Genomic DNA, 576,716 nt, shown 5'->3' with positions numbered 1-576,716 from the left:
AGTCAGATGTAGCTGTTTCAAAAGAGGCAATCCAAAGAGGGTGCCAATAAGGACAACTGTGCTTGTAAATCATTTGTCTCTCCTGTTCCAAGTCCAAATCCCTAGAAACATAGCTGAGATGTATCCTTGACTCACAACAGAAATGGAACAGGCAGAAAGATCCTTCAGCCTCTCCATAGTGGTTCAAGTATGTTATTAAAGTTTACTACACCTACAGCTGAGGCACTGAGCCTAGGCAGTACAGATATCTCTTCTGAAGATTGTAAACATATTGTAGTTTCTGGCAGTAAAATTGTACTTCCTGTGGAGTCTAGATTAGATTCCCAATCAACTCCTGTATGTCTTGGAAACTATAGAGCTTAGAGTTACTCCTACTAACTGCCTTAGAAGGAAATCTCATGAGGAGAACTGATGAGTTTTCTCCAGAATGCTCTTTTAAAAATATATTAGCTTTAAGCGTTCAATACTGATTCAAAAAAGCAAGCCGGTGTCTCACTACAGGGTGATGTATACATAGCTCACCTAAATCACTCGTCTGCAAACTCTTGGTTCAGCGTGGGCTTTCACACTGCAATGGACCTTATGTGAAATATTTTTTAATATCGTCTTTTTCTAAAACAGAGATTGCCATGGTGACACCATTATTTTCTGCTGGCAGTAGTTGAAATACATGAAGTCCCTTGACAAAACTAACAAATTCTTCTCATAAATCCTGTGTCCCCCACAAGGTACATGTCACACAGATTAAATCAACTGGGAGATAGATTTGTAAAGTATATAGTGTATTTCTGTTTCCTGAGCACTGATACCTCTTTTACTCTGGAGGAGTCTGGATCCTTTAGGAAGTGAACTGCAGGTCTCCAATTTACCTAGGATAGTGTGAATTAGATACTTCCATATGACATGATTCCCAAATGTATCTATTTTCCCCTAAATTCCATCTTACTTAAAACTCTACGAAATAAAGTTTAAATATCAGGAAAAGAAGAAAAATTTATGTAACTGAACACAATGATTTTTAAATAATTGTTAGGATTTTTGTAAGCAATTCAAAATAATCAAATTCTATCATAACAGATTTCAAAGGGAGTCTTTGGATTCCATCTCCAAAGCCAATATTCCATGTGGAAATCCTCTAGCTGGCAATGAAAACTGCTGTACTGGTAATTAGGTGAAGTATTTCATTCAAATTGATAGTTTTTGGAAGATTTCTCTGAATTTTTTATGGTTCTAGGATTCCTACAATTTCAACTAATTTAAATTTGCATAATCTCCTTAAACTGAAAAAATCACATCGGTCAACTCTTGCCATTATAATTTTTTTAAATATTCTGTTGAAAGACAAATTCGTTTGTTCTAAACTATTCTAGAAGCTTTAAGTTAGTCTCAAAGTATAGTCTAATTTATATTCATGGAAATAAGTCCTTATCATCCCCTGCTATGAATGCTTTCATATGTTGCATATCACCTTAATATTATATTAAGCTTCTTGCTCAGCCGATTGTAAGAATGACTCACTCAGTTTAATACCTTGTGCAAGAAGCATACAGGTTTTACCCAATTGTACCATTTCTGCATCTAACCTCTTCCTCATCTTCTCAAGAAAATGGCTGAAAATAGAATAAGCTCTTCACTGTGCTCACTGATCTTACCTTGATTCTACAAATAGATTCTGTGTTCTAGCATACACAGTCTTGATACAGATCCTATGCTGTTAATATATCAACAAAGCCTGCACCATAGTATATTACTCTATGACTCAGACTCATGAGAAATTTCTAGCAGATAAAATTCCCTTATTAAATGCCATAGTGCATGAACTAAACCCACCCATTTTCACAATATCTGAGTAATTCACACATTATTTTAGATTAATATCCTATATCAAGTAGGTAAAACAAGCATTCTCTTGTATGTTGGCAGTTTGATTTAGCATGAAAAATAAGACAAAAAGTTAAACTGTTGGCTACTAGAGCAATCTAATACCAATGAAATGAAAATCAAATCGTAATTCATCAAAGTTTAAATTAATACTAAATTCCTTTTTCTGACAGATTAACTAATGCTACCATTTTGTGATATTTTGCTGCAATTCACCCTAAGAGGCCCACCAGGATTCACTCCTACCAAAAAATAAAGGGGGTAGGGCACAGACGTTTGTGAATGTTTATGAACAACAGTGATCAAATAGTAATGGCATAACTTAAAAAGAAAAATTATGTCAGAATCAGCTCTTTCATGTTTTATGTTGCAATATGTTGAAAATTTGCCCAAGGAATTTGGCAATGACAATGTTCTCTTTTGAAAACAGACTTGGCCCTGCCTACAGGTTCTGCTATAACTCAATTCTCTTTGGACAGAAGTGCCAACCTTACTGCTTGGTTCTAATTCTCTGTAACTACTTTTACTTACTCCTGTATTATCAGTATAACCTATTATTTTTGAGGAAATTATTTTGCTTATTTTAAATATTAGTAACCCTACTAAACATTAGTGACCCTTGTGATGCTGGATTCTCACTTTTTAAAGTTTTATTTTATCTTTTATATATTTATGTTGGTCTGCACATATGTATCTTTCTGTTTATTTTGTCACATGTTATTTATGGAAAGACTATAACCTACCCAGGAGTATGTTGTGGAGAGAAAAGAGCATACTTATAAAGCTTTCCCCAGTCAATTCATGAACTGTGACATTCAGGACTCCCCTACCTGGAGCTCCCTTTCAATGACTTACTGGACCTGACACCTTCTGCATCCCAAGGGGTTTCTTGCAGGTTTGTGTTCCTCAGATGCAGATGCCTTTTGCTCAGTGATGGGACAGCTCCAGGTTTAGTCTGACTTGCAAATTTGCCATCTTGTCAACTGCATGTCATTTTTGTGTTTTAGTATTGTGAGTCACTTTAAGTCCATTTTGAAATTCATCATAGCCTAACTGTGTTTTCTTACAAATGAGAAAAACTACATTTAATGCCTTTTCCCAGTCCCTTCCTATTATACCATTCTGGGATCTCTGTGGGTAATGTCAGCCACCATCTCCATTCTCCATTCATACATCAGTGACTAAATGACAACAGCCTCCCTGACTCTTAAACACCTAAGTTTGTTGTTTACTAAAAACAACTACATTCCCCTTTATGATAGCTGTCACTTTTGTTCACAGTAAAATTTCTAGTTCAGCTTCAGGTCATCTATAAGTCAAAAGACCATAATGATAAAATTAAGTTATGGCCAAAATAAAGTAAGTTTTTCTCCAGGCTAATATGAGAGGGGAAGAAAAAAAATTATTACATACAAATCACAGCAGTAGTCAGAATTATCATATTAAATGTTCCCCCATATACTGTCATAATATGAAAATGCCCTACTTTTAGTAATATTTTGAAACTTAAAAACTATTCATATTGCATAATTAATATGATTTAAGTTATCATTTTGGTTGAACTATGTTCTCAAAAGTTGTCTATTATAAACAGCAGCTGTTTATACTGTGTTAATTCCTAATGTGGTAAAATTAGTTTCTCCTTTGTTTGTAGTGAAAGAACTACAGATTATTGGTATAAGGAAATAAGTGCTCAGATTCCTCTCCAACATCTTTTAAAAATTAACCATATTTATAGTAATCATCTTAAATTCAATCTAAAATAATCAGTTACACTTGTTTAGAAATATGCACAAATTTCCAAGGAACTTCAGAGTACATTATTTCTAAGAAAAGCACAAAAAAGTAAAATCTTTTCATGCATAATGTTTTATCAGTACATTCCAAGTTTCTGTATTTATGTTTCTTTTTACCTACTGCAATCCTGGTGGTAATTTACTCTGTATATAGAAAAATTTTAATATTCATTCAATTACCCTTTACTCAGCAAATATATTGAACTTCAACTATATGCTAGGTAATAATTCTACAAAAAATTACTAAGAAAATTGGGAGAGAGGAAACATATTTGAATATGTTCTAAGTATTATATAACTATTATAAATTATAAATCTATTATGTTTAATATATCACATCATTAGATTATATATGATAAAGTATGATAAAATAGTTCAAATGTGCAATGTATTATCAAAAATTATTAACAAATATCTATGTAGCCATTGCTCAGCTTTAACATAATTTAAAATTTTTGTCTAACTCCTTCATATTACACAAAGTATTACAGATATAATTGAAGCTCTCTGTACAACTCTTGAATTTTCTCTCCTTTTTCTCAGAAGTAATCACTAACTTGAATTTCTGTTTCATTATTATCATTCACTGAAAAATAGAATTAATTTTTATATGTTGATCAAATTATAAGTAAGCGCTTATTTTTCAGTGAAATGTATTTTGTTTTCTTTCCCACCCCCACTGTCCATATCTTTTTGTACAGTGGGTGGTTCCCTAATTGTCTCTAAGTATCCCTGGGACCCTTTAGTTCACATCCAGAATCTAATGATTACGTTTTACAGGTTCCTGACCTGTGGAGATTTGGGGATGTTGCAGATTCAGTTCAGAGCGGCACTCAGGTGCATTTATGGCCTCAAGGCTGAACCCTCACTTCCACACCCCATCCCAATCCTGCCTCAGCAGGCAGAAGAGACGAGCATGTTTTTGCAGCCTTACTTTACAAGTGTAATACCACGAACCACCCTACACTGAAGCTATAAACATGGTGCCTGGCTCTAATCACCACCAATCCTCATGTCCTGTTAAAAATTTTAACACCCTTTATCCCAAAAGGCTCAAACATGGATACTTCTGCTGGTTTTCAGACCCAAATGCTTCAGCCCCAGGGCTACAGCCTCACTAAATCCTTTGCATTTCTTGTTGTGTCACTGGTACACAGAGATACTTATCTCATTTTTGAGACTGGTATGTCTTTTGCATGTGTTCATGTTTTATTTCTCTATCTTTACTTTTGGGTCTTCAGTAGAAAATTAGCATCGATCCAAGAAGATCTGACGCCAAGGTCAGCATACATCTTATGTTGGTTCTTCCAAATCTAGATACACTTAAAACCCAAATTTCATACTGAGGAAAAGAACCATGTCATGTGTTACAAAGGTTGTCATGCACTGTAAAGGTTTTCAGTGTATCTTTCAAAATTATTAATTAAGTCATTAATTAAGTCATGCTGCTTTATGTATACAACTTTTAAAAATAATTAGCTTATTTTACACAGTCATTTGATGTGAAATTATAGTGTTAAACAGGGTTGGTGATGAGGATGATCCAAAATAAAGGACCAACAATTATTGATTAGATAACTATATTAATGTTATCAAGGTTATGTTACTTTTTGTGAGAAAGAAGGGCTTTTTCATATCTGAAATATAATGAAATTTTATGATGACTATGAATATGCATTTATACAAAAGTAAAAGTAATGCTTTTCTCTGTGTCAGCTTTTTTAAAGAAATACAGTTTGGAAAATACAGTGCTTTTCTTGCATTAACTTATCACAGCTTGAGAGTTGCTCAACAATCCCAGGATACTCTAACACATGGCAGTGATTAGGTGAAAAGGAAAAAAGGAGTCTGCTCTTCTATCTACTTAAAATATAATTGCTACTTTGATCATGTAACGAGGCTAAACTTTAGGTCAGGTCACATATTTATGTCTATATTCTCTTGTTTACAAAATCAGATATAAAATTTTCTTTTCTAAACTATTCCCACTGTATGCTCACCAGTTTCAATGCATTCAACTTCCTTTAAAATATAGACTTACTTTCATCACTTTTTTGAGGCAACAAATCTGCTATTTGTTAATAATGGGCTGGCTTTCATTACATTTTAATATTTTTATGTTATTTCTATGCTACAATTTTATTAACTATGTCCATTTTTCCCAGTATTACATTACATACGTGGTGGCAATTATTTTGATTCAGCATACATAGATACTGTTGCTGAATTCAGATGTTTATTAAAATCATACTTTACATGTCTTAACCCTTTGTTCAGAGTACTTTAACATATATCACCTCATTAAATTCTCAACAAACAATAGGAGGGGCAAAGTCCATGTGATCCCCTCACTACAGTTTATAAATCAAGTACAGTGTCCTCAGATAATTATCTGTCTACCCACCCACAGGGACAACTGAAAAAAACATCTAGATAATTTGTTTCAAAACTGTTTTCCTTCAGAAGCTGCAAAAATATTGAGGCAGAAGACAAATGACATTAAGGAGTAAGAAATGACTCCAAATTGCAACAAAATCATGAATTACTTAATTTTTTGTTTAGGTTTTAATTGTAATGAAACTTCCAGTACATAGACAGTCATTCCCCCCGCGCCCCTGTAGAGGCTCCCAGCCTGGTCTGCACTTGGACCAGGGCTGGTCTAGGGGGAATGTCTGCTTTCTGAGGGGTCTCGGTGGGAATCTTCCAAAGACTCACACCTGAACTGTTCCCAGCAAGGATTCAGTTATAAAATGATTCAGTTATGAAAAAATTAGGAATCTTAAGAAGTTAGAAAGGTAATTGTATTAGTTGTGGAGGAAGGGTGTATTAATGTTGTTCTTTGCTGAGAACATTGGAAATTAATTTCAGGTAAGAAACTAGGTGGGTTTTGGATGGGGAAAAGTTATATAGACAGGAACAGATAGCTATTTATTTCCTTGAGTTAGTTTAGAAGCAGTAAGGATATTGGTGAAACTTCTTATTACATATATGATTATATACGTAGAGATTATATATTACAATATTGGACTTGAGTAAAGTAAAAATGCATATACCTTTGAAATCTAGGATGAGTATATGTGTATAAATATGGGTATTATTTATCATACTGAAAAAATATGTAGCACACACATCTCATACATATTTTTTCAGAATGGATGACAGTTAAAAAAACAAAAATGGGAGGCCAAAACAACTAGCCTCTGCCCAAGTCAGATAATTTTTTTAAAATGGCAAGGGGCAGGATAAGTTTGAAAAATTATATAATTAAATATAAATATTTAAAAAATAAATCTAAAGGTTTTCAGTGCATCTTTCAAAACATTATTAAGTCATACTGCTTTATATGCACAAATTTTAAAAAATAATTAGCTGTCCATATATTTTGAGGCAACATAAAATGAGTTAAATAACAATTATATGTGAGTAATTTCTAGCTAAAGTTATTCAAGATTGACTTATTTTCAGACTCTCTTTTATGGAATCTCACTTAATCTTGAAGGTCATATATTTATTTCTCAGTCTTTACTGTTTTTCATCTGCATTATTACGGAAATTAAATTTAAAAAGCATCACATAATAAGATACATTAAGTACAGCATTCCTGAAGACATAATATTGACCATAGCCTCTGCTATTACTATCAAAATGAATATCAAAATAAAAATGCTACTTTGGTAGGTAGATGGAGAAAATTTTCTGAAAAGTTTATCATAAAATGACAGATAATTATACTGACCTCATAAGGTTTCTGTGAAGGAGGGCTAATAAACTATTGAATAATCTTCAAATATAAAGTTCTTCAAGACTGTATTATAATCAGAATTATTATCAAAAACTCTGAAATATGAATGTGATTTCTTGACAAAATTAAACATAGCAATGAGAAAAATAGACAATTTAACTACACATTATTGCTTTTTCAAATAATGACCTTTCTTACTTGATAATAAATGCACAAGCCACATTCACTCTAAGAGGATGGGCATAAACAGACTTTTCAGCATCTGAATCTACAAAAATATGTGCAATAATTATCATTATTTCACCATCATCATTACAGCTGGGACAATTTGAAGTATTAAGCATTAAAATACTAGACATTTAGAATACCAGAAATTTCTGTGACTGAAAATGTTCCATTGGCCCTAAAAATATAATTAGCATGTTTCATTCCAACCTCAAGAGCCTTGTCAACATCTTATTCTGTTCATTAAATTGCAGAGTAAGAAATAGAAGATCATTAATCAAGCTGGTATAATGAATATGTAAATATAAAAGACAAATGTATGTGCAGGGGAATTCTGAATGGATATATAGGTAAAGTTTTAGGTACAGGTGACAAATGTGGAGAAAACCCCAAGGCAATATTGAAAATTTTAGGCCTTTAAAAATTCAAAGGACAACCTTTTAAAAAATACTCCTCATATGGTTTTTAGAGGATGTAAATTAATCATTAAAATATTGTCATGTTACTACTCATAAAACAAAACTGCAGTTATCAGACATAATTATTCTCAGATATAGGTAGAAAACTTAGGCAATGTGTTAAATAAAATACAACATAATGCCTCAAATTTCTGACATTTAATTTTTCTTCAAAAATTTTATTTGAGATACCCATGATCCTGAAATTAAATTAATTTTGTTTCAATTCTTCTGAATATCCACATCTTGTGAATCTATCGTCCATTCTCTTTTTACCACCATGGACCATTTCGGACAACCATTACATCTCTTTGTCAAATATACCCGAGCATACTGTCAATGAAATAGAAGCAACTGATGATTAGCCAGCTCTAAAATTTTGCCTCACCTACTCTCTAATGAAATCCACCACCAGGGACACCTTGTTTTGTTTTGTTTTTCATATTGCCCATTAGAATGTGTTTTTGATTTGGGGAACAACTTTACTTAAGATACCTTAGGCAAACACTAAAGTTACAGTAAAATACACTCTCACTATGCTTTCATCATCATGCTATTACCTCCAAGATGTGTTTTCCAGTATCAGCAACTTCCAAAGACTAGATTCTCTATTTACGACTCCATATAGCAACTATCACCTGTATCTCAGAGCTAAACTAATTTTGGAGTTAAGAGAGTATGCTGAAACAAATATACACGTATCTAGAGGTAAGAGGATGTATGTCTGTATGTTTTTGTGGGGGGGTTTATAGAACTCTGCAGTTGAGAATGTTTCAAGGCTAAGGCCTTGACCACCACCAAATAACCCAGCAATTCTGCATTGATGGGTCATGGCAATGCAGTTGAGAGGAGATCGCTTACTAGTCCTTTAATGCTTAGTTCCCAAATTTGGGAATGTGCACTGGGATGAGATTTCCTTTCAGCCAAGGTCAAAATGTACCCCCCAACTCTGGAAATAAGTACACTAGAAGTCTTAGAGGTTCTTTGCCAGTTAGTCTAGCAACATGGACTATGGAACCACAACAGCTATGATAGCAGAAGGAAACCAGAAGCAGCAGGAAGACACAGAGGAGACTCAGAGGAGCCTCAGGATCTAAAGTGAAAGGATGTGGAAAAGACCAGGGTATCTAAGAGGAATCATTGTTCCACTGACTGAACTTCTCTCTGCTCATAGGGAACAAAGCTTCTCAGCTACCAGAATCTATTGCTGAGAAAGTTAGAACCAAGGAACTGGATGGACACCAACACTGTACAAGGAAGTGATTCTTAGTCACAAATGACCATCAGAATCTTATTGAAAATAAAGTCTTAGGCTGCATCTCCAAAGGATCCACTTCATTAAGGCTTAGGAAACTAGGAGTAAATCATGCAAGCACTTGTAGTTTATAGTAATTTCTATTTTACTGAGAACAAAGGGAAGGTATTTTAAGCACATGACACAAGGAAGTAACAATTTCATTTATATTTTTAAAATGACATTTTGACTATTTTGTGAGAAATGTTTGTGATAGAAGTATAGACCAATATAAGGCTTTTGCTGGAATCTAGGAGAAAGAAGATTACAGCTGGGACTGGGGCTGTATCAGCAAGATGAAAATTAGTGGATGGATTTCAAATATATTTGGATAGAAAAGGCAATATTCTCTGGTAGATTGAGATGTAGGGATTAAGAAAGGACAAAATAAGGGACAACTCAAGTTTAAAAGAATTAACCTATATTTAATATACATTTAAAACTCATTGAACCTATTAAAGTTATGAGTGAAGCAGTCAAGCTCCAGTGTCATGGCTTACAGATCATCTTGGCCCTGAGGACAGTGAGGACCTCTTTCAAATTCTCAGAACTAAGTTTAGTTTTAGCTATAAGGACTAGCTACTAAGGCAGTACAATTTTGGGAATCCTATGTGATTACCTTCTCCCAGTAACTATCATGGCACTATACGAATGTCCATCACAGAGAAAATACTTATTTACCTCAAATTTATTGAGCATGAAATATTTATTTGGGAAAATATATATTATCTTATGAGATATAAATAATACATGTTACTTTATAATAGGAAAAAATCTTACCAGATGCTATAGTCTCTTACTTTACTTCAGTATTTCCCAGTGTTATATTCTACTATATGTTAATGAGTTACATAAATAAGAATCATTATCAAATTAGTGAATAAGTTAGTGCTTTTTTTTTTGCATTAATGTGCATGGGAATCTTAAACAAGACTATAACATTTTCTAAGCTCATTTAAAAATTTATACTTTTGAGATGCACATCATTCTTCAATGCCCAAAAGGTAAACACTCAGAATTCTTTCCCTGAAAAGACCTAGCTTTAGAGACTCTTGTTGCTAGAGAAAATTATCTGGCTTCTTAATCCAGTCCTCATGTTCATTCACTTGTTTTCTGTCAACTAAATTAGCTTCTTTTTTCAGAAGATAAGATTAATGGAAATGAGAACAAAATAGTCATTTACCTGCTGTAACTTAGGTCTACCTTTAGCAAAGCCAGGAAGTCATTCATTAGATCCTGTCTAGTCAGTGTTGGCCTTCCAAAGGTGTTTTAGGCCACAGCCTAATAATAATGTTCATTAACTAGGCCTCCAAAGCTGTGCATACATTCTGCTGGGATGTCTCACAGGGCAAACGAAGGCAAATTTTAAGGGTAGGTTATTAGTGACCCAGGTCATCCATCTCCTTCATCTCAACCAATTTTCACATAAATTCCTAGAAATAGTTCTTGATGAATCAGTCTCCTATTGTTTCTATCCTTCTCATTATCATCACCACTATCATAGTTCCCACATTTCAAAACCTCAGACATCTCCTTACCCATTTTCCAGTCTTTAATTCAAAGTTATTTCTTTTAGAAATATTCCAGCCTTTATTAGTTTGAGTATGTTGCCCCTCTATGAATAGTTTGTTATGTTTGATAATGGTCTCTACCTCTTCAGTAGACGATGGACTTATTAAAAGTAAAAGGACTGTGTTGTTCATCTTACAGTTGACAAAGAAATATAGGAACAAATGTGCAAATGATTGAAAAATACATTAGCATATGAAATAAATCATATTAATCTTAATAATAATTTTCTGGTCCATTCTTAACGACATTGCTCTTTTACTCTAGCTATAGCCATAGCCTTCCATAATAAATATCTTGTTCTTGGTTGCTCCCATTCCAGTCTATTACATCCTCTGCTGTCTGACTTATCATACTGTGTCATGTGCCTGATCATGCTTTCCTTCTGTTTGGAAACTCTCAGGGACTCCCTAATGATATAATCCACGATAAGACTCCCTAATGATATAATCCATGATAAGATACTCTTCTCTAAAATATTTCTCTGCCAACCAGATTCCTGAGCCCATTTTTATTTTCTGGCATGGATGGCCAACAAGATTCATTCAGATTCTTCATATCAGGACAATTGAACTTCAGTTTCCACCACTCACCAGCCCATTCTTGCTACATTTCTTAATTCTAACTCTCTGGCCTAAGCTAAATATTTTCACAAAATATTTAAGTATTTCCACAAAAATATTTGCTCTCTGAAAGCATGGAAAGGAGGTAGGGTTTTGTGATTAAGAACCATGACCTGTAAGACCCACACCTTTAGTAGAGCTGTGGGCAGAGCAGTTGTTCTGAGAACGGGATGCAGAATAAAGGCACTAGTGCTGGATTCAGTCTGCATGGCTAGCAGTTACAAGCCATGTACTCTTGGGCAAGATTCTTAATCTTTTGTTGCCTTAATTTCTTCATTTGTATACTGGTGATTCCAATAGGACCAGTCTTGGATGTGATTACTCTCTGACTTTGACTTTTGTCACCTACTGATCCCCAGAGTCGATCTGGCTGATCCCGCTGGCTAGGAGATGTCCCCTTCCTCCCATACCTCTCCATGTGCATCCTGCCTAAACATGCACACTCAGTGCAAGAGGACACCCTTCCCTGGCAGATGATGGTTTTAGGGTCAAGTATTTCTGGGTAGCTGTGCCCCCCAGCTAGGCCACCAAACAAATTTTCTAATAGGGCTGACCTCATAGGATTATTGAGAGCATTAAGTGACTAAATATTCATATAGCACATGGAATAATACCAGACCCACAATAAGCACTATAAACTTAAAAAGCCAATTATTATCTAACTCCATCAAGGCCCAGGTTGGATGAAACCTCTAATACAAACTTGTCTGTAGACCTCACTTACCACCATTGGAACAAGTAGAGCGCAGCTGTTACTTCTCCTCTGGGATTGTCCTCCGTCGTTTGTTCTGCATGGTTCAGGCTTTCTCTCTCATCCGTGTTCTTATTTGCTTTTACCACCTGGGGATAACACAGATCAAATATTTGCTTAATTTAATTCTATTTAAAGGGAAATCCCAGCTTTGAATTATGAATTTTTGACAAATATAATACTTTCACTATTTTCAGGAGATATGTTTAATGTTAAAGAATATGATCTTTGTGATCCTTTCTTTCCAACTTGCAAATTGCTATTCTAAAAATGGAAATTCAATGCTTCTTCTGGTCTTTGAGCTCTCTCTATTAAGAGCTTAAGTGTTCTTTCTTATTTATTGGACAAAGAGAATTAATGTGCAGGACTAATACTGGCAGATCTGATATTCCACTTCATCAGGTTCCTACTATAAATAATTATTTTACAGAAGAATTGTAGTTGCTTAAACTAGATTAATAATTGGAATAAAATGTCCAGCTTACTAGTTTAAAGGATCAATTACTTGAACATAGTTAAAGGACAGTATTAACTCTAATATACTTGCTGAAATTGTATAAATGCTCCTTAAACTCTATATGTAATAATATTCAAGTCTCTTTTATTTCAAGAAATATTTGTTTATGACAAATACTTACTTTCTAATGCCATCCATCTTTGGAAAGGAGGAAATAAAATGTTCAAGACATATTACAAATAAAAAAATGCAAGCTGTTCTAATGGATAGAAAGACTCTTTTTTGCATAATTAACCCCATTGTTGCCTATTAGTCATTAACACATAGATTCTAACCACTCTCTCTTTTAGAACACACAATATATTTTCAGTACAGCTTGAAAAACACATTACCTCTTCTCTGGATAACCAGCTATTATGAAGGTGTTTCACTGTCCAAAGACTCACTAGACTTTTCTCTCTCACAGATACAGAATCTCCCATCTTCTCATCCATTTCAAAACCCCTTTGTTTGATTTAAAAAAATGAATTCTTATAGGACAAAAATGAGAATGAACAGGAACCTCAAAGACATAAGAATAATGGCCAAGAGGAGATAAAACTCCCTTCTGGTATTGGATATCAGCTCTTTGAAAGTGATAATGCCATTGTCGGTCAATCTAAAAGAAACAAACAATAAACTCTTACTGCAGTTAACCTACACAGAACAGTGAGAATGGCATAGAGAAACAGATGATCAACACCCAGGCTAGAATACAAGGCCACAGCAGAGCCAAGCTGCAGACTACACAGCACTTGGACATTTCTAGGTGGACGCCTGCTGTTACCACCCCTGGCACTGAGAAGATCTGAACTTTGCCAGTGCACAGTGAGACACTCACTGCAGCACATTTTCCTCACTGCCTCTGACCTTTCTGACTGGCTCCTTCAAGTAATCCTCAATTGAAATATATTCACCATAAGCTTTTATATTTCAAAGTCTGTGTTTCACCTGTTAACATTAAATATGATTTTAATATACCAAGTGAATTATAAATCTTTCCTGTAGACTACAGTGAATTTTTAAGTAATTATTACAGCTACGAACACCATTCAGTGTGTATATGTCTGTGTTTGCTTTTGTAGTATTTTTTTTAAGATTATACCAACTCTCATAATTCATAGCTAGTTCCAGAACCTAAAGATAATCCGGGGGTGGGGGTAGGGACAATATTTTATTTGAATTTATGTTTCAGTAGCAAACACAGTTAAAATATTCAGTAAAGAGACAGTCAATAATCATGTAAGGAAAAACTTGTAATTCAATAAAGGTAAAAACTGGGGAAGAAATAGCTCTTTAAATATATGAGTCATAATTAAATACATATACATTTCATATAAACATATAAATTGTATATGAAGAGCAGTTGCACTTGAAATACCCAAAGGCTTAAAAAGGAAGAAGTGAGTTTGATTTTAGATGAGTTATTTTGGAGTAGTGAATTGTTCATACCAATGAGACATACATTCTGCATTATTGTTTCCAGTAAAAATGAGGAATTTGGGTTAATATCTCCTTATGTAATTAAGGGGAAATATGTCAGCCAACAGCTGTGGCTGGAAGATAATCCCATCACAGCAAGACAACCTGGAACCACACAGATGTGGAATTGGCAGTTGTTCTCTGCATCACAGAGCCCAGGCCTGCTGAACTGAATGGTCATATATGTGTATATATATATATACATATATATATATATATGTGTGTGTGTGTATATGTAGGTAGTGATGCCCTACTGAAATAGTTAACAGCTTTCTGAATGCAGTTCCAACATGAATGTTGGTTGTGTTGGTTGATATCTTTATTTACATCAATAAGTAGGATGTAGGTGAAACCACAATGTATACCAGCATTTCAGTTGTTTGTCAATGATATAAATGGCTATTTTGCTTAATTTTGCTTAACTGGGCAATAATTTTTGAATATTGGAAGAATATTTCCTCCATTTTTAAATTCTGTTTATATTGTGAAGTCTGCAGAACACACACCCTTTTAAGTTGAGACTTCATGATTAATATTTTAAAGCATTATATATAAGCTGAGAATGTATTGAAATTGATAAATTTGTCAAGATATTTCTAGGGAGTATGTATATCTAGTTTATACATGTATTAAGGTGGTGATTCTATATTAATCTCATCTTTCACTAAATACATTTAAAGAAGATAAATGATATAGTGATATTATAGAGATGGTATTTTACACATTTATATACAAATACAATTTATTTTCCAATAACTAGTTGACTTCACACTTTGTTGAAATTTATTTTATTAAGTAGGAGGAAACAAATATAAAATGAATCACTAACAGGTAACTCTGTGTCTCTTTCCAATCATTGTCTCTGAGAACTAATGAACATACAGATATACATACTGAATATACATATTGAATTAAATATCTGAGGATTCAATAATCCCAAGATTAAAAAATTCACATACACATATATGCACTCAGTTTCTACTGATGCATTCATTTATTTTGCTGAAAAACAAAGACATGCTAAGTTCCTTTTCCCAGATTCATATTTAAAATAAATGAACAATAGAATATAAATAACCAATACAATTTAAAACTTCCTATCTTTCCCGGCATATTAAGCCAAAGTATCTAATCAGTCCAATGTGTTTTAATGAAGTAAACCGGATTTTACTATGTGTTTTATTTCTTTTTGAAGTGTAGCTTGGTGCAAGATGTGACTCATTGAAAGTTGTGATATACCCTGCCAATATAACTTAGTAAATTGCATATTAGAACCAGGTAATTCAGTTAATACACAAGACACATAAACTCAGAATAATCCACTTTGAGTTTCCAATCAGACACCAAAGGTAAGACAAATATTTGAAGCTAAATGATATTTTCAGCATATGCACATGCTAATTTTAAGAAGGCAAAACTATTTCATTACTGTAGTACATATGACACCATTAAATGCTAAATCACAGGGGAAAATTTTATCTTACCTTGTAAAAGAAGGCATTCATACTGAAGCAAGAATCACATTAACAACATTGTCCAAAAACATAAAAGCATGTCTAAAAACCAAGATGAAGCATGTAAAAATAATACAAATAAAAAATACAAATAATCCTAGGCTACAGTCTAAATAGTGACAAAAAGATAGTAAGCTACTGTAATATATATATATATGTCTGGATTTTTAACTACCAATATTTGAACATTTTTCCAAATTGATAGGAATCCTACATCTCATGAATGTTCACAGAAGGCAATGTTCTGAAATCTAAAATGGAAAGCCAAAGGGTCAGATAATGTTTCTCTTTTCCCACATGCAATTGAAGTTATACTCAGTTATACATAATGTATGTTCATTAACACTAGGAGTTAATGTCACTCAATTAGGAGTCTGTAGTGAGGTGATGATTTGGGCAAAGTTTAGAGGTAATTCACAGTGGAGTCAGGGACAGACCACTTCTGAACCCTTCTGTGGCTCTGCAAGTATCCTGACCAAACTTTTATTGGGTCATGCATATGGCTGTGGCTTCTGCTATTCTGCCTCTATTGGTATCTCCCAATATCCCAATCCTGATTTTCTGATGTACTGTTGGTTCCAAGACTTACTCTGTATCTATACAAAATTTCATTTTGGGTTTTAATTTAGAAGTGTTTTATGTTGCTTAAAACTAACCATTTTCATTGATATACACATACAGGATGAGGAGAGTAAAAATGTGTGACCATCATATGAGAGATAATTTTAAGTATACAGTATATGAAAATAAAGTGTAATATGTTTCAAGAACAGAAGATAAATGTAAATAAATGGGAAAATATGGGACTACTAGCCTTACAAAATGTTCTTGCACAAAATTAACTAGGCAAGATTAACTTCTTTATGACCAATCCAGAAAGGTTTTCTGAAATAAGTGAAATAATGTTAGACACTCTTTAAAGATAGAGAAGAGTAAGAGAAAGAGAGAGAGGAGAAGAGAGGAGAGGAGAGGAGAGAAGAGGAGGTGAGAGGAAAGAGAAAGTCAGAGATTTTAGTAGTCTTTAAAGGAAAATAATTTCAGTCATGTGGTATTGCTTTAAGAGGGAGAAAAAAATCAAAGATAGAATAAAGAAAAACTGACACTGGTCTTCCTGGAAATAATTTCAGAAAATTTTTGGATTTAAAAATGAAAAGGGAAGGAGAGGAATATATATCCTTTAGTAGGAGAGTTTTAATGTACAAAATAAGGACCTGGGATGTGATTTAGAGTGCAATGAGAAGACAGAGGTAAAACTTCTAGGAGACAGGAGTAAGTATGATATGTTCAAAATAACCTGTACAAGAATTTCTTTGACAGTAAAAGAGTGCAGATTGCTGGAATAAAAGCTCAGTGGATGAGAAGGGTATCTCATGAAATGACACTTCCCGAAGTAATTCTAGAGGAAATGGCATTTGGCACAGTACTGAAAGTGACAGAGGAAGGAGAACTAGAGGAACTCTATGAAGAGACAGAAGGATATTACAACCAAATATAAATGACACTCAAAAGAGAGATGTAATTAAAATCACTTTGTGTCCTTACTTGAACTGTCAGCAAAATGACACCTTTTTGTCTATTTAGTTGGGTGTCATAAAAATAGGAAAAAATCAGGAAAAATGAGAGGAATCTATCTTCATCATGTGTGGCTGAAGTTTACATAGACTACCTGATCTAATTTGAAGTACAAACAGATGCTATAGAAAACTGAACACAAAACATGAATGTGAGGTGGAGGATGTGGGATAAAATTCATCACTAAATCAGGACACTTGAATCACTCAGACTCCAAGGCACACTCCATTCTCTGGCAGCTGCATTGAACATAGTCTTTCTTCTCATAAAGGAATAAGGGAAAAAACCACAATCTCAAAGTTGAAATCAGAAGACTAAGACTCATAAGGCTGGCCAGTGGAAGGATAAAAATGTTATTATTACTAAAACCTGTTAACTGCAGTTCAGTCTGAAAGCTGAAGAAGGTAATTACCTACTTTTATTTTCAGTGATATAGCTCTGTCAAGTCCCAATATTTTGTTCGTAAGCATTGAATTTAATATATAAAATCCCTGACAAAAGTTTACTATGTCTCCTTATTGAACATTTTATCTTGATATTTTAGTACACAAAAGCAACCTTGGATAATACTCCCAGAAGCACTGCTATGCTTGGTGATCAGAATTTTAACAAAGGTTTAACAAAATAAGTCAAGAATTGCATTCTTAAATACAAAGAAGCCCTTATTCTTAGTGAAAAATACAAAAGCAGATAACAAGGCGAGGGTGACATTTTTAAAGATTAAGATGAATCACTAAAAGAAAATGTGCACCTTTTCATCTGTATTTTGTGTGTAATTGAATAGGAAAATCTACATGTGGGAGTAAACAGAAGAATTTATCTAGGAAAGGGCCATAGTGTGAAAAGACCTAAAAGAAAGCTATTTTATTTTGGTGGGTCAGGGACATTCTCTGCCAAAATATTGCAATAAGCTGTGAACTGAAAAATAATTAGGACTGAGTCGAAGAGGCAGAGTCTAAAGGAATAAACCAAACTATATGTGTACAATCATCAAAGAATAAAAGAGCTGAAGGCCAGCTGAAAATTTAGAGGAGTGTAAAGTGTAACAAATAAAGGCAAAAGGTAGTTTGAGATAAGTAATTGGGGTGAGGCCTTATAAAATATGTTAAGTATTTGAATTATATGTCATATGTAATGGGAAGTAACTGAAAGGTATAAAGCAGAAATTATAAATGAAAAATGGTAGAGGAGAGTAAAAATGGAAGCAGGGACACCAGGAAACGTTGCTGTAGTTTGAGAGACATAGCAACTTGGATTGGGTAGGAGAAAGTGAAGAATAAGAGAAGTAAATGGATTAAAGTAAAAGGATTTATAGGGGGATTTCAAGTCAGAGTTCAGGAGAGAGATAAACAATGGAGGGCAATACCAAGATTTCTGGCCTGAGCAACTAAGTAGGATAGGGACAGAGGTAGTAAATGAATATCAAAAATTTAATACTGAATATGGAAAATTTGAGATGTTGGTAGCTCATATGTGTGACAATATAAATAAACAGCTGAATATACAGAACTGAAAATAACTATCTATACTACAGAATTAAATTTGGGAACAGGCATACAACAGGATTTGGAAGCTTATCAGAACAGATAAAAGTGAAAAGTAAATTGCAAAGAAGGATGCCTAGGATTGAGACCCAGCATGAGTTATTTAGAAAGGTCGTATAGGTAGGAAAACCAGGAGAATGTGCTACTAAACCTATTTTCATAACCAACTAGAATGTTTCTAGAATAGATTATTAGGTCACAAAGAGAATCTCAATAAATAATAAAATTTAGAACATGTTTTAGTAAACTGATATAAAAATATAAATATCAAAACCTCAAAAACATGATCCCTAAAAGAAAAATCAGTAAGTCGGACTTTTATTCAAATTAAAAATTATTCTGTGAAAGACACTGTTCAGAGAAGGGAAAAAATAGATTCAGAGTAGATATTAGAAAAAAATATATGTAAGATTAAAGATGGCAGCATGAGAGGAGAGACAGAGGCTTCCTCCTAAAACTGGATACAATTAGAAAATACAGTTGGCACAACTAATCCTGAGAGAGCAACAGGAAAGAGGATGGTGCCAGACTGCACACACCTGGAGAAAAGAGCAGACCTCATGAAACAGGGTAACGTACCAAAGCTGTGGACAGGTGGGACCCAAGCCCTTCCCTGACCCCAGCTCACCAGTGGGAGGAAGAGAAATGGAGCAAGGAGGGAGTGGAAGGCCTGGGACTGCTGAATACCTAGCTCTGGAGATCTGCTCTGGGAGCACAAACCGACATTTCATGGTGGTTTCATAAGACTCTCATGATTACCAGGTTGGAAAACTAATACAGGCAGAATTCCTGGAGAGACTGAGACTCCAGCCACTTGTGGAAAGCAGGGATCCATATCTGGCTGCTCTGGGACAAAAGCTTATACCCATGTGCTTGGCCCACTAGTTAAGGCAGTGGAAACAGGCACAGCAGGCAGGAAGCAAGGAACAGCTCTTTCCTCCCCCCAGGCACCAAAACAGCTCCCCTGTGACCCCCGACATTACTTCAGGGGCTAAGCAGCTCCAGAGTAGAGCTTCTAGACACTAGAGGGCGCCATATAAAAATACGAAATGCCAAAGGAACCTGGTCCGGAGTAAAATTAATATAACTCTGGAAAAAGATTTAAATGATATGGACCTTATGACTCTTCCTGAAAGGGAGTTAAAAATAAAAATCATCAACATGCTAATGGAAGCACAGAAAGATAACCAATGAATTCAGGTCAGAGATCCAATCACTGAAGAGCACGATGGAGTTTATTAAAAGCAGGTTGGATACAGTGGAGGAGATGATAAATGAAATAGAAACTAGAGAAGAGGAATACAAAGAAGCTGAGGTACAGAGAGAAAAAAGGATCTCCAAGAATGAAAGAATATTGAGAGAACTGTGTGACCAATCCAAATGGAACAATATTCGCATTATAGGGTTACCAGATGAAGAAGAGAAAGAGAAAGGGATACAAAGTGTCTTTGATGAGGTAGTTTGCTGAAAATTTCCCCAGTCTGGGGAAGGAGATAGTCTCTCAGGTCATGGAAATCCACAGATCTCCCAACACAAGGGACCCAAGGAAGACAACACCAAGACATGTAGTAATAAAATTGGCAAAGATCAAGGATAAGGATAGCCAGTGAGAGAAATAAGATCATATACAAAGGAAAGCCCATCAGGCTAACATCAGACTTCTCAGCAGAAACCTTACAGGCCAGAAGGGAGTGAAATGATGTATTTAATACAATGAAGCAGAAGGGGCTGGAACAAAAATTACTTTATCCGGCAAGATTATCATTTAAATTTGAAGGAGGGATTAAACAATTTCCAGATAAGCAAAAGCTGAGAGAATTTACCTCCCACAAACCATCTCTACAGTGTATTTTGGAGGGACTGCTATAGATGGAAGTGTTCCTAAGGTTTAATAGCTGTCAGCAGAGTAAATAAAACCACAGTAAAGAAGGTAGAACAGCTAATTACTAAGCAAATGCAAAATTAAATCAACTATCCCCAAAGTCAATCAAGGGATAGACAAGGAATAAAGAATGTGATACCTAATATATAAGGAATGGAGGAGGAAGAAAATGGAGGAGAAAAAGAAAAGAAACTTTAGATTTTGTTTGTAATAGCATCTTAAGTGAGTTAAGTTAGACTCTTAGATAGTAAGGTAATTAACCTTGAACCTTTGGTAACCACAAAACTAAACTCTGCAATGGCAATAAGAACATACCTATCGATAATCACCCTAAATGTAAATGGACTGAAAGCACCAATCAAAAGACATAGAGACACTGAATTAATAAAAAAACAAGAACCATCTATATGCTGCCTGCAAGAGACTCACTTTAAACCTAAAGAAATACACAGACTAAAAGTGAAGGGATGGAAAAAGATATTTCATGCAACTAACAGAGAGAAAAAAGTAGGAGTTGCAGTACCTGTATCAGACAAAATAGACTTCAAAACACAGAAAGTAATAAGAGACAAAAAAGGACATTACATGATAAAGGGGTCAATCCAACAACAAGATATAACCATTATAAATATCTATGCTTCCAACACAAGAGCACCCACACATGTGAAACAAATACTAACAGAATTAAAAGGGGAAATAGAAGGCAATGCATTCATTCTAGGAGACTTCAACATTCTACTCACTCTGAAGGACAGATCAACCAGACAGAAGATAAGTAGGGAGACAGAGGCACTGAACAACACAATAGAACAGATGGACCTAACAGACATCTACAGAACTCTACAATCAAAAGCAACAGAATACACATTCTTCTCAAATGCACATGGAACATTTTCAAAAATAGATCATATACTAGGCCACAAAAAGAGCCTCAAAAATATTGAAATTGCACCAACCAGTTTCTCAGATCACAGAGCTATGAAACTAGAAATAAATTACGCAAAGAAAATGAAAAATCCCACAAACGCATGGAGGCTTCACAACATGCTCCTAAATAACCAATGGATCAATGACCAAATAAAAACAGAGATCAAGCAGTATATGGAGACAAATGACAACAATAATTCAACAACGCAAAATCTGTGGGATGCAGCCAAGGCTGTGCTAAGAGGAAAGTATATTGCAATACAGGCCTACCTGAAGAAAGAAGAACAATCCCATATAAGCAGTCTAAACTCACAATTAATGAAACTAGAAAAAGAACAACAAAAGAGGCCCAAAGACAGTAGAAGGCAGGATATAACAAAGATTAGAGCAGAAATAAATAAAATTGAGAAGAATAAAACAATGGAAAGAATCAATGAAAGCAAGACTTGGTTCTTCAAGAAAATAAACAAAATAGATAAACTCCTAAACAGACTTATCAATAAAAAAAGAGAGCCTACACTCATAAACAGAATCAGAAATGAGAAAGGAAAAATCACTACAGACACCACAAAAATACAAAGAATTATTAGAGAATACTATGAAAAATTATATGCTAACAAACTGGATAACCTAGAAGAAATGGACAACTTTCTAGAAAAATACAACCTTCCAAGGCTGACCAAGGAAGAAATAGGAAATCTGAACAGACCAATTATCAGCAACGAAATTGAACTGGTAATCAAAACCCACCTAAGATCAAAACTCCTGGAGCAGATGGCTTCACCACTGAATTTTATTAAACATTTAGTGAAGACCTAATACCCATTCTCCTTAAAGTTTTCCAAAAAATAGCAGAGGAGGGAATAGTTCCAAACTCATTCTAGAAGGCTAGCAACACTCTAATACCAAAACCAGGCAAAGACACCACAAAAAAAGAAAATTACAGACCAATATCCCTGATGAACATAGATGCAAAAATACTGAACAAAATTTAAGCAAACCAAATTCAGAAATACATCAAAAAGATCATCTATCATGATCAAGTTGGATTTATTCCAGGGATGCAAGGGTGGTACAACATTTGAAAATCCATCAACATCATCCACACATCAACAAAAAGAAGGACAAAAACCACATAATCATCTCCATAGATGCTGAAAAAACATTTGACAAAATTCAACATCCATTCATGATATAAACTCTCAACAAAATGGGTATAGAGGGCAAGTACCTCAACATAATAAAGGCCATATATGAGAAACCCACAGCCAACATTATACTTAACAGTGAGAAGCTGAAAGCTTTTCTTTTAAGTTCAGGAACAAGACAAGGATGCCCACTCTCCCCACTTCTATTCAACATAGTACTGGAAGTCCTAGCCATGGCAATCAGACAACACAAAGAAATAAGAGGCATCCAGATTGGCAAGGAAGAAGTTAAACTGTCCCTGTTTGCAGATGAAATAGTATTGTACATAAAAATCCCTAAAGAATCCACTCCAAAACTACTAGATCTAATATCTGAATTGAGCAAAGTTGCAGGATACAAAATTAATACACAGAAATCTGTGGCATTCCTATACACTAACAATGAACTAGCAGAGACAGAAATTAGGAAAATAATTCCATTCACAATTGCAACAAAAAGAATAAAATACCTAGAAATAAACCTAACCAAGGAAGAGAAAGACCTATACTCTGAAAATTACAAGACACTCATGAGAGAAATTAAAGATACCAATAAATGGAAACACATCCCATGCTCATGGATAGGAAGAATTAATATTGCTAAAATGACCATCCTGCCTAAAGCAATCTATAGATTCAATGCAATTCCTATCAAAATACCAACAGCATTTTTCAATGAACTAGAGAAAATTGTCCTAAAATTCATATGGAACCCACAAAAGACTTAGCCAAAGCAATCCTGAGAAGGAAAAATAAAGCAGGGGGATTTAGGCTCCCCGACTTCAAACTCTACTACAAAGCCACAGTAATCAAAACAATTTGGTGCTGGCACAAGAACAGACCTGTAGACCAATGGAACAGACCAAAGATCCCTGATATAAACCCAACCATATATGGTCAATTAATATATCATAAAAGAGCCATGGACATACAATGGGGAAATGACAGCCTCTTCAACAGCTGATATTGGCAAAACTGGACAGCTACATGAAAGAGAATGAAACTGGATTTTTGTTTAATCCCATACACAAAAGTAAGCTTGAAATGGATTAAAGACTTGAATGTAAGTCATGAAACCATGAAACTCTTTGAAGACAACATAGGCAAACATCTCCTGAATATAAGCATGAGCAACTTTTTCGTGAACCCATCTCCTCGAGAAAGGGAAACAAAAGCAAAAATGAACTCATGGGACTACATCAAACTAAAAAGTTTTTGTATGGCAAAGGACATCATCAACAAGACAAAAAGGCATCCTACAGTATGGGAGAATATATTTCCAAATGACATATCTGACAAGGGGTTAAAATCCAAAGTATGTAAAGAACTTACACACCTCAACACCCAAAAAGCAAATAACCCTTTTAACAAATGGGCAGAGGATATGAAGAGACAGTTCTTCAAAGAAGAAATTCAGATGGCCAACAGACACATGAAAAAATGCTCCACATCACTAATCATTAGGAAAATGCAAATTAAAACCACAATGAGATATCACCTCACACCAGTAAGGATGGCCAGCATCGAAAAGACCAAGAACAACAAATGCTGGTGAGGATGCAGAGAAAGGGGAACCCTCCTAAACTGCTGGTGGGAATGTAAGCTAGTTCAATCATTGTGGAAAGCAATATGGAGGTTCCTCAAAAAACTAAAACTAGAAATACCATTTAACCCCAGAATCCTGCTTCTTGGAATATACCCAAAGAATACAACTTCTCAGTTTCAAAAAGAAATATGCACACGTATGTTCATTGCAGCACTTTTTACAAGAGCCAAGATATGGAAGCAACCTAAGTGTCCATTTGTAGATGAATGGATAAAGAAGATGTGGTACATATATATAATGGAATACTATTCAGCCATAAGAAAGAAACAAATCCTACCATTTGCAACAACATGGATGAAGCTGGAGAACATTATGCTCAGTGAAATAAGCCAGGCAGAGAAAGACAAATGCCAAATGATTTCCCTCATTTGTGGAGTATAACAATGAGGCAAGACTAAAGGAACAAAATAGCAGCAGACTCAGAGACTCCAAGAATGAACTAGTGGTTACCAAAGGGGAGGGGTGTGGGAGGACGGGTGGGGAGGGAGGGAGAAGGGGACTGAGGGGTATTATGTTTAGTACACATGGTGTGAGGGATCACAGGGAGAACAGTGTATCACAGAGAAGGGACATAGTGGATCTCTGGCAACTCGCTGCACTGATGGACAGTGACTGCATTGGGGTATGGGTGGGGACTTGATAATATGGGTAAATGTAGTAACCACATTGTTTTTTCCTGTGAAACCTTCATAAGAGTGTATATCAATCATACCTTAATAAAAAAGAAAAAGATAAACATATATGTATGTGTTAGGATGTAAAGCAAGAGAAACTCATTCATTCCTCATAGGAATCCAAAATGGTATGGTCACTTTTGGAGACAGTTTGGCAATTTCTAACAAAACTAGTTACTATACTACTCAGTAATTGTGCTCCTAGGTGCCAAACAATTTGAAAATTTCTGTCTACACATTAATGTTTATATTAGCCTTATTCAAAATTGACAGAACAGGAAGCAATCAAGATGTGTTTAAGTGGCAAGTAGATCAATAAATTATGATATATCCATACAATTAAATGTTACTCAGCAACAAAAGGAAATGAGCTATCAAGTCACAGAAATACAAGGTTGGACATTAAATGATTATTGCTAAGTAAAGAAGCCAATCTATAAGGCTAGTTGATGCCCAGTATATGATATTCCGTAAAAGGCAAAACGATAGAGACAGTAAAGAGATCAGTGGCTGCCAGGAGATCAGTGGGAGAGAAGGAAAATGAAAAGATGAAGCACAGGAGATGTTTTAGGATAGTAAAAGTATTCTGTATGACACTTTAATGGTGGAGATATGACATTATCCATGATTCTGCTGCTGTTTTGTTCCTTCAGTTTTTCTTTGTTCTTATACTCCACATATGAGTGAAATCATTTGGTATTTGTCTTTCTCCACTCGGCTTATTTCACTGAGCATAATACCCTCTAGCTCCATCCATGTTGTTGCAAATTGTAGGATTTGTTTTCCTTGTATGGCTGAATAATATTCTATTGTGTATATGTACCACATCTTCTTTATCCACTCATCTACTGATGGACAATTAGGTTGCTTCCATTTCTTGGCTATTGTAAATAGTGCTGCGATATACATAGGGGTGCATCTGTCTTTTCCACACTGGGCTGCTGCATTCTTAGGGTAAATTCCTTGAAGTGGAATTCCTGGGTCAAATGGTATTTCTATTTTGAGCATTTTGAGGAACCTCCATACTGCTTTCCACAATGATTGAACTAATTTACATTCCCACCAGCAGTGTAGGAGGGTTTCCCTTTCTCCACAACCTTGCCAACATTTGTTGTTGTTTGTCTTTTGGATGGTAGCCATCCTTACTGGTGTGAGGTGATATCTCACTGTGGTTTTAATTTGCATTTCTCTGATAACTAACGATGTGGAGCATCTTTTCATGTGTCTATTGGCCATCTGAGTTTCTTCTTTGGAGAACTGTCTGTTCAGCTCCTCTGCCCATTTTTTAGTTGGATTATTTGCTTTTAGTTTGTTGAGGTGCGTGAGCTCTTTATATATTTTGGATGTCAAGCCTTTATCAGAACTGTCATTTATGAATATATTCTCCCATACTGTAGGATACCTTTTTGTTCTATTGATGGTGTCCTTTGCTGTACAGAAGTTTTTCAGTTTGATGTAGTCACACTTGTTCATTTTTGCTTTTGTTTTCTTTGTCGGGGGAGATATGTTCATGAAGAAGTCTCTCATGTTTATGTCCAAGAGATTTTTGCCAATGTTTTTCCCTAAGAGTTTATGGTTTCATGACTTACACTCAGGTCTTTGATCCATTTCGAATTTACTTTTGTGTATGGGGTTACACAGTGATCTAATTTCATTCTCTTACATGTAGCTGTCCAGTTTTTTCAGCACCATCTGTTGAAGAGACTGTCATTTCTGCATTGTATGTCCATGGCTCCTTTATCGTATATTAATTGACCACATATGTTTCAGTGAATGTCTGAAGTCTCTATTCTGTTCCACTGCTCTGTGGCTCTGTTCTTGTGCCAGTACCAAATTGTCTTGATTACTATGGCTTTGTAGTAGAGCTTGAAGTTGGAGAGTGAGAATCCCTGCTTTATTCTTCCTTCTCAGGATTGCTTGGGCTATCCAGGGTCTTTGGTGTTTCCATATGAATTTTTGAACTATTTCTTCCAGTTCGTTGGAGAATGTTGTTGGTAATTTGATAGGGATTGCATCAAACCTGTATATCACTTTGGGCAGGATGGCCATTTAGATGATATTAATTCTTCCTAGCCAAAAGCATGGGATGAATTTCCATTTGCTAGTGTCCTCTTTAATTTTTCTCAAGAGTGTCTTATAGTTTTCAGGGTATAGGTCTTTCACTTCCTTGGTTAGGTTTATTCCTAGGTGTTTTATTCTTTTTGATGCAGTTGTGAATGGAATTGTTTTCCTGATTTCTCTTTCTATGGGTTCATTGTTAGTGTATAGGAAAGCCACAGATTTCTGTGTGTTAATTTTGTATCCTGCAACTTTGTGGTATTCCAATATCAGTTCTAGTAGTTTTGGAATGGAGTCTTTAGGGTTTTTTATGTACAATATCATGTCATCTGCAAATAGTGACAGTTTGACTTCTTCTTTACCAATCTGGATTCCTTGTATTTCTTTGTTTTGTCTGATTGCCGTGGCTAGGACCTCCAGTACTATGTTGAATAACAGTGGGGAGAGTGGGCATCCCTGTCTTATTCCCTATCTCAGAGGAAAAGCTTTCAGCTTCTCGCTGTTCAGTATGATGTTGGCTGTGGGTTTCTCATATATGGCCTTTATTATGTTGAGGTACTTGCCCTCTATACCCATTTTGCTGAGAGTTTTTATCATGAATGGATGTTGAATTTTGTTGAATGCTTTTTCAGTTATCTATGGAGATCATCATGTGGTTTTGGTCCTTCTGTTTCTTTATGTGGCGGATGATGTTGATGGATTTTCGAATGTTGTACCATCCTTGCATCGCTGGGATGAATCCCACTTGGTCATGGTGTATGATCCTTTTGATATATTTTTAAATTCAGTTTGCTAATATTTTATTGAGTATTTTTGCATCCACATTCATCAGGGATATTGGTCTGTAATTTTCATTTTTGGTGGGGTCTTTGCCTGGTTTTGGTATTAGGGTGATGTTGGCTTCATAGAATGAGTTCAGGAGTATTCCCTTCTCTTCTATTTCTTGAAAAACTTTAAGGAGAATGGGTATTATATCTTCTCTGTATGTCTGATAAAATTCCGAGGTAAATCCATCTGGCCTGGGTTTTTTTTTCTTGGGTAGCTTTTTGATTACCGCTTCAATTTCTTTGCTGGTAATTGGTTTGTTTAACTTTTGTGTTTTTTCCTTGGTCAGTCCTGGTAGGTTGTATTTTTCCAGGAAGTTGTTGATTTCTTATAGGTTTTCCAGCTTGTTAGCATATAGGTTTTCACAGTAGTCTTTAAGAATTCTTTGTATTTCTGTGGAGTCTGTAATGATTTTTCCGTTCTCGTTTCTTATTCTGTTGATGTGTGTTGATTCTCTTTTTCTCTTACTAGGTTTGGCTGGAGGCTTACCTATTTTGTTTATTTTCTCAAAGAATCAGCTCTTGGTTTCATTGATTTTTTCTATTGTTTTATTCTTCTCGATTTTGTTTATTTCTTCTCTGATCTTTATTATGTCCCTCTTTCTGTTGACTTTAGGCCTCATTTATTCTTCTTTTTCCAGTTTCGATAATTGTGATGATAGACTATTCATTTTGGATTGTTCTTCCTTCTTTAAGTATGCCTGGATTGCTATATACTTTCCTATTAAGACTGCTTTCGCCGTGTCCCACAGAAGTTGGGGCTTTGTGTTGTTGTTGTCATTTGTTTCCATATATTACTTGATCTCTGTTTTAATTTGTTCATTGATCCATTGATTTTTTGGGAGCATGTTGTTAAGCCTCCATGTGTTTGTGAGTCGTTTTGTTTTCTTTGTACAATTTATTTCTAGTTTTATACCTTTGTGGTCTGAGAAGTTGGTTGGTAGAATTTCAATCTTTTGGAATTTGCTGAGTCTCTTTTTGTGGCCTAGTATGTGGTCTATTCGGGAGACTGTTCTATGTGCACTTGAGAAGAATGTGTATCCTGCTGCTTTTGGATGTAAAGTTCTATAGATGTCTATTAGGTCCATCTGTTCTACTGTGTTGTTCAGTGCCTCCGTGTCCTTAGTTATTTTCTGCCCAGTGGATCTGTCCTTTCGGGTGAGTGGTGTGTTGAAGTCTCCTAAAATGAATGCACTGCAGTCTATTTCCCCCTTTAGTTCTGTTAGTATTTGTTTCACATATGCTGGTGCTCCTGTGTTGGTTGCTTATATATTTATAATGGTTATATCCTCTTGTTGGGCTGAGCCCTTTATCATTATGTAATGTCCTTCTTTATCTCTTGTTACTTTCTTTGTTTCGAAGTTTATTTTGTCTGATACTAGTATTGCAACACCTGCCTTTTTCTCCCTATTGTGTGCATGAAATATCTTTTTCCATCCCTTAACTTTTAGTCTTGCATGTCTTTGGGTTTGAGGTGAGTTTCTTGTAAGCAGCATATAAATAGGCCTTGCTTTTTTATCCATTCTATTACTCTGTGTCTTTTGATTGGAGCATTCAATCCGTTTACAGTTAGGGTGACTATTGAAAGATATGTACTTATTGCCATTGCAGGCTTTAGATTCTTGGTTACCAAAAGTTCAAAGTTAGCTTCTTTAGTATCTTACTGTCTAACTTAACTCACTTATTGAGCTGTTATAAGCACTGTCTGGTCATTATTTATTTTTCTTCCTTCTTATTTCTCCTCCTCCATTCCTTATATGTTGGTTGTTTTATTCTGTGTTCTTTTGTGTTTCCTTTAACTGCTTTTGTGGGTAGTTGATTTTATTTTTTGCCTTTATTTAGTATGTGGTTGGTCTGCTTTCTTTGCTGTGATTTTATTTTGTCTGGTGACATCTATTTAGTCTTAGGAGTGTCCCCATCTAGAACAGTCCCTCTAAAATACCCTGTAGAGGTGGTTTGTGGGAGGCAAATTTCCTCAACTTTTGCTTGTCTGGGAATTGTTTGAATCCCTCGTTCATATTTAAATGATAATCATGCTGTATATAGTATTCTTGGTTCAAGGCCCATCTGTTTCATTGCATTAAACATATCATGCCATTCTCTTCGGGCCTGTAGGGTTTCTGTTGAGAAGTCTGAGGATAGCCTGATTTTCCTTTGTAGGTGACCTTTTTCCTCTCTCTAGCTGCCTTTAAAACTCTGTCCTTGTCCTTGATCTTTGCCATTTTAATTATTATGTGTCTTGGTGTTGTCCTCCTTGGGTCCTTTCTGTTGGGAGTTCTGTGTACTTCCGTGGTCTGATCGATTATTTCCTCCCCCAGTTTGGGGAAGTTTTCAGCAATTATTTCTTCAAAGACACTTTCTATCCCTTTTTCTCTCTCTTCTTCTTCTGGTACCCCTATAATGCGGATATTGTTCCTTTTGGATTGGTTACACAGTTCTCTCGATATTGTTTCATTCCTTGAGATCCTTTTATCTTTCTCCGTGTCAGCTTCTATGCATTTCTGTTGTCTGGTTTCTATTCCATCAATGGCCTCTTGCATCTTGTCCATTCTGCTCCTAAATCCTTCCAGAGATTGTTTCATTTCTGTAATCTCCCTCCGGACGTCATCCCTTAGCTCTTGCATATTTCTCTGCAGCTTTGTCAGCATGGTTATGACCTTTATTTTGAATTCTTTTTCAGGAAGACTGGTTAGGTCTATCTCCTTCTCAGGGGCTGACTCTGTGATTTTGGTCTGTATCAAATTCTTCTGCCTTTTCATGTTGATAGAGGTAGTTGTGGGGAGCTGGTGTGTGTGACGGCTGGGAGAACGTCCCTTCTTGCTGGTTTGTGGCCTTCCTCTCCTGGGAGAACAGTGACCTCTCGAGGCTTGTGCTGGGCAACTGCGCACAGACAGGGCCTCTGATTCTTGCCCGGCCGCTGTGGAGTTTACCTCCGCAGTTGCTGTGGGTGTGGCCTGCCTCAGGCTGCTGCTCTGATATAGCGGAGCTGCGTCAGAAGGGAAACAGCTGGGAGGCTGTTTATCTCCATGAGGGGTCTCCGAGCTGCATTGCTGCCCAGGAGTTTAGGGTGCCTGGAGTTCCCCGAGATTCCCAACTGTTAGGCTAAGTGTCCCGGGACGCGTCCATCCAGCTGTGGGGTCACTGTTCCTTTAAAACCACTTTTTAAAAGCACTCACTTTTCTTTGTCCCAGGGACGCCGGCTGCGGGGAACCACTCACAGGTCTTACTGTCCTGCTTCCCTAGTTCCAGCACCCCACGCATGCACTGTGTGTCTGTGCTCTGGTGCGGATGGCTTGTGCTGGGTGTTTAGAAGTCCTGGGCTCCCTCTCCCTCCCGGCTCCGACTCCTCTCCTCTTGCCGGGAGCTGGGGTGAGGGGCGTTCAGGTCCTGCCAGGCCACAGCTTGTATCTTACACCCTTAGCGAGGCTCTGGGTTCTTGTAGGTGTGGATGTAGTCTGGCTGTTGTCCTGTGTCTTCTGGTTTCTCTTTTAGGAAGAGTTGTATTTGTTGTATTTTCAAAAATATGTATGGTTTTGGGAGGAGATTTCCACTGCTCTACTCATGCCGCCATCTTGGCTCCCCATTCACATATTTTTTGTTGAACTATTTTAATTTGATAATTTTTTAACTGCTATTTCTCTACCTGTTGTCTAATACATAGCAAAAAATTTTAATCACTGCTAAAAGTTATAAATATTTCTCATTCACTTTGTATCTCAAACCTGACAGTAATACTTTTCAAGTCGGTATGTTTATAACATTTTATAAATTTCATTTATATTAAGTGAAAGAAAATACAGAGATAATCTTAATTTATTAGAAGAAAGTCTTACTGAACCCATATGAAAAGAAAAACTAGTAGAATGATTTTTGTCTTCATGTAAGACAAAAGTTATTCTCTTATCACCTCGGTGGAAGCACACATATGTCTATGTTTTTTAAAAGAAGGATATCCATGTCTCACAAATGCATTATTTGTTTACATCCCATGTTCACTTATAAACCATTATAAAAATTTTAGTTTCAAGTTCTTAAACATGATGCCAGAGCATCAGAATGCAGTAAAGAAATTCACTGAAGTAGGAATCATTCATTTCTACTCTATATACCAGTATGGACTTTAAGAATGGTCTTCCAAATATCTATTAAGCTCTCTGAAAACTATATCCTAATGGTTGTGCATATTTTCATTTTTCTTAAGGGTGTATCAGAAATTTAAAGAAGTCTCTGCCCATGGTTCTTTGAAGTGAAGGTCACTTTATAACAGGTACTGTTCTAGCTGAGAAGATAAATTTTATCCACTTATGAACTCATATCCTAGAGGAGACTAACAGAAAAATATAAGTGAGTGAGTGTGTGAGTATGAATCTCATGCTTTCTGCAAAATTATTTATAATTTTATTTCATTTATAATGGAAAAAGCAGCCACATCAACTGTATATTCACTCATTCATCCATCAGATATCTATTGAGAATGCAAGATACCAGGATCTTTCTTGGTCCTGGTGATAAAATAATTTTAAAAACACAGAATAAAAACTCTACTCTCATTGTAGCTATTTTCTAGAAGTGGAGACAGACAATAAACAAGATCAATTAAAAAATATATGTTGAATATTAGAAAGCAATTGGTGTTAAAGAGAGAAAGCAGAAACTCAATCTAGAAATTGTGGTGGAACAGGTTGCAACTTTAGACCCAATGGTCAGGGCATGTATTTTTAAAATGAATTGGTGGAATTGTTTTGAAGCAAGTTATTGGCTATCTGAAGGAAAAACATTCCAGGAAGATGAGATGGCAAATACAAATTGAAATAGAGAATGTAAAGGTGGAAGCATGTCTGGCATATTCAAGAAGCAGCAGGAAGACCTACATATATGGAGTGTAGTGAGCAAAGGATAGGTGTGTAGGAGACCAGGTCAGAGAGGGAATCAGGCATTGTAGATCACTGGAAGATCTGTGTCTCTGAGCTGACTGAGATTAAATGACTTTGGAGGGTTGTGAAGGAAGGAGTAACATTAATTGACATATGTTAAGAGTCTCACGCTAATTTCTGAGTTGAGAATACACTTTAGGAGGACAGACATGAAATCAGGGTGACAGATTAGGTCAGAGGACATTGCCATCATCAAGGTGAGATATGATCATTACTTGGAAAAGTAATAACAATAGAAGTGGAAGAAGTAGTAGTCTCTAAATAGATTTTAAGACAACTGACAAGATATGACAACACATCAGATGCAGCATATGAAAAAATGAAGTAAAATACTATGAGGTTTTTACCCTGAGCAAGATGAAGTCAGAGGTATAAGAAGCCTGGGATACTAGCAGGCTTAGGGAGTATATGGATCCAGGACCTCAGTCTTTGACATATCAAGTTGGAGATGCTTATTAAACACCCAAGTACTGATGTCCAATGCAACTGACGTGTGATTTTGAACTTCGGGGTGAGATGCTGCCTGGAGCTGTAATTTGGGAGCCATTAGTGTATACATATATTTAAAGCCATGGGTTTATAGTTACTCATAAGGAAGTGGATAAAAACTGAAAAGAAAGAAGTTCCAAGGACCAAACTCTGAGGCAATTCAAAATTTAGAGGTTAGGGAAATAAGAGGGACCAGCAAATTTAGCCGATAAGCTGGAGAAACAAAAAGAAAGCATGTGATCCTGGAAATTGAGTGAAAAAAATAATGTGTATTAACTCTGTTACATGTTACTAAAAGTTTAAGTAATATGGGATAAACTGCTTGATTCAACAGCATGAAGGTCTTTGGCAACCTTGACAGGATCATGCATAGAGCCTAGTAGGGGTGAAATTTGATAGAGGATTTAGGAAATAAATTTAAGATCATAACAATTAACTTACTTTTCAATCATTATTTCTGTAAAATGTGTAAAAATGAGACAACTCTGGCAAGAGAAGTAGAGTCAAAAAAGGGATGCTTTGTAGGAAGGCCCTGCTTCATGTGGTTGACTATATATTATTTTTTGTTCTTTATGCAATTAAAAATGCAACAAGCAAGTTTTGACTCAGTTCAGGTCAAAGCATTAGTGGCAAAACATTGATAAAGATTTTCCTAAATATAGAGTGACCAATTAAAGGATATTTTATTATAGAAACACAGTTTAGTAAATATTCTATTGAAAACACAAAGTCAAACACTAATATATTCTTTTTAATGATGTCCCTCATAATTGTAGTTCACATCTCATAGTGACAGAGAAGTAAACACTACGTTTTCTCTAAAGAAACTGTCTGTTGTGCATTATTTGTTCCTTTCTCTACCAGAAAAATACCAAACACTGATGATCCCATTCAATCTTAGAGATTGATGTTATTTAGAGGTCAGAATCAATATTAAGAATTTTGTGTATTTCACTACTTTACTCCTAATTAGGGATAAAGTAGACCAATAACAGTTGTATTGGAATTGTACCCTTTTCAAATTGGTGTCGAAATCTAAGTCACACTAAGTCAAGTCAATCTAGAAATGTTCTGTATACAAATTACTGTAATTATGCCGAAGAGATAATTTGAACAAAAGCTAAGTAAATTTTTTCCTCATCTGACCTCACACTTATCTATGACCGTGCCTAGATTTATTCTCATTTAAAAGAGCACTTCGACCTTACACTTGACAGACAATAGAAGAAATCTCTAAAGAGTCATTTTGTTGTGATTCACCTTTGAAAGCAAATAGCTATAAATTTAATACTACTACCAATATTTAGTAGTATATTCACTCCTTTTCATAATTTGGATGAAATATTTAGATTTGTTTTCTAACATAGCATCAAAAGATAAAGATAATATCTACAGTTTAAGTTTCCAATAAGTATACTTACGTGCATGAGCTTTTCAAGGTCAAGAATTTACTGAATTTTCTAATACTAAGGCTTAAAACAGTACAGGGTTATTCCAGAATGGTCACTGAGTATGAAGCAGAAAGGTGAAAGCTGAGAGCATTCTTGACCTAAAGAGACTAGGGTTCATCCAACCCAGGGTTGTGGTGGTAGAAATTCTGTTCAAGCAAGTATTCCAAAGACTCAAAACCAGGAAGTCTTTTTCTCGTATGCCTTTCTGTGTACGTTCATCCTGATCTTTGTGTCTTCCTATTACCTGCACCTTTAGTTAAGCTGAGAATTCTCTAGCTGTTATTTCTCCAGGGGATCTAGTGATGCTTCTACCCAGTACTTTATTATTTGCCCCACAGCACCATGATGTGGTTTGTAATAGAATTTAGAAAATGTTTTTGCTACTGAAAGATAGTTTAGAGACCATCTAGACTCTTTTATAGGGAAAAATATTGAAACCTAGAAAATTGTGAGGACTTATTCAAGTTTAGACATTGCATTGAAGAGAAGCAGGAAGCAGCCTAATGTTCACTTTAAAGCAATTCAGAGGTTAGTAAATTCCATGCCACTCAAATAACACTTATTCCAATCCCTACTTTTTTTTTTGCATTTTTTAAAATTGAAGTATCATTGATATACAGTCTTATGTTGGTTTCAAATATACAACACAGTGGTTCAACAGTTACTGTATTATTAAATCCTCACCCACTCTAGTGCAGTTACTATCTATCAACATAGATGTTACAGAATCTCCAGTGCCTACTTTTAAATTAACATATCAATTTAAATCATGCCAAAGAATAGCCGGAAAGTGCATAAAATGTACTTTAAACTCAAGCCCATTCCACTATGTGCCTAGAGTAAATATAAATAAAATGAGAACAACATATATGACTGTCATAAAACCTACGTGCAGAAAATAAAGGCATTCCTAGAGCTTGGCAAATTGAGGAATGAAATCAAGAATAATAGCTGCCAGATATAATGAGCCACTTGTGAAAATGATCCACCTGAAAGAGCAGAGAGAAAATAGGTGAAGAAAAAAAGCTTCCATCAGAGTGACTATGACAGTTTCAGTTATCACCTCTTTTTAGCCTAATCATAATAAATTATAGCTTACTTTAGATGATGGAGTTTATGATAAAATCAGTTGTTCTCAATCTGTCTAAAGAAACGAATACATCAACATAAGAATATTTATCAAAATGGCAGTATTTATTTGTTTCTAATAGACTCTCTCGAAACTGATTCTGTTGGCTTATTTACTCTTTTTCATAGAGACTTCTTTATTAACGTACCTGTCAGCCTCTTTTAGAGCACAATCTCCTGGAGGGTAAGGATCCATGTTGATGAGGAGGATTGAGTCAGAGAGGGGATCATATGTCAGTTTTTAACCCATGTATATAATAAGCAATACATCTGAAGATCATAATCATTCTAGAATTAAAGGAGAATTTTCTATTCTGCAGCAGAAGCAATATACATAAAAATTTTGTTGTTGTTATTGCCTAGATAAAATTTACCTTATAACTGATCACCTGTCTTTACTCTCTTTCTGTAGTCACTGTACTCATTCACTTGTTGTCAGTTTGCTCTCTAAGATGCTCCGTTATTGAGAAAACAGTGATTTGGAAGTGATTGGAGGTAGCATGTGTTTCTCTGGGCCCGTGGTGAATCAAGAGGTGCTCTTCCTGAAGCATTTTTAGTTTTTCACGTGTTGATAACTCTCAGCCTGCTTGCTTAATATTCTAGATCTACAAATCTGAGATATAGCCCACAAAATGAGTTTATTCTACTCCACATATGCCCACATGTGCAGTCCCAATCTAGAAGAGCTAGCTTCCTTACACACTTTCAACTCCTCATAAATGCTACCATAAAACTCTTGCAGATTTTTTTTCAAATCAGAAAGTTGTGAAATAAACTTGAAATTTTAAAGCATGAGAAGAAAACAGTATTTAAAAAAAAGCTGGCTCGACTTATTTGTTTCTCCTAAGTGCTCTCAAAACTCTTAAGCTCTCTTGGCTTCATTCTCGTATATACAGACTTCATTATTATTAACACACTTGCCACCTTCTCTGTGAGGGCAAGTTCCTAGGAGGTAAGGCGTCAGTATTAATCTTTCTTGTATCCCTAGAATCTAGCACACCTGCCATATCATAATACTAAATAAATGTTTAATAATAATAATGAGAAAATGAATGAAAGAAGTTGGTTTCTGACAGAAACATACAATCTATTCTTTCCTATATATGTATAGCTCAGTATGCTGATAGGATCTCTGAGTAATCATTATCATTAACAGCAAGCATTGATTGAATGCCTATTTAGATAATATAATCCTACTTAAATAATGAACATGCATACTCTCTCTGAGCTAGAGGATTCCTTCAATAGAAAATATTGAAGATTGATAGAGAATTCAAAGTAATTTGTTAATGAGTATATTAAAGGAGGAAGATAATAAACATAAATGAAGAAGATATGGGAGAAGTGAAAAGAGAGAAAATCCAGACCTATTTCTTGGATTCCTCTAGTGTTCTGACTCAAAATATAAGGGTCATAAATTGGATGTTTATCTTGTGTGTTGATCAGAAAAATCTCAAAATTTTAAACATTTGCTTTATAATTGATCATTAGGGAATACTGACTGTCCCTACTTCCATTACTCTTGGACATTTGACACAGTCTGAGTCAATGTTGATAATTATTCCAACATCTGTGTAACTGTATATGCGGAAAGGTCATTTTTTGGCATGATATTATGATACTGCATTATGGTACCATAAAAATCACAAACAATTGGAAAAAAAGCAGGTGTTTTCCCAGTGTATATTTGAGATAAGCAAAAAATCACTTCTGTCATACCAAGTAGGTCATTGCAATTATTAGTAAGACACTAGTTTGGAAAGTTATAAAACTCCCATTTAGTCAAAATGCGTCCTTGACTATGTCTCTGTAATCACTTTTTAATGGGCTGTGTTGAGTGGCTAAGCAAGTATCATCTGCGGTTCTCACAGTTTTTACTGTATGAGCAGGTAAGGACATTCCTTCAGTATTTCCATGTTAAAAGCTAGTGCTTGTCTTTTTTTCTCTTAAAGTTACCTTTATCACCAAACTGTCGTGAGTGCTACATTTCCAGCCTCTTGTTGAATACTGTGGAAAGTTTACATGCTTTAAAAAGTAAACGTTCAGGGAAAAACTGTGGAGAAAGCAATTGCTGAATAATTTCACTGACATATAAAAGTTTTACTACTTTTATGACCAAATAATCATTTGGAACTATGAAGTTACCAATCTCAACATTCTTTTTAAGAATTCCAGCTCCAGATTTTAGGATCACTGATGGAAATTAAACACAAGCTATATTTATTATTTCTTTGCTACTTTTAGTCTAGGATCAACAACACTTTGGCCATCACTTTCCTGATCCCATCCTTAGGTTATTTTAAAAAATGTAATATGATGCTTCAATAACTTCTATCTTTAATAACAATGATAATGATAATAATAGTAATAGTAATAATATCTCCAAAGCCAACATTCAAAATAGCTCATGCTGACATGACTGAAACTGATCTGACTTTTTAAGGCAAATTTCCACATGGCCTAAATCTCCATAGTGTCATAAGGTTGGTACTACATGGTTGGCTCAGCTCAAAAATGCAACATCAAACCCTTAGCTGGAACAGCAGGTGGAAAAGCACAGTCTGTCAACTTTAGGTTTTGCCAACTACAAATGGCAATGTGAACCCAAGGCCACAGTGCTCTGTTCAGAGACATGGCATCTACCAAACTCTAAAATCCACAATGCATCTTGAACTTAGTGAACTAAGACAATGAGAAAAATGATAGCTTTAATCAGAAGCCAAATTGGAATAGCTCAATTTAAAACATTTCCAGCGATTCTGTTAATTCAGCAATCATTACACATATATTTTGTGCAAAATAATATAGTAATTACAGGGGGAGAAAGGGTGGCATGAACAAAGAGCAAAACAAAGCACAATTCCTTACTGTCAGGTGCCTAAAGTATGGTAGTAAGAGATAGCAATGACACTTTATAATTTGTGTAATTTTAGAATTTGGGTTTTTGTTTCTGTATTAGAAAAACTCTATTTCTCCTTTGCTCATACACAACACTCTCACACCAGATATGCATGTTTTCTATACGTCCAGCAATTCTAGAACACCTGCTGGGTGTCCTACAACTCATTTCAGTTCTAACAGCACTGACCTGGAGTTAACATCAGATCACACACGTTAGGGGTCACGCCCACAAGACTGCCCACCTCCACTTCAGACACCAATCACAAGTCCAGGTCGTTGCCTGGGTTTCAGTCCCTAGCTGTCAATTGGAGGTTCCCATGAATCCCTCATACAGTTCAATGAACTTGCTAGAGTGGCTCACAGAAGTCACAAATATTTTACTTATTAGATTACCAGTTTATTATAAAAAGATGTGACTCAAGACCAGCCAGAGAAGAGATGCATAGGGTAAGGCATGTGGGGAAGGGGTATGGAGCTTCCATGGTATCTCCAGGTGTGCTGCTTCCCCATCCCCTCTGCATGTTCACCAATCCAGAAGCTCCCCAAATTCATACTGCCTGGATATTTATGAGTCTTAATCACTTAGGCCTGATCAGTTAATAACTTCATTTCCAGCCCTTCTCCCCTCTCTGGAGAATGGGGGGTGGGGCTGAAAGTTCCAAGTTTCTTATCACAGCTTTGTCTTTCTTATGACCAGCCCCCACCCAAAAGCCCACCAAGAGTAACCTTAGAACAAAAAACATTCCTATCTCCCAGAAAATGCTAAGGGATTTAGGATCTGTGTCAGATGCTCCAATTACTCAAGAAATTACAAATATATATTTTAAGAGTTCTGGGTCAAGTAAAAGGGGAAGATATATAAATGCAGGGACATTTTAAGGATTAGTAGAAGCCAAGAAATCAAAAAAAGTTAAAGCAGTAAGGAGAGGTATATATGCAAGACCACATATAGTGTGTTAAGAAACATCCAAGTGTCCAGATTGGCTATAGCACAGCATCCATGAGAAAGAATAAGAGGTGAATCTGGAGAAGCAGGTGGAAGCCAGATCACCTGAGTGCCTTAAAATGCAGCCTGACAGATTTGAACTGTAAGCAATGAGGAATTATTGGCAGTTTCTGTTTTGTTTGTTTTTAGCACGTGGGTGAAATTATTAGAGTTCTATTTTAGAAAGAATAACCTTGCAATCTTGTGAAGGGTGGAATAAATGAGAGCTGAAGGAAAGTGAAGCTACCATGCTGTCCTGTGCAGCAACAAGCCCCCAATGGAAATGATGGTAGTAAAAACAGAAGGAAGGGAATTATAGTGAGTGAAATTATTTCCCTTCTTGAGATTAAGAAATGAAATCTTTCCACATTTTCATGTGCAACTATTATCTTGCCACCTTTTAACAATGAAAGTGTCATTAACATTTTCTGCAGTAGTTTATCTTGCTATATACTACAATAATATGCTTGCAGTGTGAAATTTATGTTCCATGTAGTCTTTGTGTATGTGAAAATGTTCTGAAGGTTGAAAAAATATGGTAAATTAAAGAGACACTTGGTGGTCAAACATACTCATATTTAGAGTTTTGCATTTGCTCATTCAAAGATATTTTTAAGAATCAGCTTGGGTTCCAAAGTAGTGGCTGAAAGAATATAATAACAGTTAGAAGTCATGCACATGTAGGGTAGACAACCAGTAAAAGGAACAAAACTCAATTCAGAGTGGCAAAGCTAATTTAAATGATGGACTACATGCTGTAATAAGCCTGCTGGGAAATTAAGGCACAAAGATAAAGGCTAGCCATCTGAGACTACAGAACTCATTGAAGTAGGAAGGAGTGCCTTCATTCATTCATTTATTTACTATCTCATGATTTAGTCATGGCCTGGACAATATATTTAGTGGAAAATGAAGGTGACTTTAATGCATTTTAATCAGAGTTATCAATTGTTTACTCTGAAAGATTTTGAAATATTTCTAATATTAAAATATTTGTAAAGCATAAGAAAACATCAAGATTCAAAACAACCTTCCATATAATAAATCCATACCATGAATAAAATTGTGTGAACAATGGTGTTCCTTAGGTCACTCCTTCAAATAGCAAAAACTTGGATACCATGTAAACTAATTATTTTGGTTATAGACATGCTGCTATTTACATATTAATTGTACCTTTCAAAATCATTGTCTAAAGGTCTATTTACTAACATGAGAAAATATTTAATAGTATATTATTAAATTTTTTAAAACAGGTTAATTTCCATAATACAATCATTACTCTCCAGAGAGAGAAGAAAACTATATATATATATATACACACACACATGTATATATATATATATATACATTATAAAATATGTCAAAATAATTTTTAGAATATTGACAATTACTGCAGCATCTTACTACACTGATGGACAGTGACTGTAATGGGGTTGTGGGGGGGACTTGGTAAAGGGGGGAGCCTAGTAAACATAATGTTCTTCATGTAATTGTAGATTAATGATACCAAAAACAAAAAAAAAAGAATATTGACAATTATTTCTGAATGAGAGCCTTAAGAATCATTTATATTCAATATATATTTTTTCAAAATATACTTTTTTAATTGGGAAGAAAATATGTATTTTAACCTTGTCAATGTAAGTTAAATAACTTTCTATTTTAAGGGTATATGAAGATGTAAAATTTTTCAAATAAAAATATGTGAGCATTCTTTTAGACCAATTTAAATTGTGCTAGAGAATGAAAGGAAGCACACAAAACTTATTCTAACTCAGACTTGTTTCACACAGAAGAAATGTGTACACATGATAGAATATAATGAAATGAGAACATCAATATAATATATATGACTGCCATTGCTCTCAAAGCACAGGAGGAAAATGGGGCACTCCCAAAATTTTAGCAAGATAAAGAATAAAATCTAGTATAAAGCAGTCAAATGTAATAAGCCACCTGTGATGATCACTCTAAGAAACAGAAAGTAAATAGATGAATAAAACATTTACATTTGGCCAAATTTATCAGAGACTGAAGCAGATGCAAAAACAAAGTCATCTCCAGCTGTAATCTAATCCTAATAATGGATGAGGTTATATAATAGTCCATTCTAGAAATAGAAAAGGCTTCCCATTGCCATAACAAAATTTGCCTTATACAAATATTCTCCTAATGTGATCTTTTCTTAAAGGACCCTTTAACTAAAATAATAAAGACAAAAAAATAATAATAACACCCATACTGGACCTCATCTTTTACAAATGCTTTTCATTTACCATATCTCTCATTACTTTCTAAAACCTTTTTTCTTTTAGATAATTGTAGATTTGCATTCAATTGTAAGAAATAATACAGAGGAGGATACACTATACTTTCCACCCAGTATCCCCCAGTGGTAACATCTTGAATAACCATAGTACTATTATCATAACCAGGAAATTAACATTGATACAATCCATTGATCTTACTCTGACTTCACTAGTTCTATATGTTATCAGCTATGTGTGTATTTAGTTCTATCAAATGTCACATGTTTAGATTTGTGCAACTGCTGTTACAATCAAGATACACAATAGTACCATCCCTTCAGCTACACTTTTAATGTGACAGCCACATTCTCCCTCCCTGACCCTCATCCCTGCCAACTGTTAGTCTGTTCTCCATTTCTATATTTGACATCTCAAGAATGCTGTATCAGTGGAATCATGTTACCTTTTGAGATTTTATTTTTCACTGATCATAAGGTGAGAGCCATCTAAGGTGTTACAGAAGTCAATAGATCTGTTTTCAGCTGAGTAGTGTTCAGTATCAGATAGAATGATTCTTCCCATTTTATTATTTTCCCAAATTGTTTTTAGATATTCTAGTTTATTTACCTTTTATCCACATTTTAGAGTAAATTTGTCTACATTTAAAAAACTTGCTGGAATTTCGATAAGAATTGCATTAAACTTACAGATCATGTTTGGGAGAAGTGACATCTTTACTATGTTGAGTGCTCCAAACCATGAATAAAACATGTCTCTCCATTTAATTAGGTCTTTTTAAAATTTCTTTCATTAGCATTTTGTAATTTGAGCAGAAGAATACTATATATATTTTATTGTATTTATACCTAAGTTTTTCATTTTTATTGGTGCAATTGTATATGTTCCAACATCCATTATTAGCATATAGAAATGGCTTGATTTTTGTATCTTGATCTTATATCCTACAACATTGCCCAACTCACTTATTAGTTCCAGGAAGTGGCTTATTGTTTTGTTTGGTGTTTTTGGTACTTTGTGGGGTTTTTTGATAGATTTCTTGGGATTATTGACAGAGACAATCATGTATCTACAAATAGAGAGTTAAATGTCTTCCTTTCCAATCTGTTTGCCTTTTATTTCTTTTGCTTGGTTTTACTACTTTTAAAGTGAGATGTGTAGATAAGTAAAGATATGAAATTTTTAACAACATACACCTGTACTGTTAGATTTCCTATTAAAAAAGATATACAATTAACTTGAATAAATAAATTATGGAAAGATAATAACAGTGCAAACATTCTCTAAATTGTTTTATTTTGTAATCACTGCAAGTCATACCAAAAGATATTAATAATGTTGGTAACATAGTTCAGTTAGCAGGTTTTGCTTGACTATATCAAGTAAGTTGTTAATAAAACTTTTCTTCTCTTAATAACAACTAATTTCTTAGAAGTAAATCAAAATAAAGAGATTTATATCTAATACTTGAATCTATTATGGTTTATAATCTTAATCAAGAGGTTTTTATTTTAATCACTTCAAATAGAAATGAATCATCTTATTACTACAAATTAATTATAATTAGGTATTTGGATCTTTTATGAATTAAAGCTCTATAGATTCTTGTTTTATAAATGTCTAAATGAGAGAAATAAAGTAATACTGTAAACAGTTTCATTTTATGTTATAGATATCCCTTCAAAAACAAATTTCATATGAGCCTAGCTTTGTCTTTACTCTCAAGAACTCTTGCTTTGCCAAATAATTGGATTCAGGGCTTTATACAGTGGATTCATTAATAGGTATAGGAGAGTATGTCCCAAAGTATGATACATAGCATGTTGGGTAAAAGAGATATTCTAGATTTTCATAGATATTCAAATGTTTTCATTGGTCAGTTTAGTTTGGAATAACATGTAAGTCCCTTTTTGAGATTACTACCTACTAGTTTATTAAATTATTTATGAAGTCCTGCAGTACTGAAACTTATTTGCCTTTGTATTATTCACTGTTTTTTTTTCAACCATTTGAACCATTTGTCCAACCATTTGAATCATTTATCCAACCATTGAACACTATTCCGAAATAATAAACACATCAGATTTCATAAAGTTTATTAGAATTCATGCTGGGAAATGCTAGCATAGCAAATGCCAGTGTCACCCATTCAGTAAATGCTTAATTCTAAGGGCTTTAGAGATAATTATTCAAATGTCTAGGATTCCTTTTGGATCCTCTTTCACTGCTCCTTTGGTTATAATCTACCACCTTGTACCATATTATGGTCTCTTAGTACTTGACTGGGTAACTAGTAAAATAATCTGGAAACCATTTATTATAATATATTGTCAAACAAATCTTACTGTGTAAATGCCTCATGACTATCACAGCAAAGTAACAAGTATGAGCATTTATATGCATAGCACAGTGTTTGACAAATGTTTATTTTCTCTCACCCTCACTTTCTCTGTCTCTAGTACCTACAGTTTTTTAAAGCTATCACAATTCCTGATGTAAGCACCTGAGGAATTGTAATAGCCTTAAAAAACTATTTTGGAGCTAGCAAACTTCCAACTTCCATTATATTACACCATTAGTCAGTCTATGAAGAATAAAGAATGTCTATTTGAACAAATGATGTTTATTCTAGCTACTTTAGTTAATTGCAAAGTAATACTAAAATTAAGCCAATTTCAAAATATCTCTTAAATTTACTTTGTTATACATATAGCAGCAATATAGCATCTTATAAACTTCCAAACCACAAAAGACTTATCCAGTTAATAAATGTCATAATTTTATATTACTGAGAACTGTTGATTGTGTTTCTCTAAACTTGTTACCCAAATATTACTTCTAAGTAAACTACAAAATGAAGGAATTACTTTCTGATTATTTCATTAGCTCCCTCTAATCATGCAGATCTTTATTCTGTTATTTTGTCAATCTTTCAAAAATCAATTCCTCTTAACAGAACATTTGCTGCACTTTATTTTTTCTCTTTATATTAATGCAATATTAGTGAGTATATCTCTCTTCTGTACACTGGCACACCAAAATCTTCATGTGAAACTATTTTATTATCTTAACAATAAACATTAAGACAGTTGAGTCCTCTGTCATTAAAAACTTCAACAATTTGACTCAGCCTAAAGCAACCCTTGGCTTATATCTCTTTTTTTGGAATAGCTGTATTGTCATTCCTAGATTTCCTAACTCTGGATGACGCGTTTTACGGTCCACCTTTTATAAGTAACAAAACCAACATTTGACTTTTAAAAAAACTAAAAAATAATAAAAGCAGAATGAATTGTCCTTCTATACAAATGTTTGACCCTTAGATTTTTTCCTAAAGTTTATAAAGTTTTTCTTTTTGCTTACATTACTCTCAACAAAGGATTAATAGTTTGAGGCACTGAAGAGGCATGGAAATGAAACAATCAAGTATGAAATATTGCTAATACTATGAGGCAAAAGTACATCCACCTAACTTTATGTTCTTTGGATACATCAAGAAAACTCCTTTAATCATTCTGGTACATTTCGTATTTTCTTTTCAGATCACATAAAATGTTTTCCCTATTAGTTAAAGAAGTGTTTGTGTTTGCTTATTAGAAAATATGTTGGCCTTTTAGTACATACAGACCTGGAGCAGATCATGCCAATAAATATTCAAGAGCAAGCTTGGTAGGATTTTCAAGAATACAAATGTCAAGGCCTACTAATTAGAAGAGAGATTTTGTAAGAATTTGCTCAGGTGTTAAGGATTATGAAATAAAAGATGATTAGAAGTATAGGGAAACTTGTAGTTAATTCTCTCATCTATTATTCCAAGAAAAAGGCTAATTTCTGTGATTTCTGCCAAATTATTTTATATTTTTTCTAATGAATGAAGGTAACCAAACCTAGTTCATGACAAAAACTCTACAGCCATATTTAGCCTAATACTTAGCCACTTCACTTGGAACCAAATATTAGACACTCCTGATATGCTCTGAAACTCAAGATCTTCAAATTGAAGCATATGAACAATGGATTTGGGCAGTCAAGTTTACAGGCTGGAGAAGCTCTAGGTGGCATAATTCCTTGACAAACAGGAAGGTGTAATCTTACCACCATGTGTAATACTTCAAACTTAATGTGTGCATTAGTTCGACTCTCTAGTTTATAAGGAACAAAATCTTGTCATCTCAAGTAATTCAGAAGTTGCTGTAGAAATAAATATTGGTGTTCATACATATTGGGTTGTCATCCTCAGCACTTCTCCTCTGAAAACAACCCCTCTTTAATACCGGAGTCACTCCCGCAATCTTTGTTTTGTGGTAAAACTACCAGCCTAGGTATCACCATTAGAGTACGTGAACAAACTAGGCTATTCAAATATTTTCCATAGAAACTGGTAATTTTAAACCAATTTGTACAAAGATTGAATTCATGGGAGCTGAGTTACATAAGATGACAACATGTTAAGGGAATTTTCATAAAACCTTGCTTTCTCCATCTCTAGTTGCCAACTATTCATTGGATTGGAATCAATGATAGGCCCAAGTATTCCACAATTAATTCTTATTCTTATATAAGTTATTTATAACCAAAAGAATCTTACTCTACACATGTGAATGTGCAAGTCCATAAAACACTGAATAATCAAAGATGAACACCATGAACTGAGAAAAGTCAGAAACCTGGATAAATCTAGAAATTGTGGTAGTGCTTACTCTAAAATTTTCACTCTATAGCCCATCATTTTAAGGCTTAGCTAAGCTTTGTGTCCTTCTGCGGGTTAATCTGTGACAGCAGTTCTCAATCTCTGCCTGTGTGATTTTCCCAGCCTAGTAGCATCTGCTGAAACAGAATTCCAGCTTTCTTGGAACCTTGCCTTGTTATGACCCTTTATAGCACTGACTCTCTACTTTAATGGCTTTTTCTCAGCTTCCATTCTCATTGCTATGTTTTTATTTTCAAATTTGTAGTTAAATTTCTAAGGACAATCACCTTTTCTTGCCTAACTTACTGTAGACTGATGGAAAACTTAAAAGCCTTTAAGTTCTCTGGTAATCTTTTGTTCAATCAACTGTGAGATCTCAGAATTTGTGTGTTTCACCCATTTCACCATTTCAGGCCTATCTGGTACAATGTCAAAGAATTACTCACCTCAAAAGCCTTAGAATTGGAAAAAGTTGAACTTAGAGGAATATTATTCTAAAGCTAAAAACAGTTTTCTTTTATAATATAATGACAGCATAGCTCTCCCTGTCTTTGATATTAGGGTTATAATGATTTCTGGAATTGTCAGATGCCAAGGATTTAATTTAACCATTAAATATTACTTACCATAGTAAGACTGGGACCTAAAATTGAGACCTAAATTTGGGCAATTTCATAGATAGGTGATCTTGTTGGTTTACAGTGGCTATTTATCCTGTATGTTTCAGCTTGCTGTCATGAAAAGCATTAAAGTTACCAGATGATCTCTGTTCCCCTAGATATGGTATCTATATTATAGTTAAAATCTGTGAAGGAAAGTACAAGACACCTTATCTTTGTGGAACTTTATCTTACCTTTTTATTTGGGAAGAAAAGCTTTCTCCAGGACTTGTATCCATGTATCACTGGCCAAAACTGTGCCACATGGTGATCTGTATCTGTGGTGGAGACTGAGTCAAATGATTTAGTTTCCTAGACAGAACAGCAAAGGAAGACAAGACAGAGCTCCAAATGGCTTAAGAGAGCCTGACCATAGTATCTGTTTCAGCAATATTAAGTTCCTTATGAAATGGAGGATTCTAGTTTGGGAAGCTGAAGTCAATAGACAAATGAAGTGGAGAATGACGAGCATGGCCTAGAAAATATGGTCAGTATTTCTCATGTAAAAATACCTAGTTTCAGAAAAAATTTGATTGCTTTTCAGCTACATTGCATGTTTTATAAACTGAAGATATATACATCAATATATCTGAAAACCTGCAATAAGTATCTTGTAATACATATGGATAGATAAAGCTCCCAGCAGTCTTCTAATTATAGTCAGATGTTTGTTTTCTCTTGCTTGAGAAACACATTTAAAATAGCAAAGGGTGTCATAAAATAATGAAGCAAACAATAATCTAAATGTGGGTTAATTCAATTAAATGTTGATGGTTTGTACAAATTACTTAGTCCATTACTGCAGAAAGCATCTACATGCTTCTTACAGTCACTATACCATTGGCCAAAACATGGGATTACTCTTTTTAAACTGTATTAATAGTCACTCAGATGTCAGCAGGCATGTCATGTTCTCTTCCTTAGATCCTAGTCTACAGAAATATTAGTAAGTAGCGTATAATTTCTTGAAAATTTCATATAAGAAATAGAATATATCAGTAGTTCACAGCAAGCTCCTTAAAATCTTTTGTAGAAATTTCTGCTATCCAAATTTCCTTTGTAGCCATGCTACCGCTAAGGAGTCTACAGCTTATTTTACCTTTACTTGTGTAGTGTGTAGCCTTGCTCTCTCCTATCTTCATCATCTTGGGTTTCTTTTCTTTTCTTTTTTTTTTTGAGAGCTCTTTATTACAAGAAGTTTTCTCCCATTTGTTTCAGAGAGTTGTTCTCTATACTAGCTCCTACATTATACTTAATGCCCACATCTATCATGTTATTCTAGGACATCTCTCTGACTAATAGCATCCACTTTTCTTAGGAAATAAAAAGTTACAATTGGAATTTTCATTTGCTACACTAAAAAAATTCATTTTATTATTTCCCCTTAACAATTTTTCCTTTTTCTAAAGCCCTACCTTTTATTGGTATATCTTGGCCATACTTCTTTCTAATTTGTCTTTCTTCATGTCTTTCTTCATGAATACTATAGACTGAAAGCAGTAATTAAATTTTCAGTGAAATAATAAAGAGATGTGAGGATACAAGCCATTTAAATAAAACAATGAAACAAACTATAATTCAAATTATGACTGAATCAAACAGTTCTGACTTTTAAAATATCAGGTAAGTGCAAAGAGAAAATGCATTTTTTCTTCCAGAGAATTTAATTGGAAGTAGACTCAATCGTATCAACTAATGTGTATCCTAGAAATGTTTTGTGCTAAATGAAAATGTAACTTAGCAAAATTTTCAGAATGCAGCAAGATCATTGCTTAGAGGGAAATATATAGCATTGAATGCATATGTTAGAAAAGAAGAAATATCTAAAAATCAATAAGTTCCCACCTTAGAAAACTTGAAAAAGAAGAACAAAATAGATCTAAAGTAAGCAGGAGAAAAGAAATAATAAAAATAAGAGTAGAAATCAATGACATCGAAAACATGAAACTAATGGATAAATGAAACCAAAATCTGATTTTGAAAAGATTAAAAAAGGAAAAGCTTTTAACCAGGCTAACCAAGTAAAATAGGGAGGTAACACAAATTGCTAATATCAGAAACAAAGGAGAGACTACCACAATTGATCCTATAGACATTAAAGGATAATAAAGAAATACTAACTTTATGCTCACTTGAATGAAATGGACCAATTCCTTGAAAGACACAGTCTATAAAACACAAGAAGCAATAAATAATCTAAATTGGACTGTATATATATATATATATATATATATATATATATATACACACATGTTATAGAAATTGAATTAATAATTCATAAACTTCTAAAATAGAAAACACCCATGCCCCATGATGTCACTGGTGATTCCACCAAATTTAGGGAAGAAATGTTATCAATTCTTTATAATTCACCTTTTTATGTGTGTTTAAACATATTCTGTATATCACCAAAAATTTTTTAAAAGGAAATGGGAATGGTGTTGATAAGGAAAATATTTAGCACAGCCGACAAGGTCAGCAAAAAAGAAAAAGAAAAACAAACCCTCGGCCCCCTCACTTCTCTTCCTTGGCAAAGTCAGCAAAAGAAAAATATATCTCCCGGTCCTTTCATCCTCACTTTTCCAGGCACTCACTCCCCCAAATTCCCTTTCACCCTGCTTGCTGCCTACTTGATGTGCACGTAATGATGTCACAGATACAGAAGTAGGAAAATATACATTGCTCCTCTTGCCTTTGTTTGGGGCTCAGACCTTGGGAGATTACTCCCCACTGAGCCCGCTAGTATAAAATAAAAGTCAACCCTCCAAGACCTCCGAGTGCTGCTTGGTTCTTCCATCAGCGAACCAGTTCAGGCTTTCAGGTTTTTCCATAACATGTGGTTCAGTACCAAGAAACCCAACCGCACTGGTTCAGGGTAATGGCGGGGCGGTGACAGGACGGGCTATTGCAACGGAGAAGGCACACCCTGCCTGATCTTTCGGCAGTCTCCCGCCCGGTTGTCCCAGACCAGCCCTGCTCCACTGTTCCCGCTGGACTCAGGGAGGCTTGGCATGTGAGGACCTGGTTCCGACGTCAGATTACAGTAAGGCCCCAGGGCAGCTGACCCATCCAGTTCCCACCCATTGGGGTGGAAGGGGAGCCTGATCACCTCCAGGAGACTTCTTAGATGTCTCACAGGTAGGAATCCCCAGGGAGGGAATGTTTAAACTCTCATCCGAGTGTGTGAGTGAGTGTGCAGGGCAGCTGAAGCCAGTCAGTCTGCACTGAATCTGTGATTCCACAGCCTGAGCTATGGAATCTGAGTGGGCCCTTCACCTTTTCCACAGATGGCCACCATGACATAACAGTGACTCAGCTTTGGCTCACCTGGCCCAGGACTTACACCGGTGCACCTTAGTCAAGGTTGTCCAAATTATCCTCAAGGAGAGCGAACGGACGGGCATTTGAGTGGTCTCCTCTCTGAAGGGGGCACTCACCTCCCTTGTGTGTTGTCATGGCACCATTACATGGACATGTCATGGGGTCAGGGCACAGTAAACCCACAGTTCTTGACACCATGATCAAAAATTTCAGGAAGAGATTTTTCAGGAGACTACAGAGTAAAATTAACTCCTGGCAGGTTGAAAACCCTGCATAAATCCAAATAGCCCATCTTTAGTGTAGAGTGACATCCAGAAGAGACCATAGATTTCCCAACAATCTGCTGAGTCTGGCTGGTCATAACTAGAGATCCAGGTCATCCTAATCAGTTCCCATACATTGACTCCTGGTTAGGAGTTGCCCAGACGCTTCCCCCTTGGGTGCGATTCGCTTGCAACAGGCAGACACAAGGTAGGGCCTTAGTCACCTCAACAAAGCAGCCAACAAATGGTCAACACCTCATTCATGGCCCAAACTGCTCCAGGCATCAGACAAAAGCTCGAAAAACTTGAAAGCTTTGCAGGATGAATATCACTCGGCTGATGAAAACTGCCATCAAAATATATTTAAACAAAGAAGTTCAGGCTGACAGAGAAGCTGAAAGAAAAATGAAGAAAAAGGCCAGCTTCCTGGAAGCCACCCTAAAAGAAAGAAATGACCGAAAGGCAGAGAAAAGCCAGCCGTCAAGAGGGGGGAAGCCTAGGAACCCCCCAGTCAGGGACCAGTGTGCTTACTGTGAAAAGAAGGGGCATTGGAAGAACGAATGCCCCAACCAAGGCAAATCCCCAAAGCCCAGTTGTTACCAGGAGGAGCCTCACGGGGAAAGGCTCACTGGCCTGGCAGCAACAGATTCAGATTGACAAGGATGGGCTCTCTCACTCTTGGCCCCATGAGCCCACGGTCAAAATGAAGGTGGGGGTCAAAACATGACTTTTATGGTTGACACAAGGGCAGAACACTCTGTGGTCGCCCTCCCTATAGCCCTCTTCAGTGAAAAGTCTGCAAGTATTTTCGGAGCCACAAGGACAGAAGCAGTCCAGCAATACTTTTGCCAAGCCCGCCAATGTAAACTTGGATGCCACAAGGTCCAATATGAGTTTATTTACCTGTCCAAGTGCCCCATTCCCCTCCTTGGCTGAGATATACTCTCAAAGCTCAGAGCTTAAATAACTTTTGACCCAACTGGACACACCAGTCTCAAACTAAACTCAGGCCAAGAAGAGTCAGGGTGCCTCATACTGGCAATAACCACACTGAGGAAAGAGGGGTGGAGGCTATTCTGTGCCCAGACCCTCTCAAGTAGCCCACCTGAATTCATAGCTGCCTTCCCCTCAGTATGGGCTGAAGACAACCCACCTGGACTTGCTCATAACCAAACCCCTGTCATTGTAAAATTGACTCCAGGGGCCCAGCCACAAAGACAACAGCAGTAACGCCTCTCACAAGAGGTGAGAGCAGGCATCCAGGAACACCTGATCAGACTCAAAGAGGCAGATATTCTAATTGAGTGTCAGTCACCCTGGAACACCCCACTTCTACCAGTCAAAAAGCCAGGAGGAGGGCACCGGCCTGTTCAAGACCTGCAAGCCATTTACAAAGTGACTGTCTATTTACACCCTGTGGTCCCAAATCTGTACACCCTCCTCAGCCAGATACCAGGGTCTGCCACATGGTTCACTTGCCTAGACTTAAAGGACACCTTCTTCTGCCTCCAGGGGAGCCCCCAAAGCCAGCTCTTGTTTGCCTTCGAATGGACTGAACTTGATATGGGACAGCAGATGCAGTTAACATGGACGCGGCTTCCACAAGGGTTCAAGAACTCACCCATTCTCTTTGGAGAGGCATTGGCTGCAGACCTCACCAGCTTTCTGTGGGAAGCCATATGCTGCGCCCTCATGCAGTATGTAGATGACCTCCTCCTTTCCAGTGACACCCAGGAAAACTGTGCAAAAGGCACAAAGGCCCTCCTGCAACTCCTGTCAGACTTAGGATACCGAGTCTCATGGAAGAAGGCACAAATCTGCCAGCAGCGAGTCCAGTACTTGGGCTTCCTCTTCACCCAGCAAGAAAGGGCACTAGGGATGGAGAAGAAAAAGGTCATTACCTCCTTACCCCAGCCCCAGACAAAGAAAGGCCTATGAGAGTTCCTGGGGCTGCAGGATTCTGCCGAATCTGGATTCCTGGATTCTTGGCAATGGCAAAACCCTCTACAGCCTCCTGCGGGGGGCCATAGTGAGAGGCCCTGTGTGGACAGAAGAGGCAAAAGCTGCCTTCCTGGAAATAAAGGCTGCTTTAAGACAGGCACCAGCCCTAGGCCTGCCAGATATAGAAAAGCCCTTCAGTCTCTTCATACATGAAAAAGTGGCTCTTGGGGTTCTCACACAGACTGTTGGGCCCTGGCAACAGCCGGTCACATACCTGTCAAAGAGATTGGACTGGTTACAGCAGGACAGCCACCTTGCCTCAGGGTGCTGACAGCCACTGTTCTACTCATTGAGGAAGCAGATAAACTCACCCTGGGACAAAAACTGCATGTCAAGTTTCCCCATGCTGTTGTGTCCCTCATGAACACACAGGGACACCGCTCCCTGTCCAACTCCTGGCTAGCACAATATCAAGGGCTCCTCTGTGAAAACCCATGAGTTACTCTTGAAACAGGATGGACACTGAATCGAGCAACTTTCCTCCCCACCAAAGAGAGGAAACCAAATCATAACAGCTCTGAAATAACTGACAAAGTTTACGCAAGTTGTCTGGATTTGCAAGATCAAGCAATACAAAATCCAGAACTCACACTGTTCAGTGATGGCAGCAGTTTCCTACAAGAGAGTATCCAGAGAGCAGGTTAGGCAGTCACTACTGTCACTGAGGTCTTAGAAGCAAAAGCTCTGCTGACCAGATGGTCAACACAAAGAGCTGACCTGCATGTCTTGATTCAAGCCCTTACCATCAGTGAGAAAAAGTGAGCCAACATCTACACTGACTCCCTATATGCCTTTGCCACTGTACACATACATGGGCAATCTGCAAGGAAAGAGGTCTCCTCACTGCAGCAAGAAAAGCAATCAAGAACAAGAAAGAAATACTAAAACTCCTTGTGGCTGTCTGGCTCCCAAAAGAAGTAACAATTCTGCATTGCAAATGACACCAAAAGGGAAATGACCCTATAGCACAGGGGAATTGGCTGGCAGATGAAGCAGCTGAAGCAGCTAAAGCAGCGGCCAGTAAACAAACAGGTAAAGCTCCTTCCCTCACCATGGCCCTAACACCCCCAGTGGGGGACCCTCCACCCAAGTACACTGAAAAGGAGAAGGACTGGTCCATGGCTGAAGGAGCCACACTAACTGGAAAAGGATGGTGGATGCTGCCTGACAGATGCATCTTTGTCCCAACTGCAACTGGGAGGCATCTTCTCAACGAATATCATCAGCTCACCCACATAGGAAAAACTGCACTGGAAGCTATCCTCAAAAAGCAATACTACATCAGCCAGTTGCCAGCATTATAATGAGCAATGAGTGAGCGTTGCATGACTTGTGCCAGAAATAATGCCCAATCTGCACCACAACCCCTGCCTGGTGTCCAAAGAGCAGGGGTTGCCCCCTTTAAAGAACTTGAAATAAACTTCACAAATGTCCAGCTAAGCAGAGGCCACAGATACCTCCTAGTGATAGTGTGTACATACTCTGGGTGGATCGAAGCCTTCTCAACCAGGACAGAATGAAGCCAGGAAGTAGCCAAAGTCCTCCTGATAGAAATTGTGCCCTGGTTTGTCCTACCGTCTATAATTCACAGTGACAATGAAACTGCATTTGTAGCAGATGCAGTACAATTTTTAACTAAATCCTTCAGCATTACCTGGAAACTCCACACTGCATACAAGCCACAAAGTTCAGGGAAAGTGGAGCGAATATGAATCACACCCTCAATGGAGCCCCAGCTAAGTTTTGCCAAGAAACTGGCCTCCCGTGGCTGGCCCTACTGCCCCTGGATCTCCTGCATGTTCGCTGAACAACTGGGACTCAAGGCTTTTCCCCTTTTGAATTAGTCTATGGACGCCTGCCCCCATGTCTAGGAAGCCTCCCAGGGAACCTATGCTAGATAGGAGATAATGGTGCAAAAGAAGAGCTCCAAGCCATAGAAGCCACCCTAAATAAGCTGCAATAATATTCAATAGAAAAAGCCCTGATCTCATTAGGGACCTCAATACATTCCTTCTAGGCTGGGGACTCAGTCTGGGTCAAAGATTGGAAAAGGGAGCCCCCTCAGACCTCAGTGGGCTGGCCCCCACATTGTTGTTCTAACCACTCCTACTGCCCTCAAAGTTGCAGGCATCACTCCGTGGGTCCATCATTCCAGAGTGGAAAAGGCCAATAATCTGGACAAAGACATACATCAGAGGAAGGCCCAGCCAGACCTCCAGAATCCTCTCTGCCTCAGCATCCGACCATTACCCTCTAACTAATGAATACCTACAGGCTGTGGATCCTGGCCCTTGCTGGGGTGTTATCTCTCATCCTGGACATTGAACTTTCTGCTGTTGCCCCCTTGGACTGGACTGTTCCTCAAAAAGTTGCCCTTTCTATTGTCTATTGGGTAATTGTAGGTTGTTTCACTGTGCTTACCCATTTCTCCTAATTACTCTCAAGCCTCAGCCTGCATCTCTCCACTACCACTCTGTAATATTATATTTATACCTTCTTTCCCTTCCCTTCCTCCCCCTCACTCCCGGGGAACCTTGGTGTGGTTGCATAAAGTCAGACAAATGGGGGACTGGGTTCAGTGCCTATACCTACATGCTTGCTAAATGTTTTAAGAACAGGGCCACCATTTGCCTTAAAGATGGGAATAGGTACTGGCCTTGAACAATAAATAAATGGGACTCAGATTGTGCAATAAGGGGAAGAAAGGGCTCCACTATCTGCTGGACCTACCTTACCCACATTGTAATGTCTGATGTGGGGGGAGTCCAGGATCAAGCACCAAGGGACAGGGATGAAAAGGTCAAGCAGGCCCTAAAGGTACTGACTAAAGAACCAGCTTACCACAGTACTGATCTCTCAGGACTCCGAAAACTGACTAAGACCCTGGCGCCTACCTACCAGGTCAACCAGGTCATCACAGCAGCCTATAAGTTAATTAAAAACATCAGCAGCCAGATACAAGCCTGCTGGATTTGCTTGCCTTTAATCCACAGGACCTATATTGGAACCCCAGTGCCCCCATACTGGAGCTCCACTCAGGCAACTAAAAATGATATAGCCCAGAACTAAACCAAACTAATTGGTCTGGTAGCCTACAACATCCAGCTCCAACCCACTGCAGACAATAAAACATGCCTGACCAACTCAAAGGCAGGTAACATTAGCTATGGCTCCATGTCAACCTGGTTGTGTTCCAAAATCTACACCACCAATCAATCAAAAACTTATTGTGCCCCCGTGGGAACTTTTCTCCTGTGCAGAGTACCACTTTCTGATGCCTCCAGATGAGTTGGACAGATTTATGCATGCTGGTCTTCCTCACCCCAGACATGTCTCTCTGGTCTGACCAAGAGGTTGAACCAGCTCTCGGCCCCTTTACAAGAATACAAAAGCAGGAGGCTGTAAGCATGGTTTTGTTGGGTGCAGGAACACTTGCAAGAATTGGAGCCAGGGCAGCTAGCTTAGCCTCTTTGCTCCACTTTTATCACAAACTTTCTCAAGAATTAAACGAGGACATGGAAAAGGTTGCAGATGCCCTCCTTTCCCTGCAAGGTCAGATTAATTTGCTTGTGGCAGTCACACTCTAAAACAGACGAGCCCTAGACATGCTCACAACTGAAAAGGGAGGAACCTGTGTATTCTTAGGGGAAGAGTGCTGTTATTATGTAAACCAATCAGGAATAGGAACCACAAAAATCAAAGAACTGAAAGGAAGAATATTAAAAAGGAGAAAGGAATTAGAGACAGGGGGGATGTGGGGACTCAGCCAGTGGTCCTCCTGGTTACTTCCACCAGCTGGGCCCCTCATCTCCATCCTCCTCATCACTATTGGTCCCTGTGTACTAAATGCCCTCCTAAAGTTCATAGAAAACACTGTTACAAATTGAGCCACCACTGATATACTGGCTCTGCAAGGCTATCGGCCAATCATAAATGGCATAAATGATGCCCCCTGAAAACAAAATGTTTAAAAGGGGCATCAGAATGGGGAGTGATAAGGAAAATATTTAGCACAGCCGGCAAGGTCAGCAGAAAAGAAAAAACAAAACAAAACCCTCGGCCCCCTCACTTCTCTTCTTTGGCAAGGTCAGCAAAAGAAAAATATATCTCCCGGTCCCTTCATCCTCGCTCCTCCAGGCACTCACACCCCCAAATTCCCTTTCACCCTGCTTGCTGCCTACTTGCTGTGCATGTAATGATGTCATAGATACAGAAGTAGGAAAATGTATATTGCTCCCCTTGCCATTGTTCGGGGCTCAGACCTTGGGAGATTACTCCCCACTGAGTCTGCTGGTGTAAAATAAAAGTCAGCCCTCCAAGACCTCTGCATGCTGCTTGATTCTTCCATCAGCAATTCCAATTCAGGTTTTCAGGTTTTTCCATAACAGTGTTTTGTAGGTTCAGTTATTTCTTCTCAATGATGTTAATTTCCTCAAGCTATTCAGAAATATATATAGTCTTCCTACTATATGTGAACTTAAGTAACTTAAACCAAGGAAAATTTAGATATATGAAAGACAAGATATGAGTTATATACATATATCTTACAAAGAAGTAATATTACCCAAAATACCTCTCTTCTCAAGGTTTTGAGTCAGTAATACATATAATGCCTAAAAACAGTAAGGGCAGAAATTACAACTGAATCAAAGAATTCTGACTTTTAAAATAAATATTAAAAGGTTTAGATGTTACAAAGAAAACTAAATATACTAATGTCTTGCTAAATCATAATAGCTGAAAAATCTCTTTATGGCCACAATTTTCCTTGAATTCTTTTACAGTAAATATGGATTTTGCATCACTTTACATTTCTGTCTCTCCCAAAGCTAATTACAGGATAAATAAAACAATGTACAACATTTCTTAACAATGAAAATGTGATAATATTGCATATACACTACTATACACTGAGAGTGTTGGTACAAGAAGCAGATTGAAAGGGGTTAAGAATAAATGAAAGATTAAAAAAATATAAATTATCCTTAGAAGAATAAAGAGGGTTAAATTTACAAACCAATATTCTTACTTCCATAATCTCCAAGCATGTCAATGTCCCATTCATTAATCCTTCTCTGTCCTTATTCCTAACATCTGCCTCTCACACTATCTTTACTCCCAGCTTTACTTGATTTTGCATGACTCCTCTTGAAGGTCACTTTCTCTTGGAAGTCTTGTCTAACTAACCTGGATTTGATTGCCTTGCTTGTGCACACATATTACCATATGCTCCCCTATTATAGAACTAATAATACTATATTTTAATTATTTACCTAATTATGTCTCCCTAGTTTATTCTAATATTCTTGAAGGCAGATCCCACGCCTATTCTGCTCTCCATTTATATTTCCAGTGCACTCACAGTGCCTGGCACAATCGATACCTACTAGTGAATGAATTTTTTTAAGTGATAAAGTGAGTAAATTAATGTATGAATGCACATTGAGAACTGTGGTTTGAGTTTTTAAGAGGGCTGAGGAAAGATGTTTACTTTGTTTCAGGAGGAGGAAGGTATTGAGGATATTTCAGGGTGAGAATATTTATTTTTTATTTTTTTGTCAAAGAGAATCAGACAAGGGAGAGAATAGAGATGGAGTAATAGCTACATGTGGAGTGATGCCCTAAGGAAATGCTTCTCAAAATTTCAAACTTTAAGTACATACAAATGCCCTGGATATCAAGTTAAAAATACAGATCTGATTCAGTAAGTCTGGGGTGCTACATGCAATTCTACATTTCTAAAATGCACCCAAGTGGCATTGATACTGTTGGTCTGGGAACCAAACTTAAAAGAACACTGGGCTAGAAAATGTAGGAAGTGGGGGTCCAAGGGAATAGCAGTAAGTGTGTTCACCCTAGCAAGGAAGAGGTGTTCCAGTTTACCCAAATAGGTACGTAAATGGATGAAGACAGAGAATCTTAAGAAGGCAAAAAGGGTCACTAAAATATTCTCATTGTATATTCTTAATTTCCCAATAAATAAGTGGAATGTTACTTAAATATTTAAAAGTGAAGAGACCAGGATTTGCAGAAAGAAGACATGTTTGAAGGAACTGCTGTGGGGAAGACCATGTAACAGTGGTTCTCAATTTTGCCCAATAAAATAAAAATCACCGAAGGACTTTTTAAAAATTCCAGTGCTCAGACCACACACCAGATCAATTAATCAGAATCTCTTGGGTGTGTCCCATATTTTTTAGAGCTTCCAAGGATAAGAATTACTATTGTTACAAATTACCCAAGTCCATTTGGCAGCCTCCAACAATTTGAAGTAGGTGGGAGTTATAGTTCTCCTCTTCAAAACCTTACTACAAGATGGTATGTGGCCATGACAGCAAATTTCAGACTAAAATTTTCCATGTTTATCAGAAGGTGCAAAGTAGTTAAAGCTGTGTTAATGTAAACTAGATGAAGTCTAAGCTCTCTATCCTTTTAGGAATGTCAGCGAGCATCTTAATGAAAAGTTCAATTGAGGCAAATAGAACAAATATTTGCTGGCAAAATATGATTACTTAATATGATCCTTTCTAGTTGTGTCAAGAGACAATTCTCTAGCCAAGTGTCTTGCCAATGGGTTTCAGCCCCAGACAAGTTCACTATGGATTCAGTGAGATTGAGGAATGATGATGGAACGTTCTTGAGGTGAAAGGGTTTTACCCAACTTTATTCCCATGGTGGCAGGCAAATCACTAGAATCCTGTCCACTCAGAGCGAATCTGCATGCAGCAAGCCAGTCTCTGCCTCTGGGTCTTCAGTCTCTATCCTCGGCGCTGCCACCACCCAGCCTCTGCTCTGCTCTCCTGCAGCCTTGCATCCATGCCACTGTGTCTCCCAGAGCACTGAGCAGAGCTCTTTATGTAGAGTCAATCACAACGTATTGCCCACATGTGTGTAGTGAGCTAGCTAACCAGAGCCAGGTGAGAATCCTGGCCATCCGAACCTTCACTTTATCCACACCAAGTAAAGGGAACAAGTCCTAATGGAGCTCTGAAACAGGCGCTGTTCCAAAGCTGTTAGCTTGTTGAGCTCCCCAGATTTTGATACCTGTGCATTATTTTTAGCCAATCACATATCTAGTACAAAATTCATTTTGCCAGTGTAGATTTATTTTTACCATCCTTATGTTAATTAACAAATTCTCCAGTGCAGATTTAGATAACACTTACTGAATCGCTTGCTGTACCTGTGGCTGAAGGGTGGACCTTTGATTAAAACCTTTCAAATGCTAATTGATCATCCTTGAATTGTAAACAACTGGTTCTGGTACTTAAAATTAAACACTTCCTAAATTGTTGATTGAAGTTAATATTAGCAAACATTATCATCCAGTCTCTATAAGACTGAGGAGGCGGGGGAGGGGATGTGGAAAGAAGACTGTTTGAAACTCTGGTTACTATTACCACATAATTGATGAGTACTTAGTAAACGGGAGCCAGTTACTAGATATACTGCAAGAAATAGAACTGCCTCTTACAAAAGCGAATTGGAGGGAGTCCCACACAGTTTCAAATTACTTGTCAGATATTCTATTAAGTGAATATTATCTATACATGTCTGCTCCGAGACTTCATCTCTCCTTCACATAAAATATATTTCTGCAACTTTTTAGTGTACATTTAATTTTCCAGCAATGTAAGTGACATCTGAGTCAGTGACAATACTTGTTTTGTTCCAATCTTTATCAAAAATTGCTTGTAGTTATAGAAAATAATGTCACCAATGGCAAGTTTACTTGTATTTGTTAAATCATCAATACAACACATATGTACCAGTCTACATTTGTGGCTGTTGCAATCATAGTAATTAATATTAAATATTGGTGCAAACATCTGGTTATTTCATTATGCCTTTTGGTATAAGCTGTACATGATCTTTTATAAAATAAAATGTGTTTAATTGTATTACAACTTTCCTTTAATTTCTTTTTTATGTTACAGCTGTATGTTTCATTAATGTTACAGTAATTTGATTTTTTCAATTCTGTATGTAAGAGGGTCACATTATTTATGAATTTTATCTCATAATAGTGAAAGGAGAATTAAAAATATTAAGCCATTGTGCTACTCTGAGCTATTTTAAAGTAAGCTATAGATAACATGGCAGTTTTTGAACAAAGCTATTGAATAGAGTTGCATACATGGTGAGAACTAAATAGAAGTTAGAAAGTGCTCTTCAAAGTGGACTTTATCACATTGTTTTGTCATGTTTTACATCAGTGCTCATGAGTTGATTCATAAGCATAGTTGTTCCTGAAGGTTATGGCAGAAAAAAAGAGATGAGGTTCACTTTGATTAAGTTCTTAAACTCATCTGACAAGATAAGCATGTTAGATGTAATAGATGTGTGGATAAGCAGAGAGAGAGCAGTAAAGATTTTGGCCTCTGTCAAAGCAAACAAAGCAAAGTTAAACAGGTAAGGAAGACTTTATTCAAGGCTGTGCCATAGAAGAGAGAGATCAGAATGCATTCTGAACTCAACTCCATTTAAACAAGAGACAAAAGATGAAAAGCGGGGGTCAGGGATCATAGATCATTTGTATTTGCTAACTGGCATTACCCAGAGGAAAAGTAGACCTTCTCACATCTTCATGACAGTAGGTAGTTTAACTTATGGCAAGGCAGTCACCCAAGTTAGGCCACGACCCACCCATACAAATTAAGAAATAGGGATGCTTAATGCTCCAAGAATGGCAACCGGATCCTTCAGAAAGACATTCCTTGGTTATAAAACTTTCTGAGAAAGAAATTACAATTACAGGTTTTCTAAATGAAATGCTCTAAGAAAAGGAAGTCAGGGCCTAGAGTCGGGAAAAGGCCTGTCTAAAGTTTAGTCAAACTGTGGGAAACCTAAAGACCACCTTGGTCACCTCCAGATTAATCATCCTCAGAACTAAAGATACTGCAATTAGCTCCAAGAGACTTAGAACTATTCTTCTGGATGAGAACACAACTATATTTTGAACAATTGACCCAGGTTTCTTGATCTGATTTCTTTACTTACTAAAGTTTTGAAGTTAAGATGAAGACCAATTCCCACATAGGTTCTGTCAACTGTAAAAAAAAAAAAAAAAAAAACTACGTTTGGTAGTAATGCACACATTATGATAGGTTCAAATATGTTTGTTAGAAATTGTTATTGCACTACATTTATATTTTAACACACAGGGCAATATCACATTTTCTTGATATATAAGCATTGCCCCAATTACTGCAATTTTATCATTATTTACCTTGTCAACATTAACAATATGAACAATTGTTTAAATGAGCAATAACATCAATTTTTCTTTATAAAATTCAGATTCTAGAAGCAGCATGCACATTATATACATTTACATTATATACCTGATACATTTCTGCTGTACTTTCATTAAAAAAAAAAGATTTTCATATGGTGGAGCACTGAGCGTTTACTTCAGAAATGTCTATTGCATTTTTAAAGTGTAAGAAAGTAACAAAAAAGCTATTATTATTATCTCCACTCAAAAATACCTGTTTATGAATGGCTTGAAGTTGAACAAAGTGTTTTCTTATGAAACCATTAGGCAAGGATTCATTTATCCATAAGCATAGAAATAATTGTATCTGTGTAGACCTGGTTTTTTAATAGATCTACTATTTCTAAATTTGCAGATAAGTTCTATTAGCGTTTTACCTAGATGTATCCCCAGACACCAATAATAAGTATTTGAAAAGGATAATGTTTTTCTTTCTTCCTCTTTCTTATTTTTTATGTGCATTATCTACACTTCATATGTATCTGTAACTGGCTGGTTTAAACACAGTTATTAGAATATGGCATTTGGGAACCAGAGTATATTTTCGGACTAAAATAACAGTAAAAAAAGTACATTTTTCCCTTCCAAATTCTTGTTGCTAATGTTTCTTACTTATCCTCTTCAGTAGACATAATTCTATAGGTTGCAACCTACTTTAAAGAAGTCCATTATACAATTTTAACATTATAAGCACATAAATAAGGTCATAATATTGTTATAAAAGAATCTATTGTTATAAAAAAGAACATCACCTGGTGCATTTGCAGTTGAATTTGATCATTTGTTAAAATTCAATTTATTCATCCTCAATTGCTCAGAAATAAAGAAACAAAAATTGTTTAAAATGAGCTGAACACCTGCTTTGGAAATGGAGAACTGTGAGAGGATGAAAGCAACCTTTCAGCAACTCCAAGGCAGCCTGCCGCTGCGGCAATAGCCCTAAATGTAGAGGCAGGTAGACATGGATCTGGATGTCAGACATATCATCTCTTGGCACATATCTTCTTATTTGTTTCATACTGGAAACAAAGAATGACTTGTTTGTCTCTTTCTTGTCTATATTCAAATATATGAATGTTCTTCTCCTTTCTCTTAATGCTAATTGCAACAGGAATTTGCCTTCTTTTTTATTCTCTTACAATCGTTTGATGATTTTTTTCAATTTTTAAGTTTCCTGTGTTCCTCTTTAGCATTGCAGATCACACTAGAAGAGTAGTGTGCATAAAAATTTTAAGTCAAATGCATGATCCAATGGGTCACCTTTAAACATATGGTTTAGTAGCAACTATGTGGTTCTAATGTCTCCCTTAATCCAAATCTATTTTCTCCTTAAAATTGTCCAAAGATTCTACTTGTAGGATAATAGATGGCTTGTTCCTTCCCTCTATTTTGCTCTATTTTCCAAATTTTCAATATATATTTGTATCAAGTCAGCACCTTCACTGTGATTAGATGACACCAACATAGTGATACTAATAGAATCATATTAACATTAAAAAATATTTTCTACCTGCTTTGATTCTCCCCTCTCTGCAAGACTTCCAACTCCCCTAAGTTCCTCCGTGAGAGTTTCATTTCTTTACGATAGTGTCACCAAATATGGCTCACCAAATATTGATCTTAGTTATTCCCTGCTGTGTTTTTGGTTTTTCACACTCCTGCTCTATTTCCATATGGTGTCTACTGCCAAAGCTGTCACAACTTGCCCCAAAGGCAGCACCATTCATGCAGAAGGCACCAAGGCTCAATTCCTATTTTCCATTCAAAATGTAAGCTAGTTTGAATAGGTATTATGTGCTGTGTCTGCTGTTCAAATGCTGCTCTTCTGTTTTAAATAACACATGTCTTTTAAATGGCTAATGTAAAATATAAAGCAACTGCCACTAGAGACTTTCTTTTTCATTGTAGCTTTCTCTCCTAAGGAATACAGACCTAAGTTCATAGATGTGGGGAACAGCAAAACCTCATGCAAGCCTACAGCTTAACCTCAAATCAGTCTTCTTCTGATACTTATGCAGTTATCTTTAAGCCAAACTTGTACTTCTTTGCTTCTATTTTAGACTGCTTTTTTTCACGAAGGAATTTCTTTGTTCTTTAGTAGACAGACATCCAGGGAGATTAATTTTCCCAGTGCCACTTACCCCTGCACAGTAGGTTAGATAAAGAGACAGGTCCCAAGTTCTGTTCTGAGCTGATTTGGGACATGTATAGCACCCTTCAATAAAAGGACTTCTTAAGCTCCATATGGTACTGTTGTTTATTGTTAGTTGGCAGGTTTTATTTTGTTTTGTTTTCCCTCCAGGTAGACATTTTTCCTGATCACTGGGAGTTCTCTGTCTGAGGTAGACTAAAGGTAATGCCAGATCTCCTATGGTACACTACAAACAGAGAGGACGAAAGAATTTCACTCTCAAGGAAGCAAGGGAAACCCATCCCAAGATGTCACTGGAAAAATTAAATCAATCGACCTCAAAACTCCAGGCAATTTGAATTTACACTATAGCATTTTATTTCACATTTTAATTATATCTATACCTCTGATAAATTATATGCTCAATTATCATCTTTATGTTCATAGTTTTTAGTTATGAACATCAAGTACAAAGTTAGCAGTTAGCATAAATAATGAAAATCAATATGCTTAGTGGGTCATTAAAGCTATTCTAACTTAGCGATGTGCAAAAAGCATTGTTTTATGGATAAAGATACCACAGAGTCAACCAAACTACTTATGTGGAATTGATAGCATATTACTCTAGTATGTAGTAAATGAAGACTATTCTTTGCTCCCAAATTATTAAAACTACCAATGCTGAAAGAAAAATTAACCTAATGGGTGATTTTGTGGGAAGATTGTTTACTCTTGAGTGAGCATATTCTACTCTGGCTTTCTTCAGTTTTCCATTTCACCTTTTAAAATAGTCACTCATGATGGAAAAAAAATTCATATACATATATGTAATATACATATTTAACTAAAAATATCTCACCAGAATCTAGTTCTCTTGGTTTCCCTTTCTCACCTGTGAACAGAATCTACAGCTATCCATTCACTTGTGGGTATGAGAACATCTTTTTTTTAGGTATTTAAAATCCTAGTCCAGTTTAATACTAGATAATATCAAATCTGGCTCCTTCTCTTGTAGGACACTTTCTTAGAGTCCTTGGAGCATCCCCCTTTCTCAATCAGCTATTGTTGCCTGACAAACTACCCCACACCTCAATGATTTAAAACAACAATCAAGTATGAGTTAGCTGGGGACTGGCTCAGCGTGGAAAGGCCCTGCTCTACCTATCTCATCCTCTTCCTCCCTGCAGGATGAGTGAACAGGGGCAGAAACGTAAGAGAGGACAGACTACAATGTGCAAGCATATTTCAAATCTATGCTGTGTCACATCTACCATCATTTCATTGGCCAAAACAAATTACACAGAAAAGCCCAACATCAATTTTGCAGATGTTTATTCCATGAAACTAATGTGCATTATATTATCCGCAAACATATGTGGATAATAACTAATCTACCACACTGTCCCACACTGCTACATTCCACCCCACTGCCGCTCCCACAGCAGTATTCCCTAAATTAGTTATGTAAATACTGGGATCTTACTGCCTTTTCTTCACCATTTTGTACAGAAATTGCCTTACCCCAGAGGTGATGCTTTCCACACCACAGTAGTGTCCTTTCAGAATGATTCCAGATTGCGACATTGTGAAGGGTCTTCATCATCCATGGGAAAACCAACATCTTTAAGCCACTAAACTCGGGAAATTGTGGTCCCTTCAATGACCACCCTGTCTCTTTACTCAACACTGAGAAGTATTTCTGGTGAGTCTTTTGCCGTTTGATTTTTAGGCAACATCTCTATGTCCTCCCCAAACTCCAGGGGACACAGTCAACATTTTCCAGCATATTCTCACCCTGGTTGACACCAGGATTCCTTGAACTCTTTCATGTAGCTTGATCACTAAGGCAGAAGAGAAGAAAAAGGCCCCAACATCACAACTTATTCTTAAAGTTTAAAATCCCTGCCCCGTCCCCCACCTCACCCTGAGATCAGAAAGCAGCAATGTACCATCTTCAGAGCCCCAGTACCCTTAGGGGCTATATTTGAAGTCTCCAATTTCAGATGCAGAGCTGGAACTGAATAAAAGAAAGGAGCAAGTCCCCATGATGACAAGTTTGTTAGTGTTTTCTTCTTAGACCCATCACCCAATACTGACTTTCATATTATGGGCAAAAATGACATAGGCAGAAGCCCACGTAACTTAACAAAAGACTATGTTATGACTTTAGGAGTTCAGTACCTAAGTATAGTTTTATTGGAATTGTATCATCTTGTGGAGTTAATTTGAGAGAACTGATATCTTTATCAGATTAAATATCTCATCTATAACTACTGTATGGTTGCGTATACTCAAGTACTATTTTATATTTTTATATTAAAATTATCCTTCATTATGTCCTCGTTATTCCTTGTTTAACTGCTGGAAAATTTATACTTTCACTGCTATAATTGCTAATGAGGCCTATAAATTTATATTTTTTCTAACCACACACGTTCATACACACACACACACACATATTTTGAAGACTTTGCAGAGAGCATAATGACAAGGTTGAGAACTGGAGTAAGGATGGACATTAAGGAACAAATAACAGAACAACAAAAGGACTTTGCAGGCCTTTGATGTTGGTTTACCAGTAAGTGAGGGTGTGCTTAATTGAACCTTGTATACAGAAGGACAAATAATTCTACTGCTAAATCAATTGTTTCTTTATGATTTTGACAACTTTCAGATGCCAAGAAATTTTTTATGTCCAGTGTAGTAACAAATACAGTGAAAGATGTTTCCTCTGACTATTAGAAACAGTGAGATAGTCCTTTAAGGTGATACCCCAATGAATAATAGCAGCTTTAAAATTGAAAAGGAAAACGTTCTTCTTTGGAAGAGCAGGAAAAGAAAAATGGAATAAATATATTCCTTCTTTGGCTCTACAGTGCTCTTTTTAGTTTCAGCTAACAGTCAGACCCTCTGGCCGTACTGAACAGCTGTCTCATCAGAAGAGTTTAGGTTAGGAACTATGCCTTCCATAGAGGTAGGCTCAGCCATTCCTTTTCCACAGCAGTTGACTTCACAGCAGCCTCTCGGGTGGTCCATCATAAGCTATGTCTTTTTTGAGCCCGGGTGATAGCTGCAGGAGATGGGATATGATTCACTTGAGGTGAATGTGGGAGTTGCTCTGGCTTAAAAGCCTAAGGAGCTGATACCTCTTGCAATATCCCCAATGGCCCAGCCTCCAGATGGTCCACAAGCAATGTTCCCAGTTTCAGAAATCATTGTAATTGGAACAGTGTTAAGTGACATCATCTCTTAACAGATTACCAAGAGAGCATAAAGAGGGAATAAATTCTACCACATGAAGGAGAAAATGTTTGATAAGCCTTCATTAGACAGTGCAAAGTAAAAAATAAGCAGCAAATGTTGCATTCAGACTGAAGATAATATTTCTAATTACCTTTGCTCAGCTTCTTGCCCTGTTATTACCTTTGCTTCTTATTGAGCCTTCAATTCTTTAGGACTTAATTCTAAAGTCATATTAACTCAGAAAGATCAGGATTGTCATGCATGCATCACCCAGTTAGGTATAGCAATCACCTAAAAGATAATTATGGAAGCTGATGCAATTAAGTCTCACTACATAAAACAATCTAATAATTAACTAAGTCATAAGAGGACTGTACCACTGCAAATTTGTTTGAGTAACTCTTTATTCTGAAAAAGAGATACCAGTCAGTTTAGCCCAGCACTTTGTTCATCCTTCAACTGGGGCATTGTGATACTTTCTTATTCCCCTAAAGCCAGTTTTCTCCTTTTTCCACTTCACTGTCACCCACACCTTCTCTGGAAGTCCCCTAGATCTGGAATCATTGTTGATTTGTGTCTTCCCTGGATTCTCTGCTTTTAAGCAATCATCTAACTTGCCAGCTCATACATTTTTGTTCCACTTTCTCCCTTTATTTTTCATTCTCTTATTTGTCCTTAGCAAAAGCTAATACACGTGTTATTTTTTTCAGTTCCAAAGAACTGCATGATGTGAAGGGCTTGTGGACGGTAGTATGGGAATTTTAAAATGGGGAGGGGAGAATCACTCCAGTTTTGTCCTGTGGAAAAACCAAACTAGTGATTGCTGACTTGTTCCAATGAGGTGCTGAAGTTTCATTCAGTGTGTTCACTCTCCTAAGTGCTCTCTCCGCGCTGTTCTTCACCCTCAGGGTCAGCAAAACATTCACTCTGGGATTCTTTGCCATCCAAAGCCTGTGTTTATCTTCTGTTTCCTGTCTTACGTTGTGACCCCTTTAAAAGAAGTTAGGGTAGCTTGGGGATGTGACTCACTGGTTCAGACTCTGACACTCAAACCCTTGACCACATTGGCATCAGTAAGACCTTATAGGTCTTACTGGGCTCAAAAAAATAATGTAGTCTTCATAGGTCAGAAAAGATAATTAGCTAAAGTTAAAGCAGTATCTTCTATCTTATGAGTCATCTACATACCATAGTTTTTTATCTGGGGGCTTCAATTATTCAGTGATGAATTATGTATAATTTATATAGTGAAAAATAAGGAAGAAAAGAGTTTCTTGAACTTATCACAAAAAAACCAGTCCAAATTACACATTAACTCATAGAAATGCAGTTCAATTTGCTTCCATTGTTTTCTTAACTTGCCATCTACATTTCTCTATGTTGAACGTTTTTTTTGCAGAAGTAGATAATTTTTGTTTTCTTACCAAAGGCCAATTTTATTTGATGATTCTTCTGCTTCTAAAGAAATTAGTTTTCTGTTCATAAAGTTTCCCACTATGTTTCCTAGTCAACATTTATTTTTCCATAAATCCTGCAACATGTCGTTTTGTTTTTCAAAAATCTGCTAAAAATATTATAATGAAAATTGATCATCTCTATCTGCAAAAACTAAAAATTACTCAGGCAAGAGATTTTATTTTGTTATGAACTCAGAGCACCAGAGCATGAGTCTTCCATTTCTGTACTGAAGAGTGGTATACAATAAATTCATTTTGTAAAATAACGACTTTGTGGAAAATGCAATGCACTTCCACATTTTACCTAGCAGAGAGGTAGTAACAGGTTCCAATGGGACCATTCTAGAAAAATCAGGCAGAAACGATGCAATTTCTCCACAGCAAGCTTCTCTCTCTGTTTTTGAATGGCACCAGCTCATGCTGATACTGCAGATGTTAGTGAACAGAGAAGGGTGTTATTATAACCACAGATCATAGAGGATGTATCTGGATTCACTGTTCTCTGTTTCCGGCCCTGTGGAGTTCAGAACGCAGGCTGAAGAAACAGCCATAGGGAGGTCCCTCTCTCAGCAACTAAGGAATGAGTGGAGAAAACTGTTATTTTATGAAAATTGTCATTAATTTTAAAAAAAAGGAATAAATGCCAACATGAATCTGGTATTCTGAGTTGTCTGAAAACAATAAAGCTCTATTTACAGCACCAGGAAGGACTCATTTGCTATTTATCCTTGAATTGGAATTTTTAAAGCTTAGATATCACCTAGAACATATCCCTTCGTTTTGAAGGAAAAACAAGAGACCCAAAGAATATAATTTATCAACTCCAGATTACCCAGCTAGTGGGAAGCAGAACAGAAACAAGAAATCAAGCTTTATGACTCTAAATCTAAGCTCTTTCTGTTCCATCCTACTTTCTAAAAATAGGGAAATTGGATGAATTATGCTCTAGAAGAATTCCTGTCTTTGTGAAGGACAAATCCCTTGCTTGCTGCTTAAACTTGAGTTTGGCTCTTTAGGATGTTGACCAAGAGATGATGACTGACCTCATACTGGCCATGGTTATCCTCTTCTCCCCAGTTTTTGAACAGTTCATGTAGATATTACCCCAATTACATGATCTGATTCTTTGTTTCTCTGTAACTTCACTGAAAAAATCCTATTCTCTGCCCCCACCACATGTCCTTGCTCTCCTTTGAACACACCAGCATGTTCAGACCTCAGGGCTTTTGCACTTACCCTCTTTTGAGTGGAAAAGATTTCTCCAGATACTTGTATGTCTCACTCTCTTACTACCTTCAAGTTTCTGCACAAATGTCACCTTGGCAATGAGGACTTTCTTAACCATACTATGTAAAGTTGGCCCACCCCAGCCCTAAGACTCCCTCTCTCTCTTCAGGGCCTTATTTTTCTTCATAGCCCTTACTTATTTGACTTTCTATGTTTTGCATATTTATTTGTTAATTGTCCTATCTACCAGAAACAAAACTTCTTTGAGGGTAGATATTTGCTTATTTTGTGTACTGCTCTATGTCCAGAACCTAGAATAGTGCCTAATGCAGTATGTGCTCAATAAATATTTGTTGAATTAATTAATTACTACTTAATGTTTCTCCCCAAAGTACCCATTTCTCTAATTCCCGTCACCACTCAGCATATATCACCACTGCCTCGCACATAGAATTGTTAGGCCTTCCAGATATAAAAAGACAGAGAAAATGAAAAATTTAGATTAACTAAATCACTAAGGAGAAATTACATCAGGAAAGAGAAAACAAAGTAATAGATCTTTATTGAATACGAATACATCACAGGAATGAAACATGAATGTCAAATGTAGTAATGAGCCTTCCTCTCTCTCTCTCTACCTTGTTCTCAATAATATAAAGTTAAATCTTTTCTCAGAATTATCTTAATACATTACATAAACATCTATCTTACCAATTATTATACTATGCCTTAATGTTTGTCTCTCTAAACTGATTATGAGATTCTTAAGGTCAAATACAGTGCTACATCTTTGTTTCCTCAGGATAGTGACTTATACTTGGGAGATAACAGTAAACGTTTATTCAGTTGACTTGAATTAAAAATTACAGTGAAAGTAGGACAGAGGAACTCCATGAAGCCTTATATCTCCAGAGTCCCAGTGCTTGGAGCAATGTTTGCAGATAAGAGGGAGCCAATAAATTTGGAATGAAAGAATAAAATAATTTATAAGGAGACAAAGCTGGAAAAAGGCAAAAACTCAGTAAAGGGAGGATTGATAAAGTGATTCATGCCAAAAAGTAAGGGGGGTGTGGAAAAGAAAGCCAAAGAGACTAAAAACATAGATACCTCACTACCTCTTCCTTTAATTTTTATATGGACTCATTACATTTATAATAGGTAACTGCTCATCATTGACAGTCTTCTGCTTGGCATTTATCTACTGTATAACTCTGCCCAACAGGCTTCACTCTTTCTTCATTCATGGAAAAAATATAGCATGAGCCAAAAACATAGTCCAACCTTTATTTCAATTCATTTCCCTAATCAGTCTCACTGAGAATTTACTTCACAAATAGTCCAAAAGTCCAGCCACCCTACATGATTACTAATATTTCAGCAGCAATATTCACATACTCTTGCTTCAAATAACATTCACCTAAAGAAAGCTTTCCATAAATTTTTTAAACTAAACACTTTTCATTGAACATGTCAATAATTATTATCAAATAACCTATGAACAGAAACTTCAAATAACAAAGATCTGTTTGTTAGAAACATAGCAAATATTTATAGAGTGACCCTTGGAAATCCGTCATTCTATTAGGTACTTGTTAACCACTGTAAGAAATGTGTATAGGCACTGAAATAGCTGCTTATCTAGGGAAGCCAAATCCCATAAGTCCAGTTAAATTAACTCTACTCAAACTGAGTTGATGAAAGAATCACCACGAACCAGAAGCATTTACCACTACTGGTAAAAATAGTGTCCTAAATTGCTTTCAAGTTGAATCAAGGACACCAGCAAGATAATAAAGGAAAGTATGAACAATGAATTATCCTGGGTCATTTCTTTTGGTGCTCTTAAAGGAATGTAGGCTGACTCTATTTGAGCTGTGTGTATAATTGTAAATAGCACTGCCCCACAAGAAATCAGTGGTAAACTTTAAAATATTTAATGAGTGCACATATTTTTTTAATTTGTTGTATATAATATATATACATGTGTGTATGTACATATATATACAGCAAGTTACTAATATTTCTCTCCAGAGATAAAGACACAGAATAGCACAGCTAAGATAAAGCTTCTACACACAGTTAAAAAGGGGGTTATTTCATTGATAAACTTAAGTTACAAAAAATAAAACCTTGAGTTTTGAGAAAATAATGTATGATAGTTGCAGAGAAAGGAAATACATTTGAGACAATCAGAACAACATAATTATAATTAAAAACTACTAGAATGTAGTAAAACAGAAAACTTTCCAGAAATGCCTTCACTATATGAAGTTTTTTATTTATTATGACACTTACCTCTTTTATTTAGAAAACTATTCTGTAAAAATACATGTCAAGTATTTAATATCCCGAAGTTTTCTATCTATATCCAAAATCCTTAGTTATGCAATTCTCCTTATAAAGTGTATATCTTTTGATTATAGTAGGTTATAGTCTTTCTTAGTTATGAGTTTATAATAAAATATATTCTTCTTACTCAGTAAACCTGATTTTTTCCCCTATAACCTTTTAGTTTCATGAATGTTGTAAAGAAATAAACAAGCTCTTTAAGTATTTAACACATGACATTTTTACAGAGGGAACAATATTTATTTACAACCTCCTTTAATGAGAAACATCTTCATTACTAAGACTTCCTTTCCACTGGATATGTAAATATGGTAACCAAAGAAAGAAAATAAACTTTTGTCCAAGGATTGAAAGCTTATTTTACCTCCTTGATTATCTTACCTATTTCAAAAGAACATAGTCTGCCCTTAAAAAAAATACGGTAATTTTCTACACAGAGAGGCCAAAGCCTCACATCCTGTAGGATAGCTGAAACTTCTCCCTGAGAACTAGCAAGTCCATTCCCCCTTGCAAGATTATCTTTGCCTTAGGAGCATAACTACCTTGAATTCACTTACCTAATGAGCATTCTGCTGTTTTTGCATTAAGAGAGGGTTCTAGAAACTAATTTGGTTCACTGCACAGTTAACAAAGGATTTCTTTGCATTTTCCATAACAATCTCTTTATCAATTTTTCTTTGAAAACCTGTGTACTAGTCTCTCCATGCCTGAGACTAACAAAATCTCAGTTCACACTGACATGACAGTGTCACACAATAAATATTTCGAAGTAAGTTGCTTATTCCATGCCTCACACCCTTCATCCTTTTTGGATTCCCTACTGATAATATTTCCTTCATTTGGGGGGTTGTTTCCCTCCTTTTTCAGATTTATCCAGGTCTTGTCTTTCCTGAAAACCTTTTCTATTCTGCTCTCTGGAAACCACATTCCATGTTTACTAAGCTCTACTCTGAACTCAAACTTTTCACAAAATCCTTTCTTTGTCTCCATTCTTTGGCCTCAACTGAAATATAAATCTTCCTTTGGAAAGATCCTTACACTAGAGCCCTTTCCAGAAGAAGCTGCTCTTACATTTATAAGCCATTTGGCAATATGAATCACTATTCCATGCCCCAGTGCTATCATTAGCCTACATCCTTATCAGGCTCCTAGGGTCTTTGTAAAGTTCTCAACTGAGTAACAAAATTTCTCTAAACCCTAAATTTCATCATCATTGCATAATCTTGACTCTTTGAGTACCTTAATTCCATTGAACTAGGCATCCATTCCTTCAGACAATCCACATTGTAGCCATGACCTCTTTCTCGTCAGTGCCTAAAACCACTTGAGTTCATTTTTTTTCTTTTATAATTTCCTGGTAGCATCTTCGCTGTTCTCTGAACATGTCAAGCTTATTCTCACCACTATGTCTTTGTACAGGCTACCCCTTTTCTCTGGAATATATGTCAGTCAGGATGATTACAGCTGAGTAGCAGGAAAAAAGAAAGTGTCTTGAACAATAGATCATACAAAATTTCACATAAGTTGAAGTCAGAGAGAGGTCAAGTTTTAAGGTTGGTTGATCTGGAGTTAAACATTGTAATCAAGTTCATGAATTCTTTTCGTCTTTTGGTCAATCATCCATCATGCTGACTCCATTCTAAATCTAGTTCTTGTGTTCTAAGGACATCCCAGTTGGAATCATGATGAGTTGTTTTCTTATTGTTATCCAGAAGTGGGTTCTCATTACTCTCTGGAAGAGCTATCAACTTCCCTTCCCAGAAACCCTTATAAAACTCTTTTCATCTCATTCCAAAAAAGAGTCATATACCCACCCTAAATCAATTATTGCAGCAGCAAAAATAGTATTACTTTGATCAGCAATAATTAAGACATAATCCTGGAGCCAGGAATGAGCATTTGACAAGGCATGTCTATGTATCTATCTATAGCTATCTATTATCTATCTATCTATCTATCTATCTATCTATCTATCTATCTATCTATCTATTTATCTATCTATCTATGTATCTACCTACCTATTATCTATCTATCATCTAACTATCATCTCTCTATTTATGCTTCAGGAATGTTCCTATGTTAAATATACATCCAATGTGATCCATGGATTGAGTTTAAACCATATTTAGAAAAGGATGGTTTTTATGATCCTTAGAACAGTGATCTGCTGTTTTTAACAAACCTCATCTTTAGGGGGAAATGTGTTTTCCAAATGAATGCTTATGCAAGGGCTCCTACTTGAGCAGTATCAAAGCAGACCTCCTTTTCTTGAAGAGGGTAGGGGTTACTCATGGCTCCTCATCCACGCTGGAGGCTTCTTAAGGTTAACCTGAAAACTCTCTGGAGAAACCCTGATGCCCCAGAGGATGCAGTTTGAACACCACTGTCTTAGATTGTTTCTTAAGTGATATTCAGTTATCTCAGCCAGATTACTAAGAGTAGCTGATTATAAACAAATATGAAAATGATGTCTCAAGTTGAGTTATTCATTGTTATTGATTGGAAAAAATCTATATATTTTAAATACCAGGCATGTTGTTATCATTGTTGATATTTAATTATGAAAATTTAAAAACTCATTGTGAATTTACTTCCTGCAGGACTTTTCTGTTCTTGCATAAAGACAGAGGTCAGGACTGCCTATAGATAGAGCCAGGGCCTCCTCATGAAGGATAAGATTTACTCTATCTAAATCTAAATCTAACCTAGAGTTAATTTGTTTACTGACAAAGGAAATTATTCATTGAGCCACTTTTAGAACAATTGTCTAGCACTAACTGGACCACACTTAGGACCACCCTTTTTTTTCTTACATAGTTAAATACATGACTGTACTGAGCCTGTAAGACTTATTTACATTTTGAGCTATTTACATTTTGAGTCCTTGACATTTTAATTCAAAGTTTAAAGGCCAAACTTACAGCCACTTACATTTCTCTGCCCCATGCATTTCCACCATTCCTTTATTGTTCAGATATAGGAAAAGGAGATAATAAAATGTCACATATTTTTAGTAATCAGCCCAGACTCCCTGGAAGGATATTGCCTTTCTAGAAGAATAATCAGAGATCAGTCACATGGGAGAGTTCATAAAATATCTTAAACTCAGATATCTGAACTATCTTTTTAAGAGCTGGCAAGTCTTGATACTGCCTGTCAATCTCTTTTCAGGGATGTGAGAATAAAGTGAACAGTAGAATTGTGCCTTTGAAAACTCCTAGTGTCCACATCTTAGTCTTCAAAAGCTATACAGAAGTTCTGTCCTGCTCAAGCCACCCCGGTGTCTCAACCAAAGTGAAATCAGGATTACATTCCAGTGGACCAAGCCCTCAGTCTGACTGTTGTCTCTGTTGTACTCATTTGTGTGTTTGTTTATAATAAACAAAGTCAGGGAGAAAGATAGTGAGATACAGGGCACATGTGCTACATTTCTCAACTTCTTGTTCATGGCAGCATCATTAACCAGAGCTGGTTCCTTCTGGTGAAGTTTATTTGATGTTCCTGATTTAATACATTAAAAATAAATTAAAAAGTGAGAAGGGGGATCATGGGAAGATGGCGGCGTGAGTAGTTCAGAGGAAATCTCCTCCCCAAAACATATATATTTATGAAAATATAATAAATACAACTATTCCTAAAAGAGACACCAGTGGATGCAGTACAACAGCCAGGATACATCTACATCTGCGAGAACTCAGCATCACACAAAAGAGGTAAGATACAAGCCGGAGCCAGGCGGGACCTGAACGCTCCCCCACCCCAAAACCCGGTGGGAAGAAAGGAGTCAGAATGGGGAGGGAGTGAAAGCCCAGGACTGCTAAACAAGCAGCTCTAGAAATCCGCACCCGAAACTTAGACACAAGGTGCACAGGGTGCTGGATATTAGAGAAACGGAAAAACAAAACCTGGGGACAGGTACCTCCAACCGGCGCCCCTGAGACAAAAGAAAAGCGAGTGCTTTCTGCAAGTCTTAAAGAGACAGGGACCCCATAGCTGGACGAAGTTGTCCCGGCAGTTGGGAATACTGGGGAAACTTAGGCACCCTAAATGGAGGCAGGGCAGCTCTGAAGCCCCTCACAGCACTAAGCAGCCTGCCAGTCATTCCTCCAACTGGCGCGGACCCCAACACACGGACCCAGTAGCAGGAGAGTGGCAGCACACGCCAGGGACAACAGTGCCGGAAAGAACCGAGAGAAGATCCATGCGCTGCAGGAGAGGCTTGTGCTAGCCCACAGTGGCGCGACCGAACAGCCCGGGCATGGGTCATGTGCAACGGCAGCAGTGAAGCCAGAGCCTGGTAGAAGCCTGCGGGGAAGAGCCCTGCGCGCACAGGCAGTGGAGCCAGAGGGAGCAGGCGCACTCTCAGCAGCCAAACGGAATCCTAGCCCAGCGCACAGCCACCCAGGCCAGACCCAAAGGCTGCTGCTGCCACACAGCTGCCCAGCAGGGTCGCCGCTAGCATGGAGGAGCACACCTGGCATGTCTGCCACTCCCCGCAAGGCTCCATGCTGCTCTGATGGACACCCCACCCACAGCAGCTTAGGAGACTAATCCGTTGGCTGCTCCAGGAGTGCAGGTAACTGTCACAGGCAGCAGAGAAGGGCAAGGCATCCATCAAGCAGGAAAGGACTTTCTTCTCCAGCTGACACACCCGCAAACTGCCTAGAGCCACTGCTATTACCATGAAAAGGCAAAAACATCTGGTCTAGTCAAAGATAGTTACACCTGAGAAAGGATCCACAGAGGCAGACCTAACCAGTCTCCCTGAAAAAGAATTCAAAATAAAAATCATAAACATGCTGACAGAGCTGCAGAGAAATACGCAAGAGTTAAGGGATGAAGTCCGGGGTGAGATTACAGACATCCAGAGGGAGATTACAGATGTCTGGAGGGAGATTACAGAACTAAAACAGACTCTGGAAGGATTTATAAGCAGAATGGATAAGATGCAAGAGGCCATTGATGGGATAGAACTAGAGAACAGGAACTCATAGAAGCTGATGCAGAGAGAAAGAAAAGGATCTCCAGGAGTGAAACAATATTAAGAGAACTGTGTGACCAATCCAAAAGGAACAATATCCACATTATAGGGGTAACAGAGGAAGAAGAGAGAGAAAAAGGGATAGAAAGTATCTTTGAAGAAATAATTGCTGAGAACTTCCCCAAACTGGGGGAGGAAATAGTTGCTCAGACTATGGAGGCACACAGAACTACCAAGAGACGGGATCCAAAGAGGACAACACCAAGACATATAATAATGAAAATGGCAAAGATCAAGGACAGGGACAGAGTGTTACAGGCAGCCAGAGAGAGTAAAAAGGTCACCTACAAAGGAAAACCCATCAGGCTATCATCAGACTTCTCAACAGAAACCTTACAGGCCAGAAGAGAATGGCATGATATACTTAATGCAATGAAACATAAGGGCCTTGAACCAAGGATACTGTATCCAGCACAATTATCTTTTAAATATGAAGGAGGGATTAAACAATTCCCAGACAAGCAAAAGTTGAGGGAATTTGCCTCCCACAAACCACCTCTAGAGCGTATCTTAGAGGGACTGCTCTAGATAGGAGCACTCCTAAAAAGAACACAGAACAAAACACCCAAAATATGAAGAAAGGAGGAGGAGGAAAAAGAAGGGAAAGAAATAATCATCAGACTGTGTTTATAACAGCTCAATAAGCGAGTGAGATCAGACAGTAAGGTAGTAAACAATCTAACCTTGAACCCTTGGTAACCACAAATATAAAGCCTGAAATGGCAAAAAGTACATATCTTACAATAATAACCCTAAATGTAAATGGACTAAAGGCGCCAATCAAAAGACACACAGTAATAGAATGGATAAAAAAGCAAGACCCATCTATATGCTGCTTAAAAGAGACTCACCTCAAACCCAAAGACATGCACAGATTAAAAGTCAAGGGATGGAGAAAGACATTTCATGCAAGCAACAGAGAGAAAAAAGCAGGTGTTGCAATACTAGTATCAGACAAAATAGACTTCAAAATAAAGAAAGTAACAAAAGATAAAGAAGGACATTACAAAATGATAAAGGGCTCAGTCCAACAAGAGGGTATAACCATTATAAACATATATGCACCCAATACAGGAGCACCAATATATGTGAAACAAATACTAACAGAATTAAAGGAGGAAATAGAATGCAATGCATTCATTTTGGGAGACTATAACACACCATGCACTCCAAAGACAGATCCACCCAACAAAAAATAAGGACACAGAGGCACTGAACAACACGCTAGAACAGATGGACTTAATAGACATCTATAGAACTCTCCATCCAAAAGCAACAGGATACACATTCTTCTCAAGTGCACATGGAACATTCTCCAGAATAGACCACATACCAGGCCACAAAAACAACCTCAGTAAATTCCAAAAGATTGAAATCCTACCAACCAACTTTTCAGACCACGAAGGCATAAAACTAGAAATAAATTGTACAAAGAAAGCAAAAGGGCTCACAAACACATGGAGGCTTAACAACATGCTCCTAAATAATCAATGGGTCAATGACCAAATTAAAATGGAGATCCATCAATAAATGACAACAATAGCACAAAGCCCCAACTTCTGTGGGATGCAGCAAAAGCAATCTTAAGAGGAAAGTATATAGCAATCCAGGCATACTTAAAGAAGGAAGAACAATCCCAAATGAATAGTCTAATGTCACAATTATCAAAATTGGAAAAAGAAGAACAAATGAGGCCTAAGGTCAGCAGATGGAGGGACATAATAAAGATCAGAGAAGAAATAAATAAAATTGAGAAGAATAAAACAATAGCAAAAATAAATGAAACCAAGAGCAAGTTCTTTGAGAAAATAAACAAAATAGGTAAGACTGTAGCCAGACTTATTAAGAGAAAAAGAGAGTCAACTCACATCAACACAATGAGAAACGAGAAAGGAAAAATCACAACGGACCCCACAGAAATACAAAGAATTATTAGAGAATACCATGAAAACCTACACGGTAACAAGCTGGAAAACCTAGGAGAAATGGACAAGTTCCTAGAAAAATACAACCTTCCAAGACTGACCCAGAAAGAAACAGAAAATCTAAACAGACCAATTACCAGCAACAAAATTGAAGCGGTAATCAAATAATGACCAAAGAACAAAACCCCCGGGCCAGATGGATTTACCTCGGAATTTTAACAGACATACAGGGAAGACATAACACATATTCTCCTTAAAGGTTTCCAAAAAATAGAAGAGGAGGGAATACTCCCAAACTCATTCTATGAAGACAACATCACCCCAATACCAAGACCAGGCAAAGACCCCACCAAAAAAGAAAATTACAGACCAATATCCCTGATGATCGTAGATGCAAAAATACTCACCAAATATTAGCAAACCGAATTCAAAAATATATCAAGAGGATCATACACAATGACCAAGTGGGATTCATCCCAGGGATGCAAGGATGGTACAACATTCGAAAATCCATCAACATCATCCACCACATCAACAAAAAGAAAGACAAAAACCACATGATGATCTCCATAGATGCTGAAAAAGCATTAGAAAAAATTCAACATCCATTCATGATAAAAACTCTCAGCAAAATGGGTATAGAGGGCAAGTACCTCAACATAATAAAGGCCATATATGATAAACCCACAGCTAACATCATACTGAACAGCAAGAGGCTGAAATCTTTTCCTCTGAGATCGGGAACAAGACAGGGATGCCCACTCTCCCCACTGTTATTCAACCTGGTACTGGAGGTCCTACCTACGGCAATCAGACAAAACAAAGAAATACAAGGAATCCAGATTGGTAAAGAAGAAGTCAAACTGTCACTATTTGCAGATGACATGATATTGTAAATAAAAATCCCTAAAGACTCCACTGCAAAACTACTAGAACTAATAACGGAATTCAGCAAAGTTGCAGGATGCAAAATTAACACACAGAAATCTGTGGCTTTCCTATACACTAACAATGAACTAAGAGAAAGAGAAATCAGGAAGACAATTCCATTCACAATAGCATAAAAAGAATAAAATACCTAGGAATAAACCTAACCAAGGAAGTGAAAGACCTATACCCTGAAAACTATAAGACACTCTTAAGAGAAATTAAAGAGGTCACTGAAAAATGGAAACTCAACCCATGCTCCTGGCTAGGAAGAATTAATATCAGCAAAATGGCCATCCTGTCCAAAGCAATATACAGATTCAATGCAATCCCTATCAAATTACCAACAGCATTCTTCAATGAACTGAAACAAATAGTTCAAAAATTCATATGGAACCGTTAAGACCCCGAATAGCCAATGCAATCCTAAGATGGAAGAATAAAGTGTGTGTGTGGGGATCTCGCTACCCAACTTCAAGCTCTTCTACAAAGCCACAATAATCAAGACAATTTGGTACTGGCACAAGAACAGAGCCACACACCAGTGGAACAGAGTAGAGACTGCAGCCATTAACCCAAACATATATGGCCAATTAATATATGATAAAGGAGCCATGGACATACAATGGGGAAATGACAGTCTCTTCAACAGATGGTGCTGGCAAAACTGGACAGCTACATGTAAGAGAATGAAACTGGATCACTGTCTAACCCCATACACAAAAGTAAACTTCAAATGGATCAAAGACCTGAATGTAAGTCATGAAAACATAAAACTCTTAGAAAAAAAACATAGGCAAAAATATCTTGGACATAAACATGAGTGACCTCTTCATGAACATATCTCCCCGGGCAAGGGAAACAAAGGCAAAAATGAACAAGTGGGACTATATCAAGCTAAAAAGCTTCTGTACAGCAAATAACACCATCAATAGAACAAAAAGGCATCCTACAGTATGGGAGAATATATTCATAAATGACAGATCCAATAAAGGATTGACACCCAAAATATATAAAGAGCTCACACACCTCAACAAACAAAAAGCAAATAATCCAATTAAAATATGGGCAGAGTAGCTGAATAGACAGTTCTCTAAAGAAGAATTCCAGTTGGCCAACAGGCACATGAAAAGATGCTCCACATCGCTTGTCATCAGAGAAATGCAAATTAAAAGCACAATGAGATATCACCTCACACCAGTAAGGATCACCATCATCGAAAAGACAAACAACAAATGTTGGCGAGGTTGTGGAGAAAGGAGAACCCTCCTACACTGCTGGTGGGAATGTAAATTAGTTCAACCATTGTGGAAAGCAGTATGGAGGTTCCTCAAAATGCTCAAAATAGAAATATCATTTGACCCAGGAATTCCACTTCTAGGAATTTACCCTAAGAATGCAGCACTCCAGGTTGAAAAAGACAGATGCACCCCTATGTTTATCGCTGTACTTTTTACAATAGCCAAGAAATGGAAGCAACCTAAGTGTCCATCAGTAGGTGAATGGATAAAGAAGATGTGATACATATACACAATGGAATATTACGCAGCCATAAGAAAAAAACTGATCCTACCATTCGCAATGACATGGATGGAGCTAGAAGGTATTATGCTCAGTGAAATAAGCCAGGTGGAGAAGGACAAGTACCAAATGATTTCACTCATCTGTGGAGTATAAGAACAAAGGAAAACTGAAGGAACAAAACAGCAGCAGAATCACAGAACCCAAGAATGGACTAACAGTTACCAAAGGGAAAGGGACTGGGGATGATGGGTGGGAAGGGAGGGATAAGGGTGGGGAAAAAGAAAGGAGGCATTACGATTAGCATGTATAGTGTGTGTGGGACATGGGGAGGGTTGTGCAAAACAGAGAAGACAAGTAGTGATTTTACAGCATCTTACTACGCAGATGGACAGTGACTGTGAAGGGGTATGTGGGGGGAACTTGGTGAAGGGGGGAACCTAGTAAATATAATGTTCTTTCTGTAATTGTAGATTAATGATACCAGAATAAAATAAATAAAAAATAAAAAATAAATAAATAAAAATAAATAAAAAGTGAGATGATTTTGGCAGATGCAATACCAAGACAAACAAACAAATAATTCAAACATAAGAGGGGAGATGGGTCACCATATGGAAACTGAGTGCTTCAAACTGAAGAAAGCTTACACAAAGAAAGAGCATGAGACTAGTACAAAAGATCACAAGTATATAAAATCTTATTTCCTTCCAAAAACTAAGGTTTAAACAGTAGATATGTAAAACAAAAAATTTAATATGGAGAAAATGGAAAAAAATTTGAGAATGGGTATCAAGAGGAAAAGAATCCTCTTGACCAAGTTTTCAAATGAGGCAGAGTAAGAACATGAAACATTTGAAAATAACTGATAAAATGATAAAGTTTTAGAAGTCAAAGTGTAGAAAGTGTGGTGTAGGAACACAGTTTCATTGCTAATAAATGATTTTAAGAAATCATAAATTCAGGCTGACAACCACAAATGGTCCATACCTTGCACAGTAACGTATGTCTCCAGTCAGTTTTCCATTAACATAGGCTACAAATGTCAGTACTTCCACCAAGCAGGTGGTGACATTCCTTATAGCTCTAGGGAGCACTGTTCTCAGGGTAACTTGTGTGCGTAACACCCCCTAAAGATGAGTGGATCACACCCTGCTCTTCTGTGCTTGGCCACCCTGCCCTCCATGTTTTCAATTCTCCTCCCCTCTCCTTAATACACTGATTCCGGGAGCCATCTCTTCAGTCACTCTCAGAAGATGACTTTACCTTTTATTACAGATACAAAGCAACAAGTGAAACTACATCAAAATTCTACCACCAAGTTCACAAATATCTCTGCACCTGTTTCCATCCTTTAACTGTTCTCCTAATGGAATTGCTATTTTATTTCTTGTCTCGAGACAATTATTCCACCACCAATTATGTCATTTTTCTCAATGTCTTCAAATTATATGCATTTATGGTTTATCCTACAAGAGTTAAATTATATCAAAAATCTGAAAAGAGTTCCCCGTCACTCCCTCTTATCCTTCCAGCTTCTGCCCCTCATGCCCCTCTTTGCTTCCTCATGACAAATTTTCTCAAAAAAATATTTGCCACTTCTGCTCCCAGTAAACACTCTTCAATCTTCTGTAAGTAAAGTCACTCAGGGAATGTGACATTACTCAACACAGAGCACACTTTCCTTGCTTAAGTCACATGAGTATAAATGATATGTCTAACTTCCAGTATCCTTAAGAAAAAGTGACCTCCTTTTTCCCTTTCCTTTAGTTGGAATGCATTCAGGGTAGCAGTGATTGGAGCAGCCACTGTGGGTCTGGAGATGAACCCATGTGCTGAATTGAGTCGTTATTTGAATAGTATACAGTAGACTGTACCACTTACCTCTTCACTGTTGGAAAAGAGAAATGGATTTCCATATTGTTTAATTTACTGTATTTGAGAATCTGCATTAGAACAACTTAAACTAAACCCTGACCAATATATTATATTGATATTGAAAATCCATTTCTCCAAGTTAAGCTTCTCTCTCATTCCCTAGTCTCTGATACTCACAATAATTATCCATTGACTTTCAAGTCTTGTTGGACAGTTCCCAGTTCCTCAAACTCTTGTTCTTATCTATACCCAGAAACTTCCTGTTGATTCTGTCTTACAAATGTATTGGCAATGTATTCCTATTTTTGTTGTCTCCAGCATAGTTTATCCTCTCTTGCCTGGACTGTCCCAACATCCTTAGCATGATCTACAAGGGGCTGAGTAATACAGTGCTTTGTGCCTCTCAGTCTTTTAAGAGGACACTTTGTCCATGTTCTCTCCATGCCAGCTGTCCTGGGCTTCTCTCATTTCCTCGCCTATTGGACTTTTTGTCCTCTGAGAGACTTTGCCTTTCCTTCTTTCTATCTACAACACACTACCTTTGTCTTTGCCTGGGTTAAGTGCTATCTTCCTTCCTGACATAGCATTACTTCCTAAGGGAAACATTTCCAGAACTCTTAGGCTAAGGTAGGTTCCCCTGCTATATACTCCTGCGGCTAACTGAAAATCTGCTTTCTAAGAATACACTTATCATCCTCTAATTCATTCTTATTCACTTGAAGCAATCATTTTCTCATTTTCCTCCCTAGAGCGGCAGGAATATGTCTGTTCTGTTCTTCCTAAATCAGCACTTGGGATCAGGTACAGTTCTGTGTACAATCTCAGATACTTAGTGACAACTTTTGACTTCTGATTTTGAAAACAATGAACAGATGGAGAAGTTAAAAAAAATTAATTTTAGATATGTTTAACTGGATTTAAGAGATATTATTAAACTGATATTCTGAATTGTACTCACTCCCAGTTTACTTAGTAAACTGACCTGTTTGGGTTTATTCATTTAAGAATATGATACAACAAATTTTTTTTAAATGTCTCTTCTATTAGTAAAAAAAATGCAGATGAGAACTTTGTCATCAAAAAAGGCAGAAAATGAGTAATGAATAAGTAGGAATGAAAAATACCAGAGGAGAAAAAATGCAGTGGAGAAAAATCTAAGACTAGCACTTTATTTTTCAGTGACATGATAGTTTTCCTGCAATCACTTCATTAAACAAGGCAAATAGTCACAATATGGTTTTTTCTCCATAGATTTCTCTGGTTAGCTTTTGCAAATAAGGCTGATGTTGTGGTGGTAAAGGTGGTAGTATTTATCTTTTCTACCTAAGCTACTGGATATCCAGGTTCAACACTAAACACAGAAATATAAAATAGCTATTAGGTAACTTCAGTATTCAGCATTCCCTACCCCACAATTTTGGTGTATTTGTGTCAACTTAGCAATCTAACCAAAACCAAAAAATAAAAATAAAAAACCATACTCTTGTTGAGTCCATGCTTTTCCTTATCTAACTGCTTTGTACCAAATGGTTAAGACATGTTCTTATTTGAGAATAACCTTTTCACTTTTTTGTATTAGGTGAGTGTCTGCTTAAATGTTTTAGGATAATCCTTCAAACAGAAACTTCACCACCACAGCCCTCAACAATTAAATTTGTTTGTGTGTTTACTGGAATATGTTTGACTTAATTAGTTCAATTAAGTAAGCAACAATTTCAAAAGCTACTAAAAATCACATTCAAATCTAAAATATCATAGAAAAATTACCTTTTAAAAGAAGGATGACTCTGAAAGTCTACCCAAGGTGATTTAAATGATTTTTCTTCTAAGAAGAGAATATCTGAGGCTCCTATGATAAATATTATAGTTGTTCCATTTGACTGATATCTAAACATCATAGACAGTTTATTATAGAGACAGTAACTGAAAAGAAAGCCCAATTCATTAGGGGCAGTGGCACAAAACAGCTAGATAGAACAAATCTGTAACAACTCATCCTTTTGGGATGAAATAAGTAATTGAGAAAGAATAGACAAGAAGACTTGTTGAGAGACTGCACACACACAAACCCAAAGGTAAGAATATCCATATTTATGTAACTTGGCTGTTACACATATTGAAAGTTGAAGTAGAGGTAGTGCAACAAAGAATTCTTTAAAAATGTCAATGTTAATTGAATTTCAAGAATAAGTGCTCTTTCTTCTCTAACCAAGCCAGGTTTCACCCTGAGAAGTATAGAGGAAAGGAAACAAGTAAACCAGTCATTTGACCTTTAGAATAATGTTTTCACTGCAGAAACTTACTACCTCTGTGCACCAGCTTTTCTATTTCAAGTTATTTGGATTTGTTTGGATTGTCTAAATATTAAATGGTGTATTAGACAAACTCACAGGCAAGCAAAGCTTTCTAAAATGTCTGTCAGCAAAAATAAATTTAAAAAATAAGCCATGCTCCAGTGTCAAAGTAACTGCTGGAAAGATAACTCAATGAAAGGTCATCAAATTTGCATTACTCTCCCCCGAGGTTCACTCGGGAGCCTAGCCCTCCAGCCAATCCAACCCTACCAATCAACAAAGAAATTCTTACATACAGCTAATGACCCAAGCTAATGCTAAATGTCAGGGACAGCCTAAATAAATGAAACACAAACTCATTTCAGAAAATAGCTTCATTTTTCTTCCCATCCATATATCTTCTTAAGTGAGATGTCAACAAATATAAATTAATTTATATAAGCTTCATATCCTACAGCTTTCCTTAAGCACTCTGAATAAAGTGATGTTAAGAAAATTTTTTTCAATTTAATTAAACTATTATCTGAGCCCAACCAAAGGTAAAGTAGAAAAAAGGAAATTAATTTGCTCTAAGAAAACAAAAAGAAAAATTTGTGGGCTTCCTCTCCCCATTAAATGGAAATGCTCACAACTGTTCCCTGTGCCATATAATGCAACTCAGTAAATCAGAAGAAAGACTCAGTGTGTTGGGGGAGGTGTTGTGAATTTTCCTCGGTTCTTTTCCCTGCCCACCCCTCCAAACGCAACAAAGAATTGAAGGGCAGAGACACAGTAGTAAAGCAGAGTTAAAGTTTTATTTAAAGTTGCTTAAAGAGAGAAAAAGTGCAGATGACCTCAGGGAGAAGAGGCGCCCTGAAAGGTTTAAGCTTTATTTAAAGAGAGCAAGTGCACACTTGGAGAAAGGGGAGTGTGAGCTACCTCAGAGAAGAGGCGCACTGAAAGGTTGAGATAAAGTTTTAAGGCTATAGACTTAGAAAGTGCAGGTGACCTCAGAGAGAGGAGCGCCCTGAAAGGTTTAAGGTCTGCGGTTTTATCGGCGGTTGAAGATTTTCCGGAACGCGACACAGGGCCAGATGCAGACCGGCCAAATTGTCCCAGTATGTTCATCTTTGTTAAGACATTAATTTCCTTTTTTTTTTTATTTTAACTTAGCACTAGAAATATACTGCTTTGATTCCTTCCCAGGATATCAGCTTCTGTTTGGAAGCATATGAATCAAGACTGTCTGCCTGCCTCCAAGGTGGGGTGAGCCACGGTCCATTTGATTAAAGTGCAATCTTAGCTTTAAGATAGAATTCTTCATGAATAAGCTGGGCCTTTTAGCAGGTGATAAGTAAATCTTACAATGGTATGCTCTAATTGACACAGTGAAAACATAGGTTATGCTCAGATACTTTTCTTTATCTGGGGAGTATTCAAACTTCTAGGCCAAGTTGCTCCTGGCCTTCTGAGCTTTCTATTTTTAACTGGTTAACTCTTTGAGTCCCTTCTTGTGGGCTTACTGACCTTATTCTCTTTCCACCCCGCTCATATCTGTTTTCCTGCCTAACAAATGCATAAGCATAGTGGACTAAAAAATTCTAAGTGATAATATTGGTGTTTATAGACATCATCCAACTCTAAGGAACATGCAAAATCATAGGAGGATAGAAATTTCACTGTTACTTTTATTTATATGAACATTTCAGCCAGCACAAACCCCTTTATCAAAACCTTTTCTCAGAAGTGGTTTTAAACATTTCAATAAGGTTTAAATAGCTATAGTATTTAACACATAGATATAATTTAATATATATAACTAAATAGGGACATTTTTCCTGCATTTCAGAAAAATAAGACAAGAACATTTTTAGGAGTAGATTATATAGAAAAGAAAAATGATATAAAGAAAATGTATAATGATGTAAAAGTAACAAATCATCAGTAATTAGTTGCTAGAGAATAACATGGAGGAAAATAATCATTTTCATTTATGGAGAACTATGTGCCAGGTGCTAGGTCAAGCACTGTACTAACATCTCATCTAATTCTCAAAACAAATTATAAAGTAGGTATTAATAGTGTGGGTGAAGGCAAATTCTGGCGTGCTAAGACTCCCACCCCTTAAGATCCAATCACCAACAACCAGATGGTCGCCCACCTGTTAAGATCCAATCACCATTGACCATGGTCACCCACCCCTTAAGATCCAATCACCCATGCAGAACACACCCTACCCCAACTCCTTAAAAACGTGCTTCCTCACCCATGAGCTGCTGCTCCCTCTCTCTGGAGGCAGCCATTTTCTCTTTCAGAGAATAAAATCTCTTGGGTGGGCCCATGTCTCCTGAGTTGTTTTGGGGTAAGGAGGGTCACAGCGAGATTCCCTTTCAGTGGGTATAGATTAGAAAACTGAAGCTTATGATGGTCAGATAATTGCTTTATTCACAATTCACAATTCACAAGTGAATACAAAGAACATTTGTGAACCTAATACAGAAACAAGCTCTTATTCATCATAACACTCTCATTATATTAGAATTAATTTGTTAATCACCAAGAGTATATATAGAGGGATCATTTTCACACTTGATGATTATCAAGGCAAATCAAATATTGGAAATGACAGATTCAATGCAAATTTTGCTTGAGGGTTCTGAATTTAAATTATACCCTTGCAATAAATCCTTTCCAATTCTCCAGTCAATCATTTTGATATGCTCATCAGTAACTCTTTATAAAAGTGACACAGTATAGTACATTAAAGAACAGTAAGTGTAAGTTTTTGTTGAATACATTTATGATGCAATAAAAAAGCAATTGAGTAAACTATTTGTCTTCTCTAGCTTAATACACATGTTTATTCATTTTATGGAAATGCACAAATTTTCAGCCAATCAAAAGTTAGAAAACTTAAATGCAGCCCATTTTCCCCTGTCCATATGGAATTTCTTCCATCTTGATGTACCTCCATACCATGGCTCAGAGAAGTGAATTACATAGAGCAATTTCACCTGTAATTTCTGCCACTGCTCCACTTGATCCTAGGAATTAGTCAGAAATGTCATACCTAAGAAGAGGCCAGAGTTAGAACTATAGAATATGCCTCTGTTCTCCTAGCCTTCATAAGCATTTTGTCAAGTCTTTCATATATGTAAAATCAGCCAACTAAAATAGGCAGAATCATTCTTGTTAATACTGTTAATAATTTCTGTTAAAAGTAACCAGAGAACAGAGCAGTGCTTCCTTCAAAAGTCACAGCAGTCTGTGTGTGAGGAAGGCCCTTCACTCGTAAGGGAACAAATATTCAAGGAATTCATTCCAGTTCATCTTAATTATAATAAGAATTTTAAACTCATTATATTGGAGAGAGGCCTTGGGGAATGCAGCGGGGCATGGCCCTCCCAGAGCTGCGACAGTGACTGAGGGTAGAGGAGACCAGTGTGGACAGGGTTCAGAGCCAGCTGACCCCAAGTGGCAAATGGACAGTAATCACAAACGCTTAAAATTTGTGCTTGGCATTCCTAGTATACATAAATGTGATAAGCGGTGCAGAAGCAAAAAAAAAAAAAAAACTCCTAGAATAGAAATATGAATGCTATCATACCCAAATTATGGTAGGTTTCTCAAACTTTAATTTTGTAAAAACATTTTTTCTTTAGAAACTTTTTCACAATTCCTCAAAATATTATTATTTGTTCATATGCTTAGATCTTAATCAGTGTTTGAATGTGGAAAGTAATTACCTTAATGCTGACTCTTACCTTGAATGGTGAGCCTTCAGACTCAGCCACATGAATAACAAAGAGATGTGTTTTTTTCTTGTTTATAATCATATCTTATTTAATTTTACAATTTAATCACTAAACTTATTACACAAACATGGGTCTTAATGACATAGATTGATTTATCTTTAAAGGATAAAGTTTTGCTATCACTAAGGTTATCCAGTAGAAACTATCCTATTGCAAAGATAAATCCACAGGTGACATCAGAAAACAATCTTTGGGTCCACAGTTTTTGTTCACTACATTTGAAGACAGACGAATCTAGAAATTATGCTAAGTGTTATTCATAAGAAATGTACCATAAAGATGAAAATAAACAGAATGACCATTAATATTCCTGACTCCAAAGGAAAATCAGTGCCATCTATCGTATTGTAATGATGTTTACATCACCCGGGAGATTTGCAAATAAGCCTTGAAATTAGAGGAGTCCTCTAGGAGAGGAATTTGTTTTCAGTGTTCTCAGAAATCTGTCATCTCCACTTGGTAAATTTTACATTGATTGCCTAGTTGTTACAAATTAATTTGGCTACTTGTCATTTCAGATTTTTTTTCCTCACCTGTATTTGAAGAATTCAGTGTTGAATTTTCTGGTCAAATGGTCGCTCATATGAATCTTGTTATTCAAAGTCTCAACTCTTTGTGTTCCACAGTTAATACAAATGTTAGTGTGTGTATGAGAGACAGAGAAAGAGTTCACATGTTTGTTTATGTGATAAATATAAGCTTCTAAAGGAAAAATTCTAATGCATAAATTTATCAGTATCCACATTTTACTTACTTTTATTATGCCTTTCTGAATCTATACAACTTTTCTTAAAACTTATTAAATATTTTTTCTAGAGAATTACTTTTCTTTGCTGCAGAATTTACCACTCCAAGGTTGGTTTTCCTGTGTTTCTGTTTGTTTAGACTTGGGGCTTGGGTGGGGTTCCTTGTATTGTATGTGATTTTCCTATGGGCAGAGGATAGCACTTTTGGTATAGTTCTTTTAAACTGAAATTAAGGAATCTAAGGTGTGTCCAGGCTTTGAGGGTTATTCTAATACAATCTTCTATATGGTATAATTCCAGTATTAGAGGTCACACTGTTTTTGAGTAATCCAATTTGTTGGGGATCCTTTTTCATATTGAATTCTATTAACATTGAATCAGTGATACATAATTTTGATTTTATCCCCAAGAACAAAGAACCTCAGTTTTTTTCCAATATTCAAGCGAAATGATTTTACCTCCTTTTCATTCTGATAATTTCTCCAAACACATTCCAGTCTAGGACTCACTTAAGGGGTAGTGTCCATTAGAGTGGAATAATAGCACTCTTTATTTGGAAGAATAAAACAAAGCACAAAACAGAAAACCTGAAATACCACATCCTCCTCACACATTAGCAGGAATGGGTAGAAGTTAGCATATTTGAAGATAACTGCTGTCCCACTTCTAAACAACTGGTGACTATTGTCCAATTAATTTTAATAGAGAAACATTTCTTACTCATTTCCTCATTTTTCTCTCCACTTATGCCACTGCTATAGCTCAAGCCTCCAACACCTCCCACCTGGGCTGAGGCCACAGCCGCCTCTGGGGTGTCTCTTTCCTCCAGCCATACCCCTCCCCACCCAGCTTCTATCACCAGCACAGCTTTCTGAAAATCTCCCTAACACACAAATCTGACAGCACCACTGATTGTCATGTGTCAAACACTGGCCATGTGCTCTAACCTGATTTCTCAAATTCTCCAAATCTCCCTTCAAGACAGCAAATGTAATCCTGTTATATAGTTGATGATACCAAAGTTTGATAATGGCCTTCTCTCCCAAGATTGCACACCCAGGATGTGGAGGAGCTGGAATTTGAACAGAGGTCTTCTGGCATCCAAATGTCATCCTCATTACATTACCTCAGAATCTAAGTATCCATAGAAGACGTACCGCTTTCCTGCCTCATTACCTCTCCAAACAGTGAATGCAGCAATCTGTGGTTTCCTGAACTTCTTATTCGCTCTTGCATTTCTTTTATCTCTGACTGCATGTCCTTTCCTCATTCTTGTCTGAAGATAATGATGCTGAAGACAATCGTGATAAAAATGGTGTTCATTTCCTAGAGCTGCTATAATGAAGTACCACAAACTGGGTGGTTTAAAACAACAGAAATGTGTTCATCCTCGGTGCTAGAGCAACAAGTAAAAAAAATCAAGATATTAGCAAGGCCACACTCTCTCTCTGCCAGCTTCTGGGGGAGGCCAGCAGTCCTTGGCATCCTTGGTTTGCATCTGTATAACTCTAAATCTTTGCCCCTATCATCACACGGGCTGTCTTCCTTCTGTGTGTCTGTGTCTCCGCATACTTTCCTGTGTGTGTGTGTCTGTCTCTGTGTCTCCTCTTCTCACGAGGACACCAGTCATATTGGATCAAGGGCCCACCTTATGCCAGTACAACCTCATCTTAACTAACATCTTAACTGCATTTGCAAGGACCCTAGTTCTAAAGGAGCTCACATTCACAGGTACCAGGAGTTAGGACTTCAACATGTTTTTTTGGGAAACCAAGCAACTTGCAGGAAATATAATAAATAAATAACATAAATAAAATAAAATAGAAACATAAATAACAATAAAGTAAAAGCAAATTATTGTTGCCATTGTGAATGACAAGTCCATATGCACTGTCAGCTGTTAAAATTCAGTTGAGCAACATCTCTGATACCTCCTTTCCATCTCACATTTAGGCAAACACAGATGCTCCCTCCTCTATGCAACTCTAGATTCCTATTAATATTTCTATCACAGGATTTAGGCATGTTATGGTTTTCTATGTGCAGATGTCTTTTCTCCAGACTGTGAAAGCAGAGAATCTATCTTAGTCAGCTTTTAACCTTAGTGCCTCACATGACAACTAGCATGTACCAGATATGCATTATATACTTGCTTAATTAAATTGATTATCTGCCACATTGCCACACTGATAAATACCATAATGCTAACAGGGTAGAATTTATTGAGTCCTCATATGTGACCAGATATTGTCTAAGTATCAAGAACTGTGGCCTCAGATTTTTTTTTCCCTACTTGCAAAACAAATTAGCCTACCAGTTTCAATGATGCTGGCAGAAGAGAATAGACTTCACAGATAAAGGACTTACTCATGGCACAGCAGGCAACATAAGTTTCAAAGTTGTATCTGTTCTCCTTACCTCCAAGAGGAGATGTGTAGGCGGACTAACCGAGATGCTGTCCACGCAGTACGTTTATGTCAGCTGAAGAGCACCAAGTTAAGAAACCCCATCTTTTAAAGAGGGTTGGTAGCAAATATGTCCAATCTTTTTCCTAAAAGGAGAGATCATCTTAAAAAGGTAATAATCCTGGCCTCTGCCCTGATGGGAGACTATTGTCTCTTTCTGCCAAGGCTGTTCCCTCTATGAACATCCTTGAAAAGATAGTTCAGAGCAAAAGTTAATCTAAGACATGTAGAGGGACCATGGAGAATTATCTTCCAACACTAAGTGCTTTATATTACATATATGATCTTATCAATAGATGCAGAAAAAGCGTTTTAGCCAGGTGATCTGATGGATCATATTCATTGACTTTTGAATATTAAACCAATCTTGCATAACTAGGATAAATCCCTCTATGGTGTATATTCTTTTAAACATTGTTGAATTTGATTTGCTAGTATTTTTTGTTGAGGATTCTTGCATCTATGTTCATGAGCCTTATTGATCTATAGTTTTCTTGTCTTATAATGTCTATTTGGTTTTCTATTAGGGTAGTGCTGGCCTCAGAGAATGAGTTAGGAGGTATTCTCTCTGCTTCTAATCCAATAGAAATTGTAGAGAACTGGAATCATTTCTTCCTTAATGCTTTAAACTCTCAGTCTGATAATTCCAAAATCCCTCCCATGTCTGATTCTGATGCTTGTCCGACTCTTCAGATTTTGTCTTTTGCCTTTGGTATACCTAATAATATTTTCTTGATAGCAGGAACTGATGTACTAGGCAAAAGGAACTGCTGAAAATAGGTCCTAAATAATGTGGTAAGGGGTGGGAGGAGGAAAAGCACTCCATAGTGCTCTCCTTAGGTCTCGTTCTTTTAGTGATCCCACACCTCTGGTCTGTGAACTTCCTAAGAGTATCTCAGTTTCCCCCTTAGGTGGGACAGAATGGCTAGATTGGACTGCAGTTGGGTTTTTCCCTTCCCCCATGTCAGTTAGGCTCCGATAATGGCCTAGCAGGTTAGGCTCTGGTTAAATAATTTCCCCTGAGCACAGGCCTTGTTAAAACAGAATGGTCTGGTTTATTTCAAAATGGTACCTTTTCCTTTCCCCTTGGGATTTTATCTGATATTTATGGTGGAAACCTGGCTGAGCTACTGGTGGTAAATCTTACAATATTGTTGGTACCTCCCCTCTACCGACTCTCCGATTCTCCTTCCTGTGACTATGTCCCCCTGAAGTTATTCACTGCCTCCAGATTACATGGTAGTTACAGTTCAGGTTTCCTGTGGTAGTTTCTACTGGTGACTCTCCACTGGTAAACTGGGATGACCTGTATTTGCCTGTCTGTCTCTCCCATTCTGGGGTTGGCCCTAGATCGTCCCCTCTCTTACTGATCCCAGAAGAGTTGTTGATTTTTCAGTATGTTTAGCTTTTTACTTATTGCTAGGACAGAGTGGTGACTTCCAAGCCCTTTACAAGCAGAACTAAAACAGAAGCTTATTACAAAGAAAATTCAAGAAAAACTACAGAGTATTAAAACAACTCCATGGTAACTATTTCATAATGAGGGCTCCATGACCAAACCTAGCTACACACACACATACACACTCTTCAAAGCATATGATTTTTTCCTGCTCTATTTTGTTTCCCTTTAGCACTTATTACTACCTAATACTCTATATATCTTATTCATTAATTTTGTTTATTATGACCACTAGAATATTAAATCCTAATTAAAGGCAATGGTTTTTATCTTATTTTTCTCACTGCTGTACTCCCAGTATCTGGAACACTGACTAGCACATAATAAGAATCCCATATGTATTCATTGAATGAATAAATAAATAAATGAAGGAACTCATAGGAGAGTAAAAGGTTACTATGAATTGTGTCCTATATGCCACAAACATTTAGAAAGTGCAACTTAAAAATATATTTGTGTATATACACACACACACACACACACACACACACACACACATATTGTTTATACTAGCAACAAACATAGATACTTAGGAATATACTACACAAAAAATACAGGAGGAAAAGCCAAGATGGCAGCGTGAGTAGAGCAGTGGAAATCTCCTCCCAAAACCACATACATTTTTGAAAATACAACAAATACACCTCTTACTAAAAGAGAGACAATAAGATACAGGACAACAGCCAGACTACATACACACCTGCGAGAACCCAGCACCTTGCGAAGTGGGTAAGATACAAGCCCCAGCCCGGTGGGATCTGCACGTCCCTCACCCCACGTCCCGGCAGGAGGAGAGGAGTCAGAGTGGGGAGGGAGAGGGAGCCCAGGACTGCTGAACACCCAGCCCCAGCCATCCCCACAAGAGCGCAGACACAGTGCATGCATGGGGTGCTGGAAACTAGGGAAACAGGAGAATAAGACCTGTGAGCGGGTCACCAAAGCCGGCACCCCTGGGACAAAGAAAAGCGAGTGCTTTTTGAAAGTCTTAAAGGGACAGGGACCTCACAGCTGGACAGAAGCATCCCGGGACATTTAACCCAGCAGCTGGGAAACCCGGGAAACTCTGGGCACTCTAAACCCCTGGGCAGCAGGGCAGCAGGGCAGCTCAGAGGCCCCTCACGGAGATAAACAGCCTCCCGGCCGTTTCCCCTCTGACGCGGCTCCGCCATATTGGAGCAGCAGCCCAAGACAGGCCACGCCCACAGCAACCACAGAGCTAAACTCCATACCGGCCGGGCAAGAATCAGAAGCCCCGTCTGTGCGCAGCTGCCCAGCACAAGCCACTAGAGGTCACTGTTCTCCCAGGAGAGGAAGGCCACAAACCAACAAGAAGGGACGTTCTCCCAGCCATCACTTGCAACAGCTCTGAAAACTATCTCTATCGCCATGAAAAGGCAGACAAATTTGATACAGACCAAAATCACAACCCCTGAGAAGGAATTGGACCTAACCAGTCTTCTTTAAAAAGAATTCAAAATAAAAATCATAAACATGCTGACGGAGCTGCAGAGAAATATACAAGAGCTAAGGAATGAAGTCCGGAGACAGATAACAGAAGTGAAACAATCTCTGGAAGGATTTATAAGCAGAATGGATAAGATGCTAGAGGCCATTGATGGAATAGAAACCACAGAACAGGAAAGTATAGAAACTGACACAGAGACAGACAAAAAGGATCTCCAGGAATGAAACAATGTTAAGAGAACTATGTGACCAATCCAAAAGGAACAATATCCGCATTATAGGGGTACCAGAAGAAGAAGAAGAAGAGAGAAAAAGGGATAGAAAGTGTCTTTGAAGAAATAATTGCTTAGAAAATCCCCAAACTGGGGGAGGAAAAAGTTGCTCAGACTACGGAAGCACACAGAACTCTCAAGAGAAGGGACCCAAAGAGGACAACACTAAGACACATAAAATGGCAAAGATCAAGGACAAGGACAGAGTATTAAAGGCAGCCAGAGAGAGATAAAAGGTCACCTACAAAAGAAAACCAATCAGGCTATCATCAGACTTCTCAATAGAAACCTTACAGGCCAGAAGAGAATGGCATGATATATTTAATGCAATGACACAGAAGGGCCTTGAACCAAGGATACTGTATCCAGCACGATTATCATTTAAATATGAAGGAGGGATTAAACAATTTCCAGACAAGCAAAAATTGAGGGAATTTGCTTCCCACAAACCACCTATACAGGGTATTTGAGAGGGACTGCTCTAGATGTCTAGAAGGGAGCACTCCTAAAAAGCGCACAAAACAAAACACGCAACATATGAAGAATGGAGAAGGAGGAATAAGAAGGGAGAGAAACAATCATCAGACTTTTTATAATAGCTCAATAAGGGAGTTAAGTTACACAGTAAGGTAGTAAAGAAGCTAACCTTGAACCTTTGGTAACCACGAATCTAAAGCCTGAAATGGCAATAAGTACATATCTTTCAATAATAACCCTAAATATAAATGGATTAAATGCACCAATCAACAGACACAGAGTAATAGAATGCATAAAAAAGCAAAACCCATCTATATGCTGCTTACAGAAGACTCACTTCAAACCCAAAGACATGCACAGATTAAAAGTCAAGGGATCGAAAAAGATATTTCATGCAAACAATAGGGAGAAAAAATCAGGTGTTGCAATACTAGTATCAGACAAAATAGACTTCAAAACAAAGAAAATAACAAGAGATAAAGAAGGACACTACATAAAGATAAACGGCTCAGTCCAACAAGAGGATATAACCATTATAAATATGTATGGACCCAATAGAGGAGTACCAATGTATGTGAAACAAATACTAACAGAATTAAAGGAGGAAATAGAATGCAATGCATTCATGTTGGGAGACTTTAACACACCACTCACTCCAAAGGACAGATCCACCAGACAGAAAATAAGTAAGGACACCGAGGCACTGAACAACACACTAGAACAGATGGACCTAATAGACATCTACAGAACTCCACATCCAAAAGCAACAGGATACACATTCTTCTCAAGTGCACATGAAACATACTCCAGAGGGGACCACATAGCAGGCCACAAAAAGAGCCTCAGTAAATTCCAAAAGATTGAAATTCTACCAACAAACTTTTCAGACCACAAAGGTATAAAAATAGAAATAAATTGTACAAAGAACGCAAAAAGGCTCACAAACACATGGAGTCTTCACAACATCCTCCTAAATAATCAATGGATAAACGACCAAATTAAAATAGAGATCCAGCAATATATGGAAACAAATGACAACAACAACACAAAGCCCCAACTTCTGTGGGACGCAGCCAAAGCCGTCTTAAGTGGAAAGTATATAGCAATCCAGGCATATATTTAAAGAAGGAAGAACAATCCCAAATGAATGGTCTAATGCCACAATTATCAAAATTGGAAAAAGAAGAACAAATGAGGCCTAAGGTCAGCAGACGGAGGAACATAATAAAGATCAGAGAAGAAATAAATAAAATTGAGAAGAATGAAACAATAGAAAAATCAAGGAAACCAAGGGCTGGTTCCTCTAGAAAATTAACAAAATAGATAAGTCTCTAGCCAGACTTATTAAGAGAAAAAGAGAATCAACCCACATCAACAGAATCAGAAATGAGAAATGAAAAATCATGACAGACCCCACAGAAATACAAAGAATTATTAGAGAATACTATGAAAATCTATATGCTAAGAAGCTGGAAAACCTAGGAGAAATGGACAACTTCCTAGAAAAATACAACCTTCCAAGACCGACCCAGAAAGAAACAGAAAATCTAAATAGACCAATTACCAGCAAAAAATTGAAGCGGTAATCAAATAACTACCAAAGAACAAAACCCCCGGGCCAGATGGATTTACTTCGGAATTTTATCAGACATACAGAGAGGACATAACACCTATTCTCCTTAAAGGTTTCCAAAAAATAGAAGAGGAGGGAATACTCCCAAACTCATTCTATGAAGCCAACATCACCATAATACCAATACCAGGCAATGACTCCACCAAAGAAAAAAAAAAACTGCAGACCAATATCCCTGATGAATGTGAACGCAAAAATACTCAACAAAATATAAGCAAACCGAATTCAAAAATATGTCAAAAGTATCATACACCATGACCTAGTGAGATTCATCCCAGGGATGCAAGGATGGTACAACATTCAAAAATCCATCAACATCATCCGTCACATAACCAAAAAGAAGGACAAAATCCACATGATCATCTCCATAGATGCTGAAAAAGCATTCAACAAAATTCAACAGCCATTCATTATAAAAACTCTCAACAAAATGGGCATAGAGGGCAAGTACCTCAACATAATTATGGCCATATATGATAAACCCACAGCTAACATCATCCTGAACAGTGAGAGGCTGAAAGCTTTTCCTCTGTGATTGGGAACAAGACAGGGATGCCCACTCTCCCCACTGTTATTTAACATAGTACTGAAGGTCCTAGCCATGGCAATCAGACAAAACAAAGAAATTCAAGGAATCCAGATTGGTAGAGAAGAAGTTAAACTGTCATACTATTTGCAGGTGACATGATATTGTACATAAAAAACCCTAAAGACTCCACTTCAAAAGTACTAGAACTAATGTTGGAATTCAGCAATGTTGCAGGATACAAAATTAACACACAGAAATCTGTGGCTTTCCTATATACTAACAATGAACTAATAGAAAGAGAATTCAGGAAAACAATTTCATTCACAATAGCATCAAAAAGAATAAACCTAATCAAGGAAGTGAAAGACCTATACCCTGAAAACTATAAGACACTCTTAAGAGAAATTAAAGAGGACACTAGCAAATGGAAACTTACCCCAGGCTCCTGGCTAGGAAGAATTAATATCATCAAAATGGCCATCCTGCCCAAAGCAATATACAGATTGGATGCAATCTGCATCAAACTACCAACAGCATTCTTCAATGAACTGAAACGAATAGTTCAAGAATTCATATGGAACCACCAAAGAACCTGAATAGCCAAAGCAATCCTGAGAAGGAAGAATAAAGTGGGAAGGATATTGCTCCCCAACTTCAAGCCCTACTACAAAGCTACAGTAATCAAGACAATTTGGTACTGACACAAGAACAGAGCCACAGACCAGTGGAACAGAATAGAGACTCCAAACATTAACCCAAACATATATGGCCAATTAATATACGATAAGGAGCCATGGACATACAATGGAAAAATGACAGTCTCTTCAACAGATGGTGCTGGCAAAACTGGACAGCTACATGTAAGAAAATGTAACTGGATCACTGTCTAACCCTATATACAAAAGTAAATTCGAAATGGATCAAAGACCTGAATGTAAGTCATGAAACCATAAAACTTTTAGAAAAAAACATAGGCAAAAATCTCATGGACATAAACATGAGTGACTTCTTCATGAACATATCACCCCGGGCAAGGGAAACAAAAGCAAAACTGAACAAGAGGGACTATATCAAGCTAAAAAGCTTCTTTACAGCAAGGGACACCATCAATAGAACAAAAAGGTATCCTACAGTATGGGAGAATATATTCATTTCATAAATGACAGATCCAATAAAAGGTTGACATCCAAAATATACAAAGAGCTCATGCATCTCAACAAACAAAAAGCAAATAATCCAATTAAAAAATGGGCAGAGGAGCTGAATAGACAGTTCTCTAAAGAAGAAATTCAGATGGCCAACAGACACATGAAAAGATGCCCCACATCGCTTGTCATCAGAGAAATGCAAATTAAAACCACAGTGAGATATCACCTCACACCAGTAAGGATGGCTACCATCCAAAAGACAAACAACAACAAATGTTGGCAAGGTTGTGAAGAGAAGGGAACCCTCCTACACTGCTGGTGGGAATGTAAATTAGTTCAACCATTGTGGAAAGCAGTTTGGAAGTTCCTCAAAATGCTCAAAATAGAAATACCATTTGACCCAGGAATTCCACTTCTAGGAATTTACCCTAAGAATGCAGCACTCCATGTTGAAAAAGAGATGCACCCCTATGTTTATCGCTGCACTTTTTACAATAGCCAAGAACTGGAAGCAACCTAATTGTCCATCAGTAGATGAGTGGATAAAGAAGATGTGATACATATACACAATAGAATATTATTCAGCCATACAAGGAAAACAAATCCTACAATTTGCAACAACATGGATGGAGCTAAAGGGTATTATGCTCAGTGAAATAAGCCAGGCAGAGAAAGACAAGTACCAAATGATTTCACTCATATGTGGAGTATAAGAACAAAGAAAAACTGAAGGAACAAAACAGCAACACAATCACAGAACCTAAGAATGGGCTAACGGCTACCAAAGGGAAAGGGACTGGGCAGGAGGATTGGAAAAGGAGGGATAAGGGCAGGGAAAAAGAAAGGGGGCCTTACGATTAGCATGTATAATGTGGGGGGGGCCATGGGGAGGGATGTGTAACACAGAGAAGACAAGTAGTGATTTTACAGCATCTTACTATGCAGATGGACAGTGACTGTGAAGGGATATGTGGGGGAGACTTGGTGAAGGGGGGAGCCTAGTAAACATAATGTTCTTCATGTAATTGTAGATTAATGATACCAAACTAAAAATAATAAATTAAAAAAAGAAAAATACAGAAGACTTGTGTGGAGAAAATTCTAAGTCATTAAGAAAGACCTTAATGTCTTTACCAGTTAATTAGGGACTAATCAATGTCATATAGGTGTCTGTTCAACTCAACCACAAATTAGTGTATTCCTAATCAAAATCTTGAAAGGGCTTTTCTTAGAGTTTGATGGTCTGATTTAAAACATATGTTAAAGAGCAAAAAGCCAAGAAAAGCAAAGAAAAAGTTTAAGAAGAACAAAAAGTGGAAGAATAAACCCAATCAGAAAATGAGGTTATTTTAAAGCCTTAGTATTTGAGATAGTTATTGAGATGGTATAGTTATTATTGCAGTTAGACAAATGATTAATTAAACAGAATAGAGGGGTTTGATAAATGTTATTTCAACAAAAGTAAAATGATGGACGATAATTAGAAATGGTGCTAGAAAAATTAGTAATCTGCAGAGAACACAGTAATGCTATATGTCTAGATCATCCCAGATACGAAAAACTCACCTAAATTTCAGGTGAGTAAAAACCTTGACATAGAATACAACTTGCATCACTTCAGAAGTAAGGGTAATCACTTGTATATATGACCACGTGTAAAATGAATTTATTAAACCAACATAACATGAATAATTTCACCCCAAAATTGATTATTTTGACTACAATGAAATGTTTTTCCTAAAAATGATTTCATAAAATGTGAAAGTTCAGCCATTATTAATATTCAGAAATATTAACGTTACATACAAATCAGTAAGATAAAAAAACAATGTAATTAAAATCAAAGCAACAATAATAAGGATTAGGGACAGGCAAACCACAAAAGGAGAGAGGCAGAGTCAATACACAGATGAAAAGACATTCAATTTCTCTGGTAATTAGGGAAATGAAAAATAAGACCCCAATAAAATGCTATTTTACATTAATCAATGGGGAAATATTTTTTAAATGCTGGTATTGGAGGGGAGTAGAAAAAAAGGAATTTTCATACATTGCTGAGTATTAGTTCATAAAACGTACTTTGGAAAGCAATTTCGCATTATACTGTTAAGTTTGAAGCATCTTGTAAAACTAATGTATGTGACCAAGACCCAGAATCCTTACTCCTACGCATATATATCCTAGAGAAACCTATACATTTATGTACAAGACACATGCATAAGAATGATGTATTTTAAATCACGTTATAATAGTTCTAGGTAACATTATTTGCAGCATCTTATTCTACTAAATGTTTTACCTGTATTAACTCTTTCAGGTTTCACAACCCTCTGAGGCCAATGCTAATTGTATCACCTTTTATAGATGATAACTTGAAGCACAGAAAGAGTAAGGAATTTACCAAGTTCACATAGATGATAAGTGATAGAACAAAGATTTTGTAAGAGGAAGCCTAGTCCAGTATCCATCCCCCTGACCTCCGTTTCATACTATCTCTAAAACCCTTAAAGGGAAGTATTTAGAAGCAACCTAAATGTCCATCATCAAGGGAATAAGTAAGTCATATAATAGAAGACCAGTAGCTTCATCTATCAGCATGGGTATAACTTAGGTCATAATCCTGAACAAAAGAAGAAATTACAAATGAATATGTCAATTTAATATCATGTATATATGATTTTACAATATATAAAAAATAGTATATGTTTATGGGCATGTGTATATAATAAAGGAAATATATACAAGAATAAATTATAAATAACAGTTAATGAAGGAAATGGGGTCAGTGAGAAATACAAAGGAGACTTCAAATATATCTTAAGGTTAAAAAGAAAGAATCTGAAGTAAGTGGCATAACATTAATATTTGTCAAAATGATGAGGCTGGTACTCAAATGTTTCTTGTTTCATAAAATTTTCTATTTATGTCAATACTTTATAATGATACTACTAATAATAAAATAATAAACTCACCTTGGCACTGTCAGTGCAACGTTTTCCAGGTTTCCTGTTGCTCCAGATATGTGAGCACATTGAAGTGGTATTTCCAAGAAAGAAAACCTTTCTATCCCCAATCCTCTTATCTTATTCAGGGTTAAGGATTTTTGCATGTGGACTCTTAAGGCTGTGACTTACCACACTGTGAGCTCTGCTTTCCTGGCAGGGTTGCTAGACCAGAAGTGGCATCCAGTCTTGGTCACATGCAGTGCTGGACCAGCTCTCCCTGTCTGCCATCATTCTTGAGCCTTATCCCTACTCCTGCCATCATGGTGAGTTTCATTAGCAACCATCTAGTGTCTTTTGCCTTTAAAAGACCTAAGGACCAGCTTCTATTGTAAAACTCTACCGTAAAAGAGAATAATTCCTAAACCCTTTGTCCTGCAAGGCTTTGCTGGTGTTTTGCAAATTTTTCCATATGCTTTTCAGGAGACTTTGAAATCTTCTTACCTAGAATATTAAAAGACAGACTTTAGAAGGAAACACTGGCAACAATAGCTACAAAGTCTTCATTGCCCTAAATTCATGTCACTAAGATGACCCACTTAAATGAGTCTAATGTCGTCTACTCCAAGATGACCCTCTACCTCAAGACTGAAAAGCTGTTGACAGCTTTCAAATAGCAGTATAGATTGCTCAGTTTCTGGATAATCAGATTCCCACTAATATGAGTCATCCATATTTAATTGTTCTCTTCAAGAAAACCTGAGTGTGGATATGATGATATTCTGACTCTACCTTTCAAGTTATCTGCAATTTTAAAAAGATGATTTTTATTGTAGTAAAAAAGACATTTTAACGTTAATTTAAAACTTTAAGTGCATTGAATTCTACTTCCATAGCTCAATTTCAGGCATCAATGAGCAGGTGGGAGATTTGCTGTCTAGCTTTTTTTTTTTTTTTTTAGACTGACTGGTTACGTGTAAATCTAAACACATTCTTTTACTAATGTATTTCATTTCCCATAATTACTTGAAATCACTTCAATGTATATCATCTCTACCTAAACAATATTTTCATATATGAAATAAGCATTCAATATTTGTAGCAGTAATTTTAAAAAATCTATCCATCTCTTTAAAATATTGTTTAAAATGCAAAATAGTAATGTTTAATTACAAAAGGTTTAATATGCACTTACACAATTTCACAGAAACTATCCCTGTCCTCTCTGTTTTTCTGTATTGACATAGGATGTCCAGATGTAAAATAATATTGTTTATTATTATGATCATATTATTCACAAAATATAATTTAACCTAGCATTTTAAAAGTAAATATTATTTCAAATGAATCCCTCTTAAGTGATACAGGCTTACTTCGTAATTCTATATGATTAAATCTACAGTAACTAATCCTACAAGAAGATAAAGTACACACATTTATTTTTGAGAAGGCAAAAGGGAGCTTCATCTTTTGAGGATGAATGTAAATGATACAGATTCCAGGGTTCCTATTTGAGGAGTCAAAGAATGAACTTAGCAAACACCCAAGGTAGCAGAGCCAAGGAGAGATTTTCATTGAAAGATACAGTGAGAGGACAAAGCTCCTGGCCCATGCCAGGAGGGGACAAAAGAGCCCATGATGGTGTGTTGTCTAGGGGATTTATAGTTGGTTGAGGATTTTCAGGAATGTGGCTAAGGGCTAGGGGTGCAGACTTGTACCACCTGCCCTGCCCCCAAGGTGGGCTGGGTTGTTGTCTGTTTGCTAGGGCTGTTTACAGTGAAGTCACAGGTTATACCAGATACCCTTCTTTATTTGCTTAACACTCAAACATTCCAGGCCAAGTTGCTCCTGGCCTTTTGAGCTTTAACTGCTCTCACTGAAGATGTCTATATTCCTAGTCTGGTATCTTTACCCTAGAGAATTAGTGTGACCTTGACTTTGCATAGTGCTTAACACAGAGTTTTGATAGGGACTTCTTTGCACATTGTTACATTTCTCTGACTGTAAATATCCTGCCTTGTTTTTTCTGGAGGCCCTCACCCTGCTCTGACTACACCCATGGCCCCTGTCTCAATATGCCTTATACAGTTTTAGTATCTTTCTACAAATACTTCAAATTCCAGTGTTAACTGTGACAAACTTTATTTTACTGATGAAAGAAGTAGGGTAAACTCTATCCATCCATTTCTTTTAGATCTTAAAAAAACAGACATTTTTGGCAGAAGTCAAAACTTCATTATTCCCAACAAATTCTTAGAGATCTTCTTCAATGCTTCTAATACAGGCTCTACTATGTGTCTGACATGATAAGATGGGTTTGGCAGGTAATATCAGGATGTAATCTGAGTGCGTATCTGTTTATGTTAGAAGTACTTATTACCTGAAGAATCATATGGTTTTATTACAGGAACATCAGTGTTCAGCAAGCTCTAGATATAACTATGATTTAATAATTTGTTATCTTTAATTCATTCAGTAAACAGTTTTCAAATGCCTACTATATGTAAGGCACTAATTAAATGTTGAGGAAATGAAGAATAAAAAGTTCATTTCTGAACTTAAGGAATCTCAGTTCTGTGACAAAGCAAGCATAAGTAAAAAAGTATAAAAAAAGTAAAACATTTGGTATAATAGTTTAATGAGGTGGATGAAATTTTGTTTGCCCTAATGACTCTATGGTACAGCATATGGTTGTTCATAAATGTTCACAGTCCCTTCAGAAAGAAAGAAAATTGTAACTTTCCTAAGAGGTTGATGTCATATGTGGCCATACGACTTGATTGACTAATGGAATATGAGGTTAATGTCTGTAAATTCTTTGATTATGTTAAATTAAGTTTAAATTTATGGATTTTTAAGTGAAAGATCTTTAAAGGAATATAATCTGTAGTAAAAGAAGAAAGGAACAGGAAATCAAAGATGAATAGTACTCCTGAATATTTTTAGGTACAGACAACTCTTAACTGTTCAGAGATTTAACTGGTTTCAGTTTTTCTGAAAGAACTGAATACAGAGTGGGAAGGTTTTAGGGAATTAACTAGGTGATATTTCTCAGTTTGAAGTCAGTAATTTGGAGTTTAAGCTTCAACTTTCCTTCTCTCATGCCAAAAGGGCTGCTAAACAAGGATAAGTAGCCAGATTACAGCTCCATTCTAGGGAGGTAAATGCACAGGAGGAGGACAAAGCTGCAAAACCAGAAGGAGCAATACTTCTCAGAATTTGTGCATACAAATCACCTGGGGGTTTTGTTAAAATGCAAATTCTGAGTCAGCAAGGTCTGGGCCTAGGTCTGTGATTCTGCATTTCTAACAATCTCCAACCTGATATCTATGCAGCCAATTCTTGCATCACATTTCTATGTAAGAGATTGGGGTTGAAGTAGTTCTATTCTAATGATGTTTTATTGGTGACTTATTACCTTAGTTAATTCACTATATTTTTTCTTATACTATCAAAATAGTTTCTTTACAGGTGATAAACAATGAAAATAATACAAATATTTTTATTTATGTTATGTAATCTACCATTTCAGTTAAATTGAGTGAAAGTTAGAAAAATGATATGAAGTGAGAAAGATATTTTCTCAAATAACCACTTGAGAAAAATTAGGTAAGCAGAAAGAAAATGAACATCCTTTTATCCAAATGATAGTTTGTTCTTTATTAGGGCACATAATGTTTTCATTTAAATGTCTAGAATAATTTATGTAATAATAAATCAGTTTGGTCCTATCTAGCTAGTTAGCTTGCAGTAATATGGCTAAATTATCATGTCTCCATTTGTAAAATGAAAAAATTGGTTAAAATTTGCTTTATTGTTTCAAAACTCTGAAATTGTATAAGAATTTCTATGCCCTTAGTCAGCATTAATATAAAACAAATATTGGTCAGTGGATCTAAAGATCTAATAAGACCTTAACCTCAAATCCTAAATAATTCAAAGCAAAGGAATAGAGAAATCTGGTATCTTAATGAGAGACAACAGTAGGATGATAGGTTTGAATACGAATTCTGCTACTTCCTGGCTGAGAGACTGTTTTGCTTTAGTTTCTCATTTAATAAAAAGGGAAAAGGAGCAAACATTTACATCCTAGGGTTGTTTTGAAGACTAGATGTTTTAGAATATGTGAGACATTTAAAACCATGCCGATGATTTAGCAAGCTATTTACTAAATTAAATAAATTATCAAAAATTTAAAAGTAAATGAAATTTTAGAGGGGTCTAAACAAGAGCACTAATAAAAATAAGCACAACAGTTTTGAACTATCATCTTAAAATATATCCTGCCAGCTTCATTAATTACAAATGTGACCTGAGACTGGTTCAATACTTTAAATTGTTGATGACGTTACAAGTCTAAAAGTGAGAAACAACATAGCATGGACACTATTCATTATTTTTCCTTTTCTTTTCTTAATCTCTGACAGAAGCCTCAAAATAAAAGCAAAACCTCCAAAGCCCAATGCCATTTGTAAATTAAGCCTACAACTATAAAGGGTGAACAAGAACTGTCAGGCTTTACACCACTAGTCAAAATCAAATACATGCTCTCATCAAAGGAAGATGTTCTTAACAGAAGCATGGATTTCAAACTTTTTAGGGGAACATTTGTTTGTTCTTTCTTGAACAATTTAGTATTACTATTTGAAGTTTAACCTGGGAATTAGAAGTATTCAGTAAAAATCATATGTGGTAAACTATGCTCTGCTGTTGGCCACAATGAAGTAACATGGGAAAGATGTACTCTTCCAACTGAAAAGAAAGTTTTAAAAATCGTATAAAAGCAATGAGTTTTAAAGACATTGGAAATGCAGCAACTGAAGACAGTGGTCCCTGAGAGACAGGCAACAAATAAGATGAGGCTAAGGATTGCCCTACCTTACTACCCGGAAAGATTTATCCAGCCTTGATGCCAGGAGTGGCAACACTGGAAGGCCTTTATCTGTCTCCCTGATTTTAGCCAACTGAGTTGGAAGTCAAGAGGATAAAGGTGTCTAGAGATCTTAGGGCTGGATATGGGAGAAACAAGTGTCCCTAATGAGAGAGCCACAGAGCCTTGCAAAATTAACCATGTGGGTTTCAGCTGAATACTGATCAAGCACATGCATGTGAGAAAACTCTTGAAGACCAATGAAACAGTAATCCAAAAGAATTAGAAGGAATAATCCCTGGGAGCTCACACAAAGCCAGGAAAAGATTTTTTTTTCAATAGCCACAGTGGAAAACATTATAATCCATAGTAAATTGGCTAGAGTACTCAGAAAGGTTTTCTCTCATTGGTAAAGAAAAATTAACCTTAAACTAAATGTTATTTTGACAAAAGCTAACAAAACTGAAAAGCAAAACCCAAGTTATAAAATGGCTTATAAATAGTGTAGTTATTTCTCAAATAAGGTTCAAGAATACTTACAAGAACAAACAAATATCTACTATCTAATAATGTAAATACATAATGTTTGGCATGCAATCTGTTTTGCAGACATAAAAATATAACCTATACTGACAACAAATTAATCAATGGAAACTGCTCCAGAAATGATGTGAGAGTTAGCAGTAAATTACTTGAAAACAGTTATTATAACTACATCTCATGTGTTCAAGAAACTAGGTGAACATGTTAAATAGAGCTACAGATATCAAAACAAACAAAAAACAGAACATAAAAAGGACTTCAAAAATTCAATAGTGGAGTGGGCGGAGCCAACATGGCGGCGTGAGTAGGACAGTGGGAATCTCCTCCCAAAAACATATATACTTTTGAAAATACAACAAACACAACTAGCCCTAAAAGAGAGACCAGAAGACGCAGGACAGTGGCCAGACTGCAGCTACACCAGCGAGAACCCAGCGACTGGTGAAAGGGGTAAGATACAAGCCCCGGCCCTGCGGGACGCGAGCGCCCCTCCCCCCAGCTCCCGGCGGGAGAACAATAGGCAGAGCGGGAGGGAGACGGAGCCCAGGACTGCCGAACACCCAGCCCCAGCCATCCGGGCCAGAGCGCAGACACAGTATATGCCCAGGGGGCCCTGGATACTGGGAGAACAGGGGGTAGACCTCAGAGCGGGTGCTGAAGCTGATGCCCCTGTGACAAAGAAAAGCGGGGGCTTTTTTGAAAGTCTTAAAGGGACAGGGACTTAACAGCTTGACGGAAACAAAACAGGTCATACTCCAGCAGCTGGAAATTACAGGGAAAACCGGGCGCACTAACCCCCTGGGCAACAGCTCTGAGACCCCTCACGGAGGTAAACAGCCAAACAGCCCCCCCACACCCCCATCAATTACGCCTCCGGGTGCTGCGAAAGCAAAGAAGCAGCCTGAGACAAACTCCGCCCACAGAAAGGGAAATTCCTCCCTTCCGGCAAGGCAAGACACAAAGACCCAGTCTACACGCAATTACCCAACACAAGCCACTAGGGGTCGCAGTTGTCCCAGTAAAGAAAGGCCAGTAGCAAGTGAAAATTTTGGCCCTCCCACCTGACAGTCAATAGCACCTGTCAACATGAAAAGGCAAAAAAATATGATCCAGACAAGACTAACCCAGACAGCTTCGGCATCTGCTACATCTTCCCCTGAGAAGGAATCTGGGGAGATAGATTTAGCCAGTCTTCCTGAAAAAGAATTCAAAACAAAAGTCCTAACCATGCTGATGGACTTGCAGAGAAATATGCAAGAACTAAGGAAGGAGAATACAGAAATAAAACAAGCTCTGGAAGGACTTCAAAACAGAATGGATGAGATGCAAGAGACCATTAATGGACTAGAAAACAGAGAACAGGAACGCAGAGAAGCTGATGCAGAGAGAGATAAAAGGATCTCCAGGAATGAAAGAATTTTAAGAGAGCTGAGTGATCAATATAAAAGAAATAATTTAAGAATCATAGGCATTCCAGAAGAAGTAGAGAGAGAAAAGGGGATAGAAAATGTCTTTGAAGAAATAATTGCTGAAAATTTCCCCAAACTAGGGGAAGAAATGGCCTCTCAGACCACAGAGGTACACAGAACTCCCATGACAAGGGATCCAAGGAGGGCAACACCAAGACACATAATAATTAAAATGGCAAAGATCAAAGACAAGGACAAAGTATTACAAGCAGCCAGAGAGAAAAAAAAGGTTACCTACAAAGGAAAACCCATCAGGCTATCATCAGACTTCTCAACAGAAACCCTACAGGCCAGAAGAGAATGGCATGATATACTTAATGCAATGAAACAGAAGGGCCTCGAACCAAGACTACTGTATCCAGCACGAATATCATTTAAATATGAAGGAGGGATTAAACAATTCCCAGACAAGCAAAAGTTGAGGGAATTTGCCTCCCACAAACCACCTCTACAGGGCATCCTACAGGGACTGCTCTAGATGGGAGCACTCCTAAAAAGAGCACACAACAAAACACCCAACATATGAAGAAGGGAGGAGGAGGAATAAGAAGGGAGAGAAATAAAGAATCATCAGATTGTGTTTATAATAGCTCAACAAGCGAGTTAAGTTAGACAGTAAGACAGTAAAGAAGCTAACCCTAAACCTTTGGTAACCACAAACTTAAAGCCTGCAATGGCAATAAATTCATACCTTTCAATAATCACCCTAAATGTAAATGGACTGAATGCACCAATCAAAAGACACAGAGTAATAGAATGGATAAAAAAGCAAGATCCATCCATATGCTGCTTACAAGAGACTCACCTCAAACCCAAAGACGCGCACAGACTTAAAGTCAAGGGATGGAAAAAGATATTTCAAGCAAACAACAGAGAGAAGAAAGCAGGTGTTGCAATTCTGGTATCAGACAAAACAGACTTCAAAATAAAGAAAGTAAAAAAAGACAAAGAAGGACATTACATAATGATAAAGGGCTCAGTCCATCAAGAGGATATAACCATTATAAATATATATGCACCCAATACAGGAGCACCAACCTACCTGAAACAAATATTAACAGAACTAAAGGAGGAAATAGAATGCAATGCATTCATTCTAGGAGACTTCAACACACCACTCACTCCAAAGGACAGATCCACCAGACAGAAAATAAGTAAGGACACAGAGGCACTGAACAACACACTAGAACAGATGGACCTAATAGACATCTACAGAACTCTACATCCAAAAGCAACAGGATACACGTTCTTCTCAAGTGCACATGGAACATTCTCCAGAATAGACCACATACTAGGACACAAAAAGAGCCTCAGTAAATTCCAAAAGATTGAAATCCTACCAACCAACTTTTCAGACCACAAAGGCATTAAACTAGAAATAAACTGTTCAAAGAAAGCAAAAAGGCTCACAAACACATGGAGGCTAAACAACACGCTCCTAAATAATCAATGGATCAATGACCAAATCAAAATGGAGATCCAGCAATATATGGAAACAAATGACAACAACAACACTAAGCCCCAACTTCTGTGGGACGCAGCAAAAGCAGTCTTAAGAGGAAAGTATATAGCACTCCAAGCATATTTAAAAAAGGAAGAGCAATCCCAAATGAACGGTCTAATGTCACAACTATAAAAATTGGAAAAAGAAGAAATAATGAGGCCTAAGGTCAGCAGAAGGAGGGACATAATAAAGATCAGAGAAGAAATAAATAAAATTGAGAAGAATAAAACAATAGCAAAAATCAATGAAACCAAGAGCTGGTTCTTCGAGAAAATAAACAAAATAGATAAGCCTCTAGCCAGACTTATTAAGAGGAAAAGAGAGTCAACACAAATCAACAGTATCAGAAATGAGAAAGGAAAAATCACAACAGATCCCGCAGAAATACAAAGAATTATTAGAGACTACTATGAAAACCTATATGCTAACAAGCTGGGAAACCTAGGAGAAATGGACAACTTCCTAGAAAAATACAACCTTCCAAGACTGACCCAAAAAGAAACAGAAAATCTAAACAGACCAATTACCAGCAACGAAATTGAAGCGGTAATCAAAAAACTACCAAAGAACAAAACCCCCGGGCCAGATGGATTTACCTCGGAATTTTATCAGACATACAGGGAAGACATAATACCCATTCTCCTTAAAGTTTTCCAAGAAATAGAAGAGGAGGGGATACTCCCAAACTCATTCTATGAAGCTAACATCACCCTAATACCAAAACCAGGCAAAGACACCACCAAAAAAGAAAACTATAGACCAATATCCCTGATGAACGTAGACGCAAAAATACTCAACAAAATTTTAGCAAACCGAATTCAAAAATACATCAAAACCATCGTACACCATGACCAAGTGGGATTCATCCCAGGGATGCAAGGATGGCACAACATTCGAAAGTCCATCAATATCATCCACCACATCAACAAAAAGAAAGACAAAAACCACATGATCATCTCCATAGATGCTGAAAAAGCATTTGACAAAGTTCAACATCCATTCATGATAAAAACTCTCAGCAAAATGGGAATAGAGGGCAAGTACCTCAACATAATAAAGGCCATCTATGAAAAACCCACAGCCAACATTATATTGAATAGCGAGAAGCTGAAAGCATTTCCGCTGAGATCGGGAACTAGACAGGGATGCCCACTCTCCCCACTGTTATTTAACATTGTACTAGAGGTCCTAGCCACGGCAATCAGACAAAACAAAAAAATACAAGGAATCCAGATTGGCAAAGAAGAAGTCAAACTGTCACTATTTGCAGATGACATGATACTGTACATAAAAAACCCTAAAGACTCCACCCCAGAACTACTAAGAACTGATATCGGAATACAGCAAAGTTGCAGGATACAAAATCAACACACAGAAATCTGTGGCTTTCCTATATACCAACAATGAACCAACAGAAAGAGAAATCAGGAAAACAACTCCATTCACAATTGCATCAAAAAAAATAAAATACCTAGGAATAAACCTAACCAAAGAAGTGAAAGACTTATATTCTGAAAACTACAAGTCACTCTTAAAAGAAATTAAAGGGGACACTAACAGATGGAAACGCATCCCATGCTCATGGCTAGGAAGAATTAATATCGTCAAAATGGCCATCCTGCCCAAAGCAATATACAGATTTGATGCAATCCCTATGAAACTACCAGCAACATTCTTCAATGAACTGGATCAAATAATTCAAAAATTCATATGGAACCACCAAAGACCCCGAATAGCCAAAGCAATCCTGAGAAAGAAGAATAAAGTAGGGGGGATCTCACTCCCCAACTTCAAGCTCTATTATAAAGCCATAGTAATCAAGACAATTTGGTACTGGCACAAGAACAGAGCCACAGACCAATGGAACAGACTAGAGAATCCAGACATTAACTCAGACATATATGGTCAATTAATATTTGATAAAGGAGCCATGGACATACAATGGCGAAATGACAGTCTCTTCAACAGATGGTGCTGGCAAAACTGGACAGCTACATGTAGGAGAATGAAACTGGACCATCGTCTAACCCCATATACAAAAGTAAACTCAAAATGGATCAAAGACCTGAATGTAAGTCATGAAACCATTAAACTCTTTTAAGAAAACATAGGCACAAACCTCTTAGACATAAACATGAGTGACCTCTTCTTGAACATATCTCCCCGGGCAAGGAAAACAACAGCAAAAATGAACAAGTGGGACTATATTAAGCTGAAAAGCTTCTGTACAGCAAAAGACACCATCAATAGAACAAAAAGAAACCCTACAGTATGGGAGAATATCTTTGAAAATGACACATCCGATAAAGGCTTGACGTCCAGAATATATAAAGAGCTCACACGCCTCAACAAACAAAAAACAAATAACCCAATTAAAAAATGGGCAAAGGAACTGAACAGACGGTTCTCCAAAAAAGAAATACAGATGGCCAACAGACACATGAAAAGATGCTCCACATCGCTAATTATCAGAGAAATGCAAATTAAAACTACAATGAGGTATCACCTCACACCAGTAAGGATGGCTGCCATCCAAAAGACAAACAACAACAAATGTTGGCGAGGCTGTGGAGAAAGGGGAACCCTCCTACACTGCTGGTGGGAATGTAAACTTGTTCAACCATTGTGGAAAGCAGTATGGAGGTACATCAAAATGCTCAAAACAGACTTACCATTTGACCCAGGAATTGCACTCCTAGGAATTTACCCTAAGAATGCAGCAATCAAGTATGAGAAAGATCAGTGCACCCCTATGTTTATCGCAGCACTATTTACAATAGCCAAGAATTGGAAGCAACCTAAATGTCCATCGATAGATGAATGGATAAAGAAGATGTGGTACATATACACAATGGAATACTACTCAGCCATAAGAAAAGGGCAAATCCAACCATTTGCAGCAACATGGATGGAGCTGGAGGGTATTTTGCTCAGTGAAACAAGCCAAGCAGAGAAAGAGAAATACCAAATGATTTCACTCATCTGTGGAATATAAGAACAAAGGAAAAACTGAAGGAACAAAACAGCAGCAGAATCACAGAACTCAAGAATGGACTAACAGGTACCAAAGGGAAAGGGACTGGGGAGGATGGGTGGGTAGGGAGGGATAAGGGGGGGAGAAGTAGGGGGGTATTAAGATTAGCATCCATAGCGGGGTGGGAGAAAGGGGAGGGCTGTACAACACAGAGAAGACAAGTAGTGATTCTACAACAGGTTGCTACGCTGATGGACAGTGACTGTAAAGGAGTATATAGGGGGGACCTGGTATAGGGGAGAGCCTAGTAAACAAAGTATTCGTAAGTATTCGTCATGTAAGTGTAGATTAATGATTAAAAAAAAAAAAATGCAGTTCCTATGTGGTGACCTCTAATGAGTTCTACACAATAATATAAAGGACATATAAAAGTGTAGGCAAAGGGTCTGTTTGTGTTTATACAGAGGATCAAAGCCTAATTTGGCTACCCCGAAAATGAACTAAGAAACGATATGAAAGAGAACTTCCAACATCAGCACTCTCGGGAAGACTCATGCCAGAAGATGATCATCAAAAAACCCCAACAAAGATCCACGCACTGCTACAGCTGTAGATGCACTCATCCCACCAGCTCCTGGACTTGCCATGGGAATGAAGGAGATATCTAAGCTGGCCTGTGCATACAGTAAAACAACAAATTTGACTGGATCTATACTGTTGGAACTCAACCAAGAATTAGGAGAAGTGCAAATTGTAGCGCTCCAAAATCTTACAACTACAGACTATTTACTGTTAAAAGAACATATGGGATGTGAACAGTGCCCAGGAATGGGTTGTTTTAATTTGTCTGATTTTTCTCAAACTATTCAAATTCAGTTAGATAATAACCATCATATCATTGATAAGTTTTCACAAATGCCTAGGGTGCCTAACTGGTTTTCTTGGTTTCACTGGAGATGGCTGGTAATTACAGGTATGCTTTGGTTATGTAACTATACTCCTATTATGTTAATGTGTGTGCGCAATTTAAGTAGTAGCTTAAAATATATACATGCTGAAGTTACTCTACAAGAAGATATGTCAAAGAAATAATCAATCTTCCCATGTTTTCTCCCGCCTGCTACTTCTATAGCTTTTCTTCTTCCTTCCTAATTACAACGAATTCTTAAATAGAATTCGTGCCTCATATCAAATTTACCGAGTATCATAACTCCTCCAAGTGGTAAAGATACCTCAAGACAAATGCTGGGCATAGAAGCCACAGGGCATAAATATGCAAAGAAATAAAAAGCTAACCATTTCAAACAATAAGGCTTCTCTCTCACTTACCAACTTAACATTTCCCTGCGTGGCCCCGGAAGATGACTGGTTAGCCAGAGACGGGTAAGATTCCTCAAGGGAGGAACAACCTAAGACAGGCACAGTCGCTGGGGGGTCATCAGGTGAGAAATTGGGGATCAACAGAGGTGAGGCTTAGAACCTCACCCCCCCTGTTCTGAGAGAAATCTTCTGCATATGTGGATGTTTTATTGCCCTTGTCTAGCTTGGATTAACACATAGTCTACAGGCACACACCTGATCATATACATTTGCTCTCTTACAACACTAAACTATGTTTTCTACCTTTATGTTGTATCTACCTACCACTTCAGCATCTTATTAAAAATAATAAAGAGAGAAATGTGGTATCCACATATAAATCAAGTATAAAAATCAAATGTGTATTCATATTTGAACTGACTGTTTATAGTTCATAATGCATGAGCAAAACCAAAAGTTTCTGTGATGACTGCCCTTGTACTGTTCACCATGTAACTTATTCACTATGTAAGAATTTGTTCTCCATGTAAGAACTTGTTCGTTATGCTTCAGAAGATTGGAGACTGACGAAAATTAGGCTTGGGGTGGATTAATGATTGTGCATTGAGCATTGACTCCCCTATACAGAATTTTATTGTTGTTAACAACCATTTGATCAATAAAAATGAGAGATGCCCTAACAACAACAACCAAGAAAAAGTACACACTTCCAATTGTAAAATAAATAAGCAACCGGGATGTAATGTATAGCATAAGGAATATAGTCAAAATATTGTAACAACTTGGTATGGTGATAGCTGGTACTTAGAATTATCATGTATATAAATGTTGAATCACTGTGTTGTACACCTGAAACTAATGTAATGTAATACTGTGTGTCAACTACCCTTCAATAAAAAATAATTATCTAAAAAAAAAAAAAAAAAAAAAAAAAAAAAAAAAATTCAATAGTGATAAAATAAACCATCTAATAAAAATAATGATCAAAACATTTGAACACTTTGCCAAAGATGATAAATGGAAGGAAATTAAGACCATATAAATATCCCCAATATCATTAGTCATCAGCAAAGTGTAAATTCAAACCGCAATGATTCACAACTACAAGCAAATTAGAAGCTAAACTTAGAAACTGAGCATATCAAGTGTTGACAAGAAGGTAGAACAACTAGAACCCCTCATACATGACTGACAGGGGGTAAATACTACAACCATTTATAAAACATGTGGCAGTTTCTTAAAAAGTGAATTATCCATCGAGGTGGAGCCAAGATGGGAGCGAGAGTAGAGCAGCGGAAATCTCCTCCCAAAACCACATATATCTATGAAAATATAACAAAGACAACTCTTCCTAGAATAAAGACAAGAAGACACAGGACAACATCCAGACCACATCCATGCCTGCAAGAACCCAGTGCCTCATAAAGGGGATAAGATACAAGCTCCGGCCTGGAAGGACCCGAGCGCCCCTCCCCCAAGCTCCCAGCCGGAGAAGCGTAGGTAGAGCAGAGGGAGAGGGAGCCCAGGACTGCTGAACACCCAGCCCCAGGTATCCGGACCAGAGCGCAGACACAGCGCATGTGTGGGGCCCTGGATACCAGGGAAACAGGGCAGCAAGAACAGTGTGAGGGTACTGGAAGCCTGGCGCCGGAGGACATAAGAAAAGCGAGTGGCCATTTTTTTTTTTTTTTTTTTTTTTGCTGTTTTGTTTTGGCAAGCGCTTTTTGGAAGTCTTAAAGGGATAGGGACCCCAATACTAGGGAAACAGGGCAGCAAGACCGGTGAGCAGATGCCTGAGGCTGGTGCTGGAGAATTAAGAAAAACAAGCGACAATTTTTTATTTATTTATTTATTTTTATAATTTTTAAATTTTTTCTTTTTTTGTGGTCATTGTTTTGTTTGGGCGGGTGCTTTTTGGATCTTAAAGGGGCAGGGTGGGACACTTAATCCAGAGTTAGGGAATCCGGGGATCTCTGGGCACCCTAATCCCCTGGGCTGCAGGGAGCATGCAGGCCCCTTACAGAGATAAATAGCCTCCAGGCCGCTCCCGCTCCAATGTGACTCCACCACTTTGGAGCAGCGGCCCCAGCCAGGCCACGCCCACAGCAACAGCAGAGATAAACTCCATAGCAGCCGGGCAGGAAGCAGAAGACCTGTCTCTGCGCAGCTACCCAGCACAAGAAACTAGAGGTCGCTGTTCCCCCAGGAGAGGAGGGGCAAAAGCCAACAAGAAGGGAAGTTCTTTCAGCCGTCACTCGTCCCAGCTCTGCAAACTATTCCTATCACCATGAAAAGGCAAAACTACAGGCAGACAAAGATCACAGAGACAACACCAGAGAAGGAGACAGACCTAACCAGTCTTCCTGACAAAAAATTCAAAATAAAAATCATAAAAATGCTGACAGAGGTGCAGAGAAATACGCAAGAGATATGGGATGAAGTCCAGAGGGAGATCACAGATGCCAGAAAGGAGATTACAGAAATGAAACAAACTCTGGAAGGGTTTATAAGCAGAATGGATAGGATGCAAGAGGCCATTGGTGGAATTGAAACCAGAGAACAGGAACGCATAGAAGCTGACATAGAGAGAGATATAAGAATCTCCAGGAATGAAACAATATTAAGAGAACTGTGTGACCAATCCAAAAGGAACAATATCTGTATTATAGGGTTACCAGAAGAAGAAGAGAGAGGAAAAGGGATGGAAAGTATCTTGAAAGAAATAATTGCTGAAAACTTCCCCAAACTGGGGGAGGAAATAATCGAACAGACCACGGAAATACACAGAACCCCCAACAGAAAGGATCCAAGGAGGACAACACCAAGACACATAATAGTTAAAATGGCAAAGATCGAGGACAAGGAAAGAGTGTTAAAGGCAGCTAGAGAGAAAAAGGTCACCTATAAAGGAAAACCCATCAGGCTAACATCAGACTTCTCGACAGAAACCCTACAGGCCAGAAGAGAATGGCATGATATATTTAATGCAATGAAACAGAAGGGCCTTGAACCAAGGATACTGTATCCAGCACGACTATCATTTAAATATGATGGTGGGATTAAACAATTAAAAGAAAAACAAAAGCTGAGGGAATTTGCTTCCCACAGACCACCTCTACAGGACATCTTACAGGGACTGCTCCAGATGGGAGCACTCCTAGAAAGAGCACAGAACAAAACACCCAACATATGAAGAATGGAGGAGGAGGAATAAGAAGGGAGAGAAAAAAATAATCTCCAGACAGTGTATATAACAGCTCAATAAGTGAGCTAAGTTAGGCAGTAGGATACTAAAGGCTAACCTTGAACCTTTGGTAACCACGAATTTAAAGTCTGCAATGGCAATAAGTACATATCTTTCAGTAGTCACCCTAAATGTAAATGGACTGAATGCACCAATCAAAAGACACAGAGTAATAGAATGGATAAAAAGGAAAGACCCATCTATGTGCTGCTTACAAGAAACTCAACTCAAACCCAAAGACATGTACAGACTAAAAGTCAAGGGATGTAAAAACATATTTCAGGCAAACAGCAGCGAGAAGAAAGCAGGGGTTGCAGTACTAATATCAGACAAAATAGACTTCAAAACAAAGAAAGTAACAACAGATAAAGGACACTACATAATGATAAAGGGCTCAGTCCAACAAGAGGATATAACCATCAAATATATATGCACTCAACGCAGGAGCACCCGCATATGTGAAACAAATACTACCAGAACTAAAGGGGGAAATAGACTACAATGCATTAATTCTAGGAGACTTCAACACACCACTCACCCCAAAGGATAGATCCACCGGGCAGAAAATAAGGAAGGACACAGAAGCACTGAACAACACAGTAGAGCAGATGGACCTAATAGACATCTATAGAACTCTACATCCAAAAGCAACAGGATATACATTCTTCTCATGTGCACATGGAACATTCTCCAGAATAGACCACATACTAGGCCACAAAAAGAGCCTCAGCAAAATCCAAAATATTGAAATTCTTCCAACCAACTTTTCAGACCACAAAGGTATAAAACTAGAAATAAATTCTACAAAGAAAACAAAAAGGCTCACAAACGCATGGAGGCTTAACAACATGCTCCTAAATAATCAATGGATCAACGAACAAATTAAAATAGAGATCAAGGAATATATACAAACAAATGACAACAATAACACAAAGCCCCAACTTCTGTGGGTCGCAGCGAAAGCAGTCTTAAGTGGAAAGTATATAGCAATCCAGGCACACTTGAAGAAGCAAGAACAATCCCAAATGAACAGTCTAACATAACAATTATCGAAATTAGAAAAAGAACAAATGAGGCCTAAAGTCTGCAGAAGGAGGGACATAATAAAGATCAGAGAAGAAATAAACAAAATTGAAAAGAATAAAACAATAGCAAAAATCAATGAAACCAAGAGCTGGTTCTTTGAGAAAATAAACAAAATAGATAAGCCTCTACCCAAACTTATTAAGAGATAAAGAGAATCAACACAAATCAAAAGAATCAGAAATGAGAACGGAAAAATCACGACAGACTCAACAGAAATACAAAGAATTATTAAAGACTACTATGAAAACCTATTTGCCAACAAGCTGGAAAACCTAGAAGAAATGGACAACTTCCTAGAAAAATACAACCTTACAAGACTGACCAAGGAAGAAACACAAAAGTTAAACAAACTAATTATGAGCAAAGAAACTGAAATGGTAATCATAAAACTAACCAAGAAAAAAACCCCCAGGCCGGACGGATTTACCTCGGAATTTTATCAGACACACAGAGAAGACATAATATCCATTCTCTTTAAAGTTTTCCAAAAAATAGAAGAGGAGGGAATACTCCCAAACTCATTCTATGAAGCCAACATCACCCTAATACCAAAACCAGGCAAAGACCCCGCAAAAAAAGAAAATTACAGACCAATATCCCTGATGAATGTAGATGCAAAACTATTTAATAAAATACTAGCAAACCGAATACAAAAGTATGTCAAAAGGATCATACATCATGACCAAGTGGGATTCATCCCAGGGATGCAAGGATGGTACAACATTCGAAAATCCATCAACATTATCCACCACATCAACAAAAAGAAAGACAAAAACCACATGATCATCTCCATAGATGCTGAAAAAGCATTTGACAAAATTCAGCATCCATTCATGATAAAAACTCTCAGCAAAATGGGAATAGAGGGCAAGTACCTCAACATAATAAAGGCCATCTATGATAAACCCACAGCCAACATTATACTGAACAGCGAGAAGCTGAAAGCTTTTCCTCTGCAATCGGGAACTAGACAGAGATGCCCACTCTCCCCACTGCTATTTAACATAGTACTAGTGGTCCTAGCCACGGCAATCAGACAAAACAAAGAAATACAAGGAATCCAGATTGGTAAAGAAGAAGTTAAACTGTCACTATTTGCAGATGACATGATATTGTACATAAAAAACCCTAAAGACTCCACCCCAAAACTACTAGAACTGATATCAGAATACAGCAAGGTTGCAGGATACAAAATTAACACAGAGAAATCTGTAGCTTTCCTATACACTAACAGTGAACCAATAGAAAGAGAAATCAGGAAAACAATTCCATTCACAATTGCATCAAAAAGAATAAAATACCTAGGAATAAATCTAACCAAAGAAGTGAGTGGCCTATACTCTGAAAACTACAAGTCACTCTTAAGAGAAATTAAAGGGGACACTAACAAATGGAAACTCATCCCATGCTCGTGGCTAGGAAGAATTAATATCATCAAAATGGCCATCCTGCTCAAAGCAATAGACAGATTTGATGCAATCACTATCAAATTACCAGCAACATTCTTCAATGAACTGGAACAAATAGTTCAAAAATTCATATGGAAACACCAAAGACCCTGAATAGCCAAAGCAATCCTGAGAAAGAAGAATAAAGTAGGGGGGATCTCACTCTCCAATTTCCAGCTCTACTATAAAGCCATAGTAATCAAGACAGTTTGGTACTGGCACAAGAACAGAGCCACAGACCAGTGGAACAGACTAGAGACTCCAGACATTAACCCAAACATATATGGTCAATTAATATTTGATAAAGGAGCCATGGACATACAATGGTGAAATGACAGTCTCTTCAACAGATGGTGCTGGCAAAACTGGACAGCTACATGTAGGAGAATGAAACTGGACCATTGTCTAACCCCATATACAAAAGTAAATTCAAAATGGATCAAATACCTGAATGTAAGCCATGAAACCATTAAACTCATGGAAAAAAACTTAGGCAAAATCCTCCTAGACATAAACATGAGCGACCTCTTCTTGAACATATCTCCCCGGGCAAGGAAAACAACAGCAAAAATGAACAAGTGGGACTATATTAAGCTGAAAAGTTTCTGTACAGCAAAAGACAGCATCAATAGAACAAAAAGGTACCCTACAGTATGGGAGAATATATTTGTAAATGACAGATCCAATAAAGGCTTGACGTCCAAAATATATAAAAAGCTCACCCACCTCAACAAACAAAAAACAAATAATCCAATTAAAAAATGGGCAGAGGAACTGAACAGTTCTCCAAGAAAGAAATACAGATGGCCAACAGACACATGAAAAGATGCTCCACATCACTAATTATCTGAGAAATGCAAATTAAAACTACAATGAGGTATCACCTCACACCAGTAAGGATGGCTGCCATCCAAAAGACAAACAACAAACAATGTTGGCTAGGCTGTAGAGAAAGGGGAACCCTCCTACACTGCTGGTGGGAATGTAAACTAGTTCAAACATTGTGGAAAGCAGTATGGAGGTTCCTCAAAATGCTCAAAACAGACTTACCATTTGACCCAGGAATTGCACTCCTAGGAATTTACCCTAAGAACGCAGCAATCATTAATGCATGAGCAAAACCAAAGGTTTCTGTGATGGCTGCCCTTGTACTGTTCACCATGTAAGAATTTATTCACTATGTAAGAATTTGTTCTCCATGTAAGAACTTGTTCGTTATGCCTCAGAAGATTGGAGACTGACGAAAATTAGGCTTGGGGTGGATTAATGATTGTGCATTGAGCATTCACTCCCCTATACAGAATTTTATTGTTGTTAACAACCATTTGATCAATAAATATGAGAGATGCTCTCACAAAAAGAAAAAAAAAAGTACACACTTCCAATGGTAAAATAATAAGTAACTGGGATGTAATGAATATAGTCAAGATATTGTAACAGCTTGGTATGGTGATAGCTGGTACCTAGAATTGTCATGTATATAAATGTTGAATCACTATGTTGTACACCTGAAACTAATGTAATGTAATACTGTGTGTCAACTACCCTTCAATATAAAATAATTATCTATAAAAACAAAAACAAAAACAAACAAAAAAACGCAGCAATCAAGTTTGAGAAAGACCAATGCACCCCTATGTTTATCGCAGCACTATTTACAGTAGCCAAGAATTGGAAACAACCTAAATGTCCATCAGTAGATGAATGGATAAAGAAGATGTGGTACATATACACAATGGAATACTACTCAGTCATAGGAAGAGGGCAAATCCTACCATTTGCAGCAACATGGATGGAGCTGGAGAGTATTATGCTCAGTGAAATAAGCCAAGCAGAGAAAGAGAAATACCAAATGATTTCACTCATCTTTGGAGTATAAAAACAAAGGAAAAACTGAAGGAACAAAACAGCAGCAGTATCACAGAACCCAAGAATGGACTAACAGGTACCAAAGGGAAAGGGACTGGGGAGGATGGGTGGGGAGGAAGAGATAAGGTAGGGGAGGAAGAAGCGGGGTATTAAGATCAGCATGCATGGGGGGGTGGGAGAAAGGGGAGGGCTGTACAACACAGAGAAGACAAGTAGTGATTCTACAACATTTAGCTATGCTGATGGACAGTGACTGTAAAGGGGTTTATAGCAGGGACCTGGTATAGGGGAAAGCATAGTAAACATAATCTTCATGTTAATGTAGATTAAAGATAACAAAAAAAAAAGAGAAAAAAGAAAAAAAAGAAAAGTGGGATTACTCCATGATAGGATAAAACTAACTGTAAATCAACGATTAATGCATGCTTTAAATATCCTTAACTTTCATCACTTAAAGGGTGTCAGATGATCGGCTATGGAGGTACACTTTTCTGATAATATTCTTTTCTCTTAAAAAAAAAAAAAAGCAGTTCCTGTGTGGTGACCTCCAATGAGTTCTACACAATTGTATAAAGGGCAGATCAAAGTGTGGGCAAAGAGTCTGTTTGTATTTATATAGAGGATCAAAGCCTAATTTGGCTACCCAGGAAATGAACTAAGATATGATATGAAGAAGAACTTCCAACATCAGCACTCTCTGGAAGAGTCATACCAGAAGATGATCATCAAAAAACCTCAACAAAGATCCAGGCAATGTTGCAGTTGTAGCTGCATTCATCCCACCGGTTCCTGGACTTGCCATTGGAATGAAGAAGGAGATATCTAAGTTGACCTGTGCATACAGTAAAACAACAAATTTGACTGGATCTATACTGTCAGAACTCAACCAAGAATTAGGAGACGTGCAAGTTACAGAGCTCCAAAATCTTGCGACTATAGACTATCTACTGTTAAAAGAACATATGGGATGTGAACAATTCTCAGGAATGGGCTGTTTTAATTTGTCTGATTTCTCTCAGACTGTTCAAGTACAGTTGGACAATATCCACCATATGATAGACAAATTTTCACAAATGCCTAGGATGCCTAACTGGTTTTCTTGGCCTCACTGGTGATGGCTGGTAATTACAGGTCTGCTTTGGTTATGTAATTGTATTCCTATTATGTTAATGTATGTGTGCAATTTAATTAGTAGTTTAAAACCTATACATGCTTAAATTACTCTACAAGAAGATATGTCAAAGAAATAATCAATCTCCCCATGTTTTCTTCCATCTGCTACCTTTATAGCTTTTCTTCTTCCTTCCTGATTACAACCCTTAAATAGAATTCGTGCCTCATATCGAATTTACTGAGTATCATAATTCCTCCAAGTGCTAAAGATACCTCAAGACAAATGCTGGGCATAGAAGCCACAGGGCATAAATATGCGAAGAAGTAAAAAGCTAACCTTTTCAAACAATAAGGCTTCTCTCTCACTTACCAACTTTACATTTCCCTGTATGGCCCCAGAAGATGACTGGTTAGCCAGAGACGGGTAAGATTCCTCAAGGGAGGAACAACCTAAGACAGGCACAGTCGCAAGGGGGTCATCAGGTGAGAAATTGGGGATCAACAGAGGTGAGGCTTAGAACCTCTCCCCCCCTGTTTTGAGAGAAATTTTCTGCATCCGTGGATGTTTTATTGCCCTTGTCTAGCTTGGATTAACACATAGTCTACAGGCAAACACCTGATCATCTACATTTGCTCTCTTACAACACTAAACTAAGTTTTCTACCTTTATCTTGTATCTACCTACCACTTCAGCATTTTATTAAAAATAATAATAATAATAAAGGGAGAAATGTGGGATCCACATATAAATCAAGTATAAAAATCAAACGAATATTCATATTTGACCTGATTGTTTATTGTTCATAATGCATGATCAAAACCGAAAGTTTCTGTGATGACTGCCCTTGCACTGTTCACCATGTAAGTACTTATTCACTATGTAAGAATTTGTTCACCATGTAAGAACTTGTTCATTATTCTTTAGAAGATTGGAGACTGTTGATAATTAGGCTTGGGGTTGATTAATGATTGTGCATTGAGTCCCCTATACAGAATTTTATTGTTGTTAACAACCCTTTGATCAATAAATATAAGATATACCCTCTCAAAAGAAAAAAAAAAAGTGAATTATTCACTTACCACATGACCCAGCCATTACATATCTAGATATTTCCCCATGCGAAATGAAAGCATGTATCTCTACAAAGACTAGTGTATATAGATGTTCATAACATCTTTATTTGTAGTAGCCCCAAAACTGAAAAATAAAAATTCTACCAATAGTTGAAACAGTAATTAAATTCTGATGTATCTTAACAACAGGATGTTGGTAGTTAAAAGGAATGATCCATTAGTATACATACAACACAAATGGATTTCAAGATAAGTGTGCTCAATGAAAGCCAGAAGAAAAAAAACAACATTTTTCATTTATATTAAATTCTAGAAAATGAAAACTAATCTGCAATGTCAGGAAACACCTCAATGGTTCCTTGAAGATGGGGGAAGACAGTAGAAAACTATAAGGAAAGATTAAAAAGAGAGTATAAATAGACTTCTGCAAATGAGGTCTATGGTTATTATCTTGATGATGTTGATGAGTTTACAGTTGTATAAATATGTCAGGAACTTCTCAATTTGTACACTTTAAATATATACAGTTTATTTGATGTAAATTATGCCTGAATAAAACTTTTTTTTTAATTGAGCAAAATCACACATAATTCCTGGAATATCTTTCAAAAGTAACATATAATAATACATAATATTAATAATAACAATATATAGTATAACAATGTACTTTGCAATGAAAAGTTCTCTTTTGGAAGAGTTGAAGACATAATTTTTTAATTAAAGACAATCTTTTCACAAGTAGTAAATATTAATAGAGTTTTTAGTTGGTAACTTTGCTGTACTTCCAAGCCACTAGTGACATTTTTCATGAGAGAAATTAGTATTACTGATAGTTACGTTTGGTAACAGCACCAGGATTTTGTTCTATACTGATCCTAATGACTATGTAAAGAGAATGAAAGGGAATGACTCTCAAAAGGAAAAGGACTCAGAATGTTTCTTCCAATAACTCTTCTGAACACACATTTTTAAAGGACAAGGTAATGAATGCTTCCAGGTGAGGAGGAGGGAAAGAAATTAAGAAGCTTAAAATGTCACAGTGAAAGGGAAGTCCATGTCTTCCTTACCCCAACTGTAGGATCAGTCTCCTTCAGCAGGACAGGATCTCAACTCACAGGAGAAACAATCCTTCTTATGACCATATTGCCCACAGGTTCAGTATTTTCCAATTATTTTCTATTCAATAAGGATGTTGGCTCATGGAAAAATAAAAATAAACAAACAATATGTAACTTGTAAGCAAGATACCCTTGGATTTGAACCCTGGATGTTCCACTCATTAGCTGAGTTTTTTAATCTGTGTGATGGTTAAATTAATATCAGTATTGCAGAATCATTGTGAAGATTGAAGATAAGAGAAAATTTGTACAAAGTGTAAAAGAACAAGGGTTTGAGGAAGATAACCACTTAAAATTATCTAAGCTCCTCTACATTCATTCACTGATTCATTCATTTATTCATGGAGCCACTATTTATTTTAGCCTGTGCTATGTATCAGCTGTCAGACACTCTTCTAGATAAATGAGTGGTATCGGTGGAAAAGAAATTCCTAACCTTGTTAACTTACAGCATGAGAGGCTCACAATTAAAATAAATGCAGTGAATTAGCAAATTACATTATTTGTTAGAATGTGGAAAATTAAAGCAGATTAAGGGAGATCAGTGGTGCAGAGGTGAGGGTTGGTTGGAATTTAAATGGAGGGGTTCAGAGTAAGCCTCATGGAGATGGTGACATTTGGCAAGGAGATAAGAGAATTAGAGATGTTCATATTTGATGGAAGGACATTCTAGGCAGAGGAAAATTAATTCAAAGTCCTAAAAGTAGGAGCATGTCTGATATGTTAAAAGAACAAGGGGAACTTTGATAAAAAAAATCAGTGGCTAGAAGAGATCTTTTTGGGTTTTACAAACCATTGTAGTGACTGGCTTTTCCTATTAGTAAAATGGCAAATTTTTGAATAGAGGATGACATACTCTGACACTTCAAAAGGATGCTCTGATTGTGGTATCAAGACGGACAAAAATTTTTTAATGTGAAAGCAGTAAGAATAGTAAAGAAGGTATAATACTGCTCTAGGAGAGAGATGAGGTGAGGTGGTAAGAAATAGTTGCATTCTGGATATATTGTAAAGACAGAGCCAATCCATCTGTCTTTCCTGAGGACAGCAGGCAGAGCCTGGAGTAAAGCCTTTGATTCTGTCAGTCCAGACAGAACACCTTCAGGACCAATTTCCTTTCTAGCCAGACAATAGGCTGGGGTTAAATAATTGTATGGATCTAGGAATGAGAATTAGCATGATCAACAGTATTCTGCAAATCCTGAGGGTTATCATGCACCTCATCCCTCTGCCAAAAGTTCTCTGAGAAACCAGAAAGGAAGCCAAGTCTTCTTTAGCTGTTAAATTAAACAAATCAAAAGAGACAAAGTGGATTTTTCCTGATTACAAGGAGTCTGGCAACCTGTCTGCCACACTGCCTCATAACATCAGAGACCCTATTCCTCTCTGTGATGTGTAGTGCAGCCAGTAATTAAAGTGGTATTTGCTGTGGTTCACTGCTCCGAGAGTCCTTCAGAAATGAAAAGCATATCTCCCCAGCTTCTGAAAGTACTACCAAAAGGTGGCCTGCATTCATCAGCCTTCTTTGGGGATTATTTTGGCTGAAGAAAACTGCCAAGCACAAAGTCATGCCTCTTACTGAGATAGTGACCATGGGTGTAGTCAGAGCAGGGTGAGGGCCTCCAGAAAAAGCACGGCAGGATATTTACAGTCAGAGCAATGTAACTATATGCAAGGAAACCCCCTACCAAAACTCTGTGTTAAACATTAAACTCTAGAGTCATTCTTCAGTGAGATAAATTGAAATTTCCAAGATAAAGGAATGTAGCCCATGTTTTTATTATGCTAACCACTTGTAATCATGTATAAGATTCACTTTAGCATGCTTAAAGGCCCAGGTCTATGTGCTGTCTTTCCTCCTTCAGATCTGATGAAGTGATTTGCAAACTAGGGAACTAATTTAGTATGCAAACATGCTAACCTCTAAACAACATAGTAAAAGGCAGGAAGAATTCCACCTTAAAGCTAAGATTGCATTTTAACACCCAGGAGGTTTAAGAAGTAAGATCCTTAACTTACTCTTTAGCAAACAATACCTCAGCCCACCTTGGTTGCTGGGCAGGCGGTTTTGTTTGATATGCTCCCAGACCAAGATGCCAGTATCTCAGGGAGAAATCAGAGCAGGAAGTTCCTTGTGTTAAGTTAATTCTAAATATTCAGGGACCACTTAACAAGTCCACACCCCTAAGCCTTTATTGGGTTCCCAAAAATCCTCAACTGCCTATAAAACCCCTAGACAATGCACCACTACAGGCTCTCTTGTCCCCTCCTGGAGCAAGCCAGGAGCTCTGTCCTCTCACTGTATCTCTCAATTAAAGCTTCTCCCTGGCTCTCCTACCTTGGCTGTTTGCTAAGTTCATTCTTCAACTCTGCCAACAAGAACCCTGTCATCATTACCAAGAGTCATTGCAACCATTGATTAATCTGTGTGGGAGTAAAATGTTTGGTCTGCTGGCCACAACTGAGGGTAGCAGTGCTGTAACTCCTCATGAGGTCAACCAAGCATGTTGTTTTCACCGCATCATGGCTCACGCTTTTCTGACCAATCCTGCTTCTTTTCCTCTCCTGATGGGAAATTCTAAATAAATATCTTACACATTAATATCCATCTCATATTCTTCTTCCCAAGAAATTCAGTCTGCAGCAGTTGACACTGGGGGGTAGTCTGAGAAAGCAGATGCTAGGATGAGATTTTGGAGCCAGATCATCTATCACCCAGTTAGTAAAAGTGAGTGAAGCATGGAAAATGTAAGGTAACTTATGAAAATGCTTGTCATCTTAATTAGGTTATAGCCACTTAGAAGATGGGCTGTTTTTTATCCTTCTCACCTGCAGCCTCTATTACAAAGTCATTAATTTATTTAATCATTCATTTATTTATCAAATGCTTAGGGAATACTACTATGCATCAGACAGTGTGCTAATTGCTAGAAAATCAAAGATAAATATGACACTATCCTTTTCCATAGATTTCAGATTTCAAATTAACTGTCTTACACTATAGCTTATCACAAGTTCATACTAAAGAAGAACTTGTGAGAAGTTCAACAAATTACTACACTGCCATCAAAGAAATACTACAGTTAGCATATGAAAACATAAACCACAGAGAATAAAATAATGTTATTCTATAGTAGGTAAGGAAATTCTCAGGGCAGCCTCACAATTTATATTCAGGCTAAATCATATAAATTGGGTTTTACTTAAGAGGAAAAAAACTCACTTCAGTATATATGTATGTTTGCATGTGTGTATTTATTGTGGATCTGCTGATGAAAATTTCCTTCAGATTCTTTTTATCTAGAAAAAAGTTTTTTATTTTTCCTTAAATTTTAGAGGGTTTTTTTTAACTGATATAGGATTTATGGTTGGAATTTTTTTTTTTTCAGCACTATTAAAATGTCATTCCTTTATATGCTGATTTCCATTTCTGTTAAGTCATCTGTAAGTCTTCCTATTGCTCTTTTATAGGTAATGTGGGTTTTTTTTCATATTTTTAAGATTTATCTTTGTATTTGGTTTTCATGACTGTTGGTATATTGTCTGAATGTGCTTTCTTTGAAGTTATCCTGAATGAGTTCAACAAATTTCTAAAATTAGTTTTAGAAAAGTATCAGCCACTGTTGCTTCAAATATTGCATTTTTCTCTTCTCCTAAAGCCAGTGCTAGTAGTAATAGAGTTAGAACTTCATCACCACCAAGAAAAGATAACTTTATTAAATATGTTTTAAGTATCTCTGTTATAACACGTATTTTAGCTAAAAATACAAGATGAGCTTTTCTATTTCCACTTTTTTTTTAAAGAATGGTCTCAAATATCTTTTCTGTTGTTATTTTAATGTCTCATCAAACAAACCAAGGATGTCAAAGACACAAAATAATTTGCTGACATGCCATTTTATTATGTTTAAAATGAGATTTTCATTTTTTTCTAGAAACTAAACATCCACAAAACATCAACTAAATGTCCGTGTGTGTGTATATGTTCGATTTCTCCATTGTTAGAGCTTTCTTAGAACTGGAGTTTCCTATTCAAGCAATATTTCCTTTGATTGAGGTTAGAATCTTTCCATTTATGTTTGGGGATTATACATATTGTTTTTGAAGTTGTTTTTATATTGCTTCTGAAGACTTTTATTTTAAACAATTTCCTATTTCTTAAGAAGGCATTTTTAGCAATGTTACTTCTCATTGTTTGATTCAGAGCCTTATAATAAGCTCAGTTTCTAGCATGTACTATTTAAGAAAATGACTTTAGACATGTAACAAGGGAAAGATTTTTATTTAAACCACAAATTAGGAAAGACCATAAAATAATATTAATAAAGAACAATTCTTTTGTCAAGAAATATTAAGACCAAGAAGAAAATGAAAAATTGTTGTTACGGTAATATTAAATTAACAGAATTATACTAATAGTCTCTTTGTCTTTTATAATAATTTATTTACCCCCAAATTTTAAAATTCCAAAATATTTACAAAATTTTCAGATTTCCTCCAAGTAATTATAGTTTTCTGAAGAATGTTATACTTTTTTTTGTATATTTAGCCTCATTTCTTAATTTGAAATTAATTAATTTAACATGAAAATATATTGTCAAATTTTTAAAAATGTGTTAAGTTGACACTACAGAAGACATATATAGTAAGAGGAATGAAAACATGAGTTTAAATATTTTGACAATTGCCAACATGTAAGAATGTTTTCTTATCAAATACAGAATTTTGATGTTTATTTTCATTTAAAAGAGTAAAATCATCTTACTGAGTTATTGTAATTATCTGAATTCCCACACAGTCTCTCATGTTGATGTTTGTCTATTTTATCATACATATATACATACATACACACATAATTATCATATATACAAGACACTTGATATTTAAAGTGTAGAGGAAAATTAAAGTATTAGAGCCTTCAGCAAATTATTTATGAAACAGTTTGTAGATCTTATCAATTGAAATTATGCCTTAAGTGGTATTTTTCCAAAGTTAATATATTTTGTATTGATTCTAAACATTATGTTGTATAATTGAAATAAATTATCTATTGCAGCTGAACGTGCAATGAATCAAATCTGTATAACTGTTTTGAAGACACTGAGGCATAACATAACACTACAGACCATGGTGCAAAGCATCCTATAATGTCTCCAGTGATTCCATCAGGAGAGAGGCTTAACCGAGGCTGAAACTGGAGAGGTTAAATCAGATGTTCTGCTGGCCACTGTGGGTATAGTCAGCAATACAAAGAATTATATTCAAAGGAGTTCTAGATAATTAACAAATATGTAAGTACTGTTACTTATTAATGTATTAATCCATGGACTGGATATAACAAGAGAAACCAAATATCGTCTGGGAAGTATGAGCTGTTTCCCAGAAGGATCAGGCAAATATGGGATCTGGATATAGACCAAAGCACTATGAGCTTTGGTTTTATTACCAATAAGGGGAAAGAAGTATCTTTGTTCAGAGGAAACTAGGAAAATAGAAATGAGATCTCCAAGAAAGGGACAATAAATACCATGAAATGAAAATGTAAAATATTAAAAAAAAGAAATAAAAAACAGTTAAATAATAGGGACTATGAACAGAAAAACCCAGATTTGAAAATTTAAAAAAAAGATAGATTCTGAAAGTGGAAAATATAGAAATTACAGTTTAAGACAGCAAGTTTAGACCCAGAGAGGCAAGAAATAGTTAATTGAGAGAGAGAAAATGCTGTATATATAGGAGTGTTCAAGTGAAGAGTCTAATAAAAAAGTAAAGAAAATAAAGAGTTCCAGAAAAAGAGAAAAAAGATAAAAGACAACATGATGAATTAAAATTGGTCTTCATGTAATTGACAAGCTTATTCTAATCCAGACAAGACAAATTTTTTAAAAGTAGAATAAGTAAGAGGAAGAGAAGGGATAAAGGAGGTAGAAGGAGAATAAAAAAGAAGAAATGGAGTTAAGAAATACAGAGAAAAGGGAATATAGACCTTTCCTTAAAGATAAAGTCATTGGAGATCTGTTGCAATTAAAAAGTGTGATGTTGATGCAAGAATAGATAAACAGTGGAACAGAATAAAGTACATAGAAACAGATCCACATATATGACACTATAGTATATGAGCAATGCAGAATTATAAACCAGCAAGGTGGTGACTCTCCACTTAATAGTGCTGGGACAATGGTTCACATGAGTAAAAATAAAAGTAGATCCTCATTCCAGATTATATTCAGCCTGTTAGGTCAAAGCATAGAATTTTAGGATATTTCAAACTACATATTTAGATATTGTTTTACTTGCTAAAAAGTACAGCATCAAAAATTTGTACTCTATAAGCATCATTTTAATCTATTTTAGGTAATTTTAATTCCTTTTCCACTGAAACATATACATGCTTGCTTTTTCTTTGTTTTTTCTTATTGTGAACTAATCTTTTATTAAAAATGCTTATTCTAAAACTGTCCAACTTTAAATTAACTACTGAGTGACACTTCATCCATTATTCAATATTTAAAATATCAGTTAAGGGTAGGGTATGTATGTTGACTATATATACAGTTACATGACAGGTATATGCAGTGACAAAATCTTCAAACTTTTTCAAATAATTTATTGGTTAATATTTTTGATTCTAAAATTTCTCTATTCCTTTCATCACCTATCATTCTAAAGCAAGACATCTTCTGAATATATTTTTTAAACACACCCTTAAATCATACAAATATCTGCATCTTTCTTCTCCCCTCCAACCCCCCAACAAGAAATATTCTTTATGGTTGCCTTCTGAATTCTGTGCTATTTTCAAATGTTATGTTTTGGTCATCCGTTGCTGTTAACAAACTCCCCTAAATGTTAGTGGCTTAAATCAACAACCATTTAATTATTACTTAAAATACTATAAGTCAGATATGTGAACCAAACACAGTGGGATTGGATTATCTCAGTTCCATATGATGTCTGCTGTGCAGGACCAGCTATTTGATTTGCCAGGCCAGTGCAAAATGACAATTTGGGACTTTGCTCATACATTATTGAGGATTTCAAATTGGTGACAGCAGTACATTAAACTAAATACAGGACACTTGAAAGCATAGGGACCTTCTGTGTGACTGCTGAGGTCCCATACCCATAAAGCCTGCCCTGCTGCTGAGGCTGGAACACCCAAGATGGCTTCTTCATTCACATGCCTGATAGGTAGACAGCTGGAAAAGCTGGGGGCTGGCTAGAATGGCTCCTCTGCGGCATTGGCTGTAACGTTGTTCTCACTGTTAACTGGGTTTCCCGGTGTGGCTAAAATTGCAATATTTCCAGAATCTCTCACCTGGCTTTAGTGCATCTGCATATCAACAGGCATTTCCAAGGGGCAGAGAGAGGTAGTCCATCTCCATATCGGTAGGTAATTACATTGGTGAGCAAGGGGTTTATCTGGACGGGAGAGGTTGGGTGGAGCTCTCTTCTGCTGCAGCCAGGTCCAGAGAGAGACAGGACGGCTGCTTGTAAGAAATAAATGGGTTTCTTAAACTTTATTTCTCCCTTTGACTGGTTTTGTTTTCAAAGGTATGTTGCCCCTGGATTTTTCCCTGGAGTTCCACCTGGTTTCTCCTCTATGAAGTTCTCCTCTCCTTGTGGTGTCGCTGCATGGGGCTCTCACCCCAGTTCAGACTTCTCACAGCATGGATGCTGAATTCCAAGTGGACAAAAGTGAAAACTACCTGTTCTTTCTAAACTTGGACTTCGTAGTTCACTGCATTCTGTGGGGTAAAACTAGTCACAAGACCAGCTAAGATTTAAAGAGGGTAAGTAAGCTCTGCCCTTTAATATGAGAAGCAGAATGTAATGTGAAAAGGAAGGAAATTTGGGGACCATTATGTTAAGTGAAAACACTTAAACCTAATGTTAGAGAAGAGAAGTGCTATAAAAATACTGGGCAGAAAGCTTAGGATTTGAACCCAGGATAATTTAATTTCAAAGTCCATCCTCTTTATATTAGTCTAAACTATATCCCAAAGATTATAGACTGGATTTTAAGAATTACATCAAAATAAAAGGTCTTCCAATTACAGATTTATCTTTCAGAATCACTGTATACAAGCCATATATACCAAATTTAGTGAACATTCAATGAATTGAGGCTTTAAGTTAGGATTATAAGAATTTATTCCATAACTTGACTAAGAATGAAGTGGTAATTTTCTACTAAATTCTGAACTAAATGAGAGAAAAATACATGGCTTTTATATTGTTAAGTGATTTCTATAAAACTAGAATGATGTAATATTTCTTATAATTTTATTTTGTTATTTAAATAATATAACCTAGAGATAAGAAAACTATAGCTAAATTAAAAAGAAAATTGTACAAAATTTAGGAAGTGCATACAATTTAAAAATATTTAGCTAATCTTTATTTCCACCACCCTAACTTACTATTCACATTCTATGCATATTTTCCCTTAATTTTTGTGTCATCATTGGACACTTTCTTCCTACCTTAAATTAGACTCTTTCTCTATATCATTACATGTGCTTGCAGTCCCTTCTCACTTATCTATTATTTCCCAAACTCAGCCAAATGTTACCTCCTTCCATATAGGCATTATAGGAAAGTTTTCCTGTATTTAAGTAAATTACAGTTCTAGAGTCAAATTATTTGGTAGTAGATAGAATTTAAGAATACAAAACAATAAAGGAAGAAACATTAGCTGTGATAAAAAAGAAAACTGAAAGAAATGTACTATCCTTATTTCTAAAACAATCCTGTTAGATACTTTAAAGTTGTAATTTCCCAAATAATAGCAACTTTAATTTTCTTTCAAGGGGGAAAAAGAAAAACTTATACATAATTTAAGTGTGAGTCTAAAGTATTTAACTGGTTCATTTAAACTTTTGAAATTAATACAATAGTTGAAATTATACTATCTATTACTTAGCTTTCTTGTATCAAAAAACAATACTTTTTCTTGTTTCCCCATATTTTGGAATATGAGGTGTGAAAAGATAAGCCGAGGCTTATTAAAAATTTCAAGAGTTTATTTGAGCAAAAGTCAATTAGAATCAGGCAGCATCCAACCTTGTAGAAAGAAAGGAGCTCTGAGGAGCTGTACAAAATGAAAAACTTTCACAACTAACAGAATGGGAACAAGGAAGTTATAATAGCCCAAAAAGTGGGTTGGGTATCGCAAGATACTTTCCTTCAGGGGATGGCAAGAGTCCATTAGGGAGATTACCCAACTAGTGCTAATTAGGCTATTCCTAATTGACTGGTTTAGGATTCCGTTTCTGGGAGAGCAGAATCTGTAATTAAGTCTTGGTTTGTTGATAGAGCTTAGCCTAAGTGACTCCATTTGGGGCATGTTGTCTCTTTTTTTTTAAACAGGTATTTTCAAGTCTAAATTGAAGCCTTTTAAAACACAGCAGCTTCTAACACACTATGCCATTGTTTCTCTAATTCAATTGTTCTTGACTTATTTTCCACCACTATTCTTTTAATATTCATATGCTCTTCTAATTAGGCTCTGTGAAAACAGTACCTAACACAACAAGAGAGTTTGCAGATTATTCTGTGTGCTAATACAAGCTATATGTCCTTAAAACAAATCCTACCTGATTTCCAAGTGGAATCATGTTTTGTCATAATGAACAGTTCAATTTTCCATTGTATAAAACACCATTACATAGTTATATTCTGAAGCAAATAAAAATAAGGTGATAATTACACAATAATTATTTTGCAGTTTGACATCAAGTGTTTACATTGCAAATGGCACATTTCATGAGCTTTTCATATTGTGTAAAATTTGTCCACATATGAATCCATGTGACAGAAATTGTTGAATGCGTACTTTCAACCAAGGAAAAGAAAACTCATTTTATCATTGCTGGAATGTCAATAAGCAAACTTACAATGGTTTTAATTAAAATTTAACTTTCTCAAGCCATCATTGCAATCTTTGAAGAATTATTACTGAATAACCTAAAAATGTAATTATTTCTAGATGATCATTAGGAATTTTTTACAAGAGAATACTGGAAGCTCAATGCTAGAGCTAAAGATTTAAGTTCTTTTATATTCTAAAGAGACCTACCCATAACCAGACCAGTCATCCCTAACTCTGAAACAGATGAGTTGGCTGTACCCTTCGTTCTGATAAGGAGAGGATTGGGAATGGGGAAGCAGAGGTATGGTCCTTAACGTTCTGGACATTGCAATGTTCGGAAGAGATTTTCTTTCCATTCCGTGGCAGGATGGGGCACTCTTTCTCCTATGAGTGGGTCTCTCACCCAGGCAATGTTTCTCTTAACTTTCTGTTAATCAGGTGGGTATAGAGTTTGATTTGTGGCTGTCCAGCAAGGCAGCTGGATCTGCTATTCCCAGAATCCCCCAAATTAGGTGTTTGTTTTGAACAAGAAAGTCGATCTTAGACTATCACTCTTCTCTATGCTGGTTGCTACTATTTGTTCTACCAAACTTGCTTTATATTTTTTAATTTTTTAATTAAGGTATGATTGATATACACTCTTATGAAGGTTTCACATGAAAACACAATGTGGTTACTACATTTATCCATATTATCAAGTCCCCACCCATACCCCAATGCAGTCAGTCACTGTCCATCATTGCAGCAAGATGCCACAGATCCACTATGTGCCTTCTCTGTGCTATATTGTTCTCCATTGATTCCCCCACACCATGTGTACTAAACATAATACCCTACCCCTCAATCCTCTTCTCCCTCCCTCCCCACCCACCCTCCCACACCCCTCCTCTTTGGTAACCACTAGTTCATTCTTGGAGTCTCTGAGTCTGCTGCTATTTTGTTCCTTCAATTTTGCTTTGTTGTTAGACTCCATAAATGAGGGAAATCATTTGGCATTTGTCTTTCTCTGCCTGGCTTATTCCACTGAGCATAATGTCCTCCAGCTCCAGCCATGTTGTTGCACATGGTAGAATTTGTTTCTTTCTTATGGCCAAATAGTATTCCATTGTGTATATGTACTACCTCTTCTTTATCCATTCATCTACTGATGGACACTTAGGTTGCTTCCATATCTTGGCTATTGTAAAAAGTGCTGTGATAAACATAGGGGTGCATATGTCTTTTTGAATTTGAGAAGTTGTATTCTTTGGGTAAATTCCAAGGAGTGGGATTCCCGGGTCAAATGCTATTTTTATTTTTAGTTTTTTGAGGAACCTCCATATTGCTTTCCACAATGGTCGAATTAGCTTACATTACCACCAGCAGTGTAGGAGGGTTCCCCTTTCTCTGCATCCTCACCAGCATTTGTTGTTCTTAGTCTTTTTTGATGCTGGCCATTCTTACTTGTGTGAGGTGATATCTCATTGTGGTTTTAATTTGCATTTCCCTGATGACTAGTGATGATGAGCATCTTTTCATGTGCCTGTTGGCCATCTGACTTTCTTCTTTGGAGAACTGTCTCTTCATATCCTCTGCCCATTTTGTAATCGGGTTATTTGCTTTTTGGGTATTGAGACATGTGAGTTCTTTATATATTTTGGATGTTAACCCCTTGTCAGATATGTTGTTTACAAATATATTCTCCCATACTGTAGGATGCTTTTTTGTTCTGTTGATGGTGTCCTTTGCTGTACAGAAACTTTTTAGTTTGATGTAGTCCCATGAGTTCATTTTTGCTTTTGTTTCCCTTGCTCAAGGAAATGCATTCAGGAAGAAGTTGCTCATGCTTATATTCAGGAGGTGTTTACCTATGTTGTCTTCTAAGAGTTTTATGGTTTCATGACTTACATTCAAGTCTTTGATCCATTTTGAGTTTACTTTTGTAAACTCAAATTGGTTAAACAATAATCCAGTTTCATTCTCTTGCATGTAGCTATCCAGTTTTGCCAACACCAGATGTTGAAGAGGCTGTCATTTCCCCACTGTATATCCATGGTTCCTTTATCATATATTAATTGACCATATCTAGTTGGGTTTATATCAGGGCTCTCTAATCTGTTCCATTGATCTATGGGTCTGTTCTTGTGCCAGAACCAAATTGTCTTGATTACTGTGGCTTTGTAGTAGAACTTGAAGTTGGGGAACATAATGCCCCCAGATTTAGTCTTCCTTCTCAGAATTGCTTTGGCTACTTGAGGTCTTCTGTGGTTCCATATGAATTTTAGAATGATACTAACCTTGCTTTTAATTTGAAAAACCCAGTTCTAGAAATTCTAAATAAATTCTTTCTCTCTCAACAAAGTCTGTCACTTGGAAATTAAAAGCACTCTTGCTTTTAAGCTATTGTTTACCGGATGAGTTTCTAAAGGTCTAGTAGAATCTCAAGAGCCAGAAAGTATGCACTTGTATATGTATACAGGCAGAGAACAAAAGGGAATGTTGCTACCAGGACAGCAGGTGAAAGGAAGCATGGAAAACAATATTTTATTTAATATCACAAAATTTTATTCTAGGCTGACACTGCTGATCCACAGGACTCCAGAGGAGCATAACCAAGACTCAAATCTAATTGTTCTGACTTCAACACATGGATTTTTTTTTCTTTTCATATGGATTTATTGAGTAGAATTTCCCACAAGGTTAAACTTGGAGAATTTAAAGAGAACCAGAAAATACCAACATGCATTTTTTTCATGACACTACATAACTTCTCTCACACATGATCTCAAATTACTTGTTTTAGACTTGTCAAGGTTGATAGAATCCGGGCCTGAGTAACATGTTTTGAATAAGCCCACCCACCATCTCAGAGAGACCTAGGTGTCATCTTACCTAAGCTACAAGCATTCTCCAGAGAACACATCAGCAAGCCACAAGCCCACTTTTTCACTGACCCCTCCCCTCAAAAAGCCCACCAAGAACCCTGGCCATAAAAAGCCTCTTGACCTATTAGAGGCTCTCTTTCCTTTGTTTTGCTGGCCAGGACAGAGCGGTCCCTCTCAAGTTCAGCGATAAACTTGCTTGGACTGTCGAGTTCGCATCCCCTCTCTTCTTTCATCTATACCCTCTTTCCCTTTCATATAGTGCCAAAACCCAGGAACAGGAAGCTGAGAGCAGGGGCTATTTTGCAGCCTAGAAAGCAGCTCATCCTGGGCTAAAGCCTAGATCCTGAGAGCCTCCTGTGTCTCACTCTGTTTCCCTTCCCTCCCTCACCCAACACCCCCTCATGAACTCCAGTCCAGGGACCATCTTGCCAGACCTCAATGTACACATCCACCACTGGCCATTAATCCATCACAATTTTCAGGACGGTAAGATTTTGGCCTCTCATGGGCTTTCTCTTGGCACCGAGAGAAAGTTGGTACAGGTCCCCTTTCCTTTATGGTTTCCCCTCCTCTCTGTTTTGCGGTTGAGAACACCATAAAGGGAAATCCTGCACTCTGACTGGGGGTGCTTCCTTCCGGTGTGCAGGACAACCTGGCTCCAGGAGCGTCTGGTTGGGAAACTGATCACAGGGAGACGTCCCGGCAGCGTGCTTCCCAAATGTCGGCCACCCTTTCTCACCCTCCCGCAATGGGAAATTCTCCCTCAAAAACACTGGGAGACACCCCCTCATCTGTCTCCTATGTAATCTTTCCCAATTGGGATTAAAAGGGGACATGAAACAACAACAAAAATTGGTCTTTTACTCTACTTCCATGTGGCCTCAATATAAAGTTAATAATGGGTCACACTGGCCAGCTGAGGGCAATTTCTATTTCCAAATTCTCTGAGATCTTAGTAACTTCCTCCAGAGGACTGGCAAATGGTCAGAGGTTCCCTGAATCCAAGCCTTCCTCCTCCCCGCCTCTCCCGCCCAGCCTGCAGGAGAAACATAGCCTAGGGACAAAACCTCTTTCTCAGCACAGCAGCTTTTTGTCCTCTCCTTTTTTTCTCACAGCTGCCTCCTCAGCCCAGGCAACTTTCCTAACTAGTTTGGTAGTCTCCTGGGTACCTTAACTTCTTTATCCCCGGACAAGGCTCCCAGATCTCTGGGAGGCTTCCCTGGCCAAAATACTCCCTTGTGCCTTTACCCCCCTCTTTCCTCCTCTGTTACCCTCCACCTTATCATCCTCCACCCTAGCAGCCTCAGCAAAATCCAATCCCTCCCCACCTCGGCCTCCCCTGAACACCCCTCCCCGTCCTTTCGATACCGCCAGCACTTGTGCCTCTTCTAACCCAACCCCCGTACAAACCCTCAGTCTCAGCCTCAAACATGCTCTCCTACTCTCGCTTCCCACCTCCCCAGACTGCTTCTCTCCCTATCCTACCCCTCTGTGAGGTAGCAGGCATTGAAAGCCCTTTCATACTCATGTCTCCTTTTCAATTAATGATCTGGAGCATATTAAACAAAAGATGGTAAAAAAACCCTGGTAAATTCAACTATGATCACCTCAGGGAAATTACCCAGGGGGCACATGAAAACTGAGCCATCTTTATGAACCGCCTTTCAGAGGCCATGATCAAATACACAAACACCAGCCTTAACTCCCCTGAGGACTTTGTTCTACACCTCCACTTCACTTCCCAGACTTATCCAGATATTCTTAAAAAGCTCCAAAAATTAGAAAATGGACCCCAAACACCCCAGAAAGAGCTTGTAGACTTTGCCTTTGAAGTTTTCAACAACCTGAATAAGGAACAAAAACTCAGAAAGAAAAACAAGCTAAAACCAAATATCAGATTCTGGCCTCCCTAGCTCCATCTCCCACTGGCAAGCCTGCAAGAGGCCCCACCCCACACCCGCCTAGCAACTGTTTCTGCTGTGGCAGTCAGGGCCACTGGGCAAGAGCTTCCCTTAATCCCAGGCCTCCTACAAAGCCCTGTCTGAACTGCGGACAGTGGGATCACTGAAGGGTGAATTGCCCCCCTAGGGAAGTCAGCCCCTCCCTTGACTTCTCTCCCCTCCAGGTGACCAGACACATCTAGAGAAGACCTGGTGGACCTGAGGGCCTTGTCTCCAGCAACCAATTGATGTGGCCCAGATCCCAAGGACCCCAGCACCAGCGGATCCACGGGTAACAATGGTGGTGGCAGGAAGTCAGGTTTCTTTCCTGGTTGACATGGGAGCCATCCTCTCTGTGCTCACTAAATACTCGGGACCTTTGCTTCCTTACTCTGTCTTGGTTGTTGGAATGGAAGGCTTAATAGAAACAGCAGCCCAAACCCCTCCTTTATATTGTTCCTTGGTCAATATTACTTTCCCTCACTCCTTTCTGGTAATCCCCCACTACCTCACCCCCTTCTGGGAAGAGATATCCTCTACCCCATGGGCGCAGGGCGGGTGGTCTTTATTGATATGCTTCCAGAGGGAAGCTGCTATCCTGGGAGGGGATCAGAGCAGTAAATTTCTTATGTTAATGTTGTAGAATTACCCAGAAGACTGATAAGATACTTTTCTACCTCCGGATGGTACAGCTATGTTAATGTTGTAGAATTACCCAGAAGACTGATAAGATACTTTTCTACCTCCGGATGGTACAGCTAAAAATCAATTGATCTAAAGACAAGCGCTTATAAAAAGTGGGCATTCCAAACTTCCAGAAATTCTGATAAAAAGTACTCACATTAATGCTAATTTACGTTTAACTAAAACAGATATGCCCTTACGGTTTTCTGCTACCTAGGTTTACCTAAATGTCATTTAAGTTGATGGTAACTATTAAATCTTTCCAAAAAAATAAAATGCTTAAAGAAAGGCTTGAATTTGTCTAATGTTTGGTAAAGGTTTTGTGAGTGATCTAGCATCGTTAGGAATGAGTGAACTAAATAAAGGTAGTAAGTAAACTTCTTAATAATACTAATGTGTTACAGTATGCATACCTAAAAACAGCTTGAGAATTTTGTAGTAACCTGAAACCTTAAAGTTTTGCTAGGTTAAGTAATAAGTCACTCCCAAATAAGATAAAAGAATGAAACATTATTTACTGATCTCCAATCCAAAGAATGCTAGTGTAACGGTTTACAATAGCTTACTTCTCAGTGTTCACTAAAAATTAAAGTTCCTAATGGTTTTAAATTCCAATTAAAACTACTTAAAGTAATGAAGAAAACATCTCTGCATGATAGAAAAGATGTGTTTTGATAAGAGGGTAAAAAAAGGTAACTATTCTAAAGTAAAGAGGGAGAACTCTAAATGTAAAAAGAGAGTTGTAGAAAGTTTGTGGAAAAATTTGATATGGTCATGACATATCATGTGAGATTGTGAGATTAAAGCAAATAAGTCTTGATATGAAGTACACAGCAAAATCAGAATTTTGCTTTCTGTCTGTTAAAAGGAAAAAGTTTTCTTGAACTATTAGTCTGCTCTTAATATTGAAAAATTATGAAGGGTTTTTCTAATTGTTTTATCAAAATAATTTCTCAGGCTTAAGGGCTCAGTGAGTTGTCTAAGTACTTAAGAAAATGAAATCTTAATATTAAAAGAGCTAAAAGCTAAGTTTATATGTTATATTAATAGCCAAACATCCTTATATCAACTGTCTTATGGTGAGCTCTCATCAAATTTTTAACCATTGCCATTTCTGTCTTTTGTCATTTATAGTTACTGTTTTACTCCTGAACCAGTAAAGAACTAGATTCAAGCAGAGCAAAAGTTAGTTACATAAAATTAAGTAAACTGAAAAGGTGATTATAATTTTTATGCAAATATCACTAATCTCTTAAACAGAAAAACAAGTGTCTGTCTCAACCTTTTTCTGTTAAGCTAGCTTACAACAGTTTAGTAAATTATACCTTTAAAGCATAATTGAAACATTTTCTTTCCCTTTCTACCTGAACCCTCCAGAATTTAAAAACTTTCAGTGACTATTTTCTTATTTTATGGCACCATTTTTATTTGCATAAATTCAATAAGAATCTGCTCTCCTTGTGTCAGGACCAATTGAAAACTAGTGGTTATATTACCAGGGCTTTGAATGAAATGTCATATTTGAAACACATGTATAAACTCAGGTATGAACAGACAGCTTTAAGCAACTAAGGTTGACTTTATGGAGCCAACAAAGCCCCTTGGAAGAGCTGGCCTGGTACCTTGCTTACAGGGTTCCCAGCAGCCTTACCAGGTGAGTAAGGAAGGTCACTTCCTGGCAAGTGCAGGAACCTCAAGATGTCTTGGGGATCTCGAGAACAGAGGAATTTACACAAATCTAAGGTACTGCAGGCAAAACCTGGTAGAGAGTCTGGCTTGGCTTCCTGGCCTCAAGAGGCCTTTAAAAGATTAGTCTGAAATTCCTTATAAAAGTTCTAGCAAAGCACATCTGATTGAGCCTGTGCCGTCAATGGCTGTTCTTGCTGCACTTATGTAAATAATCAGGCCAACTGTTTTAAAGCTAAATTTATTTTGCATTAACAAAAATGAGGGTAATTTTAGAGAGAAAGAAGAATTGTGTTTCAATAGTGCGGCCTTATCACTATTAGATTCTAATACTGTTCACTGTAAAATAAACTAGATCCTGGATTCTAGTTTCCTCAGAGTATCTGGCTATGACTCCAAATGTTTGTCTTCTCCCATCATTTCAATTAGAGTTTTACTATTTCTAGTCCTCATACTCAACCATTCATTCTTAATCTGTCAAGTTTGTTACCTCCACAACAAAAAAAATCCAACTCCAGATGTTGCTCAGACGAGGATTTCAATCCACCGTAATGCTGATGAAGACGCACATCAACAACCCCACAACTTAATTGCCTCCTCCTTTTATGCGCCCTTGTCCATGTCTGCTCTGATAAAATGGTTCCATGACCCCTCCTTTCCCTGATAGACAGCAAGGAACTGCTGGACCCACAGGCAGGGACAGTGCCCCTACTCGGCAGGAAGCAGTTACAGACGAGTGACTGACACCCACTTTTTTCTTGAAAGATTTCAAAGGTCCACATTCCCTGAGGGGTGAATGAGGTGGGGCTGAGACAAGGGACAAGCATCATGATTAACTTTTCCCACCTATGATGAAAAAATGCTGATATATGAACAGTATAGTAAGAACAGGAGAGACTCCATCTTAAGGCTAAGATGACATTTTAAAAGGCAGAGTTGAGAAGTAAGATTCCTAACATATTCTCTGGTAATCAGACAATAGCCCAAACAAACTTGACAAGATTAAGAATGAATGGTTGAGTATGAAGACTATCTTAAGGCTGGGTGGACAGTCTTAACTGATATGTTTCCACTTCTTTGGCCAAGCACTACAAAATGACCTCCAGTCTCTCAACCTTGTGCCTAGCTGCCTGCTCCACTATGTTGACGACCTCTTGCTTTGCAGCCCCTCAGAAAATGATTCTCTATCCCACACTGTCTCCCTCCTTAGATTTCTGGGGAAAAGGGATACCATGTCTCAGAACACACAGCTCAACTGGTACAGCAAAAGGTCACTTACCTTGGTCTTGACCTCACTTCTACCACTAGCTGCATACCCACCTTCCAAAAACAAGCTATTAATAATCTCCCTTTCCCCAACAAAAAGTGAGATCTTTCCTTCCTAGGGTTTCTTAGCTATTTTAGACTCTGGATCCAAAATTTTCATTCATTGCAAAACCCCTTTATGAGGTCTCCCATGGGAATCCCCAAAAAGGGGTTCCAGGACAGACTTAATTCCTGCTTCTTTCCGGGCCCTTAAGCAAGCACTTCACAAGGCACCTGCTTTGACTCTACCTAACCCTAATGAAATTTTCTTTTCTTAACCAACAGAAAGGGACAAGCATTAGGACTACTCACACAATCAGCTGGGGACTCCCTCCAGCCTGTTGCCTATTTGTCCAAACAACTCGACCTTGTGATAAAAGGTTGGCTTCTCTGCTTACAGGTCCTAGTGTCAGCTGCACTCCTTATCCCAGAAGCCCAAAAGAATTGCCCTCCGCCAGCCCCTATAAGTACACTCCTCATACAACCCCTCCAAACTTCTCCACCACTGGGATCTAACCCTTCTCTCCCTGGTCCAAGTACAACCCTCGGTTACCTTCTACCTCTCCTGGCCCCATTTGCCTTTATCACCCTCTTCCTTCTTTTCCTTCCCTGCTTAAGTAACCTATTCCAAAGATTTTTACAGGATCAAATGGCAGCCATCTCCCAGGTAACTACTCAAGAACACCTCCAAATGGCCTTCCTGCTTCAAAATATCAGAAACCCTCCTCATTGCTCCCTCTCAGCAGGAAGTAGCTAAGAAAAGAATGGCAACCCATCTTCCTATACCCTTTAGAGCCAGGAATGATAGAATCTGGACCTGAGTACCACCTTTAGAATAAGCCCACCCACCCTCTCAGAGAGACTGAGGTGTCATCTTACCTAGGCTACAAGCATTCTCCAGAGAACACGTCAGCAAGCCACAAGCCCACCTTTCCCCTGACCCCTCCCCTCAAAGAGCCCGCCAAGAACCCTGGCCATAAAAAGCCTCTTGACCTGTTAGAGGCTCTCTTTCCTTTGTTCTGCTGGCGAGGACAGAGGGGGCCTCTCAGGATTAGCAATAAACCTGCTTGGACTGTTCAGTTCACATCCCCTCTCTTCTTTCATCTATACCCTCTTTTTCTTTAATCTATCCCCTCTAGCCCTTTCAAAGGCCAATTGTATAATAGTGAAGTTTAGCACTCATTCTTATAACTAGGACTATTATATCAGTTTGACATTTAAATGTTTTTATCAAGAAAATAAAAATAATGCTGTCATATTGCCAAAACTCAATTCTAAAATTGAAGGCTGTAGAAATAACTTACTTAATGCCATTGAAAATAGTTCAAAACTCTCCTTGCCTTTTAATACTGATTTGGTTTAGGAAAATTACCTCTTCTCTATAAAATGAAACTAATAATACTTAATGGATATAATTAATATTCATATAATAGTTTTGACCAGCACCTGGCTAATAGAAACTAATATTTTAACTGATACAAAATAAAATATTCTGAAAAAAACCCACACAATTTATAAAAATAATTTACTATGAGATTTTATTTTTAAGTATGTATTTAAATGTTCTCTTACTTAAAAGATTTATAATGAAAATTATTGTTCCATACTAGTTGAAATAATAAATTGTAATACTTCTCTTACTAAAATTGTAGTCTACTTCTACCTTTAAACATTTTTTGAAATAAATGATGTGACATTGTTTCAATTATCCATGTGAAAATTCAAGCATTTTCTAGCAGAACACACACACCCACAAAAAAAGATTTCCTCATGATATACTTTCCTTAAAAAATAAATTTTAAGTGTTAGTGTCATAAGACACATTATGCTTTGCCTAAAGGCATCTAAGTGGTATCTGATGTCTGGGCATTATGCAAATGATTTTTCTAAATATCTTTTGTGGATTTTTATATTTATTTTAATGTTAAATTGGATTTCATGATACCCAGTAGGCAACTGAAGTTTTAAAGCTTATAAATGATACCCATTTTGTATTTTATTTCATTCTTCCATTATATAAATTTGACATATACAAACTTCCTCAAGTATATGTATAATTTCTGTATTTTTGAATGTTCTTTGTTTCCCATAGCTATGAAATTTATTTGAAAATAATAAAAAATATCCAACATGCTGTGTTCTATGCTTCCCCAAATTTAATAAATCCCAAATCAAAACACTCTTACTGATAAAAATCTCTGTCATTAGAGAGACTTACCTAAAAAATAATGCCCAATCTAAGATAACTTTTGCATCTTACAAAATATTAAATTATGTTGAATACCTTTAGTTTAACTCTCCAGAGTTACTCTCCATCCTTTTTTATCCTGCTCTGCTCCCCACAAGACTGACCCATTGGGATTGCATGCAATTGCTCCATTGCCTTCAGATTTTCTACTGCCACTGGGCAATGGGAAGCATCCACTCAAGCTGGAATGTGGAAGGAAAGTGATGCTAGTGTATTTGTTTCCCAGAGAGAGTCCTGCCTCATCCCCATTTGACTGTACCCCTATACTGAAGATCGTAACTTCTATTAGGCATTGTCTCCAGGCAGTTATCCTCTCTGGGTTCTAGTAACCATTCCTTCTTCCTCTTGCCTCTTTAGGTCTAGGGCTGGTAATGGCTTTCTGAAGTATACCTTATGAAGATAAGTATTTCTTTAGGACTAATCTTTTTATTAAACTCTTCTCAATTTGTCTGGTGTGAATGAGCTATGTATTTCCTTCCAGGATTCTGACTAGTACATATAGTTCCTCATAGAACTTTCAAAAATATACATTTAGGTCAACATTTTTGGTTCTCATGGAATCTCTGATTTTTTTTATTGAAGTATAGTTAGTATACAACTTATTGGTTTCAAGTATACAACACAGTGGTTCAATAGTTACCCATATTATTAAATCTCTACTAGTGCAGTTATTATCTGCCAACATAGGAAGATGTTTCAGAATCATTGGCTATATTCTCCATGCCGTACTACTGTCCCTGTGACCAACTTACCTTATGACTGAACATTTTTGTGCCCTTTTATCCCCCACTCTTCCCACCCATCCACCCGAGCATCTCCTCCATTGTAACCACCAGTCACTTCTCAGTGTTTCTGAGTCTGCTGTTATTTTGTTAATTTTGTTCTATTTTGTTTTCATATTTCATAAGTAAGTGAAATTATATGGTTTTTGTCTTTTTCTGCCTGGCTTATTTCACTTAGCATAATACCATCTAGATCCATCCTTGTGTCACAAATGGCAGGATTAACATTTCCATTGTGTATAAGGAATATTCTTTATCCATTCCTCTATTGATGGACACTTTGGTTGCTTCCATATCTTAGCTATTGTAAATAATGTGGCAGTAAACATAAGGGTTCATATATCTTTTTGAATCAGGGATTTATTTCCTTTGGGTAAATTCCTAGAAGTGGAATTATTGGGTTGTATGGTATTTCTATTTTTAGTTTTTTTGGGAAACGTCATACTGCTTTCCACAGTGGCTGTACCAATTTACATTCCCATCAACAGTATAGGAGAGTTCCCTTTTCTCCACATCCTTGTCAACATTTGTTATTTCTTGTCTTTTTGGTAGTGGCCATTCTAACTGGTGTGAGGTGATATTTCATTGTGGTTTTGATTTGCATTTCCCTGATGATTAGCAATGTGGAGCATCTTTTTATGTGACTGTTGGCCATTTGTATTTCTTCTTTGGAGAAATGTCTGTTCAGGTCCTCTGCCCATTTTTCAATCAAGTTATTTATTTTTGGGGTGTTGAAGCATACAAGTTCTTTATATATTTTGGATGTTAACCCCTTAGATGAATTATTTATGAATAGGGTGCCTTTTTATTCTGGTGATGGTGTCCTTTGCTGTACAGAAGCTTTTCAGTTTGATGTAGTCTCACTTGATCATCTTTGGTTTTGTTTCCCTGATTCAAGAATATGTGTCCATGAAAAAATTATTCATACTTATTAAGCTCAAGAGATTTTTGCCTGTGTTTTATTCTAAGAGTGTTATAGTGTCATGTTTAACATTTAGGTCTTTGATCCATTTCAAATTTACTTTTGTATATGGAGTTAGACAGTAATATAGCTTCATTCTCTTCTGTGTAGCTCTCCACTTTTCACAACAACAGTTTTTAAAGAGACTGTGTTTTCCCCATTGTACATTCATGACTCCTTTATTGTATATTAACTGAACATATAAGCATGGGTTTATATATGGGCTCTCTGTTCTGTTCCATTGATCTATGGTTCTGTTCTTGTGCCAGTACCATATTGTTTTGGTTACTATGGCTTTGTAGTATAGCTCAAAGTCAGGGAGCATAATACCCACAGCTTTGTTCTTCTTTCTTAAGATTGCTTTGGCTGTTTGGGGTCTTTTGTGGTTCCATATGGATTTTAGGATTAATATTAGTTCATTGAAAAATGCCATTGGTATTTTGATAGGGATTGCATTAAATCTTCAAATTGCTTCAGGCAGGATGGCTGTTTTGACATCTCTAATATTTTTAAACATAATATTTTTAAACATCTCATAATATTATACTATGACCCGTCACTAGTCTGTCATAGTAACACATAGTCTAAACTTCCATTAACTATGCATTTCTCTTTAATATGTCATCATCCCCTATTTTTTAATCTAGAGTCCATTTTGTCCAGTAATAAATAGAATGCTTCTTCACTGCTTACTTTCCCTTGAGCTTTTTAATTTTATCCTTTACTGAAATTCCTTCAACAATTGGCTTTAATCCATTTCTTTAAATGTTCTCAACACCAGAGATTAAATAGTTACTTAAAATACTTAAAATGATGGTGCTCTCTGCATAAACACAACTTTAACAATGCAGATTAAATAGATGCTTTCATATCTACCTAGAGGTACCTTCATAACTTTAATTTATTGTATAGTGTCAAAGATTATGAAAATATACTTTGTAAGTTTGTGAAGGTAGCTAGACAAAAGCAGTGACTGCAGGATCTGGATTTTACATAATTTTAAACCCTAATAATGTACAATTTAAGATACTTAAAAATGCTAGTGGGTCATGAGCAGGGACCAAAATTTATTGAGATAAAGCAAAGCTGTAAGTACCTTTTTCCTATATAATAAAGAATTAGATCACTCTAAAGTTTGTGATTTCTATACCTTCTTGTGTTTTGTAGCTCAGATACCCAATAACAAGCTTGATAAAAAGGGAACCCAAGCCTCTTAATTGGTCTTCCTTCCTCCAGTTTTACAAAGCTTCAATAGCTTCTCTAACTGGTCACCAGAGTACATTTTCTAAAACAAAATTATCCTAATATAAGACTCAGAGCAGCACTCATTACAAAGATTTACAAGATAAGTTCAATGCCTTCATTGAATACGAACCAACACACTAAGCTATTTGAATTTATTTGTATTTTTCTTTCTATTTCAAAATTTTAGCCTTTGATCATGCCATTCTCTCTGCCACAAATGTCTTTCTCCATGTCGCTTGCTTATTACACATCCAATCACCTTTCAAAACTCACCCTACATGTGACAACCTGCCTGATTTCTAAATTATTAGCACATCCTGCCCCCAACATTAAGGAATATGTTTCTATTTTACTGCCTACCCTACATCATAAATTTCCTCTCTGGCAGTACACTTACCCTCATTCTTTGAGCAGACGGTGCTTTAAGATTCAAACTAAACTCAGTTAAGAGGTGACAGTAGATGAGGTGGAAAAAACTCTTTCTTAGAAAAGAATTCCAACTAATAATTGTAAACGTTGTGAGGGAATGAGAAAATTCACTCTTAGAACTCTACAGTAATAACTGCTGCAGGCAAGATCCATTAATGCAGAAGAAAATTATTGGGCAGAAGTTCAATAAAAATAAGATATTTGCATAGTTTCAAAGTATCTGTCTCAAATATTTATTAATTGCAAGAGGAAAAGAGTAACTTTACAGTGGAGAAACATGGCAGACACCACCTTAACCAAGTTAATTTCACCACTGTGAACACATATCAATATCATGTACCCCCTCTATGATACAGTAAGAACACTTTACCTTTGTGATATCTTTCCTGGTGACTCATGATCACAGTATAACCGTGAGAAAAAAGCAGACACACTTGACTTGTGGGGCATTCTACAAAATATAGCTGATCCTTGAACAATATGGGAGTTAGGGGTGCTGACAGCTGACACCCCCATGCAATTGATAATCTGTATGTAACTTTTGTCTCCCCCAAAACTTAACTAGTAATAGTTTACTGTTGACAGGAAGCCTTACCAATAACATAAACCATCAAGTAGCACATATTTTGGTCATGTATTATATACTGTGTTCATACAATAAATTAAGTTAGAGAAAAGAAAATGCTTTTTTCAAATCGTTGTAAATTTCTAAAAATTCTCCAACATATTTATTTAAAAAAATAATCCATATATAAGTGAACCCATACAGTTCAAACCCATGTTGTTCAAGGGCCAACTGCCCTCAGCCATTATTCTTCAAAACAGTCAAGGTTATGAGAGACAAGGAAAGACCAAGGAACTATCACAGATTTGAGTAGACTAAGGAAACATAAATGCTATGTGGGATTCTGGAACAGAAAAGGTCCATTGGTAGAAAAACTGCTAATGTCTAAATAAATGACATAGATTCATTAAAAGATAAAAGTAAACACATAACTGGAAGTTAGTACCTTCTGACCACCAGTTTAAACTTTCAGTTACAAAACAAATAAGTACTGGGCATGCAATGTACAGTGTTATTGACTATGGTTAATAACACTGTATTGTATGTGTGAAAGTTGCTAAAGGAGTAAATCTTATAAGTTCTCATCACAAGAAAAAGTTTGTAAGTATGTGTGATGGTAGATAGTAATGAGATTTATTGTGATTTCATAATATGTACATATATCAAATAATTGTGTTGTACACCTGAACCTAATACGTTATATGCCCATTATATCTAAATAAAAAAATTTAACACATAAATAAAATCCTTTCTTACTTGACAAAAAAATTACACCAGAAATATCTTTTACTTCCCCAAAGAAAAATTTACAGTTATAGTTTGATTTTTAGCCGAAGCTATTGTTTTGGCCCACATTGATTCAGTTTCAAGATAAACCCCTACTGACATATCAGAAGTGTGAATGGTCTTACCTGTTTCCTTATACAACTTTTACTTATTTTATATTTACTTCCCAAGCTATGCTAAATGCTTTGCACGGACCAACTCCAGTAATTTTGCCAACACTGTTTTAGAAATGAGGAAACTGATACTGAAGGAGGGGAAGTTACTTGTCAGATATTTCATAGCCAGTAAGTGGCAGAAACAAATTTCAGCCCAATACTTTATGACTCCAAAGCCCATGTTTAAGAACCATGCTGTTTCTCTCTTCAAAATCCAGCAGCCCAAAGTTCACATTTATAAGAGAGATCTGAAACTTATTTCACAAAATACAATATAAACTGTGAGAGCTTCCTTGAAACTTGAAGGATTGTCTTATGAGATTTCCCTTACAAACATTCACTTACATTTCATTCATTCTCCCCCAGACTCAGCACAGTATAAAATGTTTTCAAAAAAAAATTTAATTTTATTAATTAGGTAGTTTAGTTAATTATATTCACTTGCACCATGTATAGATTTTCAAACAGAATATTGTTTTTATGCATGGTGATGTTCGTTTAAAAGTCTCTAGCAATTTATTTTTTTGTGGAAAGTGGGTGATCCTTACCTGCACTATCAGTATATGTGAAAGTTTTGTGTAATTTTGAAATAGTTTCTGGAGGGTTTCATTTTTGAGACTGAACAATGGGCTTTTGCAGTCACACCCTTTGAAAATCAGCCAACTTCCACTGAAGTGGTAGTATTTATCTGTGTGTATTCTCAGGTTGTGAGCTAGAGAGACTGTTGACACAGAACCAACAAGACATGCCTTTGTTCTAGCAACTGTTGCCACAGATTGCTGTTTGCAGAAGAGCAACTGTTAGAATGAAGAAGAGACTCGGTGAGAGAACATCTTTTGTTATTAAATTATGATAGGAGCCAATGTTTCCTTTGCATTTGAAAGCATGATGACATTTTCCCAAATCACATTATATTAAGCCCAATCTTGTAAGTGTCTTGCTTTGATATAGGTTCCTTGATTTGCTTTGCTTTTCTATAGGCTGTAGCATCAGGCCTGGGTAAAATTTTGATACACAATTCTGAATTCTAAAGGGAATTTAAGGAATTAACATTCTAGTGAAAGACAGCAAATCAAAATTTCCAAATAAAAAGTTTTATTTGCCAAAAAATAGTTTCTTAGACAATTTAGAATATATTTTGTTTCCTGCCTTTTTGAGGAAAAGATAATATAATTCTACCTGCAATAAAATTTCTGTGTGTTTTAAGTATGTGAGTCTTCGAAAGGGCAAAATATATTCTGAACTCAGTAGTTTTTTGGGCAAATAAAATTGCTTTGAGCAAACTTTCCAGGCCTGCAAATGCTGGAGCAGGACAGCACACCTCGGGAGACCACTCCTGGTCATTAGGCCAGGCCTTCCCGTGAAGCACATCCAAGGTTTTTCCCTTTTGGTGATGACTGGCTTCCACATAAAACACTCACTATAGTCTTGAGTGCATGTGAACTGGAACTAAAAATTGAAATCTGACCTGGATTAAGATCTGTGTTTTCCCTCATTTTCACTGTAAAGTAGGCTGCTGCATTCCATATGGTTTTTGTGTTCTGTAGTTCTTGTAGAATAATGACGACTCTTTCCTATTAGTGGTAAACAGGGAACCTAGCAAGTGGCAGTGTGACGGGTTGCAGGGTAAAGATAGAATATGAATGGGTGCAGAAGTCAAGTCTTTTCAAGTTGGAAACGCATCTACTGTTTCAGCATCGGAAGAAAAACATGAATCATGAAGTGATTCAAGTAAATAGATATTTAAGTTTAACAATTCAACGCAAGAGTGTTGGGGTCAAAGGTAGGAAAGAGAAAAATGTGATAAGGAAACTGAACAGAATGAATCCAAAGTTCATTTGGAAAAATAAACTTGAGAAAACAGTGATGAAACTTTTATAGGGGAAATAATAAAGATATTTTAAACAATTATAGGCTGAGGTAATTAATACTGTTTTAATGTAGGAATACACTGAAAGATAAATGGGAACTGGTTATTGCTAGCCCACATGGTGCCTTTGTGTAAATTAGATAAACTTCTCCCCCACTTTTGAGGAAGCTCTGCACGTCATTGGTTAGGAGCTGAGGATGATTCTGTAGTTAGAAAAGATGACCATTTCTCCAGGCTCATGGGCTCCACTGGCTTGACTGACATAGGGACTTTGCTGAATTTCAGTCTGCATTGCACTTTTTCGGGGGTCTAATTGCATTTTGTTTGACCACACCTAGAACTTCTTCACAAATAGACCCTATTTTATATCTAAATTAAAATATGGCAATGATTACTTCTAAAATCACTGGGGAAAGAATGGCTCATTCAGTAAATGGTATTGGACACCTAGGTAATTATCCTGGAAAAAAAAAATAAAAGGGAAAAAGCCTTATCTTAGATTTCATACCAAACTAGATTAGAAATAAAAAAGCAAAAAGTAAAACCTCACAATACTAGAAGAAAATATAGATGGTTAGTTTGGATGGAATGTCCTTATAAACATTACAAGAAAGCCCCAGAAATTATGAAGAACTACATTTAAGGGAATCATATAGGCCAAAGGAAAAAAAAGCCAATACAATAATCTAATTATTTTTAAAAATAAATTTAAAGAAACAAATACCATAGTGTTTTCTTTTGCTGGAGATTAATACATTAATTAACGAATTCTTAAAAAATTAGTAAGGAAAAAAAATACACAAATCCATAGGGAAGAGAAAAATAGACAAAGTATATAAATAGCCAGTTTACAAAAGAAAAGGTAAATGCCTACTAATTGTATGAAAACATGTTCAGATTTGTTAAAATGAAAGTAATAAGAACTGAAACAATAATTGAGCTACTTTTTTACTTAGATTATTTGAAAACTTAAAAGTGGAGAAAACAGTAATGACCAAGATTAGTTAACACAACAGCATTTATATACATTAAATATAAAAATAAGCTTTCTGTCTTTAGTTGTTGGCCCCAGAACAGGGTGACGTTCCTGCAGTGGCCTGGCTACACAGGGAAGGGCTGTAAGAGCCATGGCAGACGGGTTATAGACAAGGACACTGATTAAATAAGGAAAATAAGGCACATTAAATATTAAGGATAATGGGAGTGGAAGCAGGATTTTCACTGGTGGAGAGGAAGTTACAAATATGGAAAGTGATACTGGGATGAAATTGGAGGGAACTGCTTGTATGAACTCATGACTTTCAAGATTAAAGAGAGAGAGAGAAAGATATAAATATATGCATGTATTTCCTGGCTTGGGCTACTGAGAAGACCCAAATGAAGCAAAAGACTAAGCAATAACTTAGCACTTGGAGCTCAGATTGTGAATACCATCCTTCAGTGAAAGGGACTGGCTTCTTAGGAGAAATGGCTGATTTCAGGGATAGGAAAATATGTGACTTGAATACCTTTTCTGTCCCAAGTGAGGAAGTATTCCTGAATGATGGAGATATGGCAAAAGGACACAGGAGTCTGCTTAAAAAGGCTCGCTCTGGCTGATCTGAGACAAAGGACTGTCAAAATATATCATGACAGTAAGAGATTATAGCCATTTGAGTAAAATAGGAAACCATGTGTTTATATTAATATAAATGAATAAATGAATGGATTGAAAATGTGAGGAAGAATAAAATATTGAAGCAGTTTCAAAGTACCTCCTCAGAAAATTCTGCCAAAGGAAAAGAAATAACATTATGTAGGAAATGCCTGACAGATACCAGCACCTTAATCAAGTGAATATCATCTGTTATGGGACAAATCAAAACTGGGTACAACTTGAAAGAATTTTAAAAAAAGAAGAGGATAGTATCATACTTCCATGTTTTACCAGCCAAAGATTCTTTATCTGAATCTAACACAATAAATTAAAGGACATCGTGCAATAAATAGTGCAATTCTCAAGTGATGAGAGTCACAGATATAACAATATGTAACATGTGACATCAAACTGGATCCTATTTCTACAAAAGACATAATAGGGATACTTGAAGAAACTTGAATGGGTCCTGAGATGTAGATGGTAGAGATGTATTAGTTTTAATTTCCTGAGTTTTGATAGTTTGCCTTCTTTATGGAGAGGGCTGTGTTCGTAGGAAGCACACAAAAGTATTAGGGGAGGATGGGGGTACAAGAAGTTACACACAAATGGTTCAGGAAAATAATTCTTTGTAACTCTATCTTTGACATCTTTGTAACTTGAAATTTTTTCAAAATAATAATAAAAAGTCTGTATTTTGTCCTTCAGAATCCATTTCTAGATATTTACTCTTAGGAAATAATTGGCAAGGAATAGGCAAATACATGTACAGATGGCCCTAGTTTCTTTGTTTATAACAGGAGAAAAAATTATTAGTAAACACTAGTAGTGGAAAAGCCCTGATACAGTGTTATATTGTTACAAAGTATACTTACTTGCCAAAAAGAGGGAAAGAAAAATGTAAATGGTTGTAGATACTGGGTAATGCCTTTTCTTTACTCCTGAATTCCACAATAAAACGTTTTTTCTCAAGCTGTACTCATTTGTCCTTGGATAGATCTTGTGACATATTTGATAATTATATTTAAGAATAAACTTGGGAAGAATTATTGGGCATGCAGAGTTCTGCTACATCTGTCTTTTCTCTCTCCTTCTTCCCTCTGCCTCTCTTTATTTCTTTCTAGGGACTGGATCTCAGGAAACAGAATTAAACTCCTTTTTCAAAGACACCACCTCTTCCTAGGTAGGGAGACCAGGAACCACGTAAGGAGGCTGCTGTTTTGGTTGCTTATTTTCAGATCGACCAACTCAAACATGTCTCTGTCAATAATACAAGAAATATTTTAGCCACTATTTTAAACTTTTGTTTTATTTCTCAACTTATTCCCAACTTATGTGTACAGAAGAGATGTTATTTACTGGAGAGTCTCTCAGAGAGCTCAACAATCCTTGGAGGGTATAAAACAAATGTTGGCAAGGGGTACTCTTGGTAGTGGAAATACAGGCAGTATTTATTCCTTTTTTGTATTGCCTTATTCATTGTTATTTTTTTTGCAAAGAGTATGTTTCATGCTCTTAATCAGGAGGACCAAAATAGCATAAGATATAAAATGATGGAAGGTAGAAATTAAATCTAACACATTGACTTTGGAACTCAGTTTCTATTAGGAACACAGTGGATAAAATGTGGCCTATTGCTGCACATAATGAAAAGGAACAAGTCCCTTCTTCAGTTCACACAGCTGAGATTTTGAATTGTCTTGGTTTTTACTTCCTTTTTAAAAAAACATTGTCAAGTAATTTAAATGATGGGCTTTTAGGAATATAGAGCTAAACAACCAGTGGGTTTTGTGTATTTTTGTAATATCAACAATAAAATTGTTATTGTCAACATATCTTAACAGGCAGTTGTCTTAGTCAATACTCTTTTAGTTTAAGTAAGAGAAATTTCAAGCTGGGTTGAGCCATAAAGTTAAAAAATATGGGAAAGTTGCCGAATCTCTATCAGAGTCCATATGTGCCTATGTCAAATATGAAGGCTTTTCAAATGGAAATCTGAGTATTTTTGATTAGTAGAATTAGGTATATTCTAATGGTGGTGCCCTGCCAGAGCCTCTTAAACCCTTGTCCTTGGGATCTCCCTTCTTCAGTTCCTGGGGCATGTTATAGATCTGATTTTAAAATATTCTGTTTGGTTTTAATGTTTTTAAAAACTTGGTTCTGACATCCTAGAGATGTTTATACCTCTAAGCCATTTCATAAAGCAGTTCATATCAAAATTCAGGTTATAAAAATTACAAAGCAATTGCAAGTTTAGAGACTTTAAACATTGGAAGAAAATATAAAAATGAGTAATCTTTCACATGGATTCAACAATTGGAAAAAACAGTTATGGGGTTTTATGCATTCCCATTCCCATTCATGCTGGATGCATTTTGTAGTTAAATATTTTTTCTCTTTTTGGTAACTCCCAAATGTCATGAGAAAGGGAGCATGGACCTCTAAAGAGAAGGCTATGAAATGTCTTCAAGAAATTATTTTAGTGGGTAATTAAGGGGGAGGATGGAGTAGTAGAAAACCCCTACTTGGAGCATATAGTCTTATATTTGAGAACCTGGAAGTTCTGGAAAAGTCTAAATGGCATTTAATGTTGAATAGGTGAGAAAGGGTTCAGAAGGACTTCTCTTTAAGGCTATCAAAGCCAAATAAATAAGAAATACATGTTATGAGATTTTTTCCCATTAATTCATAGGAAGGAGATGTTTGATGCTGCACCCTAATTTGTTCTTATGCCCTGTGCTTTGTCCAAGGGGAGCTGTAGTGTATCATAATCTGATTAGTGTTTCTCAGTGTAGGGTCAGTAGATCTTAGTGATTTGTTGATGTATTCTTGGAATTCTAGATTTCTCCATCAGAATTTGACAATACTGTGTTAAAAAAAAAGATCCATCTTTATAATTATATAAAGTAAGCATGGCATGGTTGTCTGGTCAACATCCTTATTCCTAAGTAGTGGGCTACCATTTCTTTTTATAATCACATTGATACCAAGTGATCTTTTAAATGGTATACTTTATTTTATAGGGGTTGTTTTAAAATTAATTGTTTATTTACTATTATTTATAGTTTAAATGAATTATTGCTTAAGGTTATTTACAGAAAAAGCAATTAGCATTGTCCTCAGATTGATGTTTTCAATATGATTATTTTACTGTGTGCTTGACAGTTGTGAAAAGACATAATGAAAAGAGAACCCTGGCCCAAGTATGACAGGTCTGATTTCTGGTCCTAGCTTTAGCACTTCCAAACCATGAGAGTCAGGGAAAGTCAATTAAGATTCTTAGACTTCAGTTGCCTTGTATTTTAAATAAGGGAGTTTGGAAAGGGCTATGTGATCCCTAAACTTAGTTTCCATTTCAAAAATTGTGGTGCTGTATCTTTTTTAATGGAAAAAGCACCAGGGAGAAGAAAATTGATACAGTTAACAAGATCTTTGGGGGAAATTTCCAGTGCCATCTTCTCCTAATTACAGTCAAATATAGTGCGATATTAGAACCAAATATTTTCTCAGTACCTTCTCTATGCCTGACACCACTCCAGTTGAACTCTTGTAAATGTGACCATGACTATCTGAGTCCCATTCTATAATTCCTTTTGGCAGCTGTAATTGTGTTGAGTGTCTCAGGGCCCAGAATAAGTAAGTATGGAATCTGGGAAGGAATCTGGCTTGTCTGATTCTAAGCCCTGGATTCCACTGTACACGTTATATTTGCTAGCCTTGCAAAATGTTTTCTTTTCCTTTATCCATCTCCTTTTGCATTCAAATTAAAATTTAGTAAACTAAATTCTGAGCACAGTCTCAAGTAACTGGAGGAAAGGTTTTCTCCTCCTCTAAGAATGTCTAACATGAGGATACTTCTTAGCCTTCTTCCCACACAGAGGTTTGTAAGGTCAGTAAGGTTACTCAGTAAGAATGGTTTGTTGTTTTCCCTCAAACCCTATACAGAAAATTTGAATTCTGAAATAAGCATCTGAGTGGAGCAAATGAGCATGTCTGGTGGTTGAGGCAGTTTTCATTTTTTTTTAAGGTATAATAAAGTGCAGAGATTAACACTGAGTTAAAAAAGAAAGAGGGAACAAATCTGTAGAGGTGCCATCAGAATAACAGCAACTGTGTCAATACTTTCTCGGTAAAGGCTGTAGGGAAGGCATGTTCTACTCTTTTCGTGTGTGTGCTACTTTTGACACTTCTTTTTCTTATTTTGCCACAGAGGTGTTTTAAAATTGTGTTAGGAAATACATAGAGAGAAAGGAAGCCGAATAGTCCTGATCTAGTGCTTCAGGTTGGAGGTTCAAAAGACAACTCAGTGGGGGTTGAGGGTGAGGATGGGAGAAATTGAGTCTGGCCTCTGTCCTTGACTAAGGACAGGGTAAGTTAAGGTAAGGCTTCCTCTCCTAAAGCCCGGTTTCTCTCACCACCTGCTCTCCCACTTCGGTTCTGAGTGCCAGTACCGGATAGTCCAGTGGGCCCATAGAAAACGACCATCAGAGACTGAAGAAAGTCGCGGGGCTTGAATACAGGCGTCCCGCTTGCAAGTTGGTCCAAGGAGATTGCCAGCTGCTGCCTGCCGGAGTCTAGGAGAGTTTCCTTCTGGCCAAGAGGGGGAGCCCCGCGTTCCTAGCCGGGAGCGACCTGGAGTCCCGAGCCTCGCGCCCCAGCCGCCGCCGCCGCCGCCAGTTTTGGCTCCTGCCCGTTAGAAAGAGGAGGGAGGGGGCAGAGAGCGCGAGGAGGGAGGCGACCGGAGCCGGAGGGTCCCGAGTCCAGCACCGTGATGACGTAGAGAAACTTTCCCTCTGGGCCACGGAAACGGCGCCCCGGCCGTGCTGGAGCCCAGATCACCCGGCTCCGAGGACGCTGCAGCTCTCCACACCCTTGCCCGAAGCCTGACCCGACTGCATTGGTCCGTAAGGGACGGAGAGAGACGACTTCGGGGTTTTCGCTGGCTGCGAGCCCGCCTACCGCCAGGTAGCGTGCAATCTCTTTTAAACTGATATCCTTCTTTCAAACTGGTGGGCAGGCGGTCAGCCCTGGCGGTGGGCCCCGGGGAAGGAGGGCACGGGGCTGCGCGCTGCCCAGCAGGTTGAAAAATTAGGACTGTGAAAGGCACAGAGAGCCGTCCAGCCCGAGAGGAGGCTAAGACCTGTTGACGACTGCTGTGGCAGTGCAGGAGGGATGACGCGGGAGCCTAACGAGGTCGGGGACGCCGCGGGCTTCCAGCCCTAGGAGCCTCCCCTCAAGCTCTTTGTGGTAACTTTGGGCTGGGGGCTGGGGCCGGTGGGCAGGAGCGGGAGGGTGGCAGTGGGGCGCCCGTGGACCCGTGCTGCTGAGAGCTGAGAGTGCATAAACCAGACTGGAATGAGCAGGCAAGTCACCGTCGGGTCACAGCGAGGCGACCCAGGGGCGAAACTTCTTCCATAGTAACCTCCCTTTTGTTGGCCCCGGGAGAGCGTGTGGGCATGGGGGCGGGGAGGCGCGAAGCTCTGTGGCTGGGAGAAGCCTTTAAAGGCGGGGGTTGGGAAGGCCCAAACTCGGGGGCAAGCGCCCACATGGCCACCCTTTGGCCGAGTGAGTCCAGTGTTCCCTTCTGGGGGGCGCTGCGTTCTAGGGGCGCACGGCGCGGCGGGGTGATGAGACTGCGGTGCGGAGCTCGCGCGCCCGCGTCCACCTTCCCGAGGGCTGACTCACACACGGATCGGAACGCACGCAGGCGCTCTGTTCCTTCCTCCCTGTGCAACTCGGGCCGCCGCGCGACTTCGCTGTGTGCTGGAGCGAACTCTGGGCAGGCTGGTTTTCTTGGAATGTGTTTACGATGTTGAATGGGACTTGAACGGGAAGCTGGACGCTACAGCTGGAACTAGCGTGCCAGCGTAGAGTAAGGAAGACTTAGTTGGTGTTGCACTTGGCAAGTCCACTTAGTACGTTGGGCAGAACGCTAGTAAGTGCAGGCCGATGGTCAGGGTACACTCCTTCTTGGGTCCCAGCAGTTTTCCCAGCTGGGTTCGCCTTACTTTCACTTGCAATCAGACAAATGACGTGCAGTAATTCAGCCAGCAAGTTTGACAAAGTGTAATGCAATCAGGAAGCATTTAATAAATTTATTTGGAAACCAGTTTTAAAAAATGTTGCATCAATACCTGAAGATGAAAGTTTTTGGAGATAGTTGTAGTTAATAATTCTGCTTTTAATTTCTAGGGCTGGTAGCAGACCCTGGTCCTAATGATTTTGTGCCTGTGGTACCCAACGGAATAAGGTGGTAAAGAAGGGTGGTTATGAGACAGAGTGAATGTTAGGAGGTAAGAAAAACTGAGAGGAATAGGAAAATTTTCACATTTGCAAATCGCCCCCTTTTTCTGCCAGTCTTTCCCTTCTTCCCCCACAGAAACATGTAACCTTGCTAGAAAATTCACCAATGGGGAGAAGGCAGTTGCTGCCGACTGCAACCCTTGCTGGAAACAGCAGACAGGCTAACATGCTGCCCCACTGCATAATTAAAAGGTCTCCTTGAGCTGTCCAGGAGTGTTTTCCAAGTTTTTACCACTGACAAGGAAAGAACAGAGGAACCTGGCCAGCAGCCAAAGTAGACCTAGCTCAGTAGCCAGGCATGAAAGCAACTGGGGAAGTTGCAGGGGATAATTGGGAAGGAGCTGTTCGTTGTATTTGGGTTTAAACAAGGGCTTTTTTCTTCAATGAGGATTTTTAGGTGACTAAGATCAGTCTTCTTGGCAAAAAAATAAACTAAGCATAAAGTGCAGTTGGATGTTAAGAGAGGAGAGTGAAAGAAGTACTCTGGCGTTAGTCTGACCTGCCCTTAATCAGTGTTGCTTGCAGGGGAGCTGGTGCTGTGTGTGTTGCAGTATGCCCACACTTGGTTGCGTTTGTCTCTCAGCTTGGACTAGGCTTACTGAAACTTCAGTCCCTTGACCTTGACCTTTTTTGTTTTCATAGCCAGTAAGAACTGAAGACTTGGGCTTTGCGCAGATGGTTTTCCACCTAAATTGAATAATTCAGTTAGGTATTCTCAAATGGAATGCATTTGGGTCATGGAGTTAAAGTGGAAAACGTGTCCAGCATGTCTTCCTTGTGTTTGTCAAAAGTGACCCAGATAAACAGATCTTGCTCTTTCACCTGAAGGAATAGAAGATGCAGTAATCTCAGTATTTCACATATTTTCCTAATACTCAAGGCCCTGCTGCTTTCAAGTTCCAGACGAGCCAGGAACACGGAGACTTATCTGCAATTCAGAGCCTTTTTTTATGTGTTAGAATTGTTTATGATTCATCTGTCAAATTTTTTTTTTACAGGGAGGTTGGTTTACTGTTGTGGATTTGGGGGTTGAATCTTTAAAAAAACACTAATGTGAGTCTGAGATTGTGCCTATCCGCCTGTTCTCTGAGATTGACTCTGAATCACCAGTGACAAAGTGTTTTCCCTGACTATGATTTCAGTTTTTCCACTTGCAAAGTAAGGAAACTTTACATAATTACATGCTTACAGTGGGCATTAAAGAGATGAAATTTTGTTAATAGGTTTTTAGAAATAAAGGTCATAGGGTTTCTGACTCAGATGATTCAATTGAGATTATAGGGGTAAAAAGTAATATTTATATCTAGTATATACACGTAATAGTGACATATCTATATTTAATTTCTAAAAATTACTACTTTTGCATTTTAACCATAGTGTTAGTTTAATCATAACTTTTAAGCTTTGAGAATATTGGGTGAGATTTTGTTGTTAAAACTGAGACATGCTCTGAAACAAAAATAACAGTTAACAAATTCATTTATTTCTTTTGGTTTATATTTATACTCAGGACTGGTTATTTAAGTCCAGCCCAGTTTTGCCTTTATGAAAAGTTACCAAATATACTTGCAGAATTTGGCTTCCTTTTTGGAAATAACACTTGAGAGACTAAAATACATTTATGATGTACAAACAAATTTTCTTTTCCTAATGGCTGCAACATTTTCCTTAGTTTAGAGAGTAGATTTAGGAGCTGTTTTGTTAACTGATTCAACCAATATTTGTTGCTTATTTTTTATGTCCCAGGAACCGTCAGGCTTGTATTCATATCCCAGCACTGAACTTCTCAGTGCTGTGATTTTGTGCATTTTACCTCTTAAACATTCTACCAACATATAATTTATTGTCTATCTTGTTATTTGTATTGTATGAACTTGTTAATTGTTCATCCATGCATGATAATTGTGAAATACTTAATTTTTAGTTTGATATATCAATCTAACTACCTACTTTTTATGCTCAGTGTACTGTATTTTACTTGTGGATGTTTAACTTACCTATTTTTCAGGTGAACAGGTCAGTGTATTAGAGAAAGCAAACATAAGTATAAATATATATTGAATCTCTTGGTAGTCATGTTTTATTTTCAGACTTTACCTTATCGTTAAGAGTGAATCTATAAACACTAGGAGTATACGGGAAATAGTAGTTGAGTTTATGGTCATATTAATACAATAGATACTTTTTTTTGAATAATCAACAAGTGAATGTTCAAGGATATATTAGGGTAATTTTAATGTAAAATATCCAAGTTTGCTTTTGATTTTAAAATCTTTAAAACCTTGATCTCCATTCTAGATCATTTCTTTAAAAAATTCACTTAACGGCGCATTTGTGTTTCATTCTGCAAAATTGCAATTTGTTTTCTAAAACCTCTACAGGACAAAATAAAGTTATTTTATTCTATTCATTTTTAAATGAATTCAAAAGTAGTTTGAATTCAGAAGAAACTGCGTGGCTGCCCTGAGCCCTGGTCCCTAAACATATCAGAGCCTGGTGAATCTAATAGTGTTTGCCTTAACACACTTAGAGATAGGAAACTTATACTTACTCCTATGGGAGCTTAAGTATATTTATAGTGCAAGAGGAAAAATCATATAAACTTAGAGCAGAGAAATCACTTTGCTTCCATGCTCTGGAGATATAATATTGAAACCGGGCCTTTATTTTTAAAGATAATGGCTAACAGTCATTGTTCCAGAGTTAGGCTTAGAAAACAGTGTTTATTCTGTTTTTAGGCTCTGTTATTTGCTGGTTGTATTGTTTGTTTTATGCTAAGAAGATATTTTCAGCTATTCTAATGATACAGTGCATGATTATTTCTCAGTGGAAGACTTAACTGACTCAAATATTGTGTAGGAGAAAAATGCCAATTTTCTGTTTAAATTGAAATGATACAGTTATGGTAGTCTTGGATTTAGTTTCACCTTTCATACTGTGTATGCGAGGGATAGTTGTGGGGAAGACTGCTCACATAATATGAATAAATGTGCTAATTTTTTTAACAATTTGATTGCAATAATTAGTATGACTTTTTTTAGAAAAGTTTTGAATAGTACTATGTATATTTTCTAGGGTGCATCTATGAGAGCATATCTAGATAGTAATAGTTACCTTTATTTCGTGTTTGTTTTTTGCTATTAACATTATCTAATCATACCTGCATATTGTCTTAATCACAATCCTTCTGAAAAGGGTGTTCAGAACATACCTTAGAAACTTCCTAGTCTTTAGGGAATGAATGCCCCACTCACTCTCTCTCTCTCTTCCTCTGTTTATATGTATATCTATGTACACATATACATAATTATGACATATATTCTTTGATCTTTATTTGTGCCAGGCATATTTTTCATAAGGAAAAATAATTTCAATTAATTGATATTTCTGAGCAAATTTTAACCCTGTTTAAAATCTTTTCCAGATAACTGTTGCTAGAGATCCTTGACATTTTTTTTCCCAGATTCTCAAGGAGTTTTCAGACCTTTGTTTATACATGTAAAGGTATAGAAAAATAGTGGGAAAGATCTTCTATCCACATTCTTGGTTAACGGCTGTGATGGTGATACAATCATGGAGGTCTTACTACTTTTCTTAAGTAGAACACAGGCAATGTGTAGTAGTTACTTTAATTCTTGTAAGAAGATAAATTCACGACTTGGAAAGTGGTAAGTTTATATAGTAGTGGGAGGTGAGAATTGTTTGTAAATGTAGTGTATTCCTGCTGTTGCATAGCTTTTCTTTAAGATGCTTTAGAATTTCATTAGGATTATCAAATGTTATACTTGACTGTTTGCTGAAACTTCAGCCTCAAGCTCTCTAAGAATTTCAGGAAATTGACTAGACTTGGCCAGAGCTACCAGCAGAGAGCAGATTGAAGGATTTGGGCTCAGTCTTTGGTACACACTCTTTTTTAAAAATTTTTATTAAGGTATCACTGATATACAATCTTATGCTCAGGTTTCACATGAGCAACATTGTGGTTACTACATTCCTCCCTATCAAGTTCGCACCACATATCCAATTACAGTTACTGTCCATCAGCATAGTAAGATGCTATAGAGTCCCTACATGTCCTTCCCCATGCCCACCTATATTATGTGCGCTAATCATAATACCTCTTAATCCCCTCATCCCTGCCTATCCACCCACCCTCCCTAACCCCTTTCCCTTTGGTACCCACTAGTCCATTCTTGGGTTCTGTGAGTCTGCTGCTGTTTTGTTCCTTCAGTTTTTGCTTTGTTGTTATACTCCACAGATGAGTGAAATCATTTGGTACTTGTTTTTCACAACCTGGCTTATTTCACTGAGCATAATACCCTCTAGCTCCATCCATGTTGTTGCAAATGGTAGGATTTGTTTTCTTATTATGGCTGAATATTATTCCATTGTGTATATGTACCACATCTTCTTTATCCATTCATCTACTGATGGACACTTAGGTTGCTTCTATTTCTTGGCTATTGTAAATAGTGCTGCGATAAACATAGGGGTGCATATGTCTGTTTAAATCTGTGATCTTGTTTTCTTACGGTAAATTCCTAACAGTGGAATTCCTAGGGAAAATGGTATTTCTATTTTTAGTTGTTTGATGAATTTCCATATTGCTTTCCACAATGGTTGAATTAATTTACATTCCCACCAGAAGTGTAGGAGGGTTCCCCTTTCTCTGCATCCTCGCCAGCATTTGTTGTTGTCTGTCTTTAGATGTTGGCCTTCCAACTGATGTGAGGTGATATCTCATTGTGGTTTCAATTTGAATTTCCCTGATGATTAGCAATGTGGAGCATCTTTTCATGTGCCTATTAGCCATCTGAATTTTTTCTTTGAAGAAATGTTTGTTCAGGTTCTCCGCCCATTTTTCTTTTTATCCATTTTATTATCATTAATCTACAATTACATGAAGAACATTATAGTTACTAGACTCCCCGCTTCACCAAATCCCGCCCAACAAACCCCATTACAGTCACTGTCCATCAGCATAGAAAGATGCTGTAGACTCACTACTTGTCTTCTCTGTGTTGCACATCCCTCCCTAAGCCCACCTCCACGTTACACATGCTCACTGTAAGGCCCCCTTTGCTTTTCCCTGCCCTTATCCCTCCCTTCCCACCCGTCCTCCCCAGTCCCTTTCCTTTTGGTAACCGTTAGTCCATTCTTGGGTTCTGTGATTCTGCTGCTGTTTTGTTCCTTCAGTTTTTCTTTGTTCTTATACTCCACATATGAGTGAAATCATTTGGTACTTGTCTTTCTCCACCTGGCTTATTTCACTGAGCATAATACCCTCTAGCTCCATCCATGTTGTAAATGGTAGGATTTGTTTTTTTCTTATAGCTGAGTAATATTCCATTGTGTATATGTACCACATCTTTATCCATTCATCTGTTGATGGACACTTAGGTTGCTTCCATTTCTTGGCTATTGTAAATAATGCTGCGATAAACATAGGGGTGCATCTGTTTTTTTCAAACTGGGCTGCTGCATTCTTAGGGTAAATTCCTAGAAGTGGAATTCCTGGGTCGAATGGTATTTCTATTTTGAGCTTTTTGAGGAACCTCCATACTGCTTTCTGCAATGGTTGAACTAATTTGCATTCCCACCAGCAGTGTAGGACGGTTCCCCTTTCTCCGCTACCTCACCAACATTTGTTGTTATTTGTCTTTTGGATGGTGGCGATCCTTACTGGTTTGAGTGGATATCTCATTGTGGTTTTAATTTGCATTTCTCTGATGACAAGCGATGTGGAGCATCTTTTCATGTGTGTCTTGGCCATGTGAATTTCTTCTTTGGAGAACTGTCTGTTCAGCTCTTCTGCCCATTTTTTAATTGGATTATTTGCTTTTTGTTTGTTGAGGTGTGTGAGCTCTTTATATATTTTGGATGTCAACCCTTTATCGGATCTGTCATTTATGAATATATTCTCCCATACTGTAGGGTACCTTTTTGTTTTACTGATGCTGTCCTTTGCTGTACAGAAGCTTTTCAGCTTAATATAGTCCTACTTGTTCATTTTTGCTTTTGTTTCCCTTGCGCGAGGAGATATTTTTCATGAAGAAGTCGCTTGTGTTTATTTCCAAGAGATTTTTGCCTATGTTTTTTACTAAAAGTTTTATGGTTTCACGACTTACATTCAGGTCTTCGATCCATTTCGAATTTACTTTTGTGTATGGGCTTAGACAGTGATCCAGTTTCATTCTCTTACATGTAGCTGTCCAGTTTTGCCAGCACCACCTGTTGAAGAGACTGTCATTTCCCCATTGTATGTTCATGACTCCTTTATCATATAGTAATTGACCATATATGTTTGGGTTAATGTACTATGTTGAATAATAGTGGGGAGAGTGGGCATCCCTATTTTGTTCCCGATCTCAGAGGAAAAGCTTTCAGCTTTTCACTGTTCAGTATGATGTTGGCTGTGGGTTTATCATATATGGCCTTTATTATGTTGAGGTACTTGCCCTCTATACCCATTTTGTTGAGAGATTTTATCATGAATGGATGTTGAATTTTGTCGAATGCTTTTTCAGCATCTATGGAGATCATCGTGTGGTTTTGGTCCTTCTTTTTGTTTATGTGGTGGAAGATGTTGACGGATTTTCAGATGTTGTACCATCCTTGCATCCCTGGGATGAATCCCACTTGGTCATGGTGTATGATGGTTTTGATGTATTTTTGAATTCGGTTTGCTAATATTTTGTTGATTATTTTTGCATCTACGTTCATCAGGGATGTTGGTCTGTAATTTTCTTTTTTCATGGAGTCTTTGCCTGGTTTTGGTATTAGGGTGATGTTGGCTTCATAGAATGAGTTTGGGAGTATTCCCTCCTCTTCTATTTTTTTGAAAATGATAAGGAGAATGGATATTACATCTTCTCTGTATGTCTGAAAGAATTCTGAGGTAAATCCTTCTGGCCTGGGGTTTTTTTTCTTGGGTAGTTTTTTGATTACCACTTCAATTTCCTTGCTGGTAATTGGTTTGTTTAGATTTTCTGTTCCTTCCTTGGTCAGTCTTGGAAGGTTATATTTTTCTAGGAAGTTGTCCATTTCTTCTAGGTTTTCCAGCTTCTTAGCATATAGGTTTTCATAGCATTCTCTAATAATTCTTTGTATTTCTGTGGGGTCCAATGTGATTTTTCCTTTCTCGTTTCTGATTCTGTTGATGTGTGTTGATTCTCTTTTTCTCTTAATAAGTCTGGGTAGAGGCTTATCTATTTTGTTTATTTTCTCAAAGAACCAGCTCTTGGTTTCATTGATTTTTTTTCTATTGTTTTTTTCTTCTCAATTTTGTTTATTTCTTCCCTGATCTTTATTATGTCCCTCCTTCTGCTGACTTTAGGCCTCATTTGTTTTTCTTTTTCCAATTTTGATAATTGTGATGTTAGACTATTCATTTGGGTTTGTTCTTCCTTCTTTAAATATGCCTAGATTTCTATATACTTTCCTCTTAAGACTGCTTTCACTGTATCTCATAGAAGCTCGGGCTTTGTGTTGTTGTTGTCATTTATTTCCATATATTGCTGGACCTCCATTTTAATTTGGTCGTTGATCCATTGACTATTTAGGAGAGTGTTGTTAAGCCTCCATGTGTTTGTGAGCCTTTTTGCTTTCTTTGTACAATTTATTTCTAGTTTTATACCTTTGTGGTCTGAAAAGTTTGTTGGTAGAATTCAATCTTTTTGAATTTACTAAGGCTCTTTTTGTGGCCTAGTATGTGGTGTATTCTGGAGAATGTTCTTTGTGCACTTGAGAAGAATGTGTATCCTGTTGCTTTTCAGTGTAGAGTTGTATAGATGTCTATTAGGTCCATCTTTTCTAGTGTGTTGTTCAGTGCCTCTGTGTCCTTACTTATTTTCTGTCTGGTGGATCTGTCCTTTGGAGTGAATGGTGTGTTGAAGTCTCCTAAAATGAATGTATTGCATTCTATTTCCTCCTTTAGTTCTGGTAGTGTTTGTTTCACATATGCTGGTGCTCCTGTGTTGGGTGCATATATATTTATAATGGTTATATCCTCTTGTTGGACTGAGCCCTTTATCATTATGTAATGTCCTTCTTTATCTCTTGTTACTTTCTTTGTTTTGAAGTCTATTTTGTCTGATACTAGTACTGCAACACCTCCTTTTTTCTGCATTTTGTTTTCATGAAGTATCTTTTTCCTTCCCTTGACTTTTAGTCTGTGCATGTCTTTGGGTTTGAGGTGAGTCTCTTGTAAGCAGCATATAGATGGGTCTTGTTTTTTATCCATTCCGTGACTCTATGTCTTTTGATTGGTGCATTCAGTCCATTTACATTTATGGTGATTATCGATAGGTATGTACTTATTGCCATTTCAGGCTTTACATTCGTGTTTACCAAAGGTTCCAGGTTACTTTCCTTATTATCTAAGAGTCTAACTTAAGTCACTTAGTATGCTGTTACAAACACAATCTAAATGTTCTTTTAAATTTCTCCTTTTTCTTCCTCGTTCATTCTTAATATGTTAGGTATCAAATTCTGTACTTTTTGTCTGTCCATTGATTGACTTTGGGGATAGTTAATTTAATTTTGCATTTAATTCATAATTAACTGTTGTACTTTCTTTACTGTGGTTTTATTACCTCTGGTGACATTTATTCAATCTTAGGAACACTTCCATCTATAGCAATCCCTCCAAAATAGACTGTAGAGATTGTTTGTGGGAGGTAAATTCTCTCAGCTTTTGCTTATCTGGAAATTGTTCAATCCTTCCTTCAAATTTTAATGATAATATTGCCAGATAAAGTAATCTTGGTTCCAGGCCCTTCTGCTTCATTGCATTAAATACATCATGCCATTCCCTTCTGACCTGTAAGGTTTCTGCTGAGAAGTCTGATGTTAGTCTGATGGGCTTTCCTTTATATGTGATCTTATTTCTGCCTCTGGCTGCTTTTAACAGTCTGTCCTTATCCTTGATCTTTCCCATTTTAATTTCTATGTGTCTTGGTGTTGTCTTCCTTGGGTCCCTTGTGTTGGGGCATCTGTGGATCTCCATGGCCTGACAGACTATGTCCTTCCCCAGATTGGGGAAGTTTTCAGCAACTACCTCCTCAAAGACACTTTCTATCCCTTTCTCTCTCTCTTCTTCTTCTGGTATCCCTATAATGCGAATATTGTTCCACTTGGATTGGTCACACAGTTCTCTCAATATTCTTTCATTCTTAGAGAACCTTTTTTCTCTCTGTGCCTCAGCTTCTTTGTATTCCTCTTCTCTAGTTTCTATTTCATTTATTTTCTCCTCCACCGTATCCAACCTGCTTTTAATACCCTCCATCCTGCTCTTCAATGATTAGATCTCCGACCTGATTTCATTCCTGAATTCTTGGATGTCTTTCCGTACCTCCATTATAATGTTGATGATTTTTATTTTGAACTCCCTTTCAGGAAGAGCCACGAGGTCCATATCATTTAAATCTTTCTCAGGAGTTGTATTAATAATTTTACTCTGGACAAGGTTCCTTTGGCATTTCATGTTTGTATATGGCGCCCTCTAGTGTCCAGAAGCTCCATTTTGGAGCTGCTCAGCCCCGGAAGCAATGTCAGAGGTCGCAGGGAAGCGGTACTCATGCCTGGGGGGAGGAAAGAGCTGTTCCCCACCTCCAGGTTGCTGTGCCCATCTCCACTGCCTGAGCCAGTGGGCCGGTCACACAGGTATAAGTTTTTGTCCCAGAGCAGCCAGATATGGATCCGTGCTACAAGTGGCCAGAATCCCAGTCTCCCCAGGAACTGTGCCTGTATTAACTTTCCAACCCGGAAGTCATGCGAGTCTCATGAAAGCACCATGAAATGTAGGTTTGTGCTCCCAGAGCAGATCTCCGGAGCTAGGTATTCAGCAGTCCCAGACTTCCACTCCCTCCCTGCTCTGTTTCTCTTCCTCCTGCCAGTGAGCTGGGGTGGGGGAAGGGCTCAGGTCCCGCGGAGCCACAGCTCTGGTATGTTACCCCGTTTGGTGAGGTCTGCTCTTTTCTCCAGGTGTGTGCAGTCTGACGCCATCCTTTTTCCTGTTGCTCTCCCAGGAGTAATTGCGCCAACTATATTGTCTAATTGTATCCAATTTTAGGAGGAAGCCTCTGTCTCTCCTCTTCTGCTGCCATCTTTTTTCTCTGCCCATTTTTTAATTGGGTTATTTGTTTTTTGGGTGTTGAGGCATGTGAGTTCTGTATATATTTTGGATGTTAACTCCTTATTGGATATGTCATTTACGAATATATCCTCCCATACTGTAGGATTCTGTTTTGTTCTACTGATGGTGTCCTTTGCTGTGCAGAAGCTTTTTAGTTTGATGTAGTCCCACTTTCATTTTTGCTTTTGTTTCCCTTGCCCAAGGAGGTGTGTTCATGAAAAAGTTGCTCATGCTTATATTCAAGAGATTTTTGCCTATGTTTTCTTCTAAGAGTTTTATGGTTTCATAATTATATTCAGGTCTTTGATCCATTTATAATTTACTTTTGTGTATAGAGTTAGACAGTAATTCAGTTTCATTCTCTTACATATAGCTGTCCAGTTTTGCCAATACCAATTGCTGAGGAGGCTTTTCTTTCTCCACTGTATGTCCATGGGTCCACACTCTTGTAGACATGATGATACTTATTTAAATGACTGAAACACAGCTAGTGGAGAGGTTTGGTGAAAGAAATTATAGAGCATAAAAAACCTACTAACTAAATCATTAAGGATTTGGCTGCATGATGTTTTCAAATAGTTATGTGATATTTCATCAAATGCTAACTGAGCTCTCCTCACTTGGTTTCTATTTAAATGAGGCAATATGGATTTTAAACTGCATTTTAGCTAAAAGCCAATAGAACTATCTTGTGCCATGGTAGAAAATCTCCAAATCTGAGTTAAATAAAAGTTGATGTGAGAGAATGAACTTGATTTTAGCCTCTCAGTTTCTCTCACAGTTATTTTCAAACATCAAGAGAGTGCTGTGTTTTAAAGTAAACTTTTAACCACAAATTGGTTAATTTACCCAGGCTTACACTTGGTTGAGTTAAAACTTATGTTGGTAAGTACTGATCAGAGTTTTATTTGTAGACAGTAGAGTACTTTGTAAAGTGTTTTTAAAGGTCAATGTAAATGTTACTCTTTGCAGCCTAATTTTTGTCTGCCTTTGAGGAACTACATGGTAAATACAGAATTCTGTCTGATATTGGAAATTTCCTACTACCTCCTTAAGGATGTACACTATTATAATCATAGTTATAATAAGCCCTCTAACAGAAATGCTGATCACTGCTGGTAGTATGCATAAATACAGAAAGTTTTGCTTATTGTTAAGAACAATTGTATTAGTGAATTAATTTCAAAGGGAGTTATCTCTGTGCTACATACAGTAATTAAGTATAATTACTAAGAGGATGCTGCTTTGCAGTATAGTCTAGCAAAATACTGTTTGAGAGAATTGTTAAGGAGTCACATTTGAGCAAATGAATTGCATTTGAAATTATATAAATACTAAGTGAAACGGCAAAAGTCTGTAGTAAAAGTAGGTATTGTTTAAAAATTTTGGAGAAATATTATTTCTGTTTTGATGCATCATTGTGACTCTGGATATATAGGAGAAAACTCAAATTCTTAATAACAAACAGGTAAGAATGATCATATAGCTAACATTGTCTTTAGGCCTTTTTAAAGGAAGAAATACTACTACATTTATGACATCTGCATTATTTTTGGCTTAATTCCTTAATTAGTACATTAGGAAATTTACGATTTATTTGGAAAAATGAAATTTCCTAAAGCAGTGCAGATGAGGCTTTAAAGAACAATGTTTTGAGATGATACAATAACTCTTTCTTTGAGACTTCCTTATTTGAGGTGATAGTGATTTTCTTTTAAATTTTTTTAAAAATTAGAAAAACCTCCCCCCTTTCTCTGTCTGGAAAAATGTAGCTATTTTTAAATTATGAGTTGACAAAGTGTTTCTGATATGATCCATTCAGTTTAATTAGTATTTATTGAACACCACTTTTTTTTTTGGTAGTGTCCTTTTTAGTAGTAGGTCACAAAGACCTGTCTCAAATTAACTTAGGTAACACATAGAACTTGGTATTTCCATATAATTATGTGCAGTAATGGAGAGAATCTGTTGAAGGATTAGGAGTTTAGGGGTTATTCATCATCATGAGGGGAAGCAGTGTCTGGAAAGAAAGTATGGAGATGATTCCCTGGCAAAGGCTCAAAGTGAGTTACAGACAATGAAGGAGGGGCAGTTCAAGACAGATCAAATGGTAAAGGCAAGGACAACTACATAAATGGTTTAACAGAGCAACTTGAGAGTTTTGGAAATGTGGAGGTGTTTCTCCTTTCTGTCTTCATGTTGTTGACCTTAGTCATTAGTAATTGCATACAGAAGTTTAAGAACTTTAACTGGATGAATTATCTTTAAAAAGTGTTATTGGAATCACAAAGAGTTGAGTTGAGTGTGCATGTTCTAATTGACACAATGAAGACATGGGCTGTGCTCAGATACTTTTTATCTGGGGAATATTCAAATACTCCAGGCCAAGTTGCTTCTGGCCTTCTGAGTTTTAATGGACTAACTCATTAACTCTTGAGTTTTTTTCTGGCCCTCTAGTTTTAACTGGTTAACATTTTTAGTCCCTTCTAGTGGGCTTTAGGGCCTTATTCTCTTCCATCCTGCTCATACCTATTTTCCTGCCTAGCAGGTGCAAGGTAATAGTTTTGAACTTGAAAACTGATAGTAACTTCAAGATCACAGTGAGAGATAACTCTTTCAGTCTGCTTCTTGATTCTGGCTCCACTTTGTGACTTCTCTAATGGTAAGCATCAGGTACCGTTGACACTTCTTTGCTTCCCTCCTTTGTAGGCTCTTCAGGTTCCCTCTGAGTGACACGGAATAATGTCAGCCAGGTGTGATTCTCGACTTGAAGTTAATTCTCCTTTCCATGATTTGTACATTGATTCATAAGAAGTATATTTTACCTTCTAAATGTCACATCACCTTCCTTGTTATTTGGCTGATGCTATTGGCTGGTCACTCAGATAAGTTCCTTATTCCTCTTTGTGCACTGAACTCTGGTATTATTCAGATGTCCACTCTTCCTCACATGTCTCAGGCATGAAGGCAATTCATTCCTAATAAAAATAAAATTTGGAATAGGCTAAGCTAATAACCATGGTGTTTCTGCTTCCTTTGTCAGCAGTTAGTTATTGAGAGGGTACTTGTTCCTTGTTCAAGTCATATGAAATGACCCTTATATGAGGCAACAGGACTAGGGCGAGGTGGAGTAGTAAAAACTTTACACTTGGAAGGGGACATTGGATCAGAAAGCATATGTCAACTCTTGATACTGGGCCTCTCTGGAATAGATGCGTGAAATTACTGCAGGGGGTCACATTTTGTCCATGAGGAGCTCCAGCTTGAGAGCAAAACAAATGCATTAATGATGACAGAAATAATGTAAAGAACCTTGATGGCACTGTTGGGTCCTTGAGTCAAACTACTGTATTTCTGGATTTACTGTTGTGTTAGATAATGAAGTTCCTTATTTTTCAAGCAACTTTGAACTAACACTTTCAGATACTTAAAAGAGAAAGTATCCTAATTAGAACAGTTATTAAGTGGTTTCTTAATTTGAAGTAAACATTTTAGAAGGAATAATTTAGATCATTAAAAAAATTTATACACTACTTGGATTTTATAAACTTTGGATATGATTAGTGCTCATAGTCTAAAAAATATATTACTTAAGTCACCAAATTTTATGTTTTTGATACAGTAAATAGATTAATCTTAATTAAATTTATTCTTAGATGAATAGATTCTATGTATATCTCAGAAATATATTACCCAGTAAATATAAAATAATTTGAATATCATAATCTAATCAATTCATAAAATTATACCACTGGTTATTTGCTGTCTTTAGTGTATGGGAAGCATAAAGTATACTTTAAGAAACATTGACGGAATCTCAGTGCCTTGTCTGAATAATTTAAAGCTTAATGTCATGATGAAACTAACATAACTGTTTAAATATAAAAGACAAAGCTGATAGGAATAAAATTAAAACTGTGAAGGGCATATCCATTTATAGAGGTATAGAAAATGCAAACATATAAGAAACTTATAAGTAAGAAGTAAATTTAGGAAATTCCAGTTCACTAGAACCATTAGCAGTTTATTTTCTACCACCATGTTCTTGAGTTAGTTTTTTTATTATTATTTAGCATTATGCTTATTGGTTTTTATAGTGTGCTATATCAAAGTATGGAGATATATTTGAGTCTTTGTGCTCTTGCTGTAAAGGTGGTAGGAATTACTCAAAGCTGTGAATTGACAAAACAGGAGTGAAATATATTTTTGAGTATTAAAGCTGCCCTTAGCAGAAATGGTTTACCAGTGGTTTAGGAAGGAGGGGGAAGCTAGCAAAACGAAGAATATTCTAACAGGCTCTGGGAATAGGCAAGTGTCACAATGGCAAGTTAGTTGGGAATGAGTGGGTGTGAGAAACAGAAAGCTGAAGGTTGTATAGGCAGAGCAGATGAGAAGAGCAATTGGTGAAACTGGAAGTGTAATGTTACACATGTTGAAAACCTGCAGGAAAGCAGTGTGACAGCTGGTCATTGGTCAAGGAAGAGCAAGACTATTGTATTAGAATTGTATCAGTGTGGATGAAGAAACGAGGAGGTTGGGTTGGAGAGGCACAGAGTAGCCAGTAACTTGAGTAGCAAGGCAAAGTAAAAGAGACATCAGAAGAGTAGGTGACTGATGGAGACACCAAAGTAGGAGACTTACATTACTGTGATTGAGATGTGCATATTAGTTTTTTTGCATAAAAATGCAGTGAACATGCTTGAGATGTTTCCTTTATGAGATCATGACCTTTATTCAAAGCTAAGCAAGAGAGGCAAAGAATACAAAGTGCTGAGATTCTCAGAGGCCTATTGTTCCTTTAAAAGCTGGTGTTTAGGGATTGTCTGGGGCATCCCTTTGCCCTAACTGAGTAGGAGAGCCCTTTGATGATCTCTTCCTGGTTTAAAAGTGAACCACATTCTTGTGGGTTTTTGAATGCAAATAAATGCCTCTTGGTGTGGAAACAATTAAAAGGGGACTCTGCTTATCTATTTTGGAAATTTTAGTAGAAATATAACTTGGCTTACAACAGATATAAAATAAGGAAGAGGATAAGTATCCAGATAATTCAAATTCCAGCTCCCACTTGTGCTAAGATAACCAGGTAAAGTGGAAATAGCCTCCTCCACCTCCTTACATTGTCTCTATTAGCATCTTCATGGCACCTGCACTCTTTCTTTAACCTATTTTCTTATACCCATGAGTCTAGATCAAAAATGGTTTTTGAACAAGAGAGAAATGATAACAAGGATATGACAGAGTTCAGGATATGCTATGTCAAAATATAACTCCTTGACATATTCAGTGTTTCAAGCTGAAAAAGTTTTTAGAAATGGCATGTAAAGGAAGGACCTTTTGACCTTCCCCTGAGGCAAGTCATAGAATCCTCATGTGAGAAGTACTCTCTTTATCCCGAGAAAAAGGAATATCTGTATATCTGAAGACAAAGGAAATGCAGAGAGGAATCTGGAGAATTTTGCTAACTTTCCCGCAGTTCAGTATACTTAGCCCCTTTGCTCTATCATCTCTTTCTACGACTTGTAACTCTTTTTCAAACCTAGTATAAAAGCACCATTTCTTTCTGGTGTCTTTTCTTTGAAGGGTGCTAATCCCATCATGAGCAGCCCACCCTCCTGAACTCATCTTAACCTGTTATGTCCCAAAGGCCCCATCTCCAAATAACATCATATTGGGAGTGTAAGTCCGGGGAGAGGAAATCCTGGGGCAAAATACCTCTAAAAACCAAAATCAGTCAAAGGGGGAAATAAAGTTTAAAACCCATTTATTGCTTACAAAACTGCAGTCTGGCCCATCTCTCTCTCCTGCTCCAGCAGCAGCAAAACCGGCCCTCCCCCTCACCTCTCAGGTACAGGTAAGCCGTCCTTGCCCAGGTAATTACCCATTGATATGGAGATGAACTTCTCTCCACCTGTAAGGAAAGATGCAAATGCACTAAAGCCATACTTCTTTCCACCTCTGAACGCCTATTGATATGCAGATATACTAAAGCCAGGTGAGATATTTTGGAAATGTTACAATTTTACCCACAGGCCACCCTTCCAGAAATCTTGCTTTACAATTACTTGTTCCCCCTCTTCCGACCAATCTAATAACATACAATAGCAACAGCAATAAAATCTTGATAATCCTCAAACCAGAAGTTTCAGCCTATGCAGATTAAGTAAATGTACTTTACAGCACAATCTCTAACTAAGCACAAAATATGTTTTCTACACTTGTTTACTCATTCCTAACAACCATGCTAGATTGCTCACAAAACTTTTACCAAGCATTAGACAAAGTCAAGCCTCTCTTTAAGCATGTTTTTCTTGAGAACAGCAACACAATCATGATAATTCTCAAGCCAGAGGATTCGGCTAGGTTCAAAGTCCTGTGCAGATTAAGTCCAAAACTCATCCATTCCAGCCATCACATGGCAGCTGCAGCCAAGTTGCTCATCCAGGACACAAGGACTGTAGAAGCAAACCGCGATTGTGGGCGGGGAGGGCCACTTTGCTGTTATTCCAGGAATACACAGGAGGCCAGCTTCCAGGCCTTTTCCCCAAGGTGCCAGAAGAGTCAACCATCACTGGTCCATGTGTTGAAATGTCCAGGGCCACATCCATTTTAGTCCTAATTGCTGCATCCATCCTTGCAATGCATGTCCAATAAAGTGGGTGCCTTGACTGCTCTCTCAATCGCCGGCGACCAGCCATAGGCTGCAAAGAGATACTCTAGGCCCACCTTGGTGGTTTGCTGATCTGCACAAGTGCAGGGCACTCCTTCCGGGCTCGGCTCACTTCTTCAAAGGTCAATGGCAAGCCCCACTGGCAGGCTGCAGCGCACATTGTCTTTTGCCCCACGTGCAACAGATGCTGGTGTAGCCATTGGGCCACATCAGAGACAGACTTTCCTTCTGACCAGAGCACTTGGGCCAATGTGTCTGCTTCATCATTCCCTGGGGATGCCAAAGGCAAGTGGCCAGTCACATGATATTACTGTAGGTGTCTGTGCCATGCCACTCCATGGCCTTTGGGTCCAGTCTCGCACCCACCCTGCAATGGGATAGGAAGTTATTACCTTGGTCGGAGCTATTCCGGCGATGGGCTCTGTAGCCAGCAAGGTGTGGTACACAGCAGCCAGCTGCTTCTCTGTTGACCCGGACCTCTGCTCCTTTCCATAGTTGTGACCAGGCTCCGGCCGGCAGCAGGAGCAGCAGCAGTGGCAGAAGCAGTAGCCTTAGGCTCTGGTCACGGGCTGGGGTCAGTGCAGCCAGCAGCGGTGGTGGTGCCTCCATGACCACATGAGTGTAGACACATGTCTCTTGGCATGAGCGCCACTTCTCCCTGTCATTTCTAGGGGCGGTCCTCCCAAAGGTTGCACCCATTATGACAGATTTCAGGTTCAGAGGAATCCTATTGACTGTGCCAGATGTAAGTCTGGGGAGAGGAAATCCCATCCTGGGGCAAAATTTCTCTAAAAACCGAAATCAGTCAAAGGGGGAAATAAAGTTTAAAACCCGTTTATTGCTTACAAAACTGCAGTCCAGCCCGTCTTTCTCTCTCCTGCTCCAGCAGCAGCAAAACTGGCCCTCCCCCTCACCTCTCAGATACAGATAAATCCTCCTTGCCCAGGTAATCACTCACTGACATGGAGGTGAACTTCTCTCCACCCCTGAAGAATGATGCAAATGCACTAAAGCCTTACTTCTTTCCACCTCTGAACGCCTATTGATATGCAGGTATACTAGAGCTAGGTGAGATATTCTGGAAATGTTACAATTTTACCCACAGGGAATTAGGTCTTCAACATATGAATCTAAGTTCACATCACCTGGAAATACACTGAGTTTACTTACTATGAGAGGGAGATGAGGCTTTGTTGCACAGATGGATTTATTGATAGCAGGAATTTTTGTTCCAGTATGTGCTATAAACCTATTTTATAAACTGTGTACTAAATTAGCATTTCACATGTTACTGTATTTAATACCTTAAATACGTATTTACCAATATTCATTGTAATTCTGTAAGATCAGTGTAATACATTTGGTTGTACTGGAAAAATCCTGAGCTTTGGCTTTTTTATAGGTCGGATTTGCTATTTACAAGCCGAGTGTTTTGTAGTGGACAAGTGAATTTTACACAGTTTTCCTTTCTTAACCTCTAAAACAGCACAGACAATAATTTCATGCAAGGTTCCATTGAGAATTAAAGGCGTAACTGTTCCATGTAGCACAGCGGCTGACATTTTGTAGGTGGGCAGTAAACAGCAGCTTGTATTATTATGTAGATTGAAGTATAAACTTTATACTGTCATATTTAATCTCAGTAAAATTATATGCTGTTTTCATTCTGATTAACAAATATGCTATTTTGTGTACATTATCCTAAACTATGTATACAAATAGAACAACTTCAAAGTAATATATCGTCTGTGACTGAGAAAAGACAAAAAATGAAAGGGGTGCAGAATAAGTGTCTTTGACTATATCTTCATCAAAAAATTGTATAGTGTTATACAAATATTCAAAAAGTTCTATATTTTTTAAAGTCATGTAGTTTAAAACTACATGAGTTTAAAACATTGTGTAATTTGAACTGAGATACATCTCTTTTTAAAATATTATTTTGGTTCTCTGTATACAACTGAAATGTGGTAGGAGTAAATTTGTAATATAAAATAGTAATATGAAATAAAATATGAAATCCTTAATCCTAAAATTACATAAGAGAAAACTCCTGTTAATGTTTTAGCATGTGCATGTCAACACTTTTTTCTTAATTGTACAATTAATACACGCTGCCAAAACAAGTTTAAGATCCCTGAAGAGTATAAAGGACAAAAATGAGTTTCCCTGGCCATTTTAATAATATTTTCCTTAATTAAAAAAATATCATTGGTACCATGTACAGAACATTGGCTTGTAATTTCAGTGTTTTCACATAATGTGCTATGACGTACAGGAACTAATTTAGGTGATGTACTGGTATGAGGACAAGAGAACCTAAGGAGGGGGATTCCTAGATACAATTTCATAATTTCAAATCATGTTACTATTAAAGATAAATGTGGAATGCTGTGGATTGTTGACATCTAACCAGAAAATAAGTAATCAGAGAAACATACAGTGGTTTCTGTCATAATCATGATTTTTCTCCAGTACTCAGATGACAGATAACTCACTGATGGATGCAAGTGCCCATATGTGCCCCTTTGCTTAATCTTATTCAGCACTCTCAAGACTTGGTTCATTTTTCAGTCCAATAGCTGTGTCCATGATTATTAGAAGCCTAGCATTTGGATAATTTAGGCCATTGTTTTCTGGATGCACACATTAGCACCCACCTGTGCCTGGGCTCAGCTTATTTCAGGTATAAGAGGCTGTGCCTTCAAGGCTCTTCTTGATGTCTACACAGGTATTAAAGTAAATTATTTTTAAGGATGGAATCTATTTTTCAGGTCTGGTGTTTAAAAGGCATCTATATCACAGGCTAAGAGCATGATGCATTTTTTTTTTTTGTGGTAAATTTGTAGGTGAAAATGGTTATCATGGAAAAGTCTTTTAGAAACTAATTCTCAGTATTAAAATTAAAACCTTACAAAAATCCATTTTTGATAATTTTTTTTTCCCCTAACACTTTTTTAAAGAACTCTCACCTGGTGTAGATTTGGAAACAAAGAAATATGTGATGGAAAAAAAATGAAAGAGAACGAATCCGCAAAGCAGAAATGCACTGGGGTTTTGTTTTGCTTTTATTTATGTATACCCTGTACATCTTATGTACAGAGTCTTTGCAAGGAAATATGAAGTGTGTAGTCTGTGGGAGGTTATGGAAGTCCCCGGATGAGTTATTGAAGACTTACTGACATACAGATTAACTTGGTCCCTTAGCAAATGTTCCCATACTGTGCAGTCTTGCTTCTGGCTCCATCATTTAATAATGTAGAGATCTTGGGGAGGTTATTTAGTTTCTCTGGAGTTTTTTTTTTCTTGGATGTAAAATGAAGATGATGGCATGAATGTCTATGCATCACTGAGCTGTATAAATGCAAGAACCTTCAGCGGCACCAGTACATTTTCAGGTAGCCTTCTCTTGTGTCTCTCTTCCCTTGGCCCCAATATTTTTAGAGCTGGGTTTGGAGGTCAGGCAGCATCAGATTTTCTTACTCTCCTTCTTACCAGATCACTAGGAGGCTTCTGAGAATCAATGAATAAAGTTCCTATTTTCACATTGTTATATATTTTTTTCATTTTATTTTGGTATCATTAATTTACAATTACATGAAGGACATTATGTTTACTAGGCTCCCCCTTCACCAAGTCCCCCCTTTCACATTGTTATTTTTGAAATTGTTTCCTTTCTACAGTTTGAATTCAATGGCATTTTTCTTTTTCAATCCTGTGTTTTGGGAGATGCAACATCATGAATAGTCTCTATGTTAGGAAGAAATTATCTTATCTTCAGATTCCAACCCAGTGTAAAAAAGAAGCCTAATTGATCAAGCTTGGTTATTCAATAGTGAGGTTCTGTCTCTGGACCTATTTGGAGAAAGGCTGAAGACCTATGGGCTTAGGGCTACTATGGAAGAGTATCTTGTAGCTTGTCTATAGCTTGAGACATTGGATATCTAAGGTCCAACTGTGATAATAATTGAAATGTAAATGGTGCCATCAGTCTCTTGGAATGATATCTGTAAAATAACCAATAATTGTGTGCTAAGTGACTTAAAGCTACTGGGATTCTTATACTTAATCATGCAGACCTCCATTAATTCAGAACAGTTTTCAAACTTTATGTGCCACCTATTTTCTTAGATTCCTACAAAGTGTTTAAATGTCAGAGAAGCATAGACTCATAAATGTAATCTACCTGCTGCAAGTGCGATTTCTTAAAAGCCTCAAATTCACTTGAATTTGACCTTCTACCCCATAAGCCTGTTTTAAAGTAAAACTAATATATTTTAATTACAATGAGGCAATACCAATCCTCCATGATTATGAGGTATTGTGCTATCCTCATATCCTGATTCATGCCGTGACTTAGATTACTTGTTGACTTGATGTCATGATGCCCTGTGTGTGTGTATGTGTCTCTGCTGGAGCACTCTGGCTGTGAGCTGTGGGGAGTCCTTTAAGGCTTTCAAGGTTTTCAAACTGAGTGAGAGCAAAGGAAAAGTAGAAAAGAACTATGACAAATTTTGCTTTTAAGAAACCTCATGAGGCTTTTGGACAAGATGGAATGAAGAGGTTTGAGAATAATGGTATGGAACTAAGTTGGGAAATGTTAAAATAGTCTAGATGAGAGATGATGAATGCATGTGGGAGGTATCAGTGAGGTTGGAGAAGAATGTTTGGAATAATGTTTAGTTTACGGAATTGTTGGCTCATTGGAGGTATGCATTTCAGGCATAGGGAATAAAGAGGGGTATGTGCAGATTTGGATTGATTAACTAGAATGTGGAACTATTCACCAAGAGAAGGAAATATAGGACAAAGGATGTGATTGGAGGAAAAGGCTAAGAATTCCACTTTGGACTTTTTAGCTTGAGGTGTTTTGGACCATTATGGGGAGACATTTTATATATAGTTAATTGAATGTGCCTTTTGGAAATAGGGAGAAATCTTGGAATGGAGATACAGGATTTGAAAATTATTAGCATGCATGATAGTTATTGCTGTGTCAGACCTTAGAGAGGATTAACAGTTAAGTGAAATCAGAAAATGAAAAGCCAGCAAAAGAGACTGAGGAGAACCCAAATGTGAACCCAAAATCTTTGCTCCAAAGGAAAGTCTTATCTGCTTAGGAGGTAGATAATACAGATCCAAACTAGAATCATTTTATGAGCGATAGGAAAGAAAGGACTGACTTGCCAAATATTTTAAAAGTCCTGTATTGTGTTGCTAAAATTAAAGACCAAATTGCATTTAATGTAAGGCAGATATTTCTAGAATTGGCTGGTTCAGCTGTCCAGGGCTTCATGTTTATTTTGGGGTTATGTTCACATAGCTCCACCCGAGAAACTGAATAAGGATTTCACAGGTTTGGCAAAATGAACCTCAATCCTTGGTCAAAAGATTAGGTATTATAGGCCTCCTTAGGTTATCCCCAACTCCTCAAAGAGTATCTGTGCAATTTGTTTCCACAAAGCCATTTGTAAAGGTAACCAAAATTGCACTGTAGTTATCTGTTCCTGTTTGTGACTTCAAGTTGGGCTTTGCTGATTCCCGCACCAATTGCACTTTGACCCGTCACTGAAGTAGGGGTACTTAGAAGTTAATATGAGAGGTTGTAACCACTTTTGGCAAAATGGAATTATTTTTGGCTATTGAAAACTATTTTCTATAAACTTGTATTCATATTAGTTAAAAAGCATTTCATTATTTTATGATAAACATAAACCACAATCTACATGTTGAATATAGTAATATTAAACACTTTTCTTCAATCAAATTTGATTTTTATAAAATAATTCTGTTGGAAATAAAATATTAAGAGAAATAGGGCACTGGAGTATCACTTTGAATCCTACTTTTATTCAGTTCTTTTTAGACAGCTCCATCAATATAATTCAAAAACAGCATATCTAGATTTGTTATTCTCATGAAACTTTAATTGAAAAATGAAGACTTTACAAGATACCTAAGGCTTTTGTTTTTCTGTCTTTTCTTTTTAAATCATTTTCATAACAAGGAAAAATAAAAAAATTAGAAATTGCTTTTTAAAAAAGACTCAAAATTAATTCGGTAAGACACTGTGCATGGATATAGTACTGACATGAATTCTTTGAGTACTTTCTGTAGTCATTTTTAGTACACTTTTGTTTGTGAACTTTTGAATTTCTGAGTCTTGGCAATAACTGGATAGCCTTCATGAAGTTATTTAGTCTCTCTCTGAATGAAGGTGCGGGGTAGATGAGAAATAATAGCGTATGTTAAGCTACTTTTATGCTTGTATTTCCTTTTTTTGTTTTTTATGCTTGTATTTCTTGCTTACTGCAGTGGGAGACCTACAACAGCAAGGATTGCTGCACATTTGCTTATCCCTCAGTATCTAGAACCATTAAGAGTGTGTGGCACAGTAGGCATTCAAATATTTGGTAAGTGAAGAGAGAAGGAATTCAAGATCTGTTTATACCTAAAGGAAAATTGTGCCTCATCCAACATACATATACTAAAATTATGCCCTGGGAATTCCTGTTAAGCATTTGCAAATATTGGATAATAAATTGAGTCAGGAACACACGTATACCTGTACATTGAGCTTTAGCCTATCGATTACCTGAGGGCTAGCTTTTATCTCAGAGACTTTAGCAGAAACAATCCAAATGGCACCATGAGTGATGGGGCCCCATACAATCTCTCCTTGGCGATCTAGCTACCTCATCTCACCCCAAATGAAAGAACAGGAGTTTTCATTGCTCACTTTCTCTATGATTATTTATTTTATTTTAGTTTAGTTTAGTTTAGTTTAGTTTAGTTTTGTTATCATTAATCTACAATTACATGAAGAACATTATGTTTACTAGGCTCCCCCCTTCACCAAGTCCCCCCAACAAACCCCATTACAGTCACTGTCCATCAGTGTAGTAAGATGCTGTAGAATCACTACTTGCCTTTTCTGTGTTGTATAGCCCTCTCCATGTCCCCTCCCACATTATACATGCTAATCATAATGCCCCCTTTCTTTTCCCCCCGCCCTTATCCTCCCTTCCCTCCCATTCTCCCTAGTCCCTTTCCGTTTGGTAACTGTTAGTCCATTCTTGGGTTCTGTGATTCTGCTGCTGTTTTGTTCCTTCAGTTTTTCTTTCTTCTTATACTCCACATATGAGTGAAATCATTTGGTACTTGTCTTTCACTGCCTGGCTTATTTCACTGAGCATAATACCCTCTAGCTCCATCCATGTTGTTGCAAATGGTAGGATTTGTTTTCTTATTATGGCTGAATATTATTCCATTGTGTGTATGTACCACATCTTCTTAATCCATTCATCTACTGATGGACACGTAGGTTGCTTCCATTTCTTGGCTATTGTAAATACTACTGCAATAAACATAGGGGTGCATCTGTCTTTTTCAAACTGGAGTGCTGCATTCTTAGAATAAATTCCTAGAAGTGGAATTCCTAGGTCAAATGGTAAGTCTATTTTGAGCATTTTGAGGAACCTCCATACTGCTTTCCACAATGGTTGAACTAATTTACATTCCCACCAGCAGTATAGGAGGGTTCCCCTTTCTCCACAACCTCTCCAACATTTGTTGTTGTTAGTCTTTTGGATGGTGGCAATCCTTATTGTTGTTAGGTGATATATCATTGTGGTTTTAATTTGCATTTCTCTGATAACTAGCGATGTGGAGCATCTTTTCATGTGCCTGTTGGCCATCTGAATTTCTTCTTTGGAGAACTGTCTGTTGCGCTCCTCTGCCCATTTTTTAATTGGATTATTTGCTTTTTGTTAGTTGAGGTGCATGAGCTCTTTATATATTTTGGATGTCAACCCTTTATTTGATCTGTGATTTATGGATATATTCTCCCATACTGGAGGGTACCTTTTTGTTCTATTGATGATGTCCTTTGCTGTACAGAAGCTTTTCAGCTTGATATAGTCCCACTTGTTCATTTTTGCTTTTGTTTTCCTTGCCCGGGGAAATATGTTCATGAAGAAGTCACTCATGTTTATGTCCAAGATATTTTTGCCTATGTTTTTTTCTAAGAGTTTTATGGTTTCATGACTTACATTCAGGTCTTTGATCCATTTCGAATTTACTTTTGTGCATGGGGTTAGACAGTGATCCAGTTTGATTCTCTTACATGTAGCTGTCCAGTTTTGCCAGCACCATCTGTTGAAGAGACTGTCATTTCCCCATTGTATGTCCATGGCTCCTTTATCATATATTATTTGACCATATATGTTTGGGTTAATGTCTGGAGTCTCTATTCTGTTCCAGTGGTCTGTGGCTCTGTTCTTGTGCCAGTACCAAATTGTCTTGATTACTGTGGCTTTGTAGTAGAACTTGAAGTTGGGGAGCGAGATCCCCCCTGACCTTTATTCTAACTTCTCAGGATTGCTTTGGCTATTCAGAGTCTTTGGTGTTTCCATATGAATTTTTGAACTATTTGTACCAGTTTGTTGAAGAATGTTGTTGGTAATTTGATAGGGATTGCATCAAATCTGTATATCACTTTGGGCAGGATGGCCATTTAGACAATATTAGTTCTTCCTAGCCAAGAGCATGGGATGAGTTTCCATTTGCTAGTGTCCTCTTTAATTTTTCTTAAGAGTGTCTTATAGTTTTCAGGGTATAGGTCTCTCAGTTCCTTGGTTAGGTTTATTCCTAGGTATTTTATTCTTTTTGATGCAATTGTGAATGTAATTGTTTTCATCTTTAGGGTTTTTTATGTACAATATCATGTCATCTGCAAATAGTGACAGTTTGACTTCTTCTTTACCAATCTGGATTCCTTGTATTTCTTTGTTTTGTCTGATTGCTGTGGCTAGGACCTCCAGTACTATGTTGAATAACTGGGGAGAGTGGGCATCCCTGTCTTGTACCTGATCTCAGAGGAAAAGCTTTCAGTTTCTCGCTGTTCAGTATGATGTTAGCTGTGGGTTTATCATATATGACCTTTATTATGTTGAGGTACTTACCCTTTATACCCATTTTGTTGAGAGTTTTTATCATGAATGGATGTTGAATTTTATCGAATGTTTTCTCAGCATCTGTGGAGATGATCATGTGGTTTTTGTTCTTCTTTTTTATTTATGTGGTGGATGATGTTGATGGATGTTCGAATGTTTTACCATCCTTGCATCCCTGGGATGAATCCCACTTGATCATGGTGTATGATCCTCCTGATGTATTTTTAAATTCGGTTTGCTAATATTTTGTTGAGTATTTTTGCATCTATGTTCATCAGGGATATTGGTCTGTAATTTTCTTTTTTGGTGGGGTCTTTGCTTGGTTTTGGTATTAGGGTGATGTTGGCTTCATAGAATGAGTTAGGGAGTATTCCCTCTTCTTCTATTTTTTAGAAAACTTTAAGGAGAATGTGTATTATATCTTCTCTGTATGTCTGATAAAATTCTGAGGTAAATCCATCTAGCCTGTGGGTTTTGTTCCTGGGTAGTTTTTGATTACTGCTTCAATTTCTTTGCTGATAATTGATTTGTTTAGATTTTCTGTTTCTCCCTTGGTCATTCTTGGAAGGTTGTATTTTTCTAGGAAGTTGTCCATTTCTTCTAGGTTTTCCAGCTTCTTAGCATATAGATTTTCATAGTATTCTCTAATAATTCTTTGTATTTCTGTGGGGACCGTCATGATTTTTCCTTTCTCATTTCTGATTCTGTTGATGTGTGTGATTCTCTTTTTCTCTTAATAAGTCTGGCTAGAGCCTTATCTATTTTGTTTATCTTCTCAACGAGCCAGCTCTTGGTTTCATTGATTTTTTTCTATTGTTTTATTCTTCTCAAATATATTTATTTCTTCTCTGATCTTTATTATGTCCCTCCTTCTGCTGACTTTAGGCCTCATTTGTTCTTCTTTTTCCAATTTTGATGATTGTGTTGTTAGACTATTCATATGGGATTGTTCTTCCTTCTTTAAATATGCCTGGATTGCTATATACTTTCCTCTTAAGGCTGCTTTCACTGCGTCCCACAGAAGTTGGGGCTTTGTGTTGTTGTCATTTGTTTCCATATATTGCTTGATCTCTATTTTAATTTGGTCATTGATCCATTGATTATTTAGGAGCATGTTGTTAAGCCTCCATGTGTTTGAGAGCCTTTTTGCTTTCTTTGTACAATTTATTTCTAGTTTTATACCTTTGTGGTCTGAAATGTTGGTTGGTAGATCTATGATTATTTGAGACTATAATATGATTATACCTAGTTAAGAACTTCAGTCCTGAAACCACATTTCTTCTCGGATTGAATTAGAATATGTAGAAATAGATTTAAATAGAAATTGTGTTTTTACAAAGAAATAATGGAAACAAAATGTAATTGGAACTATCTAGTCAACTGGTACTTCAATTAGTGATTTGGGGAGCAAATTCTAAGAAGTGGTGATAACCAAAGAGAAATATGTTTAGTGTACTTTATTAGTAACTTGGTTTGCATTTTTTTTAGTTTTTTTTGCATTATTTCAAGTTTATTTTTCCATATCAGTGTGCAATTTGTCAAAATGTTTATGTTTAAGAGAGTAGGAACAAACATGTTTTTGATTTATTTAATTGATGTTATGTTAATGGATAACTGTCTTTGAAAAGTTGAGGACACTGATTTTATTTATAAATTTCTTCATATAAGTATATGACCTAAGTATGCAGCATGTTTTAATAAAGGTATATCTATAATATATTTTAAAACATGCTATTAAATATATTAGTAGACTTGTATTGTATAGATATATATATATATAATATGCATATATAGAGCATAGATGATATTAGGTGGAAGAAAATATATAATTCTTAGAATGAAAATAATAGTTCCCTAAGAAAATTATTTTAATGATCACAGGCTTTTCACATCTAGTTTTTTAATGCTCATTTTTTATACCTTGGCAAGGTCATTTTTAGCATCAGTCAAAATTTCTCTTGTCTATTTGTTGTAAATTAACCTAACCGGAGTAAGAAAACTTTGTATCTGCCTAGTTTTAGTTAGATGAAATAACTGATTTTCCTCTAATTCATTTTTTGTCCCTAAAAAGATATGTTAACAAATGATAAAAATCAATCATAAAAGAGCAAAGTACCGTTACTTCTGTTCACACTTTAAAAAAAGAATGGGGAAAATTCAAAGGATTTCTTTAACTGTTATTGATTATTGTTGTATACTATTTTAAGGAATCAGAGCAATCCTCATAAAATTTATAGAACATTTCTGGAGTCCATTTCAGGGGTAATATAAATTTTTTATATCTATTAGAATTAAAGTTCCTGAAAATACCTTAAATGCTCTAATGATATTATAGTAGTTGATTAATTTTCAGACAGGTATCAAAGTAAAAGTGTCAATAAAAAGATTCCCAGTAGTAACAGTGGTGTGCTGATGACATTCAATTGTTCTTTCCTTTCAATGAGCTCCATATATGGAAATATAGCTCAATATATAATTTACTTTGGGTTTTTTTCTAAAAAGTTTTTAAGTCCATAAAACAAACTCTGTAGAATTTCTTTAGCAAATTCCTTTAAAGCTGTTCCTTCAACTTTTAGACAATTTGAATCTCTTTTAAAGCAAGATATTTGAATTAAATTTTATGGACTATAGAATTTTCTTTTTTTTTTTGCATTTTGCTTTTGCAGAAACTCATTCTTTAAAAAAAAGTTATTGCCCATGCATACATTCCCATTACAAAATTTGCAAATATAAGACCTAGAGAGCAAAATATGAATGTTTACTTTCATGTCCCCTTCACACCTATGCCTTTCAGAGGTAAAAACTGTTAATAGTTTACTATGTATCATTCCAACATGAATTCAGTCATTTATAAACATATATACCTTGATGTTAAAAATTTTTTTTTTAAAAGGGACCATAAAGTATGTCCTTTACATTGGGTTAGAGGAGATCAACATACTTTGGAATTAAAGAGATTTGTACATCCCAAGGTCACTTATTACTTGGACAATCTACCCAAATAGCTAACAGTGTTGCCCAGTGTGAGTCTCAGGGATTCTAGCATTTTCTTGACATACTTTCTCTGAAGAATGGGAAACACATCCATGAGAGAGTAAGTTAATTGTACGAAAGTCAGTTCATTCATCAACAGGCCAGATATGTAGCTTTAAAAAGTAGGTATCTTTTTTTCTCTTATAAGTTTTTCTCAAGTTTGCCCACATTCTCTTTGTATGTTCGTGATCATTGCTAGTTTGTCCCATTATTGCCTTTCTCACATTGGCGATACAGTAAATGCCTGTTAGAATACTTAAGATTTTTCTTTAATTAATTCTGACCTTTCTTTTTTATCTTGTCTTCCCTCTCATTTGACCTTTGAAGGTTTTCCTACATTCTGTCTTTGACTCTGACATTTTGGAGCATATTTAGTGGTGATGTGTTCAGGATAGGATTTCTCAACCTTGGCAATGTTGACATGTCGGGCCAGATCATTCTTCATTGTCTGTTGGGGGATGGAGACATTCTGTGCTTTCTAAAATGTTTAGCAGCATCCGGGCCTCTACCCACTAGATGCCCCCACTCCAGTTGTGATGATTAAAAGTATACTCAGATGTTGCTAAATATCCTCTGAGGGGCAAAAACACACCCAAGTGATGGAAAAGTCCCCAGGGAGGGAGAAATCATCCCCAGTTGATGCCAAATGGGTTTGCAAAATCACCTTCTTGAGAACTAAGGTTTAGCAGCATTTCTAAATTCATGATATTTTGCAAATAGGTTACTATCCCTAAACCAGTCCATAACATATTTTGGAGTGTCATTAAAATTGTGATAAATCCAATGCTGTTAAACCTTCACCCCATATATGTATAACTGAATGACTCATTCAGTGGTAGATAGGTGTTTTCTGCATAGTTAGAAAACAAATTATGAAAATATTTGCTGATGAAAACCTTTCCAGCTTGAAAGAAATGTCCTCACTTTTATATATGAATATCAGTAACCTGAAATCAGACCTTCTTTCTTGTCTTGACAGAAGTTCATTCAGTACTTTAATGCTTTGTACTTAAAAATATATATATATATATATCCATATCCATATCTATCTATCTATCTATCTGTATATACATTTGGGCATATGAACATGTTTTTCAAGGTGTTAAACCAAACAAAACAATCTTCCAAAACAGACACAATATCATGAAGTTTAACTGTGTATATGTTTTTTTCAAAACCCTCAGCATTTATCCTCAAATATGTGAATGTGGGTAATATTCACTTTAAATGGAAAGAACATCCACTAAAATTTTAATGTTTTATCTAAAATTTGTAAAGCTTAGTGAAAGTGTCTTAATAAAAATCCTATCCTGTGTACTATCTAGGAAACATTTTCAGACACATTTATCTGTGAAACTTAACATTTTGGCACCCTTCCCAAAACAGGACCAAGAACAAAACTGACCCTCACAATGACATTTAGACTACTTCAAACAGCGGTTCCTGGATTTTTAGACTTAATGTTTATATTTCCACCCTTAGTGTATATTCTTGTTTAATTAATTTCCTGTTGACTTTAAAAAAAATATGTACTATAGGCTATTTTAAAGAACTACTTATTTCAATCTTTAACCAACATGTATTTAAATCTTGTTAAGTTAAAATTTGAATGTGAGCTCCAAGCTTTGTATTAATTGTAATGTACCTATTTTGTTTTGAGGTTTTCAGTAGACCCATCTTTAAATCTGTAATTTCTGGCTGTGCTTTTGTAATTTCTGCTTTTAACTATTGAATCCATTTTAAAGTTTTGAAAATGACAAAACCAATAAAAAAATGAAATATTAATCCTTATTTGTTTTCAAGCTAATATACATGACATTCTAGATGTCAATATAATATTTCATGCTAATTCTGATAAATAAGTAAACCTTATTCTCCATAAACTTGAGATCAAGTAAAAATTATTTAAAAGTAATTTCTAATCAAAATATCTATGCCACTAAATTTAGTGGATATTAAAATCTAACTGTGCACAGGGGTGTGCTAACAGTTTTTCATACATAAGTCTTTATTATATCACTGGAGTATCACTTGTACAGCTTTTAATATTTTTATTCAAATAAATCTTTCTTAAAACTTAATTGTATTTAAAAGGGAAATATTAAATATCATATTAAGATCTATTTTTTTAGATCTTAGATAGTCAAAAAAGGTCCCAGAAGATGTTGCTAAGGAATCACACAAAGTCATCTATTGTACCATGTACCACATTTTGGGAAACACTGATTTGACAGAGATAATTTGATTTCAGGTTATAAGTACAAATCTTCTAGAATGTGACCCAATCTTCCAGTACATTCTTCTGCTTCATTTAAAAGTTTTATATACTATTATCTCTATAAAATTCTAGTCATTATAGAGTATAATTCAGTATAAAAAATTTATGTCTTAGAACTGTTTTGTGGGGAGGGGAGGAAGTTGGCCCTGATTATTGGGTGGGGTTGTAAAGGAAGCAACAATACGGCTTCTTTATTTTGTTCTATTTTTATGACATAATTTTAGTAATACCTTAGAGTAAAGAGAGAGTTGAACCTGATTCTAGCTTATTTAATTCCTGATTTCCACAGGAACAATATTAAAAACAGTTTATAAAATGTGTCTGGGTATAATATTCATGGTGGATCATTATACTCCAAATGTGTAGTTATTCTTTTACCAACAATTTCTTTAGCTACTTCTCAGTTTCTCACAATGCTGACATTCTTCCCTACCTTTGTTATTTCAGCTGTTTCATGGAGGTTTATTTTGGAAATGTATATTGATTGAAGTTCCTTATGCCATCCTCATTTAGCTCTTTGTAGTAAAGGTCACACTTATTTAAGATGTGGACACCATGGCTGAGAGGTACATTAGAGCTTGCCAATTTTCATTCCCATTACTTCTCTGACCCTAATTTTAGCCCTCACTACCTCTCACCTGGCTGCCTGAAATTCTTTCTTAACTTTTCTCTCAACTCTTGGTATTTTCTCACTCTAGTTCATGGCAGCTCTGCTGTTGTTTCACCCTGGTCATAAGCCCTCAGAATCTTACTCTTTGCAAAGAGTCTTTCTCTCCACTTTCTGCCCCCACTGCTGCCTGCCCCATCCTCATACATTCTGCAGTACTCTTGCGTTCTGCACAAACTGGGTACTCCTTGAAACCTCTGGAGATTTTACCTTTGCTTTTGCTGTCCTCTCTTCTCGCTTACTTTTCTTGGAAATCAGAGTTAATCCATTCGTCTGTTAGTATCTACACTCGTTCCCAGGTTCAGCTCACATTTTACCTCACCTTAGGTTTCTCGGGTTCTCTTTTAACGCTACACAAACAGGATGTACTATCTGAATTGCTATTGTATTTCTTTTTTTCTTTTTCTTTTTTTAGTATAGCTAGATACAATCAGTGTAGAGGGATGGAGGGAAGGGCTGAGTTTTAGAGTCAAGCATATCTGGTTTCTGATCTGTTGCCTGTGTTACTGCCATGGGTACTGTGTTGTGGTATTTTACATTACTTGCACACAAAGTTGTGGTTGACAATAAATCAGTGTTTGAAGGATGAATAACCATTTATTTATGAAGGAATGCTATTTTAATATTTATTCAAACAGTATCCTGAAGAATCTCAATGTTTTTGCCACCTGCAGAGTAATAATTTCCTTCTCTAATGAAGTGCACAGTAAAGGAGGCTGTGTGTGACAGTCAAATGAAAATGTGCTGTTAAGGTGTTTTTTGAGATTGTGTATATATATGTGTGTGTGTGTGTGTGTGTGTGTGTGCAAAGTTGGGGAAAGAGAACTTTTTTTTACTGCCACTGCTTTCCTATTTTGTTCAAATCTGTATGTTTCTATCTATTTCAAACCAAATGTAGTCAGTCATGCTGGGTTTTAGAGCCATCTGTGGTCACTTAATAATTCCTAATGCCAGTTTCCAATTTTTAAGGGGGAAACTGCTGTGGCTTGGCATCTGAGATTAAAGGACATCCCAGTATCTCCTTCTCTGACTTACCTTCTGTGTAGCAAGTTACCTGACAGAGAAAAACCTAGCATGTTTGCAAATAGAACATCAAATTATTTACCAATTTGACAGTCATCTGATAATTGAGTTACATAGTTAAGCTTTTGAATATTATAACCTGTTTTTATACTTTCTTGTATCTTTAATGGAACCGTGTTATTACAACACTCATAGCATATCAAAATTTAGTACCAGGTGTATTTGTCTTACATGTAGTCCAAAGGGTTAATGAAAAAACTAGCAAAAGAGATTTAATTATAGGACACTTCAATTGCTGAAGAAGCCTGGATCTCATGCTGCTCATGCACAGAGGTGTCTGTGATTACTCTGAGCACTTTTTTGTATTTACTCAGGACTAAATTAGTAAATGATTGAATGTCAGCACTATTAATTAAATTGGTTGAACAGTCTTTGATGCCCCCAGTCATTTTCCAGGGAACATTCTGAAACTAAACTTGTAACAGCAATTGCTTAGTGAAAGTGATTCAGTGCTCTCTCTTCAAGAAGAATACTATTAAAGTAGCCTCCTTTTAAATGATACCTGAGTATTTTTTCTCCCTACTTAGATGTCTGTTTATTTCAACTAGAACTTTTAAGGCTCTGAATATAGCAACTTAAGATCTTTTAAATTTGTACCTTGGCATAATTATTTAGCCAATTTAAAAATTGATTTTCTTTAGAAGCATCATCCCATTTCTAATCTACTGAAATCAAGTGTGTTGGTGCTAAATGAAGCTATTGCATACTGAGGATTTTATTAATTTATATTTTCTAAAACTCAGTGCAGTGATATCTTTTTGTGTATCATTTAAGTAGATTATACCACATTATGTTAATATTCTCTAACTTGGGAGAATCTAGGGCATCCAATTTTGCCAAAGATAAATGAGGCCACGACTGTAATTGGTGGACTCCTTAGAGAATGTGATATAATTAATTCCTTCTTATATTTTAGACTGGCAGCTTTGAATATAATGGACATATTAAAAAGAAAACAAATAATATATTTAAGTATAGTTTTTGGTACTTCATGCCTTGTATAGTCTCATGTTATGTCTGGTCAAATAGAATTACTTTATGTTTGATTTTCTTTGTTGTATCTGTCAGGGATTCATATATACCTAGGAGAATTATACGAGGAAAAACTAGTTTTCTATACTGAACTGTATGCATCATTGACTGTAATTTTTCTAAGTTTTTGAATGTCCCTTTAGATAATACTAATAAAATTAGTCTTTCTTGAGTTTTAAAAGGAAGAATAAGTGTCTTTAAATTTCACTTTCATTTCATTTTATGTTTTTGTTTTGCTAGCCTTCTTTTTTTAATAACTCTTTATTTGAAAATAATTTCAAACCTAGGATAAATTTGCAAGAATAGTTGGAAGACTTCCTTTATCTGTATTAGCCTGTTGTTAATATCTTATTTCATTTATGTTACCATTTGCTCTCTCTCTCAATGTGTTTGTGTATGTGTGTGTATGTATATACTATGTTCATATATAGAGAATATGTATGTTATATATACACGTATGTATACATTTTTTTCTCAACCATTTGAGAGTGAAGGTTTTTTTTTGTTTTTTGGTAATTTTTCTTTCTCATCTCCTTTGGTTTTTTTTTTGTATTTTTTAATTAATTAATTAATTTATATTTTTGGGGAGAGCATCTCTCATATTTATTGATCAAATCGTTGTTAACAACGATAAAATTCTGTATACGGGACTCAATGCACAAGCCTAATTCTCAACAGTCTCCAATCTTCTGAAGCATAACGAACAAGTTTTTACATGGTGAATAAATTCTTACATAGTGAATTAAGTTCTTACATGGTGAACAGTGCAAGGGCAGTCATCACAGAAACTTTTGGTTTTGATCACGCATTATGAACTATAAACAATCAGGTCAAATATGAATATTCGTTTGATTTTTATACTTGATTTATATGTGAATCCCACATTTCTCCCTTATTATTATTATTATTATTATTATTATTTTTTATAAAATGCTGAAGTGGTAGGTAGATGCAAGATAAAGGTAGAAAACATAGTTTAGTGCTGTAAGAGGGCAAATGTAGATGATCAGGTCTGTGCCTATAGACTAAGTATTAATCCAAGCTAGACAAGGGCAACAAAACATCCACGGATGCAGAAGATTTCTCTCAAAACAGGGGGGGTGAGTTTCTAAGACTCACCTCTGTTGATCCCCAAATTCTCACCTGATGGGCCCCCTGCAACTGTGCCTGTCTTAGGTTGTTCATCCCTTGAGGAATCTTACCTGTCTCTGGCTAACCAGTCATCTTCCAGGGCCATACAGGGAAATGTAAAGTTGGTAAGTGAGAGGGAAGCAATATTGTTTGAAAAGGTTAGCTTTTTACTTCTTTGCAGATTTATGCCCTATGGCTTCTATGCCCATCATTTGTCTTGAGGTATCTTTACCACTTGGAAGAATTATGATACTTGGTAATTTCGATATGAGGCACGAATTCTACTTAAGGGTTGTAATTAGGAAGGAAGAAGAAAAGCTATAGAAGTAGCAGATGGAAGAAAACATGGGAAGACTGATTATTTCTTTGACATATCTTCTTGTAGAGTAACATAATCATGTTTAGGTTTTAAACTACTAATTAAATTGCGTGCACACATTAACATAATAGGAATCCAGCTACATAACCAAAACAGACCTATGATTACCAGCCATCTCCAGTGAAACCAAAAAAACCAGTTAGGCACCCTAGGCATTTGTGAAAATTTATCAATGATATGATGGATATTGTCTAACTGAATTTGAATAGTTTGAGAAAAATGAGACAAATTAAAACAACCCATTCCTGGGAACTGTTCACATCCCATATGTTCTTTTAACAGTAGATAGTCTATAGTCGCAAGATTTTGGAGCGCTGCAATTTGCACTTCTCCTAATTCTTGGTTGAGTTCCGACAGTATAGATCCAGTCAAATTTGTTGTTTTACTGTATGCACAGGCCAGCTTAGATAGCTCCTTCTTCATTCCAATGGCAAGTCCAGGAACCGGTGGGATGAATGCAGCTACAACTGCAACAGCGCCAGGATCTTTGTTGAAGTTTTTTGATGATCATCTTCTGGAATGACTCTTCCAGAGAATGTTGATGTTGGAAGTTCTTCCTATAGTATCTTAATTCTTTTTCTGGGTAGCCAAATTAGGCTTTGATCCTCTGTATAAACACAAACAAACCCTTTGCCCACACTTTGATATGCCCTTTATACCGTTGTGAAGAACTTATTGGGGATCACCACACAGGAACTGCTTTTTTATTTTTTAAGAGAAAGGAATATTATCAGAAAAATGTATTTCCATAGCTGATCATCTGACAACCTTTAAATGATCAAAATTAAGGATATTTAAAGCATGCATTAATCGTTGATTTACAGTTAGTTTTATCCTGTCAGGGAGTAATCCCCCTTTTCTTTCTTTTTTTTTTTTTGTTATCATTAATCTACAATTACATGAAGAATATTATGTTTACTAGGCTCTCCCCTATACCAGGTCCCCCCCCACAAACCCCTTGACAGTCACTGTCCATCAGCATAGCAAAATGTTGTAGAATCACTACTTGTCTTCTCTGTGTTGTACAGCCCTCCCCTTTCTCCCACCCCCCCATTATGCATGCTAATCATAATACCCCCTTTCTTCTCCCCCCCCCTTATCCCTCCCTACCCACCCATTCTCCCCAGTCCCTTTCCCTTTGGTACCTGTTAGTCCATTGTTGGGTTCTGTGATTCTGCTGTTGTTTTGTTCCTTCAGTTTTTCCTTTGTTCTTATACTCCACAGATGAGTGAAATCATTTGGTACTTGTTTTTCACCACCTGGCTTATTTCACTGAGCATAATACCCTCTAGCTCCATCCATGTTGTTGCAAATGGTAGGATTTGTTTTCTTCTTATAGCTGAGTAATATTCCATTGTGTATATGTACCACATCTTCTTTATCCATTCATCTACTGATGGACACTTAGGTTACTTCCAGTTCTTGGCTATTGTAAATAGTGCTGCGATAAACATAGGGGTGCATCTGTCTTTTTCAAACTTGAGTGCTGCGTTCTTAGGGTAAATTCCCAGGAGTGGAATTCCTGGGTCAAATGGTAAGCCTATTTTGAGCATTTTGAGGAACCTCCATACTGCTTTCCACAATGGTTGAACTAATTTACATTCCCACCAGCAGTGTAGGAGGGTTCCCCTTTCTCCACAACCTCACCAACATTTGTTGTTGTTTGTCTTTTGGATGGCAGCCATCCTTACTGGTGTGAGGTGATACGTCATTGTGGTTTTAATTTGCATTTCTCTGATAATTAGCAATGTGGAGCATCTTTTCATGTGTCTGTTGGCCATCTGTATTTCTTTCTTGGAGAACTGTTCAGTTCCTCTGCCCATTTTTTAATTGGATTATTTGTTTTTTGTTTGTTGAGGTGGGTGAGCTTTTTATATATTTTGGACGTCAAGCCTTTATTGGATCTGTCATTTACAAATATATTCTCCCATACTGTAGGGTACCTTTTTGTTCTATTGATGCTGTCTTTTGCTGTACAGAAACTTTTCAGCTTAATATAGTCCCACTTGTTCATTTTTGCTGTTGTTTTCCTTGCCCGGGGAGATATGTTCAAGAAGAGGTCACTCATGTTTATGTCTAAGTTATCTCCTTTGTTTTTGCACATCCATGTTCATAATTTAAGTAAGATATTTAGTTTGATTTAGGTGGTGATAATCAAATAGAGCATTCTGATTAATTTGTTTTTCCATAATTAATAGTTTTTATCCTAGCTACAATTATATTTATGTTCAGTTTATAGGACCACTATGAAAATTCATAGACCAATATAGTTTGTATATGCTCTTTTTCCTATCTGTCTTTGAGGTGTTTGACTAATAGTCACAGGGCAGGGGATAAAAGGAAGGTTGGTACAGCGAAGAGGATGGCAATAACTCTCCATAGGGAGAATGTTCACTAGCATAGAATCACTAGGTAATCTTGTCACTTAGGACAGAGTCATTACTTTGATGTTAAAGGTAGATTTTTGTCTGGAAATTATATAGTGAGTACAGAGGTTTCTCAGCTCTTATTCTTCAGAGATCCTTGATTTATAGGTTTTTAAAGTAACACTTTATCTTGCTAGTCATGTCATTATTATTCTTGCATGCATTGTTCCAAATAACAGAATAATGTAATACTTGCATGTCTGTATCTTTAAAACACAGTCCCAGAGGACTGTGTTATTACTTTATTTGCAGTTTCTTACTGTACTGGAGTAGGCTTTTAATACATGCTGACTGATGTAAAGTATGACATACCCCACACAGCTGCTCTGTTTTGTTTTTGTTAGCTTATTCCTTCAATTTGTGGAATCAGCAAAGCAGCATGCTAGATCACCTGACGGGATGCTTGGAATTTTCTGTGCTTTATATTATACATGTTGAGTCTAGAGCTAATATTTCAGTGTGTGTGTGTGTGTGTGTGTGTGTGTATATATATAAAATCTGTATAAACTTTAAGAGTTTAATACTATCTTAATAATAGATGTTTTATTATTTTGTACATCTGTAATTGAATGCTTAATATTTATATTTAATTTTTACTGAAATCTTACAAAATAAGGAAATTATCTTTGTTTTACAAAGATGAAGAGGAAAAAAATGAAGCTTAGAGGGAAAAGTAGTTTGTTTATTAGACAACATTATCTCCCTTTTTGGGTTAATGTGAGAATTAAAATCCTGTGTGTCTGAAGCAGCTCACATAGAGCCTGGAACATAGTAGCCCCTGAGCACATGAAAGTCTTACTACTCTTGTTATTGTTATTAGTCTTATCAATGCCAGTGTCTAAACTAGTGGCATAGCTGAGGTTTTGCTCAATCTTAGTCAGCAGTCTATGTTGATTATATTTGGTATCCTTTGAAATATAAATAGAGTGAACACTTGATACAGGTTTATTTTTTTATCCTTATGCAGCTGTGTCAATTATTACAGAGAAGCCAGGTGTTAATGACCTTTTGGAAGAAGTTTCCATCACTGGCGTTAACTTCCCTAGCAGTCCTTTAATTATTAGGGTTGACAGCATATTTCATGCTGATGACGCTGTTCCTAGAAAGTCTGCAAGAGATGGTGGCCATTGTGTAGCTTCAGGGTGGTTTTTCTGGACTGTGCTGCCGACTCAGCAGAATTCTACGGCTAAACAATGTGCCTCTATCAGGCGTCAGTCTGTGTTGGAGGGACTTATCTGAAGAGCCAGATTAAAAAAAGCATTCTTGTTTAAAATGGGTTGAAGGCTCTAGCTGAACTCTTTTCCCTGTGTGGCATTTTGTGTCCAATTTAAAAAGCATATGACCAGAAAGCTATTTCACACAAGGGCCAATAGCAAATAGCCTGGTGTCAGATTCCAGATAAACCCCAAGTTTACATTTTGCATTGAGACCATTTTATCAGAGGGCACTGTGTTTTACAAGTGCTCACATGAGGGCAAGATGCCTGGTGCACAGAACATGCAATTGATGAATGCCCTCAGAAATAATGATAGGGAGATGAGTCCTTTGCCAACAAAGGACTCTTTGTTTCACAGACATTTTCATCATTTTGGACAGGATTATTTGAATCCAGTAATGAGTGGACAAGGCCTGCTCAGCTTGTGCCTAAAACCTGGGAATCGTTTCTGTGTGACATGTGGGAACTATTCCTTTTGGAGAAAAGAGAAGTCTGTTTGCTTTTCTGTTGTGCCGTAGAGGTTTCCCTGGGACTGCTCAGATGACAAAACTCAGTGATAGAGGTGGGACTGCAGAGACGATTTACTGTGAAGTTAATTGGACAGTTGGCTTCAGGCCCCTTATTTTCCCAGGCTCTGTGCAAAACCTTGAGCCTTATTCACAAAGTCATTGTAAAATCTACAATTCCGATATTTCAGAAATAATCAAGTTAAGGCAGGTGTTTTTGCACTCCTACACCTCTCTGCCATGTTGCCCCTAGTGCAGAGTGTGTTAGAGTGGCTGTGGACAATTTTGAAATCTGGCTAACGGGGATGCTGAGTTGAAGATACATTTATTTTAGACTTAGTGGGATATATTAGTGTAAGCTATATGAAATTTTCATTTTTGGAGGTCAGAGATGATTGAACCATTGGCAATTTCATATGGTCATACTCAGTTCAAAGTTACTTCAGTGTATAATTAAATTATTTCTACTGTCCTGGTAAAGAGATGTCTTCCAAGAATCTTTTCTCTGCTTACTGAGCCTGTGCACCCAGTGTGATATGTGAAAGTACACAGCTAGAGGTCATTTTTTGCCATGCTTGAGTGTTAGAGCACCTGGCACAGAAAACGTGGGTAGTGAAGAAACAAGAATAAATTTTTTGATTTAATTGATCCTGATAGGGTAAGGATTGAATTATATTTCTAGTCTTTCTATAGAAAATAGTATAAAAGCCTTGAAATATGAAGAGGCAACCAAAGGGTACCTTAGTGAGGCGCCCATGTCCTTCAAGGACCAAGTCAAAGAAAAATACCAAAAAAAGAAAAAAAAGAGAGAGAGAGAAAAGTATAGCAAAGCAATCTAGCAGTATTTGAAAACATACTCAGTTTTTCTGGATTTTGTAATTTTTGTGTGAACTGTTAACTGTTAAATTATTTGTTTGGCACTTTGAGATCATTTTTCTTAAAGGGTTCTCCTGTCCCAATTGTATAAGTTTCAAAGTTCATAATACTTGGGTCTACACTTAAATGGGAAGCATGTGGAATGGTGTCCCCCCAGGAACCCAAAGATCCTTTTCAGAGATTATTTTTATAACTTCTTAAATTGGAAAGCAATTACAGTAACATAGTTGTTTTCCTTTCAGAGTCTGGAAAAGATGTGTAATAGGATGAAAATAGATCATAAGAGTGATCCTGGAGTCTGTAAAATTATGTTTCTCAGGTTAGGATTAGAGTAAATTTCAAAAACCATAGCAACTCAGTCTATCTTCTCTAACCCTTGTTTATCATCATCTTCCCTTTTAGGAAATTGCAGATAGGAATCATCAGTGATTGAGATTCTTCTCATAGTGAAACTAGGTATAGGTGTGAAAGGCTTTTTCTAAGGCTATATTCTAGTATTTTCCACTGTTTCTCCTGATTGCTTTTTCTTTTCTTCAGGGGTGGCCTGGGAGGTGCTACTAGAATCAGTAAATATATTACTTGTTAATAAATTCTCCATCAACATCATTTCCTCAGTTTTCAAAAGTAAAACAGGAGGTTTGCTTCCCTGCTCCAGTGTTTTATTTATCCTCTAATTGCACCAACTTTGAGGAGTCTGGGAAACTCTAATAAAAAAAAGTAATGCTTTTCTTACTGTTGCACACGAGTCTCTAAATATTACAAATAATTTAGAAAACCAAGGAATCAGAATTTCCAATGTCCATACTCAAAGAGCTTTTCTTTAATGAACCCTTGCCAGGAAGGTGAAGAGTCTCATGAGGAGCCTAGGTTGATTTATTCATGGTGGATACAAGTATGTAGGATGGATCTTTGAACATTTAATACTCTGGAATATAGTATGTATATGACATTTCATTCCATTGTTTCTTTTATTAGAAACATCTATGATGTACATCAAACATCATGAATCAGCTCACCATGAATCACCTATAAGACAGCAGGATGGGGGGACTTCAGTGCAATGCCCACTTATGACCGTATCTTCTTTCTTTTATATTTTCCTATCTTGGTGAATGAGATAACCAGCCTTAAGTTCTGTAAGGCAAAATGTGAAGCAAGCAAGACAGCCTCACAACTTATTCACCATATCATTCATGTAAGCCTCCCTAGTCACTCCTTTGGTTGACCTCAGTGCCCTCTAATTCCTTCTGACCCGCAATCAGAGGAGTTCTTTTTAAGGAAATACAGTTTAGATAGCATGTTTAAACACCTCATTTATGGACAGTCACCACTGCATCCTATTAACTCATTCAGCAAATATTGTTGGAGTGCTATGTAGAAATGGAGTGAAGTGGTGGTTTGGGTATCTCCAGATTGTCTCCTCCAGGTTCTATTCACCACCCTTTTCCATCCTGCTGTCTACCCTGTGAGGCAAATCAGTATCGACTATATTAATAGGCCCCCTGGGAAGAGAGCAGAGGTAGAGAGAAGCATGAGTTCAGGTTATTTATTCTCTAGGCTCTCTTAGTGAGGCACCCATGTCCTTTAAGGACCATGACTGATACACATGCTGATTTAGGCATGTGTCCATGATGCTTTGTTATTATCAGTGACATATGAAGGTGAGGAAAAAGCAATGGAGATGTGTAGGGAAAGACCCTTTGTGTAGAAAAACCCTTGAAATGTTGGATGGAGAGCAAGGTGGACTGGGTGGCTGGAATGAAGTAAGCAGGCAAGACTGTTGTAGGAAATTAAGTCAGAAGGATAGTAGAATGAGGTGGGAGGACACTTGAGCACCTTATGGGGCTTATTTCAGTGTGAGATTGGAAGTCACTGGATGTAATGACAGGCTTATCAGTCTGTGTCATTCTCGCTACTGTTTTGGAGAGCAGACTGTATGGGGGCAAAGGTGGAAGCAGGAAGGCCAGTTAGGAGGCTATTAAGAGAGGCAATGGTGATTGGAGCACAAAGTCAATGAAAAATGGTGGAATTCGGGATGCATTTTAAAGACAGGGACAGGATTTGCCAATAATGTAGGCTGTTAAGAGAAAAGTGTAGAATCATGTCAAATTTAGCAACTGGATGGATGGACCTGTTATTTCTGATATGAGGACAACAATTGGAGGAAAAGTTTAAAGAGGAAGATTAGTAACTTGATTTTGGACCTGCTAAGTGTGAGATGCATTGAAGTAGATGTATTGAACTGGCAGTTCATAGGAAGTGCCTAGTCTTCAAGATATAAGTTTAGGAGTCATTGACATATAGATGGTATTTAATGTTGATAGGAGTTAATTCTCGAACTCAACTAGGTATTTGTAAATATAATTTTCATTATAAATATATGGTGGTTGGAACAGTCTGGTTAATCTTTAAAAACATTATCAAGATCAGAAATAATATTTCGTTAAAAAAAATATATATATATATACTATAATTAACATATACATATATATAATGCAAGTACCTGTAAACGTGCATGTTTATTAAAATACTAACATATGTATTTAAACTCTCAGGTGGACATATAAAGTATGTATAACACAAGGACTATATTTGAAAATATTATTTGTCTTTCTGAAAGGCATTTCTATTTGAATGTCAGAAAGTGTGACCATCGCTGATTTTCCTGCCAAAGAGGGAATTAAATTACAACTCTTGAGAAGAGAATATAAGGAGCATGATTGCAGTTATCCTTGAAAGGTCAATCTGCTTTTAAAATGCATTGTTTTAAGCCATTTGTTTACAATACGGCATTCTTATACATACAAATTTTAAACATTTGATCTTCTGGGATTTATCTCTAACTTTTTAGGATTTTGATAAAAGGCAATTTGTAGTAGTAAAGAAATCTTTATTACCCAAGCCCTAGACTAGAAGTCAAAAGTGTAGATTTCTAGGGTAGTTATTTTGTTACCAACTAGCTATTTGAATTCACAACATTTAACACTTTTCATGCTTACCTTCTCTGGACTTAACTTCTGTAGTCTCTCTGAAAATGAAAAGATTAAATTGCATTCCTGGTATAACCAATGTTCTGCAGATACCTTTTCAGACTGGCCATGAAGGGCCGGGAATGCCAAAGGTGCCTGGGTCCTTTATACTGTTTCAGCTGGAGCTTTCATCTTTTATTTGGCTCTGTGTTACTGCTACCAAGGAAGATGTTTTTGACTGAACCAAAGGATCAACAGTTTAAAAGTCTTAGAAAAACAGTTAATTGTTAATCTTGTCTAGAAATAAACGATTTTCAATTAATTTTGTGTAGAGTTTTTGTCAGCTTTGAGAGCTGCCTTATCTCTAAAACACTGCCCTAAAAACACAGCCAGTTCCATGATTGTCTTCCCAGGTAACAATTACTTTTGCCTCTGAAGTGTAATTTGGCCTTAACATTCTTTAATTATAGATTCTTAGGATCTTACAGTTGAGACAGATGTTGGAAATGGTCTCTTTCAACCTCTTTCCTGATACAGAATGACCACCATATCCCTGACACTAGTTATTTCAAATCTATTTGCAGAGTGCTGGGGGCTCATCAACTAGGATGGTAACCCATTCCATTTTGTAAAGCTCTTATTCTTCTTATGTGCAGCCAAAATAAATACCTTTGAAACAGTCACTTTCTGTTGTTTTACCATAGTGATTTGAAAACACTGTCTGTGGTTAGTGGCTTTCAAATTTACTGTGCATAAGAATCACTTAGAGGGGTAAGATGAATATTCCTTCATTCTCTATCAAAAGATTATTTCAGTAGATCAAGAGATTGAATCCAGTAATATACATTTATAATAAACATTTCATGTGATTATAATTTTAGATCATCATTATAACTCAACACAGAATATTGTGAAATAGAAAATTCAGTTATAAAATAGTTGTATGATTCCAGTTTGTGCATAAAAAAGTCAATTTAGGAGGATATCCTCAAAATGCTACTGACCGTTCAAATACTACTTCATACTGTTTTTGCTTGTTTAGATTGTTGACAATTTACACTTTTACTGATCTTTACATTCTAATATTTCCATAATGATTCACACCCACTACTTATCATAAAAGTAATTTTTATGGAAGTTTGTGACTTTTAAGGAGAAAGAGACCTCTTTAGCCTGGCAACATTCTTATTGTTCCTGAGTCCTTTTAGGGCACATGGTAGTAAAGGCTCTTAGTAAAATATACTGCCTCTTACGGCCTTCCCTAAGAGGAGAGTGATGGCCAGTCATCATTGGTGGTCATCTTGCTATGTGGTCCAAGGCCCTTTCACCAGTCATTCATTTATATCGAATGTATCCAGACGTTTGTATACTAGGAATTGTGCCACTTGTGTGGCTATAAAGAAAAAATTGTTTACCAAATTCCTACTGTAGCAGAGGAATCAAAGGTGGCATCTCAGAATAGAGGAGCATCTTTCCTTGGAAGTTCTGAGGTGGTTTTGTTTAATAGTTGTTGAATGAAGTGAGTCTTGAAAAGTGAGGAGTAGTCTTATTTAAGAAGAAGGGAGGGTGGTGTAGGGATTTTTCCTTGAGAAGCATATGCAAAGCCACAGAAGCATGACCCAGTGTGTTATAAATGGGGAGCTGTAAGTAATCTGATAATAGCTGGAGGGCTGGCTTCCTGTAAGAAAATTGCAAGAGGTAATTTGGACCAGTAAGCAGGAGTCCAATCTTAAAGCATCTTATATACCATTTTAAAGAATTTGGGTATTTAGGCAGTAACTTGATCAGTTTTATATTGTGACAGCAGTATGGCAGATAGATTGGAAGGGGTCGTTGGAGATGGTAAGAGCAGTTAGAGGACTATTCTGGTATTAAGATAAAAGTGTTAGGGGCAAGAATTGTTAAGGGGTTGGAATTAACTGGCCATCTTGGCTGGGTATGGACATAACCAAGTGTCTGGCATGACTCCTTGTTTTCTGTAGAAAGTTTCTTGGTGGATTGGATTCTATCACCATTTTTGCAGGCCAGAAGATAGGATATCAGTCATAAAGGATGTTTTCAATTTAGAGTATTACTACTGTTTCATATTGTTGTCAGGCAGCCACGTCTGAGGAGGCCTCTCCCTGCTCATTAGATGTGATCTCAACCTGGATGGGGGCAGGACTCTTGACTGAATGAGAATTGTTGAGCAGGTCTGACTAGTGTAGGTAAGGAAGGAATTCATTAAAGCAGGAGTAGCAGTGAATGACATCAGCCCTGCAGGCTGTAGAGAGCAAGGAAGAACACATGGAAGAAAGGAAAGCTCACTGAACTCCTGTTCAGCATAGGGAAAATCCCTTGCCAACTCCTAAAGCCAGGGTCACCTGGCATCCAGTGTCTGCTTGAATCTGCAGAGTGTGGGAACTAAGCCCCCACCACCCCAGGATTTGGAGGAACCACAGAGCACTGGATGGAATGAGATTACGTTCTGGGAACTTCTCAAAGCAAAGAGAAGAGGCTACATTCTACTAAAGAGCATGATCTTACAGCTGCAGTCCTGTCAGGGTCACTCAGACAACAGAAATTTGCAAGCCCTAATCAGAGATCTCAGTAGCCCCTCCCTATGTATCTGGAGTAGAACAAAGACAGGGTGAAGACTTGTGCTGAAGTCTAGAAAATAGAATGAAATAAAAAAGTAACAAAGACGCTTAACACTGGAAGAGTACAGAGACAAAACACACTAAATTGAGCAGTAAGAAGTCTTTATTTAAGGCAGAAAGTACACACTCCAGGAAAGGGGAGTATGGGCGACCTCAGAAAGGAGGTGCACTTAAAGGCTTAGGATTCTTGTTTAAAGGCTTTCAAGAATGGGGAAAAGGTGGGAGGAGTGTTGTTGGTTGTGGGCTTGATTTGTGGTCTCATGATGCCTTCTCCAGCGAGAGACATGTGTCACCTCCATATTCTGTCCTCTAGATATTCTGTAAGATAAACTTAACACAAGAAATTTATTGATCCTGTTCTTCTCCAAGATAGTGATTAACCTCAAGCAGTGGGGGCATAACATTTAGGACTGCTTGCCCTGCCTTAAGATAGGGTGGGTTATTGTCTGATTACCAAAGGATACATTAGGAATCTTACCTCCTAACTCCCTGGTTTTCAAAATGGAATCTTAGCCTTAAGATGGAGTCCCTCCTCTTCTTACTGTACTGTTTATATCTCAGCATTTTTCATCAGAGGCAGGAAAAGTTAATCATGATGCTTGTCCCATGTCCCTGCCTTACCTCAATAGTATAAAATGAGTAAAAAGTACATGGCATATAGAGGAGAAAATAAAATACTCAAATTCATCTTCTGGACTTCTTTTCCATGTGCCCATCTCTATACTTAATTTCAGCATTTCCAGATCTCAGAAGCTTGTTGTGGCCTAGAAAGTTCTTACTTTTGTGGTTTCATAATTTTTCATTTGGATGCTACTTCCCCTTTTATCTAAGGAAATCTAGAGATAACTGTGAGGGAGAAAATACCTTTTAGAAAAATCAGATAGTCATGGCAAGAGGGAGCCACTTGGAAAGGGGAGGGATGTCAGAAAGCAAGGATAAGTTTTATGAAATGTTGGCTATTTGGTAATGGCAGTATGTAGCCAGTTGTACTGGTGTGCTAGAATCCATGCATATTTATTTTACCAAAGTAGGACAGGATATGTTTATGATCTTGATGATCCATTCTGATGTTTAAAATTTGATTTAGATAATTTTAAAGGATAAGACTCTAAGACCAAATGAGCTTAAGTGATTTTTCTGTGAGTCAGTGGTAGCTGCTAATGTAATGTATCTAGCCTGTTGATTTGCAAAAGCAATTTTTTTGTACCTAGACTAAGAAACAGACTTCTAACAGATGCTGTATACCTTTAAAGCAAATTTATCATACATATAAAAGTAGCATAGGCTTTTATTACAAAAATTAAGGTACATAAATGGAAGTAAAATGTGAAAATCTACATACTTTCTTCTACTACAGCTTGTTGAGTATCCTTTTATATTTATGTGTGTCTGTATAAATGCCCACTTATTTCTTAAAATGTATTATTCAAATGATATAAAATAAGATAATAGAGATGATAGCCATGGAAAATACCATATAATTTAAGTCTGGGTCATCAATAGTATTCCAGCTGTTCAAGCAGGTGACAATATTATGAGCAAAGATGCTTATCTGTTACTAAATAATTAGTAATTGGTTAAGGTTAAGCCAGGATTAATTCTCCTTGTAGTTGTCTTTTTCTAACTCAAAGGGGATAATATGTATGGCATCTCTTAATCTGAAACTCTTTTCTAATGGTCCTAAGAACCTACTAACCTTAGTTTTGTCCAGTGGAAACAATTGACAAAGGAACATAAAGAAAACTCCTTAACCTTTAGTATCTTTTAAAAATAGGTTTACTTTTGTCTTCCTGAGAGCTGGAGAAGGGACTGTGTGTTAGAAGAAGCCAGTGCAGAAGACATGCAGTTTTACAACTACTAGTGTCCTCTTGCTTGCATTTTAATGACCATTCTGTCATGCTTTGAGTTTAGCTACTTTTGTCCTTGGGGCTATGAACAACAGTTTGAAACCAGATGATTCTTTGAGATCTCTCCTTAAGACCAGCTGCAGTTTGGATGTGACCACTCATTGTTCTGGAATAAGCAGCGTGGACCTAACTAGCCACCCTGTGGACTGTCCCCATACAAAGCTGTTTCTGTCCCACAGGCAGGGACTCCCTGTACTCCGGACTCAGCTGTGGAGCCTGTTGAACTAATCAAAGCATACTTAGACCACATTCCCAAAAGGCTAGAGGATTTCTATAGTGACTCCACCCTAACACTGTGAACTCCTGCCCTTTTGGATGTTCTTCTGACAGCTGGGAATCTGAGACAGTCTAACTCTGGGAGGACAGTTTAGGAGGAATGTTGTCAAAAGTTTATTGATGAGAAATGTGAATTACATGTCCTTTTACCTTCAGAAATTGTAAAGTTCATTTTCAAGCACCTAGAATTGAGTAAGCACTGAGTTTGATGCTGACTTTTCCTGTTTCATTTAGTCCCAATAATACCTTTATCAAATATTTGTAATTATTTCTGTTTTGCAAAGAAGAAGTGGATATGAGTGTATGACAGTTTAGGAGGACAAATGGCTTTTGACTGAACGCATGTTGGAATCACCTGAAAGCTTTCTCGAAGTAAGGATTCCTGGGTTTATGGTAGATGATTTAGCTAGATTAGAATTTCTTAGGGGTGGGCCCAGGCATTGCCATTTTAAAACAAAACAGCTTCCCAGGTGATTCCCATTTGCAAGCTAGGGCTGAGAAGCTTTGTCTTAATTTGTCTGACACTATTGTTTCAGATCCTGAATTTTAAAATGATCCTTTGGGAGCTATTTGTAATACATTTGCAGATTTTCAGTAAATCTAAAGCTCTTTTAAAATTGAAAGTGTTTATCAGAAAAAAAAAATTTGTTGGTGATACAAAGATCAAACCCTTCCCTCCAGAAGTGCCATCTTGCAAGAGAGAAATGTATTAAAAGGCAATTTGCTAAGAGCTATAATGGAAGTAATGTAGAAAGTGCTGCTACTTTATGGGAGGAAATGAAAAATGCTTCTGGGAGGAATTAAGAGAAAATTGCCAAAAGAAGGTGACCAGAAGACGTTCCAGACACAGAGAAAGATGCAAAGGATGATTCCTTTAAGACAAGTTGCTAATATAAAGGGAATTGAAGAAAAAAAAGAAACATGAAATGGAGCTTTGATGAAAATAATAATGTTTAATGCACATGTATATATTTTTAAAATATGGTAAATCCTAACCCAAAACTGAGGATTGGTGCCAGGTTAGAGAAGTACTGTAATAGTTAACCGAACAGTTTCTTTCTCATTTCTAAGAAAAGCAAAGTATTTAAGGAAAAGTAATCATTTGTAGCATTAGCCCTCTTGAAGGGTGTTAGGGACAGGTCCTTTATTGGAATTCTCAATTCTTGGGGCTGTTGTGACTCTGCTATCCCTTAACTTTTCAGTTCCTTAGAGGTGCCATGCTTATTTAGTTTCTCCACAGGGCCTTCCTTCTAGATGCTGTTTTCTCTGTTGGAAAAGTGTGACCCCTTCTACTGTGGTTAACTTCTCATCTTTCAGCTAGAATTCTGCTCAGAATCACTTCTAAAAAGCTATCCTAATTTATAGTCCAGGCTCGGTTACCATTCTTCTAGGTTCCTATAGCATCTTGTCCAGGTTGCACTGCTGCTAATTTTTTTCTGTTTCTCTCCTGAAACAGCTCCTTGAAGGCAGGGTTTATTTTTCTCTTGGCTTCTGTGTTTCCAGTACTTTGCATAATATTTGACTCAGTACATGTTTTGAAATAAATGAAAGAAATGGAAATAATAGGCTATTTTTGCCCTTAGTTCACAGGGACAAGATAACCTTTGGAGATTACAGTAAGAGGTTGAATTGCTCTTAGCATTAGCTGGGAAGAAATTTAGAGACAACCTGTGCATAACACTTGCCGGGTATAGAGCAGATTCCCAGTAAATTTTAGTTCTGTGGAAGAATGATCATTCTCATTTTAGACATAAGGACTCTGATTTAAATTATGTTAAGGATATGTCTCTCTTAGCATATTAAGAGAATGTGAACCTAGACATGGATCATTACTTATAAATTAATAGTTTTTATTGCTTCCAATTTTTAAGCACCTGAACTTAACACTTATTTCTATAACATGTTATTTCTATAACATTTGTCTAGTGTTATAGAAATAAGGCCTGTGTATTATGTGCATATATGATCACATTTAATTCTCTAAAAAACCTATTAGGCTTATGTTAGATTTGGCACATGTGTGGACCCAGAAATATATGATAATGGAGCTCATGCTCTTTTCCTCTCAGTGTTATTTGTAATGTTTTCTGCTGTTTTCCTTTCTTTCAGAAACAACTGAAACTGCTTGCACCTTTCTCTTTACAGAAGTTGCATGGTTGGGAATCCAGGGCTTGTCCTTTGATCACTGATTAGTCTTGTGATCATATACATATCACTCAACTTTTCTTCCTCAGTGCCCGCATTTATAAAATGGACCTAAACTATATCAGGGGTTCATTCACTATGTAGCCGATATTTGAAAAGATAGTATGTGCCAAACACTAGTCTAGGTGCTGAAGACATAGCAGCAAAATGAACAGACAAGATCCACAGTCCCATGGAGCTTACAGTTTAGTGATTGAGGCTGAAAATAAACAAGTAAACAAAGTAAGAAATAATCAGTGCCATGAAGCAAATAGAACAGTGCCAAGGAAGACTGTGGCTAGCATACAGTAAGGACATCCATGGATGGGTTGGTAATTCCCTCAGGAAGTAACATTTAAGTCGAGAAGACTGAGAGCAAGCCAGAGTCAACCCTGAGTACATGTGGGGGTATAGAGCTCTAGGCCGACCGAGGCACAGGGGCAGAAATTCAAAAGCTCCAAGAGCTGGGCATGTTGGAGAAACACTGAAGACCAGTGTGGCTGATGGGAAAACAGTGGAAGGAGATGAAAGGAGAAGCTGGCAGGTCCAGATCATGGACTTAGAGCTAATGGTACAGACTGTTTCTCAAACGCCAGTGGACAGATACTGCAGGGGAATACATGATGGTGTTTTCACATCTTTGATGCCTTTGACAGCTTTCATACATCCTTCCGACATCCTTGCCACTTTTCATGTGCTTGGGAAAATCATTTCTTATGTGTAAAGCCCCAGAATAAAGGCCAGAAGCCTAACTCCCTATCCTCTTTCGCACGAAGGACACTGCATAAGACCCAGGCTCTGTCAGTCAGATGCACACACGGAAGACTTTGAATTGGAAATTGGTGACAAGAAATAGGCACCATGGAACCTATTTTGGTAATGACGGTGGCTGATACAGTTCATCTAAAGGGACACCTATAGCAGAGTTTCTAATATAGCTTCTGGTGCCCAGATCCTGGTTAGCAAAGTGGACTTTGGTGAGAGCATCTAGTGATGGCAGCAGAGCCAAGCACCCTGTGCCAGTTTTATGCTGCTTCTCAGTACTGTTTCTGACTGCATAGCTTGTCTCTGGCCGTCATGGAGTTTCCATGAGCCTAAAATATCCTTCCATAAATGTCTTTTTATTTAAATTAACTAGGGTGCATTATTTCTATTGTTTGAAATTAAGACCCCTGTGTCAATGCCCTGAACTTGAAAGTAAAGGTCAGGGAAATTTACTACCTATATCTAAGAATCATTAGGTCAATTAGATTCATTCCAATTATAAATTATTGAGTTAACTTGTGGCCAAAATGACCCAGAGATGTAAAAACTGCTCATTTCAAAACCACATTTTTCCATATTTTTATGTGTAAACTTGTCCCTTTTGTAGAACCCTACTTTATTCTCTGAACTCATAGGAAGTCAGACTGATTATTCAATTACATTCTTCTAGAAACCTTTTATTGATCTCTCTTAACTTGAAGACCAAGATCTACTACAAAGATGCTGTTTCCAACAGAGCATAGATCTCTCCATGCTCCCAGACATACCTTTGATATAGCAACTTCTCTCTCACTAAGAATCTCCTTTGTTGATAAAGCTAAATAAGCATTTAATTGTTAATGACAATCCTAAACATATATGCATTTTTAGAGACATTTTTGGTATCTGTTTAGTAGTCATTTCAATAAAATGTGTAACCAGCCTTTTATGAGTCTACTGTGCTGCATCAGAGAATGGGCTTCTAAAATTTAAGTAGTTCTTAATAACTATACAAAAGTAAGGTGAAAATGTATTTATAATTATCACCACCCCCATCTGTCCTGTTCTTGTGCCAGGCTGGTCTCAGAAGGCTTGTTAAAAATGAGGCTACTTCTATAAAATGACTTTCCATTTTCTGCCTTTCTGGCTATTTTTCCACTCTTCACTGAAGCCCTGAATCTTCACCTACTTACCAATTTTATTTCTTAAAATGTATTCTTGTATTTATAGCTGAATTTGTTTTGTTTCTTCATTGACATATCACCTGGCTGCAGGGCTCTTCCTGATGACTGTTAGCATCTTCCAGCATCTACATAGGTAAAAATGGTGATTGATTCCTGGAAATACTTCACTTGTGGTTTAGTTTAATGGAAATTGTTGACTGTTACAAACAGGAGAGAAATGAGGCATGTATTTTTCTGATTTAAAGGACTTATCTCCCATGATACCAGTCTACACTTTAAAGAGTAGCTTTCTTTGAATATCAATTGAAAAGTAGATTTTTGACTCAAAATGTCTTTATATCCGATATAACCATCAGGCTTATATGTATTTAGGCTTTGCCTTTGCAAGTGCATTTGTCTAGCCTTTCTGTTTAAGTTAATGCTTTGTCAGTAAGTTTTCGGTGGCATAGTTATGATATCATCTAGGGTTATTCTCTTTGTCTCTGTGGGTTTAGAGATAATGCTTTGAGTGGAAAATCCTCATTCTAGTATACCTTTTCTCATTGTCTCTTTAAATCCTTCTATCTTAATATATGATGCACACTGTCAGTGATTACGGCCAGAGATAACATTTGTCGTCTCATTAGGGACATTTTGAGAAATTGAAAGTAAATCTTCTAAATAAACATTATAGCTAAATAATGGGTACGTGACCATTAATTATATTTTTGTTTATATATGTTTGACTTTTTAAATAATAGTTAAAAAGAAACATTGTATAGTAGATTAATATAATCCTGTGATTTAGGTAATTTACTAGGCTTTTGAAGTTCATTGTCCTTATTTATAAAAAGAATACAAAAAAAGTAAGGGAATACATTCATTTATAGGATTAGGATTTTGTCAAGAAATGAATGCTCTAGTGTTCCAGCCTGGACTCTGCTCTGAAATACTATTCACATGGTAAGTATTAATTATAGAAGGATTTTGTGCAAGTGGCACTCAATCTTGATTAACCTGAAAAGAAATGGACAGAGATTTGCATAACTGTTTCTTGTAGCAGTATAAGGTAGGGTCATGGAGTCCAAGAGGAGATGGGCTGCCTTTAGAAGGTAGTCACTTTGAGAAATAATAGAGCAAAATTAAGCATGACTTGGGGTTAGGAACCTTTCATTTTCTGTGTTAGTGAAATAAATTGTGGTTTTAGTTAAAAATAGAGAACTGCTTTTTAATGGGAAATTGCTTAATATTATCTTACTTAAGTTAATATCAATTTTGTGGGGGAGGTTCTTTAAAATTAGAGCAGCTATTACTGGAGAAAAGAGACCAGGCTAGCTGAGAGTCATTTGAGAATTAATATCTGCTCTAAAGGATCAATTTTGAGGTAATTCATTATGAACACTTAATTCCAATTACTAAAAGATAACAAACAATGTGCAAAATTTTTAACATAAGTTACCATATTTCTTTCTCACAATGACATAATGGAGTACTATTATCTTTTGTTATATGGGTAAGGTAGGTCATTGTAGCTCAGAGAGGTTTACTATCTTGCCCCTAAGTTCATGTAATTGAAAAAATGATAGAACTAAGAGTAGAAGTTGCCATTCTAACCCTAGGACTCATGGTCTTTACTAAATACTATATTGGAGCAGCAGACTCAGAGACTCCAAGAAGGAACTAGTGGTTACCAAAGGGGGAGGGAGGCAGAAGGGATTGAGGGGTATCATGTTTAGTATACATGGTGTGGGGGATCATGGGGAGAACAGTGTAGCACAGAGAAGGCAAAGAGTGAATCTGTGGCATCTTACTACACTGATGGACAGGGACTGACTGCATTGGGGTATGGGTTGGGACTTGATAATATGGGTAAATGTAGTAACCACATTGTTTTTTCATGTGAAACTTTCATAAGAGTGTATATCAATAATACCTTAATAAATAAATTAATAAAAATAAAAAATAAATACTATATTGGTTTTTATTTCAGTTCAGGCTCTGTTCTAAACCTTTTTGTTTCCCTACCTCTTTTTGCCTACTCCTTTATTCAGCTATCTGAGAAAATATACATGACATTTTTATTATAACAGTCTAGAATGCCCATTTTTGGAATGGAAATGATTTTAATATAAATGTATAAATGCATATAAATAATCATATATTGTGTTAGTTTCCTAGGACTGCCATAACAAATACCACAAACATGGTGGCTTAAAACAACAGACATTAACTTCCTCACTGTTCTGGACACCAGAAATCCAAGGTCAGTGTGCTGGCAGGGTTGACCTGGGGAAGCTCTGAAGGAAGGTGGATTCCATGACTCTTCTCCCAGCTTCCAGTTGGTGGCTGCCCATCCTTGGCTATCTTTGGCTTGTAGAGGCAAAACTAAAGTCTGGGCCTGCATCTTTACATGGCTTTCTTCCTGTGTCTCTCTGTGTAACAAATCTCCCTCATCTTTCTTCTAAAAGGACACGGGGTCATTGGCTTTAAGGCCCACCCTAAATCCAGGATGATCTCACCTGGAATTTTTCCTTAGTTAATTACATCTGCAAAGATCTTCATAACAAATAAGGTCACATTCTCAGGTACTAGAGATGGGGACTTGGACTTATCTTTTTGATGGCCACTATTTTACCTACTACATATTTTGATCATTTGTTAAATAAACATGTAAGCTAGCATAAGTACAATACAAACTTCAGTTTCAGATCATTTTGATTCACAGAGTAGTTTGCAGTATATTTTATGTAAGAATGTTATTTCGTATTCAATATCTGAATGCCAAAGATATCCCCCAAAGATTTTAGACTTATATTTCATTTTCCTTTTGCTACTTCCCTAGTAAAAATATATGCTGATCATCATCTTTCAGTTATTCTCAGGCTATGCTATTACATATGCACATTTAGTTCCTCATTACTTGAAACTCTGATACTTGAAATTACTTTTAAGAGATTTTAAATGGTAAAAAGATGTATTACTTATTTCAATGAGGTTTTGTGATTCTTACCCCAAGGCACTTACTATCATGACACAGAAGGTTAGAACTAGATTTAATAAGGAGATAATGAATTCAAAAGATTAACATGGCAAAGAAGATATAATAATATTTGATAATTGACCAAAAGTGCAATCATGTAAGAGAGAAAAGCCAAAAGGTACACTGAACTGGGCATCAAGAAATCTGTATTTCGTTCATAGAATTTAAAAGTTCTGCACCTTTGCAGAGTGGAATAGAAAAAAAAAAAATTCTGGAGAATAACATGAATGTGGAGATTACCACTGCTGCAGGTTGCTAGGAGCCCTGGAGAGGGTAAGGCACAAAGGAATGTGAATGCGGATGTCAAATTTTGAGCAAACTTTTAGAGATAAAAAGGAGGGAACTAAGGATGATAGGTGATCTATATATACTTAAAGCAATCAATATGTATTTTTGATATAATAGAAATATTAGATTTGTTTTTAAACAGTTTATTAAGGAGTAGGTGCTAACTGAACAATAACTGGGAGCATTGTTGATAAGGTATCAGAAAAAGATGATTGAAGTAGTGTAATTACATAAAAGATGCATATCCACTTAAATTATTTTATTTTAACTTAAAGCTCATACAAATGTATTTATTTCTCAAACTTTGCCCAAAAGGCCTTTTCTTTGAGGGGGAGTCTGCTGATTAGAGTTCAATAAAAGACTTTTTTATGTAAAGAACACTCATTAGAGATCATCCCAATGATTATTTCATCAAATGGGTGGGAGAACAAGGACACCTATATGTGACCTTGTTACGGAAAATACTGGAAAACCGGGACTGGATCACTGATGGAATAACCATCGGCACTCGGAGGTCTTGGAGTGTTGAAGTTTTCTTTTACACCGGCGGGCTCAGAGGGGAGTAACTCCCAAGGTCTGAGCCCTGAGCACACACAAGGGGAGCAATTTATATTATTTTGGTATGTTACATTTTGGCATGTGCAGGGCAAAAGAGGAGCCCAGAGGAGGAGGGGAGGAGAGAGCTGAGGGTGCTCTGCTGACTGCCAACTGGAGGAAAAAAGCGGTTTACTGACCTTGAAGGCTGTGTTGTATATTTTCCTTATCAACCTAAGTGCAAATTCCTTCTAAATTATAATAATTTAATCTCAATTTGTCATTAACTGTGTTGCCCTCATATGTCATGGTGGGGAGTGAAATACCTGACTGAACTGTGGTTTTATTGGGAAGGAAGGAAGATGACGAATGGGTACTATTTAGGCAGCAAACAGTTTTCCTTATAATAAGGCCACAACAGAATTTGTGGGAACACAACTGCTTAAATATATGTGGTGCAGACTCTAGTAGCAGTTAAGTGTTCTGTAAGTTATGGGGCCCAGTTAATGTACTTTACACATTAGTGGTGAGTCTCTAGGGAGTGTTGAACTGCTTAAGTGGAATTCTGTTTTGAGAACCTCTTCTCTCCTGATTGAGCTTTAAAATTGCTACAAGCAGCTCACTTGAGATTCAAGGGGAAAAGATTTACAGAGAAAATTTACAGAGATTTGAGCCAACTTTGATTTACAGAGAAAATTTACAGAGATTTGAGCCAACTTTGAAGGACAAGATGGTAGAAGGATTCATGATGAGGTGAGTGCCTGTGTGTTTTGTGGGGTTGAGAAATGATTAATTCCTGGCTTTTGTATCTCTGGCTGAGAGAGAAGTAGAGAGAGGTTTCCAGCACTAATTTCACATTGTGAGAGAGCATTTCTGGGATGACTAGGTCATCTTGTTGTGTAGCTATTCTTGGGTGGTCTCTTCCTGGGTGGCCATTCTCATCTCACTTGAGCATGATGAGTCAGAGATGAAATGTAGATGGGATGTTCTTGGTGATTTAAAGCTGTGTTTATTGTGTTATACATATATATATATTATGTGATATATATAAACAAAATAAAATATATATTGTGTGATATATATGAACACAGTTAGTTTAAGACCAGGTTCTTTGAACAGATATGTCTTACAAAATAAGACTAATTTTTTTAAAGTAGAACTTTAGTTTTATAAAATAATTAGGATCTTATTTTCATGAATAATACATTTTATGCTCTGAGCAATGCTGATGAATAATCTGCCTTTTAAAAACCTCAGATCATGTACTTTAAGCTCTGCCAAAAAACATACTTTCTGCTTACTAAATATGGTTTTGAAAAATTGTCTTCTTAAGTGTTTTCATGACCTGTTTGTGGCACTAGCTGTGAAGCAGATGAACTTCCTCCTCTCCTTTCAGTCATGCACGATGAATGGTTTCCTAAACTGTTACCACCCTACCACTCGCCTAAGCAGTCTGCACTATCTGCCGGTTGCCCCCATGGTCACAGCGGGACACTGTAAAATGGTTTTCAAGACCCTTTTTACTTTACTGATTTTCTCCAATCCCTCCAAGAAACTCCAGTACACCTCAGCTAGCTTGTTTCATCCCACAGGGACATTGATGGGGAACTATCTCAGGGAGACAAGAAGCAGGATAGAATGGTGAAGGTAAACTGAATTGCTGTGCCTTCAACAGTACATGGGAACTGAGGAAATACAAACATTGTGGGTAGACCACTCTTTCAAGAAAGGTAGCTGTGAATGGAAAGGGACAGTAGAGTAGAGATAAGGTTTTATTTAAGATGAAAGAGAAGCCAGTAAAGAAATGTAGAAGTTATAGAAGATAAAAAAGTAATGTATCTTGGTCCTGTTTCCTCTTCCTGAAACAATATTTCATTCTTTCAAATCCTTATTAATAGCAGTACCCCTAATATTGCCTGAATATATTGAATGTGTCACTCTGTCTAATGTTATATGCAGAGAACTATGAGGTCTTATTCTTGCTTCTTGGAATTTACAGTCTAAAGCCCCATAGCACATGATATCAATAGGGATCATTCCTGCTTTGAGAATGTTCTTTAGCAGAGTTTTAATGTGGCCTATTTTTTTTTGGAGTCATGATTTATACTCCTATCTGTATGAATCACAGAGTGGAACTTCTTTTCACCTTGGCACCGAAACAGAAATAACCCCTGTTTTATAGGCCCTGGTCCTAGTAGTGTTTTATCAGTCTTCTGTTGCTTCAGATGACACAACTTGAACTGGGGCAGAATTAAATTCATGTAGTGATCAGTTATGTTGTAAAGGGATGGTTGGACTGAGTCCAAAAAGAACTTTTAAAGGCATTTCAGAGATCTCCAGGTTAAAGAACTTGCTGAGGATTCAATTAATGCTTCCAGATAGTTATTGAAGTAGTCATTTAGTGGCTGTTAGACTCAAGTGTACAGAGAATTCTAGTGAGGGTAATTAGGAGAGTCTTAAAAATACATACAAGGACAGGATTTTAGGCATTTGGGGAGAACAATAGTCTTCATGATCCATCATATTTGATAAATCACAGTATTAAAGAATTTTGTATGTTTGGGGAGTACATGTGCTCTATAGTTTATAAAGCACTATATTAGGCATTATTGCTCTCCATTCCCAGCATAGCTGATCCATAGAAAGAGGAGGTATTGGAGGGATTGTTATTGGGATTTTGGGATATGGACAAAGGAATTGAGGCTCATAAAGGTTAGTAATAATAGCTGACATTTTGAGGGCTTATTATGAGCCAGATAGAGCATTAATAAATTTACATTAATTTCTTATTTTATCTTTTCTCCTGCCTATGTTTTTATTTGTTATAAGAGGTTGTTATTACAAGAATTTGTGGTTGATACAATTGAAAGAGGTTAAGTAACTTGCCTGAGTGTACAGAGCGACAGTCGCAGCTCAAGCCTGGGTGGGCTGAGGCAAGGACATCTGAGCCTCAGTGTGATGCCTGCTCAGGCTCTTTGCACAGGGCTTTTCTTTCTTTTCCTTCTGTGGCCCTTATAACCTCTAATTGCAATAAACTTTTGTCTTAAAAGATAAACTGAGGCATATAAGACAAATTTAAGAGTGTATTTCAGCAAAATAGATTGTGATCAGGCAGCACAAACTGGAAGTGGCTAGGAGCACTCCAACAAGAGCTGGGACAGACTTTTATAAAGAAAAGGCTGAAACACAGTCAGGATATGACTGTCTATAGCTTAAAACCTCTTTGGTGGTTTGTGACTGGTTGTCCTTAGTGTTTTAGTTTCCTTATAGTCAGGCATTTACAGACTTAAATTTCGGTTTGCTTAGGTAGGCCTACAGGGCATTAGAGCTACCTCAGTTTCATGACCTTGTTTAATTTAATTTCAAAGTCAGAAACATGCATTACATAATATAGTTATCTAATACCCTCCAAAAAAATCAGTGGAGTAGCAATATATTTATGCTTTTAATTGCAGTGCATGGAATTTCAGTATCCAGTGGCTGATTCTTCTTATGGGGTTTTGTTTGTTACTTGTTTTTAAGTGGAAAACCAAAACATATTCTCTACTATCTATTAGATATTATCTGTTGAAGTGAGTTTTGGAACTTGTTATCAACTGGAGCCAGTATGTTTTTCCTTTGGAGATATTCTAGATGTAGTAGGTATCAAAGGAAATAAAATTCATTGTCAAAGTGATTTATCATGACATTTTTGAGAAAACATGATGAATTTATACAGCAGTTGCCAAGTTTGTTCTTCAAGGTACTTATTTTTATGAAACTGTTCATTCATAGGAATTACATCAATGTTGTCTAACTATTTCTGTGATCTTATTCCTAGACATATATAAGAAAAGTGCTAAACACATTGTTGGGCAGTAATCTGCTTCTTAATACTTAATGTGTCATAAACCAATATGCCAGGAAGTTATCTGGTCATATCTGTAACTGTTCACTGGGACATTAGCCCACGTTCTGCCTTACCAGCCAATACTTAGCCCCCACTGAAACGTGTCACCCATTCAGTGATTGGTGGAGTATGCTGTAAATCTTGCCTCGTGTTTAGAGTGTTGTTATGTTGCTGATGTGATATTTTACAGTGTGATATGTTTAATAATATTTAATTATAACAGGTTTTTAAAAATCACAGTTATATCCCCTTGGAAATCTGTTTCAGTCCATATTTTCAGTACAACAATGGATGAACCTGGAAAGCAAACTGTTCTCATTTTGTCAATACTGTTGTCAGCAAATATTTATTGTATGTAACACTGTTGCCAGGATTGTATTAGGCATTGTGGAAGTTATGAAAAATGAGATCTGTCCACAAAGTTAATTTCACAGAAAAGCCAAGTTTCAACATACTTGAAATACCTCCAAAAAAAATGTAGTACCAAATACAAATTCAATGGATGGTAGGAAAACTTAACTGTCACTGCATCACAGAGGTAAATAACAAGATTATGAAAATGGCTGAACATAGCCTCATTTTTTTAAAGAATGGATAGGATTTGACAATTATGGCGAATAAAGGGGGAAGTTAATCTACAGCAGGACTGGTGAGTAAAATTAGAATGTAGAGAAAAACTTTTGAGAAAGATTTTTTAATCCTAAAAATCAAATATTGAAGTTGATAGAATATGGTTTGAGAAAGAGTAAAAAAAAAAGACTAATAAGATGTATTTTGCAGTAAGACAGATATGAAGTAAAGAGGGCATTTTACTTCAAATAGAAAAGAAGGGTAACAAGGAGAGAACTTCTGAGGGACAAAAAACAAGGCTTGGTAAAAGATCAGTTATGCCAGAATGAAGGAGAGTGAATGGTAAAAATTACTGCTACTGCCAGCTAAAAATGTGAGGACAGTGTGATCTCATGAACGGCAGAGCTAAAGTTTAAAACACAAACCTTCTGACCCCAACCCTGTGTTCTTTATACCATGCTGCATTTCAGGAGCAATTCTGGAGGACTGTGCCCTTTGTTACTTCCCCCAAATCTCCAATAATATATCATTTATCCAACTGATGTTCTTAAAGGGAGTGTTTTATGTTTTTTATTGAAGCATACTTTATGACAGAGGAGCATGAGCTCTCACAAACTCTAGAGGTTTTAGCCAAAGATGCTTATGATAGGAGGGAAAAAGAAAAGACCAACCATTAATATTAAAAATTTACATGAATGTGTTTGAATCTGTAATATGCAGCTGGTGACCTCTTTTTACAGATGGGATATATTTATGTGGTTTGTTGTCCAGTTAGGAAGCAGTGGAACAGAGGTTGGCTTGAGCTTAGATCTTAGTGTGTGAACATTTTATTCTACAAAGCACATGCTGAAATCATTATCATGTTGGACTTTAGGAAGAATCCTTCTTGGCAGCATAAAAATGGAAACCAGTGTATTTATTAGCCTTTCCTCTTTAGACATTTTCCAATACTAAGGTGACTCTGTAACTTTATGCTGATACAATGAACCCAGCAAAAACAGGTGGATAGGCTCACTTTAATTTACCATCTGTGAAATGGTGGTAATGTTAGTATTACTCATCCATTTATTGTCAGAAAAAAAATAACTAATACATTTGTAAAGCACACTAAACAGTGTGGCACTCTATTGTTATCTCATGTTATTAATAGGGACTAGGTTTTAAAAAATGTGGGCAGGTTGTGTGAAATCATCCTCATTACTGGAAATAGCTCCCAATGCACAGCTACCACTGATATCTAGAAAACCAGGTAATGTTTTGTGCTAATCATGAAGAGATATCATCAATGACCAGTGCATATTTGAGGAAAGACCTTGATGTAGTGAATATTTTAAAGAAATGCATAATGTGTTTAAGGAAATTCATTTCCTCAATGAGTTCATACTTTCCCATCTGTTAAAAATATATTAATTTCATCAGAGCCTGCAAGGGAAGGTGGAGGCTGGCAATGAGGAGTTGATGTTTGATGAAGTATAGAGTTTCAGTTTTGCAAGATGAAAAGAGTTCTGGAAATCAGTTGCCTATCAGTGTGAGTGTACTTATCACTACTGTATTGTGCACTTAAAAATGGTTAAGATGGTAAATAATATGTATATTTTGCCACAATTAAAAACTTGAAAAAATAAAAAATACATTTTTTGGTCTTAAGAAATCTTACTCTGATAGTTCTTTCAGGCATAACTTTGTGGAAGTTAAAAAGGATGCACAGGAATGAACATCACATGAATCAGGATGTTATCAAGTAAGAAAATTATGTATGTAATAAAGAATACTTGACAGATAGCTTTTCTAAACATCAGCCACACTAAAAGACTGAATGAAAACTGACGTAAAAGGCCGATGAACAAAAATAAAATAGGCAAGTACTTCATCAAAATAAGAAAAGAGTACAAGCAGAACACAATTTAAAAATTCAATAGTGAAACATCTCTTCAACCTATAAACCTGTGAAAATGCCAAACATTTTAAAAATAGGTCTTATATTTTATTTACATGGATAAAAAATATTGTTTCCTTTTCTTTCTTTTCTTTTCCCCTTCTTCCCTCCCAACCTACCTCTCTCCCTGCCTCTTTTGTCAAAGTACTCAATAAAGCTTGATTTTGCAAAAGATGTCCTATGCTTTGTGTTGTGCTTGGTTCTATCAAGCTAGTTAGTTAACCAATGAGATTTCTGTTGTCAGCGAAAGGAACTACTCTCAGGCTTTGGGCAATGTCTAATAAAGCATTAACACCGCCCATTCCTGTATCAGGCCAAGATAGCACATGAGGGTGTTTCCTAAGGAATGTTTATCTCTAGCTTTTTTACTTTAGTATGATATTGTTATCACTGCCTTTGACATTTCATCTAATATATTTATTTATCTATGTTAAATCAGAAACTAAATGAAATATTTTTAAGGTCATTTAACTCCTGTTGCTAATGTATGTGTGTGTGCTGACATGTGTAGTGTGGAGTGTACTTATAAATTCTTAATGCCAAAAAGAGTCAGCTATTGGGCTTATAATTCAAAGAGGATTCCATGAGAAACAGCCTATAGCTTGAGGGACTGAAACTGAGACATGTTAGATAAATTTTGGATTAAACAAGCACTTACGCTGTTCAAGTGGATACACATTAGTTAACAAGCAACTTCATAGTGAATAAGAAAGAAAATAAAAAAGGCATGTGTATTTATTTAGGCCCCTCAAATCACATCAGCTTGTGTACTAAAGAACTAATAAATTGCTAAGCAGCAATTCTTAACATATTGGGGTCATAGACCCTTTTGTGAATATCATCGAAGATAACGTGAATGACACCTATTACTGCATACAATTGAGGCAATCTGGGACTTCCTGAAATGCATCAAATAGTCTCTGAACTACTTGGACACCAAAAACCTCCCACACTCTGAAAGAACAGGAAACAGAATGAAGACCTTATGGATTTAGATGAATAATTTTCTAGGCTAAGTAAGAGCAGTAGGTTGCTTCTAGTGATGAATTTTTTAAAGATTTGCCTTTAGAAAACTACGTGGACTCAGTGCATAGTTCTGTAGCATTAAAACAAACTATTAGAACTATTCTTTAAAAAGAGTTTTTGCTGTTCCCAATTGTGCCATCTTATCATCCTGGTAATACCTTGTAAACATACAGATATTAAGTGATAATTTTAGTCTATGCAGGAATATTCAAATTCATACAAACAATAAGCCACTTCAAAAGCATTAAAATAACTTTTAAAGATAAAAGCATTGTTATGGAACATTTCAGAAATGATGGTCACAAAACAACTTAGCTGTAATCACAAAGGCTTCAGAACTTTGTTACTAGTTATAGCTGAAATCTTTGCTAAACCTTTATAATAAATAGTAACTGGAAAATTTCATTGTTCTTTAAAGTAAAATAACAAAATACCATAAAGTTACTTTAATAAGTATACATGTCTTTGATGAATTACAGTCTCTTTAGTTTTGCAGCAGTGTATGATCTGAACAAAATTTCTCACTCTTCAACCATGCTTTATGTCATGGAAATTATGGTTCTGATATGGAGAAAATTCTTTTTCATTTTATCAAATTCGAAGGTGTCTTTGTAGTCTTATTATCTTGGTAAATTATATTCATCAGGATCCTGTTATTGGTAAGCAGTTGATGAGTCTATCCAACAACTGGATCAGCCAAGAAGATGAATTAATGTTATAGAACCCAGATTAGAAGTAGACATTTGATCATTGCATGTACTTGGATCTATTTTGGGGATCATTTTGTTGGCAGAACAGAACATACTCCTGGGTTGTATATTTTTTCCTTTCCTAGATGTGGCTTTGGACAAATATTTCTTGGGACAACTGTAACTATTAACATTGTGCAAATTGTGGTAAAGGGAAAATAAATAGAAATATCTGAGGAAAACAGTTGTGTTATTAAAGCAAGAGATAAGAAACTAAAATACATTTAGTATTGGGAAAAAGATTAGGTAACTCTTTACTTATAGTTCAGACAGAGTTGTTTCTTACACAAGGAAGATGACAAATGTAATACAAATAGGAGTTATTACATGGAGTTGGAAAATTAATATGCTACATTGAATACATATTTTCTTAATGTGTCAATTGCTTAATGTTTTCTAATTAAAAATGGATGTCCATTGTTTGTGCTTTTAATTAATCTAGTGACTATTAAAAGGATGGTCTCAAACACAACTGGTATGTGTGTTAAATCATCAAATTTGGCTGATTATCTAATAAATTATTTTCCATTGAATACTAAATTTAGGATTAATGACTATTAGTTAATGTTTTTTGAGGTGATTGAAAGAGAAATGACATATTTATCTTCAACAGTAATTGTAGGGTACTAAAAGAATAGTTGGGAGAAATTATAAAACTGCAAATAAAAAGAATGTGTTTATCTGTTTCATGGCTCTTTTCCAATGTTTTCTTATTTCTTTAAAAAAATGATAAAAATGAAAGGCTAATCTTTTAGGAAGCATATTTAATGATATCAGAATAGAATTTAAAGTGATTTTAAATTACTATTAAATTTAAAGTGATTATAAAATTTAAGACTGCCTAATTCTTGCAGTGTTTTATATGAAGAAATTGAAAGAAAATAGAAGAAAAATAAGCTTATTTTAAATACTAGTTGTGTTTGAGACCATTCTTTGTAATAATCACTAGATTAATTAAAAGCACAAACAATGGTCATCCATTTCTAATTAGAAAACATTAAGTAATTGACACATTAAGAAAATATATATTCCATGTAGCATATTAATTATATAGTGTGTAATGGGATCAACTGTATTCTTTTGATTCTAGATTCTTTTCATTTTGAGAAAAGAACCAAAAATTCCTCTGGCCAATGTAATTATAAGAAAACTATAGTGGAATATTGGAAGGTTTATCAATTATAATTTTCTTCATACATTAATTTAGTGTTTTAAATTGGATTTGAATGACAAATATGTATAGATAGATATTTTGAAGTTACCTATAAACTAATATGCTTACCACTTTGCTCTCACTTCCTTATTTGCTTTTTGACATTAATTTGTCCCTTCAACAGATATGTATTGAGTTATAATTATATACACCGGGCATTGTACCAAATGTTGGAGATACAGTGGTGAGCAAAACAGAATGTAGTCACTGACAATTAATTGGGCTTTGGAGTGATACATGCTATGAAGGAAAAATGAATGGTGCTATGATTGTGTTAAGCAGTCATTAAAATGAGAGTAAAAACACTGACATAAGCTATTATCTACTAAGTCAAATTATCTAACTAAGCCAAAGTCTTGGGATGCTTTTTTCCTCTAATAGGTTAATAAATGACATTTCCTGTTGTCAGGTTTGCTTCATGCTAGTACAACCTGAAAATCAAAGCATTTAACTGGGTTGTGATCAAATTCATCTCATGGAAAGAACTGAGTCATTGTGTTGTTTTGAATAAAAGTGGTAGCTTAATAGTTATAGATATCAGAGCAGGATGAGTTAAAATGATGCCCATTTACTATGAACTTCAAGTTTCCTGATGAGAAGACAGGTGACAGACCTAAAATGGTTGATTGTTCTTTTTTCTTATCATTTTAGAAGGAAAAGACTTTCATTTTTCACTTGGATTTAACAATACTATAGTACTTGGAAAGGTGAGTTCAATTTGATACGTCTCTTAAGCTTATACACCTTTAAGCTTTAGTAATTGTGCAAGGTGATATATTGGAGTCATCATAGAGAGAAGAGTATAAGTAGAAGGCAAGGAAAAAGGCTGGAGACTAGCTAATGTAGAGGCTCTCAGTGTTTATTTTTTGATTGTTCCATATTTTATGACCATGGTTGCTTTCAAAATATCTTGATTATCAAGACTGGTTGACACTTTGTAGTGAGAATTGGAACTCTCAATATAGGAGAATGCTTGCCCATTGGCAGTGTGCTCTGCTGTCTCTCGATCTGTAATACTCCTTGATTGATATCTTGTAGTTAGTGCCTTACTGGTTCACTTTGATGGTTTCACCTAGTTCATTCTCATATTCTTTGGTTATGATCTTATGGACAGTGTCACAAACTTATGGCTTAAAAGAATGTATTCTGATAGAAATAAGCTTCACTTTTACTCTGAACTGCTAATAATTTTCAAGCAGAAAGATCATCAACACAATCCCAAAAGTCTTTATATCCTTAGCATAGCTTTTAAACTATAGACAACAACATGATTTCTTTTAACACTGATTTTCAAGCAGTGACAATTTCCTTTAATAACTGAAAACTGCTAGAGGCATTCCAAGGATTTTAGCACTTTTTCTGGCACCAAATCTTGGATGTGTCAAATCATAGAAAACCCTTTGGCAGGAAGAGCTTTCTACCTGTGAAACCTTTATTCTGATTTCATAAGAGGAAGATTGATTTAATTATTAATGTTGACTAAGTCAATAGTAAGCCTTTTATTTTTTTGGTATATCAGAGTGTGCACACTGTCTGATCCCTATACCCTTGACAGTGCTATTGCCTGATGAGATGCTGGAGGAAAAGATTAAGTAAAAAGCATTTCTGTTGTTTTTGGAAAATAGGAAGGCATGACATGCTTACTTTAATACACAGCAATAAAACACAAACTGACTTCTAGAAATTTAATTGGGAAATTTGATACTTCATTTTATTATCTGATTATAAAAATTGAAAAGTAGCTCAAATAACAGTCTAGGTTTTAATATATCATGAGTAGATTAGTTATATACAATTGGAGGCTATTAGTATTAGATGAAATGACAGAATAATACCTCCTCTTTTATGGTGGCATAAAGCTAAAAACAATTATTTTCCCCAACAAATTAACAATCTAAAGTTCTTTGTCCTTCTAAAATATCACTGTGTAATATTGAGCAGATGACAATTTACAGATATCTTGACGATTTAGATATTAAATGCTAAATATTGTATGCAGCATTTAAAATATGCTCTGCTGTGTAAATGTATTTGGTAAGAAGTAGGAATTTCACTTATGTCAATCATTCATTCATTTATTCACCTATTATTTTCCAGGTATCTTTCTGTCTAGTTATATTTAAGAAGCACTGATGCCTACATTTGATCTCAGACTGTTTAAATTAGAAATGGATAGGACCCAGGAGTTTGTTCATTTTAAAATCTCTTGTAGTGTTTCCTCTATGCAACTAGATTTGAAAACCATGTTTTTTAGTAGTAAAGAAAGATCTCTCTTCTCATTTTAGTTAAGGAAACAAACAATGAATGACAATTTAAGTTACTGATAAGTGATAGAAAGGGAAATAAAATAGGGTAAAGAAGAAAGGACATGGTAATGTGTGGAATTTTTGTAGAACAATAGTCAAGCAAGGAGAACCTCTTGGATGTGGTGACATTTGAGCAGAAGGTTGAATGATGGAGAAGATGCTTGAGTAGGTAAGGTCTAGGGAAAGGGCTCATGTGAAGACCCCAAGACAAGAATGAGTCTGCTTTTTTGAGGCAGAAGATGAGGACATATGTGGGTGGAATGTAGGGGAAGGGAGGTGAAGATAGATGGGCAAGAGAGAGAAAGAGAGCAAGCATGGGCTAGCTCACATAAGGCCTGTGGGTCTGTATTCACCTATTATTGGGTCTGTATTCACCTATTTGGGTCTTGTATTCACCTATTATGTAGGTCTGTATTCACCTATTTGGTGGCAGAAGCCACCAAATCATGATTTTATTTGCATTTTAAAATGATCATTATGTCTTTATCATTAATATCATTACTAAAAACAATATGAAAGATATCCTTGAATATCACATATTTAATGTTATGATTTGTCAGGTGTTCACACCTAAAGCAAATTGAGGTAATTTTTTTTTGCTGATTAAGTGTATGAGAAGAAAAATGTACTGGGGCAAATTGACACTTATCCATGCAGCTTTGAATGACTTGGCTTAGAAAGCAGCTTGGTGCTCACCATGCCTGTGATGTATATGATGACAATTATCCTGTTATAATGAGAAGGTAGCACATTTCTTTTAGGAAAATACACGTCATTATGTTTAATAAATTTTTTTCTTAATTCAAAGTCACTCTGAACAAAACCCGGTTTCCATCATGATTGCCTGTCTTTCCAAATTTAATTCTATTTCCTTATTAATGACAAAATGTTCTTTAAGAATACTGATATGTACTGTCAGCTTAAATTTAAAAAGTAAAAACTTTTTCATGACTTCTTTATGAACTTGACTTAATATGCTCATGCCCACTTGCGTGTCAGATCCTTCTGCATTTCAGTTAAGAATTTAGCTGTAATGATTGATTCTCTGGAAATAAAATTGGTAATCATGAAACCATCTCCATCTCCTCATTTTTCTGAGAGAATTATAAATAAAACTCTCATGGAGATACTCCATAAGAAGTGTTTTCTTGGTGAAATAAAATAAAGAATCATATTATGGGACTTTTGGAGCTTCAGTATAGGTAGTAATATATTAAAAACACGAGACATACAATAGTAAAAAGATTGTTGTTTAATGTGTTTATCTAAATGTTTTCCAAGCATATTTGATTATGTAACCTTTTTGAGTGTGTTTGTGTGTGTAAAGCACTTAATGTTTCATAGAGCTAGTGTTTCTCAGAATTCATTTTAAGAAACATTTTTCTACATATAAAACTGACTTTTATTTCTGCAAGTGGCATTATTAATGATGCCTTGTTCACCTGTACATGGTGATGAACAAGGCAAGGCAGAGCAGTGGGAGACACTGAACAGATGTGAAGTTTATTCCCTACTTGTGCCTGCAGGACTTACAAATAAACCTGTTAATAGTTTGTTGCTTGTTCTTCTGAAGTCTCACATTTAGTTCGTAAATGACTCTAGGCCTTTTCACAGAAAGAGTAGCTACAGTCTTCCTTGTCAGGTGCCCAGGTATAAATTTTTTTTTTCTTTCACAAGTCTCAGAACATTAAAGAGAGTGGATGCTTTCTCTCCACTTCTTCCTGTATTGTCTGATTTTGAGAGCTTATAGGTAATGCTGGCCTAGAGAATAAAACATCATCTGATAACTTTAGTATGCACAGTGGCTTCTTCCACAAAAATATATAAAACTTACATATTTTACATCTAACATATTATCTGGAGAACTATCAGGTGATAGTTCTGGAGACATTAGACATGAAACATGTCTAAGTCAGCTGTTATCTTATTAAGCATATGAGGAGAACTATCATCCAACCAGTTAAAGGAAAGAGAATACACAAAAGGACACATCCTTAAAAGGTGGATTTTGTCTAAATAAAAAAACATAGATTGTTAAGACGGGTGGACAATACAGTTGTCTAAGTGATTTGAAAGTCCTTCCTACAAGCTATGAAAGTACTAAATTTTGAAAAACTATCCTTTTCCTAAATCTCAATATCTTTTCTGTTAATATCATGCCTGTTTTTTCTTCTAGACAGCAGTTTTGTCAGTTGTGTTTGTAAAAATTGAGAATTGTAACACCTAATCACCTTTGGTACATCCAAGTGTTCGTTTTTGTATCTTTGAACAATTATAATGTGTTTCTGTGTGACATTTTTAGTCTATAGCAGATGCTGGGTGCACCCAGTGCCTTGCCATGGCTCTGCAGTCACTCGGAATGAAGTCCAGTGGATGGGCACTATCAAAAACAATAGCTATGAATCAAGGAATGGTTGACTAGACTCTAAGTTAGGTTATTTTTGCAGGGACCAAATTATGGAGGAGTATAAAATTTATCTTGAAAGTTCCAAGGAAACATTGAATATTGTTTAATAGCTGGGTGGCAGGATCAAGACTAGCATTTCTGAGCTGTTGCTGCCAGAGGGTAGAGCAAGGACTGTGGGAAACAGTGTGCAGCTAAAGAGAGTGAGTCCGATTTTCAAGGCCAAGCGTTATTAGTGCCTGGCAATGGGATGGAAAAGATGGGATAGATTCTAGAGCTCTTTTAAAACTAAAATGCACAAGACATGGTGACAGGATATAGGGAGTTGAGAAAGGGAAGAAATAGGATGTAACGAGTTGGCGACATTTTCCTAGGTGAGAAATTCGCAATGGCAGCTGCTTTGGCAGTCATGAAGAAAAGGGCTTATGTAGACATGTCTAATTTGTAACACCTTTGGGAGCTGACCAATGACAATGGCCTTGTTAGTCATGCTTCTTATACTTATGTTTTATAGATTATATTCTATTAAACATATCAAATCTAATATTGCAGTTTTTCAAAAGGTATATTAAAAATCTTCAGTTTACATGCAGTGGGTTTAATGTATGTTATTGCTACTTTATCATCTGTCTTCATGAAAGCAACTGCCCTGCCTCTCTATTGCTCAGGAGCATTATTTACTAAATAAATAACAGTATTAAATTATATTAATACATTTTTATTTAATAAATAGTTAAATTAAATTAGACTAATTTAATGAATTAGTCAAATAGATAAATTCTTGTTTCCTATCCAATAATCCTGTCTACAATGCTTAAGAAATATGAGGCCCTTTAGCAATTGGTTGCTTGCAAGTCCCAGAGAAAGCCCTGTTGGCTTTCCATGTATGAGTCTGAATTTCTGGTAATTGGAGGGAATCCACTGAGACTACTATGTTTCTCAGTACATAAGGAGTACCCACTGAGACCACTTCCTGATCCCCAGGATTATCTGGGCTACTTACCGATATGGAGATGTCTGTGGAGAAAATTCACAGTAGAAAGTGAAAATTTTTTATTCCAACATGTTCATAGTACCAGGTTCATGGTACTAGGCCCTTAACGTCAACATCCCTAATGAAGCCCAACTAATTTGAATGTTCTATCTCCAAAAGCATATAAGTAAGTTCACATATTTTTATTTGGTATAGTAACAGTGATTTTACCTTTATATGTAGGTAAATAGGACACAGATTTCTGGGGGTGGAGAATCTGTCTTGTTCAGTGTTGTATCACACCTGAGTGGACATACTTCTATATAAATATTGGTTAAATGAGTGGGTTTTAGTTACTGGAATAGTACTGCCAGTTTTTCTTTTATCTTAGCATTTGTCTGTGTATGGACTGGTCAGGATGGCTGGGGAGAGGGCCGATGATGGGGAAGCTGCCTCAGCTGTAGCTCAGGCAGTTGAGTTCCAGTGAGTGGACAGAAGTATAAGGTCCAAGGTTAGCTTAGACTACCTCCAGGCACTTCTGAGGAAATAGATTAGCTCCAGGAGTTCAGGATGAAGCAACAGGGAATTTGAGCTCATGGGTATGGCACAGCTGTGGAGAATCAGCTGGCATTTAATACATAAATACCTGGGGCTTTCACAGGTGTTCTTTTTGAAGTCTGTGTCTGCCTATGCCAGTGAGTGGGATTTGTCTGTCAAGCTTCAGTTCTGGAGGGAAAGTGTGACAAAAGTGCACTATTACCCTACGAGCTCAGAAACAGTCACCATGACAGTAATGGTGAAATACCAAGGTCCGCAGGAGGGGTGCACAATCGGGAACATGGACGTCTGCGTCCTCCTCCCAGAGTGGGTGGCTTCAGGAGGGAGGAGGCCGTGACTCAGAGCAGGCGGCACTGTCCTTCAGCCGGTAAGAGAGTGGCCAGCATCAGTGAATGAGAAATGAAAATGCCTAGATGCTCTCTTCCCTGCTGTGCTTTGGCGCTAGAGTGGGTGGGCGGGGAATGGATGTGAAGCCTGGAAGAAGGATGTGGTGCTCCATGGGCAGACTTTTAAGTATTGATCCTCCTCTTCCTTTCTCCTTCCCATGTTGTATCCTTTTCTTTTCTTTTTCCTTTACCTCTTATTCCTTCCTCTTTTCCCTGTCAACCTTCTCCTTCCCCTTTCTCATCCTCCTGCCTTCCTCCCAGCTTAGGTTATGATTTTGTAAGTATGGTAAAATTTTTTTACACAATATTTTATACAAAAGGACAATAAAAATCTAATAGGTAACTAAGAATAATCTAGGAAAAATGGCTGAGCTGTTCTGGTGTTGAAGTACCCAGAAAATTGAGAAGTGTGTATTTTTTCTGCTATATTAATAAAGGCTATGAATACATTTAATTTAGCCTTGATTAAAAGAAACACAAAATGTTTTAGGCATAACAAAGACAATACAGCAGCCATAGATAAATTGTTTGCTTTATTCTTGTGGAGTAAGAGAAAAATCACATCACAGTTTCGTTTGTCTTTGCTTTTCAAATTAGTTGTAGAACAAATGCCTGTGAATGCAGAGTATCTTCTTTCTTTGCAAAGTATGTTCGTTTTCAGTGATTTGAGTTGCCTAACAATTTGCTTGGCCTTTTTTTTTCTTTTCATTAGGTTAGTATTTTTCTTTATGAATGTATTAATTTGATAGAGTAAAAAAAATTATTATTTTTAGAATGTATATGAAGAAGTTTTGTTCATTTGTGGTTTTAAGACTCAGGTGGCTATTGAGACCAGACAGACGAGATGATGTTAGGTTCCTCTAATGCAAGGGAAAATATTTATTCAGGCTATTAGTTTAGGAATGGAGAAGACAGGAATCCCAACCATGTGTCTGGCCTGCAAGGGAACCCAGGAGAAATGGACTGATATTCTGAAATGAGAAGTAAGCAAGTCTCAGTCTTCTGAACTGATTCCCTCTTTGTCCCCTACTGACACAGTTGATTCTCTGCCATTGGAATGAGATTGCTCCCTTCTTTCTTCTCTTTTCCTGATGCCAATAGCATTTTTTCTATTCTATACATTTTTTCTATTCTATTCTCTCCCTTCTTCTGACTGCATCTGGTCAGACATAGGCATTATTCTTCATGGCTTCTCCTGCCTTAGAACATGTGTGAAGCATCTTTTCCCTCTGTGTTGTGTTTTCTGCTCCCGTTACAAATAGTCTGATTCTCTCCCATGTCAGAATTCAGAATGTAGGCATGTCCGTGCCCCAGGCAATGTGCTGTTTCTTTCTGTAAGGGCAGGACCCTTCGAATTGGGATGATAGTCATGGCAGGCATTTTGGGAGCAATAGATGATTAGTTTGAGTATAGTGAGAAATTGCCTCGGCACAAATTAGTGCCGTGATTAGAGGACCCGCAGCACCCAGGGCAGTGGCCTGATCACAGTTGGCCTTCTATGTACTTTTGCCTGTGTAGCAGTCCGTTAATGAGAATTAAATGTTCCTCACTTAGTTTTCAAGGCTTTCCTTGATTCTCATTGCATATTTTATATCTCACCACCATCATTTAATTCACAAGTTTTCCTTCCAATTTAATTTTCATTCACTACTTTATGGGTTATTTCAACCTGTTAAGTGAGACTTGAAAATGCTTAACTTCTACAAGGAGTTAAATTTACTTGATAATAGAATTATCTGTAAGTATGGAAAGCTCTTTTAGCTTTAAATAGTGGTAAAGATTGCATCTCAGAGTGCTATCTCTATCTTGGCTAAGATACTTCTCTGAAAAATCCCTAAACAGGTGCTCAAAGACTGCTCATGTAACATCAACAAAGAGCAGAGTTAGAGTTTTAAAAATGGGATGAGGTTGTCTTAAAATGTATATGCCTTCAAATGTATGTCCTGCTTCTGTTTAACTAGCTGTGTGTGTATGTGTGTGTGTGTGTGTGTGTGTGTGCATGTGTTATTGTTGTTGGGGTTTTTGTTTGCTCATTCTGTTTGATTTTTTGGCAATGTAGAGTTGATAACCTATTGATACAATTTTTCTCCTGTCTAGCACTCCTTTGCTCCACCAAATCCTTCCCAAGTATCTATTGAACATTTACTGCATACCAGGCACAAAGAAAATGATGCAATTTTTATCTAATTCAGACATACAGTAAGCCTGTGGTTGCTGTACTTACCAGTTCAGCTGGCCATAGGTAGTATATTGAGTACAATGGTTTCCTTGATTAGGCAGCAATTTTCATTGTTGTACAGGCATCTGAATATATATTCTTTCAGACTTCATACTAAGTTTGTTTTCTTCTGTAGTAGGTTTTCTTGTCTGGTACTAATAGAAAAAATAAACATTGTTGCTATTTCATTTGACAACAAGCAATTTATAGCTTAGAATGGTTTTCTCACAAGAGAATGCTTTAGCCACAGTGGGTGAGGGTCTTTCTTTTCCAGTATTATCAATAAACACAGTTCAATAACAGCAACAACAAAAATAAATAAAATGACAAATAGTACACAGGATTTTAGCATGAAAACTAGAGTGTTATCCTCTAGTTGTGAAAAAGAAATTAAAGCAGTCATAATTCCTGCATTGTAATATTAGCTCTGATGCTTTTAACTCATCTCTCGGTATTGATTTTCTTTCCGGTAAAATAAAGAACACCAAGGAAAGCACAGCCCTCATATGGGACATGGTAGTTTTGAAAGTAAAATGTCATTATAAGGATGAAAACATTTTGAAAAGTTAAAAGAACCTTATAGATTCATCAACATCAGCAGCTGACCTAGTTTGAAAAGATAACTATTTAGAAATTAAGTTAGATGCAAGCACTTAATAGGATGACATCTACTTTAGCATTTACAATAAGAAGTTGTAATGTGTTTACATGTCTGACTCCTCTACTAGGTAGAAGCTCCCTTTTTTCATCTGTATCCCCAGTGCATAGCACTAAGCAGGTAATCAATAAATGCTCATAGGATGAATAGAATTGGATGGGAATGAGAAGATAGCATCTTTACAACATTATAGTTTATTATTTTAAACTAGGGAACTAGCTTTCAGTCATATTCTGGAAAGAGAAGTAAATCCATCGAGCAAGAAGTGAAATCATTTCCCTTTGCCTCAACCTATGAGGGTAGAAGGCTTTTGTTTCTTTCATTTCATTTTTTTTTTAGGCTGAAACTGGTGTTAGAGTAAAACATAGGATGTACTCTTGGTAATATCTTCATCAAGTATTAAATGAAGTCTTCATTGTCTGAAAGAATGTACTGTACTGATTTGATCTTAAGTGTTTTCATACATAGTAAAGAAATGAAGATGGGTTTGTTGTTGGGTTTTTTCTATTCGTGAGTTCTCCAAAAAAGTGACCTCCTATGACTAACATAAGTACTTTCCCCTTAATAATATATTTAGAGCATTATGAAGACTGCTCTTTGATCACTTCCATCTTCCAACTACTCACACTTTGGAAATTAGATATACTTGATATTATATGGTCTTCAATTTTCTATGGCTCAGCATTGAATTCTTATGAAATGTCTTTGCAAAAGTTCACATGCAAATGTGGAGTGTGACATCCCTTGTTGGAAAAGGGAAATTTGGTTGTAAATTTTACCTTTTAAGCACAACTCATAAATTGTCCTGGAATGTATCCTTTTTGGCTGGTAACATGATCTCATATTTGTATAGTACTTCACACGATTGAAGGTGCTTTTATACATACCTCCTTTGAAAATGCCCTCAGGGCAGAAGGAAAATAGGTAGTATTAACATCATGTTGCATGTGTTGTGCAGTTACTTTGATCTAACTTAAATATAAAATATTTAATTGTCAAATGAAATTAGACTTGATCTAATAATGATGATATTTCCACATATTTTATTATTCTGAACAAAGAAAAGGCTTGCTCTAACTATGCTAACCCATATGATTGGGTTTTGGAACCTCAGGAGATTAGGTTCAAATGAGATTATTGCAGTCTTTTTTCTTCACGGATAGCAAATTATCTTCATTTATCACAGAGTAGCTGAAGAATAACTGAAAAAGATGGAGATATCTTTGATGTCAAGATACAAATAACTCCTTGATGAGGAACATGTGTAACAGAGAAGGCTGAAGGGAAAGATATTTGTAGCTTGGATAAATATAATGCTTGTTCATTATAAGTATTTTGTATATTCATTTTATAGCATAAACTCTCTCTTGTGGGATTGGGAAGAAATGGTTCAAATATATATTTATAATCCACAACCACTTTCTTCAGGGATTGTAGTTTATTGAATTCTCCTTGAGTTGGAGCTAAGGTCTAAAACAGGGAGAAAATGGAGAAAAATATTCTAGAGAAGGATCAGGTAATTTTGAGTGACAATGCATATTGGAGTTAGCATATTATATTTGAATCTATTTAAGAAAAAAAGGAAATGGTAATAATTCTTTTTTACAAGACAGTAATGAAGAAAATGCTTCAGTAAGCTAAAGAACTTCAGGGAGGTACCTGGGGAGAACCTGGAGCCTTATGATCACATTTGTTGCACCTAATCTTCAAAATGAAATTATAGACCCAGTATCTGAAATATCCATAGAATAAAGTTGGGTTTATTTTTCTAGCTCTTATGAATACTGATAGTTTAAGTCTTTATTTTTCATTGGCCATTCAGATACCACATAGTAGATACCAAATTCTATCAGACAGTGAAAAGCTGTGAAAGGTCCAGTGTCAAAGTAAATAATTGTGCTAGAAGCCTTAGTTTCTTTGACTAGTTAGTGAGGCACAAAAGATTTATTTAGCTATTGTCTTTGTGAAAAGCTTTAAAAAGATTAAAGATGACGGGGTGAGAGGTGAGAGAGAGACCTCCTCCTAAAACCACACATAATACAAAAATATAATTAAGACAACTAATCCTGAAAGAGCAACAGGAAAGAAGGTTGCGCCAGACTGCATACACCTAGAGAAGAGAACAGACCTCACAGAACAGGGTAACATACCAAAGAAGTGACCAGGCAGGACCCAAGCCCTTCCCCCACCTCAGCTCAGCTCACTGATGGAAGGAAGAGCAATGGAGTGGGGAGGGGGTGGAGGCCTGGGACTGCTAAACACCTAGCCATGGAGATCTGCTCTGGGAGCACAAACCTACATTGCATGGTGCTCTGGTGATTAGTAGGGTTGGAAAATTAAGACAAGTGGAATAATTGGAGAGACTGAGATTCCAGCTGCTTGTGGAAAACAGAGATCCATATCTGACTCATCTGGGTGGGCAGTCTGAGAGACTTCCTAAAAGTGAGAGTGCTGCTAAAGGGGCAAGGATTTCACAGAGCTTACTGCTCAGAAGGAAGGACAAGTAGACAAAATTGTCGGGGTGCACTCTGCCTAGCAGGTTGGGAACTTTCATGATCTTCAGGTGCTCCATCCCCCTGGCTGACTACACAGCTCCAAGGCCCCCTCACTGTGATACACAGCCTGCTGTGTCTTCCTCCCACACTTGTAAACTGGCAAACCCTGATCTGGCATCAGTCCAGCCAGAGGAAAGCCCTGTCGACAGCAGCTACAAACACAAAGCATAGAGGCTTACACATGTGTGTTTGGCCCACTGGTTCTGGCAGTGGAGACAGGCATAGCAGCACGGAAGCAGGAAACAGCTCTTTCCTCCAAGCACCAGCACCACTCCACTGTGACCCTGACATTGCTCCAGGGGCTGAGCAGCTCCAGAGAGCAGAGCATCTGGGCACTAGAGGGTGCCACATACAAATATGAAATGGCAAAGGAACCTGGTTCAAAGCTAAATCTCAGCACCAACAGAAAAAGGGTCAAATGAGACTGAACTGATCAATCTTCCTGAAAGAGATTTCAAAATAAAAATCATAAACATGCTCCTGGTGGTACAGAAAAATATTCAAGAACTCAGGAACAAATTTAGGATGGAGATCCGATTGTTGAGGAACACAATGGAGGGTTTTAAAATCAGATTAGATATAGTGGAGGAGATGGTAAATTAAATAGAAATTAGAGAAGAGGAATACAAAGAAGCTGAGCCACAGAGGGGAAAAAGGATCTCTAGGAATGAAAGAATACTGAGAGAACTGTGTGACCAATCCAAATGCAACAATAGTTGTATTATAGAGGTACCAGAAGAAGAAGAAGAGAGAAAAAGGGATAGAAAGTGTCTTTGAGGAAGTAATTGCTGAAAACTTCCCCCATCTGGGGAAAAAGATAGTCTCTCAGGCCATGGAGGTGCACAGATTTCCCAACACAAGAGACCCAAGGAAGACGAATGCCAAGACATATAATAATTAAAATGGCAAAGATCAAGGATAAGGACAGACTATTAAAAAAAGCCATAGAGAGAAAAAAATCATATACCAAGGAAAACCCATCAGTCTATCATCAGACATCTCATCAGAAACCTTACAGACCAGAGGGAGTGGCATGATATATTTAACACAATGATGCTGAAGGGCCTTGAACCCAGAATACTCTATCTGGCAAGATTATCATTTAAATTTGAAAGAGGGATTAAACAATTTCCAGATAAGCAAACACTGAGAGAATTTACCTCCCACAAACAGTCTCTACAGTGTATTTTGGAGGGACTGCTATAGATGGAAGTGTTCCTAAGGTTAAACAGCTGTCACCAGAAGTAATAAAACCACAGTAAAGAAAGTAGAATGGTCATTTACTAAGAAAATACAAAATTAAATCAACTACCCCAAAGTCAGTCAAGGGATAGACAAAGAGTACAGAATATGATACCTAATATATAAAGAATTGAGGAAAAAAAAGAACCTTTAGATTGTGTTTGTAACAGCATACTAAGTGAGTTAATTTAGACTCTTAGATAGTAAGGAAGTTATGCTTGAACCTTTGGTAACAACGAATCTAAAGCCTGCAATGGCAATAAGTACATACCTATAGATAAACACCCTAAATGTAAATGATTTGAATGTACCAATCAGAAGACATAGATTCACTGAATGGATAAAAAAACAAGAGCCAAGTATATGTTGCTTACAAGAGACTCTTCAAACCCAAAGATATACACAGACTAAAAGTGAGGAAATAGAAAAAGATATTTCATGTAACTAATAGGGAGAAAAAAGCAGGAGTTGTGGTACTTGTACCAGACAAAATAGACTTCAAAACAAAGAAAGTAACAAGAGACAAAGAAGGATATTACATAATGATTAAGGGGTCAATCCAAGAAGAGGATATAACCATTATAAATATCTATGCATTCAACACAGGAACACCTACATATGTGAAACAAATACTAATAGAATTAAAAGGGGAAATAGAATACAATGCATTCATTCTAGGAGACTTCAACACTCCACTGACTCCAAAGGACAGATCAACCAGATAGAAAATAAGTAAGGAGACAGAGGCATTGAACAACAAATTAGAATGGATGGACCTAACAGATATCTACACAACTCTCCACCCAAAAGCAGCAGGATACACATTCTTCTCAAGTGCACATGGAACATTTTCAGAATATACCATATACTGGTCACAAAAAGAACCTCAGTAAATTAAAAAAGATTGAAATTGTACCAACCAGTTTCTCAGACCACAAAAGTATGAAACTAAAAATAAATTACACAAAGAAAAAGAAAAAAACCCACAAACACCTGGAGGCTTAACAACATGCTTCTAAGTAACCAATGGATCAATAACCAAATAAAAACAGAGATCAAGCAATATATGGAGACAAATGACAACAATAATTCAACACTGCAAACCTGTGGGATGCAGCAAAGGCCATGCTAAGAAGGAAGTATATTGCAATATAGGAGTACCCTTGAAAGAAGAACCATCCCATATGAACAGTCTAAATTCACAATTAACAAAACTAGAAAAAGAAGAACAAATGAGACCTAAAGTCAGTAGAAAGAGGGACATAATAAAGATTAGAGCACAAATAAATAAAATTGAGAAGAATAAAACAATAGAAAAAGTCAATGAAAGCAGGAGCTGTTTCTTTGAGAAAATAAACAAAATAGATAAACCCCTAGCAAGACTTATCAAGAAAAAAAGAGCCTACACACATAAACAGAATCAGAAGTGAGAATGGAAAAATCACTACAGACACCACATTGATACAAAGAATTATGACAGAATACTATGGAAAATTATATGCTGACAAAATTGGACAACCTAGAAGAAATGGACAACTTTCTAGAAAAATACAAGCTTCCAAAGCTGACACAGAAAGAAACAGAGAATCTGAACAGACCAATTACTAGCCATGAAATTAAATTGGTAATAAAAAACTACCTAAGAACAAAACTCCTGGACCAGATGGCTTCGCCGTTGAATTTTATCAAACATTTAGTGAAGACCTGATAACTATTCTCCTTAAAGTTTTCCAAAAAGTAGAAGAGGAGAGAATACTTCCAAAGTCATTCTTTAAGGCCAGCATCACCCTAATACCAAAACCAGGCAAAGACATAAAAAAAAAAGAAAATTACAGACCAATATCCCTGATGAACATAGATGAAAAAATACTCAACAAAATTTAAGCAAACCTAATTCAAAAATACATCAAAAAGGTCATCCATCATGATCAAGTTGATTTATTTCATGGATGCAAGGGTGGTATAACATCTGAAAATCCATCAACATCATCCACCACATCAACAAAAAGGACAAAAACCACATGATCATCTCCATAGATGCTGAAAAATCATTTGACAAAATTCAACATCCATTCATGACAAAAACTCTCAACAAAATGGGTACAGAGGGCAAGTACCTCAACATAATAAAGGCAAATATGACAAACCCACAGCCAACATCATACTTAACAGTGAGAAGCTGAAAGCCTTTCCTTTAAGATCAGGAACAAGATGAGGATGCCCACTCTTTCTACTTTTATTCAGCATAGTTCTGGAGGTCCTCACCACAACAATCAGACAACACAAAGAAATAAAAGGCATCCAGATTGGTAATGAAGAAGTCAAACTGTCACTATTTGCAAATGACATGATATTATACATAAAAAACCCTAAAGAATCCACTCCAAAACTACTAGATCGATTACCTAAATTTAGCAAAGTTGCAGGATACAAAATTAATACACAGAAATCTTTTGCATTGTTATACACTAATGATGAACCAGCAGAAAGAGAAATCAAGAAAACAATTCCATTCACAATTGCATCAAAAAGAATAAAATACCTAGGAATAAACATAACCAAAGAAGTGAAGACCTATACTCTGAAAACTACAAGACACTCATGAGGGAAATTAAAGAAGATATCAATAAATGGAAACACATCCTGTGCTCATGGATAGGAAGAATTAATATTGTCAAAATGGCCAGCCTGCCTAAAGCAATCTACAGATTCATTGAAATCCCCATCAAAATACCAATGTCATTCTTCAACGAACTAGAGCAAATAGTTCTAAAATTCATACGGAACCACAAAAGATCCCGAATAGCAAAGCTATACTGAAAAGGAAGAATAAAGCTGGACGGATTATACTCCCTGACTTCAAGCTCTACTACAAAGCCACAGTAGTCAAGACAATTTAATACTGGCACAAGAACAGACCCATAGACCAATGGAACAGACTAGAAAGCCCAAATATAAACCCAAGCATATATGGTCAATTAATATACGTTAAAAGAGCCATAGAAATACAATGGGGAAATGACAGCCTCTTCAACAGCTGGTGTTGGCAAAACTGGACCAGCTACATGGAAGAGAATGAAACTGGATTATTGTCTATATCCATACACAAAAGAAAACTTGAAATGGATCAAAGACGTTAATGTAAGTCATGAAACCATAAAACTCTTAAAGGACAACTTAGGTAAAAATCTCCTGAATGTAAACATGAGCAACTTGTTCCTGAACACATCTCCTCAAGAAAGGGAAAAAAAAGCAAAAATGAACACATGGGACTACATCAAACTAAAAAGTTTCTGTGCAGCAAAGGACACCATCAACAGAACAAAAGAGGCATCCTACAGTATGGGCGAATATATTTGTAAATGACATATCTGACAAGATTTTAACATCCAAAATATATAAAGAACTCACATGCCTCAACACCCAAAAAGCAAATAACCTGATTAAAATATGGGCGGAGGATATGAATAGACACTTCTCCAAAGAAAAAATTCAGATCGCCAACAGACACATGAAAATATGCTCCACATCACTAATTATCAGGGAAATGCAAATAAAAACCACAATGAGATATCACCTCACACCAGTTAGGATTGCCAGCATTGAATAGACTAAGAACAGCAAATGCTGGCAAGCATGCAGAGAAAAGCAAGCCCTCCTACACTGCTGGTGGGAATGTAAGCTCGTTCAACCATTGTGGAAAGCAATATGAAAGTTCCTCAAAAAACTAAAAATAGAAATACCATTTGACCCGGGAATTCCACTCCTAGGAATTTATCCTAAGAATGCAAGTTCTCAGAATCAAAAAGAAATATGCACCCCTATGTTTATTGCAGCACTATTTACCATAGCCAAGATATGGAAGCAACCTCAGTGTCCATCAGTAGATGAATGGATAAAGAAGAGATGGTACATATACACAATGGAATACTATTTGGCCATAAGAAAGAAACAAATCCTACCATTTGCAGCAACTTGGATGGAGCTGGAGGATATTATGCTCAGTGAAATAAGCCAGGTGGAGAAAGACAAGTGCCAAATTATTACCCTCATTTGTGGAGTCTAACAATGAAGCAAAACTGGAGGAACAAAACAGCAACAGATGCACAGACTCCAAGAAGGAAATGGCAGCTACCAAAGCAGAGGGGTTGGGAAGAGCAGTTGGGGAGGGAAAGAGAAGAAGATTGAGGGGTGTTATGATTGGCACACATGGTGTGGGGGGATCATGGGGAAGACAGTGTAGCACAGAGAAGGCAAATAGTGACTCTGTGGCATCTTACCAGACTGACAGGCAGTGACTGCAGTGGGGTATGGGGGTCACAATAATATGGGTGAATGTAGTAACCACATTGTTTTTTCATGTGAAACCTTCATAAGAGGGTATATCAATAATACTGTAATAAAAAAAAACAAAAATGAAAAGCTTCAAAATACATAAGAAAGTACCTTATTAGAGTAATCTCAGGTTCAAATAATTTTATTTAGCTGCCAATCCGGTCTTTATTTTCTTTCACATAAAACATAACATTAATTAATCTGGAATGAAGAGATATTATTCATCTCGTTTAATTTTTAAGTTAGTAAATGATCCATATCACCTATCATATATCAGATTTATAAAGTTATTCATTTCTATCCTGAATCTGTTTATTTTCAGTTGTTTAAACCAATCACATTTAAACTGCCCCAACAAATTGAAGATGTGGTTAATATAATACTCTAACCTAATTTATGAAAGGCTATATCATATAATTTCTTAAGAAAACACAGATATCTTAAAATATATAAGACCTCCCCTCCTAATTATGAAAAATCTACTGGACTCATCTGAACTTCTATATCCTTTCAGCTTCTAATAACAGATATCTTCAAAACATCAAGAGTAGCTGAATAACAATTTGATAGAAAATTTTTGAATTTGTTCACTATCTAAATCACTCACTTTGGCTCATTATTATTTTGTACTCTTATCTCAATTTAGGGAAAGCTGCGTAAAATTTCAATAAAATGTATGCAGTTGATCCTTGAACTAACCAAAGTTACGGATTTGAACAAACCCCACACAGTGAAACATCCATGTATATCTTTCAACTCCTCCAAAACTTAATTACATAATATCCTTGTCTTTACTGGAAGCTTTACTGATAACATAGACAATAAACTAACACATATTTTATGTTACATGTATTATATGCCATATTCTTACAATAAAGTAAGTTAGAGAAAATAAAATGCTTTTTCAAATTGATGTAAATCTCCAAAAATTTTTCATACATATATATACATATACCTAAATCTTGCCCTTCCAATGTATGTATTGAAAAAATTCTGCGTATAAGTGCAGTTCAGACCCACTGTTCAAGTGTCCACTGTGTCATACATTAGTAAATAAGATAGCTTTGAGAGTGATTATTTGGTTGTAGTTGACAAGAAACCAATTTAAATTCAGTTAAGCAAGACAAAATATACATTGATTATCATAACTGAAAGCTCTAGAGTGATGTTTCAGACATGGCTGAATTCAGGCACTCAGATGTATATTTCTCTTTCATAGCTCTGTTTTCCACTGAGCTGGATTCATTTTAAGGCAGGGAAGCTGAGGACAAAATAGCCACCAGGCTTTTAATACTCCACTTATCAAGTCAAGTGGAAAAGGACTGCTTCTTTTTAAACAGTTTGGGAAAAGGTGCTGATTTGATTTTCTTTGTTTTAACTTAGTGCATGTTTCCATTCCTGAATGAGCAATTATGACTAGGATCATGGTGCTCTCATTGGCCAGGACTGTAACCAGCACTAGGCACCTTCAGCTAAACACAACTATCAGGAAGGGGGGAAGAAATTTAGGTCTGCAAAGGAGACCCCGGGTGCTACTGTGAAAATATAGTTTGTTTTGTTTTGTTTTGTTTGTAGGGAAGAGCTTCTGGTGGCAGGGAAACACAATCTATGTACTAAATTAACATAATTTATGTACTAAATCAAACACAATTTATGTACTAAATTAAATAGTGAAATACATACTGTTGTGTGAAAATTTGAGCAAAAGAGCAGCAGTTTAAAATGGTATACTAATATTTGGTAGTGGAGCAACATAAAGGATGATTGCAAAATCTTGATACTGAGAATGTTTGATTGCTGAAGAGAGGCCTTGAAACATAACCAATTATCATATAATGTGCTTGTGATGATAGCATCACTGAGACTGTTTCCTCATCCTTAAAATAATAGTTATTTGGTTAACAGTAGATACATTCCTAATATGCTTTTTTATACCAAGTTACATTGATACAGAAGGTATTCTAGATTTCCAGATAATTTAAGTTAATTATATCTAATTTGGTGATAGTATGATTAATTTAGAATAGAGACAGAATTAGTGTAACTTCTCTCCCGACCCTGAATCTTAAGCATGGGTAATTGGAACACTGAATTACAGCTCACTGAAATTTGCCTTTAAATACATTACATACTTCGTGGCTATTAACATGAATAAAATTAAACTCTACAGGACTGGAAAAATTAAACTAATGACTTTTTATGTAATCCAAGTTAATGAATGCTTTCTGGCCCAATTTTTCGTTAAGGAATCAACCACAGTTTCCTAATTTCCTTCATTTGACAGCCTCTATTGTGTGGCTATTTGTAAAAATGCTTAATAAGAGCCTTTATTGAATAGGCACTCTACCTCCATAAACACTAAAATGTATTCATGTAGTTTTACATCTTTTGGTAGTAATATAAGGTCTTTCAAAACTTAAGGGTGGTGTTTAGCACAGTTGTTTTATAAATATTTTCTTTAATCATCTGAATATGTTTTAATATATTAAAATGCTACAGTAAAGAATAGTGACTCATAATTTCCATCCACTGAGATGAAGGAAGGAAGGAAAGAAGACTGGACAAAAAAAGGAAGGAGAAAAGGAAAGGACAGAAGAAAGGAACCTAAAGTATGGAGAATATTTGGCAAAAATTCTGTTTCTGAAGAACTTGGTGCTGAAATCCGTATTTGCAGTGCTTTAGAAATAGTATTAAAAGATACATTAAATAAGGTGATGCATAAAAATATTAAAACGCATTATATCTATAAAATTAGATAAATATTACCATTAATTAAATAAAATTCTTTGACACTTTTGATAATGATTTAGTTGCTGCCTTTGTATCAGTTCATAGCTAAGGTCTTAATGTAAGGACCAACAAGTTATACTATTTTGTAGATAAACTATATACCTGACATTAAAGGAAACTAAAATAAATACCAGTCTTTCCTTACCTAATTAAAGAATTGAGTGAATGAATGTAGTTATCTGGGAGAAGATCAATGAAGGCAGAGAGAATAAAGAATTCAAAAGCTCTGAGAGACGTATTTGTAGGAATATCTGATAAAACCTCATTAAAATATCAGACAAATAAAAAAGTCACACTAAAAGAAAAAATATATAAAGTGTTTAATATACTCAACACATAAAAGTTGTACTTCAATTGCAGTTAAAGAAGTATACATTTCAGAAAATAAAGTTTTGACAATCGAATTGTCAAAAGATTAGTAAAAAAGATATATCAAGGAATGGTTGAAATTAGCATTGTCATCTGCTATTGGTGGAAGTCTTTGTTGGTATATCTTTCTAGAAAACAACTTGGTGACGTGTATGAAAATACTTAAGGGATCAAACACCTTTTGATCTAGTAATTTCACTTTTAGGAAGCCATAATAAAGGAATAATTTGCAATGAGCACAAATATTTATATATAAAGATATGTATTGTAGTTTTATTCATAATATGAAAGTATGGAACTTTTAAATAATCCAGCAGAAGTAACAGTATTTATTGTGAATTACTAAGTCCTATTTTTGTGTGCCAGACATTGTGATTATTGTTGTTTCATTTCTTTCTAAATTATATAGAACATATTAACACTTATTTGTTAATTTACCTCCCACTGTGTTTATAATAAGCCATATTTTCCAGTGGAACTCACTTTCCATCATGTGTTGTAACTGTGTGATTAGGAGGGTCAAGCATGATTAGAAAGATTAACTATATCTGTATCTCCATCCCCAGTGACTGGTTAAGGATGTGCATGTCACCTTGACCTAAACATGTTACCTTGGCTCCAACAGGGTAAATTACAGAATTTTAGGTTACTGACTGAGAGAGAAATGCTCTTTCTCCCTTAGCTCTCTTGCTTTTGCTCTGGATCCCTTGCTTTTTCTTCTTTTTTTTCCCACTTGCCTCCAAAACATCCCTGACATGTCCAACCCTTCCCCTAGTCAGATTTATCAGAAATATTTTCTTCTATGAATTCCCATTGTCTTAAAATTCCTCTACTCTGGTGTTAATTTCACTCTGCCATGCTTCATTTACTAACTCAGTAAATTTTTAACCTGTGACCAATTGTCACTACTTTGCATTCATTTTGGTACGTAGGCTGTGTTTTCCGTAAAAGACTGTTAATATTGGAGAGGTCAGACTTTGTGAAAAGTTAATGATAAAAAAGAACAAAGACTCTACCTTAATCTATTTAGGCTGAAAAACATAATAACCAAATTTCACAGAAAGTGACTTTTGTGCTCCATTGATTTCAGCAGAAGGAGTGAATGACATGATAATTACTCTCCTACTTCTTCTAATTAGGAAAATTTCCTGCTGGTGACAGCTTCGAAGCACTGCTAAAAGTTTCATGTCAAATGTAGAAAAAAGAACTAGATTGAATTTGTTTTTAAAGTGGTAAATTCTGAAATAGTTTGTCATGTCTCATCCTCTGTCATTTTTTTCTTTACCCAACTGAGAGCTGAGAGTAGGGAACTCAGTGCCTATGGAACAATAACAGGTGATGTGAAATTTCTTGAGAACAGAAAAGGCCAGTTTAGGGCTGTCTTAGTCTTGCTCTGTTTTTACATAAATTAAAACCCAAATACCATTCCAATTTTACATCTTACAAATATGAATCCTTTGAGTCTATTTCTATTTTGCATTACCACTTAACAAATATACACAGATTTCTGAGAAGCAATTTGCTTGTCTAACCTTCTTTCTTTTGTGATCTCTGTAAAGCCACATTTTATATATGTTCTTCCTCACATATATATCTTATTGTACTACTTCCCTGTTTTATCATACTCATATAACCTTTAGGGTAAAATCTAAATTTCATTGCATGTCATGAATGAAGGTTCAGGAGGCTTTTTGATATGGGTTTACTTTATCATTAAAATTTGTTATAAAAACAGATTCATTAGCATTCTATTTTCAGTTCACATATACCTAACCACTTGCCTATCCTTGAAGAAGAATATCCTTATTCGCCTGTCTTTGCTTTTGATGTTCCCTCTGTCAAATGTGGCCTTTCTCAATTTCTTCACTAGACAACATCTAAACTGAAGGTACACAGGTTCCATCTTTTTTAGGAAGACTTTCCTGAACCTTCTCCCTGTTTCTTCAGCATCTGACCTTGCCATTAACATAGCCCTGTCACATTGACAAAGGAGGAAATAGAATTACTTTCCTTTCCTAAAGGCTAATACAATTGGGCATTCAGTAGGTGCTCATTGAATATTCACTTAATGAATTAAATTAACTTTCCAGCTTTACTTTCCTTATAGCATAGGGCTATAGTTATGAATAAATGTATGCCCCTGTTGCAGTGAGAAGACTAGAATGCACAGGAAATGATTGCCCCAAGCCTTATGACCATGTTTGTGCCCTTTGCCTGGGGCTTTAGGGTGAAAATATTTGAGAAGACTTCTTTAAGAAAATATGCCAAGGCATTTGGACTAAGGTGAAAAGCAAGCTAAGACATTTGGACTTTGTCCAGAGGGTGATATGACCAGATCACTTGTTAACTAATGGCTGACTATTGATGGGTTGGTGAGGATCTAAGTTGGAAGAGGAAACAAAATGGAGTCTTTTGGATTAAGTAGAATGAATTTGTTCTGGTTTAACTGCAGGTAGATAGTTGGTAAGAGAAATAAGGGTTAATAATGCTAGGTTTCTGGCTTGAGCAATTAGTATGATAATTATACTATTTACTTTATCAAAATCATGGGACAAAGAAAAAAAAAGGAAAAACAAAAATCACAGGCCAAGGGTTTGATTTTGTATATTTGAATTTAGCCTTGGAGGAGATAAGAAATAAATATCCAGGGAAATTTTTTTTGCAACACTTTACAAATTAGTTTCAAATATTGCTCAGTTTTTGGAGCTGGTTAAAAAAAGAAAAATAAATAGTAAAATTATTTTGAGAAAGTTCTAATAAGATCTAATAAGATCATAATAATGGTCTATATTTTCATTTGATGACAAGTAGAAATACCTATTAGCCTGGTTTTGTTTAGATTGGTTTAATTGTGCACAGAATATTTAAAGGTTTAAGTGTTGCATTAACAAATTGAATCATGCTACGCTGATGGACAGTGACTGTAATGGGGTATGTGGTGGGGACTTGATAATGGGGGGAATCTAGTAACCACAATGTTGCTCATGTAATTGTATATTAATGATAGCAAAAAAAAAATTGAAGCATGTATTCATACTGCAATGCTAATAATGTTTTTCTTAAAATAATACTGTTGAGAAAAATGAAGTTTTTGATAAAGAAATGTTTGGCTTCATTTAATTTCATGTACATCTTCAAATTTCATGACAATATGTAATAAATGGTGGTAAAACAATATAAAATTGAGCATATTATGTTCAAACTAAAATTTTAAGAATCATTCAAATTGGAAATCAAGAATTTATGTTTTAGAATAAAAATATTCAAATGTGCAGCTCATAAGCACATCTCATTTTTTGCAAGAGTATTTTTAAATGCTCTTTATATGAATAAATCTAATCATATCAGACATAGAATAATAGATCACTTCAGAGGTTGTCATTTTCCTGCAAGAAGAAAAGATACAAGTAGGCATAAATTCATTCTTGTTTTTTGATGTGGGTATTTTTGTGCTCTTCTTTATTCTGTCATGTTGCATAAAATAGTCTAGGTTGAAAAGTATTTCCCACAGTAAGACTGAATTTTAGTCAGTCTGAGACAGAAGTAAAAGCTGTGGGGACATTAGATGGAATTAAGCATTTTAAGGAAAATATTTACTTTGCTATAATATTTTGGAATGGGACTTTTTTTAACACTGGCTAGCAGAGTTACAGAAGTTATCTTGGATGATTTCTTTGTTCTTTTCATAAGACCAATATTTGCACAAAACAAATAGGGAAATTAGCATTATGCTGAAAAAGAACTAATGTCTCCCCCTCTCTTTCCCTCCCTAAAACAAACAAACAAGAAAATATGATCTGGTTAATGACTTTGGAAATCATAACAGTTTTACCACAGTTGCTTTTGAGTTGTGTCATGTTTTAAATTTCCTGTCTGGATGAGCAGATCTGTTTCTAAAGCTGGAAGTATGTGATGATGCAGTCTTTACATTTAAGGAAAGATAACATGAATTTATCATTTATATATATTAAGATTCACTAAATAATAAGAGAATACGTTATGATTTATAGCATCACTGGGTGGATAAACATTTTTGTCACTGAAATTATCTCTATAAATGGCCTTAAAATATGCCTGCTCACATTTTAATTCAGATTTTAGAATTGTTGCCTTTTGTGGTAAAATGCTCTTGATGATCTGCCTATAGCCCCTTTCCTTTAGCAAGTCCCAAATAAACTTTTTACTTGAATTATTACCTCAGAGTTTGCCTCTGGGGCCACCTAAGATCCCTTCTTTCTTTGCATCTGAAGTTGTGTCAGAAAATGAAAAAGAATAGGGTATACTAATAGATAAACAAACAGGCTTCTCACGAGAATTGTGGCTAAGATGCCAAGAGTTTTCAGAATATTCAGATGGCTTAGATACAGAGAGGCAGAAATAAAATATTTAAGGTTTGTCTTTAGTCTATAATTTGATAAAGTAAAAAACATAGGTCCAATGTGGTCTGTATCAAAGTTATGGAGGGGGACAGAAGAAAAGAGAGATATTTTCATATTTTTGCCAAAAAAGGGAAAAAAGTTGTTTTTGCTGTTTTGGCAAGAAGAGATACTATACTGTAATTTTTTTTTTTTTTGGTTACTATTTGAATTTATGTCAGAGGTATGTTTGAATTGACCAAATTAAGGAAAGGAATGATTTGTGTTTTATCTGCTGGAATAAAAACATGAAGCTCTTGATTAGTTGCTGTGTCTGTTCTAGTTACAGCATGAGAATGAATAAGAGAATAAGCTTCCTAAGGGCTTCTCTATAGCGGTAGAGGTGGAGTGAAAGTTAAAATAGAGCTGTGCTTTCTAAAATTCTGTTTCACCTTCTTAATCAGGCACAGAGCATGCAACTGGTTAGTCCAATTAGCTAATGATGGAAGGAGACATCTGGGGCTGGTTGTACAGACTGAGGGAGAAATGGGCATATTGTCAACCAACCATGACTGTGTTTTAGTAGTAACATATCCATGAGTTAAAGCACTTATTATCTAGCAATCTTGCTATTTGCCCTTACCTAACAATTTGTTACAATACTTTTTCAAAAAAGTCACATGGTTTCCCATTTTCCTACTATTAGGTAGCTTTCTTGAACTTTCCCAAGAAACAGATTAGAGTTCTAGAATATGTAGTATAATCTCTAAATTAAAATATACACCAATGTATTATTGATTAATCCTACTAAGTCCAATTTTAATTTTATCTTTAGTTATATGTGATATCTATCTAATATATATAGGAGAGTAAGTGATTGAAGAAAGTGACTGGATGACAACTGTGTGATTGAAACTATCCAAAGTCAAGTGTCTGTATATTCCTTCAACTATATATGAGCATATCCAGGTAAGAATATGTGGTCATTTTTTTATATACTTTCCACCATTTGGAAAAAAGATTTGAAACTATAAAATATATTCTTTTTGTACTAAGCATTAAAAAATATAATTTTATTATAGGAAATGGTAAAATTCATAAAAGCAAAATAAAAATTTAAATCATAAAAGACAGTTTTCTAAAAGTAACTTGTGCTGCCATTTTGTTTTATATCATTTGATTTTATTTTTATTCATTTTCCCTTTAAACAAAGTTGGGATAATATATGTAATGTTTGTTGAATTTCTTTATTTTTTTTATAACAAATCTATTTTGCTCTATTTGAGACTACAAATTAATGTTTCATATTTTCCACTGTATATGTTAATATAAGTGATTTAAACACATTTTTATATTGTGTCTATTATTCAGAGAATATCCTATAGATAAGTTGATATATATATCATTTTACATTAGTAGAGTTACAAAAATTAGCATCACTGACTCAAAGGCTATATATTTTAGAAGTTTTTATGTTTATTGCTAAATTTACCTCCAGAAGGTGGTGGTGAGTTGCAGTTTTCTTTAGCCAATTTTGAAAATGTTTGTCGAACTCTTGACTTACATTTTTTCATTGAAGGAATTTCCCTGACAAAATTTAGTTTATGTTGAAGAAAGAATTCAAAAGTAAGATTCTAAATTTTGCTTGCAAGCAGTAGTGTACTCTACTCACATATATTCAACCAATATATCCCTTACATAAATGAAGTCTAGATGAAAGTGAATATTATATATGTATAATTTTCCACACTGTCTAAAAATACATTTATAAGTGATAGCAAGTATACATTTTTTATACAATTAATATTTATTGAAAACATTATTGCACTAAGTCTAAACACTGTGATGATTTGAGAGATGGTAGTGGTGATTGGTAGAGATGGTACAGAGGATGGTACAGGAATAATTTCTTGCCTCTTCTAATTTTCAATGAACTATGGCAAGATAAGAAACATATTTCAGTACCTTAGGTACAGGTAGGATGTGCTAAGTGCCAAGAAAGAAGTAAAAGAAAAGAGGTCACTGAGATCATTCTTTCGGCCTGGGAACTGAAGGACACTTCACAAATGAGAGAACAGTTCAGCTGTGCTTTTTAGGGAAGGTAGAACTTCAGCAGGCAAACATTTAAATGCAGGGACAAGTTGGAGCAAAGACACAGAACTGAGAAAACACAAGGGTTATTTAGGAATTTGGGAAGATAGGGTAAATATAGCAAAGTAGTGGGAAATATTTTTGCTTTTAATTCCTATACTGAGGCATTTATGTCTCATCATTATATGATGAGGGACAATTGCAGGGGAGTTTCATGTTCTTTAAGAAGCTTAATCTAGAAGTGATATGTGTTAGACTAATGAAGAGAGAGCAAACCTGAAGGCAGTGGGAATAATGGTAAGCTTTTCCTTTCATTTGTATGGGCATCTGCTAATCACTTGCTATTTGCCAGGCACTATTGTTAGAAACTATAGGAAAAAAAGGTAAAGACAACACAATCCTCACTCCTGAGGAGCTTACACTGTAGTGGATGGCATATGCCTGACAAATGGCTACAGTGCACCATGACTGTATAATGATTGAGTTGTATTCAAGGGTAGACTGGTTGGTAACTAATAATGCTGAGGTGCAGGTACTGGATTATCAACTGATGAGGTTTTCCCAGAGATACCAAGTCTGATCACAGTTACCAAAGAAGCAGTATTTCTAAACTTTGCAAGAATTCAAATAAGAAACAATTCAAACCTTCATCTAGGGTGAGAGTAATATAAATAAAAAACAGTAACAAGGAGTGGCAGAAGTGGTGGGAAGTTAAGGAGAATATCTTTTAGACAAGAAGAGTGTGTTGAAGACATTAACAGAAACAGGGAAAATAAAGCAAAAGTGGAATTCTCATGTAGGGAAAATAATAGGTTTGGTTTTGAGCACTGAGGAGCCTTCTGCCTATCCTCTCGTACAGTGTTTTGATCATGCTTTTGCTAGATAAGTATTTGCTCATAGCATTTTTAAGTTTTATTGCAATTCCTTGTGTAATTGAGGATTCATGTATTTAGTATTATAGTGGTTTGCATTTCTTTAAAATGAAAGTGCAAATAAAAATAAGACAACTTAAAACCAAATAAAACATATAAAGTATGAAGTAAGGATCTGATCTGATTCATAACCACTATATATATATAATTTAACTTTAGCCTTTCCAGCAATCATGAAGTCAGATTTATGTTCTTGCCCTAAGAGCTTAAATAAATTTATTATAGGAGTCTTTGTGTGATGAATGGAGAGGTAAAGTGTTCTTACCACTTAAAGGTGCCTTAAATTTCGCACTGTTGAAAGGGAATGGAACTTTGCTAATACATACTTATAAGTAAGTTTGTGGGAGTTAAGAATTGAACATCTCCAGGGAGTCTTTCCTGACTTTTAGCACCCGGACCAGATCCTTCTCCTATGTAGTATGTACCTTAACACCATGTACATGCTTCTGTCCTACTAGACATTCTAGTCTTGCCTATCATTCCCTGAGACTATAAGATTCTTAAAGATTAGGTCATCACTTACCATTTCAGATGTTGCAGTCAAGCTGTCGGCTGAAGCCACAGCCATTTCACAGCTCAGCCGGGGCTGAAGGGTCTGCTTCAGAGTCAGCTGTGGAGGGTTTCTCTCTATAGGGCTGCCTCATGCTGTGGATGCTAGCTGCGCCTGAGACAACAATCCAAGAGAGAGCAAAAGTGAGGACCGTGCTGGGAGCCGCATTCCTTCATAACCAAATCTAGGAAGTCATTCCATCTGTAGGGAGTTGAGTGATGGCCTCCAAAAACATATTTTTTAGTCCAAACCTGTGGTACCTGTGAATGTGACATAATGTGGAAAGTCTTTGGAGATGTAATTAACTTAAGGATCTTGTGTGCCAGCATCCTGGCTTAACTAGATGAGCCCTAAATCCAGTGACACCTGCCCACATGAGGTACACCCAGAGGGAAGACCCTGTGCAGAAGGCAGGGAGTGTGTGGTGCAGCTGGGAGCCTCCAGAAGCTGCGTGTGGCAAGGAGCTCTCGAGGAAAGGCTCCGGGAAGTCTCCCTCAGAGCCCTTAGGGGAAGTGTGGCCTTCCTGACCTTGATTTCAGACTTCTGCTCTCCAGAACTATAATAGAATAACTTTCTGTTGTTTTAAGTCATCTGCTTTATGGTACTTTGTTTGGACAACCACAGGAAACTGACATTCCACCACTTCTGCAGTCTTCTGTATTTTAAAAATAAGTCATAGGTCCAGCCCATACTCAAGGGCAGAGATCACTAAAGGGTACGAACACCAGGAGGAGAGACCTTCAGGAGCCTCTCAGAGGCTGCCTCCTCCATGAGACTTCTGCACACCTCCATTTGTATGCCATACCTGACTCAGCTAGGTCAGACATTAGAATCATTATCTCACATTACCTTGATTTTTTGTTTGTGTTTCCTACCTTTCTGATTACAATTACTATTCACTTGGTTAATCAAATGGGAAAATCTGCAGTTTGCATTCTCTTCTTTCTTAATACCAATAACCTTTAAAACTGATTAACCAGTCTTTTTCATTCAGTTCCTTAAGTTTTTATCATTTATGTCTCCCCTTTCAATCTCTCTTCTAACTCTTCACAGGCTTCTATTATCTCTTTACAAAAATAGCAGAATAGTCCCTAAGCAGTCAAACTGTTTCTGAGCTTTTCCTCTTTAAATCTTTCCCTGAAAAATGACTTTTGAAAACCCAAATGGGATTATGTCATCCTCTGGATGTAACAACCTCAGGAAATAGAAGACCCCTGAGATCTGGATTTTGACTTCCTAAAACTCAAGCTTCACCTTCAACAGTTCTTTAATATAGATCTATAAACTAATATAAAATTTTCCAAATATATTATGTTCTTTCATTTTTGCTTACCTTTGGCCTTGGTTCTCTTTCTCCAGTAATCAAATAGGTGTTTGTTTTTGCATCTAGCAGAACGTCTAATATAATGACAACATGAACTAATGTCAAAGATGAATGAGTTGAAGAGAGGAGAAGAAGCTTAAAATATCAGTGAAATGGCTATCTTTACAGATTAGCCTAGGACAGAAACAAATGAAAGAGAAAGGGAGATAAATGATGGACTCATCATGCAGCAAGACCAGGAAATTCAGGGGCAGGGTAAAGGGCAGATGCATGTTCACTGTAAATGTGCAGAAGCTGAAGGTCAAGAAAATGTGACATACAGAGAAAGTTTTACTTTTGAGACCATGAATGAAGTTAAGATTCAAATGTGACTACAATGTGGTTTTAAGTTTTTAGAGTATTAAAAGATATGTCCTCATGGACATTATAAAACATTAGGCAGAAAGTATGAGGAAGATGATACAGCTGTTCAAGATAGTGAGGAGTAGAATGACTAGATGACAAAAATGTGATGCAATGCTAAGTAGCAGAAAGGAACTAGAAGTGTAGTTTCTCTTGCCCCCTTCTGTTCTAATAAGTAAGACTAATAGCACTCTTGGCTGACGAGAGTCTCTAGGGATATCTCTCAATGGAGAATAAATTAAAATCCTCTTCAGGAAGTATATTATGCTTTATCAGCATTCAATTACAAAATAAAATAACTTCTTAGCATTTGAAGAAATTGATAAAAGGCACTCTGCCTCCACTGATCTTTGTTGTATGTTTAAAACTTCAGTATATCTATGTAAATGATACTTCTGTTCTAATAGATGATATTCAGAGTAATCTCTACTTCTGTGATACTAACATTAGTTTTCATTTAATGAAAACATTTAAAGGAAAAGATGTTCTGTGTATTTATGTAATAAGTAATTGTAATGAATAGCTCTCTCATAAATTTGTTATTTGAGTGAAATAGTGAAACCTGACAAACTGGTTGTTCAACATGTATGTTGGTCTCTATGTTTCAAAGTGATGAACTATGGGCCTTTTAATGTAAACTAATTATTCATGCTATAAGGGTATCATTTATTCTACCAAAGCCTTCACTTTTTGTAACATTCCTTATAAATGTTTTAATTTGCTTTGACAGTGTGATTTACAATGAGAAAATTTAGTGCAGTGAAAAATAAAAAAAAATTAATGATAATTTTTTTTCATAGAGACAGAAATAAGAGAGGGAGAAAAATAGGATTTATAGTAATATGTGCAATATTTGAAGAAGTGAAAGTGGCTATCTCCGAGAAGGAAATTGCCAAATTATGAATTTTAAATTGCATAGTTCATCAGCCTGACAATCCAAACTGGAAACTTTCAAATCATGTGACCATTTGCGAAACAGCACCTATTTTTGCAAGCAGTGTGTAGTCTGTAGTAATCACATCTACATTTGAAGAGTCTCTATCAATTACTGTTCTTAAATTGCAAATAATAGAAACTAGTTCTGAGTAGTTTAAGGAAAAAAGGCATTTTGCTGAAAGTATGAGTTAGTTCATTGAATCAGAAGGTAATCAGGGAGATAGTTCTTAGGAAAAACAGGAGTCAGAGCTTTTTCAGGGATATAGGAAACAGGAAGTGGACAGACTGTGAAGGGTGTGGCCATGGAGCTAAATCTGGGCTAATGGTGTGTTTTAATGCTGCTCTTCCCTCATTCACAAAGGGAGTTTGCATGACTGAGTTTGAATCATTTGCCCTCTGCCAGAAACCATGGCACTTGATTAACAATTCTTTTGAGATTGTGTGACCATGGAGAGGATAGACTCCCAAAAGGAACCTCAAAATTCTGGGACCAGGATAGGCAGTGGCTGGGGGGGCAAGTAAAAACAATAAATGCTGTAAACTTAGAATTGTCATTTGAAAGCCATCAAACTTTAATGGCAATAAAATCTCAAATAACAAAGATTTTACCAGTAAAATTAACATAGATTAAATAATAGTGTTGCTCAGGTTCATCCATTGTTATGAAAATTTATTTGTTCTTTCTTCATATGTATGTTTATTAATTGCCTGTCATGTGCCTGTTGCTGTACCTAGCAGTGAACATAAAACTACAATCATTATAATTAGTCATTGTGTGGCACAGAGCATAGTCTAGTGGGAACTGAAATACAATGAATCCATTGCAGTAAGTCTAAGATGGCAGCTATACTAGTTTCCTAGGGCTATGGTAACAAAGAACTGCAAACTGGCAGCTTGAAACAACAAAACTTCTAGAGGCTAGAAACCTGAAATCAAGAAGATGTAAGTAGGGTCACACTCCCTCCAAAGACTACAGGGGAGGATCCTTCTCTGTTTCTTCTAGCTTCTGATGTCTGGGGAAAATGGAACTTTCTGACCAGGATTCCTGCCTGGCCTTAATAGGTTCCTGTTTGCACATTTATGGGATGTTTTCTCTGGGGGGGTTAAAGGGGCCAGAGTGGCTGGTCTGTCACAGGATTGCTGTTCCATGGTAGGGGTGGAGAGGAAACACCCCTTCTTTTGCCTCTGTTCCAGGTACAATTGGCCAGGTGCCTGCCAGTCACCAGAGACCTGCCCACAGAGTTCCTCCCAGTGTGGGAGGGGGGCAGAGTAGGGCAGCTGAAGAAGGACAGCTTGGGAGCTGAACGAGAGGGGGTGCCAACCAGTGCAAGTGAGGAGAGACTGAGCCCTGAGAATAAATCCCCTTTACTTCCCAACTTCTTGCCTTGTTTAACTTGGTCTCAGCAATTCATACAGAACTTGCTTCAGACAGGGAACTGCTTCTTCCAAAGCTACAGGTGGCTCCTGGTATTCCTGTACTTGGGACAGCATCATGCCAGTCTCAGGCTCTGTCTTCACATGGCCTTCCTCCTTCTGGGTGTTCCTCTGGGTATGTCCTCTCTTCTTGTAAATGTAACAGTTGTTGGATTTAGGGTCTATCCTAAATCCAAAATGATTTTATCTCAAGGTTCTGAGCTAATTATATTTAGGGTCACATTCTGAGGTTCTGAGTGAACATGAGTTTTGGGGAGATGCTGTTTAACCCCCTCTAGGAGGTTGCATACTGTTGGTGCCCCTTCCAGGGTCCCTGGGCTTATACTTGGGGTATGAGAAAAAGGCTCCCTAAAGGAAATGTCTAAATGTGAATGTTCACTTGGAAGGAAGGGGATGTATAGTGGATCCTGCAAGCATTTATGAGGAAGCATAGTTTGTGAAGAACTGACAGCAGTTCAGTGTAGCTGGAGCAGAGAGTACACAGAGCTGGGTGAGAGATGGAGAGGAGAGATGATGGGGAGAAGGTTAATGGGACACCTTTTACCCATCATGAAGGGGGAACATGTAAGGAACTTGACATTATCCTGAGGGGAGTGGAGTGCCACTGCAGGGCATTGAGCAGATGAATGACAACATCAAATTCATGTTTTTTGTTTATATTGTGGATGATGTTGATGGATTTTCAAATGTTGTACCATCCTTGCATCCCTGGGATGAATCCCACTTGGTCATGGTTTATGATCCTTTTGATGTATTTTTGAATTCGGTTTGCTCAATATTTTGTTGAGTATTTTTGCATATACGTGCATCAGGGATATTGGTCTGTAATTTTCTTTTTTGGTGGGGTCTTTGCCTGGTTTTGGTATTAGGGTGATGTTGGCTTCATAGAATGAGTTTGGGAGTATTCCCTCCTCTTCTATTTTTTGGAAAACTTTAAGGAGAATGGGTATTATGTCTTCTCTGTATGTCTGATAAAAATCTGAGGTAAATCCATCTGGCCCAGGGGTTTTGTTCTTGGGTAGTTTATGGGTTACCGCTTCAATTTCGTTGCTGGTAATTACTTTGTTTAGATTTTCTGTTTCTTTCTGGGTCAGTCTTGGAAGGTTGTATTTTTCTAGGAAGTTGTCCATTTCTTCTAGGTTTTCCAGCTTGTTAGCATATAGGTTTTCATAGTATTCTCTAATACTTTGTATTTCTGTGGGGTCCGTGGTGATTTTTCCTATCTCATTTCTGATTCTGTTGATGTGTGTTGATACTCTTTTTCTCTTAATAAGTCTGGCTAGAGGCTTATCTATTTTGTTCATTTTCTCAAAGAACCAGCTCTTGGTTTCATTGATTTTTTTCTATTGTTTTATTCTTCTCAATTTTATTTATTTCTTCTCTGATCTTTATTATGTCCCTCCTTCTGCTGACTTTAGGCCTCATTTGTTCTTCTTATTTTCCAATCTCATTAATTGTGATGTTAGACTATTCATTTGGGATTGTTCTTCCTTCTTTAAATATGCTTGGATTGCTATATACTTTCCTCTTAAGACTGCTTTCGCTGTGTCCCACAGAAGTTGGGGCTTTGTGTTGTTGTTGTCATTTGTTTCCGTATATTGCTTGATCTCTATTTTAATTTGTTCATTGATCCACTGATTATTTAGGAGCATGTTGTTAAGCCTCCATTTGTTTCTGAGCCTTTTTGCTTTCTTTGTACAATTTATTTTTAGTTTTTTACCTTTGTGGTCTGAAAAGTTGTTTGATAGGATTTCAATCTTTTTGAATTTACTGAGGCTCTTTTTGTGGCCTAGTATGTGCTCTATTCTGGAGAAAGTTCTATGTACACTTGAGAAGAATGTGTATCCTGTTGCTTTTGGATGTAGAGTTCTATAAATGTCTATTAGGGCCATCTGTTCTAGTGTGTTGTTCAGTGCCTCTGTGTCCTTACTTATTTTCTTTACGGTTGATCTATCCTTTGGAGTAAGTGGTGTGTTGAAGTCTCCTAGAATGAATGCATTGCCGTCTATTTCCCCCTTTAGTTCTGTTAGTATTTGTTTCACATATGCTGGTGCTCCTTTGTTGGGTGCATATATATTTAGAATGGTTATATCCTCTTGTTGGACTGAGCCCTTTATCATTATGTAGTGTCCTTCTTTATCTCTTGTTACTTTCTTTGTTTTGAAGTCTATTTTGTCTGATACTAGTACTGCAACACCTGCTTTTTTCTCCTTGTTGTTTGCATGAAATATCTTTTTCCATCCTTTGACCTTTAGTCTGTGCTTGTCTTTGGGCTTGAGGTGAGTCTCTTGTAAGCAGCATATAGATGGGTCTTGCTTTTTTATCCATTCTATTACTCTGTGTCTTTTGATTGGTGCATTCAGTCCATTTACATTTAGGGTGAGTATTGAAAGATATGTACTTATTGCCATTGCAGGCTTTAGATTCTTGGTTACCAAAGGTTCAAGGTTAGTTTCCATACTATCTTACTGTCTAACTTAACTCGCTTATTGAACTATTATAAACAGAGTCTGATGATTCTTTATTTCTCTCCCTTCTTATTCCTCCCCCTCCATTCTTTATATGTTGGGAGTTTTATTCTGTGCTCTTTCGTGTTTCCTTTGACTGCTTCTGTGGGTAGTTGATTATAGTTTTTGCCTTTAGTTAGTATTTAGTTGGTCTGATTTCTTTACTGTGATTTTATTTTCTCTGGTGACACCTATTTAGCCTTAGGAGTGCTCCCATCTAGAGCAGTCCCTGTAAAAGACCTTGTAGAGGTGGTTTGTAGGAGGCAAATTCCCTCAACTTTTGCTTGTCTGAGAATTGTTTCATCCCTCCTTCATATTTAAATGATAATTGTGCTGGATACAGTATTCTTTGTTCAAGGCCCTTCTGTTTCATTGCATTAAATATATCATGCCATTCTCTTCTGGCCTGTAAGGTTTCTGTTGAGAAGTCCGATGATAGTCTGATGGGTTTTCCTTTGTAGGTGACCTTTTTCCTCTCTCTAGCTGCCTTTAAAACTCTGTCCTTGTCCTTGATCTTTGCCATTCTAATTATTATGTGTCTTGGTGTTGTCCTCCTTGGGTCCGTTCTGTTGGGAGTTCTGTGTGCTTCCGTGGTCTGAGCGACTATTTTCTCCCCCAGTTTGGGGAAGTTTTCAGCAATTATTTCCTCAAATACACTTTCTGTCCCTTTTTCTGTCTCTTCTTCTTCTGGTGCCCCTATAATGTGGATATTGTTCTGTTTGGATTGGTCACACAGTTCTCTTAATATTCTTTCACTTCTGGAGATCCTTTTATCTCTCTCTGTGTCAGCTTCTATGCGTTCCTGTTCTCTGGTTTCTGTTCCATTAATGGCCTCTTGCATCTCATCCATTCTGCTTTTAAGTCCTTCCAGAGATTGTTTTATTTCTGTAGTCTCCCTCCCTACTTTGTCCGTTAGCTCTTACATTTTTCTCTTCAGCTCCATCAGCATGGTTATGACCTTTATTTTGAATTCTTTTTCAAAATGATACATTAGGTCTATCTCCCCAGGTTCCCACTCGGGGGATGTCTCTGTTAGTCTGGTCTGGATCAAATTCTTCTGCCTTTTCATGGCGATAGAGGTAGTTGTGGGGAGCTGGCACGTGTATCAGCTGGGAGAATGTCCCTTCTTGCCAGTTTGTGGCTTTCCTCTCTTGTGAGAATGGGACCCCTAGCAGCTTGTGCTGGGCAGCTGCCCAGAGACGGGGCCTCTAAGTCTGGCCCAGGCAGCTGTTGTGGGCGTGGCCACTCACAGGCTACTGCTCCTCTATGGCAGGGCCGTGCTGAGGGGGAACAGGTGGGAGGCTGTTTATCACCCTGAGGGGCCTCCAAGCTGTGCTGCTGCCTGGGGTTTAGGACTCCCAGAGTTCCCTGAGATTCCCAGAAGCTGGGCTGAATGTGCTGGGATGCTTCCATCTAGCTGTGAGGCTCCTGTTCCTTTAAGACTTTCAAAGAGCACTCGCTTTTCTTTGTCCCAGGGGCTCCAGCTGCAGGGACCCACTCACAAATTTTACTGTCCCGTTTCCCTAGTATCCAGCACACAAAGCACTGTGTGTCTGCGCTCCTGGTGCGGATGGCTGGGGCTGGGTGTTCAGCAGTCCTGGGATCCCTCTCCCTCCCCGCTCCGACTCCTCTCCTCCTGACAGAGAGCTGAGGTGAGGCGTGTGCTCGGGTCCCGCCGGGCCGCTACTTGTATCTTACTCCCTTCGTGAGGCGCTGGGTTCTCGCAGGTGTAGATGTAGCCTGGCTGTTGTACTGTATCTTCTGGTCTCTGTTAGGAATACTTCTATTTGTTGTATTTTCAAAAATATATATGGTTTTGGGAGGAGATTTCCGGTGCTCTACTCATGCCGCCATCTTGGCTCCTGTCTCTCAAATTCATGTTTTTTCAAACATCATTTTGGGTGCAGTGTGGAAATAAGAAGTGATTAAGCAATGCTGGAGAAAGAAAAGTTAGCCAGGAGACTGCACTAATCCAGATTTTAAATAACGGAGGCTCAGTGAAGGAGATGTGGTGGCAATAAAGAAAAATTAATATAATTCTCATGTATTGTAAAAGTAGAGTTGATTTTGTGTGAATTAGAGACAAAGGATGCTAAGAGAGGAATCAGTATGATGGCCTAGGTTGCTACCTTCTGAGACTTGGATGATGGCTGCATGTGCTGAGATTGGAAAGGTGAGAAAGAGAGAGAAAGATAGACAGATACATGGACACAGAAATATCGACCTGGGAGCAAAACAATGGATTCAGCTTTGGCTGCTGTGGTAGTTCCCAATGAGTATGTTCAAAAGGCAGTTGTCTATGTGGGACAAATGATGTTGAGTAAGGAAATCTTAGTACATAAATGGTAACTTAAATTTGGGGGCATATTTGAGATTGTTTTATATTATTACTATATTCAACAAATAAATATTAAAAATAATGACATTTAGAAACATTATTTCACAGAATAGGAAATAGCCTTTATAAAATGCAAAAAGAACAAAAATGAAAAGAACAAAACTCAAACACACAACTGTATCTACAGTAAGATCTCAACACTGTATATATCTAACTGCCTTTAATGTTAAATAATGAGAGTAAATGAACTTAAATGTTAGCAGTGGCTGTTCTAGGTGACTTTAATTTTATTATTTTAAAATACAATGTGTCCTGTGAGCATATACTACTTTTACAACCAGAAAATAATAAATGTTTTGGCAAGTTTAACACAAAATATGTACCTAAAATAGGGTTTTCATAGCATAATACTTATAAAATAAGAAATTGATTTGAAGGATTAGGTATCTTTTGACTCAGGAAGAAAAGGTGTGAGTAAAGCAGACACTTTATAAAATATCAAAAATATAAATGGGGATATGAATTGTACTTCCTCAGTTTGGTTAAGTAGCCATTTGATAAATTAGGGAAAAATCACTACTTTTGGACATATAGTAGAAAATAAATTTATATTGAAAGCATTTTTCAATTAATTTTGAAAACCATATCAGTGAAATTAACAATTTAATAAAACACAAAAATAGATCCTTCTACGTAAGCTGTGTTCAATAATGCCAGGTTGCCTTATGTAAGGTGATTAGGCATAACATTCCTGTGCAGATTTTACTAATTTCTGTCAGACTGAAGTGGTGTTTAGACTTCTGTAATGCAAAGTTAGAGTTTTAATATTAAATCTGCTTTATATATCCAAGGGTCATGCTGTGAGAAAAGAACATATTTACATGTTCTTCTGTTTTTTTCCACGCAGTTTCAGAATATTAAACATTGAACATTCCTTAACACATACTAGATAATATGATGGTGCAAATAAAAACTTTCTGATCATCTTTAGGCTATTTTGGTTTTTGGTATTACCAAGATATAGCACAGGGTAAAATTAATGCCTCCTAGGAATTTTAATAGAAGGCTGAATGCAGCTAGTCCCTGCAATAGGAAAATTATTTGACACTTACATAAGAAAATCTTTTTCTTCAAATTTTGATAATTGCTTAAATAGCATTGTTTGCTTTGTCTCATTAACAAGATCAACATGGGATGAAATATAAAAATTTTGCTATTTAAGTATAACTCAAAATTCAAGCATACTTTTACTTGCTAATGACTATAAATTTAAAGCAGACCCTATTTCTTTAAAAATAGTTTTGAATATACTCTAGCAATAGATATACTAGAAATAAATTTGTTGGTTAATTTATTTTATAAGGAAATATAAATAATAATTATAACAGAAAAAGGAACATAAATTTATATTTCACTCATTTCAGTGAGGATTTTGATGTTTTCAAAGCAAGTTTACATTCATTACATGATTTAGACTATCCCAGGAATACTTTAAATGACTTGTCCCATGAAAAATTTGACTTAATTAAGACTGTAAGCCTGGAGTTCTGCTAGAAAATCTATCCGCCTGGAATTTATGTGTCTTTTTTCCCCCATTTTTGAATGGAGTTTTCTAAATCTCTGAGTAACAAAAATCCTTAGCAGCATTAATAATAATAATAATTGACAATACTTACATATTGTATAATTTTTTCAGGTACTATTCTAATTTGTCTATACCGATGAACACATTTAATTCTCACAGGGAAGTTCTGAAGTATAGCACTCAGTTTACAGATGAGGAAACAGACACAAAGAGGTAAAAGTTAACTTGCCCAAGGTCAAATCACAGGTAGGTTTAGAACACAGATAGAGCCCTTATTTTATCCAGTACACTTTACTGCATGAAAAAGACATGTATAATAAAAGAAAGTATTTTCATCCAAATATATTAAACACCCTGTCAGTATTCTGTTTTTATCTTCTCATGAAGCAATCTGACATTCAACTTTATGCTAGACATGTTACATATTTCATCTTCTCACATACTTTCAAACCTCCCACCTTCCTCATATTTAATTCATTTCAGTTCTCTTAACTCTGCTCTTACCCTGCCTAATATTCAGTTTTATAGTTTTATTTACATGTTTTCTACTTTGTGTCGTTATAAGAAGATTCTAAGATAAACCTGTTGCTTTGTTTAATTAGATAGCATGAAAACAGCATTTTGAGATATCAAAACATAAGTATAGTACTTCTGTTCCCTAATTTAATGTTAATGCAAACAGCAATAGTAAGTTTTCAGGATAATGAGACTATTAAAAGAACTTTTATATCCTCTTTTGTAATTGGAACTTATACTTAATATTAAATTATATTTTGAGGAGAAAATTATAGAGATTCCATTCCTTATGATACATTGAGCATACACTGTAATATCTCACTTACAATTTCACATCCCTGAACAGAACAGAAAATAAATTTGTATAGTTCAATTCAGAACTGTGCTGGAAAAAAGAGAACTCTTAGTCAAAAAAGTATGAGACAAAAAGTATGAGAAATCCAGAAAAGGATACAGTGTCAGATTTGAGAATGAAGGCACAACTCAAGATATGCACAGGGGAGGATTGTTAACCAAAGGTGGGTGTGGCACCAAGAAAATGGTAGGTTCCAGATTCCTGGAGAAGCCATGAATCCAGGGGTAAGTAACTAGTTGCTTAGTAGGAATACAGCAGAGGAGTAATCAAGCATTCAAACGTCTGGAACCCCATTTATCTTCTTTGGTCCAGACAGTGAGGATGTGAGTTCTCATTAGTGAAGGGTTCAGATGATTAGCAATGAGGAGAATCAGGGAACTCAACTACCAAAGTTGTCCTTTCTTCAATGTGTCCCACTATTCCCCCGCTCTCAGTGAAGATGGGCCACATCACTGATATAACAGTTTATAAAATTAGCAGAATGCAATTAATATATAACAGCAGAGGGTTGTGAAAGATATTGCTTGAATAGAGGAGAATCAAGCAGAAATCAAGTGATTTAGAAGTATGATCATATTCCTTTCACATTTCAACTAGGACAAAGCATAAATGTTGAACTGTTTCAACCTCAAATATCACTGCATATTTAAAATGTAGAAATAGTATTACAAATCAGAATGAAGATGGAAAACACAGGTCATTATGTAGTTTCAAAACAAAACAAGTTACTTGTTGAGAATGCTATCTTTTTACTTGTTTTATGCAATTCTTTCCAAAGTTACAATATAATGTCTAGTTTTTATACATTTGTATATTACATATATTTTTATTTGATCAAATATTTCAACACTAAAACCATAGAAAATATTTAAATCTCAAATAGTGTAATAACCAGAGAGTTAGTAAGTTATTTTCTGGTAAGTGTGGGTTAATAGCCAGAAGAAAACTTTTTTGCCTTTTAGCATTTGAGCATATTGTTGTTAATTCTCACTTCTCAGGGACAATGTAAGCAATGTTAAAGAAAATAAAGTCTTATAAAAAAATAAAGATTTTTATATGCCATAAACTTACACAATGTTGTATGTCAGGTATATCTCAAAAATAAATTTTACAATAGTGTTGAATGCTAAGGAGTAAACAATGTATCTTTTCATCTCCACCCAACCCTCATTTCAGAAATAAGTTGAATCCACTTTAAAAAGTAGTAAATGGCACTTCAGTTTGTCAGGCTTTTATAATTAATGGATATTTATTCTGGAAATAGAAAGCTGGATACATGTGTCTATCTGTCTAGTAGTGTATAAAGAATACTTTTCCTCTTTTTGCTCTTTGGAAGTTTCTAAATAGTAACAAAATATTTTTGTTGTTTTTATTCCAAGGTTTATACTGTACATTTTTAGTTTTTAATACTGCCTTGTTTCTCTTTTTATTGCCCAACCTACCTGTAATGTTATTTGTCTACTTAACCTCTTATTCCCAAGACTAACAGATTCCCAGTCATATTCTTAATATTTTGCTACAGACAAGCCCTTTAACTTAGTGGTGAAGAGGTGCTGAGCATTTTTTTTTCTTTATCCACAATAGCAGTAAGTATAATGCTGAGGCAGCTCAGAATCTTTCAGATTCCCTTCTTCTTTCCAACTTGCAGAAAAATTAGTTCATCAATATTTTTATAGTACAGAATTATGTTATTTCAGTAACAAGTAGGTATGCATTGGTATGATGGTGGAATAAAGACAATAATATATATTACTTAACACATATTTTAAAATCCCACTTATTTAGTGCCTGGTTTGTCTTTGATACTGTTGTAATTGGTACTTTTGTATGTTGTGTATGGGAACTCATTTTCTTATTGAAAAATAACTCAGTATAAAAGAAACTTAATCTGTTTATTGTGTAGATGGGGAAACTAAGATCCAAAAGAATTAAGTGACTTGCTCAAATATACTCAGCAGACATAACAGTGAAGACACACAGTTCTGCTCAGGCCCTTCTGACTAAAAATTGGTCATTCTTTCACAATACTTCCTAATAAACATTTCTAATGATGCATATTGCTGATATTATCAGAAAAAGAATGAGATACATAAGTGTGCAGTTTAAGCTGTGGCTTCTTTCTCTACTTTGCCTCAAGGTCTCAAGGGTTATCTTAGACTGTAGATAGTGGCATTTGAGGACATTTTTCCTGCCTCCATAGGCAGGTGCTAGGAGTTGCTGGAATTGTTGGTTTCGGTGTGCACCTGTGCTACCTAGTCCTGACCTGAGATTATAGTCATTCATTAACTCTTTCATTCTACAAAGATTTCTTGAGCAGCTACTATGTACCTGGCAATATTCTAGGTAGAGTAGGACAGAAGTCACTAACCTCCTGAGGCTTACTTTCCAGTGTGAGGGCATTGTTGCAGCCGCCTCTTCTTCAATTTCCATGACCTAGAATTAAGGAACTCCTTTCAAAATAGAACCTTTCATTTTGTTTTATTCACATTTTTTAAATAAAGTAATAGAAAATGCAATAAAATTATTAAATTACAGTGCATTTACTGTTCCTCAGACAAATCTAACCAACCTGTAGAAATTATTGGCTTTCAGGTCGTACCACCATTTTATAACTTGAAATTGCCATTCAAGTACAAAAGAGCATGTATTCAGAACAAGAACAATCCCACAGAGGTGTCCATGTACAAGGTGTGTGGAAGAATGGACTGTGTGACATGGACCTCTATGTATAGCTTTTTTGTTTAACTAGCAATCCCTTTTTACTCATACTCATAGTCCAGAGCAGCTAGGCCCTTCTCTCTGGGTTTTGTACTTCATCCCTTACTTCAAACATGCATCTTCCTGAATGCCTCTAGTTTCACAAATGTCCATTCCTGCTCACTGTAGGATGGTCTCTTCATGTTGCCAGAACACATATATTAAGGATATTGTTTGAAGTCTCTCTGAGAGGTTACTCATAGATCAGTGCCTTAAGCATCATATTTCTGTATCCATAGAGTATTCTTGATTACATTTTTTGAGCTGTTTCTTGCTATTTTTTATAGAATTAGCCAATTGTGTTAAAATGTTGGCTACTTTAATGCCTGTGGTCTCTTGATGTTTTAGCTAATAGATCTGCAACTGTGTATTAGAGTATCATCTACAGATTTTCTCTAGAACTCAAGTCAGAGGGTTGCTGGCTTGAATTATGGAATTGCTGCTGGTTTGAGAAAAAACATCAATTTATGTGCAAGATGTTAATTTGCATGATTCAGTGATTCTTCCCTAATACTCCTGAGGTATTTTGTTTCTGTTTTTTTGTCTCAGAATAATATGTACTCTCTCCTCAACCCCCTAACAAATACAGACTTAGGTTAAATACTCTGATGCTGTGATATTTAAATATTTAAATATTTCATACTTACAATGTTACAACAAAATTTTCAGTCTGCCTTATAAGCAAATTATGTCTATTTTTTTATCTTCTTTTTAGTGCTTCTTAGAGTTGACTCTGATTATCATTTATCTTTCTTCTGCAGTGTTTCCACATTGTTAGAACAGGACTTATGTAACCTAATTTTATAAGAAAATTGTGAAGATTTAGCAAAACCCAATTAAATATTACATGATTCTTTTTCATCCTTAATACATATTTTATTACAACTCCTTTCTTTTTTAACTGATAATTAACTCAATTCTACATTTAAATGCAGGATTAACCCAATTCTACATCACTTACTTCATCCTTCACTTTGGAATCTTTGGATAGGTTTCCAAACACCTTTCAGTTTTTATGAAGGACTTGAGTCAGTTTAATAATTATCTAAAATTGGATCTAGACAGATAAGGAAAATTATTTTGACTGGAAGATGTATATCTGTTTCCTAGAACTCTGTCAATTATTCCAGATCCACCTGGTCATCACACTGCTGCTAAAGCCATAATTCTATGATCACTTTGCCTGCCTTTCTACCCACTTCAGATATTGTCCTGTCCCTTAAACTTCTTGAATGTAATGCATTGACATCCTTCCATTCTCAGAGGCAACCTGTGTTTCCCTACTATCATATTTTGCCTGACCTACAATAACAGCAGTTTAACTCTTTTTTAAGTGTCCACTTCAAAAACATGCACATAATTAACATTTAAATTTACATGCAGATTTAATATCAGCCAGCTTTAGTTGTTTCCCCATTGCAAGGCTTAACTTGCACAACAGGTTTCTTCAGCTTCTTCTCTTCAGTTGCACCTATTGTCCCTCCTTCCCCTTTACTTTTCATCCATTGGTCTATTTTCACTTCTTTGGAAGCCATGTTTTCACCCCTTCAGATTGTCGCACATCACATTCCTTCTGCTTGGTAAGCCTTAGATCTTTTAAGTTGTAACATAATTATTACTTCCTCAGAAAAATGTCCGCTTGATTTTTTTTTATACTAATTAAGTTTCTCTTAAATGTCACCATAATTGACACCATATATATATATATATATATGGTGTCTTGTATAATATGTCACCATAGCACCAATAAATGTTATTATATAAGTGCATTATTGTATTTGTTGAGAGTTGTTCCTATTTCAGTTTGCTTGTTAAACACTAAGTTTACTTTAATGCATTAAAATAAATTAGTGTTATTTTATAAGGGAAATGTTTGTAGAGTTATTATTGATTGATTGACTTTTACATGCTTCTTTTTGAGTGACCAGTTTTTTGTTCTGTGTCTACTTTTCCTGAAATCTTTGTCATTTTCTTTGCAAATAAGCTACATGAATATACTTTTAATTAGAATGTGTAACCATTAGACAAATCATTTTTATGACTTATTAGAATGATTCTAGACAGTAGGCACTTACTCTGAATCATAACACTTCAGCAATCTTTACTGGAAAAAAGATAATTTGTGTGTTTCTTGGAGCTCAATTTAGCAAGAACTAAGGAAGGATTTTGAAAGAAAGGATGCCTGCTCTCCCAGAGTGTTCAAAAGCACAATGAAGCTGGAAAGGCTAAATATGTCGGTAGTCTGGCAATTCCTCTGAGAGAGAAGAGAGTTCAACACTATTAATCATTAAAAGAAGTTTGCGTAATATGTCGGCTTATGATTTTGTGCTCTTCTAAAATAGTATTTGTGACAGGACGCTGATTTCAATTTCTGTGTTACTGAATATGTAAATTTTAAAATCACCTAATGACAGAAATAGTTCTGGTCGCTTCAAAAAATAAACTCCATTTAATTACTTTATAATTTCTTAAGTAGAATTAATTTGCATGACTGTTTTATAACTGTAAGTTAACAGGATTCTAAGACAGTGAATAGGTGGTGTCTGAGGGCTCCTTTCAACTCTTTTGTAACAAATTATAAATTTTGATTTTATGGAATAATGTTGCATCAACAGTAAATATATTACCATGTGGGGTAAGTCTTAAGATGTTGGAATGTGGTTTTTAAAGATGACTTTCAGGAGTATTTAAGAACTTAGATAAAGTTCACTTGTCTCATTTTGCAGCCCCAGAATTACTTTACAAAGAATTAAAATTCATAACTATTGATTCATATGATTCTGAGAATTTTCTACATGTAGTCTTTTGGAGCCTCTAGTAGAATAAGAAGTAAATCTAAGGAAATTGTGTATCTCACAGACAAGAGCAAAGGACACATTTTGGGGACTTTTTTGTCTTAAGGATATAGCATGAAGGCTACTATGCTTTCTATATCTCAGGGCAGGCTAGAATGATCTCCGATAAAATCTATTTCATCTAAGTAATAAAGCAACTTTATCTCAGAAGACTGCAGGGCTATATGTATCTGTCTGTGAAATGTATCCCTGATACTGCAAAATTTAATGATAATTCCTGGGAGTTGGCTTTTTGAAGAGTCCCGTGATAATTTGAAGAATGTGACACTCTGCTTCTGTAGCAAATTTCAAAGAAAAGTAAGTTTGGATGAAATGTTAACTTCTGTCCAAATCCTTTGCCAGTGTAGCAGAAATCAGAGAAAAAGTTGCTTGCAATTGAAGAGGGAAAGAATATGCTGTTGATTTACAAGGCCCTTTTCTAGGAATCTTTTGCCTATTCTGTGATTAATTAATAATGAAAAAGGCAGGAAAGATACAATCATCTAGAATGAAGTAGGAATTATGCTTTTAAAAATTTATGATATATATTTTGAATTTATCTTTCCAGTGTTTTTTGCTTTATTTTGTAAGCATTGTTTTCACTCTTTAAAATGAGATTCTTTTGGTGCAGCTTTGTCTTTCTTTTTTCTTTCCCTCCCTTCCTCCCTCCCTCCCTCTTTTTCCCCTTTCTTCTTCTGTTCTTGCTTTGGGTGGGAATAAGGGGGCCCTTTTGGGGTGATGAAAATGTCCTATGATTAGATTATGGTGATGGTTGCACAGCCTTGTAAGTATTCTAAAAACCATTAAATTGTATATTTTAAGTGAGTTAACTCTATAGTTTGTAAATTATAAATCAACTATGGTGTTTTTAAAAAGTGAAATGCCAGCCAGATGTTAACTAAGGTGACTGAAATAACTAAAGTACAAGGACTCTAGCCTAGTCTTATCTCGGTTTGGTTACAATAAATCACAAGTCTAGTCACTCAGTTTCAGGACTCAATTGGTATGTCCTTTCAGTTCTTAACAATCTTGTGCTTTCTAGTCTTGTGATGGAAAAGATGGACTGACAATCAGAAAATTGGCATCAGTAGCAGCTTTAATTCAGCCTGTATCAATCTGTGGGCTTTGTGTCCTACATCCTGGGAAAGGAGACTGTCAGTGATAATTCAGGGACAGGAGTTGACCTTTACGAAGACACGCTACAGGATAGTGAGCACTTGAGTATATATTACTCAACTGAAAGGTGAATAAAAAGCATGCAAAACATTTACTGCATTTAATCAGATATAGTTGGGTAAACATATTTGAACATTTGATTTTGAAGTCTAGTAGGCGTCATTCATTTTCCACTAAATACCAGATCACAATGGTGAAGACTGAGTTTTTTGAAAAAGCAATATTATGTCTGTTTTTGAAAAAGTTTTGGGTGCCTGGAAAATATTCTTTGTCTACATAAGGAAATTTTTCTAAATACTTATCAGTTAAAGTGTATTGCGAAATTGGGACAGTGAGAATCCATGCAATTACAAAATACATGGCATTTTATAAATGCGAGACTTTTGTTTTTATTGTTCTGTCAAAACAGTGTCAACTTGGTTGTTTCTGTTGCCTCATCTCACTCATTAAGACAGGAAATTCCTTTCCCATTATCTCTTATGGCATAATGTGGCTGCTTTTTAAATGACACTTAATGTTACTCTGGGAACACTGGGAGTTTTAAAGCACGCATTATTCAATTGTAAAGAATTGTTGTTTTATTACATTTTTGTTCACACTAGCTAAAATTACCTAATAGTTTCTTTGTCACTCAGTATGAATTAAACACTTGAATATAAGATCTGAAACCACACAATTCTTAGAAGAAAATATATGTAGTAAACTTCTTGGCATAAGTCTTGGTGATGATTCTTTGAATCTGACACCTAAAGCAAAAATAAACAGGTGATACTACATCTAACTAAAATGATGCACAGAAAAGGAAACCATCAACAAAATGAACAGGGAACTTACTCAATGGGAGAAGATATTTCAAATCATGTCTCTGATAAGGGGCTAGTATCCAAACTATATAAATAATCCATATAACTCAAAAGCAAAAAACAGACAACCTGAGTAAAAAATAGGGAGATCTGAATAGATGTTTTTCCAAAGAAGACTTAGAGAATGCCAACAGGTACATGAAAGGATGCTGTACATCATTAATCATCAGGGAAATATAAATCTAAACCACAATGAAATATCACCTACCACCAACTAGAATGGCAGTTATTAAAAGGGTAAAAAAGGGAACCCTTGTGCACTGTTGGTGAGAATGTAAATTGGTACAGCTACTAGGCACAGTTGGATGTCCCTCAAAAAATTAAAAACAGAACCAGCAGGTAATCTAGCAATTTCATATAAATATTTACACAAAGAAAACAAAAACAGTATCTCAGAAAGAAAGACATATTTGTCCATCATTGCAGCATTATTTAAAATAGCCAAGATATGTAAACAACCCAAGTCTCTATGGATGGAAAACTTATGAAACTATGGTGTGTATATATATATATACCATATATATAATGGAATATTATTGAGCCATAAAAAAGATTGACATTTTGCCCTTTATGACATCATGGATGGACCTCGAGAGCATTATGCTTGGTGAAATAAGTCAGACAGAGAAAGAAAATAACTGTATGATCTCTTTTATATGTGGAATCAAAAAAAAAACAAGTATATAGATACAGAGAATAGATTGGTGGTTACCAGATGGGGGATAGGAGGAATGTGTGGAGGGGGTCAAAAGGAACAATGGAGTAGAAAAGCAAGTAAATAAATACACAAGTTGAATAGGTAATTTAAATAAAATATCATTAGTTAATACTAAACTTCAGGCAGAAATTGGGTTTAAAAGTGTTCCTTTTATTTTATTAAAAAAAAATTATTTTAACTTTCCTGAGAGTACATTTTTTTTCTTTCCCAAGCCTTTTCAAGGACACATAGGTTACAGGATGTAATGAAATACTCTTTCCTATTTTATAACAACTCACAAGACTGGTGGAGGTTCTCTGTGCCAGTGCTAAGTAGAGGCACTAACCCTATATGGCACTATTTATTACCCTGCTGCTTCAGTTTTCCTGAACTCCTCAAACATCTCTTTGAACTCCTTTCTGAGACATACTGTCTAGAAGGTGGAATTGGCGTTGAATCAGGTAGATATTTGGGTTAATCTTTAACACTGCATAATCTGCTCTTCAAAAGTCAACCAAGGATGGCTTCCTTTCTTTTGCTGTTTCCAGCTTATTCCTTGCTTCTGAGGATAAAAGAAAAGTCAGGTTCTACCAGCTGAGAGGGAAATTTTGAGAAACTCTGTGTTTGGTAATAACTGTACCCTGCTTTTCTACAGCACTACACTGAAAAAGTCCAGTTAAGGTATTGATATTACTTATCCTATTTTAAAGATGTAGAAATGTCTTTATTCATTTAAAACCGTTGCATGTGTTTGGAGGAAAAACTTATTCCAACTCTATGGTATTAATGAAAGAAATTAAATTCCAGACAATATATGATTTTTCCTAAGCCATATAAATCCTGATAGTGAGAATTAGAACTTGTTTTTATCTAGCTTAAGTTAGTGTTCTTTCTGATGCATGATGATAACATACATATGCTTTTTCTTCATTATTTTTAAATAAAACAGTAGATGCTTCTAGAGATTCCATGATTATGACCTGATTGCATTTTAACAATACTGTATCCTTTGAAAACATAGTCTTTTAAAAAAAGATTCTGAGAAACCATTATTTTAAATTTTAAAAATGTGATCTAAAAACGAATTTTCTAAGCTAATCACTATTTTCTAAGCTCCTTATAATTTTAGTAACTTAAAAGTCAGTTAAAAGTTTTATTGTGAAAGATTTCACACATCAAAAAAATTTTCAGTGACTTAACAGAAATAAAAATGCTCATTAATAAATAGCATTTTTAAATGGATGAGTTGAATTGAAAATGGCACTTAAAATTGATTTCTTTTCTATCTTATTTTCAGACTTCTATGTTTCTATTTAAAAAATGTTTGTATGCATATATGTACGTGTGTGTGTGTGTGTGTGTGTGTTTGAATTTCAATCTTAATATAAACCTTCTTTAAAATCAAGTAAAGGTGGAGCCAAGATGGCAGCATGAATAGGACAGTGGGAATCTCTTCCCAAAAACATATATTTTTGAAAATACAACAAATAAAACTATCCCTAAAAGAGAGACCAGAAGACACAGGACAACAGCCAGACTACATCCACACCCGTGAGAACCCAGTGCCTCGTGAAGGGGGTAAGATACAAGCCCCAGCCCGGCGGGACCTGAGCACACCTGACCCCAGCTCCTGGCAAGAGGAGAGGAGTCAGAGCGGGGAGGGAGAGGGAGCCCAGGGCTGCTAAACACCCAGCCCTAGCCATCCGCACCCAGAGTGCAGATACACAGTGCAAGGAGCACAGAAAACGAGCGAAACGGGACAGTAAAAACCTGTGAGCGGGTCCCTGCAGCCGGCGCCCCTGGGACAAAGAAAAGCAAGTGTTTTTTGAAATTCTTAAGGGGACAGAGACCCCACAGCTGGAAGGAAGCATCCCGGGACACATAGCCAAGCAGCTGGGAATCCCGGGCAACTCCGGGCGCACTAACCACCTGGGCAGCAGCTATGAGACCCATCACGGTGATAAACAGCCCGCTGCCCGTTCCCCCTCCAGCGTGGCCCTGCCATAGCAGAGTAGCAGCCTGAGGCTGGCCACGCCCACAGCAAGGGAGCTTCCTCCATAGCGGCCGGGCAAGAAACAGAGGTCCAGTCTATGTGCAACTGCCCAACACAAGCTGCTAGGGATCGCCGTTGTCCCAGTAAAAGAAGGTCAGGAGGAAGTGGAAAGGGTCTTGGTTCTCCCAGCTGACAAGACGAGTCAACAGCATATCACTGCATCTATCAACATGAAAAGGCAAAAAAAAATTGATCCAGACCAGACTAATCCAGACATCCTCCCCTGAGAAGGAATCTGGGGAGATAGATTTAACCAATCTACCTGAAAAAGAATTCAAAACAAAAGTCATAACCATGCTGATGGACTTGCAGAGAAATATGCAAGAACTAAGGAGGGAGAATACAGAAATAAAACAATCTCTGGAAGGACTACAAAGCAGAATGGACGAGATGCAAGAGACCATTGATGAACAAGAAATCAGAGAAGAGAAATGCAGAGAAGCTGACACAGAGAGAGATAAAAGGATATCCAGGAATGAAAGACTATTAAGAGAACTGTGTGACCAATCAAAATGGAACAATATTCGCATCATAGGAGACCAGAAGAAGAAGAAGAGAAGAAAAAGGGATAGAAAGTGTCTTTGAAGAAATAATTGCTGAAAACTTCCCCAAACTAGGGGAGGAAATGGCCTCGCAGACCACAGAAGCACACAAAACTCCCAGGAAAAGTGACCCAAGAATGGCAACACCAAGACACATAATAATTAAAATGGCAAAGATCAAAGAAAAGGACAGAGTAATAAAGGCAGCCAGAGAGAAAAAAAAGGTCACCTAAAAAGGAAAACCCATCAGGCTATAATCAGACTTCTCAACAGAAACCTTACAGGCCAGAAGAGAATGGCATGTTATATTTAATGCAATGAAACAGAAGGGCCTTGAACCAAGAATCCAGGACGATTATCATTTAAATATGAAGGAGGGATTAAACAATTCTCAGACAAGCAAAAGCTAAGGGAATTTGCCACCCACAAACCACCTCTACAGGGTGTCTTACAGGGACTGCTCTAGATGGGAACACTCCTAAAAAGAGCACAGAACAAAACACCCAACATATTAAGAATGAAGGAGGAGGAATAAGAAGGGAGAGAAATAAAGAATCATCAGACAGTGTTTATAATAGCTCAATAAGCGAGTTAAGTAAGACAGTAAGATAGTAAAGAAGCTAACCTTGAACCTTTGGTAACCAAGAACTTAAAGTCTGCAATGGGAATAAGTACATATCTTTCAATAATCACCCTAAATGTAAATGGACTGAATGCACCAATCAAAAGACACAGAGTAATAGAATGGATAAAAAAGCAAGACCCATTTATATGCTGCTTATAAGAGACTCACCTGAAAACCAAAGACATGCACAGATTAAAATTCAAGGGATGGAAAAAGATATTTCATGCAAAAAACAGCGAGAAAAAAGCAGGTGTTGCAATACTAGTATCAGACAAAATAGACTTCAAAAAAAATAAAGTAACAAGAGATAAAGAAGGACATTACATAATGATAAAGGGCTCAGTCCAACAAGAGGATATAACCATTATAAATATATATGCACCCAATACAGGAGCAACAACATTTGTGAAACAAATACTAACAGAATTAAAGGAGGAAATGGAAAGCAATGCATTCATTTTGGGAGGCGTCAACCCACCACTCACTCCAGAGGACAGATTCACTAGACAGAAAGTAAGTAAGGACACAGAGGCACTGAACAACACACTAGAACAGATGGACCTAATAGACATTTAAAGAACTCTACATCCAAAAGCAACAGGATACACATTCTTCTCAAGTGTACATGGAACATTCTCCAGAATAGACCACGTACTAGGCCACAAAAAGAGCCTCAGTAAATTCAAAAAGATTGAAATTCTACCAACCAACTTTTCAGACCACAAAGGTATAAGACTAGAAATAAATTTTACAAAGAAAGCAAAAAGGCTCATAAACACATGGAGGCTTAACAACATGCTCCTAAATAATCAATGGATCAATGACCAAATTAAATTAGAGATCAAGGAATATTTGGAAACAAATGACAACAACAACACAAAGCCCCAACTTCTGTGGGACACAGCGAAAGCAGTCTTAAGAGGAAAGTATATAGCAATCCAGGCATATTTAAGGAAGGAAGAACAATCCCAAATGAATAGTCTAATGTCACAATTATCGAATTGGAAAAAGAAGAACAAATGAGGCCTAAAGTCAGCAGAAGGAGGGACATAATAAAGATCAGAGAAGAAATAAATAAAATTGAGAAAAATAAAACAATAGAAAAAATCAATGAAACCAAGAGCTGGTTCCTTGAGAGAATAAACCAAATAGATAAGCCTCTAGCCAGACTTATTAAGAGAAAAAGAGAATCAACACACATCAACAGAATTAGAAACGAGAAAGGAAAAATCACCACGGAACCCACAGAAATACAAAGAATTATTAGAGAATACTATGAAAACCTATATGCTAACAAGCTGGAAGACCTAGGAGAAATGGACAACTTCCTAGAAAAATACAACCTTCCAAGACTGACCCAAAAAGAAACAGAAAATCTAAACAGACCAATTACCAGCAGCGAAATTGAAGTGGTAATCAAAAACTACCCAAGAACAAAACCACCAGGCCAGATGGATTTACCTCGGAATTTTATCAGACATACAGGGAAGACATAATACCCATTCTCCTTAAAGTTTTCCAAAAAATAGAAGAGGAGGGGATACTCCCAAACTCATTCTATGAAGCCAACACCACCCTAATACCAAAACCAGGCAAAGACCCCACCAAAAAAGAAAACTACAGACCAATATCCCTGATGCACGTAGATGCAAAAATACTCAACAAAATATTGAGCAAACCGAATTCAAAAATACATCAAAAGGATCATACACCATGACCAAGTGGGATTCATCCCAGGGAAGGATGGTAGAACATTTGAAAATCCATCAACATCATCCACCACATCAACAAAAAGGACAAAAACCACATGATCATCTCCATAGAAGCTGAAAAAGCATTCAACAAAATTCAACACCCATTCATGATAAAAACTCTCAACAAAATGGGTATACAGGGCAAGTACCTCAACATAATAAAGGCCATCTATGAAAAACCCACAGCCGACATTATATTGAACAGCAAGAAGCTGAAAGCTTTTCCTCTGAGATAGGGAACTAGACAGGGATGCCCACTCTCCCCACTGTTATTCAACATAGTACTGGAGGTCCTAGCCACGGCAATCAGACAAAACAAAGAAATACAAGAAATCCAGATTGGTAAAGAAGAAGTTAAACTGTCACTATTTGCAGATGACATGATATTGTACATAAAAAACCCTAAAGACTCCACTGCAAAACTACTAGAAATAATATCGGAATTCAGCAAAGTTGAAGTGTACAAAATTAACACACAGAAATCTGTGGCTTTCCTATACACTAACAATAAACTAGTAGAAAGAGAAATCAGGAAAACAATTCCATTCACAATAGCATCAAAAAGAATAAAATATCTAGGAATAAACCTAACCAAGGAATTGAAAGACCTGTACCCTGAAAACTAGAAGACACTCTTAAAAGAAATTAAAGAGGACATTAACAAATGGAAACTCATCCCATGCTCTTGGCTAGGAAGAATTAATATTGTCAAAATGGCCATCCTACCCAAAACAATATACAGATTCGATGCAATCCCTATCAAATCAGCAACAGCATTCTTCAATGAACTGGAACAAATAGTTCAAAAATTCATATGGAACCGTCAGAGACTCTGAATAGCCAAAGCATTCCTGAGAAGGAAGAATAAAGTGGGGAGGATCTTGCTCCCCAACTTCAAGCTCTACTACAAAGCCATAGTAATCAAGACAATTTGGTAGTGGCACAAGAACAGAGCCACAGACCAGTGGAACAGAATAGAGACTCCAGACATTAACCCAAACATATATGGCCAATTAATATGATAAAGGAGCCATGGGCATACAATGGAGAAATGACACTCTCTTCAACAGATGGTGCTGGCAAAACTGGACAGCTACATGTAAGAGAGTGAAACTGGATCACTGTCTAACCCCATACACAAAAGTAAACTCCAAATGGATCAAAGACCTGAGTGTAAGTCATGAAATCATAAAACTCTTAGGAAAAAATCTCATGGACATAAACATGAGTGACTTCTTCATGAACATATCTCCCCAGGCAAGGGAAACAAAGGCAAAAATGAATAAGTGGGACTATATCAAGCTAAAAAGCTTCTCTACAGCAAAGGGCACCATCAATAGAACAAAAAGGTGTCCTACAGTGTGGGAGAACATATTCATGAATGACAGATCCGATAAAGGATTGACATCCAAAATATATAAAGAGCTCACACGCCTCAACAAAAAAAAAGCAAATAATCCAATTAAAAAATGGATCAAAGACTTGAACATAGTCATGAAACCATAAAACTCTTAGAAAAAAACATAGGCAAATATCTTTTAGACATAAACATGAGTGACCTCTTCTTGAACATATCTCCCAGGCAAGGGAAACAAAAGCAAAAATGAACAGGTGGGACTACATCAAGCTGAAAAGCTTCTGTACAGCAAAGGACACCATCAATAGAACAAAAAAGTATCCTACAGTATGGGAGAATATATTCATAAATGACAGATCTGATAAAGGGTTGACATCCAAAATATATAAAGAGCTCACACACCTCAACAAACAAAAAGCAAATAATCCAATTAAAAAATGGGCAGAGGAGCTGAATAGACAGTTCTCTAAAGAAGAAATTCAGATGGCCAATAGACACATGAAAAGATGCTCCACATTGCTTGTCATCAGAGAAATGCAAATTAAAACTACAATGAGGTATCACCTCACACCAGTAAGGATGGCTACCATCCAAAAGACAAACAACAACAAATGTTGGCGAGGCTGTGGAGAAAGGGGAACCCTCCTACGCTGCTGGTGGAAATGTAAGTTAGTTCAACCATTGTGGAAAGCAGTATGGAGGTACATCAAAATGCTCAAAACAGACTTACCATTTGACCCAGGAATTGCACTCCTAGGAATTTACCCTAAGAATGCAGCAAACAAGTATGAGAAAGACCAATGCACCCCTATGTTTATCGCTGCACTATTTACAATAGCCAAGATATGGAAGCAACCTAAATGTCCATCAGTAGATGAATGGATAAAGAAGATGTGGTACATATACACAATGGAATATTACTCAGCCAAAGGAAAAAATCAGATCCTACCATTTGCAACCACATGGATGGAGCTAGAGGGTATTATGCTCAGTGAAATAAGCCAGGCAGAGAAAGACAAGTACCAAATGATTTCACTCATATGTGGAGTATAAGAACAAAGGAAAACTGAAGGAACAAAACTGCAGCAGAATCACAGAACCCAAGAATGGACTAACAGTTACCAAAGGGAAATGGACTGGGGAGGATGGGTGGGAAGGGAGGGATAAGGGTGGGGAAAAAGAAAGGGGGCATTACGATTAGCATGTATAGTGTGTGTGGGGCATAGGGAGCGCTGTGCAACACAGAGAAGACTAGTGATTTTACAGCATCTTACTACGCTGATGGACAGTGACTGTGAAGGGCTTTGTTGGGGGGCTTGGTGAAGGGGGGAGCCTAGTAAACATAATGTCCTTCATGTAATTGTAGAGTAATGATACCAAAAAAATAAATCAAGTATAGCTTTGCTGATTTCAGGGTACTGTGATATTTCATTACTAAAGGTATTAAAAAATAATTGTGTCTTCTTAAATGTACAGCTATTGGAGGAAGCATTCTCTGGGCTTGTTATATAAATCTTTCCTATAAATTATAATTTTAATGTCAAACATAAAATCACAAGTAGCTGAGAATGTTATTTCAATCTATGACAGAGGAAGCTACTAACTAGTAACACATGGAATACACCTATTCAAAAATTGAAACTCTGTTTTTCTTTTAAAAATTTCACCTAATGTGTGTAAATTTTAGAATACCAAGAAACACTTCATCAAAATTGAAGTTTCAGTTGAATCGAGTTCATTATAGTAGTTACAAATTGCTTTTAATTTTTTTTATGAATTATTTCAGATTGTTGCAGAGGTTCACAGACTAGTGTGATGAATCCTCATGTATCATCATCCACCTTCAGCAATTTTGATGCGTGGCCATTCTGTTCATTCATATGCTCATTCCTTACCCTCCTCCTAATATTATTTTGAAGCAGAGTCCAACATGATATCATTTTATCCATAAATATTCCTATGTGAATCTCTTGAAGGTAAAACTATTTTAAATGTAATTACTATGCTATCATCACATTAAGTACTTAATAATAATTCTTTAATAGCATCAGTGGCTAGCTGTGTTCAAATCCCCAATTGTTTCATAAACAATGTTTTCAGTTTGCTTTTCAAAAATGTATCCAATATTCCCTAACAGGCTCGTAATTGCATTTTTTCTTATGTCTTCTCAGTCTCTTGTAACCAATAACATTCGCTTTCATCTTTCTCTCATTTTTCCTGAGTAACAAATAAATGTAGAAGGAGCCGGGTCCTTTGTGCTGTAGCATTTCCCATGGTCTGTATTTCAATGATGTGCCTGTGGAGTAGTTTAATGTGTTCCTCTGTTCACTGAATTTCCTGTAAAATACTAGTTGGATATAGAGGTTTGATCATAATCAGGTCTGAATTTTCTTTGGCCAGTCTATTTCATAGTGGTATGGTGTTCTTTCATCAGGAGTTACAAAACTCTTGCTTGTTTCTCTTATTTGAGGTTAATAGGCATTAATGCCGTGGCTCCACTAGCTTATTAGGGATTGAAAATGAATGTTCCAATTCTATTATTACTTTTACGTCTCTAAACAGAACACTTCTAAGGAAAAAAAACTGCCTTTCATCTGCTGTTGGGTTAACTAGTGAAATCATTTCTATAGGAAAGTCAACATAAATGTTTGATTCTACCCTTTATTGGCTGACTCTCAAAAGCTTGAGTTTGTTTTCTAGCATTTTTCAGTGTTGAGTGATGAGTTATTATTATTAGCTCATGGAATTAGACTTATTTGATATATTTCAATCCATTGCAGTTATTATTCTAATTGATGGTGAATTTTTCCTATTTTAATCACTGGGACCTCTGAAACATTGTTCTTAGACTCCATACAATTCTTGCCCCATATCTGAATCAGCCATTTATCCAAGGAACTTTGTTTTCTTTACTGGGAAATAGTATTATCAACCAAAGCTTGGGTGCTAGGGTGCTCATTGCTCCTAGAGTTGGTTGTTTCTAGCTTTTTAATAGTCGGTTTCTTTTTTCAAGATAAAAATACATCATGAATTCACACATATTGCTCCAACTCAAAATCATGACTGCACAGTTTTTACTTAACCATTTCTATTTTACATATGTATCTCCTCTCACATACATTTCATATCCCAGTTCTCAGTCACACTGAAGATAATAGAATTAGGGAATCACATCATTCATTGTTATCCCACTTCACACACGCAAGAGACTCAGAATAACAATTCCAATGCTACCTTAAACTGAGTTTAAAATTTGCATGCGCTTCCTTTTGGCCTTATGATAATTCCTTTAGAGATCTTAGGTCAAATTATTCTCTTTTAGAGTCACATGAAGTAGCTTATTTATGTATAGTTATATTACTATCAGGACACATATTTAGGATACATGAAACATTTCATTTTCAGTTTTCAGTGAAATTTAATTTAATTTAATTTAATTCAGTGAAATTAAAATTTAATTTTCCTTTGTAACTTAGTAAAAATTTACCTGTTTTCAAGGTTCAGTCTAAACAATAATGTATACATACAGAAAAAAATGACCTCAATCCTTGCCCTTTTCAGTCTATATCCTCTTCTCATTTATAGGTGACCAGTGGTCCAGGAAGTATGGTGTAATTTTCCTTAAAAAAAAAGAATCAGGAAGTTTCTATTGTACAGAAGTGTTTTAAGAATAGTATAAAGAACTCCATATAATCTTTGCCTAGATTTCCATTTGTTGACATTTTTCCAAGTTAAGTGTATCATTTCTTCTCTTTTTTTCTCCCTCCCACCATTCTTCCTTCTTTCCTCTCTTTATATATATATATATATATATGTGTGTGTGTGTGTGTATTATGCAGATCTGTATAGGTACATTTACATGCATATACATATATTGTACACTGTATATACAAAATAACACACATATACATAATTTTTTTCTAAACTATTTGAGATTAGTAGCAGACATGATGGCCCATTAACCATCATTACTTCAGTGACTTTCTCCTAAAAATAAAACATTCTCCTTTATAACCACAGAATTGCCATCAGAATCACAAAATTAACTTTGAATTCCATCATCTAGCCCACAAACTCTATTCATGTTTCAGTGATTATCCCAGCAGGATCCTTTACAGGCACAGGAGGATTGCATGTTACATGTAGTTGTCTGTTTAATCTCAGGTGGGGAGGCTCCCATCTTCCCTTTTCTTTCATGACCTTGGCATTTTTTAAGAATACAGACTACTTTGTGGATATCTCTCAATAATGGATATCATCAATAATGCCTGATGTTCATGATTAGATTCAGGTTACTGTCCTTTTTATCTTGAACTCACATAAGTGCTGCCGAGTTCTCAGTCTGTCAGGAACCACATGATGTCTGTATGTTCCAATAGGCATGATCATTTTCTTAACTTGGTTAATACTATATCTGCCAGATTTCTTTTCTGTAAAGTTTGGCAACTAGGAGTTTTATGCAAATCAGTAACTACTATTTGGGAGAGATACTTTAAAATTATGTAAATAACTTGATGTTCATCAAATTTTACTCATTAGTTTTAGCATTGACTGCCCTTGCCTTAATTAGTTATTGCTATGTTGGTTACCAAATGGTGGTTTTCTAAACTCCATCATTCCTTTCATGTTGGCATTCTACTGCAAAATACAACTTCCTCTCTCCCCAACTTATGTATTTATTTATATCATTATTAAGATTCTTACGTTATTCAATGGTTTATAATCCATTACTATCATTATTTATTTTGTTCTTTAAATTGCCCCAGTGGTACCCCATTCAGGATCCAGTGTCATTTTGACATGGCTCCATCGTTCTTTGAGCACTTCTTGCCTTTTGGCATAGGAGAGGTTCAGGTTCATCTTGTATTTTTTCTGCCTCAGCCTTGGGATCACTCATTTCTCCAAGGCCTGCCAGCCCTGGTCTTGCCAAAGAATACATCCTCATTAGCGATTTATATATTTTTGGAGAAATTTTTGTTCAAACTACTTTGACAATTTTTAAACTGAGTTGTTTTCCTTTTCATTGTTAAGATTTGTCAGTGTTCTTTTTTGGTGAAGGTACATTTAATATTCACCACTAGCCTTCTGTCCCTATTTCTCTGTTAGTTTGTCTGGTTGAAGGTACCATTTCAGGAAGAGCTGATGGAAATTTTCTTAGTTTTCACAAGCAGACAACAGTTGGTCTCCACTTTAATATTTCAAAATTATTTGCTTGCTCCCAAATCATTAGGTGCCATTTTCTTTTCTTCAGTTTCCTTCTGCCATAAAGCATTGTTGTAAAAACTTTGAGTTCAATCTGCCTTTTTTTCTCTTTTATAAGTGTCTTAGAGTTTTTGCCTAGATTCCCATTTTTTTTTAACCTTAAATTTTGTCAGAATTTGACTAGAGTATGTCATCCTATTGGCCATTTTGGTGACTTTGCCCAGGTATACAATGTACTATTCATATGCACATACTTTTAAATCTTTTTTTTTCCATTTTAGTAGTTTTTTTTTTAGTTTTGTTTTTTGTTTTTAACATTCATAGTGGCCCATTGCTTTGGCTTTCTTCTTTGAGGACTCATTATATATTGGATTATTTGAGACTAAATATATAACTAGTGGTTTACAATGTCTTTTCTAGCTTTACAACTCTAAAACTCTCTCTGTGGTTTGCTAAAGAGATAAACTATAGCTTCATACTTTCAGATTTATCCTGGCCCTGTTTTCTTCCTTAAATTTCTGTGGACTTTTTCTTTAGTCACTACTACTTCAGGTTAGCCCAATTTGTTTCTATTCCCAGAATTTACCTTTAATGGAAGACTTTAATGTGTGCTTTCTGGAAATTCATATGGTCTGGATTGCTCCAACTCCTTTCAACCTTAACACAACTTTTTGCCCACCCCAGGCAACTGGAATGGAAAATGCCCTCTCAGTGCAGTTCTCAATGAGAACCCGTTGACTATTTTGGTGTGTTAAATCTTGTGATTACCTTTATTTTTTCCATCACTAATGGTAATATGGTAAGCCTATTGAGGTTTATCTTAACTCAATTGCGTTTTTGAGATTCTTGGAGATAGCTTTTGTATTAGTTATCTGTGCCTTGTAATAAATTCTTTGCTGCATGAAACACTTCTTAAAACTATAGCTATTTATTACCTCACAATTTTTGTGTAGCAGAAATGCCACAGACTTGCTTAGCTGGGTCTTCCACTTAGGGTATCATTAAATTAATTAATTTCAAGGCTGAAATTAAAGTGTTGGCTGGGCTGCATTCTCATCTGTATGCTCTATTAGGCAAGAATCTGCTTCCAAGATCCTTAGGTTGACAGAATTCATTGCTGTGCACATATGCAATTCATGGCAAGCCCAGTGAGGATGAGCCTAAGTTTGCTCTTCTTAGAGTCTTTAATTTTTAGGCCAGGCTCTCTCCATAGACAACTCACAGAATAGCTCTTTGCTTCTTCAAATTCTGAAGGAGAGACAGTCTACCTTCAGAAAGGGCCCAGTCCCTTTTTGAAAGGCTCTCACTTGATTAAGTCAGGTCCACCATTTCTCTTTTAATTAAGTGAAAAAGCAACCATTGGGGACCTTTCTTGTATTTTCAAAATCCCTTCATCTTTAGTATATTATTTAACATAATCCTGAGGGGCAACCTATTATGATCACAGGTTTCGCCCGCACTCAGGGATTATTAGAGTGTGCACTCTGGCAGGCAAGACTCTTGGGACCTTCTTAAAATTCTGCTCATCTCATTCTGTCACATACTTTTGTTGAATATTTTGTTCCTGGATTCTTCATTTTGCAATTTTGGTTGTATTATCTCTTTTTATGGAGGAATTCCCAAACTATGCAACCATTATCACCATTTTCAAAAATCCTATAATTATTTTTATGTTAACAAAATATAATGGGACATAATATGATAACAAAAGACACATAGCATCATAGGTATGATCTTCCAACTTTATTAAAGTGTAGGGATTTACCTTCCTCACTGATTTAGATGCTCTCAAGCTCCAGTAATAGGAACGTATTCATGTCTCTGTCACAGCAGTTAGTATATTTTATTGTCTGCTTTCTTTTTCCAGTGATTTCCAAAGTAAGACACATGAATCCATATGGGGAATTCAAGAGAAAAGAAATATTGCAGTTTTTATTCAAAATCAATTTCTATCTAATATCGTTTGATTTTTGTTTTAGGTGTATTTCATAATATATGTACTTAATATTAAGAAATAGTATGTACATTTAATTTTTATTTATTTAATTTTATTTTTTAGTTTTTATTTTTATTTTTTTTTATTATTTTTTTTTGAGAGGGCATCTCTCATATTTATTGATCATATGGTTGTTAACAACAATAAAATTCTGTATAGGGGACTCAATGCACAATCATTAATCAACCCCAAGCCTAATTCTCAACAGTCTCCAATCTTCTGAAGCATAACGAACAAGTTCTTACATGGTGAACAAGTTCTTACATGGTGAACAAGTTCTTACATAGTGAATAAGTTCTTACATGGTGAACAGTGCAAGGGCAGTCATCACAGAAACTTTCAGTTTTGATCACGCATCATGAACTGTAAACAATCAAGTCAGATATGATTATTCGTTTGATTTTTATACTTGATTTATATGTGAATTCCACATTTCTCCCTTATTATTATTATTATTATTATTTTTTAATAAAATGCTGAAGTGGTAGGTAGATGCAAGATAAAGGTAGAAAACATAATTTAGTGCTGTAAGAGGGCAAATGTAGATGATCAGGTCTGTGCCTATAGACTAAGCATTAATCCAAGCTAGAGAAGGACAACAAAACATCCACAGGTGCAGAAGATTTCTCTCAAAACAGGGGGGGTGAGGTTCTAAGTCCCACCTCTGTTGATCCCCAATTTCTCACCTGATGGCCCCCATGTGACTGTGCCTGTCTAAGGTTGTTCCTCCCTTGAGGAATCTTACCCGTCTCTGGCTAACCAGTCATCTTCCGGGGCCATACAGGGAAATGTAAAGTTGGTGAGAGAGAAGCAATATTGTTTGAAAAGATTAGCTTTTTAATTCTTTGCATATTTATGCCCTGTGGCTTCTATGCCCAGCATTTGTCTTGCGGTATCTTTACCACTTGGAAGAATTATGATACTCGGTAATTTTCTATATGAGGCACGAATTCTACTAAAGGGTTGTAATTAGGAAGGAAGAAGAAAAACTATAGAAGTAGCAGACAGAAGAAAACATGGGAAGATTCGTTATTTCTTTGACATATCTTCATGTAGAGTAACATAAGCATGTTTAGGTTTTAACAAACTACTAATTAAATTGCGTACACACATTAACATAATAGGAATGCAGCTACATAACAGAAGCAGACCTACAATTACCAGCCATATCCAGTGAAACCAAGAAAACCAGTTAGGTACCCTAGGCATTTGTAAAAACTTATTAATGATATGATGGATATTGTCCAACTGAATTTGAATAGTTTGAGAAAAATCAAATTAAAACAACACATTCCTGGGAACTGTTTACATCCCATATGTTCTTTTTTTTTGAGAGGGCATCTCTCATATTTATTGATCAAATGGTTGTTAACAACAATAAAATTCTGTATAGGGGACTCAATGCACAATCATTAATCAACCCCAGGCCTAATTCTCAACAGTCTCCAATCTTCTGAAGCATAACAAACAAGTTCTTACATGGTGAACAAGTTCTTACATAGTGAATAAGTTCTTACATGGTGAACAGTGCAAGGGCAGTCATATCGCAGAAACTTTCAGTTTTGATCACGCATCATGAACTATAAACAATCACGTACATTTAATTTTTAATTTAAATTAACTTCTTAGTAATAAGAAGTAGTATGTATATTTAATTTTTAATTAATGTATTATATACATGTATATATTAATTTGTGCATGTGTTTGGGCACAGCCTCAAATGTTTTCTACAGTCTTCATAAAGAAACATTTTGCAAACCACTGTTTTGATAGTAAACTACTTTTAAAGGGACTATAATTTCTCTATCTCAATATCCTTAGCACTTGGCAAATAAATATGAATACAATAAAATTTGTCTGTTCCTCAATAAAATGAGCATGTCTTATTGCTTACCTAGACCACAGCATTATTCATTATAGATTTATCTTTTTTTTATCATATTTATTATACAAGTTCTGCTAGGATGACTTCTCTGAGATGCCACTGTGTTTAGTATGTGAAAACCATCAAGTTGTATTTTTCATATTATGTATTAATATCTGTAACTAATAGGATGAGTATTATGAGGGAATGTCCCTGAATTTTTTATAAAACTTATGCTTTCCAGGTTACATTCTGTTCCCCAGCAATGAAGAGCATTAAGAACTAAAATTTACTGATTCCTTTTGAAAATTGTTCTTAGGCCTTTCTAAAATTCAGTGCCCACACAATCTAATTGGCATTTACACATAGCAAGTTGAAGTTAGAATTGATTACACATTGGTATTATCTCTTTGTTATATTTAGAGGTGAAATAACACTTGTTTTTCCACTTTGGCTTCATTATTTGCTTGGCAATCAAAGTGCTTGGAGTTGAAAGTTACATCAGAATAAAAGACTAAGGAGAATTTTTTTAAAAACTTAACTCTTCAAAATCATCATTAGCATTTATGAGATCAAACAAAAGTCAGCTATTATTATGGTATATCCTGTCATCCAAAAGCAGGTATTAATTCGTCAGATGCACACAGCACTATGCCTATAGATCACCTGTGAAACATAATTTCTGGCTGTCAAGATATGTTTTGTATGTTTTTGCCCCACTGAGTGAAGGATTTAAAATTAAACACCAATTTATATGGGCATGTTTTATGACTATTTTATAATCATTACATTCAATCCATCTTAAATAAAAATATTTCATTATTTCAGGAAAATAAAATGATTTTAATTAAAAGCAAAAGAATTACAAATTGATGCTGGAAGCTAGGTTTACATACCAACAATTTGTACTGTCAATTGATGAATATAAAAAAAAAACATTAAGTAGGAAATTAAAAACTCAACAATTTAAATATTAAATAATATAGAAGAATTTTTAGGCCATTTATAAGTTAGATCTTATTAACCCAAATAGAGCTAAATCTTCCAGAAAATCCAGTCAATCATATAGTCTTTCTGACTTTAATACTGTCTTGAATGTTTTTAAACTTTACAATGATTGTAATCCATAGTACTTATCATAGACTAGGTCAGGAAGGGATCAAACCAACAGGAAAAGTAAGCAGAATGCATTTTTAAGATGTCACACTCTGGTTTTTGTGGTTAGAGAAAAGAAAAGTGGGACATGAGCTCCATTGTTACCCAGCTTCTTCCTTTGTACTAATAGGAACGAGCCTCAGGCATGAAAGAAAGAACACATATAGGGGCTTTGCTTTAAGATTATTTCTTAAAGGTGTTTTTCCAAGTCAATAGTAATATTAGTACAGAACTATTAAAATAAAGTTGCTTAGAAAGTGTTCAAAAGAGAAACTTTGACTCATGATTTACCCCTAAGTTACTTCTCATTAATTCTTTTCCTTCAAGAACACACATAGATCACTGACATCCTACCTTCTCTCAAGTCTCCTATACCCCACAATCCATCAGTAAGAACTTTTGACACTCCTCCTCAAAATATATACACAGTTTGGCCAATTTTCACTTCTGCATGGCTAACACCTTCAACCAAACTACCTTCACTTACCATCCCCACCAAGCCCTCCCTGCTTTCACACTTGTACCACATTACCTCCCCTCCAGTGGTCTATTTCCCATTTATTGTCAGTGATACTTTTAAATAAAATGTCAGATTATATCACCTTTCTGCTAATTCTTTTCAGTGTCTTCCCATTATACTTAGAACAGAATCCATAGTCTTTACTGTTTTTACAAGGCCCTACCCTGTACATCTGTCCTCTCTGACCTTTGCTCCTATCACTTTCCTTCTCGCCTGCAGCCACTTTACCCTGGCTTTCTTGCTATTTTTCAAAATGCCTAGCTTGTTTTTTCTTCTTGCTCTTGTCAGATAACGCCTGGACTTTCTGCTTCACTTCATCGGGTCTCTACTCAGTACTCATCTACCTTCCCTATCCAAACCTCCAGTCTAAGATTATACCCTGTAAAATCACTTTCTAATCATTTTTCCCTGCCTTATTTTTTATAGTGCTTCTTAATCTTTGTAAGCATGTGCCAAGAACACATAATTTGAAAAGGTCTCTTCAATAAACAATTCAGGAAAGCTGGATGCAAAAGAATGAAATTACCTTAGTTATCACTCACAAAAATGAACATGAAATGCATGAAAGACTTAAATGTAGGACATGAAACCATAAAACTCCTAGAAGAAAACAGAGGAAAAACACTTGACATTGAACAAGAATTACAAAAAATTACAAAAATTAGATGCTTATATCTGGATGAGTTTATTTCTGAGCTCTCTCTTCTGCTCCATTGGTCTATGTGTCTGTTTATATGTCAGAACCATACTATTTTCATTACTGTAGTTATATAATATTTGAATTCAGAAAGTGTTATGTCTCCAGTTTTGTTCTTTCTTAAGATTCATTGACTATTTAGGTCTTTTTCTGGTCCCTTGCAGATTTTAGTAATTTTTTTTCTATTTCTGTCAAAAATGCCATTGAAATATTGATAAGCATTTCACTGAATCTGTAGATTGCTCTGGATAGTGTGGAAATTTTAACAATATTAATTATTTTAATCCATAAACACAAGATATCTTTCCATTTATTTGTGTCTTCTTCAATTCCTTTAATTTTGTTTGTCACTGATTTCTAGTTTAATACCATTATGGTCAGAAAAGATACTTGGTATGATTTCAATCTTCTTAAATTTTTTAAGACATTTGTTTTGTAGCCTAACATATGATCTGTCCTACAAAATGTTCTGCATGTGCTTAAGAAGAATGTGTGTTACACTGCTGTTGGATGCAATGTTCTGTGCATGTCTTTTAGATATGTTTGGTCTATAGTGTTATTCAAGACCACTTGTTCCTTACTGATTTTCTGTCTGGATGATCTATCTGTTATGAAAGTGGGGTATGAAAGTTATGAAAGTGAAGTCTCTATAATTTTACTGCTGTTTATCCCTTCAGGTCTGTTAGTATTTACCTTATATATTTAAGTGTTCCAATGTTGCATGTGTGTGTGTGTGTGTGTATTCCTATTTTTATATTCCCTTGGTGAACTAACCCCATTATTATAATATGCTGACCTTTTTTGTCTCTGTTGATAGAAAATCTGTTTAGCTGATACAAGGATAGCTATCATTACTCTCCTTTGGTGTCCATGTCTATGGAATATCTGTTTCTCTTCCTTCACTTTCATCTGATGTGTTTCCTTAAAGCTAAGTGAATCTCTTGTAGGCAGCATACTGTTGGATTTTCTTTTTTTTAATCCATTCAACCATTCTGTACCATTTGCTTGAATATTTTAATGAGTTTGCTTTTAAAGTAGTTATTTTACTATTATTTCCTCTTACCATTTTGTTAATAGTTTTCTAACTCATTTGTAGTTGTTCCTTTTTTCCTCTTTTTATGTCTTTGTGATTTGTTGAAAGGGGCCAGAACCAAGTCACAGGGCTGCTTGATGAACATGCCTCTTGCCAGATTCTTATTTGAGCAGGAGTGCACTCAGATTGGGGCAGAGTGGGGCTAGAGCCAGGTCACAGGCCTGCTTAAAGGTCCACAGTTGGACCAAGGTCATTAGCCCCTCCTCCAAGGACATGGATGGGTTTGTCTCCCTCTAGCTCCCTGAGAAGATAGAGCCACTGCTGGAATGTGGTTGAAAGGAGCTGGAGTCTGGTTGAAGGACTCTTCAAGGTCCACAGGTAGACTGAGGTCAACATGCCTACTCTGGGGGTATGATTGGACATGTCTCCTGGATGGGGGCAGGGGGGACCCTGGATGGCCAGTACTGCCTTTGGTCTGAGAGGCACTGAATCTGTTTTATAGGATCATTTCAGGCTCTGAAGAAGGACCACTTGCTGTGTGGAGAACCCCTCCTGGACCACAGCTGAAAGGGGCAAGACACAAGTTACAGGGCTTTCATAGTCTCTGTAGCAGGACCAAGATGGTGGGCCAACCTCCAGGGACTCAAATAGGTGTGATTCCTGGCAGTTGCCTAACACAGCAGCACTGCTCCCAGCTTGCGATTGGATCCCAAAGGTCCCACAGAGGCCCTTTTGTCCATGGTGGGCTGCCAAATTACTCTTATGAGGTTGGTATAAGCCCTCCTACTTCCCCATCTTACTGATGTCACTCAGGCAATAATGGATCTGTAAAGGTGCGATAACTATAAAAAGCCTACAAATACATATAGATGCATGTGTGCACACACATGCTCTGTGTGTGTATTCTGTAACATTCTACATCAAATTGTTATTAGTGGTCAGTGTGATCTTCAGGGTGTGGTTCTAGGGGGAAAGGACAACTAGAGGGAGAAGGGAACAGTATTTGATCTGTTCTTTATCTTTAATATATCTTTAAGATAAAGACAGATTTTTATCTTTCCCTTTCTACGTCTTTGTATTTTTCAAAATTTTTAAGCATTTATGCCTTTTTGTCATGAAAAAATCAATAAAAGAAAACTAGGATATAAAATACTAGAGACAGACTGTACTGAACACTGTTATGAGTAAGGTGATTCAGGAAAATTATAATGAAATGGGACAGCTTTGTATCAAGTTATATTAGATGATAGGAAAGGGAAGTAATTTATATCCTTATTCATTTATGCATACCATATATATTTCAAAAAGCACAACCGTGCATCTAAGAGAATTTGAAAGTGAGGAAATAACACAGAGGGATAAACAAGTTTAAAAAAACAGTGAAATGAAGTGCCTAGTTTATAAAATTCATATCCTGGAAGACTAACATATTTGCTAAAATTGGGTCACAAATATGGGTTCTCAGATTCCTAAAAGCCAGAACAGATAAAGAAACTTAACTCACAGTATCCATTACCTAAAAACATTATCTGTTGCTGGGAAGCTGTAGAGTAATTTTGCAGTGAGCTGAGAGCAGAGGGGAGGACTGCTGAAGCTTCTTTCAGGTCTCAGTTATCAAACTTGATAACTATCAAATGGTACCATTCTGAAATTAAGATAAAAGCCAGGTTGTCTAAAGATATAAACTATCTAAAAAGTTACTCATCTGGAATGACTCAATCCTCAGAGATAAATGGGGCATTAATGCATTTTGTGCAGAATCTGACAAACACCAGAATTTATTTTGAAACTGTAGTATTTAAGCTTTGTAATGACTCCTGTCTTCAATTTATCACCTGGTTGTGCATTATGGCTAAAATAAATTTTGATACAGTAGTGTTCATTCATCATTTAGTATTATTTTTGCAATACTTAGGTATTCAGAACATCTGGGTTTTGTGTTTGTCATCAACTTGAATGTAGAGCTATAAATCATGTACTTTGTTAAATATGCTCTTTCTCAGACTTGGGCCCCATTACCTGGCATCTGGGAACCTCTGCAGTGTTTGTGTTCAGGCTCAATATTTCACCCACAGTGAATCTTCTAGAAAGATGCCTACAATGGAAACCTGAAAGATCATATTATCTAAATTAAAGTTAACCCAAATGGTGGAGTTACCTGGAGCCCAGGCCAGTGGCTGTCCACCACTGCGCTCCCATCTGCTGTGGTTTGGCTAAGTGAGCCAATAAAGCCCTTCCCTTTCTTGACGAAGCTAGGATAGATTTTTCTTTATTTGGAACTGAAAGATCCCTGAACAATAGAACTTTTTAAGTTTAAAATATTGCAACAAATCTAAAATGGCTTCTATTTACTACACAAGCAACATTTTAAATAAGATTTTACAATGATGGTTTGACAGTTTAAGATCATTGGTTTGCAAAAAACATGAAAAATAGCCTTTTAAAAACTAGGTGAGAAGTGTCAAATGCCAGCTAATAAAAATGTTCTTTTAGGGGGAGGAGCCAAGATGGCAGTGTGAGTAGTTCAGCAGAAATCTCCTCCCAAAAACATATATATTTTTGAAAATACAACAAATACAACTATTTCTAAAAGAGACACCAGTAGATACAGTACAACAGCCATGCTACATCTACATCTGCGAGAACTCAGCATCACACGAAGGGAGTAAGATATAAGCCAGGGCCCTGCAGGACCGATGCCCCCCTATCCCAGACCCCAGTGGGAAAAAGGAGTCAGAGTGGGGAGGGAGTGAAAGCCCAGGACTGCTAAACAACCAGTCAGCTCTAGAAATCCTCACCAGGAGGGCAGACACATGGTGCACAGGGTGCTGGATATTAGAGAAACAGAAAAGCAAAACCTGCTCACAGGTCCGTGCAACCGGCACCCCTGAGACAAAAGAAAAGCGAGTGCTTTTTACAACTCTTAAAGGGACAGGAACCCCACAGCTGGAAGAAGTAGTCCTGACACATGCACCCCAGCACCTGGGAACCTGGGGAACTCCAGGCAACTTAACCCCCTGGGTGGTAGCACAGCTCTGAAGCCCCTAATGGCAATAAGTAGCCTGCCAGTTGTTCCCCCAACCGGGGCGGACCCCGACACAATGGCCAGTAGTGGAAGAGCAGCAGCATGCGCCAGGGGAGGTGGCACAAGAGGGGCCCGGAAGCGGCCTGCACAGAGCTGGAGTGGCCTGAGCAAGCCTGTGGCAGCAGTGCCAGAGGGGACCAGGAGTGGCCTGCGTGAGCCCATGGTGGCAGCGACAGAGGGGCATGGGAGTGGCCTGCGTGGGGCTGGGAGTGGCCTGCGTGAGCCTGGGGTGGTAGGGGAGGAGAAACCCAGGAGCAGCCACACCCCCAGCAGCCTCCCAGTAACTCAGTGTGGTGCACAGCCACCCAGGCCAGACCCAAAGGCCACTGCCAAAACAGAGCTGCCTCGCAGGGGTGCTGCTTTCATGGGACAGTGCACCTGGTATGCCTGCCACTCCCCGCAGGGCTCTGCACTACTCTGATGGAAACCCTGCCCACAGCAGCATAGGGGATTAACCCGGAAGCTGCTCTAGGAGTGCAGGTAACCAACACAGGCAGCGGAGAAGGGCAAGGTGACCAGCAAGCAGGAAAGGACTTTGTTATCCCAGGTGAGACACACGCTATTGGCCTACAGCTACCTCTATCACCATGAAAAGGCAGAAGAATTTAGTCCAGTCCAAAATAATTCAGACAACCCCTGAGAGAGGACCAGGGGAGATAAATCTAGCCAATCACCCCAAAAAGTAATTCAAAATAAAGGTCATAACCATGCTGAAGGATATTCAGAGAAATATCCAAGAGCTAAGGATGAAGTCCGGAAGGTGATTAAAGAAATGAAACAATCTCTGGAAGGTCTTAAGAGCAGACTGGATGAGGTGCAAGAGGCCGTTAATAGAATAGAAATCAGAGCACAGGAATGCAGAGAAGCTGATGCAGAGAGAGATAAAAGGATCTCCAGGAACAAAACAATATTAAGAGAACTGTGTGACCAATCCAAATAGAAAAATATTCGCACTATAGGGGTACCAGAAGAAGAAGAAGAGAGAAAATGGGATAGAAAGTGTCTTTGAAGAAATAATTGCAGAAAACTTTGCCAAACTGGGGGAGGAAATAGTTGCTCAGACCACAGATGCACACAGAACTCCCAACAGAAGGGAACCAAGGAGGACAACAACAAGACACGTAATAATTAAAATGGCGAAGATCAAGGACAAGGAAAGAGTTTTAAAGGCAGCCAGACAGAGGTAAAAGGTCACCTACAAAGGAAAACCCATCAGGCTATCATCAGACTTCTCAGCAGAAACTTTACAGGCCAGAAGAGAATGTCATGATATATTTAATGCAATGAAACAGAAGGGCCTTGAACCAAGAACACTGTATCCAGCAAGAGTATCATTTAAACATGAAGGAGGGAACAAACAATTCCCAGACAAGCAAAAGTTGAGGGAATTTTCCTCCCACAAACCACCTCTACAGGGTAATTTAGAGGGACTTCTTTAGATGCTAGCACTCCTAAGGCTAAATAGATGTCACCAGAGAAAATAAAATCACAGCAAAGAAAGCAGACCAACTAAATACTAACAAAAACAAAAATAAAATCTACTACTCACAAAAGTACTCAAAGGAAACACAAAAGAGCACAGAAAAAAACACCCAAGATATGAATGGAGGAGGAGGAATAAGAAGGGAGAGAAATAAAGAAACACCAGACAGTGTTTATAATAGCTCAATAAGCGAGTTAACTTATACAGTAAGGTAGTAAAGAAGCTAACCTTGAACCTCTGGTAACCAAGAACCTAAAGCCTGAAATGGCAATAAGTACATATCTTTCAATAATCACCTTAAATGTAAATGGACTGAATGCACCAATCAAAAGACACAGAGTAATAGAATGGAATAAAAAAGCAAAACCCACCTATATGCTGCTTACAAGAGACTCACCTCAAACCCAAAGACATGCACAGACTAAAAGTTAAGGGATGGAAAAAGATATTTCATATAAACCACAAGGAGAAAAAGCAGGTGTTGCAGTACTAGTATCAGACAAAATAGACTTCAAAACAAAGAAAGTAACAAGAGATAAAGAAGGACATTACATAATGATAAAGGGCTCAGTCCAACAAGAGGATATAACCATCATAAATATTTATGCACACAACACAGGAGCACCAGCATATGTGAAACAAATAGTAACAGAACTAAAAGAGGAAATGGAATGCAATGCATTCATTTTGGGAGACTTCAACACACCACTCACTCCAAAGGATAGATCCACTGGACAGAAAATAAGTAAGGACACAGAGGCACTGAACAACACACTAGAACAGATGGCCCTAATAGACATTTATAGAACTCTCCATCCAAAAGCAACAGGATACACATTCTTCTCAAGTGCACATGGAACATTCCCCAGAATAGACCACATACTAGGCCACAGAAAGAGCCTCAGTAAATTCTAAGAGATTGAAATCCTACCAACCAACTTTTCAGACCACAAAGGTATAAAACTAGAAATAAATTGTACAAAGAAAGCAAAAAGGCTCACAAACACATGGAGGCTTAACAACATGCACCTGAATAATCAGTGGATCAATGACCAAATAAAAATGGAGATCCAGCAATATATGGAAACAAATGACAACAACAACACAAAGCCCCAACTTCTGTGGGACACAGCAAAAGCAGTCTTAAGAGGAAAGTATATAGCAATCCAGGTATATTTAAAGAAGGAAGAACAATCCCAAATGAATGATCTAATGTCACAATTATCAAAATTGGAAAAAGAAGAACAAATGAGGCCTAAAGTCAGCAGAAGGAGATACATAATAAAGATCAGAGAAGAAATAAATAAAATTGAGAAGAATAAAACAATAGAAAAAAATAAATGAAACTGAATTGGTTCTTTAAGAAAATTAACAAAATATATAAGCCTCTAGCCAGACTTACTAAGAGAAAAAAAGTATCAACACACGTCAACAGAATCAGAAATGAGAAAGGAAAACTCATGATGGACCGACCCCACAGAAATACAAAGAATTATTAGAGAGTACTATGAAAACCTATATGCTAAGAAGCTGGAAAACCTAGGAGAAATGGACAAATTCCTAGAAAAATACAACCTTCCAAGACTGATCAAGGAAGAAACAGAAAATCTAAACAAACCAATTACTAGTAACAAAATTGAAGCGGTAATCAAGAAAACCACCCAAGAACAAAATCCCTGGGCCAGATGGATTTACCATGGAATTTTATCAGACATGCAGAGAAGACATAATACCCATTCTCCTTAAAGTTTTCCAAAAAGTAGAACAGGAGGGAAAACTTCCAAACTCATTCTATGAAGCCAACATCACCCTAATACCAAAACCAGGCAATGACCCCACCAAAAAAAGAAAATTACAGACCAATATCCCTGATGAACTTAGATGCAAAAATATTCAACAAAATATTAGCAAACTGAATTCAAAAATACATCAAGAGGATCATGCACCATGACCAAGTGGGATTCATCCCAGGGATACAAGGATGGTACAACATTCGAAAATCCATCAGCATCATCCACCACATAAACAAAAAGAAGGACAAAAACCATATGATCATCTCCATAGATGCATTTGACAAAATTCAACATCCATTCATGATAAAAACCCTCAAAACAATGGGTATAGAGAGCAATTACCTAAACATAAGAAAGGCCATATATGATAAACCCACAGTCAACATCATACTGAACAGCGAGAAGCCGAAAGCTTTTCCTCTGAGATTGGGAACAAGACAGAGATGCCCACTCTCCCCACTGTTATTCAACATAGTACTGGAGGTCCCAGCCACAGCAATTAGACAAAACAAAGAAATACAAGGAAACCAGATTGGTAAAGAAGAAGTTAAACTGTCACTATTTGCCACTGACATGATATTGTACATAAAAAACCCTAAAGACTCCACACCAAAAGTACGAGAACTAATATAGGAATTCAGCAAAGTTGCAGGATACAAAATTAACACACAGAAATCTGTGGCTTTCTTATACACTAACAATGAACTAATAGAACGAAAAATCAGGAAAACAATTCGATTCAGAATAGCCTCAAAAAGAATAAAATGCCTAGGAATAAATCCAACCAAGGAAGTGAAAGACCTATAACCTAAAAACTAGAAGACACTCTTAAGAGAAATTAAAGAGGACACTAACAAATGAAAACTCATCCCATGCTCTTGGCTAGGAAGAATTAATATTGTCAAAATGGCCATCCTGCCTAAAGCAATATACAGATTGGAGGCAATCCCTATCCAATTACCAACAGCATTCTTCAACAAATTGAAACAAATAGTTCTAAAATTCATATGGAAACACTGTAGACCCCAAATAGCTAAAGCAATCCTGAGAAGGAAGAATAAAGTGGGGGGGTGGGAATCTCACTCCCCAACTTCAAGCTCTACTACAAAGCCACAGTAATCAAGACAATTTGGTACTGGCACAGGACAGAGCCATAGACCAGTGGAACAGAATAGAGACTCCAAACATTAACCCAAACATATATTGTCAATTAATATTCGATAAAGAATCCATGGACATGCAATGGGGAAATGACAGTCTCTTCAACAGATGGTGCTGGCGAAACTGGAGAGCTAGATGTAAGATAATGAAACTGGATCACTGTCTAACTCCATACACAAAAGTAAATTCGAAATGGGTCAAAGACCTGAATGTAAGTCATGAAACCATAAAACTCTTAGAAAAAATCATAGGCAAAAATCTCTTAGTCATAAACATGAGCAACTTCTTCATGAACATATCTCTGTGGGCAAGGGAAACAAAAACAAAAATGGACAAGTGGGACTATATCAAGCTGAAAATCTTCTGTACAGCAAAGGACACCATCAATAGAACAAAAAGGAACCCTACAGTATGGGAGAATATATTCTTAAATGACAGATCCGATAAAGGGCTGGCATCCAAAATATATAAAGAGCTCACGCACTTCAAAAAACAAAAAGCAAATAATCCAATTAAAAAATGGGCAGAAGAGCTGAACAGACAGTTCTCCCAAGAAGAAATTCAGATGGCCAACAGACACATGAAAAGATGCTCCACATCACTAATTATCAGAGAAATGCAAATTAAAACTACAATGAGGTATCACCTCACACCAGTAAGGATGGCTGCCATCCAAAAGACAAACAACAACAAATGTTGGCGAGGCTGTGGAGAAAGGGGAACCCTCCTACGCTGCTGGTGGGAATGTAAATTAGTTCAACCATTGTGGAAAGCAGTATGGAGGTACATCAAAATGCTCAAAACAGACATACCATTTGACCCAGGAATTGCACTCCTAGGAATTTACCCTAAGAATGCAGCAATCAAGTATGAGAAAGACCAATGCACCCCTATGTTTATCACTGCACTATTTACAATAGCCAAGAATTGGAAGCAACCTAAATGTCCATCAATAGATGAATGGATAAAGAAGATGTGGTACATATACACAATGGAACATTATTCAGACATAAGAAGAAAACAAATCCTACCATTTGCAACAACATGGATGGAGTTAGAGGGTATTATGCTCAGTGAAATAAGCCAGGCAGAGAAAGACAAGTACCAAATGATTTCACTCATATGTGGAGTAGAAGAACAAAGAAAAACTGAAGGAACAAAACAGCAGCAGAATCACAGAACCCAAGAATGGACTAACAGTTACGAAAGGGAAAGGGACTGAGGAGAATGGGTTGGAAGGGAGGGATAAGGGTGGGTAAAAAGAACGAGGGCATTACCATTAGCATGTGTAGTGTGGGGGGGGGCAGGGGAAGGCTGTACAACACAGAGAAGATGAGTAGGGAGTCTGCAGCATCTTACTACAGTGATGGACAGTGACTGTAATGGGGTTTGTGGGTGATATTTGGTGAAGGGGGGAGCCTAGTAAACATAATGTGCTTCATGTAATTGTAGATTAATGATACCAAAAAAAAATGTTCTTTTATTTTTTAGAATGCCAGTAAAATTATTTTTCTAATAATAATTACAGAGGTTAAAATCTTTGTATGAGAATTAAAATAACAGATGCATTTGGAATTAAAACAACGGTTGGTGGCATTTTAAATTTACATGTAAAATGTCAGAATTAATTTGCTTTGCTTTGATATTTTTAAATAAAATACAGAGTCTGTACACAAATATAATTGTCTCTCCATAATGTGGCTTCTTTTCATTACGATTTTCATCTTTTGTTTTGATGTTTAGTCATATCTGGTAAATGGAGTTAAGGCACTTGTGACCTTAGGTCATACATAAAGTTATTAACATTAATTATTAGCCATACTCTAAGCATTTTATGAAATGGAGAGTGAAGGAATTAATAAACTCTTGATGGTATATGAACATTTGCTTTCTAAGGAAGATGTTTAAATGTTATATTTGTAAAAATTAATACAAAAAAACCCCACAGCCCACTTTCTAAGGAGCTTTTGCTTTCAAAGGCGGTAAGTATAGTACCTGGAAATCTTTTTTGTTTTAATTTGGTACCTAGGTAAGTGTTGAGATGCTTTTGGGAAAATAGAACATACAGGTAGCCTGGCTCTCCATCCCCCACTTACTACTTGAATGACTGTGGACAAGTTTTTCAACCTCTCTGTTTCCTTGTGTATATAATGGGCTAATAATAGTACTACCCAATAGCATTATTGTGAGAATTATTGAAGATAATATTTATAAAGTATGTGGAACAGGGTTTAGCTTATAGTAAAATTTAATAGCTGTTAACTCTTCTTATAATATGATGCAGCTGAAAGTAGTTTTTACGTGCTTTGCCAATTAAATAATGGGACTATAAAATTCACTTTGAAGTTTCAAATTTATTTGAAAGATCAGATCCTGTTTCTTTTTCCCATGTCACTCTCTAAAATGCAGCCTGTCTTCCAGTTTTGTATCAAGTGAGAAGTAATCAAGGAAACAAGATCTACAGATGAGTCAGTGGGCTTAGGGTACTGACAGCCTGGGTGCCCTACAAAGAAAACAACAAAAATGAAAAACCATCACCTATTTGGAACTTTAGACATTAAAATTACTTATGTTTTTTTTTAACCTCCACTGGATTTGTATAATGGTCTTGGAGTGAAGAATTAGTAAGTATCTGGTGAGATGTGGCAAAGATTTAGGTGGAGCAAGGACCTACCCTATCCTGACTTACTTGTTAGCCCCGCAGTTAGCCTGATGTCTTCCGGCTGGACATGTGCTTCCAAGTCCTCTCAAGCCCCATGTTCTGATTCTTGAAGGTCTCTGAATGTTCAATATCTGATCTACAACTACGTACATCACATTGTAGGCTCCCCATGGCATTTAAATGACAACTCTCTATAGCTTTTTCACCAACATTAAACACAATGACTACCACTTCACCATAGGAAAAATAAAGTTTGCCATGGTTACAAATCTAGAACCTAAGGAGTAAAGCAAATATATGGTTAAAATAGAGTATTTCTCATTTAGAACAGTATTTTATCAGTTTATATTTTTGGAAGTTTAAAACTGCCTGAGTACAATTCTTTGAAAGTCTCTTTTGTTAAAAAGTGATACTATAAAATAGCTTAAAGCAAAAAATATATGCATTTCAAATTCTAATTGTAGCTGAGAATGAAATTAAAATATGTGAGGAATAATTCTAATCAATTTTCTTTCTCTCTGAGAGGAGAATCAGTTGCACATATTTTCTTCTTCTTCAAAAGATAGTTCTAGAAAGGTTTTTTTAAAATTGACTGTGGCATTCTGTTTTTTTCTCCTAGTGCCCAGACCATTTTCTGGTATCTTCTCCCAGTTTCTAGTCCTAATTGGCTCTTTATTACCTCTGGCCCAGACTACTGCAGTATGCCTTAGCTGATCTCCCTGACTTGTAAACTCCTTATTTAATTTGTCCTGTTCTCTGCTACCAGATTAATATTGTTAAAACACATTGTCTTTCATCAATATCCAGTATCAATACCTGTCAAAGTATTTTTTCTACTCTAAATTTAACAAGAAGCTCCAATTCCATAAAGCCAGCCAGGAGTGATTTCTACTTCATTGAACCTGTGGATCACTCGGCATATTGCAGTTACCTATGACCGCATTACACCATAGCAAATTGTGCACATATCGTATTCCTTTTGGCTGTCAGCACACTGGCACATAACTGAGCTGGTTGCCAGAAAATACCAAGCTCATTCACTGCTTGTTTGATCGTAAGCAGTCAATAAATTTTTATTGAAATTCTAAAGTTGTGCATTCCAGGTTGGCAAATGTTCCCTATGTTGCTTGCTAGGCTGTAGACAGATTCTACAAAAATATTCTATACTTTTCTAACTAAAACTAACATTGTCTTACAAAACATTTCTTTAAGAATCTTGTCTCATGAATAGATTTTGAATTATTGAATTGTAGGAATATGAAGGCATTTCAAAGCAGACTACATCTGATTAACTCACCTATTGTTTTAATGTTAACATTCTCATTGTTTTGTCATATTTGTAATGAAATACAACTAATTGTCAAGGAGGGAATGGCTTCCACTTCATGCAGAGATAGAACTTGAGTTCTTGATATTCTTAGTTTATGGATCCCACATCTTATATCATTTCTTGCTTTGGTTGGTGCATAAATCTTAAAGTTGATTCTACTCTGCCTTGTTTCCATTCTAGTTTACCTCCTCAGACTGCTAACTGTTGTGCCATCTAGCCAGGTCCTTCAGGGGATGAAAATTTAAAACAAAAAACAATACAAAAATGAATTAAGTGTTATTAAAAAGACATTAAAAGTAGACAGTGAAGACAGGTACAAAGCATGTGTTTCATTGTGAATAACTGGGAAAGTGAATCAGAGCCGATAAATGTGAGGGGACTCAAGAGAGGCTCACTTATGAGTGGCTAACACACGGGCTATGTTTATCCACTCTACTAAAAGGGTGATTACATTCCAATGCTGAGCAATCATTAACTTTGAAAAAAATATTGTTGAAAGACAGAAGATAAGCAATTAAATAAAAGGCATATGCAGCACTATTTACAATAGTCAAGAAATGGAAGCAACCTAAGTGTCCATCAGTAGATGAATGGATAAAGAAGATGTGGTACATATACACAATGGAATATTATTCAGCCATAAGAAGAAAATGAATCCTACCATTTGCGACAACATGGATGGAGCTAGAGGGTATTATGCTCAGTGAAATAAGCCAGGTGGAGAAAGACAAGTACCAAATGATTTCACTCATCTGTGGAGCATAAGAACAAAGCAAAAACTGAAGGACCAGAACAGCAACAGACTCACAGAACCCAAGAATGGACTAACAGTTGCCAAAGGGAAAGGGGAAAGGGACTGCGGGTGGGGGTGGGGGTGGGAAGGGAGGGAGAAGGGGTAAAAGAGGCATTATGATTAGCACACATAATGTGGGGGGGCACGGGGAAGGAAGTATAGCACAAGGAAGACAAGTAGTGACTCCATAACATCTTACTATGCTGATGGACAGTGACTATAATGGGGCATGTGGTGGGGACTTGATAATGGGGGGAATCTAGTAATCACAATGTTGCTCATGTAATTGTATATTAATGATTTTGAAAAAGGCATATTTTAGGCCCCTGCATAATTCTTTTAACTTCCCTACCTTAACCTCCTCTCTAGGTTTGGATTAGCAAACAATAGTTCCCAGCACCATTTTTTAATAGAAATCTCTCATTTTGGGGACATTTTTGTTGGTGTGGTTTGTTATTACCAAGGATATTTCATCTCATTGATTTTCTATTCTTCTACTAATTTTTTTTCCATTCTAAATTATTACTAATCCTAGAAGTTGAAACATGTTTCTTAACTTCCTGATGAATTTCAGAGGTGGATGGGGAAAGGCAGTAAAACAAAACTGAACATGTCAGGTAACTTTAAGATTTAACTCGAGGGATTGGAGCCAAGATGGCGGCTTGAGTAGAGCAGCAGAAATCCCCTCCCAAAACCACATATATCTATGAAATATAACAAAGACAACTCTTCCTAGAATAAAGACCAGAGGACACAGGACAACAACCAGACCACATCCACACCTGCGAGAACCCAGTGCCTCATAAAGGGGGTAAGATACAAGCCCCGGCTCCACAGGACCCAAGCACCCCTACCCCAGCTCCTGGTGGGAGAAGAGTAGGAAGAGCGGGAGGGAGACGGAGCTCAAGACTGCTGAACACCCAGCCCCAGCCATCCGGGCCAGAGTGCAGACACAGTGCGTGCGCGGCGGGCCCTGGATGCTAGGGAAACAGGGCAGCAAGAACAGTGAGCGGGTACCAGAGGCCTGGCGCCGGAGGTCATAAGGAAAGCGAGTGGCCATTTTTTTTTTTTTCTGTTTTGTTTTGGCGAGCGCTTTTTGGAAATCTTAAAGGGATAGGGACCCCAATACTAGGGAAACAGGGCAGCAAGACCGGTGAGCAGATGCCTGAGGCTGGCGCCGGAGAATAAAGAAAACGAGCAGCCATTTTTTATTTTAATTTTAATTTTTTAATTTTAATTGTGTGTGTGTGTGTGTGTGTGTGTGTGTGTGTGTGTGTGTGTGTGGTCATTGTTTTGTTTTGGTGGGTGCTTTTTGGAAGTCTTAAAGGGGCAGGGTGGGACACTTAATCCAGAGGTAGGGAATCCAGGGACCTCTGGGCATGCTAATCACCTGGGCTGCAGGGAGCTCAGAGGCCCCTTACGGAGATAAATAGCCACCAGGCCGCTCCCCCTCCAACACGACTCCACCATTTTGGAGTAGCTGCCCGAGCCAGGCCACGCCCACAGCAACAGCGGAGATTAACTCCATAGCAGCCGGGCAGGAACAGAAGCACCGTCTGCACGCAGCTGCGCAGCACAAGCCACTAGAGGTCGCTGTTCTCCCAGGAGAGGAAGGCCACAAACCAACAAGAAGGGAAGTTCTTCCAGCCGTCACTCGTCCCAGCTCTGCAAACTATTCCGATCACCATGAAAAGGCAAAACTACAGGCAAACCAAGATCACAGAGACAACACCAGAGAAGGAGACAGACCTAACCAGTCTTCCTGACAAAGAATTCAAAATAAGAATCATAAACATGCTGACAGAGATGCAGAGAAATATGCAAGAGATATGGGATGAAGTCAGGAGGGAGATCACAGATGCCAGAAAGGAGATTACAGAAATGAAACAAACTCTGGAAGGGTTTATAAGCAGAATGGATAAGATGGAAGAGGCCATTGATGGAATTGAAACCAGAGAACAGGAACGCATAGAAGCTGACATAGAGAGAGATAAAAGGATCTACAGGAATGAAACAATGTTAAGAGAACTGTGTGACCAATCCAAAAGGAACAATATCTGTATTATAGGGGTACCAAAAGAAGAAGAGAGAGGAAAAGGGATGGAAAGTATCTTGGAAGAAATAATTGCTGAAAACTTCCCCAAACTGGGGGAGGAAATAATCGAACAGACCACGGAAATACACAGAACCCCCAACAGAAAGGATCCAAGAAGAACACCAAGACACATAATAATTAAAATGGCAAAGATCAAGGCCAAGGAAAGAGTTTTAAAGACAGCTAGAGAGAAAAAGGTCACCTATAAAGGAAAACCCATCAGGCTATCATCAGACTTCTCGACAGAAACCCTACAGGCCAGAAGAGAATGGCATGATATATTAAATGCAATGAAACAGAAGGGCCTTGAACCAAGGATACTGTATCCAGCATGACTATCATTCAAATATGATGGTGGGATTAAACAATTCCCAGACAAACAAAAGCTGAGGGAATTTGCTTCCCACAAACCACCTCTACAGGACATCTCACAGGGACTGCTCTAGATGGGAGCACTCCTAGAAAGAGCACAGCACAAAACACCCAACATATGAAGAATGGAGGAGGAGGAATAAGAAGGGAGAGAAGAAAAGAATCTCCAGACAGTATATATAACAGCTCAATAAGCAAGCTAAGTTAGGCAGTAAGATAATAAAGAGGCTAACCTTGAACCTTTGGTAACCACGAATTTAAAGCCTGCAATGGCAATAAGTACATACCTTTCAATAGTCACCCTAAATGTTAATGGGCTAAATGCACCAATCAAAAGACACAGAGTAATAGAATGGATAAAAAAGCAAGACCCATCTATATGCTGCTTACAAGAGACTCACCTCAAACCCAAAGACAAGCACAGACTAAAGGTCAAGGAGTGGAATAACATATTTCAGGCAAACAATAGCGAGAAGAAAGCAGGGGTTGCAGTACTAATATCAGACAAAATAGACTTCAAAACAAAGAAAGTAACAAGAGATAAAGAAGGACACTACATAATGATAAAGGGCTCAGTCCAACAAGAGGATATAACCATTCTAAATATATATGCACCCAACACAGGAGCACCAGCATATGTGAAACAAATACTAACAGAACTAAAGGGGGAAATAGACGGCAATGCATTCGATCTAGGAGACTTCAACACACCACTCACCCCAAAGGATAGATCCACCGGGCAGAAAATAAGTAAGGACACGGAAGCACTGAACAACACAGTAGAGCAGATGGACCTAATAGACATCTATAGAACTCTACATCCAAAAGCAGCGGGATATACATTCTTCTCAAGTGCACATGGAACATTCTCCAGAATAGACCACATACTAGGCCACAAAAAGAGGCTCAGAAAATTCCAAAAGATTGAAATCCTACCAACCAACTTTTCAGACCACAAAGGCATAAAACTAGAAATAAACTGTACAAAGAAAGCAAAGAGGCTCACAAACACATGGAGGCTTAACAACACGCTCCTAAATAATCAATGGATCAATGACCAAATCAAAATGGAGATCCAGCAATATATGGAAACAAATGACAACAACAACACTAAGTCCCAACTTCTGTGGGACACAGCAAAAGCAGTCTTAAGAGGAAAGTATATAGCAATCCAAGCATATTTAAAAAAGGAAGAGCAATCCCAAATGAATGGTCTAATGTCACAATTATCGAAATTGGAAAAAGAAGAACAAATGAGGCCTAAGGTCAGCAGAAGGAGGGACATAATAAAGGTCAGAGAAGAAATAAATAAAATTGAGAAGAATAAAACAATAGCAGAAATCAATGAAACCAAGGGCTGGTTCTTCGAGAAAATAAACAAAATAGATAAGCCTCTAGCCAGACTTATTAAGAGGAAAAGAGAGTCAACACAAATCAACAGTATCAGAAACAAGAATGGAAAAATCATGATGGACCCCACAGAAATACAAAGATTATTAGAGAATACTATGAAAACCTATATGCTAACAAGCTGGGAAACCTAGGAGAAATGGACAACTTCCTAGAAAAATACAACCTTCCAAGACTGACCCGGAAAGAAATACAAAATCTAAACAGACCAATTACCAGCAACGAAATTGAAGCGGTAATCCAAAAACTACCAAAGAACAAAACCACCAGGCCAGATGGATTTAACTCGGAATTTTATCAGACAAACAGGGAAGACATAATACCCATTCTCCTTAAAGTTTTCCAAAAAAAAGAGGAGGAGGGGATACTCCCAAACTCATTCTATGAAGCTAACATCACCCTAATACCAAAACCAGGCAAGGACCCCACAAAAAAAGAAAACTATAGACCAGTATCCCTGATGAACATAGATGCAAAAATACTCAATAAAATATTAGCAAACCGAATTCAAAAATACATCAAAAGGATCATACACCATGACCAAGTGGGATTCATCCCAGGGATGCAAGGATGGTACAACATTCGAAATTCCATTAACATCATCTACCACATCAACAAAAAGAAAGACAAAAACCACATGATCATCTCCATAGATGCTGAAAAAGCATTTGACAAAGTTCAACATCCATTCATGATAAAAACTCTCAGCAAAATGGGAATAGAGGGCAAGTACCTCAACATAATAAAGGCCATCTATGATAAACCCACAGCCAACATTATATTAAACAGCGAGAAGCTGAAAGAATTTCCTCTGAGATCGGGAACTAGACAGGGATGCCCACTCTCCCCACTGTTATTTAACATAGTACTGGAGGTCCTAGCCACGGCAATCAGACAAAACAAAAACATACAAGGAGTCCAGATTGGTAAAGAAGAAGTTAAACTGTCACTATTTTCAGATGACATGATACTGTACATAAAAAACCCTAAAGACTCCACCCCAAAACTACTAGAACTGATATTGGAATACAGCAAAGTTGCAGGATACAAAATCAACACACAGAAATCTGTGGCTTTCTAATACACTAACAATGAACCAACAGAAAGAGAAATCAGGAAAACAACTCCATTCACAATTGCATCAAAAAAAATAAAATACCTAGGAATAAACCTAACCAAAGAAGTGAAAGACTTATACTCTGAAAACTACAAGTCACTCTTAAGAGAAATTAAAGGGGACACTAACAGATGGAAACTCATCCCATGCTCGTGGCTAGGAAGAATTAATATCATCAAAATGTCCATCCTGCCCAAAGCAATATACAGATTTGATGCAATCCCTATGAAACTACCAGCAACATTCTTCAATGAACTGGAACAAATAATTCAAAAATTCATATGGAAACACCAAAAATCCCGAATAGCCAAAGCAATCCTGAGAAAGAAGAATAAAGTAGGGGGGATCTCACTCCCCAACTTCAAGCTCTACTATAAAGCCATAGTAATCAAGGCAATTTGGTACTGGCACAAGAACAGAGCCACAGACCAATGGAACAGACTAGAGAATCCAGATATTAACCCAGACAGATATGGTCAATTAATATCTGATAAAGGAGCCATGGACATACAATGGCGAAATGACAGTCTCTTCAACAGATGGTGCTGGCAAAACTGGACAGCTACATGTAGGAGAATGAAACTGGACCATTGTCTAACCCCATATACAAAAGTAAACTCAAAATGGATCAAAGTCCTGAATGTAAGTCATGAAACCATTAAAGTCTTGGAAGAAAACATAGGCAAAAACCTCTTAGACATAAACATGAGTGACCTCTTCTTGAACATATCTCCCCGGGCAAGGAAAACAACAGCAAAAATGAACAAGTGGGACTATATTAAGCTGAAAAGCTTCTGTACAGCAAAAGACACCATCAATAGAACAAAAAGGAACCCTACAGTGTGGGAGAATATATTTGAAAATGACACATCCGATAAAGGCTTGACGTCCAGAATATATAAAGAGCTCACACGCCTCAACAAACAAAAAACAAATAACCCAATTAAAAAATGGGCAGAGGAACTGAACAGACAGTTCTCCAAAACAGAAATACAGATGGCCAACAGACACATGAAAAGATGCTCCACATCACTAATTATCTGAGAAATGCAAATTAAAACTACAATGAGGTATCACCTCACACCAATAAGGATGGCTGCCATCCAAAAGACAAACAACAACAAATGTTGGCGAGGCTGTGGAGAAAGGGGAACCCTCCTACGCTGCTGGTGGGAATGTAAATTAGTTCAACCATTGTGGAAAGCAGTATGGAGGTACATCAAAATGCTCAAAACAGACATACCATTTGACCTAGGGATTGCACTCCTAGGAATTTACCCTAAGAATGCAGCAATCAAGTATGAGAAAGACCAATGCACCCCTATGTTTATCGCTGCACTATTTACAATAGCCAAGAATTGGAAGCAACCTAAATGTCCATCAATAGATGAATGGATAAAGAAAAAGTGGTACCTATACACAATGGAATACCCTCAGCCATAAGAAAAAGGCAAATCCTACCATTTGCAGCAACATGGATGGAGCTGGAGAGTATTATGCTCAGTGAAACAAGCCAAGTGGAGAAAGAGAAATACCAAATGATTTCACTTATCTGTGGAATATAAGAACAAAGGAAAAACTGAAGGAACAAAACAGCAGCAAAATCACAGAACTCAAGAATGGACTAACAGGTACCAAAGGGAAAGGGACCGAGGAGGATGGGTGGGTAGGCAGGGATAAGGAGGGGGGAGAAGAAGGGGTGTATAAATATTTACATTCATGGGGGGGTGGGAGAAAGGGGAGGGCTGTACAACACAGAGAAAGCAAGTAGTGATTCTACAACATTTGCTATGCTGATGGACAGTGACTGTAAAGGGGTTTATAGGGGTGACCTGGTGTAGGGGAGAGCCTAGTAAACATAATATTCGTCATGTAAGTGTAGATTAATGATACAAAAAAAAAAGGCAGTTCCTGTGTGGTGACCTCCAATGAGTCCTACACAAGGGTATAAAGGGCATATAAAAGTGTAGGCAAAGTGTCTGTTTGTGTTTATACAGAGGATCAAAGCCTAATTGGGCTACCCCGAAAATGAACTAAGATACGATATGAAAAAGAACTTCCAACATTAGCACTCTCTGGAAGACTCATGCCAGAAGATGATCATCAAAAAACCCCAACAAAGATCCACGCACTGCTACAGCTGTAGATGCACTCATCCCACCAGTTCCTGGACTTGCCGTGGGAATGAAGAAGGAGATATCTTAACTGGCCTGTGCATACAGTAGAACAACAAATTTGACTGGATCTATACTATTGGAACTCAAAGTAGAATTAGGAGAAGTGCAAATTGTAGCGCTCCAAAATCTTACAACTACAGACTATTTACTGTTAAAAGAACGTATGGGATGTGAACCATCCCCAGGAATGGGCTGTTTTAATTTGTCTGATTTCTCTCAGACTGTTCAAGCTCAGTTGGACAATATCCACCATATCATAGATAAGTTCTCACAAATGCCTAAGGTGCCTAACTGGTTTTCTTGGTTTCACTGGAGATGGCTGGTAATTACAGGTATGCTTTGGTTATGTAACTATACTCTTATTATGTTAATGTGTGTGCACATGTTAATTAGTAGTTTAAAACCTATCCATGCTGAAGTTACTGTACAAGAAGATATGTCAAAGAAATAATCAATCTTCCCATGTGTTCTTCCGCCTGCTACTTCTATAGCTTTTCTTCTTCCTTCCTATTTACAACCCTTAAATAGAATTCGTGCCTCATATCAAATTTACTGAGTATCATAATTCTTCCAAGTGGTAAAGATACCTCAAGACAAATGCTGGGCATAGAAGCCACAGGGCATAAATCTGCAAAGAAGTAAAAAGCTAACCTTTTCAAGCAATAAGGCTTCTCTCTCACTTACCAACTTTACATTTCCCTGTTTGGCCCCAGAAGATGACTGGTTAGCCAGAGATGGGTAAGATTCCTCAAGTTAGGAACAACCTAAGACAGGCACAGTCACAGGGGGGCCATCAGGTGAGAAAGTGGGGATCAACAGAGGTGAGGCTTAGAACCTCACCCCCCCTGTTCTGAGAGAAATCTTCTGCATACGTGGATGTTTTATTGCCCTTGTCTAGCTTGGATTAACACATAGTCTACAGGCACACACCTGATCATCTACATTTGCTCTCTTACAACACACTAAACTATGTTTTCTACCTTTATCTTGTATCTACCTACCACTTTAGCTTTTTATTAAAAATAATAATAATAAAGAGAGAAATGTGGTATCCACATATAAATCAAGTATAAAAATCAAATGAGTATTCATATTTGAACTGACTCTTTATAGTTCATAATGCATGAGCAAAACTGAAGGTTTCTGTGATGACTGCCCTTGTACTGTTCACTATGTAACTTATTCATTATGTAAGAATTTGTTCTCCATGTAAGAACTTGTTTGTTATGCCTCAGAAGATTGGAGACTGACGAAAATTAGGCTTGGGGTGGATTAATGATTGTGCATTGAGCATTGACTCCCCTATACAGAATTTTATTGTCGTTAACAACCATTTGATCAATAAATATGAGAGATGCCCTCACAACAACAACAACAACAAAAAAAAAAAAAAGTACACACTTCCAATTGTAAAATAAATAAGTAACCGGGATGTAATGTAGAGCATAAGGAATGTAGTCAAAATATTGTAACAACTTGGTATGGCGGTAGCTAGTACCTAGAATTATCATGTTTATAAATGTTGAATCACTGTGTTGTACACCTGAAGCTAATGTAATGTAATACTGTGTGTCAACTACCCTTCAATAAAAAATAATTATCTACAAAAAAAAAAAAATAGATTTAACCCCAGCCTATATTGCAAGAAATGGTCCTATAAGATCTTTAAACTTTTTCTGGTTACAGATTTACATGTAGTAAATCTGCATTTCCTTTAGCCTTCCTCCAACCTTTCTTTATCAATGAGCCCTCCCAAAGATGCTAAAATGCCTGATATTCACTTTCGCATCCCTGGTTTCAGAAGTAGTCTATTTGTTAGACCAATTCTCCTTGGGATCGATGTTTTCTGTTTTTTTTTTCCTGTGAGAAAATGAAATACTCTCCTGGCTACATGTGTATGTATTTAGGTAAGCAGGAGCAGCCATTTTGTGACTGTGAAGGAGCAACCCAAAGACAGAAGCCAGCACGCTGACGATGGGAGAGCCGAAATGAAGGCATTATAGCCTGTGATGACAGCTACATGTTGTATTTACCAACCTGGGAACTGTTTGCCTCCAGATATCTTGTCATGTGAGATGCTGTGTACACATGTATATTATGCAGGCCTATTTTAGTCAGTCTTATTTGCATCCCCAAAGTATTCAAAGTATAACAAATTGAGTCCAAGTTTGGCTACTCTAAGATGGCAGCCTAAAATTGTGCATACAACACAGCACTTCTAATTTTTTCCGTTCTGAAAACAGCCTTGCTTACTGAATTTTTGTGTTTGGATTGTGCTATTCTGACTGGGGGCAGGTCACTTGTCTCTCCTCTGCCATAAGTAATACGTCTGGTCCGTATCTTCAGTGTTCATGTTTGTTATGTCCTAAAGGATCCTCTTTTTCTATTGCCTGATCATCAGGCAAGACTTAAAACATTAAATTTCTGTTTACATACAAAGAAAGTCTTTTTTGAACCTGGATGAATGAAGCATGGTTTTACTGAATGACGCATTGATATTTCTTGATAAATGTTTAGCAGATTTTGGAATAAGAGTTGCTACGGCACTTTCATTGTGCCCAGTGGTATGTTAGAAGGAATTTGCTTTATAACGATGAATCCAAGATCATAGCCCAATGTAGTATGAAGTTCAAACATACTCATCAGAGTCACATCAACTTACAGTAAAATTTTGATTTTGCCATTTGACTGACACACGGATATAGGTAAATAATTTTGCTGCATTGGTCCAGATATGGGGTCATACTGAATTGCTACCAATCTGAAAATATTTTGAGAAGTAAATGAGATGGTATGTTTAAAGCATTGGTTCATTGCCAAGCATACACAGATGCCAAGTGTATGGTATATCAAGTCTTCAGAGTTCCCCCAAAATGAGACTGAATTAAGGAATACTAGTTACTCTGTTAATCTGCTGACTTTATTTATTACATATTCACAGACTGTGTGACCCTCTAATGTGTTTTGTTCTCTTACTATTAATCATAACATGTCCTTCGGGAGAAAGAATTTAAATCTATCTTTTCATGGGAAAACATAAGGTATCAGAAATTGATGTTGCTATAGAAATATAGAGTTCATCCTGGTCAAAGCAAAAATCAGACACCTAGATTAAATACATAATTTGAAACATCAAAGCATGAGGCTGAGTTATGCTTTGGCCTGCCTCCCCAACATCTATTTATTTTTCTCACTAAAGAAATTGTTCAGAATGAATACTAATTGGATGTTAGGTATAGCAATACTATCAGAATACAGATGGCATGAGCATTGTGAGATATCATTGCTTCTATGGGTTGATATGTGCAGCATAGGGTGTGCAGAACAATGATAAAGCTAAAAAATTGAAATGGATATTTCTGCTATAGAGTTTCCAAATGAAAATACATTTCTGCTAATGAGAAGGATTGGAAAGTAATTCCCATTGCTACTCTAGGATTTGAAGTCTTGGAATCATGCTTGGAAATAATACATTTGAAGGGCTGTAGAAGACTGTGACCACAATGAATTATTATCACATCATTGGCATATTCAGTGAGAAATTGGTTTTGCTTGAACTTTAAAGGAAGTAGAAGATAGCAGTAGTTCAAATGGCCTCTATAGAGTTTATTCATTTTTTAAAAATTAATTCACATATTTAGTAAGTTGTTCTTGCCTCTGATTCCCTTCCTTTTCCTTTCCTTTTCTAAGAGTATACATTTAGATTTCATCTAATTTTCTCTTAATATAATCAATGTAATATTTATGGCTTATATATTGATAAAAATTGACAATTTCACAAAATAATATTAAAACATACATGATTGAAAGGAAGTGCCAACAATATGTTACATTATTATTATCAATACCATTAAGAAAGATATTTTAGTGATCTTGAACTTTATTTCTGGTTTCAATAGAGAAAGTAGGGACTTTCTCTCAGATTCAACTTTATTTGTTGCCTAATTAGTGTTTTTTATCTTCATATTTAAAATATTTAATTGCTCGTTGGTTTATGATGAAAACATTGAGGCATTAAGTATGTCTAATTCAGCTAAATTGTATACACACAATTTTATATTTGAACCATTTCTAGCCAATATTTTGAACTAGAGGAATAATAGTGACCTGAAATAATTAGGTGGAGGAAGCTCGGTGGCTGTACACCTTTACTATTAAAAAAGTAGTGTTTTTATAATCACTATATAAATGTATATACATATTATATATGTTCATGTATATGCAATTTTATATCTTCTCAAGAGCTAAATTAGCATATTCTGCACACTAAGATAAACTACAACCATATTCTTTAACTCTCTTCAATTTAAAATGTTTTACTTAATATAAAAGAAACAGAAGATATTAGGATATGAGATTTCTTATCTAAGCCAAAGGTATTTTCTGTAAAATAAACATTTGGTATTAGTAAATTTTCAGAAGGAATTTCTCTTCCATAGTCCAAACGAGAAATGAGTAAAACTGCAATATTTCCAGAATCTCTCACCTGGCTTTAGTACATCTACATATCAATAGGTGTTTCCAAGGGATGGAGAGAATTAGTCCATCTCCGTATCAATAGGTAATTACATGGGCAAGCAGGAGTTTATCTGGACCAGAGAGGGTGAGTGGAGCTCTCTCTACTGCTGCAGCCAGGTCAAGAGAGACATGGGGATGACTGCTTGTAAGAAATAAAGGGTTTCTTAACTTTATTACTCCCTTTGACTGATTTTGGTTTTAGAGGTATTTTTGTCCTGGAATTTTCCCCTGGAGTTACATCTGGCAGTATTCTGCACGACCTCTGAACCTGAAATCTGTCTAAATGGGTGTAAGCCTTGGGTGGGCTGCCTCTAAGGATGCTGGGGAGGCCCCAATGGCTGCAGCGGCAGAGGTTGCAGCTTCAATTGGGAACCCCCTCTACGTGGGGCTTCCTATTAGGGAGCCCCTAGTGGGGAATTGGTCTAGGGTAAAGTACCTCCTAGTGGGATGGGGCCTTCCCCAAATTTGGGGAAGAGTGGAGACACCCCTTAAAATGAAAACTACATCTAGAAAAACTAAACCAGGAAACTGCAGAATTAGCCCTCTGTCAGATAGAAGACTACTTAGAGGCCCTGAGTGGCTGTGTGGCAGCTGGCATTTTAGGATTTTTTTTTGTACAGGTAGTGGAAAGTGTCATTGAGGAGCAAAAGAGGGTTATTGAGGAAAGATAGAGACTTTGGCAGGAAAGACACACTTCAGCATTGCTTGGAGGAGCTGAGTGATGACTCAAGGAATGCCCTTAAGTAAGAGAGACAGTTATTTCCTGGAAAATTCCTTAGCAGAAGCAAGGAGGGAGGCAGAAGGAGAGTCTGCTTTGCAGAAGGTCATGTAGGATGAGGAGGAAGAGTGGTGCCTTCAGCTCTGGAGACAGTAGAGGAGGTGTCAGGGAGAGGATGACAGGGTGGGCCCAATGGCTGATCTGTTGCCGAGGGCACCACCTGAGGCACCAGCCTCTCCTGTGTTAAAGGCCTACCCAGGTGTAATTAAAGTAAAAATACACAATTGCAGGCTCCTGAAGGGGAGGAGCCACCCCCTCCCCAGGTTGTGGAGCACCCTGTGCTCTGCCCCTGTACCCAGAATGAGCTGGTGGACATGAGCATCCAGTATCGGCAGAAACCATCAGAATCTCTGCCTGCATGGCTTTTGTGTCCCTGGAATATGGGGTGGAAAACATTGTTATTCTAGGTTCTGAAATGAGTAGACTGGCTTCCCTTCTCTCCAGCAGCAATTGCAAAGTGCACGTCACACCTCAGGGATTCAGGTGCTTTCGGATTGGCTGACAGCAGCCATTGAGGCAGTTTGGCCTAATCAGGGTGATTTACCATACTTACCCACAAGCTGGAAAGCATATGCAGAGATCCAACAGGTGTTGGCGGGAATTAGGCATGAAAAATATCATCTATAATATGGACCCCCAAGTCCCTGATGAGGAGCTGTTCACCATAGGAATGAAATCTGATGCTCCATACAGCTCCCCCATCTCTCTTTGGGTCCCCAGTGACTATTCTTGTCCCCCCACTTAGGGCAACCCATAAATGAGGCTACATGTACTTTAGCAGATCTGGGGAGGTTGAAACAATAAGAGCCTGCAAGGAAGTATGGGCTGCGACTGAAGGGAGAGGTGCAAAATGTCCTGTGAAGGTCCCAGGACCTAGATGTGGGTCGATTTGATAAAAGCTGGGGTAGTGAAAGAAAAACTTGATGGGCAGCCCAGTAGTATCTTACTAGAACTGTGGCACCAATTAAAGCCAAAGCAGCAATTACAGCTGCTGAGGTCCAGGACATGGAAGCCAGAGGCAAAGCCTCATGTCCGGCCTTGTTCCTGCAAGACTTTTTGGGAGACAGCACTCAGGCTCTGCCTGGGCCCTCTCCCCCACAGGAATACAATTGTGTGTTGTGGTTTGACTGAGGGGAGGGTCAAGGTCCCCACCTTGGGGGACATGGTGGGGACCAGTGGCCATATGTAGAATTAGCAATTCCTTGATCCCCTGTGAATATACAACGTGTCCTAGTGCTGGTGGACACAGGAGCTGAATGCTCCATGATTTATTGCAACCCAGAGGGTTTTCCAGGGACACCCCCCAAAATACTGTTTGCAGGGTGGGGCTAAGTGGGACTCTCTTGGGAATAGGGCATCTAATACTGTGTGTGATGTTACCCTCATGACTGATTACCATACAGATAAATGTGGCATTTTTGCAAGAGGTTTTAGGTCTTGTAGGCTACTAGAGAGTGTTTATTTTGCACTTGGCATAAATTCTGAAGCCCTTATGCCATTTGATATGAAAGGGCATCAGGTGGGGCTGACATCAAACATGTGTATTTACCTCCGCTGTTCCAAAATGGACAGTTAAGGTCGTGAAAGTCTTGAGTGAGACAGACCCATCAGGGCCCTGTGAGCTGGATGTCCACGTGACTGAAGACAGCTGTGGCTGGGGCCTCGGCAGCACCTTGTAGACTGTTTGCCTTTCACATTGGCCCAGGTGCATTGGCTAGCAGCACAGCCTGCCTCGGGCAGAAGACAATGTAGGCTGTAGCCTGTCAATGGAGCCTGCTTTTGACCTTTGAAGAGGTCAGCAGAGCCCTGTCAGAAGTGCTCTGTGTTACTGAATCCCACAGCAACCTGGAGACTACATAGCCTTGGACATTTTGACACCTGCACAAACGATGGCTGTCCCTTCTGTCACTTTGGGGACAAGGCCTGGAAGCTGGCCTCCTGTGTGTTCCTGGAGTAACATCAGAGTGGCCCCAAAAGATAACAGTAGTGTAACCAAAAAGGCCAGAAGTTTTTGTGGCCTGGATGTGCCCCCTGGCTGCAGCTGCCACATTGTGATTGCTCTGAACTCCCTACCTGTTCAGTTACTGCCTGCCTGTGGAGTGGGTGAGCTATGCACTTAATCTGCCTAGGACTTTTAACCTAGCTGAATCCTCTGGCTTGAGGATAATCATGATTTTATTGCTGTTGCTATATTAGCCTGGTTACAATGCTCCAGTTTTCTCGCACAGGGGCCATTGCAGAAGACAGAGAACATGTAGATCATAAGGCAAGATTTATGGAGGGGTGGAGAGAATTAGTCCATCTCCATATCAACAGGTAATTATTACATGGCCAAGCAGGAGTTTATCTGGACCAGAGAGGGTGGGTGGAGCTCTCCCTTCTGCTGCAGCCGAGTCAAGAGAGAGATGGGGATGACTGCTTGTAAGAAATAAAATGGTTTCTTAACTTTATTCCCCCTTTTGGCTGATTTTGGTTTTAGAGTTATTTTGCCCCGGGATTTTCCTCTGGAGTTACAGGAGGGGACCCAGCAGAAGCAAGGGTAGGATTCCTCCATGTTTCAGGAGCTCTGATTTTACTCTAGTTCAGTCAGAAGCACTCTCTTTCATGGCTGGAAATCATTAAGCTTCAGCAAAATTTACTCCTCTCAGTTCTTGTTTTTTCTCCCAATCAAGTAAGAGGTTTTACTTTTACCTTGTAGGAAATTACTCAGTAAGTATATGCACTCATTTAAACTACAAAATATAGTGACTTGCCCTAGTTTAAAACAAAGAGCACTGAACTATTAATATTGTAATATTGTAATTGATAGTTTCTCAATTTGAATTTTTTTAAAGAGCTAGTATTCTCCAGTTTTTGTTTTCCTAACAATTTATGACCTAAAAAACATGATTTATTATGAAGGAAAAACACATTGCTGTTTTTACTTTACCTGTTCAACGTTGGCCAAGACATTATCAAAAACATTCACAATTCTGTCCTTTCTGTTGGGTTGCTGAGTGAGCACATTTGTATAATGTAAAGGAATGAGCCAGGTTGCATATTGTTACATATGGTTTGCATTATGAGAACGGCATGTTAATAGAAAGAAAGAACGAAAAAAAATAAAACTTTGGGAAACATGAGAAAACTCCATATTTGTTTCTCTTTAAATCAAAGTTTTGATTTCACCTCCACCAAGACAGGACTTCTTTGTAATGGTGAATATACTGCATTCTTATCATTAAAAATGATGATCTGCTCATGATTCTGTTGGATGAGTTAAGTGGATAGTTTCTAGCACTTAAATGTGTTTACACTTTGCCAATATTCCTATAATTTAAAAAAATAGGCTTATTTTAACTTAGGCTTCTTGTCATTATTGTTAATATTAATACTAAAATGGAAAACACAATATTTGTAAAGTGTTCTTTACTCTGCACTTTTTAAAGAGGGTCACTGGGCAATTTGCATCTTGTCTGTTTACTCAGTTTTCTCTTTGATATCCTTGCTTGGGTGAACTCAGAGAAGAGGAATACATTTTTAATTGCATTAGTGCAATTCAAATATATTGAAGCACTTGGTTTCTGTTCATGTAGAAATACATCTGTCATAACATACAGTAAATTAAAGTTTTAATCTAAAAGCAAAGATAGATGTACCTCAATTTATGATTTTATGATAATATGTACAAAGTATAGTATTTCTCCAATGGATGAAGCAAAATTTTAAATATATATATGTTTAGAATAGGGATGAATTGTTTTATCATTATTTGAGTATTTTTATAGTCTTGGATCATTAAAAATAAATAAATGTAATACAGTATTTAATATTTTCTAATATGCACACTTAGCTTTCTAAATAAAAGAAGGTTGGAGACCAGCCAGTTTTATTATTCCCAGAGTTGTCTCTTATCTGTCTGTCATTAAATCTGAAGCTTATGCTATTTTGTCTCCTTTCTTTATGTTAAGAATAATGAAAGGAAAGCAAGCACCAGGTCTAGAAACAAGTGTGTTTGTGCAGAGAAATCACAGAACAAGGAGGTTTTCCCCTTCAGGTCACCAGCCTGAAAGCAGAACTAGCCTACCAGGATGACCTGACAGCATTTTTATGATTTAAAAATGCAAAAGAAGAAGATGGACTCACATCACATGGTTCAAGTCTCCTTATTGGATATTAAGATGCCAAGGCTTATAAGGAGACTGTGCATTTTCCCCTATTTATGAGCTTTTCAACCTTACTTAGAAGTATTTTCTTAGGTTATGTTCTGCAATTCTCACCAACCAAAAATGTATAGAACTTTTTTATTGTATTTTCTATTATGAACATAATAAATATACCTTTTGCATGTCATGTTTTTGTAAACAACAAATGCTATGTCCCTTGCCCCACCCCAGTGCTGACATGTTTTCCTCCACACTGCCCATGAGACCTGCTCCCCACATGAGAATCGCCAGCCCAAAGTAATCCACACTGGTTTTTGTTGTATTATTTTTGTTCTATAAATGGAATGTTAATATTTTATTATTATAATGTTGTGGCACACCTCAAAAGCAGTAAATAAATATTTAAGGACATTGGAGATTGAAGAATTAAGTGGTAAAGTAACACAATGGAAATATCAAATATACCTTTGTGGAGGATTGCCTGTAAAATAGTAAAGTCAGAAATGGGTATATCTATCCAAAAATGTGCTTGCTTTTTTTTTTCAAAAAATACATATTTTTTATCTTTAACCCTTCTAGGAAATGTTTACAAAAATATTGTTATATCATTAGACCTATACTATTAGAGGAATTCTACATAAATTGGTAGATAGTGACTCAATGTCCCTATCTGTTAAAGACTTTAAAAACAAAACCAGAGCTGAATGAAGATATAAATATTCATCACAAATCCCAGAGTACTGGGTGCTCTGAGTGTTCCTTTTGCTTTGAGTAAGTAAAGGCTAATTAATAATTATTGACATATTCCAAGACAAAGAATAAGTGCCATATGTGGTTTGTATTATTGTCCTTTTTTCTCAATAACTTGCTCAAAGGAAAAGACAACCCTTAGTTAACTTAATGTCACTCCCTGTGGTGTCTAGTTCAAGGGGAAAAAGGTAATCATTCCACTAGTGGAATGGAGGCTAGAAATATGAAGAGATATAGGACAGAGTTTCAAGGTTTCCAGCAGTAAAAGATCTTATGGATTAGAAATGTGAGGTTTGCTACTTTCTGGATGCCAATGCCTGACTGCCCTCCAGCTTTCTCTCTTTCCTCTGAAGCTGCAGATGCCGCTGGACCCCAGTCTCCCCAGCCCAGACCTGCTCAGTCCTTCTGGTAAATCAGGATTAGAAAGGTCTGATTACAACTGGACAAGAGGATTTACTGGTGAAAAGAAAGGGAAAGTCTAAAACATAAAACTTATAGTACTATGTATAAAGATAATCAGTAATTTTGGTCACTGATCCACAATTGTATTGAAATCCACATTAAACATGGGATACTGACGTGCCTCTTTCCCTTCTGCCCCTTACCTGTGCTGCCCTGTTAGGAGACCTTCAGGAAAGCTTAGGTGTAAATATGTTAGTATGACAGACATAACGTGACAGTGTACGTATGTGTATATCTTCCCCTTTGGTTATTAAATTGAGAACAATTAACTGAATATTCATGCTAATTATAATACAGCATGGTAAGAAAAGGGAACAATTGCTTGATACAGTTTCTAAGGCTGGACCAATTTCAAAGAAAGCCTTGGTTTAATATTGGAATATAATTTGCCAAGACACTTTTGCCCCCTTTTTCTCTTTCTTACTTGCCTGGAAAAATTCCAGCTCCTACAGGTGATCATGTCCTTACTCTTCTACATTCAAGTATGTAATGTGGCTGGAACAACACACACATACTCATTTAGCTGTGGTGGTTAGTCTTTATGCTTAGGCTACAGTCCTCATCAGGTCATTAAAATGCCCCCAAAATTCAACTGCTTGTGTCTTCAAATTGCACTTCCACTTGAGATAACTATTTTCTGCCACCTCTTCTCCGCTACCTTCTCCTTCCCTTTCCCTCCTTTTCTTTAAGCCTTACATCCCTTCACCCTTCTCACTCAGAGCTAATGATCCCCTTCTTATTTAACTCATGAAATACATGCAACTAGAAGAGAAATTCCATATTTTCTCATTATTAAATCTACTGAATATTAAGTATTTTGAAGTGTTCCAATGACAGCCTTCCTTTCTGCTACAGTGAGTGATCTGCCTCTCCTTTTATCTGAGGACAGTTACTTGGCTTGCGGATTTGACCATCCCTTCATGCCTGTTCAAGGAATTTGTTCCTGCATGTATCCTCTCTCTTTTCCGCATCATCAATTTTCTCCTGTTAAAGTAATTTTCCCATCAACATAAATACACATGCATTAGTACCCAACAAAGTTCTGTCCCTTGAGTCTGTGCACCCTCCAGTCCTACTTTGTTTCTTGCTTTCATTTACAGAAGAATTCCTTGAGTTTCTCTACTTCCCATCTCTACTTCCTCACTTATTTTCCTTATGACCTGGCACCAATAAGCTGTCTTAGCCCCTTTACCCTTGAAACTACAATGTAAAAGTCACCAATAATCTTCATGTTGTAACACTCATAGCAGTTTCTTAGGCTTCCCCCCTCTTTTTTTATTAAGGTATCATTGATATACAATCTTATGCTCAGGTTTCACATGAGCAACATTGTGGTTACTAGATTCCCAACATTATCAAGTCCCCACCCCACCCCATTGCAGTCACTGTCCATCAGCATAGCAAGATGCTATGGAGTCACTACTCATCTTCTCTGTGCTACACTTCCTTCCCGGTGCCCCCCCATATTATGTTTGCTAATAATAATGTGCCTTAATCCCTTTATTCCTCCCTTTCCTTCCACCCTCCCCAGTCCCTTTCCCTTTGGTAACTGTTAGTCCATTCTTGGGTTCTGTGAGTCTGCTGCTGCTTTGTTCCTTCAGTTTTTGCTTTGTTGTTATATTCTTAGGCTCCCCCTTTGTAGGTATATCAATATTATTTAGTCTTCTCTTAAAATATTCCTCATTTGGATGCCAGAGCTGCATACTTTCTTGGTTTTCATTTGACTTCAGTGGCTGTTCCATGCCACCTCTGAGCTTGATTATTATATTCTACCTAATTTATAAGAGTTTGCATGCCCTTGGGCTTAATTATCACTTCTCTATTTACAACTACTTCCTAGCTGACCTCTTCATCTATAAACTGGTTACTTCACAAATTATATCTCTATTCCTACCCTACCTGCCAATCCTAGACTCTATCCAACAATTCACTCAGTCTCTTCTTAGAAGTCTAACAGATATCTCAGAACTAGCATACCTAAATATTAATCTTGAATTCCACCTTTCAAAGTGCTTTTCCCAAGTGCCCCCTTCTCAATACACAGCACGATGGTTTCACTCAGTTAAAAAGAAACAAGGAATAGTCATTGTTCTTGAGTTCTCTTTCTTACTCTTAATATCCATCCATCAATTAGATTGATCATCTCTCCCTTTGAAATATAAATCAAATAATACTGCAAAGTGTCAAGAGGATATGACACAGCAGAAAAAGTAACAAATTATAAAAACTTTGTGCCAAAAGCTGGAAGAGAAATCCGTAGCTCTAATGACTTAAGGAGATGGAGTGAGGGTGATAATAATGCTAATACTCAAGAATTGGAAAGAACGAGGATTAAACTACAACAAAGAACAAAAGTATAGGGAGAGGGAAGCTATTCTGTTCTTTGGAAATAAGAGAGATAAAGCAAAGAGATTAATTACTGAGTATTTGGATTTCAGTCTTAAAGTGGGAATTATCATTGCCTAAGTAACTAGTGGAGCTAGAAAAGAGAGGGCTGACATGAATCATCTCAGTAAAGTAGGAGGCAAGATTATATGGAAGCAACTGCTTTGAGGTATCAAAGAAGAAGGAAGGAATAAAAGGAACACTGAGTAGCTGGGGGGACCCAGTCTAGACACCACCAGTGGCTGGCAAGTGTGGTTTTTGAGTCTCAAATAAGCTTTGGCTTTCTCCTGTGCTCAAGGGCAAGGGCTCTGACATCACCCACAAATGCACCACAAGACCAAGTACCCTGGGTCACTAAAGAGAGAATAGCAGGAGTGCCAGCCTTGTACCAATGTTTATTATATCAAAGGTGCATGCGAAGTATTAAAATAATCATATTTCTTAGGGCTGTTCAAAGCATACTGCCCTTGCTCTGTTTTATGTACTTGTATGTCATTGCTTATCCCTTTCCTGCTCTTCACCACAGTCAATTGTTTAACGTACATATTTTTTGTTTGTGTTTGTTCTTCTAAAATTGATATTGTTTTGTATATAAACTGTTTAATTTTCAGGTTATCTGTTTTACCTTATTTGGTGCAGTCAGCCTTGTCTCTAAGTTCCATTCCTGTTGTTATGTGCATACTTAATCATTGTTTTCAATTGGTCATTTTACATAGTACTCCATGATGTACACCTACCACCTTTTGCCTATCTCTTCTGCTGGTAATAGACAACCAGATTGCCTCTGTCTCCTTACTACCGCAATCAGTGAGATTTCTCACAGAAGTCTTTTATGGATCTGTGAGAAATCCTTTGGGATGAATACTCAAGAATGAAGTTTCTGAGTTATAGGGCCTGTGAACATTCAGTTTGTTTAAGCACAATGGATTCTTCGAATGAGCCATGCTATTTATAAATTGTCACCAATAGTACATGAAAATCACTATGTCCCAGTTTTCCTCAACACTGCTTGAATATTAGAATTACCAGAAGGGTTCTTTAAAAATGTTAAAGCCAGGGCCCTAAATTCTAATTTAAATGGACCAACTGAATTTTTGAGATTTTAATCTCTACCAGGTTATTCTAGTGAGCATGTAAATGTAAGAACTATTGTCACAACCTCACATTAGCACAAATACTTGGCACTATATACAATTTTCTAACTTTGTCAGTCAAAGTAGAATAAAATAATATAGTTTAAATTTGCATTTTGCCAATTACTAATAAGTTTACACACCTGTTTATATGCTTATGAGCTTTTTGGGTTGCCTGTTTTGTAAACTGGCTGTTCTTTTATTGTCTGTCTATATTCCTTTGGGGTTACTGACTTTTTCTTACCAACTTTTAGGAAAGTCTTTGTATATTTTAGATATTACCTTTTTTTGCATTTAGAGAGAGAAAGTGCCTTTTCTCAGATTTGTCATTTGTGTATTAACCTCTTCTGTGGTGACATTTTCTGAAACAATGTCTTTAATTGTAATGTAATCAAACTTATTTTTAAACTTATTTCACATTTTTTTCAAGAAATTCTTTCCTTGCTCACAGTCAAAATGATATTCTTTTATATTTTCTTAGATTTTATACTTTTGTTTTCTTACTCATAAAGTGATTAATGCATTTGGTTCCCAACTCTGTGTAGTGTTAAGGATAAAATGTTTTGTTTTTTTCATGTATCAGCCATATTTCTGAATACTGTCTGACATAGAGTTTATCCCTTCTTCATTGAATTATGGTGTCCTCTTAATCATATACTAAGATCCTATCCTTAATCAGAATTAAGATCCCATCCTTAAAGGATGTTTATGAATGCTTTATTCCAGTCCATTTCTCTTGAATTTCATTCCAGTGTTACACTGTTTACTACAATAATTTTACAGGATATATGTCTCAGTATCACTTGGGAGTCCTCTTTTACTATTCTTACAAGAGTCATTTAGTTTTTTCTAAATACTTATTATACCATATAAATATTAGAGTAAGTTTAGACTAATGCAAAAATTTATGTGGAGAAAATTATGTAGAAATTTATATGGAAGAATAAATAACTTTTAGAATAGCTTTAGAGTAGATTACTCTAAATCTCATATGCAGTACATTTTCACAAGTTACTTAATCCAGTCACAAATTTTGACTATATGCATTGGATATATAAATTATTTTAGAAATAAATGATATTTTTATAACATTAAATTATGCCACTCAGAGCAAGAAATATATCTATCTATCTACTCAAATCTTCTTTGTTTTTATACAAGTTAAAATTTTTTTCTCTATAATAGAGATCTCTTCTAGGTGTATTAGTATTTATAAGTTGATTTTCTATCTGACAACCTTGCTGAACTGTCAGTATTAATTCTAATAGGTCTTCTGCAGACTTTCAAAGATGGTCATCTTATCATCTGTAATCAATATTAGTTTTATTTCTTCCCTTCCAATCATCACATCCATATCTTTTACTTTCCTTGTAGCAGGAGCAAGTACCTTGGTACCATGGTACAAACTTCACCTTGCTCCAAGTCTTGGAAATACCTTAATATTCTCCATTAAGTGTAATGGTTGCTGAAGGTTACCAAGTGAGGGAGGTTGCCCTCCTTTCCTAGTTTGTTAAGCAATATTTTTTTTTTAGTTCTTTAGAAGTTTTGCAGTCTGAAAATGTTTTTCTGTACATTAACAGAGTTAATTGTATCTCTTCTGTATCAGCTTATCTGTGTGCTTAATGGTATTGATAAATTTTCTTGTGTTGAGCAATCCTGGCATTTGTGGTATAAACTTCCTATTATCATGAGTATTTTAAATACACTGTGTAATTTAGTAGCTATTATGGATTGCATTGTGTCCCCTCACAAATTATATGTTGAAGTCCTAACTCTCAGTAGCTCAGAATGACACCCTTTTTGGAATTAGGGCCATTGAAGAAATAATGAGTTAAGTTGAGGTTGTTCTGGAGTAGGATAGGCCCGTAATCTAGCATGACTGACATCTTTATAAAAAGAAAGCCATGTGAGAGAACTGAGACATGTATAGAGGGAAGACATGAAGACTTAGGGATAACTTCACTATAAGCCGGGGAAGCTCTGAGGCTACCAGAAGCTAGGAGAGAGGCCTGTAACAGATTCTTCCCTAGCTCCTTCAGAGGGCATGGCCTTGCTGACACCTGGATTTCAGGTTTCTGGTCTCCAGAGCTATGAGCCAATAAACTTCTTTTGTTCGAAGCTACCCAATTTGTGGTCCTTTTTTACTTCAGCTCTACAGAACTAATAGAGTAACTAATATTTTCTTATAATTTTTACATCTGCAATATTATATAAATTGGCATGTACTTACCTGTTGAATTATTTTTTTGTTTTGGAATAAAATTGTATTAATACTAGTTAAACAAATTAGGCAGTTTTTGCTTTCTCTTTTCTGGCAAAATGTGTTCAAGATAAAACTGTTGTTTGAAAGCTTCTTACAATTGCGATAAAACTGCTTAGGTCTAGATTTTTTTGGAGAAAGTTATTCAATGTCTTTAATAGTTGGATCTATTTGAGGTTTTCTACTTATGCTTCAATTTTGAATTCCTGTATTTTCCTAGGAGTTCATCCATTTTGCTTATGCTTTCAATCTGATTTTTGCTTAGGGTCTTAGGGAAGATTGGATAGATTTGATTTCACTAATTCTAGCCCTTATTTTTATTACTTCTTTTCTTTTTCCTTAATTTTTTTTCTTTTTCTCCTTCCAAGAATTTCCATTCTTTTTCTGAATATTTAACTCAGATTTTAAACTTTTTTTCATAAATATATTTATATTTATAACGTTCATATATAATGTGTTTAGCTGGTTCTACAAGTTTTGAAATGAAGGATTTTCATTATTCAGTTTTATATATTTCCTATTTTCTCTGTACTTTCTTTATCTCTCCTTTTCAACCATTTTGTTTGTAATCTTTATAGTTCTATGGTATACAGATTTAAAAATAATTTAAAAAATGTTCTATTATTAATTACTGATGCTGATTATTACTTGATTATCTTGATGCAGCCTTATCAGATACATATTTTATGCCTATTTCTTACTGTCTTGTTTGTTGCTTTTGCCAGTATACAAATATTTTCTCTGTATCTTAAGATATTTTTGCTTTACATTCTGTTTTGACATATATTAAAGTGGTTAACATAGCTTTCTTTTGGTTTATAGTTTTCTGACATTCTTTTCCATTATTTTACTTTGAATTTTCTCTAATTTATTTTAAGAGTCTTTGTGGACAATTTTTTTTTTTTTTAGCATTTAATACAAAACATTTTATTTTAAAACAAAATTTTTGTATGAAAATTGTAATAGAAAAATAAATGTAATCTGTACCTTTGATATTATTTGATACCATATTTTTCTCCCTGTGAATTTAAATAATCTATTCTCAATATATTCCCTTGCATGAATGGAACAAAACAGATGAAATATTTTTATTCCATTATAGCCATACATATTTTCTTCTTCATTTCTTAAATTCTAATCTGAGCTAAAATACATATAATTTAGGAGGTGAACATAAGGAATGACTTAGCAGCATAAAATATATTAATGAAAACGGTTTCAAATGTGTCTTATTTTTTCAGTTATCTACATCAAAAGGTTTAATTGCTGGCAATTTACGGTATATCGAGGAAGATGGAACCAAAGTGCATTGTACCTGTGGTACAACTGTAAGCATCATTAATGTTTTCACATGTTTAACTCTTTTCCAGGTCCTTTTTTTTTTTTTTTTTTTTTTTGTAGATAATTATTTTTTATTGAAGGGTAGTTGACACACAGTATTACCTAACATTAATTTCAGGTGTACAACATAGTGATTCAACATTTATATACATGACAATTCTAGGTACCAGCTATCACCATACCAAGCTCTTACAATACCTTGTCTATATTCATTACATCCCGGTTACTTATTATTTTACCATTGGAAGTGTGTACTTTTTTTTTTTTTTTTTTGTGAGGGCATCTCTCATATTTATTGATCAAATGGTTGTTAACAACAATAAAATTCTGTGGACAATATATTTAAGAAAATACTTTTTCTATATAATCTGAGACTTCTCATCCCTTACTTAGTATATTTAATCTAATAAGCAGTAGCTACAGTGGTAAGTTCCATAAAAATTATGAAACACAGTAGACTTCTACTTTTGCATCTTGTTTCATGTTCTCTATTTAGTGTGTTTTATTTTGCAATTTTTTTCTCATTTGCTCTTGTCAAAGTTTCTTTGGCTGATTTAAAGTGTACATATTGTAGCTCTGTTTTTATGGTGGTTGCCATTGAAACATGTTTCTATGATTATATTCCCACATTAATTCCTTAAATTTTAGCATCTGTAACTTCCCAGCTATAAGTTAATATTAAATGTACTAATGTCTCTGGTTTTTCCTTCTGTGCTCCATCATGTGACAAATATTCATTTAGACTTTTAGTTCTGTGTTGTTATGGGTGTGTGTGCATGCACACACATGTGTCTGTATATATCTAACTGTATCTATATATTTCCTTATCTCTATTTTTCTCTATGCATCAATCTTTCTATTTTCTTTTTTCTCTTTTTTCTTAATCCTATTTAGCTATTATCATTCTTAAGATAAAATGCCTTGACAAAATTTATGGTAATACTTTTGTGCTTTTATCTTTTACAAAAGCTGGTTTGTTTCTCTTCTTATTTAATACTCTCTAGTATTTTCATTACCTTTTCTGTAAAAAGTAAAAAAAGTACTTTACTTTTTCCATGATAAAAAAGGACTTCACATTCACAGAATGGTAAAAATTCTGAGACGTTACATGTTTTTGAATGAAGTTATTACTTGCTCTCATTATATTATAGTTACTCCCCATAAGATTCATGGTTCAAAATTCTTTTCTTTCAGAAACCTTGAAAATATTGGTTACTTGTCTTTTTTGCATCTTCTGTTACTATTACTATTGTGAAGTTTGTTGTTAATTCAGTTCTTGTTCTATTTAGGCAATCTGTTTCTTCCTGGACATGTTGTATATTTTCTCTTTTCATTTAATGTTCTGAATTTTATTATAATATGCCCAGGTCTGCAACTTTTAATTTGACATTTTTCATAATCTATTCTAATTTTGTTAAAATTGTCTCCACAGTTCTTTTTTCAACTATATCCTATTCTTTTATTTTTCTGTCTTTATAGTACTCCCGATATCTAGATTTTGGCCCTTTTATTTCTATCCTCTGTATCTCTTAGTATTTCTTTGATATATCTCTTTAGTCACCCAGGAGAGTTTCTCCTTTGATCTTGTTTCTTTTTTAAAATTTTCACAGCAGATTTATTCATAATAACTAAAAAATGGAAACTAAATGTCCATCAATAGGTAAATGGATAAATTATAGTATATCTATACAATAGGTTGCTGCTTAGCAATAATAAGTAATCAATTAATATATTTATCAACATGGATAAATCACAAAAGCATGCTAAACTAAATTCAGACACAAGAATCTCCATTTGATCTTTGAATGCAGCAATTCATCTATAAATTATACCCACTCTGCAATTTAGTCCATTTATTATGGTTTTTTATCTCAGCCATTATATTTTATACTAATATTTTCCATCATTTCATTTATTAATCACTTCTTATTGTTTTCTCACAAATATTTCCTCTGTCTTTAGGTAGAATCTATTTTCATTTCCTTCTATTCTTAGAATTTTGTTTATATTAACAAATCAAAAAAAAAAAAAAACTCTAGAAACCAAGAGATCTCTGAAATAAAAGGGCTTATTGAGCCTTTAAAGGTGCTAGCCAGAAAAAGGACTAAGTCCTGGGACAGCAAGGTTCTGCATCACAAGCAGCAAGGCCAGTTAACAGAAAACATTTTGTCAGCCATACTTAAGAAACAGAGTGTATTGTGAGGGGTGTGGGTAAAATTGCAATATTTCCAGAATCTCTTGGCCTTAGTGCATATCCATATAGATTGGTGTTTTCAAGGGGTGGAGAGAAGTAGCCCATATCCATATCAAGAGGTGATTACAAGGGAGGAGGGAGCAAGGGCATATCTGGACCAGAGAGGTTCGATGGGGTCCCTTTTTGCAGCTGGGTCATGAGAGACACAGCAAGCAGAAGTGGATGAGTGCTTGTAAGCAATAAATGGTTTCTCTTATTTTATTTCTCCATTAGGCCGATTTCAGCTTCAAAGGTTATTTGCCCCAGGCTGGGAACATATTTTTCTGCTGAAGTTACAAGGGCTTTCAAGGAAAGAAAGTTGCTTAAATTCACACTAGCTACAGAAAAGGAAGGTGGTCTAACCGAAAGTGGGTAAAGTTCAGGGATAGGTGTTTAGTCCATGGAGAAGGCTTGTATATTGGTTGTTGATGATGGTCAGACACTGGTCACATGCAAGGGGGATGTGGTGGTTCTGGGGACCATCTAGAGGATTATTAAAATGACTACATCCAGGAAATTTTTATTTCTATCCTCTGTAGCTGTGCAGTTTCTGGTCACCTATGGCCTGCAGCTATTGTTTGATGACTTTCCTTGTCTCTCTCACTCATTCTCAGGTCCTTGTATCACCTAAATTAGGACATTTCAGAATTTTTCCTTATCACTATGGAAAGTTTAACCTAGATAAAGAATATTGTCCTATTTCCTTGCTGGAGTAATTTTTCATTTTTGTTATTACAACAGGCAGAATGTTGACTTGGATTCAGTGGAACTTCTATCTGAGAATATGCAGTGCTTCACCAAATTGTTCATTAATTTATATTTTTTCACCAGATATATTATTTCAATGAATTTCTTCAATAGATTTCTGTTTAACAGAAGAAATATTTGTGTCACAGAATGATCATGACTGTTATAATTATGGGCTTGTTTATAATGTTTTCTTTGATGAAAAAGTACTTTGTCTTTATTTGTATATTTATTATGATCCTGTTCAGTACATGTAATAAGGTAGACTGTATTTTAGTTCATCATTGGATTACTGAGTAAACTTGGAGAACTTCCTAACTCTGAAAATATCTTCAAATTAAGATTTTTTTGTCATTACACATTTTCAACAGATTTGAGGAACTAAGATATAAGTTTGTATTACAGTAAAATATATATTATTTCAGAAAACTAATTTGTTAAATTCAACAAATATTACTATAGGTATGAACTAGATGCTGGGGATGTAAAATGATGAAGAGTTTAAAACCCAGATCCACTTACTTTTCTAAGACATCCATTTTCAATTCTTTGGTGGTGAAATGAAAGCATCTATTAGTGCAAGAAAAGAGAGGGCTAATTTCATTTGAGTAGATATATTGAAAGGAAATTTTCCAAATTAGTTCAGTGAAGTAGGTTGGGGTTAGTTGCCAGAAATCTTACTAAATCTGATCAAATGGAGTGTCAAATAAAAAACAAATCTGGACTTAAGTAAGGAGAGAACTTGAAAATATTACTGCAATAAGGGGAAGAGGGGCAATTGCAATAGGAAGAATGTGCCAACCATAAGATCTGCAAGTGTCTCAAAGGCTAGGCAGAAAGGTTTTCTTTTATGAGGAGGAGTGAAGAATGCTAGACAGAATGGATGCAGGAAGCTAGAATGAGTGAGAGTAGTGTGATTAGAGACAGTAGACCAGAGAATGTTTTACCAGGAGGTCAGCCTGGTCTTAAGAGAGGGTCTAAAGGAAGGGTTGAGTCTACTAAACTGAGGGTGGGCCAAACTTCAGAAACCTGGGGGAAGCAGAGAAGGTTAGCTAAAGTTTGAGTAAGTCACGTAGCAGGTATTTTGTCCAGTTTAGTCAGTGGCACAAAATGTTGAGCTAATTTTCTTGAAGCAAAGAATGGGAATTTAGAAGCTTTGTCTTGAGTAAACATGAGGAGTCCCCTGAATCTTATCTAAATCATGTGGTGAAGAGTGGTTCCATTTTTGCAGTAAACCATTTCCAGAACATAAAGGGTGGGGGATTTCCTTAATCTTTGTTATTTTCAAAGGTTACAGGGCTAGAGTAAAGTTCAACATTGTCAGGATGGTGATGAAGATAAAGAGATTTCTGAGGCTAAATGTTTTAACAACTACACATGAAAGACTGTTAGAAACCCACAAGGGGAAAGGCCAGAGAATTTAAGAATACCACTAAAGTTAAAAATAGGACATGCATGATTGTACTGGCAGAATGCATTTTTAATTGCAACTGAGCAGTATTGTGTGGGGGCAAGTGTAGTAGTAACCTCCAGTGCTGCCTGCAGTGAGGAAAGAATGATTTCCCAGTGTAAATATTTGGAAGTTCTGTTTTCAAGGAATAAATTTCCTGCCCATCAATTCTCTCCCAGTGAAACCATTGACATTGTGAGGTGCTCTGGTTATCAAGTGAAAAGATGTGAAAACTGTCTTCTGAGGACTATTTAAAAAGCTGGTCAAAGGAATAATCTCTCTCTCTCTGTCATAAAGAAAGCTCTCTTAAACCAGAACTCTATAAAATGATTAAAGTGCTAAGCCTGTGCTTGCTTATTATCACTGATTGTTAGAATTTAACATAAGGGTAAAAACTGTGTTTACTGTATAAAATTGTTGTGGTGATGGGTTTGCTCTCCTGGGTCCTTGTCCCCGCTGCAACAAGGAGTTGAAGGGCAGGGGCACAGTAGTGCAGCAGAATTAAAGTTTTATTTGAATAACTCTAAGGGCAGAATGAGCTAGAGTCAAGGTAGATAAACACAGGTTTACGTGCTTATCTGGAGAAGGACAGAGTGAAGATACCACTGGGGCAGTACAGAGACAAAGTGTATTAAGTTGAGCAGTAAAAAGTCTTTTGAAAAAACACACTTCAAGTAAGGGGAGTGAGGGCCATCTCAGAGAAGAGGAGGTGTGCCCAAAAGCTGGGATTCTGTCTTTTAAGGATTTCAAGAATGGGGCAAAAGTGAAGCAGTGTAGGCTTCTCAGGCAGTCTCGTCTCATTGTTTTTTCTCTGGTGAGAGACAATATGTCATTGTCTATGGCTAGTTTTCTAGGTAGTTCGGTAGGACAAACCTTTTGGTTCTCTCCAAGATAGTGGCCACTCCCAAGTATTGGGAACACATCAGATATGCCTGCTTGCCTTGTGTAGCACAGAGAAGACAAGTAGTGACTAAAGGCAAATTATGGCACACTAAGACCCCTACCTCTTAAGATCCAATCACCACCAACCAGATGGTCGCCCACCCCTTAAGATCCAATCACCAATGCAGAACACACCTTACCCCTATTCTTTAAAAATGCACTTCCTCACCCACAAGCTGCTGCTCCCTCTCTCTGAGGGCAGCCATTTTCTCTTTCAGATAATAAAATCTCTTCCATGGGCCTGTGTCTCCTGAGTCATTCTGGGGTAAGGAGGGTCACGGCGAGATACCCTTTCATTGGTGCTGTGACTCGGATGAGGCTCTCCCATTGACTTTGCTCTTCCTCCGGGAACCTGAATTGCTCTGGGAACCCTCACTGCCCGATCCTCCTCCACGGGCTCACCGTCCATCTCCCCAGTCGCTCATCTTCTCACCCAACACCAGCCTTCAATTTGGTAAGTCTCCCCTTCATGGTTGACTTAAATGTCCCTTTGGAACCTGAGAAGTGACTGTTGAGTGTCTGGCACCCCCAAGGGCTCCCCCAGAACAGGAGCACCTCCAACCATGACTTTCAGAGTCACAGTTGACCCCCATAGTCGATCCTTCTCTGCCTCTCCATGGTGAGAATCCTCATTCACTGAGGCCTGGTCTCCCTTTATCTACTCATAAACTCCTGGTACCCGGTACTGAGCCTCCTCGGTGTTTTCACCTTGACTGCTTGGTTAGAGGTGGTGACAACCCCTTAACTGTGTCTGGTCTTCTCTGAGACCTTCTCAATCGCTCTGGGATGCCTCAGCGACTTGTGAATGGTCTCATTCTCACCATGGGATCTGACCTCTCCATTCCCACAGATTCACCACTAGGGTGCTCAATAATCTAAAACCCCTCCACCTCACTCCAGACCTCAAACCTTTTAAGCTTATTCACTACTGTAATGAGATCTGGCCACAATATTCCTTGCACAATCAGTCTAAATGACCTTCCAATGGCTCTTTAGATCCTAAAATTCTCTGTGACTTATACAACTTCTGTGAGTGCATGGGCAAATGGAAAGAGATCCTATATATCCAGGCTTTCTCCTACCTCTGAACCAAGCCTGCTATCTGTCTCCATTGCAATCCTAAACATCTTCTCCTCACTCTAAAAATCTTCACCCCACCACCCACCAATTCCCACCACGTCCTCTGACTTTGACCCTGCTGATGAACCTCCTCCCGACCGATCTCAAACCCCTACAGCTCCCCTTCAACCACCAGTTCCTCTCCCACCCCAACCTCCTCTGCAAGATCAAAATCTGAATCCTCCCAGCTCCCCTAATGCCATTGCACGAGCCGCAGCACCTCCTCCTCCTCCACAACCAGCTCCCCTTCCCTCACCCAGTCCCGCACCAAGCCCTCCAGTCACTCGCTCTCGAACCCAGATCCTAGCCCCACTATGGGAAGTAGCCAGTACAGAGGGCATTGTCCGGGTCCAGGTCCCTTTCTCTCTCTCCAACCTATCTCAAATTGAGAAAAGATTAGGCTCTTTCACCTCCAACCCAGCTACTTACATAAAAGAGGTCCAGTACCTAACTTAGCCATATGATCTTACCTTTCATGATATTCACATGATCCTATCCAACACACTTTTGCCCAAGGAACATAGGCGAGTCTGGAAACAGGCTATAACTCATGCTGATGAGGTTCACCAAACTAGTCCAGCTCATACAATTGGTGCTGAGGCTGTTCCTGACCAAGACCCTAATGTGACTATAATATGGCAGGGGGAGTCACCAGTCAAGATCAATTCATCACCTGCCTCATTGCGGGTCTCAGGGAGCAAGCCAATAAAGCCATTAACTATAAAAAACTCCAAGAGGTTATTCAGGATAAAATGAGAATCCCTCTATGTTCCTAGACCACCTCACCAAAGCTCTTTTACAATATACAAACCTAGACCCTGAGACCCCAGATGGAAGACAATTATTAATGACCTACTTCTTCACCCAGAGTTTTCCCGACATTAAGGCTAAACTTAAACATCTAGAGAAGGGACCCTTAACTCCTCAGGCAGAAGTCCTGGCAGTGGCCTTCAAAGTATATAATAGAAGAAATGAAAAGGCCCGTAAACAAAAATATCAAATGCTGGCTAAGGCCTTTCAACCTACCCCAACCACTGGTGCTCAGGTCTCCTCACTTCCTAAGAAGCAGCCAGGAGGACCTCCTGGTCCATGCCTCAAATGTGGTCAAATGGGTCATTGGGCTTGAGCCTGCCCAAATCCCCATAAGCCCCCCTGGACCATGCCCTAAGTGCCATCAGGAGAGACACTAGGCTGTTGACTGTCATCGCACACTGAGTGGTGCCAAGCCATCCAGCTCTAACACCCCACACATAGACTTTTTGGGTCTGGCAACTGATGATTGAGGGGGCCCAGGACTCCTCCACCTGACCACCACCATCACTGAACAGGAGCCCAGGGTAACCACTGTGGTAGCAGGTAGGCCCATCTCTTTCCTTTTGGACACCGGAGCCACCTACTCAGTCCTGAAGGAGTTTAGGGGACCTCCCTCCCTCTCACAGTCCTCTGTAGTCAGGGTAGAGGGCACATCTTATGAACCTTTACAAACTCCCATGCTTCACTGCCTCTTTAAGGGCATTACTCTCTCTCACTCCTTTTTAGTGATTCCCCATTGTCCCATCCCCCTTATGGGAAGGGACCTATTACACAAGTTTGGAGCTTCCATTACTTTCACTCCTGGACTGTGCCTCAACCCTGACTTGCCTTCAATCCCACTTTTACTCACCCTCCAACCCACTGCAAATCCACATCCCTCTCCTTTTCCTCTGCCACCCTATCTGGTCAACCCTGTAGTCTGGGATACCCTCACCCCCTCTATCACCGCCTGCCCCCCAGTAATTATGAGACTTAAAGACCCCACCTCTTTTCCCTCTCAACCTCAGTACGTGCTGCCCCTCAAGAGTTTACTGGGCCTGCAGCCAATTATCCAGGAACTTTTATACAAACAGCTACTATGACCAGCCAGTTCCTCTTACAACACCCTAATACTGGCTATCAAAAAACCTAATGGCTCTTATAGGCTAGTTCAAGATTTAAGAATTATCAGTGTAGCTATTATTCCAATCCATCTAGTAGTCCCTAACCCCTATACTTTATTATCCACTATCCCCACCTCTTCTACTTACTTCTCCGTCCTTGACCTCAAAAATGGATTCTTCATGATTCTCCTCCATCCCAATGGGACCACTTACACCTTCCACTCCACAGACTACAAATTCTCCAGTAATCTACTCTACAACCCAAACAGGACCTCCTTATAGCTGCATAAGGCAGCATATGTGCCCTACTCCAAGAACAATGCTGCTTCTACACCAACAAATCCGGTCTTGTCCGGGATGGCACAAAACACCTTCATGAACAAGCCTCCAAACTCCTAGAAAACTCCCCTAACAATCCATTCCCTTACCCCTTCAATTGGCTCCTGCCCCTCCTAGCCCCTATTACCTTTATTATTATTATTATTCTCCTTTTCTTCCCTGCTTCTGCTTCATTAACTGATTCCAAAAATTCATTCAAAATAAAATTTTGAAAATTTCTAACCATACTGTCAACCAGTTACTCCTCCAGGGCTATCAAGGCCTTCTCACAAATAATAATGAAACCGGCTAGATGACATCATAAATCATCTCAGGATGCCCGCCCTTCCCCAACTCTACAGCAATGGCCTCACTAACCCCAGAATCTGTGTCCCCTTCCAGCAGGAAGTAGCTACAGAATGAGATTCTATGCCCAATTCCCCAGAGGCCCAATTATGAAAAGAAAAAAATGGGAATGAAGGCAAATTCTGGTGCGCTAAGACCCCCACCCCTTAAGATCCAATCACCACCAACCAGATGGTCACCCACCCCTTAAGATCCAATCACCAATACAGAACACACCCTACCCCGACTCCTTAAAAACATGCTTCCTCACCCACGAGCTGCTGCTCTCTCTCTGGGGGCAGCCATTTTCTCTTTCAGAGAATAAAATAAAATCTCTTGCATGGGCCCATGTCTCCTGAGTTGTTCTGGGGTAAGGAGGGTCATGGCGGGATACCCTTTCAGTGACTCTATAGCATCTTATTATGCTGATGGACAGTGACTGCAAGGGGGTGTTGCTGGGGGGGCTTGATAATATGGGTGAATGTAGTAACCACAATATTGCTCATGTGAAACCTTCATAGACTGTATCAATGAAACTTTAATAAAATAAAAAAGACTGCTTGCCTTGCCTTAAGATAAGTCTTTGGCTGAATCTAACTTCCCAATCTCTTTCAAAAGTGGAATCTTAGCCTTAAAATAAATTCTCTCCTGTTCTTATTTTACTAATCTCATCATTTTTTAGGAAAATGAATCATGATGCTCATCTCAGGTATCTGTCCTATCTCACCTGCATTAATTAGAGCATGTCAGTCCCCAGGTCAGCCCAGACCCAGAGCGTATGAAATGAACTCACATCGTAAAGGGTGTGAGTCCTTTCTGGTTCTCTGTCTTTATCTGATTAACTCCCTGTGTTGTGGTGGGCCTCACCCTCTTTTCATCCATTCATACCTGTCTTTCTGCCTAACAAGACGCCAGTCTAAAAACATCCAACATTAAAGCAAGAGATTTAAATGAAAATAAAATCACTTCAAGTCATTAAAAAGCAAAGTTCACCTGTGTACATAAAAGATCTAATTGGTTTTATTCAGCAATTCATGAATTGGGCAGCATCCCATCTGTCAATAGAGGGGCGCCCCCAGGGAACCAAACGAAATGGATGGATTTTATGGGCAGACATGGTTGGAGATTAGGAGGTCATTAATAAAAGAAAAGATTTTTTCAGAGAAGATTTGAGGTGGGAAAATCTGGGGGTCTTATCACGCAAATTACCTCTCTAGTGCTGGTCAGGAAATTCCAGACTGATTGGTTTAAAATTCTAACCCCTGGGAGAGGCTGAAACTGCAATTAGATTAGGTATTAAGTCTTGGTAGGGTTTAGCAAAATGACTCCATTTTGAGCCTGTCATTTCTTTTTGACAAAGTGAAATGCCCTAATAAAAGACAGAAGATTTGAAACTGAAATAAAAATGTTTATATTGTTGCTTTGTTTGTAGAGATCAACTGAATCTTAAAGCAACATATATTTTACAAATTCTAGTCTTAAATCTATAGCCTTGAGTCTTATACTCTAAGAGCATTAATTAACCAGTCAAGCTGTTTTATTCTAGTCTTCCAAAGGATTGCAGACAATTTTGAGAAAGATAATGTTATCTCAGTAATTGGACCCTACAAGTTCTCACTCACAGAATATGGATATCAGAGTGTTTAGTGAAATGATCAAAACAGCAGGTCTAAAATTAAGATACAGTTCTTGTGTGTATAATCAAAATAATGAGGGAAAGTATATTGTTATGATTAAAAAATTGAGAAACTATTGAGGAGGACTTCTATCAAATCTAACATTCAAAGGGAAACTAAATCTAGGTGTAACTCTGGAGTGGGGAGGAGGTGAAATCTTTCTCCCAGCCCAGGGCAAATTACCTTTGAAACTGAAATCAGTCAAAAGGAGAAATAAAGTGGGAGAAACCTGTTTATTGCTTAAAAGCAGTCGTCCACTTCTGGTCAGTGTCTTAGGACTGGGCTGGAAAAAGAGAACTCATCAAACTTCTCTGGTCCAATTATACCATTGCAATCACCTATTAATATGGAGATGCACTAAGGACAGGCAAGAGTTTCTGGAAATACTGCCATTTTACCCACAGCTACTTTCAGGCCTAGATACAGGATAGTCATGTGTTTTCTATCACAGATAATGTTTGTTTCAATATGTGGAGGGTTTTTTTGTCTGTAAAAATATTTCTCAGCCTAGTTTATTTACTGTGTGATTATCTCATTTTAGAGAAAGGTAGCTGCCCTCACATTCAATAAAGACACACAAGATAGTAAAGAAAACCCAGCGAGAGAAATAGTTACCTGCTCACAGAGTGAAGTTTTAGTGAAACATCCCAGTATCTGATATTGAAACACTGCAAAAGCCAGTCCAGGTTTACCTCTGAATGTGACAGACACATATGGAAACATACTGGGACACCCATCATGCCTGTGTGAAAGAGACTGCTCAATTTGAGAATCCCTGGAGCTGTCACTCATGGTCCTAAAAGCACAAAGGACCCAGGGATATCCTCATTCTGGAGGAGCTGTGTGGTGGTGCCCACTCCAGGCTGGAATAAAGGGTATCTCTGCAGTACCAAATCCCTGCACGGAATTTTGTGATACTGCAACTTTGCCATAATTATTGCCCAGATATTTACTGCACAATACTTAGAGGGTGTATAGCTGTGGAAATAACTTTTGGATGTACTTCATCCGAATTCTCTAAGAGGAAGAAAATGTTACTGTCAAAGTGGTTCAAGTTTTGTGGCTTTCATTGTCAGAAAGCATAGGCTGTATATGTCCATTTTTATTTTTGATTCATTACAACCTTTATTTTGACTTGACTCTTGGCACTGGAGGTAATTCAGGATCTTTTAATTTTGTTCTACAAACCTGTGTATTAAGGACCCTGTATATTATAATTTTCTCACATATAAGCCGTTCTGAAGAGTTGGCCACATTATCAAATGCCCAACATGCTCCCCTCAGACCTTCCACTGCTCCCACAAGGCTGTTTCAGAGTAGCCTAGACAAAAGCCTCAACGAGGGCCAGTGGGTGGCTCCCTAAAGGCTGTTAGTGTGCCAAGGAGCCCATGCCCATGACTGGCACTCACGGCATGCTCTGCCCTTCTGCCCGAAAGCTTTTCATCTCTGACCTTTAGCCTTTGCCCTCTGGGAAATGACTGCTCACCACCACTCTTGAGCTTTCCCTTTGACCAGTGAAGTTACTGTGCTTCAACCTCTCATTTTTAGTGTTTTTTTTTTTTACTTCTTTCATAGGGCTTATCCCTATCCACAGAGCCCCACACCCTTTCTCCCTTTCCTTTCAAAGATAGTAAGTTCTTCAAGGACCGTGTGAGACTTGTTTTCACTTCTCCACTTCTGTACTGCCTGTCACACAATGGAGTCTCAAAATGTGTCTATCAAAAGGACAAAATATTTTTCATGAGTGTTGTAAGACACAGGTCAATATTGTAAAAAGAGGAAAATAATGCTAAGCATTTATATTTGAAGTCAGGGAATTTCACAAAACACCAATGTTTCTGTATCTTAGCTGGTTATAAATATATATTCTCTTAACACATACCATGTGGCTTGCCCTCCTGGCAATGTGAAATTTCTCAATTTGTGTATTGGTTAGTTTTCTTGGCTATACTTAGAGCTGAAAAACAAAGACCTTTGCAAATTACAGTCATAAAATACAATGAAGAATATTATAAGATGTCTTACAATTGGGAGATTTAAGCATTAACTTTTACAGTAGACACTAATTAGATCAAGAAGAGTGTAAAAAATGAACCAAGTTCTCTGATTAGGGTTTTGGAAGCTTTGTTAACCTTTGCAAGCAGTAAAGTTCCAAGTGTTATCCACTATAGTATTTAGCAGCCTGGAGGAGTTAGTGAAGGGTCTGAAAGAGTCCCAAATTCTCTTATGATTACCTTCCTGAGTTACATACTCAAAAAAGCACAGAAGGTTTGAGTGTAAAAATACATCTTACATTCATTCACAGGAAAAGCACCTTTTTTTTTTACTTCACATGGTTTACTTCCTAGAACTAAATGACTAGACTTCCTTATTTTAGCATCATCTATAATCTTACAAAGAACAACAGGACTTTGAAGTGATTTGTGACTTACATTAATGAGAACCTTGTTTTAATTGATTTTTAGTTTTTTAAAAGAATATCAGCCTTGAAAGAATTCCAGGATAATTTGATTTTTAATGTACTCATAAGGATAAAAATGAAATTCACAACCAGCTGTTTTATAGGCTTTAATATTAATGCCATATATAGTTTCTTTAATCATAGCAATATGATTTAATTCTTTTTTAATAAGAGCTTGGGCAGCAGTTTGCAAAGGAGGAAACTGCCATTCATTAAACAGCCACTCCAAACTTCTGAACGAGTCTATAAATATCAGTGGATTTCCATTGATAAATCAGTTGGATATGCTGGATTTATTTAAATGAATGATTCTTGACTCCAAATTTTTTTAAAAAGTAGGCTCACAAAAGCTTAGGCTTATAGAGTAAATTAATACTAAGTGGCCTCACAGTGTTTTCTCAATGTGGTTACTGATTTTAAAATAACATTTGGGATTAAAGAAATGCATCTAATGACATTTATCTTTGATGTCTATAATGTATTTAAAAATTTCTATTTAGAAATTTAAAACTTCTAACTGGCTTTAATTTGGAGTGATAATGTTTCAACTAATTATGAATTATGAATTACAAATTTTTTTCTTTTTTACATTAAATATTCCATTTATATTTTTTAACATAGCCAAACTTAACTGCAGATATTGAATGAATTTATAAGTTTGCCTAATGATATTTATAACACGTTATAAGTATTTAATATAAGATCTTCCTTCTGGATCCTTAAATAAAAGCAAATATAGTATAATTGTTTTATAAAGAAAATTCAAAATGAGTCTTTAAAAATTCACTCTTTCCCCCATATATAGTTAGATTATCTGACTTCTTAATTAAGCTTTGTTGCTTTTAAAGATGATGCTCCTTTGTCTTCTACTTTGCAATGCTTTGGATGTGAAATTTGCTACCATTCTCATTTTGTTCCCCTGTATACAATGTTGAGTTTTTTTTTCTAACATAATGATTTTAAGACTTTCTCTTGACCCTGGATTTGAACAGTTTTATTTTGATGTGTCATGGTATAGTTTTCTTCTTGTTTCTTATTTTGGGGCTTTGTTAAGCTTCTTGGATTCTTGTTTTAAATTTTTGGAAATTCTGTTTTTAATTTCTCCAAATACTTTTCTGTCCTCTCTCTCTTCTTCAGGAACTATTTGAACACTTGAAGTTTCTGTAGTTCAGTGATACTTATTCCCTCTTCTCCACTCCTTCCTTCCTCTTCTGTTACTTTTTAGATAGCTTCTAATGTCTGTGCCTTCAGTTTCACTACTCTTCTTTTCTGTGGTGTCTTCCTGGCCGTTAGTCCCATCTAGTGTTTTTTTTTTTTTTAATCTCATATATTGTGGTTTTCATTTATAGAAGTTCAACTTGGGTGTTCTTTCAAATATCTTCTTTGTCTCTAATTAACTGCTTAGTCTATCCCTTAGTTTTCTGAGCATATGGGATGTAGCTGAATGTGCTTGCCTATCACTACTATTACCTGTGTCATTTCTGGATCAGTTTTCATTGAGTTTTCTCCCCGCTGTGGGTTGTATTTTTTTCTTTCTTTGAATGCTTTTTTGTTTTGTGTTTTTTTGGATGCCAGACATAGTCAATTTTATAATGTTGGGTTTTTAATGTTTTTATATTCCTTAAAATATTTTTGAACATAGTTTGGGGATACAGTGAAGTTACTTGGAAATAGTACAATTCTTTTGGGTCTTATTTTTAAAATTTGTTAAATGAGGCCAAAGTAGCATTTATTCTAGCTCTAATTTTTCCCCATTTATTAGGTGAGAAACTTCTTAGTAATCTAATTGATGTCCTGTGAATTCTGAAATTTTTCTCCCTTGCTGTTGGCCCTTGTGTGAACTATAGACACTGTTCCCTCTAAATTTTGTGAGTGGCTCTTTCCTTAGACTTGGGTAGTTATCAGACTCAGTTTAATTGTAAGGATTTTTTGCAGGTATCTAGTTCTTTCCATGAAATTCTCTCCTTGCCAGTGCTCTGGACTACAACCATTAGACACCATCATTTCACCACAGTCTCATCTCTATTGCCTTGACTCAGAGAGATTGCTGGAATTTGAGTTCTACCTCCCTGGACTATTGTAACTCTGGGGGTGAAATGTGTGCCCAGCCTGGGGCAAATAAACCTTTGAAGCCGAAATCAGTCAAAGGGAAAAATAAAGTGGGAGAAACATGTTTATTGCTTAAGAGAAATCATCTACTCCCATTCACCTGTGTCTCCCCTGTCCTGGCTGGGAAGAATAAAATATCCCTCTCTACTCCCCAACATGTGCTCCCCTCTTCCCCTGCCCCTTGAAAGCACCTATTCATATGGAGATGAACTTCTTTCCACTCCTTCTAAACACCTGTTGATATGGAGATGGAATAAGGCCAGGTGAGAAAATCTGGAAATACTGCAATGTTACCCACAACCATAGCCTGGAAACTGCATCAATTTGGGAACTCATAGGGCTTACCTTATTTGTTTTTTATTTATTTCTTTTTTTTTTTTTGTAGATAATTATTTTTTATTGAAAGGTAGTTGACACACAGTATTACATTACATTAGTTTCAGGTGTACAACATAGTGATTCAACATTTATATACATGACAATTCTAGGTACCAGCTATCACCATACCAAGCTGTTACAATATCTTGACTATATTCATTACATCCCGGTTACATTTTACCATTGGAAGTGTGTACTTTTTTTTTTTTTTTTTTCGTGAGGGCATCTCTCATATTTATTGATCAAATGGTTGTTAACAACAATAAAATTCTGTATAGGGGAGTCAGTGCTCAATGCACAATCATTAATCCACCCAAGCCTAATTTTCGTCAGTCTCCAATCTTCTGAGGCATAACAAACAACTTCTTACATGGAGAACAAATTCTTACATAGTGAATAAGTTCTTACATGGTGAACAGTACAAGGGCAGCCATCACAGAAACCTTCGGTTTTGCTCATGCATTATGAACTATAAACAGTCAGTTCAAATATGAATACTCATTTGATTTTTATACTTGATTTATATGTGGATACCACATTTCTCTCTTTATTATTATTATTTTTAATAAAATGCTGAAGTGGTAGGTAGATACAAGATAAAGGTAGAAAACATAGTTTAGTGTGTTGTAAGAGAGCAAATGTAGATGATCAGGCGTGTGCCTGTAGACTATGTGTTATTCCAAGCTAGACAAGGGCAATAAAACATCCACGTATGCAGAAGATTTCTCTCAGAACAGGGGGGGTGAGGTTCTAAGCCTCACCTCTGTTGATCCCCAATTTCTCACCTGATGACCCCCCTGCGACTGTGCCTGTCTTAGGTTGTTCCTCCCTTAAGGAATCTTACCCGTCTCTGGCTAACCAGTCATCTTTCGGGGCCATACAAGGAAATGTAAAGTTGGTGAGTGAGAGAGAAGCCTTATTGTTTAAAATGGTTAGCTTTTTATTTCTTATGAATCACTTTCTGTTGTTGCCTAATGTCCAGTGTCTAAAGAATCATTATTTCATATGTTTTATCTTACTTTAGGTGTTCTAGGCACTAAAATAAATATAGCCTCTGTTACTCCATCTTGGAAAGAAGCAGCAGTATCAAAATAGGTTTACATAGCTGAATTTAATATATGGCTAGGTAGCAACATACATTTCTGAGGAAGGTCTGGATTACTCATTGAATGATAATCGATATCTTCTTATATAGGCCATTGGAGAAATCAGTGTGAGTTCTCGTATCATACCATATAACACTGTTAATTTGAAATACATATGGATTATAAAAAGTATAGCACACACAAATACACAGAGACACACACTATTCAGTATTCAGTGTCCTAAGGTGTGTGAAGTTAAAGGAGCATTCTCAGACATAACTGGTGGCCATGTAATTTGTTCTAACTCCCTTATATTTAATTTTAAAAGATAGAAAAAGTAAATAGTAATATTTTAGACCTAGTAATTTTTACTCTGAGATACTATTTTATAGAAAAAAAATGAAAGTATTTATGTAAATTATTCTCTCTATATATATCTAGCTAAAATTTAGAAATAACTGTTTAATGATTTAACATCAGGCAATGATGTGTCTGTGTATATGCAGCCACTGAAACAGTGTTTATGAAAAGTTTATCTAAAAGGAAAGATTTATGTTATATAGTAAATTAAAATAAAGCAAGTTTATATAGAACTTATCTTACCTCATTAACATATTAAATTGGTAATATATATCTTATCTCAACTATAAAGTACATTAAAACATGTATTATTAATACATTAAACAATTATACACTATGCTGAATGCCAACTTAGTGTTATGCATTATATTCTGTACATGGGTAGAGTGCTAATATCTGCTTATTTTCTAGTGGGGAAATAAGATCTATTTTGCAAAGAAGAGGAATAGAGCACTATAGGATTGAATAAATATGCTAAAGACTGATGTGAGGAAAGTGAAATTATTTTTTTAATTTATATTATAAGTATGGTTTATCTGACATTCCTTGACATTTATATCTATACGTTTTGTGAACAGGTAAATATCCTTCTGGCATTTTATAGTCATTGAATTGGAGTGTCATTTTATACTCTCTATATTGGTTGACTGAATTTTATACAATTATATTAAGGTTTTTTTCTTTCTGCCTATATGCCTCCAAAGAGTTTGCATTATATTCTTAAATTTAAAAATACACTGTTGTTTAATTTTATGAATTGAAGGTGATGGGATGACATGAAATGAAGGAAGAGTATTGAACTTTTCAGATCTTACAGGACTGAACCATATTGCCATTTGTCTGTGAACATGCATACTCTTCAAGACTAGGGATAAATAACCACAAAGGCAATTCAGAGATCATCAGTGCTGCCTCTTTGGTTTACCCAGGGCAGAGGTTGTCATCCATAAACCTAGGCAGTTCCAAAAACCTAGGCAGCAGTTGCCCAGAGTGTTACAGACACAGAGCTATTGGGCTGCAAGGTCATCACCCCTACTGTTATAATCAAAAGATTTATATTTATTTACTACTGTTCTTAATGATAACCCAAATCTTTACCACAACTCTTAGCAATAAGCTCAGGGAAAAGTATTACTTCTCTTTCTCTTTAAATTTGCAGGTAAATCTAATTAATGATAGATGTGTATGATAGGAGAAAGATAAGATTAAGAAACTTCGGGGGAATTTCACTTAAGATACTGGTTTATCTGCTATGCCACATGTTTATTCTTACTCAGTGTCCTTTGGGATATTTCAAGATAGTGTGTAAATATTAAAAAACATAAAAAGACCCTGTGATTAAAATGCATTTGCATAAAAGAGGTTGGTCAATACTCCTTTATTTATGCTTTAATATTTTGTTATTTTTATAGAACCTAAAGGTGTGATTGAAGGAAATATCTGCCTAGTTGATCTTCATCATGAACCGTGCTTTCAGCAGGAAGAAAGGTAAGTGTGCCCATTTAAAGGACCCAGAGGGTCAATTCAATGTTACTCTGGAAATCAAGTAAAGCTGTTGAGAAATCAGTTTTTTCTATTATTTAAGCAAGTAGTTGAGGAATAAAGTTAGAATAGAAAAACATGTGCCTGCAAACATTGTTAATTAACTTTCTTTGGTTATCACTCTAATAAAAGAGTAGAGTTGTTTAATACACTTAATTCATATTGCATTTGTAATAATATGTTCTATGGCAGTTTTATTCTGCAGTGTGAAATTAAGAAAAGAAAGTCATCTGAAACTAGTCCTAGTAGATTACATAACCATATAATACTAAATCCCCTGGGTTTACATAAGCGTACTGTGATTTAAATTCACTTGTGTGTGTGTTTCCACATACTTTATTTTTTATTGAATAATATGTGAGGATTGATGAGAGGTGAACTGATAGCAATGAGGCCAAAATAAGTTTGCTATCAATTTTTTTTTACTTTTTTATTTTGGTATCATTAATCTACAATTACATGAAGAACATTATGTTTACTAGGCTCCCCCCTTCACCAAGTCCCCCCCCCACATACCCCTTCACAGTCAATGTCCATCAGCATAGTAAGATGCTATAAATCACTACTTGTCTGCTCTGTGTTGCACAGCCCTCCCCGTACCCCTCCCCACACTATACATGCTAATCGTAATGCCCCCTTTCTTTTTCCCTGCCCTTCCCACCCATCCTCCCTAGTCCCTTTCCCTTTGGTAACCGTTAGTCCATTCTTGGGTTCTGTGATTCTGCTGCTATTTTGTTCCTTCAGTTTTCCTTTGTTCTTATACTACACATATGAGTGAAATCATTTGGTACTTGTCTTTCTCTGCCTGGCTTATTTCACTGAGCATAATACCCTCTAGCTCCATCCATGTTGTTGCAAATGGTAGGATCTGTTTTTTTCTTATGGCTGAGTAATATTCCATTGTGTATTCACCCTAAGAATGCAGCATTCCAGTTTGAAAAAGTTTGCTATCAATTTTAAGGTAGGAATTTAATATAAGTATAAATGTAATATATCACAGTTATCAGTATAGAAATGAAAGAAAGAGCTAGTTAAATGTTATTTTTTTAAAAAGCAGGACAACAGCTCATTTGATAAATACTTAATGGTACATTCAGAGGAAAGATTGAAAATTTTATATTTTTATCTAGTTCAGTAAAGTTAAAATAATATGTCTTTGTCATTCTGGAAGGAGTTTTCTAGTGATGGACATGGCTGCTCCTATTTAATATAGTAATTAAATTGGGAGAATACTTAAACAATGCTGCTCAAGTTCATAGGTGATTGAAAGCACGAAGAGTTAACTGATGTATTAGAATTACAGATATGTTGGGGGAAAATGAGTTGGTCATATTCCACACTATAAAATACTTAATAAGATATTATAAATTGTCAAATGTGAATTCAGAAAATCTAATGCTTTTATTCTTATTTATATACTGTTATTTTTTGGAAGATGTACCTTAAGTGCTGTGTTGGTAAAATATAACTGAAGAATAAAGTCAGCAGTGTGATTCTAATATGAATTATGAACAGTCCAGAACCAGCAAATACATTGTTCTGTTCTATTACATGCTGTCAGGCAAAGAGTGCTCCCTTTAAAGGACTGATTAACAAATTGCAACGTACCCAGATTAGAAAGGCTGGGATGACTTCAGGACTTTAAGCCATGTATCAGGAAGCATGACTGACAACCCTTGGTGTGGTCTGTCAATGTTTAAGATCTGTCATGTGGTCATGGGACTCAGTTTAATAAAGGACAAATAGGTGTAAATTATAAGGTCAGTGATTTAATGCAGAAAAAAAATTCCAAAGTTATGCAATATAATGGAATTATTCAAAATACTACCTTTTATTTACTGAAGTGAGAGGTATTCAAACATTTGGATATAGTACAGAGGATTAATGTATTCAGTAGTAATTTAGGTAATGCAACGTTTGAGGCACAAACCCTAGAAAGCTACTAATTCTTTTTACTTATTTTTCTGAATAAGTGAAAGGCAAAATGACATTTATTGTGGTCTGGAGCCTGTTTCTGATTTAAAACATATACCAAAATAAAATAATTTTTATTTTTTATTCTTTTACTAGTAAAAAAAAAACCTAGGAGTAATTCTATAATATATAGAAGTGATATTTTTAATTTTTTTCATCACAATGTAGTTGATATATAATATTATATTGGTTTCAAGTATACAACATTATGATTCAATAATTATCTACACTGTTAAATGCTTACCCTAAGTTGTTTAGTTACTACCTGACAATATAGAAAGATGTTACAGAACTATTGACTATATTCTCTATGCTGTACTTTCATCCCCATGACTAATTAATTTTACAACTGAGATTTTGTGCCTCTTTATCCCAGTAAAGTAATAAAAATACATCACAGTTCATCACTTAGATCACATTCTCTTATTTTTAAAAAGTACTTCCAGACCTCCTTTTTTATTCATTTACAATTGCCTTTCCCGTGGTTTTAAAGTTGAAACTCCATATTTCTAATTTACCCTTTATTTGACAGAGATTTGGAGTGGTTTCCCACTGAGAATGCTCAAGGGCTGAATAGTAGTACAAGTAATTAACAATTGCATATTTGTCTTATTTGAGGACAGTGGAAGTACAACCATGGGGACAGTTGGAATGATTTAGAGAATCAAGAAGCAGAAATACTTGTTATTTCCTTCTTTGCCTCATTCATTCTCTTTAAATTTCCTTTGACTGTTTTCCCCCAAATATAATGATGAAATATCCTTTATCAGGAAACTGTTGATTAATATTTTACTCTAATTCCAAACTAGAACTTTATACTAGAAGTTCCTCATTAAGTTTACCAATTCTGACTTTCTCATTTAGTAAGGAAAATTCTTAGAGATGCTCTCTGTTCCTAGTTTTAACCAATAGCATTATTTGGTTGAATTTTAAGTTGAAATGAAAAACTTGAGTATTATTAGAGAAATCAATATATCTTGACAATCAGGAGCTGTAATTATGCCTCTAAAATATATAATTCAATCATATTTCCAGTAATCAGCATCAGCATACATTGTACACTGTATTCTAAACAAAGTAAGATGGTCTTCAATCAGTAACAGCTTATCACTTGTTTTATCACAACCAGCTCACTTGGTTGTGACATACAATTTTACTAATTCATCCTGGACCCAGAAGCCTAAGGAAAAGAGTTATCTTAAACCTAAACATAACCTTTTTCTTTTTAATAACTCTTCCAATTAGTAATTTGTCTGATATTCTTTGATTGAATTAGCCACATACTTGCTGATTTTCTTTGCAAATACTCTAATGGTATTAGAATTGCTTATGAATTCTAAGAAGAACTGAATGTATTAAAATGCATCACTATGGACCATTTGGACTATTTTGAAGAAAAATTAGTCTAACCTCATAACCATATATTAAATTTTAATGAATGAATTTGCTTTATAGTCTCCTTTTCTTATGCTAGCTTCCTCTTTGAATTTTTTAAATTCTTTATTCTATTTATTACATCAAAAATAAGTTAACTTCGTAAAAAGTCATAAGACATCACAGGAGTAAATGGGATTAAATAATTCAACTCATTACACTTTGTTTTCTTTATCAGTTGATATACTGATGAGAAGATATACTTATAATGCATAACACTTAAAATCCAATATTTAAATACTTCCCTTTTTATGATCCATTCATATGCATCTGTTCAATAGCAACATTTAGTTTTCCATTTAATATATTCAAAGTAGATGATTTCATATGTTAAGCTCTGGTGATACAAGAATAATGAAATAACTTTCTTGATGAGCTCTTAATCTAAATGCAGTTTATTTGATTAGATTTATTGATTAGCAGTCAGAGTGGTTTGACCCTTGTCAAATATTTTGAAATGTTGGCATTTCCTTTTATGTGAATCTTCACTATTGAGTTAGTCAGTATAGTTTAATTTCAAGGAAGGGGACACATTTTAGAATGTCTATGTTCCCATTTGTGCACCAGTTCCATATATCTAATTGTTACTGTGGGTTCCCACAGTGACCAAGGACCATCGTCTGTATTCGCTCTTCAAGACCAACCACATATATATGAGTTAATATGAAGAGTTTTATTCTGTCAGTTTTTTCTTTTGCCAAAGTATAAATTAGGATGACTGTAAGGGCTCAGTTTGGAAATTGTTTAGGTACTAGAAGTATATAGTGAACACCCACTGAGCCATCAGTGTGTGATGTGTGGATGAAGATTTTTTTTGTCATTGTAGCAATTGCAGTTTATCCACAGGTAGTTTAATATTGTGATTGTTTTAATCTGTCACCAGTTTCAGCTGGCTATACCTACCCTCTTTCTAGGTCACTGCAGGATGAGACTGTAAGACAGGCAATATCATCAGTTTTCAAATAATAATAGCTTATAGGAGAAAGTAATTATCTCTCTGCCTCAGGTTTGGGATGAATCATATCATATTCAGACTTAGGCTTTACATCCTTCTGACACTGTTGTATATCTTGGGAAAAGAGATATGAGAAAAATTGAGTTAAAAAAAGTTGGATATCTTTTTATGTTTCTTAAAGGCAGGTCTTTGGTGTTTTTATTGTTTTGGTGTACAGTATTGTGATTTGTTTCTTTTAATATACAAGGGCAAGTCTATATCCCAAATCATACTCTCCTTGAGGTGGAATAGATGGGGGCTGTATCAGCCCCAGGCTGGCACAAAGCCCCAGAACTAACTTCTGCTCAGTCATCACAATGTACAGTTAGTTGGCTGGGTCATATTAAATGTGCTCTTCTAACAATATTTTTTTTATTTGTCAAATGAATACACTCCATTTGATCTAAAAACTTATCAAATGTTCTCAATGTACTCAAAAAAAGTACAAATTATTCTTGAGTTAATCATATCTCCATCAATTAGCAGTCATAAAGAGAAAGCTCTAATTAAAATGAAAATCCAAACAAGAAAAAAAAATTTTACACATTACTATCAATGTCAATATGCCAGTATTGTGTTTTTGAAACTTTCAAAGTATTGCTTCTCAAAATATTCTGCCCAAGTACAACCATCAAAGTCCCTTCAGTAGTTAGAAATGGCCCTAAAATGCACTGTGAACATAAGATTATTTTGATCTTTCATTTTGTCTTAGAAATTCTTGTAAATATGGCATTTGCCTTTTAAACATGTTTCATATAAATATAGCCTATTATACTTTAAATGTTATAAAATAACTTACATTCCAGAAATATATGGCATTTTCTCTATGCATTCACACTCCTCCAGTTTAAGAATATGTTAATGATATCAAATGAATTTCTGTTAACACCACTTTCAATTGAATGTTGAAAGTACTTTGTTGGTAATCTGATATTTTAATGTGTGTACTTACATACTACTTTTCATGTAAAATATGTCTCTATTGATTCCATTCTGTTTATGATATTGATTCTAAGATTTTAAGTTTATGCAAGGAATAAAAATACTCACAAAGCTCCACTGAAGAAGGCAATAAAGTCATTGACGATTGAGAAGCTTTACTACAAACGCAGTTTCCAAAAAAACAGACACATTTGATTTGTGTAAATATTAACATTTTTTCTTGTTTTCCCCCTTATACATTACATTAATATTTTGGAAGAAATGTGAAATATTTAAATAAAATTCAAAAATTGAATGAAAGGATATATTTTATTTTTCTATCAATATTATACAATACAAATTAGTTTCAGTATCTTCTTTTAGTTACTTTATTTCTAATTCTATTGTACTAATCTAAGGAACATTTCAAATTACTGAATTTAAGATTATTTATATCCAAAACTCTTGATAGTAGATTCTCAGTCAATGTTTCTGTAAATTTAGACTAAAAAATTATCCTAATATTATATTGATTCCTAAATGAATTCAGTAGATTGATTTATTTCAGCTTCATATAAATGCAGTTATTAGTTTAATATTAAAATTCCCTTTACTAAATTGTTAATTTTGGGTATTAAAAAAGTCATAAAATCATAATGAGTAAAGGTCAGATTACTTTTTACTGATTAGAGAATTAACAAAAATAAACTGCAGTTCATGAGATCAGAAAATGAAAGAAGATATCACAAAATTAGGCACATTAATTGGTATATTACAAATAGCCCACTAATGTTTCATAAGCTTTAAAACTCAGTATTGTTTTATTATTTGAAGACTTTTAAAAGGAAAAGCTAGGGACTTTCACACCAAGGAAAGAAAAACCTATATTCATTTTCCAGCTACATTGTTCTCATATCTGACTAGTTATTCTTTCTCAATTTAGCAGAAGAATCTCAGAATTAGAAATGCTTCCACTCATATTAGATTCTTTACAGATGCTAATGAATGAATATGATACCATTAGAACCTGTAATTTAATTTAACACTGTGTATTCTTCATTGCAGACAAAACATGGATGCATACGCCTGAAGCTTTATCAAAACAATACATTCCCTATAATGCAAAGGTAAAATAGTTCACATGATATTCCTGAACTTTATTTTGTTATAGCATTACTATTAATTCATGGTTGATTTTAGAAAGATTACTTGTGCATTGGCATTACCTAGTAGATGCTCCCTAAAATAAATTTATGTAAATAAAAGAATTTCATAGTGTGTAGTATTGGAAGTTATTTTTCTCACCAAATAAGTGATTCTTTTTTAAAAAAATGTACTCTCTATAATTTCTAATTAAGTCATTCATGTATTTTCTTCAAATAATTTTGGCTGTTATTAAAATTATTTGCAACATCATAGCCTGTAGGAAATAAAACAACCAACAAATGACCTTCCTTTAGAAACATTCTAATGTTGCATTATGCAGACAAATATAAAAACTAACCTGGAAATGAGAGAAATGAACAACAATTTTAATGAATGTATTCATCATAAAAGAAGAAACAAACAAAACTTAAACTGTGAAAAAAACATGCAGAAAAAAAGCACATATTTTTTGGTTTATCTTTTGTTCAGTTTGCTGCATTTTAATAGGGAAATAGAAACAATCTATGCCCCCTATCTTCAAAGATGTGATTCATTGTAGATGTTGGAAAAATGGACAAGTGAATGAATGCAACTTACAAAAAGGCCCTCAAAGGAAGGTGTTATTTTATATAATTAGTGAGTACCAAACCTGAAATAGATTTCAGAGAAATCTGAGTCTAAATTTGGAAGAGAGAAGTGAGTTAAAGAACTGGGTTTGAGAACATGAGAGTGGGTGAGACTTAAGCAACTGACCTTTGCATGCAGTAAGGGAGCAGACAGAAAATGATAAAGTTATTTTTATAAGAGAACTTAAGGGTTTATGCATCAGTAAACGATATACCAAGCTAATAATGAGATTAGGTATAAGGAATTATTTCAGGAAAAATTATTTAAAAATTTATTGAACAGAAAATCAATGGTGTTTAATAAGGAACCTGTAGAGTGCTGGTCTGAGTCTGAATCAGCAGGAAGAAGCATTTTGAAAGACCATCTAGAAGTTCTTCCAGAGCTTTTGCCCAGCAGTGAGATTTGTAGAGTGCAGCAATTGGGTTTTCTTGCTGAAACCTATAGTTTGTAGTAAAGAAAATACTCTAAAGTATTTTCTATGTAAAAGTAATATGCTTGAAATCATTACAATACTTATGAATTTCCTTGTAAAGTTAGCATAAGCATTGATTGCTGTGATTTAAGCATGAGTTTAGTTATCTGAATGAGACAAACTGAGTTAATATTATCCATTGCATCCACAGATAATCCTCACATTAACTACTGAGAAACCATATGAAAACTACGTAGAAAAAGTTTAATCTAGAAAACCACTGTTATTTTAAAGTGCATGTTTAGTGTTTAACAGTATTACTGATACTATTAGAATTACATCCTTCAAGTGAAACCACCACAGATGATTTATTTTTATATATGACTGAAATGTTTCATTTTGAAAATTTTGGTTCATAAAGGATTGAAAAATTCTAATTTAGAACTATTTTTAACTTTCACTGTGGACTAATGTGACAATGGAGTTGATCTTGTCTACATGGAAAAGTTGCCTATGTGAATTCACAGGTACAAACCTCTACGAGACATCCCATATGAAGTAGAAAGCACAGAAACATCTTCCTAGACTAGGATCAGTAAAATACAGAAGAACAGGTTGATTTTGTCCATTCTAATAATGGCCTCCTGAGTGATAATGTGTGCCATGTACTAAGTAGTATTGAATCTGTTTGACGAATTTTTCTTTTCTGAATTCCCTTCTTTGTGGCACTTTTAACTTGATCATTTAGTAGTTATTTTTGAAAATTTTCTGTGTATTTTTTTAGAGTATGTACTCTTGAATATCAAATCCATGTGTATAGGGAGTACGTTATCACAACAGAAAAAAATACAGACTCTAGAACTGGATTGCCTCAGTTTATATCTTGACTCCAACACTTATTCGCCGTGTGCCTTTGGGCAACTTACTTAATGTTTCTGTGTCTGGTTATTCATCTGGAAATAGGAGTAATAGTAATTTTTCATTAGAGTTGTTATAGACATAAAGGTGTTAGATACATATTAGAAGAGTATCTGGGATAAAATAACTACTCAAAAGTTAGCAACCATTAATTTATCTTCTTATTTTTCACAAGACTTACATAAAGTGCCTGTTTCATTGTAGATTTTTAATATATATGAATTTGATAAATTAATACATAATAACCTTCTTAAGGTAATTACAAATTAGTTACATTTCATTGAGCCCCAATATATGCCAAGTACTATACTGGTGTGTTTTTAATTATCTCATTTAATATTTGCAATGTGCTAGTATGGCAATGATTAATCTTTACATAAGACCATCACACTTTACATAAGAGAAATCTAAGGCTGAAAGATTAAGTAATTTGCCTGTTGTCACAAAGCTAGTAAGATAGGGCCAGACTGATTAGTTTATGCATTACTTGGTGCAGTTGCTGAGATGTCACTGAATGTTGGTGAAGCCTCAGAGCTATATGACATGTGGCTTATATTCACACACATCTTACTGTCGCAGGGAAATGTAATACAAAAATAACTAACACAGAAGACAGATCATGTTCTGTGCCATTCAGATGGTACTTAACAGAAAGCTATAGAGTCAGAGAATGACAACAATCCCTTTTTATGAAAGTGGGAGTGAGGTAGGATTTCCAAGGGTTAAAATAAGGGTGGAATGGCTTTTCAAACTGAGAATTCTGGAGGAGGATAAGCACAGAGGCAGTAAGCTCTAAGGCACACACTGAATATGACAAGTGTTGGACTGGGGCATAAGGGACTGTTGATGCTAAAGTACTTTATCAGTCAATGTTCCATCTGAGAAACAGAACTAATAGGATGTACAAACTACACACACACACACACACACACACACCTATTTCAAGGAATGGGTTACCCAGGTGTGTGGGGCTGTTAGGCAAGTCTGAAATCCATGTGGCAGGCCACCAGGAAGGGGAGGCCAAAAACTCCTGGACAGGAGCTAACTACAGGTGAAATTTCTTCTTCAGAATCACAGCAGTTCTGTTCTTGAGGCTTTTAAATTGATTGTATCAAGGCCAACCAGATTCTCTCAGATGATCTCCTTTACATAAAGTCAACTGACTATAGATGTTAGTCATATGTATGAAATAACTTCATTGCAACATCTAGATTAGTATTTCATTTAATAACTGGATAGTGTAGCCCAGCCAAAGCTGACATATAACACCGACAATCACAAGTACTAATGATAGAAAAGACTGAAAAGATGAATTGGAAAGACTTTGAATGGCAAGAAAGCAGTTTGAGGAGCTAAATAATCAACTTGTACTTTAAGGACATAAATCTGTAGTGATCTGAAAGTTGATTTGGATCAAGAGAGCTAGGATGACATTAAACTTCTTAAGAAGTTATTTTAATGATCCAAGTGTATGATCCTAAGTTTACATAGAGTAGTAGATAAGCATACAGTGGAAAATAAAGGAGCTAAATATTCCAAGGGAAGAACTGATTATTTGGAATTATTTGTATGTAGGGGAAAAATAAAAAGCACCCTTTTTTTATCCTGGCTAAAGGGTGACTGGTAATACCATAAAAAGATTCCAATCACTCCATTCACTTTTGGTATCCGCTGGTTACTAACTAATCTGAAAACTTTAACAGAGCTGTTTAAGAATTATAATCCTCCCTGGGGAAGATGTAATAATATTTACCTTTAGATGTTTTTAGTTTTAAAGTAATAATGTTCTATATTAATGTTATAATTCCTTTAGTTTATTTTTAAATAACATTTTAGCTCTATATTCTTTCATCTTATAGAACATTTCAGTTCCAAAATTGACATTTAATATTCATAATATATCTATTTCAGGTCATATATAGATATAAAATAATAGTTATTTTCAAAAGTATTATTCTGTATCAGGTTCATTAGTTTTTGTATTTTCAAATGAGCAGTGACAACATTAATACTAGTTCACTGGGAATTCTGTATATTATCCTGTGTACCCTATGGTGAAGTTTTTCAAACTGCAGGTTATGGTCCTTGAGAAAAATTGTGTGGTGAAATCAATGCGGTGTGTCCTGGGAGGTGTGATTTAAAGATGAACTAGAACAAAATAGAAAAAGAGAAGAAATTTTTATAATGCATGTGGTAAACATCAATTTGTTCCATAAAATTGTGGTTCATAGTCATAAAAGTTTGAAAGCCACAGCCTTTGAACAGTAACCTGCCTTTAAATAGTACCAAAGACTTCACCATATTTAACTAATTTAAATCATGAAATAATAGGGGAGCTGTTCAAAAGAGGCATTACATTTTTAATAGAAGCAATGATCCACATGTAAGTTTAACCACATGTCTTTACTGAATATAACATTTTAAAGTAATTTCTGAAATATGCATATAAACATGGTAAGAGTGATAAATAAACACAGTAAAATTTAAATATAGGCTCACTTGTGTACTCATTCATTCACACATGTGTTCACTCATTTGAATTGAGTTCCTAATATATACCAGGTCTAGACAATGGGAATTGATTAGTGTACCAAATAGATAAAACATGCCCTCCTGGGACTTACATATAATAAGCAAAATTAATACATTTTGGAGAGCTATACAATAAGAAAATAATAGCTGTGTTTTTGTTAACATGCTATTAATTAGTATTATTTATATTTTATATAGTATATATATATATATTTAGTATATATGATATATATGGGGTATTATATATATTGGTAATAACACAATATTTTATTTATTAATACACTATGCCAGGCTATAATAATTCCTATGGAGAAAAATAAAGCAGGATAGTGGGGATTGAGAAGAGCTATGCTATGTTACATAAAGTGGTCAAGGAAGATCTCCGAGGACAGAGGCCTGAAGGAATGAGTGAGTGAGGCATGTGGCTGTATGGGGGTAGAGGACTCCGGACATGGCTAGTACAGGCAAGGTGGGACCATGCTTGCCTAGTCAAGCACTACCCAGGAGCCAGGGTGGCTGGAATGCAGTAGAGCACAGGGAGATGTAGTAAGTCCATCAGAAAGGCACACATGGGGTAGACAAGGTGGGGGGGGCGCATCTTGAGTTCTTGTAGGGCTTTGTGAACCACTGTAAAATTTGAAATTCCCATAATTTAGAGAGTTTTGAGAGAAAAAGTAAAGATCTGAGACTAGTTTTTAACAGGCATTAGCTGCAAGGAGGCAAAGGGTGGACCCACATCAGGAGTCTGGCACAAGAGTCAAGACAAGGAAAGTCATTGTGGTTTGAAACTGAGTAGGAGCTGGAGGAGGAAGGCAGTGAGCATCGAGGTAAACTTTGAAGATAGTGCTGAGAGGGTCTATAGATGGATTGTATACTGGCTTTCTATTTCTGCTATAATGAGAACATTAAGGAGAAATCAAAAAAAATTTTTGATCACCCTTAAGGAAAGCTGTAGAATCATTCATTCATTCCCTCTAGCTTTTGATGAAGCTACTGAACTGTCATTTCTGTAAAGATGAAATGTTGAAGAACTTTTATTTTAATGAATTTATTATTCTGTTGGTGTGAGTTACTCATTTCCTAGGTGAAGAATTGTGACAGATGTTTCATTAAAAAATTTACATATTAAAAGTTTTATTCTAAAATGTGTAATTATTCCCAAAAAGATTGATGTATTTATCTTCTTATGAAATCCCTAGGTTTGTTAAGGATCTAGGAATGCAGTTCAAAGAGATTACTATGTTACTTTACACTATTTGGCAATGAACAGAGTCAGGATTTCTTGACTATCTGTTTTCTGTGTTCCAACTTTTGAAAGTGAGTGAATCCAAAACAAATAGGAACATGGACCTTGACCTTAAAAACTTATGACTTTTCTTTGGGAGAAAGAACAGGCACATGAAACAAAAAATTCTGGAAGAAAACTAAATAGGTGATGGCCAACAAAATAAAATATAAAAGCAAAGAGAGATTTCAAAAGAAAGATTATGTTGCATTTCAGTGATTTCTAGAGGTATCAAAGTGTCATCTATGAAGCATGCGTTGGTTGCCACAAGGTCTGTTTGATAAGAGAGAAGGCTTGACTAAGCTGTGACCCTCAAGATCTTCCTGACCTCATGAACTGTGTGGTTTCTAACCAGGCCTCCTCAAACTTCACAACCTAATCATCCTCAGCGCTGAGAGCCCATAACCTTTCATTTTTCTTCAACAAACAAAAAACAACAAAGAACAGCAAAAACAAAAACACCACAAAAAACAAATGCAACCTCAGATACGACAGTAAGTGGTTAGAACTTGAGGATTCTAACCTTTGGTAGCTGAAATCTACATCCTAGCCACTTACTTTTGAAATCTGTAACTATACTTGCTCAATAGTCATTGATAAAGGAAAATCAGAACCCAAATATGTAGTATGCTCAAACGTACCATACAAGAACAATGCTGCACCCCAACAACTCCACTGATGCTTCCAAATTTTATAGCCACGTAGGTATGCTGCATCCTATTACAGTGGTGGGAGCAGCCACTTCTCAGTCAAACTCTCTGGGTTCAAACTGCAGCTCCTGCAGTTAATATCTGAATTATGTAACTTTTCCATCCTTGAGCTTTCTCATTTGTAACATGAGATTAATCATTGTACCTACTGCACTGGATTATTGTGAGGTTCAAAGGAGTTAATATATTAAAAAAATGCTTAGATCAATGTCTTATGTGCCAAAAGTTTATTAACATCTTTATTATGGCAAGTGTTCTTCAGCTCTGGAGTTGCACGTTATTTTTATCTCTTGAGAATAATTTTTCATTTGCATAATTATTTGAAAAACAGAGAACAGCATTCTTAGAATACATGTCAGGGATTATATCATTTTAGCCAGGGTACCTGCGGTGGCCTGCCAGAAAGTTTCAACGCAGGAAGAAAAGGCTTTACTGCAAGCATGACAGAAGACTTAATATTGCCAAATTAGCAGGTTTATATACAAGAGCAGGCTTTGGTTGTTAAAGAAAAATACCATTGTGATCATACTTTACTATTACCTTGAATTTTCAGCAATGGCATTCCGGAGCATGATATTAGTGCAAAGATCATCTTGGTCTTAAAAATCAAATATAGAAATATAAGAAAGTGCCTGCAAAACTGTTTAAACTATCACAGAGTCTTACAAGTAAATAGTCAATGAAGAGAGAAAGTTACAACATCATGTGGACTAATGAGTCATGGTAAAGAAAGGTTTGAATGTAACTAAATAATTTTACTAATGATTTTTCAAATTATTTTTGGTGAATATGTGATAAATTACCCTTCAGTGAAATGTTAACATTGGTTTATGACTTAATACAAAAAATAAATGACATCTACTACCCCATGAAAAATAAATAAAAAGCAAAATAAGCAAAGAAAATAATCAAATAGAACACTGAAATCACTAAAAGTTGGGCAAAAGCTACATCCCTGTAATCGATAAGATGCATTGCTAACACATCCAAAATGATTTAGAATTCCAAATTTATAAGGTTCCTTAGAGCAGCTGTATAATAGCAGCAAACATAAGCATTTGCCAGTTTTGCTAGATACCAGGGGGAATGTAAAAAAATATGAACTGAACGACATTCCATATAATTCATTTCATTTGTTCGAAAATGAGTTTTAGTTAATCTCAAAGCACAGGAACCACCTCAAAAAAATCAATTTTATAATCAACCATTTAAAAAAATTTTCTTAGATATTTGAATTGGTCTTTAATAATGCTAATATGTACAACTTGCATTCATTCCAAACATTTTTAAATTGTAGAATAAAAACATTGTAATTTCCTCCAATTAAAAAATGATCTATACTGTCATATATATTGGTAATAATTCTGCATCTAACCATTTTGAAATGTGTCTTCTTTTTATTGAGGTATGATTGACATACAACTTATATTAGTTTCAGGTGTACAACATAATGACTCAATATTTGTATATATTGCAAAATGATCAAAAGTTTAACACTTAATAGTTATTAAACATAATTTTTAAGGTCATCATCATTGTAAACCATTACTCTACATGTGAGAGTATTCTAAAAATGTATAATATAGGAGGTATAAATTACTAATTAAAAACTGAAAACTCCATATTAATTAATCCTGATAACATTTCACTATGGGCTACAGTGTCTTTATTCTTATAAAACAAAGAGGATGTGATGTGTGTTACAGATTCACAGACTTTTAGTGTTGAAAAGGACTTCAGGAATCATTTGTTCTAGCTCCCATCATTTTCTTGATAAAATATATTGAGGCCCAGAGAGGTTAGGTGATCTGCTCAAGTTTTCACAGCAAGATAGCAGCAAAATTCGGTTTAGAAATCAAGTTTCTTACTGAACAAACATTTTTCTTTCCATTGCAATATACTATTGCCAATTTTAAAGAGATAACCTACTAAGCCAGCAGATACATGAACCCAAAGACAACATTAAAAATGTATATTTGTCTGCCCTCTGTATATTGTATATGTGAAGTTGGTTTGCCTGTGTAGCCCTGTGCATTAATTGATCCCTTGCACATAATTTAAAACCAGCTAGGAGTTTGGCAGAGATGTAAACTAAGCAGACAAAATAAAGTCTGTATGTTTACCTCCCTAACAGAGAGGCCACAAAGTCTAAACTGAGTAAAGCATTTTATTTTCCTTATTCTGCTTTGATTGATGATAGTTCTATTAATATAATTCCTGGATAAAAACACTATAGTGTTATCTATTTGTAAGTGCTTCTCCAACTTGAGAGCACCTAATTATAAATGGGGAATTTTCTGAATGTTAGATACATTTGTCATTTACTTCATATTTCTTCATGGATATGTTTAGCACTATGTGAAAGAAGAAAGCTTGTTCATAACCAAAGAATATTTGCAAAAAAAGGAAAAGTCTGACCTGGTCTCAAAGGGGTCAAAATGGTAGCATTCTAAAGCACTGAATGAAACTTAAGGATCTGAGTAGAAAGGACAGATAGCGAATATTATTTGTAGTTTTTGGGGAATAAGTATATGAAAAAGGTAAAAAAAAAAAAAGTAATGTCTTTATCAAGCTTATTTCAATAGTGATTTTGATGAGAAATTAAGCATATGCTAAATATAAGAAAATTAGTAAGGAGGTGAGCAGTTTTTGAACAAAAGACTTAAGAGAAATGAGAATGAGGAGTAAGGGATTGTTATGGGAGGTAAAATACAGTAGGAAATACCAGGGTTTCACAAATTATTTAGATTTAAACATCAAGTCAGCATTATTGATATATGGTTGCATTTCAAATATTGTTTGCAAAGATGTTAGGTCGAAGAAAGCTGCCCACAGAGCTCTTTCTCATCTGATGTGGGTGTTGCGAGGTGAAGAATGTCGCCCAGTTCCCTTCCAGAGACAGTCTCTTCTGAAGATAAACCAAGATCTCAGCTACTGTGTTCTTACCTTTTAGGAGACATTTGGAGGAAGTAATCTTTCATGCCTCAAGAAATATGTCCATGCATATATTTTTAAATCCAACTAAAGTCATTTTTGTCTTCCTTCTAATCCTATGAACTATGGGAAACTTCATCTCTAGAGCAGTTACGCATATTTTTCCATTTCAGAGTGGTCTCCTGTTGTGTGCCTGTTTCTTCAGTTACCAAGAAAATATTTATCATCTTTTTTTCTTCCTGCTGGAAAAATAGTACCTTTTCTGAACCTTTATAAATTATGTTCACAAAAGTAAAAGTAGAGTCCTGTGGCAGTCTTTATATCAGATAGTATTGGAGCACCCCCTTTTTCTGTAACTTGCATCATTGTGATAGCAAAGCAGGAAAAGGAAAGGTCGTTGGGGAGCTAAAGATCTGATGTAATTTATGTAACCATGGTCTGAGAAAAGATGTATCTCAAAGTACAGTGAACACAGGATAAAGCCTGAAAGAAGCAATTTTTCACATTATAGATCTGTACTGTATTATTTTCTAGTAATAATAACTTCATTATTTTGTAAACTGATATATGCTAATTATTAAAATTTAAGTACTACAGGAAAGCACAGAAATACAGAAATCAAAGAAGTACATTGCTCAAAATTCTACCAGGTGGAAATGACCCAGTGTTAACTTTTGGTTAACAGAAGTCCAGGCATCTCTCTCTGAACAAACACAAAAGCAAGAATTGATGGTTAGATAAAAAAATAACACTCAACAGTATACAAACAACTCCAATAACTTTCTAAGGATTTTGCATTTGTCATCTCATTTAATTTTCAAAAATGCCCACTGAGATTGGGACTATTAATATTGCCTATCAACCAGCAAAATTACATTGAACTGCAAAAAGTTAAAGAGAGTTAAGGAGATTGAGGCTGGGAATGGGTAGATAGGAAGAATTAACTTTTATAAGATGAATATTACAACCTGCATGCTATTTTCCAATAAAAGTCACTGAACTTTACTTGAATTTTCAACAAAATGAATAACAAAATTAAAGTGAATCAAAGGAGTTAGTAAATTTCACATATGGGTATCTTTGCCAAAAGGGATATTAGTTCCTAAAGGATCGCTCTAAGGTTGAAGGAAGACAATTATGAAAGTCACTAAGTGTAGGCACCCTTATGATTTTTCCTTAACAACATGTCTTGGTTTTGGACAGTGTGTATATATGAATGATGAGGTGGATAGCCTACTTAATTTCCTCCCTTTAGCATGCTCCAATCCCTAGTTTTTGTTGCTTTTTTAAGTTTTACTGTCAGGATTTGCAACATTTACATTTTGTTCTTAAGCTCTAATTCCCCTAGTAGTTTAATCTTACTTATTGAAATGGATTCAGAGCATCAACACTCCATTTATCATTTCTGTTCCTTTCTTGAGATGTTTATTTGATTTTGATTTTCTTCTTCAGGAATTTTTTTTTCAAAAAGTTCAGTAACTCTAATATTTTGTGAGGTTATCTTGCATTTGAGAGTGTCTGCCTATCATCTTAGATCCTTCTCTCCCTAAAAATGCTAAACCCTTTGCACACTTTTCTCTCATTCTCCTGTTGAAAAAACTATCTAAATCCACTCACTTTCCTTTCCTTGAATATTCCTTACCTTGTCTGTATGGATCCCTGAGACTTCATTCTTTATCACGAAATTTGAGAAACTTACCTTATGGGCCTAACTTAAATCTCTAATGCTTTGGAACCAAGACATTATTGTGAAGACTGCCCAGGATAAGTGAATGGAAAATGAGATCTCTGTTCTTAAAAAATATAACAACAGACTCGCTTATTCAAATAAATATGTGTGGTGATTAAGTACAACAGAACCAACAGTTTTGGATCTGGGAAGTCTGTGTGCTAATCAAAAGAGCATCAGGCTTTAGAGTCTCATGGCAATTAGTTGAAGCAGACTGTACGATTTAACGCAAGCCTAGCATTTGACTCAGTTTTCACACCTATAAATGCAAATGGTACCTTCCTTATGAAGTGTTTGTGACAATTAAACAAGGTAACATCTGTACAGTATCTGACACGTGATCAGTGCTCACTGAATGTGAGTTTTCCTCTTTTCTCTCTTTCAGGTATACCTGGATTATAAGAAATATTTGGTATAATATTGTTACTATGGAAAAAACTTGCACAGTTTCAAACAACCAATACACAGTCTGGAGTTTTTAAAATATAGCACATTCATTATGAGATTAGTGCCCGATTCTTTGCATATTTGAATAACATGACTATTCCAAGAACCACTGTTATGAAATAGTAGAACCAGGTTGCACAATTACCCTCACTACCTGCCCTCTCAGGCAGATTTTATCTGTGATGGAATTAGTCACAAATGGTGATAGACAAGGCAGCAATGGTTAACTATTTCCTAGCAGATTTAGAGTCAGAGAAGCATTACGTCACCCCACCTCAGGATCGGCAGGTTCAGATAAGAAATGGTATCCTGGGCAGCAAGTAATCAATGAAGGGGCTTGATCTGCCTTTAGTTGATCCCCAGTTATAATCCTAAATAATTAAAGCTGGATCTCCGACTCCCTCAGATTTTGCATTTATTTCTGAGGATTACCACACACTTACTTGGCCACATGTCTGTTTTAATTGCTCATTAGAATAGTATTGCTCCAGGCTTGCTCACACAAACATTTTCCGAGATGAGGGAATAAAAGTAAAGCAAGTCTTACAAGCAGAAAAACTATTTCCATTTGCTAATATTCAGACTAAATAATATGCTACAGGAACTGCTCGGGGAAAATGAGTGAGATTGAATATGCTCAAGCATTGCCAAGAGAAACATGGTCAGTAAATTTGAATTTTTAAGAAGTATACAGCAAGAGTGAGGAAACAACAGCTTAATAATTTAAGAAATGAACTTAGACTTCTACAGGTGATTTTATATGTTTGTACATGAGTACGGCAATAGCAAGTTAAAGCAGTAAATCAGGTATTATAATCAATTGATTACCTGTCCTTTTTGGAAAAGTAAGACAAAAATTTTATAGCAGAGATGTGGTATGGAACGCAGAACTATGAGCATTGTATCGATGATACTTGCACAACTTTACCTTGATGTTTTATAATGAATTAACAAATATTACTTTTTACCTTTTATTAATAAATTTCAAAAGTAACCTTCTATATGTTTTCCAATGTAGTAAAAATTGCAAAGAATGTAAGCACACATGGCATTATGGTAAATAATCCAAATAATGGGGCATTAATTGGTTAAAGTGGCTCTTTCATTGGCACCCCAGTATAAAGTGGAAATCAGTTAGTTAATTAACTATGACAAACTTAAATGATTTTGTTGTCAGTTTCTACATGAATCATTTCATAGTGAGATGATGCGTATTATTGTATCCATAGTGAGTTGGGTTTGAGGGCATAAATTAACAGTCTTTTAACCTGGTTCCAAGAGGCAAGTTTGTAATTACAGAATAACTGATCAACAAGACATGAATGTTTACTTTACACTTCTTTATGAGTTGGTTCACCTTCCTTTCATCCTGTACTAGGTGCCAGACTCCAGGTGTATAAAACGCCTGCCCCTCAGTCTTATGCAAGAAACTGTCTCCAAAGATTATGCAAGGTTGGATTGGAACGACACACAAGACCCCTAGGGTCTCATGCGTCTTTTTGCTTATGTGGGCTTTAATAAAAGCAATGAAATGTGACAGCAAGATAAAGAGTGCAAGCAAAAGGATCAGGAGCCCAGAACGTCCAGGTGCAGCTCTAGGGTCCTTGGTTATTCACACAAGACTCACCTCCTTATTATGAACCACCAACATATGTGGAAGGAATTTTGTTTTCTAAAGACCTTGTTCTTATCTTGGCTAGGGATTAGTATCAGTCTTCTACACATCCCAGAGATATACATATAGTTAGCTCAGTATCTCACACACTTTGGCATCCTGAGTTACACTGAGGAGCATCCACGGGAATGGTAAAAAGAGATTTTCTAATGGAGATCTAGGACCAATAGAAATGATCTTAGTGATTGAGGTGAGATGGCCATTACAGTCAGAGGGAACAGCATATACAGCATCCCAGAGACATTCCAGAACATGACACATTTTAGAAAATCCAGGGGTTTAATATGACTGGAGTGTACAGTGAAAAGTAGATAGGTAAAGTAGGTAAGAATGATGAGGATAATCCCTCAATTGCATTCTTGGGTGACAGGAGTGTAGTGATGAGCTTGAGATAGGGGATAAACACAGAAATGTATCTAGGTCCTAGACATTTAATTTGAGGTCCTATGGAACATGTAGGGTGGAGATGTCCAAGAAGTAAAAGCCCGGAATACAGAGCATAGTGTTTTGAGACCTCTCAGTAAACACTAAACAACTAAAAGACTAATGCTGTGATCTTGCATTTTAAAAATTCTAATGATTCCTATCAGAAACCTATTATAAATAGGAAAACAAACAAAAAATTATTTTTTAAATCTGTCTCATGCTGTGAACTTATGTTAGAACAGATTCCTGTTTTCAAGTTTTAACAATCTCAAAGGAAAGGATGTTATCTCAGTTAACAACTTGAAGAAGATCAGGTGAAAGCTGGCTTCCTGTGGAGAAGGAGTTTGCCTTACGAATTTTATTATGGCTTTTTTCCACCATGTGAAATCAGATGAGACATTTTCTTCTTTCTGTTTCATTTTTTCTTTTATCCAAGGATTTCAACTGACTTCTGAAATGACTGAAGTTAAATTCAAGTATATGTGTGTATGCACAAATATGCCTAATGTATACCTGTCTGTATACACACATATATATGCATGTACATATAAGAGCTCTGAATTTTTATATCTTACAGATTAAAAAGCAAGTGTACCAACTTTTAAATAAGGCTATCTTCATATTGGCATAGATCACTCAAATAAGCAATTTCTTGAAACCCATAAAAGATGTGAAAATATTTTTTTTCTTAGTGATGAACCAGTTCTGTGCAAGTACTAAATAGCAAGGATCATCAATATTACATTGTATATGTACCTTATCCTGCCTCATGACAAAATATCTAAAAAGTAACCACAAACATCAAAAAGCCATTCCCTGTAAACTGCAGATTTACCCATGTCATTTAGAGTAGTGGCTTCTATACCTTTGCAAACTGCCATGACTCTGCCAGCTATTACTGGTTTATGTTTGTGCTTTTACATTCCAATGAGGTCAAACTAACACTATTCTATCTTACAAAGAGGAATAAGCACAACCTCAGGGTGCTCAAATTACTTGTTTAAGGTCACACCATGTAAAAAGTGAAACCTGGTCTTTTGTGCAGATAACGTTCTTTTAGGTTCTGACCTATTTGAAATGCAATGCTTTTCCCCTCCAAGCTGCCTTCTCGAGTTTTGGAAATGTAAGAGTAGAGGAATATATTGCCTAACTACTGTTACATATTTTTAAACAGATAAAGATAGTATTTCTTTTATGTATACAACTTTTTTTTGGATTTTACACTGAAGAATCTTCTGCAGAGAAACATAAAAAAAAAAAGAGAAAGCTGCTTCTCAGAGTGCTGGGCTCTTAATCCACAGGAATGCTGCCATTTGGTAGCCTATCACCCCATTATCATTATTTTTTTTCACCTGTACACTCCCTATCTGCACTATCCTAATACAAATCAATATTTCAGTAAATAGGGCATGCATATCCTTTACCAGGTTAAGAGCTACCACGGTGCTTCCTGACACAGAGAAACATTCTCACTGAATACACAGACTTTATCTTATTGGGGCTCATTTAGAATGGATCATTGTTTCTTAAACTGGTGTGTTGGCTAAAAATGCAGATTTCCTGTCTGCTTGTTCTGATTTAGTAGGTCTACAGTGAGCCTAAAAAGCTGCATTTTGACTGCAGTGTTATTGAAAAGCATGTGAAAGATAAGGGTATTTTCTTTGTGTTGGAGGGGACAAGTAGCAAAACAAAGGAAATGCACTGGTGAAGCCTATTTTAATCAGTAGTGCCTACCTTGCTCCCTAACAGTGCTAATAATAAGCAGTAAAATTGAGTGGCTTTAGTTTCAATTCTCTCTGCTCTTGCCCACCAGCTGTGGCAGTGTTAATAAGCATCAGAATCATCCAAAGGTGATGATTTAGGAGACTAAAAAGAAAATTGCATGATCTGAATAATCCATTGTACTGGTGATACCTGGATAAATAAATCTTTTGGGAGGAAAGATCTAAAAATAAAATTGTGCTGAAACATAAAGAGTAAATTTACCATGCAATGGAAATACTTTTGTTAAGGTGTGCTTGGATGTGTTTGTGTAGTGTAAACATGTTACCATCAAGATTTTCTGAATGTCCATCTATGACTAGCAAGAATTGATGGAATTAAAAATCATATAGTAGTTCGCCTTAGTAATTTCTTCTTCTTCTATTTTTTTCTTTCCCACCTCCTCAGTGGTGACCACCATTTTCCCAGCTTACTAAATTCACATCCTCTATCCCGCTATTTTCTATCAAATTGGGTAAGGGTCAGTGACTGGTCATTGGTATATGCTGACAGCTCAGCTCATTATACTTTAACAGTAATAATGATCCTACTGTCCTTGTTGACTGCTTATAACTTGTCAGGCACGTATTCTGCCTTTATAATCATGGTAATCCTGTGAGGTAGGTAAGGTAGTTAGAGCAACCTTGTAAATACTTATCTACTTTGGTTACTACTATGGCCCCCATTTTACAAATAAAGGAATCGAAGCTTAGAAAAATTAAATATCTTGCCCATGTATACATAGTTACTAATCAGCAAAGTTCTCAAATTCAGACAGCGTGATTTTTAGAGCATGTGCTTCTGTCACTATAGTATATTACCAGGTATTAGAACTTGAAGCTCTTTGTCTGTGTAAGTAGAGAATGTCTTCTGTTAAAAACCTTTCTGTGACTTACTCTGTTCTGTTAGGAAAAGAACAGTCTCATAGATTTATAGGTTCCTGTTCTTCTGATAAGTAGTTGCTAGCGTTTTATTTCTGAGTGATTGCCAGAACAGAAAAGGACAAGTGTCCTATGGTGACTGCCTTCTTCCAGATCATATCTGCTAGTACGCTGACTTCTCCCCCAACCCAGGCTACCATTCCCAACCTTGAACACTCTGCCTGTCCCCTCTTCTTATGTATATTTGTTACTCATTTGCTCTGATTTCATAGACAGCCTATTCATGCCTTATTAGAATTCCAGTAGTTAGAAAAGTCCTGGCAGGGTATGAAGCAATTGTGGGGAGGCTTTGAGTGGAGGAGGATGGAATGGATGGTTTTACCACTGGGCTAGTTCAGTGAGAAGAGGGAGAGAGAGGGGCGAGGCTGCATTTGCTGGCTGTGGAAGGTGGTGTTTTATAAGGCACGTAATCTGCCATGATTGCCTCATGGCTGGTGAGGCAATTCGTAAGGAAAGATTATTTGTACACCTATTTCCTAATTTGTTAGAATGCTAGACTCAGTTTTCATGAAGGTACTACACTTATTTTCTAACTTGTCAGAATGCTAGACTCAGTTTTCATGAAAGTACTGTTGTATATTTGTTGTTGGTGCTATGAGAATATGCTAAATTATTCATTATGTCTGTAAGGTGATGTCTATAATTTAAATTTATGTAGAAGTGTATATTAATTATCTTACTAAAGGTGAAAATTGTCTGCTTTCAGTCTGAAGACTTATGGAAAATTTCCTGATATTTTTATTGCTCCTAAATGAGCTATTATATTTGAAACAATTTCCACAGCATGTGACACATTGTAGAAGGCTAATATATGTTAGAGATCATCCCTTTCCCTATGCTTTCTAGCCATCTGCAAAAATTTCATTTAGTCTCTGAGTATTTCAAAATGCCAGAGCATAACTTCTTGAGGGAGCTTTTAAAGGCTGGTCTAATGGACTTTTCCTGGAAAGTCTCCTTTTCCTGTAAACATGAACACAGCAGCCAGGGGCTTTGCCTATAATACCACTCAGTGAATCCTTTCTACAAATGCCTGAGAGCGCAGTTACCCAGCTAATGCCTAATGAATCCTTGAATTAGTAATGCTATCATCATATTTATTTTTATAATACTGTATAACATAACGTTTTAGTAATACAGATACATTTAAGTTAATTCTCAGAAATCTATACCTGCCTGTATTTTAACTCTGGATTAACTTAAAGTTAACATATACTTATCAAAATAAAGCCTCGACACATCTTTTGCAAATGTTTATTATAACCTGCCCAACACATATTTTCCCTTGGTAATTTCCACCCTTGATTTAGTACTATGAAATAGCTCCAGAGTATGTTAATAATGATATCTAGGAGGGCTAGAGCGCATAAATAATTCAGCTGTCACTACCCTGTACTGTGGAAGGGAATGTCATGACTTCTAACTCCCAATGTTAACAATGTGGAGATGAAATCTCTGTAAAGAATATATTGTCTGAAAAATAAGACTGGCGAGTTACTATGATTTGTATATTTTTTGTTCGGAAAATTTGACTGTAGAAATTCACTGGGACTTTTAAAAGCTTGGAGGATCTGCTGGAGGTGGGAATTATACTAAGAATCATTTTTAAAGCTGGGCTTTAGTTGTCTATGTGTTATATATCCCTAAGAATGCCTCAAAGTGCCTTTCATATCCAAGAATTATTTCATGGTTGAGGAAATCAAATGTTGATATAACAATTATAAAGGAAGTTATTTAGACAGGCAACTGTGTAGGACAGAATGTAAAGGCAAAAGTGGTTAATGTTTTTATCCCATTTTGATTGAGTGACAGGTATTTCTCCAAAGTACTTGAGAATAGCAGGGCAGATGATAAGTTGAAATAAGTTAATAATAACTGTGAAGGTGTTTTTTGTATTCATAGTTACTGTGAAAATAAAACAAATATCTAGTGGGCTATTTGAAATGTAATGAACTATCAAACACTTCTGCTAGTGAAGTCACATATTAATCTATTTGCATATCAAAGTCTCGTCATATATATGAAACACTTTCATTTTTATTGTACCTTGTCAACAGTGGATCATATAGCTAACTGGATCATATAGCTAACTGATAGTGTTTTTTTATGTTGCTGCTGAAGAATTTGGAGCCTAATTTATGACCCATCTCTAGCAAATTTATAGGATTACATGGCTTTTGACTATAAATTTATTTCTACTCTAGATTCTTGCTTTATTTTCCTTTTGTGTTTTCTATTAATTTTGCTTCCCTCTATTTTATGACTCTTTATAAGCCAATTTAAATATATTTTGGGATACAGTGGCATGAATTTTTTAAATCAGTGAGTTGAAAAAACAAGTATTTTTCTTGGGAGAAGGAACTATGCCCGGTCCCAGGGAACTCCAGGTCAGTCATTGACAAAGTCCTCTGTCCTCCACCTCTCCTCAGAGACCTTGCTTCTTCTTACTTCAAAGAAAACCACCTCTCTTCTGAGGGCTCTAAATCCTATTGCCTTTCCCAGCCTTCAATGCTCTCTGCACGTGGTAGATGTTTTCTCTGCACAATTTTTCCCAGAACAGCTCCCCTGGCCTGGCAGGTGCACTTGACTTCCCTTCTCCTTTCTCTCTCTCCCTATGATCCCACAGCTTTAAGTCTCATTTATCAAATTTGCCACTCTCTGTCTCCTAGTTCCCCAGTCACGCCTTCATTCCTTCAGTATTTTAGCCCCTGCTTCATTGTCCCCAGAATAACTCTGGGGAAGATTTTTATAATATACAGAATGGTTCACTCTAGGAGCTGATGGTCTCGTGAGGTAGTATCTCTCTGTCAATAAATATTCTCAACTAAGTAGACAACATGCCAAATCTTTGGATATGGCCTAATACTGATTCCACCTTTGGGTGCAGATGTGCTATTCTAGGCTAGTGGTGGAATTATTAGTGTACAATTTTATTCATTCAGAGAACCATAACCAATAGGTTAAATACTTTGGCCCAATATCAATACATCTATCTGGCTATATATTCATATAATATGACATATAAATTAGGGACATATAAAATAGAGGTACTGAGATCACTTATATATTTCTGAATTCTGTGTCTTGTCCTCTATAAAGTGGATAATTTAACAGGCAAGTTTCAGACTTGAACTGATTTATAGTCACTGAACCAGTATGCTTCTGTGATTAGCTTGGACTAACTTCTTTTGTACCATATGGTTGACCAACTGCATGATCTCATTAATGAGATCACCACACACCTGCATAGTACATGTTTATCTCTTAACATAATAGCAGACATAATTATAGCAACATCAAATTATTTACTTTATTGAAATTAGGAAAAAAGTTTCTGGAAAAAGATCATATGCAGTATACTTAGTACTTAAAGTTTTAATGCAATGTTTCCTACAAATTTTAATCATTTGATAAACTACCTCATTTATCCACTCCTTTCCTTTTGTCATTATTTTAACCATGATGTCATAGGTATATCTGCTAATGTAGGTATACATTATGTAGTAAACTTTTAACTTAAGATTCTCATAATTAAGTTTTTGGAGTTATAATGGGACATTAAAATCAATGGGGGAGCTAGAATGACAAATACCCTTTCCTTTTCAGTTGCATTTATGTAATTTCAAAGTAGTACATAAAAGCCAGAAACTAATTGGTTATAGTTGTTTTCTATAATATACCTGGATCATCGTAGTATGGGACAATTTAATTTCAAGGAGACTCGACTTATATTATAAAATAGTTTTAGTTCTTCTCCTTGATTAAGTGAGACAAGTGTATTTTTAAATACTTATTTATTAAATACCAAGCACTGTGCTAAACTATATTGTCTTCATCTCAAACAATCCTCAGAATGACTCTGTATAGTAGTATCACTACCACTTTTTATTATAAAGAGTAACAGATCTGGGGATCTAAAGTAAATTGACCAAAACGATTTAGTAACATCAGAGCCAGGATTGAAATCTTAATGTCCATGAGTCCATAGATTATTGTTCAGCACTGTATCACTATGCAGAATAAAGTTTGATCTTGTCATTCAGTAAAAAGTCAATCTTTGCAGACCATTATTAGCAAGAGTAAAGCCCTTGACTTCAGTGTTGATATGGGGATTTGTATTGTACACATTGTGTATAAATTTGCTATCCTAATAACAAACTGAAAATTCTATCCAAGTTGAGAAGAACCAATCAAAACCTGAACTTTTTCCTTCTCCCAGGAGGTGTTTTTATAGCAATGAAATAAAAATGCTTTCTGTGGAGAGGCTCACAATACTGTTGAGAGAATAAGAAAGTTACTTGCCCTTCCCATGACATTTTCCCTGCCCTCCACCTACTCTGCACTCCTTCCTGCAGGCTGCTGGCAGGATTTCTGTAGGCATACCTTGACAGATGGGATTCTAGTGACTGAGGTCCCTCCATCTTCAGTGAGATGTCATCAAGGACAGAAAAAAAGGCCCTTCCCCAAGCTGTTTGCTGCAGGAAATGCTATCTCCCTTCAGATAAAGAATTAATCATGTTAAAATGACAGAACTCTCAGAGTCTGTAGTAAAATTCCATTATGCAGTTTATTGGGGCTTTATAGAGTAAGGCTCCCTGGGTTTGTACAGATGTTTCAACTTGAATATTCAGTAGCAGAATGTAAATTTTTGGAGCAAAATAATGATGCCATTTGTTTGCTAATTGTTACACGTAGCAGCATTTATAATTTTGGACATATGTAGTTTTGAAATTTATACTTGATTAGCCCTGAAATGAAGAGGCAAATAAGTATCAGTACTCTAATGCTATTGTGTCCTTGCCCATACTCACTTATTCATGCATTTTAATAGCATGTATTGCTTTTAAATGAAAACAAATTCATTTCAGGATTGGGTCAGTAATGTATTTAACTACATGGTCAAGGAATTCAAATGGCATGTCATTAAATGCTTAAATTAAAAATATGTTATGCCCAGTATTTGTCTTGAGGTATCTTTACCACTTGGAAGAATTATGATACTCAGTAAATTTGATATGAGGCATGAATTCTATTCAAGGGTCGTAATTAGGAAGGAAGAAGAAAAGCTATAGAAGTAGCAGGTGGAAGAAAACATGGGAAGATTGATTATTTCTTTGACATATCTTCTTGTAGAGTAACTTAAGCATGTATAGGTTTTAAACTACTAATTAAATTGCGTACACACATTAACATAATAGGAATACAGTTACATAACCAAAGCAGACCTAAAAAATAAATAGCTTTCTTTAAATTTTAGTCACATTAATAATGAAGTACATAAAGTAAATGTTCATCTTAAGTACCAGTCTGTAGTCTGAAAATACATGTTTGATAATTTGATATATCAATCAAATACATCATGGGAAATAGAAATGTATAGTTCTTTTTCAGAAAAGTAATACATGGCAATATAATTCTGTATATATAAAGAGAAGTTAATATATAATTTGGAATTATAGTCACTAATCAGGTTATTAAATTTTTAGAAGTAGTCCAATAAAAATATAAAGGTATATTTTAATACCAGGATTAAAACTTTCAAAGGGCAACTGAAAAATACTCTCAAAAGCTTCCCAGGAATATGCAATGATTGATTTTTTTTAAAGGCCAAAGAAAATCAAATCAGCATATAGTAGTGTTCAAACAAAACCAATTATGCATAACAGTGAAAGCTAAGTGGTGCTAATTAGTGATAATTGACTTCAAGTACTGAAAGAAAAAAACTAAAGTTATCTTTAAAAATAAAAGGCATGAACTTAAAAATATAAACGATCAAATTGAAGTTGGAAGCATATAGGATTGGTCTAATAATAAGAACATGAAGAAGGACTTGTGATTGTGGAAGAGGGACAGTTGCTCACTTTTACAAACTGGAGAGAAACAGACTATTAGCTAATGAGATAAAACAGCATATGTCCTCATATTAGCATCGGACTGCAAGGCAAACTTCTTAGTGTAGATGGACTCAACTTACTACAAAGAAACAAGAGCCATCCATGCCTTCCCCTGCTCCACTCTAAGAATTGCCAGGACTCTGCCACTGTTGGATGCTTGATGCTTCTGTAGTTCCTCCTCTGTCCCTTAGCCAGTCACTAGCATCCCAGCAGATTTATTTAAACCCTATTAATAAAATCACATTGACTCTATAAAATGAGATAAAAAATCTGGCCTTAGGTGAAAATAAAGTCACAAATCCCTGTTTTTCCAGCCTTACTCTGGGATCTAAACCCAAATAATCAACACATCATTTAGCACATTTTACACATCATTTAGCACGTCATTTAGGAGCATTTATTGAAGGGAGGCAAATATTTATTGAATGCCTACTATATGTCATGCACTTTGCCCATATATTTTTGCTCACAATTCACTTATAAGTATAGGATTATTTATTAACATTTACAAAATAAGAAGCTACAACTCAGAGCTGTTAAGATTCATTAATCTAGCCAGTAGTCAAGCCAGAATTCAAGCTTTGGGTCCATGTAACTCTAAAACCCTTTTGCATGTTTCCAACTAGCCACTTCCACAGAGATCTTAGACTTTTCTGTTCATCACTCTATACAAATACCTGGAACAGTGTCTGGCACATAGTAGATCTTCAGTAAATAGCTGTTGAATAAAAGAAGGCCTGCTCTCACAGGTTTCTGGGGCTCCTGATGGAAGTGAGGAGAACAATACAGTCATAGTCACTGACATTAAGCTTGTCTTAATCAGTTCCAGATCTCAGGTTTTTGTTTTTGTTTACCTTTCCATGTATGTTCTTGACTCCCAAAACTATCTAGGAGATAAAAACCCCAAGAGGCAGGATGCAGTCTTCTTTACTTACACCACCATAGCACACTAATGCAAGTTCTCCATGCAGCAGTGCTTCGTGGAATTACCAGGCCATGATAATCATTGACAGAAAGACTTAAATAAATAAATCTGCATTTCAGGATTATCATTAGCCCCACACTCATTTTTTCATTCAGAAGAGCTATGCACAACCTATTAAGATCTGAAAAGCACATTTTCCTCCCTTTCTAAAGAAACGAGGACAGCAATTTAGTAAAATCTCTTAATGAGATCACTCATTTTCTGTGATATTCAAGAGTGGAGAAGTTCTGCTCACAGCTTGAAAGGAGGTCTTCTCCAAAGTTGCTTAAAATTTCAAAACAAGCAATGATTACTAACAGCCAGAAAACTCCACTATGGCAATGACTGTGCATTTGCAACCTTTCTTGTTGCAGTCTATTTAGATTGTACTGAAATACTGAGGCTCTTAGGTACAGTGGAATGAAAGAACCTGTGGGAAAAACAAGCACACTGGTCATTAAAGATGAAAGTGTAGCCTACAGTAGTTACTAAGTCAAGGATTTGGGTTTGTTTCATTGTCTGCTGTAGGAATATACTTAGGAATGTATTCTAACTAGGAATATATTTAGAAAGTACTTGGCCTTCCTGAAAAATGGTATAAACACATTGATATGGCAACCACAAATAAGCGTATCATGAATAGATATACTAAAAAAATCTCCTTGTCTCAAGGTTTACATATTTGACTGAATTATGAGAATTACATTAAATTATGGTGAGAATCAAGTAGAATAAATGTTTGAAAATGCACAATAAGATTTTGGGGAAAAAAATATACCTGTGTATGTAGCTGATAAGAATTCTCAGTTCTCTCGAGAGCTAAAATCTGATTATTTTATCTGAATAAAATAAGGTTTTTTTCTTGCTTACTTCAGAGTTCATTGTGGGTGGTTTGGCTCTTTTATTTGCTTGCTGTGGATATTTTATTATTTTAATTTCTAAGCATAAATCCAGCGAATATTCACTCTGTGCCCAGTCACTGGTTGCATTTTCTCATTTATTCTCAAAAAAAACACTGTGAGTTATCAACGAGGCGCTGAGAGGTTCAGTAAATAAATGGTATTTGGAAATTCAGGTTACCTAACTATAAAGCCAGCCAACTATTCTTTTGACTCCCTTAGATTTAAGCATATGTCACAGTAGGAAGAACACATAGCATGAATCTTAATTAGCCAAACGGACATAGCATAAATGAGTAATATATATCCATTATACTATATTATCTTTCATTCAATTTCTGTTTTATTTAAGGTGGCAAAAGTAAAGAATATATGTCTGAAAATTAGGAGAGCTGGAAGGAATCCTAGCCCTAGCTCTGCTACTAACAAGATTTGTGACCTTGAGAAGTCACTTCGCGTTCCTCGTCTTCAGTTTCACATCTACAAAATAATAGGAGATGAGTGATATTATCTCCATAGTCCACAGCCATGTGGTTCTCTAATGAGAAAATAGATTGTGAAGCCTGTCCGGCTCCAAAGTCCAGGCTTTTGGTTTTCTGAATAAATTGGTGTTTATTTATTTTGTATATTTCTGTTTATAACAATACAAGCGAATGCCCTGTTCTTCACTCCACCTGTGTCACTCCTTGGACATGAAGGAAGTTTAACTGTGGAGGGACCTCTGAAACAGGAAGAAAACTCACTGCTTTTACTGTGACTCAGAGCTTGATTTGGGAGACCCTTGCTTGCACAGTGGGCAGTGAGCACAGTTAATGTTTATACCAAGTAGGTTTGTTTTGGCTTAAACTTAGAAATCGCATTTTAAAAGCAGGAGCCTATTAAAACAATACAATCTATTTCCATGTAAAATAAGGTCAGATATAATTTAATAGAAAGTTAATGGAGTAATCAACTTTATTTCAGTTGTAAAAAAGAAAATTACTGCAATAAAATGAGACATCTAAATATCAAATCAGATATAAAATACAGACTTTTAAATAGTAAGCCCGGTATATTTTTTATTCTCGATCAAAATTTCCTGGCCCTCCTTTAAAGGGTAACCTTTAGAGTATTTTAAGTATAACCTTTCATTTTGGTGGGTCTATTTTAATTTTTTTCAAAATTATGGTTTTGGCAGTTAAGTAATAGGTTTAAAACCAATGGATTCTGACCCGTCTTTAGCAATTGACTATTATGATGTGCTTTTTAAAGATGGATTTTCCTGTATTGCTTGGCACTATGACATGGCAAGTCAGCCAAAAAAGACTATAAAATTAAATTGGCTTACTTCTATATGGCTTATCTACTGGATGCATTTGACTAGCTGGGAGGTTTTTATACTATTATTTTTACACATATGCAGTGAAGTTAATGCTATGAAAATTAATCCCATCTTATTGGAGGCTCTGCAAACTTGGTTACAAAGATAGAGATTGCCTTTTAATTTTTTTCTATAGTTGGAATACCCATTGGTCATTTGCTACCAATAGTTTTCTTATTAACCTTAATGTTAGATAATGCGTTTATGTTGTAAAAATTGTTGTCCCTTAATATTTAAAAAATATATAGATATCATATTATCTACATACAATTGGCATATTGTATTAGATATAAGTAAAACATGTATTCCCTATATTTCTGTTATAAATTAGCTCCTTTATATGTTAGTGTTAAATTTCATAGCTCTTAGGCTTAGTAACTCTTCACTTAACTGCTTTGTTTTTTGTCCAGTGTTTAAACAAAAAAAAAACTACATTATTCATAGAGTGATTTTAGAAACACTGAGGAAGCAAGCAAAGCGGGTATTATAAATGGGTCCATATGATGTCCAACACTGCTCTCTACTGGCAGTGAAGCAAGTCTAAAACAAACGTTCAGCCTTTCAAGTGAAAAAAAACTAACAAACCTAAATTTCAAGTAATATTTGAAAATGAAGGGGGAATCCTCAAAGTTTCATACATTTTTTTTCAAAATGCATATTGTAGGCATAATGGAATTAATGAAAGAACTGAAAGAAATGAATACAGACATCACTGGAGATTAGTTTCAAAGAGAAGTCTGTATTATTTTAATTAATTGAAAAACAGCTGTGGGAGTTTTGGAAGATATTCAACCAAGCCTGAAATACCTTAATAGCATTATAATTTAAGAAGCCTATAAAGTATTTTTATAAATAATAATGAGTTTGATGACATTCTTACATTTTTAATTTCAGCAGACTGCAGCCTCTAAAGTATGTATTGTGAGTGCATCTGCTAAGTATTCAAATGAATTGATCAGAGAGATGCTTTGGTGGGAATATTTACATGGAATATGTGTTTAGCTTTATGGTATAAGAAATTTTCTCTGTATTTGTCAAAGTCTTTATAGAAGATTTTTAAAAGACATTTTATAGTTTATAAAATCAGTGGATATATATATATATATACATATACATATATATAGTTTACCTTTCAAGATGTATATATAAACTAGGATTATACAAAGCATTTTTATATCATTATCATCTTACTTTTCAGTCCAGCTTACTTTTCAGTCCAGTGTATTCTTAATGTTTCTCTAGTGTTTTATATTTTCCTATCTGTGCCTATTGCATGAGTCATATTAAGTGTTTTAATCTCAACTCGTTGACTAGCTCAACTAGTAGTGAAAATTTAAATGTATATATATATGATAAGTGTATTTTATATATGTACATACACAATAATGCCTAATAAATAAATAAGTCATATATAGTAATTTGAGAGGTTATGTTTGCTTTCAAAAGTTTTCCCAATAGTGTCATTGGCTGATTACTTTTATTGTAACATAAATTTGAAAGATAGCATGCAATATTTTCAATGATAGCTACTTCCTGGTTATGAGATTAAAGTTGATGCATATTTTCATTGATACATTTTTCTGTATTTTCTAAATTTCCTGTAGTGAACATATATTACATTGATTATTCATAAGTAAACAGAAAAATTTTATTGCAGGGCTTCAAAGCACAAGTACACAAATGTGCAAATCATACACTTGTACCTATGTACGTTTTAATGACTGATCTTTCTAAAATAAATACATGTACTGAAAAGAATGTATGTTTGGGGCTTTGATGGCAAGTATTTGATAAAATGTTGAGAAAAAATGTCACCAACCATTACCACTTGCCACAGAACACAAAACTCTTGCACTCTTTCCCACACTAAGAGATAGCACTTTGAATCTACAAGTAGAAAGCAAAATCAGTCTGATACATTGTACTCACTTCTCATTGTTATTTTTTCTGCCACTTGGAGGAGATAAGACATAGAGTTACTAAAACATAAATGCAATTATTTTTACTCAGTTTATAATGTTAAACATACCAGTGTCCCATTTTCTAAGAGAATGTTAAAAAAACTTTTGTATTTTTCTCTTAGGTGAACACCTAACAGGAAAGAAACTTTTTGGGATCTTCTTTTTTTAGTCAGCATAATTCCCTTGAGAGCCATCTGAGTTGTTGTGTGTGTCAATAATTCATTCATTTTCATTGCTGAGTAGTATTCCATGGTATAGATGTACTACAGTTTGTTTAAGCATTCCTTAATGAAGGGCACTTGGGTTGTTTCCAATGTTTGACTTTTATAAACAAATCTACTCCAAAGGCCACTGTACAAATATTTATGTGAACATAAATTTACAGTTCTCTGGGATAAATAACCCAAAAACGCAATTGCTGCATCCTATGATAAGGGCATGTTTAGCTTTATTTGTTTATTTATTTTATTAAGGTATCATTGATATACACTCCTATGAAGGCTTCACGTGATCAACATTGTGGTTACTACGTTCACCCATATTATCAAGTTCCCCCCACGCCCCATTGCAGTCATGTCCATCAGTGTAGTAAGATGTCACAGTCCCTGCCTGTCTTCTCTGTGCTTTACTGTCTTCCCTGTGACCCCCCCACCATACACACACCATGTGTGCCAATCATAAGGGCATGTTTAGCTTTAAAAGAAACTATCAAACTATTTTCCAGAGTGGCTGTAGCATTTCACATTCCCATCAACCAGAGTATCTATAATTTTATATGCTAATCTGACAACCCTAATTAGTGGTATTAACAATGTAAGTTTTCTGACTCCTACTGCCATTTCCCTAAACATATATCTATATCTTACTCCTTATATCTTACATCATTCTTCTCTATCATTTTCCTCTGAAACAGGAAAACTGCCTAGGTACTCATGGTTCTGACACTCTTTTCAATCTCTCAGGCCCCATTGAGACCCCAGTGCCAGGGCCTCCCTAACCCACACACCCAGAATGCTGCTTCCCCAAGCTCTCCTTTCTATCCCCAGCTGTTGAGTCTGCTTCTCTGACCCTTCAGAGGTGTTTCAACCTCAGTATGTTTGAGTGCATGCTTCATTGCTTACTTTCTTCAGGTCTCTTGTTAAAACGTCACCTTTTTAGAGAGGACTTTCCTTATCACTCAACTCTAAGAATTACTCACACTCTGCCTAGTCTGTCTGTGTGTTATTATTTGTGTTATATTTACTAAAATTATGTATTCTAAGAGATATTATAAATCTGTCCATGATCTAGACATAAACAGAAGTATAGATAGGTGATAGATAAATAGGTAGATCTAGACATAAACAGAAATTAGGTAGATAGACAGACATAACCACCTGGAGGAGACACTAAGACAGACTGCTGGACCCACTCCCAGAGTTTCTGATTCAGTAAAATCTGCATTTATAGCAACTTCTTAGATAATGCTGATACTGTTTTTCTAGGGAGAGAATTTTGTAAAACACTGTCCTAGACCAATTCTCTTATGGTTCTTTTTAAATATCTGGCTTTTGCACTTTCTGTACCCTCAGCCTGGCCTGCCTTCCCCCAGGTGTCTGGATGTTATCACTGCCTTACTGTTTGGTTTACATTTCACCTTATCAGTTAGGTCTCTTCCAACCATCCTAGTTAAAAATGGTACAACTCACAGACTTTGCATTTCCACCTATCCATCCCTATTTTCTCTCCAGAGCACTTCTAAAATATTATATACTTATTTTTATTATATTGCTTATGTTTGGATCCTTCCATTAGAGAATTTGCCTTGTTTTGTTCTGTGCTGTATCCCCAACTCCTAAAATAGTACTTAGTAAATAGTAAGTACCCAATAATTACTTCCTGATGAATTTCCTCAACTTTATCTTCTAATATTCTTGTTATTAATTTAAACTGCCTACATCATATTTTTAATTTCCATGAGTTCTTTTTTGTTTTCCAAATGTTGCTTTATATAGTATCCTGTTTTTATCATAGATGCAACATATTTATATGGACTTTAGATTTTTTTATTTTATTTTATTTTGGTATCATTAATCTACAATTACATGAAGGACATTATGTTTACTAGGCTCCCCCCTTCACCAAGTCCCCCCCACATCCCCGTTCACAGTCACTGTCCATCAACATAGTAAGATGCTGTAAAATCATTACTTGTCTTCTCTGTGTTGCACAGCCCTCCCCATGCCACCCCCACAATATACATGCTAATCGTAATGCCCCCTTTCTTTTTTTCCCACCCTTATCCCTCCCTTCCCACCCATCCTCCCCAGTCCCTTTCCCTTTGGTAACTATTAGTCCATTCTTGGGTTCTGTGCTTCTGCTGCTGTTTTGTTCCTTCAGTTTTCTTTTCTTCTTATACTCCACATATGAGTGAAATCATTTGGTACTTGTCTTTCGCCGCCTGGCTTATTTCACTGAGCATAATACCCTCTAGCTCCATCCGTGTTGTTGCAAATGGTAGGATTTGTTTTTTTCTTATAGCTGAGTAATATTCCATTGTGTATATGTACCACATCTTCTTTATCCATTCATCTACTGATGGACATTTAGGTTGCTTCCATGACTTGGCTATTGTAAATAGTGCAGCGATAAACATAGGGGTGCATCTGTCTTTTTCAAACTGGAGTGCTGCATTCTTGGGGTAAATTCCTAGAAGTGGAATTCCTGGGTCAAATGGTAAGTTTATTTTGAGCATTTTGAGGAACCTCCATACTGCTTTCCACAATGGTTGAACTAATTTACATTCCCACCAGCAGTGTAGGAGGGTTCCCCTTTCTCCACAGCCTCACCAACATTTGTTGTTGTTTGTCTTTTGGATGGTAGCCATCCTTACTGGTGTGAGATGATATCTCATTGTGGTTTTAATTTGCATTTCTCTGATGACAAGCGATGTGGAGCATCTTTTCATGTGTCTGTTGGCTATCTGAATTTCTTCTTTAGAGAACTGTCTATTCAGCTCCTCTGCCCATTTTTTAATTGGATTATTTGCTTTTTGTTTGTTGAGGTATGTGAGCTCTTTATATATTTTGGATGTCAACCCTTTATCTGATCTGTCATTTTCGAATATATTCTCCCATACTGTAGGATACCTTTTCGTTCTATTGATGGTGTCCTTTGCTGTACAGAAGCTTTTCAGCTTGATATAGTCCCATTTGTTCATTTTTGCGTTTGTTTCCCTTGCCCGGGGAGATATGTTCAAGAAGAGGTCACTCATGTTTATGTCTAAGAGATTTTTGCCTATGTTTTTTTTCTAAGAGTTTTATGGTTTCATGACTTACATTCAAGTCTTTGATCCATTTTGAATTTACTTTTGTGTATGGGGTTAGACAGTGATCCAGTTTCATTCTCTTATATGTAGCTGTCCAGTTTTGCCAGCACCATCTGTTGAAGAGACTGTCATTTCCCCATTGTATGTCCATGGCCCCTTTATCGAATATTAGTTGACCATATATGTTTGGGTTAATGTTTGGAGTCTCTGTTCTGTTCCATTGTGGACTTTAGATTTTTAATCATCATCTTTGTTTCTGCTTTCCCTTTGATTCATTCCTTTTTTTGTTTTTGATTTTTTTGTTGCTCTTGTTTCTTGTTTTTCTCCCTGTTTCTCTTGTGAGTGGCTTTCCTCAATATACGCACATACTCAGTTTGTTTTAATATTGAAGACAGAGGTGCTCAAAGGCTGACTGGCAGTTCTGCATACATGGGCCACGCTTGTCAACTTGTGATTGATCAGGTGACCCAACTAGTTTATGTGGAAACCCCAACTGTCAGAAAAGGCTGTCTGTTTTTTCTTGGGCCACACTCCCTAGAGACAAATTCTCTTACCTGGTGGCTTATGAGATGAGAAGTCAATCTCAGGTGACAGGCGGGGAATGGGGTCCTGCGGATCCTCAGCTCTGCGCATGCGCTTGGGCTTGGTTTCTTTGGGGCAGTGAGGTGCCTTGCGGGGCTCTCAGCCAGGCCCTGCGTTTTGTGGTCCAGACTCCCCTGGCTTTGTTTCTCCAACTAGTAACAACTCATTTGGGATGGAAGAGATTAATTAACCCCTTTGGGCTTGATTCATTCCACCTTTTTTCTTTCACCCTTTAGGCAATAAGCAGAGTGGAAAAAGATCACAACCAAAGTCTTACCTTTAACCCCGTGCATAAGCCTTTTTATAGCACTTACGACAAGAGGATTTCAGTTATTTGTGGGGTTTGTATAGTAGACTATGTTCCCGAATGTAAGCATTTAACAGTGTCTTAAGTCAGTTTCTCCCACACATTAGAACCCCAAAGCAAGGTTTGGATGTGAGTGATTTATTAAGGGAGTGCGCCCAGGAGAAGCGGGTAAGGACAGGGGAAAGCAGGACAGACGAGGGGAAGAAACTAAGAGTCCAGTAGCAGGTGAAGCTCCCATATCCTGATTCTGAGGGAAGCTATGCCTAATAACGGTAATGTTCAAGTGTACCCCACTCCAGGCAAAGGGGCTGGGCTGTGGCACTTCCCTACCAGTCACTGGGTAAGGAATGTGGTGATATGGGGGAAGCAAAGAAACCCCAGGTGTTTTGGCTCTCACTACTGGCAAAATGACCCCACTGCCCAGAGGGAATTCTTCAGATCTTGTGTGTGATCCATTACCAGCAAGTCATGTGGAAGCTGGAGAATGGGTCCCAGTGCTGCTAAAGTGAACCCGAGGAGAGCAAAGCAGGCACCTACAGTATCCGCTAAATCCTAGAGTCTTCCCCAGTCATTGAATAAAATGTACAAATGGACATCCCTCATAATTATGAAACACTTCGCCGCTGACAGAGGCTTGGTGTTTGTTTTCCCCCCATCTCTTATTGTAACTGATCTTCAGAGCAATTTTATAAGCAGAGAAGAACAATGTTAATATCCTTATTTTTCAAGAGTCAAATAAGCAGAGATTAAATGACTTTTCTAACATGTTCAGATTCTAAGTCTAAAGTTTATTCCAGCTTTTTGCACCATATTTATGAGTTTCATAAATATTTTATATAGACATGGAGTATACATAAATTATTTAATCTGAGTATCATGATGAGTTTTATAATTTAAAAAATACAGAAAGTTTTGGAAGGAATAGTTTGCTTTTCATTTAAAAAATTACTTCCATTTAGGCCAACTGACATTACATAGAAAAATTGGGTTAAATGGCAAGCTCTGTATTAGATGACTTTGTAGTTTAATTCCCACCATCATTAAAGGCTTCTCTCTGTGTTTCATTACTCAGATGGTTTAATTAAAGCCAAAAAAACATATTAAAAGATTCCTGGAGCACAGCAGGAGGTTAATTTATTTAGAACGTACTTGGAGTTTTACCATAATTTTCCCATATGGGCATATTTATGCATAATACTTATGACTCATGACATTTCTGCCAAAATATGGATATTCTTCCATAAATATTTCCAGGAACTCATACCATCAGTAACTGACACATCACACACTTCCTTCTTCTAGTTCAAGAATCACTTACCGATAAAGAGTCTATCTTTTCCTCTCTGCTCCTGATAACATTAGATCACCTATTAATAGGAATCTCTCAGTAGATATGAAAAATTCTGAGAAGTTAAAAACAGGATTTTACCCCATGGATTTACTCAGAACTAAATAGCTCCTGTCACTTGAACTCTTTGTCCTTTCTGGATGATCTAAAACAGTGCTTTATAAACCTGGTGCTTTATAAACCTGGCACATTAAAATCACCTGGGGAGCTTTAAAATACACAGATGCCCTGGCTCTGTTCCAGACCAATTACATCAGACTCCTTGGCAGTGGTCTAAGTTTAAAGCTCCCATGTGATTCTGTTATGCAGCCAAGGTTGAATACACTCATTTGAAACAGAAGACATGAGACAGGTCCATTGGTGTCATGAATAGACTTGGCTGTGTCCACATCTTAGTAACAGGTTTTCACTTCCTTTTAAGCTCAGAATTTCTCCATTTATTTTGGTCTTTTTTGCAAGCCTGGTCAGCCAATTTGAGGTCACAGTGAGGCCAAACAAATGCCTGATGATATCATATCTAGGTCCTAGTAGCACTTGTTTGGTGTAGTTTGAACATATTAGGAAAAGGAACTGTTGTAACTTAAAGAATCTGAGAATTGAAGCTTTTTTGTATGTGAATGCATCTGAGCTTCACTCTCTCTCTCCTTGAGCTCTTCAGAAAGGGGATCAGCAATTATCTCCTGTATTTTCAGTTCACCTTTTGTATCTGCCATCCACTATCCTCCTGATTTGTTACTATTTCCTAACTCTGGTCCCTGACATGTCAGTACAAGGAATCACCTGTGACACTTTCAGAAATATAATTCCCTAGTCCTTAAAGATGCCTATTTATTAAACCAAGGAATCTGCATTATTATATTTTTTAACTTGCTCCCTGTATAATTCTTATGCAAGTAATACAGAGACCCCATTTTGAACAAGACTCTTAATTTCTCTAGTTGTTATTGTTAATTTTTCCAGAATGATGGAAGCAATAAAATCTAATTTTAAAAGATACTCATACATTGCTCTTTTGCTCCCTCACATTTTGTGAGTTAGCAAATGAAAATCCACTCATCTGATATACAGTGCATACACACACACACACACATCTATTAATACAGAAGTGATGTATTTATAACTCAGCATTGCTGAATGAACTTAATGAATTTAATGATTATTTGCTATTTATGAAAAAATATTTTATAGAATAAGTTATCTATATTTCAGGTCTAATTGGCCTAGAATATTTAATGACATTGGACTTTTACTTAGGAGGTATTATGTCTCTCCAAGATAGAGATTTTATTATGAGGTGATAATATGAAACTTTTTCTTTTTTCAGGGGATGTCAGGTTTTAACTAAAAACTTTCAGGGATATAATAAAACTTGGTAAAATAGTAGATCATGTGTGTTTTACTTTTTAATGTAGTTCAGCTTATAACTTTGATAGTAAATATTAGGCATTTTTTAAAGGTTGTATTTTAAAATCTTGCATGCTATGTATCATAATTGGAAAACAAAACTGTTGCTTTGAAATGATAAACAGCATCAAACCATATTAATATCTTAAAATAGGCTATTAACATTTAAATTAAGTAACAAAGCATTTATATGCTTTAAATTTACAGATAGTAATTTTTAAATGGTTAACATACTTTACATTTAAAAATTTGAGATCAACTTTATTCCTTTGGGCCTACTGAAATAATTTTAGTTTTCTTTCCAGTGAAAACCTTCATGTAAAATACTTAGAAAAAGTGTCTTTTAAAAAACATCTTTGATTAATAGGAAGTGTATGTGATTAAGAAATATATTTACATTTTCATATGGTATAAAGTGATATAAATTAATAACTTATGTTTATGAATTGGGTTTGAGTACTAGCATATCATATATATTCTATTATGCCATGTTATAGTTCAAAATTATTTTTAATGATATGTGATGTGGGAAACCCTGTGTCTCACAAATGACCGTTTTCAGTTTCTTGGCAGCACAGAAGTGGAGCAGCCCAAAGGGACAGAAGTTGTGAGAGATGCTGTAAGAAAGCTAAAGGTAGGGAAAGCCCTCCAAATACATTTCTAGTGTATTGATCCTGTTTTAAGTCATCAGTAAATTGATGAGCATTCAAAGCATGAATAGGTTTGTGGCAGGTAATGCTTTGCCCTGTTAAAAAGGGACTATTGACTAAATACCACCAGATTGAGGAAACACATTTAATAATAAATATGTATACACAATTACTTTTCTGAATGTGGCACACTCCTCATATTTTTCTAAGGTGAAATTTCTCATACTCAATGACAAAAAAAAACCATAATGGCAATATTTCATATGTGTTGACATTTAGTAGCTTGCCTTTCCTTTACTTTGCTTGGGCAATGTGGACTTACGCCCTAATTCAGTAAGGCCCATCCCAAAGACATTGTTCTTATTGAGATTTTAAGGTCTGAAAAACTCTTTCAACAGAATTCTCATCCTTACTTCATTGCAAAAATCTGACATGCCACTACTTTGCACAATTGTTATTTTCTCTCACTGCTCTTGCAATTTGTTTGAGAAACAACCATCTCTAACTTTATTTAGTTTAGAGCTCGTCCAGTTATTCCACAGGAGGTTTAGGCCTCTGATTGTGCCAGGCAAAATCATAAACATTAGAAGTATCACTTTGCTTCAAGAATGTCATCTCAGAATCTGCTAAGTGTTAAAATTGAGAAAAAAATGAAGTGGGATCACTTATATTTGAGGTGAAGAAATAGAAGTGGATAATATTTGTATCCATCCAATTTACATGTAAATATCTTACTTAATATACTTTTAAGTAAACACACAAAAATGTCCTAAGATGACCTCACTCCCATCTGGAAAAAAAGGTAGACTAGCCAACCATTTCTTTCCACTATTTATTAGGTAATAATTTAGACTTGCCCTTATTTGACCAATATTTTTAAACACTAATAATAGAGGATATAGAAGGTCTCACAGTTTATGGACAATATTTGTAATAACGTTCTGTTTAAATGTTCAAAATATTGCAAACTCTGGGCTTGAGTCCACCTTGACTACAATCAGAATGTTTCATAGAAACATAATGGTATTTACACTTAATGTTTCTTTATACATAGAAGGTACTTTATTCAGTCAACCCAAATCCAAACCAAAAGGATTCAATTACATAATGACTAGATAAAATGTAAAGAGATATTTGAAATGAAAAGCTTTTAAACAATGACAAGTTTCATGCATTTTGGTGAGAATTTATATGCAATTCCTAGGTGGTTTCATTTTTGGAAATATATTCTGTTAATAAAGGAATATAATTTACAACAAAATAAAAATTATGCAACATAGTTTAAAAATGCATACTCATTTGACAGTACCTTTTGTCTTTCAAATGTCTTCAAAATAAATTTAAAAAGCCATCCTTATGCTGCTAATTGCAAAAATTTTATAAACCAGGAAAGTATATCTAAGGGTAATATCTCAGGAATTAGTTAAAATGAATAAAACAATGCTTTTTATATATTTTTATTTCAATATTTTCTTGTTTCTTGGTGTTAGAGGTCAGAGACTACAATTCAAAGCATGTAAGAGTATATACATTTATTTAAAAAAATGTAGACCCTGGCTCTTTAATTCTGTTGTCATGTAGAAATGGCCAGAAGATGGTGCTATGGCTCTACTAAAAAAAAAAGAACATTGCTCATTAACTACTTTGTCTACACATCCCCCATTTTAATTTCCTTCTTACTTTTTCTAAAGCATATGGATTCTGACTGCTTTTTTACCCACTATAGTTCAGTATTTGATTTTATTCACCACATAAGGTAACATTTTATTTATATTTGTTCATTTTTCAAAAGTTTACAGTATTAATGTATTGGTTTCTGACATTAACAAAGAATACAAAATTCAGGACTAATACAAGACAATAGAAAACTTGGAAGATTTTCAATAAGTGCTTATGATGCTTCTGTTTATAATATTGATTATTTTTTAAGAAGAATTTTTAAATTTTGATATATGTTATTATATTGCTGTAATTTTGTGAGGAATTTAGAGTTTATACATTTTTCTTAAAAATAATAATTTTTGTCTTAAATGTTTTACTTTCAGATTGTGTATTTGTCAAAATAGCATATGTTCTGTTTCCCAGATCATGTTCAACAATTTCTACTTCTTAATTATGTTTTATCCTGAGGTTTAAGAAAATATCACATTTCCCAAAATGTAATAATTTAAAAACCTTTCAACTTCTATATATTTAATAGCATTGTTTTTATAATGGATTTAATTTTTTTAGTATTTCACTTATTTTCATTAACACAGCTACTACAAATGTCAGAGGGCTCAATGTATTTCATAATCTGCTTTACATGTGGATGACTACTGGTACATAGATCCTAAACTTCTAGATTTCCCTAGGAATTAACCAAAGGATAGCATTCTGGACCTCAATTTAGAGGAGATGCCCCTCACCCCAGTGAGCTAAATTAAAATTACACGAAGCTGCCTCAAGGAATGTGACCTTGAGTATTGCTGTTGATTTCTATTAACTCATGTCTTTTTCCATACTACTTCTGTGTAGCATAACATTCTGTTTTTTTCTTCATCAATTAATCAAATGTTTATATCTTAATTAATTATATCAATACATAAAATTTATTTTCCTTTAATAATATCATATTAGTAAGAATATGTTAATTGAACTAACAATTACAGTATAAGAAATGAAAAGAGGAATAGTGGCTCTGAATATTTGGCCCAAAGTAATAAATGCATTAATTTTCTTGCCTAATAATGTACATTCCATTAGTAATATAGTTAGATTTCATTTTTTTAAAAGTCTCTGATAAATGGGTACAAATTGCATGATGATGACATTGAAACTAGTAATGGTCCCTTTAAAATTTTCTTTAGCTGTTCTACTTACCAGTGGTATATACTTAACTAAGCAGTTCATGTATTTCAAGTAATACTTTGTCCTTCCCCATCATTTTATGGTGATGAGGGCTTAGGGATTGTTTTTGTATATTTGTTTATGTATCCAAATCTCCTCCAGGATGCTTAGGTGTTACCCACTTTGAATAATTTTTATTGGATTATTTCATACAAATTTTAATGGTAGATCACTGTCTGGATGACCAAGAAATGAATCCACTGAAGCAAAAGTGGAAATAAATTTGCAAACAGGCTCTTCAAGCATTAGTAGTCAAGTAGTAAGTAGAGAGAGACAGACATAATGTAAGTAAAAATTATAAGCATTCTTAACATGTAATTACAAGTATTTTAGAGCACAGTTAAGAGGGCTGCCAGAAGGAACATGTAAGCTATAGGATGCAGTAATATTAAATTTTAGGAAAAAATGGGTAGAAATAAGAATATTATACTCTGTTTAAAATATAAAGTATATAACCTTAGGCATAAGTGTTTTGCAACATCTGTGCAACCATCAAGGTTGATAATTGGTATAAACTTTTATATACAAGATGATAGAACTAGGGAGTTTGTTTTTTTAAATGCAGAAAATACGTTATGCAAAAGAAAAGTGGTATTTAAGGGTAGGTGTGAAACTAGATTCTAGTCCTGATTGCTACAAACCCATTTTATGACCAAGGTATTGGATTGGATCCTATGAATCTTCTTTGAGCACAATTACTTCATCTTGATATGCAATGTAGAAAAAGAAGCCTTAGATCAGATATGTTACGTTTCTTTTTTTAATTTCATTTTCTTGTTTCCCTTCCTTGCCTTCTTCCTTCCTCCCCTCTTTATTTTTTTCTACCTCTAGCCCCTACTTCCTTTCTTTTTCCCCTTCATTTTCCTGGCAGAAAAGAAATAACAGATAAGTTTAATATTATTCATTGTTTTATGATAGACTTTTGGAAATGAAAAGAGGTCACAAGAATGGTTGTGTCCAGATGTGGAAAAGGCATCAAGAGCCCCTGGTCACTGCCTGCTTCTGGAAAAGAGGAGCACCTAGGAAGCCAACTTAGAAGACTTCCACAAGTCAAGATGGGAATGGCTTTGTTCAGATTGCTCACATAGACAGAGGACAGCTGCTTTATTTTCTAACTCCTCAGTATAAAACTCCCAGGTTGTTTTAATTATGCCCATACAGGAAGGAGATTATGAAAGGAAAAGAAACAAAGTTAATCCACTTTCTTTCGGAGAGAGAAGGGATAATTTTTAAACATGTGAAGTAAAACAAGTTTCTTAAAGACCAAAAAAAAATTATCTGGCACAAATTACTTGAATTCATGCATAGAATCCAGGATGCTGGATACAAAAAGCTGCCTACATTCATAGAACAGGACAGATAGCAAGCTAAAAAATTAAACCACCCAAAAGGAAATAAAACAAATGGTACCCCCTCTCCCCTCCAGGATATCAAGGCAGGATTTAAAGACATTCATTCATGTATGGATTAATTATTTTACTCTCCATGGCAGTGCAAAGCCATGAAAATAGTAAAAAGGCCTTTAACCATGCTGTGCTCCAGGTCTGAACTATATACCATGTGTATTCACATCTGCCCTAAATTAGAGAGAAATGCACAGTGTAAATAAATATGACACACAAAAAAGGACTGAATCCCCACACTGCCCTATGTATAATCTATTTTGAGTCAGGATAGGATGATCCATATGCTGAACCAAAGTTATACTAGGAAATAACATTTTGAAGCCCTGAAAGAAGGGTAAGAAATCCTATTTTTTTAAACAGCTTTTTCCCCCTATCTCTTATAAAGAAAGGTGAGAGGGAGAAAAGAAGGAAAACAGGGAAGGAGTATTACTGCCAGATAAAATCAGTACACTCAATAAACTTTGATTTTCACATAAACAGAATTGTTTTGTGTAAGTATGTCCCAAATATTGCCCAGAACATACACATGCTATATGTGTGTATATATATGTGTGGAGTGTATCTGTGTATTCCAAAATAAAAGCTTTAAAAAATATTGTTTCATATTCCAAGTTAGCTGGGCTCCTGTAATTTTTTCCACCACTAAATCTGGCCATGCTAGGAGGGAGGTAGAAACTCCATCTTCTGCATGTGTACTCTGATTTTCTTCTTGATTTTATAAGAAAGTCTACCAAATACTGGCATACACTTTACTAATTCAATAAGAAGATACAATACATACTACCGAAAGCACTGAAAATGTTTTATGTTTTCAAGATGCTCATATTTATAATTCTACACATAATCTTTTTCTGAGTCTTGTAGCTGGGGTAATTATTTCAAGTTCTTAGCTTCAGTCCGAATATGATATTCTGTCTCTTCATTTATTGTTTTGATTGGGTAAGACAGTATACCACACGAGGTAAGTATCTAGAAATGGCAAAGGTGGTGTATCCAGCACTGGTGAACTGCAAGTCCACAAACAAAAGATCCATAGGAAAATAAATTGATTTCTGCTGATCTTTCCCAAAAGAGCTTTCATTTGCTCAACTGTTTGGTATAAATACCATTGTTTAAATATTATGAAATAGTACATTTAAAATGTCTTTAAAAGTTATTGAAAAGCAGTCTGATTTTCATGATAGGAGTTATAGATTACTATGATTTCTAAATATTTTTAAGGTATTGTAGGATTTATAAAATGCTTTATAATGAACAGTTATTTACTTAATGAAAGTTCAACATTGAATAAAAATTCTATATATTTGTCAGTGTCCATTATTCATAGAAGCAAAATTATAGTTTTTTGAATAATTTTTCATTTGCAGTTTGCAAGACATATCAAGAAATCTGAAGGTCAGAAAATTCCTAAAGTTGAGTTGCAAATATCAATTTATGGAGTAAAAATTCTAGAACCCAAAACAAAGGTAAGCCCTTTTTTTTTAATGTCAGAAGCACTCTCATCTTATTAACATTATGTTCCTATTGTAATATATATTTAAAATTTGTTACCAACTGCAATTGTTTAGTTCTCAGTAAATAACAATTTAAAATTCCATAGGATTTTTTGAAAAAAAGCAACTTTGGGGATTGCTTCCTGTCCTGAGTGGTCTGTTCTTCAGCTTCTGTCTAACAGTATTTGGTCTTGTATTTAGGAATTGTTTTTCATGTGCTGTGAAAGAGATGCACAAAGTGTGGCTCCCAGAGTATGAAAGAAGACAAAAGCTGTGTGCTGTTTGTTAAAATGTCCTGGACTGACTTTTATTGCCTGTACACATAATCAGTATGCATTAGTTTATTAAAGCAGCCATGATAAAATACCACAGACCTGGTGTCTCAAACAACAGAAATTTTTTTTTTTTCATTGTTCTGGAGGCTGGAAATCCAAGACTAAGCTGACAAAAAAGGTTGGTTTCCTCCGAAGCCACCCTCTTTGGCTTGGCTATGGCCACCTTATTGCTGCCTTTTCAAATGGTCTCTGTGCATTCACACCCCTAGTGTCTCGGTGCATACAATTTCCTTTCCTTAGTAGTACACCAGTCACATTGGATAAGGGACCACCCTCAACAGTCTCATTTTTAATTTAATCAGCTCATTTAAGCCTTATGTCCCAGGATGGTGGGGCTGGGCTTAAGGATTCAGCACAGGAATTTGAGGGAACACAATTCAGCTCACAACACACTGTAAAATTAGAGCTCTTAAAGTAAATTTAAAAACCATTCACCCTAAAAACCCAATGAAAAATATTTAAAGTATAACTTATTCTGGCTTCACATTCACTGGTATATATTTGTTATGGATGGAATTGGTTTCACCCAAGATTCCTATGTGGAAGTCATAATCTCCAATGTAGAGATAAGGCCTTTAAGATAAGTAAGGTAAATTAGACCTTAATGGTGCCTTCATCCAATAGGACCGATGTCTTTATAAGAAGCAAAAGAGGCACAAGGGATGAATGAGCACAGAGGAAAGGCCCTGTGAGGACACAGTAAGAAGGTGGCCTTCTGCAAGCCAACTGAGAGAGACTTCAACAGAAAACAAACCCACTGTCATCTTGCTCTTGGACTTCTAGCCTCCAGAGCTGTGAGAAAATTTCTGTTGTTTAGGCCACTTAGTTTTGTTATGGCAGCCCTAGAAAAGTAACACAGTCCTTTAATTTTCAATGCCTCAAAATTATTGCTCAGTAATTTTGAAAGTCAATTTGAAAAACTTATCAACATTCAACTCCAATTATTTTACAAACGCATATTGTCAAATGCTCCTCTGACACTGTAGCATGCTTACTGAAAAATTAATTCAATTTGAAACCCCAAAGAAACCCTGGCCTATCCACAGATTATGAAAGTATTTTTCATGAGTCTGCACTTTTTTCACTAGTCCAGCATTTGCCATTGATGCCTTCACCTATGTGCATACCAGCCCCTGACAATATCTTGCTATTCTAAGTCTGGTTTGGGCACCTGCAGCATGAGTGCCACCTGGGAGCTTGTTAGAAATGTAGACTCTCAGGCCCATTACAAACCTAGTGAATCTGAATCTGTAATTGGAGAAGAAACACAGTGATTCCTAAGCACACTACAGTTGGAAGAATTCTGGTATAGTGCATAGCCTGCTGGCTACATGCACCAGTCCTTGTTTCAATTGTAATACATGGACTTCTTGCATTAAAAATATCTGGGACATTTGCAAACACATGTCCTGAGGCCCTATGTTAGCCTACAGAATCTGAATCTCTGTGGAACATTTGCATCTTTAATCGGTGTGAGGACAACCACACTATGGCATGAATCACCCACCCAGAGTTCTCGGTCAATTCTAAATTAAAGAACAATGGCATTCCTTCAGATTTCTCAAGCCAGGAATTTAAGACCTCCCACAACTATCCTGTCTAAATTTCCTCCTTTTATCCACACTCAATATTAAATGACAAAGAACTGGAGACATTACTCTGGTTATGGCTATCCCAAAAAACTATTGCATAGATGGTTGGAAACAGATGAAAGAAGTGGTGAAAATATAGTAGAAGGTCTATTCAGACACATAATGTGTTATGTATAGTTTGCTGGGAAACAAGGCATTTGAAAGCGAGGCATTATTTACTGAACAGGTGGCTTGGCTGAGTTGAATTTATTAGACATAATATAGTTACAGAAGAACAATATGCTAAGGAAACGATAAGCTTCAGAGTGACAATGCAACCAAGGGTGTAGCTGATTCTAAAGTTCCCATAGTATGTCTCCCATAATAATGTATTTTCCATTGATAACCTGTCAGCCAATTCATTCTGTTCTCTAAACTTCAACTGTCAAATCTCCATGCCTCCCCCAACCTAAACATCTTTCACAAAACATCAGGGGGTTCAACATGATTAGCCAACTGACTTTTGTCCATTATATTTTGCCTTACCCAAATCAATAACACCAGTGCTTTTCTTCCCTGTTACCAAGTCTCAGTTTCCTTTACTTAATAGCTAATTTTCAAGAAACCAAATTGAATTTTTTCTAAAAAAACGTTTAGTTTTTCAGGCTTCTTTCCCCCAAGCCTTTTATGGGAAAGTATCTCTATTTTCATGCTGTCAAACTTGAAGAGTGATCTTGGAGTTTTAAAATCTGTGAAATCCCTGATAAGTTCAATTCTATTACATATAAATAGAGAGCAACTGACTCTTTACCCATGTATTATATATGAACATAGAATATCATAGTGTTTACCCATATATAGAATGTACAATTTTTTCAATCCATTTTTTTTATAAAAGGGGGTAATCTAAGGAAGGGATTTACTTGCTCTACTGAGCATCAGTGTTCCTATGAGACTCCTGAGAATGCCTGTTGCTAAAGTCCACCCAGACCTTTTAGATTCAGAAGCTGCTGAACAAGACTTAACATCTGTATTAGAAATAAACAAACAAAAAAGCCTCCCCAGGTGACTCTGATACAGCCTGTTCACAGACATGCATTTAGGAACCACTATTTGAGGAGCCAGAAGTACACCAGAAAAAAATCTGTCGTTCATTTTATTTTGGGGATGAATTGTAATTTAGAAAAAACACAAATAAATATGATGCTCCAAAAATCAATTTATAGTACAACATACCTGTATGAAACAGGATTTAAAATTTTATTATTAATCTAACACAGACTTGATAGAAAATAGACTCTTTCTATCCCAAATGGAAGTGAAAAGCAATCTCACTTGGCTCCCAGATCTTTCTATGTCTTTTTCCCTCTCTGCTTTTCTCACTTGTCCCCCTAAAAGGAGGATATGTCGTGCTGGCAAGAGGTGGTATAACTGAATTGGGGAATTTAATTGGTGATGTACTTTTTTTCCCCATCTGTTAATATTGAAGGATATTTGTGTTCTCGCTATGCTTTATTGCATTTCCAAGTATCTTTCTCCTGTCTCACCAAAAATTAGTACTACATTTAAAATTCATAAAGATCTACCAAAACAAAAAAAATTTTCACAAGAATGATAAAACTGCAAGTTTCAATTCTCTAGCTTCTTTTGTATAGGAAGACACCTATGCTAATCTAAACAAAATTAAGATGATTCTCAATTATCCTAACCAAAGTCTGTGATCATACTAATTGGTGAGTGAATGAGGGACTGCATAGGTTTTACCATCTATGTAAATGGTGTGTTTTCACGTTACTTGTAATTTTTCTTGTAAGTGGAAAAACATGAATAATTTTTCTATATTGAATACCAATGATATTTCTTCCTTATGTGTCATTAACATGATTATACAATTAATAAGGTGGTGTAGACCTGCTGTCATATTTGGGAGCCACAGCATGGTTGAAGGCTATGGCTTGATAGATTGTATTAACATTAAAACAAAAAATGTGTCAATGAGAAAGAAACTGGCCAATCACACAAAGTATAGGAGAATGGTAGTCTCAGACAAACGTGGTCATTGTCTGTCTCAGAACTAACCACAAGAAAGGGAAGATGCCCTCATCAAAGGCCTTAGCAAGTTGAACCTTTCTTTTAGCATTCTTTCCTGCTGTGGAAATGGATGGATCAGTCTATCTAGTAATGACAAAAACCATATTAGTATTCAGTATCCGAAAATCATACAATATACCTCCTCACATTAATTTTCATGCTTTTCAAGCAACCTTTTAATGACTTACCATTTGGTTTGCATGCAGGGAAAAAAGGCAATGTTGTAGACAAATCTTCTTAACATTTATTTGCGTGTCTCATTTTATGTACTCATTTTTAGTCTTATGAGCAGTAATATGAATCAGAGTGTTAGATCAAATCTTGGCAAGTCGACACATCAAATCCTGAACTTGGAATGATGTAGTGACAGATGCTATAGTTGCAGTGTGTGTGTGTACATATGTATATATTTGCACTATTTATCTTTCTATTGATTAGGGTCATTCAACAATTTGGATGCATAGACCTTCCTCATGAAGACATGTAAAATACAATTTAATAAGAAAACTAAGGATGACATGGTAGGCTGTTTCATGTGAAATTCTCTACAGATGAAGTTGTTTTAAATTTTAATGCTAATTAGTAGCAGTAAAATAGAATGAAAAGCATTCTGGTTTAAAAAGGGTCTGATAATTTTGCAACCTTGAAGTATCTTAATCTCTCAGGGCCTCAGTGTCATCTTAAGTAAAACACAGGGTTTAAAGTAATGGTCTTTTAAGATCCCTGTAGCTCACAAAGTCCGTGAATCTCTGATCCTCTTGTATTTTGCTGTTTTTTGAAGTCTTAGAGAAATGACTATCTTCGTTTAATCCTGAGTCAGGAGGTCCATCTTCCATTATGTATTTGTTTAAGCTTGGAGTGTATGTAATTATAAAACCAAACTCTGACCGATGATTGTTTCACTTTTAAAATCCTAAGTTGTATGTTCCATTTCAGAAAATGGAAAAAAATATTCAACTGTTTATTTCCATCTGTGTTCACAGGAAGTCCAACACAATTGCCAGCTTCATAGAATATCATTTTGTGCAGATGATAAAACTGACAAGAGGATATTCACTTTCATATGCAAAGATTCTGAGTCAAATAAACATTTGTGCTATGTATTTGACAGCGAAAAGTGTGTAAGTATGCCAGATGTTTTAGGGTGGTTTGTTCTGTTTTACAAGTCAGGAATTATCTTGTTTCCGGCATTAGTAAAGTATTTGGAAATGAATGGAGTCTGCAAATACTTAACTACACTAATAGATTCATCCTGTCATGAAAATATGCTTCAGTATTTCATCCCTAACTAAATTCTCATGTTCATGGGCACTAGTTTGCATGCAAATTTCTTTTCTTAGAACATCATGCCTGCTTATGTCATGCATTTATTTCTCTTACAATCATTTATTTGTAATTTTAATCTCAAGTATGATTTAGTAGTATACATATAATGCAAATAGTGATGGTGAGCAGAGTATTTTTTTTCTGGAATGTGATAGATCTGTTGGAAATAAATATTCTAAATCTCAGAAAATAAAATGTGTATGGCTCCTTAAGAAAATTTTCAATAATTTGAAAGTCTGTATCTTGATTTTCATTATTCAGAAAACTTAATGTAATGAAAGGTAATAGAATTGTGTGTGTGTGTGTGTGTGTCTGGATGTGTGCATATGTGTTAGCTTGTGAATGTAATCTAAAATTCTTAGCAGGTAGAGCAATTAGAGACTTCCAAAGCTAAGTCCTGCGACAGTTCTGTAATCATATGGAATCTTAAGGAAAACCCCATGTCCTGATGATAAGCCTAATAAGCTAATGCTAATCATAACCTAGTCTAAGTTCCTGTTATAAAACATGAAGTGTGAAATCCAAGCATACATTGCATATATTGATGACTCTGATGAAGGAATAATTTCTGACCACAGCATTATTGGCTTAGACATAAAAAGAGCTTAAAATTCATTTTTTGCTCATTTTTCATGCTGTCAAAATAGCATATTATTATGCTGTCATATATATTATATATATATATGCAATAATATTATTATCACTATTATGTAATTTATTTCTCTGACTTCAGTATGTGAGTTTCTTGAGAATAAAGTACCCTTAAACCTGTCAATACTTCAACATTGGGTGGACAATAGATGCTCACTGAATTTTTCTTAAAGAAAAGACCACGTGGAAGAACTTACAGAAAGCATAGCAACTTATTATCTGTATCTTTTAAATTATATGGCTCCAAAAAGGCAAAGTAATGTGCTAAGCTACTTGGTGTCATAATACATTTTGAGAATTTTATGAACATTATAGATCATCTCATAAGAAAAATATGCTTACCCATATAAAACAGTATTTTGTGCACATAAGGCATTTTATATGAAATTCATGTTGTTTTTGAAATTTGTGCTATTATGTAAATGCATTATGTTTATATTCCAAGTGCTTCTTAACCATGATTATTTGCAGATGTTTTTCCCTATGTGATGGGGAAGATTAAAGTTGATATTTATTGATTATATTCTATGTGCAACATATAATAACCTTTAACCACTTACACCAAACAGTAAACTCAGCTCTTTCGTGCCTTACACCTAGAAACAAACTTCCGTGGAGTCCTTTGAAATAGTCATAATCAGAGCTCATTGTAAATATTAGCCTTTTTACGTGTTTTAACTTTACTTGATCCCCATCCAAATTTTCTGGATTATTTGAATATAAACTTGCCAGAATCCCTGTGTAACTATCTTACCTTAGAAGGAGAGACTATTTCTTCCTGATCATATTGTTTGTAACTTATTTCCAGAATTCTAATTCCTTGACCCATTATTCTCTTTGGCTTCAGCATATTAGCTTTCTTTTTCCCTGTAAATTGAGAATAATTTATTGAAGCCTATACAGTGCCTCACAACCATTAGTGTGCATACATAAGCTGTTAAGGAGGGACTTTTATATATAGCCTTTTTGGTTCCCACTTCAAAAAAATAAGTTTATATTTATTGGGACTGGTGTTCAGGAAGTTTGCATTTAGGAAGTTCACCAACTATTTTCCTGCATCTAGATAGAAGTCTGAGCTTTGAAAAGTAAGGGTCCAAGATATTTCTCCAACTATAGTTGATATCCCTTTCACGAGCATTAAGAGGATATATTTCCTTAGAGTTTCATTACATCATTTTCACTTCAAGGTTTTATTTTTTTCTAATTATAACGACTATATTAAGAAAACTGATTTGATATGTATGCCGAATTTTGATTATGCCATCCTCTTTAATTATTACCTTTAAATAGCTAATCACAGAATATTAAAATAAGAAAATAAATTATGGCCCAGTTGGCACAACTGTTTCCTCCTATTTTAGGAAACCTAGGCCAAAGAGTTTGAATGACTTTCCCAAAGTTACAAAGCTATGTAGTAACAGAATCAGGATTAAAATTTAAAACTTTAGATTGCCCCTGTAGCATTTGTCTCATCATGCTATATTACTCTCATAACTGAGTTCCAGAGTTCCATCTGATCTGACAGGAGCCTTTATCTTATCTACTTACTGTATTTTATCCTTTCAGTACTTCTGTGAAATTGTTGATAGTTTGAGAAATAGATGAAACCTGTCCTACTATGCCATAATACTGGTATTCACTACTTTATTAATGGTATCATGTCATATATTAATGAGTCTTCCTCCCTTCATAGTGACATGTGTAGAGCTGGAGTACTCAGCTCTGCTTAACAGTAATGAAGAGAGGCCAAGTGAGCAAGCTTAACATCTATCCCCACCAGGCATTCATGAGGCAGTGCTTTCCCATTCCCACTCCTCTACGCGAACTGTGTTATAGTGAGCCACCTGAAATACAAAAATTAAACAGTTTCTAGAGCCTCATAGCAGAATATCTAAAATATCCAGGATTCAATTGAAAATCACTCATCATATCAAGAAACAGGAAGATCTTAAACTAAATGAACAACAAAATATATGCCTAGTACATTGCAACACTGAGAATGGCTGAGATATTAGAACTACCAGATGTATTTTTTTAAAGCCATTATAAAAATAAGTTATAAACACTATGGAAGCAAATTAAAAGCATAAAGTCTTATCAAAGAAATAGAAAATCTAAGCAAAGAAATAGAAGATATCATGAAAACCCAACTTGGAATATTAGCACTGAAAATAAAATAACCAGATGAAAAACTAACTGTATAGGCTCAATACTAGGATGAAGAAGACAAAGGAAATAATCAGTGACCTGAAAGATGGAAGACTAGAAAATGCCCAATCTGAACAATACAGAGTTAATAGCCCTATGTAAGTACACACACACACACACACACACACACACACACACACACACACACACACAAAAGCAATATAAAAACAAAAATAAAACAAAACAGACTCTCAGAAAACTGTGGAACTACACAAGATATCTAACATTTGTGTGTCTTCAGAGTCCTGGAAAGACAGAAAAAAAGAGGGCTGCCTTGAGAAAACATGAGGAAATAATAGTTGCAAAGCTTCCAATTGTAGCAAAAGATATAAATCTATACATTAAAGAAACTGAGTGAATGCCAAACAGGATAAACCCAAATAATTCCACACCAAGATACATCATAGTCAAACTTCTGAAAGCTAAAGACAAAAAAAATCTTGAAGTCTTGGGGGGTATTATGTTTAGTACGCATGGTGTGGGGGATCACGGGGAGAACAGTGCAGCACGGAGAAGGCACATAGTTGATCTGTGGCATCTTGCTGCACTGATGGACAGTGACTGCATTGGGATGTGGGTGGGGACTTGTTAATATGGGTAAATGTGTAACCACATTGTTTTTTCATGTGAAACCTTCATAAGAGTGTATATCAATAATACCTTAATAAAAAAAATTTTTTAATAATAAAAAAAAGAAAGTAAAAAAAAATATCTTGAAGTCAGCAAGACCTAAACAAGTCCTATAGCAGAAAATTAGTTTGAAAGCAGTTTGTTTCTTATTAGGAGCCATGAAAGCAAGGAGAAAGTAACACAATGTATTTTAAGTGTTGAAAAAAAATTTTTTAACCTGTCAAACCAAAATCCTATAGCCAGAAAAAATACAGTTCAGGAATTAAACAGAAATCAAAAAATTATCACATGAGGGGAAACAGATTATTTTACATTACTAGATCTACCCTAAATTCAGGCTAAAGGAAGTTCTCTAAACAGAAAGGAGGTAATAAAAGAAGGAAACTTGGAACAAAAAGAAGGAAAAAAGAACAGGATATGGGTAAATCTTTAGTGTTCTAAGTTATGATTGAAAATAGAAGGAAAAAATGCTTAATAATATAAATCTAAATGTGTATATATATATATATATATATACACACACACATATGTAGTGTATAGTGTGTGTGTGTGTGTGTGTGTGTGTGTGTATGTATAGGATATACATAAGGCAATTATAAACAGAAGTTGAAGAGATGTAAAGGGTGATAAGGTTTCTATACCTCATTTGAACTGGAAAAATGACAGGACCAGTAGACTGATAAGTTATATAAATGTAATGTGCATCCTAGAGCAACCATTGAAAAAGTTTTAAAGTGACATACATTTTAAAATACCATAGATAAATCAAGATTTTATTATAAAAATATTTTTGGAAACACACAGGAATACAGTGAAAAGAAAATACAGAAAATAACTATAGAAAACAGAAAAGAAAAAACTTAAATGGCAGCTTAACTTTACTATATTAAAAATCATATTAAATGTAAATGGTCTAAATATAACAAATAATTCCCAGAATTGGTTAAAGAAACTAATGCAAATACATATTGCCTACAAGAATTTGATGCAAATATTGTGATATAGATTATATACACAGATTGAAAAATAAAGAAATTGAAAAAATATATGTATATCATGCAAATATTACTCAGTAAAAGCAGAAGTATACTAATACCACATAAAGTAGACTTCAAAATAAAATTATGAGATAGGAGGACATTATATAATGATGAAAGAGCCATACCACCACGAAGACCACTTAAATATGTATAACCAAACAATAAAGCTGCAAAATGAAACAAGAACTGAAGAGAATTACAGGATAAATAGACAAATACACAGTTGTAGTTAAAGACTTCACCACTACTCTCCCCAAAATTGATAGAGCAACTAGATGAGAAATCACCAAGAATTTAGAATTCTCAGTAATATATTCAACCAATAGTATCTAACAGCTATAGAGCACTTCATTCAATAACAGCAGAATGCACATTGTTTTCCAGTGCCAAAGAAACATGTACCACAATAGACCACATACCAGGCTATAAAATAAATCTCAAAAATTTAAAAGAATTTAAACAACAGCAAAGAAATGACAAAGAAATCAATCTAAAAATCAGTACAGAAAGGTAACTGAAAATTCTTCAAAATCGTGGAAATGAAACATGTGCTTGTAAATGTTCCAAATGTCAAAGGGAAACTCTCAAAGGAAAAATTTTTAAATGAGGTGAGTTATATGTAAATGAAAGAGAACATACCAACACTTGTTATATGGCTAAAACAGTGCTAAGAAAGAAACTTATAAAAGTTAATACATTAGAAAAAAGGAGATTCTCAAATCAATAATCTTAAGTTCCTACCTGAAGTAGCTAAAAAACAAAATATAAAAATTAATTCAAAGGAAGGAAATAAGAAAGATGAAAGAAGAAATTAATGAAATTAAGAAAAATACAATAGAGAAAAATCAATGAAACAAAGGTGATTCCTTGAAAGATCCTAACGTAACAAAGTTTTAGTAAGATTGACAAAACAAAAAACACACAAGTTACCAGGGTCAGGAATGAAATAGGAGTTTTCACTGTAGACCCTCCAAATAGCAAAAGAAAAATAAAAGGATGCTGTATATAACTGAATACGCATAAATTTGACAACATAGGTGACAACATCTCTGACAACATAATCCCCTAATATTAAATAATTTGAATAACCCTATAGCTATGAAGGAATCTAAATATATAACTTAAAACTTAATAAAAATGAATATTTAGGCCTAGATTGTTTCCCTGGAAGAATCTATAAAAATGCCTCAAGAGGAATTAACATTATTCCACAGAACCTATTCCAGAAAATAGAAGAGGTTAAGAGCACGCACGTATGTTTTATGAAGCTAATATTTCCCTAATACCAAAATCAGACAATGACAGTGTAAAGAATGAAAACTACGGACTGAACTATATCCCTCAGGAATATAGATGCAAAAATTCCTAACAAATGATTAACTAATATAATTCTGCAATGTATAAAAAGCATTATATATGCAAAGTAGAGCTTGCTCCTGAGATGCAAGTCTTGTTCAACATTCAAAAATCTAACCATGTAGTCAACATATTAACAAGATAAATCATATGATCAGATCAATCAATGCATTAGAAATATTTGAAAAAGTCAATTCCAATCATAATTTAAAACTCTCAGAAAAACAAGCAAACTTCCTCAATTTGATAGAGCATTTAAAATAGAAACTATAGGTACCATGTTACTTAATGGTAAAAAGCTGAATACTTCTAAGACTGAGAAGAAGGCAAGGATGTCTACTCTAACCACTCTTATTAATCACAGTTATGGAAATTCTAGCCATTGCAATAAGACAAGAAAAGGTTCAGATAGTAAAGGAAGAAATAAGACTGTCCTTATATGCAGATGACTAGGTAAAGGAATCTACAAAAAAATACCTAGATTTAAAAGTGAGTTCAGCAAGGTGGCAGAATGCAATGATAAACATACAAAAATCATTTTGTTGTATACTAACAATGAACACAAGAATACAAAAATTTACGGTTTCTTAAAAAAACAAAATACATATGTGTAAATCTAACCTAAGATGTAAAACTTATATAGGACTTATATGCTGATAACTACAAATTGCTGATGAAAGAAATAAAAAAAGATGTAAATAAATGGGGATACACTATGTTCATGGATTGGAAGACTCAATCTACTATATGTCACTTCTCTCCAAATTAAATTACAGGTTTAACAAAATTTCTATCAAAATCATAGCAAGATACTTTTTGTAAATATAGACAATATTTTTCTAAAATTTATATGGAAAGGCAAAGGAACTAGAATTGTTAAAACAGTTTTTAAACATATCAACAAAGTGGAAGAAATCTGTATCTTATTTTAAGACATTATATACTTAGAATAGTTTATGTACTTAGAGTAATCTGTGTATCCTATTTCAAAACTTATATACTTACAGAAGTTGAGGTAAAGGAATAGATACATAGATTAATGAAACAGAGAAGAAAGCACAGGAATCACCCCATATGAATGTATCCCACTGATTTTTGACAAAGGTACAAAAGCAATGCAGTAGATCAAAGGGTAAAAGATGACCTTTTCAACAAATGGTGCTTGTGAAATTGCATCTCCGTGGACAAATAAAATTTGCCTTGACCTAAACTTCATACCTTCTACAAAAATTAACTGTAAATTCATCATGGACTTAAATGTAAAATGTACAGCTATAATACAGGGAGAATCTTCAGAATATAGGGCTATGCAGAGTTCTTAAGACTTGACACACAAAGTGGGATCCATAAATGGAAAAAGCGTCAAGTTAGACTTCAAAAAATATTTTTCTGTGAAAGGCCTCATTACGAAGTGGATGAGAAGACCAGCTAAGACTGGGAGAAAGCATTTGCAAACTTTTATCAGACAAAAGACTAGAATCCAGCAGACATAAGGAACTTTTAAAACTCAACAGCATAACAAAATCTCAATCATTATATAAATTGGCCAGAGGATGAAATGCAGCCTAGAGAACATAGTCAATAGTTCTGTAACATCTTTCAATGTTGACAGATAGTAACTACATTAGTTGGGGTTCAGTATTTAATAATGTATATAACTGTTGAGTCGCTATGTTGTAAACTTGAAACCAATATAATATTGTGTATTAACTGCACTTCAATTAAAAAAACAGCATAAAAAAGTCCTATCAAACTGCAAAATTGGCAAATGATTATGAAGGAGCATTTCATTGAAGAGGACAGTCAGATGGCAAATAAGCACATGAAAAGATAACATTGGTATCAATTAGAGAAACAAAATCAAAATGATAAATCACTATACAGCTATCAGAAAGACTACAATAAAATATACAATACCAAATGCTGGTAAGAATGTGGAAAAATTAATTATACATACATATTTGTATATAGCTAGTGTGGATATAAAATGGTACAGCCACTCAGGAAAACAGTTTGACAGTTTCATAAAAAACTAAATATGCAACAATCATTTGACCCATTTGGGCACTTATCTTAGAGAAAATAAAACTTTTGTTCAGACATAAGTTTTGTTCACACAAAAACTTACACATGGAAATTTATATCAGGTTATTCATAATAGCTCAAATCTGTAGATACCCTAGATAACGGGTGATTAGTTAAACAAACTCCAGTACATTCAAACTATGGAATACTACTAACTATGGAATACTACACAGCAATTAAAAGGAATGAATTATTAATACAATCAACGACCTTAATGACTCTCCAAATAATTATGAAGTAAAAAAAGTCAGTCCCAAAAGCTTATATACTGTATGATTCCATTTCTACATTATAGAAATGGAGAACAGATTCATGTTTTCAAGGATTAAGGAAATAGTAAGAGTAGACTGGAAGAGGGTATGGCCATAAGACAGCAAGATGAGAAATTTTTATGGTGATGGAATTATTCTTGACTATATAAATATCAATATTAATTGGTTGTGATTTGTATTAAAATTTTATCATATGTTACCAATGGGGTAAAGTGTATAAAAGGTACACAAGATGTCTCTGTATTGTCTCTTACAACTGCATATAAATCTAAAATTATCCAAATTAAAAGTATACTTAGAAGTAAAACGCTGGAAAATAAACAAATGGCCTATTTGGGCCAACCGTTTCATCTTATTTTAAATAAATCTAGGCCAGAGGGATTTAATGCCTTTCCCAGTGTCACAAAGCTAGGTAGCAACAGAATCAGAACTGCAAATCCATAATCCTAAATTTTCACATTCTTCCCAGTGTGTTATATTTGTTTCATGACTGTGACCTCTCCAGAGTCCCTGGGCTCTTTCTGGGGCCTTCATTTTCATCATTTGTTTTATGTTATATATTCAGTACTTCTGTGAATTTCGAAGAGCTTGCTAAAAATTTAGATGAAGGTCTATCCTGATACACTATAAGACCAGAACTCACTTTATTAGCATCACCCTGTTCTGATATTAAGATTTAATATTTACACAACTTCTACTGCCATCTCATTTAGTTTAAAAAATGAAATTAGATTATGGACAATCATTATGATGTAATTTATTTGATTTCTTTAATAAAAGCAAATGTAGTCACTGCCAGCTTTTTATGTATCACTTTGTTATTCTTTATTTTTCTCAATTTGTTTCCAGCTATTCATAAATATACATTATTTACTGGCTACTGCATGTGATAAAATTTTAATACTAGCCCTGATAAGCAGATGAAAACTTCACCCAACACAAAAGTTTTTTTCTTTAATTATGTGAAGTGAAATGTAAAATAAGGCAAAATTAAATACCTGTCTCTTATTTGTTAACTAATTATAAAAAAAGGGCTTATGTTTCAAAAGAATTATGCACTATTATTACTAGAAGAAATTGTTACATCTAGTCTTTTCACAAAGTCTGTTTGGAAGCTATTTGTTATATTTTCTTGTTACAGTTCATGTGTGCCTTGTAATAATTTCTTGAAATAAACTTCTAAAACATATTCTTGCTCTTTATATTTCATTACATAATCAGGGGAAAATACAGATCTTCTTAGCCTACTCATCCATGAAACTAGGCTAGTATAACTATTTAACAGGGTAGTTCAAATTGAAAAACACATTGAGATAGCATAACTCATCCAGTAAGATGACTAAAGTTAAAAAGACTATCAGTAGATTGATGTTGGTGAGAATGAGGAGCAACTAGAACTGTTGTACTGCTGGTGGAATGTAAAATGGTACACTGCAAAACAGTTTGGCAGTTTCTTATAATGTTAAATATAAACTTATTTTATGATTTATAAATTTCATTCTAGGTATCTAGCCAGATATGAAAACATACGTTTATAAGATGATTTTACAAGAGTGTTCATAACAGTTATATTTATAGCCAAGAACTGAAAACACCACAAATGTCTTGTACCTCAATAGGCAAATGGATAAATCAATTGTGGTATATTCATTAGATGGAATACTAGTCAGTATTCCAGCAAATGATACATACAGCATCTGAGAAACTCCAAAGAAGCCAGATATAAAGGAATATATACTCTATGGCCATTTTTATGGATTCAAGGACAAGCACAACTGATTTATGGTACTAGCAATTAGAGCAATGTTTACCCATATGAAATGTGATTTGACTGGAAGTAGGCATAGGAGAACTTTCTGGGATGATAGAAGTATTCTATATTTTTAATCGTTTGTGGTTACATAGATACATACATTTATCAAAACATATCTAATTGTAAAATCACGATCTGGGCACTTCATCGTATACAAGTTTTGTCCTCTCCACCCAAAATGTGAGGCTTATAGAGTCAGATTTCCTGGATTTAATCCACATTCTTCTGTGAGAGATTTAGGCAAGTTATATAACCTCACAGAATTTCAGTTACATATAAATTGTGGGGATAATAATCCTCATCTCACAGAGTCACTATGAGAATCTAGTGAGGTAATGTATGCAGAATATTTACCAAGAAGCTGAATGCTGTCTTAATAAAAAGATACGTCTTATTGTAAAACAAAGATAGGTTTTTAAAAAGGTATCATAAACAAATAATGAAATCAAATGTCCTTAATGGTAACTCAACAACATTACTATGTAATTGTTTTTCTATAGTGTATGCCTTGAGTATTTGAGGATAACACATTGTGTTATTAAGAGGATGCATTGAATCCATAATTTAAAAGGTAGAGAAAAAACAATTTACAAATATGTATTTTTATTATAAAACAAATAAAAACATGTTACCTAAAGTCTCAATGTTAGAAACAGAAAAAAAGTCATTCCTATTCCCACAATTTATCATAACCACTTTTACCGTCTTTTAATATTATACATAATCCTGACACCAACACAGCCAAATTGTTTTTCATATAGATTTTTTTTCATTAGTTTGAATCAGCATAAATTTGGTTATCTGGCAATTTCATTTACTTAGTATTCTTCAATATAGCTTTTTTTCCCCCTCCTTTTTATTTGTAAGAGATAGTCCTCATATGTAATTTTAGGCAGATATTTTGCATTTTTTAGTTAACTGGGTTACACACATATTGAACTAATAAAATGACAATATCTTAATTAAATAAGCTTTATTAATAAAGCATATTTTCAATGTAGATGGTTCTTAGCATACCACAAAGGTTTAGGATTTGCAGTGGATTAGTTAAAACCTGTAATTTGCAGGATTGTGTATACTACGAGTTTTTATGTCATCTGGAAGTCATATAACTAAATATGACATACTTGTGATGCATGAAATCAATGCCTTTATGAATTTTATTACATTAATGAAGTAAATTTTTATTTAGTGTTTATGTTGTGCAAGACAGGGTGATATCAGTCAAATTATTAATGGAGAAGGAATGAGCTGGCAGACTTAGGATATCTGTGGTAGTTTCTAGTTGATAGACCAAAGATTGTAGATGTTTATGAGCCCAAATTCAGATGACAGATATATTTTGTTCAGTCAGCACTGTGTTTTGCAAAAATGATTTACTATCACTTAAAATTGTGAGCTTTCATATAAAAATTCAGATTTTTTTACCTCACCTCACATGTTTAAAATCTTGACAACTCTGGATTTGAACTGCTCATTTCCACAAGCCAACAATTAACCAGAACTGAATAGCAACTGCTCCATTTAGAGAGGGCAACACTCAAGTTTTCCACAGACACCACCCAGCCAGCTTCATTCAAGTTACCTGCCAGGTTTAACAAGTCCTCCTCACTCGGAAGAGGAAATAAGTAGTAAAGCAACATGACAAACTGCTGTTGGCACTATGCTTTCATTTAATAGGCACTCAGTAGTTGAGGAAGAGAGGAAAACACTAGGAGGAAAAAAATACTATGATAAAATATGAGAAGTCGGAGAGACCTCTTGCTCCCAAATTCAACAGCAATTCATTTAATTGCCAAACATTTTTTTTTTTAATGTTGTACATGGGTAGGCATTAAAGTATGATGTTAGCATAGACTACTTGGCTTATTTACTGCATTTCTACCCCCAGCCATTGCCCTTTAGAAGGACCTCATGTGAATGTTTTTCTTGATTCAAAGAACAGTGACATTATTATTTAACTGCAAATCTACCATGTTTAACTTTCACAAAGGCTGAAGAGATAACTTTAACAATCGGCCAAGCATTTGACCTGGCATACAGGAAATTTCTAGAATCTGGAGGAAAAGATGTTGAAACAAGGAAACAGATTGCAGGACTACAGAAAAGAGTGAGTAAACTAAGCTTTTTGGTTAACGTTTATGTGATGTAAGTACAGGGAAACTTGCATATCATCAAACAAATTTAGAAGGCCTGCCATTAAATTTCCCCCACACTGATTGGAACTGCTTTCACTGTGTTCCTATAATTTTTCATTCCTGATCCCCTGCACAGTTTTTAACCATTTTATATTGAATTCCCACAAGAACTTAGTGTTCTCATGTGACTTTGCTTCACTTCCTGATGCTTCTCATGGGGATCAGAGCAGCAGAAGCAACAGATGCTGGGTAAGTGGTTTCCCATGCAGATCAGATGCCTTTGTAATTAAATTATACCCTTTCTCCACTCTTCAAAATCAGCATAAGCAAGTTTCATTGTCTTGCGGTTATACTGCAAGATTATACATAACAGACTGTACAGTGCAACAAGAAAACATAGAGATGAGGTATTAGGAACATGAAATTTGCATACATGTAAAAACATTTTAAATATCTTCCCAATGACCTAGAATTCTCTGATATTAACAAGATTTATCAAATAATTTTCTCCCCTGTGCAAAAAAAAGTACATAAATTCAAAATAATATGAAGTCCTATTCATTAATTTAGCCAATACAATAACCAATATTTTCCAAGAATAAATTTCTGAAGGTTTTTCAATAATGATTTGCTTTTCAGATTCAAGACTTAGAAGCAGAAAATATGGAACTTAAAAACAAAGTACAGGATTTGGAAAACCAGTTAAGAATAGCCCAAGTATCAACATCTCCAGTAAGTATATAGAATATGCACATGTTTTCTTTAGAAATAAGATTTCATGGTGATGAAACATATCTGGATTACCAGCTCTGCAATATGTCATAATAATACTCTAGGGTCAATAATTTAAAGCTAAACATGGATAGAGATGAAAGACGCAAATTAAAAAATTAAAATTACCTAGGTAGCTCAGACCAGAATTGTTTCTTCATGTTGCTCTTTTCATTTGTGTTTTCTAGAATAATTCAGCCCTCAATTTAGTCTTTTTTTCTTTATGGTGAATTCTTTCTTTCATTCCTATTGATTACTATCTACTGAGGTTATATTTAATGACCTAAGCCAATATACCCTTGGAGTTCTGAACTTATTATAGAAATTGGACTGTTAACAAGGTGGATTTTGGTTTCATTTATTAGATAGTAAGGGTCCACACTGGCAGTGACACAATTGTATTTCAGACACTAAAATGAGTGGTAACCTCTGCAGACAACACTAAAGTGTTTATAGTTAAATTATTTACTTTTGGTTTACCATAGATGCAAAATCCTTTTCCCAATACCATGTTATGATGCTAATATTTTGTGATTTTGGCTAAGGGAATTTTTGGAGGGAGATGGAATTTGAAACAACATTTTTCTTAGGCAAAATATATTTAGGAGGTTGTTTTTTTTCATTTTGAATCATCTGTACTACTGGTATTCTCCATGAAAGTGCATGTTTTATTTCACATTAAAATACTTAATATAACTTAATGGCATCATACTATAAACTGAAATACAATTATGGAATTTGCAAATCTTTGGAAAGAATTTTTGTTGCAAATTTTCACTTGCATGTCAATTTTGATTCAATCTCTAGGCTAACCCCCTTAGCATATATATATTTTGCCATCTAGTACTAGAATATTTCCCCAGTTCATCACCATGAAGAATTCTTCATGAATTTGGGGTTTAAAATTTGGTGTGCCCTGGAAATGGGTTGAAAAAATCTCTTTCCTCTAAACTCATACTTTTCCATCTTCCACATTGAAGCAATTGGTATTTCCATTGCTTGGCACATAGTTTGGGCTGGCGGCAGAACTGACGTGGCCAAGGTGAGAGAGGCTGGGAATGAGGTTTCTGTGTTACTCTGTACCTTTGTTATCCACAGTGAGGTGCTGGAACAACCTCTTCAGGTTCTAGCTATATTATAATATTCCTTCCTGCTTTTCTCTTCACTACCGTCATGTTATGATTATCAAAATTATGTTTTTTCTTGCCTTCCCAACCCAAGAAACAGAGCATTAGCTCAAACTCCTTCAACCTTCAGTCTCAAAATTGATCAACACCCTTTTAGGGAATTTGGAAAGTCTCATTATAAGCTAACCTGTAAAACAAACTAGGAGTATAAACAAATGAAGGGAAAGTTATTTTTTCATGAAGTCTTAATAAGGTAGTTGTTCCTGGAATTCATTGAGTATGAGAAGTCACTTTACTTTAGTCTTTGTGTTTACAAAGGACTAAAGGTCCATCACCATTTTGGATGCCAAATTAAGCTTGTTCATTGTGCATCCTCTAACTCTAGAAGGAGAACTAAGGATATCATGTTGAAACGCCAGGTGGATTTGAGAGGAGCTGTAGAGATTTGGGACATCCTGATAAAACCAGGCTCCCCAATTTTATCTCCTGAAAGGAGATTCTGTTCTGGACTAGCAAGAGGGAAACTGAGAAGACGGTAGGTCAGGGCTGGCAGTTGTTTGTGCAGTGGTGATCTCACATGGTTACTAAGCCAGCTTCAGAAATGGCAATGGGTGGGCAGAAGAATGCAGAGATGACACTTGCTTCAGTTTCATGGCCCTCTGGCTGAGATTGCCATTACAAGCAGTGAGCATGACAGATGGCATATAAATGAAACACAGACTGTTTGTGAGTATATTCATTTATTCAGCAATTCTCATAGAATCAGTTATAGAAAAACAATAAAATTACTCAAATAGCGGTTATTAAAATGGATTAGCTCTCCTGAAGTTGTCATTTAATAATTTCTATAGGCTTTGTGTTCAGCTGAATACTAAAAGTATCTCAATAGAATGCTTCAAAGAATGTAACAGGAAGGTTGAATTTAAAAAAGAGAAATCAACTTCTCAAACCACTTTTTTGCATTTCATACATAGGTTGAAAATGTATCATTAATCCATATGCAGATAACTCAAGTTATAACTGCAATTTACTAATATTCTTTTGCCATAGTAATATTTTTGTATGTTTTCTTTAAATTCTGAAAAATTACTTGTCTCAGAAATTTTCAGCTCTTAAAGGCTTATTATATGATCTTTGAAATTGTTGGTACACTGGAGGATGCATATTTTCTGTAAGATAAAAAATAGAAATTATCTGACTCAAAGTGAACTTAACACTTTTAAGTTGCTAAGAGACATCTGATTAATTCAAATGGTCTTGAAAATATTATCAGATATTTATTAATATGTTTCTAAAAAATTTTTGAAGGTGATATGAACATATTTTGCCTTTCACTTTCAATTTTAGTTTATGTAGCTGTGAAATAAATTAATATAACACTAAGTGCTATATTTATTTCTTATATGTTAAAATTAGCTCCCAATTTTCTGATGTTAAAAATAAACTAAAGTAAATAAAATTAAATTCCCTGTAGTTATTTACTAAGTATGAAATGTTGCCATGCTTATAAATGATGAAGGTTTGTTAATGATTTAAACTTTTGAAATTGAATTTGAAAAACACTAAAAATTATAATGATAATAGGTACCTCTTTTTAATAGCTTGCAATGTGTCTGAAGTAAAGCAGATTTATTAAGTTAGAAATGTTTTACATCTGTTCTTTCTAATGAAATTTGAGCATTAGTTTTACAAGACACACAGCCAGGGCACAAAGCACCTCGTAGAGTGCCACTATGTCTAGAAAAGTTAATGTGCAATAAATGTCAAGTGGATTTCTAATTCTAGAAATGACTCTGTAGGTTTTGTTTGTTCATTTGTGGGGTTTTTTGCTTTCAGAAGACTGAAATATAGAAGGTACAAAATTGCTACAGTTCTCAGCAGGTTGTTTAAAAGATTAGAGACAGCAATTAATACATTAACTAAAGAAGCACTGAAATTAATTATGAATCTTATTGTGCATATTGAAAATGCAATATAGATGGGTTTAGTGCATACAATTAATTTGGCATCAGATTTCAGCATGTTATGGCAAGAGGTACCCCCAAGATGGATGGCTGTTTACAAATGATCAGCCCAAAACAGGTGTCAATCCTACTGGGAGCCACATTTTCCAAAGTCACACAGAGGTAATTCATTTGCCATATAAAATGCTCCAATTCAGAAGAGGTTCTTAACACTATAATTTGGTTCCACCAAACAAACATATGAACACAAAAATTTTCTGAAATACCAGGATTTGCTAGTCAGACACAATTTAGTCCACCTCAAGCAATTACTAGTCAAATACAAATAAAAGATTTATCTCTAATCATAACTTTAAAATAGTCTACTTGGGAAGAGGGAGAGAAGAGAAGAAAAGTGGGAATGGAATTTGGGGGGGGTGGTTTGTGGCATTAAAAGTAATGCCAAAAATGAAAATAATATAAATTACTGGAATTATCAGTGTGTGATGAAATAGTAGATATGATGAATAGTAAGTTATGGGAAGCATCAGAAAAATAAGAAGAAACATTTTTGGTAAAACTTGATTAGATAACTAAATGATCTCAAGTCATTTTCCTAGCAAGAGGTCTAAAGTTAAAGTTGAATTTCTGTAACACAGAACAATGGCTAAAAGGAATCAGGCCTTCTCATAAGAAATTTCAGTCATACTTAGAGATATGATCTTTTTATTCTATATTAAACCATAGCTTAAAAATGTGAGACACTGTTGAGTAGATGTTCCAGATGGAAAACCTTTGTACTTTAAGGAGTCACCATGTAGATGAGAAACACAGACACATTTCTCTACTTTCTTGGAGACTTTTTAAGGAAAGATTGGTATTTCTTAGATGATGACCTGCCAACCACATATGTGTTCTATACATCAAATCATGCAAACTACATGCTTTTAGACTCAAACTTTAATAAAACTGCTCAAGAAATCTAGCAAGTCCTTCCAAGATTTCACTGTTTAAATTTTAGTTTTGTTTTCATTTCCCTTACTCCCACTACGTCATCACTGGTATTTTGAAATCCTATCTTAGTGACATATCTTACGTATTACTTTGCATATCACTTTGATTTTTATTTTCTTACATTTGCCAATTGTGTACATTTGATACAGTTGAGATCTGTTATAGCAGCTTGTGAAATAGTTATTGAACATCTGATTTGGCCACATGTTTTGGTCCCTTGGGGGAGACTAGTATATGTAAGAAACTTACATCCCATGGGGAGAAGGAGATGAGTAATAAACCCATAGGTAAATAAATAAATAAATGAAAATTTCAGATCTTATTTATCCTATGAATGAAATAAAGTGTAGCAGAATAGAAGAGAATGGCTGGGAGCTTTTATAGGAACCTGGTCAGGGAAGCACTTTTTAAGAAGCTAGCATTTGAATTGAGACCTGAATGATTAAAGATAACTGATGCAAAAGGCTAAAAATGGTTACAAGGCCTTTGTGTCTGGAGCATAGTGACCAAGAGCCAAAAAATAGTTTGAGATGACTTTGGAGAAAGAATCAAGGGCTAGATTTTATAGGCCTCTTTAGGCCATGATAAAAGTTGTGTTGTTTTGTTTTTCTTTCCTAATTTAATTGCAGTTACTCAAAGGTTGTAAACAGAGATTTGCAGATGAGCTCACTGCTGTAGGCACCAATGGCTGTAAAGAGGCCAAAATGAGGTCCCAAAAACAACCTAGGAGGCTATTTCAGTAATCTAGGAGAGGGAGAAGAATAAATTGGTCTGGAATTATTAGTTTAGATGATACATATGGCTCAATACATTTTGGAAGTAGAGCTTGAAGGATGTACTGATGGATTGTTTGAGGGCTGTACAATAAAAGAGTCAGGATTGCCCCTAAGGGTTTTATCCTAAGCATCCGGGTGGTGGTACCATTTTCCAAAATAGACATGACTTTGGGAGATGAATGAAGAAGAATCAGTATTTCACTTTTGCTCAAGTTACTTCTACTTCCTGGACAGCAACTGGAGATGTTTATTAGATGGTTAGATACACAAATCATTTAGATATACAAATCTGGGCTCATGATATAAAACTTGAATGACAAAAGTTTGTGCTTTTCCTATCATCATTTGGATTATTGTTTATTGTTTTAGTTAATATGCCCAGTATAAATTTGCCCAATGAGAGCCTTTAGAGTAGTTTAGTTCTATCCAAGGAAAACAAAATAGGAGACTTTTTTGCCTCATATTAAAATTAAAGACATTCCCAACTACAAAAAATGTATGTCTTTAATATATATCCCAAACCCTTTTTCACTGCAAACCAGTTCCTCATATGCATGATGAAGGAACTTATTTTTAGTTTTCTCATGCATATACTGACATGATATTTTTTAAAGTTGTTCTTAAAAAACAATGCTCACATGTTTCCTAAATACCAGTGGAATGGTTCAATCATGAATTCCTTTTTTGGCAAATGAAGCAGACTTTGATAGTACACATATTACATACCTCTGCATCACACGAAAATTGTGGAAATCTTTTCACTGGTTTTAGAAATTGGGTCCTTATTTTATAGTCATTTAAGCATACTGAGAAATTTCCGTTACTTGACTGTGCTCTTTGCTTTTTTGCTGTGTTCTAGTGGTTTGGCAATAGATTAGAGGTTGGGTTTTCCACCATTTGGTACTAATTATCTGGGAACAATCTGATTTCCATTTATTATATTCACATGGCAGTGTTGCCTGTATTTATATCAGAAAAAAAGGGTTTATTCTGCCCTCCTAGCCTCATGAATGCCTCCAGAAGATTGTCCCATTATAAGATGTGGGCATAACAGGTTAAAGTTGTTCCTCTTGATTCTTGTGTCTGAATACTTACATATTACTTTTCTGGCTATAGAAGATTTAACCAAATCAGACAATTGCCAGGAAGTAAAATGAATAAAATTATAGTCCTAAGAAATATTGGATTGCTGAGTAAATGTCTCCCTTTCAGTTAAACCAAGTGTTACTGGATAAAATTCTACCTTTACATAATCAACTGTGTAGCCACTGATTAGACTTGATAGGACAATTATAACCTAAAATGTTTATTTCATTAAACAAAACTCAACTACTATTGAAGTCAAGATGGGCAAGAGCAGATTGTGCAAACTCTCAAGTACACAAGTCAAATATGAATCATTAAACAAAGGCATAAATTTTAAACATGAACATTGATTCAAGAATATTTCTTGCCAACATAAAATGATAGGCAATCCACAACTTCACTTTCATTATTGATACTTTAAGCAAAAGATCATTCTAAAGAGATATTTTCTGCCTAATGTGAAGAAAAATATATTCCATTCCATTTCTGACTATGAGTACCTGATCAAGTCATTTAATTTCTCTTTGTCCCAGTTTTCTTCTTTGGGATATGTAGACAATCAGGCCCATTTAACTTGTAAGAGTCTTGTAAGAACATATAAAATAATACGTCTTATAATGAAGAGACCAATATAACCAAACTATGGATCTAGAAATATGAAAAAATATATTCACGATGCTATAAATTCCAAATTCTAGAAGTTGTTACTTTTAAAGTTTATTTTAAAAGTGACGTTGAAATGTGCCATAACAGTGAACTTTAAAAGTACTAATCAGAATGGTAATATAGAAGGATAAGCACTTTACATTACCATTATATTTCCCTATCTATAGTGTTACTTATAATCTACCAGTTTTTTAACTAGAAAAATGTAATTTTGACATCTTTATTTAAAATATAAATTTAAATAATTTACTTTTTTTTTACATATATATATATATTTTTTATTAAGGTATCATTGATATACAATCTTATGAAGGTTTCACATGAGCAACATTGTGGATACTACATTCACCCATATTATCAAGTCCCACCCCTACACCCCATTGCAGTCATTGTCCATCAGCCTAGTAAGAGGCTATAGAGTCACTCCTTGTCTTCTCTGTGCTATTCTGCCTTCCCTCTGTGCCCCCTACATTATGCGTGCTGATCATAATACCCCTTAATCCCCTCCTCCCTCCCTCCCAATCTGCCCTCCCAACCCCCTTTCCCTTAGGTAACTGCTATTTCCTTCTTGGAGTCTGTGAGTCTGCTGCTGTTTTGTTCCTTCAGTTTTGCTTGTTGTTATACTCCACAAATGAGTGAAATCATTTGGTACTGGACTTTTTCTGCCTGCCTTATTTCATTGGGCATAATACCCTCTAGCTCCATTCATGTTGTTGCAAATGGGAGGATTTGTTTTCTTCTTATGGTTGAATAATATCCCATTGTGAATATGTACCACATCTTCTTTATCCATTCATCTACTGAGGAACACTTAGGTTGCTTCTATGTCTTGGCTATTGTAACTAGTGCTGTGATAAACATAGGGGTGCATATGTCTTTTTGAATCTGTGATCTTGTTTTCTTCCAGTAAATTCCTATGAGTGGAACTCCTGGGTCAAATGGTATTTCTATTCTTAGGTTTTGAGGAACCTGCATACTGCTTTCCACAATGGTTGAACTAATTTACATTCCCATCAGCAGTGTAGCAGGGTTCCCCTTTCTCCACATCCTTACCAGCATTTGTTGTTGCTTGTCTTTTGGATGTTGGCCATCCTAACTGGTATGAGGTGATATCTCATTGTGGTTTTTATTTGCATTTCTCTGATAATTAGTGATGTGGAGTATCTTTTCATGTGCCTGTTAGCCATCTGAATTTCTTCTTTCAACAAGTGTCTGTTCAGATCCTCCACCCATTTTTTAATCTGGTTATTTGCTTTTTGGATGTTGAGGCATGTGAGTTCTTTATATATTTTGGGTGTTAAACCCTTGTCAGATATGTCATTTACAAATATATTCTCCCATACTGTAGGATGCCTTTTTGTTTTGCTGATGGTGTCCTTTGCTCTACAGAAGCTTTAGTTTGATGTAGTCCCATTTGTTCATTTTTGCTTTTGTTTCCCTTGCCTGAGGAGATGTGTTCAGGAAAAAGTTGCTCATGTTTATATTCAAGACATTTTTGCCTATGTTTTCTCCTAGGAGTTTTATGGTTTCATGACTTACATTCAGGTCTTTGATCCAATTTGAGCTTACTTTTGTGTATGGGGTTAGACAATAATCCAGTTTCATTCTCTTACATGTAGCTGTCCAGTTTTGCCAATACCAGTTGTTGAAGAGACTGTAATTTCCTCATTGTATATCCATAGCTCCTTTATCATATATTAATTAGCCATATATGTGTGGGTTTTTATCCAGACTCTCTATTCTATTCCACAGATCTATAGGTCTGTTCTGTGCCAGTACCAAATTGTCTTGATTACTATGGCTTTGTAGTAGAGCTTGTTGTTGGGAAACATAATCCTCCCAAGAATTTATTTTTTAAATTTATTTCTAAGTATGATTTTGAACCTCTAGTATTATACTAATTATGATAAATCATACATTAATCTTAAAGTTGTTTATTTTACATGTTAAAGAGTCTTTGGAGATATATATTGCCAAAGCAACAGCATAAAATGTAATTCTGGTATCATTCTAAAATTTCTTTAGATATTACCACAGAACTGTTTCATCTTTAATGCAGCTTTTTCTTATTGTTTAAATATATTCAACATTTACTCACAGGATTCAAACCTTTTTGTGACATTTCATCATTGTCATATTTAGGCAAAGCTTAAGGCTGAAAGACTCAGCATGGCCTAAATGCACCAAGCTACTACTTACTGAAAGAAAGAGCTACAAAACTACAACAGCACTCATTATTAATATGTCTTAGTACACTAGCAACTTCTTCATAATTAACATGTAGTCATTCAGCATAGAATTCCTCATTCCCTTTAGTATAATAAAATCCTGTCCATCCTCTGATAGACCAAAGCCCTTGGAATTATAAGCATACAAGGATTAAACAGTGATGCCATGAAATTCTGTAGTAAAATCCAAAGATTTTGGTTTTCAACCATCTGTCAAAATACTGACAAAAGGTGCAAAATTAAAATATTTAATGCTTTTCATCTAAACTATGTATTTACTTTCTTAGAACAGTAACTTACTGTCAACCAGTTAAAAATAGGAGCTTAAATAATGACTCGATCTTGAACCCTTTAATTTGGAGACACCACTCAGAATATTTATCTAGTGCCAAGAATGTCACTGTATGCCAATTAGATGCTATATTCACATGTTCCTGTCCCTTTTTAATAGGCCTAACAGTTTAGTGCAGAATCAGACACTATCAAAATATACCCACTTAAGTATGCCCGGCTTAGACTTCATTCTTAATAAAGAATGAGATGTAACATCTAATTTCTTGGCTTGAATCATTTCTAAGTAAGGAATCACAAAGTCAAATGTCAACAGAGCCCTGGCTTTGATATAAGTGTGTGGAATGGCATGTGGTGGTGGTGATGAATTGGAGAGCGTACCCCAAATTTAAAAGGCACAGCAGTTAATGTCATTCAGTTATTTTCATGCAAGTTTGTGGGCCCACTTTCTAGGTTTTCTAACTTTCCAAGAAAAATCTCTCAATGGTAATGCAATCTCTCCTAACTTACCCTCAAGCAACTGGTTAAATGTTTAACAAGAACTGTGTAACCAAAACAAAAAATGCCAGTTGACAAATCTAGATTACTGATGACCGAAGGAAACCTGTAATAGTTACAGTGTAAGAATCTTAAACTCTAGATACCAAAACTATTAATACCTCTTAACTGGGGTATTTAAATTCTTGTTGTTTTCATGTTATATGTCATTTTATATACATCCTTAATTTGTAATAAGTATACTTTCTTAGAGGAAGGAGAATGTAAAATATTAACACCTTCATAAATTACTAAAGCACTTTAAAGTCACATTATTTTGGACTTAAGTTTGCTATGAAGCACCTAGTAAAGATTTTTTGGCCAATATAAGTCATAAAATAATGTAGAGTACTCTCATTTAGGTTATCAGCCAGACGATTCTAAGGACACTTAATATATTATGTTTTATTCAGTACAGACAACCTTATCAATTTACTGTTGATGTTAGAAATTTCTCTAGTATAAATTAGACAATACATATTAACAGTTCATTGTATATCCAGTACTGTAATGTGTTGGAGACTTTAGAAATACAAATTTTGTCCACAAAGAGTTCATGGTCTTCACCTATAATTAAGTAAAAGGTGTCTACCAATCACAAAATTATATAGCAAACTATGTAGACCATAAAATAGATTTCAAAATTATATGCATACATGTATACATACCTAGAGATAGATTACTGAGGAGAGCTGTAGGGAAAGTAATAATTATGTAACTGTATATGCATATTAAAGAAGTGATAAATTATATGACTCAGACCACTAGAGATTCTGCTTCCTCACTGAACACTTCCTTTGACTTGCATCTCACTTCACACTACTTCATTTTCCCCTGTGCTTCCAGATATATATGAAGAGGCAGCTCCTAGCTTAAAGACTTCCTTCAAACTTAATGGTTCTTCTAACTACAATTTTAGTTACAACCTTTTACTATGGGTTTATCAAAAGCCAAATTTGTTTTGGCTGTCTCAAAGTCCTGTTAGTGTTGAAAATCTCTGAGGTGTGACTTGTAGCTGAGAAGACGGGCTTCAGGCCAAATCTTACCAGGCTCTTACCAAGCAATTATAAAGGTTTTACCTGGAAGGTCTCATGGGAGAAATCTGCCCTTCCCATACCAGAGTTGTGCCCAGTATGGAGGAGCTGCAGTCAGTAACTCAACCCCCATGCCAGCTCCTGTGCATAGCTGCATTCCTAGCCCAAGTGCCTCCATTCAGGGGCCTCCTTATTGCAGGCCCAGGGCCAAGGCCTCCCTTAAATGCCTCTGTCCAGACCAGCTTATGGGGGCTTTAAAGAGACTTCACTGTGATTCAGTATTCGGTACTTTTCTAGTCCCAGCTCTTTCCCCTTTCCTTCCCCTGGCCTGCCCCATTCTTCCACCCAAAACAAAAACCCAGCAGGAGACTTTTGTTCAGGGATCTCTCAGCAGAGAGACAACACTCTGCTGCTGCCTTTTTTTAAATTATTAAATGAGGTGTAATTGACATATAACATTATATTAGTTTCAGATGTACAACATCCTAGTCTGGTAACTGTACCCTGCAAAATGGCCACAGTAAGTCCAGTTTCCCCATGTCACCATATAAAGTTACATAATATGCAGTACAGTGTTATCAACAGTAGTCACCACTCACTCTGCCTACGCTGACACTTCTGACCCTTGTCCTGTGTCTGGAGAAAAATTGACATTGATGGAGCCACCACATTCTTTCTGGCCTCTGGCTTATACTATTTCAATAAGTGAATGAAGGCTTAATTATTATTTTCATTTTTTATGTTTTAGTGGGCCACACTGACATCTGGCAGCTCAGCTCTCTCCAGCTTTGTTCTTGACAGTAGTTTTCCATACTGTAATGGAAATAGCTTTTTAAAGTCATCCAAAAACTGATGATCAGATATAATACAGTGACTACCAGCTTATCTTATTATTTATTATCTCTATGATTTATTTAAGATGCTTGACAACTCTCTTGGCTCAACCCTGAAAGTCTTTCTGTTTGGAATTCACTACCTATAGTAAAGGCATGATGATTGGAGTCAGATTATTTTGAATTTGGGCTCTGCTTCTTCTATCATCTAAGAAAAAGTCACAAAGAATCTGTGGGCCTTAATTCCCATACCTTTATAATGAGAACATAACATTACTAATACTTCAAAAGAATGCTTAAGGATTAAATCTAAAATGATTGCTGTGAATCTTTCGAAGAATTCCATAAAATCACTGCTTTTTACTAGACTTCATTCCTATTTCAGTGAGTGCTTTTTTCCTATTATTATCCTTTCTTTTCCCATCTCATTACACAGAGGCTCTCTCCAAAATAAATCTTTAGACTCATTTTCTTCTCTACTGTCTTCCTCTCAAGTCCTAATGAATTCAGTATTTTACTTGAATATATAAAAAGGTAGTAGTCAGTGAAAAATCGTCAAATTAAACAATCCAGAACCTAAGGACTTTCAGAATAGGAAGATGTATTCCAACTATTTCTTCCAATTTTACTAGAGTTATACTTATCTTTTTCACAAAACATCATTTTATGAATACATTTTCATATATACTTTTGCCTTTTCCTCCACGTCTTCTTTCTTCTCCTTAGTTGACTTCTCTGTCATCCCTTTACAGCTGCAGCACAAAATGTCTGATTACGAGCACCACGGGTTTCAGAGATGCTCATCCCCTTTCTGGCTCAGTGGTGAGGATTCATCTCCTTGTCTAGATTTTTCTTCTATTACTGGCCCTCCCATCAACCCCCCTGATTCTGGGCTCTCTTTGGGAATGTTAATACCACCACTTTCTAAATGTGGCTTTTCCAAGCCAATCAGTGAGAGCAGCATCTCAAGACCTCACGTAATTTGCTCTCTTGTTGTTATCTCACTTATTTTTTAATTTACCAAAATGTGCCATTTATATAGTAAAGAAAAAAATCAGATATATCCTAAATTAGTGTGAGACTTGGTGTGTCACTTTTGCTTTCTGTGGTTATCTGATACCTGACAGTTTTAAGTAGATAGTGGTGATGGTTTACAAATCCACAGAAAGATGTAATTCAAAGGACCCTTAGATATGGTAGTTGGAAAATTAGGTCATTGGTGATACTGGTAAAAGTTTCAGTAGAGTCCAGTGCAAAAGAGTGAAGTTTATAGATTGATATATGAGTTGAGGATGGAATGAAGTAAAAGGGTGGGAAGTGTTGTACCTCTCTCAGGGAGCTTAGCCTTGAAGAGGAGAAAGAGATGAGAGGCTAGAGGAGTAAAGAGCGACAGAATAAAGGTATTTTGGGTAGGTTTGTTTTGTTTTTAACAACCGTCAAGATTTTGAATATCTTTATATCCTGAGAAAGAGGAGTTAGATGGAAGCCAGGAGAGACAAAGGGTGGGGGATTAGGAGAACACTATTCCTGAGTAGGAGGGAGGAGCTGAGGGATAAAGTTGCCTGGAAGTCTTTGGATGGTATTTATGACTGACACAATCAAACAAGTTGTTAAAGAAAGAAAGAGAGTGATTTTTCTGCATGAAAAAATATACTGCAGTCATGTTAACTGAAGAGCAAATCTATCACAATCAGCCTTATTTTCCATTACTGTCATCATCTGTCAATGAGAAAAATGTATGTATTCTGAGAACTCTAATTTTATATGAACCCCTCTATGCAATCTCTGTTCATGATCTTACAGAAAAACCAAATTTTTCCTCTCTAATCCTCTCCAAATGGGAATTCTCTTTCTTTCATAGTCTGTGTGTGTGTTTACTTTTTTTTTGCCCTGAATGACCATCAAAGTGACGATTATTTCATTTTCACATCACATCCTGGCCCAGACTGGCCCAGATAACTTAATGATTTGGGTAGTGTATGAATTTATTTTACAGCATGGCTATTTGTTGTAGAGAACTTGAAATCTTAGCTAGGAATAAAAGATTGCAATGAATATAATAGTTGGCTTTCACTAGTGTTATACATGCAAATTAAACCCTTCAAAATTTTAAATTGTCAGTTGTATTTGAATGGCTATATTTAAGAAGGTACATCACTTATGTTCAGTTATTTCTGTTTATCTTATGCAAAATATATATACTGAAATCATGTTTTTACATAGTTTCTGACATTTTTAATTATCTGATACAAAAGGTAATTGTTTCCAGTTATAAAAAATCCAATGTGTCTTTTTATATATAAAGAATAGTATTGTCACCATTTTTGCCATCATCTTTGAGAACATTTTACATAAATTTTTTGTTGCTTTTTTGCCAATGAGTATTTAACATAATGTGTTGAAATTGCCATATGAAATTTTTGATTCACAAAATGCCAAGTTCATATGACTTAACTGAATTCGTTGTTGTTTACATATGTTTTATATGTATATGAAATATTGAACATAATGTATCTACATAAAATACTTTCCTGATTCATATTATCTTCATTGCAGGCAGACAGTGTGACACTTAAGTCACCCTCCACTGACATCTTTGATATGATTCCATTTTCTCCGGTATCACACCAGTCTTTGATACCCACTCGCAATGGCACGCAGCCACCCCCAGTACCAAGTAGATCTACTGAAATTAGTAAGCTCTTTAAACAAGTCAATATTCTGTGCTTTATTTTTGTAAATATTAAATATTTAGTTTAACTTCATGGGAAATTATGTATCTTAACAAGCTCCCTAAATTTTTTCTTTCTAAAGTAGTGTGTTTATTTATATGTGCCAAAATCAATTAATTATACTCTACTGTGTAATTCAGAGTATACTACCAAAGACATCACTGTTTACATTTGAAACTATTTTATTAAAAATAATATTTTGGTAAAGGGTTACTTATTTCATAATACAAGAGACTTAATTATATTTTATTGTGTTTGGAGTTATATCTTTTATGTATTTATTTAATGATTATAAATAACTGATGGTAATTATTTTCATTATTTCTAATATATTTAGTAGAACTTAGTTTAATTTCTTTGTTATTCTTAAAGAAATATATGAACCTATGAATTCCATGATTTATTCCTAAACCCTATATAAAGGTTCTTTTTTTGATATCCAAAATACGACCAATATGTTGCTTTTCTGATTACTTTCTATGTATTTGGGAGGAACATAAAAGTCTCTTTTTGATGCATTAGAAAGTATCCAACAGATGCTCATTTTTAATGTTTTGATTGTATTTTGATGTGCTCCCTGTCACAGAAACTGAAAAAATAATTTTCAATGACAATGATCTGTCATATGTCCAAAGAGAGATTGAATTAAAGAGAATTTTACATATTATGCTTTATTGCATCTCCTTTGATTCACATTAAAACATTTTCAATATAACTGAAGTTTTAGCTTAGTGCTTGAAAGTATATCAAAGCCTATAGTTTATTTCTTTCTCTGTGTGGAATTTAACAAAGTATGATGTCCATGTTAAGTATTCAATAAATTTTAGAGGACTAACTTGTAAATACAAAGTAATAACTAAGAACTTATAATCAGTTTACAGAAATATTTCAATACTTTACATAAACGAAAACATACTTAAATTCTTCCAAATATATTTTGTGCCAGTTCAAAGTATTCTTTTCAGAGAAATAATGCATTACATACATATCACAGTGTGTTTTTAGAAAATATTGCCAATACCCTGATATCATAATGGGATATCCATTTTTGTCTTTATGAGTGTCCCACATCTCTTCCTTTACCTGTTTTTTACTTCCTTGGACTTCATCACTGTTTTACTCATTCATTTAATTAGTACAATGAACATTTGTTTAACATACACTAGATTAGACTTGGGTTACAAATTGGAATTTTAAATATAAATCAACAATGTATCTTCAATGGAAGGTTTTAATCCAAGTTGAAATATAAATTGAGAAGAGTGCATAGATTTGAAGATATTTAGAAGGAATAATCTATCAGGATAGTGACTGAGAATTCAAAATCAATTATGACTCAGGATTTCTTATTTTTTTTAATTAGAACAAATTCTTTCATTTTATACAGATTAAAATAAATTTTATATTGAGATATATACCATAAAATGCACAAATCTTAGTGTACAGCTTGATGAATTTTGACATGTGTATATACTCCTGTAACCATTGCCCAGATCAAGATATCAGGATTTTAGACCAAATGTTGTTAACAAGGAAAACTAGAGGTATAGAAGGGGGAGAAATGAGTCCTGCTTTATGTATTGATAAGTCTGAAATGCCTGTGGGGAATCTAAGCAGAGATGGTCAAATGGTTTTAAGATATTTTTTAATGAAAAACTGAAGTAACACTTTGATATTTTTTTCCATGTCTACTAATCTTGAGTGCCAAAGTTTAGTAAATATAGCAGTATATTAATATATGATAGATAGGTAAGTAAGTAGGTAAGTAGGTAGATAAATAGATAAATATGACAGTGGTAACCAGGACTCATCTATCATCTATCTATCTATCTATCTGTCTATCTATCATCTATCATCTATCTATCTAGATCTACCTAACATCTTTCTATACTGACAATTTAAGGACAAATTGTTCACCTCAATTTTAATTATAAAATTATCTAAAAGTCTAGTCCAGTGGAGTTTTAGTAATAGGAATTTTTCTTTAAATGAAATCTTAAAGGTATTCATTCATTTATTTTCATTAGCTACTAAATATATAAAAGCAGAAACTACAAGATTGTCTCCTTAGTTTCTCTCCTTACTTCCTTGAGAACCTTAGTGTTCTCCAGAACATATTTTTGATTTTTGAATATGTATCAGACTTTAATTAATTCAGTTAATATTACTTTCCCTGATTGACTATAAATTCTATGAGGGAAGGAACTTGGTATTTTCTTTACTACTTTAACCCATTGCCTAGCAAAAAGCATAGTAATAATATGTTCTATAAATATTTAGTGGATAAAGGAAAGAATGAGTAACCAAACTATCACCTATTCTGTTTTATTCTTTTACTCCTGTATTAGATTTTAATAATTTTGAACTCGACTTTTGTTATGCGTTTTAGTCCCATCTGAGCTAACCAAAATATGCCAAAGAACTCTGTAATGTTTATTAATTTACAAGGTATTAATATCTTTACTTATGTGAAGCATATGTAAAGTAATAGATTTTTAACTTGTGCACGAGTCACTAACCCTTGAGAATACCATAAAGTTTTAAGAAACTTCATCACAGAAAAACACAACATTCCCACTCATACAAAATGTCTTACTGAGTTTCAGGAATGCCTAGGATCCCTATAAGCCCATCTGAAATTTCTAGTGATTTTGAGTCCCAACCTCAGAAAATCTGTGTAATGAAAATCTCTATCCCTCCTGAGTAGCTCTCCTTTCTCTTCATGAATTCATTCCTTTTGACAAACGTCTACCATATGTAAAGCATTTTTCAAAGTGCTTGTGGTACGGTGGTAACCAAGATTACCCCTTCAAATAAAAGTTCCTCTATTCTCTAAGTTCTGGCCTAAAAGCATCAGATGGATGGAAATAAATAGCAACAGCATTATACTGAACAGTTATATGTAAGATGATGATAAATTCCCATTTTCTTAGGACAGTCCTGGCTTACAGCTTGTCCCGCTGTAAGTACTGGTAGCATTCCTTTCACTCTTTAAAGTGTCTTTATTGGATGATAAGTGACATGAATTTTTTTTCATACAATATATACCAGCACCTGGAACTTCTAAGTATTTTATAATTATTAGCTTTATAATACATGAATCTGAAAAAAAAAGTTACAATCAGAGAAATAATCTTTCATAATGGGACTCATGGAGTGATTTAAAGGATATGGTAGAACTCAAGTAATGTAAATATTATTTCTCACATAGACTTGAATTTAGAGACTATAGTTTTCTGCAAAATGAAAGTCACAATAATTCCTTAGAAATTCCTATGCCCATATATAATTTAAATGTCTTTTGTCAATTAAGGTTGCATTTGAACTGATTCAAAGAAAATAAATTTCTTAATAATTTTTTTGTATATCTAAATAATACAATAGTCCATAGTTTTACCAATTACAAACATCAGTTTTAACTCTGATACTTCTTTAGTGATAAAAAAATGCATACTTTATAATATATGTACAAATAACTTTTTGATACTCCATTACTGCTATTTTTAAAAATAAATTGTTTCTGAGATAGGAGGCATTTTTAAAGAACCTGTCTCATTATAGTTAGATATGAAGGTGATATTATTTCATACTACATGAGACAATGCGCCTTTATTTTTTTTCTGGATAACAAATGAGATTAAAATACATGAATTATGACTAAAACTACTTATACTCAGTCTTACATATTGCTTCGATATTTTGTTGCAAAGGCATCAGTTAATGGAATAAGGAAGTTTCAGTAAGTAATACATTAATTTTAGTAAATTTAAACTGCTTCAGTAAAAGGTAGGTATTGCACTATGATAACTATCAAATTTTGTTGCATTTGATATTAAGAAGTCTTAATTAAAGACACATCATCCTCTCTGAATTTTTTGTAACCAGTTACAAAACCAAATGGTTTTTAATATCGTCATAAAGTAGATCTTTTGCCTCCTTGTTGGCTAGACTTTAACAAGCCTAAGCTCAGAAAAGCTCAGCATAAAATAACAAGTGTGGGTAGGTGCTCATTGGTAATATAAATAGTTTTATATATAATCCTGCTTGAAATCTAATTCACCCCAACTCACTTCTTGTCATTTCATTTACTAAATTATTTTCCTTCTTTTAGAACGGGACCTGTTTGGAGCAGAACCTTTTGACCCATTTAATTGTGGAGCAGGGGATTTCCCTCCAGATATTCAATCAAAATTAGATGAGATGCAGGTGACTATTTTCACAAATTGGCCTATAAATGGTGTATTTTCTTTTAATATGGTACAAAGAGAAAATTATATACCAAAACTACCCTTTCCCTTAATTATTATCAGTATGAAAACTTACTTAAAATAATTACTTTAAAATATTAATAAACATTTAGTCCTAAAAATACTACAGCTGCTAAGGCAAAGATTTTGTTTTGTTTTGCTTTTAATGGTGCAATTTACCGTGGCAATAAGATGTTCATCTTTTTATACAAAACTGCATGGATTCTAATGGCTCACTCTTTTGGAATCCAGAAATTAAAAGGTCATTGCACTCGATTTATAAGATCTGATCTCAGTCATAACAATGATGAATTTCAAAACTGTGAATGGGTAGATGAAGGAAAATCTTTGTAAGAGTAAAATCAGTCTCTCTTCCAAGGAGCATTGTAGTTGTAGTTCCTAACTGCCGGGCTCTTATTGAAAAAGCAAACACCCAGTGACAACTTCTTTAGCAATGTCATCCATGTGAGTTTTCAGTTCTTTCTCTCCCTTTTATTTTTCAATTCTGCATTGTTTTGGAAGTTTGAAGATACTGGTTTTAAAAGTTTCATACAGTGGGCCACAATTAATAAGTAGTCTTATAAGCACTAGAATAAAGTCTTCTCTTTATATTTGCCCTTTACATTTTGGTGAAGTTATTACATCCTATTTTTCATCAAAAATCTGTATATGGTAGAATGCAGTCAGAAACCAATTATGTGAAGCTGATTGAGAAGAGGCTGTGAAGAGGAGTCATTTTCATTTAATAGGCCATTCACTCTCTGTGCCTCATTTCCTAGAAAAAAAAGACCACTAAGTGGATTATGACCTTCTGACACTGATACAACACTCCTTCCTAGAAGGATAGTGTGACTAAGTAACCTCCCACTCATTTTGGACTGCACCTTTGAAACAGTCTTCTTTTCTAGGTATTCTGTGAATTTCCTTATTGTCCTAGGTATAATAATGCCTGCACTTTAAAAGGTGGACTGCTTAACATATGCCTTAGGTTTTCAGAGAATATGTTAAAAGAACATTCCTCATGTTGGGTGGTTCACAATCCCCTTTGGCATGAAAAATAATTATAAGTCCTTAGTATTGACTTAATTTATTATAATGTTTCTTAAATAGCTATAAAAAAGTTATAGACAACTTTTCCTTACATCTCTTATACAACTGAAAGCTCATTGTATTCAAATTTGAAAGATATAAATTAAATAAAAAGAAAAGTTACAACACCTAGTAAAATTCAAATTAAGAATTTTAACAGGATGGAATGGATGATATTATTTGGCTGAAATTGAAACTACCAATATCAAGCTTCTCTTGATTTTAACATGTATCCTGTTTGATGGCACAATTTCCCCACCTCCTTTCCATACTTCAGATACCACAAAACTTTCACACAAATAGTACATGATTATTAGAGAGAATGCTTTATTTATTTCACATGAAATCAACTCCTTTCCTTTTTTATTAGTTTTGCCAATTAGGTTTGTACTACTTGGGACTGATGTTTTTTTAAGAACAAACACAACTATGAGCACTGTTGTGGTAGTATTTGTTTTCAAGCATTATGCAAATCATAGAGTTTAACTTTTCTATTAATGCTTTTTAGATTTTCACAAAATGGAAAATTTTTCCATAGCCTTCTGAAGATAAGCCTGTGTCTCCAGATTTTTGCAGGAACCCAGTTTGAGGAACATTTTATTGGAGTGATTTAGTGATGTTGTTAGTCAAATAATGTTAAGCTATGGTATTTTTGTTTTTGTTTTTGCGACTTGTAATATTTTCTTAATGTCTTTTTTATTCTTTTCTGCTCTCATGGTGGGTAGCGCCAAAGATGGTTGGTATTTTATTCTCATAATAATTTTAAACAACTTACAACTTCTTAAAGCTAAACCTTAATATTTGCATGCTTTACTTAATAAATATTTAAACAGCAGTTTCATATGGATATCTCTGATTACTAGTTATACTTAAAGAGGTTTTATAATCCATACTTTAAGTTATTTTTTCAATGACTTAGTCACATTTGCATTGTTTACCTTATTGCTTGTCTGTTTTTTTTAGTCTACAATTTACTGCAAGGCCACTTTAACTAAAGTAAAATAATATTTTCTTCATCTAAAGACTATGACAACTTTTGTTATTAATCTTGTTAGCTTAATGCACACATTTAGCTACTATTTTTATCTTTGCATATTATGTAAAAACTTAATACAGTATAGTGGGTTGTATATAAATTATATTGAGCTAATAAGCCTAATGAAATATTTGGTTTTTTCTTTCACTTACAGAAGAAATCATAGAACTATCTCATGAATGTACGAATTTAAGTGGAAATGTTAAGCCATATTTTATTGTACATTGTTGGAAAATTAGATCTCTATTTGAAAGCAGCAATGTAGTTATTTGGTTTGGCATATCTTAATCTTCATGGTGTATGTCACCAACAGACAAATCAATATAATAGCACTGATAGTCCGGAAGTGTACCTTGTAAGTTATAATACTTTAAAAAAGAAGCATGGCAAGTCAATGAAGGATAAAAAAATTTTACATGAAGTCGTGTTAAGTCAATTACTTAATAGTTTAGAAGAAGATCAATGTGCAGCTGAAACTTATGGCAAATACTCAAATTTCAGAATCATTAGTCAGTTTAAAATATTTGAAATATGGTTGATTATCAGACTTCTGAATTGGAGATAAATTTTTGTAAGGAAAATAAAAATATGTACATATAGTCTTCTACAGAAGAAACTTAATAGTTCTTTTGAATTTTTTCCTTCTCTTTAAAAATATATAAATATATATCACATATACACAGTGAAAATAAGTAGACAAATGATTAGGAAACTAAATAATCAACAGATAAATGAAAAGAAAGCAGTAGCTCACAAAAGAAGTCCCCAAGTGGCTAACATATATGTAGACATTTTCAGTATGGCCAAAGAAACCATACAAATTAAAGAATTATACATACAAAGTAAAGAATTATAAATGCTATTTTAATCCAGCCAATTAAACATTTTAAATTGTGATGGATCAAGCACTCTCAATCATTGTTGGGCCGGGGTAGCTTAGAGCATCCCTTTGGAGAGTAATGTGTTATTAATGCTTCTATTTCTACTTGATAGCAAAAATTTTAATACATTCTATTCTAAAGAGAAAATAAATATAAATGTGAAGAATCTGTATGCATGAAAACATATAGCAAAACTTATTCACAATTATAAAATACTGGAAACAATGAAATAATATTAAATATTAGTAGAATATTATACAATCATTAAATTTGTTTCACAAGTACTCGATATAGAAAGTTCTGCTACGATTAAAAAACAATATAGAAAATTGTGCATAATATATGTAATACATTAAATTAAAAATACACATAATAAGTTATTTGTATTGTTACTAAAATTGTTTAAAAAAATCTATGGATAGAAGGAGAATCAAAGGGCACACCTTAGCAGTTGACAGACGTTGCATCAAAGTGGTTTTTCCTTCCTTGATACGCTTTTCTCCCTATTTCAAAATGAAAAAATTGGGCAAAATATTTCATACAAAAAATATATTAATAGTATATTAATGATAAAATTATTCTTTTGAATATGATAATTAGTTTATATGAATTTCTATCACTACATAAATTAAAGCCTCATTTTCATTCAGAGCTTTAAAATTCAATAGGAAACCTTAGAAGGATTCAAAGTTCATTACATATGATTTACTAAATGAGACGAAGGAGGAAAGGTCAGAAAATGTGTGGGCAATTTTATTTTAGAAGCAAAGAAAAACAAGGGTCCATATAATAATGTGGCTATTAATAGAGATGATTAAGTTAATCTAAAGGGACTCTGAAAGCATCCTTATAGGATCTCTATGGAGATATTCTTTAAGTGATATACAGATAATTTTTTATTATTGAAAATAGTGATCAACCTCATTTTACTTTGAATGCTATTGTGCCTTTCAAATACTAATAATACATTCATAAATAATATTTTCAGTATAATTGAAGTGATTGTGGTTTAATTTCAAAATTAACTGATAAAATTTAAAGAACACTGTATGGCCTCAAGCCTTTCCCAAGTTAATACCCACCCACATTATCAATCATCTATCTACCTATCTACCTACCTCTCTATCTAACATACCATAAAATGACATAGTACACAGATCCTCATATATTCAAATAAAATATTTATTTTACTTACAATATTTTCAGTTTAAAGTATTGACTCTAAGTATTTGGTAGCTGTTTAAAATATATGCATACATATGGCAAATTATTTCTTCTTGTGATAAAAACAAACTTTTGAAAAATAGGGATAAGTACTCTGACTTTTACTCAGCTAAATGTAATTTGCATTCCAAGTCTTGGCAAGAAGTTTTGAAAAACCTTTACAGTGATGGCACTGCTATGTGCTCTTTGTGCTGTAAACACAATGAAGAGTATCCTCCCAACATTAATAGCAAGTAAGGTGTGGATTTCAGTTTTATAATGATTTTCTTTCCCTGTGTGATAATGTTTACACTGGATTTGTACTAAGATAAGTACATTAGATACGTGTTCTAGATAAAGTAATTTAGGGACATGAAAAGAGATACACAATCAGCTAACACACAGGTACCTGATAGTCTAACTAAAAAACACAACACAAAGCAGAACAAAGGCAACAGCCTTCTCTTTAAGAGACATTTGTTTTCCTCAGGAATTGACTGCTCTTGACATTTCATTTGCCAATAAAGTGTTACATGGCCAATCCAAACTACAAACTACCTCCCTGAAAAAAATTTCAGTTCTGTTAATAAGAAAGAAAGGTAGTATATATGTAAATACAGAGAGGAGGATGCCACATTGCTTCTATAAGGAAACTTGAAATATGCTTCCAGTTCCACTGATTAATGTGTCTATGCTTTTTTTTTTCATTTTGTTATTGTTAATCTACAATTACATGAAGAACATTATGTTTACTAGACTCCCCCCTTCACCAAGTACCCCCCCACAAACCCCATTACAGTCACTGTCTATCAACGTAGTAAGATGCTGTAGAATCACTACTTGTCTTCTCTGTGTTGCACATCCCTCCCTATGCACCCCCCCCCACATTATACATGCTAATCGTAAGGCCCCCTTTCTTTTTCCCCACCCTTATCCCTCCCTTCCCACCCATCCTCCCCACTCCCTTTCCCTTTGGTAACTGTTAGTCCATTCTTGGGTTCTATGATTCTGCTGCTGTTTTGTTCCTTCAGTTTTTCTTTGTTCTTATACTCCACATATGAGTGAAATCATTTGATACTTGTCTTTCTCTGCCTGGCTTATTTCACTGAGCATAATACCCTCTAGCTCCAGCCATGTTGTTGCAAATGGTAGGATTTGTTTTCTTCTTATGGCTGAATAATATTCCATTCTGTATATGTACCACATCTTATTTATCCATTCATCTACTGATGGGCACTTAGGTTGCTTCCATTTCTCGGTTATTGTAAATAGTGCTGCGATAAACATAGGGGTGCGTCTGTCTTTTTCGAACTGGGCTGCTGAATTCTTAGGGTAAATTCCTAGAAGTGCAATTCCTAGGTCAAATGGTACTTCTATTTTGAGCTTTTTGAGGAACCTCCATACTGCTTTCCGCAATGGTTGAACTAATTTGCATTCCCACCAGCAGTGTAGGAGGGTTCCCCTTTCTCTGCAACCTTGTCAACCTTTGTTGTTGTTTGTCTTTTGGATGGTCGCGATCCTTACTGGTGTGAGGTGATAGCTCATTGTGGTTTTAATTTGCATTTCTCTGTTGACTAGCAATGTGGAGCATCTTTTCATGTGTCTGTTGGCCATGTGAATTTCTTCTTTGGAGAACTGTCTGTTCAGATCCTCTGCCCATTTTTTAATTGGATTATTTGCTTTTAGTTTGTTGAGGGACATGAGCTCTTTATATATTTTGGATGTCAACCCTTTATCGGATCTGTCATTTATGAATATATTCTCCCATACTGTAGGATACCTTTTTGTTCTATTGATGGTGTCCTTTGCTGTACAGAAGCTTTTCAGCTTGATATAGTCCCACTTGTTCATTTTTGCTTTTGTTTCCCTTCCCTGGGGAGATATGTTCATGAAGAAGTCACTCATGTTTATGTCCAAGAGATTTTTGCCTATATTTGTTTCTAAGAGTTTGATGGTTTCATGGCTTACATTCAGGTCTTTGATCCATTTCAAATTTGCCTTTGTGTATGGGGTTAGACAGTGATCCAGTTTCATTCACTTACATGTAGCTGTCCAGTTTCGCCAGCACCATCTGTTGAAGAGACTGTCATTTCCCCATTGTATGTCCATGGCTCCTTTATCAAATATTAATTGATCATATATGTTTGGGTAAATGTCTGGAGTCTCTATTCTGTTCCACTGGTCTGTGGCTCTGTTCTTGTGCCAGTACCAAATTGTCTTGATTACTATGACTTTGTAGTAGAGATTGAAGTTGGGGAGCGAGATCCCCCCCACTTTATTCTTCCTTCTCTGGATTGCTTTGGCTATTCGGGGTCTTTGGTGTTTCCATATGAATTTTTGAACTATTTGTTCCAGTTCGTCGAAGAATGCTATTGGTAATTTGATAGGGATTGCATCCAATCTGTATATTGCTTTGGCAGGATGGCTATTTTGACAATATTAATTCTTCCTAGCCAAGAGCATGGGATGACTTTCCGTTTGTTAGTGTCCTCTTTAATTTCTCTTAAGAGTGTGTTATAGTTTTCAGGGTATAGATGTAAGAATATATATTTATCCTCCTTTTGCCCCATGGTCCCAAGCACATAAACTGGTGAGAATTATACCTGGGGCTTGCCTTGGCTTACCCCGCCTTATCTCTAAACATCCTGACCCTCCCCCAAAACAACAGGCTGAGTGAATCTGCCACAATAAAAGGCACCACACTGCTGCCTTCTCTCTCTCTGTCTCTCTGTCACTGTCTCTCTGTCTCTGTCTGTCTTGCTGCTCTCTTTGTCTCTGTCTCTCTGTCCCCCTGCTCTCTCTCCCTCTCTCCCTCTCCCTCTGTCTCTCTCTCTCTCTCTCTCTCTCTCTCTCTCTCTCTCTCTCTCTCTCCCACCTGCCTCTGGGGCAGCCACTCTCCCCTTCAGATAATAAAGTCTCTTGCATGGGCCCGTGTCTCCTGAGTCATCCTGGGTAAGGAGGGTCGCGGTGAGATACCCTTTCAATAGGTATTTCACTTACTTAGTTCTGTTTATTCCTAAGTATTTTATTCTTTTTAATGCAATTGTGAATGGAATTGTTTCCCTGATTTCTCTTTCTATTAGTTCATTGTTAGTGTATAGGAAAGCCACAGATTTTTGTGTGTTAATTTTGCATCCTGCAACTTTGCTGTATTCCGATATCAGTTCTAGAAGTTTTGGAGTGGAATTTTTAGGGTTTTTTATGTACAATATCATGTCATCTGCAAATAGTGACAGTTTAACTTCTTCTTCACCAATTTGGATTCCTTGTTTTTCTTTGTTTTGTCTAATTGCTGTGGCTAGGACCTCCAGTACTATGTTGAATAAGAGTGGGGAGAGTGGGTATCCCTGTCGTGTTCCCAATCGCAGAGAAAAAGCTTTCAGTTTCTCACTGTTCAGTATGATGTTGTCTCTGGGTTTATCATATATGGCCTTTACTGTGTTGAGGTACTTGCCCTCTATACCCATTTTGTTGAGAGTTTTTATCATGAATGGATGTTGAATTTTGTCAAATGCTTTTTCAGCATCTATGGAGATGATCATGTGGTTTTTGTCCTTTTTGTTTCTGTGGTGGATGAATTTGATGGATTTCGAATGTTGTACCATCCTTGCATCCCTGGGATGAATCCCACTTGGTCATGAGTATGATCCTTTTGATGTATTTTTAAATTCGGTTTGCTAATATTTTGTTGAGTATTTTTGCATCTACATTCATCAGGGATATTGGTCTATAATTTTCTTTTTAGGTGGGGTCTTTGCCTGGTTTTGGTATTAGGGTGATGTTGGCTTCATAGAATGAGTTTGGGAGTATTCCCTCCTCTTCTATTTTTTGGAAAACTTGAAGGAGAATGGGTATTATATCTTCTTTGTATGTCTGATAAAATTCTGAGGTAAATCCATCTGGCCCGGGGATTTTGTTCTTGAGTAGGTTTTTGATTACAGCTTCAATTTCTTTGCTGGTAGTTGGTTTGTTTAGATTTTGTGTTTTTTCCTTGGCCAGTCTTAGAAGATTGTATTTTTCTAGGAAGTGGTCCATTTCTTCTAGGTTTTCCAGCTTGTTAGCATATAGGTTTTCATAGTAGTCTCTAATAATTCTTTGTATTTCTGTGGGGTCCATTGTGATGTTTCCTTTCTCGTTTCTGATTCTGTTGTTGTGTGTTGATTCTCTTTTTCTCTTAATAAGTCTTGCTAGAGGCTTATCTATTTTGTTTATTTTCTCAAAGAACCAGCTCTTGGTTTCATTGATTTTTTTCTATTGTTTTATTATTCTCAATTTTATTTATTTCTTCTCTGATCTTTACTATGTCCCTCCTTCTGCTGACTTTAGGCCTCATTTGTTCTTCTTATTTTCCAATTTCATTAATTGTGATGTTAGACTATTCATTTGGGTTTGTTCGTCCTTCTTTAAATATGCCTGGATTGCTATATACTTTCCTCTTAACACTGCTTTTGCTGCGTCCCACAGAAGTTGGGGCTTTGTGTTATTGTCATTTGTTTCCATATATTGCTTGATCTCTATTTTAATTTGTTCATTGATCCATTGATTATTTAGGAGCATGTTGTTAAGCCTCCATGTGTTTGTGGACCTTTTTGCTTTCTTTGTACAATTTATTTCTAGTTTTATACCTTTGTGGTCTGAAAAGTTGGTTGGTAGAATTTCAATGTTTTGGAATTTACTGAGGCTCTTTTTGTGGCCTAGTATGTGGTCTATTCTGTAGACTGTTCCATGAGCACTTGAGAAGAATGTGTATCCTGTTGCTTTTGGATGTAGAGTTCTGTAGATGTCTATTAGGTCCTAGTGTGTTGTTCAGTGTCTCTGTGTCCTTACTTATTTTCTTCCTGGTGGATTTATCCTTTGGAGTGAATGGTGTGCTGAAGTCTCCTAAAATGAATTTATTGCATTCTGTTTCCTCCTTTAGTTCTGTTAGTATTTGTTTCACATATGCTGTTGCTCCTGTGTTGGGTGCATATATATTTATTATGGTTATATCCTCTTGTTGGACTGAGCCCTTTATCATTATGTAATGTCCTTCTTTATCTCTTCTTACTTTCTTTGTTTTGAAGTCTATTTTGTCTGATACTAGTACTGCAACACCTCCTTTTTTCTCCCTGTTGTTTGCATGAAATATCTTTTTTCATCCCTTGACTTTTAGTCTGTGCAAGTCCTTGGGTTTGAGGTGAGTCTCTTGTAAGCAGCATATAGATAGGTTTTTTTTTTTTATCCATTCAGTGACTCTATGTCTTTTGATTGGTGCATTCAGTCCATTTACATTTAGGGTGATTATCGATAGGTAAGTACTTATTGCCATTGCAGGTTTTGGATTCGTGGTTACCAAAGGTACAAGGTTAATTTCCTTACTATCTAAGAGTCTAACTTAACTCACTTAGTATGCTGTTTCAAACACAATCTAAAGGTTCTTTTCTGTTTCTCCTCCTTTTTCTTCCTCCTCCATTCTATATATACTATGTATAATATTCTGTACTTTTTTTCTGTCCCTTGATTGACTTTGGGGATAGTTAATTTAATTTTGTATTTGCTTAGTAATTAGTTGTTCTACTTTCTTTACTGTGGTTTTATTACCTCTGGTGACAGCTATTCAACCTTAGGAACACTTCCCTCTATAGCAGTTCCTCCAAAATCGACTTTAGAGATGGTTTGTGCATGGTAAATTCTCTCAGCTTTTGCTTATCTGGAAATTGTTTAATCCCTCCTTCAAATTTTAATGCTAATCTTGCCAGATAAAGTAATCTTGGTTCCAGGCCCTTCTGCTTCATGGGATTAAATATGTCATGCCACTCCCTTCTGGCCTCTAAGGTTTCTACTGAGAAGTCTGATGTTAGCCTGATAGGCTTTCCTTTGTATGTGATCTTATTTCTCTCTCTGGCTGCTTTTAACAGTCTGTCCTTATCCTTGATATTTTCCATCTTAATTTCTGTGTGTTTTGGTGTTTTCTTCCTTGGGTCCCTTGTGTTGGGAGATCTGTGGATCTCCATGGCCTGAAAGACTATCTCCTTCCCCAGATTGGGGAAGTTTTCAGCAACTACCTCCTCAAAGACACTTTCTATCCCTTTCTCTCTCTCTTCTTCTTCTGATATCCCTATAATGCAAATATTGTTCCATTTGGATTGGTCACACAGTTCTCCCAATATTCTTTCATTCTTAGAGATCCTTTTTTCTCTCTGTGCCTCAGCTTCTTTGTATTCCTCTTCTCTAGTTTCTATTTCATTTATCATCTCCTCCACCGTATCCAACCTTCTTTTAATACCGTCCATCGTGCTCTTCAATGATTGAATCTCTGACCTGAATTCATTCCTGAGTTCTTGGATATCTTTCCGTACCTCCATTAGCATGTTGATGATTTTTATTTTGAACTCCCTTTCAGGAAGAGTCACGAGGTCCATATCATTTAAATCTTTCTCGAGAGTTGTATAACAATTTTGCTCTGCACCAGGTTTCTTTGGCATTTCATGTTTGTATATGGCGCCCTCTAGTGTCCAGAAGCTCTATTCTGGAGCTGCTCAGTCCCTGAAGCAATGTCAGGGATCAAAGTGGAGTGGTATTGTTTCCTGGGGGGAGGAAAGAGCTGTTCCCCGCTTCCCAGCTGCTGTGTCTGTCTCCACTGTCTGAACCAGTGGGCTGAGCACACAGATATAAGCTTTTGTTCCAGAGCAGCTGGATATGGATCCCTGCTTTCCACAAGTGGCTGGAATCCCAGTCTCCCCAGGAACTCTGCCTGTCCCAGCTTTCCAACCCTGTAATCAGGAGAGTATGATGAAAGTGCCATGAAATGTAGATCTCCGGAGCTAGGTATTCAGGAGTCCCAAGCCTTCCTCTCCCTCCCTGCTCCATTTCTCTTCCTCCAGCCTGTGAGCTGGGGTAGGGGAAGGGCTTTGGTCCCACAGAGCCACAGCTCTGGTACGTTACCCCATTCGGTGAGGTCTGCTGTTTTCTCCACTTGTATGCAATCTGGTGCCATCCTCTTCCCTGTTGCTCTCTCAGAATTAGTTGCCCCAACTATATTTTCTAATGGTATCCAGTTTTAGGAGGAAGCCTCTGTCTCTCCTCTCACGCTGCCATCTTTAATCCTCTCATCCCTCATGTCTGTGCTTTTTTATCTCCTCTTTACAGAATAGTGTGTATTGATTATAGGCAAGGCTCGAGATGCGGGAAGTGGTAAGACCAGAGCCTATAGTTCAGTTATCTTATGCACAAAACAAAACAAAACAGGTTGGAAGCTGGGAGTAGAGAATTACAGACTCCTTGGCCACTAAGTTATAACTTAAAATCTTGAGGAAAAAACAAAAAAACAATGGTCACAACAATTGTGTACTTGCCCTCAATAAATAAGGAACAAATTAACTTCAGAAACATTCAAAACATCCTAGAGGGAGTGGCATTCAAAGTGAAAACATGCAGCTACAGGCAACAGAAGGAGGAGTATAGGAAGCTTCCCCTGTGGTGGAGTGGTCCGCAGTTCTGGGTCCCACACAGAAGATGGTATTCTGTGTGCTAGAAGTGCTTTAACTGGCTCTGGGAGGTGGTGACCAGGAATAAAAGGTGGAAACTGTCAGGCTGTCTTGAGCCTTTCATCGATTTGAGTACTAACTATCTTACTTATATTTAAATGACTACTTAAATCCCAACAGAGGGATTTAAGTTGCAGTAGAATGGCATAATAAAGACACTTAACTGAAAAAAGAAATATTTAAGTCTTAAAACTACTCAATTCCACATATTTCTATTTTCTTTTGTCTTTCACACCCTCACATAAATTTAAAATATTTAAAATGCTAGTAGGTATAAAGAATTGCCTGAGGTATACACCTATTTAAAAATTTGACAAGCCAACATTTTACATAAAGTTATCTCTTAGTTGACCAAAGCATGAAGATTTCAACTTCTGTTCATAGTCTACTTAATTTACCGATTTCTTTTTTTTTTTTTTTTTTTGCCATGAGCATTTCCTATTTTAATTATTTTACTCTGTTTTACAGGAGGGGTTCAAAATGGGACTAACTCTTGAAGGCACAGTATTTTGTCTCGACCCGTTAGACAGCAGGTGTTGATGTCAAGAACAGGAGATCCTGATTCATGTTAAGTTTGTTTTATGTATATATACATCATTTATTCATTATTTTATGACAGGAATTATGCACATACCAATATATTTTTTAATATCTTAACTTTTCAAAAATTATTTCAGTGAAATGTTCTCTTACATTCATTGTAGATTTCTAACATTTTATTTTAAAACAAATCATATTTTATGTTCCTTTCTTTTTGTTATAAGTGAATTTGTAATAAAAAAACCAATTTATCCAAATATCTGCCCTGCATCTGAGTTCTAAATAATTATCATCTTAAAAATTCATGTTAAATCTGTGGGCTACTAGTTCATTATTGATTCCCAAAAGCCATACCATAATAATTCCTTTCAACGTCTTGAGGAGATATACTAAAGCCAGACTAAATATGACCTGTATTCAAGTAAATAAACATGTTACCATCCATTAGATAGATGTAATTTTATTTATTGAATGTCACTTATATCATTGGGAAAATGTAAATTTGAATATAATGCCACCAATTCATTTTTAGCAGGTAGAATAACAAAAATATAAATCCCAATTATAATTAAACCAAATAATTAGGGTATATATTAGTAAAAGCAAGGTCATAATAATATTAGTTATTATCAGTTAACTCTAAATATTATATTTATTTCATAAATAAATATTGCAGAAAAAACTAGAATTTCACGATTTATAAAACACTTAAAATTTAATTTCTAATGAGATAAATCACACTGCTAAACATCTAACTGTCATCGGATGTGATGTTTTCCTTAAAAGCACTTGGAATATATGCTGTGTGTAGTTGCAATGTCTATACCCATATTTACTTTACCAAATATATTTTTTTCTCAATAAGGTTATCCTTCTCATGTTTTCTCCTTTGATCTTTTCTCACCAAAGTTGATTTCGTGATGCCCCACTAGTTTTAATACTTTAAAATCCGTGGCAACTATTCTTTATGAATCATCAATATTAATAAGCAAATTTATATTTGTACTTGTTTTGTTGAAGTCAGAATCTCATTTTCACAAAAATCAAGTTGCTGCTCAGTTTAGTCTAGCATGAACAATAAAATTTTCTTGTACCTCATTCTTGTGCTGATGCATTCTGACCTTTAAAAGCATTTGTTCCCTATCTATTTGCCCATTAGTAGCAGACTCTAATTTGTACTCAGTGCAACAAAAATTTATGGTCAAAATGTATAATTTAATTCATCATAAGTAAAAGTAATGACAATGTGAGCTTAGATTTGAGGTAGATCTCAAAAAACAGGTTTTTCTTTTATTCATGGGAATTTCATCAAATGCTAAAGGTACATTTCACTAGAAAATCAAGTATACTTATGCGATATTATATTTGTGTGTATCTCTGTAATGTTCTATGGTATATATAAGCCTTCTTGTTTGTTTTCTGGTATCTGCTAAGTTGTACTGTACTTAAAGGGTAGTATGTGTTTCATAAAGAAGAGTCTTTATAATTTGTTTGTCATATAGTATTTTGGAATTTGTATAATGAGGATATTTAGAAGCCATATCAATGGCGTTTTTTAACAGATAGAATTTGTATTTTTATTGTACTCTAAAAAGCTTTATGTAATAAGTATATATTTAGTGGCCATTTATTATCGGTAGTAACAGAATAGAGTACTAAGATGGTACTTGCACATTTAAGAAACGTTACTTTACCAATTTTTAATGGTAATCAATTCTGCTACTGGCATGATTAAACTGGTCATTAATTATGTACATACTTGGTCATTACTTATGAACAATTATTTCACCAGTACATTTTTATGAAGATCCAGTTGAAAATTGATTTCTATGTAAACTCACTGATATGTTTGATTTTGCCAAGAATAAATAATTTTAAATAAATTAAATTGTATAATTTGCTCATTAAATAATCCTTAATACATTTGGATACATACTGAAGTTAATTACATGAAAAATTTTCCTGATCATAAGATGGAGCCAAAAGAAAGAGGGAGAGGAGAGAAAGAAAGGAAAGAAAGGAAGGAAGGATGGGAGGGAGGGAGTGGGGAAGAAAGAAGGAAGGATGAAAGGAAGGACAAGGGAGAGAAAGAGAAAGAAAACCCCACCTTAGCTTCATTTCTTGCAGCCCACACACATTTTAGCTTTATGAGCAAATATTCAGCTGTGAAAGCAAAGGACTTGATCCTGCTGGTAAGAGAGATCATAATTTGGTTCTTTCACCAGAAGTATCTGGTGCAATAACTCTATTACATAAATATCTCTTTTCAAAATTGAGAGCCTTTCTAGTCTAGTAAAAATACAAAGGTTGTGTTGGCTGGTAGTCTTAAAAATGTAGACTTGATAATAGGATTTAAATTGTGACTAATTGGAATATCATGTTTTGAACCTATTCAAAACTCATACACAACCATTGTACACCAATGAACAATTCATCAATTCATTCAGCAAAATTCATTTATTGCTCATTCTATGTGAATAGTATGTATTATGTGCGTAGGAAAACTTCTAGTAAGTTTGCTAATAGGCACTGTTAAATTGAAGATGAGTAGATTCTCTTCCTTCAGTTAGTTTACTGTCAAAAAGGAAAAGTAAGGCAAATATATGAATTAATAAATGAAAACCAATATGTATAAGTATTGTGTGTACCAAAAACTTTCCCAAGAATATTTATATTTATGTTGAAATTGGGGTACTGCCACTGGCTATAATGTTAGATACCTAGGGGGAAACTTACCAAGACAGGCCAATGGCAATAATTTTCCTCGTATCTTATTGTTCTTATATTTCAGATTGGAATTTTTTTTCAAAAATCTTGGTCATGTACTTGGAATTCATGTTCAGTTAGAATTTCTGATAGAGTTTTCATTGTTTCATTTCTAAATGCTTTTTTGTTCATTCTTTTTGATGTTACCTAACATAACCATGAAAAAACTGGCTGTTAATATTTTTTCTGTTCCAGTGTTTACATATATAGTTCCAAATTCAATATTTATTCATGATTTTGGATTTCAACCTCTGTTAAATTACTTGAAGAGTCTTGGATTCAACTTTGACAACTAAATCTCAGGCTCCACCTAAACTACACCCTTTATAGGCAGCTAACACATTGTTGAGATAGTCATGGCTAGTATTGCCCTCGAACCCCTGTCATACAAGAAGGACCGAAGTGTCCTTTTCTTTCTAGATAACCTCAGACAAACTTCCCAGGAACTTCTCCATCCAATGCCCATATCATAAATTTGACACAAACCTTAATTCTTCTACACTTGTTCTACATCTTGATCTTATGTTGTCAAGGTCCAATACAGTCCACTTCTAGAAATCCCCCCACTTAAAATATATTTGCTCTAGAATTCATCCAAAGAGTCCTTACACTAGGAAAAAGAACACCTCCTAAAATAATTTATGGTCTTCTATTTCTTTGCTTTCAAGTGAATTTTTATGAAATATGGATATTATTTAAACAGTAGAAGACATATTTCTCTGGATTCATTTCTTTCCATTCTAGTTCATAGATTCTAAGACACACTTCCAAAATCATAGTTAAATAATATACAAAAGGTGGCATACTTAAGAAGTTGACTTTAAAGGCTCTTTCTAAATTTTTGACATTATATGTAAATTTAAATAGCTGAATTTTTTATTTCTATATCACTATCAGTTAATAGTACCACAGTAATTGTATAACTAAAAATTGGCAAAAACTTATTTACTTTAGCCACATTTTTGACGTTCATTCACATGCACAGTCATATTTCATTAAACCAAACTTTTCCAGTTTGTAAGCAACTCTATAAGTACTTTGGAACATGTATTAAAGCTCTTTAAGGTTGCTATTTTTATTAAAGAAAACCTGTCTAGAAGCAGTGGGCAGTATCCTCTTAAAAGGATTCCCTAGTACACACAGGACCTAATTAACCTCCCCATTAAAAACCATTCTGAAAAAAAAAAACCCATTCTGATATCCCATAGAATTTTCTGGATAAATTGTACTTTATCAAATTATCATAAATATGTTTACAAGAAACAAAATATTGTCTTGGAAAATCTTCTTAAAGTGCTTAATTTATTTTCTTTTAAAACATCTATTTATTCTCCAAAAACCTTGAAGGAAAGATTGCCTTGCCATTTTTGTATACTGTTTTGTGCCAAGCACAATACTTCATCCATAAGCATTCAATAAAAGGTTGAATGATTCTTTAGCATGCTGTTGCAAATGCTGTGAACTAAAATTTCTTATGTTCTCTGTGAAAAAAAAGAACACCATGCCTTCCAAGTAAACACTAGGAGATAACCACTTTGTCCTCTTTAATGAACTCCTTACTCTAATTTTTTTATCTTACTGCAAGAATCATTTGCTAATAAGGATCTTGACAATTCTCAAGCATTTAACAACTACTGAGACTGAAACTATATCTTTGCTTGAATCCCATGTTGTAGTCACAGTTTTCACTAGTTTTAAGAATTTTTAAGTTCGTTTATTTGTCCTTAACTTTTTATTGTCCTCCTACTTCAAATGACATTTCACAGGAACGCAATGGGGCCCTTCCCAGTTGACTACTCCCTCCCCTCTGTCTGGCCAGGTTGCTATATTCTAGTCTGTTCCAAAGGTCACTTGTTCCAGTTGAAATAGCTGTCTGGATGGCCTGGAAATAATCCAGATACTGGTTCTTTCCTGCAAAGAAAGCAAAGAAAGATGTTTGTTTCTTGGCTACATTTTGAAAGCAAAAATAACAGAATTTTATGGCTAAGTCTACTAATAGTTGAAAAAAATTAATGTAACTCTGGGACTAATTTTAAATTGTTATTGTTTTCCAGTGCTTTGAGTCATTTAGCTTTTTCATATACTTTTCAAAACCAGTTGTTACTATCAGTATCATTAAATAATTGGTACTAAATAGTATATGTAAGAAGTGTATGCAGACAGATTTTGGCAAAGATTCAGTTTATACTAGTTTCTCTCGCACACACATAAAAACACACAGTTCATTTAGCTATTCAGTTCTTCATTTATTTTGTTCTTGGTATCTGCTTTAATTTTAAAAAGATGATTTGTACTAGTACAGGGAAGAGACAGGTAGTGAGGGGATAATCATAAATATTCAAGATATCAACTAACTCACACTTAGCCAAGTGTCTGTGCAGAGGTATTTGACCTGTTCATTTTTGCAGACAATTTGGAGCATTTTCTGGGAGCTTAGGGTGTAATAAGCATGATGCAATTATGTAAAAATCTCTTTCTACAGTTACTCCTCTTTAATTCTTCTCTGCTAATGCCTGCATTTTTCATCTTTTTACATAAAAGGAATTAAACGGGAAAATATCTGAAGATAACTGGCCATTTGTTTCATTTCCTCCTGCCATCGGTGGCAATTAGAGAGACAAATACTATTTTCTCAGAGTCACTGAGTTTGAAAATTTCTCAGCCATAATTACTTGAATTTTTAAGTAATTTTTAAAAGAGATTACTTGTATACAAACATTTCCTTTAGAACCATTCAGTCTGATCTATAGGGAACTCCTGAACTAAGATTTAAAACCTCATACTTAAATGTTACACTTACCATTGCAGCTTCGTCTGATCTTTGACTGGGAAAGTAATGCAATAGGGTTCATGAAGTTCATGAACATTAGCTGTTCTTGGCATAAAAAAATGCAGAAAGTCCTCCAAATAAACTAAAGATTTAAAAAATTGTTATAGAAACTACATATTTCATCTTTTATTTACATACTAGTTATAAATAAATATTCAATCAATGGCTTCTAGGTAAATGGTGCATCTGACTACCAGTAATCCCATAAAAGAGGACAGCAGAGAGCACAAAACTGTCCCAGCCCTTGTGTCTGTTTATTTTCTCAAAATTTGTGTGTAGACTCTGTCTCTCCTAATAAAGTTAAATGCAAGACAAAGCATGATAATAAGCTTTCTTACTCTAAGACATTGAAACACAGTTCAGAGCATATTTATAATTGAGAAATGGGGCCTATGCTTCTACTCAAAACATTTTCAGGAAAACTTCAAGATAAATGATGCTTGTCTCAAAGAAATTCAGAGGCTCCCCACTTTCTACATAAACATTAAGCCTTGAAAATGCCAGCAAAAAAATGCTGAACTTCTACATTGAATTATCAAGACACAAATATTCTTAAATAAGTTTACATGGAGAGAAATAGATTCACAAGATTTGTTATATTTCTGAATTTTATAGGAACCTGCTTATGTGTGCTTCACTTTTATAATGAAGTCTCATATGTGAGAATGTGAATATTAGAATACTTTCTTGAAATGTATTCAAATAAATCTTGGCCCCCAATATATGTGGACTTCTATTCCTTTGTGTAGCTTTTTTGGTGAGATTTTTCTTTATGTACTATAAAGAAAAGAAAATGCAGAGAATATATAAATCTCCAGCATGTCTGTTGTCTCCCAAAGGCAGCAATTGCATTTCTCATCTTTCTGTATCCCTTCCTTAAGCCTTAATCATAAAAGCTGAAACTACAGAAAACAGCTGTCCTTGAAAACCGCAAGGGACTCCAGTATTTATTTCTCCGATGCAAATTGATCAAATCTTTCTAAACTTTTAGAAGCTATTTACCAAAAATCCCTAAAGTACTACCTCCTTCTTAGCAAACAGTTTAATTTTTTTAAAAAGATGCAATCAAGAATGTCTACCTGATCAAATAAAATTAATTAGAAAACTTGTAGACATAAAGTCAATGAGACCATGGAAAGTGCATGAGTCATATGGCCTAGTTGAGTTTATTTAGAATACACACACACACTTACAAAAATTTGGGATTCCATCAAAACCAGATTGTTTCCTGTACTGTTCCCCAACTAAAAATTAGAAGGTCAAAGGAAAATTAGACAAAATTGTCTAACAGCTAACAAAACAAAATAAATGGAAGGGTAAAAGGAAGACCATGTTTTATCATTTTTCATTTTATATCCTAATGGCTGTGTCTGTTTCCCATATAATGTTTAATGTTAACTTGCATGTAATACCACTTTTTTCTTTAACAATTATCAGGAAAATTGCTATAATGAATTCATTTGGGTGACATAAAATGAAACAATGTAACTAGGATTTAAAGAACACAGAACTATTTTGGAATGTGCTTGCTCTCAAGAAAGGCCCAAACAAGATTAAACTAAATGCATTAATTGATTATTGTTCTTCATGAGAATGAGCAATTTCGAGCAGAAACTTCAGCTCTGTTTCAAAAGGTCAGCTGCAATGGTATTTAAGAGGAAAACTGAAGTCACATTTTTAATACTTAAGACAGATGCTTTATGTTAAAAGGCTTCATTGAGGAGGTCCTTTTGTACTGACTAGAGCCTGTTCTCCTGGGTGGGTACAGGCTGGAAGAAAAAGCAGGTTATTGTTCTTCCCTGATCCTCTATGTGCCCTAACTGCACATAGTCTGAAGGGATAACTGAAATTCCTGCACCCCGGCTTCATCTCCACTATGACTATGCTCTTCCAGAAAGAGAAGTCTTTATTTATATATATACAGAACTTAGGTTTCTAGAACTGTGATACTGAATATGGTCTAAGCCAATTATTAAAGTAGCTTGGGGTATTTAATGAAAATTTGAGGAACATTTTAGAGGCATATTTCTTTTCCTTTCATTTCCTAAAGGTGAAAACATCAAAAGAAAATAGGATAAATAATGAATGCATATTGGCAAAAATAATGTATATTTATGACTGACAAAATTTCAAGATTACAGATAGACCATGGTATATATATGTGGCCAAAAAGATTATTCTGAGAGGAACAATCTTCTCCATCCAGCACTCCACATAGAATAGTTTTTGGTATATTGAAACCACAGATTCATGAGTGGGGAACTTACTAGTATGGAAATACTGCAGTGAAACCACTAATCATGGCAGCCAGATTTCCCAGAATAAAGCAGTTGCTCTTAGAAATTTTGCCAACCACTTGGTTTAAAAAAATGGTTTCAAATATTGCAGATCAGCATAATGTGGGAAGGCTATTAGCAAACTACAGACATGTGGTTCTAAAGTAGAGAGTATTGAACAACAATTTCATAATGACTTTTATTTTTCTTAGGTACAGGGTCTCAAACAAAAGATAGTTGCAAACACCATCAGTTATATACATTCCGTCAAGCTGGGGTTTGCATCTAAATATCTATTCTGCCTGAATGAGGTTTAGTCATAAAATACGGAAGTCTTCTTTATATAGAATATAGGGGCACCACTTTTTTTCTCATTTTAAAGTACATACCTATTCAAATGTTTTCTAGAGTTATTCTTGACTTTATTATTTGACACTTCATAATAGATGTGAATTAATATGAATTAAAGTCAGGGCAATTATGAATATAAAAAAAATGTTACTTCCCACTTATTTTTAGCAATATTCCAGATGTATTCAGGATGAAAGGCAGACAGGCCTACCTTGTTTAAATTTTTTTTGAACTTAAAAATTTCAGATTTTATAAACAAACAAAATCAATAAACATATGTTCATAAAACATGTTTGTTTTTGTTATCAAGATTTTATAAAAACAAACTCACAAAATGAGTTTCTGTTTCTTTTGTATACATTTCTTAATGTTACATAATGCTAATTTATTCTTTATAATGTTTTTTAAAATTAACTTACCCCTATAAGTAATGCTGTGTTTTGATCCTCTACTAATTTAGCCCTACATATGGTGCTATTGACAGAAAACTTTATCCAATATCTTCCATTGAGTTTCTGTAGAACAGAAAAAAGTTGTGTAAAATGTTAGGGCTTTGACTGTTCTTGGTGTCTGCCTCTCCTAACTAGTACTTCAATATTAAATAATAATATTTGGCTAAAATCCAAAATACTGACAACATGGATTGCAGACAAGAAGGTGGCACAGCAGAAACTCTCATTTATTGACAGTGAGAATGTAAAATGGCAAAGCAACTTTGGAAGATAGTTTGGCAGCTTCTTACAAAATTAAATAAAGTCTTACCATTCAATTCAGCAATCAGTCTCATAATTTTTTATCCAACTGATATGAAAATTTAACATCTAGACAAATATCTGTGTGTGCATGTTTACAGGAACCTTATTCATGACTGCTAAAAACTGGAAGCAGCCAAGATATCCTTTAATAGGGGAATGTACAAACTGTGGTATATTTGTGCAATGTATATCCATATAATATTATTAGGAGAAAAAGGATATGAGCTATTAAGCCATGAAAAAAATATGGGTGAATCTTAAATGAAAGAAGTCATTCTGAAAAGTTTGTATACTGCCTGGTTCCAATAGTATGTTGCTATAGAAAGGCAAAACTATAGCTTTTGCCTAGAGTTTGGGGAAGGGTAGAGGATTTAATAGATTAAGCACTGGATATTTTAAAGCAGTAAAACTATTTTGTATGATACTACAATGGAGGATAAATAACACTGTGCAGCACAAGAGTGAATCTTAATGCATGCAAATTTTGAAAAATCATTTCGGTTATTGGGAGGAGACCCCAGGATGAAATGCAGAGTGTGTAATTGTATGAAACAAGTTTGGTGAAAGGAGTGGAAGTGAATGTGCTGATTTAAGTAACCTTGGAAATGTGTGGGGTCTGTAAGACTAAAGGCAAAAGGACCTACACATACATAATATACTCTAGTTGTTAAAGTTATGTCACATGGGGATATGAACTAATACATCTAATACCACTATACATGTATATTGGGATTGAACAATTAAGTAAAAACAAGGGCAGCATGAGAAACTGTCACAACCCAGAGGAACTTGACCACTCAACGTAGTGTGGCATCCTGGATGTCAACCATGAAACAGAAGAGGGTAAAGAAGTAAACATATGGCTAATTATAGTATCCAGACTTCTCATTGTTGGAGTGGAAGATTGCAGATAACAAAGGGAAGAAGGCTAGAAAAATCTATGTGGAAATGGATTAGACTTAGAGACATCAGTAAAACCTTATTTTTAGTTTAATATATGTACAAATGGTTATATACATAAATATTTATAGGTATGAGTATATACACTCATTAGTATACATATGTATCATTCCCTGCTTTATCAGCTGAGAGGAACTAGAAGCACTGACACTCTAGTAGCAATGAACACATATGTAACACAGATATTGGTTTCTAGTATACTCTTCAATAAACAGAACCAAATATCTACCTTAAACAATTGGCTGATTCTAGGATTTGGGAAGGAAATATACAAGATGGGCCTGGAGCATCTTGAGGTGTCTGAAAGTAAGGGATTGGTTAAAAAGAAAGAAGAGAAAAGGAAAGAAAGCCAGAAAACCACAGTGATGGGGTATATCAAAGGCACACAGGAGTCAACTCAAAGAGCTTCCAATGACCGAAGATGGAAAAAGCTGAGCAACAAAAAAATAGATTTGGATTGTGATCCAAAATTAAACAGATATCCATGATTTCAAGTTGATATAAATAGAGGAGTAAACAAATTAAATTCTAGAGGAAAGATAAATACCTTGTACAGAAGAATTCCAAATAATTTGTGTATATACTTTCCCCATTCCTTAAGTTTGGGCTGCTTATAAAGAGGTCCAGTACATCATGGAAAGGTGGAAAAGAGTACAGTATCAAAAATAGGAGTAAATTAATTTTACAGTGGAGAAAACTGATGGGCACTCTAACAGGCGATCAGGTTTCTCACATCGAAAGTCATCAGTCATGTCAAAAGTATGTAGCCTTGTAATGACGTGGTGAAAATGACATTTTAGCTCTGAAGACTTACTCCCATTAAACCACAACACCGTCTAACCATGAGAAAAAAGCTTCAGACAAATCTGAATAGAAGGGGCTCTTCTATAAAATAGCTAACCAGTACCACTGAAAACTGTCAAGGTCATCAAAAACAAGGGCAGCATGAGAAACTGTCACAGCCCAGAGGGACTTGACCACTCAACATAGTGTGGCATCCTGGATGTCATCCTGGAACAGAAGAGGGACATTAGGTAAAAACTAAGGAAATCTGAATAATTTGTGAACTTTACTTAATAATACTACATTAATATTAATTTATTAATTGTAAAAAAATACACTATACAAAACATGTTAATAATAAGGGTATATGTGCAGTACATGGGAACTTTGTGATAAAGATAGTAAATAGAAAAATCATATAAACCTAAAACTATTTTTTGACTAAAGTTTTTATTAATGTAACACTCAAATATTATAAAGGCAAAATTCGAGGAGATTAACTGGAGTAGTGCCAGTTTTTCTCTAAGCTTAAGCACCAGAAGAAAGGCCTGTTAAGTCTAAAAAAATGCTAGAGAACTGTGGATCAAAAATATAGAAGAAGTAATAATCAAACCAGAATTAAGTGGGCATTAATTTTTTCAGGAACTAAATGGTAATAATAGATATTTTTTAAGTTGTAAAAATGTTGCAAAATGGTATTTTCCTATGCCATTCCAAAGATCTTGTTTATTTCATTTTAAGAGTTAATGTTCGCCAAGGGTGAAGACACCTTGGGTGATGAAAAAATAGTATAGTCCTTAAAATACTTAAGGTCATGCAGAACGAAAGACATAAAAACTATTATGTGCTCATAGGTTAAAAATGATGAAAGTAATACCATTGACAGTAAATAAGCATAACCTCTTTTGTTCATAGCAGACACCACATAGATACTTAGAGTAGAGCAATTTTTTTGTGAAGAGAAATATGAAGGTATAAAGATAACACATTATATTTGCCTTTAAAAAGATTTTAATCAAAATGAAGATAACAAATGTTCATACTTGAACAACTCTCAGGGAATTAATATAACAATTTTGGAAAGAAAGTTGAATAAGGTAAAAGTGACTTCTACTTGCTGATTCTATTGAGTATATCAATCCAGGCTAAGACAGGCTGTGTCAACAAGTGTCCCCAGGTATCAGTGGTGGACAACAGTTTATTTCACACTCGTAGTACATGACCATTACAAAATGCTGCCGCTCTGCTCCAAGGCGAAACTGCTCCTGGCTGAATGTGCCCCTGATCGGGGAATTACTGATCTTATGGTAAAGAGAAAAAGAAGCATACAAACCATTTGCTGACTCTTTTTGTTTTTATTTTTGTTTTTTTAATTGAAGAATAGTTGATATGCAATATTACATTGGTTTCAGGCATATAAGATAATGATTTAACAGATATACATTATAAAATACTGTGATAAGTATAGTTATCACTGTACAAAATTATTACAATATTACTGACTATATTCTGTTTATGCTGTACTTTTCATCCCTGTGACTTACTTACTACCTTTTTATCTCCTTCACCCATCTCCCCTCTCCCACCCCTACTGCAACTTCTAGTGTGTTCTCCCTGCTTCTTAGTCAATTTCTGATTTTGTTTGTTCATTTGTTTTATTTTCTTAGATTCCACTTATAAGTGCAATCATTTGGTATTTGTTTATTTCTGCTGATTTATTTCACTTAACGTAATACCCTCTAGGTCCATCCATATTGAAAATGGCAAGATTTCATTCCATTTTATGGCTGATTAATATTCCATTGGATAAATGTACCACATCTTTTTTTATGCATTATTAACACATAGGTTGCTTCTGTATCTTAGCTATTGTAAATGATGCTGCAATAAACATAAGGATGCATGTATCTTTTTGAATTAGTGATATTGTTTTCTTTGGGTAAACTTCCAGAAGTGGAAATACTGGGTAGTATGGCATTTCTACTTTCAATTTTTTTCCATACTGTTTTAAATAGTGGCTATATCTCATCACCACTGCATGAAGGTTTTGTTGTGTTTCACATCCTCACCAACACTTGTTATTTCTTTTCTTTTTGGTATTAGCCATTTGCTTACTCTTAACACTTCTCCTTGTCAGTAGCACATACTGCTTCTGCTCGGAAGTGAGCACACATTATTTCATTAGTCAAAGCAAGTACGTGCATAACTCCTGAGTTTATCATGAAAGGGATATAGAATGGGAAACTACAACAAGGAAAACAAAATTGTGCACACATTAATATAATTCATGATAATTATTAAATGTCTCCAATACTTTTAACTTTGTGATTTCAGAAAAATACTTAATATATTTAAGCCTCAGTCTCCTTACCTTTAAGATATGAGTGGCATTTTGTTATGGAGTTAAGAATAAAATGAAATGAATATATAAATAATGTAAATTAGAAAATTACATAATAAATGATAGCTGTTATTATAAATGCCAAATGATTATAGAGGTAATGTTATAACAATGAGTTTATATGTTTCAAATAAGTCTTAGGTAGTAAAAATAAAGCATTAAGGAAATCAATATAAAATGGTTTAACCTTATACTTCTTTAACTGTTTTATATATCATCAAATGACTTAACAAATATTGTTTTGATGTATTTTTTTCAGAATAATTTTGTTTTGTCTGTCTTATAGAATGCTCTGTAATTTTGAGCTGCCTATTTGTCCTATATGGTATCCCTAATGTGAGATTTAATCTTTCTAAGGTTGGATATCCAGAACTAAATATGTCATAATAAGACATACATAATTGAAAACAGGAATGTTGGTCTCTTGAACAATTTACCCTACGATAGCTGCCCTTGGCATGGCTTTTGAAATGGGTCTGTTTTGCCAGAAGGCTTTGTGCTGAGCATGGCTACAAAGACTCCCACAAAGTATAATCCAGGTTGCCTTATTGGTACGCCAAAAAAACTATGTACTTTTTCTATGGTTTGAAATTTATCCCTAGGAAGAATTCAAACCAAAACCAAAATTGGCTAAAATTCTTAGAAAATATGAGTACTTGGGCAACTCAGATATGCTGAACAGTAAGTGGCTGCTGACAAAGTGTCTCTGCAATTTGGTTTCATTGAACACGGCAGACATGGAGTTGAAAGTAGTTACATATCTCTTAAACACACTGTTCTTATCTTTCTTCCTCTCGAAAAAAATGGAATGTTTAGTTTTCATGACTCTAAACTCTTCTAATACTCTTTTACAAGTACAAATTCTCTCTCTTTCACGAATAAATCTCCTCCACATTCTTATAGTTTTACTCAGTTCTACTTGGATATTGCTAAATCGTTACATTTAATGTTATTTTATGTGAAATCTTCTGTCTTTCCATCTAGCTGTTAAATCCTAATAACAGCAGCTTAAAAGTATGATTTTTAATGACCTTCAGTGTCTAACACAGTACTGTTATAAAAGGAATCTATTCATAAATATGTATTTTGTTTACGAGCCCTCTCATCTGCCTGCTTGTCATTTTTCTCGGTTTTATTACTATCGTATCTACAAAACTGTATTTCCTTTAATGGTAACTGTGATTGACTCAAATAAATATTTGATCAATTTTAATTGAGGAAAAAAACATATTTAAATATTCTAAAGTCAGTCAACGTGAGACTTTGCTAATAAAGGCATGATTTAAGTTTGTATTTGTCCTCCATAATTCTCTAAAAATGTGTGTTTGAGATATTGGCAGTGTTGAAACTACTGAGCTGCTTTCCTTATATGAAGTCAAAATAGAATTAAGACACTTTTAGCAAAAATGTGGGAAGCTGGGTAGAAGGAAGCTTAAGAATTATTGAAGGATGGATTACCCAGAATGGAAGATATGGAGTAAACAATCAAAATTGGGCTTTAGATCAGAGAAATAAAAGAGGATGAACACGGGAGAGGGTGCTGAATTTGCACAGTATAAGCTATAAATTAATTGGGATCTTGAGCACTGACAACGAGGAGGAAGGATAGGCAGTACAGAAGCTTTTCACATGTGGATGAGCCTAATGAGAAAAGACCCCACTTCTCCAGTATGGCTATGTGCCCACACCTGTACCTTCTATGCTGTAAGTCCCTGGGTCTCAAGTGATGCTACTCAGAAATACTTTGTCAATAAGAGAATCCCCTTTTTAAGACCTGAAATTTTAGGGCAGGGAAAGTTAAACCATACCTAGAATACAATCTATTTTCGTTAAGATGAATTGCTATGCTTTCAATGAAAAAAAATGGTCTAATATAATTAACATCATCAAATACTCCTTTTTCTCCTCAGAGAATGGTGCCTAGTCAGGGAATTTACAATGTTTTCCACTGCTGGTATATTGGATATTTGACAACGGCAGTGGGCAGGTCAGCCTTCGTTAATGAGATCACAGGCTGCTGGGTCACTACCATCTCTATCACCATGCTACTCTGTTCTTGTACCCGTTGTACTAAAGACGGACAATAGCTATGTCTATAGAACTGGCCAAGTCATTCTGCAGAACTGGATGTTTGCTGCCACTCCTTGTGGATGCTCCCTGGTGATTGTTAATATGGCAATACGAAAAACTTCAGATTTTATACTTAAGCACACAGCTCTACTCACGTGCCTTAAACCCAGGTATTCTTGTTCTTTATCTTCCAGTCTTTCTCTAAGTCTCTGACCAACCAACAAAATTCTCTCACCACTGTCTATGAGTCTGTATATACTATTTCCACAGGACACTACCCTTCATCAAGTGGATGACTAAGTGCATTATCAAAGATCTGACCGTTTTGAGGATTTACCATCATGACTGTTTTTCAGGTCAATACAATGGGAAAGCATCCATTCTCCAAATTAAAACACATGCCATTTACAGGAGAGCCAGTTAATCTGTTCTGGCCCAGAAGCTATGACTAAGTCTATGTTCAGTGACTGAGTCTATGTTTCGTTGAATTTGTTGTACAACACTGTCATCTACTAGGATCTATCTGATAAGGGCCAGGCTGTTGAATTAAATGCAGATTTGGATGGGACTCTCAATCTAAATCCTTTGAGACTTTATAGATGAAACTAATTGCTGCCATTGCCACCCTCCATTCTCCTAGAATTCAATATTTATTATTTTTGATTTACCATCTTGTCTAGAGAAGGCGAGTGTATAGTTTCAATGGATTCCACTTTATGTACACCACTGCAATATCTTTGCTATACCAAGGGATATACCAATATACCAAGGGATGAATTTGGGAGTTTTGCCTAATAATAAATACAGTCATTTAAGTTATAAATTTATGCACCAGAGAAATGGCTGCAAACCCAACTGACCCAAAGCAGGTTGAATGCTGACCGACCAGGAATTAATTCCTCACCATGTCCCAAACACTGTCACTTTAACAAATAGTATGATGATGGCTTGTATCCAGTTGTCTTCAGAATACTGATTATCTTATTTCCTCAATGTGCAGTTACTCAAATAATTGGTTATAGATTCTTTGGGGGCAAGTTTAGGAACACCATGACCATACACACTTGATACGGTTTTGCAGGGCCCTTATTCCTGTGGATTTGACATTTCCTTCAGTCAGTGGGTTCTGGCTCTGAAAGCTTGCCTATTCCTGGAAAGCAAGTATATTCCCTATCACTTTGGTAAATGGGGTATACTCTGGGTAATTTGAAGGGACATAGTTGGTGGGTTTTCTTGCGTTGTGTAGACTATCCGCTCTAACAACATTTCTCTGAGCCTCTGTTCTTAAACCTTATTCCACCATTTTCCAGAAAAGTTCTGCCATTTCCATTTCAAAAATCATCTTATGATTCCTATTATGTTAATGTGTGCACGCAATTTAATTAGTAATTTAAAACCTATACACGCTTATGTTACACTACAAGAAGATATGTCAAAGAAATAATCAATCTTCCCATGTTTTCTTCCGTCTGCTACTTCTATAGCTTCTCTTCTTCCTTCATAATTACAACCCCTAAGTAGAATTTGTGCCTCATATCGAAATTACCGAGTATCATAATTCTTCCAAGTGGTAAAGATACCTCAAGACAAATGCTGGGCATAGAAGCCACAGGGCATAAATCTGCAAAAAAGAAAAAAGCTAACCTTTTCAAACAATATTGCTTCTCTCTCACTTACCAACTTAACATTTCCCTGTATGGCCCTGGAAGATGACTGGTTAGCCAGAGACGGGTAAGATTCCTCAAGGGAGGAACAACCTAAGACAGGTACAGTCGCAGGGGGGCCATCAGGTGAGAAATTGGGGATCAACAGAGGTGAGGCTTAGAACCTCATCCCCCCTGTTTTGAGAGAAATCTGCATCCGTGGATGTTTTGTTGCCCTTGTCTAGCTTGGATTAATACTTAGTCTATAGGCACACACCTGATCATCTACATTAGCCCTCTTACAGCACTAAACTATGTTTTCTACCTTTATCTTGCATCTACCTACCACTTCAGCATTTTATTAAAAAAAATAATAATAATAAGGGAGAAATATGGGATTCACATATAAATCAAGTATAAAAATCAAATGAATAATCATAATTGACAAAAAAAAAATCAAACGAATAATCATAATTGACCTGATTGTTTATAGTTCATGATGAGTGATCAAAACCAAAAGTTTCTGTGATGACTGCCCTTGCACTGTTCACTGTTCACCATGTAAGAACTTATTCACTATGTAAGAACTTGTTCACCATGTAAGAACTTGTTCGTTATGCTTCAGAAGATTGGAGACTGTTGAGAATTAGGCTTGGGGTTGATTAATGGTTGTGCATTGAGCATTGACTCCCCTATACAGAATTCTATTGTTGTTAACAACCATATGATCAATAAATATGAGAGATGCCCTCTCAAAAAAAAAAATCATCTTATGAGCATGTCAACACTCTCTTCCCAGGTTATAAAATCCTGTATCACAGGAGAATGACCCCATATCAACAAATTATCCTTTATCCAAATTTATCATTTATTTCCTTTGATCCCATTATTCTAGTTTTTTGCTGATAAATAGTTCCTGAAGCATCTTTGGGATACAGTTCCTTTCCTCCCTCTGTGGGCTAAGAATTTCCTTTGCAAAATCATATTGTGATTTTATTTTAGTTGTAGGTCTGATGGCCCAGGGAATAGATTGATGTGGGCAGAATCAGTAAATATAATGGGATATTGCTCTCATGATTATGCTACTAATGAATTAACTTTGAGTTAATCAAAAAGAAGAGATTTTTCTCTGTTGGGCCTGACATAGCCAGGTGATCCCAATAAAAGAATGTGCGGCATCAGAGAAATACTCTCCTGATGACCATTAAGACTCAGCAAACTCCCATACTGTCAGAGTGCCTGGGAATGGAAGTCTCCTAGCTGCTAAGGGAGAACACCAACTGAGAGTAGACAGGAAACCGGGAACATCAATCATAAAAGCACAAAGTAATACATCCTGCCAACAATCTGAATAAACTTGAAAGAGGACCTGAAGTCTCAGATAAGATAGCAGTTCCAGCTAACAGCTTGATTCATCCCTGTATGACACTGAGCAGAGAATCCAGCTAAGCCATGCCTGGAATTCTGACCTTTAGAAGATATAAGATAATAAATGGGTGTTGTTTGAGCCACTGAGCTTGTGGTACTTTCTTATGCAGCAACTGATCACTAAAGACCAACATTTAAGACACTCTACAACTCAACCTTGACTTATCTATTCAGTGGTATTTCTCAAGATAAGCCAAAATCAAAACATTTCTTCAATATCTTACAGCTCCCTTGTTTTGCCCCTAAACATATGGTTCTCATTTCCACATTTGTGTTTCTTCCCATGATGTGTCCTTTACATGGAGTTCTCTTTTCATCCACTCTATCCACTTATCATAACTTGTACATTCTTCAAGACCCAAGATCCACACCTTTGATATAACATTTATTCTGTATTTTTGTCTTTTAATGTAAAGACAGGCTCTAATTTATTATATGGCAAACATATTCAACTATCCAGGTCAATTCAATCTTCCTTCCAGGCCTATTTCAAAATATGACAAAAGTTAGGAAAGAGGAGTACTGTTTTCTCCATTTCCCCACCACCCTTTGGATCTCAGTTCAACTCTGCCGCTTTAAGGGCAAGGTGACTCCTGAAATGCATGTGTGTATTCTTTAGAATGGGGTTTGAATGAAGAGTTGGTTTTAGGGTGCAAGAGGGGCCTTATAGATTATTTATTCTAAAACCTTTTAAAAATGAAAGTGAAGCACAAAGAGTTAGGGGCTTAGTGGCTTAGGGCTAAATTAGAGAACTAGTATCTCCCAGTTTCCACATTAGTAAGTTTATAATCAGAAAAAGACTAGGTACTTAAAAAACAAGAAAGCTAGATCTGTGCTAAGTCATAAATAATTATTAACTTGAACTATCGTGAGAGAGGGTGTACCATTATAAGAGTATATCACTGATAGGATCCTATCATGAGCACTGGACTCTAAGTCTCTAAATCCTGAGTCTCTGAATCCCATCTCTGCCACTAGTGAGCTCTATGACCTAGGGAATGACCTAAACTCTCTATGCCTCAGCTTTATATGTAACATGGTCATAGTAAAACTTACTACCTCCTAAGGTATTTGCTTCAATTACCTTTTATTATTATTATTTTTGTTTTTATTACCTTAAAAAAAACCAAATAAGTATTATTACACTAAAAATTGTCCTGAAAATATATTAGAAGTATTGTGCCATATTTTTAAGTTGGCAAAGGAAGCTCTGTTTCTGATGTCCAAGTGGCATATGACAGACTTAAGTCCTCAGGTGAAGTAAGCATTAAAACAGAGCCAGACATTCACAGAACGGGAACAAATTAGAATTATTGGTAATCATGTCGGAGAAAGTGAGTGCTAATGATGCTGACAGTTCAATTTTTATTCATATTATTTTAGTAGGTGTTTCTCAATTGTCCTGGTAGTGTTTAAGAGTTATTTCTAGGTTTTACCTTTCCAAGCCAACTTCCAAACTCTGAGTACTTTTAATCAAATTAAATTTTAATTTCAGATAAACATAACTTGCATGTCCTTGGCTATAACCCACAGATCTCTGATGTTCTGTCATCAACAATTCACTATTTCTCTAGATTGCATTTTTAAAAGTAAAAGAATTCTGTTATAAAAATTAAAATGTTCTCAGCATTTAATATGAGTGAATTTTTCTGTTCATTCTCCCGGTGAAGGAACAATATTAAATGAGGTACAAGGAGGAAAAGTTTAAGGGGAAAAAATGACATATGAAGAAAAGAGAAGGAAAGTTTGCTGACAAACTTGTCTAATTTTTCAAATGTTGAAGAGTTGATTTATCGATCATTATGTTGAAGGTTTATGTTTTAAAGTAGTCAAGGGGAGTGTTTCCAAAAATATTTAATGTTTTTCGAGAGGTCAATGTTACTGTGAACCCTGAGAACTAGATGAAGAAATTATTTTGCTTGATCCTTGTTTTGCATGTTGTGTACAACAACTTAGAGGCAGAGACATTTGTCATGAAACTTGGGAAAAATTCCAATTTTAATTTAAATAGAAATTATTGAATCACTTTGTATGATTAAAAAAAAAGTGGTAGGCAGTTTTGGGTAGTTTAATAGAGCAAGCAAATGAACAACCCCAGATCAGCCATTTTTATCTGGTAAAATCAGACAGGGGACTAGTTTACAAACTGCCCTCTGTTGTTCCTGTGTTTGGGGAAAGAGGCTGGGCTTCAGTCTCAACCCTGATGTTCGTTTGATGTGTCACTTCGGGACAGCGCTTTCACCTCTTCATGCCTTTCCTTTTCCTTCAAAGAAGGATGGTTACTTAGTTGAGAAGTGATGGTGAGTAATAGGCAAAATAATAGACGTTAAAGGAAATAAAAGTGTAAAGAACCATCAAATACAAGGAATCACCCTTGTTCATTTTCGTTATGAAGTAATCAAGAATATTTAAGTACGATGTTTCATTAATAAATATGGACCTGATCTCAATGGACACGAAATATGTTTGCTTAGAGTAAAATGACATTTTTTAAATGTAAAAGTAATATAATTGTCATCATTCCTTGGAAATACAAGAAGAATGACTTTACCTTTTTGATTGAAAGAGAGAAAATGTGCTTATTATTCTGTCCTTTAGATTTTATATAGTTAGCTAGAACTATTTGTATTCTTTAAAACTAGAGAGCCCAAAGTCCATTTTCCTTCCAGCAGACTTCACACATTTAATTACTACCAATACATGCTGGCCTGATGTGAAACCTGTCATTCTCATATCAAAAGATGAGATTTCAGAAGGAAAGAGAACAGAAAAAATATCTAAATAACTGATTGTTTATAATACATTCAATAGCTGGGTTTTCTTATTCTGGTGATATCTCTGAGCTAACAGATCATATGAAAATGTATGGATCACAGTTTGATGATAATTTTTTTACAAGGAGAGATACTTTTGTAGCAGAACAATTTAATTTTTCCTTTTTTCTTATATGACTTGACCACAGACTGAACCCATCATCGAAATTTTGCTGTTTCCACTTTGGTTTATTCCCTGATGTGAAATATCATATTTTTGTTGTTTCTGGAGAAACTCAAGCACAAGCTAAATCTTAACATGTCTTCTGGCTTTGATCTAAAGCTCCGTCTATGGTTCATAAGCCTCAGACATTGCTGAAGTACCTGCAAACTCTTTCTGATAAAACTGTTAAGTTTTATTGGAGTGAATCTGATGGTTTTCATGCCTTGATCAGTCTCTGTTTTTCCAGATGCCTAACATAAAAGAGATCTAGCATGCCTATCATATAAGTAAAAAGCCTTTCATTAGGAAATAGATTCTTCCTTTGCAACCTCTAATTTAGTGTTTTCTTTCCTGGAAGTAGCCCTGTGGATCTGTAGTTTTTATAATTTTTGTTTGTTCCTTCCTATATCTCAACACCCCTGACAATTATTCAAATAGTTTGTAGTCTGATTTTTAAACCTAATAAAATATTAAACAACCACCACCAACAACAAAATCTCTCTAAATTCAAATTTCATCAAATGACTTATTTAATATTGTCCTTATCTGATATTAAAGTTAAATAAGTTGAGACTAATTAATTCCAAACAGCACATTTAATCAGTAGAATGTAATAGACATTCAGCTTTCTGAGACCAGATTTTAGAAACAAGGAGTCAATGAGAGGGCTTCTTAATGACATTTTGCTCCAGTTACTTCTTGGTAACATTGAGGAAATCCACTCAACCCTGGGAGATGTCAGCTTCTTGAGAAAGTCTTCCCTAGCTGTGCACTGCCTCCTCACTTCTGTGTCAGTCACTCACTCTATAACACTAGTAGGTCATATAACTAGTTCTCATGTATCATTTAAATGGAAATATGTTTACATTTTTCCCTTCTTGTTTTAATCCAGCCTAATGTACACACAAACACACATAGGACCATGTATTATTTAGGATAGTCCCTAAACTTTATTCTTGGATCTCTATGATGAATAAATGGATGCATGAAAGGATTCTTACAACATGAGCTCAGTCCCTTGAGATTTCAATAAAAGCTAAAATTGAACAAAAGTTTTAAGGATTATATTATTAATAAGTATTTTGGAAAATACTGCTTGTGGCCTATAGATTTTCCCTTTTTCCTTGCTAAGGAAATATTTTAGGCAGGCAAATATTGCTAAGAAATATTTTAGGCAGGCATGTTGTTATCTTCAACTTTTGTTGAAGATAACAACATGCCTGCCTAAAATATTTATTATCTCATACTTCTTTACAGCTATTATATGACATTTATGGCCAAATCTGTATTATTCCTCAATATAAAGAGAAAGAGTCAGTTGGATAATCCTCTTACCCTTCCCCCTAAATAACAAAAATGTATATATTTAAAAACTACTTAGAATAGTCTTAAAGTGACAGCCCTTGAATTTCTCTCTCTTCATATTTAATTATTTGAACAAAAATATTCAATAATTTTCCTGGTTGGAAGGAAAATAACAAAATCTCTTTTTAGCAGACAGAGCTCCTTGTAAGTAGGTTTAAGAAGAAAAATGATAAATTAAGCCTCTTTCTTTTATAAAATGAATATTGAGTTTCTAAGAATCTATAAAATAATTGAACAATCATATAAAACACTTAATATCTTAGCACAAGTTTTGTAGTTTTACAAACTTTATCTTTTAATCACAAGGACTTTCTGTCTCCTAGATAAAACTAGATTAGGATGGATTTTCAAAGGTCATAAAGTCATGAGTGTATTTATCCTCCAGGTGTTTCTTCTCTTCAGAGAAATTAGAAATACTTTGCCTATTTCGTACATGAACTTTCCACTGTAACCTCAATTTCAATAATACAGGTTATGTACCCTAACTTCTTTTTTAAACCATTATACTCTTTGTTCTAAAACTCTTCCCATGAGCTATGTTACTTTTTGAAACTAAATATAAGGTCTCTCAGATTTTATTCCTTTTCATTCAGTCAAATCATTTTGAAGTTTTGCTCTACTATAGGAGTTCCAATTTTTTCTTTGAAGCTGCATATGATTTTTTGCTAAGCCTCTATCTTTGCTCTCCCACCTTCACAGAATCTATTCCCTCCCTCAGAGCTTGCAATACTTGCCCGATCTCCATCGCACACTCAGACTCTTCTAAAGCAGTGCCAAGCCAACCTTTTCAATCACGTCTCTTCCTGCATTCCTGTGTAGAAGGATGGACCTTTAGGAAAATGATTGGATTATTTCTAAAGGTTCATTTTCAAGGCAGGTCTGAGTCCATAATATTATGAAGCCCATTGTGGTATAGCTTTTAAAACCTAATAAAGATCTGGTTTAAAAAAATGTGAGCACCTTTGGGATCTATGTGATCAGGACAGAGATCTGTTTTCATTGGCAGATTACAGAGCCAAGATTCATGGAGAATGAAAGATACACCTCTAAGTTGTATGCCTGTGGTGTAGATGTCACAAATCACCTCCAGTCTTGGCTGCCCAGCTTGTTTAGTTCAATCCTCCAAACCTAGCCTTAATGCACCAGCACACTAGTTATAACCTTGTTGCATATGGAAGTTGTGGGGCTTTGTGGAATTATCTATATTAAGTCTGAACAAAATTTTGTGGCACAGACAAGCATTACTCCTGGTAGGCCACTGATGGGAAGTTGGAGATTCATTAGCGCACGCGAGATGATCAACTGTGATATCCCCCAGATGCATAAGATTGTGTGTTCCTACTGGAGTGAAGGCTGGGAAGTAAAAGAAGACTCAAGCTCAAGTAAGGCCAAGCATTACAACAATGTCCCTTGAAGAAGTCTTTTGCTTGGTTCCACATTTGACATTTGTTCTTGGTTGCAATTTCTGCACTGTTTTAAGTACCATGACTGAGGATGAGGACCGAGACTTCCCTGTCTTCCTTTCCAGGTTCCTGGGACTTACCTTCCCCCATCTTCTTTATCTGTACAATACCACTCCATTCCCACTTCAAAAAGAAGTAAATAAATAAATAATCATGTTCTTTCATAGTAGAACTTGAAGTCCTAATTACAGAGAAGGAGAGTTATTGCAAAAACCTCCAGTTCCCAGAGAGGAGAGAAGTTCAATTATGCAAACTCCTTAGTTTACGGAAACCAATTGCACCCCAAATATGTATATATAAATTTAGAACTATCATGTTCAAAACTTAAAGTAGGTGATAACTTCTGCTTGTCTCATTTAAACCATGTATGTTGCCTTTTAAGGACCATAACAAAAAGAAATGGGGAATTGGGCCATTTATCTCTGGACCACCATTCTGGATCCTTAAAATCTCAGTGTTAAGGAGCCTGAAAATATTCCTGAAATGAAAATGGGAAATCCCTTGGCTCTAGCCTCTGGTTGCAAAATCAGCCAGAAGCCTGGGGAGCAATGGGGAGAGAGGATGAATACTGCAGGGGCGTGCAATGTTTCTTTTGTGGATGGCATCGTAGAACACCAGTAACAAGACATACAGAGCACAACCAGTAGTGCAGACACCAAAAAGTCTGAATTGGGGCATTACCCATCCCCTGAATCTATGAAATGCAGGATTTGAGCATCTATCATCCCCAAAGGTTCCACATGGTAAGCCTTGTAATTGGACCTCAGCACCTGGCAACTGTTCCTCTCCTGTTTACAGACCATTTTCCCACCTCTGACTACAGAGATGTGAACAATTCTGCAAGAGAGGACACTGAATGTTTCAGAGTCGTTGCTGCCCAACATTTCAAATCAAGCTGTGCATGTCCTTATCCAAGGGCAGAGCAATGGAAGGGAGGGTCTCCAAAGAGATCCAGTCTGAGGAATCCAGGGAAATGAGAGTTCATTCTCTGGAGCAGCTGATGGTTGTAAGCACCCAGCACAAAATTGGGACGGAACCCCTGCAATATGGAGACCTTGAAAGGTGCCCTTTTACAGTCCTCTCCAGAGCTTGTCGTGGCTGGGTATAGACAAGCAGGATGTGTAATGGGAAATGTTAGAGAAAATGCAGGATGCTTTTTTTCTTTTGAATTCTTGACACTTTGCTTGAGAATGCAGCATTGTGAAAGCTAAGCCAGGACCATGAGCCTAGAGATAAAATTTTCTTTGTTCGTGGTGTCTCATGAGGTGCAACCCTCCTGAAGTCTGGCAGGGGCTCTGCTCAGAGGGGTTTACTATAAATAAAAAGAGGCAAAGAGAGTTTAAGGAAAGCTTGGTGGGTTGACATTCCTTTCACAATCCTTTGTGTAATTCCTGACCCTCAAAAAAAAAAAACCCTGGAGAAAGAGCAGGGATCTGAAGGGAGTGGACTCTGCAGAGAACCAAGTGCATCATTAGTCTTTTTGACTTATCTGTGGACATTAGGGCTGGCAGCCAAACTCCTGGAGCCTGGGAAAGACAAGTATTCTCATAAAGCTGTTTGTCCTGAATCTGTCTCAAAAAAGAAAAGAAAAGAAAAAGGAAAAGGAATAAAAGAAGGAAAAAGAAAGAAAAGGGAAAAGGTCTGACATCCAAACTGTAAAAACTTTTTCTCAGTTTCAACTGGGGGAGAATGAAGAAGGTTAAAAGTCAGCATTCATTCCATTCCTGAATCTTAGAACATCTTTGTAATTCTGTGGAGAGCAAACGCAAATAGCCTTAATGGTCTCATACTTCAGCAGTCCAGTGTTGACACAAAGGCAGCCAATTTTCATAGTTTTATAGACGGCTCTTGGCCAAGATTCCGACACCAATTCCCTAGGCACTGTTCTAGACCTGGAGAATCATTGGCAGACTGGGCAGGGGACTGTGAAATGAGAAGGGAAGCCTAAAGCTCTGGGCTTCCAGGCCCTAGTTCTGCTGCAGAACTTTAGGAGAGGCCAGGGTGGGTCTTCCTGAACAGTGTTCTATATTGTTTAATTTCCATTAATTAATGTTTCAGTATACACAATATCATAAGTCTATAACTTTAAATCTATATACTAGTGCAGGCATTTTGATCAGGAATATATAACTCGTCAGTATGGGAAAGTTAGCATTTTAAAAACCCTGATAATGAATCTGCACACTAGCAGGAATTAACAGAGAGGAACTTTAAATAATTCTATTGTAATCTGACTTCAAGAGTTGATTATTTTTTCACAAGGGATGGTTTAAATCTATGTGGATGGGCTAGAACTAGCAAGACAGGCAGCTCAGCCCTTATGTGACTAGAAGGGAAAATCCAGTGGGATAATATCCTGATTTAAGAATTTTGATGGTTCTGTACAAAGCCAGGTACAGATGATTCCACCCTGACTCTGATTAGATTAGTAGATCCTTCCATCGGAAATAATGTTGAGTATGCCTCAAATAAACTTTTCATGCAACACACTTGCTGGAATGCCTAAACCTCAGAATTCAATGAGCTTATAGAATAAATTATATGACTGTTTTGTGTCTGCTTCTTGCAAATAAATGTATGTATGGAAGAATTTGGTCTGAGTTTTCTTTCATTGTATTTTATTATTTGTTATTTACAAGGCCCAGAACAGGAGTACAAATGGAGGTCCACACATCATAGGTTTAAATATTTTAAGTTATAAATCAAGTTGAAAAACTTATAACTAAATTATGTTTTATCTCTCTATATTGATGACACTAAACACTATTAATTAATACCATCCAAGAGGAAGAATTTAATAAATTAACTAAATTGCCTCTTGCATAGATCTACTTTTTTTGAATCCACAACCTTGACTTAGACAGCTGAGAGTTTGTATGGACATTTTAGTTTACAGACCTTTGCTTATAGATGGCTTTGACTAGACAGGTATAATGTGCTTCTAGAAAATGAGATAATATAATGCCTACTTTTGGAGAATTATGTTCAATGAAATCGCATGTATTTAGATAATTTATTCAGAGAACAGACAATGTAAGCACTAAGTGGCAGTGAAACAATGATATTCAATAATCAGTAATTAAATGTACATTTGGGTAGAGCCAAGATGGTGGCATGAGTAGAGCAGCAGAAATCTCCTCCCAAAACCACATATATCTATGAAAATATAACAAAGACAACTCTTCCTAGAATAGAGACCAGAGGACACAGGACAACAGCCAGACCACATCCACACCTGCGAGAACCCAGCGCCTCGTGAAGGGGGTAAGATACAAGCCCCAGCCCCACAGGACCCAAGCGCCCCTCTCCTGAACTCCCGGCAGGAGGAGAGGAGTCAGAGCGGGGAGGGAGAGGGAGCCAGGACTGCTGAACACCCACCCCTAGCCATCCAGACCAGAGCACAGACACAGTGCATGTGTGGGGTCCTGGATACTAGGGAAATAGACCAGCAAGACCAGTGACAGGGGCCTGAGGCCTGCGCCAGAGAACAAATAAAAGCGAGCAACCATTTTTTTTTTTTTTTTGGCAAGTGCTTTCTGGAAGTCTTAAAGGGACAGGGACCCCAATAATAGGGAAACAGGGCAGCAAGACCGGTGAGCGGGTGCCTGAGGCTGGCGCATGAGGACAAAGAAAAGCAAGGGTTTGTTTTGTTTTGTTTTGTTTTAAATTATTTATTTAATTTTTTGTTGTTGTTGTTGTTGTTTTGTTTTGGTGAGTGCTTTTTGGAAGTCTTAAAGGGGCAGGGCGGGACACTTAGTCCACAGGTAGGGAATCTGGGGATCTCTGGGCACCCTAACCCCTGGGCTGCAGGGAGCTCAGAGGCCCCTTACAGAGATAAATAGCCTCCCGGCTGCTCCACCTCCAACGGGGCTCCACCATTTTGGAGCAGCAGCCCGAGCCAGGCCACGCCCACAGCAACAGTGGAGATAAACTCCATAGCAGCCGGGCAGGAAGCAGAAACCCTGTCTGCGCGCAGCTGCGCAGCACAAGCCACTAGAGGTCGCTGTTCTCCCAGGAGAGGAGCGCCACAAACCAACAAGAAAGGAAGTCCTTCCAGCCGTCACTCGTCCCAGTTCTGCAGACTATTCCTATCACCATGAAAAGGCAAAGCTACAGGCAGACAAAGATCACAGAGACAACACCAGAGAAGGAGACAGACCTAACCAGTCTTCCTGAAAAAGAATTCAAAATAAGAATCATAAACATGCTGACAGAGATGCAGAGAAATACGCAAGAGATATGGGATGAAGTCCGGAAGGAGATCACAGATGCCAGGAAGGAGATTACAGAAGAGAAAAAAACTCTGAAAGGACTTGTAAGCAGAATGAATAAGATGCAAGAGGGCATTGAAGGAATAGAAACCAGAGAACAGGAACTCATAGAAGGTGACATAGAGAGAGATAAAAGGATCTCCAGGAATGAAACAACATTAAGAGAACTGTGTGACCAAACCAAAAGGAACAATATCCGTATTATAGGGGTACCAGAAGAAGAAGAGAGAGGAAAAGAGATGGAAAGTATCTTGGAAGAAATAATTGCTGAAAACATCCCCAAAGACTGGGGGAGGAAATAATTGAACAGACCACGGAAATACACAGAACCCCCAAAAGAAGGGATCCAAGGAGGACAACACCAAGACACATAATAATTAAAATGGCAAAGATCAAGGACAAGGAAAGAGTTTTAAAGGCGGCTAGAGAGAAAAAGGTCACCTATAAAGGAAAACCCATCAGGCTATCGTCAGACATCTCGACAGAAACCCTACAGGCCAGAAGAGAATGGCATGATATATTTAATACAATGAAACAGAAGGGCCTTGAAACAAGGATACTGTATCCAGCACGACTATCATATAAATATGATGGAGGGATTAAACAATTCCCAGACAAGCAAAAGCTGAGGGAATTTGCTTCCCACAAACCACCTCTACAGGGCATCTTACAGGGACTGCTCTAGATGGAAGCACTCCTACAAAGAGCACAGAACAAAACACCCAACATATGAAGAATCGAGGAGGAGGAATAAGAAGGAAGAGAAGAAAAGAATCTCCAGACAGTGTATATAACAGCTCAATTGGTGAGCTAAGTTAGGCAGTAAGATACTAAAGAGACTAACCTTGAACCTTTGGTAAAAACAAATTTACAGCCTGCAATGGCAATAAGTACATATCTCTCAATAGTCACCATAAATGTAAATGGACGTAATGCACCAATCAAAAGAAATAGAATGGATGAAAAAGCAAGACCCATCTATATGCAGCTTACAAGAAACTCAACTCAAACCCAAAGACATGCATAGACTAAAAGTCAAGGGATGGAAAAACATATTTCAGGCAAACAACAGCGAGAAGAAAGCAGGGATTGCAGTACTAATATCAGACAAAATAGACTTCAAAACAAAGAAAGTAACAAGAGATAAAGAAGGACACTACATAATGATAAAAGGCTCAGGCCAACAAGAGGATATAACCATTCTAAATATATATAAATGCACCCAACACAGGAGCACCAGCATATGTGAAACAAATACTAACAGAACTAAAGGGGGAAATAGACTGCAATGCATTCATTTTAGGAGACTTCAACACACCACTCACCCCAAAGGATAGATAGATCCACCGGGCAGAAAATAAGTAAGGACATGGAGGCATGAACCACACAGTAGAACAGATAGACCTAATAGACATCTATAGAACCCTACATCCAAAAGCAACAGGATATACATTCTTCTCAAGTGCACATGAAACATTCTCCAGAATAGACCACATAGTAGCCCACAAAAAGAGCCTCAGTAAATTCCAAAACATTGAAATTCTACCAACCAACTTTTCAGACCACAAAGGTATAAAACTAGAAATAAATTCTACAAAGAAAACAAAAAGGCTCACAAACACATGGAGGCTTAACAACACGCTCCTAAATAATCAATGGATCAATGAACAAATTAAAATAGAGATCAAGGAATATATGGAAACAAATGACAACAACAACACAAAGCCCCAAATTCTCTGGGACGCAGCAAAAGCAGTCTTAAGAGGAAAGTATATAGGGATCCAGGCACACTTGAAGAAGGAAGAACAATCCCAAATGAATACTCTAACATCACAATTATCGAAACTGGAAAAAGAAGAACAAATGAGGCCTAAAGTCAGCAGAAGGAGGGACATAATAAAGATCAGAGAAGAAATAAACAAAATTCAGAAGAATAAAACAATAGCAAAAATCAACAAAACCATGAGCTGGTTCTTTGAGAAAATAAACAAAATAGATAAGCCTCTAGCCAGACTTATTAAGAGGAAAAGAGAGTCAACACAAATCAACAGTATCAGAAACGAGAAAGGAAAAATCACGACGGACCCCGCAGAAATACAAAAAATTATTAGAGACGACTATGAAAACCTATATGCTAACAAGCTGGGAAACCTAGGATAAATGGACAACTTCCTAGAAAAATACAACCTTCCAAGACTGACCAAGGAAGAAACACAAAAGTTAAACAAACCAATTACGAGCAAAGAAATTGAAACAGTAATCAAAAAACTACCCAAGAACAAAACCCCCGGGCCAGACGGATTTACCTCGGAATTTTATAAGACACACAGAGAAGACATAATACCCATTCTCCTTAATGTTTTCCAAAAAATAGAAGAGGAGGGAATACTCCCAAACTCATTCTATGAAGCTAACATCACCCTAATACCAAAACCAGGCAAAGACCCCACCAAAAAAGAAAATTACAGACCAATATCCTGATGAATATAGATGCAAAAATACTCAATAAAATATTAGCAAACCTAATTCAAAAGTATATCAAAAGGATCATACACCATGACCAAGTGGGATTCATCCCAGGGATGCAAGGATGGTACAACATTAAAAAATCCATCAACATCATCCACCACATCAACAAAAAGACAGACAAAAACCACATGATCATCTCCATAGATGCCGAAAAAGCATTTGAGAAAATTCAACATCCATTCATGATAAAAACTCTCAGCAAAATGGGAATAGAGGGCAAGTACCCCAACATAATAAAGACCATATATGATAAAACCACAGCCAACATTATACTGAACAGCGAGAAGCTGAAAGCTTTTCCTCTGAGATTAGGAACTAGACAGGGACACCCACTCTCCCCACCGTTATTTAGCATAGTACTGGAGGTCCTAGCCACGGCAATCAGACAAAGCAAAGAAATACAAGGAATCCATATTGGTAAAGAAGAAGTTAAACTGTCACTATTTGCAGATGACATGATATTGTACATAAAAAACCCTAAAGACTCCACTCTAAAACTACTAGAACTGATATTGGAATACAGCGACGTTGCATTATACAAAATTAACTCACAGAAATCTGTAGCTTTCCTATACACTAACAATGAACCAACAGAAAGAGAAATCAGGAAAACAATTCCATTCACAATTGCATCCAAAAGAATAAAATACCTAGGAATAAACCTAACCAAAGAAGTGAAAGACCTATACCCTGAAAACCACAAGTCACTCTTAAGAGAAATGAAAAGGGACACTAACAAATGGAAACTCATCCCATGCTCATGGCTAGGAAGAATTAGTATAATCAAAATGGCCATCCTGCCCAAAACAATATACAGATTTGATGCAATCCCTATCAAATCATCAGCAACATTCTTCAATGAACTGGAAGAAATAATTCAAAAATTCATATGGAAACACCAAAGACCCCGAATAGCCAAAGCAATCCTGAGAAAGAAGAATAAAGTAGGGGGGATCTCACTCCCCAACTTCAAGGTCTACTACAAAGCCATAGTAATCATGACAATTTTGTACTGGCACTAAAACAGAGCCACAGACCAGTGGAACAGATTAGAGACTCCAGACATTAACCCAAACATATATGGTCAATTAATATTTGATAAAGGAGCCATGGGCATACAATGGGGAAATGACAGTCTCTTCAACAGATGGTGCTGGCAAAACTGGACAGCTACATGTAGGGGAATGAAACTGGACCGTTGTCTAACCCTATACACAAAAGTAAATTCAAAATGGAACAAATACCTGAATGTAAGTCATGAAACCATTAAAATCTTGGAAAAAAACATAGGCAAAAACCCATTAGACATAAACATGAGTGACCTCTTCTTGAACATATCTCCCCGGGCAAGGAAAGCAAAAGCAAAAATGAACAAGTGCGACTATATTAAGCTGAAAAGCTTCTGTACAGCAAAAGACACCATCAATAGAACAAAAAGGAACCCTACAGTATGGGAGAATATATGTGAAAATGACAGATCTGATAAAGGCTTGACATCCAAAATATCTAAAGAGCTCACCCACCTCAACAAACAAAAAACAAACAATCCACTTAAAAAATGGGCAGAGGAGCTGAACAGACAGTTCTCCAAAAAAGAAATACAGATGGCCAACAGACACATGAAAAGATGTTCCACATCACTAATTATCAGAGAAATGCAAATTAAAACCACAATGAGGTATCACCTCACACCAGTAAGGATGGCTGCCATCCAAAAGACTAACAACAGCAAATGTTGGCGAGGTTGTGGAGAAAGGGGAACCCTCCTACACTGCTGGTGGGAATGTAAATTAGTTCAACCATTGTGGAAACCAGTATGGAGGTTCCTCAAAATGCTCAATATAGACTTACCATTTGACCCAGGAATTCCACTCCTAGGAATTTACCCTAAGAATGCAGCACTCAAGTTTGAAAAAGACAGATGCACCTCTATGTTTATCGCAGCACTATTTACAATAGCCAAGTATTGGAAGCAACCTAAGTGTCTGTCAGTAGATGAATGGATAAAGAAGATGTGGTACATACACACAATGGAATATTATTCAGCCATAAGAAAAAAACAAATCCTACCATTTGCAACAACATTGATGGAGCTAGAGGGTATTATGCTCAGTGAAATAAGCCAAGTGGAGAAAGAGAAATACCAAATGATTTCACTCATCTGTGGAGTATGAGAACAAAGGAAAAACTGAAGGAACAAAACAGCAGCAGAATCACAGAACCCAAGAATGGACTAACAGGTAACAAAGGGAAAGGGACTAGGGAGGATGGGTGAGTAGGGAGGGTTAGGGGGGGAAGATGAAGTGGGGTATTAAGATTAGCATGCATATAGGGGGGTGGGAGAAAGGGGAGGGCTGTACAACAAAGAGAAGACAAGTAGTGATTCTATAGCATTTTGCTATGCTGATGGACAGTGACTGTAAAGGGGTTTATAGGGGGGACCTGGTATAGGGGAGAGCCTAGTAAACATAATATTCTTCATGAAATTGTTGATTAATGATAAAAAAAAAAAAGTAGTTCCTGTGTGGTGACCTCCAATAAGTTCTTCACAATTGTATAAAGGTCATATCAAAGTGTGGGCAAAGGTCTGTTTGTGTTTATACAGAGGATCAAAGCCTAATTTGGCTACCCAGAAAACGAACAAAGATACAATATGAAGAAGAACTTCCAACATCAACATGCTCTGGAAGAGTCATTCCAGAAGATGATCATCAAAAAACTTCAACAAAGATCCTGGCGCTGTTGCAGTTGTAGCTGCATTCATCCCACTGGTTTCTGGAATTGCCATTGGAATGAAGAAGGAGATATCTAAGCTGGCCTGTGCATACAGTAAAACAACAAATTTGACTGGATCTAAACTGTTGGAACTCAACCAAGAATTAGGAGAAGTGCAAATTGTAGCGCTCCAAAATCTTACAACTACAGACTATCTACTGTTAAAAGAACATATGGGATGTGAACAGTGCCCAGGAATGGGTTGTTTTAATTTGTCTGATTTTCCTCAAACTACTCAAATTCAGTTAGACAATATCCATCATATCATAGATAAGTTTTCACAAATGCTTAGGGTGCCTAACTGGTTTTCTTGGTTTCACTGGAGATGGATGGTAATTGTAGGTCTGCTTTGGTTATGTAACTGTATTCCTATTACGTTAATGTGGGTGCGCAATTTAATTAGTAGTTTAAAACCTATACATGCTTACGTTACTCTACAAGAAGATATGTCAAAGAAATAACCAATCTTCCCATGTTTTCTGCCGCCTGCTACTTCTATAGCTTTTCTTCTTCCTTCCTAATTACAACCCTTAAATAGAATTCGTGCCTCATATCGAATTTACTGAGTATCATAATTCTTCCTAGTGGTAAAGATACCTCAAGACAAATGTTGGGCATAAAACCCACAGGGCGTAAATCTGCAAAGAAGTAAAAAGCCAACCTTTTCAAACAATATTGCTTCTCTCTCACTTATCAACTTTACATTTCCCTGTATGGCCCCGGAAGATGACTGGTTAGTCAGAGATGGGTAAGATTTCTCAAGGGAGGAACAACCTAAGACAGGCACAGTCGCAGGGGGGCCATCAGGTGAGAAATTGGGGATCAACAGAGGTGAGGCCTAGAACCTTACCCCCCCTGTTTTGAGAGAAATCTTCTGTAACTGTAGATGCTTTGTTGCCCTTGTCTAGCCTGGATTAATGCTTAGCCTATAGGCACACACCTGATCATCTACATTTGCTTTCTTACAGCACTAAGCTATGTTTTCTACCTTTATCTTGCATCTACCTACCACTTCAGCATTTTATTAATAAAAAATAATAATAGTAATAATAATAAGGGAGAAACGTGGGATTCACATATAAATCAAGTATAAAAATCAAATGAATAATCATAATTGACCTGATTGTTTATAGTTCATGATGCGTGATCAAAACCGAAAGTTTCTGTGATGACTGCCCTTGCAGTGTTCACCATGTAAGAACTTATTCACTATGTAAGAATTTGTTCAGCATGTAAGAACTTGTTCGTTGTGCTTCAGAAGATCGGAGACTGATGAGAATTAGGCTTGGGGTGGATTAAATATTGTGCATCGAGTCCCCTGTACAGAATTTTATTGTTGTTAACTGTTAACAACCATTTGATCAATAAATATGAGAGATGCCCTTTCAAAAAAAATAAATAAAATAAAATAAAAATAAAAAATAAATGTACATTTGTATCATATATGTGTATAATGAAAAAGTTTATTTTCTATTAAATTAAAGCTTCCCGGCATTTAAAACTTTTCTTAGTATTAGTGCTACCTATTAATTTTACAGTTGTTTAATTTTGCTATTTTTGTTCTTAAGTTTACTTAAAACATGCTTGGGGTGCTTTGCAATATGATTCAAAAATTCTCTCTAATGTTTAAAAACAAAGTTCAGTTTTGAATCAAACATCTTGTTCTATTATTGTCTTCTCTGACATACTCATGTTGCTTGAATTAATTTCCTGTGATGTAAGTGTTCTAATTCCCGGAGCTGACGTGGCAAATGCAAACGAAAAAGATAGTAACACAATATATTCTAAGTTTTTTTGAATCAGTTCTTTCTTCTTTGACTTTTCTCTGCAACATTGCTGTTATTTTATTTTTTTGTACATAATTATGTGCATAACACTGTGTTGTGTGTGTTTGGGGAAACATGAACTTTAAGAAAACACAACACTTATTCTCAAAGTTGTACAGATTTTAAAAGATAAGATAGAATCTATTTCTTGTATGAAAGGAAGTATATTATGTATATATCTACATATCAGATACACAGGGACAAGGAAAACTCTTATATATTCCTGGAAAAACAGAGCCTGGAATTCAATATAGGGATCACACAAAAAAATAAGGCAATATTTTGATACTTATAACATTTAAAATAATAACTACTGCTTATCTGATACAATTTCACTTTTTTATTTCATAAACTCTTGTCTATTAGTTATGTAGTTATAGCTCTTATATCATCCTAGAGAACTAGAAGTGTTAACTCCTTTCTAAAGAGCAAACTATTTTAAGCACTTTCGTAAGTAGGTGAAGCCCAGTTTTTTAAAATTTCATTTTATCTAATGGAATTTAACTCTATTTTGCCTTCCTTTTATGCTTTTAGCCATAACTTGAATTTTTCATTTTCCTTTTTTTAATTGAAATGTAGTTGATATACAATATCATATTGTTTTTAAGTGTACAATATAATGACTGGACAATTATATAAATTACTAAATGCTACAAATCTAGTTACCATCTGTCAATATACAAAGATAAAACAATATTATTGACTATATTCTCTTTGCTGCACTTTTCCTCTCTGTGACTTACTTATTTTACAATTGGAAGTGGGTACCTCTTTAACCTCTTCACCTATTCCGTTCATCTCCCTACTTCCCTCCCCTGTGGCAACCACCAGTCTGTTCTCTGTATTTAATTGCCACCTCACTTCAAATCAATTCTACAAATGGGGATGAATTTTAAAACTCAACTTTTCCTTTAGAGCTGAGTAATAGTAGACTTAACAATGTGCTCTAGATATACAGATCTCTAGCCAAAACTGATAAAATTAAAATAATTGCTTGCTTTCTAAAGTAGGCTTTTGAAGGGATGCACATACAAGCACAAGATACATAGCTTATAAGGAGGTACACATAAGTCAGAACTGCTTAATATACAACTGATTTTAGTCAAATCGGTTTTAATTTTATAAAACAAGTCATTAAAGAAAATTGAAATAAATAGTGTGATTATTTACCTGTAATCACTTTCAGTATCAGTTGGTAGTCATTATAATGGTTAATTTTATGTGTGAGCCTGATTGGGCTAAGGGATGCTCCAGACAGCTGCTAAAACATTATTGCTGGAGGTGCTGCACCGGTGTTTCCTGAAGAGATTAGCACCTGAATCGGTAGACTAAAGGAAGTTGCTTTCACCAATGTGGGTGGACATCATCTAATCCACTGAGGATCTAAATAGAACCAAAAGACAGAATGTATTTGCTCTCCCCACTTGAGCTGGGACATCATTTCCTCCTGCCCTTGCACGTCAGCACTCCCAGTACTCAGGCCTTTGGACTGGGACTTACACCTTGGCTGCCCTGGTTCAGAGGCCTTGCGTTTAGACTGGAACCACACCTCCAGCTTTCCAGGGAGTCCAATTTACAGAAGGCAGATTGTGGGATTTCTGAGCCTCAATAATTGTGTGAGCCAATTCCTCATAATAAATGTTTTTCTTTATCCTATTGATTCTATTTCTCTAGAGAACCCTGATTAATATATTCATCAATAACATTTCATTTACTTGTTTGATATTCATTTACTGAAATCTTATTAGATGTCAGGGTGCATGTTTGGCCCAGGAGTTACAAAAACGAGAGTTCCATAACAGGGAGCTTTGGCCAGACTTAGTGTAGTTGTGTAGAAATGTGTACAATTTACCAATAATGGCTACTTCACATAATTTATCAACAGTAAGGTAGAAGCATAAGCATAAACTTATATGAAATGTATTTTCTATTTATTATATTACAACCAATACACATTTTTACATAATCGTAAATGCGGGCAAAAGTCAATGTCAAAGTCACATCATTCTTGCTGTGACAGGCTTCTGAGAGCAAACTTCCCTGACTGTATTTGCCCTTCTTTAGACTCTCTTGTTTTTCTTCTTTTCCTTACCCTCTAATATACTGCTACTAAAATGTGACTTAATAAATTTTCTGCTTCATTTCTCCTTTTAGATATTTATTGATATAAATGATATTAACCTAGGCTTTTCAAAAAATACTTCAGTTACTCAAAAGTAGACACTTCAGTTTATTTAAAAATAATATTGTCTTAAATCTTCATCACTCTATAATCTATCATACTTTTTCACATATATTAAATTATTTGATCTCTTTTGAATAGAAGTAACTGGGAAAATTATGCACTCTTGCATGTTGCCTAAATGCAGGAAATTGTATTCAGAGGCCCCAAATGAGAAGGGCATTATGTTTTCCTTGGGCAGAGAAAGCCAACTACCTTATATATATTGTACACAGTTTAAGTACAGCACACTTAAAATCCCTGGAGAAAAATCTTCTCATCCTTCCTTAATACATGAGATAAAAATGCAGCTGGACTCATGGGTCTGAACTTCCTTTTGGAAAAATGTGTGATTTATTTCCAAAGACACTGAAACTGAGCTATAGCCATTTCACAATGTTACCAGAGGGTCCATTTTTCACTATATCTTTTGCAGAGAACTAACTAACCACTATTTGACCTTGCATATATTTCACCATAACTAACAATCTAGTTTGGCCTTAATGCTTCCCTTCTACTTACTTGGTCTTAATCTAAATTTCTTATGCTTAAATAAGAGATGGGAAGGTGAAGAAAGATGTGATGACAGAGAAAAATGATTCACTGTAGTTTACAGGCTTCTCTCACTAAACACAGTATAGTTTCTGAGCAAAGAATGTTTCAATGATTGAAGTGCAATATAGGGCAATGTTTCAGTTTTTCAACAAAACTTATGTAATCTTGTGACATTTCTGTCAAAAACAGTGGACAATTGGTGGTGATCCTAAAGGAGGAAGGCATGCTCTAGCAGAGGAGAGGTTGATCTTGTCTCGTTCAAAAACATTACCAGAGATATATTACCACCCACTTCTTGCACTGAGAATTATTTCACTATCATGGAGATAAAATCTTGTGTGTCTTGTGGAGAGAGACAGAAAATGAACAATAAACAAATGAAACAAGCTCAGCTAGTGATAAGCACTGTGAAGAAATTAAATCATTGCAACAAAACACAGAGTGATGGTGGTGGTGGTAAAACAGATAGAAGGTCCCTGAGGGCAGAAGGTAGCAAATAATAAGAGTCATATGAGATGAAGTTGAAAAGAGAGGCAAGGCCTGATGGTAAGCATTTAGCATATTTAAATATAGATCTAGGACTAAAACAAACATGGGGATGAAGATGAAAATATGACATACATTTTATATACTCTGACAAAAGAGAAATAAGGCAAATAAGAATGGAGAATAAGGGAGCAAGAAGGAAGACAGTAGAATAAGCTCATCATTTGCATAGGAAATAGTGGAAACCAAAGGACATCATCAATAATTAACAAACAAGGTAGTAAAATACTAAATAAGAAAAACAGTGAACTAAAGGCATTTAAAAAAGGTATGTGTACAAAGATAATAATTATATAATAAATTATGAACAAATATGTGAGCCTCCCTATATATCAAAAGAAGCATTAAAAAGTATAAGAACATAGAGAATATAAAATGTGGAAAGATACACACAATAAATATGCCATGATGCCCATAAAAATTCTAGTGTAAAATATATTTTTTCTTTCTTATTGTCCTGATTACCTCCAAAACTATTTGGAGATGCTTATAAGATTAAACCTAATGCAGATTAAGAGTACTTGGCATACAAAACAATAAAAATTAAATCGAGCAGTGAGATTAAATTATATTTGTCATCTCTTTGAATTGCCACCCATGATAGCATTTAAAAATGTCTCTAAAGTTTCTGAGTAACTACAAGAAGATCAGTATTAAAGTATATAATTTTTATTATCTAAAAATTATAACATATCATAGTGTGTGAAAAGACTTTTCTCCTGATAGTAAATCATGTAGCAGAATATTTTTGTATTGGTTTGGGTTTATGAAACATCAGATAATGAAGTTGACTCGACTTTTTAAAAAAAATTTTGGATGGAGCTATCCTCTAGATAAAGGTGTGCTTTATCCCTTAGCAATAATTCTAACATTTATCACTAACGTATTTTAGGATCATTCCTGGATTATTCAATTCTTCAGCCTTCACTACGTGAATGTACTGTACCGGGAACACATTTAAGTTTACTGCAGCTGTCTTGGCAACAACTTTCAATTCCCAGCATCAACAAACTTTCCAAGTATTTTCTATTCATAATGCTGTGAGAAGCTTACTGAAAATAACTTTCTAAGTTCTTTACTATTAGGTTCTTAGTATATAGTCTTACTACTCTAAGGCTGGTCTGAGAACCAGCAGCAAGCATCATATAAGAATAGTAAAAATGCAGCCTTAGACCCCACACTAGACCTATTGCCTCATAATCTGCATTTTAACAAGACACCCAGGTGATTCATATGTATATTAAAGCTTTTGCGCATGTGGAAACCTCATAATTAGGGTCAGACTCACTTGTTACCAGGATGGTATGAGGAGACTTCCACTTGGAGATACTACTCTTAGGGCAGAATCAAACATTGTTTTATGTAAACCCTGTATCCAGGAGTGAAGAAAAATTTTCAAGTAAATAGATCATATATAACTTTGTGATGAATTAAAAGAGATAATAGCTTGGAAGTATATCTATTGTCACAGTTAGTTATACAAATCTGTCAATTTTTTGTACTTAAAATGAAACTAGAGTTCCTACATATTATATACCTATAGGCCAAAATTTACTCTGTAAAAAATGCAAAAAATTTGAGCAGAGTTGTACTGTTGACAAAGGGAGTATTTTATCACCGACCTTAGTACTACCATTTATCCCTGATATTTATTTTAAAATCTTCCCTGGGTTATTCATTCCTTTAGCCTCCATTGTGTGGAAATACTTTGCAATTTGACTTTCTTTGGTTATATCACAGAGCAAGTTTAGGTTAGTGTTCTGTTCATCACTTTAAAATATAGAATAATACAGAAGTAGTACACTTTTAATGATACTTGAAGGATGTCTTTATAAAGTAACATTATCCAATGCTAAGACTTTTTTTTAATCCAGTATCTGTTCTCCATTTTTCCACATGACTTTAGGTAGAAAGAGTAGGAAGTGGAATGGACTCAGTAACAAGATCCTACTTTTATTTGCAATTATTTGTGGGGTATTATTTGATTTTGATCCTTCCTTTCTTTATTTGCAAAATTAGATAATTATGAAGAATGAAATTAATGAGTCATTTTATATAAGCAATAAATATTATATAACAAAGTACAATGTTAGTTGTGCCTTCATTTTATTTGGAAATCCAAGATTTCATGGTACTTTTTGCTTTTGTGCGATGCTTTGTAAGTGGTAATTTTTCATAATTATAAAAATGGTTTTGACTACTTCATTTAAGAGACATATACAAAGACTACAAAAAATTATATATCCTGATATTCAGTCTTAGGGAATGGTAGGTTCAAGCTGTAAAATTTCAGTTTTGCAGCTGTGTTCACTGAGATAATTTTGGACTGTCTTGGGGAAAAAGTATTACTTCCAGGAAGTCCATCAGTAAAGATTTTATTCCACTAAAGCTGCTAGTATGGAATTAGTCATGTTACAGTAATAATGCAAAACTTTTCATTACACCACATTTTACAACATAATAAAATAACTGACAAGCTTGGATAAATATTAAAGTGAAAACAGTTCAGTTTCAGCATTTGAACATCAGTATATCTTTCAGTCCAAATTGCTAAATCAGTCAGCTTCAACAAAGGTTGAAGAGCACTTTGAGGATTAGGTTTAAGAAATATTGCCGTGTAAGATGAAGCAGAGCAGATTGTTATATTATCTTAACACTGTAACTGATTTCAACATGCTTTTCCTTCATGCTCCTTACTCACCTCTGACTTTAAAAAATTGCTCTCTGCAGCAAAACAGCTAGTATAGGCACAGACAGAATTTGAGAATGGAGACAAGAGTTTGGCTTCAAAGGGATAGCATGGTACTATAGCAGTGGAAGAGAAGGAGCTGCTAATTACTGAGAAAGGATGAGAATTTTGAAGTTTTTAAGGTTCTCATAATCTTCACACCTTCATGGAAAAACTATGTGGTTTATTGATATAGAAAGAACAGTACTAGGCATCTCTGATTGTAGTTTCTACAAAAAATCCTAAGGTCTATATGGCATTTAGAGGGAGAAGTTGTGGCTTCTTGGAAAGGTCCTTTGGGTTGGACCATGAACTTCTCAGTGGTGATAGATATTACCCGAGGAACATGTCCTCTGACATCCTGTTTCCCAGATGCTGGGGTCTCATTGCTGTAGTTGGCCCATCTTTCACAAATAATGGCTGATATTGGGTATCTTGACATTATGAGAAATGGAGATACAAACTGAGATTTAATGTGATCTAAAACAAATTAATACTCTATGTCAGGAGGCAAATACACTAGATTTTGATACTAGTAGCTTATGCAAAATTATGTTACCAATTTAAAACAATAATATACAATGAAAATAAGAAATATGTGTTTGAAGGATTACTTATTCCTCCAACAAGAAATAGTCAATTTTACATTAATCTCCATTCACATGTATAAAGCATTAAAATTATTGATAAAGTACTACTATAAATTAAGACAAATGAAAATTAGTTTGGAAAACCACACACACATCAGGAAGCAAATAATGTATTTAAGTAATTGAGTTTTTGAAAAGTGTGGCTGATAGGAAATTTGAAGAGTTTATAATGCTGTGAGATTGTTTTTAAAGGAAGGATTTATTAAAGTGCTATCAGTATGTGATTTGTTTAAGCAAAGCAATGGGAAACAATTTGTTGCAAGTAAATTTATGTGGTGAGTAGGTTTAACAAGCAAGTTAGAAAAATGAATTGGAAGGATTTCATGCTCTGGAGTAATAGTGGAGTAGAGAAATGATTCATATTACATTGGGAATCCATTTGCAAGAGAAAAGTTTTAGTTTACAACAAAACATGACAAAACTAGAAAATTACAAAATGGCCTTTTGGAAAATACTTAAAAGTAGGGATCAATGTATCAAAAAAAAATCTGGTTTATTGAACAATAAACATATTTTAAGGTGAAAATGATTACACAAAATTTAACATGATTAATTAGATAATAAAATTTTTAAATATGCTAATTAGAATAGGTTCAAATCAGTGGAAAATCACAATGATCATCTTAACCATGTTTATGAGGATATTCTGATAACTATAGTGGACAGATATTGTAAAATAGACATAACTTTGACTTTACAGAAGATAATTATATAACCTCAATAATTCAATGTTAACACAGGTACTAAAAACATGTACATGATCAGTGAGATATAAAAGTCTTGAGTAAAGAATTGAACAAATCACAGGGCATTTTTTTCCCATTTGTTAATTAAAAAGTAAATTTCCTTAAGCAGGATCTCCTCTTGTCAGGTGCTCCAGCAGGTATATTGCTTTCTTAGGAAGAGTTTCCAAGAATGACAATTTGTGCGCTGAGGTGCTGAATAAATGAAGAAAATAACTCCATTAGCATTATGAAAACTCAAGTAATCATGAATATTGCTCAGTAATCAATACAATTTTTATCATGTAGTGTTTGAACAAAATAGGAGCAAGGGGACCTTCTGAGCTTTTATGAATTACAAACTGATCTTTGAAAGATGTGACATTTTGAAGATTACCCAAAGAGAATATTTGATGATGTGACGAGGTCATAAGAGTACTGAGTAAACTTACTTGATAAAAGTGGTAAGAGCAGGCATATTTGATTACTAAGAACTAGTGAAGTGGGTAAATGGTGAAATCTGAGAACTAATCAAAGGGATTTCTTATATTGCTCTGAACGACAAAATTAAATTGTTCTATTTAATTTGGGCCTTTCGGGTCAAATGTATCACCTCACACCTGAGCAGTCTCATCCACCTTCTAATCGCATGCTATGATCTATCAGTGATGGCTACCAATCAGATTAATCTTAAACTTTGGTTCACAGTACTTAATTCTGTCATTCTTTGCCTGGAACACTCAATTCCTCTCATTCTCTACTAAATTAAAGTCAAATTCCTTAGTTTGATGTTCACAGTCCCTACATTCTGGCTACAAAAGTTATTTTTGTAGCTTACCTTCTGTTGCGATGGAACACGAAAGCTCTATCTCAGTCATCCTGGGTTTCTTGTACTTTTCCAAAATACACACCAAGTTTTTTTGCTTTTAATGACTCTACTTCCTGTGTTTGAAATAATTCTCCACCATCTTTATCTAAAAACTATGTTCATTTTAAGGCACATCACACATCAGTGATCTCTCAAGTAGACATAAATTCAGATTTTCTGATTATATCTGTTGTCATGTGCTGACTATTAATAAGATCACCTCAACTCTCAAAAACACTCCATTGGATAGTTATGTATTTGGTCACTCCACTGATTTCAAGTACTTCAGTAGGAAGAGAGTACTCTGTGGTATTAAGCCTTACCCATAGTAAGTCAAAAAATGTTTATAAGTAAGTGAAGGAAGGGAAGGTAGAATGGAAGGAATAATACAGAAGGGGTTCTGACTAATATGAGGATTTATCTAGGTGAAGAAAGACCTTAGTCTGAAATAAGGCTGATATGATGGGGAAGAAAAAATAAGTTAGCAAATAAAAAACTTGTGGGCAAAGCATGTTTATTCCAAAAATGAAAGCTTGTGTGTAAAGTTAATGCTTACATGGTCATTTCATGGTGTCATGCTTTCTTGTTCATATAATATAGTTATTAATGACTTAAATTGAAAAAGTCTGTTTTTAAAAATGTGAAACAAATACCAAAGGAAACTATGGCAAGAATAAATAGTAGAGAGCAATGATTTGGAGGGCTGACTCTGAAAGCAGTCTTCTGCAGTCAGAGAGCCTACTTCTTTTCCTCATTGAGTGTATTATCTTGATAAGTTTCCTAACCTTTTAGTGCCATGGTTTCCTCAGTGTGAAATGGAGATTATATATCAGTATCTACCTTACCATATCACTGTGATATTTTAACATCAATATTTGCAACACATTCAGTACAACACTTGGAAATTGCTAAGCCATGTGCAAGTAACTTAAGTAAAATAATTATATTGAAGGTTTGAATGACAAAGTTACTGAAAATATTCTATTGTTCTTGCTAATCTGATGATAATATATTGTTTCAACTATGCTATTTCATATGATGAGGTTTATTAATATGAAGCAGTTATATACTTAGGTAGCTTAATTTTATTTGGTCATAGTACTTATGAGCAAAAACAACAAGAGAAAAATTTGTGATTATTACTATATTTTCAATCTGAAATTATTCTTAAATTGTCAATACATAAAGGCTATTTTTTATGAATGCTTATTTCTGCATTATATATAAAAACAGTTGAAATAATATTAAGCAAATGTGGAGTGCATATTTGATCTGCTTTGATGTAAAATACAGTCTCTGTGTACGCCCATTTTGTACACTTCATGCAAGTTATAAAGAAAAATCATTATAAAGTTCTTTATCTATTGAATTTGAGATGTGACTAGAGTTTGGAAGCATACATATAAATGTTAAATACTTTTCAAAGTGATTGGAAATATTTTAAAAATATTTGTTGGTAGATTCATGTGCAAAATTATGCCAGAAAAATGCCATCCTACAGATGAGCTAATTTTAGTTTCATCCAACAAGAGCTAAAACACAGTGAATCTTTTAAAGGAACCCAATTTCAGATATTAAAAACAAAAATACCAGAGTCAACAACAAGGAACTTCAAAGCTATGTAATAAAAAGAAATCTGCACTTATCTTGTGGGTATATTTGTCTTACAGGGTCAAATTCAGCTCTTTACCTCTTACTTGAATGATATCTGTTTCTCAGTTATAAAAAATACCCTAAAATAGTATCATTTTGAAGATTTTTTGTGTGTGGATTAAAGAAGTTAATGTATTTAAAATCAATCTTTCTCTCTCCCTCTCTCCTCCATCTGAAAGTTTTCTTGTTCATCCGCAGTATATTAAGTCAAAATAATTTTTAAAAGAATTCTGTGCATTTTTAAATAGCTTGATCTTTTCCAGCTTTACTACGTGGGTGATCCCATGCTTAGGCATTTTTAAGTGTAATATAGTTCATGAATCTCTGAGGACCTCTTCAAGAGGGGAAGCTATCATATTTAGTGCAACATGGTTCTCAGTTTCTGGTTTCCTCATGTTACTAATATTATATTTTTGGTTCTTTTCCAAACATGATTTGCTGTGCTAGCTTCCTATTATATACCCTAAAGAAAATGAGATAAAGCTCTTCATTTTCTCCTCAAATGACTGACAAATCCTCCTCTGATCACTAACTACCTGGAAATAGACAGATAGACAGGAACTCTATGGTGAGGGGTGTTTACTAAGACCCCTTTTATGGCCTCGTAACATCTCCCACCCCAAATCAATTTAATGTATTGTGCTTCAGGAGGTTTGCATTCAGATCCTTTTCTTGAGGGTAATATTAAGCTGCAGGAGATCAGGCAAATCTACCATGGCATGACTTCCACATTGGCATCCTTTCATACATCTTACCTACCATCTCCTCTGTTTTATTTTTACCCCTTATGGGCATCACGGGCAACCTTATCAGTTTCCTGGCTACATATCTAGTCTGCATCTCCTGTCATGGCATTTCCTTACCTAGGATCCAAAACCTTACTTTTCTTTTTCAAAGAAACCTCCACTTCTTTCTGCAAGGGAAGGGCGGAGCAGAGGAACTTTTAAGTGCTGTTCTGCACTACTACTGCTGTGAGGAGAGGAAGTTGGTCTGGTCCTCTTATGCCTTGAAATAGTATACCGCCATTTCTCCCCTATAGCAATGACACAGCACCATTACAGGAGGTAATCTTCCCGGGCCCTATCTAGAAAGTACTTGTACAGGTCATCTTTCATGTTGGGTCTCTAAACTAAGAGGGTTTTCTTATTGCCACCCTTTTCTATGGGAACAGCCTCAAGCAGGGCAATAATATGGTAGGAAACTTTCATTTATATCTAACCTTGATTTTTTTTTTCCACCATGTTGTTTTCTTCAGCATTTCCTAATCCCCTGTCCAGTTTACAGGCTTATATACTTCCAAGGAGCATAAATGATTTAGCTACTGCCAAAAAAGGCATGTAGCAAAACACCTCTAACTCAACGGCATATGGCAATATGCTTGCATGGCTCTGAATGGTGGTCGTTTAGTTCATAAGGCTGGATTCAACTGAGCTTGACTCCAAGTTGTGGACTGGGCCTAAGTCTTCTCTGCTTTGGACTAGTGGCTACCCCAAATCATGTTCTCACCATGAAAAAAGCAGACATGAAAGACAGGAAACACATCCACACAAGCACATCTTAAGTCTCTAGGCTCACATATTATGTCAATAACATCCTATTGTATGAACTAAGTCACGAGGCCAATCTGTAATTTAGTTAAAATATCATCTTCCTCTTTGCATCTTTTTTCAAGTGCAGGAGAGGAAAGTCTAGCCTGAAAAGGGAGAAGAGCAATGTAGTAATTGAAGATATTCCAGGGACAATACAGTTCAGAAAAAATAGACAAACTTAATTATAGATTTCACCAACCAGTTGAGTATTTTTTTTTTATCCCTTTAGAACTCTCTTTTCTCTTCCCTTCCTGGATTAGTGATATTTGGAAATGGATATTGTTTAATCTTCTTTTCTCTTCCTCCGAAACAAAGAGGTCCTGAAGGTCTAACTTGGCCTGTAGATCCTAGGGGGAGGGCTCATTTTAAGAAGCCATATAAAGCTCAGTGCATTTTAAGAGCCAGGAAGCAAGGGTTGCTCTAGGCATTAAGTCCAGGGGGAAAAGGAAAGCCAGAACTGCATTTGAAATGTAGGTGTCACAGTGAGAAACAGGTAAGACTGATGATCGTTTGAACAGGTAAAGCTGGGAGGTATTTTTCCTACAGGCACAGAGGTAGAGCAGATTTCATGAAATGTCTGCAGCTTACTCACTGCTTTGGAGAGGATGATCTTGAAAATTCCAAGTCTGCTGAGATACATGTGCATATTTCCTTGAAGTTCCCTTTGATTATAAAGAGCTGCCAGGAAGAGGAGAATGAAAGTGGCATCTGGCTATTTGACATCGATTGCTAAACTTCATGTTTTATGGACAAAGGGTACTCTTGAGGATTTTTTTTCCAATTTTACTTTGAAACCAAGGTTTCAGAAGAGGTACTATAGCTAAGAATATCAAGCATTCTTGTGGTTGATGTTACAGTTATGTCAGAAATCTTAACAGGGCAGTTACTGAGGAGCATGTATTTGACTGGTGGTATGAAATATTAAGATCCATTTCATACCTGCAGTCACTTTTGCATTCTAAGATTGTATGGATGTCAAGATCCCAAACTGTATTAATGAGACATCAATTCAAACAACATGATCACTTGTGCAGTACCTCCCAGTGTGTATGAAAGCATCCTCAGTTGGTGTGCTTGTCATTTATTCCCCTTCAGCCTTCTGTTATAATTAGCCTTCCTGCTACCTCTACTTCTTTTATATGCACAAGGTAAAATCCCTTTACTTTCTCTTAAAAATGCAAACTTTATTTTGCACTATCTTGAGACAAGACAAGAACTTTATCTTACCCTGCTTACTCCTTTTCTAACTGAAGAATATCACTACACTAAGAAAAAATTATACTTTACACATTAATCAGAAATTGAAGTCACATCTGTGAAGGATTTTTCAGTGCAACAGTACGCCAAGTTAGACTGCTTAAAAATTACTGAGAATCATACAGAGGCTTATTGAAAAAATAAACTGTTTCTAGCAACTGACTATAGATCGTATTCATTTAAGCAATGTTGAGCAAAAGGTAATTCTTCCTTCCATATGCATTTGAACACTTAGGGTTCTCTAGCAGAAATAATTCTTGAGTTTGGAGATATAGGTAGTCATAGACTTTCTAGAGTTACTTAAATAGGATCTAAGGCAGGCTGTGGAATTAAAGACCTGGAGTATCACCTTGCTATGGCTATCTTGCATAAGTATTACCTGTTTTGACTCATTTTAGAATAAAGTGGCATATAAACCATTAAATAAATAAGAATATTAAGGTGCTTATTTTTTTTCAGTTTGCCAATCTGAATCTTAAATTTTTATTACATTTTTTCATTACTTTGTATTGAAATACAGTTCATAGACAACATTATATTGGTATTAGGTTATAATATCACACAGATATTATAATATTATTGACTATATTCCATATGCTATACTTTCATCCCTATGACTAATTGATTTTATAATTGAAGGTTTGTATCTCTTTATCCCCTCCACCTATTTCTCTCACTAGTCAGTTCTGTATGTTTATGAGTTTATTTCTGTTTTGTCAGTTTGGTTGGTTGGTTTTCAGAATCAACACATAAGTGAGATGATATGGTATTTGTCTTTCTCTGTCTGACTTATTTTTCAAAGTGCTGAATTTTTAACAAAATAATATTTAACAAAAAAACATTTCTTGCCTCAAAGAAATGTCCTTCATGTTACTAGTAGAATAAAGGTCCTTATACTAGACCCTGACGTAATATCCCACTTGCTCCCAACTTCCAATTAGGATGACAGATGGCATTTTGGCCTGTAGTAGGGTTGATAGATGGCCAGTGGCTCCCCTGAGTTCATCAAATGAACACTGAAAAGCTCTGGGGCAAGACACACTGTTGTTGCTGGCCTTTTTAGTAAAAAGAGGAGCCCAGGACTTTTATTATATATAAAAATATCTATTGTAAGAGACCTAGAGATCAGTGCAGGAAGTCTTCATGATCAAGAAGTTCTTCTTGTGTCTTCTATTCCTTGATGTAAAAGCCATAACAAATCACTTACACAAACATACATCAATGATGCTGATCAGTATCTATAAATTAACATTTAAAAAATATTCACACACAAGTAACAGCTCAAATAAGTCTTATGTGGTTTGGCAATTAGTTTTATGTGGTTTGGTTGCTAGAGGTCAGATCACTAATTTTCAGCCAGAATAATCATGGTATCTTGGATACAGGATTTTTGTGGGTTTAGACTTATAAACTTTACATCTTTTAATAAGACAAAGGGATATTTTTGTCAAGTTTAGCATCAAGAATTCCTTTAACAGACAGAGCAGTCATTAAAGGTGTAAGCTCTGGTAAAAGCATTATTGAAACCTGCTTTGAGTAAAACAGATTCTTTAACAAGATGGCAGATGCATCTTGAAACGGTATTGATCAATTTGGAAATTATTATTGCATGAATACTTCAGTCAAATCAGGCTTACAACATAGCATATAAGATGAGTTAATAGCTTAAATGGAAATCAAAAGCAAACATCAGATAAATCTAGTGATGTCAACATCATGGCTGAATAACATGCCTCATTCATGCTCCTCACTCCCAAACAAAAATAATTTGGTATCAATTCATGGACAAAAGTGTTTTTTTGGGAGCTGTGGGATCTAACATACACAAAGGGAACCAGAAGGAGTCTCATTCCCTGTGCATTGGGTAATAGGCATAAAGACTTCAGTCCTGTTATGGACCATATAATGATCTATTAACCATCAACAACACCTGTAAGCATGATCCAGGAATCCCTGGAAAACATTGTTTTAGATAATCACCCATGAATGGGAGGGCCTTTATAAAAGTCAATGTTTTTAGGGAAGAAATTCCAGCACACCATTGGAACAACAGCAACAAAAATATGTTGGGATGCAATGAAAAAGTTAAAAGAGACAGTTTGACCTTATCAGCATCTAGAAAACCATTGACTTTCTAGAGTTACTTAAATGAGATCTAAGGCATGTCAAATATAAAAGACTTACTTAAACATTAAGGATACCCATAAGCTCAAAATAAAGGGATGGAAAGAGATCCCATGAAAGTGGTAACCAAAAGAGAGCAGGGATCTATACTTTATCAGATAAAACAGACTTTAAGCCCAAAATGGCAGTAAGATGCAAATAAGGTCACAATATAGTCATAAAAGGTTGAATTCATCAAGTGGATATAACATCATAAATATATAATGCACCCAAATTCAGAGCACCTAAATATATTAAGCAAATGCTAACAGATCTGAAAGGAGAACTAGACAGCAATACAATAATAGTAGGAGATTTCAATACCCTACTTTCAACAATGGATAGGTTATTGAGATGAAAAATCAGTACAGTAACACTGGACTTTAGGCCAAATGGACCTAACAGACATACATAGAACATTCCATCTCACTGCAGAATATACATTTTTCTCAATAACAGACAGAATAGTTACCAGGAAATACCTTAGAATATGTTGCAAAACAAGTCTTAACAAATTTAGGAAAATTGAAATCATGCCAGGTATCTTTTTTTACCAAAATATTATGAAACTAGAAATCAATAATAGAAAGAAAATGAAAATTCACAAAAATATGGAAATTAAACACCACACTCATAAACAACCAATGGGTCAAAGAGTTATTTTTTTAAGATCAAATTCACAGTATTTTTGTTAGACTAGGGAAAAAAGAAAAGTTTCAAATAAATCAGAAACAAAAAAGGAGACATTACAATTGATAGCAAAGAAATATGAAGGATCATAAAACACTACTATGAACAATTATATACCAAAAAATTAGATAATCTAAAATAAATGGATTAATTCCTAGATATGTACAACCTACCAAGACCAGATCATAAAGTCAGACAATCTGAACAGGCCAATAACAAGTAAGTTTAAGTCATTAATCAAAATCTCCCAACAAAGAAAATCCCATAACCAGATGCAAAAGAATGAAACCTGACCACCATCTTACACCATACCCAAAAATTAACTCAAGATGGACTAAAACTTGAATATAAGACCAGAAGCTATAAAACTCCTAGAAGAAAACATAGGTGTTAAGTAAGTTGACATTGGTCTTGATGATGATTTTTTTGATTTGACACCAAAAGTAAAGGCCACAAAAGCAAAAATGAGCAAGTGGGACTACATCAAACTAAAAAGCTTCTGCACAGAAAAGGAAACCATCAACAAAATGAAAAGGCTACCTATGGAATGGGAAACATATTTGTAAATCATATATCTGATAAAAGGTTAATGTTCAAAAATATTTGTGAATTGTATATCTGATAAATGCTAAATTTAAAATACATAAAGAACTTGTACAATTCAATATAAAAAGCAAATTATCTGATTAAAAATTGGGCAGAGGAACTGAACAGAGATTTTTCCAAAGAAAACATAGAAATATCCAAAGGTACATGAGAAAGTGCTTGACATCACTAATCATCAGGGACATACAAATCAGAATCACACTGAGGCATCACCTCACACCTGTTAGAATGGTTATCAATAAAAGAACCCCAAGAGATAACTACTGTTTGTGAGGATGTGGAGAAAAGGGAACCTTAAGTGCACTGTTGGAGGGACTGCCAATCGGTAAGCCACTATGGATAACAGAATGAAGGTTTCTGAAAAAAAATTAAAATTAATAACAGAACTACCATATGATCTCAGAATCTGACTTCTGGGTACATATCTAAAGGAAATGTCATCAGGATTTCAAAGAGATATCTGCACTTTTGAAATATTAGTGAAATAATACAACTCTCATGGCATTTCAGAGACAACTGAACAACTTCTGTACTTATTTTTGTATTTTTTTGGTTTTTATACTTTTAATGAGGAAAATAATTTCAGTTTAAGATTATTAAAAATGTATGAAGTTGTTCTTAAAATGCACATGTTGGTAAGCAATGATCAGAAAGTTTTATATATTTTTGTAACTAAAGGTATTTGGAAATTTGTTATTTTTTAATCTGATTTATGGAAATCATAATGACTTAGACGTGATAAAAGCAAAGACTATGCCTGCCAAGTTATGTTTCTGTGGGTTATCAAGTCATATTTTCATATATTTCAAGAAGAATAGAACCATAAGAAGAAAAATATATCCTTTATTAAAATGTTTTTGGGTACTATCAACACAGAGAGGTTATATGGAATGGAATCTTTAAAAATTGCATTTGCTATTTAGTGTGAATGGAAAGTAAATTATCAGTGTGAAATTTAACTGTTTACCAAATTAAGTGGGTATGTGTTTTTCAAGTTGGAAAGTTATATTTATCAAACTAAAGTTTATCAATTAAGACATTGCTGTCTTCAGTTCTTGTGACTTGTTAAACTTTTCCAAGTATTTCAAGAGAAATTTAACATTCCCAAATCAAGATTAATTTTATGTTTAAACAAATATATTTTAACCAACATGACTATTCTAGAGACTCTCCAAATATATGGGTCAAGATCTGAAACTTGAATCATTAAAGAATCAGTTGAAAATATTTCAGAATCAATAGCCATTTTTAAAGTTTAAGAAATAGGATAAGTACAGTAATAATATTAAAAATAAAAGCTTTTAAAATATATATTCTTGAATATTGTGGATATCTTTTCAATTTCTGGAAAAACATAATTAAACCACTTCAAAGGATTTATGTGTACATACTTTGAAGATCACAGGATTCTATGAGAAGACAGCTATCAATTCTGTTTTATTAAGAAAGAAATTTCAAGAATAATTCAATTTTTTCTGTATGTTTAGAGGATATGAAGAGACAGCAGTTACTCTCCCAAATATTTTTCTTTATCTTTATACAAGTTATTTAGTGTTGCTGTGCTTCATTAATTCAGGAGTCTTGCTCCAAAGTTGTTTATAGATTTTTATCATTTTACAGATTGCCTAAAATAACAGGAACATTAGAATGTTTCCACTTGTAAGTAACAGAAATGGACTTTGTTTAGTCACCTAAAAGTGACTTTATACTAAAGATACAAGGAAGAACAAAGGAGAGCAGAAAGCAATTTCACACTCACTAATACTGATAAACTTCCTAACCTGACCAGCAAAACACAAATTAATAAGAAATGAAATAAAGAATATCATTACTTACCCACATTCACTTAAAAGGACAATAATACTACAAATAGTTCTATGTACATGAATTTGACAACTTAGATAAAATAGACCAATTCTTCAAGAAAGTAAACAAATAGATAATCTGAACAATATAATAAATTGAATTGCTACTAAAAAAATCCTCTGAAAGAAAACTTTAGGCCCAGATGGGTTTATTCTTACAGTCATACATGGATACATGGGTTTATTCTAACAAAGATTACAGGAGAAAAATTACCAATTATACACAATCTCTTTTAGAAATAGATGACAGACTATTCCCCAAATCATTTTGGGGAAACTACAATTCCCCCAAACCAAAATGAGACAAAGATATCAGCAGAAAAGAAAACTGTAGACACATACTACTTAAGAAGATTTTTTTTTTCAAAGTGAGAGGAAAATTAAAAACAAATTTAAGGCTAAACTACTGTAATCCAAATGTTTATATTTCATCTAAATTTAAATATCTTTATAGATATTTTTGCTTAAACAAAGGACAGCAATTAATAATCTAAAACATTAGATCATAAAGACCTTTCAGGAGTTGCTTTTTCATTTTGCTTATTTTGGCACATGACGCTAGAGTTTTCCACTCATAGAAGACTAACCAATCAAAGTTGGAAACATTGTTTTAAGAGATTAATTTTTGACATTGTGATCTAAAACATTAATTCCTGTGATCTGAAGCCTTAAAAAGTTTTAATCTTTGAATGGATGCAAAGTATGAGGATATGATTCAGAAACTGAGATTAAGTTCCTAACTAAAGGATGATGAAAATGATATTAGGATGGAAGAGAACAGGAGAATTTGGTATCCCAGGTTTTTGTACACTTCACTATAGTGTACACTGATCAAATTGCCCCAAAGGATTCATTCAGTGTTTCTGAGTTAGATGACTGGGCTTTAATCCATACAAGAACCTAACCACGTCTGTGTCCCACTCTCCCTATCAAGATTATGATAGTATGCCATATATAAACTCTAAAATTCCAGAGCTATACATGCAATTACAATTTAGTAGATATATGCATGCTGAAGATAGTACAGGGATTGCTCTTTGAAGAATTCAAACAAATTCACATTTTAAATAGCAAAACTGTTTACATTCCAGAATTCCTATGCTCCTTTTTCTAAAACCCCTTGCTTGGTGTTGCAAGTGTTTTAGGGTTCTTAGGGAAGGAAATTTCATTTAAAGTTGACATAGATTATTTCTGCTTGTTTACAAATCAAATTCTGGGTTAATTGCCATAACTACACTCAATGACACATAATATTTTGCACAGGTACTGTCCTAGACTTTTGATAAATAAAATTTGTTGCACAATTCTCAGAGACAATACTTAGAATTTATATTTTCTAACTATGCATATTTCAGAAGATTATGCATAATCATAACCTTTCCATGAATACTGAAATTTTTCATGGTCTTTATTGTTAGAGATAGACTTCAATAATGAATAATAAGAATATTTAAATAATTCAGCCTCTTGAATCTCCTGGACAAAGGCTACTGTTATCCCTTAAGAAACTTAAGGTGGTATGGATTCAAGATGGTGGCATGAGAGCAAAATAAAAAATTTTTTAAAAATTAAAAAATTAAAAAAAAAAAAGAAAGAAGAGTGCCTTGCACCCATGATCCCACAAAGCTGAAGCACAACAGCAGGACAAAAGATTAACCTTAAAGGCACCATGGATGAGCCAGAAGTAAATACTGGAGTACTTTCTATTTACTATTTTCAAAGAGCTTCCCTGCTACAGCACTTATGTTAACTAAGAAGCATCTGGGCAAGACCAAAGAAACGAAGGGAAAAATATGCTCCCCTCCAAAACTGAAATTATCCAAATAAAACTTTGCAATTCTGTAGACATATAGTCAATTTGGTGTTAAAGTCTTATAGACAGTCACATTAAAAACAAAACTATTTAAATGTCATTAACCTTTTAACAACATAAAATTTTCTAAAATAAAAATTCGACATTTTAATTAAATAATTAACATTGATTAACAGTTTTCTAAAAATGGAAATAATAATTAGAAATAATTATAAATTACTGTTCATATTTGGATTTTGCCTTTCAAAAAGGCAAAGAACTTCAAATCTTATATTCTTTGTTAAATATGTAGATTAGATTTATATTTAATACAATATAAATGTATAGATTTCAAGACAGCTAATATTAAAGTCACAAATATGTACTGTCAAAATAGAGGATATCACTACAAAGCCAGAGTAATCAAGACAATTTGGTAGTGGGACAAGAACAGATCCATACACCAATGGAACAGACTAGAGAGCCCTGATATAAACCCAACCATTATAGTCAATTAATATATGATATAGGAGCCATAGACATACAATGGGAAAATGACAGCCTCTTCAATAGCTGGTGTTGGTAAAACTGGACAGCTACATGCAAGAGAATGAAACTGAATTACTGCTTAACCCCATACACAAAAGTAAACTCAAAATGGATCAAAGACATGAATGTAAGTCATGAAATGATAAAACTCTTAGAAGAAAACATAAGCAAAAATCTCCTGAATATAAGCATGAGCTACTTCTTCCTGAATGCATCTCCTCGAGAAAGGGAAACAAAAGCAAAAATGAACACATGGGACTACATAAAACTAAAATGTTTCTATGGGGCAAAGGACACCATCAACAGAACCAAAAGGCATCCTACAGTATGGGAGAATATATTTGTAAATGACATACCTGACAAAGGGTTAACATCCAAAATATATAAAGAACTCACATGCCTCAACAAACAAAAAGCACATAACTCTATTAAAAAATGTGTGGTGGATATGAACAGACACTTCTCCAAAGAAGAAATTCAGATGGCCAACAGGAACATGATAAGATGCTCCACATAGCTAATCATCAGAGAAATGGAAATTAAAATCACAATGGGATCTCACCTCATGTCAGTTAGCATGACCAACATAGAAAAGTATAGGAACAATAAATGCTGGCAAGGATGCAGAGAAAGGGGAACCCTCCTACACTGCTGGTGGAAATGTGAACTAGTTCAACCATTGTGGAAAGCAGTATGAAGATTCCTTAAAAAACTAAAAGTAGAAATACCATTTGACCCAGGAATTCCACTCCCAGGAATTTACCCTAAGAATGCAGTTTCCCAGTTTCAAAAAGACATATGATATGTGCCCCTATGTTTATCACAGCACTATGTACAATAGCCAAGGAATGGAGGCAACCTAATTCATCAGTAGATGAATGAATAAAGAAGATGTGGTACATATACACAATGGAGTATTATTTAGCCATAAGAAGAAAACAAATCCTACCATTTGCAGCAACATGGATGGGCCTGGAGGGTTTTATGCTCAGTGAAGTGAGCCAGGTGGAGGGGGACAAGTACCAAATGATTTCACTCATGTGTGGAGCATAAGAACAAAGAAAAAACTGAAGGAACAAAACAGCAGCTAACTCATAGAACCCAAGAATGGACTAACAGTTGCCAAAGGGAAAGAGACTTGGTGGGGTGGGAGGGAAGGGAGGTAGAAGGGGAATAAGGGGCATTACAATTAGCACACATAATGCAGGGGGGGTCACGGGGAAGGCAGTAGAGCACAGAGAAGACAAGTAGTGACTCTATAGCACCTTACTATGCTGATGGACAGTGACTGTAATGGGGTATGTGGTGGGAACTTGATAATGGAGGGAATCTAGTAACCACAATCTGCTCATGTAATTGTACATTAATGATACCAAAGTTTTAAAAAATTGAAAATAAAAGAGAAACTTAGGGCATGATTCAAAATTTAACTTTGGGAAGAAAATGTTTTGGCCATTGGCTCTTAATGTCCCTACTCTCATCTACAAATTTTATGAACATAAAATGGGGAGAATAGATTTTGGGGCCAGTGAACATTTTCTGCCATATCACTCTTCAATTTCCTTCCTGATTTCCTAAATATTGTTGACAGTTGTTACTTGATGATATTAGTTTACTTGTGATATTAGTAAACATTTAAAAATTCATTTACTGTCATTAAATTTGGAATTTCATGAGGGAACAGAGATAATCATGCTTTGACTTTTTCAGTAGAAAAATGTTATAAAATTCAATAAGCAAATATACAAATTCTTAGACACTAGACTATATCTTCAATGGCTGTTCACACATATTTCTAAAATTTTAGCATAATGCATACAACAAAAATGCACTATTTTAACCATTTTATAATGAACAATTAAGTGGCATTTAATGCATTACCATTTGGTGCAACCATCACCACTAACTAGTTCCAGAGTCTTTTCCTTATCCCCAAAAGAACCCCTTACTTAGCAGTCATTTCCCATTCCCATCCTCCCCCAGTCTGACAATTATTCCACTTTTTGGCTCTATGGATTTGCCTATTTGGAGTATATCGTGTAAATGAAATCACACAATATGTGTCCTTTTGTGCCTGGGTTTTTCGCTTAGCATAATGTTTTCTAGGCTCATCTGTGTTGCAGCATGATCAGTACTTCATTCCTTTTTGTGTTTCAATAATGTTCCATTGTATGGATATACCATATATTTTATCCATTAATCAGTTGCTAGATATGGTTGTTCCCATTTTTTTACTATTATAAATATGGAGATCCATGTACACGTTTGTTGGAACACCTGTTTCAACTATTTTGGATATATATCCAGGAGTGGAATTGCTGCATCATATGGCAATTCTAAGTTTAATTCATTGAGTAAGCACCAAAATGTTTTCTATGGTGGTTGCACCATTTTACATTCCCACCAACAATGTATGAGGCTTCCACTTCCTCCTCATTTTTCCATTTTCCACATGTTTTTAATTGTTTTTATTCTAGCCATCTTAGTGATGATGAGTGGTATTACATTATGGTTTTGATTTTACATTTCAGAAAGAAGTACTGACAAATACATTGGCGCATATAATTAAATTATAAATTAAGCAAATTGATACTTCAAATTCAGGGCTAGTCTACACTAAGGAAGGAAAATTGAAGAATGGATACATTTCCCATCACTTAACTATATAGCTTAAACTTTACACCATGATACTAGTAGGTCCCAAGGAGCTATTGTGAAAGGTCTGTATCAGTGCTCTTAGAGATTTTGCAGGTCTTCACTGTCAGTGTATTGTCTGTCCATGGAATCTTTTTAGTAGACAGAGACCATAGAAAGAACAGCTGCAATGATGGTTTTAATGGTTTCACAGAGGAGATATCTTACATAATGCAAGGTCAAATTTTGCTCTGCCTGATTAATGTGGAAAAAAGTGTATAATACATTAAATAGCCCTAGAGATGTTTTTTATTTGACAATACATCTGGAACACATAAAGATAATTTTGCATTTATGCTCTGCTTGGAAAAAAGATACATTAAAAAATGCTCTGAAACTTAGTTATTCAACATGTAATAGTTATAACCACATTCCTTTCTAAACTTTTTATTTTCCCAGTTAGTGCATTTCTACACTTGGAATTATAGGAAAACTAATAGAAAAAATTTCTACTTGTCCTCAGTTGTATAATTGAATACTTAAAAAAAGAACATGAAAATGGAGAAAGGGATCAGTAATAGATCCTACAAAACATAAGCAATTCAGAGTAAATAGCAAAAATAACAAATGAGACTATAAAAATTGAAAAGAACAAAAATATGAGTGCATAAAAATGATAATATGTAGACAAAAATAAATATTATATAACAGATAAAATATATTTTAAATATATAATATTTCTCTACATATTTTGATGCTTATTATTTTTACTTAATGGAGAAATAGAGCTGATAAATCATATGCCCTTTTTTCATTGACCAACTGATAAATAATTCAGTTAATACTCTGTCACTATCTTTTTCATATAACAGTATTTGTGTTCAGTCACTTTCAAAATAAAGGATTAGATGAAGTAAAAACTTTCTGGGACATAAAGATCTCATGCAAAGCAGACTAAAGATTTCACAATATATTAGAGAAAAATATTTAACAATTTCCATTGCTGTTTAGCTATTACCCTTCAGTGGCTCACAGCATGAAAAAGTCTGAGAAACTCATTACACATGTGCATATATTCACTTTCGATGTCAGTCTTTCCTTTGAACTCTTCATTTTATGCCTATATAATGTACAGTGGTCATTTTACTTTTGGTCTCTTCCAAAGCACACAGAGTTTGAATATTTTTTTAAAAAATCATTTCAGTATGTAATTAGGTGTTGACTTGAGATGTGTGCATGTCTGGAGCACAGTAACTAAACGCAGCTGCCTCTTTGGGAAGTATGACATATTCTTGTTGTTCAGAGCCAAGGAGAGAGGCTGCAACTTTACTGGGTGGCTTAAGGGGGAAAACGAAAGACAGACCCTTTCTCAGTGAAATAAAGGAGAAAGAAACATCCAAAATATTGGTAGATTTTCACTCTGTTTAAGCTTGTTTGCCATATCACAGATCCCACTTCCCAGTGGGTATGTAAAAATGAGAAAAATGATAAAAGAAATTGAGCTCCCTAAGAAATGGAATGACTCTTCCTATTTTCCATATTGTTTACACAAATTGTTAAAACTCAAACACCAACTTTCAAAGACAATGCAAACTGCAAAAAAATCAGAGCATTCTTTTACTATGATTTATCATTAATGGAATTGAGTCTGTCCTTGTTTTTCTAGTGTCTTTGGGAGAAGTGTTATCCTAAATGAATGGATTTTCCAAGCAAACAAAATACTCTCTTTGAAGGGCAAAAGCTTTTCATCATTTTTAAGTATCTTGGATCCAGGAAATCTTTCTAGAATTCATTGTTCCCTGTATTAAAACAGCAAATAAAGAAGATAATAAGATTGTTTTTCCAAATTGTGTTCTTAACCATACTTAGAAATACAATAATGATAAATTATTATTGATTGAGGCCTACTTTATGACAGGTGTTCTACTAAGCACTTTACAGCTATTATATGTCTTAAAAAATAGAATATGTCTGAGGGGTAGGAGATCTTGCCTAAGGTTATATTATCATTATCTGGATGTGAACCCAGGTCAACTTGGGTGTGCCTGACCCCAGAACCTGTCTCACTGACCGCTGAAGATTACGGGGTTTGTTTGTTTGTTTTTCCCGATGTAGTTTTTCTTTCTCTTCTTTCAGTGTCACTTCACTCCTCTCTTTCTCCCAGTTACTGAGTCTGCGGCTGTCACTCACAAATTCTTCCTACAGGTTTAGTGTTTCTAATCTGCAGAGAAGACAAGTATCTTGAGCTATCATAAATATCATCTGGAGTCAAAAATTTGATAGTAATCTTTAAGTTTTTAGTCTTTCCCCATCATTAGATATATATTTTTCATAACATCTGCTTCAGAACAGTGTTGAGAAGCCTAAAACTGAGTAAGCTGAATATTATTGTACCAGAGATATTTCTTCATTTCTGTTATTAAATTACATAACACAGTAATTTTATTTTACTTATATATATATATTTATTTATTTATCTATTTAAATTTTTTTATTAAGGTATGATTGATATACACTCTTACGAAGGTTTCACATGAAAAAATAATGTGGTTACTACATTTGCCCATATTATCAAGTCCCCACCCATGCCCCAGTGCAGTCACTGTCCATCAGTGTAGTAAGATGCTGCAGATCCACTATATGCCTTCTCTGTGCTACGCTGTTCTCCCTGTGATCCCCCACACCATGTGTACTAAACATAATACCCCTCAATCCCCTTCTCCCTCCCTCCCCACCCACCCTCCCACACCCTCACCTTTGGTAACCAGTAGTTTGTTCTTGGAGTCTCTGAGTCTGCTGCTATTTTGTCCCTTCAGTTTTGCTTCACTGTTATACTCCACAAATGAGGGAAATCATTTGGCACTTGTCTTTCTCCACTGGCTTATTTCACTGAGCCTATCATCCTCCAGCTCCATTCACATTATTGCAAATGGTAGGATTTGTTTCTTTCTTATGGCTGAATAGTATTCCATTGTGTATATGTACTACCTCTTCTTTATCCATTCATCTACTGATGGACACTTAGGTTTCTTCCATATCTTGGCTATTGTAAAAAGTGCTACCATAAACATAGGGGTGCATATGTCTTTTTGAATCTGAGAAGTTGTATTCTCCTGGTAAATTCCAAGGAGTGGTATTTCTATTTTTGTTTTTTGAGGAACCTCCATATTGCTTTCCACAATGGTTGAACTAGCTTACATTCCCACCAGCAGTGTAGGAGGGTTCCCATTTCTCCACATCCTCGCCAGCATTTGTAGTTCTTCGTCTTTTCAATGCTGGCCATCGTTACTGGTGTGAGGTGATACCTCATTGTGGTTTTAATTTGCATTTCCCTAATGATTAGTGATGTGGAACATCTTTTCGTGTGCCTGTTGGCCAGCTGAATTTCTTCTTTGGAGAACTATCTCTTCATATCCTCTGCCCATTTGTTAATCAGGTTATTTGCTTTTTGAGTGTTGAGGTGTGTAAGTTCTTTACATATTTTGGATGTTATCCCCTTGTCAGATATGTCATTTACAAATATATTTTCCCATACTGTAGGATGACTTTTTGTTCTGTTGATGGTGTCCTTTGCCATACAGAAACTTTTTAGTTTGATATAGTCCCGTGAGTTCAGTTTTGCTTTTGTTTCCCTTTCTCAAGGAGATGCATTCAGGAAGAAGTAGCTCATGCTTATATTCAGGAGATTTTTGCCTATGTTGTCTTCTAAGACTTTTATGGTTTTGTGATTTACATTCAAGTCTTTAGTCCATTTCGAGTTTACTTTTGTGTGTGGGGTTAAACAATGATCCAGTTTCATTCTCTTGCATGTAGGTGTCCAGTTTTGCCAACACCAGTTGTTGAAGAGGCTGTCATTTCCCCATTGTATGTCCATAGCTCCTTTATCATATATTAATTGACCATATATGGTTGGGTTTATATCAGGGCTCTCTAGTCTGTTCCATTGGTCTATGGGTCTGTTCTTGTGCCACTACCAAATTGTCTTGATTACAACACAGTAATTTTATAAGGAAGTTTTTTTCTCTTTGGAGAAATTGGAATTCAATAATGTGTAACATTTATTCATCAGATGTTTTCCATTTCTGTTATGAGCTGGCTTAGGAGTTAACAACAATTAATATTAAATTTAATAATTTTCATGGAGACAATTTTAATCACTTTGAACGTACTCTTACGATCATACACAAGCTGCTTTGTCTTTTTCTTTTCTTCACTTCAGAAAAAGCAAGGATTTTAAAGTTCAGGAAGAATGCAAATAATCTCAATTCTAGTTAAGAATGTGTGGAATATCTGTGTATAGTTTAGGAATGAGAAACGTCTTTTTCAACAAATTTATCACATAGTACATTTTAGTAAGTTGATTACGAATTATTAGGTATTTGACAGAGGTGAAGACATTTAGCTCTCTCAAATTTTAGTTTAAGAGTATAGAGGTAAAATGCATTTGGGTCTTTATTATGCATAGAACTGTCTTCCTGTTTCTAAACTAATAAATTTTAAGTAGGTATAACTAACTCAAGAACAAATGGTTGTAAGATGCAAAATATTGAAGCTAACGCTCAAAATGAAAACTATTACAGCATAGAGAGCAGAACAATTTTCGAAGGACTGGAGATCTGCCAAGGCTCTTCTGAAAATGCTCAAGTCCCACATACCTACACCTCCCATTTGCAATAGACTCACAGGAAAAAAAAAAAGCCAGTGAATACCACTTATGGAATGAAGCCACCTCACAAAAGCAAAACTGAAGAAAAGACTGGGTCACAGCATTATTCTTCATTTTGGAAGAATCGGTAGCAGCGGAGCACAGTGATTTCTATTTCTTAAAAAGTCTAAAATGTCATAAACATTCTAGCTTATTTTGTTTAGAGCCACATTAAGTAAATTTTTTTCAAAGTTTACAATTGTTGATTTTTGTCACTGCACAGTGTTTATCTTTGACTATATACTGGACCTTTGCAGCAATGTTATTCAGTCATGATAAATGTAAACCTTTGAGGGCAGGTGGCACCATTCTCCTGATTTCTGGTGCATCTCAGGACTCAACCATCATCTCTAAGTATAGGGGGGTAGTCAGTAATTGTTGGCATTCATTCTGTTTTACATGTTTCACCATTTGTTTAATACAATGATACTTAGTACACAGTCTTTTTGTCAGTTTGCTGTATAGCAAGCTATCACAAAACATAGTGTCTCAACATTTATTTAGCACAGGATTCTGTAGGTCACCAGTCTTAGTGGGGTTGGGCAGTTGTGCTCACCTGGGTGAGGCACAGATGATCCTGGCTAAGATGTCTCATATGTTTCTAGTGAGTTGCCAGGTTGGCCACGGGCTGGCTGGTCAAAAATGGTGAGATATTATGGAGTATGGCTTGGGAGGGCAATAATTCATGGTTATTTCTTCCCTACAAACAAAATGTATTTTTGAAAAAATCATAAATTAATCAAGAGTTTACATTACTTTTACCAACCCTGCTTTCTAGTATCAAGTTGACTGCCTTTCAGATCATTAGTCGTTTTTGGAACTTTGGTTATGCCTATAGATATTTAACCTCGATAATTCTCTACTTCAGGGAGTAACATCTAAATTCTATAGTCCAAATCTGGCTCACCACTGCTTTTGTAAATAAAGTTTTAATGGAACACAAACACATTCATTTGTTTATACATTGTCCTACCATTTTCACACTACAATGGCAGAGCTCGGTAGATGTAAAAGAGAACAAAAGCCTAAGTATTGGCTATTTGGCCTTTATTCTATTTGATTTCTCTCCTGAATACCTGCACATATTTTTAGGGCATTCAATATTTTATTATTGCTAATAATATAGGGTGCTTCCTTTGTGCTGGGTACTACTTTAAGTTTATTTCAACTAATTTAATCTTCATGAAAGCCTTATGATGTATAGTTATTATCACCACTTTACAAATGAATAAAGTAATACACAGAAAAGCCTAACTTTTCATTCACTGAATTTAGAGTGTAATTAAATCTAGGTTCCATGGCTCAGATGGCATAATTCATCTTCCACATTACTGTTCCTATTTCATGTAATACTGAACATTTTTCTTAACAGTCTTAGGTATACTAACTTTATTTGAATCCTTAAAATATGCTATGCTTTTAACTTATTTATTACCTTTATATATGAATTTTCTCTTTTTTAATACTCTTCAAACTATTATATGTGGCTTCTCAAAACAAGTGATATTTGAGCTGTGATATTACATCACAGCTCAAATATCACTTTCCCAAAGTAGTCTTCCCTAATAACTCACCTAAAGAAAAATCTTCACCACCCTGTTATTCGCTCCCCAAATATCTTATTATTTTTCACCACAGCACTTAGCAAAACTTGTAATTTTGCATTTATTTGTTTATACACCTATTTGTCTTTCTCAGCATAGCCTCATGAGAGCAAAAACCATGTTTACTTTTTCACCACTTCCTACAAAGTTCCTTGGTACTTAGTAGGTGTTCAATAAATGTTAATTGAAATGAAGAAATGAATTGCAAGATGGATTTCAAGAACTGCTGTTTATATAAATTATATATAATAAATATATATTATATATAAATAACTACTTTAATGAAATTACAGGATTTTTCTATGATGTTTAGATGTCTCACATTCACCATGAGCTACTTTTAGGCAAGTGTGTGTATGCGTAACATATATGTTATATATGTTACAGATATATAGATATATAAAATAGAACTTATATCATTACTACTTAAATACTCCTTTATGACCATGAAATTACCTATCAACCACCCATCCATCCAAACTCATCTATTAGTCCTTTCACTATTGTACTTTGTCAAGCCAATTATTTTATTATTTGAAATCTAACCACTACAGAAAATTTTCCAGAATCTCTGGTTATTTTAAAAACTACAATGTTTTAATGGTTTCCTTTTATGTTCAAAAAACAAGCCCCAAATCTCTAGCATGTCATTTCAGTCAATCCTAACTTCAGTTTTCATCAGGCACCAAATCCTGTATGAACCTTGTTTTTAACCACATTATATTCATAACACTTCTCAGTGTGTGTGGATTATACACTGTGCATTAACCACTCAGTGGATTAATGACTCCGATCACTTAATTAATATACTTTTTATTAATATTAATGTACTTAACATGTAAATAACATGTCTTGTCACAAGTGGCTGTTGTAAACAACCCTACCCTTATGCAGGTGCATTTTCCTTATTTTCCTTAGTATACTATAACAGTGAATTTTTAAAAAGTATATGAATTACTCATCTTATTGGAGATAGTCTTAAATTAGCTATGTGAATTTTAATTTCTAAAGTCATAACTTTAAAAATAAGTTGAAAACATGGGTAGGTGTATTTCTAGAAAGAAAAAATATTGCTGTGAAACATTTTAAGCATTTGATTTGTTTAGTGTCTAGGTGCTAGCAGTGCCCTTTTTGGAATAAATGAGTGAAAATCCTGGAGGCATTTCAATGGCTACCACACCATTCATTCACATTCTTTTCAAGTCATAAATCCAAGGGATTAACTAGATCACTTGTGACTATTTCTTAACTTGTACATTTATGGTTAATTCTTCAATGGTATGAATTAAAATCTTGAAGTAAAAGCAGAACTTCCTGAACTAAAATCATAATCACAATGCAGGCAAAATTGACGTTTTAGCAAAAAAATGTATGTGAGAATCCCCAGGTATGCATTTGTCATTAGGGAGTCTCACAAGACTTGTCCTATTTCAGGTTTAGCTCTGCCCCCAATATGCATGAGAAATTTTGAAAGTGGAGTTGGATCTTCAACACTCCATTGCCTTCTTACTAGAAAGGACTCCAATATTTTAGGATATTTAGTAATATCTTTGAGAAAAAAATTAATCAGTCAACATATTATTTCCAAATAGCTGACTGTTAAGCTGTGTAGACAATATTATCTAGATGATTGACGTCATGTCCATTGATCATCAGACATGACCTGTATGATGAGGATGCTCTCAGAATGAAAAATAAATAAATAATTAAAAGAGTCCAATTTAAGGTTTCCATCCGAGTTGCTCTGAATACATCTATAATCACTATTTGACTTATTCTTTTGTTAGAAGTACCATTTTAGCTTGAAGAGAAGCAGAAAGAATGTCTATATCAGGACTTCTTTACCTGTAAAGAATATAAGTATCTGGTAACTAAGGATTTTTCATATGAAACTCAGTGAATGCAATTATAATAATAAATTATATTATTCACAAAAGGGTTCTATATATGTTTATTGAATGAATAAATAAGCAAACTGGTGGGAATATCTAACAACTGATAAGATTATGAAGTATGAGGAAAAGAAAAATGAAGTTGAAAATTGGACATGATCACAATTTTAGATCAGCAACTTAAAAAATTTGAGGCTTATAGCTCTTTCACAGTAATATATAAATTAATTAATTATGAGGTTTAAAAACGTTTGCTTTTTAATCTGATAGTTTAATTATGGGATCCAACCCATATTTCATCACAATGATGGATATTTCCCTGAAATTTTGTGCTTGGAAATTTCTAATCAGTCACTTTCTGACAGGTGTGCTCATACACTATCTCTCATCTTAAAAATCCATCAAGTAATTTACTGACCATTTCCTGAACACCTACAAAGATTAGGTATGTGTTAGGTATTTCAGAAAGACAGACACGAATACTATTTTAGGAAATTCACTTAGGAACTCAGACAGACATGTAATTAGTTTCTCTCAATTTTACCTTGTTGACCCTTTTATATCATTCCTTTCTGTGCAGTTAACTTTTCAGAATTGGAAAGTTTCCTTATATGTATATACTGCTTTGCCCACAGCTAAATACAATAATCAACTGGTTTTTAAACTGTTGGCTAAAAGCATTGGACTTTATTTAGAAATAAATACAGTAGATACAGATATATTTCTCACATAGGCTTTTAGAGTAAACAGCAAGGACCAGGTTCTTTCTATCTTATGACAATTAATATTTTGTTTATATCCTTCCAGACCTATTTGCATACTCAGTTGGTAAATAATTGAGATTGTACATGAAATGTTAAAGCTTTAATTATCATTTAATTATACATCTTTGAGATCTTTCCTTATTGAGACTTAAAGAACAGGCCATGGTATATGACTGTTCTGGTTCTGCACTCTCCAAGATTTTTTACTTTTTGTCCCCCTTAAGTTTTGTTTGCAGTCCAGCCAATTTACTTCTGAGTTTGTCTCTGTCTTGTAGAAACTTCTTAAATGCATCCAAGAGCACCACAGCAGGAAATCAACACTCAGTTTACCCGTGAGCTAAAGGCATAAGGTCAGTCACTACATTAACAGTTTTCAAAATGACAGCTGGTGACAGTTTTAAAAAGTCTTACCTCTCCACACCATCACTGTCCTCAAAAGGAACAATTTTCTCATTGTCTACTGGCTGCTCATAAGACCAAAGACACGTATTTGAGGTTTTCTGCTATGATAACACCCCATTAGTGTATCAATCAGAATACAAACATGCCTGCAGCAATAAAAGTTCACCAAATCCCTCACAACAGAGTGGGGCAGGAATGTTTATTTTCTCACACTGTATTCATTGAGGTTTATAACATGTAGAATTAATGAGTAATCTGTTATTAGATTTTGGAATATTATGCAGTGGCAAAATATTTTTTATAGTAATGACAAATAATAGAAACTGCCTCTCATTCTCACTCTAGGATTTAGGCTCAGAAACAGCCTCCATCCAGAACATTGCAGGTCTAGTGGCAGAGTGATCAAAGGAAAATGGACTTGAAGCTTCTGTTCAGAAGTAGTATACAGTACTTCCACAAGGAGTTAATTTGCCAACACAAGTTGCCTGCAACTCCTGGCTTAACAATACAGAAATGTGTAAGGCTATGGCAGGGAGAGAAGACTCGCCCGTGACAGGAAGGGTGATCCTCCAGTATTTCTTCAAAGTTCGTCCTTTTTCCTGATCTCTATTGTCTCTGGAATTCTTCTTTGGCCTTAAGTCATTCTGTTGTATGTTCTAAGACATTTCTTTCAGTTTCTCTTCCAAGTGACAAACTTAGTTTTTAACAGTGTTTATTCTATTATTTTTCTATTTAGTTTAAACATTGCATTGTATTCCAAGATACTCATTTTTGTTCTCTTGATACAGTTTATAGCTGTCCAGTCTTATTTTATGGATGTTTTATTTACTTGATTCTGTTGTAGATACAGATTTGTATTTAAAATTGCTTTTTTTTCTGTACTTAAATTTTCTTTTGTTTTTCTTAGATATCTTTATTTTTTTCATCAACTTCTTTTTCTTGCTTGACATTGTCTTAAATATTTGGTGATATTTGACTATTCATTTATATATACTAATGAAAGAGTATATTAACAGTATAGGTAGATGACATAGGCTTTCTCTGCAGTCTATCCCTGGATAAGACCTCTCTCCTGAATTTGAGAAATCTGTGTGAATGTTCAGGGCATAGTGATGCACAAGATTCACTTCAAATAGAAGCATACAGGCTAGTCTTTCTCAACTGTTACAATAAGCAGATATTTCCTCAGTGAAGAGAACACTTTCATGGATTTATTTTCTTTGTGGAATTTTCAGATAAGACATTTTCTAAAATTATGTAGATTGCCCCAATCTCTAATTAACAAAGGAAAAGAATGAACCTTTTTAAGACAGAAGAAAGTATGAGATATGAATGAAATATCATCTGTGTATTTTAGTTTGGAAAACTCAACCCAATCATATTTGTATGGGAATATTAAAACTCCCTGACTCCTTCATATGTACTACACAATTAAACGACTAGGCAAAGACCTCTAGTCATTTTCCCAGGTCAGCACGCTAATTAATGGGGTTGAAAAATCTGAGTAACTCTCTCATTGTTGGGATAGGTAATTCTACCAGGGCCCAAGCCTAGTAATTTAGATGTATATTGGTAAATAAATGATAGCTTCTTAACTCTTTTTGACCATGTATCATTTATGTATTTATTTCTCCATCTTTATGTTTGCTATTTAAATATCAAGTTATTATACTTATATCAATGGCCATGTGAATAAACAGTTATTAGTGAAGTGTTGGTGGTAAGGGAAGGAAGAAGTTGGAATGTTGAGGATGCAATTTCTTACAGCAACTGGGAAAGCTAGTGAATTAGTGAAAGCTAAATGTTCAGACCTATAAAAATATTTTTTGATGTGTGGTTACAGTTTTGTCTTAGATGGTTTACTTCTGCAACTGACTCAGACTCATGTGCTTCTCAATATCCCTTTTCAAAGGAAAGTATCCCAGTTTTTATTATAATATACAAGATTACTTTTTCTACCAATGGTCTGCTCCTGTGGTACTGGCTTCACTCGACTGCTGGGTTATGTTTCAGTGTTTCTTCAAACCATTCCTCTCCTCTCTGATGTTATGACAATGTTCTGTTTTCTTCAGTTGCCTGGAACACAGTAGGCATTTGATACAGTTCACTGAGTGAATAAAAAATACATAAATCAGGCAGCTTGTTATATATCTGATAAGTGTTTCCTTCAATGTGCTTTGCTCAGTAGAGGTGAAGCAAAACTAAAACCACCTGAGGGTCAGTGGCCAAACTCTTTGATGATGAAGCCATTCTGTCATGCCATGACATTTTAATTATAATAATTCTTGTCAAACTTCCTTAGAAATTTTATACTAAGATTTTGATAGGTAGTCTTGCTGACAACTTGGCAATTAGATTTCATTTTCTGGATTGTTTACATTAAATTTGCTGTATTTTGACATCTTTTATATTTAAGTTGTTTGCTTCCATTGTTTCTAAGTATTAAGTAATTTTAAGGTGGTTAGTGCCTAGAATTGTCATTACATTAATATTTTTCATGTGGAAATTGTCATTTAGAGGTCATTTTACATTTGTTTAAATTAACCTTAAACCCTCATTAACTTGCGAGGATGTTATTAATTAAATCAATAATAGAGCAGCTAAAACAAAGTCATAATTTAATTTTCATTTACTTTTTCAATTTCTGTTTAAATAATCCATGGCTTTCCTCGTTATGAAAAACATAAGAATCCAAAATTCTCCCAGTTATTTACTTTATTAGTCCAATGAGGAAGAAAATAAATAAATGCAACAGGTGTGTATTGCAATAGCTAATAAAGTGCCATTTTCTAGTGGAAAACATTTCTAATTGAAACATTTTCTTTCAGGTATCCAAGCCTCAATTAGATAGCCAATCCAAGTTTGTTTTTTGCTTGAATCATAATCCATTGCAATTTAAACCCAAGGCTCTATTAAAAGAGGAAAAAAATCATAACTCAATATATAAGTAAATCTTTCCTCTATTTATCATCTGTTCAAATGCCTGATAAGTGCAGTGGACACATTCAGGAATGTATTGGAACATAGTCATAAACTTTGATGGGTAGAACCAGAATAATGTGTGATCACTAGGTATCAGAGAAAGAAGGGGAAACACCTCGAATTGAATTTTATAGGCTGAGGGCATAATGAAACAGATGCACAATGGTAAAGATCATTGTCTCCTGCAGGCAGTCCTGGCTTAGCCACTTACTAAATGTGAAATTGGGCAAGTCTTTAAACATCTCTATGCCCCAGTTAACTCATCTGTGATAATGGAGAAAGTAATAACACCTAACTAATAGGTTATTGTGAGGATGAATGAGCCAATAAGTGTTGCTCAGAAGAGGGATAAACACATCATAAGCATTGTTAGGCATTATTTTTGTCACTAGTATCTGAGGGAATGTGTTATTGTATTTATAAAGAGGTAGTGATAGGAAGATTATGTTTAATGTCTCAGAAGTTGAGCAGTGGGAATTATGTATTCTATTCCATGGCAAGAATATCTGCTGGTTGGATCTGCTAGATGTACAATTAAAAATTCTTTGACTTTTGAGAGGAAAGTACAGATAAAAGTATAATATAAACTAACTCTCTATTCAACCTATGTCCCTTTCTAATTGAAACATTTTCTCTCAAGTATCCAAGCCTCAGTTAGGTATGCATCTATTTCACTTGAAAGGAAGCCAACACCATCTTCATAAAGTGTACATGCTTGGCTTGGAAGATGATTCCATCCTCCATCCTCTGGGCAAATGCTTGGCAGCTGAGGTTTAAGTCAATCAACATGTAGTATTTCCCTTATTTTTCCAAATGGGCCTGTTAAAACACCTAGGGAAGTTAAAATGGGCTTCTTTGAGAGATACTTGCTTGATGTTAAGACAGAATTAATTTAAGAGAGGCTATTCATGTTCTTCTACACATTACTGTGCATTATAAGAAGACTTAAATTGCCACGACCCTCTTGCCACAACTGTAGCATAGATGAAGATGTAGAAGATGAAGCTGACACATGGAGAGGGAGAGAGCTAAGAGAATACAGCCCTTACATAATGACAACAGATTACTGATTCAGCTGGAGATTTGTTCAGTTATGTGATGTAAGACAACACTTTTTTTTTATTCAGACAGGTTCCTTATTTTGTTTGTTGCAACTGAAAGTACCCAAACCAATGTACCCACACATTCATACATTCTGTACATTCATGTTTCAGCAATCTATGAGTTTTCATTTGACAGCAAATAACAGAAAACTGAAGGTAAATAGTCTTATGATAATAAAAAAATCAGATCATATACATGGAAGTTAAGAGGTATGGTGTGCCAAAGGCTGGCTTAATTCAGGGGAGTCACCTCAATTTCTCTCTGATTCTTGGAAGTCTGCTTTTTTGTGTGTTCGTTTCTTCAGGCTGAGAGTAATATGGTTGGCAGAGTTCCACACCTTACATTAATATATCATGATATCCAAGGGAAGAATAATGCTTTCCTTTCAAATGAAGGGAAGCTTTTTCACTTAGGGGCATTCAGTAAACTTCCATTTGTGTTTTAGCAGTCTGAATAGGATCATTGTTTCACCTCTTACAGAACATTAATTTACTTAAGCTCCACCCAGATACTGACAAAGAGAATGAGACGTCCATGATTGGCTTAGACTATAAGCCAAAGTAAAATCCCAAGGCAAATACTGAGAACACCACATGATTTACTAAATTACCTTCAATTTAAAAGTTAATAATAGCTAATATTTATTGTGTATATAACATGTTTCAGACAGTACTGTAAGGATTTTATACTTATGATGTCATTTACTCCTTACAGAAAACTTACAATTTAGGTATTGTTGTGTCTCCATTTTACTGAAGAGAAAATCAAGACACAAGAAAGATCAAATAATTTGACCAGGTCACACGATTTCCAAGTGTCATGGCACATACATGTATGCCTATCCAACTTCAGAGTCCATGTTGGTAATCGCCATGCAATATTACGTTTTTGTTACTCAAAGTAATGGAGAGAAGATAAGATGGAGAATATAATGAATGAGAGTTCATTGCTGGGCGTTGACAATAAATCCATTTAGTTGAAGTAAAAAATGCTAGCACAATACAATTATGAGTGGATGAGTTCACGGAAAGGAGGGGAAACGTGTCGTTTGGAGAGTAGAGCTTTCAGAACTTGGCTATTGCCTATTGGGGAAGATTTTCACTACAGAGAGTGTTTGAATTTCTCTCTGATGGAGTTGCTTCCAACTGAGAATTTTGCTTCCATTTTCATGAATTATTAAAAGGGTGGTTTATTTCTTCTAAATAAATGTGAAACATAATATCAGATATCATAATATCATAATATCAGTATATAAAAGTACAGAATAACCATGGAATGGTATTGACAAAAATGTCTATAGGAAAGCTTTTGTTTGAACAAAAACTAATTTAATTAACAGTATTCTTTAATGAAGAAAATCTGTAAAATAAGTATTTTGAAAAGAAAACAGAACACTGAAAGATAAAATTATTTTTATGACTACCAAAAACTCAATCCAGCCTTACATCAAAAATTTGTATGAAACCTCGTCTTCTCCCTATCGACACTGTTGTGTGTGCATGAATGCAAGTGTGTGTATTTATGTCTATTATTAACCAGAAGAAAGAGTATACCTCTTAATAATAATAAATTGGGCCCTACACATAGTTTTATGTATTCATTTTCCATATTTTTATTTTAAACTGTTATTACTTTAAATCAAAAACTGGCTGGTATATATCAACATACTTCAAATGAATATGGCAACTTTCTCTGTTCTAGGGCTATATTTTGGTTTCATACAAAGCAGCTGAAGCTGTGTAAACTGGGTGTAAACTTGGGTAAATAAGACCACTGGATTTTTCAATTTAATAATAGGACTTCATATATATCAAAATGGCCTCCAAAGTTGATGGTTATCAAGCCCCTTTGTTTCATAATTGTTCTATCCATTTCCTGAAAAGGAAGATTACTTGCAGTTTCCTTGCCTTTTGCTTTCTCTTGGCTTGTCGGGGGTATCTGACAAGCCATAAAGATGTGCCTCTAAGAACTCCCTTCAAGATAAAACCTGTCTTGAGAAGTGAAGTTAGTTTAGAGTCACCAGCTGTAGAATAAATACTTTCAAGATCTACTTTAGACTTCAAGTTGAAGTCACAGTTTTCCTAGAAAACACACAGAGTATGATGACAGAGCGTAATGGGAGTACCACGCTCTGGACTTCTCTGCCCAATCTTTGCCCCGGAGCTCCCCATTTGACTGGCTACATCTTTCTCACACCGCACTGAAGTCTGAGACCTTCTTACCTAGTCTTTCTTCCCATTCCTCTCCTTTTACAGATTTCAGTCTTATAACATGGCCTGAAGGCTTTCCCTGCCTACTTCTAATCTTTACACAGGCACTGTCGCTAATAAAGCTCTCGTACTTTTTAATACGTATTGGCATTTACTTTCTGGAGAATCCAACCTACACATCAGATGTGAGATTTTTATCTTACTTTCTATCTTTTTTGTTAAGGTGTTAGCATAAGAAGCCAAGGAAATCATTATCAGTGAGTAGACTATAACATGCCTCTATAACATGAAAGAAGTCACCTCAGCAAAAATATGATGGCAAATGCAACTGGCCTAAGAACAACAAATATGTGACATTTTTGAAATGCAAGGGCAAAGAGCATGTTCTGTGAGCAGCGAAACAGAACAATACACACACACACACACACACACACACAGAAACTAGTTACTTACAAAGGGACAAAAATGAAAATAGCCTTTGATGTGTCACATAAATTAGGAAAACAGAATGCTGTACCATTTAACAGTGTTTAGCTAAAACTGTCACTGAAGACATGAATATCTTGAGAGGTTTTCTTTCATAAATAGAAGCAACAGAAAGACATATAATCAATCACACACATAATTTGAAAACTAAGAATCATGATATAAGTAATAGCACACCAAAGGAAAAATACTAACATTAAAAAACAGAAGAGCAGCACTGGATCTAGTTAAATAAGGGGCAATTATTTATAATAATTTCTATTTATATAATTATTTATAACATAATAATAATTTCAGATATATTAAACATAAACATAAATGTCCAAAAACTTTATATACTTATATTTTTAAAATACCAATGATAATCTAGATCCAACGTACCAAATTAAATGAACTAAACTATACTAACTTCATTAACTTAACAAGTATTTATCCTGTAAACTGGGAAGAGAAAGAACAAAAAAGAAAGCGCAGGTCAGCTCAACTCCTAATAGTAAAGAGGAGGCATCCAAAATGCTGTTTGATGGAAATCAGAAATTGTTAAAATCAAAAACAAAAAGAAACAGAAAGAAAAGTAAAAACAGGAGATCCAATATTAGTAAGTCGGTAGAGAAAACAAATCAAATCTTATTCAATAGGGTACCACTAAAAGTTTGTTCATGATAAAACCGTAATTACCCATTTGTATGTTACAATAGAACAAAGCATGCTAATACCCATTTGTATGTTACAATAGAACAAAGCATGCTAAACATGGGTTTGGAAAAATCTTACTTGACTCTCCTCCTGTAAAACTCATTGACAACAAAAAAGTAATTAAGTGGGTGGGTTGGGGGGTACCTCTTCAGTTGTATAATAAGCCATAATCTCAAACCACAAAGCATGGGGCGAACTTGCCAAAATTGTACAGCCTGGGCTGAAGTGAGGACCGTGAGAAGGGCTGACATTCCCATTGCCTTTAAACTTCAGCAAAGTATATATTCTCCAAATATACCTTTCATGAAAGGTATACACAGCTATGGTTTGATCAGAGGTATTGGTCAGTATTGGTAGAGCTCCAGGGCAAAGGGGTCCTGCTCCCAGGACAAGTCCCCTGTGAATCTGGTTAAACCAAACTAAGACAAGGGGAAGGACAGTTTGGGTTAAGGGGTTTTATTTCTCAGGGCTTGCTCAGGTTCACTAGGCAGGCTCCACACTGCCTGTCCCCTCTGGCCAGGCTCATGCTCACTCCGCCTGGCAGGAACTCCATGTGCAGATCCGTGATGACTCTGACGGGGACCAGACCTACCCTGTTCTCTCTACTCCTTGTCCTGGATGGATGGAAGGCTCTGCTGTGTTAAACATTTATTGGTATGTAAATGGACTAAGGCCAGGCAGGAAATTCTGGGTGAAAACTTCCATTTACTCTACAAATGGTCACAGGTTTTATTTGATATGTCCAGAAAGAAACCCAGTTCAAATTACTATGTAAGGAAGCTAAGAAAAATGAAGCTGATAAGTAATTAATTTTATTTAGTATTTGGTTTCCCAGCTCAAGGAGACTGTAGAGAAAGAACTAAAGGAGAGAGAGACATCAGAGCCCAAAGCAGAAGGTCTGAGAGTGAACAGGAACTGTGAGGCCCATGGGGCTCTGGAGCAAAACTTGAGGGTCATTGTGCCCCGGCATAAAGAACGTGGTCACATACAAAGAAAAAAGAAGGGTGTGTGTTCCAGAAAATAAGTATTCTCTCCTCCTTATTTCCAGTTGCATCTCTTTACACTATACTTTTCTAAGAGGCCAGTGCTCATTCAAAGATGAGTTTAATGGAAATAAATTAATATAGTTCCTATGCATAAAACTGCCAACATAAAAGAAATAGAAACATACTCAAAAGATTATCATACACCTCAAGAAGAATCACTTCATCAAAATATATGAAAACATTAGAAATTATCTTTTAAAATCTCAAAATGATGAAAGATAACATTATCTTTTTTTTTTAAAGAAACAAAGTAATGAGAAAAAACTCTTAAGAGAACAGAAGATAATAGATCAGTGCAAATGGAAAGCTTGAGAATAGAACAGGGGGAAGAAATGAGAGTGAAATAAAACCATTAAAGGTGAAACAGAAACAAAAAAGACAGAGTAAAATGACAGAAATATGTAGCCAGACCTGAGTCAAAAAACAAAAACCAAAAAAAATGCCAACTAATTAAAAAAGACTACAAAAAATTACGAGTATGGTAACAAAGGACATCTGGTCCACACATGATTAGTGGTTTTGAAAGAATAGAACACATCTATTTAAGCATATAATAGAAAATCTGGAAACAAATAAAGATTGGAATCCATAGATTTATGGGGCCGGCTATTTACCAGGGAAAACTGACGGAGAACAATAAACAAGGGGCATATCTTGGGGGTTTAACATCACTAACAATTGGTGTTCAGACAGAAATGACAGCTTCTTATACCAGAAGGGTGTGCATTCTAACCAGTAAACCATGTCTAGAAATTCTGAGACAGGAAATATAACCCTAGAGTTGTTCTTATGTAAATCTATCAGAGCATCAGATTAGTAGTGCAGAAGAGGTGTAATAAATGAATGCTTGTTAAAAATTAGGAATTTAAGTTCCTCAACAATCTCTTCGTGTATTGAACACCTGATGCCCAAGGTGATGGTATTAGGAGGTGGGGCTTCATGATTAGGTCATGAGGGTGGAGCTCTCATAACTGGGATTAGCACTCTTACAAAGAAGGCCCCACATTGCTCCTTCACCCCTTCCGTAATGAGAGAATTCTGCAGCCCAGAAGAGGGTCCTCACCTGACCATGCTAGCACCCTGACCTCAGACTTTCAGCCACCAGAACTGTGAGAAATCAATTTCTGTTGTTTATAAGCTACTCAGTCTATGGTATTTTGTTATAAAAGCCCAAACAGAGCTAAGATACTTCTAGAAAGGTGAAAAATATTCACAGAAAAAGTCTCAGGTATGATTACAGAACACCCAACAACATATTGGAAGGTGAAAGACCTGGGACTTTGTCTTCAAAATTCTGGGGGAGGGGGAGTTTTTCAACCTAGAATCTAAGGTTGGCTGAATGATCAGTCAGACTAGAAAGTAAAGTATGTGTAACTGCTGACCTACAGGGACTCTCAGCATTTGTCATTCATATAACCATTCTCAGGAAGCTTTTGGAGCATGTACTACACAAACCTGAATGAGCTGAACAAGAAAAAGAGTGACATAGGATACAGGAAGTGGCATATTCAACAAAGGAGAGAGGAAAAGAGAATCTCCCAGACAATAAGGAATGGAGATGCCTGGATGAGAGCTTATGCTGGGGACAGAGGGACAACAGCCCAGAATCAACCATATCAGATGGCTCTAGGAGGGGTTTATTTTAGAAGATTAAACAGAATGTGTGATTCATTTGGCTGCATTGTGACAAGTTTTTAAATGTTGGCCAAGATTTTGGGCTAAATAATAGGAAATACAGAGAAAATCTTTTAAATTGAAAAATTTCAAATCAGTTATTAATTCCAAAAAAAAAACTTATGCATAAAAGACATGTAATCATAGTATACAACCTGTCTAACAATAATGTAGATATTGAACTAATCAAAAGTACAACTTAACTGCATTTGGAGGAAGGGTATGTAGGAAAGATGTAGAGGAAGTGGGAGGAAGTGAAAGACAACTAAAGCTTCATCTTCCACAGCCATAAGTAAATAATGCTTCAACAGAAAATCAGGAAGTGAAAAGGTCATTCATAGATACATCAAATATATTCATCAGACATGATAAGACTAATTAAGCATTAAAAGAGCTCTTCTTTTTAACCACTTCCATTTGCCCCAGGACACTCAGGCCTAAGTTCTTTCGAGATTTTATTTTTTCCAAAGCAGGTCAGAGGTCAATTATCTGGACATGTCTGGATAGCCCATGGTAACAGACTCTTTGATTTTAGTTACAGGTCATATCTTACAGGCCCTAAAATGGAAATGAGCATAGCATGTTTATAGAATGAAGGCACATGTGGTTACAGGAAAGTGTGTTACAGGGAAAATTGTATAATACAAGGTTTGAAGGGTATGTGAGGACATGATGACAATGAAACTTTCAAATGACATCTGAAACTCTACCTTATGACATCTGTTGTGTTAGAAAAAACAATTAGTACTTGTACATTATTTAAGAGTATCATTATTTACAGCCAAATCTAACTCTAGCTAATAAAAGAATTGTGGGTCGAATCTGTTGGAAGAACCATATATTTCTGAATCCCTAATAATAACCCATTATAAGGAACTTTTGCTTCATCAGAAGTATTGGCAAGAATCTTCCAATCCTTCCATCCCTCTCATTCTCATTTGCCCGCATTGATCGATGAATCTGAAGATTCAGATTGTTGTATTCAGAGTGCAACCTCACTTAGTTTTCTCCAAGGTAAGTCGACTGTCTGGGCACTTGGAGTTTTTTGTACTTGAAGTACAAAGAAGACCTTCATTATTTGTGTGACTTCTGAAGAAGTTACTAAAAAGATGTAGAATAACCCAGCTGATGCTTAAGTAGTATAAACTGCTAGGTTAAGAATCTCTACAGCAAAAACCCAAAACAAAATAGAATAAGGCAAAACCATTCAAAAGCAAAATGTCTTCTTGGTATAGTTTTCCCATGTATGTTTACCTCATACACACAAGACTAATTTGAGTTTCCATAAAAACCAATATTTTCTACATCTTTAGAATTTTATTATGTACCTATATAACAACTTGTATTATATGGAAGTCTTATAAATTTTGTGTCCTATAATCTGGGAAATTATTCAATTTGACTTCTTTTCTTTCTTGTATTGTCCTTATCATTCTTTGAATTCTTTTAAAACATCAAAACTTGGTCACCATAACCATGGTCTTAAATTCTTGGGTGCTACTGTGTTCATACACAGAGAAAGGTATTCATACTATAAACAGAGGAAGCCCTGGGAATTCGACCTGGGGCCACCAGGAGGTGACTTAAGGGCAAAGTGTGTTGGGGGCTGGATGTTAACTATAGAGTTAGTGACATCAAAGGATTTGTGTAGTAAGCAAGATCTCCAAGAGTTATTAGGAAATGGAATTGAGCCGTTAACAGTCAAAAAGAAGCTCAGGCTACTATGAGTCTGTCATTAAAAGACTTGCAAGCTCATAGTCTATTGAAGTTCAGAAGAAAGCCTTTGCATTGCCATTGACTTACTTCTCAAAATACATTTCAAAGTTATTTGATATTCCTAAAATGTTTTCCCATAATTTCTGAACACTGTAGGAAAATTGTGAAATTAGAGTTCTGCAAAATGTGACTAAAACAAAAATTATAGTAATTAGTTTGTATTCATGATATTCCCTACTCAAAGAGAATATGGCTATTGCCAGCCTAATATTTCTCTTTTTTTCTCCCCTTGAAATTGTAAGGGTTCTATCCTATTGAAGACTGGTTAAATTAACATTCATAATAAAAGATTGGAGAGGAAGGAAAGTGGAGGAAAGGGAAAAAAAGAAATGTTTTGGGGATATGGAGAAAGAGTGATGATTTCATATAATAAAAGAAAATAAGGGGGTGGAAAGGAGATGATATAGATGTTGCTGATTCTCTACAACAGTCTGTGAAAAATATAAATCAATCATTTTTAACTGTTTGGAAAATATTTTGATTACAGAACTGCATTTATTGACTTCCAAATGATTTGGGCACACCCCCAGGTGTGAGTAGCATTGCTAATCCTATTTCACTATAGACAAAATATTCATAAGCATTCCTATAATTTGAAAATTAAGAAAGAGCTGAAAATATGTCTAGTTCTTTAACAATATTATTTCCACTAATCACATGTCAATTATTTGATTTATCCACTACTTACTTAAATATAACTACAAATTTTTTTCATTTGGCAATCTTTTGAAGAGCAATCAGTATTTTTATGTCTTGAGTTTTCTTGATGTTGAGATTGAATTTGCTTTTCAAGAGTCTGGTCATTTTTGAAAAAAAATAGTTCTAAGCCATCCTGCATATCTATAAACTGCTAAATTACTGAAGAAAATTCTCATTATTAAAATTTGAGTGCAGCTGTTTTTGATTTTCATGTTTCATGTACAAACTTGCTTACAAGGCACTGAAATAGAATTATGTGACTCATAAAGAATTATTTTCTCATATTCTGAAGATTGTTTGAAAAATAATCATTGAACAGGACCAACCTATTTTCTTGGAGAAGGAAGACCAATTCATAAAGTGATATAGCTCATGTAGGAGGAGCACACTTTACTAGAAATAAGACTTGCAAACACATAAAACTTCAGTACCTTTAAGACTCAACTTCCTTTCTGCAATCTAGGATAGTCAATGTTTCTTGAGAGATTCTGTTAATCTGAAAATTGGTTGCTTACCTCTTGCTCCTCCATTTCCAAGAACTTTTAAACTCCTATTTATCTCTATTGCTTATATCTGAATGTTAATAACCATCACAGTACCTTCAAGAAAGACTGTCATCCAGTTGCAAAGAGGGCATTAAACAGACAGCTTCCAGCTGTTAGTACCTTGAAGATCTGCCTCAACTTTGAGCCAAGGCCAACTACTTTCAGAACAGCCCCAGTCAATGAGTGGGGATAGAAAGGCCTGGCAATTTCTGCACAGTGAGAGACTTATCTGACCTGCAATCTTTGCTCCAGAACTCCCCCTTTGGGTTGGCTAAGTCTTTCTCATAAAAGCATTAGAGTATGAGACTCAGTGCCCAATCCTTTTGATCCCAGTGGTTACATTTCCATAAATCTGTCACACCTCCAGCTACATTTCAGCATCTGATCAGAGATTATTGTAGACTCATACATCCAACACACCAAAGTGCACATCTGGACCTTATTTGCACAGCTGATGATATGAGAGGAAAGAACTCCAGACTTGGAGCCAGAGGATATGGGTTTAAATCTTGTTTCCTGTATTTTCAAACTAGGATGGAAGTCATTTAACCTCTCTAATAATTACTACCCTCATCAGTAAGACAAGTGTTTTAATATTTCCATGCCAGATGATAGTTTGAGGCTAAAATGAAGTTTGTATGTGATGGGATTTTGAGAAATGTGATTACATTTTGTGATGTAATACATGGGTTTATTAAATTAAGCAAATGATCATCAAACTGTAACTTTGTGTTTTTAAATCTCAATCTCACCTCATCCTTGGTCAATATTAATGTCTTTAAGGTATTAGAGAAATGGACAACTTCCTAGAAAAATACAACCTTCCAAGACTGACCAAAGAAGAAACACAAAAGTTAAACAAACCAATTACGAGCAAAGAAATTGAAACGGTAATCAAAAAACTACCAAGAACAAAACCTCCAGGTCGGACGGATTTAACCTCGGAATTTTATCAGACACACAGAGAAGATATAATACCCACTCTCCTTAAAGTTTTCCAAAAAATAGAAGTGGAGGGAATACTCCCAAACTCATTCTATGAAGCCAACATCACCCTAATACCAAAACCAGGCAAAGACCCCACCAAAAAAGAAAATTACAGACGATTATCCCTGATGAATGTAGATGCAAAAATACTCAATAAAATATTAGCAAAACGAATTCAAAAATATATCAAAAGGATTATACACCATGACCAAGTGTGATTCATCCCAGGGATGCAAGGATGGTACAACATTCGAAAATCCATCAACATCATCTACCACATCAACAAAAAGGACAAAAATCACATGATCATCTCCATAGATGCCAAAAAAGCATTTGACAAAATTCAACATCCATTCATGATAAAAACTATGAGCAAAATGGGTATAGAGGGCAAGTACCTCAACATAATAAAGGCCATATATGATAAACTCACAGCCAACATTATACTGAACAGCAAGAAGCTGAAAGCTATTCCTCTAAGATCGAGTACAAGACAGGGATGCCCACTCTCCCCACTGTTATTTAACATAGTACTGGAGGTCCTAGCCATGGCAATCAGACAAAACAAAGAAATACAAGGAGTCCATATTGGTAAAGAAGAAATTAAACTGTCACTATTTGCAGATGACATGATATTGCACATAAAAAACCCCAAAGACTCTACTCCAAAACTACTAGAACCGATATCAGAATACAGCAAAGTTGCAGGATACAAAATTAACACACAGAAATCTGTGGCTTTCCTATATACTAACAATGAACCAATAGAGAAATCAGGAAAACAATTCCATTCACAATTGCATCAAAAAGAATAAAATACCTAGGAATAAACCTAAGCAAAGAAGTGAAAGACCTATACCCTGAAAACTACAAGTCACTCTTAAGAGAAATTAAAGGGGACACTAACAAATGGAAACTCATCCCATGCTTGTGGCTAGGAAGAATTAATATTGTCAAAATGGCCATCCTGCCCAAAGCAATATACAGATTTGATGCAATCCCTATCAAATTATCAGCAACATTCTTCAACGAACTGGAACAAATAATTCAAACATTCATATTGAAACACCAAAGACCCCGAATAGCCAAAGCAATCCTGAGAAAGAAGAATAAAGTAGGGGGGATCTCACTGCCCAACTTCAATCTCTACTACAAAGCCATAGTAATCAAGACAATTTTATACTGGCACAAGAACAGAGCCACAGACCAGTGGAACAGATTAGAGACTCCAGACGTTAACCCAAACATATATGATCAATTAATATTTGATAAAGGAGCCATGGACATACAATGGCGAAATGACAATCTCTTCAACAGATGGTGCTGGCAAAACTGGACAGCTACATGTAGGAGAATGAAACTGGACCATTGTCTAACCCCATATACAAAAGTAAATTCAAAATGGATCAAAGACTTCAAAAATTCATATGGAACCACCAAAGACCCCGAATAGCCAAAGCAATCCTGAGAAAGAAGAATAATGTAGGGGGGATCTCACTCCCCAACTTCAAGCTCTACTATAAAGCCATAGTAATCAAGACAATTTGGTACTGGCACAAGAACAGAGCCACAGACCAATGGAACAGACTAGAGAATCCAGACATTAACACAGACATATATGGTCAATTAATATTTGATAAAGGAGCCATGGACATACAATGGCGAAATGTCAGTCTCTTCAACAGATGGTGCTGGCAAAACTGGACAGCTACATGTAGGAGAATGAAACTGGACCATTGTCTAACCCCATATACAAAAGTAAACTCAAAATGGATCAAAGACCTGAATGTAAGTCACGAAACCATTAAACTTTTGGAAGAAAACATAGGCAAAAACCTCTTAGACATAAACATGAGTGACCTCTTCTTGAACATATCTCCCCAGGCAAGGAAAACAACAGCAAAAATGAACAAGTGGGACTATATTAAGCTGAAAAGCTTCTGAACAGCAAAAGACACCATCAATAGAACAAAAAGGTATCCTACAGTATGGGAGAATATATTCATAAATGACAGATCCAATAAAGGCTTGACATCCAAAATATATAAAGAGCTCACTCACCTCAACAAACAAAAAACAAATAATCCAATTAAAAAATGGTCAGAGGGACTGAACAGACAGTTCTCCAAAAAAGAAATACAGATGGCCAACAGACACATGAAAAGATGCTCCACATCACTAATTATCAGAGAAATGCAAATTAAAACCACAATGAGGTATCACCTCACACCAGTAAGGATGGCTACCTTCCAAAAGACAAACAACAACAAATGTTGGCGAGGTTGTGGAGAAAGAGGAACCTTCCTTCACTGCTGGTGGGAATGTAAACTAGTTCAACCATTGTGGAAAGCAGTATGGAGGTTCCTCAAAATGTTCAGAATAGAGTTACCATTTGACCCAGGTATTCCATTCCTAGGAATTTGCCCTAAGAATGCAGCACTCAAGTTTGAAAAAGACAGATGCACCCCTATGTTTATCGCAGCACTATTTACAATAGCCAAGAATTGGAAGCAACCTGGGTGTCCATCAGTAGATGAATGGATAACGAAGATGTGGTACATATACACAATGGAATATTACTCAGCCATAAGAAGAAAACAAATCCTACCATTTGCAACAACATGAATGGAGCTAGAGGGTATTATGCTCAGTGAAATAAGCCAGGCAGAGAAAGACAAATACCAAATGATTTCACTCATCTATGGAGTATAAGAACAAAAGAAAAACTGAAGGAACAAAACAGCAGCAGAATCACAGAACCCAAGAATTGACTAACAGTTACCAAAGGGAAAGAGACTGGGGAGGATGGGTGGGTAGGAAGGGATAAGGGCAGGGAAGAAGAAAGGGGGTATTGTGATTAGCATGTATAATGTGGGGGGTGGGAGAAAGGGGAGGGCTGTGCAACACAGAGAAGACAAGTAGTGATTCTACAACATTTTGCTATGCTGATGGACAGTGATTGTAAAGGGGTTTGTAGGGGGGATTTGGTATAGGGGAGAGACTAGTAAACATAATATTCTTCATGTAATTGTAGATTAATGATAACAAAAAAAGAAAAAGAAAGAAAAGGGGGATTACTCCCTGATAGGATAAAACTAACTGTAAATCAACGATTAATGCATGCTTTAAATATCCCTAATTTTGATCATTTAAAGGGTGTCAGGTGATCAGCTATGGAAGTACAATATTCTGATAATATTCCTTTCTCTTAAAAAAAAAAAAAAGCAATTCCTGTGTGGTGATCTCCAAAAAGTTCTTCACAATGATATAAAGGGCATATCAAAGTGTGGGCAAAGGGTTTGTTTGTGTTTGTACAGAGGATTAAAGCCTAATTTGGCTACCCAGAAAACGAATTAAGATACGATATGAAGAACTTCCAACATCAACATTCTCTGGAAGAATCATTCCAGAAGCTGATCATCAAAAAACTTCAACAAAGATCCTGGCGCTGTTGCAGTTGTAGCTGCATTCATCCCACCGGTTCCTGGACTTGCCATTGGAATGAAGAAGAAGCTATCTAAGCTGGCCTGTGCATACAGTAAAACAACAAATTTGACTGGATCTATACTGTCGGAACTCAACCAAGAATTTGGAGAAGTGCAAGTTGCAGTGCTCCAAAATCGTGCGACTACAGACTATCTACTGTTAAAAGAACATATGGGATGTGAACAGTTCCCAGGAATGTGTTGTTTTAATTTGTCTTATTTTTCTCAAACTATTCAAATTCAGTTAGACAATACCCATCATATCATTGATAAGTTTTCACAAATGCCTAGGGTGCCTAACTGGTTTTCTTGGTTTCACAGGAGATGGCCGGTCATTGTAGGTCTGCTTTGGTTATGTAGCTGTATTCCTATTATGTTAATGTGTGTGCACAATTTAATTAGTAGTTTAAAACCTATACATGCTTATGTTACTCTACAAGAAGATATGTCAAAGAAAATAATCAATCTTCCCATGTTTTCTTCCATCTGCTACTTCTATAGCTTTTCTTCTTCCTTCCTAATTACAACCCTTAAGTAGAATTTATGCCTCATATCGAAATTACCGAGTATCATAATTCCTCCAAGTGGTAAAGATATCTCACGACAAATGCTGGGCATAGAAACCACAGGGCATAAATCTGCAAAGAAGTAAAAATCTAACCTTTTCAAACAATAAGGCTTCTCTCTCACTTACCAACTTTACATTTCCCTGTATGGCCCTGGAAGATGACTGGTTAGCCAGAGACGGGTAGGATTCCCAAAGGGAGGAACAACCTAAGATAGACACAGTCGCAGGGGGGCCATCAGGTGAGAAATTGGGGATCAACAGAGGTGAGGCTTAGAGCCTCACCCCCTCTGTTTTGAGAGAAATCTTCTGCATCTGCGGATGTTTTGTTGCCCTTGTCTAGCTTGGATTAATACTTAGTCTACAGGCACACACCTGATCATCTACACTTGCCCTCTTACAGCACTAAACTATGTTTTCTACCTTTATTTTGCATCTACCTACCACTTCAGCATTTTATTAAAAATAATAATAATAACAATAAGGGAGAAATGTGGGATTCACATATAAATCAAGTATAAAAATCAAACGAATATTCATATTTGACCTGATTGTTTATAGTTCATAATGCGTGATCAAAACCGAAAGTTTCTGTGATGGCTGCCCTTGCACTGTTCATCATGTAAGAACTTATTCACTATGTAAGAATTTGTGCACCATGTAAGAACTTGTTCGTTATGCTTCAGAAGATTTGAGACTGTTGAGAATTAGGTTTGTGATTGATTAATGATTGTGCATTGAGTCCCCTATACAGAATTTTATTGTTGTTAACAACCATTTGATCAATAAATATGAGAGATACCCTCTCAAAAAAAAATAATACATTTCATTGAACTTACCATTTTCTTCTACCATGAGTTTTGACATAAAATAAATTTAAGTAATCCTATTTCCCCAGTTTAAGTTTTAAAAGTAAACTTTCAATGATGACAGTTTCTAGCCAAAGCTATGTAGGAAACTCCTGGCTGCTAGCACCGGTGGCCCTCAATCTTCAGGATCAGAGCTATGGATATCTCCAGTTTTGGCTCCTAACCCCAAGACATCCCGGAAGCCAAGGGAAGCAGGAGTCCCTGTGTCTGCAGCCCTCGCAGGCAGATGCCTCCTTGCTCTTTGTTTTGGAAAGAAAACAAAAATAGAAAAGACAGTATCATTCTTCTCTTTCTAGAACTATCCAGAAGAAAGTAAGTCCTCTTGGAAATAAAATAATTAAAAAACAATTATCTGTACCTATAAGGCTTTCTTTGAGTCCTACAGGACCACTGTCTTCACATTACATGAGCGTATGGCAACTTAACTGCCTTTACTTTGAAGACTGTCATAGCAAACGTGACTTCCCTGCATAATGTTTTACAACTGATTGAGATAACTAACACATTCTCCTAACTTTCACCTACTAGCATTTATTAGTAGTATGAATTTAAAATCATAGTTTAAATGGAGTAAAAACAAAGGTATTATTGCAACAATCCTTTTCAGTACATGCTAGATGTCTATCTCCATTTAATTACTAGTAACAAGCACTAGGTTTCTCTGAACACAAACTATTTGCTTCTAAAGCATAAAACTATGCATTTTATAACTTTTCTGTCTGATGAGTTGTCATTATTTTCAAATCTATTTACTGTCTTGTCTGCTATCTTTGTGCTTAACTATAGGTAAGTTCAGAATCTATGTTCTGGACTGCTGGTGAGGTCTTCTTTGAGTTTTGAAGTCTACTGCTGGAGAGAAATTAGGAAGAAATAACAAAATTATCCTTCTCAGTTACAGAGAAACATAATTTATATTTAATCCTCCTTGGCACTGACTCCACAAGAACAGTGAAAGATAAGCAGATCTTAACACACTAGTCTAAAAAGATGCTGATTTAAAAAGTACTAGTGTTGGTTATGTGACATTTCTGCAAATGTTTCTATGTGTTTTGAAAATCCTCTTTTAGTAAACTTTCTAGAATAATGTGAAGAAAACAAAAATACTTGTGAGAGTGGGAGGGATGCTTTGGACATTATTACATTCCAAATTCTCATTATCTCTTCAAGTGTGACCTATATCATTTATGGATAAAAAAAATGTAAGGAAGAAAAGAAATTGATGAGATCACTGAAGTCTGCATTTCAAGTATCTGTAGGGAGTATAGTGACCTTGCCTTAACACATCTTATTCACAGTGAATAAACAAACAGGGATGTACATCAAATAGCTTAACTTTTATTATCGCTTTCTTAGTTTCAACCTAATCAAGATACACATCACCATAAAGATGTCAAATTAAGCACTGAAAAAGTTAGAGTGATTTCTTTTCAGTAGGATCCCAGGAAGTATGACTCATGAGAAACAACATATTGCATGAGCACATTCAGAGAGTAGACATAACTGCTGGAGTTTTGTCCAAGTATCAAGTAAATTGTATAACAGACTGCAGTCTGAAGGTTAGACATTTAGGGAAAGCTTATCAGGTGAAATATTAGTTTTAGAGGCACTTTGTGATAAATGCCCTATAATTATACATAATTAAAGGACCATCTGAGCATTTCATAGCTTGTTAATTATCAAGATGTATTTTAAACTATACTTTGAAAGTCAAATAGTTTTTGGTCATCGCAAAATGACTTAAAATATAAATAAATGCAAAAATAAAGCAAAATAAGTAAGTAAAACATTTAAATTACCATTTTCTATTTTTAAGTTTCTGGTCAGTTAAATAAACCCAGCTCTTTTACTGTCTCTCTCCTACTCCCCCAAAGAGTTGATGTCATATTAAGTAGTGAGAACTAAAACATCAAATGTCACTGCAAGAGAATATATTTCTGTGCTGGAAGACATAAAATCAACAAGAATGATGGCCAGACTCTATGGAATCAATTATACCTGGCAATAAAACTAAAAGGATAGCATTTCTTTTGTGAAATATTTTCCACATTGGTTCCAGCAATTTATGCATCATTAGTAACATCTGTGACAAAAAAAAAAATCAGCTAAAACAAGGTCAGAGGGAGCGAGAGAGAGAAGGAGAGGGAAGCTTTGGCTAATCCATTTCCTTACTTCATCTTCAGTTTGCCCTGTGATGTTTTCCAATAACATGAAATCATAAAGGGAGTTGGGGAAGGCTAGATACATAAATTTTTCTTGTGTAATGTGTGCACACATGAACTTCCAAACACCATCACATTTTTACTCTCTTTAATAAGGTGGCAAGCGTGAGCAATTCTTCGGCTGCTCGGTTTGGTTACAGGAGGCTAATTGAACATGAACACTTGAATCCTCACTCCTGTTTGGCATGCTGTGTTAACAACCACTCATGCTGAGAAACTGCATCATGATCAACAGAAATGAATTCTATTTTACTGCAACATCTATCAAGATAATATTCTCAATGTACACCTTGCTTATAAGGCAAATAGTTCTTTGTGGTAAGTAAATGTAATGACTTCTCCTACAGTTAAAAGGTTTTTTATTTTCTTTTGAGGTAAGATGAATCTAAATTGGTTGCCTCCATTTGTGAGCCTGGGTTTTGGTGCAGTAATGTGGACAAAGAATTCCAGTGGGAGTCCCACCTGACTGACAAGAAGAGTATTTTGGCCCATGCTAAATCCCTGAATGTTTTCTTTAAAAACATTATTTCAACTGTAATCTTTCAAGGTACCAGCACAAATGTTTCAAGGAAGCATATTTTTTTCCCCACAGAAAGAAGAAAACAAAGTATGTTCAGTTCAACTTATTTATCATGATTTCAGTTCCTACTATATGTCAGGCACAGACTTAAGTTGCAGAGGTTAGAAAAAGAAAGAACGAAAACATAAAATTTTAATAAAGAACCCCAAATACAAAATAAATTTCAATCTGGAGCAAAATAAGAAAACATGAGAGTATTTTATCTTTACTTTTAGCAGTCTACAGGTCATCATGTAAAACCTGTTGTTAAAATTAATGTCTTAATTGTGAGATAAATAGTTCTTTGTTCTGGAAATTTCGAGCAGTTCAGAATGAACTAATGTAGTTTCACAGAGGCTAAAGATTGAGTATCTTTAGCCGACAAAATTATTGCAAGGCTTAACTTGAGATAAATCCACGATTTGTGGATTCTACATTATATATCTTGACTATTTCCTGGCAATGGGAACCACCAGAAAGACTCAACTCATTTGAAGACTTAATAATATGGGAGAGCCGCTGTGGTGATCAGATTGAAATGACCGGTTAGAGCTGGCACTTGCACTGGCCTTCTACATGTTATTAGAGAATACTCTTACTGTCTTTTCACTGTGGAAGCATCGCAATATTCACAAGACACAGATAACACACCTAACTTTTTTTCACTACCTTCTCATCTCCAGGGCACTGGAGGTGCAGGCTGCCAGCTAGAGGGAAGCCACATTAAAAAACTTCTAGTTGTTGGAAGATGTAAATTTCTATGATTAATTTTGACACTTGGCCTCTAAGTAAGAATGACAGTTGTAGACTGGTATGAAGCCAGGATAAACAGGCAGTCATTTAAAAATTCCATTTTTGTAAAAACTTTTTGAATTACTGTGTAAGAGCTGAAAACCTAATATATAATCTCAATTTCTTAAATTTCAGGATATGTGAGCAGAAGATGCAAGTAATAAGTCCAGGGGAAACATTATCTCAAATAATGATCAAGATTGTTGTGAAGCTGAACTTGAATAATTTGGGACAAAATATGTATGTAACAGCCAAGAACATTAAAATTTAAGAAATCTGTTAACATTGGGCTAGTTGAAAAATATCTCGAGGCTGTCCACTTACAGAAACAATCTCGTCTCCCCCTATATAAACTATTTTCCTTTGATCTGCATTCTGTAGGTAAATGTATTCCTCTGGTATTTCAAATACACAAGCATGAAAACCTGCTGAATACTGTGAAAATACTATGAGAAACCACAAATAAATCTAACACACACTTAAAATTCATACTCATTTTTTATTGTGTAGCCCTAAAACATTGGCTGTTTTTCTGTTACGTTAAAATTAATTAATAGTTTTCCCACTTCCTCTCTTTAGACAGGCTAATAATAATTAATCCACTCTTAAGAAATAAAAAGAAAATCCTAGCTCCCCATAGCCTAACATCTGAAATAGCCATCATGATGAATCTTATCTAAGATTTTTATTTTCATTTTGGGATATTTTAAGCAAAATTTTCCCTCAGTTTCACCCAAACACAGTGATGCTGTGAAATATGCGTATTGAGTGTATATTTTTTAATATGCCAATGTAATTTTCCAAGGCTTACTATATTTTGAACTTGAGCTTAACTTTTTAATTCTTATTGCAATACATAACTGTTAGCCTGAGTTTCTTAACGAAAAGAATATCAAAAACCTTCTGAATATTAGGTCTAGAGTTTGGAGTACTGACACCACAGATCAGTTGTATAACACACACTGAAGACAAATTATTTCTTTGTTCTAGAGAATATGGACTTTGCCTGGGCAAAGGCATTATGGGAATTTATGCCCTAGATTTCCCCTAATGGACATGCCAGGGTGACAATTAATAGAGGAGAAATGCTTGGATAATTGCATCTGGTATTGGGTGACAAACATTTGGTGAAAGGACTGGAGAAAACAGTGGGCTGTCCTATAGCCTAAGGCAATAAAGATGCACTTGCTCTCTTTTCTGTTTGTTTCAGAACAAGGGGAATGAAGACTGAGCTGCTAGAGGCTATCCCTTGGGCCCCGTGGCAGTGATGGGACAGACACACAGGAGTTCACTGGCTTGTCTAATGGCTGCATTAGTACCACCGCTGATCGCTTGGTTGCATCACAACTTGGTTGCCTAGGCACAACTTGGGGCATTGCTCTTTGTTCATCCAACTACTATTTATTGAACAAAGTACTGGAGATGTTAATATGAGAAAACACGTGTACTTTCTTAAATGGCTTGCATTTAGAGGAGGATAGTTCATAACTGTAACTAAGCACAGCTGCAGAGCCCATGTGGAAAGCTGATATTTCACCTACAACTACTCAGAGTCTGGACCCAATGCATCATCATGTACCAACCCTTTCACCACCATCACCAAAGCAATTACACCTTTACATATGCATTTTATTTTTCTATACCTGGAATCATTTCTTTAAATTCTGAGAGTTCTGTTTCATTTCCTAGGCTTTTTATCTCTGTACTTTGTTTACTTACTCCATTCTCAGCCTTCCTCCTCATGAATATCTTTTATGATCTCAGGCAATTTTGTACTGGTCCTCCACTTGCTTAGTCCACTCAACAGAAGTTAAAAACTGGCCTGGCTGCTATTTTCCTTGAGAAACATTAACTTAGGAACATCTCATGTGATAATTACAGCAACTTATCAAAAAGCGTTCTTTCAGCGGTAGGAGCTGAATTCGCCTGCTAGCAAAATCATATTTTTTTATGCATGTAACACAAAGCGAGGTATTAGCGTTTATAGATACTTGTAAAATTAAATAAAAGAAATAGTGCTTGGCCACTCTTGAGACAACTGGGGAGGGAGGACTTCACAGAGAAGGGAGCTACTGAATGAAGATGGAAAGGATTAGGACTGGCTCATGCAGCAGAAGGCAGCAGGAGTGCCCTGCAGGCAGGGCTTCAGTCCTCCACTTCCTTTCCTCTCACAGACGCCAGCAAACCAGCTAGCTCATTGTCCCTGTCCTTTGGTCCTGTGCCTCTTTTACCACTGTACTGTCCTGCTTCTCCTATCATCTCTCTGCTAGGAGATCATGCTGTCCCTTCCCAAGTGGGCAATTTGTAGCCTCATGGCCCAGATTTTTTTTCTTTTTTCTGGCTCAAAATAGAAAATAGAAAGCAAAACTCAGTGTTTCCTCAAGTGACCATGTTATCACTTGGGGTGTTATAGTGTTTGTGGTAAGGGTGGGAGGCACCTATATACTTTGAGGAGTAGTAAGACAGTAGTACAAATGACCAAACAAGGGAACGTAAGGGGGCCTGGGACACTGTGAAAGGCTGGAGAGAGGCAAAGGCACAGAGAACTTGTGGAGTTAAATGAAATACTTGTCTTTCCTGTGTGACAGCGACTTATGCCTAAAGTATATTTAACAGTGTAACTGGGAAAGTTACCAACAATCTAAATAACAAAACAGATACATAAAAATAATAGTAATTCATTCTTTATGTAAACTCTTAATTTTTCCTAGTAATTATGATGGATATAACCCTTTTGCAAAAGGCTGAATGTCATAGTAATTTTTTACAAGTTTTCTCTAATTTCAAAAGTGAGCTTTTATATTTCTTCTAAATACCTTCAGTAATATCAATGTCAAATTCCTTTATATATATATTATCTGTATGTTATGAACATAATAACATATGGTTTTGCAGACAACATTTAAGTATCAATCTTACATGTATAAGATGTCAACTATTCCATGACATTTTCCAACCCACCAGAGTTGGAATTAGTTTTTCTTTTTCCTTACATACACTGAGTTTTGTTTTACCTCCTCCAGTGTTTGCCACTTATGCTGTGGTATGCTTGTCGTTTGTTGTAAACACGTCTGCTTCTCCAGCCAGTTTTTTAGGGCTGAGTTATGTTGTATTTATTTTTTCTTTCTCTATAATCCACAGCAAAATGTATGAAACATACTAAACATTCAATAAATACTTGCTGACATGGATATGGGTGTAAAAAGGTACATATTGGAATTGAGACATAGAAATGAAAGGAAATTAGATTTTAAAAAAGAGTATGTTTTAATTGACACTTTTAACAGCTAGTTTAAGAATGATATAAACTAGATCTTTATTTTTTACCATTACTTTCTAAGCCAGTAAGCACATATATTTCAAATGTTTCTATTTTGATTTAGTAAGAAGAAAATCACAGGGGCAATTTTCAATATTCCATATTATCTAGAATAACATTTTTAATGCCACCTAAATAGAATAAGAATGTTTTCTGAGTAAAGAATTCAATCTACTGTGTGTATTGCATTATCTGCAATACCAGATGCAGATAATGGCAAATAGATTCAAGATCTAGACTCTCAAATCAACCAATCCATGTTTTAAGTCATTACTATTTTAGACATATTTTTTAGACAACTTTCTTACTTAAAAATCTGGCCAATATCTGCTTATTCTGACATTTTTGGAAAGAAGCCATTTTTGATGCTCATACTAACAGTTGATATCTGTCTTTTTCATTAAATTCTGTCAATCTGATGAGTGAAAAATTAAATTGTTTAATGTACATTTTTCTAGTTATTAGGTTGAGCATCTTCTAAATGATTATTGGTCATTAGTATTTCATCCTTTATGATTTGCCTACTCACATTTTGGCTCCTTTCCATATAGTTTTTTATCTTTAAAAGTAAAATTTTAGATCTTTAAAAATATATGCTATATTTTAATCCTTTATTATATATGTTGCAAATATTTACTCAGCTTTTTCACTTATCCTTTGAAATGTTTATAATATATTATCATATAGATATTTTATTGTAATGCAAACTAATATATCTGTCTTGTTTCTTAAAGTCTCCATACTGAGCATTACTTATTACCTCCAATCACATACCTCAAAATTATGAATATGTTCCTTAGTTCTGCAGTTAGTATTATATAGATTTCTCAGTAAGTATTTAAGTCTTTAATCTAAATGAAATTGATTTTTATTTTGTGTGTATTTTAGAGTATGGATAACTTTACATTTTTCTCTAGAGGGAAGTCAGTCAAATATCTTAACACAATTTAGTGTCTTCTCCATTTTTTTCTCCTTAAAAAAAAAATTCCAGAACAGTTAAGGAGGATACATGGAATGGGCCTGTCTGAGAACAGGGAAAGGATGGTTATTGGATGAAGGGAAGAAAAACATAATATTTGGGGAATAAGAATACAGGGGATTAGAAGGAGTTGACAGTGTGCACAGTAGCAGGGTGCGCAGTTACAGTTAGGTGAGGTTTGGTTGGCTCAGTCAGGTCCATCTCCTAAATGGGCTGAGACACTTAATCTCACAATGTCCTATTAAAACCTAGAAGAAAATTGATACAGAGAAATCAGTTGCATTCCTATATACTAACAATGAATTAGCAGGAAAACAACTTCATTTACAATTGCATCAAAAAGAATAAAATACCTAGGAATAAACCCAAGCAAGGAGGTGAAAGATCTATACCCTCAAAACTACAAGACACTCATGAGAGAAATTAAAGAAGATAACAATAAATGGAAACACATCCCATGCTCATGGATAGGAAGAACTGTCAAAACGGTAATCCTGCCTAAAGCAATCTACAGATTCAATGCAATCCCTATCAAAATACCAACAGCATTCTTCAATGAACTAGAACAAAGAGTTCTAAAATTCATATGGAACCACAAAAGACCCCAAATAGCCAAAGCAATCCTGAGAAGGAATAACAAAGCTTGGGGGAATTATGCTCACTAACTCCAAGCTCTACTACAAAGCCACAGTGATCAAGACAATTTTGTACTGGCACAAGAACAGACCCACAGATCAATGGACCAGAATAGAGAGCCCTGGTATAAACCTAAACATATATGGTCAATTAATATATGATAAAGGATCCATGAATATACAATGGGAAAATGACAGCCTCTTCAACAACTGGTGCTGGGAAAACAGAACAACTATGTGTGAGAAAATGAAACTGAATTATTGTCTAACTCCATACACAAAAGAAAACTAAAAATGGATCAAAGACCTGAATGTAAGTCCTAAAACCATAAAACTCTTAGAAGAAAACATAGGCAAAAATCTCTTGAATATCAACACAAGCAACTTTATCCTGAATGCATCTCATCAGGAAAGAAGAGAGTATGGGAGAATATATTCATAAATGCTTTATTGTAATGGGTTAACATCCAAAATATATAAAGAGCTCACACATCTCAACATCCAAAAACAAATAAACCAATTAAAAAGTGGACTAAGGTTCTGGACACTTCTCCAAAGAAGAAATCTGGAGGACCAACAGGCACATGAGAAGATGCTTCACATTGCTTATCATCAGGGAAATACAAGTTAAAACTACAATGAGATACCACTTTACACTAGTTAGGATGGCCAACATCCTACAGACAAGAAACCACAATGGATGCAGAGAAAGGGTTCCCCTCCTGCACCGTTGGTGGGAACATAAATTGGTGCAACTGTTGTGGAAAGCAATATGGAGGTTCCTCAAAAAACTAAAAATAGAAATACCATTCGACCCAGTAATTCCACTCCTAGGAATTTACCCTAAGAAAACAAGATCCCAGATTCAAAAAGACATATGCACCCCTATGTTTATCGCAGCACTATTTACAATAGTCAAGATATGGAAGCAGCCTAAGTGTCCATCAGTAGATGAATGGATAAAGAAGAGGTGGTACATATACACAATGGAATATTATTCAGCCATAAGAAGAGAACAAATCCTACCATTTGCAACAACATGGATGAAGCTAGAGGGTATTATGCTCAGTGATATAAGCCAGGTGGAGAAAGACAAGTACCAAATGAGTTCCCTCATTTGTGGAATATAACAATGAAGCAAAACTGAGGGAACAAAATAGCAGCAGACTCACAAACACTGAGAAGGAAGTAGTGGTTGTCAGAAGGGAGGGGCTAGAAAGGGTGGGTGGGGAGAAAGGGAGAAGGTGATTAAGGGGCACTATATAATTCACAATCACAATATAGATAGGTCACAGGGAAGGCAGTACAGCATGGAGAAGACAAATTAATGACTCTATAGCATCTTACTATGCTGATAGACAGAGACCTTAGTAGAAGGGGAGAGGATCATATGCGTGAATGTTAAAATTGCAGTGTTGCTCATGTGAAACCATCAAAGATTGTATATCAATGATACTTTAATAAACAAAAATTACCCTGGGATAAAAGCCTAGAAGAAAGTCAATTCATTTTTCTTAGTTTTACAAGTGGGTGCCTGAGATGATGGATAGCTCTGCTGCAGTAGCAGCAAGAAAACAAACTTGAACGATCTGATCGGTGCACATGTGCTGGGCATTGCCTGAGGTGAGTAACAGGAAACAGGCCTCCTGCTCCCATGCTCTGTGGTGGACAGTGATGTTTGTATTCTGTAGGGGGTCTCAAGCATTTGTTGGGTGGGTAGCAAGGCCTTTTCCCTGCATGAGTCAAAATAAATAGACCCAACTGATATATTAAACAAACTCATTCCATAAAATTTACAAGTATTTATTTGTTTAAGATCTCTGAAAAACAAAAGAGTAGGTTGGGGTAAAAAAATCAGCAAATAAGATGTATTCCATAAATGAAATGGTAATAAGTTCTTTTCATCCATATGAATACTACTTATGTTTTCAACATTTGGAATATCTCCCTAAAAGAATACATTGTTTGTAAACCAAAGTAGAAATTACTTGTTAGGTTTTTTCCCTGAAAACTTCCTACTGTAAACAATTTTTGATTGATTTATTTAACTTGATTTTTTGGTAAATTGCTAGTATTAGTGTCATATTTTAATTTTTAATATTGTTCAACATTACCTATAAAATATTACCTTGAAATTTGAAATTTTACTTACTGCATGGTTAAAAAAATATAACTTAATATATTTAGAAATTTTCATTTTGTAGAATTAGAGCCCCAAAGATGTTTTTCTTACACATGTATCATCTCACCACCCTTAAGCTTAAGGTGACTCCAAGTTTAAGTTAACACAGTTTATATTTTTGTCTTCTTTGGTACAATCTTGAATCATCAAGTTGTCTTTATTTCAGGTAGCAATAGCTACAAGTCCAATTTAGCACCATGAGTGAATTTAAATTTCGTCCTTGTTGGCGTAAATGTTACTGTGCACTAGGAGTAGAAAAGAAACTGGCAGAATCACATACAGCAAAAAACAACTGCTAATGCAGCTGGATTTTGCAAACATTGAGTGAGAAGGAAGAAAAATTTTAATTATATCTACTCCAGCCTTCTTGATATACAAATTGACAAATTGAGTTTTACCTGTGAAGCACAGCTAATTTGTGTGTGTAGAACTCACATGTCTCCAGATCCATGAATTCCAATACTCCAGGGCTCTTTTCTGATGTTTAGCTAATTGTTTAGATGTAATTAATTTCAATCTTCTAATTTAAATAATGCTTTATTGATACTCCTGATTAGAGATAATATTTTATATTTTAGGGTTAAGAGTATGAGTTCTATAGATAGATGGTATAGAGCAAATCCTAACATTGTTTCCTAATGGTAGAAACCTTAATCTTTGTCACTTAATCTTTCTAAAGTTCTCTTTCTGCCATTGGCAAAATGGAGTTTGTAATTATTTTATTTACCACAAAATCCACTGTGGACCTCAAATGAAGTAATCTCTTTAAAGAACTGATATTACTACCCAACATATGTTGATTGCTGAGCAAACATCTGATTATTAAGTTCATCACAGTCTCAAACTTTGCTATTCAGTATGGCGTTGTTCTTCAGCACTTCATGTTTTTAACCACACTCAGGTGATACCATATAATGTCCTCTGATAAACTGATTCATTCTGGAAATTAGCATATACCCCAACTCTGCTGAATTGATTTATACCAGGAGTCTGCAGGAAGAGTCCTGGTATCATCCTTTGAAAATTATAATTTAATATAGGTTGTTTTATACATGTTAGGAAAAGACATGTTGAACTCACTTTAGTCATTCAATGAATACCCTTTAACTTGCCTTTCTGTAAAAGAGGATATAATTTACATATACTTAAACATGAAATAAATCATGAGCTGCATGGGCACCACACCCAGATTTTGAAGTATACTAATACGTATAAAAAATTGTATGTCTTTGGAATTGCTTGATTTAGCATATTTATTACTTCACCTTTTATTTAACTTAGGGATTTTTTTTCAAATTTGATTTTAATTAGTTGTGATTTTCTTACATGTCTAGCTACTTTCTAACTGTAGGGACATCTAAGTATATTTCTGAAATCTATGATATGATAATTTTATTCAAAAAAATTGTCCTTGCCAGGTACTGTAGTAGATGCTGGAGATAAAATGGTTTCTCACAATGCTTAGAAATATGATAGTATATATATATTGTGCTAGAGACAAATGTTTATATATCCAGGATGTTAAAAGGAATGGCATAGGAAAAGAGATGACCAAAACCAATTATGTGAATGGTTTTGATTCTGTGTTTCCTAATTGGTAACGTTGACTTGACTTAGCTATAAATTCGTATTTTTCCACATATGAAACTCAAGATAGAGAGCTAGATAGAGAGGTGACATGGTTAACATTCTGAGTTCTGCAGTCAAATGAATCTGGGTGGAATGAGTCATTATTCACCATTTATTTGGGTAAACTGGCCAAATTACCTAACTTTTTAATACTCAAGAACCCACATAGTAAGAGTACACATTATTTCCTATATGAATTGCTGCATGGATTAAATTAGAAGTGATGAGGCATGCAAAAGCCTTAAACAGTATCTGACACATGGTAGGCACTAATCAAACATTAATTATTATTTTATGAATATGAATGATTCACATAGATGTCTATCACCAATGAAAGATATTGTTTATTTTTGTATCTTAATTTTTGTTCACATTTCTGACTCCTAGTAAATAAGACCAAACAATTTTATATAAATAAAAATCTTTAAAGTGGTTTCCCATAATACACAATGCATTATTAGCACATACTTCATATTCATGACTCACATTATTTCATGGAAATTATCATAAGCAGCTGGATAGCATACTATTTTAAGAAAAGGTGACCTTTTGAACTTACATTCTTAATATTCCTAATTACAAAATATTCTTTTATTTCTAAGAATAGAGTCAATGCAGTTATTGTTCTTTCTAAATGTGGTTGTTAATCTTATAAAATATTTCCAAATTCTCTTACAGTAAATCATAAGAAGGAGCTCTGTCTATTTGTATAAGCTTGCAGTCAGATAGGGCTTCTTGCCAGAGACACAAAATAGAATGCCATTATGTTTAACAGCATGCAGCTCTTTATTCAAGGAAGAACATAAATGGATCAGAAAACCCTACTGGATAAAGAATGCTAAATATCATCCTGTATAATAAGGACTGTTCAAAATCTGATTTTAAAACTTGTATAATCTAAGCCTGATAATGGTGAACTTGCTCAAGAATTAACAGTGTTACATCTGATGCAATTAATATTCTCTCTATCCAAATAATTTCTTATATAAATTCAACAGAGCAATATAAATCGGATGCTGTGGGGAAAAAAAAACAAGTTTAATTATTAATTTTTACAGTTATTTATTATTTGTTAATTTTATATGAGTTGAATTGTCTAACACTGAAAACTCATTTTCACTTCTATCCTTGAAATATATGAGGACTCACGGAAGCATCTAACATTCTAATAGCATTATGAGAAAATATTTTTCTGTGTCCTTTGATTTAGAAATAGTGGACTCTTAGGACTGCAGAAGATGAAGTGGGTTGAGGCAAGGAAGGGATGGAAAGGAAACGTGCTAACACTAATCAAACAAAAGTCAGTCTTCATAGAACCAGAGAGGAATGGGCATACAGCGGGAGATGGTATCAGACTCAGATGGTGCAGTCAATGCGGGGTGAAGTACTGAGGGCATATATTAGAAAGGTTTGATCATAACCTCCTAATCATCAGGGTAGGAGAATTACATGAGATATGTGTTTAGTGCAGAGTAAATGTCATTAATTGTTAACTATTGCTTTTCTTGTTTTGATTATTTCATCTGGAGCCTTTCCATGAGACATACTCTTTGAAGAACATGAAAGAGCTACGCCAGAATCAAGACTACTTTATCCTAAAACTGGCCTGACTCAGTTTCAGTGTTCTTTACTTTGCCCAGCATCACCCTGTCTGATTCCTTAGATTCATGCTAGAAATTTAAACAGATTTCTCTGGCCGAGCTCTCCACACTCACTCCTGGGTTCTATCAGTAGTTGTCCTCTGACTCTAGCACACCTGCTTCCACAGTCATGACCTGTATGATCCATAATTCTGCTTCTCAGAATGTTGACATTTAGAAATCACATATTCCATTTTCATTAGTTGGAAACTGCCTCTGAAATATGTCAATGTTGAGGTCTCTGAATCTCTTTCATTTTGAAGATTAGAAACTTAACCAAGTTCCATAAATTTTATATTCTTTTATAGACATGACCACATTACCACAGAGAACTTCATAAATACCCACCCTATTAAATTCTAGCAGGTATATTTTACCACACACTTAAATTTGGGTGAGGGCACTGGAAATAATTATTTCTCCTCTCCATGATGACACAATTCTCAGTTAGTGCATGTATTCTGAGTAACACATACCAGCAATGGGCAACAATTCAGATTTTTAGTACACTTCTCTCAGATGTGCATTTAAAGCCAAAAATATTACCGACTAGTTCATACCACACCCTAAAATAGCCAGTGGTTAATTCTCTTGTGCTATTGGGGAATAGATTTATATTTTATATTAACAACGACTAGTATCAACTACTACATTCCGTACCACAGCGTGAGCACTGAGTAATTGATTATTTTAAAGCATGTGGCCAATTTATGTGACTTTCCCGCTGTCTAGCAACAAGCAATAAATACCTGGAAGAGAAATGTTGCAGGAATTTATGCAGAACTGTGAAAATTAATCTCCATTTCATCTTCTTAAAAACATTTAGAAGTCTATAATATTATGGTCCCTAGAAATAATTCTCTGGTTTCTGTTTTAATTTGTTTTGCATAATATGTAAAGCCTTCTTTATCAGTTACCAGGGATAAGATGTGAGTGGAGTGATGACTCTATTGTACCATCAAGGCAAACCAGAGGCTCTCCAGTGGTCATTGCACTCGTCTAGTTGATAATGAATCCAATGAAATAAATAAATAAATAAATAATAAATACAGTAGTATTTATCCACAAGCACACTCAGACTCACATACACACACTCACATGGTAATGCCAACTTATCAGAAAGCAATCCCTACCAAAACAGAAGTTTCTTCTAGGGTTCTCTTGACAAGTAGGTCAGGAAAATGTTAGCTGCTGATTGCTCTCTTAGAGTAGATAATATATAGTAATGTGCAGAACTTGTATTTAGCAACCAATTGCAATTCCAAAATCAGTCTTTTTATCTGGTAGGTTAAATTTTCCACAACTGTGTATTTTTTTAATATGTTAAACATAACATGAGAATTGAATTTCACAAACCAGTGCTGGTACTATGGTATGAATTTGAGCATATTATTTATCATTCCTGAAACATTAATTTTATTATTTGTTGGAGATAATATAAAGGATACCAGTTCTGATTGTTGAACACTTCAATAAAATAGCAACTGTTAAGTCACTTATAAATTGTCAAATGATATGTAATTGTTAGTTATATGGCATATTTCTACAACAGTTCTTACAGTGTGGGCTGTGTCATAAAACTCTCCTCATCTTTGTGTATCTGAAAATGTCCTTATTTGACATACATTTTTGGATGATAGATTAATTGAATGTCAGATTTCAGACTGATGTTTCCTTTGTACTCAATGGTACATTCTTTGGTGTTAATCTATCTTTTTCTTTCATTATCTCTACTGTTTTGCTTCACAAAGCACTTAACATTGACATTTATTTCTATATTATTTTTATCTTGATTTGCACTTTCAATGATCACTTTGAGCCTGTGATTGCCTATCTTAAATTTTGTAAAAAATATCTCATCCATTTTTCTTTCCAAAAACTTATTTTCTGCCCTTCCCTAGTATTTTCTTCTAGAACTCCTCTTAGACCTATAGTTACACATCTAAACTTACCCTCCTTTATTTGGACTGTTGTCATGTATTTAATGTCTCTATGTCTTATACTTCGCGTGATGAGGGGGTTCCTCGGTATTATCTCTGCATTTATTCATTTGTGCTATTTGTACTTTCAATGAGTCTATGTTTCATTTTCAGGGCTCCAAATTGTGTCAATTCTACTTGTTTTCATAATTTTCATTCCCTGTACATGACTGTTATCCACCTTTTAAGAAATCATAAATTTATTCCTTATAAAATCAGTTTCAGATTGTTTTATTGTTTTTGTTTTGTGGGGACTGAGCATTAAAAATGCTGGTTTTGTTTACTATCCATTACATAATACACGTATTTTGGAATTTTGATTTACATATTACTATTTAATAGGAAGCTTTTTTTGCTCATTGTTTGGCATTATTTCCTTGCAGATCCCAGGTCCTAGAGGCCAGAAGCAGCTCTTGAATTTGCAGTTCAAATGCCACATTACATTAATTACTATTTTGGTGACTGGCACAAAAGAAATTACTCGTAGTGAGCAGCAACCTTACTTTGCTTAGGGAAATATCTTTTGGGAGTTGGTTATTAGAACATATTGGATTACTGTTCTGTACTCATCACCACTCTCTGTTACAGAATTGTACATAAGCACACTTTGCCATATGACTACACTGCCTTTTATTAAGATAGGAGGAGAATACTTATCTACTTTATTGATTTGGGCTTGGTTTGGCCTTATAAATCACTCTGATCAGCTGACATATTAGCAAATGTGACATAAATCAGGGTTTTACATATACTTAGATTATTCAATGTGGCCTCTTGACTTCCATAATCCACTAAGAAAAGAACCCACCATCATACTGGTAAATGATAGGAACCCCAAGCCTCAGCATAGGTAAACCCAGGCAAGCCCAGACTAGGTCAGTCAAACTGTAACCAATCTAGAGACCCATGGAAAAGAAATACATATTTTGTTGTGATTGATCAAGATCTTGTTGTTACAAAGCATTCTTATAAAAATTACTGACTAATCCAGAAGGGCAGGGTCTGAAAGCATGAAATGCTAAGGATAAGTGAAGAAATAGCTAAAGTCCTTTGCTTAAGAAATAAAAACAAATTTGAAGGAAGGAGAAAAGTAGAGAGAAGATAGAGAAAAAGACACACAGACTGACAGAAGTGGATAACAGAGCATAAAGATGGAACCAAACAGAAAGTACATTAGTGAAAAATTCCTCATATCAGGTTGGTCAAAAGACTAAAAAATAGATATTCCTAATATTCAAATAAATGCTAATTTTTAAATAATCCCTTTCTGATTCCCAAACTTTTGTAAGGTTTGTTATTCACATAAAAATGCCCAATTGGTGTTATAAAAAAAATAGAAATCAAAAAAGAGTTCTGTATTTCAGTTGGGAGGAAGGAAGGAAGGAGAAAATTCTACTATACAAGAAGAGATAGAAATGAAGTCAAGAATGCAGAAGAAGCAGTAATTGATAGCTAGAAATAACCATGCAAATGTAACAACGATGGAATTTGCAGAAACCTTGGGCAGGATGCTTGACGTCACACAAAAATGGGTCAGAGGACTTGTGCTAGAATCATGAAAATTTCAAAACGCAGGGATATATTTGTTGAAAACTATAACTCCCATTACTATAATTTCTCAGTTCTAAGAATGTATAAGTTATAAGATGCATGATAAATTCAGTAAGAGGTTTTTCTAGAAATAAATGTTATATTAATTGCACTTTTCTTTTTTATTAATTTAGAACTAACAGGAAACATTTGCCAACAGAGTTTTAAGCTCTTACTTTAATTTGGCTTCTGTGAGTAGACTGTGTGTGGGGATCAGATGTATAAGAAACTTACTGGGGACACACCTGTGAGGGAAAATGGGGTGAGAGCCAGGAGAGGATGGGAGAACGTTTAGACCACAGCCCTACAATCCTGGTGGAGGAGATAAGGAAGGAAGGAAAGTCTGGGAGGAAACTGTAGTGCACTTCTAAGAAAGCTTCAGCAAAACTAATGAGGAATCTTCAAGCCAAAGTGGCCTATGGGAAGAGGAAGGGTTTTTCAGGAACAGGCATAGTTAATAGTCTCTCCCTGACTCCATCATCAGTTGAGTGGTCCCTTTGCAAATGCTGTGACAGATCTCAAAGTGCAGCATATGAGGCCATTGGTCAATTATACTCCCTGCAGTTGAGATCTGAGAAGAGCATCTGCATAGATGTCACAGTTATACACCACTTTCTTTTGCAGATTCCAAAGTCTGTGTCTGAGCATTCTTCATATTAACAAGCAACAGTGTTTAATGAATTACTTTTGAATATCACAGAGACATAGTTTGTATTTTTTATTTTTGTAATATTGAGCTCTTTATCACATTTAGAACTGAATTGATAATTTTAAGTTATATTGAAGAATATTAATGTTTTATTATAATTTCATATTTGGTTAAATGAAGAACTTCATTTTTCCCTTTAGTTGACTTGCTTATTCCTGGAAGTTTAGTGGTTCCTCATGAAAGTCAGTTGGTTACTTTTGACAAATAATCTTGATCTCTCTTGCCTTTTGAATGGTTGAACTATCCAGTTAAGAAAATTAGCTACCTAGTTAAGAAAATTTTATGATCTTTTTCAAGAAATTTGGCTGCATTTTAATCACTTGTCTGAAGACAAGATTAAGAAGTTCTTCATCTCACTACTTCAATATTTGGAGGCATTTTAATTTGGTATACAAATTGAAAGAAATTTAATCCCATGTGGTGCTATTAAAGTAAATAAATGTGGTGACTGTCAGATGAATATATGTTTTATCCGTCATTATGTTTTCATGGTACAAATAAAAACAAGTATACACAAACTTTTATTTGGGGCATGCAAGATGCATCCAAATTTCAGAAATATTTTATCTTGAAATAAAAGAGGTGTTCTTATTGTTACAGAGGTACTAACTAAATATTTTAAGGTAATACAAGATAAAAGTGGCAAATTGATTCTTGCCAGAAGTTTTTCTTCCTAGAAATCCTATGTATAACTACTTAGTGAGTACGATAAATTGCAAAATTTGAGATAAAATTTAAGACAGTATTCATCCCAGCAAAGTTCCAACATTTTTAAAATTAAAACTTTTATTTTAAAATTAAATTTTCCATAGCATTCCAATATATAGCACAGATAGAGACAAGTTGTTATAATTACATTTGGGAAGTATTTCCCAGAGCTCACCCACTCAGCCTCTTCATGTCTGTTTCCTTTTGTAGCCCCTGAGCCCCTCTCCAAATGATCTTGCAGTTCAAAAACAGATTGTGAAGAAATTTTTATTTGAATGAAAGTGGTGTGAGTGGACAAACTTTTGTTTTGAAGTTAGGGGGTATCCAAGCAATACTACAATGAGTATTTTGTTACCTGTAAGTTTTTCTAGTCATCTTTCTGTTACTGATCCTTTCTAGTTCAATTCCACTGTAATCTAGAGTAGACCCAGTACAATTTCTACTCTTCTGAATTTGTTAAAATGTGCTTCATGACCTAGAATGTCGTCTATCTTGGTCAACGTTCCATATGAACTTGAGAAGAATGTGTATTCTGCTGTTTTTGGTTGAAATAGTCTATAGGTGTCCATGATATCTGATTCACTGATGGTGGTGTTGAGTGCCGTTATATATATGTCCTTACTATTTCCTACCTGCTAGATCTGCTCATTTCTGAGAGGAGTCTTGAAGTCTCCAAATATGATACTGGATTGATCTATGTCTCTTTGCAATTCTGTTAGTTCTAAGTCACATAGTTTGGTGTTGATAGGCACATCCACTTAAAGATTATGTCTTAGAGAACTGGCCTCTTTATAACTGTGTAATGCCCTTCTTTATCCGTGATAAGTTCCTTTGCATTGAATTCTGCTTTGTCTGAAATTAGTATAGCTGCTCCTGCTTTTTTTCATTAGTGTTAATGTGTTAGATCTTTCTTCCATTCATTTACTTTTATTCTATGCATTTTTATATTTAAAGCAGGTTTCTTATAGACCACACATAACTGAGTCACATTTTCTTGATCCTCTCTGACAATCTCTATCTTTTAATGGTGCATTTAGACCACTGATGTTCAAAGTGATTATTGACATAGCTGGAGTAATAGCTACCATATTCATTACTGGTTTTTATTTGTTGCTCTGCTCTTTGTTCCTATTTTTGTCTTCCACTCTTCTGTCTTTTGTGTTTTAATGGAGCAGTTTTATGATTCCATTTTCTCTCCTATCCTGGTATATTGATTATGCTTCTTTTGAAACATTTTTAGTGGTTGCCCTAGACTTTGCAATATCCACTTACAGCTAATCCAAGTCCATTTTCAATTAACTCTATACAACTTCATGGATGATATGATACCTTAGAATAACAAAACAATACTAATTCCTCCCTCCCTTTAGTTGTGTCATACCTATAATTCATTTCACTTATATATAAGCATATCATGAATACACACACACACACACATGCATACATAAAGAGAAATAATCAAATAACATTGTTGGTGTTACTTTGCACAGTTATCTGTTAGATGAACTAAGAATAAGAAAAAAAACTTTTCACTTTACCTTCACTTATTCCTTCTTCAATGATCTTCCTTACTTTATGTAGATCTAAGTTTTGGACCTCTCTAAATAACTGTTTTCAATTCCTTCAAAATACGTCTACTGGTAATAAATCTCCTAAATTTTTATTTGTCTGAGGAATTCTTTATTTCTCCCTCACTTTATAAGAATGATTTCATGAGCTTCAAAATTCTTGTTTGGTAGGGTTTTTTTTTTTTATAACAGAACTGATTATTTGATATCATTCTCTTCTTGCTTGCATGGTTCCTAAGAAATTGAGTATCATTGTCATATTTGCTTTTCTATAGGTGTGGTGTTCTTGTCTCTGGCTTGTTTTACAATCTTTCCTTTACCTTTGCTTTCTATAGTTTGAAATTGATGTGCCCAGGTGTACTTGATTTGTTTGGGCATTCATCCTAAAAATTTGGTGTCAGAGCTTTCTAGATCTGTGGTTTGGTGTCTGACATTAGTTTGGGAAAATTCTCAGTCATTATTGCTTCAAATATTTCGTCTCCTCCTTTCTCTTCCTTTTCCTTTGATATTCCCATTATGTGTATATCACACCTTTTGCAACTATCCTGCAGTTCTGGGATATTCTGTTCTTTTATTTTTCCCTTTGTCATTGTCCCCTTTGCTTTTTGGTTTTCAAGGACTTTACTGATATCTCCTCTAGCTCTAAGATTCTTTTCTCTGTCTTGTCACTGTTAGTAGACACACCAAGGTATTTTCAATTCCTTATACAGTGTTCTTTATCTCTAGGATTTATTTTTGGTTCTCTCAGGATTTCTAATCTTTCTGCTTACATTATGTTACCTGTTCTTGCATATTGTCTACTTTGTCATTAGAGCCCTTGGCATAATAAAGTTTTAAATTCTTGGCCTTATGATTTCAGCATTCTTGCAATAGCTGGTTCTGATGCTCCTGTCTCTTCAAATTGTGTTTTTTGCCTTTTGTCATGCCTTGTAATTTTTTCTCAATACCTGGACATGATGCACTGGGTAAAAAGAACAGCTGTGAATCAGCCTTAATAATGTGGTGGTGATGTGTGTGGGGAGGGGACGTGTTCCACAGTCTGATGATTAGATCTCTGTCTCTTGGTGAGCCTATGTCTCTGCACTATGGGCTTGAGAAGAGTTTCTCAATTATTTTTTCTGCCCCTTAGGTGAAACAGAAAGGCTATAGTGAACTAGAGTTGGGAATTCCCTTCCAACAGGTCCATTAGGCTCTGATAATACCCCGACATGTTGGGGTCTGCTTAGTTTCCCTGATGGCAGGCCTTCTTATGAAGAAATGTAGTTCAAAATTGTTCCTTTTGCCCTCTCCCTGCTAGAAGGAATTTCTCTGAGATATTACCTGTGGGAACCTGGTCAAGCTCCTGAAGGTAAATATCACAATATTGTGGGGGTCCCCTGTGACTGGGGCCCCTGGAGGTTTGAACTCTCAGACTTGTCCACACTGAGCTCCCAGCAATTTGTCAATTCAGTTCACGTTTTCCCCACCAAATAGTTGTTCCTGGGGCAGTTTCTAGTCCTGAGTCTCTGTAGGAAAACAGTGACTGCCCGTCTTGCTCTGTCTGTCCAGTCTTGGGGAGCAGCAGTTTACCATGTTCGCTTATGACTCCAAGAACAGTGGACTTCTCAGTCTGTTCAGATTTCTGTTTGTTAGAAAGGAGAGGTGACTTCCAAGCTACTTACATGTGGAACCTGAAACCCTCTCAAGACTTTTATAGTTTATGATTTGCTATCTGGCTGGCCATCTCTACAGCATAAAATAGGCTCTTTTTTTATTCCTTCAAACAACACACTTTCCTCTAAGTTTAAACAAAATGTCAATACATAAAACTTTACTGATTTGTTCTATCTAGTCTTAAATTTGGGGGCATTGCACTTTTAAATGTTTGTCATTAAATGATTTAGTCAGAATAAACTCTCTTTTAACTTTCAGATCCTTTTATTTTAAATAATATTTTCTTTGTATATGTGCATGATTTCTTTCTTTTGCTATCAGTTTCTGAATATACCCCATATGTTTTATCAAGTTCAGTGAACATCAGATCTAATGTTTTAATGTCTTTGCTTAAAATACTGTTATTTCCTAGGTACCTTTGTTTATTTAAGTCATTCCACTTTCTCTACTTTAGTAATAACTGGGTCTTTCAGACACCCTAAGAAATAGTGTTGATTGTATCTTTTCTATGAGTATCCTAACCATAGCACTTGCAAGTACAAAGATGCGCATGCATATACACACACATATCGACAATATTTTAGTAAAATTATGTATTTATGTGCCAGATTCCTCTCTAGTCACTCTCTTTGAAGTGAGAAACAAATTCTTATGCAGCCCTCTATCTCCAGAGCTTATTTAATGCCCAGGACTGCACAGTGATCTATATTAGAGCTCACATCCCTTGTCTCTCTTTTATATCACACTATCTCTATTATGGTACAATAAACAACATATATTGATTGAATTTATTTTCCATTTTGGAATATTCCAATCTGTGTCAGTTATACCATTTTCACTTGCAAGTAACAGAAAACTCAGTTAAAACTTTTTTAAATTATGAAAGGGTAGGCTAGGTCATGTATAACTAAAATTTTTACAAGTAGAAGAACTTCAGAGGCAATGTAATCAGAGTTCCATCTCTATTTCTCAGTGATGTTCTAATCTCTGTCTTCCCATGTCATCCTTGGCCATAGGATATTTTCCATCATGGAGGCAAGATGGCTACAGCAACTCCATGTATCACCTATGCACAGTACACACTCAGGAAAAGAGAAAGAAAGAAAGCATCTCTTTCCCATTCTTGGAAAGGTGGGGTTGGGTCAGTAGGATCTGCAGCAGAAGTTAGTGGCAGATAAACATTTAAAACCAAGAATCCTGATTCCAGCACTGATAACATATGACTAACTTTATAGCACTACAGTATTTTTTTCTTTTTCTAAGATAAATAAAAATAAAATTCTATTCCATATTGTGCTATTTCTAGAATTTCTCATGGGTCAGAAAAAGAAAACTGTTTTACTACTGAAAATACTTTAATGTAAGTTTTTAATATTAATTTTATATCTGAAATGCTTTAGAATTTTTCCAGATTTCTAACTCCTGTAAATCTCAAAGGGGTTCTCTCAGACTCTCCCAAATAAAACAGACAATGAACAAACAAACAAATAAATAATACCCTTGGGTATATAAAACATTAAAATTGTAAAATAAAATATTCTTGAAATACATGATAAAAGGTATCACATCTTACCATGAGATAGGTGTTATTTCAGGCACAATGCTTCTTAATAAAAACATGACTAAAAACAACAGGTAAAATTGCCAGTTGATTGCAACACTATGAAACAAAATAAAATCTTAGTAATAAGAATCCCAAAAACATAAACTGATATAAATGTTTCAGAAAAAGCGATCATTTTATTGGAATTTGCTGCGGTTTGTGCACTTCAAATAAAATTTGATTTACACATATGCCTCCCATTTTTGAAAAGATTATTTTAAAATATGTTTTATAACATCCTATCTTCATGTTGGGTGTGCACTGTAATATATTAAATCTTTTGGAGTGAAGTAATTGTAATCTTCAGGCCAAAGAGACTTGATTTCTTTTGAACTTTATAAGGAGGAGTCCCTTTTTCAGTATTCTAACTCTGGAAGCAATGTACTGATCATTGCTACATTTATAAAATTACTTGTAATTTATAAAATGCACATAGCCTCTTTTAACTCTTAAACTGTCCCATGGCTCACATCACGGCCTACAGAGTAAGATCTACACTAATTAACACCTCAATATATTTCAGCAACTACATCTCATGTCATGCCCTACTTTTATACTCTGTTTACTTGCGACATCTGATGTCAAATGCAATGGTGTATTTCTTCCCTACATATATATATATATATATATATATATATATATATATATATATATATATATATATATATATATATACTTAAGTAACAATATTACACACAGCAATAATAGTAGTATAACTTCATTTGGGTGCCCAGACCTGATTCCAATGTGTGTAAGTCTGTTGGGAGAGGGGTCTCCCACACATACTAACACCAAGCAATTCCAGAACACCAGCAGGGTGTCTGAGAACTCAACTCCGATGCTATCTGCCCACAGACAGCACCAAATTCCCAGGTTAAGGGCTCCTTCCTACAGGGCTGCCCTCAGCCATCAACTCCAGACACTGGTCACAAGCCCCAGGCAGTTCCCTGTGCTTCTGACCTATGGGCTACAGATTGGATGTTCCCACCACCTCCCCATTAGGTTCAATTAATTTGCTAGAGAGGCTCACAGAACTCAGGAAAACACTTAGCTTACCAGTTTAATAAAGGATACAAGTTAGCAGTCAGATGAAGAGAGACACAGGGCAAGGTCCCAAATAAAAGGGTCCGGCTCAGGGGCCCTGGGAGGTGTTCTGGTTCCGCAAGCATAGAAGCTCTCTGACCAAGAGGCAGGATGCAACCAAACAGAGTAGGCAAAGCAGGCAAAGCAGGGCGCAGAGTGAGTAGCTCTTCTCATGGGTTTTGTGAGGGCTTCATTGCATAGTCATAATTGACTAAATCATTGGCCATTGGCTGATCCAACCTTCAGCCCCTGCCCTTGGGTGGAGGACCAAAAGTCTCTCATTAACATGTCAAAACACCTACTTCACCTTTAAGACTCTGTATTGTTTTCGGGAACTGTGGATGAAGACCAAAAATACCTGGGAAATGCATATTTGGTCATTTCTTATGACTCATTATATCTCGTTACTCTTGACAGATTTTGTTCTGCAGTATTTTCTGCAAGACCACTTTAAAAAAAATTCCTGGGTGCTTGTACCAACTGCTCTTCTGGTATTCATTCTGTTTCATCATCTCTGATTAGAAACAATTTTCCTTTAAGAGTCGGTCCAAATATAACCTCCAACGTGAAATACCCCTAAATCCCATTCTATTTGTTAACATTTCCTCTACAATATCAAAGAATTAGAGGGCTGTTTATGCGGAGCAAGTTGAAAGGGCCTGAACAGTAGAATATCTTTAATCAATAAATACTGAATTAATACATCCATTAATTTTGTGAATTTATAAAGAAAATTATAGAGAAACAATTAAAGGTTAGTTTTTTTGCCCCTATGTGATTTTGCTAATTAAAAAAAATTCTCTGTTAAGATGGGTAATAGGCTAATATTTATCATTAGGAATGAAGTGTTCATTGCTTATCATTCTAGTGTCAAACAGTCTCTTTTACCAAAAATTCCTATTCTTCTACAACTTTAATACTGATTTTTTAAAAAAAGAATCCATTACATAACAACTTAAGAATTTAGAAAGAAAAAAATCAGGTATTAAAATTTAAACTCTAAAAAATGTATCCCCTTGTTTCCTTAAAGAGCAAACTTTTTTTGTATGACTATATGTTAATTAAAGTCTTTATTATTAAACACCATTTTCAAAAAAATGTTAGTTGAATAAAAATAAATTCCATATACTTTTATTTACATTGTATTGGCTGGTAAACTGAGGTAATGAGAAAAGGGTGAGAAGTAAGAAAATAAAAGCAGTTTTCTATGACTAATCCTTGCTCAGGTGAGTCACATTTGGCTTAGTTCCACTGCGGAGACTGTTTTAGAAATGTACTCTGTCTGTAATTTTATTACTTGTCCTAAAGGTATAGAATATGTTCCATATTACTTGTTATCATCATGTTCCAAACTAATGAATTAAAAATAGTTAATGTTGGAACAAAGAAATATATATGTTTTCCAAGTTGGAAGAAGTGGATTCAGACATGCCTCAGCAGTAAGGCACAGAAACATCTATCAAGTGGTTCTGTCACTTTGTGTGCAGGGTACATGGCAGGATGGGCGTAGATCATAATTTACAACAGATGCCAAAGCTGAAATTACTTATTTGATTTTTACTGAAGTCTTACTTTGAAATGAAATAATGTTTAGCTTGACTGCAATATGTTATGATTCAAATATATTTTCTAATACTTTTATAAGGAGGAATATTTTTTAAAATGATTATTGTATGAACAAAAGAAAAGTCTAAGAAAATAGATACAATTTCCATCTACGGCCGTGAATCAGCTTCGGGAGCCCACTCTCACTCACAGACCAGACTGAGAACCACTGACACACCTGGCCGTCAGGAGCTCCCCGTCCTGCTGCTTCCCTGTGGACCAACGGATAATGCTATTCATGGTCAGATAGGTACATAACATGCTCATTTATGTTTGTTTATTGTAAATAAGATGACTTTTCCTAAATGCAAAGAAATGTGTCATTTATATCAATGAAGCTTTATAAATCACTAATGGATGAAAGTGAAATAAATATTTGCATATGTGAGAGACAATTTGAAAGAATCTAATCTTGGGCTAGGCCAGGTATTAAGCCAGAAATGCATATCATCTTATATATATTTTTCTAACTACTCAAATACAAATAACACCAACTGATGTTATTTCTTAACTGCATCTTGAGTTTACCACCCAAATTAAGGCACTCATTATCTCCTACCTATGTTTCCAAAATACTTTTTGTTATAATTTTATGTATAATATATATATGATAAGGAAGAGAGATTATATGAGGAAAAATAAAGTTTCACTCAGTATTTCCCCAAGTCCCCAGCTTCCATCTAGAGATATGCATATAATTTTCTTTTGGATACTTCAAATGTATGTTTTACAACATAAAAGTACACTGAGACACATTTATATAGTTCATAAAAGTTGTAGCATATTCTCTATGGTTTTCTACAATTTACATATTCAACTTATCTATATATCTTAGAGATGATTCCATGACAATTCCTAAAAATATATTTATTTTAATAGTATTTATTTAATAGTAACATAGTATTCTCCTATATAATATATTTGGGACATTAAACAATGTATATTTCTTACTGTAGTTTTCATATAAATTATACAATCATCTTACTAGATTAATGGCTGAAGTTGAATTAAAGTAGGTTTTCTGCTATTAGATAATTATTTCAAATCATCAGCATGTGTTGAACATACTATTTAATATTATATTCCCAAAGAATTTAGGACTTTGAAAGACATTTATGTGTTACTTCAAAATCAAACCAAATTTTGCCATAAAAAAATATCAAACAATAATATCATCCACATGCTGAGTTAATGATTCCAACAGTGAATTCCACCTATGGAAAACATAATTGTTTTCTCAATAATCCAATATTTTCTGTATTACTCATTCCTTCCCTTTTTTATTAAGCAACCTCAGGGAGTTCAAGATGAAGACAGTTTGTGTTGATTAATAATGTTTGGAAACATTTTAAACTTTAAATTTATGATTACTCATTCAATTATTATTATATTATTAACATTTAAACTACTAAATTTACATTCAATAAGCTGTCAATTTAAGTCATAAACTACATTTTATCCTAGAAGTTATATCTGCAAAATCAACTGAGAGGGGCTTTGCTTTGTCTGGGGATATAGAAAGCTTGAAAGAACATTGTTCCTACCCCAACAATGACAAGCTAGATAATCTCCTAATTCATAAATTTTTTTGAACCCACCAAAAAAAGCTGAAGCCACAGGATAATCAAGTAGTCTCAAATCAGGAAATGCAGGTGTCTCCAAAGAGAGAGAGTGTGAGCTCTGGTTCACCTGCAGGAAAGCATAGTAAGGAGGGAGATGGGGTGCCAAACAAACTGGTAAGAAAAATTCAGTTACATGTTTTAACAAATTTCTAAATGTTGAGTGTTGGCTAGTATAAGAGCATAGTATTCTTAGAGCTATAGACAGAGATCACTACTAATCTCAGGCTTTGGTCCACTCCCATTTCTAGGTGCTCTTGTTAAGATGTGGGTAAAATGATGAGACAAGAGTTTGTCTCCTTCTTGATCAGGACCTGGTAAGCAGAGGTAAGTAGGACCTTGGGAAAGGCACAAAGCCCCACATGGATTATTCTTGCCTATTGTTCACTATTGAACTAAGCTTTACACCACTGAGGAAGTGTCAGAAAACCCTGTAGCTTTCAGGAACACGTGAAAATCCATTGCAGTTTAGGAAAAGAAAGAAAGAAAAAGCCTTTGATACCAGGTCAAAGTTAGAACATTAGAGGTCCCTTGCAACTGGTGGAGTGGCAGGGTAATCTAGAAAGCCCCAAGATCCAGGAACACAGAGTTTGCCTCAGACTGATGCTGAAAGAGAAGAAAGAACCTTTCCACCCATCCCCCGCCACCACCAGGCTACCAAGAACTAGTCTACTGCTGAGAGAGGGACAAAAACACAGAGAGCTTCTCTGATGAGTCAATCCACAGAGAAGCCTAAAACTGTCTTCGGACATAGATAGACTTAGTGAAATCACAGTGATAACCCCAAAATAGAAAAGCCTATTATGGAGTTATTAAGATATACTTTTGATGGCATAGAAGCCAACATTTTCCAACAAAAGGTTTTCATACTCTCAGTTCATAATGTAGAAATAAATACTGCTTTTCCAACAATATCTGTCATTGAACTTCAAGTACAGGTTTTTTACCTAAAAAGAAGTTTTAATAAGCAAGGTAAAAATTTCTATGCATTACTCTTCCCAGAATTCTGCTAATAAAGAGCTAGAGGAAAAAAAATTGAAAGCCAATAAATCTAAGTCAACAAAATATTCATGGAGATTTAATGGTAAATATAACTCTGGCCCTTACAGTTCTACTGAGGAGCTCCACAATTTTGCATCATTTAAAGGTCAGTGAACAGTTCTGACATCCAAGGTTATTGTAACCCTTGAAAAGAATGTTCCCAGTGATGAAAACTTCTAACTTGTCAAACACTTAGTTGTTTTATTTCTCAGGCAAGTTATTCTGGCAAGTACATCTGGTGTAAGGCAGTATTTATATATTCTTCTTGACCATTGTGGACAGAGAGTTTACAACTAAGAAACAAAATATAAAACATGTCACAAAATAGTATACTTTGCAAAAACATAGGACTTTCAAACATATCCTATCCAAATGATCATATGAGATCCCCCAAAAAACAGCATCTGTAAAGCAATATGAAAAACTGAACATATGCTACTTTATATACTAAAAAACAATACAATAAAGGAAAATAATGAGTTTTAAAGAATTATTAGGATGAAATGTTTCTTCATCAAAAAAGGCAACAGACATACTTGGGGGAAACTGACATGGAAAATAAAATAGCAAATATAATATTGAGTAGAAAAATTAGCTAATTACATGCTTTCATCTCTGCTTACTAGAGGACAAAAGCATGATTTTAAAGAAGTGGAAAAGTCTAGTGAATGCCAGGAGGATTTTTCCATGCATAATAGCTCTTTGGCATAGAATCTATACGTATTTATCCAGATGTTATGGGTGGAAATTATGGGACTTAATGGTAACTGGAAGTGCAATTTGAAGTATAGAGTAGTAATAAAATGAAAATGGATGAGTAGGTTTGAAAAAAGCAATTCCATTTCTTTCTTAAAGGAATTTACTATCACACGGTGTTATAAATGTTAAAATACATTGGAGATAGACACACAAAATTACCTTTTACTAAAACACACTTGAAATAAAATTACATAATAGAGTAGAATTCCCTAAAAACAGTTTTGATATGAGCTATTCAATGGGATCTGAAAGATACATTTTGATAATTTATTTACACACACAAAACAAAATCCCACCATTTTCTGACTGTGCTCTGGTGAGGAGCCCTTCCATGTAAGGGGATAGTGGAGTGAGGCTGTACCACACAGTGGGTAAGAGTATGAGCTCTGGACCAGGCACACCAGGGTTTAAACCCAGCTCTAGCATACCTGCTCTGTGACCTTGGGCAGGTGACCGATCTCTCGGAGCCTCAATTTCCTCATCTGTAAAAGATAAGAGCACCTCACCTCAAAGAATTCCTGTGAGGATTAAAATTGATTAGTAAAAATGATTGTGATTATTATTATTACCAAGAAATTTTGTGCAGAGTTTACTCCACTGATTATGATTATATAGACCATCAGGACCACTTCCAATGCCATGCAGTTATACTTTGCTTGTCTCATGAAGAATATTATCTCCCGCGGTGTCTCAGGGCTCTGTTGACAATTCTGAGAGAATTTTTGTCACTTTGGAGCTGCCCTAAACAATTCAAATGTCAGAGAGCTCGAGATCATATTCCCTCACACCTCCAATTCCCAGTCTCTTAATTTCATTAATTTCTTTAGTCTTCAGGAGTATAGTGAATGTGGGAAGAAACTAACTAATGAGGAGATTGAGAAGGTAGGACAAGGCTAGGTTCTTGGAGATTCTTGCAGATCATGCTAAGAATTTTAATTTTATTCAAAGTGCAATGATAACTGCATTACAAGTGCATCATCCTGGTTGCTGAGGGTAGGAGAGGAAATGGCACTACTATTTATCTAATATATGCAGTATAATAATTGTGTATATTTGGATTAAAGACTAAAAGAAAAGGAGGAAAGTTTTATCTTCTCAAAAATCCCAGAGGATTTAAAATAAAATAAAGATTTTATGAAGAAATTTAAAAATTACCTAATTCATTTTTCAAGATTTCAAATTTAGTCAGAAAATTGAGGAAGGATTCAGTTAATGAGCTAATAAAAATTTAATATCATTCAAATAACTTCCAAGTAATCCATGTTTTAGAATCTACATTTTATCTGTTACTTATTTCTCCCCTTGCTCTATTCACTGTCAGTATGAGAAAAAAGTCATTTCAAATTATACTAGGTTCACATTAATCCTTAATATTCTTTTAAAAATTGCATCATTCTGAAAAGTGTTGTTCAGACTAAATGCACCAGTTTTCATGGAGTAATAAAAATAAAATCACCATTTTGATCTCCACAGGAGATTAATTTATCTAATGCAAAACTTAACCATTAACTCATCTAACCACATTTTCAAAGTTTGCATTGATGATTGGGTTCAAGAATTTGATTACAATTCCTAGAAATCAAGAACTGAAGGGGCATTTGCAGGTGATCTGTTCCTTTCTTCACTGCAGAAGCCAAAACTCAGAAGGAAAGGTGACTCCCAGTTTAAGTAAAAAGAACCAGGTTGATTGTCAGGTGATTTGGTTTCCAGCTCCAGGTCTATCATAACCTAATTTCCTAGAATGATTTGTTAAAACTATTTAGATAAAAAGTAAAAGAAATAGTAATACTAATAACAAGAAGAAAAAGGTTATTCCCTCAAAGTTATTAACAAATAAATAAATACATGAAACATAGTCTAACTTAAGTTCAATGGTATCTTTACATTTCCAAAGAAACTTATCATCTATTTCTCATGAGTATCTCCAGTGGGGCCTTTCATGGATGTACTTAGTTTGCATAATATGATTCACAGTTTAATAAGAGAAAACATGCCAGTAAGAAAGTCTCTGATGGCCAAGGAGCATTTCCTTAGTACTTAGCAGCAATGAGTGAAACAAAGAGGAACAAAAGCCCCAATTTTATCCAATGCAAAAGATTGGAAAGAAAAGCTCTATCTATTTGGCTGGTAATGTCTTATGATAGTAGTAATTTATGGAATAGCACAAGCAGAAACTAGTGGGAAAGCCATGACATTAAGAAAAATAGAGAATATAAGAGAAAACAGGAGTGCTACGATACTGCAACAATCAGGTTACTTAGTCCAATGCCCCCCACATACACAATGGGATCTCTAGCTATGTGTATACAACACAGTACCATGATTTAGGAAAATAGTAAAACACAGCATTTACTTAGGCAATAGTTCCACCAAAAAATGTTTAAATTACAAAAAAATAGGCAGAACTCAAAGCTATACAGAACATTAACTTGTCCAACATCATGGAAAGACTTCAATTTATTTGCTGATTTTACCTTCATTGATTCATACTGATGAAATTATAGTCACACCTACTTATACTAAACCTTTAGCTAATCATTCACATTCTAATTAGATTAAATATCAAATTTTTAAAATGGAAATCATAAAGATATATTGTTAAACATAAAACATGTTGCTAGTATCCATTGAACTGTGAAAATGACTGTCATTATTGTAGCATTATGCATGAACATTTTATTTCCAAATTTTATCTATAATTTAATTAATGAAATTTACTGTTATATCCACAACTTAAATAAATTGGTATTAAAATGTATTGCCAGTGTTAAATTTCAGAAATATACTACAGTATTATCCAAAAAAGCTTCCTTCTTTCCTTCCTTCTTTTTCATTCATGCTGCCAGCCCCCTACTGTAGTTTCTGATTAAGATTAGGCAGCAGTTTGAAGATTATGAAGTGACCTTCATGCCTACATCTTTTATCCACTTCAATTGTTCCTGTGAATTTCTGAAAAATTAATTGTTCTAAAGCACGTATTTCATGTGTCACTCTCCTATTAAGAAACTCCATGGCTTTCCTATTGAATAAAGATCATGCTTCTCATCCTACCCTTTAAAATGTCCCACAGTCTGGCTACAATCTAGTTTTGGCATGAGCTGTGTTTCAGCCATACTGAACCATGAACCACTCTGTAAACCTTTCATGGCCTGTGTTTCACTCCATTCTCTCCATCTAGAATGTCTCTCTTTTCCACGTATACATCTGTATGCTGAAATATTCAGCCTCAGCAATGACCTAACTACTTCCTTACTGAGAGGTAACTGAACCTTACTGATGAGCTAACTACTTCCTTACTGTATTTGTGTCACTCATATCTCTTAAATCACTCTATCACAGTTTGTGAATATGGTTTATGTCTACCTCTACTTGGCAAACCACTATCTAGCAAGATTGTCTTCTTTGCAATCCCTTCACTGCTAAGCATTTTCCTTTATCACAGCTAATCCATTAAATAGTAAACTGAAGACCTTGAACTGAAATATGCATCTCTTATTTTCCTTTCATGTTTTCCAAACTGCTCAGAAACAAATATTAAATGTTCCAAAGTTGATATGATTTTTTTTAATATTTGAATTTTTTTTTATTGAGGAATAAATACATTGTTAGTTTCAGCCATATAACATAATGATTTGATATCTTCATACCCTTCAAAACGGTCACCACAGTGGGTCTGTTTCCTGTCACCATATAAGTTAGAAAATGTGCAATACTGTATTGGTGACTCTAGTCACCATGCTGTGTATTATATCTCCATGACTTATTTATTTTATGACTGGAAGTCTGTTCCTCTTGAGCCCCATCTCACATTTCACCTCCCCACAAACTCCTCCCCTCTGGCAACAACCAATCTGTTCTCTGCATCTGTGAGCTTTGTTTTGCATGGGTGTTAAATATTTAGATTCCTAAATGAAGCCATAGATTATTTGTCTTCTCTCTCTGATTCATTTCACCAGGCACAATATCATCAAAGTCCATGTATGTTATCACAAAGGGCAAGATTTCATTTTTTTGTGGGTGACTAGTATGCTACTGTTTATCTATACATCTTCTTTATCCATTCGTCCATAGTGAACATTTAGGTTGTTTCTGAATCTTGGCTGTTGTGAATAATGCTGCAATGAACCAACCCATAGCTACATGCATCTTTTTAAATTAGTGTTTTCATTTTCTTCAGATAAATATGCAGAAATAGAATTGCTGAGTCATTTCACAGTTCTGTTTTTAGTTTTTTGAGGAAACTCCATACTGTTTCCATTGTGACTATACCAATTTATATTCCCAATAACAGGGCCTAAGGATTCCCTTTGCCTCACATCTTTGACACCATTTGTTATTTCCTGTCTTCATTTTTTTAAAATTTTTAATTAAGGTATTATTGACATACACTGTTATGAAGGTTTCACATGAGAAAACAATGTGGTTACTACATTTACCCATATTATCAAGTCTCCACCCACACCCCAATGCAGTCACTGTCTATCAGTGTAGTAAGATGCCATAGACTCACTGTTTGCCTTCTCTGTGCTACACTGTTTTCCCTGTGACCCCCCCACATCACGTGTACTAAACATAATACCCCTCAATCCCCATCACCCTCCCTCCTGACCGGCCCTCCCCCATGCCTCCCCTTTGGTAACCATTAGTCCCTTCTTGGAGTCTGTGAGTCTGCTGCTATTTTGTTCCTTCAGTTTTTCTTCACTGTTATACTCCACAAATGAGGGTAATCATTTGGCACTTGTCTTACTCCACCTGGCTTATTTCACTAAGCATAATATCCTCCAGCTCCATCCATGTTGTTGCAAATGGTAGGATTTGTTGCTTTCTTATGGCTGAATAGTATTCCATTGTGTATATGTACCACCTCTTCTTTATCCATTCATTTACTGATGGACACTTAGGTTGCTTCCATATCTTGGCTATTGTAAATAGTACTGCAATAAATATAGGGGTGGATGTGTCTTTCTGAGTCCGATAATTTATTCTTTGGGTAAATTCCAAGGAGTGGGATTCCAGGGTCAAATGGTATTTCTATTTTTAGTTTCTTGAGGAACCTCCATATTGCTTTCCACAATGGTTGAACTAGCTTACATTCCCACCAGCAGTGTAGGAGGGTTCTCCTTTCTCCACATGTTCAACAGCATACATTGTCCTTAGTCTTTTCAATGCTGGCCATCCTTACTGTGTGAGCTGATATGTCATTGTGGTTTTAATTTGCATTTCCCTGTTGATTAGTGATGTGGAGCATCTTTTCATGTGTCTGTTGGCCATCTGAATTTCTTCTTTGGAGAATTGTCTCATCATATCTTCTGCCCATTTTTTAATTGGGTTATTTGCTTTTTGGGTGTTGAGGTCTGTGAGTACTTTATATATTTTGGATGTTAATCCCTTATTGGATATGTCATTTACAAATATATTCTCCCATACTGTAGGAAGCCTTTTTCTTCTGTTGATGGTGTCCTTTCCTGTACAGAAAATTTTTAGTTTGATGTAGTCCCATGTGTTCATTTTTTCTTTTGTTTCCCTTGTTTGAGGAGATGTATTCAGAAAGAAGTTGCCCATGCTAATATTCAGGAGATTTTTGCCTATGTTGTCTTCTAAGAGTTTTATGGTTTCATGACTTACATTTAGGTCTTTGATCAATTTTGAGTTTACTTTTGTATATGGGGTTAAACAATAATCCTGTTTCATTCTCTTGCATGTAGCTGTCTAGTTTTACCAACACCAGTAGTTGAAGAGACTGTCATTTCCCCATTGTATGTCCATGGCGACTTTACCATATATTAATTGACGATAAATGGTTGGGTTTATATCAGGGCTCTCTAGTCTATTCCATTGGTCTATGGTTCTGTTCTTGTGCCAGTACCAAACTGTCTGGATTACTGTGGCTTGGTAGTAGAGCTTGAAGTTGGGGAGTAAAATCCCTCCAGTTTTATTCTTCCTTCTGAGAATTACTTTGGCTATTTGGGGTCTTTTGTGGTTCCATATGAATTTTAGAATGATTTGCTCTAGTTCATTGAAGAATAATATTGGTATTTTAATAGGGATTTTATTGAACCTATAGATTGCTTTAGGCAGGATTGCTATTCTGACAATATTAATTCTTCCTATCCATGAAGACAGAATGTGTTTCCACTTATTGGTATCTTCTTTAATTTCTCTCATGAGTGTCTTGTAGTTTTCAGAGTATAGGTCTTTCACTTCCTTGGTTAGGTTTATTCCTAGGTATTTTATTCTTTTTGATGCAACTGTGAATGAAATTGTTTTCCTGATTTCTCTCTCTCCTAGTTCATTGCTAGTGTATAGGAATGCAACATATTTCTGTGCATTAATTTTGTATCCTGCAACTTTGCTGAATTCAGATATTATATCTAGTAGTTTAGGAATGGATTCTTTAGGGTTTTTATGTACAATTTCATGTCATCTGCAAACAGAGACAGTTTAACTTCTTCCTTGCCAATCTGGATGCCTTTTATTTCTCTGTGTTGTCTAATTGGCATGGCTAGGACCTCCAGTACTATGTTGAATAGAAGTGGGGAGAGCACGCATCCTTCTCTTGTTCCCAGCCTTAAAGGAAAAGCTATTAACTTCTTGCTGTTAAGTATAAAGTTGACTGTGGGTTTGTCATATATGGCCTTCATTATGTTGAGGTACTTGCCCTCTATACCCATTTTGTTGAGAGTTTTTATCATGAATGGATGTTGAATTTTGTCAAATGCTTTTTTGGCATCTATGGAGACGATGATGTGGTTTTTATCCTTCTTTTTGTTGATGTGGTGGATGATGTTGATGTATTTTCAAATGTTGTACCATCCTTGCATCCCTGGAATAAATCCTACTTGATCATGATGGATGATCTTTTTGATGTATTTTTTAATTCAGTTTGCTAATATTTTGTTGAGTATTTTTGTATCTATGCTTATCAGGGATATTGGTCTTTAATTTTCTTTTTTGTGGTGTCTTTGCCTTGTTTTGGTATTAGAGTGATGCTAGCCTCATAGAATGAGTTTGGAAGTATGCCTTCTTCTTCTACTCTTTGGAAAACTTTAAGGAGAATGGGTATTAGGTCTTCACTAAATGTTTGATAAAATTCAGCAGTGAAGCCATCTGGTCCAGTGGTTTTGTTCTTAGGTAGTTTTTGATTACCAGTTCAATTTCGTTGCTGGTAATAGGTCTATTCAGATATTCTGTTTCTTTCTCAGTCAGCCTTGGAAGGTTGTATTTTTCTAGAAAGTTCTCCATTTTTCTAGATTATCTAGTTTATTGGCATGTAATTTTTCATAATATTCTCTAATAATTTTCTGTATTTCTGTGGTGTCCATAGTGATTTTCCTTTCTCATTTCTGATTCTATTTATGTGTATAGACTCTTTTTTTTTCTTGATAAGTCTGGCTAGGGGTTTATCTATTTTGTTTATTTTCTTGAAGAAACAACTCTTGCTTTCATTGATTCTTTCTATTGTTTTAGTCTTCTTGGTTTTATTTATTTCTGCTCTCATCTTTATTATGTCCCTCCTTCTACTGACCTTGGGCCTCATTTGTTCTTCCTTTTCTAGTTTCATTAATTGTGAGTTTAGACTGTTCATACGGGATTGTTCTTCTTTCCTGAGGTAGGCCTGTATTGCAATATACTTCCCTTTTAGCACAGCCTTCACTGCATCCCACAGATTTTGCAGTGTTGAATTATTGTTGTCATTTGTCTCCATATATTGCTTTTCTCTGTTTTTTTTGGTCATCGATCCATGGTTTATTTAGGAGCATGTTGTGAAACCTCCATGTGTTTGGGGGATTTTTCATTTTCTTTGCATAATTTATTTCTAGTTTCATACCTTTGTGGTCTGAGAAACTGGTTGGTACAATTTCAACCTTTTTGAATTTACCAAGGCTCTTTTTGTGGCCTAGTATATGATCTATTCTTGAAAAAGTTCCATGTGCACTTGAGAAGACTGTGTATTCTGCTGCTCTTGGGTGTAGAGTTCTGTAGATGTCTGTTAGGTCCATCTGTTCTAATGTGTTCTTCAGTGCCTCTGTGTCCTTACTTATTTTCTGTATGGTTTATCTGTCCTTCAGAGTGAGTGGAGTGTTGAAGTCTCCTAGAATAAGTAACCTTTCATTCTGTTTCCCCTTTTAATTCTGTTAGTATTTGTTTCACATATGTGGGTGCTCCTGTGATGGGTGCATAGATATTTATAATGGTTATATCCTCTTGTTGAACTGACCCTTTATCATTATGTAATGTTCTTCTTTGTCTCTTGTTCCTTTCTTTGTTTTGAAGTCTATTTCATCTGATACAAGTACTGCAACTCCTGCTTTTTTCTACCTATTAGTTGCATGAAATATCTTTTTCCATCCCTTCACTTTTAGTCTGTGTATGTCTTTGGGTTTAAAGTGAGTCTCTTGTAGGCAGCATATAGATGGTTCTTGTTTTTTTTTTATTCATTCAGTGACTCTATGTCTTCTGATTGGTGCATTCAAGCCATTTACATTTAGGGTGATTATCAATAGGTATGTACTTATTGTCTTTGTAGGCTTTAAATTCATTGTTTCCAAAGGTTCAAGGGTAACTTCCTTACTAAATGTCTAACTTAACTCACTTAGTATGCTATTGCAAACACAATCTAAAGTTTCCTTTATTCTCCTCCTTTTTATTCCTCCTCCATTCTTCATATATTTGGTATTACATTCTGTATTCTTTGTCTATCCCTTGATTGACTTTGGGAATAGTTGATATAATTGCACATTTGCTTAGTAATTAAGTGTTCTACTTTATTTACTGTGGTTTTATTACCTCTGGTGACAGCTATTAAACCTTAGGAACACTTCCATCTATATTAGTCCCTCCAAAATAGACTGTAGAGATGGTTTATGGGAGGTAAATTCTCTCAGCTTTTGCTTATCTGGAAATTGTTTAATCTCTTCTTCAAACTTAAATGATAATCTTGACAGATAAAATATTCCTAGCTCAAGGCCCTTCTGCTTCATTGCATTAAATACATCATGCCACTCCCTTCTGGCCTGTAAGGTTTATACTGAGAAGTCTGTTGATAGCCTGATGGGCTTTCCTTTGTATGTCTTATTTCTCTTTCTAGCTGCTTTTATTAGTCTGTCCTTATCCTTGGTCTTTGCCATTTTAATTACTACATGTCTTGGTGTTGTTTCCTTGGGTCCCTTGTGTTGGGAGATCTGTGCACCTCCATGGCCTGAGAGACTATCTCCTTCCTCAGATTGGGGAAATTTACAGCAATTACCTCCTCAAAGACACTTTATATCCCTTTCTCTCTCTTCTTCTTCTTCTTCTGGTACCCCTATAATGTGAATATTGTTCCATTTGGATTGGTCACACAGTTCTCTCAATATTCTTTCATTCTTAGAGATCCTTTTTTCTCTCAGTGCCTCAGCATCTTTGTATTCCTCTCCTTTAATTTCTATTTCATTTATTGTCTTCTCCACCGTATCTTATCTGCTTTTAATACCCTCCATTGTGCTCTTCAACAATTGGATATCTGACCGGAATTAATTCCTGAGTTCTTGAATATTTTTCTGTACCTCCATGAGCATGTTAATGATTTTTATTTTGAAATCCCTTTCAGGAAGATTGATGTGGTTGATTTCATTTTAATCTTTCTCGGGTGTTGTATTCATAATTTTATGTTGAACCAGGTTCCTTTGGCATTCCATATTTTTTATATGGTGCCCTCTAGTGCCCAGAAGCTCTACTCTCTGGATCTGCTCAGCCCCTGAAGCAGTGTTGGGTGTCACAGGGCAGTGGTATTGATGCCTGAGGGGAAGAAAGAGCTGTTTCCTGCTTCCTGGCTGCTATGCCTGCCTCCACTGCTAGAACCAGTGGGCCGAGCACAGAGGTATAAGCCTCTATGCTTTGCATTTGTAGTTGCTGTAGATGGGGCTTCCTTCTGTATGACCTCATGCCAGGGTAGGGTTTGCTGGTTTGCGAGCCTGGTGGGGCTGGCTAGAAGAAAGGTGCAGTAGGCTGTGTATCACGGAGGGCGTCCTTCGAGCTATGAAGCTAGCCAGGGAGCTGGAGAGCCTGAAGATCAAGAAAGTTCCCAACCTGCTGGGCAGAGTGCACCTGGACAATTTTGTCTACCTGTCCTTTCTCCTCAGCAGTAAGCTCTGTGAAATCCTTGCCCCTTAAGGAGCCCTCTTGCTCTTAGGAAGTCTCTGACTGCCCGCCTTTCTTTTGTCCCAGAGCAGCTGGATATGGATCCCTGCTTTCCACAAGGAGCTGGAATCTCAGTCACTCCAGGTATTCTGCCTGTCTTAGCTTTCCAAACCCCTAATCATGAGAGCACCATGAAAGCACCATGAAATGTAGGTTTGTGATCCCAGAGCAGATCTCCAGAGTTAGGGATTCAGCAGTCCCAGACTTCCATCCCCTCCCTTCTCGGTTTCTCTTCCTTCTGCCCGTGAGCTGAGGTGGGGGAAGGGCTTTGGTACGTTACCTTGTTCCTTGAGGTTTATTCTTTTCTCCAGGTGTACGCAGTTTGGTGCAGCCCTCTTTGCTATTGCTCTTTCAGGATTAGTTGTATTAATTATATTTTCATATTATATGCAGTTTTAGGAGGAAGCCTTTGCCTCACCTCTCACGCTGCCATCTTTAATCTATTTCCTGTCTTCTTGTTGTTAGCAATTCTGATAGGTATGAGATGAGATCTTATTGTGGTTTTAGTTTGCATTTCCCTGATGATTAGTGAGGTTGAATATCTTTTCATGTACCTGTTGACCATCTGTTTATCTTCTTTGGAAAAATATCTGTTCAGATCCTCTGCCTATTTTTCAATCAGATTGTTTTTTTTCTGATTGAGTTGTATGAGTTTTTAATACTTTTTGGATCTTAACCCCTTATCATATATATGACTTACAAATATTTTCTCCCATTCAGTAGAATTTTGTCAATGGGTTTCTTTTACTATGAGAGGTATATTAGTTAGGTGTAGTCATTTTTTTCTTCATTCATATTGCCTTTGGAGCCAGATGCAAAAAAATCACCGAAAGCAATTTCGAGGAACTTGCTGCCTATGTATTTATCTAGGAGTTTCATGTTTTCTGGTCTGTATTCCATTTTGAGTTAATTTTTCTGTATGGTATAAAATAGTGGTCCAGTTTATGCTTTGCCCTTATTACTTGATGTTTTTCTTTAGTGTTATGTTTTGAATCCATTTCCATGATCTTCTCTGTATAAGTTATAGGTTTTTGTTTTGTGGTTATGATGAGGCTTCCATGTATCAGTCTGTATATAACAGTCAGTTTTAATTTGATAGCAAGTTAAATTTGGATGCATTCTGAAACTGTACATTTTTATTCCCCCTCCCACATGCTATTTTTTTGATGTCACATTTTACATCTTTTTATTTTGTGTATCATGTACTAATTATTGTAGTTATAATTATTTTTATTACTTTTGTCTTTTAACCTTTATGCTACCTTTTTGGTGATTAATCCACTACCTTTACTATATAGTTACCTTTGCCAGTGAGATTTTTCACTGTCATGTGTTTTCTTATTATTAATTAGTACCATTTCTATTCAGCTTAAAGAAGTCTCTTTAACATTTTTTTTTTTAAGGCCAGTTTGCTAGTGCTGGACTCTTTTAGTTTATGCATGGTTTGAAAACTCTCTTATCTCTCCTTTAATTCTGAGTGATAACTGTGCCAGGTAGAGTATTTTGGGTTGAAAGTTTTTCATATACCATGCCACACCCTCTGGCCTATAGTTTCTGCTGAAAAACTTATGGCAGTTTCCCTTACCCATAAAAAGTCATTCTTCTCTTGCTGCCTTTAAGATTCTCTCATCACCTTTAACTTTTTCCATTTTAAATATAATGTATTTTGATGTGGCTCTCTTTTGTTTCATCTTATTTGGAACTTTCTTGGCTCCCTGGATCTGGATATCTGTTTCCTTTCCAGGATTAGGAAAGTGCTCAGCCATTATTTCTTCAAATAATTTTTGCTGCCTCAGTCTTCCTCTCTCCTCTTTCTGGGACCCATATTATGCAAATATTGCTCCACTTGGTATTGCTCCACAGGTCCCTTAAACTCTCTTCACTTTTTAAAATTCTCTTTTATTGTCCCTGCTCTGTTTGGGTCAGCTGTGTTGCCCTGCCTTCCAGGCCACTCAACTTTTCTGTTTCACCTAGTCTGCTGTTGAATGTCCCTAGTGTATTTTTTAGTTCAGTTATTGAATTCTTCAGCTCTGGACTTCTGCTTGGTACTTTCTTTTTTTTCTATGTCTTTGTTGAAGTTCTATCTGTATTCATCCATTCTTCTTCCAAAATTTATGACCATTACATGAACTTCTTATCAGGCAAATTACTTATCTCCATTTCTTTAAGT

General features: G+C 35.8%; 1 protein-coding gene and 1 long non-coding RNA gene across 12 annotated transcripts; one reads left to right on the top strand and one right to left on the bottom strand.

The window, feature by feature from the left end:
• The first annotated feature begins 160,665 nt into the window (after nucleotides 1-160,665).
• On the top strand, nucleotides 160,666-448,547 carry GULP1 (GULP PTB domain containing engulfment adaptor 1). 11 transcript variants are annotated; one of them, XM_057503783.1, is made up of 14 exons: nucleotides 160,668-161,023; nucleotides 253,886-253,989; nucleotides 332,266-332,352; nucleotides 350,917-350,992; nucleotides 357,435-357,496; nucleotides 392,498-392,569; nucleotides 398,248-398,346; nucleotides 403,354-403,491; nucleotides 415,745-415,861; nucleotides 416,058-416,138; nucleotides 416,529-416,621; nucleotides 430,752-430,890; nucleotides 435,039-435,133; nucleotides 447,378-448,547. In XM_057503783.1, exons 4-14 carry the CDS (start codon nucleotides 350,965-350,967, stop codon nucleotides 447,447-447,449), a joined length of 996 nt encoding a protein of 331 aa, XP_057359766.1. In that variant the 5' UTR covers nucleotides 160,668-161,023; nucleotides 253,886-253,989; nucleotides 332,266-332,352; nucleotides 350,917-350,964; the 3' UTR covers nucleotides 447,450-448,547. The 11 variants fall into 11 exon arrangements, with proteins under 11 accessions (XP_057359769.1, XP_057359766.1, XP_057359765.1 ...); XM_057503782.1 differs by lacking the exon at nucleotides 332,266-332,352 and adding an exon at nucleotides 322,118-322,205; XM_057503785.1 differs by lacking the exons at nucleotides 253,886-253,989; nucleotides 332,266-332,352 and adding an exon at nucleotides 337,956-338,191.
• Nucleotides 376,627-381,175, bottom strand: LOC118910481 (uncharacterized). The gene is made up of 3 exons (XR_005024003.2): nucleotides 380,658-381,175; nucleotides 380,481-380,565; nucleotides 376,627-378,404 (listed from the first exon to the last, which is right to left on the bottom strand). It is a non-coding gene; the product is annotated as an uncharacterized LOC118910481 (long non-coding RNA).
• Nucleotides 448,548-576,716: the final 128,169 nt, after the last annotated feature.

Source organism: Manis pentadactyla, chromosome 6 (assembly GCF_030020395.1).
Source record: "Manis pentadactyla isolate mManPen7 chromosome 6, mManPen7.hap1, whole genome shotgun sequence".
NCBI lineage: Eukaryota > Metazoa > Chordata > Mammalia > Pholidota > Manidae > Manis > Manis pentadactyla.
Note: the sequence above shows the minus strand (reverse complement) of the source record. Positions and strands in the feature narration are given on the sequence as shown.

What these genes read in the sequence shown, in the direction of transcription:
- GULP1 (XM_057503786.1), top strand. Translation starts at nt 350,965, where the DNA reads ATGAACCGTGCTTTCAGCAGGAAGAAAG. An exon ending in AAGTAGATCTACTGAAATTA is followed by an intron (nt 430,891 to 435,038) that starts GTAAGCTCTTTA and finishes TCCTTCTTTTAG; the next exon opens with AACGGGACCTGTTTGGAGCA. An exon ending in CAAAATTAGATGAGATGCAG is followed by an intron (nt 435,134 to 447,377) that starts GTGACTATTTTC and finishes TCTGTTTTACAG; the next exon opens with GAGGGGTTCAAAATGGGACT.